The 530,461-nt window shown below is 52.8% G+C and overlaps 10 protein-coding genes, 1 long non-coding RNA gene and 1 pseudogene across 40 annotated transcripts; 6 read left to right on the forward strand and 6 right to left on the reverse strand.

Annotated features, from left to right (window-relative positions):
• The first annotated feature begins 5,596 nt into the window (after positions 1 to 5,596).
• On the forward strand, positions 5,597 to 41,598 carry GOSR1 (golgi SNAP receptor complex member 1). 3 transcript variants are annotated; one of them, XM_053275172.1, is made up of 9 exons: positions 5,597 to 5,720; positions 7,893 to 8,013; positions 9,301 to 9,388; positions 11,146 to 11,253; positions 12,766 to 12,857; positions 13,537 to 13,611; positions 32,618 to 32,647; positions 37,378 to 37,460; positions 40,257 to 41,598. In XM_053275172.1, the coding sequence occupies exons 1-9, from the start codon at positions 5,684 to 5,686 to the stop codon at positions 40,379 to 40,381; spliced, it is 759 nt and encodes a 252-aa protein (XP_053131147.1). In that variant the 5' UTR covers positions 5,597 to 5,683; the 3' UTR covers positions 40,382 to 41,598. The 3 variants fall into 3 exon arrangements, with proteins under 3 accessions (XP_053131147.1, XP_053131149.1, XP_053131150.1); XM_053275174.1 differs by having other exon boundaries at positions 7,893 to 8,007; XM_053275175.1 differs by lacking the exon at positions 37,378 to 37,460.
• A 4,895-nt stretch (positions 41,599 to 46,493) lies between these two features.
• LOC128336046 (trafficking regulator of GLUT4 1-like) lies at positions 46,494 to 53,114 on the reverse strand. Its single transcript, XM_053275176.1, has 3 exons — positions 52,411 to 53,114; positions 48,503 to 48,632; positions 46,494 to 47,732 (listed from the first exon to the last, which is right to left on the reverse strand). The coding sequence occupies exons 1-3, from the start codon at positions 52,780 to 52,782 to the stop codon at positions 47,716 to 47,718; spliced, it is 519 nt and encodes a 172-aa protein (XP_053131151.1). The 5' UTR covers positions 52,783 to 53,114; the 3' UTR covers positions 46,494 to 47,715.
• A 5,093-nt stretch (positions 53,115 to 58,207) lies between these two features.
• On the reverse strand, positions 58,208 to 58,870 carry BHLHA9 (basic helix-loop-helix family member a9). Its single transcript, XM_053275340.1, has one exon. It carries the CDS (start codon positions 58,868 to 58,870, stop codon positions 58,208 to 58,210), a length of 663 nt encoding a protein of 220 aa, XP_053131315.1.
• Positions 58,871 to 61,947: 3,077 nt separating this feature from the next.
• LOC128336047 (uncharacterized) lies at positions 61,948 to 70,000 on the forward strand. The gene is made up of 4 exons (XR_008311820.1): positions 61,948 to 62,512; positions 65,127 to 65,288; positions 67,973 to 68,169; positions 69,493 to 70,000. It is a non-coding gene; the product is annotated as an uncharacterized LOC128336047 (long non-coding RNA).
• Positions 70,001 to 76,754: 6,754 nt separating this feature from the next.
• On the reverse strand, positions 76,755 to 84,807 carry LOC128336151 (unconventional myosin-XIX-like). Its single transcript, XM_053275341.1, has 3 exons — positions 84,793 to 84,807; positions 84,516 to 84,752; positions 76,755 to 77,170 (listed from the first exon to the last, which is right to left on the reverse strand). The coding sequence occupies exons 1-3, from the start codon at positions 84,805 to 84,807 to the stop codon at positions 76,814 to 76,816; spliced, it is 609 nt and encodes a 202-aa protein (XP_053131316.1). The 3' UTR covers positions 76,755 to 76,813.
• Positions 84,699 to 177,674, forward strand: LOC128336210 (active breakpoint cluster region-related protein-like). 5 transcript variants are annotated; one of them, XM_053275519.1, is made up of 23 exons: positions 84,699 to 85,442; positions 116,040 to 116,236; positions 126,623 to 126,727; positions 130,384 to 130,569; positions 131,597 to 131,704; positions 134,160 to 134,220; positions 138,762 to 138,814; positions 140,372 to 140,512; positions 141,456 to 141,577; positions 143,340 to 143,505; positions 145,855 to 145,977; positions 146,660 to 146,735; positions 147,016 to 147,120; positions 148,994 to 149,068; positions 150,222 to 150,319; positions 151,200 to 151,331; positions 168,570 to 168,629; positions 168,884 to 168,993; positions 169,779 to 169,918; positions 170,536 to 170,670; positions 172,043 to 172,148; positions 173,273 to 173,420; positions 175,481 to 177,674. In XM_053275519.1, the coding sequence occupies exons 1-23, from the start codon at positions 84,806 to 84,808 to the stop codon at positions 175,568 to 175,570; spliced, it is 3,174 nt and encodes a 1,057-aa protein (XP_053131494.1). In that variant the 5' UTR covers positions 84,699 to 84,805; the 3' UTR covers positions 175,571 to 177,674. The 5 variants fall into 5 exon arrangements, with proteins under 5 accessions (XP_053131494.1, XP_053131496.1, XP_053131495.1 ...); XM_053275520.1 differs by lacking the exon at positions 84,699 to 85,442 and adding an exon at positions 100,508 to 100,783; XM_053275522.1 differs by lacking the exon at positions 84,699 to 85,442 and adding an exon at positions 110,376 to 110,510.
• Positions 177,675 to 178,417: 743 nt separating this feature from the next.
• On the reverse strand, positions 178,418 to 182,261 carry LOC128336002 (mitochondrial import inner membrane translocase subunit Tim22-like). The gene is made up of 4 exons (XM_053275037.1): positions 181,893 to 182,261; positions 180,269 to 180,465; positions 179,912 to 179,984; positions 178,418 to 178,896 (listed from the first exon to the last, which is right to left on the reverse strand). Exons 1-4 carry the CDS (start codon positions 182,131 to 182,133, stop codon positions 178,820 to 178,822), a joined length of 588 nt encoding a protein of 195 aa, XP_053131012.1. The 5' UTR covers positions 182,134 to 182,261; the 3' UTR covers positions 178,418 to 178,819.
• On the forward strand, positions 181,829 to 296,499 carry LOC128336001 (cytospin-B-like). Of its 12 annotated transcripts, XM_053275028.1 has the most exons (17): positions 181,829 to 182,547; positions 185,092 to 185,227; positions 192,907 to 193,078; positions 207,495 to 207,665; positions 210,893 to 211,028; positions 241,067 to 242,631; positions 245,808 to 246,015; positions 252,015 to 252,088; positions 252,833 to 253,011; positions 264,191 to 264,339; positions 265,546 to 265,649; positions 268,905 to 268,986; positions 274,487 to 274,640; positions 276,074 to 276,176; positions 288,673 to 288,789; positions 290,631 to 290,690; positions 292,785 to 296,499. In XM_053275028.1, the coding sequence occupies exons 4-17, from the start codon at positions 207,519 to 207,521 to the stop codon at positions 292,872 to 292,874; spliced, it is 3,168 nt and encodes a 1,055-aa protein (XP_053131003.1). In that variant the 5' UTR covers positions 181,829 to 182,547; positions 185,092 to 185,227; positions 192,907 to 193,078; positions 207,495 to 207,518; the 3' UTR covers positions 292,875 to 296,499. The 12 variants fall into 12 exon arrangements, 9 of the variants coding, with proteins under 9 accessions (XP_053131003.1, XP_053131005.1, XP_053131006.1 ...); XM_053275030.1 differs by lacking the exon at positions 192,907 to 193,078; XM_053275031.1 differs by lacking the exons at positions 185,092 to 185,227; positions 192,907 to 193,078.
• Positions 296,500 to 302,973: 6,474 nt separating this feature from the next.
• On the forward strand, positions 302,974 to 326,176 carry LOC128336064 (adenosine receptor A2b-like). Its single transcript, XM_053275202.1, has 2 exons — positions 302,974 to 303,751; positions 324,717 to 326,176. Exons 1-2 carry the CDS (start codon positions 303,408 to 303,410, stop codon positions 325,420 to 325,422), a joined length of 1,050 nt encoding a protein of 349 aa, XP_053131177.1. The 5' UTR covers positions 302,974 to 303,407; the 3' UTR covers positions 325,423 to 326,176.
• Positions 326,177 to 327,162: 986 nt separating this feature from the next.
• On the reverse strand, positions 327,163 to 356,502 carry LOC128335931 (zinc finger SWIM domain-containing protein 7-like). 4 transcript variants are annotated; one of them, XM_053274865.1, is made up of 7 exons: positions 356,203 to 356,502; positions 348,384 to 348,475; positions 342,982 to 343,003; positions 333,318 to 333,420; positions 329,357 to 329,461; positions 328,281 to 328,539; positions 327,163 to 327,831 (listed from the first exon to the last, which is right to left on the reverse strand). In XM_053274865.1, the coding sequence occupies exons 2-6, from the start codon at positions 348,457 to 348,459 to the stop codon at positions 328,420 to 328,422; spliced, it is 426 nt and encodes a 141-aa protein (XP_053130840.1). In that variant the 5' UTR covers positions 348,460 to 348,475; positions 356,203 to 356,502; the 3' UTR covers positions 327,163 to 327,831; positions 328,281 to 328,419. The 4 variants fall into 4 exon arrangements, with proteins under 4 accessions (XP_053130840.1, XP_053130838.1, XP_053130839.1 ...); XM_053274863.1 differs by lacking the exon at positions 356,203 to 356,502 and adding an exon at positions 352,481 to 352,635; XM_053274864.1 differs by lacking the exon at positions 356,203 to 356,502 and adding an exon at positions 352,430 to 352,453.
• On the forward strand, positions 352,700 to 375,782 carry LOC128335930 (tetratricopeptide repeat protein 19, mitochondrial-like; annotated as a pseudogene).
• Positions 375,783 to 377,342: 1,560 nt separating this feature from the next.
• On the reverse strand, positions 377,343 to 487,096 carry LOC128335929 (nuclear receptor corepressor 1-like). 10 transcript variants are annotated; one of them, XM_053274852.1, is made up of 48 exons: positions 487,031 to 487,095; positions 469,038 to 469,215; positions 461,690 to 461,826; positions 460,438 to 460,633; positions 459,657 to 459,839; positions 458,803 to 458,916; positions 455,275 to 455,331; positions 453,655 to 453,707; positions 453,011 to 453,077; positions 450,946 to 451,118; positions 442,897 to 442,987; positions 441,794 to 441,972; positions 437,642 to 437,696; positions 436,677 to 436,778; positions 431,476 to 431,606; positions 430,526 to 430,740; positions 428,531 to 428,593; positions 424,344 to 424,483; positions 423,417 to 423,543; positions 422,141 to 422,696; positions 419,623 to 419,752; positions 418,509 to 418,707; positions 414,404 to 414,577; positions 413,418 to 413,578; positions 412,551 to 412,668; positions 410,804 to 410,905; positions 410,076 to 410,176; positions 408,512 to 408,683; positions 407,950 to 408,090; positions 406,785 to 406,868; positions 406,359 to 406,618; positions 404,820 to 405,171; positions 403,725 to 403,949; positions 403,181 to 403,387; positions 401,160 to 401,309; positions 400,624 to 400,752; positions 400,330 to 400,495; positions 399,134 to 399,214; positions 397,288 to 397,799; positions 396,508 to 396,642; positions 395,402 to 395,577; positions 394,208 to 394,431; positions 392,835 to 392,972; positions 391,811 to 391,953; positions 390,693 to 390,746; positions 388,989 to 389,198; positions 387,452 to 387,634; positions 377,343 to 379,924 (listed from the first exon to the last, which is right to left on the reverse strand). In XM_053274852.1, exons 2-48 carry the CDS (start codon positions 469,143 to 469,145, stop codon positions 379,737 to 379,739), a joined length of 7,662 nt encoding a protein of 2,553 aa, XP_053130827.1. In that variant the 5' UTR covers positions 469,146 to 469,215; positions 487,031 to 487,095; the 3' UTR covers positions 377,343 to 379,736. The 10 variants fall into 10 exon arrangements, with proteins under 10 accessions (XP_053130827.1, XP_053130828.1, XP_053130829.1 ...); XM_053274853.1 differs by lacking the exon at positions 487,031 to 487,095 and adding an exon at positions 486,785 to 486,888; XM_053274854.1 differs by lacking the exon at positions 487,031 to 487,095 and adding an exon at positions 486,781 to 486,876.
• Between the last annotated feature and the right edge of the window lie 43,365 nt (positions 487,097 to 530,461).

Genomic DNA, 530,461 nt, shown 5'->3' on the forward strand with positions numbered 1-530,461 from the left:
CCTTTCTTACTATTCTCTCAACGGCCTCTCGTCCCAAAGAGATAAACAGGGGTAATAAACAAGGTATCAATAAACAACAACAAAAAAAGCAATAACAGAACTCCTCCCGCCATGGTTTTCAAACCTCCAAAGTACTCAAACCAATTTTCAAACCAATCGGGGGTGGCTAGGCCTTCCCAGTTCTGGACTGGAACATGAGCTATTTTGCGCATCCGATCAGTGATTTCCTCTATGGTCTTCCCTTGGTCATTGATCTGGATACAACAATTAGACAGGTTGAATTTTCCACACACACCACCCTCCATTGCTAGCAGATAGTCAAGTGCTAGCCGATTTTGGTATACTGCTGTTCGGAGCTGGGTGTTAGTTGTGCCTAGGCAAGCACGGCTTGTTTGGCTAGTGTTCATAGACCAGCTCGTATATCCATGTGCTTGAGAGCCTTGGCTCCCCCCTCATGGGCAATGTGGAATCATGTCGTGTAATATCTGGCTGGCCTGTTAGCCTTCAGGCCTTCTTCAGATATTTGGCATCAAATCTTTAACTACAACACTCTGGGATGCAGGAGGATCAGGAACAAGAAACCTGCATCACAACCTTTTCCTCGAACACAAGACAGGGCAGCCGATGGATGTTCCGTCATCATTGGCCTGGACTGGGAATGCAAATGGGGAACCCCCCCCCTCAGGAAGCAGATGTTGCTGATGATGGTTAGCCCGGTCTGTCACACTGCCGGTTCTTCTGAAAGCTCCTCTCTCTCTCACTTGACCACTGCTTTGGTCTGTAACAGAAAGACATCCCTCTCGGGAGAGACAGTTCAAGGCAATCCTGCTTATGCTAGAAATAAAAGACAGATGCATGTATTACCAATTTCCCTCCCCTGGGTAGGGACAACATGCTGAAACTGAGTTCCTGAGTAGCCCAATACAATAAATAAACCTGAGGCTATTTTCAATTTGATCTTTTGGCATTTTCTTTCCAATTTATGTTTTTGTTTTCCTGCTTGCCCTCTTTTCTCCCCCCGAAGTCCAAAACAGGGGATAATGTCCTCATTTATTTCACCTGATGAGCAATCCTGAGCAGGAGGCAAAAACAATGAAAATCAAAAAGAGAAAATAATAATGTTCACATCCATACCCCCTTATGGGTTTGTGACTATAAAGGCATTAAAATCTGACAGGTCAAACAGTCTTATCTCTCGAGAGGCCACAACATAAGCTCCAGTGCTCGAATATCCAGCTGTTTCTCCAAAAAGTCCAGAGCGGTGTACTGCATAAGTCTTCTCTTTCACAACAACCCTTCGAAGCAGGCCAGGCCATTTTAAGTGACTGGCCCAGTGTCGTGGTCGAATGAGGATTCAGACTCAGGTCTCCCTGGCCCTAGTCCAGCACTCTAACCACTACGCTGGCTGCCTACATACTTACAGACTTCTGGCAGGGCAATCAATCTCCATCCAGTGTATCTGACTTCATGATTCGTCAGTGACATCTGGCCTTTGGGATTTTCACTGCCCCCATCTAAGCCACATGTAGGTAATGTTCCAGCTCTCCGTCTTCAGCCTCATCACTAGCAAGCTTGGTAGGGCAACAATATCCTCATAAAAACCTATAAAAGAAACAGTCCTTGCCCCCCAAGAAAAATACTATACTTATTGAAACAGGATCAAAACCGCTTATGTGAGGTCCAGTGTCTCATGAAACAAACAGGCTTCCTAGTTAAAAGATATTATCAAGAAAAAAATGTCCATAGTTTCGCCGAGGAGTGAAGCCTGTGATAAACACAGTCATTATCCAATCTCTAGTCAGGAGCTGTGAAAACAGGGTACGGATTGTACGACAACACACAAACTTGATTCCTATTAAACTGGGAGGTTTTCCAGATAACATGCAAACCGGTCCTTTGGAACTCTCTGCTACTTGGTATAAATAATCTGGAGTCCTAAAGTTCCCTGTGAAAGCAAAGCAGGGCTGGCGGTGGGACAAATTTATAAATTTTTAAGCCTCAGACCCATTGATAATACTCTTAGTTTACATCAAAATCAATTAGCAGAAATATTTCATCCATATTGCAAAAAATATAAAACAATAACTGCATTTGACTATTTGACTTGAAATCCTTTTCCTTCTTACCCACAATAACAAGTTGCTGTTCAGAGATCTTCCTTTTCACTCAATATTTGGAGTGGGGAGACTACACTCTACATAGTCTCCATTGGCTCTGAATTCGACCAATTCCATGTTGGAAACACTTTTCTATGTATAGTCTATATAAAAACAACTGAAACAGAGTTAGAGGAATCTAAGAGCCCCCTCTTTTTAGTCAAGCAATTTCATTACAGCCATAGGCCATACAGAAAATGTAAAGAAAATTAAAAGTATACATTAATACAAAGCTTTTCTCCAAGCTCCCTTTAGCTCAAGAAAGTATTACAAGTTTGTAATAAGGAAATCACCATAAGCCTACAGTATAAAATCACATTTGGCAAAAACAATTGCATCTGAATGACAAGGACACACACAATCAGACATTTGGGAGAATGGAGTGGACAGAACTCACCCTTTCTTCAGCATATATATACAACCCAGCCTCTATATAGCAAATCACCAAAACACTCTCACATATATGACAAAAAAACACACCCATCAGCAAAACAAATAGGCAGAAAGGCAGAATACCCTCTGCATTTTATCAAAACGTGGAATTTCACACAAAACCTAATAGAAACAGAACTGAACAGAAATAAAGTTCTCAGGAACAGAATCTTCACAGAAGCATCTCTGGACACCCATAGAAACATACACACATATACACACCCACAGCTCCCCTGAAATTAGCATCAGTCACAGTTAACATTTAAACAAACATTTTTGATGGAAAACAGGGAAGTTCACATTTTAAATATCATTTAAAAAAAACACAACAAAATGAACAGCTACATATTTCAAACTGCATTTAAACAAAATAAACTGTGATATAACAGTTAAGTCTGTTTAGGGCTTAACCCATGAACAAGTTAACCAGTCAAGCGGAACAAAGAAGCCCCAAGAAAACACAGTCACTAGCAAAATGGTCTATAAATCAACATTCTTTTCATTCCGTTGAAAACTTCCCTTTTGTCAACACCCCGTGTTGGTGTGAGCAGGTGCAGGGACTTGGTGAACTGTCCCTGGCCGGGAAAATCAGTGAAGTCAATTTGGATATACTCAGTTAGGGCTGCCTCTACTACCTGAGCCCCAAGGAGCACAACGGGCTCCTATCCTGGCACATGTCACGTAACGTGCACAAGCTTTTTTTCCCCTAAGCAGACACGTTGCAGACATGTAGGGATTCCTGCAGTAGCCTTGCGGGGCCATTTCTTCCCCTGTGGGTGGACTGATGGTAGTGTTCTACCAAAGCGTGTCCCAACCCTCTGAGCATTGCCTGCCTGCTGTCTGGCTGAAAGGACCAGCCCCGGTCCCTGGCTGGTGACTCAGCCATCCTGGTTTCATCCTCTGGGTGTTCTGGGTGCTGTGAGTCCCAGAGATCTGTGGGTTGGACAACAGGATCCCCTGTTGGGCTGGATCTGTTTGCAGACCCTCAGCCACTCTTTGGGCTGCTTGGTCAGCCCTCCTGTTGCCTTGTGCCTTCCTGCCATCCCCCCTTTGGTAGCCCCTGCAGTGCATAACAGCCACTTGCTGGGTACACCAAACAACCTTGGGCAGACAGAAGATCTCCTTACTGTGTCTCATCTTCTGGCCCCCTGTGCTGATGGTAACCGGTTTGTCCTCGCCCTCCTTGGGGAGGCCAGGCTGACAAAGTCTCCTGGCTCCTGCCTCTCGGGGGCCCCTGTGATGGTGGTCTTCCAACACCTGTCCCTGTGGCATCCTTCTGCCAGACTTGTGTTGTGGCCACCGGCCTCCCAGGCAGGAGTTCCCGGTTTCTCGTGGGGCACTCCTTTCCTTCCCTGTGACCCTCCTCTATATCCTGACCTGTTCCTTCTCCTGCTCAACTTACCCATGCCTTCTGAAGTGGTGGCCGCCAAAAGTTAAACTTTTGTCTCTGGCCATGAGCCTTTCCTTGGGCATTCTCTGCCCAAGCCTACTGGAAGGCTCCCGGCTTCATCCTGCGCTATCAGGACTTTGGTGGCCTCCGGTTTCCCGTCCCACCACGCCTTCCACTTCCTTTCTATCTCCTCTCCCCTGTCTGCTGCTTTCCTTCTCTGCTCTCCTACAACCCTGCTTCTCCACTTTCTGTCTGTCCCTCCTTGTCCTACAACCACCCAAACATTACCTTCCTGGCTTCACAACAAGCAACTCCAAACAACATGCCAAACCTTCAGTACCTCACACCTTTCCTTTTCTTTTCCTTAAACCAGCCCCTTTCCATCTGCCTTTCAACAATTAACCAGCCTTTACATCACATGCACCAAATAAACCTCCTGAAACATCTCTACCTCTCTGCACCTTTCCAAGTGAATCTGTGCCAATCTCCTGCAACTTGCACTTCTCCTCTTGAGATTTACCTCCTGCTTGCCTGGGCCTCTGCCCTCATGTCTACAGAGAGGGTTGCCTGTTGCTTGCAACAGCTCCTGAGCCATGGGGAAAGGCATTTGGTCTCAGGTAAATCACCAGCAGACCATCTGAGCTTGAACAGCACCAGTTTATGTTACCTGGGAGGCCCAGTTACCACAAACCAAAACAAACAAGGATGATTGAAGGAAGCAATAATCACCATTTATTTTAACCCAGCACTGGTGGCTCCTCTCTGAGCTTAACAGCTAGTCAGAGAGACGCACGCAGCTGCCTGGGTCACAAGTTTTTATACTTTGGCATAACGACATAGCTGGGCATCAACATTCAGCCCCGAGGGACCAATCGTTTCATTGGTTAACATCATTGTCCGTCATATTACAAATATTATAATCATTGCATTCCTCTTGGTACAATGAAACATTTCTTTTTCTCTAGCCAAATGTCCTTGATGGTGTTATTTTTCAGGCCTTTGCTTTTTCAAGAGATACAAGGAAACCCCCGCCTTTCCCCCCTCTAGCCTGTCAGCAAATTTATGGCTTTACAGCTCGCAATTTGGCAAGGCAACTTGCAGACTCTATTAACCATTTCTTGACCAGTGCAAAGACACTTTCCCATTCCATGAGAACAAAGTGATTACAAATCAGCTTTCAGAAAAGGCATTTCCCCCTCATTCCACAGTTCTCTCTTCCTGCAGAGCTACCCTCCTGGGGGCAGTTTGGCTCTTCAACCAGCTTGAGTCTCGTGTAGACGAACCCACAGTTGCTTCTTAACAGGGCTTCCCTGATGTTGCTGACTACAACTCCCAGCATTCACAGCTGCAATGGCCTTTGGCTGGGGATTCTGGGAGTTGTAGTCAACCACAGCTGAGAGTTCCGGTTTGCGAATAAAGGACCTCCCAGCCCCGAGCTCAAACAGGGGCTGCTGGAAGTTGTAGTCCAGTAAAATCTAGGGTGGTGGGGGGTAGAAAAAGAGGGATCAGAGGTACCCGGAAGTTTTTTCTTCAGGTCATGGGCGTAGTAACTCTAGCGTATCCTTTCTTATTACCTCTATGAGCCTGCCATGGGCGCTCAGCCTCCTTTTGCGCGCGTGCGCGCTAAGGACCGGAAGCACAGAGGGGAGAGCGGCGCTCTAGCCGCCTTCCCCTCTATGGCCCGTGCTGACGTTGGACAACAAAGATGGCGGCGGTAGGGGCGAGCAGCAACTACTGGGAGGGTGAGTGTCGGTGGGAGGAGGAGGAGGAGGAGACGCTGGCGAGGGGGAAAGCGGGGAGGCCTGGGGGTGCCCTGAGGGCGGGGGCAGGAGGAGGGCTGTGGGGCGCCCCGAAGAGGGGCATGAAGCGGGTGGGCTGGGCTGCAAAGGAGTGCAGTTGGAGGCGTCAAGGGGGTGGAGGTTCCACAGGCTCCTATCTGGGGAGGGGGCTAGAAAGGGGAGCAGGAAGGCCTGGAGAGGGGCCCCAGCACCAGTGGGGTGGGGTGAAGGGAAAGTGGGGTAGGAAACACCTCAGCCCGGGAGCTGCCTTCCTGGGTCAGGCCAAGGCCAAGTCCCCCCCCCCCGCCACTTCCTGCCCTCTGCCCACAGAAGGCTACCCGTGGGGTGTGCAGTTAGCAGCCCTGCCCGCACCCCACCCACGGTTTGCCTCCTCACGCGGTGTCTGTCGGAGGTAGACTGCCTCTGAACAGGGAGGCTTGACTGGTGATAGGTTCCAACCCATGACCTATCGCCCCTTCCCCTTTCTCTGCTACTGCTGTTATCCATATGCCGCATTTCAACAACAACAGAATCTCAAAAGTGGTTTACACAGAAACATGACTGACGATAGGGAGATGGTTCCCTGACCCTCAAGGGCTCACAGCCATCAGTGAAAAACACGCTTAAATCTCTCTGTGTTTTTATTGACTACACAAGCGCTTACAAGAAGAAGATTAAGAAAAAGAGCAAGAGCATAGAAGCCGAGGGGGCCCAGGGGAAGAGGGGCATCTGACCTGCTAAAAAAGGCCACGTCTTTGATTTCTGAGGGAAGGCTGGCAGGAGGGGTGGTGGGTCCCATCCCGCTATGCAGATGGAAGCCTTGGGATTGTTGTAATGAAAGGTGGTATATACATTTAACGATAAATAACAATGAAATAAAAGCTATGCCGATTCCCTTTCTAGGAATGGAGCCTAGAAAGGGATAGGCCCTACAGAGGGAGATGTGGAAGGGGTGTCATATTATGGGAGGGATAAAGTTGTGCTGTCAAGTTGGTTTTGACTCTTGGCGGCCACAGAGCCCTGTGGTTTTCTTTTGGTAGAATACAGGAGGGGTTGACCATGGCCTCCTCCTGTGCAGTATGAGACAATGCCTTTCAGCATCTTCCTAGATCGCTGCTGCCCAATAGAGGTGCTTCACATAGTCTGGGAAACAGACCAGCGGGGATTCGAACCGGCACCCTCTTGCTCCCTAGGCAGGTTACTTCCCCACTGTGCTATTATCAAAGGCCATACATGGAGGAGAAGAGACTCTCAGTGGCTGTTAACTCTGCAGGAGTCTCGGAGAAGCAGGAGAAAGTGAATAGACGTTGCAGGCGCTTTGCCTTTGGTGCGCTACCCCTGCTAACTGGGCAAAGAGGCACCTTTTAACGCAGTGATTCTCTTTATTTAGCAGGGGGAGAGCAACTGGCCCTATCCATCCCCAGCACAGTACATAGGAACATAGGCAGCTGCCATACACTGAGTCAGACCACTGGTCCATCTAGCTCAGGATTGTCTACACAGACTGGCAGCGGCTTCTCCAAGGTAGCAGGCAGGAGTCTCTCTCAGCCCGATCTTGGAGATGCTTCCAGGGAGGGAACTTGGAACCTTCTGCTCTTCCCAGAGCGGGGGATCCATCCCCTAAGAGGGGAATCTCTTCCAGTGCTCACACTTCTAGTCTCACTTTGATATGCAACCAGGACGGAGCCTGCTTAGCTAAGGGGACACGTCATGCTTGCTCCCACAAGACCAGCTCTCCTCAGTATCTCCAGTGACTGTTGCTGGCGTCTATTTTACATCTCTTTTTAGACTGTGATCGCTTTGTGGACAGGGATCCATCTTATTGATTGATTTATCCATGTGTTATTTTCTATGTAAACCGCTATGGAAACATTTGTCGACATGCAATATATAAATAGTTGTTGTGGTGGTGGTGGTTGTGCATCCTCAATCTTTTAGGAATCAATCAATGTTTGTTTCAATCAAAGATCAAATACAAAGTTCTTTTTTTTTTTAAAAAGAACAATAAAAGAAGAAAAAAATTAAAACCGACTGGATCATGACTGTGTCAGTTGTGGTTGTGTGTTCGCTGCTGTTACGCAGCATCTAGCTACCATGCAGGTTAGGGTTTGAGCCGTGCGTCCTCTTCTTCCGCAGATCTGAGGAAGCAAGCCCGGCAGCTGGAGAACGAACTCGACCTGAAGCTGGTCTCCTTCAGCAAGCTCTGCACCAGCTACAGCCACAGTGGCTCCCATGAGGGCAGACGCGACAGGTATAGGTACTCACCTGCTCCCACTTACCTTGCTTTACCTTTCGTTGGGAAATGGTTTTTCATCATTTGCTCACTGATTGATTTAGCAAATGGATTGACCTCCTGACTTCCTTAGACTCGAGGTGGTTGACATAAACTAAAACGACCACAGCAAAGACAAGGGGGAAACAAACAAACAAACACCACACACACAAGTTAAAAACTAAATGCCTGGCAGAATAGATAGGTTTTCAGGAGCTTCTTAACGGACAGAAAGGAAGGGGGCATTACGAATCTCAGGAGGCAGGGTGTCCCATAAGGAGGGGGCTGCCACAGAGAAGGCCCTCGCATGAGCCCGGGCCCCACGCACCTTCCCTGGGCCCAGAACTCTGAGAAGGCCCACCTGGGATGACCTCACAGGGCAGGTCAAAGTTAGATGGGAGAGGTGGTCCTGAAGGTACACAGGTGCCAAGCCCTGAAGAGTTATTTTCTCTCTCTTTGAATAATAAATAATAATAATGATAAACAACAACAAACCACTTTAAACAGGGTGTTTGAGCTTCGAACAGAGCTCCCAGGCCAGCCTCTGGAGAGGAGAGGAAAGCTGGTCTTGGGGTAGCAATCCTTAGCTAAGCAGGGCCTGCCCTGGTTGCATATGAAAGGGAGACTTGATGTGTGAGCCCTGGAAGAGATTCCCCTGAGGGGATAAGAGCCCCTGGTGGCGCAGTGGTAAAACTGCCACCCTGGAACCAGAAGGTTACAAGTTCGATCCTGACCAGGGGCTCAAGGTTGACTCAGCCTTCCATCCTTCCGAGGTCGGTAAAATGAGTACCCAGAATGTTGGGGGCAATATGCTAAATCATTGTAAACCGCTTAGAGAACTCCGGCTATAGAGCGGTATATAAATGTAAGTGCTATTGCTAGTGCTAGTGCTATAATCGGGCCGCTCTGGGAAGAGCATCTAGGTCCCAAGTTCCCTTCCTGGCAGCATCTCCAAGAGAGGGGTTGAGAGAGACTCCTGCCTGCAACCTGGGAGAAGCCGCTGCCAGTCTGTGCAGAATACTGACCTAGATGGACCAAGGGTCTGACTCAGTATATGGCAGCTTCCTAGGTTTCTATGTTCCTCTGCCTTTTTTGGAGGGGAGGGAGTGGTTAGAACAGTGCTGCCATTTAGTCACCAGTCCTTTGGCCATGTACTCAGGACCTTCCAGAGTGCAGGAGTCCCCACCAAGGCTTTCTGAAATGGCACCCCAGTTTCCTGTTTCTGTGCCACAACTTTCACAAAAGTCTCTCTCTCTCTCCTTTGCCATGCAGCTTGGATACAACCCCCCTCCTCAATGGATCGAGCCAAGACCAAATGTTCGAAACAATGGCTGTGGAAATTGAGCAGCTCCTGGGCAAGGTAGGCCAGCTCTGTAACTGCTGCTTGTTGTTGCAATTTGCTGTGGTGATGATGTCAGCTTTGGAATTAGGCCCACACAGGTTTGTAGCCTTTAAAGATGTTGAGTCCCCTTAAAAACTTCCAAACCTTAAATTAAACAAAATGTTAAAATAGGCAACAGCTTGTTCACAAAGCAACTAGGATTTATGAGAGGAGAGCTGGTCTTGTGGTAGCAAGCATGACTTGTCCCCTTAGCTAAGCAGGATCCACCCTGGTCTGCATTTGAATGGGTGACTTGATGTGTGAGCACTGGAAGGTATTCCCCTTAGGAGATAATGGGGCCGCTCTTGGAAGAGTGTCTAGGTTCCAAGTTCCCTCCTCCCTGGCAGTATCTCCAAGATCGGGCTGAAAGAGATTCCTGCCTGCAACCTTGGAGAAGCCGCTGCCAGTCTGGGTTGACAATACTGAGCTAGATGGACCAAGGGTCTGACTCTGTATATGGCAGCTTCCTATGTTCCTCAGATAGCCACCCCCACCCACCCCCAATGGCGTGGTTGCTCTGTCTTTAGCAGCTGCGTGGCAAGCAATTATTTACCTAAGCACCTAAACTGAGGAATATTTTGTCTTAATTCTTAAATTGGGTCACCCTTGCCATTCGTATGGGACTCCCTTTTTCTTAAATTTTGTCTCAGTTAGGCCTGACATGGGCCTAACCTGCTTTTAAGCAGGTTAATAATAATAATATAATAATAATAATATAATCCTGATAAATAAGTAACTGGCTCTATCCAACCCAAGCCACCTAATGCTGCAGTAGGGAAGTAACCTGCCTAGAGAGCAGGAGGCTGTTGGTTCAAATCCCCGCTGGTGTGTTTCCCAGAATATGGGAGACCCCTATATTGGGCAGCAGCGAAATAGGAAGGTGCTGAAAGGCATAATCTCATACTGCGCAGGAGGAGGCAATGGTCAACCACTCCTGTATTCTTCCAAGAAAACCTCAGGGCTCTGTGGTCTCCAGGAGTCAACACTGACTCGACAGCACAACCTTTCCTTTCCTTTCTATCCAACCCCAGCATGGCATCTTCTTCCAATGGATATTTGCTGGATGTCTCCCTTATGTTTCTTTTTAGATTGTTAGCCCTTTGCGGGGACAGAGGACCGTCCTGCATTTATTATTTATTTTTGTCTGTGTAAACTGCTTTGGAAACTTTGGTTGAAAAGTGGTCTAAGAATATTCGTAGAAGTAAGAGGTAAAGATCTGATCGCAAAGATACATGCTCTGTTAGAAGTGGGGGTCTGTTGAAATCAGTGAACTTCTCCTCTAAGGAAGTGGGGCTTAGAATTGAGGGAGACGGTTCCATCCCTGGACAGCTCCTGCCATTCAGAAATTCCTCCCAATGTCTAAATTCACTTCCTTTTATCATTTCAAGCCACGGTTTCCGAGAGCATTTGTGACTATCTTGCAAGCATACCAGCCGGATTCCGGCTGGTTTTTCAAACTGTACGGAATTGACTGTTTTAAGCCCTGCATACTCGTTTATTTATTTCTTCATTCATTTATTTAATTATCTGTCTATTTATTTAATACATTTCTACACTGCCCAAAACAGCCAATAAAAGATTAAAACATTTCAACAATTATAATTAAAAAGTTAAAACTATTAAAACACCATTGAAACCGTATCTAATGAATGAACGAAGGAAGCCGGTGGCCTCTCGTTCCAATGCACGGCCGTTTCCTGCCCAAGAGTGACGCCCCCTGGCCCTTTCTGTTGCAGCTCATGGGGATCAATGACAAGATGGCGGAGTACACTAGTAGCGCCGGAGTGCCGTCCCTGAACGCAGCTCTGATGCACACCCTGCAACGGCACAGAGACATCTTGCAGGTGAGCGAGGCCCGTGCGTGGCTGGTCTTCTTCGCTTGCTGCTTCAGCTGTGCCCTCCTCAGCCTTGACGGCCATATGCGATCCCGACTCCATTTGCTTCGTGCCTTCCTTGGTATGCTAGAGCCTTCTCTTTTCAGACACCTAAGGGACTGTCCTCCTTTCCGGGGTCTCGTTCACAGGGGCTCTGAAATCTTTCTTGTATAAGTGAAGGTGCAACTCCACTTGGAATCAGAGCTGGGGGCAGCCTGTTGAACTGAGTAGGTCCTGCAGAAAGCGGGGTTTGTGTTCTCTCTTTGCTCATGCTTAGAATGTGGCATCATTCTGTTTCACAATCAGTTCAGGACAGAAAAAAAGAGAATACTACTTTATACCAGAAGCTCACAAGTTTTCTGATGTCCGTGCCATTGATTTAGATCCCGCTCAGGTTGAATTAGGAAGGCCGCACTTGGAATGCAGGTGCGCACACAGTGCCTTGATTCTGCCACCCAGAACAAAACTCATTCCGCAAAGAGATGAAAAAAATTACAAGGACCTCTGGTTCCCAGTGTTGGCTGCTATTTCTGTCATCCCTAACCAAGGTCCTTGTGGCTGGGGTTTATGAGACCCTGCACCTCCCATCTCTTGCAACGGATGGCGGGAGCCTGCAGCTCAGGAACCTAGGAAGCTGTCATACACTGAATCAGACCCTTCGTCCATCTAGCTCAGGATTGTCAACCCAGACTGGCAGCGGCTTCTCCGAGGTTGCAGGCAGGAATCTCTCTCAGCCTGATCTTGGAGATGGTGCCAGGGAGGGAACTTGGAACCTTCTGCAGGCAAGCAGGCAGGTGCTGTCTCCTGTGATTGGGGGTGATTTAGTCCACAGTACCTGGAGCAGCGTTCCCTGTAAGAAGGAATCCCAGACGTTGTTGACTACAGCTCCCAGAATCCCTTGCTGCAGTGGGCTTTGGCTGAGGAGGCTGGGAGTTATAGTCAAGAATATCTGGGATTTTCTGTTAGAGGGAACTCTGGCCCAGGTATACTGAGTGGAAGCTGTTGGCCCATCCTCTTCACTCACCAATAATATTTTCAGCTTTAACACCTGTTATTTCTTTTCTTTGCTTCGCATATAGATGTACTGCCTGTCGTCTGTATCCCTAGGCGGTGCACATAATTTAAAATAGAGCAAGTATGGAACAGGATAGAACCATTTTGCAAAATGAGCAGTTTAAAATTAATTAACTAAAAGCCGGAGGGGTGTCAAGGGTCTTTTTAAAAGCATCCAAAGATGGAGAAGCAGTTATTTTGACCAGGAGCGCCTTCCAGAGCCCTGGGGCAGCCACAGAGAAGGCCCAGCCCCGAGTAGCCTCCAAACGAGCCAGCGGCAACCATAAACAGATAGTAGGCGGCAGGGCTCATGACAAAGGAGGCGCTCTCTTTGGACCCAAAGAGACCTAAGTTGGACCTAATGCCACAGCCTTCTACTGTTCAGTGGGGTCTCACAGATCTGAGTGGGATCTTTTTGCCTTCTTGCAGGATTACACACATGAATTCCATAAAACCAAAGCAAACTTCCTGGCAGTCCGGGAAAGAGAGAATCTCTTGGGGTCCGTCCGGAAGGATATTGAGTAAGTTGTTGTTGTTTTACATATATACACTGTAACACCACCTTCCGTGAAGAGGGGACGGTTTTCTTTCTTTCTTTCTTTCTTTCTTTCTTTCTTTCTTTCTTTCTTTCTTTCTTTCTTTCTTTCTTTCTTTCTTTCTTTCTTTCTCAAATTTGTTCACTGCCCCAAACTTCCACCTCTGGGCAGTTTCTGACAATATAAAACAAGTTAAAACACACACACACAAATGTAAAAACCTTAAAACAACTTAAAACTGCAGTCAGATGAAAAAGCTTGGGTGAAGAGTCTTCAAGTTCTTTTTAAAATTCAAAGATGAGAAGGCTCTTATTTCAGCAGGGAGCGCGTTCCAGAGTCACAAACCACACAAGCTACTTGCGCTCTCTGCTAAGTATAAAAATGGACGATGAGGGACCTCCGCTGGAAAGGGAGCAAGGTGCTTCTCCCCACCCCCCCAGTTCTTCTCGTGTGGAAACGACCCACTTTGCCTCATGATGGAAGCGTCTTCTGAAATCCAGTTTCCCACCCTCAAAAACAACCTCTCCTTATCCCCGCTGTGCTGCCTAGATGTCACCGTAGCATCCCTGTTGGTTTGGGAACCACTGAGCACGCGTTAATCCCCGTTGGAAGCAAAAAGTGTGTGTCTGCTGTCTGAGTCTTTGCTTTTGGCCACCTGTTTCAGGTCGTATAAAAGTGGGTGCGGCGTGAACAACAGAAGAACGGAACTCTTCCTGAAGGAACACGAGCACCTTCGAAAGTGAGTCTCTCATTCTTTCTCGGAGTGAAGTGGGGACTTCCCATGGCATCTGCCCTTGCTGCTGCTGGTCTTAGACTCATTCCTTGTGTTACAGCCGTGATCCTTTAGCACTGCCAAACTTTAAGGCCGGGCTGCTCAACTTTGGCCCTCCTGCCGATGTTGGCCTAGAACTCCCATAATCTCTGGCTATTAGCCACTGTGGCTGGTGATTATAGGAGTTGTAGTCCAATGTGGAAAGTTTTCCCTTACAGCAGGCCTGCCCAACTTTGCCCCCCACCGCAGCTGTTTTGGGACTACAACTCCCATCAGCCACAGTGGCCACTAGCCAGGGATGATGGGAGTTGTAGTCTAGCATCTGCAGGAGGGCTGAAAGTGGTGCAGCCGTGTTCCATAGTCATTATCGTATCATATATGGAGAGGAGAGCTGGTTTTGTAGCCAGCATGACTTGTCCCCTTAGCTAAGCAGGGTCCATCCTGGTTGCATATGAATGGGAGACTTGATGTGTGAGCACTGGAAAAGATTCCCCTGAGGGGATGGAGCCACTCTGGGAAGAGCAGAAGGTTTCAAGTTCCCTCCCTGGTAGAATCTCCAAGAGAGAGACTCCTGCCTGCAACCTTGGAGAAGCCGCTGCCAGTCTGTGTAGACAAGACTGAGCTAGATGGACCAATCAGTATATGTCAGCTTCCTATGTTCCTATATTTCTATACCGCCTGATATGTACATCTCTAGGCGGTGTACAAAATTCAAAATATTTAAAAGTTACAAATTAAAATACATGACCCTAAAACAATAGAATAAAATAGATATTAAAACAAGGTTTTAGAATTCTTCTTCTTCGTGAATAATATTGTTCTTTGTGAATCCAGCAAGGTTTTGGTAAGCCTGGTGTGCCTTGGCTGAAATCCGGGCTTGTTGTGTTCTGTGCTCTTGTGGGGCCCACTCCATTCTCTAGAGCAGGGGCTCACAACCAGTGGTCCCTCTAAATTTTTCTATCTGTGTGCAGAATGAGTTTTGTTCTGGGCAGCAGGATCAAGGAAGTGTGTGCGCACCTGCATTCAGAATGGGGCCTTCCTGATTCAACCTGAGCAGGATCAAACATGAACTGAGCGAGCATCAGAAAAATGTGTGAGCACGCACACATGCGCATGCCTTAGAGGGAGCACCGCTCACAACTCTGGGTCTCCAGCCATTGTGGCAAGGGCTGTTGGGAGTTCGAGTCCAGCAGCCTCTGGGCCCCTGAGGTTGGACATCCCTGCTCTAGGCAACAGTACGGAGTGGAGGAGTATTCCTAGGTCTCTACTCCTTAATTAGTCAATTAATTATCTGTAGCCCGTCTCCCTCGGGGGCAGTTCATTTTAATTGGCGGGGCAGAGTGAGAAGGAGGTGTGTGATGGTTTTTGTGTGTGTGAGATGTGGGTGGTTTTTTAAAAATGATTCTTCTGGTGGGTTCTGAGAGAGAAATAATGAAAAAGGACTTCCATGCTAATTGCATGTGGCAGCCATTCCACGCAAGTTGTTTCAGCATCTCAAAAAGTGCACACACACACACACTCCGGTTGCAGCGTTGGGAACGTGCAAATTGATTTGGAGTCAACGGAGTGATCTGCCGAAAGGCAGATCAGTGGAGATTTCTTTCAGTCCTTGGCAGGTGTGTTCTGGCCACCCATTCTGGTCCTTTGCAGCTTGTTATATTGGCCAAGGGCATTGTGGCAATTTAAAAGAAAAACAGACGTGTGGACGTTTCAGCTGTTGTGGATTTCCCCACATTGTGTGCGTCATCTCTTCCTTCCTTCAGATTCCTCCTCAAAACTCATCTTTGTCATGATGCCTTTTTCGCAGCTCTGCTTTACCCCCATACTGTGCTTGCAAGTAAGCCTAGATATGTGCCCTGGAAAGAATCACATTGTCTTCCACTGTTTCTCTTTTCTCCCTGATGTTGATAGCTAGATTGGAAGCCCCCCCCTCCCCGGGCAGGGATCTGTCCTCGCATTCTTTTTTAAGTCTCGTGTGCATGGGTGATGCTGCATAAATATATTTAATGATATACTTCACCTGCTCAGGTGGGCTCTAGCCGGTACAAGCCTCTGCCCCCATAAAGCTTAGCAATGTGTTCTGTAGCACTTCCTTCTTCTTCTTTTTGACATTTTAAACATTTTTTAATATTCTGCTCCTCCTCCAAGGAGCCCAGAGCAGTGTACTGCATACTTCAGATTCTCCTCACAACCACCCTGCGAAGTAGGTTAGGCTGAAAGAGAAGTGACTGGCCCAGAGTCACCCAGCTATTATCATGGCTGAATGGGGATTTGAACTCGGGTCTCCCCATCCTAGTCCAACACTCTAATAACAAAGGCCCTGCCTCCCCCCAAGTAATCAAAAGATCCGGGCCCCTTAGATGGGTCACATCCAAAGTGGGAAACCTCTCTTTTCTTCGTCCTGAGAATATTTTTCTGCTCCTTGTAAGTGAAACGATGGCCGGAATGTTTTCCCATGCCTTGATTGAAATTTGGAGTAGGTGTGGAGGGCAGATGCTGGCTACGGTCTTTTTGGTGCATTAATGTGCTAGGTGAAAATAAAGTGTCCCGTCGAGTCGATTTCGACTCCTGGCGCCCCCAGAGCCCTGTGGTTTTCTTTTGGGAGGGGTTGACCATTGCCACCTCCTGCGCAGTTTGCGATGATGCCTTTCAGCATCTTCCTAGATCGCTGCTGCCCGATATAGTACCAGCGGGGATTCGAACCAGCAGCCTTGAAATCGGTAGCCGTTTGGGCTTATCTTTACAATAGCAGCCTGCAGGCACAAGGGGGCGCACTACACCCCAAGAATGCTCTTTTCTGCTGGGCCGTGGAGAGCCATTGAAAGTGATTTTGTCACTCTGCAATCACGGGCCCCGTGAGAACCTCTAGCTGGAAATTGTATACAGTGGTCCCTCGACTTACGAAGCACTCGACATCCGAAGATTTCGACATACGAACGACAAAAAATACCGGAAGTCGTTGCCGGTTTAGATGCGGCTTCCTCGACCTACGAATTTTTAGATGCGGTTTCCTCGACTTACGAGTGTTTCCGGACCTCCGTGGATGCGCTTTTCGACTTACGAAAATTCCGACCTACGAACGTGCGTTCGGATCGGATTATCTTCGTAAGTCGAGGGACCACTGTATCTTATTCAGGGTGGTTGGTGGTGTTGGGATAGGCGGAGGAAGAGGCCGGTTGTTATTAAATTCCACAGAAAGGGGGGCAGTGAATTGGTAGCTTGCTCGCTTAGAAGGTGATTCGGGGTCTTTCCTCCCCCCCCCGGCTCCCGGTCTTCACTTTTCGGGAGTACAGGCCTTTTTGGATCACAGCGGGCTGGAGGCGGTGGCGAGCCTCAGGGCGTGTGCTTGTCCTGGGTGTCGTGCAAAGGCCGTGAGATGGCACAAGATGTGGTGGTAGCGAACAGCCTGGATGGCATTAAGAGGGGTTTAGACAAATGCACGGAGGGCAAGTCTATCGGTGGCTACTAGTCTGGTGGCTAGAGGCCAGCCTCAGAGGAGAGCTGGTCTGGTGGTTGCAAGCATGAATGGTGCCCTTTGCCAAGCTGGGTCCACCTTGGTTTGCATTTGAATGGGAGACAACATGTGTGAGCACTGGAAGATATTCCCCTTAGGGGATGGAGCCGCTCTAGGAGGAGCATCTAGGTCCCAAGTCCCCTCCCTGGCTGCATCTCCAAGATAGGGTGGAGAGAGAATCCTGCCTGCAATCTTGGAGAAGCTGCTGCCGGTCTGGGTAGACAACGCTGAGCTAGATGGACCAAGGGTCCAACTCGGTATATGGCAGCTGCCTCTATTCCTATGAGGCCCGATGTCTCCGAATACCGTTGCTGGGGAGGAGCAGTAGGAGAGAAGGCCTGCCCTCCACTCTTGCCTGTGGGCTTCTCAGAGGCATGAGGTGGGCCACTGTGTGAAGCAGGATGCTGGCCTGGACGGGCCTCCTTGGGCTGGATCCAGCAGAGCTGTTCTTAGGTTTTTTAAAAAAACCCGAGTCAGCTCTTCCCTCTGCCATCAGATCGCTTGAACGCCTGAAGCTGCTTCACCCGAGTCAGCCCGTTGCTCTGCCTAGCCCAGGATGGTCTACTCTTGACTGGCCGCAGCTATCCAGGGTTTCAGGGGCCCTTGGCATGCAGCCTACCTGGAGAAATGTCAGGTGCCCCTTAGTGTACCAATAAGACCAAGGGAAGTTTTGGGTTCGGCCCCCCCTCTTCCTCTTCAGGTTGGGACCTTGTAGTCCAACATCTGAGGACCCATCTCCTGTCATCTCCGGCCGTGGACAACAACTCCCCTCATCCCCAGCCACCTTCAAGCCTGCCCTCATCACCCTAAGGGCTGGCCCCTGGTCCCATTTTTCACAAACATCCGCTCTGATGCTCAGGAAGCCGAACTTGTGCCCTGAGGATTTGACTCTGCCCTCCTTTGAGCTGACGGCAGACCCAGTCCTGTGTAGGTGCACTCACGAATGTGAAAGACCTTTGGCTCCTGCAGATGCGGGGCACAGTCCTTTAGGGACCTTCTCCTGGATAAGCCCCATCGCGGGGGGGGGATGGGACCAGGAGCTACGCTCCTTTTGCTCCCATGGATCATGGTGAAGCTTGCCGTGGGTCTGTTCCTGGTGGATTGTGCCCCTTTGTGCATAATTTAGAAGGTACAGCTTCTCGCTCATGTACAGGACAGCGCCTGTCAGAAGAGCGATGGAGTATTCATTTATCTTTAGTGCCCTTAATAGGGCTGCTTGAGGCCTTAATTATAAAGCGTTTGATTGATACGCCATAAATCTGATGGCTAAAAAAAGGACCCATTCATCACATCTCCCCCAATATGCCTTTGACCCAAAGTTAATTGAGTAAGAGCCCAGTGCTGGGTGGGGCTCTGTGGCACGTGCCCCGTTCGTCTCGCAGGGGACACGGCTCCCTTTCAGGCCGATGGCACACAGGGAGAGCTCCTCCCTCAGTTGGGTTTTGGCATGGGGTGTCCTCAGGTCAGTGGGTTGCGGGACAACTGTGAAAGAGTTTTGTGTGTGTGTGTTTTCAATATATACTGGCTTGTTGTCTATTTAGAAAAGGTTCGATCTGTTCTTTCTGTTGCTTGGACTAATAATCCATGTTTATGTTGATCTTTGCTGTTTTTCGAGCAGCGGCCCCTTGGACAAAAAACCTTCAGCGTGAGGGCCCTTTCCCACTTCACGCAGTCTTTTCTCAGCGCTGGGAGGGCCCTTTAAGAGAGACGGAGCCGTCCCTTTAAGAACTCTAGGAAGAAAGCCATGGGAAGGGGCTACACTTCCCACCACTCTGTGCACACGTTCCAGGATGCTGCAGGGCTGCTCCAGAGTAGTGTGCCCTCTCACAGGGGTCCCCAGATGTGGTTGACTACAACTCCCAGAATCCCCATGCAAAAGCCATTATAGTTGGGGATTCTGGGAGTTGTAGTCAACCACATCTGGGAATCCCCGTTACAGGGAACACTGCTCAAGAAGGCTCGGCTTTTCTTCAGGGCGCCGCCCCCCCCCCCCCCATTTTGCAGATGGCAAAGACAGAGGCTGAAAGATTGTGTGGCTTGCCCACTAGCAAGTTTCCGGCAGAGGCAAGATGAGATCCAGGAAGTCCTGGTTGTCTGGTTGCGTTTGAATGGGAGACGAGAAGTGTGAGCACTGGAAGAGATTCCCCATAGGGGATCATGGGGCCGCTCTGGGAAGAGCAGAAGGTTCCCAGTCCCCTCCCTGGCAGCATCTCCAAGATAGAGCTGAGAGAGACTCCTGCCTGCCACCTGGGAGAAGCCACTGCCAGCCTGGGTAGACAATACTGAGCTAGATGGACCTGTGGTCTGACTCAGTTTATGGCCGCTTCCTATGTTCCTCTGTCTTTCTGTCTCTCGCTGCCCTTGCCTTTCTTTCTGCAGCGGCCGTCTCCTGGCCAGAGGTTGTGTGTGCAATATGTTTCGTCTCTGACGTCGGCTCCTCTCCGCCACATCCGGCAAAGCAGGGCAGCTCTGCCCGACTTTTTCCTTGTTCACACCCTTTTAGGCCAGCAGAGTAAATAATTGATCTGCCGCGCGGTTCTCTTCCTCCCCCCGCCCTGCCATGACGAGGGTTTCCATCAAACCGAGGCCCAGGGCTTGGTGATGAATGGACAGGCTTCCGCTGCTCATCCTGCAAAGTGCTGGACTAAGAGAGTTAGGGTTTGTTGGCTCAGCACTTGGGTGTGTTTGGGAGAGCGGAGCCCTGGGGAGTTCTGAAGCTGAGTGAGGGTGGGAAGGCAGAGGGGGAGAATTTCTTCCATCCGCACTGAAGGGACCAGTGTGTGTCTCTAAAAGGGAGGGGGGCAAGAGAGACTCCTGGGGAATGGCTTAGGTTTTGGAAATGGAACCTCCACACTCTGGAGCAGTGTGCCTCTGAATTCCAGATAGTGGGGGGCAAGCGCAGGGAAGGACTCTAGCCTTCACACCCGGCCTGTGAGTAATTGAGGGGGAGGGCTGGTCTTCTGGTAGGGGGCATGATTTATCCTGTTGGCCAGGCAGGGTCTGCCTGGGTTTACGTTTGGAAGGGAGACGACCTGCGAGTGCTGTGAGATATTCCTCGCAGGGCAGGGTTTCTTAACCTTAGGTCTCCAGATGCTGTTGGATCACAATGAGCCAGCATGGTGTAGTGGTGAGGGTGCTGGACTAGGACTGGGGAGACCTGAGTTCAAATCCCCATTCAGCCATGAAACTAGCTGGGTGACTCTGGGCCAGTCACTTCTCTCTCAGCCTAACCTACTTCACAGGGTTGTTGTGAAAGAGAAAATCAAGTATGTAGTAGTACACCGCTCTGAGCTCCTTGGAGGAAGAGCAGGATATAAATGTAAATAATAATAATAATAACAACTTCCATCACCCTAGGTATGGCCTTTGTGGCTGAGGATGATGGGAATTGTAGTCCAAAAACATCTGGGGGCCCAAGGTTAAGAAACCCTGCCGTAGGGGATGCAGCCGTAGCTCCATGGAAGAGGATCTGCTTTGCATGCCAACAGGCCCAGGTTCATCTCCCTGGAAGCATCTTCAGGGAGGATGGGAAAGACCCCCTGAGCCTGAAACCCTGGAGAGCTGCTGCCGGTCAGGGTAGGTGGTCGCCGCAGTTGTAGGGCACAGGGACCGGGGAGGGGGGAGGCGAGGCTGTGTGCCTGTGTCCAAGTGGGGCGGGGGGGTGGGGGGAGGCTGCTTCTCCTGGGATCCTGATGATCACTTATACATAACTTCCCTGGAATCAGATGGAAGCCGCCTTCTCGCCCGGCCCATTTGGCGCGGACCGTTCCGGGCTTCATTAGCGCAAACAACAGCCGCTCTTTCCTGGGGGCTGCAGCTGTGGACGGCCGCTGGGGACCTGCACCGAAAAGCAAGCTGCGGAGTTGAAAGGAGGACATCGGTTTGAGCAGCAGCAGCAGCAGGGCCATGTTTGCGCACGCCCAGCCCCGGGGTTCCTCTGGCATGGCAACTGCCCACCCCCACCCCCCAAAACCTTGCAAGTGCCCGCTTATATTATTGCGGAGCCAGTGGCCTGTGGAGAGGAGACGATCCAGAGGGTGGAATTCAAAAGCCCCACTGCATGCCGGTGGTGGAATCCGTGCCGCAAAGGTTGACCGAAGGGCCGTTTTTCTGCCCAGGGTTCTGCTTGTTCTGTAACTTCCCAAGTTCCCAAGGAACGGGACGCCTTCCTTCTGTGTTGACCCTTGTTTAAAAACGAGGCCTAGGCCTGCTCTGTGCTTAAAATTCAATTTTATTGATCGTATTTTGATACCGATGCATGCCAACGTTGAGGGACGCTCAGTTGTCATGCCCGCCGGGCAGGGCCTTCTCTGTTGCTGCCCCCGGGCTCTGGAACGCCCTCCCCATGGGTGTCCAGTCTCTGACTTCAGCAGCTGCTTCTAAAAAGCAACGGAATACTTGATTGGTTCAGGCTGTTACCCCTCAGGGCAGTGGGTCGCGTCCACAGAGGTTGTTGGACTTCAACCACTTGGTGCGTAACACTAGAACCCGGGGTCATCCCGTGAAATGGATGGCCAGGAAATTTAGGACCAACAAAGGGAAGTCCTTTGTCACACAACGCATCATCCGCTTGTGGAATTCTCTGCCACAAGATGTGGTGACAGCCAACCACCTGGATGGCTTGAAGAGGGGTTTGGATCACTTCATGGAGGAGAGGTCTATCAACGGGCTACTAGTCGGAGGGCTAGAGGCCACCTCCAGGCTCAAAGGCAGGATGGCTCGGAGTAACAGCAGGAGAGAGGGCATGCCCTCAGCTCCTGCTTGAAGGCTTCCAGCAGCATCTGGTGGGCCACTGTGTGAAACAGAACTAGATGGGCTTCCTTGGGCCTGATCCAGCAGGGCTGTCCTTATGTTCTAACTCCCATAATCCCCCAGGCACAGTGGCCAGGAAGATGCCAGTTGAAGTCCAACGTTATTTGGGGATTATAGTTTGAGAACCCCCCAGTTGAGACCCTTTCCTGCTGTTTGGTCTTCGTCTTTTTAATTTTTCGGGTGTGGGTGGCTGTGTTTTAAAACAGCTGCTTATTGGTTCTAATGGATTTTTAATGCGGCTTTTATGGAGTTTTTCCATGTTTTAACTTGTGCAAGCTGCCTGGGGGCGAGGCCGGTGAAAAATATACGGCTGCCTCGTGAAATCTCGTGGCAGTTTGCAAAAACGAAACGAGATTCGGCCTCAAGGCCACCCAGACTCTACACCGAGAAGGCCCCGGTTCGGCATCCCGTGCAGACGCAGCAAACCTGCATCGTCTCCTCCTCCTCCTCGGGCATAATGCCGCCAGGTTCGATTCCAGCGGGCACGGCCCGCCCACTTTCAAGCCCGTCTGGGTCGCCAGGAAGGCTCGAACCGTGGTTTTCCGAAACGAAAGCTGCCCCCTGCTGCCGCTAAACCCGGCGCAACCGCTCTGTTTACAATCCTCTGTGCAGCAGGCGCCTGTATTGGGTCCCTTGCCTGCTATGGCTGGATTTGTTTGATGGATTACCGTGGCGATGAACGGCTGACGGAGCACTTTGGGTTTTAATGAAATTCTTGCTGTGTGTTATGTACTTGAGCAATACGCAGCACAGCCAGAGTCCTAAGGGATGGGTGTGGGCAAATGCGGTTATGTGCTGCAGCTTAATGTCAGCTGGGGTAAGCCTAGGAAGTCCTGGGTGGCGGGTTCCGAAGACGCGAGCGAGCTACAGCCTGTTACGCTTATGCTCTCGGAGGGAGTTCCGGGCATGTCAACCCTAGTGGTGATAAATCTGAGTTAAGCTGGTCGTTAACCTTAGCAAATGCATGCTCTTGCCATCCTTGCAAATAAATCAAAACATCCAACTTTGGTCTCAGAGCCTCCACACAACTGTAGAGATGGAGAAGGCCAAGGAGATATTTATTTATTCATTTATTCATCCATCCATCCATTCGATTTCTAGACCGCCCTTCCAAAAATGGCTCAGGGTGGTTTACACAGAGAAACAATAAATAAATAAGATGGCTCCTTGTCCCCAAAGGGCTCACAATCTAAAAAGAAATTATGATGATGATGATGATGATGATGCTGATGCTATTTACAACAATCTACCAGATGTTATTGACTGGATTTTGTACTTTAATTATCGGGCCCTTTCCAAGGGTCTCGGATAACTAAAGAAAAATTAAAGATAGTGCCATCGTGTTCATGCTGTCCCGAGTAGTGTGGCCTTTATGATGATGATGAAGATTTCTTGTTTACACAGTCAGATAGGTGTTATTGACTGGTTTGTTTTATCCAGACATCGAGTCCTTCCCAAGGACCTGGGATGCCAGAATTTTATCATCAATATCGTTGTTATTATAGATATCGTCGCAGAATATAGGCTGTTCCCAGTAAAGCTGCTTTTTGTAATTGGCTGATGGTGATTTCTGTGGCCCCGATGGTGTTGAGGTGCTCCTCAAGGTCTTTTGGAACTGCACCCAGGGCGCCAATGACCACTGGGATTATTTGGGTCTTTTTCTGCCACAGCCTTTCAATTTCAATTTGTAGATCTTAGTATTTGGTGATTTTTTCTATTTCTTTTTCTTCTATCCTGCTATCCCCTGGTATTGCTATGTCGATTATTTTGACTTGTTTTTCTTTCTTCTCGACTACAGTGATATCTGGTGTATTGTGTGGCAGATGTTTGTCTGTTTGTAGTCGGAAGTCCCATAATACTTTTGCATCTTCATTTTTTACAACTTTTTCCATTTATGGTCCCACCAATGTTTGGCTACAGGTAGCTTGTATTTTTTGCAGATGTTCCAGTGTATCATCCCTGCTACCTTGTCATGCCTTTGTTTGTAGTCAGTCTGTGCGATCTTTTTACAACAGCTGATTAGGTGGGCCACGGTTTCATCTGCTTCTTTACAAAGGCGTCACTTGCTGTTTGTGGTTGATTTTTCGACTTTTGCTCTTATTGCATTTGTTCTTAGTGCCTGTTCTTGTGCAGCCAATATTAAACCCTCTGTTTCTTTCTTCAAGTTGCCATTCTTAAGTCACTGCCAAGTCTTGATGATGTTTGATTTTCCGGTTATATTGTGCAAATATTGACCATGCAGTGGCTTCTTTTTCCATTTTTCTGCTCGGTTCTTGACTTGTTCTTTCTTGTAGGCCTGCTTTGTTTTCATTGGTGTTGAATAGTTTCTCGTTATTGACCATTTGAAGTGCATCTTCTTCACTGTCCTCGATATATTCTTCAAGGCCTCTTTTCTCCTCTATTGTTTGATGAATTTGCAGCATCCCAATAATATTTATAAGATGGCTCCCTGTCCCCAAAGGGCTCGCAATCTAAAAAGAAACACAAGATAGACCCCAGCAACAGACACTGGAGGTCCTGTGCTGGGGACGGATAGGGCCAGTTACTCTCCCCCTGCTCAGTAAAGAGAATTGCCACGTTAAAAGGTGCCTCTTTGCCCAGTTGGCAGATATAGATGTTTCCCATGGTCTGGGGAACATACCCGCGGGGCTTCGAACCGGCAGCCTTCTGCTTGTTAGTCAAGCATTTCCCTGCTGCGGGCTAGTCCTGTCTTCTCTGACTGGCAGCAGGCTCTGCAGGGTTTTTGGCAGAGGAGGGGTCTCTCCCTGCAGCTGCCCTGAGATCATTTTAATTGGAGCAGCAGGATGGAGGAATTTGGGGGAGAAGGGCTTCTCGGTAGCGCCACTGGCATGAGCCATGATTTGGCGACGTCCCCAGCCGGCTTTTTCTGCCAATCTGCAGGCCCAACGTCCCTCCATCCCTTTCTCCCAACGTCTCGATTTGGGAGAGGCAAAAGGTATGTTTGTTTTAAGTGCGGGGAGGGTGTGTTTCCAGGCTGGGCCCAGTGCTGGTCAGCGGCTGCATCTCGCATTTCTCCGACTGTGCCAGGCACGGTCTGGGGCACTGTTCCCTCTAACTGGCGTTCCCAGATCTTGTGGACTACAACTCCCAGCATCCCCAGCTGCAAAGGCCTTTGGCTGGGGCTGATGGGAGTTGTAGTCCACAGCATAGAGCGGTGGCAGGATTGGGCCTTGTGCCGGTGGCAAGTGCTGTGCTGCCGAGCGCTTCCGGTTAGGTCGATCAGCGCCTTGGAGCTCTCCGTGCAGTGAATGAGCTGAGTGAATCCGTGTCGGCGTGATCCTGGCATCTCTCTAAATGCTCTTAACCAGGTCAGCCGTTGCCCCGAGGGCCCTGTTGAATGCCTGGGCCCCGATGGTTCCTGAAAGTCACTTTCCGGGAGCTGGCTCTGCGCGGGAAGATGGGATGCATCATTCCAGCAGCGTCCCTGTTTATCTTCTGCTGACATCAGGGACGGTGCTGTAAGCCCTGCTGTGCCTTTCTGCTATACAGTGGTGTTGCTTTCAGGAGCATAGACGTTCCGGCCTGGCGGATGCATTTCGAGCCTGAGGTCCCTAGGTGGTGTTCGACTACAGCTCCCATCATCCCTGGCCACAATGCAGGCTGTTGTGGCTGGCAATGATGGGAGTTGTAGTCCGACAACATGGGAACGTAAGAAGCTGCCATCTGCTGAGTCAGACCCTTGGTCCATCTAGTTCAGTATTGTCTGCTCTGACTGGCAGCAGCTCTCCGAGAATTCCGGCAAGGGTCTCTCCCGCCCTACCTGGAGATGCAGCCAAGGCTTGAACCTGGGAGCGTCTGCCTGCTAAGCAGATGCTCCGCCACTGAGCTGCAGGTAGTCACCCATCCATATAAAAACCAAGCCAAGCCCTGCTGAGCAAAGGGGACAGTTCATGCAGTCAGGCAGGCTGGGCTTCCACGGTAATAAACCGCAGCACATCTTTTGCAGAATTGACTCACAGCTGGTTGCAAAGTTAGGGAAGCCGAGCTGAGCTTGGAAATTGCCGTGAGACTCTTTTTGCTTCGGAATACCCGCTGCTATTTCTCAGCCGATTCGGGGCTGTGTTAATCCTCTTCAAGAAATCTGCGGAGACAGGTGGTGTACACTGCTGATGGAGTACAGTATGTAAATGTTTAAAAAAGAAATCTGCCCTTTTGCTGCACAGGTGTGGCATGTAATGCCAGATGCAGCATCCTGAAGAACTTTATTTTCACTTAAGGTTCAGAAACTTGCTTTTTTTAATGGTCAGGGTGGCGTATGATGTATTGCATCTTTTAAAAAAAATTGTTCCGCAGCAGGAAAAACTGGATTCTTCAACCTATAAATTATGTAGGTTTAGCAGGTTTCCTCCTGTGTTGCATACAGTTGTCATTTTTACCACTTTGTGTTAGTCGTTTGTATTTTTGGTTTCCAAATAATGAGACCGAACACATTGTGTTCTTGAATAGTCATCTCCAACTGCAGACTCCATCCATTATGGACCACATCCTTTTCTCTCCCCCATAGCTTTCCCCCCCTTAACACCCAGCCGCACAAAGAGCGTTGTATGACCTCGGAGAGTTTAATTGCTTCTTGGTGTCTCTTCAGTGGGTGCCAGCATAGATTTCCTCCTGCTTTTTCGCCGTTTCCTTCGGATCCCTTCCAAACAGCAAATCGCTTTGCAGCCGTCCAGAATTCCTTGGTGGTTTCCAGAAAGCAAATTCTCTGGCTTCTGCAGGCTGTGAGAATTTTGAAGGGGGAAATCTTGCACAGTCCATTAGTGAATTACCGGCATTTGTTCCGACAGATGTGGCTGGTGGTAATGACTTACATTAATGCCCGCCGCTTTGTTTTGAAGTTCATTTCGCCTGGCTCCTTGGGGGAATCGGCTGCAATTACGTGGGAGGGCTTGTCTCTCCAGGAACCGGCATTCCTGCGGGAGAGGTGTGGCTCTGGGGCCGTTGGCACACAGAGAGCCCATGTGGTGGTGGTGTGATTAGAGTGTTGGACTAGGACCTTGGTGATTTGAACTCAGGTCTCCCTTCGGCCGTGAGACTCACTGGATTGCCTCTGGGCCAGTCGGTTATTTCCCGGCCAAGCCTCCCTCGCAGGGTTGTTGTGAGGCTAAGCATAGCCATGTGGACCAGATGGTGTGGTCCAGCAACATCCACACCATCCAAGGCTGAAAACCCCCGACTTAGATCTTTCAAGGAACGACAATCAGACCAGCCAGAAAAGCGGCCGGTCTTTTTATGTTTTTATGATGTTGTATTATTATTATTATTGTTGTTGTTGTTGTTGTTGTTGTTGTTGTTGTTGTTATTATTATTATTATTATTATTATTATTATTATTATTATTACATTTATATCCCGCTCTTCCTCCAAGGAGCCCAGAGCAGTGTACTACATACTTGAGTTTCTCTTCACAACAACCCTGCGAAGTAGGTTAGGCTGAGAGAGAAGTGACTGGCCCAGAGTCACCCAGCTAGTTTCATGGCTGAATGGGGATTTGAACTCGGGTCTCCCCGGTCCTAATCCAGCACTCTAACCACTACACCACGCCGGCTTATTATTATTGCGAGCCACTGAATGCCGCAGCAGGGAAAGGTCTTGACTAGCAAGCCAAAGGTTGCCGGATCGAATCCCCGCTGGTCTGTTTTGCAGACTGTGCGAACCGCCTCTATTGGGCAGCAGCGATCTAGGAAGATGCTAAAAGGCCTCATCATCTCATGCTGCGTGGGAGGAGGCCATGGTCCACCCCTCCTGTAGTCTACCAAAAGACAACCACGGGGCTCTGTGGGCGTCAGGAGTCAACACCGACTCAGTGAACTGCCTTGCGGGGGTTTTTGGTGGCATCTAGATGTGGAAATAAATAAGCAGAGACGGAATCACTGAAAGGGATGGAGGGGGAGAGGCTGTTGTGAGCATGGAGGAGACGGGTGTGGGAGAACACAACGGGGCCGGGAGGGAGGGAGGGAAGGAGCCTCGGTGCGGCCAGCAGGCCTAATGGGCCTGCCTCTCCCCTGCTGGCATGGCGGTCCAGGGCCAGTGCGTCCAGGAACTGCCTAATGCAGGCTGCTTGGCATCTGCCTGACTGGCCATCCATCTCTCCGCTGGAGGGGTGACAGGAGAAGATTGCCAGCTTAATAAATGAGCCTTGGCAACAGCACCGCGGGGATAAGGTGCTGTGTTGGCCACTTCTCTTCCCTTTGTTTTTTATCTAAATTACATTTCCCAGTCCTCCCCCCCACCCCACCCCTTTTCTGAGACATGGGAGCTCTGGAGGAGAGGTGGGAATGAGACGGCAGCAGTAGAGTGCTCAGTGTGCCAGTAACCATGCTGGCTCGTTGGGACCTCTGAGGCCGGAGCAGTCTACCTGTGACTAGCATGTGCTGAGGATCTTCGGGGCCTGTTTGTCAATTTAGGGAGAGAAGAAGCTGGCGTATACCGAGTCAGACCCTTGGTCCATCAAGCCCAGGGTTGTCTGCACTGGCTGGCAGCATCTCTCCCAGGTTCCAGGCAGGAGCTTTCTCCCAGCCCTACCTGGAGATGCTGCCAGGGATGGAACCTGGGACCTTCTGTGGGCCGACCAGATGCTCCGCCAGTGAGCTATGGGCCCTTCTCTTAGGAATTCTGAGCTAGATGGACCAAGCTCTCCTGCCTTCCTCAGCTGTCGGCCCCCTGAGCAGAGGCCAGGGAATCCTTTCCGACTCGGAGATCCTGTGATTTCTGTGGATCGCTCCCGATGTCGGGGCTCGTAGTCTGGAATTGCGCTGGGCTGGGCGGCCTGAGAACAGCTTGGTTGGTTCGGGTGGCTCAGACTGAGAAGCTAGGCAAGCGTCAGCCGTTTTATAGGAGCCGGTGGGACCCCTGATCCCTGCCGAGTCCGGAGTGGCAGTATTGCTCTGTAGACGATGGGAATTGTAGTCCAGCAGCGTCTGGGGGACCCAAGGCTGGGGATCCCGGGCAGATAGCAAAAGGCCCTTTCGTGGACTGTTTCCTGATGATGGAATCGGGGTGATTATTGGGGGGTGCGGGTTTTGTGACGAGCGTGAAGCGAGTTTCCTTCTTGGAGCATTATCCCTTTAGCTCGTTGGAGTGGGGCTCGTCCGTTTTGTGTCAGTGCTGCTAGTTCTGTTGATTTTGTTAGATTTGCTCCTCTGTTCTGTTCCTGTTGTCTTTTGAATTTGTTTGTTAGCTACCTTGTTCTGTTTGGAAAGGCAGGGTCTACGGTATTTACCTGAATCCAAGACAAGTTTTTTCCTGTGGTCTCTGATGTTAGAAATCGGTGTACGGTGGGGAACGTCCGTCTTAAATTCTGGGTCTTCTTCCTTTCAGATAAATACAGATATAACCTGTGTTTGTGAAGGGGGTTGCCTTAAATTCATAATAGTCTCCTATCCAGGTAAATAGAATACATTCCAATTGGTTGATTAAGTGCCGCTGAGTCGATGTCGACTCTTCGCGACCACAGAGATTGATTCTCTCCAGGGTGATCTGTCTTCTGCTTGGCCTTGAAGGTCTCTCAGTGGTGCCTTCATGGCTGTCGTCATCGAGTCCATCCACCTGGCTGCTGGCCGTCCTCTTCTTCTCTTGCCTTCAGCGATCTGGGCCTTCACAGTGCTTAATGCATAAATCAGGAGTTTGGGGTAATCCAATGAAACGGGTTGGCGGTCGATTCCAAATCAAAAGGGGGAGGCGTATCCGTGCACACAGATCCACTTGTGGGACTCATTGCCATGAGAGGTGGCAACAGCCACCAGAGAAATCCTATCTGGCCGATTTTCTGGACATACCAGCGAGGAGTGGAGCCTTCCTCTTCAGTGGCAGCATACCGCTGAGGAGAAGATGCTGGGGGCACAAGCAAGAGGCAGCCTTCCTCGTTGCAACCTATTGAAGGGCTTCTCTGGGGCTGTCCTCTTTTGGGAACAGAGCACTGGGCTGGCAAACGGAGATCTGACTCAACAGGGCAGTTCGTAGGTGCGTACAGAATTCCTTCTCTCCCCCGAAGGTGCACCACGGCCTGGATCCGTCCAGAAACAGGATGCCTGAGTCTGAATACTCTGCCTTTCGGTCGGCTGTATGCGTGCTTGTTTGAGCATCTTTCCACCGTTCCTTCCAAGAGGCGTTTTTTAAAAAAAATATATATATATACTGTCAGGTTTCCGTCTGTCCTGCCAGGCGAAAACAACAACAAGAAACCAGGGCATGTTTCCAGCAGGTGGTGAATCAAATCCTCTGGACAAGAGTCCCTCCTTGCCTGGAAACTTGCACAGTAATGTGGATTGTTTTGCAGTTTACAAGAGAGCAGTGCACTTGTGAAGGTTTTGGAAACGGCCTCAATTCTCCCTGCCTCCAGTTATTTGTGGATTTAAAGCCGGCTTTCCTGACACTGCTGCTAATTACCCCATTAAAGCATATGGGGCTAATTGAGCTTAAACAAGAGGGGAACATAGGATGCTGCCACATACTGAGTCAGACCCTTGGTCCATCTAGCTCAGTATTGTCTCTACACAGACTGGCAGCAGCTTCTCCAAGGTTGAAGGCAGGAGTCTCTCTCCCAGCCCTCTCTTGGAGATGCTGCCAGGGAGGGAACTTGGAACCGAGATGCTCTTCCCAGAGCGGCCCCATCACCCCCTGAGGGGAATCTCTTCCAGTGCTCACGCATCAGGTCTCCCTTTCATATGCAATCAGGGCGGACCCTGCTTAGCTAAGGGGACAAGTCATGCTTGTTACCACAAGACCAGGGAAAGAGCCATCCCACAATCTCTTTGGCTCTCCTTCCCCCACCCCCACGCTGCATTAAAACTTTTCTGATCTAACACATTTTTTCCTGATGCTGCCTCTGTCCTACTTTGATCTGCCCTAGGCTCCTAGTTGGTTTCCGGGCCCAGGTTCTCAAACCTGGGTCCTCCTCAGCTTTTGTCGGACTGCAGATCCCACCATCCCTTGCTGCCACGGCCCACCTTTTGGCTGTCCTACTCCGTGGTACTCCCATAAGGTTGTAATAACCAATTGATCGGAACGTAGGAAGCTGCCTCCTACTGAGTCAGGCCCTTGGTCCATCTGGCTCTGGATTGTCTGTACTGACTGGCAGCAGCTCTCCCCGGTTTCAGGCATGGGCCTTTCCCAGCCCTACCCAGAGATGCTGCCAGGGAAGGACCCTTGAAGAAGGCCCTTTCCGGCTCCTGTTTCTCTCTGCTTTCTTGGCTCTGCTCCTGTGCGGGGTCCAAGCTGTTCTCCTGGATTCCAAGCTGTTCTCCTGCATCACATATTCCTGGATTCCATAGCAGTAACCTGAGGCACCGAATGCCCCCCAAAATAGCAATCTGTTTGTTTTTTGCCTCCACTCCTTAAATTTAGATAAATGTGGGCATCTTGCCGTCGCCATCTGCTCCCTGGGAAGTGATTTAAGTATTTTAAGAAAAGATGCGGGGGAAAGTTGGGGAAAGTTTTGTTGCCTTGGGGGTGTTCTGCAAATGTGGGAAAGTGTATGTATGTGGCAAGGCAGGAGATCCTTTGGGAGAGTTTCAAACAAGCAGCTTCTCTGCAATCCGGAGGCTGAATCGTTCCATGTTCTCGGGAGGTTCACGGGCGCTTCCTTGGAGCTAACCTTCTGTGGAGTAGGTGGGCAGGGAGTTGAAAAAGCTGTGGCATGAGGAGACGGAAGACAGTGGCATTCCCCAAATCCTTCCTCAAGCAATCCTGCTTTGCTTTTTATTAGGGCTTTCGCTCAAAGAAAATTTAGGTAGATTCGTCTAAGGTTTAATTGATTTATGCTTTTAATCTGTATCCATGTGCATGTGGACAAAAAGCGTTCACATGTCACCTTTAAAATACGTGAATCAATGGTGAACAAAAGCATTTTATTGGTTGATGTGTTACAATAGGCACCATCTCAGAAGAGGCATTCTCCCTGCGTGAGAGGTGGTGGGGATGCCTCTTCTGGAAGGCCTCTTCTGCTTGTCACCCGTGGATTTTTGTGTCCTTCCATTTAATTGGGTCTCCATGAAACGTTACCACCTTTTATCTGCAGCTAGACTATGGAATGCACTCCCCGCAGAAATTTGCAATCTTAACTCTTTACTGACCTTCAGGAGAGCCCTTAAAACCTATCTGTTTGGTCTGGCCTTTCAGGGTTTTTAATTAGTTTTAATTGTTTTATGCTAACTTGGTTTTCAGGGTTTTAATTGTTCTGATAGTTTAATTGTTTTTTAAGATGTTTTAATTGTTATATTTATATTTCTGTTTTAATTGTTGTTGGTTTTAATGGTTTCTGTTTTAATTGTAAACCGCCCTGAGCCATTTCGGAAGGGCGGTATAAAAACCGAATAAATAAATAATAATAAATAATAAATAGACTTCCTGGCCAGGTTAAACTAGCAAAGTGTCAGGGCTGGAGTGTGGAGGCCTAAAATCAGAAGGAGCTGCAGTAACAGAACTACAACTCCTATCATCCCTAGCCACAGTGGATGAAGCCACTGATGTGGGGTGCGTGTTGTGGTAAAACAACGTTGAGGTTTCCTTGGGCAGCGAGTAAAAAACGCAACCTCTTATGTCCTTTAAAGCCTGCTAGACTGTAGATCTCTCCCCTCGACCCCAAATTCTGTGTGTTCTGACGCACGTCTGTCTTTTTTTTTGCTTTCAGCTCAGACCGGCTGATAGAAGACACAATAAGGTAGGGACGGCTTTTGCTGGAAATGGTGCTGTGGCTTTATTCTGTGCTCCATGCCCCCCCCCCCCGGCCCCTGACTGTTTCGATGTCGCTAGTCTCTCCAGTTGCGTAAAGGCGGGCTGCTGTAAGCACGGAACAGAGGGAGGGCGAGGAAATGCAAACCAGCTCTCTCTTCCCTTCGTGGAGGGGCATCTGATTTGCATGCAGAAGGTCCCGGGTTCAATCCCTGCAGCATCTCCAGAGGTGAATAGGGCGTCTTCGTGTGTCAGGGTCCTCAAGCTCGGCTCCCCAGATGCTGCCACTCCCATCGCCGGCTGATGGGAGCTGCAGTCCAGAGCCGCGAGCCCCAGCCGGACCCCTTTCCTGGGCCCTCGCCTCCTTTGCCCCTCCCTGCCTGCAGCGCCCTGTGCCGGCACCTTCCCTGCTTGGTGTGACTCACCAGTAGCAGCAGCCGCCGGGCAGGTGGCGTGATTTATATTACCTTCTTCAAGGTGTTGCCTGAACATCGCCCCCCTGAGACGGAGGAGGCACCTGTTTTCGTCCTCTTCTCCCCCCCGCCTTTCCTTCGCTTAATTGCCAGCATTTGTGTACGTGATTAATTGCTAGTAGTGTGGCGGCGGCGGCGGCTGCGAGGAAGCTGCCCGCTAGAGAATCGCCCCCTCTCTTAATTAGTGCCTCGTCCCTCGTCAGCCGGTCGCGGCACGTGGGGCGATTCAGCCGCTCCCCTGCCGACGCGACGGAAGCGTGGTTGCCTCGGAGGTGCCCCGGCATTCCTAAATGCCTTTCTGGCTTGGCAGACAGCTGTCCGTGTGGGGGCCTCTTGGGAGAGCACTGGGATTGCGGAGATGTCTCCCAGGGAAAGGCGTCGTCCCGAAACCCCAGAGTCATGAGTGTGCATTGGAAGCCAGAGCTTTCGCCGAGCGGAAGTGTGTTGTCCTGGGTAGCGTGCCAGATAAGAACCCGGATCCCGATTGAGTGCTGCTTGGAGGGCGGCCGTAGGGAAGTGGGTCGCCTGCACCCTGGACCCTCGTCCAGGTGCACAGAAATGCACTCACCCGGGAGAGTATCCTTCTTGACTCGGGCGAACGAGATGGGACCAGCTCTCCCACTGGGCGGTGATGGGTTGATTGATTAAGTGCCGTCAGGTTGGTGTCAGCCCTTAGCGACCACGTAGATAGATTCTCCCCAGGATGGTCTGTCTTCAGCTAGACCTTGAAGGTCTCTCCGTGGTGCATTCATTGCTATCGTGATCGAGTCCATCCACCTGGCTGCTGGCCGTCCTCTTCTTCTCTTGCCTTCTACTTTTCCCCAGCATGATGGACTTCTCAAGGGAGCTGGGTCTTCACAGAATGTGTCCGAAGTAGGATAGTTTGAGCCTTGGGAGAGGAGAGCTGGTCTTGTGGTCGCAAGCACGATTTGTCCCCTTAGCTAAGCAGGGTCCACCCTGGTTGCCTTTGAATGGGAGACTAGAAGTATGAGCACTGGAAGAGATTCCCCTTAAGGGATGGAGCCACTCCGGGAAGAGCATTTAGGTTCCAAGTTCCCTCCCTGGCAGCATCTCCAAGACAGGGCTGAGAGAGACTCCTGCCTTCAACCATGGAGAAGCCGCTGCCAGTCTGTGTAGACAACACTGAGCTAGATAGACCAATGGTCTGACTCGGTATATGGCAGCTTCCTATGTTCTTATGTCATTTGTGCCTCAAGTGAAAATCTGGATTGATTTGTTCTGTGATCCATCTGTTTGTTTTCCGGGCTGTCCACGGTATCCCCAAAAGTCTTCTCCAGCACCAAAGTTCAAAAGCGTCCATACTTTTCCTTCTTCAAAGTCCAGCTTTCACATCCATAGAGTGTCACAGGAAAAACCATTGTCCGAACGATTCTAATCTTGGTAGGTATAGACACATCACGGCATCTCAGTATCCTTTCCAAGGCCTTCATGGCAACCCTCCCAAGTGCTAGTCTGCAGCATCTTTCTTGACTGCTGGATCCTTGACTGTTGATGGTCGATCCTAAAAGGCAGAAGCTACCCACCACTTCCATGTCTTCATGGTCAGTTCTGAGGCTGGTTGCTGTCCCTGTTGTCATGAGTTTAGTCTTCTTGACATTTAGTGGTAGTCCCATTTTTTCACTGGGCTCCTTGGCTTTCGTTACTAGAGCTTGCAGATCCTCCGCATTCTCCGCTGTCACAGCGGTGTCATCACTGGGTGGTCGCAATCTTGAGTAGAGTTGCGTCTTGGCCCTCCCTGCTTTCCCTCTAAAATGCCCCCAGCTCCATTCGTGCCGACGTTTCTAAGGAACCTAGGAAGCTGCTGCATACTGAGTCTGACCTTTGGTCCATCTAGCTCAGGATTGCCTACCCTGACTGGCAGCGGCTCTCCCAGGTTTCAGGCAGGACTCTACCCCAGCCCTCCCTGGAGATGCTGCCAGGGACGGAACCTGGGACCTTCTGCCGGCAAGCCTGCGGAGTCTCCTCCTCGGTGCTCTCTTCTTCCCTGGAAGTGGGTCAGCGTCCCTTGGTTTCCCCTTTCCCCTCTTCCCCATTCTAGGTTGCTTGAATCTATGCAGTGGGCTGTTCCTCCCGGTGGTTATGATGGGTTCCTGCTTCGGATCTTTGGGGTCTGGAGCTGCCCAAGTGTCTCTTTCCCAAAGCCCTTCCATTGCAGCTCAGTCACCCTGCTTTGGCCCCGCTTCGGGGAGGAGGTGCAGGATTGAGCCCGCAAGCGGCAGAGTTGCTGGCCCGAGGACGGTCCTTAAGTGGCTGCCGGAAGAGACGTCTTCCAGCCTTCTCTCCCCGCGTTAGTGGGGTGGCGTTGCTGATTTGTTTTTTAATGCCACAGAAAGCATCTGGCAGTGTTTTTTCATGGAAGGGAGGATTGCAATGGAGGCCCCTTTGCCGCGAGCAAGCTGGAAATGTATTTAACATTAGCGCTTGGCTCAGGGCCCGGAGGTCAGCGCTGCCGGTTGCCGGCATTGTGTTGGGTCATTCGGAGGGTGCCTGCGGATCTCTAAGCCCAGCCCCTGGAAACGCAGCTTGGGGTGATGGAGGCGAAAGGGAGCGGGGATATGGGGGGAAGAGCCGGCCTTGCGGCAGCGAGCCTGCATTGCTAAGCTGGGTCTGCCCTGGTTTGCATTTGGATGAGAGACCCCCATGTGCGAGCTGTGAGAGATGGGGCTGTAGCCCCACAGAAGAGCATCTGAGGCCCCAGGTTCCCTCCCTGGCAGCACCTCCCGGAAGGGCTGGGAGAGACGCCTACCTGGAACCTTGCTAAGGCGTGTTCCCTCGGATAGGGATTCCCAGTGGGTGTGGACTACAACTCCCAGCTTCCCCAAGTGGCAGTCTATGGGTCTGGAGCCCTCTTCTTCGGGAAGGAGGTGAGCTGACGCCTGGTGAACGAAGGTGCTTGTGGGAGAGAGTGGACAGGTTTCTTGCCCAATGATGTTTCTTTGATGGCAGCGAATGCTGGGGAGCAGTTTGCAGTTGTTCCAGAGAGCAACCGGAAAGCACTTCATGGGGATGTGTGGGGCCTTCTCACTGGGGAGCCGGTGTGATGAGAGTGAGCCTGTTCCTTTCCTCCGCTGATGCTTTGCTTGAACCATTTGTCCGATATTACTAAAGCACTCCAAATGCTCTCTTCTCCAAAGGAAATCTCCAAGGGAGATGCGAGATCTCTCCAAAGGAGATTTCCTTCTCCAAAGGAAATGCGAAATCTCTCGGAGGGCTAGAGGACACCTCCAGCCTCCAAGGCAGGATGCCTCTGAGTACCAGTTGCCAGGGAGTCACAGCAGGAGATGAGAGGGCCTGCCCCTTTGGACTCCTGCCTGTGGGCTTCCGACAGCATCTGGCGGGCCACTGTGAGAAACGGGATGCAGGACTAGATGGGTCTCCTTGGGCCTGACCCAGCAGGGCTGTTCTTAGGTTCTGGTGTTCTCCCCCTGCCTTGAGGGACCTGCCATCTTGCATATGAGGCCTTGTTCCCTACCCCGCCTTCAGCAGAAGTTATGTTGGCAGGTACCAACGTCAGGGCCTTTTCAGTGGTGGTACCCCCACCCCCGGCACCATCTTCCAAGGACGTGTGGTGGCCCCCAGGAGGCATTTGACTCTGGCGCTAATGTGGTTTTACTGTACGTGTCTGTTGCTCTGATTTTAATGTGTTTAAGGAATGGCATTTATGCCCCCCCCGTCCCTCCTTGTAAGCTGCTTTGTTGCTGTAATACACGCTGGGTAAAAAAGGTTTAAGTAAATGAACATACACCAAGCTCGGGCCTTCCTGTCCAAAGTCCTGGAAAAGAAACCGATCAGGGTCATCTCCCTATTCCCTAGTTCTCCAAGTCCCGTGTTCCTAGCTCTTGTGAGGTTCCTGTCATTGGAGAAACCCTGGGCTGCCCGCTGCTCCTGGTTCTGAGCAGAAAATATCTGCCGTGCCCAGCCACGAAAGGCCTCGCTCACCCTCTCCAGCTCTCCTCGGACTCCAGCACCCATCACCCCTCGCCACAATAGACTGATGGGAGCGGCCATCCCAGCTGATCCTAGGAGCCGCCCTCCCTCCCTGGGAGCTTCACTTCCGAAGGGTGGGGTCATTTTCCCAGCCTTCTCCCCGGGGAAAGCTTTTCGGAGCTGTCCACAGTACCTTGCTCTTTCTCGTCACTGCTTCAACTTGTCGTTTTATTCCGGGTGCCAATTAATATAATTTCTCTCTCTTTCTGTCTCCCCCCCTGCCCCCCCCATCCACTAGCATTGCCATGGCAACGAAAGAAAACATGACTTCCCAGCGAGGGATGTTGAAGTCCCTTCAAAGCAAAATGAACACCTTGGCCAGTATCCTTTCAGAGAAGGCTGGTTCTGCAGGTGCCCCGACCCCCAAGCGCAACACAACACTGCAGTCTCTCCGGGGTGCTCCCTCCCTCCCAGCCCGCCTCGGACCTCTGCCCAAACCCACCCCACGAGGGCCGCTAGGGTTCATTTCAGCTGGGCTTTCTCTCTCGCACTTCCAGGGGAAGCCAACTTTCCCAACTCTGGTCCAACGGAATTTCCTGAGGTTGTACCTCTTGGTCTCGAAGGGGTGTTGGCAGCGTTCTCTCTCATTTTTTCCATCTGTGTGCGGAATGAGTTTTGTTCTAGGTGGCAGTCTCCCAGCTGTGTGTGTGTGTGTATGTGTGTGTGTGTACGTGCGTTCAGAGGGGGACCTTCCTGATTAAACCTGAGCGGGATCTAAAATTAATTGAGCGGAAATCAAAAGCGCATGCCTTAGAAGAAACAGTGGGTTTAAAATTTAGAACACAAGCATAAAAACCATACCAAGTACAAAGTGTAACTCTTTGTTAAGTTGAATTCTTCTGTCCCATTCTCCGATTGCTTGAGAGGTGCTTCCAGGTTCCACAGGTACATGTTATGGTCCGGACACCGCCACCCCCGTGACCCCAGGGGACCCTTGCTTCCTTGCAGTTTCTCGGGTCACCTTTTAGTTCGGTGCCCGGAGCTGAAGCCCGTTTGCAAAAGCGCAAGGGCTTGGTACCCCCCCCCGCCTCGTCTTGCGGCTGCGTGAGCCCAAAGAAAGGCATCGCGCCTCATTTGATGAGACAGATTCCATCGCAGAGATACGCAGCCTTGATGAAGTGTACATTTTCTTCTGACTTTTCTCTTTCCTCGGTGAAGCCATTGGCAGGGACAAAGGGAGCTCCAGTAGCATTCGGGAGCAAAGAGAAAAGCCCGGCCAGCTGGAAGTACATTTACACACACACACACACTCTCGTGCGGCTTCCGACGCGAAGTGGAGGCAATGCCCTGGGCTTTTGCTGCTGCTCTCTGTGCACACTCACTATCCCCGCCCCCAGTTTGGTTTGTTCTCCAGCAATTATTTAAAGTCGCTAAGCTCCCCGTATTGCCAGCTAAGCCAGTCATTTAGGAGGATTAGCTCTCCAGACCTCTATCCTCTTTGCTTTCTTCTCTTAGCCAAACCCAGTTGCGGCCCTGCTAATAAGCCACTGTGCAGCTGGAGCCCCCATCTGTCCTGCCTGTCAGGAAACAGACACCCCTGCCTTCCATTCGGCCGGCTTGGGGCAGGTTCCGCCTGTGTGTGCCTGTGCGAAGGCCACTTGAATTTGGCACGCTGGGTCCCTCATGCCCATTCAAGCCCATCTGCCTGCCTTTCCCCACTGGGCACAGTTGGCTTTTGCTGGTCTTGCAGAGGGACATGTAGGCGAGTATTTATTTATTTATTTTTATTTTACATTCATATCCCGCTCTTCCTCCAAGGAGCCCAGAGCGGTGTACGATGTACTTCAGTTCCTCCTCACAACAACCCTGTGAAGTGGGTTAGGCAGAGGGAGAAGTGGCTGGCCCAGAGTCACCCAGCAAGTCTCATGACTGAAGGGGGATTTGAACTCGGGCCTCCCCGGTCCTAGTCCAGCACTCTCATCACTTCAACCCCTGACCACTAGAAATGCTGCTGGCTTCCTCTCCGTCCCCTCTCCGGCTGAACCCCTCTTTTCTTTCCCACCCTGCACGTAGCTACAGGCTTGTTCTGAAAACTGCAGTTCTTTCTTTATTATTATTTGTTGATTTAAAATATTTCTACCCTGCCCCTCCAGTGCACTACTGCTTGGGGCGGCTCACAGCAATACGATAGACCCAGAAACAATAAAAGTAATAAAGCTAACTAAATTAAAGGGGGGAAAGTCAGATTAAAAACTACAATTATTAGGTTCAAATTAAAACTGAAAATTATAGAAAGCTAAAGGAGCTTTAGCTTCTTGGGAGCCTGGTTTGGGGTCCTGTGACAGTTTCTGCCTGTGCTCAGAATACATGGGGCACCCTTCGCTGGGGTACAAAACTGGCCTGATCTTTCCGGGGCCAAGTGAGTATTTTGCTCAGGGATCAGCAAACGTAGCTCCCTCGCTCACTGTTCAATTTCTTGGTATGTTTATTACATTTCTAAGCCGCCTAACACCTGGATCTCAAGGCGGCGTACACAAAGCGTAGAACCATGAATCAAACTCGATACAAAATTTTTTTAAAGCCATGCAAAATTTCAAAAATAATTTTGACAAAAGCATTAAAAAAAACAAAACAAAACAGTGTCGCAGAAGGCCTGAGAAATCAGGTGTTTCTGAAGTGGTTTTTGTTTTTGTTTTTGAAGGCAACCAGAGATGGGGAAGGTCTTATACTGCCAGGGAGCACAACAAGCCCTGGGGCCGCCACAGAGGAGGCCCGGTCCCTCGTCGCCACCAACCGAGCCGGTGGCAGCCCTAACCAGACCTCCCCCTGAGATCTCAGGAAGCCAGCTATTGTGGGTGGTGGCCTCCCATCCCTCAGGCAAAGGTCTTCGGAAAGAACCATCTTCTCTCCATTGTCCTGGGAGATGGAGAGGGTAAGAAACCGGTGTGGGGCTGTTGATCTGCCGAAAAGTGGCAGAGAGAGCTCTGGGGAGGAGATCTGTGTGGAGCTGGGGGCACTCACCACTGGCAAGCGGGTCGGGCCATGCCCGGTTTTGCATTTCTTCATGCATTCCTCATGGAGCAAAACCCTCACAACCGTGTCTGAGAGCACGGCGGGGGTGTGTGGTGGCAACGGCATCCTTAACCAGGTCCTTAACTCACGACCCCCCCTCCCCAGACCGATTCCCGGCTGTGAACAACCTAATCCAGCGGCTCAACCTACGCAAGCGACGAGACTCGCTCATCCTGGGCAGCGTCATTGGCATCTGCACCATCCTCTTGTTACTCTACGCCTTCCATTGACGGACGCTTTCTGTAGAGACTTCTGAGCTCCCGGTTGCTCCGCCGGAGGCGAAGACTGTGGAAATGGCCCACTCCAGTTAAATCCAGGCCCAGGGTTAGGATGGGGGTGGCTCCCTCCCTCCCCCCCCCCGCAAAGCCGGCCACACGTCCCCAAGTGGCCGCCTTCCTCATACAGTTCACATCTTTTTGGCGTTCCAGTTTTGCTCAGATGTTTCTGCCCCCTTTTGTAAGTCTCTCTTGATTCAAGGCAAGTAAATCTTAGCAGCAATTCTGCTGTGCAAAGAATCACCCGTTTTTGTTTTTGTGTTCCCTTCTCCCCCCTTCAAAAATCCTTTTGCCTCCAAAAAGTGTTGCTATAAATCTTCAACTTGCATCCAAAGGTGGGTGGTTTTTTGTTTGCCTTTCTGAAGCAAGCCCTTCTTGGATATACGTTTCCTATCCGGAGGATACTGGCCAGTTTAAGTTGAATGTAACTTGCCACCGTATTTCTTTCTCACAGCTCCAGGATAACCCAGTGGCTAGTTGTGGCTGCCCTTGCTGGGAGCTGCCTAGATTTTCACCACCTCCCAGAATGCCTGTGGGAAATCAGAGAGCCGTGCTGATTTTAAACAAAGCTCCACGCGGCCCTTGAGGGGTAGGGCAACATGGCAGCAGAAATCTTGATGGTTTGAAGGAGGACAACCCTCCGAGGGGTGGGAGAAGTGTCGGAAGACCCCTTGGGGACGAAGGGAGTAGGGCCCGTGCCCGAGGGTCTCATCCCCATGGCGTTGAGAGTGACCAAAGTTTCTCAAATGGACGTTTGGCTGTGGCCAACCCATCGCAGGCAAGATTTTGATGCAAGATCTGACGTGTTCAGAAACGGTGTTTTAATTCAGATCAGCTTTCCTTGCATTTCGTTTGATCTAAACTTTATTTTTTACTGTGACTGTGGGGTGGGGTGGGGGGGCTGTTGGGAAAAAAGGGAAGGGGTGTGAGGGTGTGATGCTGCTGAACGCGCAAATGGCAGAAAGAACTAGTCGGCCTCTGTAAATCTCACAGTGTCCGGGAGGGAAACCTTTTCTGAGTATCCCCCTCATCTGTGGCATGCGTATATCTGTTAACAGTTATTTTCTAACCTCCGAGAAGATTGGCAAACGACAGGCTTCTCGGTTGTTTCCTAAGGGGTTTAGCCAGTTATGATTGGCTGATCCCACTCTAACGGACACTGGACTTAGTTTTTTTTTAAAAAGGATTTAAATAAAACTTGAATAGTTGCACGGTTCTAACTCAAAAATAAACCTGCATTAGTTTTTGCCCCGAGCAAGGTCTCCATTCAGACCTTTTCCCCTCCCACTAAAAGACGAGTCACTCTAAACCCTTTTGCGACTTTGCTGCTTATCCTAGACTCTGCAAATCACCGGGTTTGGAGCGGAGGGAAGCCCTGTAGTTGATGAAAAACAACAAGTTCCGTAGTTGATGAACAGTTGATCCTCTTTGGGTCTTGCAGGCAGTTTACCATTCGCACTGCTAAATGGGGCATCTGTCTTTTTGTCTTTTGGGGATGGCTGGCCAAGGTCTGTGGCTTGACCACGGTCCGCAAGCCTTTTAATGACAACAAAAGATGGTTGAGGGGATAAAAAGAATTCATCATCAAACTTCTTCGTCCAGAGTTCGAAAGAGCTTGCCTCCCTCCCCCTCCCCCGGACCTCTTACTTTATTTTACCCACACCCCTGCTAAGATGGGAACGGTTTGGTTGCTTTCTGTAGCTGGCAGAGTAAATGAGATGACCACTATCCTAAATAAAATGCATTTATTTAATCTTAGAATCGTACTTTTGTTGTTGTTGTTGCTTCTTGGGCTTTAATGACTTATTGGGTGCACTTCATTAGTGGCAAATGAGTTGGGGGCAGTCTGGGCCGTACACAGCTGGGGCATATCATTAAACAGGGTGTGTGCCTAAGGGTGCGGTGGAACGTTGCATTTTTATTTTTAAAGCACTCGCTGTATGTAGGGAACTGGCTCAGAATCGCATTGGTGTACAGTCCTGCTTTTTGCGTGTCCAGAGTGTTTCACAGGCCTTCCTTTGATGCTGTCCTTTGCAACAGTGTTGAAAGGCAAGTGGTTTTTTCTCTTTCATTAAGGATGTCTCATGAGATCCTGCCAGACACCCTGTTCAGACATTATGTTGTACCAACATTCAGACGACTGTAAAGGTAAAGTGTGCCGTTGAGTTGGTGTCGACTCCTGGCGTCCACAGAGCCCTGTGGTTGGCTTTGGTAGAATACAGGAGGCGTTGACCATGGCCTCCTCCCTCGCAGTATGAGATGATGCCTTTCAGCACCTTCTGATATCGCTGCTGCCCGATATAGTCTGGGAGACACCTGTCTTCATGTGAGAGGCGAACCTGGGCCCTGAAATGTCGATACGGATCAGAAATGTGCTGCCGTGCCTGGATTCAACACTAGGGCCTGAGGGAGGAGAGCCGGTCTTGTGGCAGAGGCGACGAGTTGTCCCCTTTGCTAAGCAAGGTCTGCCTTGGTTTGCATTTGGAGGGGTGACCTCCTGGGAACACTGCAAGAGATTCCCCTTTGGGGAGGGGGCCCTCCAGGGCAGAGCCGCTTCCTCGCACGCCGAACGTCCCAACTTCACGCCCCGACATCTCCTCCAGGTCGGGTTTGGGAAAACCGCAGCCTGAAACCTTGGAAAGCCTGGCCAGTCGGCGTAGACCAGGGGTGCGCCACTCACACGCTCCGGTGGGCCGGAACCAGCCATGACCCAGTGTGCGGGGGCTGGGGTCAGTTTTCAGTGCATTCCTACCTTTGAAATTAATCGAACCATGTTAATGGAAGCAACTATTAGCTACCGGTGGATGTCCCCACATCAAGGGATTCACAGTGCTCGGCTGATAACTAGATCTGCGTCCCGTGTGTGTGTGTGTGTGTGTGTGTGTGTGTGTGTACAGGGCTTCCGGCGAGATCCAATGGGGGAACTCCAGCTTGCCGTCCACTCTCTTGGCTACTACACTGCCACCAGATAAAGTGTTAGGTTGGAACCAGTGTTGGCTCTCCCAGGGATTTCCAGCGGTTGTTGACAATAACTCCCAGAATCCCCAGCTGTAATGGCTTTTGCTTGGGGATTCTGGGAGTCGTAGTCCACACCATCTGGGAATCCCTGTTTGAGGGAACGCTGGCCGGCACCCTGACCCTCCCGGTTGTCAAAGGCCAAGTAGTATTTTGTTTGGCGAGTTAATATGGAGGGGCATTTCGTGACGCTGAAGTGAGGCACTCCCAGGAAGCCTCTGCCGGGATATTGGGCTGGGTGGGTCTCGAAGCGCTCTGCCCTCCCGTCGCTGGGGGTTGGGGGTATCGCGTTCGGGAGGTGGGCTCCCCACAACAGCCCAGGCCCTTGCCCCCAAATGCCGAGCCTTTGCCTCCTGCCCAAAGATGACTTTGCAGCACCACTCGCTTAGAAGAAAAAGCAGCGGAGGCAGGAGATCCTGGAACACACACACACACACACACACACGCACGTGTGCTAGGCACTGGCTGCTGCAAATTGGACACGGGTCCAAGGCGCGGCCTCCATCCATCGGAGAAGTGGAGGGAGCTCTGCCTTCTGCTCGTTCGGAACCATTGGTCCGCCTGGCTCTGGATTCTCTGCTCTGCCAGGCAGTGGTTCTCCAGGGCCTAGAGTGGCCATCCCCCCCCCCGGGAATTCTGGGTCTCCCCCGGATTTTAAGCATCTCCCCCAGATTGCTGAGCCCACCCAGATCTGCCAGGATTTCAGCTTTCTTTAAAATAAAATAAAAAAGCTAAGCTCTACCCGTTGTAAAAGTGGAGTTACAGAGCAGAACGGGGCCGTTGCCCTCCTGCTCAAGCATTATTTTCAAGCCAATCTGCCAATTAGGCACCCGGATTTCGTACGCCAGAAAAGGGCCATCCTATCCAGGGCTTTGGACAAAGAAGCGTCTCCGCCAGCCCTCCCTGGAGATGCTGGCAGGGTGTGAACCTGGGGCCTTCTCCCTGGAGGGCAGATGCTCTTCATAGGAAGAGAGGAAGCGGCCAGATACTGAGTCAGACCCTTCGTCCAGCTAGCTCAGTATTGTCTACACAGACTGGCAGCGGCTTCTCCAAGGTGGCAGGCAGGAGTCTCTCTCGGCCCGATCTTGGAGATGCTGCCAGGGAGGGAACTGGGGACCTGTAGATGCTCTTCCCGGAGTGGCTCTTCCCAGAGTGGGAATCTCTTCCAGTGCTGCTCACACTCCTAGTCTCCCTTTCATATACAACCAGGGTGGACCCTGCTTAGCTAAGGGGCCCAGTCACGCTTGCTCCCCACAAGACCGGCTCTCCCACTGAGCTCCAGCCACACCCCTTCAGGTGACTGCCTTGCAGCAGACGGCCCTCACAGCGAGTCATCCCCAGTCGAGTCATCCCCAGCATCGCACGTTTCTGTCTGCTGAGTCAGGACCTCGCTCCCTCTCGCTTCGTCTTGCCCACACTGACTGGCAGCAACTTCTCCCAGTCCTTCAAGAGAAAGAGGGAGAGAGAGAGAGAGAAAGAGAGAGAGAGAAAGAGGGAGAGAGAAAGAGAGAGAGAGAGAGAGAGAGAGAGGTGTGCTCCTTGGCCTTGCCCTGTTAAGTTGCATCCTCCATGGTTCTTCTTCTTCGGGGGTCTCCCCTCTAAATCCACCCCACCCAAACACCCCCTGCGCGTCGATTTTATTGCAGCCGAGGTTGAACACAGGACGGAAACTCTGGCCCTTCAGGGTCCTGGCACTGGCACCCAGGGAAGGAGAGCTGGTCTTGCGATAGCGGGCACGAATTGCCCCCTTGATGAAGCAGGGTGTGCCCTGCTTTGCATTTGGATGGGTGGCTTTGTGTGAGCGCTGCAAGATATTTGGGGTAGTGCCTGCTTGCCCGCGCTACCTTGGAGAAGCCACTGCCAGTCTGTGAAGACAATACTGAGCTAGATAGACCAAGGGTCTGACTCAGTATATGGCAGCTTCCTCTGTTCCTATGTTCCTCTTGCATTTGGCAGGCAGGACCCAGCAGGAATGAAGCCACGGCCCCATCTGCTCAAAACGCTGCTGCTTATCCAGGGAAGGAGAAGGCTGATCAAGCTGATCACTCTCTCCTGACTGTTGAGCCAGGCCTTCAGCTCCTCCAAGCCCTGCTCGCTCGCTCACTCAGGCTCCCCACTGATCGACGCAAGCATCGGTTCCAGGCTTTGGCAGAACGGTTGCCAGCAGCAATGAGAGGACGGGCCCAGCCTTCCACCGCAGAAGCCCGGGACCTGCCTCAGTGGTGAGAAGAGCTGCTGGTCTTGGGGTGGGGGGGCACAAGCATGAGTTTGCGAAGCTAACTTTCCCCTTTGCTAAGCAGGGCCTGTCATGGTTTGCATTTGGAGGGGCGACTACCTACGTGTTATGTGGGATATGCCCCTTACGGGACGGGGCCGTAGCTCGGTGGAAGAGCACCTGCATGTTTGGGTGCAGAAGGTTCCCGGTTCCCTCCCTGGCCGCATCTCCCAAGATCAGGCTGGGAGAGACTCCTGCCTGCAGCCTTGGAGAAGCCGCTGCTGCCAGTCTGTGTAGACAGTGCTGAGCTCGATGGACTAAGGGTCTGACTCAGCAGACAGCAGCTTCCTGTGTTAGATGGCATCTTCCCTTGTTCCTATGTAATTGTGCAAACAAAACAATGCCATCTTGTTTTTTCTCTTTTTTTCCTGGGTTAAAATGGGAGGCATCCTTAATTTTAACCTTGCCACAATCTTCCTCTGTATGTGTCAGAATGCACATTACCCGTCCTGTGAGAGGCCACCTTTGTGTCTGCCTCTGGCCATGTATAATTCTGTGGCATCTCTGCCTCTGCAGTGACAAGAGTGACCTTTTTGCTCTGGAAATGGGGCAGGATTTGAGCCACGATTTGAGCAGGGCTTAGAATTGGACCCAGTGGTCCAAGTGAGGTCTGAACGGCACAGAATAGATGGAGACAGTTCCTTCTCATGACCTAGAGACGCTGTGCTCCGGTGAATGCCACCGAAGATTGTATTTGTATTTTTAGCAGCAGCAGCACACGGCCGGCTCATCTGAGGATCACTGGTCCTCGCCGACTCAAGCAAAAAGCCCACAGACTCAAGCACAATGGTTATCATTTTGACCATGCATGGTATCTTTTTTAATTATTATTATTTTCCTCATGCCAAGAAATATAAAGAAAATGATACATCACCTTGCAGGAAAATGGAATAAAAAGAAACCTTGATCCCAAAGAAAGGACACTCCCCCTTGGCAATTCTGACCACCAACATGGAATTTAAAGATGGGCTTAAGAAATGCAAACTTTCCACTTTGACTCCCAAGTGTCTTCTGCCAAGGACGGAGCCATGAGTACGGCTAGCGCATCGGGCATTTTCGCAGTGCAGGATCTAAACCCACTCACATGGATTCCCAGATGTTGTGGACTACAACTCCCAGAACCCCCAAGCAAAGGCCGCTGCTGCTGGGAATTCTGGGAGTTGTAGTCCACAACATCACTGACCCTAATCTCCAGTCCCTGCAAAGGCAGGGCTGGGACCCAGGCGTGCCGGGCTTCCTTGCTTGACCCATTAATTAATACTTGCCTCTTGTCAGGAACGTAGATCTGTGGGTGCATGGCGTTCCGCCATGGTGGCTGGGGTGGGAGTGGTACTCCCGCGACGGGCTGGAGACTCAGCGTTGCTTTCGCCTCCTCCAGGATGAAAACATCCTGTCTCCAAGCAATGGCCCCAGGCTGTCCCAATGTCCAGCTCCGGGGAGCGTTTCGGAGGGCACTTCTACAGGCATGCAAATGTCCGGCTTCTTTCTTTCTTTCTTTTGCATCAAAAGTACAAAAGTCCCCCACAGGAAACCCACCCACCCCCATTTGCTAGGGCATCCAGAGTTGGCGTTGCAGAGAGAGAGAAGCATGCTTTGGACGTTCTCTGCAGCCGATGGGTCTTCTCCTTGGGCTTGTGGGCCCTTGTTCCAGAGCTGGGGGTGCGGAGAAGGTCTGCCTCAGCCAAACCTCTTATGCTCTCCTCCCAAGGAGGAGGATCCTCTGCCGGGCAACGCCTCTCCCACCCCTTCCTCTCTTCCACCCTCATCTTGGTGGGTGGCGTCGGTCAAGCATTCCCAGCCTCCTGCTTTGTCCAGAGGCAGGATCCTCCGTTTTGCTTCCCCGCAAAAGCCAAACCTGTGCTCCAGAAGGGGAGGGGAGAAAATGCAAGTGCCCCCTCTGTCCGAGGGGACAGGGCCTCCCACTCCAAAGCCCTCCTTTGCAGTTGCTCAGAGCTGGAAGACCCCTACGAAGGCAGGAGGCATCCACACAGCCCTCGGCTCATGCTTTCAGGATCCCTGGAAGAGAAGGAGGCCAAGGATGAGTCGCAAGGGAGCCGCTTTTGGTGAGGCGTTAGGAAGGATTCCCTAACTGTAAGGGCTGTTGGACAGTGGGACTGCCTGCCTCATGGAATTGGTTTCCAGACAGAGGCTGGACAGGGATGCTGGAGCAGGAGCTTAGACTAGGACGCTCGAATTCGCTGGTGACAATTCTTACGGGCCAACGTCAGCATGGGACAGAATGCCCCTGTAAGGTCATGAGGACTAGTTGTGCCCCACTCGTTTCTGTGGGCATCACCGTGCATGTGAGCCAAGAACTGCAAGTGGGAGGCACCACACAAGGAGAGGCATTCCCCCATTGCTCTCACAGCGAATGCCTCTTTCTGTTCCAGCTCCCTCGCCATCTTGGTTGACCTCCTCCAAGCCCTTTCCAGGGCATCAACATCCTTCTTAAAATGCAGGGCCTCAAACCGGACCGTGAAAGAAGAGGCATTCCCTTTTGCTGTCACGTGGGGTTCGGTGCCTCTCCTAAAGGGCCATTTCTGTGGCAGACACCTGTGCTATAAACACGAAATGAGGCGGGCTCTTCTCCTTCCCAGCTCTCGTCTCCGCCCCATGCAGGTGGAATCGGTGAACTAAAACTCATTAGATTAACCTACTGAGATGCCTCTCATCGGGGGGCTAGCCCCCACACTGTGGGCTTGTCAGAGACCCTCCCGGCTTGGAAACCCGGGCAGAGTGGAGCCCCCCGGCCTCTCCAACGGCCCCGAGACAGAGTGGGCGCCTACCTGTAAAGTTAATCACACAGATGACGATTATGACGAAGCCCAGCACGATGGAGAGGATGCCGAGGAACCTGGCCACGCGCCCCAGCCTCCAGGCGCCGTCCACATCCCCTTGCTGATTGGAGTTCCTGGACTGGCCGGAGGAGAAGAAAGAGAGGACCGGTTACGCTCAGCCCTCTTCCCCCTGGCCTTCGGGTTTCATGGGGCTGGAAGGCGCCATGAAGGGGTGTCCCAACACACGCAGGCCACACCAGATCTCCTTCGGCTTCTCCAGGCCCAGCTGCTTCCTCACAGGACTTGGCTCCAGACCCCTCTCCCATCTTTGCTGCTCCCCTCTGAACCCACTCCTGTTTTTCAGTCCTCGCAGGGCCCCCCAAAACGCAGGGCCCCCAAACTGGCCCAGGATTCCAAGTGAGGCCTGATCGGTGCAGAATAGGAAGCTGCCGAGTCAGAGCCTTGGTCCCACCTGCCTGAGTATTGTCGGCACTGACTGGCAGCCGCTCTCTGGGGTTACAAGCAGGAGTCTCTCCTAGCTGTACCTGGAGAGAACCTGGGCCATTCTGCATGCCAAGCAGAGGTTTGCCCACGGCGGGCGCTGTGGCCCCATCCCCTTTGAAGCTGCTGCCCACTGAGTCAGTCTCTTGGTCCATCCAGCTCAGTATTGTCTACACTGACTGGCAGCAGCTCTCTAGCGTTTCAGGGAGAAGACTTTCTCAGTCCTTCCTGGGGATGCTGTCACGCATTGAATCTGGGACCTTCTGCATTCAAGCAGGCAGATGCTCTTCCACTGAACTACGGCCCCACCCCCTAAAGGGAATATCTTACAGCACTCGCATGTCGCCTCCCATCCAAATGCAAACCAAGGCACACCCTGCTTAGCACAAGAGACAATCCATATTGGCTGCCACTAGACCAGCTCTCCTCGCTGAGAGCGGAATGACTTGGCCATTCCAGTTACTGGGGGGACTTGGTTCTGCTGCCCATCTCTCCGCCTAGGCTCTCTCACTGGCTCGTTGTGGGGCTAAAAGCCGGGAGCAGCGTCTACCACCCTGAGCTCCCTGGAGGCAAGACGAGACCCACTCACCATTGCAATCGCAATACAGCCCTTCTCTCATTTCACGGCACTATTAAGTTAATGCGACAGCAACGAGCCGATGAGGGATCAGCCTTGAAGCAGACTGAAAAGCCAGGCGAGGACTCTTAATGGAGCTCCGCGCCTGCTCTGGGCGGTGCCCCTCTGTGGGTTTCCCGAGCGGCGGGGGAGCAGTCTGCCTAGAGAGCAGGAGGCTGTTGGTTCGAATCCCCGCTGGTGTGTTTCCCAGGAAACCCCGATATCGGGCCGCAGCGATCTAGGAAGGTGCTGAAAGGCATCCTCTCATACTGCGCGGGGGGAGGCAATGGTCAACCCTTCCTGTATTCTACCAAAGAAACCCACAGGGCTCTGAGGGGGCGCCAGGAGTCGACACCACACCAACTCGAAGGCACAACCTCTTTCCACCTTGGAGCAACGGAGGAGTACCATGGACAGCTCCCTGCAAGAATCCACCTTTCCCTAGCCTGGCTGTTGTCATCTCCCGGCATGCAAGCAAGGGGATGCCGAAACGGGCACACCTTGTATTCTGTCTCTTCAGCGGATCCCGTCTTACAGAGCTTTGCTTTAGCCAACGCTCCATCCTTTTCTGCCCCCAAGCTTGTTTCAGCCCCCCTAATCAGACTGGGGCAAGCGTGCACGATCACCCCTTTGCATTCCATGCTGGTGAATCCAGGAAGAGACGCCACCCCTCTGGCTCTGCACTCATAAGCTGAGGGGCAGGGCGGGGGGATTCCTAGAAAGTTAGCATTTGGGAGGGGCTCTGGAGGTCTTCTAGTCTGACCCCTTGTTCAGCATAGGGAAGTTGCAGACGTGCATCCAGAAGTTCCTTGGTGTTCTCAAGTGCCAACCAGGGCAAAGGGAGAGGGGGAACAAGGGCTCCCGGCCCATTCTGTCCTCACCATGCACAATTTTGGAACATAGGGAGCTGCTGTATACCGAGTCAGACCTTTGGTCCATCTGGCTCAGTACTGTCAATCCAGACCGGCAGTGGCTTCTCCCAGGTTGCAGGCAAGAATCTCTCTCAGCCCGATCTTGGAGATTTTGCCAGGGAAGGAACTTGGGACCTGGATGCTCTTCTCAGAGTGGCTCTATCCCTTGAAGGGAAGATCTTACAAAGCTCACACCTCAAGTCTCCCATTCACCTGCAACCAGGGTGGACCCTGCTTAGCTAAGGGGACAAGTCAGGCTTGCGACCACGAGACCAGCTCTCCTCCACATTCCAAAAGTGCCTGATTTCATACACTTCTGTCGTGCCCCACTTTACATCATCCCCTTTGCCCCCCCAAACTGAAGAACCCCCAAATGCTTCTGCCTTTCCTCTTTGGGAAGGGGTTCCAGCCCTGTGGTCATTTTGCTGCCCCTTTTTGGCTCCCCCTTTACAGAGACCAAATCTCCTTTCGCTGGGGCCAAAACTGAGCCCTGCGTTGCTGTCCGAAGGAAGACAATGCCTCTGAGCATGCAAAGAATGCCCTTCCTTTATCCTACTGCCTGCTCCCACAGACCGCCAGAGATGGAGGGCGATGCCCTTCGTCCTCGGCTGTGGCTTGAACCCCAGCACCTCTTGATTTGGAAACTGGAGTTGGGGAGGGCTGTTCCTTGCCCCCTCCCTCCCCTCCCTGCTTCAGCTGGGTAGGCCAAGATTGCCGCCAGATCTGCAGGGATCTCCACTTGCCAGCAGGCAGTTCCGCCGGCCCAGAAAGCTCAGCTTCCCAGTCCCCAAAGCCAACCCCAGATCCTGCTGGCTTCGTTCTCAGCACGTGGCATTCCAGGCTCTTTGTGGGGTCCGACAGAAAAAGCCAGCGAGAAAAGCTTGCATCTCTGAATTAGCTTTGTGGCTGGTCGGGCGGCCCCAGCATCAGCCTGGACCCCACGGCTGAGGGCCCCTTGGCTAGGCGAAAGCACCTCTAGAACTTCAAAGTGAGAGAGAGCGACACAGTTGCACGGGTGTGTGTATCTGCGTGTGTGTCTCGGGAGAGGGAAGATGGCAATGATTTATGCCTCTCGTTTGCAAAAGGGGATGAAGGTCCCCAGTTCCCTCCCTGGCGGCCTCTCCATGAGCGGGCTGAGAGAGACTCCTGCCTGCCACCGGGGAGACGCCGTGGCTGCCAGCCTGGGTCGACAGTCCTGAGCTCGAGGGCCCAAGGGTCTGACTCCGTATATGGCAGCTGCCTATGTTCCTCACCGCCCACCACCAACCCACCCCTGGAGAGGAACGGGCTTGCTTAACCCAGCAGGGAAATCTACGGTTTTTAAAAAGGGACTTTGCGCCTCTCTACCTTGAAAGGCTGATCTTTTTACCTTGAATGGGACTGATTCCCCCCCCCCCGCCCGCCCCAAGAAAGAAATTCTGTCGGGGTAGCAGAGCTCTTGAAGGCATGGCCGGGCGAGGTCTTTGGGCCATGCCGGCCAGCGCCAGGGAGGGGGCTTCTCTCCCTGATTCTGAGTTGCTGGGGACGAGAAGCACCCCCCGCCGCCGCCCAAGTCCAGGAGCAGCTCTGCTCTGGAGAGGGGGCGCCTGCCTGCGGCTTTCACAAGCCCGGGAGCTGATCTCGTAGAGCAAACATGCATTGTCCCCTTTGCTGAGCCAGGCCTGTCCTGGTCTGCATTTGGATGGGAGACTAAACGGGAAGAACACTGGTTCCAAGCCCCGCGCTCATATCTCCAAGGCAGGACGGAGAGAGACTCCTTGGAGAAGCCGCTGCCAGTCTGCGCAGGCCATCCCGAGCAAGGTGGACCCAGGGCCGGACTCGGTAGAAGGCACTCCGGGCCAGCGGGAGGGAGACCCTGCTAGGCCGCCCCCGGCGCCCCGCGGACTCACCAGGATGGAGAAGACGAGGGCGAGGATGCTGACGGGCCAGACGGGGCAGAAGCAGGAGAGGATGGCCAGCAGCAGGTAGTCGGGCGAGGCGCGGCCGGCCTCCTGCAGGTTGGAGGTGGTGGCGGTGGACGAGGCGCGCCCCAGGCTGAGCCTCGACGGGGAGAGCTGGCCCTCTCCCTGGGAGCCGGCGCGGCGGCAGGGAGGGCTGTGGCGGCCGTTGCTGGCCGCCAGCGGCTCGCCCGACAAGGACTTGGCCATCGCCGGGGGGGCCCCGTTGTTGCAGCCGCCGCCCGCCCGCAGCAGCAGCTGCTGGTTCTCCTGCGCCTCGGCCGGCGCCTTCTCCAGCAGCTGCCCGTCCGCGCTGGTGGCCATGGCTCTGGCTAGACGCCCATCAGCCTAGGCAGGGAGCGGCGGCAGCGCGTTCTGCTGGGGCGCCCGCCCGTCCGCTGGGACGGCTCGTCTCCTCTTCCTCCTCGGCCGCTCTGCCGCCCCTCCTGCTCGCCTCCTTCCAGCCACGCCTCGCTCCCCTCCGCGGCGCTGCTGCTCGCCTCCTTCCCTCCAGGCGCCCTTTGGCAACTTTGCGCACAGGCTGCCAGCTCAGGCAGAGGCGCTGAGCTCACAGGGGAGGAGCCAGGCCCGGCCCTGTTGTCTTGATCGCCGCAGGCGCGGGGCGCCGGCAGCAGCAGGCACCGGGCAGAGGCTGCTGAGCGTGCTGGGCGGCCCTAGACTAAGGCAGGCAGCGGGCACTTCTGGGCCTCCCACGAGAGCGCCGGGCGCCCAAACGAAGCCGCCTTGTCAGAGCCCCCCACCCCACCCGCCGCCAGTGCCAGGCAGACAGATGCGCTGTGGTGGCTCAGAGAGCTGGGGGGTGGGGTGTAGGAGGTCTCCAGTGGCAGGGATTCCTCCTGGCGACAGCGTCTGGGGATCAAACAGGGGGGCTTGCCCATGGAGGATCGGGACCTGGTGGCAGCATCATGCTTAAGGGAATGCCCAGCAAGGGCGAGGGCAGGTAGGTAGGTGGGAAATGCATGCCGCTGAGCACCCCTTCCCCCAGCTGGGAGGGACCCTGTTTGCACCCTTGTGCAGCTGGACCTGCCTTGGGTGGGGAGGGGCTCCTGGCTCCTTCATAGCCCCCCTTCCTCCATTTGCAGCCAGCATTTGCTGGTCCAGCAGCTCCGTTCCTGGCCTTGCTGAACCCAAATAAGGCCACACAAGGAAAGGCAGCAGATCACGGAGCTGGGCGTGTTTCTCGGGATCGGGACCTCTGGAGGGTCGTAGCACCCCAGCTGTACATGTAGGGCTCCCTGGAGCTCAGGACTGTGACAGCCGCCAGCCCCGGGCCCCATTCTCTGGCCAGCACCACTGTGGGGTCCTGCAAGCCCCAGCCCCAATTCTCAGCTGCTCTTCAGCACCACCGCTGCCAGTGGCTGAGACTGGTACTGCGCTGGGCAGCGGCCATCCCAGCAAGGATCAGGTGACGCAAGGCGCCAATAAAATCTCCTTTGGCACTCTAAAGCTGCTGACTCTGGCCTGACTTTTTATTAGTCTGAGCAGCTTGTCACTCAGGAGCAGAAGGCTTGGTTCCTTTCCCGGTTTTTCTGCCTGCTTGTGGGACTCTTCCTCCCTCCCTCCCTCTCTTTCTTCCAGGTCATGCGCCCATTTTTGTCTCTCTCAAAGTTTTTACTGCAAAAGAGACATTTCAGCTCTAATGTATACTCAGACCAAGTTTGTTAATTTTCTCCATAAATGCCTGCCTTGCATAATAGCAACCCGACACCGCCAGAGTAACACTGATGAGACAATCAAGATTTAAAAGAAAAATTCATGTTTATTTTCATTTGCTTCCTGCAAGAAGGCAAGGTTTTGCTTTCTGTAAGAATAATTTGCCTCCTGCAAGAAGCTGTCCTGTCAGGCCTCTCTCGGTGAGTTTGGTGCCACCACAGAGAAGGCCGTGACTGATTTCTCAAGCAGAGGTCATGAGGTTCAAAGCCTCCCCAGCTGATCTCCCTGAGGAGCTGCAAGACACAAGCAATGCTTCGTATTTGGGCACAGAAATACCTGCGGGGTCGCGTCGCAGCTGATGCTCGAAGTGGTCCGTGCTGGCGTGCCCGTAATGGTGCGTTAACTAAGGCAGGGACAGGGGGCATTGATTTCTAGAGAGGTCTCTCGGCTCTCCGCTTCCGCCGACTTTGGTAGGGCATGGATTTGAGAGGATGGTCTTGGGTGTGATAGATGAGGCTCGTGGGAAGTGGCCGTGAGTCTTGCGTAGCCAAGGATTCGAAAAAGCCGCTGCTGGGAAGCCCCAGGACTGGGGGGGGGGGGAGAGATGGAGAACAATTTAAAAGCAAATATAGAGAACCTCCCAGGAGTGGGAGTGGGGGTATCCTCTGCCCACCGAGCACCGCAGACCTCACCGCTCTGCTCCAAGGCATCTGGTTATTGTTATTCGGGACTGTCCATCCAGGAGTTGAGATCCAGCTGTGTACGCTGCCTTTTCTTGTCCCTCTTGACTTGAGGATTTCCAAAGTGAGGTCTTTCCCCCATCTCGCCTCCTTGCCCACGGGCGCGATTTCAGGATTTGGAGATGGAACGGAGTCATTGCAAGCTGCTTTATACAGAGTCTGGCCCTTGGCCCGGCTAGCTCAGGGCTGTCTGCACTGACTGGCAGCGGCTCTCCAAGGTTCCAGACCGAGGGTCTTTCCTGGCCCTACCTGGAGAAGCTGCCTGAGAGCTTGAGTGTGCCGGGCAGGGGTTCTGCCACTGAGCTACGGAAGGGATCCCAAAGGGCTATTCTAAACTCCCCCCCCCCACTCAGTTCAGCATACCTGGCAGATGACCCTTCTGTCTCTGCTCGAAAACCTCCAGCACAGGAGAGCACACCTCTTCATGAGGCAGGCGGTTCCACTGTCCACTGGCTCTTAGGGAATCCCGGCCTGAACCTCCTTCCTTGTCCTTCCAAACCAGGGGCTCCAGGAACGTCTGAGTCCGTGAAGCGACTCTGCCTTTGCCTTGACTCGTGGTCCCCTTCTGCTTGGGGGCCCTTGGCTTCACTCCAGCCCCCCACCCCTCACTTTCAAGCACAGAGATTTCCCTAGCGGCCAGGAATCCCCTCGCCTCTCATTTGAAGATTGGGAAAGAGCACGTCCCACCTGCATGGGGTTTGATGCCTTTTCCAGAGTCTACATTCCTGCTCGCGACTGCAACCTTGCCCGGTCCAGGCTGCTTCGAGTGTATTTAGGGGGGACGAACACCCCTTCCGCCCCATTGCCGTGGCTGAACAGGCTTCACAAACTCCTCCCGGGATCGGTGTAGGAGTGTCCCCGTTTTAGACTTTTCTCGCAAGCGAGGTGTGCCAGAAGGGCGTGCCTCTGCCAGTTCCCGGTTTTGGGTCTGTGGTGGAAGAATCCCAGCCGCTCCGACATCCCGGCACATCCTCCAGTTCTGTGCTCCGGTCCCACTTTGCTGATTTCGAGCTCTGGAGCGAGGCGGACGGCGGGTGTGGAGTGCCACCTTGTGGACCGGAGAAAGCATATTTTGTGACATCCACCCAACACACACACACACACACACACGGGTGGACAGCCTGAGGCTCTTGTGCTGTGACTCGGCTACAACCCCCATCCATCCAGCTCCCTTTGATCCATCCTGTATCCCGTGCAGCTGTGGATGGTGGGTTTTGTAGTCCTGCAGATTGGCCCTCTCTGGCCGACGCGGTCACCTGGCGGTCTCTCCCCCTCGTCTCTCCCCCGCCCGGCGCTTTCCAAATTACACACTGTCCGGCAGTAAAATGCTTCGGCTGGGCCGGATCATTGTTCAAAACATGAAGAGCTTCCACGAACCCCCTGGACAACAGGAAATCCAGCTTGCTTTCTCCTTCAGCACGCATGCCATGTTGTCGGACTAAAGCGCAAGCTTAAAATCCGAAAGCAAGCATCAGAAATGTGAGTGGCACCTTGCTGACAACGCAGGGACTGCGGTGTCGAAACACAGGCAGTACAGAAACACATTTAACAGACACACACCGACACTGTTGTAGCATGTAACTGGAAAGCAACTGGGCCTAGTCAGTGTTCTGCCTAATAGTGTGCCGTCGAGTCGGTGTCGACTCCTGGCAATCACAGAGCCCTGTGGTTTTCTTTTGGATTGAATCCAGGAGGGGTTGACCATGGCCTCCTCCCACGCAGTATGAAATGATGATGCCTTTAAGCACCTTCCTACATCCCTGCTGCCCGATATCGGTGTTTCCCATAGCCTGGGAAACAGACCAGCGGGAATTTGAACCGGCAACCTCTGGCTTGCTATAGATCCTGGATAGAGTCATATATAGATTAATGGCTTAAAAGGTAAAGGTGTACAACCTCTGGCTTGCTAGTCAAGCCATTTCCCCGCTGCGCCGTTAGGTGGCGTTCTGCATGATACAGAGAACAAGACAGATTGAAATGCTCTCCGCTCTGTCTAATGAAGACTTCTGTGGAACTCACAGGCTTGCATATCTCGTGGCAGCCGACATGGTTCAGACTCAAAGACTTTCCTCTCTCTCTCTCCCTGTTCTTTGGCGACTGAAGTGTCGCACCCCTGAATACCTAGAATATAAGAACAGCCCTGCTGGATCAGGCCCAAAAAGGCCCATCTAGTCCAGCTTCCTGTTTCCCACAGTGGCCCACCAGACCTGCTGGCTGCAGGCAGGAGATGAAGGAGGTAGCCTCTAGCCATCAGGGCTAGTAGCCACTGATAGACCCTGCTTTGCAGTGGGTGGCAAGATCAGATGAGTCCCCCCCAACCATTTGGGGACTGTACCTGCCTCTCCAAAGGTCCACTGAGGAGGGAGTTCTCACTTTGAAACACAAAACTGCTTTGTCTGCGATGTCAACGGTGACGACAATACAGCCGTTGCACAGATAAGTATGTCGAGATCTCGTGGCCCACAGGTCAAGTTGTGCCAGGGGTCACCAAGACTCAGCCGTTCAACAGATCCGGAGACAGGTCCTGTAAGAAGGGGAGTCCGAGGGCCTCTGAACATGTGCAGGCTACCCTGACCCTCCCGACCGCCGTTCTGCCCTGCCACACTCAGAAGGGAAGAGGAGAGGTCCCAAGGGACCACTGCCCCAGCGACCACAAAGGCAGTGTTCTAAACAAATTTTAAAAGTGATGCTTTCATCGATCTTTGGCTTTGTTCTATCTGTCCGTGCTGTCCTGCCTGGCCCATGGTGGGACCCTCGTGCCTGCCGCTATGTCTCAAAACGCTGAGATTCCACGCCTGACTGGGCCAGCGCACTGCCCTCTCCGCGGCCCCTGCAAGCCACAGGTCGACACCCGGCACAGTTCAATCACACTCTGACTCGCCATTGGATGCAGACGGGCGATGGAGGGTTCCCGTGGGTCTGAAGAAGAGCCAGGCTGCGGTGCGAATTCTGCTGCCTCCAGAGAATCCCCTGTGGAGCACGGCGGGTGCGACCCTCCGCGTCGCGGACCCCTCTCGAAAGACTCGAGCAGTCAGCAGCAGCGGGTGGTCCCGGGAAGTTCTCCTCTGGATGAGTCTGACCAGGGAGCCTGCCTGTCAGAACGCAACCCCAGACTATTAACAGGGAAGGAGCCAAGGTGTGTGTGGGGGGTGCTCTGTTACGATCAGAGTGTGGACCCCCGCCCCTTTAAAACAAAAAACAAATTGGTGCAGACATTAAAAGCCAGGGTTTCCCAAAGCCGCCTGTACCTTTTTTTTTTTAGCTGAGCAGGACCCGCCCCCCCGTCCGGGCTGTGTCCAATCCAACCTCAAGCTCCCGGGCGTGGCTTCTCCCCATCAGGACAGGGGTGGAGAGGGCTGGTAGCCAGTTCCCTCCAAGAATCCGTGCTCCCAGGAGAACAGCCTGGAAGGGCTGCGGGGGTAAGAGGCCGGGCCGGGCCTAGCACTGCCCTCTTGGGGACGCTCGTAGAACTGCTGGAGAGCCGCAGCCGCGGGCAAGCGCTTGCCACAAGCCGGAGACGGAGTGCCGGGTGGAAACACCGGCGCGTCACTGTGCCCAGACGCCAGTGGTGGCTGGAAGGGAGCAGCATGACTGGCCCTGAAGTCCCCCTCGCCAAAGGGCCCGCGGCACTCGGCGTGGGCACAGGACCCCCGTGGCGTGGGGCCAGAGTGCAGAGACCTGGAGAGGGAGGCGATGCGGTGGATGGCCCTCCGCAAGGTGGCGATCTTGGAGAGCCGCTTGCCCCCGAGGTCGTGCTTGAGGGCCAGCTGCAGGGCGTTGAAGGCTTGGTTGTAGTCCAGGATCTGCTTGCGCTCCCGGATGTTGGCGGCCATGCGTCGGGCCTTGGAGCGCACCGGCCTGGGCTTGCACCGGGGCTTGGCCTCCTCTTTCTGGCCGGGGAGGCGGGCCCCCCGCCCGGACCCCCCGCAGAGCTCTCCTCCCCAGACGGGAGGCTCCTCGGGGCGGCTGGCACCCCTCGCGGGAGCCGAGCTGGGCATGGCTCGCTGTGGGTCAGGGCTTCCCTGGACGGCTCTGTGTGCAGCAGCAGGAGACCCAGCCACCCCGGCCGAGCCTCAATTGCACCAGGCGGAGTCCTCTCCCAGGTCCCTTTTTATGACCTGCCTGCCTCCAGGTATCCTGGGCTCGGCGCTGGCGCACAGGAAGCAGCCGGCCCGCCACACTCCCTCGGCGGTGCCTCTGTGCAGACCCCCCCCTCCCCGCCTCTGTCCCAGCGGGGAGGAGTTGGGCGATTGCCCCAAGGGAGAACACGGAATAACCAGAGACAGACCTGTCTGCCTATTCCTTCCTTCCCGGCATCCAGATTCCTTCCCTCTCTGCATTCGATTCCTTCCTTCTTTCCTTCCAGTCCAGCACATCTGTTTATCCAATCTACTTACCTCTGCATTTCCTTCCTTCCTTCCTTCCAGTGTTCCCTCTAACAGGGATTTCCAGCTGTTGCTGACTAAATGTAAAGTGGGCTGTTGAGCCCTGTGGTTGTCTTTGGTAGAATACAGGAGGGGTTTGCCATGGTCTCCTCCCGCGCAGTATGAGACTGATGCCTTTCAGCATCCTCCTAGATCGCTGATGCCTGTTCCCAGGTGTCTGGGAAACAGACCAGCGGGGATTTGAACCGGCAGCCTCTGGCTTGCTAGTCAAGTCATTTCCCTGCTGCGCCATTAGGTGGTGCCCAAACCCCCAGCTGCAATGGCTTTTGCTTGGGGATGATGGGAGTTGTAGTCAAGAATGTCTGGGAATCCCTGCTTCCTTCCCTCTCTGCGTTCCATCTTTCTACAGCCAGAGTGGCAGAGCTAATATACATGATATCTCATTGTTATGTGTGCATTTCCATATATTGTGTAGTGATACAAAATGTAGTGATTCAGGGATGATGGGAGTTGTAGTCAAGAATGTCTGGGAATGTCTGGGAACCCTCCGTGGAGACGGACTTGGAATGACGGGCGAGAGCAATAGAAGGAGAGATTAAAAGACATAAATGCGGAATGCATCTCTTGGTTTAACTGGACGTTATTCTGGTAACAGGCTATATCACTCCTAAGAGGGAAGATGCCGTTTGAAAGCACACTTCGGCACTGTGGAACACAAAGGCCCCATCCAAATGCCAGGTCTTGCAGTGCTTGTGGAAAATCCCCTTGTTTATTATTATTATTATTAATAATAATAATAATAATAATAATAATAATAATAATAATTTGATTTCTATACCGCCGTTCCAGAAATGGCTCAGGGCCGTTTAAAAAGAGAAATAACAAACAAATAAATGGGCTTTGTTTGGGCTTTGTGCAATGCGGGGGAATGTTTCTTGCACTCAAAATCAGAAGTCACTCAAAAAGCTGCTTGGCTGGCCTGACTGATACCCTTCTTACATTATTTAATAGATGCAAATGCCCTTGTGACCATCCGCATGCAGACCTGGTCTTGTGACAGCAAGCATGACTTGTCCCCTGAGCTAAGCAGGGTCTGCCCTGGTTTGCATTTGAATGAGACTACATGTGTCAGCACTGTAAGATATTCCCCTTAGGGGGTGGAACCGCTCTGGGAAGAGCATCTAGGTTACAAGTTCCCTCCCTGGCAGCATCTCCAAGACAGGGCTGATTGAGATTCCTGCCTGCAACCTCGGAGAAGCCGCTGCCAGTCTGTGAAGACAATACTGAGCTAGATAGACCAAGGGTCTGACTCAGTAGATGGCAACTTCCTGTGTTCCTATGACACTTTCCACCGCATATGCAAGTGCTTTCGAGGAATGACGCACGCAAAGGTGTTTGAAGCAGGGAAATCAGCAAAATCAGTGTAAAAAATGCTTGTGCCCGCACGGAACGCTTGTGCGTGCACAGAAGACAGTTTTGAACGATGGAGGTTTCGAGCAGGGGTGCTTCCCAGATGTAGTTGGACTACAACTCCCATCATCCCCCCTGCCACAAGGGATAATGGGGGTTGTGCAACAAGATCTGGGGACCCAAGGCTCCATCACGGATCTCTGGAATTCTCTGCCACGGGATGTGCTGCTGGCTACCAGCTTGGATGGCTTCGGCAAATTCATGGAGGAGAAGCCCATCAGTGGCTACGGGTCTTGATGGCTGCAGGCGATTTCAGGAGGAGAGAGGGCACGGCTTCATCTCGTGCCTGTGGGCTCCAGTGGTGGGCCACTGTGGGAAACCAGAGGCTGGACTAGATGGGCCTTGGGCCTGATCCACCAGGGCTGTTCTTAGACTGGGAACCATTAGGCTGACCCCGAAGCCACCTAATGGTGCAGCAGGGAAGGAACTTGCCTAGGGAGCAAGAGGTTGCCGGTTCGAATCCCCACTGGTATGTTCCCCAGACTATGGGAAACATATATCTGGCAGCAGCGATCTAGGAAGGTGCTGAAAGGCATCATCTCATACTGCGCAGGAGGCGGCAACGATCAACCCCTCCTGTATTCTACCCAAGACAACCCCAGGGCTCTGTCGTTGCGACTCGGCACAACTTTTACTTTACTGCTGGGGTCCCAGGGCTTGGCCACAGCCCAAGAATGAGGTTCCCAGCCTCCTTGTCCCCGATGGTGTGCAGGCAGTAGCAACAATTACTCGCTGTCCGGTTTGCCGCCTCTTGGAGCTTTTTCAAGCCAGGGCTAATTTGGGTGTCTGCCTCCAATAAATCAACATTGGCAGCCCCCCGGGGAAGAAGAGGCTGGGAGGGGAAACTTCAAAGGATGGCAGGGCCCAGCACATCTTCTGTGGCGCTCACCTGCACTGTCCTCCGCAGAGGCCGGAATCTCTCCTTGCCAAGAGGAGGCCACTTTGGCCGGGAGGAATCTAAGCCAGGGGTTCCCCACCTGTGACACTCCAGAGGTTGCTCAACCACCATTCTCATCACCCCAGTTCCACCACTCCCAGCATCCCCCTAAATTGTTGATGGGGATGGTGGGGGCTGTAGTTCAGCAGCATACTTCAGGAACATAGCAGCATAGGAAACTGCCACTTGAGTCAGACCCTTGGTCCCTCTAGCTAAGGGTTGTCTACACAGACTGGCAGCGGCTTCTCCAGGGCTGCAGGCAGGAGCCTCTCTCAGACCGATCTTGGAGAGGCTGCTAGGGAGGGAACTTGGGGGGACCTTTTGCATGCAAGCAGGCACGTCCTCTTCTTCCCAAAGTGGCCCCATTATCCCCTAAGGAGAATATCTTACACCTGTAGTCTCCCATCCAAATGCAAACCAGGGCAGACCTTGCTTAGCAAAGGGGGACCGTTCATGCCCGCTAACACAAGACCAGCTCTCCTCCCATCAAGACTCTCCTGGTCCTGATGGGGGTACCGCAGTTTGGGAACCCCCTGACCTAAATCAATAGCTTTCCCGATTCGGGCAAGGAAGGCTTCGCTGATTGCCACACTCAGGATGGCCGCCGGCGCTGGTTTGGCGTGCCCAAGATGGCCGCCGCCGCTGTTGGTTTGCCACACCCAATGTGGCTGCTACGGCAGGCGGGAGGGCGGAGCGTGCCCTGACAGCTGGCGGTCGCCTTGGCAACCACACAGAGGCCTCGACCGGACCGACCAAGCCGGAAGTAGTAACTGTACCGGGATCCGGAGCTGGAGGAAGGGCGGCCAGCCGCCGGCCAACAGGAGCCCCGCTGATACCTGCGCTGCTTGGTAAGTCGCGGCTTCTCCCCGGGCTGAGCCGGCCCAGTCGAGTCTCGGTGCAATAATGCTTCAGAAAGGGAGCCAGGAGGCAAACTGTAAACTCCCAGCGTGCCCCGCGGCTGCGTGGGGAGCCTCCGGGGCCGCGTTGCATGACGGGACTCGTAGTCCCAGGCGGGCTTTCCACGAGGCTTGCTGCTCTCTATGGCAAAGCAATGGGGGTGTCCCCTGTAGGGTGCCCCACCCCTCTCCAGCTCCCTGTCCAAAAGAAAAAGAGCCTCCCCATTTCTGACTGCTTTCAGAAAGACCCATCACCCCCGGTGCACTTTTCCTCAGGCTTTTTTAGTTAAGATTTAAATTAAAATGAATTGTAAACTACTTAATAGGAACAGAGGAGGCTGCCACTTGCCGAGTCAGACCCTTGGTCCATCTAGCTCAGCATTGTCAACCCAGACTGGCAGCAGCTTCTCCAAGCTTAGGAACATAGGAAGCTGCCATTTGCTGAGTCCATCTAGCTCAGCATTGTCAGCCCAGGCTGGCAGTAGCTTCTCCAAGGTGGCAAGCTGGAGTCTCTCTCCCAGCCGGAGAGGCTTGATTGTCTCCATTCTGTTTTTATCTTGCATTTTTAAATTATCAGGTGGCCTATAGATCGAGCGATAAGGGATCTTTGCACGACCTTTGTGCGTGTTGTATATGCACGCAGCTGTCTTCCATGTTTCCTGGCAGTATCTCTGTGCGAGTTGTGTTTGTGTGAGTGACTGTCCAGGCATCCATTGGTAAAGTGGAGATGGGCATGGATCCCCTCGAAGGCATGGAGCAGAAGTGTAGTCTGTACCTGCCTTGAACGAAGGGTGTGGATGTTCTGACGGGCAGATGCTGCCCACAAATTGTTTAAGCAATTGAACAAGTGAATTCAGGACAAAAGGACAAGTGTCCTGGAACATTGGAACAGGGTTCCAGATAGGTGAGGATCTGCATATGTTCTCTATAACAGGTTTCGCTGCCCCTGCCCCCCACTTGGGGGGGGGACACCCAAATTTTCTGGTGGTGCCTATGGAGCCACAAGACAAGAAATCTGGCACACCCAGGCCCATTCAGACCTAATTACGCCACCTCCCTTTGCAGAAGATGAGCAGACTCTCCCCTTCCTGTCTCCCTGCCTGCCAGCTTGCTCATCTTCTGCAAATATGGGGCGGGGGTCTTCCTGCCCCACACCGCAGCTCTGCTAAACTGTAAGACGGAGGAATTTGCTCAAGGGTCCCGTCACGCCCTCCGCTCAAGGAGCAGGAAGGAAGGCTGGCTCAGGACAGATCCGGACAGGCGATAAAAGAACTCTGCGCCCTCCTTCTTAGCAGAGGCCTTCCGGTCCCTTTGGATCTGCGGCGGGACAGAACCCCAGGGCAGAGGGGCGTCTGGGCTAGTCCTGAGCTGACATTCCCAGGGGGACGGGGATGGTAGGCAGGGCGCGGCCGTACCAACAACCCCCTTTTTATGGATCAGAAAACCAGCATGCAGCCCTTTCTCACTCTCCATGTGCCTGGCAGTGTGGTGAAACTTGGAGACGGACTTGGAATGGTTGCAAAAGCAACTGAGGTCTGGGCTTAAGAACATTCAAGTTTAAATCGATGTCAGGGTTTTATTTTTGGGCCGGGAAAGCCTGGCACTACTGCAAATGAGATCGGTTATTTGTCTTTAGCAATACGAATGAGAGGGCGAGATCACAATTATGTGATTGTGTTCAGAGCAGTTGAATCTGCAGTCCTCAAATAGTTTACAGCACAGTGTGGCTGATAGAAGGAAATATTAAAATACATAAATGCGGAATGCATAGCTCTACTTTATTTATTTATTTCTTGTTAAATGTATATACCGCCTTTCATTAAAACAATCCCCAGGCGGCTCACACAGAAAAATTGAAACAAGACAATAAAAATACACAATTAAAATATTAAACTAAAATATAGAAACATGGATCTTGACTAAAAAGATTTAAAATACAGGCATAAAATAACCATACAAAATACAATATACAAAGAAGCAGCAGCAGAGACAATAATATAAAAGCCTGAGTAAAAAGCCAAGATCTAACATGCTTTCTAAAAACTGTGATGGAGACTGAGGAGTGAATGGCCCCCGGGAGAGCATTCTGGAGTCTGGAGGCAGCAACAGAGAAGGCCCTGTCCTGCGTGCACAACAACCGAGACTCTCTCATTGTCGGCACCTGGAGCAGAGCCCCCTCAGATGACCTCGTCAAGCGGGCAGCAACCCTTGAGAGCAGGCAGTTCTCCAGATAAAATCTGAGCTGCCACATTTTGCACTAGCTGCAGTTTCCAAATATTCTTCAAGGGCAGCCCCATGTAGAGCTCATTATAGTAATCCAGCCGTGACGTGATTAAGGCATGGGTATCTTAGAGGGAAGATGCCATTTGAACGCACACTTCTGCGTTGTGGAACACAAAGCCCCCATCCAAATGCGAAGGCTTGCTGTGCTTTTGGAAAATTCCCTCCTTTGGGCAGTGGGGGTGAATGTTTCTTGCACTAGAATTCAGAAGTCACCCAAGAAATCTGCTTGGCAGCCGTAAAGAACCTGTGGCTTGACCGATACCCTTCTTACATTCTTAAACAGATGTAAATGCCTTTGTCAGGAGTGACCGTGAACATCCAGGATTGGAGCTTTTACTCCCATGCAAGTGCTCTTGAGGAAGGACGTGCCGAATGATGTTTGAAGCAGGGAGGACCGCAAAACCAGTGCCAAAGATCCATGTCACCCAGGTCTCCTGCTGAAAAGGTAGGTGGTCTTTCCCATTTCTGATAACCAACTTGGGAGATGAGTGAGAAACGCTTGTGCATGCACAAAGGACAGTTGTGAAAGGTGGAGGTTTCGCGCAGGGGTCCCCAGATGTAGTTGGACTACAACTCCCATCATCCCCCTGCCATGAGGGATTATGGGGGGTGGGGTTGTACAACAAGATCTGAGGACCCAAGGCTCTGTAACTAAGAACATAAGAACAGCTCTGCTGGATCAGGCCCAAAGCCTCTCTAGTCCAGCATCCTGTTTTCCATAGGGGCCCACCAGATGCCTCCGAGAAGCCCGCAGGCAGTGGGTGAGGCCATGCCCTCTCTCCTGCTGTTGCTCCCCTGCAACTGGTCTGTGGAATTCTCTGCCACAGGATATGGTGATGGCCACCAGCTTGGATGGTTTTAAGTGGGGCTTAGGCAAATTCATGGACGAGAAGTCCATCAGTGGCCACTAGTCTTGGTGGCCATTGGCGATTGCTGCTGCAGGGGAGGAAAGGCAGGAGAGAGGGCATGTTCTCACCCTCTTGCCTGTGGGCTTCCCGGAAGCATCTGGTGGGCCACTGTGGGAAAGAGAAAGCTGGACTAGACGCACCTTGGGCCTGATCCAGCAGGGCTGCCCTTCTGTAGACTGGGGACCCCTGCCTGGTTTGGAGGCTAGGCTGACGCACTGGATTACAATTACTCGCTGTCCGGTTTGCCGCCTCTTGGAGCTTTTTCAAGCCAGGGCTAATTTGGGTGTCTGCCTCCAATAAATCAACCCTGGCAGCCCCCCGGGGAAGAAGAGGCTGGGAGGGGAAACTTCAAAGGATGGCAGGGCCCAGCACATCTTCCGTGGGGCTCACCTGCACCGTCCTCCGCAGAGGCCGGAATCTCTCCTTGCCAAGAGGAGGCCACTTTGGCAGATGGGGTGGGGTGGGGGGTGTCTAAATTAAGCAGCTGGGAGGAAGGGGCTAGTGATTGAAAAGTGGAGTGTTTTCTGGGGAGGCTAGAAGGTGCCCATTACCTTGGGAGGGCTTGTGGGCTCCCAGAATGTTGTCGGCTGTTCTCCTGGCCCACAGCTTGGGAACCTCACTTGGTTCCTACGGAACCAGAAATATGGTCAAGATTGTCAAGCCATCCGTCGTTATTTCCGTCAATGACCAGAAACCAAAAGAAGACAGACATATCCTCTATAATAAAAGCCTTGGTGTCCGTGGACACCCAGGCGTGTGTCCATGCCTCCCTCGGCCATTCTGGGCATGCTTGGAGCGCATGCCCAGAACGCGCCAAGGGAGACACGACCGCGGCGACCAGGCGGCCATGTTGGACGGCCAGAAGCAGCCGCCGCGAAGAAGCCGGGGAAGCCCCGCAAAGCCAGGAAAGAGGCGGCGGGGAAAACTGGCCGAGGCCTGGCGGCGAAGCCGGGCGGGGGGGGAAACTTTGGGGCCCTTGCCCGGCCGGGGAGACCGGCTGCGGCATGGAGGCATGCGACAGCGGCGGGAAGGGGGAATGGTGGCGGGGGCCTGTAGCTCACAACTGCACTAGCGCCCGTTATTTAACGGGCCGAAAATCACTAGTTCAGTATAACCACCCAACCACAGATTCTTGCAACCATACAAAATATAACAATTTAACAATGACCGAAAATCTCTTGGAGATCAAAATTGGATATAAATGAATTGCGTCTAAGCTTCCTGGCCGCTACACAAAACCTAGCCACTTTAAAAGTAATTTCAGTGTGATGGCTTTATGTGTTTATTTATTTAACATATTTGTATACCGCAAAATGGGCGGTTTACAACAAAGCAAAATAAATGACAACAGAAAAGGTTAAACATGACAACAGTTTAAAATCTTAAAACAATGTTTTAAGCTCTCCTCTCCAGAGGAGAGCTGGTCTGGTGGTAGCAAGCATGACTTGTCCCCTTAGCGAAGCAGGGTCCACCCTGGTTTGCATTTGAATGGGAGACTAGAAGTGTGAGCACTATAAGATGCTGTCAGGGAGGGAACTGGGAACCTTCTGCTCTTTGCAGAGCAGCTCCATTATCTCCTGAGGGGAATTTCTTGCAGTGCTCACACATTCAGTATCCCATTCATATGCAACCAGGGTGGACCCTGCTTAGCAAAGGGGACAAGTCATGCTTGCTGCCTTTCGGGGTGCGGGGGAGACTTGCCCAATTCCTCAAAACTTCAAGAACTCCCCAGTTTTGCCTGCCAAAACCAACCTGTTAGGAGGGTGGCATCATGTTGCACCTTCTGCTGCTTTGTAGCTGAAGATGTGTTCAACAGCTCCCAGAAATATCGAGGTGCCCTTCCTCTCCCTTATAAACAGAAGCCATTTTTTCCTTATTCAAGTTTCTGAAAATTGTAAAAAAAAATCCCCTAGGTCTGTCCACCCAAACCCAACATATGGGGAGGGTTCTGTCTTCCTGAAGGTTTCTTTGCTTTGCAGCTGAGGATGTATTTAACGACTCAGAATATCTACCTGCTATTTTTATCCCTTATAACCAGAAGCCATTTTTTTCATCTGCCAAATCTCTGAGGAATACAAGGCCCCCAATTTCATACACCCAAATCGCCATGTTAATGTCCCCTTGCTTTTATTGATTTTATTTTTTATGTATTGTTAAATTTATACCCCACTTTCTGGCTAGTGATCTGTTTATTAAGCTCTCTTGTATTTTTCCCTTGCAGGTTTTCTGAAAATTGCAAGGATCCCCAAAGTTGTTCACCGAAATTTGGCTCCAGTCCTGACCTCCTGGCTTGACCCCCTGGGCTGTTTCTGGCTCCCTCCGTCTCAGCTTTGGACTTGCATCGGAGACATTCTACATGCTGGGCCACTAAAATCATCACATTAGGGAAGTGTTGTGTTGAGTGCTCTTGCTGCATAGGTGAGGATGTCTAATAACTTCTCACATTGGTGTATGCCTATCCCTTATATTTTTAAGGTCCACCCGCCCCCCTTGGCTAGAGTTCTGAGAATTGCAAATATTCCTGCTTAGTTCTCCATAATCAGCATGTTGTGGGGTGGGGAGTAGCACAGGTCACCTTTCTCTCCTTGAAAGAGTTGCTGGGAGTTCCAGATGCAGAATTCCCTAACAGGTTGTCGTCCTGCTCAGAGGGTCTGCTGCTGCTGACCTACCTCAAAGTGATTGTGAGGATGACGGGAATAGACCATGGGAAATACTCCCTGGCTATATAACAAATGTGGTTAGGAATGGGCAGTGATGGTCCTCATCTCTTCCTGGCATAGGAATCCTCCTGGTGTGATGGGATGAGGGATGCATCATTTGGAATCCCGCCGTGGTCTTTGCTTTGAAGGCCACGGTGTGAGAGAGCATGTGTGACTACAGAGTGGTCTCATGTTCTTTAGCAGCCTGTGTTGAATTCAAGTTCAAGGCCTTGGCTGATTAAATTCACACAAGGCCAGTTATGGTAAGAAGAACCTGAGGCATCTGTATGAAATAGGAGGCTGGATTGGATGGGCGCATGATGAGGCAAGAGTTGCAGGAGCCATGCTGGTTCTCCTCCAGCAGGGTCTGTTCTTTCTTCTCTGTGCTTTACGTTAAGCTAACTGGCCTGTAATTTCCCTGATCCCTCCTGGATCCCTTTCTGAAAATCTAGAGTTGCATTGGCTACTTTTCATACAGAGCCTGATTGTAGGGATAAGTTATAAATTTTTGCAAGGTCGTTGACAGTTTCACATTTGAGTTCTTTAAGGACTCTCGGGTGGATGCCATCTGGCCCTGGCCAGGTGTTAACTTTTAAAAATTTCAAGACAGTTTGGAACATCTTCTCTTGTCACCTCAGATCGGCCCAATTCTTCAGCCTCCACACTCAGTTCAGGCACAGGTATGTGCTCAGTATCCTCTGCCGTGAAGACAGATGCAAAGAACTCATTTAGCTTCTTTGCAATCTCCATAGTCTCCTTGATCATCGCTTTCACTCCCTTCTCATCTAACAGTCTAACTGCCTCCCTGGCAGGCTTCCTGCTTTTGATGTATTTAAAGAAGTGTGTGTTATTCCCCTTGCAAATTCTGGATTCTTACTTGTTAGCCACACTGGCATCCTACTGGACTGGGTGGTACCTTTCCTCCTTTTTGGTATGTATTCTAACTGGGCTTCTATTATTGTGGTATTAAAGAAACTCCCTGCATTCTGGAGCAAAGTGACACTCCTGATTTCCCACTTGTTTTCTTTCCACCAAACTCCAGTGGAGAGGTGTTCCGTGATGCCAGCAGCCTGATGCGAAGTGTGCTGCCGTGGCTGGCAGGCTCAGCAGGTGATCCCTGCAGGAGAGACACTCTTCCGGACACGAGATGGAGCAGAGGCACAGCAGACCCCCTTGCCTGAGGTGCTACAGGCTACAGAGTGCCAAGGTTCTGCAGAGTGAGAGGCATCTGGCACCCTCTGGGAGTAGGGACTGAACTGGCCAACTTTGTATATATGCCCAGAACTGCATATTAACCTATCGATGTCCTCTCCCTTGCAGCTAAAAAGAAATAGGAGGGGGAGGGTCTTCTTGGCGGTGGCACCCTCTTAATGAGGCTAACCAGGCACCATCGTATCTTTTGGCATAGCAACTGGAGGTCCTTATTCACCCATGTGTTTCAGAATTGTGTTTGTGTTTTTGGTTGTACTGTTCTGTGTTTGCTGTGCTCTATTGTCAGCTGCCCAGAGACCAATTATAAGGCAGCCAATAAAACATTTGTTAAAATAAAATATGGCATTTTGTTCCTCCGTTATATAAAGGTTCACTGTGGCATGAGTGAGTGTGATGAGTGTGTGGTCTGCTGCATTTCCGACCTGACCTTAATAGCTTTATGCTGGTTTTCCCTCAACCCTTCTGTGATTTTATTTTTTCTCCTCCCTTGGAGCAATCTGTGCATTTATTGCCTCAGTAAGTATTTCAGGACTTGGATTTGTGTTCTTCGAATATGCAAAAGGGTGGGACTGGTTTTATAGCAAGATGCTGTCCCTCTCCTCTGCTGCTTCTGAACAACTCTCTGTCAGGATGTGAAGCAAGCAGGCCCTACACCTTAGGAGCCTGTTAAACCCTAAATGCAGGGCCCTCAGGTGGCTCCAAAGGGAGCAGAGCTGGTCTCCTTGTGATTATTGAATTAAAGCAACAAGTATTGTGTATTCTCTTGAAGAGAAACTGAGTTTCAGTTTGGTTGAATAACTGCAGAACCAAGCAAAGGAGCCCAACACCTGCAGTTGCCAATGTTGTGCAGCCTCTGCCCTGGAGTTTTTAGCTGTCCATCCTACAGTGAAGACAACAGAAGGCCCAGCACAGTAGGGCAGCTGCAAAGGTGAAGTGTCAAAATGTTCGAGGATTTAAAGGTTCGAGGGTTCAAGGTTTCAAAGGTTCGAGAGTTCAAAGGTTTGGGGGTTCTAAGGTTCAAGAATTCAAAGGTTTGAGAGGTCAAAGGTTTAAGGGTTCAAAGGTTCGAGGGTTCAAAGATTCAACCTTTCAAAGATTCGAGAGGTCAAAGGTTTGAGAGTTCTGTGTTTGAAAGGTTCGAGGGTTCAAAGTTTTTAGGGTACAAGAGTTCAAAGGTTTGAGGGTTGAAAGGTTCGAGAGTTCAAAGGTTCGAGGGTTCAGAGGTTCAAGATTTGAGGGTTCAAAGGTTAGAGGGATTGAGCATTCACAGGTTCAAGAGTTAAAAGGGTTGAAGGTTCGAGGGTTCAAAGGTTCAAGAGTTTGAAGGTTTGAGCTTTCGAAGGTTCAAATGTTCAAGAGTTCAATGGTTTGAGGGCTCAATGGTTTAAAGGTTCGAGGGTTCAAGAGTTCAAACGAGGGTTTGAAGTTTGAGGGTTCAAAGGTTCAAGGGATTGAGAGTTCAAAGGTTCGAGAGTTCAAAGGTTCGAGGGTTCAAAGGTTCCAGAGTTCAAAGGTTCGAGGGATTGAGAGTTCAAAGATTCAAAGGCTTGAGAGTTCAAAGGTTCGAGAGTTCAAACATTGAAAGAGTCGAGGGTTCAAAGTTTCAAGGGATTGAGAGTTCAAAGATTCAAGAGTTCGAGGGTTCAAAGGTTCAAGAGTTCAAAGATTAAAAGGTTCAAGAGTCCAAAGGTTCGAGAGTTCAAAGGTTCAAGGGATTGAGAGTTCAAAGATTCAAAGGTTCATTTTAGTCAATACCCCTGCTAACTGGGCAAAGAGGCACCTTTTTAATGTGGTGATTCTCTTTATTTACTACTATATTAATATTTTTATCGCGCTCTTCAACCAAAGCTCACAAAACAGTTTACAAAGAAACATACATAAATAAAATGGTCCCCTGTCTCCCAAAAAGCTAACAATCTAAAAAAAGAAACATAAGGCAGACACCAGCAACTGCAACTGGAGGGATGCTGTGCTGGGGATGGAGAGGGCCGGTTGCTCTTCCCCTGCTAATTATTATTATTATTATTGACATTTTCTATCCCGCTCTTCCTCCAAGGATCCCAGAGCGGTGTACTACATACTTAAGTTTCTCTTTCACAACAACCCTGTGAATCACACTTTAAAAAGTGTCTCTTTGCCTAGTAATTTTGTTGTGGGTTTATTTAGCAGGGGGCGAGCAACTGGCCCTATCCATCCCCAGCACAGCATCCCTCCAGCGGCTGTTGCTGGCTTCTATCTTAGGTTTCTTTTTTGATCTCCCTTGGGGACAGGGAGCCATCTTATTTTTTGTTTTGTTATTTCTCTATGTAAACTGAATTGGAAACGTTTGTTGAAAAGCAGTATATACATATTTGTGGTGGTGGGAACAGCCAGAGGTCTTCAAAGGTCAGCTTGCCTTGAACTGGAGGGAAGGAGAGGCAGAGGGAGAAGATCTAGGGAAAAACCAAGCTGGACACCAAGAACCACCACCAAGGAACCGGATTTGAAATATCTTGCTGCGGGGCCAGTTTCTCCTTAACAGTTGAGCCAGGAGCATTATTATTGTTTATTATGTATTACTAGTATCTTTCAGCCCGTTAAAATAATGGGCGCTAGTAGCCTTTTCCCCACACGAGCGCATGCCCAGAACAGCCGAGGGAGACATGGGTGCAGACACCAGAGACACGGGCGCACACGCTAGGGCTTTATTATATAGGATTACTTCGATTTCTATACCGCCCTTCCAAAAATAGCTCAGGGTGGTTTGCACAGAGAAATAACAAATAAATAAGATGGATCCCTGTCCCCAAAGGGCTCACAATCTAAACAGAAACACGACAGCCCTGGAGGGCTGCTGTGCTGGGGGTGGAGAGGGCCAGTTACTCTCCCCCTGCTAAATAAAGAGAATCACCACATTAAAAGGTGCCTCTTTGCCCAGTTCACAGGGGTAGCGCACGAAAGGCAAAGAGCCTGATCGAGACCAGGGCACAAGGCAGGGAGGGGCTGCTTGAATTTGTCTTGCTCTCCTGCCAGGAATCCCCCCTGAAGCTGCTCTGGGTCCCCAAAGAGGCCACTCAAGTCCTTGTCAGCCAGGCTCAACCGGAGAGGAGCTTGCAGCACTGGCTCTTCGGACTCTGGGGACCAGAAGGGCAGAGGGAGGGAGCAGAAGCGGCACCCCTGGAGAAATGGAGGACAACCCCAAACCAGTCACACGGGACAGGCAGCACAGGTTGTAAGGCGCCGAGCAGAAGCACAGACTGTATCAGAGGCTCCACAGACCGTTTGGGACCCCTGCATCTTGCCAAGCGACTGAGCCCAGCGGCTTCCTCTCGGGTCCTGAGCTGAAGCAAAGTGATCAGGGGCCTGAAGCACTTTCCTTAGGAGGCCAGGCTGCAGCCTCTGGGGCTCTTTACCTTGGAGAAGAGGCGACTAAGGGGAATCATGACCGAGGTGGATAAAATCATGCATGGAGTGGAGAGAGAGAAATTCCTTTCCCTCTCTCCCAACACTAGAACCAGGGGCCATCCCATTAAACTGAAAGATATGAACTTTAGGACCAACAAGAGGAAGTCTCTTTTTCACACAGGGCATAATTAATCTGTGGAATTCTTTGCCATGGGGTGTGGGGATGGCTATTCGTTTGGATGGCTTTAAAAGGGGCTTAGAGAAAGTCATGGAGGACAGGGCTATCAATGGCTACTAGTCTGGTGGCTGTGGGCCACCTCCAGCCTCAGAGGCAGGATGCTTCTGAATCCCAGTTGCAGGGGAGCAACAGCAGGAGAGAGAGCATGCCCTCACCTCTGGCCTGTGGGCTTCTTCAAGGCATCTGGTGGGTCACTGTGTGAAACAGGATGCTGGACTAGATGGGCCTCCTTGGGCCTGATACAGCAGGGCTGCGCTTACGTTCTGAAGTGTGAACACACAGACAGAAGGACTTAGTCCCGGATGGAAAAACATTCCCCAAACCCTCTCATTTAAAAAGAGACACCCCGGGGCAAAACAAACTCACCCAATGCTGCCCAAACATCTGGCAAAACTCAATCTGTAGAACTCTATAAATCAGCTGCTACATTTACGTGAACAAGACAGAGGTCGCCTTCTACAAACGTAACCGAAGAGTCACTTCTCCTGAGAACAAACCGGCTCACAGCTGCACCCAATTCCTCTCTACCCTACCCAAATCCTCATCCTCGGACAGGAAGAAAGGCCCTGAAAGGTAGGGATTTAGCCCCAACCCCCTCCCAGCATGCCGTACCAGGAAGGTGCTCCTCAAGCCAGCTCTCCCCCATCAAGGGGAGCATCTGCAAACCCTCATCGGGACCGGAAGAGAAGAGGGGGGCAGACACAGCCTGGGAAGACCCAAGAGCAAGAGCAAGCCCTCCGGGGCCTCAGAGGCGGGTCGTAGCTCTGAAAGGATTCCCACGCTTGCCCCAGAGCCGCACCTGTGCCTGAGAAGCACAGGGCCAGGCATGCACACAGCTTCTGGAGGCACAAGAAGGTGGTTCTAGAGACCAAACCCACTTGCTTTAAATGGGAGAAGACGGTGAGAAGGTCTGCGGGGGCAGCGAGGCGGACAAAGCAAAGGGCATAAAGATTTAAACTTGTAAACAAAGGAGAGCAGCCCAAGATCACGACAGACGTGACGTGAAAGATGTCACTTTAGGGGGGGTTGTTTTCCTTAAAGCTGTACAAGGAGCTGGCCCTCAATGAGGACCATGGCCCCAGTCTTGTTTGCATGCTAGGAACCCCCACTGAAGCCGCTCCAGGAACACCAACACCACTAGTGTTCCCTCTAACAGGGATTCCCAGATGTGGTGGACTACAACTCCCAGAATCCCCAAGCAAAAGCCATTACTGCAGGGGATGCTGGGAGTTGTAGTCCACCACATCTGGGGACCCGTTAGAGGGACCACTCCCGCCGAGACGCCATGCAGGTGCTTGCTCAGTGTAACAGCCAGGCTTGGCTGGAGAGGAGCTTGCTGCTGACGTAGCACTGGGCCATCCGATCCAGGGGAGCCAGGAGAAGCACCCTTGGGAAACAAGGAGGCGAGCACCGAGGCGGAGAGCTCAAGTCAAGTGACCCAACCAATGCTTCCTCAGCCCGAGGCATTCCAGACAACCTTCCTTTTTCAAGTGCATCGACACAAACACAAACACAAACGAGTGATACAAGACAGCACAAAACCAACACAACGTAAGTGTTGTAGTGTTGCGGGTGTCCTTTGTAGACTAAGACCATGAAGAGCACCCTTGACAAGCCTCATGTGTTATAAAATACTACTAGTATCTGAATTAACTGATGCAAGCTCTGGAACACTATATAAGAACAGCCCTGCTGAATCAGGCCCAAAAAGGCCTATCTAGTCCAGCATCCTGTTTCCCACAGTGGCCCACCAGATGCCTCTGAGATGCCCACAGGCAAGAGGTTAAAGCATGCCCTCTCTCTTGCTGCGGTTGCTCCCCTGCAAATGGTATTCAGAGGCACTGTACCTCTGAGGCTAGAGGTGGCCCATAGGCACCAGACGAGTAGCCATTGGTAGATCCATCCTCCATGGATCTGTCTAACCCCCTTGTGAAAGCCATCCCAGCTAGTGGCCATCACCACAGCCCGTGGCAGAGAATTCCACAGATTCATTATGCCCTGTGTGAAAAAGGACTTCCTCTCGTCAGGTTACCCAAGGTAACTTGATTTGGTCTCCCCCTGAACAGGAAAACAAAACCGGTACTGTACCTGAGAAAGTTCACTCAAGATTGTTATAGCAGTTTCAAAAGATTAAAGAGGAAATCCAAAGCAAGACTGTTTCTCGGATTTCTAGAGGCCATAAGGAGAGGCTGAAAGGCATCATCTCATACTACGCGGGAGATGGCAACGGTCAACCTCTCCTGTATCCTACCCAAGACAACCACAGGGCTCTGGGGGCGCCAGGAGTCGGCACCAACTCGAGGGCACACTTTATGTCCCACCCAAGGGAAGTGGCCAGTTTTATACCTGCAGGTAAATTCATCATACACATGATCAAAATTCTAATACCCGAAGCCGAGTGTTTGGGGTGGAGAGGGGCGGGACCCCACTGAATCCAATTGGGATTGTTTCCATCGGCCGATAGGCTTTGGATTTCAGAAAGCAGAGTGCTGAAGTGGCAGCGGGCGACTCTGGTCCACATGATCGGGGCCGAGATATGGGGCCAGGCGGGTGGCTGTTCCTCTACCACCTCCAGTCTGTGCAAGCCTCTTCTCACCCACCAGCAGTGTTCAGGTGGACCACAACTCCCAGAACCCCCAAGCAAAAGCCATTGCCGCTGGGGATTCTGGGAGTCGTAGTCAACAGCATCTGGGAGTCCCTGTTAGAGGGGGCACCGCCCACCACCCACCTCCACTTTCAAATGTGTGAGAACGAGGCGGGCTCAGATGCCTATCCCTGCGGCTGTGGCTGCTGAAAAAAATAACGGACCCTTTGCATGGCGAGAGCAACTGCACTGATGGGGGAGACACTCATGCTGGGTGAGGTAGTTGCTGTGCTGTGCTAATTTTTAATAGTGTTTTAATATTGCCACCGGCTCGTCTGGTGGCCACTCAGGGACGGGCCTTCTCCGTTGCTGCCCTGAGGCTTTGGAATACACTCCCTTGTGAAATAAGATCCCCCCATCTCTGACAATTTTTAAAAAGTCTTTAAAGACGCATCTGTTCACCCAGGCTTTTAACTGATATTGTTTTGATTGTTTTTAATGTTGTTTTAGAGAGTATTGTTTTTAAAAAATTTAAATTGTCCTATTTTAAATTTCTTGTTTTTGTTTTTAACTAATGTTTTAATGTTGTTTTTATTTGGTTGTAAACCGCCCAGAGACGTAAGTTTGGGGTGGCATAAAAATAAGTTAAATAAATAAATAATAGTGTTTTAATAGTGTTTTAACAGTTTTAACTTTTTAATTTTAATGGTTGAAATGTTTTAATCTTCTATTGGCTGTTTTTATTGTTTTTTAAACCACCCAGAGAATTTGCGTTTGGGGCGGTATAGGAATGCATTAAATAAATAAATAAACAAACAAATAAATAAATGGGGGTGGGGTCGGTGCCATTTTTTTTAACACCCCTTTTCATTCAAAGCTCCCTGAATGCAGAAAACTAGCATGCCGAGAAACTAATTTCACTCTGGGGTCCCTGCAGGGGTGTCGCTATAGTTGAGTGGATGGGTTCAAAGAACCCGGGCCCCTGAGCTCCCGAGGGCCCCTCTGCTCCAACCTCTCTATTTTTTTCATTATCTCCCTCACTCTGAGGGGCCGCTGGAGAGCGGGGTGAACACAGGCCCTCTCTCCCCTAGCGACGCCCTTGCGGGCCCTGCTCTTGTGCTTAAAAACTAGCAGATGCGACACGACCTTGAACTTGGACACCGCGGTGACCCTCCCTGGCTTGGTCTGAGTCTTGTGGCTGTTCTCAGCAGTCTTCTGGCTCGCGGTGGCGGGAAACAGCTTCTGCAGCAAGGCGTCTTGGGACCGCTGAAGAAGCAGGACTAATTCTGGCAGGGCGGGGTCCTTGGCAATGATAAGAAACATACAGGTGTAAATATTGGCCGTATTTCAAAGAAAGCCAGAACAAGGATCAGGCTGGCCTAAGAACATCAGAACAGCCCTGCTGGATCAGGCCCAAGGCGGCCTCATCCAGTCCAGCATCCTGGTTCCTTTCCCACAGTGGCCCACCAGATGCCTCTGAGAAGCCCACAGGCAAGAGGTGAGGGCATGTCTTTTCTCTCTCCCCTGCAACTGGGATTTCAGGGGTGTCCTGCCTCTGAGGCTGGAGGGGGCCTATAGCCACCCGACTAGCAGCCATTGATAGACCTGTCCTCTGTGAATTTATCTAAGCCCCTTTTGAAAGCCACTCAAGCTAGTGGCCATTACCACATCCTGTGGCAAAGAGTTCCATAGATTAATTGTGTGCAGTGTGAAAAACGACTTCTTCTTGTCAGCCCTAAATTTCCCAACCTTCATTTTCATGGGAAACTGCAGGGCAGTCAGAGGTTTCTGTAGATTGTGGGTTGCCCAGACTTGGGGGGACAAACATATTAGCATCGCCTAACCCCAATGGTGAAATGTGCAAGACATGAGAACCCGACTTGCGAATCTAGCCCCAGTGAAACGGAGGGCATCCCTGAAGGGGTGTGGCTCCTCCCACTTGCTCCGAGACGGAGCCAATGAACTGTAATGCCAGGAGGAGCGCCCTCTGCAGGTAAACTATAACCCTGCCCCAACTAGGCAAGCCACCCAGGGGGAGAAGGGAAACGCCTAGAAACTTGCTGAGGAGAGCACCAGGGCGAACCGACCCTATCCGGAGTGGGCCGGGGCAGGACTGGGGGTGCTAAGGGGTCTCCTCCTGGCACACACAGCCTCACTTCACAGCCCTGCCTTGGAACCCATTCCCTGCCGCGGACTCCTTCCTGCCCTATGAGAAAGAGAATTGCCTCTTTTAAAGAGGGGCCTCTTTGCTCAGTTCGGCAGGGGATAACTGTGTCCAGAGCGGCTTTTTTGTTTTTTTAAAAAAACCTACATTTCCTGCTTTTTCCATGGGTTATGGCACAAAGTGGCTCATGACACTCAAGTAACATAGGAAGCTGCCACATACTGAGTCAGACCCTTGGTCCACCTAGCTCAGGATTGTCTACACAGACTGGCAGCAGCTTCTCCAAAGTTGCAGGCAAGAATCTCTCTCAGCCCAATCTTGGAGATGCTGCCAGGGAGGGAACTGGGAACCTAGATGCTCTTCCCAGAGCGGCCCCATTATCCTTTAAGGGGAAGATCTTGCAGTGTTCACACTTCTAGTCTCCCATTCACATGTAACCAGGGTGGACCCTGCTTAGCTAAGGGGACTAGCCATGCTTGCCACCACCAGACCAGCTCTCCTCTCCCGTAAGAGCAGCCCTGCTGGATCATCTGGGTTGCCCTCTTCTGCACCTTTCCCAGTTCTACAATGTCCTTCTTGAGATGCGGTGACCAGAATTGTACACAGGACTCCAGGTCCTTCCTTTGGCCGGTCCTAAATCTCCCGGCAATCCATTTTGAGGGTGATGCTTCCCAAAATATGGCCGCGCGAGGTCCTCCTAGCCATATATCAACCCAAGGAGCTGACCAGCTTCGGAAGGAGGTGGGTAGGGAAACCTTCCTCCGTTGCCAGGGTTTGGCCCATCCCTTACAGAGAACTCCAGTCCCCGAGGCCCCCTTGATTTGGGAGCCACGGGGCTTAAAATGGGGGTGGAAGTGGTTTAAACCTGGCCATGCAGACACCCCTCCAGATGGGCGAACGGAAGAGACCACGAGATCAAATGCAAGAAGCAATTAGCCAAGAGTCCAGGAGGAGGAAACTGCTGTCCCTTCAATACCACCATCCCAGGGTCCGAATAATGGTTGCCCAGCATTTTCTCCCCTCCTCTGATCGCCTGCCCTCTGTGTCCTGCTACTGGTTTGGATGACAGTCCCACTGGCCATCATGAAGAAGGCGCTTTCACCCTGTTTTCAGAGTGGTTTCAGAGTGCTGCTGGCGGCGGGCTATCCTGGGATGAAAGCGTCTTCCTTCCTTGATGGCTCCCTAAGCCTCTCCCACAAAAGGAAAATCAGAGGCCGCTTATATTGCGTTCTAGCCCCCTCTGCTGGGGAAAGGCAAGATGTGCGTCATACAGGTGCATGGAATCAGCTCTGCACCTTTGGGTGAAGACAGGTAGACGGTTTTGAAGAACAGAGGTAGGCAACCTTGGTTCTCCAGCCGCTGTTAGTTGTGGCTAGGGACGATGGGAGTTGTAGTTCAGCAGCCGCCGGAGCGCCACGGTGGCCAACTCCTCCTTCAGAGGTTTAGGGAAATCGATGCACGGTGCGGTGAGATTGGGTCGGGAGAAGTTCTTTCCCCTCTCTCACAAGACCAGAACCAGGGGTCATCCCATGAAACTGGCCAGGAAATTTAAGACCGACAAACACACACACACACACAAACACAGTATAGAATTAGTATGTGGAACTCTCTGCCATGAGATGTGGTCATGGCCACCAGCTTGGATGCCTTTAAGTGGGGCTTAGACAAAGTTATGGAGGCCAGGTCTCAATGGCTACTAGTCCTGATGGCGATAGGCTACCTCCAGGCTCAAAGGCAGGGTGCAGCTGATTACCAGCTGCAAGGGAGGAGGCCTGCCTTGATCTCCTGCTTGGGGGTTTCCCAGAGGCCTCTGGTGGGCCACTATGGGATACAGGATGCTGGACTAGATGGGCCTTGGGCCTGATCCAGCAGGGCTGTTCTAATGTTCTTAGACATTCTGAGTAGAAGTGACTCGTTTGTTGCATTCTGTGGCAAGTATTTCTGGTGTGGTTTATATATTTAGATTCTACCTTTCCTGGTAGAGGCCCAAGTGGGCTTCCGTGGGCACCGATCTGGCCTTGACCAGAACTGGGGGTGAGGTGCTTCATATAAGACAGTACGGACAACAAGGATTTTGCCTTAAAAGAAAAAAAGAAGGCTTTGAATCTGCGGATCCCAAATTCTATCCTAATTGTACAGCTCAGACTCTTATTAGGTGCTTTAGGAACATAGAAATTTGCCATATACTGAGTCAGACCATTGGTCTATCTAGCTCAGGATTGTCTTCACAGACTGGCAGCGGCGTCTCCAAAGTTGCAGGCAGGAATCTCTCTCTCAGCCTTTTCTTGGAGGTGCTGCCAGGGAGGGAACTTGGAACCTTCTGCTCTTCCCAGAGCAGCTCCATCTCCTGAGGGGAATATCGTACAGTGCTCACACATGTATTCTCCCATTCAAATGCAAACCAGGGCACACCCTCCTTAGCTAAGGGGACAAGTCATGCTTGCTCCCACCAGATCAGCTTCCCCCCTAACAACTCAAAATGTTGTGTGTCCATCATCTCAGGAATTTTCACAACATCCTTGCAAGGTAGGCCAGTGTGGCTCTCCCATCTTAGAGACGGGAGAGGGGCTGAGTCCACGGTGGCTTGTCTAAGGGAGGCCCCAAGCCAACCCGTGACTTGCTGAGGGAAGACTCAAGAAGTTCTTGGCTTACCGCTCAGAGTCTCTCGGCTGCCAGAGTGGCATGGAAAACAAGCATCAACTCCAGGACTGGGGAGTCCTCTGCAGGATCCCTTAACCTGAAAGAGGAAGCAAAAGGTATCCTGATCTTTGTTCCCTCTAAGAGGGATTCCCAGATGTTGTGGACTACGACCCCCAGAACCCCCAGCTGCAATGGCTTCTGCTTGGGGATTCTGGGAGTTGTAGTCTACAACGTCTGGGAATCCCAGTTAGAGGGACCGCTGATCCCGATCTCTTTAAGTGAGGGAGGAAAACGTGTACTCCAAGAAAACCAAGCAGAACAGGCTGCTTTCAGGTTGAATTCTTGGCTCTTTGCTGACCAGGGTTCCCTCTAACATGGATTCCCAGATGCTGTGGACCACAACTCCCAGAATCCCCAGCTGCAATGGACTTTGGCTGGGGATTCTGGGAGTTGTAGGCCACAACATCTGGGGATCCCTTCTTCGCGGGAACACTGCTTGGGTTCCCAGTCGATGCCTGACCCCACCAGCTCTGACCCGAGGAACCCAGGAAGCGGCCCTATACCGAGTCAGACCCTTGGCCCACCTAGATCAGGACTGTTGGCACTGACTGGCAGCAGCTCTCCAAGGGATTTCTTACCCAGCCGAAGCTGGTGATGCTGCCAAGGAGTGAACCTGGGACCTTCTGCATGCAAAGCAGAGGCTCTTCCATCGAGCTATGGCCTTACCCTGGAGGGGAATGTCTTGCAGGGTTCCCATGTAGTCTCCGGTCCCTCGGCCCACTCTCCCAGGGCAGAGCTGCCCTTCCCAGCTGGCATCTCTTTCTCGGCCAGCTGGGTCGCTCCTGGGCTCCATGGCTGGAGGTAATCTCCAAAATGGCCAGCATTGTCTGGACTCAGAGGTTGAGGCAGCGGCCAGGCCTGGCCCAGGTTGCAGGCAAGAGCGTGTGGGCCTCTTGTAGCCACCTCCCAAGTCATTCCGTCCCCCATGTTCCCCACTACCCTGCGCCTTCCATTCCTAGACCATGGGTGATGTGCAGAGTTCCCTCTGACAGGGATATGGTGGACAGCAACTTCCAGAATCCCCAAGCAGAAGCCATGGCAGTGAGAGGGGACACAGGTGAAGTGTGGCTCAGCGACAAGAGCATAGGAAGCAGCTGTCTACTGAGTCAGATGCTTGGTCCACCGAGCTCAGCATGGTCTACACTGACTGGCAGCAGCTCTTCAAGGTTGCAGGCAGGAGTCTCTCCCAGCCCAAACTAGAGAGGCTGCCAGGGAGGGAACTTGGAACCTTCTGCCACTGAGTTAAAGCCCCATCCCATGACACGGTCTGGAGAGCTGTTGCCAGTCAGCGTAGATGTTGCTGAGCCAGATGGACCAAGGGTCTGACTCGGTATGTAGTAGCTCTCCTACTCAGGGAGGAGAGCTGGTCTTGTGGGAGCAAGCATGAATGGTCTGCTTTGCTAAGCAAGGTCTGCCCTGGTTTGCATTTGAATGGGAGACTTGATGTGTGAGCACTGTCAGATATTCCCCTTAGGGGATGGAGCCACTCTGGGAAGAGCATCTAGATTCCGGGTTCCCTCCCTGGCAGCATCTCCAAAATAGGGCTGAGAGAGACTCCTGCCTCCAACCTTGGAGAAGCTGCAGCCGGCCTGGGTAAGCCATGCTGAGCTAGATGGACCAAGGGTCTGACTCAATATATGGCAGCTCCCTATGTCCCAGTTGGAGAGACCTATAAAATATCAAGGAGAGGACCCTGGGCATGCTTTCCTCCCAAGGTAGACTTGCCATTTGGGGAGGGCGTTGGGGGGAGTGCTGTCTGTGGGCCGCATGATTATTTTATGACCCATTTTGCACTCTGCCCCTCCCCGTGGCTGGCCACATTTGGAAACACATTCTTGGTGGAGGGTCTGGGTGGCTGAGAGGTACCCAAGGAGCAGCTGTAGTTAATGTGTACGGCCGAACAGGATTTTGCTCCATCAGCACTGGGAGGCAATCCAGGAAAGCACTTAGCCCTTGTCAATGCCAGCTTGTTTATAACCCCCCCGCCCCGCTCTGCCCCCACCAGATGCTGGTTGTCTCCAACTCCAGGGAAAGCAATTGCACATGGGGGGGGCACACCTGAGCCAGCACTGAATTGGCACTGGGCCCCCCTTTTCTGCAATTGCCAAGTGGTGGTGGGTCTGGATGTCCCCCCCCCCGCCCCCGGCTGCGGGGAAAACCACCCAGCTATTTCCTAAACGTTTTAATTAGCCAATTTGTTTCCATGAGACTTTGTAAGGACATCGGCAGCTACCGAGTCAGCCCCTCGGGCCGTCAAGCTCAGTATTGCCAACCCAGACTGGCAGTGGCTTCTCCAAGGTCGCAGGCAGGAGTCTCTCTCTGCCCTATCCTGGAGATGCTGCCAGGGAGGGAACTTGGAACCTTCTGCAGGCAAGTGCTCTGCATAACATGGTGAGAGCCAGTGTGGTGTAGCGGTTAGAGTGTCGGACTAGGACCAGGGAGACCCGAGTTCAAATCCCCATTCAGCCCTGAGACTAGCTGGGTTTCTCTGGGCCAGTCACTTCTCTCTCAGCCTAACCTGCTTCACAGGGTTGTTGTGAGGAGAAACTTAAGTATGTAGCACACCGCTCTGGCCTCCTTGGAGGAAGAGCGGGATAGACAATGTAAAAAAATAAAATAAAATAAAAGCTGAAGGGGGACATTTTAGAGCTGGAGAAGGTGCAGGAGAGGGCAACCAAGATGATCAGGGGCCTGGAGCCAGTGTTCAGGATTAGGTGCAGTTGTGAGGCCAGGCCAGGCCATGCCTGGGGCTTTTTACCTCAGAAAAAAAGAGGGCTGAGGGGAGATATGGCTGGGGTGGAGAAAGCGGATATAAATTTGTCTGCCTCTCGCATGACACTAGAACCAGGAGTCCTCCCATGAAAATGATGGCCAAGCAATTTAGGACCAACAAGAACAACAACAACAACAACAAGAAGTATTTTTTTTTACACAGTGCGCAATCAACTTGGAATTTTCTACCACCAGATGTGGTGATGGCCACCAGCTGGGACGGCTTCAAGAAGGGGTTCAGCTAAATTTATGGAGGACAGGGCTATCAAGGGCTACTAGTCTGGTGGCTGTGGGCCACCTCCAGCCTCAGAGGCCCAGGATGCCTCTGAAGACCAGTTGCAGGGGAGCAACAGCAGGAATGAGGGCAGGCCCTCCGCTCTGGCCTGTGGGCTTCTCAGAGGCATCGCGAGCCCTTTGTGGATGACAGGGATCCAACGTTATTTATGTATTATTTCTCTGTGTAAAGAGAGACAGCCCCATTCAGCCATGAAACTAGCTGGATGACTCTGGGCCAGTCGCTTCTCTCTCAGCCTAACCTACTTCACAGGGTTGTTGTGAGGAGAAACGTAAGGGTTAGGAGTCTGGTCTCCTTGCAGGAAGAGCGGGAGATACAATGTAAGAAATAAATAAGAACAGTAATAGAACTCCCAGCATCCCTGGGGAGGAGGTGGGGGGGTTCCCCCCCACTTTTTTCTCTGCCTCCTCCCAGTCCCAGACCACAAGGGAAAGGAGAGCAACCAAGACGCAACCAAACTTGTACCCCACCCTCCGCCATAATTGAGAGGATGGGTCCAAAGAGGTCGCCCCCCCCAGCTGCCCCTCCATCTTGTCTTCATGATCTCCCTCACTCCGAGGGGGGGACCCGGCCCCCTCCCGCCCAGCTATCCTGCGCCCCTGCACTACCCCCCCCACTTGCCCAGCGCCCCCTCCTTGAGGCCAGCCACCAGCTTTCCTTGGGGTGCCGCCGCCGCCAACGCGTGCGCAAAGTTGCGCCGGGCGCCTCTCACTCACTCCACCGGCTGCGGTTCGGGGGCGCCGCTGGCGGGCAGGCAGGCAGGTTCCATTCCAGTCAGGACTCTGTGCGGGCAGCAGCAGCTCCGCCTGCGGGCCGACAGGGAGGCGGGTCCCTTGGCTGGGAGACCGGCCGGCCCAGCCCTCGGCGTCCGCCCCGCCGCCGCCGGAGAGCGGAAGCTGCCTCAGCAGCAGCGAGAGGGCCGAAGCGGCCGCCGGAAAGTTTGCGCGCGGGGGCTGCCCGGCCTCCGCCCGCCCGCCGGGCAGCCCGGCTCGCAGCAGCAGCCGCCATGGGAGATGCCGAGGAGGAAGAGGCGGCGGGAGAGGCCGAGGCGGCGGCGGCGGAGTTCGCACGGCACTGGCGCCGCGAGTTCCCCGGGGAAGCGCCGCCGCCAGCGCTGCGCCTGGGCTCGGTGCCGGCCATGGAGGAGGAGCTGGGCCGGTGCCGGCGGGCGCTGCAGCAGCTCCAGCGCGCCCTGGCCCAGGAGAAGTTCAAGGTGGGCTACCTGGAGGCGGCGCTGGCCCGGCAGCCGGCGGAGGCGGCGGCAGCAGGACGTGAGGCGCGCAGCCCGCGGCCCCCCGGCAGCCCCGTCGCCACGCCCACGGCGCACCAGGCGGCGGGCGAGCGCACCTTCGTGCCCACGCCTCAGGGCTCGGGCGGCTTCAGGCTCCGGCCCCGCCTCGGGGACTCGCCGGCCCGGCCCCCGCCGCCGCCGGCGCCCCGCCGCTGGAGGCACCGCCAGGACCAGGACCGCGACCTTCCCGAAGGCTCCAGCTCCCCCGAGCCGCCGTTCCGGAGCCTTCCCGCCGAGCGGCAGCCTTCCCCGCGCCTCGACCTAGCGGAGAGAGAGCCTTCGCCCGGCGGCGGCAGCAGCGACTGGAGCGGCAACACTTCCGACCGCGAGGAGGAGGACGCCTCGTTGGCAGGTATACTGCTTTTGTACAGGGAAGCTCCATGTCCAGCTACCAGGCTTGTCATGATGTTGCTGCCCAACCTTTAAAAAAAAAGTTTTCTAAACTGGTGGGTGTCACTTGGTCTTGTGGCAGTCAATTCCACAAACGTTGGGTTGCTTTTGCCAGGCTTGGACCTCCTCCTGCCTCTTTGGGTGACCCTGAAATGGAGCGGGGGGGGGGAATGTGAAGAGTGCCAGGTGTCTTCATCCTCGCCAGACTGTTTCTCATTTTGCAAAGCCAGGCCATGCACAAATCCCTCGACTTTCTGTACTGTGTAAAACGAGGCTTCCTGGTCTTGTGGTTGGAGGCATGAATTTCCCCCTTTGCCAAGCAGGGGCCACACTGGTTTGCATTTGAAAGGGAGACTAAATGTGTAAGGAGACTGTAAGATTTTCCCCATTGGGGATGGGGCCGCTCTGGGAAGAGCACCTGCCTGCTTGCATGAGGAAGGTTCCAAGTTCCTCCTCTGGCAGCATCACCAAATAGGGTGGGGAGAGACTCCTGCCTGCAACCTTGGGTAAGCCACTGCCAGCCTGGGTAGACGGTGCTGAGCTAGATGGACCAAGGGTCTGACTCAGTATATGGCAGCTTCCTGTGCCAACTTTGAGTCCCCAGACCCTGTTGGGCGTCACAGTCCACCATCCCCAGCGGCCAATTGTGACTGGGGATAATGAGATTTGTCGTCTAGCAACATCTGGGGACCCGAAGTTCGGTAGCCCTGGACATAAAAATATATTTGCAGGCAGGAGCCCCAAGAAGTTCTTGATCTCACGGCCTTTCGTCTGGAATCCTGCTCCCAAATGTATGTGAGTTGTGCTTGTCACTCCCTGGTGAGCTGAAAGCCCTCTGCGCATGCTCAGGGGCACTGTTGTTCCTCTCTTTCACACACACCCCCAGCCTGAGCCTGTGTCTCAAAAAGAGGCTCGTGTGGGCTACCCTTGAATGAAACCAGGATGGCAGCCGTGCCACTGTGTGAGCTGCGCATGGGCGAAAGAGAATTCCCCTCCAGGGGCTGAATTAAAGGCTGATCATACCCAGTTCCTGAAGGCTTTGGATCTATTAAGTTCCTCTGGCAGGAGAAGCTGCCTCGGTTTCCTGGGGGGGGGGGAGCTTTAAGGCTGGCATCCCTTCCCAGGCTTCATTCCAGCAGCTGGCTCCGCTCCAGCCCTGAATGTCAAGATTCCGCCTCGGACGGGTTTTGCTGCAGAGAGGTTTGCATCTCCCATGGTTTATTGAGGGATGCTGGTCCTCCCAGGCTGTGGCCAGTGCTTCCTTCCAGGATCTGCTCCACCAAGTTCCAAGTTCGGAATTTCCAAGTTCGGAATCCCCTCAGGAGAACTTGGAGGAGGGATGCTGCCAGCATGGGATAGTTTGCAGCATCAAGGGTTCCTGCATGGAGAGGAGAGCTAGTCTTAGCTAAACAGAGTCCTCCCTGGTTATATATGTATGGGAGACTTGATGTGTGAGCACTGGAAGAGATTCCTCTCCGGGGTTGGAGCCGCTCAGGGAAGAGCATCTAGTTTCCATGTTCCCTCCCTGGCAGCATCTCCAAGATAGGGCTGAGAGAGACTCCTGCCTGCAACCTTGGAGAAACCGCTGGCAGTCTGTGAAGACAATAGTGAGAGCTAGATGGACCAAGGGCCTGACTCAGTATATGGCAGCTTCCTATGTCCCTAAGGGTTCTTGGCCCTCCTTAAGGAACTCCCTGCAAGGAGTTGGGTGTCTTCCCATCGGACCTCGAGCACACGTCTTTTTCAGGTCGCACATGCAGTTTCCGGTGACCAGAGCCCCAGCTTCACATGTGCGGCAGTTGATGACTGGCAGCTGAATGTGTGAATGGACACTTTTGATAAACCCTGGGGTTGGAGCAAAATGAAGCTCCTGCCTGTGACCCGTTCACACACGCAGGCCTCAAGGGGTGGTTGTGAATGTGGGAAGCTGCTCATGTTGGGTTAGGAAATCTCTTGTGTCTTGGAATAGAAGGAACAGTCTTGTCTGGAGACCGTGGTCCAGAGGTCAGAAGAACAGCCCAGCTGGATCAGGCCCAAGGCCTATCTAGTCCAGCATCCTCTTTCTACCAGATGCCTCTAGAGAGCCCACAGGCAGGAGTTGAGGGCATGCCCTCTCTCCTGCTGTTACTCCCCTGCAACTGGGACTCAGAGGCATCCTGCCTTTGAGGCTGGAGGTGGCCTGTAGCCCTCCAACTAGTAGCCATTGATAGACCTCTCCTCCATGGAGTTATCCAAACCCCTCTTCAAGCCATCCAGATTGTTGGCTGCCCCCACATCTTGTGGCAGAGAATTCCACAAGTTGATGATGCGTTGTGTGAAAAGGGACTCGGTCCAGAATTTCTTATTTATTTATTCTATTTATTTATTCGATTTCTTGGCGGTCAGTTTCAGGGGATGACCCCTGGTTCTAGTGTTATGCACTAGGTGATTGAAGCCCAGCCATCTCTGAGGACTCACCACATCCCATGGGAAAGAATGATGCTTTTTCGACCACTCCACTCCCCCCAAGGTGGCCCAAATAGCTGTTGGCTGGGACTTTACAAGGCCCCCCAAAAGTTGTAATGTTAAGGTATGGGTTCTCTCTCTCTCTCTCGCACTCACTTCCAAAACGCTCCCTTGTGTTGATCACACTCGGATTAAAAGTCAGCCATGCCTGGACCAGTTGAAATTAAGTATGTGATGCCAGCACGTGCAGATTTAAAATATTTGTCTAGGCCAGGGCTGGCGAACTTCAGCCCTCCTGCAGATGTTGGACCACTTCTCCCATGAAGAAATGTTAGCTCAGTTTATCAGCCAGACATAATATTTTACTCGTCAAGCTATGTTGGTACACTGCTCATCAGGACTTTCTCCCATATGCCAGGCACCCTTTTTCACTCGTCACAGACTAGTAGACGAGTGGGTTTCTGCAGCCCTGACTCCCATCATCCCTGAACTAAAAACTAAACAGAGAGGGCTTAGTCTCAAAGGCTGTATTTCTTTGTGGATGGGGAGGTGCATCTGTTGAACGTCTGCCACCTTAGAAATTCTGTGCCTTGCTATAAAGAGATAAAAACCTGCAATCCTGTTCTTGTAGACTTGCTGTTTAAACACTGAACACCGGTTCCTCACGCACCTAATGTGGTGACTTTTGTGGGAAAACGGAGCCCTTTCCATGAGAATAGAGTCGAGAATATATGTTTGCATTCCTTTATTTTGCACCAGTTGTTTACGCAGGGAGGGGCTGGGAGCTGGGCAGTCCCACCCTCTGAACCCAAGAAATCTCTGTTTGTTCTCCTCCCCTCCACCCTGTGGTTCTCCCCCCACCCCGAAACAAGCAATTGCTGTGCAGTCCAGTTCTGAGCTTCTCTGGAAACCCATGAGGACTAGGAACATGTTTTTCTCTTTAAAAGCAAGCCCAGACCTCTCCAAGCCAGTTCTTAGGCGTGGGCAGAGCATGCTTGCCCATCACTTCCAATTTATCTCCGGACTAGGAAGTTGCGGTTTTTGTGAGTTCCGCATCCGGGCTCCGAGTGTGACTAGCTGGGCGCCCTGCTCTGGCAGGAAGCTCTGCCCGCCAGCTCCTTTGGCGGCGAAACGTTGTCCAAAGGTCGCTGCTGCGTTGCCAAACTACTTACGATAGAGCTGCAGGGAGGTTCTTGACTCACGTCTGAAATCCTCTGCTGTATCTCCCCTCCCCCCCCCCGGTCTCTTTTTTTAATTAACTAATGATCATCTTGGGTCACTTCCAGCTTCCGTCCAGGGAATCTGCTTCACTTTCTTGGGCACTGGGCGCCCTGCAGAATCCCTTGGGAATCCCACTTGGCCGTTGCTTTGGCACGCGGGCCATTTTGATTGGAGGCCGGGCAGCTGGCAAGCTGTGGACCCCCCGCCCCACTGCTCCATATGGCCTGCTGCTGGCCGGATCTTGTCCACACACTCCTTTTCAGGTCAGCAGTCAAGGGGCTGGACGGCACTGCTCCAGGGACCATATCTGGCTGCTCTCTGTTGGTAGCCTTACCTTAAACCTGGAGTGGCCATATGGAGGCCTCCCCCCACCCGCTGCTGTTGGACTACAACTCCCATCATCCCCTGTGAGGGTTGATGGGAGTTGTAGTCCAATAGCATTCACACAGAACCTCGCGTTGGCCACCCCAGCATTAGATCCTCCGTCTGGACTGCTGAGTCCTGCATATTTCGTTGTTCTTGGGTACACTGGCTTCAAATTCCCAGTGGGGCGCTGGGCCGTTGCACTTGGCAGGCTGCACCGTCGAGGAAGGTATTGTGGAATTTTTCACAGGTCTGTCAGAGGGGTTGCAACTGCTCTTTCAGATAAGGGTGACCACTTGGAGTGGGCCTCCATGTATGTCTGGCTGGGATTCTGCCCCCCCCACTCCAGAAGAAGAATTTTAAAAACCCAGTGTTGGAGGGGGCATTCTAGAGGACTTCTAGTCCAACCCTGTGTTCAGGGCAGGGTGTCCAGAGCCACAGCATCCCACTGCCCAGCTGCCCACATCTAGGAAGGAGGAGCCCACCAGCCCTCAATGGTCTGTCGTCCAACTGCTGTGACTCTTAATTTTCTCCTCATGCCCAACCAAAATCTGCCCTCCTGTAACGTAAGCCCCTTAGACCCAGTCCTGCCTTCTAAGGCATCAGAGAGCAGGTCCTTGACCTTATCTACGGGGCAGCCTTTCAGTTATTTCCATAGTGCCCTCATGGCCCCCCCCCATCTTTTCTTCTCAAGGCCAAACAGACCCAGTTCTCCTAGGGTTTCTTTTTCAGGCCACGGCCACGCTTGTCGTCTTTCTCAGGACCCACTTTGTCCACATCCCCTTTAAAACGCGGCATCCAGAACTGGGCGCAGCCCTCCAGAGGAGGCATGAGGGCTACCTCTTGTGACTTGGAAATGGTGATTCTGTCGATGCAGCCTGGAATAGTGTTCGCCTTTTCTGCCGCGGCATCATGCCGCTGACTCACGTCCGCCTTGTGATTGACTGCAGTCTCGAAGTCCTTTCCATGGTGCCATACGTTGCTCCAACTCCTTTTTCGGTGTGAATGCGGACAGTGTTTTCCTTCCCTCCCCTTCCAGCTGAGCGCTTGCGCTGCTGGAGAACCAAGGCAGTCACAAAGCAGGCAGCATGTTTCATAACAGGAAGACTCTGCCACTGCGCAAGGCAGATTGTTCCATGGCTGAGCCGCTAGCCTCTGAGTCAGGAAATTCCTCCAAATGTCGAGCCTGCACTCTCTGTTCCTGACAGAGGATGCTGTGCTTATAAACCAGGTCCAGTGGGGTTGCAGGAGGCCTCGTGGCTATGTCCCTCTATTGCTGAGATCTTGGACTATGCTATAGGCCACCTCCAGCCTCAGGGGCACGATGCCTCTCAATCCCAGTTGCAGGGGATGCACATACCTCTTGCCTGTGGGCTCCCCAGAGGCATCTGGTGGGCTACTGTGTGAAACAAGACGCTGGACGAGATGGGCCTTGGGCTGGATCCAGCAGGGCTGTTCTTATGTTCTGATTGATTGATTGATTGATTAAATGCTGTCAAGTTTGTGTTGACTCTTAGCGACCACAGAGATTGATTCTCTCCAGGATGATCTTCTTCAACTTGGCCTTGAAGGACTCTCAGTGGTGCATTCATTGTTGTTGTCATCGAGTCCACCCACCTGGTTGCTGGTCGTCCTCTTCTTCTCTTTCCTTCCACTTTCCCCAGCGTTATGGACTTCTCAAGGGAGCTGGGTCTTTGCATAACGTGTCCGAAGTATTGATAGTTTGAGCCTGGTCATTTGTGCCTCGAGTGAAAATTCGGGATTGATTTGTTCTGTGATTACTGGTTTGTTTTCCTGGCTGTCCTTGGTCTCCTCAAAAGTCTTCTCCAACACCAAAGTTCAAAAGCCTCAATGCTTTTCCTATCTTGCTTCTTCAAAGTCCAGCTTTCATATCCATAGAGTGTCACTGTAAAAGCCACGGTCTGAACGATTCTAATCTTTGTAGGTCTAGACACGTCACGGCATCTAAATATCCTTCCCAAGGCCTTCATGGCAACCCTCGTCTGCGGCGTATTTCTTGATTGCTGGATCCTGGACTGTTGATGATCAATCCTAAAAGGCAGAAGCGATGTTCTAACACTCCGTTAAAAGCTCCTCTGAGTGCTTCTAGACTGCATAGATGAGGAAGAGAACTTTGGTCATGCCAAGAAAGCTGATTCTGTGCACATTGATAGCAACTTACGTTGGTGAACTGGAACAGGTTTGGAGGCGGGCAGCCAGGATGGGGTCTGGGAATCAAGTCCCTTGCGGAGCGCTTGATGGAACTAGGTATGGTTACGCCGGAGAAGGGGAGCATATTTCACTCATCACAGACTGGTAGACTAGTGGATTTCCTGAGCCCTGAGAGTAGTTGCTGTCTACTGAGTCAGGCCCTTGCTTTATCCTGCTCAGTATTGTCTACACTGATTGGCAGCAGCTCTTCAGAGTTTCTTTCGGAAAAGGGTCCTTCCCAGTGTTACATGGAGATGCTGCCAGGGATTCTGCTTGCAAGGCAGTATGGCCCCTTCCCCCTAAAGGGATTAATTTCCTTCTGCTGAGTGATGCTGTCTTCTACTGAGTCAAGCCTTTGCTCCATCTAGGTCAGGGTTGTCTGCACTGACTGGCAGCAGCTCTCTCCAGGGTTTCAGGCAGGAGTTGAACTTGGGACTGCCTGCCACAATGCCCTTCAGCCTGGGATTATGGGAGCTGTGGTCCAACTAGACCTAGGGACCCAAGGTTGGAACCCATGGTTTGCTGCATTCTGCACATGCTCAGAGGCCTTTTCTCCTGTATCGTTTCCAGAGCAGTCAGCTTGAATTGGTAGATAAATCAGCTGCAGCAGAAGCCAAGAGGCAAGGACGTATTTGTGCGGGGAAATCGCCACCCAATTTGTAAGAAAATATTTTTGAAATGGAGTGTGGATTTTGCACCTGTGGCTGGCTTTTAAATAAGTGGGCAGAGGTGGCTGTGGGTGGGCAGCATGCTATCGCCTCGCTTGCAGCCCACAGGCGAGGAAATGATGGGCTGATAAGATGGGGGATCTCATGATTCTAGGAAAGCCACAGGGGCCATTTCCTGAGCTGGCACCGCCGCTCTGTTCCCTGAAATCCGGACCGTTTATTTTTATGCTGGCGTGTAGAAACTGCGCTTGTGAAGAGAGTTGGGCCAAAGCCAGCGAGGGCAAGCAAGGCCTACGGGCTGCTGCCTTTGTGTTCTGCTTGCATGCTGCCTAGGCTGACCCTTGCTGGAAACAAGATACTGGGGCTGGGGGGGGGGCGGTTTGGCTCCTCTCTAGGCAATGGGTGCCCATAGCATCTTTCTGCCATTTGGGGGCACCTTGCCTCGCAGGGAGATGGCTGTGTGGTGGGGGGGGCATATTGAGGAAGCAAGACACACACACACACACACACCCCATCTGAGATTCTCCCCTTGCAGAGAGTCCCAGGCACCGATGGGCTGGTGAAGATAAAGGAAAGCGCTGTTATAGTTATTCCCAGGGGTCCTCCTCTTTGGGTCTGGAGGCAGTGTTGGACTGCAGCCCCGCGGCCACAGTGGCCTTGGGGTTGATGGGCCCTGTAGTCCAGCCACAGCTTGGGACCCGAGTGTGGGGACAAGGAAAGGGGCTGGAAACCTGCCAGCCCAATGCGGAGGTTTGTTTGCTAAGGAATGCCCACCGGCTTCCGGCTCCTTCCTCCAGGGCCCTCGGCTTCCGTGGGACGTTGGCAATGGCTCTGCCCTGGTGCTGGGCCAGCCGCACCTCTCTGGCAAGAGCAAACAGCCGTGGCCTCCAGGGTGTGCTGGCTGTTGACTCTGGAGGAAGGGAGCGTTCTGCTGGCAGAGGCCCATCTGGGCTGCCTTCCCAGGCTCCACAGCAACAGCCACGTCCCGTGTTTTCCACCTGGTGTCGTCCTCGGACCGCAGAGCGCGGCAGAGCGAGGTCTCCTGGGCCCGTTGCTTGGGAGACGGTGCTTTCCGCCTCCATCCCACTGGAGAAGAGAGAACTCCTGCGAAGCTGCCCTCGACAGTGTGAGGCCCTCGGTTCCTCTAGTTCAGTACTACACTGACTGGCAGCAGCTCTCCAAGGATTCAGGCAGGGGGCTTTCCCCGGGAGATGGGGACTGTCTCCACACAAAGCAAAGGCTCTACCTCTGAGCTATGACCCCATCCCCTAAGTGAAATATCTTGCTGCGTTCACATGGAGTCTTCTACCCAAATGCAAACCATGGGGGCCCTTGCTTAGCAAAGGGGACAAGCCATGCTCTTCACCACAAGACCAGCTCTCCTCCTGGCCACCATGGTGGTGGTACTGATGCTGATGTCTCTGATGCTGATGGGCAGAGTTAGTGTCAGGCAGGAATGCCGGAATGTTTGAAGTCCAAGTTCTGTGAGGGAAGGAAATATCCATACGGCTGGGGTGCAGTGTTGGCTCTAACAGGGACTACAACTCCTAACGTCCCCAGCTGGGATGTCTTTGCTTCGGGGGATTATGGGAGTTGTAGTCGACGACATCTGGTAATCCCTGTGAGAGGGAACACTGCTAGAGTAAGAACTTGTCGTGAGCCTTAAGGAACTGAAGCTGCTTTGTGGTGGTCGGGCATGCACCCAGAAATGACTGTTTCCTCTTTATCGAAGGGGAAATCCACTCACTGTGGCTTCTGGTGTTGGCTGCTGTGAGTGCTGAGCAGAAACAGGGTGGGCAGCTTTCTCTGTGGACGGGGGCCTAGACAAGTGTCCCCAGGTGTCGGACTACAACTCCCATTACCCACAGCCACCATGGCCTTCGATTGGGGGTGATGGGAGTTGTAGTCCAACAGTATCTGGGGACCCACGTTGGAGAACCCCTGCCTTGGGCACATTCCTTGCTTCTATAGTAGCATCTTCTCTGTGGGGGTGATGGGACAGCATACAGAACAGTTGCAGCTAAGTGTTAGTGTCAGGAAACCACGGCCTCTGCTCCTGCCTCCGAGAGACGGCCTTGTGGCTTTGGAGGCCTCTCTTCCCAGCCCCCTTGAGAGGCACTGAAGGCTTCTGCTGAGAGTAAAAACATGACTGGAACTGCCCTGTTTTTAAAAATAAAGGTGAGCTCTGCGCTGAGACATAAGCTGGATTCTCAAGACAGGGGTACATTTTGCAGACAGGATAGATCTGGCCTTGCAGATGGAATGGATTCTCTTGCTTTGCACAATATATTCTGCTGCACATTGTCCGATGTTGCCGTTTGTTGGGGAAGGCAGGATGGAAGGGAGATGCACCCGGGGACGCCGAGAATGACGTCCCTCCCTGCGGAACTCCTTTTTGGCCAGTTGTGGCAGGCAGAAATCCATCTGGTGCAACTTTCTCCGTCAGCGGCCTCTCGAAAGTGTTGCATGGATTACCTTGGGCCACAAGGTGGCGCTCGGGAGCTCACAGATGGAGGCGGGGGAGAGAGGAGAGATCCTGAATGTAGTAATGGGGTGCGCATCCTCCTGAACCTGGCCCGTCCTCGGTGGCCGCTATTTCTACGTCTGGTCAATACACTCCATGGCCTTTGAGAACTTGTGGTATAGAGGGAAAGTCCTTGGATGTGTTCTCTCTGTGCATTTCCCCATTCCGATTGCAATGGGCTTTATTTCCCCATTGATTAGCTGTCTTTTTTTTCATGGCACAATTTGTCCCTTCATTGTTTGCAAAACCTTCCTCTTGCCTTCTGACTCTCCGAACCAGGGCTCAAAGATGGCTCTGGGGCCAGTTTTCGAGCGGGAAAGTAGAAAAACAGAGGATCTCTGAGGATGTGCAGAGGGCATTTTGCGGAGTAGCTGGACCAGCATGCTTCAGTGGGGTTAGCTTCCAGGCAAGCTTGAAATTAAAGACTGCCTCATTGGGCAGAATTTAGTGGTCTCGGGCAGGCAGGGGCCTTTCCCAGCCCTGCTGCCGGAGATCCAGTCAGTGTCCGTGCCCGGGATTGAACCCCGGACCTTCTGCATGTGAAGCGAGTGTCTCATCACTGAGCCACTTGTCCAGGCTGCTATGGCGAGAATGTCTCCGAACTGCGGCTGCTCCTGGGAGTGGCCTCCATCCAATGTGGGACTCCCACCCCTCTGGAAAGCCCCCAGCGTCTTCATTTAGGACGTGAGTCAGCCGGGGTGGTCAGAACCATCTGTTGGCACGAAGGCGGCCGGTGGCTTTTGACGAGATCCACACCCCTGGAGATGGAAAACGGATGACGTTCCGTGTGCTTTTATCGCCCTGGCCATCGGGCCTGGCGTGGCTATGTTGGCAGTGTTCTTTTAAACTCTTTTAGGAGTTTCAGGAACGGCTATGCAACGTTATCGACGTCGTCAGAGGAATGGAAACGGAAATGGGCAGGATTGGTCCTCTAAAGATGTCCCCGGTGGGGAGAGCCCATCAATTTGTTCCTTGTGACCTGACCCTAATCCTTGGCGCTGTGCAAAAAATGATTGCAGTTTTACCCTAATTGCTCAGTGGGAATAGGAATAAATAAAGGGTAAGAACACAAACACAGCTGTAAGTGCCACAAAGCCTATCGCCTTGTTTCCATCTCTAGGAGGAACATAGGAAGCTGCCATATACTGAGTCAGACCCTTAGTCCATCCAGCTAGGATTGTCTACCCAGACTGGCAGCGGCTTCTCCAAGGTTGCAGGCAGGAGTCTCTCTCAGCCCAATCTTGGAGATGCTGCCAGGGAGGGAACTTGGAGCGTCAGATGCTCTTCCCGGAGAGGCCCCATCCCCTAAAGGGCACATCTTCCAGTGCTTGCCCATGTTGTCTCCCATCCAAAAGCAAACCAGGGTGCACCCTGCTTAGCAAAGGGGGCAATTCATGCTCAAGGCCACTGGACCAGCTCTCCCCCCTTTGGGTAGACATCGCCCCAAATAACGACGAGCCTTTGTCCCCCTGCAACGGTACCTGCGGCCAAAATCTGGCTCGTGTGCTCATTCCCGGGGTGTGGTTGTGGTGACCCAGTGTGGGAGGTGGGCAGGAGCTATGCCCACTCCTGAAACCTGGACCTCGTTTTTGGACTCTGCCGTTCTGGTGCTCCAAGGCCTTTGGACAACGGGGGCTGGGTGTGTGGGGTAGGGGGGCAGTCGGCTGGGATCTTGGGCCTGGCGGGTTGGCTGAGTTTCCAAGAGCGGGGTTGACCTGTGCCCCGTCAGATTCGGGGGCCCCCCACCCGTGGGTGCTCCTTGCTCAGTGACTGCTGTGGCAGGTGACACACGAGCTGTCGAGGGTGGAACTTGGGGTGGCATCAAGTGGCTTGAGTCAGAGGATTCGCTCACGGAGGCCAGAGAGGTTTGTGTGACTCGCACTTTCTCTCTGGCAGGTTGTTCTCAGCTCTGCTGCCCCAGATCTCTTTATTTTATTTTATTTATTTTACATTTCATATCCCGCTCTTCCTCCAAGGAGCCCAGAGCGGTGTACGACGTACTTCAGTTCCTCCTCACAACAACCCTGTGAAGTGGGTTAGGCTGAGGGAGAAGTGACTGGCCCAGAGTCACCCAGCAAGTCCTGTGGCTGAATCTGAACTCAGGTCTCCCTGGTCCTAGTCCAGCACTCTTAACCACTACACCACGCTGGCTCTCTTTTGATGGAGATGCCAGGGATTGAACCGGGGGCCTTCTGCATACAAGGCAGAAGCCCCCCGAACAATGGCCTTTTGCCCCCCTCTTTGTGCATCAGAGAGAGGAAAGAACTGCTTTATCCCGAGTCGAATCCATCTAGCTTAAAATGACCTCCTTATGGGGCAAAAACGCCCTCCTCATTCCCAGTAGTGCTGTGGTTTGCTGCCACAGCCCCTCCTTGGCATGCCCGAGAATGCCTTTCAGTCCCTGGTGCCTTCAGCTGACGACTGGGGGAAACCTCTCTCTGCCTGGAGTGCTGCTGCCAGTCAGAGCTGGTTGTGGTGAGCTGGGTGGACTGGTGCTCAGACTCGGGGTAAGGCCGCTTCCTGTGTCAAACGCAGCTGTAGCTCAGTGGCCGAGCATCTGGCTTGCTTAGGTCCCAAATCCAGTCTCCAACATCTCTAGGCCGGGCTGGGAGAGACTCCTGCCTGCAACCTGGGAGAAGCCGCTGCCAGTCTGGGTTGACAGTCCTGAGCTAGCTAGACCAAGGGTCGGACTCAGTATATGGCAGCTTCCTATGTTCCTAGATTCTACGTGCCCTGGAGAGCCGATCTGTAGATGCCTGCCAGGACGGGGGTGCGGTGGGGGGTGGCTTTGTTGGCCCTGTCTGGACTGCCAGGAGGGAGAAGAGAGCCCGGTTGGGCTCGCTCTCCAAGCTGCTTGCTGCTAATTCTGGCCACCGGCTCCCCCTTGCCCACTTCCCCACCTTCTGCTGGTGACTCATCCCCACCCCTCCCTCGTGACTCATTCGGAGACTTCAGTTGGAGGAGGAGGGAGCCTGCAGGGAGTGGGGGCTGTGTGGAGAGCTGCCAGTCGGAGCGCTGGCTCTGGGGATCTCCTTAGGGAGGCCAAGGCGGGCTGCAGGCCTCCCGGTGAAGCCTGATCCCTTGGTCCTGGCCAGCTTCATGGGTCCCGTGTCCCTAAGAACATGAGGGGAGTCCTACAGGATCAGGCCTGGGGCCGGGTTTGCCCAGCACCCTGCATCCCACCTCATGCCTCCAGGAAGCTCCAAAATGGGACATGAAGGCCCTAGTCCCCAGCATCTGGGGCTTGGAGGTAGACTTCCGTTGGACATGGCAGTTCCATTCCTGCAGTCCTTTTAGGTTATTTATTTATTTGTTAAAATGTCCTTGTATGCCTCCTCCCCCCCCCGACTCTAGGTGGTGAACCATAACCATAGCAATAAATTAAATTAGAAATAAAATAAAAAGGAAAGGGGCTAGGTGGAAAAGAAGGGCCTTAAAAGCCACTAAGGAGGGGGCTGAATGAATGGGGGTGGAGGGTGTTCCAAAGAAGAGGGACGGCCACAGAGAAGGCCCTCCTACGGGCCCAGGCACTCGGAGTCCAGAGCGGTGGACGTGGTTATGATTCTCCTCTCAGCAACCCTGCCTGTGAGGCTGAGAGAGAAGCGACCGGCCCAGAGTCGCCTCATGAGGTTCACGTCTAGGTGGGGATTTGAACTCGGGTCTCCCTAGTCCTTGTGTGGGTGGAGAGCTGGCCTTGTGGCAGCGAGCTGGAGTGATCTCTTTGCAAAGCAGGGTCCGCCCCTGGTTTGCATTTGGATGGGAGGCCACGTCTGAGCGCTGGAAGAGATTCCCCTTAGGGGATGGAGCCAGAGCTCGGGGAAACAGCCTCTGCTGGGCGTGCAGAAAGGCCCAGGTTCCCTCCCTGGCGGCAGCATCTCCAAGACAGGGCTGGGAGAGACGCCTGCCTGCAGTCTTGGAGAAGCTGCTGCCAGTCTGTGAAGACAATCCTGAGCGAGATGGACCAAGGGTCTGACTCAGTATATGGCAGTTTCCTGTGAAAAGACTTCATGATACAGGATAACAGCTCTGAGTTGTCAGTCTCGGCCACCCCAGATTGTGTGAACAAGCAGATCTGAGTATCCCCATGAAAGGAGTGTAACATTCTCAGGCCTAGAGTAGGCCTGAATTCTCAGGCCAAGAATTCAGGCCAAGAATTCAGGCCAAGAATTCTGTGGTAGTGAGCAGGAATTGTCCCCCTTTGCTAAGCAGGGTCTGCCCTGGTTTGCATTTGGATGGGAGTCTACATGTGTGAGCCGTGAAAGATATCCTTATGGGACGGGGCCACTGTGGGAAGCGCAGTGGTCCCAGGTTCACTCCCTGGCAGCATCTCCAGGATAGGGCTGAGGGAGAGATTCTTGCCCCCCACCTTGGAGAAGCTGCTGCCAGTCTGGGTAGGCAGTACTGAGCTAGGGGGACCGACGGTCTGACTCAGCAGACGGCGGCTTCCTCTGTGCTCAGCTTGGTCCTGTGGCCTCCTGGTCTCCCAAAGACCCCTGCCTGAGTGGGAAGCGAGTGTGGGGAGGGGGTGGCCTCCATGCCACACAGGCACATTGCCTCTGGGACGGACAGGCCAAGAGCACCTAGCAAATGAAGGGCAGCCTCTGTCTCTCTCTCTCCGCTTGTCTGGTGTGCTGACATATTGGGGTTGACGGCTCCTGTGGCTAAACGTGGAAATGGGTGGGGGGTGGGGGAGGGGGCCGGTCAGGATGGGAGTGCTTAACTCCTTCCTTCCTGGGCGCCTGGCCCTCCTGCTCACCCGTCTCCAAGTGAAGCAGAGGAAGGAGTCTTAGAGGCCAACTAGTCCAGCCCCCATCCGGCAGCATCCCTGACAGAGGACTGCCCAGCTCCTGTTCGCAAGCCACCTGCAACAGCAGGCCTGGCATGGCATGAGGCGGTCTGTTCCGCTGTCCGACAGTTCTTACCGTCAATCCATTCTTCCCTGCGAGCCTTTGTGCACAGAAGGTCCCGGGCTCCAATCCTTGGCCGCATCTCCAGGTAGGGTTTGGGGTGGGCTCTTGCCTGGAACCTCGGAGAGCCGCTGCTGGTCCGAGTAGACAGTACTGAGCTGGACGGACCACGGGCCGGACTCGGTAGGCAGCAGCTTCTTAGGGGATGGGCCTGGGCTCGGCGGCAGAGCCTCAGCTTCCCACCGTGGGCGAGCCGCTGGGCCCCGCTGCCGCTGGAGATGCGGCCAGCTCTGGAGTGGGGCCTCCCTCCCTGTGTGTGTGTGTGTGTGTGTGTGTGTGTGTGTGTGTGTGTGTGTGTCTCATTCCCTGCTCCCCAGACACCTGCCACAGGGCACCGAAAGGCTGTTCCCGCCTGCATGGGGAGCTGCTCTGTGCCTGCCTGGCGGGGGCGGGAGGCGCCGTCATGCTCTCACCATTGGTGGGCAGCGCCAGCTCCTTCCCCAGGCACCCTCAGGAAGAAAGTTGCCTCTCTCCGCAGGGTGGGCCTTCCCAGCACCACCCGGCAGCTCTCAGCTGAACTGCCACCTCTTCCATCTTCCTCCTCCTCCTCCTCCCCCCATCTGCATCTGCCCTCCACCTCCTCTTCCTCCTCCTCTTCCTCCGCCCCCCCCACCTGGACTTCCCAGCCGCTGATCTTCCAGATCCCAAATTGCCTCCTCTCTCTCTCTCTCTCCCCCCCCTTCTCAATTTCCCTCCAACCCCCCCCCCCAACCTCTCTCCTCCTCCTCCACCACCACCGCCTTTGTTTTGAGATGTTCTCCTGCTGGCAGATTTGACAGCCGTGCACCCAGACACACAGCCACGGCTGGTCTCTCTCTCGCTCGCTCGGTCTCACTCGCTCAGATGGAGCCCCTCAGCCAGCGCGGCCTGCCTCGCCTCTCCTGGATCGACACCCTCTATAGCAGTACGTGCTTCTTCTTGCTTTGCTGGGTCGGTGGTTGTTTTTTTGGGGGGGTGGGTGGGTTTGCAGAACAGGGCTCTGGCTGCGCACCTGCCTGCCCGAAGGCACCGAGCATCTCTGGGAAGAAGCTCCGGCTGGGGGTTGGGTTGGGTGCAGTTGGCAATGCCTTGCTCCCTCTCCCCCTCCTTGGGGGGCCAAAGCACTGCCTTCTCCCCCGCTCCCAGTTTCTGCAAGATCTCCGCTTGCAAAGTGCGAGCACAGGTTACATAAATCTGGCTGGGCTTAGCAACGTCTGGGTGCCTTGGTGTGTGTGTGTGTGGCAGAGACTTGTGGCGGTGGTGGCTAAGGAGGATGCTTGTGGTGGGGGTCTGTGGGGGGGGCGATTGCTGACTGTGAGCATTAACCCCCCCCACGCCCCTTCGTTTTGAAACCTCTGAAATGTGGCTGTGAACTCTCGGCCTGAAATCCTGCCCTGTTCTGGCACGGAGTGGGGGCTAGGAAGAGGCTCACCTGTGTGCACACCTGTGCCCCTACTGCTCAGTGGTACTTTCCTCTCCCCCCCCCGCCAGCCGCCAGGGGTTGGGGGCCTTGGGGAGGAGTCCGCCCAGGCTGTGATGAAGCCGTGGCAGTGTCTGCCAGCAGCTCCATGCCGCTTATGCAACCGCCTCGGGTCCCCTGGCCCGCTCTGTGCCTCTCTCCATCTTCCTTCCTGGCCCTTGGGGGTGGGTTCAGGGTTCTCCCTAAACACCCAGGTGGGGGGCTGTGATCCTGTGAGGCACAAAGCATGCTGGATGGAAAAGGGGGGTCCCTTCGGAGACCACCCGGTTTTAATTTCCAGGGTGGACATACGGGATGGAGTTGGGAGGATTGCATCACGTAAACTCCTGCTTAAACCCTGTCACTGAAATCACTTAAAATCCCGACCTTGGGATTGTATCACTCCATCCCTTTGAGGTAGGTGGGCTTGATGAGTCCTCTGTTCCCCCAGCTAGCTGACCAAAGAGGCACCTTTTAAAGGGGCAATTCTTCTGCATTGAGCAGGGGGGCCTGTGGAACTCTCTGCCACAGGATGTGGTGGTGGCCACCAGCCTGGATGGCCTAGAAAGAGGCTTAGACAAATTCAGGGAGGACAGGTCTATCAGTGGCACTAGCTTCTAGTCCGAGGGCTATAGGCCACCTCTAGCCTCAGGAGCATGATGCCTCATCCCAGTTGCAGGAGAGCATCAGCAGGAGAGAGGGCATGCCCTTAAGTCCTGTCTGTGGCTTCCAGTGGCATCTGGTGGGCCACTGTGTGAAACAGGATGCTGGACTAGATGGGCCTCCTTGGGCCTGATCCAGCAGGGCTGTTCTTATGGGAGAGTAATTGGCCGTATCCAGCCCCAGCACAGCATCCTTCAAGTAGCTGCTGCTGGTGTCTCTTAGGTCCGCCTGATGCCTGCCCCAGGGCTGTAGAACGCTGCCCCTCCAGTTGTGCTTGGACTACAGATCCCATCACTCTTCACCATCATGGCCAGTAGGGATGATGGGAGTTGGAGTCCAGTGTCTGCAGGGGGATGGGAGCTGTTCAGCCTGATCTGCCTTTTGTGTCTTTTGGGGGGTTGTGAGCCATCTTCATTTATTTTTCTGTGCAGACTGCTTTGAGGACCTGTTGAAAAGCAGTCTAGAAATATTTGTAGCCATAGGTGGGCAAGACTGGGGCTAAGAGAGTGAGCGAGTGAGAGCCTGCCCACAGTGGCCCCACAAGTTCAAAGCAGGGGCAAGAACTGAACTGCTCCCCACCCTGCCCTGGTTCACAGTTCTGCCTTTATGTGCTTGCTTGTGGAGTGAGCCCTATAAACAGCCCCTCTGAGCATGTGCAGAGTGCTTCCTTCTCCATAAGTGCCTGGGATTTAGGTGGAAAGATTGCCAGCTGGGAGTCTGAGCCGCAGTCAAGACCACTGTGCCTTTATCTCCAAGGATCTGAAGGGCTGCCCCACGGAAGGTCCTGTGGACGTGTGTTCTCTTTTGCTCCAGAGGACTAGAACCAGTGGGTTGAAATGGGCAAGGGGTCGGATTCAGGCTAGACACTGGGAGGGATTTCCTAACTCTGTGTGCTGTTGAACTGTGGAACAGCCTGCCTCATGCAGTGGTGGTGGTGGCGGCTCTCCTTTGCTGGAGGTTCTCAGACAGAGGCTGGGCGGTCCACCTGTCAGGGACGCTGTAGCAGTTTCCTGCCCTGAGCTATGGGCTGGACTAGATGTCCTTTGAGTCCCCTTCTCTCACACACATTCTAGGATTCTATCCACCCCCCCCCCGGACCAGATAAGAAACTCCTTGCTTCTTTACTTCCCCTGCCCCAAACTGAGGTTATTTTATTTTATTTTATTTTATTTTATTTTATTTTAGCATTGATATCCCGCTCTTGCTCCAAGGAGCCCAGAGCGGTGTACCACATACTTAGGTTTCTCCTCAAAACAACCCTGTGAGGTAGGTTAGGCTGAGAGAGAAGTGACTGGCCCAGAGTCACCCAGCAAGTCTCATGGTTGAGTGGGGATTTGAACTCGGGCCTGTTCCACTTTGGCCCCTGCAGCTGTTTTGGGACTACAGCTCCCACAGTCCCCAACCACAGTGGCTAAGAGCCAGGGATTATGGGAGTTGTAGGCCAACATCTGCAGGAGGGCCGAAGTTGGGTAGCCCTGCTTTATCTGACACATTGGTTGGGATATCAGGAGGGGAGAGATGAGGGTCATCTTCAGGCTCAGAGGCACGATGCCTCTCAATCCCATTTGCAGAGGAGCAGCACCTTACCTCTTGCCTGTGGGCTCCCCAGAGGCATTTGGTGGGCCACTGTGTGAAACAGGATGCTGGACTAAAGAGGCCTCCTTGGACCTGATCCCACAGGGCTGTTCCTATGCTGACCTACCTTGCAAGGGTGTTTTGAAGACTGCTGATGTATATGAACACTAAGGTATTATGTTTTTGTGGGGGCTGGTTAACCAAACAGATTTTAAGTTCTTTGGCAAAAAAAACCCCAACCTATATAAACAACAACTCCCCCACCACTACACACACACCTAAAATTCCAACCACTTATAGAAATAGCATTCACAGGACTCCCCCAGAAAATATCTAGCAGCATTAAAAATACAGCAGTAGCCGCATAAAATGTGGCTTCTGGTTTTCAATGGATAAGCCTTAGGAACATTGGAAGCGCCATATACTGAGTCTGACCCTTGGTCCATCTAGCTCAGTGTTGTCTACCCAGACTGTCAGCGGCTTCTCCAAGGTTGCAGGCAGGAATCTCTCTCCTAGCATCTTGGAGATGCTGCCAGGGAGGGAACTTGGAAGCTAGACACTCTTCCTAGAAAGACCCCATTATCCCCGGAGGGGAATATCTTGCAGTGCTTACACTTCTAGTCTCCCTATCATACGCAACCAGGTTGGACCCTGCTTAGCTAAGGGGACTAGTCATGCTTGTTCCCACAAGACCAGCTCTCCTCTCCTTGTAAGGTAGGCCGGCGGCTTTCTCTTTAAGTTGCAAATGTCGCCTGAGTCCAGGAGGCCATTCTGTGGTGCCGGTGAGGTTTTTGGCTGGGGGCTTCCCATCTTGTGCTTCTCATTGGATTGGAGGTTCTCCGGCCCAGCTAAAATCCAGTCAGGACTCAGTCCCGTTGAAACTGGTGGGACAAATGAGGTGTGACTCAGTTAAGCTTCACCGCTGAGGAGGTCTCGGAAGAAGAGACTTCTAGAGTAGGAAGAGACCTCGGAGGTCTTCTGGGCCTGCCCCCTTGCTTGCTCAGGGCAGGGAATTGCAGCTCCATCTGATGGCTGTCCAAACTCTGTATGGACAGCTTTAGTGAAGGAGAGCCTGCCAATGCATGAGGCAGGCTGTTCCGCTGTCCCAACAGCTCTTGCAGTCAGGAAATGCCTCCTCCTGTCTAGAGTTGAGATGAGTCCTCAGGACTCTCCTCTGTGACGCTGAATGTTTGCCAAACGTTCACCAAGCATCTGATATCCATTTGTGATTTCAACATTTGGGCAGTTGATGGTGGGCCTTACTTGATACCACCTAATGATGCCGCCACCTTGCTGAAGCTAAGCAGGTCTGGGTTTGGTCAGTGCCTGGGTGGGGGGCCGTGGTGGAAGAAATAATGTGCCGAATTGTACGGGGTGGTATTGGACAGTTGAGGCCTGGGTGGAATTTCAACCAGAAGTCAACAGGAGCCAACTTGTCAAGGAGAAGAGAGCTGGTCTTGTGGTAGTAAGCATGACTTGTCCCCTTAGCTAAGCAGGGTCTGCCCTGATTGCATATGCAAGGGAGACTAGAAGTGTGAGCGCTGGAAGAGATTCCCCTCAGGGGATGGAGCTGCTCTGGGAAGAGCAGAAGGTCCCAAGTTCCCTCCCTGGCAGCATCTCCAAGATCGGGCTGAGAGAGACTCCTGCCTACAGCCTGGGAGAAGCCGCTGCCAGTCTGTGCAGACAATACTGAGCTAGATAGACCAATGGTCTGACTCGGTATATGTTAACTTCCTATGTTCCTATAAACTTGTCCCCCAAATTTCCTGCTGCTGTTTCAAAGGTGGTTGCAGGCCGCATTTGGTGAATCCAAAACTTGCTCAGCTAAGACCTGCCAGTATGCTTTGGGCTGCTAGGAGACCCAAGGACGAAGGCACACTTGGCGTGTTCCATCTGCCCTCGTCTCCCCTGCTCCAGCCAAAACTTGGCCAAAGCCAGCCCACCTCTCAGGGCCCGTGGTGAGCTGTGCCAGGGGAAGCATTGGATCCCTCCCTCTGGCTTCCCTTCCACTCTTTCACTCTCATCTCCTCGGCCCAGTCCATTGCCCGGGAGCTGTTTCTGGCCCGGAGCCGCTGGGAATTTCCTTCTCCGAAGAGCAGTATGTGCCCTTGGAGCTGTCCCTCGTTCCTCTGCGTGGTTGGTTGAATGGCTTTCCCCCCTTGGACTGCTCCTCTGAGGGGCGATCGATGCAGCTGGGTTTGGCTCGGGAGAGTTGCTGCTGGGCTTCTGGGCAGGGAACCAGCTGCCGGCCGGAGGGAGTCTGGTCTGTGCCAGGGCTGGGGAGGGCGTCCCTGGGCAGCAAAGCAGAACCAAGCATCCAGCGCCACTTTCCTTTCTTCCGCGGATTTGTGCAGGTTGTGTCATGCCTCCCGGAAAGCGACACACTTGGTATTCTGTTCCATGGCATGCCCTGTTCAGCAGGAGCGGGCGGCGGGCGGCAGCAACCTGAGGGTGGCACGGAGGCAGGCCGGGGTTCTTTGCAAAGCAGGGTCTGCACTCAGCTGCTTTTGCCTCCCACTCCTTCCAGGATGGGGCTGCAGCTCAGTGCTGGAGCATCTCCGGGCAGGGCTGGGAAAGACCCCTGTGCCGGAAACCCTGCAGAGCTGCTGCCAGTCTGTGTAGACCACACTGAACCTGCTGGACCAAAGGTCTGACTCAGCCTGTGGCAGCCCCTGCGATTCTTTTTCGCTGGCCCTTTTCCGTATCTTTCTTCAGACTCCTGGCTTCCCCCCTCCCCCAACGCAGCTGTGTGTGGGGTGGGGTGGGGCTGGGGCCCCGATCCACATTGGGCCTTTGCATGGCTGCTAATAGCCAGAGAGGGAAAGCTCTGACTCATGCAAATGGAGTCTGTAATTTTTCCCAGTTGCAATTTGTGTGTGTGTGTGTGTGGTGGGGATTGGGGTTTAAGTCAGGGTGGAGGGAAAGATCCCACCCCGCCCCATCCTGGGACCTTGATCCAGATGGGCTCCCTGCATGGCTGGTTGTTAAGAAGAGGGAAAAGACATTTGAAGTCCCAGGGATAGAGTTCCTCCCTCCTCTCTGCTTTGGCCCTTAGAAGTTAATTCCAGCAAAGCAGACTCATTTCGGGGGCCCAGCCCCCTGGTCCCCATTCCCTCCCCCTCCACCGGCAGCACGCTCCCTCCTGCCAGAGGACCTGGCACATCCTGCTCCCTCTCTTAATTTTGTCGGTGTGCCTGATACGTTTTGCTGCTAATTGAGCGTGTTGCTGGTGCTATTAATTGGATGAATGTGCATGATGTAAACGCTGCTTCTGAAATGGAGGAGCTCTGCCTTCCTCCGTTTGCAGGGGCTCCTCGCTATGGAAGTACCTGTAAGCTGCTGTCCCATTTTAATTGGGTCTCCCCTTTTCCCCATGGTGGCACTAGAGCCTTGCTTCCCAAAGTTCCGGCCACTCGCACATGCTTTTTTTCTGAATTAACATGAGAGGCATTTAAATTCAGAACCCAAAAGTGCTTGCATTGGAAAGCGTGTCCGGGTAAGGACCCCCTCACCTGCAGAACAGCCTGCCCCCTAGATTTCTGCAGAGGAGCCCGCCTTGTGTTTCTGGGTTAGGATCGTCTTCTCGCAGGAAGGAGTGGAGTCCAGAGCAGTGACTCCTGCAGAGATGCAACAGGGAACCTCCCTTTGAAGGGTGAGTAATTCGGCTGTGTCTCGCCATTGGGAATGATTCAGTGGTCGGCCCACACTGGACGTCGCACGATTACCGGTCTCCCGCAGAGGCTGATGGGAAGGGGGCAAAGCCGGAGGAGCGAATCACGCAGGGGTGCAGTGCGCAGTCTCTTCTGTGGACTTCTTCATTTCTTGATGTGCTTTTGTGTGCCTTGGGAGTTGCGAAAAGATAGCCCAGCAGGACGCAAAGGGGTACAGGTAAAGTGTGCCGTAGTGGCGACCGCAGAGCCCTGTGGTTGTCTTTGGTAGAATATAGGAGGAGTTTCCCATTGCCGCTTCCTGTGCAGTGTGAGATGTGGGAATGTCCATTGTGTACACAGGGGTAGCTGGTCTGGGATAACTATCCCGATAACCCCCTCTTCGGGGTAACTGTCCCGATAACCACCCCACCACCTCCTTTCTGGATAATATCCTGATAATGCCCTCTGAATCTTCCCTGTTAGACTAGCTTGTAAGTAGGGGTTACGAGCCTGAGGGCCTCCCCTTTCAAGCAGAATCAAGTTTCTCCTCTTGGGTCAACTGCTGGAAACTTGTGGGCAAGTGTGGCCCTTCCTGCAGCGGCCAGTAGCAATGTCCTCTAGCAGCTGCCCCACATTTGTGAGACTTCTGTGGTCAGCATTAGTATTCTGGCTTTGTTCCTGACTCTTCCCCCCCCCCCCTTTTCTTGCCTCTGGCATCCTTCAGGCAGGCAGAGACTGAGGCAGGATTGATGGTGCATGGGCCATGCTCCAGAGCGGAGACGAGGGCAGAGGGGGCTGTTCTGGGGAGGGGGAGAGAACCGGATGGGGGCACGCGGGCCGCCATGCCAGCGCACAGGGGCCACGTGCAATAACCACAGTTTGAAAAGCTGGTGGCAGGCTTTAGTGTTCAGAGCCTCAGATGCCTTGAGCTGATTTCCTCTGAGCATTTAGAGAGTGCACACCCTCGGCAGGGAAGGACGTTTTGCTGAGAAAAAATAGAGGGCAGTGTGTCTCTGAGCATGTGCAGGTTATCTTTCCATAGTGCAGGGAACCAACATTTATTTTTACATTTCTATCCCGCTCTTCCTCCAAGGAGCCCAGAGCGGTGTACTACATGCTTAAGTTCCTCTTCACAACAACCCTGTGAAGTAGGTTAGGCTGAGAGAGAAGTGGCTGGCCCGGAGTCACCCAGCTAGTATCATGGCTGAATGGGGAACTCGAGTCTCCTAATCCAGCACTCTAGCCACTACACCTGTTGTGTTTTGTTTGTTTAAATGCAGGTGTGGCGAAGCTGAGGCTCTTCAGGTGTTGGACTACAACTGCCATCAGCCCCTGCTGCAATTTATTGCAGCAGGGGATGTTGGGAGTTGTAGTCCAACACCGTCTGGGGAACTTGGCCGCTGTGGCTGGGGATACGGGTAGTCGCAACAACATCAGCCCTCCCCAAAAATGCCTCCTGTGTTTTTCAGCAGGCACAGAGTCAACAGCACAGCTTTCCCAATGGTTTGTGTCAGTAAAAGCTGCACCTGTTGAATGCCAGCTGGTGAGGCTGCTGGTAATGGTAATGGAGCCTGCCAAGGGAGAAACGTCGGCTGTGCTAGCCTGAGCCCAGCATTGGGAAATGGGCCCCCGCCCTGCTTTTTCCTCCATGCGCTGAAGCTGACGGGTACTCCCAGGGGTATAAACTCCTCCTAGCTTCACCTTCTGAGCCTCTTCCTGGTCTGGTTTCCCATCTGGCCACCTGCTCTGGCTTGCCACAGAGTTTTCCAGGCACCTTAATGCTGAAGCGAGTGAGGGGAAGCCCCCTCCTCCCGCTGCTCTCCTGCTATCTGGAGTCATTTTAACTTCAGCTGAGCCATGTGGGGGCTGCAGTGCACAAGGAGGCGTCTTTATCCCCTCTCTCCATCTCGGCTTTCGAACTCGCTCCCTGTGCTGCGTGCTAATGGCAGAGGTGGTTTGCAGAGGTCTGCTCTGTACCCCGCCTTTGGGGTCCTTGAGGGGAGATGGGCCCAGAGGTGACGGCCTTGCTGCCCATGTCGGCATGCGCACGGTTCTGTGTGCAAATGGTTCTTGGCCTTCCGATGGGGAGCGGCCGCTGTGCTGTGGCAGGAAGCGGGGTCAAGCTGTTTGGCTGGTCCGCCGGCTTTCTCCCGTGCTCTGGGCCTTGAATTCGCTGCAGCGGGCAGTTCAGTGCGATGGGTCGGCTTGGAACAGGAGCCCCTACGGCTGGAGAGCAGGAGGCACCCACCAAGGGTGGAGAGCTGCTCTTGTGGTATAGCGCGTGTGGATGGCCCCCTTTGCTAAACAGAGCCTGCCCTGGTTTGCATTTGGAGGGGAGACTCCTTGCGAGCTGAGGGGGTGGAGCCGCTTCTTGGCAGGCAGGAGGCCGTCTTCCCTCTCCCAGGGATTCTCAGATGTGGTGGATAACAACTCCCAGCATCCCCAGCTGCAGCAGCCTTTGCTTGGGGATCATGGGAGTTGTATTCCTCCACATCTGGGAATCCCTGGGAGAGGAAACACTGGTTGCAGGTCCCCGGTTCAGTCCTGGGCAACTTCTCTATGTAGGGCTGAAGCCTCGGAGAGCTGCTGCCAGTCAGTGTGGACAATCCTGAGCAAGACGGACCAAGGGTCTGACTCGGCCGGAAGCCGCTTTCCTCTGTCCCTCATCCAGCCTCCGGCCCAGCTCATTGAGGATGGTCCGCCTGCCCTTGTCCGTGATGGCTTCCCACCCACCCACCAGCCTCTGCCCCACGCTGGCCTGCCCCAGCAAGCCGCCCCTGAGCCCCGTGACTTGAGAAGCATGCACCCAGCATCTGGGGGGTCATGAAAGGACAGAGCGTTCTGTTTTGGAACAGTGGTGCCATGGGGGATTGTGTGGCCTGCCCCCTTACTGCTTCTTTGCCCCCCTCCCCATGGGGGGGCCCCACACTGAGGGTGTGTGAGCATGGGGTCCTGCCCCTGCCGGAGGTGTTGGTGGGCACCCCGGGAGGATTTCAGCTGCAGAAATCGCATCAAAGCGGATGCTGCACATGGGAGGCTGTTGTCATGGTGACGGCACAGGCCTCCAGCAGCGGGTAGCAGCAACAGGAATCGTGTGCTTGAGACAACAGGAGACTGGGGGGGGGGCAGGGAGGGAGGGGGGTTTGGGGAGGGGGGCAGGGTGGAGACTGGGAGAGGGTCCCAGTGCTGGACTTGGCTCAAATGGCTCCAGTGAGGATGGAAATGGGGCCGGCCGACTTGGTGCAGGTTTGAAACATCCAAGAGCGAATCCCGGCCTGATGCAGAGCCGTGTGCTTCTATCCTGAGCAAGTCAGATTTATTTATTTATTTGTTTATTTTTATATCCCGCTCTTCCACCAAGGAGCCCTTAAGTACCACATCTTTAAGTTTCTGCTCACAACAACCCTGTGAGGTAGGTTAGGCTGAGAGAGAAGCGACTGGCCCAGAGTCACCCACCAAGTATCATGCCTGAATGGGGATTTGAACTCAGGTCTCCCCGGTCCTAGTTCAGTGCTCTAACCACCACGCTGGATGGACGGAGAATGGGGAAGTGTCTCCTTCGCCGTGTGTGGCCCACATAGGACCTCGTTAAATGAGTTTCTGGTCTTCTGCTGCTTTGATCCGGCTTAGTGGTGGCCTCTAAATGCTGCCTTAAGGTGTGGCGATTCCCAACCCCTAAACTTGGAGTGAAACTGATGTGTTTTAGAAAACCAAAGTAACTCCATTTTACTTAGAATACCAAAGCATCTCCAAGTTTGCTTAGAAAACCTAATTCTAACTTAAAGTAACCCCAGCCAAGCTCAGAGACATACGGCCAATGTCGTTATCTCTCTCCACTAAAATGTATCTAAAGAAACTTGGTTCTCACCGTTCTTTGCTGACAAGTTAATAAAACAGGATGTAACCAAATAAGGGGTGATCACCAGATGAACAATGAATCATTCGCATGCGTACTAGATACTTAGTCCACCATTTTACTGCCACGTATACTATGTCAGCATCATTCAGATTGTCTGTATAAATGTAAGATGCACCTATAACCAATTTGTATTCAATGTGGAGCGTGAGCCCCATTGTCTACCTGCTTCTGCAGAGCATTAAACCAAGCCTCTGATTCCCACTGTGTCTGTTTGATTGGCTTAAGGTGGACCCAGGGACGAACTGAATTCACATCAAAACCAGTTTTAGCCTGAAGGGGATGGGCCCCCCCCCTTGGTTCACAAGCTGGACAGGTTGGGTGCTGGGAGGTTGGATACCATAGGTGGAGATCAGGGTGGATTCCCAGATATTGTTGACTACAACTCCCATAACCCCCAGCCAAAGGACATTGTCACTTGGGGTGATGGGGGGAGTTGTAGTCAACAGCCTCTGGGAATCCCTCTTACAGGGATAATACTGGGGGTGATCCTGCACCTTGGTGAGCCCTGGGACGAGCATGAATGGGCCCCTTTGGCTAAGCAGGGTCTGCCCTGGTTTGCATTTGGATGAGTGACTTTGCATGCAATGGTTTGCATGAGTGCTTTGCATGCCGAAGGCCCCAGGTTCAATCCCTGGTGGCATCTCCAGGGAGGGCTGGAGAACTGGGTTGTGGGAGTGAGAGTGAGTTGTCCCCTGTGCTAAGCAGAGACTATACTGTTTTGCATTTGGATGGGCGACTAGCGACGAAGAGCGATATTTATGTACCGCTTTTCAACCACAGCCCCCAAAGCAGTTAACATAGAGAAATAAGAAACATAAGATAAAGCCCTAAACTGCTTGGGCCCTGGGTATTTAAGAGAGCGTCTTCTTCGTCATGAACCCCACTGCTCACTGAGATCATCTGGAGAGGTCTGTCTGCAGTTGCCACCGGCTTGTCTGGTGGCCACTCAGGGACGGGCCTTCTCCGCTGCTGCCCTGAAGCTTTGGAATACACTCCCTTGTGAAATAAGATCCCCCCATCTCTGACAATTTTTAAAAAGTCTTTAAAGACGCATCTGTTCACCCAGGCTTTTAATTAATATTGTTTTAATGGTTTTAATGCTGTTTTAAAATATTGTTTTAAAATTTTTAAATAGTTGTAATGTTTTAAACTTTTTCTTTTTGTTTTAACTAATGTTTTACTTTCTGTTTTTGTTTTGTAAACCACCCAGAGACTCAAGTTTTGGGTGGTATAAAAATATGTTAAATAAATAATAAAAAATAAATAGGCACCAAGCAGTAGCCCCTGGAGGGTTGCTGTGCCGGGGGTGGGTAGGGCCAGTTGCTCCCCACCTGCTCAACAAAGCGAATCATCATTTTAAAAAGGTGCTTTTATTTATTTATTCCCCTGCTCAGTTAGCAAGGGAATAGCTCAGTGGTGGTGCATCTGCTTTCCATGCAGAAAGTTCCAGGTTCGCTCCCCGGAAGCATCTCTAAGATAGGGCTGAGAGAGACTCCTGCCTGAAACCTTGGAGAGCTGCTGCCAGTCAGTGTAGACAATCCTGAGCCAGATGGATCAACTTGGTATAAGGCAGCTTGCTATGTTCCTATGAATTGTTAGCAGGCCCTGGATTTTGCCCCTTGCTCCAAGAGCCCCTCACTGCCCTGTCCTGGAAAGATAATTTGTCATGCAAACCTGAGGCCTTATTTCCCTACAACAGAGGGAATGCAGTGTCTCATCTCGGGCATACAGAGTGTGCTTTTGGAACCCTTTTTACATGGTGTATTTGCATGGGTGTGGTGTCGTCCAGCTGCTGCTTCCAAAACAATGGGAGCTTTTCAGAGGTGCATCTTTGAGAGAGACCCCACACAAATACAGTTCATCCACCAATGTCCTCAATGGAAAGCCAGTGGATAAATCACCTGGGCCGGGGCATTCATAGGAACGTAGGAAGCTGCCATATACTGAGTCAGACCACTGGTCTATCTAACTCAGTATTGTCTTCACAGACTGGCGGTGGCTTCTCCAAGGTTGCAGGCCAGAATCCCTCTCAGCCCTCTCTTGGAGACGCTGCCAGGGAGGGGACTTGGAACCTAGATGCTCTTGCCAGAGCGGCTCTATACCCTTACAGTGCTCACACACGTAGTCTCCCATTCATTTGCAACCAGGGCAGACCCTGCTTAGCTAAGGGGACCAGTCATGCTTGCTACCACCAGACCAGCTCTAGTATCTTCATGCACTAGGGTTACTCTGTGCACCAGCGCCATGGCTTTCTCTGAGCTATGGCTTGCTGCAGGCGGAGCCAAGACCGAAGGCAAAGTGCAGGCGGCCGGCATGCATGGCTCAGATAAGAACCCTCCAGACCCACTCACGAGCCCGCCTGGCTGGTGGGGAGATGCTTTCTGTCCTGCCCAAGTGTGGGGCTCTTTCAGAGCTGTAGTAAAGGCTGGCAGGCATATTGTGGTTCTTTTAGATTCCCCAGGTGTTGTTGACTACAACTCTCAGAATCCCCAGATGCATTGGCTTTTGCTGGGGGATTCTGGAAGTTGTAGTCAACATCATCTGGGAATCTCTGTTAGGGGGAACACTGATTCAGAGATGCTTGATGACGTGTGTGGATGAGCCACCAGATATAATGCTACAGAGAGCTTTTCGATGTTTCTTTGAATCACTTGAAACGGTATTTTTCAGGGAGACCTCAAGTGATATGGAATCATGTGTTACATGCAGGTCTGAACCAGCTCCGAGGAAGCTGGGTTTAGCCATGGAGGTCATGCTCTGTACATTGATGTGAGATGATCTAGCTATCAAATTCTTGCTTTCCTTTCTTCCTTTCTCCCTTCCTCCAGGAATATAGGAAGCTGCCATATACTGAGTCAGACCCTTGATCCATCTAGCTCAGTATTGTCTGCACAGGCAGGCAGCGGCTTCTCCAAGATTACAGGCAGGAGTCTTTCTCAACTGTACCTGGCGATGCTGCCAAGGAGTGAAAATTGTTCCACTGAGCTATAACCTAAAGGGAATATCTTATAGCGCTTCCATGTATTTTTATTTTTTATATTTGTACACCGCCCCAAACTTTCATCTCCGGGTGGCTTACATGTAGTCTCCCATTCAAATGCAGACCAGGGTGGACCCTGCTTAGCAAATGGGACAACTCATGTTTGCTACCACAAGACTAGCTCTCCTCTCCACAAGACCAGGGTGGCACAGATCGTTCTTTCTGTCCCCCTGTAGGGTAGGACTATTGTGAAGATAATATCTAAGCAGGAATTGTGGTTAATAACAGAGTCGGAATTCAAACCCGGGTTTCTCTGGTTTATCATTTCTGAACAGTAAGAGCTCTTCGTCAGTGGAACTGCCTGCCTCATGAAGTGGCGGTCTTTCCTTAGATGGGGTTTTTCAAGCAGAGGCTGAAATTGTGCTTTGTTGGCACAGTTCATATGAGTGGCGAGCGTCACCTTTTCTTGCCACAGAGCTGGGGTTGCTGGTGTGTGGAAGCCGCCCTTATTTCCCCCCAGTGTACTCGTGACCCAGATCGTCTATGGGCCCCGCTCCTAATGTGGGGGAGGGATGCCGCCCCTCCTGCCTTCCCCCATCCTCTCGCCTCTTCTCCAAGATGCCCTACTTGTATTGGGTGCTGGCAGCTGCGGCACGTAATCGAGGATTCGAGGCAGCGTTCAAGGATGCGTGGTTAATTGGGAAAATGTGGGGAAGTGTGTCAAGCCGGGCGTGGGTGGAGGGGTTGCAGGGGGCACACGCTTGAGTGGGTGGCTGGGAGGCTTTGGGATGTGATGCACTGCTGTGGGGCGGGGGAGAAGCAGCTGCTGGCCACGCACTCATGTGGCTGCCCCCTTCCCGGCAGACCCAGTGTTGTGTCTGGGCACCGGCCTCTTAGCATGGCTCTCTGTGTGGTCAGGCGCTCTGTTGTGTGTGAGATCTTCTGCAATCTGGCCGTTGATTTCCCAACAGGCAGCTGTTGACTTGTCTGTGTGTATTTTAGGGGCATAGTCAGCTGCCATATACTGAGTCTGACCCTTGGTCCATCCAGTTCAGGGTTGTCTACCCAGATTGGCAGCAGCTTCTCTGAAGTTGCAGGCTGGAGTTGCTCTCCATGGAGATGCTGCCAGGGAGAGAACTTGGAACCAAGATTATCTTCCCAGAGCGGCTCCATTATCCCCTCAGGGGAATCTCTACCAGTGCTCACACATGGAGTCTCCCATTCAAATGTAACCAGGGCAGACCCTGCTTAGGTAAGGGGACAAGTTATGCTTGCAACCACAAGACCAGCTCTCCTCTTTGGTGTGTGTATGGATTTGGTTGGTTTTATTCCTCCCCGGGCTGTTTTGTCAGACCGGTCACTATTCCTCCACTAGGGTTGCCAGCTTGGACTGAGGCTGTGCTAGGATAAACCCCCCCACCACTCCAATATATTTTTCACAGTTTCAAGCCACTGAAATCTCCCAAAGGCCTTTGACTGGCCGCCAGAAGTTTAATGCCGATTCTGGGAGGCTCCATGCCAATTTGAGAGGGTTGGCCACCTTGTCGACTAGCTTTTCTAGAACAAAAAACCCACGTAGGCATATCAGGGTTTTTTTTGCGGGTGGGGGGACCCCCCCCAAAGTTCCACATATCTTGACCGCCAGATTTCGGTCTTGATTAATCTGCAATAATGGTCACCTTTTGGCTTTGCACGGATCACTCATCTAATTAGGACCCCTGTGCTACCTTCCAAAAATTGTAAAGGGATGGAAGCTGTAGTTCAACATCTGGGGATCCAAGGTGGAGAACTCCTGATTTAAGAGGTGAAGCAGAAAAGGGGCTAGTCCTCAGTGACTTGCATCAGCCCTGAACCAGAGACCTCTGCTCCAGCGTTACCCAGCCCTCGCCATGCTGGTGGCCAACTCTAACCCGTCTTTCTGCTTCCTCTCGACAGATTTCAATTATGGCACAGAGGACTACGATGTGGAGGGAAACGAGGAGCCCAAAGTCCCACCCGGCGGCTCGGAGACCATGCCTTACATTGACGAATCGCCCACCATGTCCCCCCAGCTCAGCACCCGCGGTCAAGAGAGTGGCGGTGGTGGCACTGACAATGTCTCATTTACTCCCACCGATGGGCTGGGCACCGAGGTAAGTGCTGGTGCTCAGGCAGATGCCGGCAGGGCATTTCATTTCTAATAACCGTAACCATCACCATGTAGCCTTTATTTTGTGCTTTTGAGTGTTCAGAGTGTTTTGGGCCAATTCGGATAATACAGCCGAGTCGGTCCACCTGCATCTGATAAATGTAATGGATCAGAAATCCTTGTGGGTCTGCAAATTGCCCAGTGATCTCCCAGTAGGTCCTGTTTCCAATACATAGTTTGCTTTTCCTATCGTTCAGGGGTTCTCACTCTTGGATCCCCAATTGTCGTCGGCCTACAACTCCCACTATCCCTAACTACAGTGGCCAAAGGCTGAGGATGATGGGAATTGTAGTCAAACTCTATCTGGGGATCCCAGGTTGAGAACCCCTTGCATTACAGCACTTGGGTTAAGACCTGGCAGCGTACTCTGAATGTCAGCCCTTTCGTGCACTATAGTGCAGGCAGAGGATGGGAGAGGAAAATGTGTCATTTCTCCCCCACTTTCTCCCCTCTTCATGACCCCAAACAGACCCACAAGGCGATTGTTCCAAGTTGGCTGGAGCCGTCAACGCTCCTGGGAGTCTGCCGGGGAGAGCTTGCGTGATTTTCGCGGAGGTGCAGACAGGCGTACCATGTCTTACAGACTGTACAGAAGAAGTGGTCTCTTAGGTCCTCTCCGTTGGAAATGCAGGAACGAAAGAGTTGCTGCATTTACCTGACTCCATGATGAGTTTTGTTCTCAATGTTTTGATATTCAAAATCCGGAAGTTGCTTTGAATTCAGAGTCCTTCTGGAAAAATGCAGGTATAACCTGTATTTACCCTCTCTTTTTTTAAGGAGGCTCATCTTAAATTCGGAATTGTCTCCGATTCGGGTAAATACGGGTACCTTAGGTCATCTCTGGTGCTCCTGCCTGCTGCACCCTGGCTAGCAGCTCTTTTAGCAGATCTTACGTAAAGGCACAGAGGCGTGCTTGCTTGCCTGTCTTTTGGGGCACAAGTTTCATACTCCCAGGATGGGGGAATGGCCCATGTTCTCAGGATGGGGAAATAGTACCTGTGCCCACTTTGGGCTACCTAACCGACCGGCTGTGATCTCGGGATCTCATGGTCTGCCTTTGCTGATTCGGTCTCTGAAACTCCTCCTCACGAAGCGGGGAGCCTTTTACGAGACATTTGGAAAAAGTGCAAATATGGACTGTGCTTTCAATATGATTTAATGTGAAGCATTAGTTATTACATTTGGGTAAGATACAAACTTTTTAATTACAAATTAAAAAAAGCAAATGGCACCATTTTCCCTTTGGTGTCCATGATGCTATAGCTGGAAGCCGCTTGCATATCTGTGTCTCCCTCCATGCCTCCAAAGTGTAAGCACTGTTAATTTCTTTTTAAAGGCACAGCACTGGCGCACATACTAATATTTTTAATTAAAACAGAACCCCTGACAAAGCACCGTAGAGATGTAACGGACAAGACTGCTTGCCTTTATAGGCAAGGTGATTGCTTTCTTGTACTGGGCTCCGGTGATTCAAAAAGCTGGGATCACACGCAACGTTTTATGGTGGGGGTTCTCGAATTGCAGTCCCCAGGGGTTAATAAAAGAACAGCCCTGCTGGATCAGGCCCAAGGAAGCCCATCAAGTCCAGCATCCTGTTTTCACACAATGGACCAAAAGATGCCACGGGGGAGCTGACAGGCAAGAGGGATGTGCAGGCCCTCTCTCCTGCTGTGGTTGTTCCCCTGCAACTGGGATTGAGAGGCATCTTGCCTCTGAGGCTGGAGGTGGCCCACAGCTACCAGACTAGTAGCCATTGATAGCCTCGTCCTCCATGAATCTGTCTAAGCCCCTTTTCAAGCCATCCAAGCTGGTGGCCATCACCACATCCCGTGGCAGAGAGTTCCATAGATTAATTCTGCACTGTGTGAAAAAGGGACTTCTTCTTATCGGTCCAAAATTCCCCGACCTTCAGTTTCATGGGGTGATCCCTGGTTCTAGTATTGGGAGAGAGGGAGAGGAATTTCTCTCTGTCCATTCTCTCTATTCCATGCATAATTTTATCCACCTCAGTCATGTCTCCCCTTAGTCGCCTCTTTTCCAAGGCAACGAGCCCCAGAGGCTGTAGCCTAGCCTCCTAAGGAAGGTGCTCCAGGCCCCTGATCACCTGGGTTGCCCTCCTCAGCACCTTTCCCAGTTCTATGATACCCTTATTGGGTTGTTGGACTACAATTCCCATCATCCCCTGGCACAATGACTGGAGATGACGGTTTTGCTCCCTGCTTTTAGAACGTGCCTGTGATTTTGTTCCAACTGATAGCAGCTCTTCAAGGTTCTCCTTAGAGATGGTCTTATCTTCTTTTATCTGGGTTTTTTTTTTTGGTGGGGGTGTTGGCTATATAAACCCACCTGAGCCTTTTTTGGAAGAGCAGTATATAAATCAGATAGATAGATAGATAGATAGATAGATAGATAGATAATAAATATTGCTCTAGAGAAGGGGTTCTCAAACCTGTGTTTCCAGATGATGTTGTTGGACTAAAACTCCCATCATTCCCAGCCACTGTGGCTAGGGATGATGGGAGTTGTAGTCCAACAACATCATCTGGAGACACAAGTTTGAGAACCCGAGTTCTAGTGAATAATATCCCTCCCACACACTGGAATCTGAGTAGCTTGCTCCACCTAGTGGTCATCATTTGGTATTACACAACTTTCAAATCTTCCGGGTAGGAAAAATAGCTGTTCCCTCACAGCCTTTCTTTGGAATCTGATTTCAGAATTAACCCTTCAGACGGTAACCACCATCCCTATGTAGTTCCTTTCCAAAGCTCACCCGAGTCCTGCATTTATATGATTTCTGCAAGTCCTCACGACAGTTTTGCAATGGAGGCTGGTTTTACACAGATGTCGCTTGCGTACAGAGAAACTGTGTCTCAAGTGTCTGCCCTGATGGGTCCCAAACTCATCTGTACTAGGGATGTGCATGGAACCAGCTGGCCCGGTCGGTTTGAGTCCGGACTAGACTCGAACCCAACTGGGCCAGTTCGGTCCGGCACCCTCTCGAACCCGCCCCGGCTCGGTCCAGTCCGAGGGGGGGGTGCGTTTGTGGACCTTAGACAGAGGATCCCTTTACACTCAAGTGCTGTGTGTTTGGCCCAGCAGCTTCCAAACGGATGCTCGTGCAGCATGTGAAATAAAGTTGTCTGCACCCACCACAGAGCCCAAGAAGGCTGCCTGCTACATCTCAGGGCCCTGGTCAGTGAGGTGGCAAGAGCTAATCCCACCTCCTGACGGTGCTGTCTGGTTTTTCAGTGCTAGCAGAGAACTGTGGAACATAGGAAGCTGCCTTAGACGGCGTCAGACCCTTGGTCCATGCAACTCAGTAGTGTCTACACTGATTGGCAGCAGCTCCCCAATTTTTCAAGCATGAGTCTTTCCCAGCCTACTTGGAGTGAGCCTGGGACCCTTCTGCATGCAACACGGATGCCCTACCATTCATCTCTCCTGCTTCTGTGCTTGAGAGTCTGTTCCCCTTTTGTGCACTCTACTGTGGGGTTGCAATGCAACCCCCTCCAAGGCCTGGGATTTAGCACATTCTTCCCACGGTGCTTTCCTGCCTGCGCTTCAAAGCTCTTCCTCCGGCTGTCTTCGAGAATCGGAAAACCTGCTGGACAGATTTCCTCCGGCGCGTGTGCCTGCAGCCTTCAGGGTTGTGCAGAGCTCCGCATCTAAGAGCTGCTTTAGCACCTCCTGCACAGGAAAGCTGTTCTGAGCCCTCACAAAATGAGATGGTGTCGACAAGCTGTCTGATTGTGCAAAGGGCCCCAAAGTTCAAATGGTGTTTTTCAAAAAGAGGAGCTTTTTGCCGTCTTTCTCCAGATGGACAGGAGACTGAGAGAGCAGCAGGGACACTCTCTGTCGGAAGAGGGCCTAGCCATGTCTCTTTAAATATGCGCATTCACAAACGTGGAGCTTGGGGGTGAATGGTCAAGGAAGCACACTCTGGACTTCGAACAATCCCCAAGTAGAATTTACTCCATTCTGATCTCTCAGAAGCGTGGAATTTAGCAGGAGGGGGTTGGCATCCAGCACTGTTAAGAAGCTCGGCTTTCTTTTTTCCAATATAAAAAAGTCAAGTTTGTAGTCCTTAGGAGGGCACCAATAGACCCGAAGGTGTGTGAGTGCTGCTTGAAGCCAGGCAGGTTGTCCAACTAGCTCCTCAGCCCCCAGGGGTGGGGGTGTCAGTGCTCCATGTCGCTTTTCGCCCCTCCCCGTGAATATTAATACAAAATGTACAAAAGTGGCATGTAGAGATCTCATTTGCATCTTGCATGCAAGAAAAAAATCCATGCAGCTTTTCTTATTCACATAATTGCGTAGCAATTTTTTTGTCATGGAGCGGTTCACAGATAAAGTTTATTATTGTTATTTATTATTGTTATTTATTTAGTTAAGATTCTCCCCCCCCCCCGGAAGAGGAGGCTTTGGAAATACCCCCCACACCCCAGCTCCTCCCTCCCTAGCGGTGCCCACTTTTGCCAAGGCAGGCCCCATAGCTCAGGGGATTTGCAAGTCTTAAAACTCTCAATCCTCTTGGGCCGCTCTCCTGGCCGGCTTGGGGCATTTAACGCTTTCCCTGCCATCTTGCCTAGGCGGGAATAGCAGCAGCCAGCCAGACGCTGCTTGGGCCTCCTCCTTCCCTGCTGAGGTCGCGCTCCTGTGTCTGCCCTCTGACCCCTTTCTCCCACTTTGCACTGGCTCCAGAGTTTTGGCCCAGAGGCTGCTAACCTGTGGCTCTCCAGCGGCTCGCGGACTACAGCTCCCATCATCCCTGTCCTGCTTGCTGCATTACCCATCAGCCCCCTGCTCCCCTCTCCTTCCCCCTCTTTGGAACGTCTTGTCCCTGTGAAGTGCAGCAGCCAAGAGGGTGAGCTGGAAAGCCCCTGATTCAGTCCTTGGCCTTCGCTGAAACCCCTTCAGCCTCAACTGCCCAGTCTGCAAAATGGGCCTCATATGATCGCTGTCGGCGTTGAAGGTCAAGTTGTGCCATCGAGTTGGTGTCGACTCATGGCGACCACATTGCCCTGTGGTTGTCTTGGGTAGAATACAGGAGGGGTTTGCCATTGCCTCCTCCCGCTCAGTATGAGATGATGCCTTTCAGTACCTTCCGATGTCGCTGCTGCCCGATATTGGTGTTTCCCACAATCTGGGAAACAGACCAGCAGGGACTCGAACCGGCAACCTTGGTGTTTAGAGTTGCTTGATTGCTGAGGTGGTGTGGGCCAAACACTTCTGAATGCCAGGCCAGCTGCCTAATGGTAGCCATGTTCACCACTGGGCGATGGCCCCCTGACCCCATCCCGTTTCCCTTCATAACGTTGCGCTGTTGGGTTATTTTGTGCCCCTTCACTTCCAGTGCTTCATGGACAGATGACCTTGAGGAGAAGCACAACGTTCCCTCAAGGCAGGTCAGGGTGAGGCCTGGAAAATACCAGAATGCTGGCCGGATGGGCACCGGGCACCTCCTGGCCCAAGGCGGCTGGAGCTTTTCCTTGCACACCCTGAGCTGTGAGGAGAAAGATCAGTTCTCCACCTGCCGGCTGCCTCCTGCAGGGTAGGTGTTCCGGCCTCAGGTTCTCCCACCTGCTACCTGCCTGGGACCCAGCCCTTCCCCGCCGCATGGGCCTCTGTTTCTTTTTTCTCCTTCCCCTCTGCCTCTGGCAGGCCTCTTCTTTCTTTCTTCTCCGCCTCCACTCCACCCTTCCTCCTCCTCATCAGGAAAGAAGAAGCAGCAGCCTCCGTGGTTTCCTCCAAGGGGTCTCCTCTGGGCTCTCCGCGGGAGGCAGGCGGGAGGAAGAAGGCTCCCACCTCCCCAGGAGAGTCTGTTGCCAGCTGGGGCACAACAGCCGCCCAGACGGTGGGCAGCAGGAAGGGGTTAAGCCCAGCCACAAGCGAGCAAGCTTGCGGCTTGGCCCGTCTCTTCCTCTCTCCCACAGGGGTTGGGCTCCTGGCCTCGGCTGGGGGTGGGAACCGTGGGTTCCTGGCGGCACAGAGCAGGGTGCCCAGCCATGGCTGCTGGTCTTGGCAGGCAGTGCCAGGCTCCCTCCATCCCAGGCCTGGCGGCCCCCGCGCCCTAGGGCCCTTCTCTCCCAAGCCTGCCTGGCCAGGGCCTCGGAGGACGGGCCATGCGAGAGGAAGAGGAAGCCATTGGCTATCTCGACAAGGTCTTGGAGGATGAGGAGAAGGACGGCTCGCCGGCCAGCTTTTGGGCCTTGGAGAAGGTGGGTCCCAGGTGGAGCTGGCCGGCTTGGGGAGCAGGGGTTGGCAGCAGTGGCCGGCTTCCTTGACAAGAGGGGCGCCTCCTACGGCTGCTGGTGCCTCGCATGTTAGAGGAACGACAGCCCTGTGGCATTGGCACTGCTCTAAACCAAGGGCTGGAGTGTCCCGGAGGTAGGAAGGGCCACCTCCACAGGGGAAGAGGGGCCAGCCCCAATCCTGCAGCCTAGGAGCTGTGCTTTGGGTTCACCCCCTTGCTCCGCCCCTCTGGGGCAGGGCAGGATGGAGGCTGCCACTTGGAGACCTGTGCATCAAGAGGTCCCAGAGTTGTGCTGCCTTGCCCTGGGAACCCCACCCCACCCCATCCCTCCCCAGTGTGGTGGTGGGGAGGAAAGGCCCCCTCTGTACGTGTGCAGAGACAAGCTGTTTGTTTGGGGGCCGGCTCCTCTGATCACCGGATTGGGCCCAACTTTTCTGGACTTGGCAGCAATTGGCTGCTCTGCGTGTTGGTTCCGGGTTGGGGCTGTGTTTGTGGGAGTGGGGTGGGGGGTCAGCCCCACTCCCTCCCCCCCCCAGTCCGCCTGCTCCCTTTAGAGCAGAAGGATATCTGGGGGGCGAGGCAGGTGTAGGTCACGGGGCCGATAAGGCTGTTTAGGCTGGGCAGGCGCCGGTGGATATTTCCGTGCGGCCCTCAGGCCGGCTGGCCAAGATTGCCTTCCCCCATTTCAAAAGGTGTTGCTCAGGATGATGGGAGTTGTGGTCCTACAATTAAGGCTCCTGAGTTAAGGGCTTTATTGGAGTGCTCCCCTCGCTTATTTTCCCTTCGAGAGCTTCAGGCCTTGGGAAGGGCTGAGGTTGCTCCAGGATTCGCGTCTGGGGTTGGAATGACCAGGAAGCAGACTTCGGCTAGACATTGGGAAGGATTCCCTCCCTGTTGGCCAGCGGAACAGTCTGCCTCATGCAGCGGTGGGCACTCTTTCACTGGGGGCGTTTTCAGGCTGAGGCGTCTGCCAGGGAAGTTGTCACGGTTTTCTACTCTGCACAGGAAGGTTGGAATAGAAGATCTCCGAGGTCCCTTCTCTTGACGCTAGCAGCCTATGAAGCAACTCTAGTGTTCATTGCCAAGCGTGTGCAGAATGCATTTGTTGTTTGGGGGCAGGGCCAGTTACAGCTCTCTCTCGCCCCTGTGGGGTCAGAGGGCTTTGCTTCTAGGGCAGTCTGAGGCCCAGATGCACGCTAGGTCTTGGACGTCCTCACTAGGCTGGGGTGGCCCCCTTTTCTGGGGGCACCCAGAGAGGCCGGCTTTCCTTTGTTTCCCCCCCACGGAAAAACCAGCTGTGCCAATGGGTGTGCCAGGCCCGGGCTGGCAGACATGGCGTGGGCACGTCCCTGCCCTGGAGTGGTTAGCTGAGGGAAAGGGCTGGGTCCATGGGGCAGCCCCAAGGAGGCCTCCGTGTGGGAGGCATTGGGAAGATGGGAGGGAGAGCTTGGGGCATCTGGGAAGGCGGCCGTGGGTCAGGCAGGCCCCAGCAGGTCCCTGCTTGGAGACTCCAGAAGAAAATGGGACTGCCTGGTGCTTTGTAGAATGACATTTTAAGCACACACACACAAAGCAGATGTCTCGTCTGTGCCCCAAGAAACGTACCATCTATATTTAGCCAAGTGCAGCAGGGAGCAGGAAGGCACGAGGGGAACCCGCGATAGATCTGACCGCACGCCGGTTTTGTTTTGGGTTGGGAAGAAGGGTAAAGAGAGCCCTGTCGCCCTCTTGGAGGTTGCTCCTGCCCTGCGGAACTCCCTTCCACAAGATATTCGGCTGCCAATAGGCTTCCGGGCAAAAGACAAACTGCTGGTTATAACCTATAAAGCCCTGAACGGCTTAGGCCCTGGATATTTAAGAGAACGTCTTCTTCATTATGAGCCCCACTGCCCATTGAAATAGTCTGGAGAGGTCCGTCTCCAGTTGCTGCCATGGGGACGGGCCTTCTCGGTTGCTGCCCCGAGACTGTGGAATGCGCCCCCTACTGAAATACGGTCCTCCCCATCTCTGGCAATTTTTAAAAAGCATTTGAAAACCCACCTCGTCACCCAAGCTTTTTCAGCTTCTTAAATTTTCAGGTTTTAATCCGTGGTTGATTTTTAAATTGTTTACATTATTATTTTTTGAATATGTTTTAACTTGTGTTATGTTATTGTTAACCGCCCAGAGATGAAAGTTTGTTTGTTTGTTTGTTTGTTTGTTTGATTGATATTAGCTGGCCCCCTCTTTGGGGCTGTTTTTGGCTGTTAAAGACCCCCCTTTTGAAGCTGGCCTTAGTGGGTTTGTGATTATCCCTGGTGTGGTTTAAAAACATAGATTGTGTTTAAATGTTATTGTAAGCCACTTTAAGTTAGTTTGTTTTGAAGGACAGGATATACTTAAAAAAATAAAATTAAAAATAGAGCTTCGGCCAGAGGCTTCGCAGAAAGGATGGGTATTCGGGGCAAGGGGGATTGGACAGAACAGAGATGGGGCCGTCTGGGTAGCCAACCTAAGGCTCTCCAGCTGGACCAGCTCCCATCATCCAGTGCAGCCGGGGGTGATGGGAGTTGTAGTGTAGCGGAAGCGTGCTAACCTCCGGCTGGCTGCCTTTGAACTGGGTGTTCTGCGCGAAAGCACCAGGCATTTTGGAGGGGGAAAGGAGAGAGGTGTTGCAGTGAACAGGGATGTTTGGACAAAGGTGTGGAGTGGAAGGCTGGGGTGCCATGGGGAATGAGGACCATGGGATGGAGAGGGGAGGACTTGCCCAGAACGTGGGAGGGATGGAAGGCCAGCAGAGGGGTTCGAGGAGGGGTGGGAGATCTGGGGGGCAGAGGAGAGAATTCCAAGGGGCTATTGGGAGAGCCCAAGGCATCCCCTCTTAGCCCGGGAGTGGGATGGGGGGCTAAGAGGAAATGCCTTGGGCCCTCCCAGTGCAGGGGGGCGGAGGGGTCTTCCATTTGATTCATCTCAGGAATATGGTGGACTGCAAGCTTTATAACTGGTGTGTGTGTGTGTGTGTGTGTGTGTGTGTGTGTGTCGCTAGGGAGTGGAGTACTTTGCAAGTGGGCACCCCCTCTGTTTCCACGCTATTCATGTTTGGCTTCCAGGTGCGGCCCGGATTTAGGAACATAGGAAGCTGCCATATACTGAGTCAGGCCCTTGATCTATCTAGCTCAGTATTGTCTACCCAGGCTGGCAGTGGCTTCTCCCAAGTTGCAGGCAGGAGTCTCTCTCTCAGCCCTATCTCGTTGGAGATGCTGCTGCCAGGGAGGGAACTCGGAACCTAGATGCTCTTCCCAAAGCAGCCCCATTATCCCGTAAGGGGAATCTCTTCCAGGGCTCACACATGTAGCCTCCCATTCAGATGCAAGCCAGGCTGGACCCTGCTTAGCTAAGGGGACCATTCGTGCTTGCTCCCTCAAGGTCAGCCAAGCAGACCGTCGGGCTCTACCCTTGGTCAAGTGGAGGCCTGCCAGTGGCTGTTGGACTCCAACTCCCATCACCCCCATCTGCACTATGTCTGAGGGTTATGGGAGTTGTAGTCCAGCAACAGCTGGGGAGCCTTAGGTGATCCCCACCCTCCCCAGCTGGAGATGACAAGCTTTGCTTCCCTGCTAAGGCACCTGTTGTGGGGGCTATGGTGGTGAGACAGTTCTGAATGGTCTGGTGCTGGGATCTGTGTTCAGATTCTGCCTTGGCCGTGCAGCTTGCTGGGCAGCCTTGGGTAAGTTGCTGGCATTGAGCGTAACCTGGGAGTGCTCAAGCGTGGGTCCCCAGGTTATGTAGGGACAATGGGTGTGTGTGTGTGTGTGTGTGTAATGGATGATGGGAGTTGTAGTCTCAACAACATTGATTCAGGGGCATCCTGCCTCTGAATCAATGTCTGGAGGTGGGTAACCTCACAGGGCTGTTATGAGGATAAAAATAGGATAACCCACCTATTGTGCTGTCCTGAACTCCTGGGCGGGGAGGGGAAATGCACCCTCTACATGCTCAGAGGCACTTGGCTTTACCGCCGCTTCTGCTAGAGTTGAGCTGTTCATTTTGCTCAGATTGGATGCCTAAACTCTGTCCGCTTTGCCAACCCCACAGGGCGAACGGGATGCCGGCAAAGGCCTGGACATGCGGAAGCTGGTCCTCAAGGATTTCTTGGCCAGTGAGGAAATGTACATCAACCAGCTGGAGGCGCTGTTATTGGTGAGTCAGCCCTGGAGAGGGCGGGGAGAGAAGATCGCCCCCAGTTGGCCCTGTGTGCGTTTGGGCAATTTGGGGTTGTCGTTAAAGGTGGGGTGGCTGTAACTTGTTTATTTTGGAGGGGAGTGGAAGGAAGAAGGGAGGGTAGCCCCGGGCAGTGGGGAGGGTGTGGCAAAGCCATCTCCAAGAGAAGCGGGTGGATTTCTCCAAGAACACAGAAAACTGCCTTGCCAGGCGAGAGCAGGGCTCTGCCTCCTAATTTCCAACCGTGGCTAGCCAAACACATCCAGGAAAGTTAACAATCAGGGCCTGCAGCAGACAGGCTGGGTTTTTTTTGTTTTTTTGTCTCTTGCAGCTGGCACACTGAGATAGACTGCCTCTGAAGCTGGAGGCTCCATTCTTAGCATTCAGGGCTGGCAGCCTTGGAAAGACGGAATGCAAGAATTGCCTTACTGGATCCCACCCAAACCACATCTTGCTGAGCGTCCAACTGTTAGGAACGTAGCACGCTGCTGCCTACTGAGTCAGACCCTTGGTCCATCTAGCGCAGGCTTGTCTACACTGACTGGCAGCAGCTCTCCAAGGTTTTGGGCTCAGGGGTCTCTCCCAGCCCAACGTGGCGAGGCTGCCAGGGGTTGGACCTGGGACCTTCTCGAGTGCTGAGCGACGGCCTCGTCCCTGAAGGGGAATCTTTTACAGCATCACAACGAGCCCGCCAGATGCCCTCTTGAAGTTCACATGGAGCTTTCCCCAGTATCACCTACTGTCCCTGAACATGGAGGTTCTGTTGAGCGTGTGCAGCTCATAACTGCCCTTTAAGTGTGTGGCCCTCCCACAGCACCCGAAAGTGAATTTAGTCAGCGTCCAGACGGCTGTAGCATCTCCGGAGGACTCCTCTTAACTAGCCTCATCTTGAAAGTCTTGCTTTTTAATGTATTTATAGCGCTGGCTTCCTCTTTCCAGCCGGCTTTGCACAACACCCTTATGGGACGAGGCGGGGGGGGCCCTCGGCTCCTTCTGGATCCTGGCGCTGTGGGGCAACTTGCTGGGCTGTGGGCTATTGAAAGCCCTCTTCTCTTCTGCTGACCTCTCTCCAAGGCAGGGAACTGAGTTTCAGCTGGAAGTTACTAGCAGACTAGTAGCCAATGATAGGCTGTCCTCCATGAACTTGTCTAAGCCCCTTTTCAAGCCATCCAAGCTGGTGGCCAGTCACCACATCCCGTGGCAGAGAGTTCCATAGATTAATTATGTGCTGTGTGAAAAAGGACTTCCTCTTTGTTGGTCCAAAATTTCCCAGCCTTCAGTTTCACGGGGTGACCCCCTGGTTCTAGTGTTGTGAGAGGGGGAGAGAAATTTCTCTCTGTCCACCCTCTCGTCTCCATGCATGATTTTATAGACCTCTATCATGTCTCCCCGCAGTCATCTTTTTTCTAAACTAAAAAGCCCCAGGTGTTGTAGTCTTGCCTCGTAAAAAAGGTGCTCCAGGCCCCTGATCATCTTGGTTGCCCTTTTCTGTACCTTCTCCAGTTCAACAATGTCCTTTTTTAGATGTGGTGACCAGAACTGTACGCAATACTCCAAGTGTGGTCGCACCATAGTTTTGTATAAGGGCATTATAATGTTAGCCGTTTTATTTTCAACTAGTGTTTTCAGGCCCGTTGAAATAACGGGCGCTAGTAGGGGAGAGTTTTTCCCCCCTGCCCCACTCCATCTCACCTTTGCCCCCCCTGCCCCTTGCCCGAGCAACTTGTCCCTTGTCCTTGCCCTTGTCCCCCCTCCCTCTTGCCCGAGACCTCCTTAGCCAATCCAGCCCGCGACAGTCGGGCGAACTAAAAGCAGTTTTTGCGAAGAAGAGAGGAGCTCCCGAACAGAGCTCCTCTGTGTGCTAAGCCACTGCCCTAACTGCCGCTATGGACGCAAAGGACGCAATAGGTGTCCTTTGTGCCCAAAGCACCAGTTTGGGAAGAGGCTTAGCACAGAGAGGAGCTCTGTTCGCAAGCTCCTCTCTTCTTTGCAAAATATGCTTTTACTTCGCCCGACTGTCGCGGGCTGGATCGGGTAAGGAGGGCTCGGGCAGCTGGAAGGGCGGGAGGGTGGCTGGCAGCAGCGGCCGCGGAGGCATTCTCATGGGCCATTTTGGCCCTTAATCATTTGGGGGGGGGATTGGGGAAGGAGTAATTGGACAGTTGGGAGGGTGGGAGAGTGGTTGGCGGCGGCGGCCGCGGTGGGAAACATTTGGGGCAAGGGTAATTTTGGGGCCGGGCAAGGCCCCCAAAGTTTTCTAGCCGCCCGTCCTTGGCGGCGCCACCAGGCCTCGGCCATGGCTCCGCCGCCGCCTTGGCCAGCTTCCCCCGCCACCTCTTTCCTGGCTTTGCGGGGCTTCACCGGCTTCTTCGGGGCGGCCGCTTCTCGCCGCCCAACATAGCCGCCAGGTGCTGGTGGTCGTATCTCCCTCAGACTGTTCTGCGCATGCGCTCCGCGCATGCTCAGAACGGCTGAGGGAGGCACGGACACACACTTGGTTGTCCACGGATGGACACCAAGCCTTTTATTAGAGAGGATCCCTTTCCTAATGATCCCTAGCATGGAATTGGCCCTTTCCCCAGCTGTTGTGCACTGAGTCAGCACTTTCAACTAACTGTCCACCACTTTCAACTAACTGTCCACCACGACCCCAAGATCCCTCTCCTGGTCGGCCACCGACAGCTCAGGTCCCATCAGCGTATATGTGAAGTTGAGGGGTTTTTGCCCAATGTGCATCACTTTACACTTGCTTACATTGAACCACATTCGCCATTTTGTCACCCACTCCCCCAGTTTGGAGAGATCCTTTGAGAGCTCCTCTCAATATGTTGTGTATTTCACTACTCTAAATAGTTTAGTGTCGTCTGCAAATTTGGCCACTTCGCTGCTTCATTTAGGAACAAGTTAAAAAGCACTGGTTCCAGTACCGATCCCAGGGGGACTCTGCTTCCTACTTCCCTCCACTGTGAAAAGTAAAGTTGTGCTGTCGAGTCGGTGTCGATTCCTGGCACCCACAGAGCCCTGTGGTTGTCTTTGGTAGAATATAGGGCGGGTTTGCTGTTGCCTCCTCCTGCGCAGTATGCAATGATTCCTTTCAGCATCTTCCTATATCGCTGCTGCCTGATAGTCTGGGAAACATACCAGCGGGGATTTGAACCAGCAACCTCTTGCTCTCTAGGCAAGTGACTTCCCCACGGTGCTATTAGGTGGCTCCCATTGTGAAAACTCCTTTTATTTCCACCCTCTGGTTCCTGTCGTTCACCCAGTTATCGATCCACACATGAAACTGTCCGTGTATCCCATGACTGCTATGTTTACTCAAGAGCCTTTGGTAAGGAACTCTGTAAAAGGCTTTTTTGAAGTCCAAGTATTCAGCCCTGTCCAGATTTGATTGTCCGTGTATGGAAGGCATAATTTGATGGCCCTGCGATCAAGTGATGGAACTGACTTGGACAGGCTTGTAAACTGCAAATGTTTCTCTTATATCTTCAGGCTGTGGGTGTGCCACAAGTCTCGGGAGTGATCGTGAGGGCTAGAAACCACCATGTAGACTCTTATTTGCAGAGTTGGCTTGCGAAGTTATGGTGGGGGGTCCTCCGTGACCGTTCCTTGCTTCTGTCTCCTCCTCTCTGCAGCCCATGAAACCCTTAAAGGCAACAGCCACCACCTCCCAGCCTGTCCTCACAATCCAGCAGATTGAGACCATCTTCTACAAGATCCAGGACATCTATGAAATCCACAAGGAGTTCTACGACAGCCTGTACCCCAAGGTTCAGGACTGGGATGGTGCCGTGAGCCTTGGCCATTTCTTCCAGAAACTGGTGAGTGGGGTTGGTGGCCTCTGGACTCGGAATCCTGTTTCTAGGCTTCAATATTCTTCATCGGAGGGGAGCCCCCAGGTGTTTCCTGCTGCATTCCGGAACAAGGTTCAGTGCCGAATTTAAGGATGTTGGAAGGAGGGCAGCCGAGATGGGGACGGGCCATAGCTCAGTGAAAAGGCATCTGCTTTTCACGCAGAAGGCCCCAGTCTTTTAATCCCTGGCAGCATCTCCAGGTAGGGCTGGGAGAGACCCCTGAGCCTGAAACCTTGCATTGCTGCTGCCAGTCAGTGTAGACAAGCCTGAGCTAGATGGACCAAGGGTCTGACTCAGTAGGCGGCAGCGTGCTATGTTCCTAACACTGGACGCTCAACAAGATGTGCTTTGGGTGGGATCCAGTAAGGCAATTCAGTGTAGACCAGAGCTGCTCAATTTCGGCCTTCCTGCCAATGTTGGCCTTCAACTCCCACAATCCCTGGCGATTGGCCATTGTGGTGGGGGATTATGGGAGTTGTAGTCCGAAAACAGCTGGGGAGTGCAAAGTTGAGCAGGCCTGGTGTAGACAGTAAAGGTAAAGTGTGCCGTCGAGTTAGTGTCGACTCGTGGCACCCACAGAGCCCTGGGGTTGGCTTTTGTAGGATACAGGTGGGGTTGACCATTGCCTCCTCCCACGCAGGATGAGATAACTCCTTTCAGCATCTTCCTATATCGCTGCTGCCCGATATATAGGCGTGTCCCATTGTCTGGGAAAAAGACCAGTGGGGATTTGAACCGGCCACCTCTGGCTGGCTAGTCAAGTCATTTCCCCGCTGTGCCATTAGGTGGCTTGGGGTCGACAGGACTGTGCTAGATGGACCAAGAGAAGTCCAAGGGGGGAGAGAAGAGGGTTGTCTTCCGTTATCTGAAGGGCTTCAGCCACTGTGGCTGGCCATGGTGGTAGTCCAGGCTGGGAACCTCTGTTGCAACACACAAACGCGCTTTGGGCAGTTTCTCGAATGCTTCTGCCCCTCGTTTTCCTTCTTCCACACAGGCTAGCCAACTGGGGGTGTACAAGGCTTTCGTGGACAACTATAAGATTGCGCTGGAGACGGCCGAGAAATGCAGCCACAGTAACTACCAGTTCCAGAAAATATCAGAGGTTAGAATGTGCAAGTATGATCTTTACTCTTGTAAGACATGATGGAGGTCTATAAAATCATGCATGGTGTGGAGAAAGTGGATAGAGAGAAATTTCTCCCTCTCCCTCTCCCATAACGCTAGAACCAGGGGTCATCCCATGAAATGGATTGCCGGGAAATTTAGGGCCAACAAACGGAAGTCCTTTTTCACACAGCGCATCATCAGCTTGTGGAATTCTCTACCACAAGATGTGGGGTTAGTTACTAGTTTGGATGGCTTGAAGAGGGGTTTGGATGACTTCATGGAGGAGAGGTCTATCAAGGGCTACTAGTCTGAGGGCTACAGGCCACCTCCAGCCTCAAAGGCAGGATGCCTCTGAGTCCCAGTTGCAGGGGAGTCACAGCAGGAGAGAGGGCATGCCCCTTTCAACTCCTGCCTGTGGCTTCCAGCATGATCTGGTGGGCCAGTGTGCGAAACAGGGTGCTCGACTAGATGGGCTGCCTTGGGCCTGATCCAGCAGGGCTGTCCTTAGGTTGTAATCTCTTTCCATCCTTCAAGGAGCTGGAGTGTGGCATACTCGGGGATAACCCTGTGTTCCTCCTCACGACAGCCCTGCGAGGCAGGTTAGAGGGTGACTTGCCTAACGCCACCTGGTGAGATTCTTGTTGGAGTATCAATTTGTCGTTCTGCCCTTTGAGATCCATGGTGTGTTACAGACAGGTCCCTGCCCCAAGGAGGTTACATTTTCAAATGGGAACTGGTGTCAGATCCCGTTTACGCACATGCTGCTGGTCTGTGCTCCTCGAGTTGGAAAGCTGGTCTTGTGGTAGCAAGCATGAGTGGTCTGCTTTGCTAAGGGGGGTCCATTTTTGTTTGCATTTGGATGGGTGACTCCGTGGGAGGAAGGAACTGCAGGCACACAAAGTGAGGCAAAGTGCCAGCACCTCAGCCCTTGTCGAATCCCCCTGCTTGAATCCGGGCCCATTAAATGCTGCTTCATTTATTCCACTTCCAAAGTCCCAGATTCTCACAGCGCTTGGAAGTTCTTCCTAAGGACTGGAATTGGGAACGGGAACTCCTCCAGAGGGAGGGTGTGTGGAGAGCAGACAGAAAGAATCACAGAGGCCGTTGCGGCTGGGGAGGGTGGGAGTTCCAGTCTAGCAATATCCTGGGTCCCCAGTCTGGAAAGCCGTTCCTTGATAAACCCTCAATGCCGCAGCAGGCTTCTGAGGACTGCTTCCATTTTGCAGAATGTGCTGCTGGGTGCAGCGGTGGCCCAAGTCATAGGAACAGAGGACGCTGCTTACTGAGTCAGACCCTTGCTCTGTCTAGCTCAGGATGGCCTGCACAGGCTGGCAGCAGCTCTCTAAGCTTTCAGGCAGGAGTCTCTCCCAGTCCTACCTGGAGAGGCTGCCAGGGAGTGAACTTGTGGCCTCCGGCATGCCAAGCCGATGCTCTTCCACTGAGCTATGGCCTTATCCCCTAAATCTCTTGGCTAACTTGCGCCCCTGGTGCTGATGGGCTCAGGGATCCCCCTGGCCACACCCTTGGCCGGTCTGCAACCTCCTCAATGGCAGACACCAAGCCTCCCTCCACTAGATGGCGGACAGTTGCAAATCCATTCTTCCTCTTTCTTTTAAAAAACTCTTTATTAAAGGTTTTTAGTCTGTGCCTTTCTGCCTGTGTGTCCGTCGGTGACCCCGGCAACTTCACAATGCCTGCACCAACTTGCACCCAATTGGGTGCCTAGGTTGTACCACCTCAGGACCCCTCAGCGGTGTGGTTTGTGATGATGTTATGCACCACAGCCCAAGATGGCGGCTGCAAGGGAAGGTGGCCCCTGAGTTCTTACCTGAACTGCTTGTCTAAGTTGATGAAATAAGCCGGAACCACCTCGTTATATTACAAATAATGGGAGATGTCAGGCAGTTCAAGAGAAGTCAGCCATTGCGATCCGTTTTCCTCCTGCTGTGGTCGATTTCTCAGCAGATATGCTGAGCCTCCCTCCTGCTCCAAATGCACCCTCCTTTTTTGCCCCCAAAGCCTTTCTCTCAGAACCCCGGGGGCATGTTCGGCCTTCAATGTGGGCAGTGCACAGTGGCCAAGCCAGATCCTTGCCATGCATCCTTGGAGAAGCTCTGTTAAAATGGTTTATTTTTCTGGCAGTAAAGGGTTTGATTCATGGGAATTAATTACAAAACAACAACAAAACTACACACACACACACACACACACACACACACACACACACACACAAATTCTAGAAACTGAAGGTAGGGGTGTGCATGGGCCGGTTCGAGCCGCTTTATCAACCTGACTGGCCCAGCCGGTGGGTTAGACCGAACCGATTCGGGGACCTGTGGTTCAAACCGAATTCAGATTGAACCACCGCAGCCACCCCGTGCACACCCCTAACTGAAGGCCCCTGCATATTTCCTCTAATGGCCTCTAACGGATCTTTCCGCTTCTGGCAGGAGTTGAAAGTGAAGGCACCGAAGGATTCGAAGGAGAGCCACACCTCTGTCACGATGGAAGGTATCGATTCATGCCTGTAGATGTGTGTGAGTGTGTGTGTGAGAGCATCGTTCCTTTGTCTGTGTCTCTCCCTCCTTCCCATGACCTTAGCCCATGAATTATGGAGAAGATCCCGCGTGTGTGTATCGGAGATCGAATCCTTTGTGTTCTCCCAGGGAGGAAGGGGAGGGGGCTTCCTGCTACACCTCTTTAGGATGCGAGGGGCGTCTGACAGCCCCTTCCCTCTCACGCCCCCTTCGCTCCCCCTTCCTCCTGCCACCGGGTGCCTTTTGTAGCACATTCTCTCACTGCCTGGGACCACTGATGGAGCCAGCAGCGGTGGCCATGCTGAGCAGGGGCTGCCATGGAGATCCTCATCATCGTCCGCTTTTGCTGTAACTGCACCTACGGTGGGGTGGGGGGCAATTCCTGCCCCTCTTTGTCGGGGGGAGGGTGATTCTTGTCCTGGGTGGGAATCCTTGGGTGTGCAGGTGTCCGGGCTCTCTCTCTCTCTCTCGTCTTGGTGGGCAAGGATCGTGCCCGCTCTTTGGTGGCCCTGCCGCCCCTGGGAAGAGCTCTTTGGGGTCCCTGGCCTTTGTCTTGGCTGGACCAGTTAAAAGGCGCTTCTCGGCGTGGCTTTGGGAGGCTTCTTTTCTTCCTCGCTCTGCTCCGGAGCGTCAACTTGGTAATTTCTTTGTTTGGAGTGTCCCGGGGCTTGGCTTCTGCCTGTGGGTTTTCTCCTCAATTGAGGACAGTTCGGCTCCTGAGGGTGGAGAAATTCGGGGATGATGCCCGTGGAGTTGCTTGCCACGGCGCAATTGTGGTTACCTTTGCACCCCTCGCAGGGGAGTGGGGGGCGGGTTCCCAGTGGGCACCACTGCCTTTGTGCCCGCGTACCGTCCGTTCCTGCCCAGGTGCCATTTCTCCGCTTGCAGCGCAGTTCCCGGGGGCTTTTGGTGGTCCTTTTAATGGGTGTGCCGTTAATTCCTAGTTTCCCCATCGAGCAGAGAGAGCGGGGTGAGGTCTTTTGCTCTCCCTGCTTTGCTGTATAGTTTGGGGAGGGGTCCCACCTTTCTCCGCTTCAAAGGGTCGGCTCTGCAGGATGCCCCCCAGGTCTCGTAACCATGACAACCATGGTGGGCGGGGTGTGAGGGGGTAAAGCCTCTGGACTGGGCTGGAGAGGCAAAGTGGTGACGTCAGTGGGGCGGGTGTCTCTGCACTGGGCCGTCTTTCCTGGCACCCTTCCCACAGGCTGGGAGTTCTCTGGAGCCGATTTAAATATGTTGGCTTGCAATGTTGTGTTAATTGTGCCTCATTACACCATTATTTCCTTTGCGGGGGCTGGATGTAGCTAGCCCTGTACTTAGGGTGAGCTAGCATCCCTAAGCTGGTTGATTTTTTTTTTGAGGGGGGGATTAATGGACGCCCAATTATCAATTATTTAGTTTTTGTATATTTCCCCCACCCAGTGGGGGGCGCTGTTCGGATTTCCTGCCCCAGGAAACAAATTTATATGGGGCTGTCTCTGGGGCTGAAAGGAGGGTCTGTTGAAATTCAGTGGGCTCAGTCTTTTGGTAACACCACCTCGCAAGCCCCATGAAAATGTGGGTCCTAGCACAGCTTCCAGTCAGTCCTGGTGGATTGGGGCAAATATTTGGAAAACCCGGACTTTGCTTATCCCCGCAGAATGCCTTCTTCATCATTTGCTTTCTCTGCTGTTGTTTTTTTGGGGTAGAAAGAACTGAAGAGCAAGATTTCATGGGCTGGTCAGTATTGATGTGAGGACAACCTGAGAGGGTGGGCAGGGGAAAGTTTTCTTATTTCCATGCAGGTCAAAACAAGACTCTGCTTCTTCCCTTTGGTCTAGGAAAGTGGTTTGGGATGGAAAAGGGGAAACCTTGCTCAGATCTGGGTGTGAGTCAGAGTTTAAACACATGCACAGACGTCTGTCTTTTGCAAGCAGCCTGGGATAAAGGGGCTTCTTTGAACGTTACTTTATTCCGAATTTGATGCAAACTTAGGAGATGTGACGACTAGGGATGTGCCCAGATCCACTCGTTGCGTGCACGTGACAGACGCACATGTGTCCGGTACTTCCGGGCGTGGATGGCAACAGGGTGGCAGGGAGGTACGCTGCCACCCCGAGGGGCTTTGATACAATGGAGTGTCGTGGGGGAAATGTGGCAGGAGGGGTAAGTGCACCCTCCCCCTCCCTTAAGGGAGCATCCCCGCTGCCTCCGAAAGCCGAAACGGCCCCGGTGGCTGAAACATTTTGGATGCTTCTATAATGGCCTCCAAAACGTTTCGGGCACAAGTCTAGTGGCGACACATCCAGATGATGTTAAAGGACGTCGCATGATTTCTTAGCGCCATCTGCTGACGGTCCGTGGGAACGCTGTGTCTTTTCAATGCTACTTTTATTCTAACTTGAAAAAAGACGTGGGTTTTTAATGGTCTGCCAGCAGATGGCACTAAGAAGTTATTTGATGTCCTTTATTGTCATCTGGAAACGTCATTATAAATCCTGTTGGAATTTGTGCAGAATTTGGGATAAGTTACCATCTGGAAGAGCTCAAAAATCTGGCCTACCACGAGGCAGGGGAAAGCATCCTTGCTTCACATTTCCGATTTCAGATTCCTGCTAGAGGGTAGCAAATTGTCAATGTAATGCACTGTCGCGTTCATAACACTAGGCTTTACCAAAGCACCATTTTGATTTTTCTGCATCAGGAACTAAAATTTCTTGTACCAGCTCCAATGTTTTCCCCCTAAAAGAGATAGGACATTCATTAGGAGAGGAGAGGTGGTCTGGAGAGGAGAGCTGGTCTGGTGGCAGCAGGCATGACTTGTCCCCTTAGCTAAGCAGGGTCCGCCCTGGTTGCATATGAAAGGGAGACTAGAAGTGTGAGCCCTGGAAGAGATTCCCCTTAAGGGATGGAGCCGCTCTGGGAAGAGCATCTAGGTTCCAAGTTCCTTCCCTGGCAGCATCTCCAAGATAGGGCTGAGAGAGATTCCTGCCTGCAACCTTGGAGAAGCTGCTGCCAGTCTGGGTAGACACTGCTGAGCTAGACGGACCAAGGGTCCGACTCAGTATATGGCAGCTTCCTATGTTCCGTTTGTGCGAGGAGGAATTCTCCTTGTCCGTGTTCCTCAGCAGTGTTTTTAAACTTCTTTTAAAAAAGAAAAAAGTAAAGAAAGGCACAGTTGAATGGAAACAACCGTTGACCACTCAATTATTACTGAGTGAATTGAAATTAGCAAATGGAAACTTAACATGGCGTGGGTGTGGCCGCTCATAATGAGCGATGGGGGGAAATTTCTGTCACACTTCCAAAACCAAGTAGAGATCTGAGGAAACAGGAGAAGTGACGTTAAATACATTTTAAAGTATTTTGAGAGGCAAATGTCAGGGTGTGTACGTATGTGCGTATTCTCTCCTAAAATAGAAACTCCCCACTTTCCCCATAGGGCTCAGTTGCGGAAGAAGTCTTTGGGACAGTTGACGGGGGGGGGATGAGAAAACCCATGTCCTTCCTCTCCTCACACTCCTTTTTGTCCCTCATGTTGCTGCTTTTGGGGCCGTGTAGGGACAGGTGTGTGTAGATATTTCTCAGTCTGTCAGGTGTAGGTAATGAAAAAAAAAAGATAAAAATGTTGGAGGTGGGGTGTGGAATACTTGCTTCCTGGGAGGACGTACTCTTGTCTCTCTATTGCCTCTGTTAAATGAGGCCGAACAGGGCGGCCATGTTAGTACTTCCAGTCCTCATTTAAAGTAGGGGGCTTGTGTAGGGGGACCCGGTTTTGGCATCAGGGTTGGCCAACCTGAGGCTCTCCATTCATTGCTGGACTATGGCCTCAGGCTGGCCACCCTGTCCGATAAAGTACAAGTCTGTGAAGGGAATCGAACTCCGCTCCCTCAGCCTGAGGGGGGTGGTTCAGCTTCATCTTCTGTGGTAAAAAATGGCTCCATTTTACCTTTCCCCTCCTCACTTTAGATATGAACAGGGTAGAGGTGTGAACGGAGTCCCTGTATTGTGATGACGCATTTCACACCTGGGCCCCAAATTGCACAGGTTCTTGTGTCCGGTTTGATCAGAAAGGACATGTAGGAGAAGAGAACGAGTGTGGACGCCATGGTAATCTGCGCCTTCCAACTAGAGTTGCCATGTTCCCTCCCTGAATTCTGGGTTTCCCCCGGATTTTAAGCATCTCACCCAGATTGCTTAGCTCACCCAGATCTGCCTGGATTTTAGCTTGCTTTCTTTTTTCTTTTTTCTAAAAAGCTAAGCTTCTAACCCTTGTAGAAGCAGAGTTATGGAGCAGAATGTGCAGTCACTCTTCTGCTCAAACATTATTTTCAAGGCAATTTACATAATCTGCAGATTAGGCACCTGGATTTGAAAAACCAGACTATGTCTTGTGCAATTAGCCCTAGCCTGTGCCCCATTGAGAATCGTGTGGTGTCCAAGGGGGCCTGTAGTGGGATAAAAATGGGGTCAGCTGCACAAGGACGCCACTCGTGCGCCTTTCACGGCTTCTTTCTTTCCCCTTCTAATTTATAGCACTGCTGTATAAGCCTATAAACCGGGTGACCCGAAGCACTCTTGTGTTGCACGTGAGTATAGCACCTCTGTGTGTGTGTGTACATTGTGTGTTGCACAGCTGTTGCCATCAGATACATCCCCCCTGCCTTACAAATCCATCCAGTTTCACCTGCATCCACAATTCCTTTGTAATTCCTCCCAAAAGATTGGATTGTTTTGCCCCTTTGTATAACCCAACCCTGCCCATTTGAACTCTTCACACATCCGGTTGCCTATGTCCCACAGTGTATGTGGAATTGTTGAATGGTGTGCATGTACGCTTATGCCCAGGTGTGCATGTACGCTTATGCCCAGGTGTGCATGTACGTTTATGCCCACGTGTGCATGTGCCAACATGGTATAGTGGTTAGAATGCTGGACTGGGACTGGGGAGACCCGAGTTCAAATCCCCATTCAGCCATAATACTTGCTGGGTGACTCTGGGCCAGTCACTTCTCTCTCAGCCTAACCTACTTCACAGGGTTGTTGTGAGGATAAACTTAAGTATGTAGTACACCGCTCTAGGCTCTTTGGAGGAAGAGCGGGATATAAAATGTAAATAATAATAATAATGTACATTTATGCGCACGTGTTCATGTACACTTATGCACACGTGTTCAGCCCATGTGCTGCAGTACTTCTGATTTACATCGAGGCTTCCCAAGAGGTCTGGTCCCCTTGCTAGCTTTTAAAATGAACATATGCAGTCATTATTTGCTGCTTGGATGCATCTGTGTTTTTTTTAATTGGTTCGCCATAAAACTGTTTTCAAAATAAAAACATTTTTATTTTTAATATCAACTGTTGTTTTAATTCATGCCATGTGTGAGTGTGTATTACGCATTTTCTCCTTGTTTTTATTGTAACTTTTATTATGTGCATCAGCATGAGACGTTGTGAAAAGCAGTCAGTGAATTATGAAATGTAAAATGCTCAGCCAGACATTTGCTCGTGGACAATGTTGATAAGTGAATAGTGCTCCGCTTCCACGGAGGAGAGCTGGTCTTGTGGTAGCGAGCGTGAATGGCCCCCTTTGCTAAGCAGGGTCTGCCCTGGTTTGCATCTGGTTGGGTGACTATATGTGAGCTCCGTAGGGGCTCACATATAGTGAAAGAGGATCTGCTTTGCATGCAGAAGCTCCCAGGTTCAGTCCCTGGCAGCATCTCCAGGCAGAGCTGCGAAAGACGCCTGAAACTTTGGAGCGCCACTGCCGGTCAGTGTTGACAGTACTGACCCGGATGGGCGAACGGGCTGACTCAGTATAAGGCAGCTTCCTCTGTATCACATGGTACATGCTGGAAGTGTGGTAGCCTTGCACGTCTCTAGAGTGTCCTGCTGTTTTGGTGCTGTTGCTGTGGCCCCCTTGTGGGTCAGCAAACCAGCATGGCCTGTAACAGGCTGGTTCAAATGTCACACAGAACTGCGGTTAAAACCGGGTTGCACACGGCGCCCTTAAGCCTTTCCCTGCCCCCGTAAGAATCCTAGGAATTTTTCCTGCACGTGCCCAAGGCCATTGTGACCAGCAACATCCGGGGACCCAAGTTCGAGAGCCCCCACGCTAAAGGCTTTTCCTCTCCCCCTTGCACCAGGATTTGTTGAAGCACACACCATCTGACCACCCGGACTACCCGCTGCTCCAGGATGCCCTCCGCATCTCCCAGAACTTCCTCTCCAGCATCAACGAGGACATCGACCCCCGCAGGACGGCAGTCACCACCCCCAAAGGAGAAGTAAGCCGGGAGGAAAGGGGTGAGCTGGGCGGGGGGGGCAGGAAATCAGGGCAGGAAAGAAGCATCCCTCTTCTCCTGCTTGCCCCCTCGGCAGCTGGTATTCAAAGGCACACTGCTCTTGAATATGGAGGCTCCACCTCTCGCGGCTTAATAGCTGTTGGCAGGCCCTTCCTCCATAAATCTGTCCATCAGTTTTTAAAGCCATCTGAACCTAGTGGCCATTGCTGCATCTTTTGGCAGTGTGTTCTGTCTGCTCATTACCCAGCGGGCAATTCTTTTTGCTAGTTTTGAACCTACTGCCGGCTTTATTGGGCAACCCTGAATTCTGACTGTTCACAGCTTCTCCTAGTATTTCAAGAGGGGGAGAACCAAAGATTTTTTTAGATCTGCAAGTCTTTCTTTATTGTATCTTTGTTGAAACACTCATCAGGGTGTTGTGACAAACCTAGAAATCTTTACATCTTCCTCTCTCACAATGCCAAGGAGAGAAACAGAGGTAATGCTTCCAAATCGGTCTTACTGCCATAAAAACATTACGTCTGTCTTCACTGCTCAGGCTTCCCCTTTTGCGCTTCAGAGTGGAGCAGGGATTTTGGCTTGGCCCACCCGCTCTCTGCCCACTATATGTAACACCCTGGCCTGCGAATTTGAAAGGGAGTTGAGCTGGGTGTAACCTTTCTGCTTCCTTACTTATGTGGGCGGGGAAATGCTTGACTAACAAGCAGAAGGTTGTCGGTTCGAATCCCCGCTGGTACTATATCGGGCAGCAGCGATCTAGGAAAATGCTGAAAGGCATCATTTCATACTGCAAGGTCAACCCCTCCTGTATTCTACCAAAAGAAAACCGCAGGGCTCTGTGGGAGCCAGGAATGGAAATCGACTTGTTGGCACAACTTTACCTTTACTTATGTGGGCATTCCCTCCCTCTCTCCTTTGCCTACAGACCCGGCAGCTGGTTAAGGATGGCTTTCTGGTGGAGCTGGCCGAGGGTTCCCGCAAGCTACGCCACGTCTTCCTCTTCACGGACATGCTTCTCTGTGCCAAACTGAAGAAAACAGCTGTGGGGTGAGACATGGAGCAGTTCTTGCTCCGAGATGAGTGGAGAATTGTAGCTTGTGGGGTGGCAGTTACGGCCATCTATGTACACTTCCCTTCCATGTTTCCCCACCATCCAGGCGCAGCCTATTTTGGGAGCTTGCGAGTTTGTGGCAGCCATCTTATCAGCCGTAAGGGAGCATAATTTGTCCCCTTTGCTAAGCTGGGTCTGCCTTGGTTTGCCTGTGAAGTTGGAGACTAGGTTTATTTATTTATTTACATTTCTATCCCGCTCTTTCTCCAAGGAACCCAGAGGCGGTATACATGGTTATGTTCATCCTCACAACAGCCCTGTGAGGTCGGTTAGGCTGAGAGATACGTGGCTGGCCCAGAGTCACCCAGTGAGCTTCCTGGCTGAATGGGGATTTGAACTCGGGTCTTCCTGGTCCTAGTCCACCACTCTAACCACTATGTCCTGCTAGCTACAGATTTGAGCTCCATAAGAGAGTCCCCTTAAGGAATCTTAAGAGGAATTCAGGGAAGAACACCTCAGTGGAAGAACACCTGCTTGGCACGCAGAAGGTCCCAGGTTCACTCCATAGCAGAATCTCCAGGCAGGGCTGAGAGAGACAAGGAACCTAGGAAGCTGCCGTATACTGAGTCAGACCCTTGATCCATCTAGCTCAGTCTTGTCTACCCAGACTGGCAGCAGCTTCTCCAAGATTGTAGGCAGGAGTCTCTCCAAGCCCTGTCTTGGAGATGCTGCCAGGGAGGGAACTTGGAGCCTTCTGCAGGCAAGCAGGCAGGTGCTCTTCTCAGAGTGGCGCCCTCTCTGGAGGGGAATATTTTACCGTGCTCACCCATGCGGCTTCCCATTCAAATGCAAACCAGGGTGGACCCTGCTTAGCAAAGGCAACAATTCATGCTTGCTACCACAAGACCAGCTCTTCTCCCTGCAACCTTGGAGAAATCGCTGCCAGTCAGTGTAGACAGCACTGAGCTAGATGGACCCAGGGTCTGACCCGGCATAGGGCACCTTTCTATGTTAGTATATTCTGCTTGCATGCCCTGAAGTCAACATCCTTGGAATTCATGCACCAAAGGACAGTTTTGCTGGTTCGTCTAACTGTCTAATCCAGGGCTTTAAAACTTTTTTTTGCACTTAACTTTTAACTTTTCTTCACTTTTTTGCGCCCCCGTCCTCAAGTCCTGCCCATGGATAGTTTATAATTTTATAATTAAAATTCAAGAAAAATAAAGGACGTACCAGATTTGATGCTAAAAGATGTTTTAGGGAGCTAAATTGAATTGTCTATTTAATTTTCCATGGGCTACCTGCACCTGTTTCATGGACCCCAGGTTAAGAACTCCTAGTCCCTTTAGCGAAGCCTTTCAGGAACCACTTTCCACCCATTTAGAAGAACAAAAAGGAGGAAAGTTGCTAGACCTCATGGATGTGGAGATGAGTAAAGTTTGGAGAAACTGCAAGTTAGCACTTGTGCATCAATATAATGGGAGATGAATGTAAGAACATAAGAACAGCCCTGCTGGATCTAGCCCATCTAGTCCAGCATTCTGTTTTGCACAGTGGCCAACCAGATGCCTCTGGGGAGCCCACAGGCAAGAGGTGAGGCCATGCCCTCTCTCCTGCTGTTACTCCCCTGCAACTGGTAATCAGAATCCCCACAAGCATATGTTGCCAAGTGCACACACAGCACGGGGGAACAACCCGATAAGATTTGGGGAGTCTGGGATTGCTTGATGTACTGCTAACTCTGCTCTCTCCGCGCAGGAAACACCAGCAGTATGACTGCAAGTGGTACGTGCCTTTGGCTGAGCTGGTGTACCCGTCGCCCGAAGAGTCGGACCCGTGCCCGCATGTCCATGCCATGGCTGACCACGATTTGGAAGACGTGAAGATGAAGATCTCCTCTATGAAGAGCGAGGTGCAGAAGGAGGTACGTGTGTGTGTGGGGGGGGTGTTGGTTGGGGGGGAGGGCACAACCGAGCCCTATTGTAGGATGGGAGACAGTGGGAAAGACGGTGGCTGTCCTTGTGGGCAAAGATAAGAACATCCCCGCAGAATTGGGCTAGGTGGTCCAGAATTAAGTTGACGGCCGTAGCTCACTTGCTGTGCATGCAGAACGTCCCGGTCTCCAATCACTGCTGTCTCCAGATTGAGCTGGGAATGACTCCTGCCTGAAACCTTGGAGAGCTGCTGCCAGTCAGAGCTGACAATACTCAAAAGTCTCCTGCCTGAAACCTTGGAGAGCTGCTGCCAGTCAGTGCAGATAGTCCTGAGCTGCTGCTACTACAGCAATAAATAATAATAGCAGCTACTGCTGCTACTATGATGAGACGAATATGACGGATATTTATATACCGTTTTTCGACAAAAGTTTCCAAAGCAGATATACATAGATATATCTATATACATAGATATATCTACATAGATATAAATGAATGAATGAATGAAATGGCTCCCTGTCCCCAAAGGGCTCACCATCTAAAAAAAAAAGAAACTTAAGATAGTCACCAGCAATCCCATGGAGGGATGCTGTGCTGGGTATGCACGGGGCCAATTTTATTAATTCATTAATTCATTCATTTTTTTCTATACCGCCCTTCCAAAATGGCTCAGGGTGGTTTTCAGCAAAACAAAACTAAAATCAATTAACTATTAAAATCAAAAACTGTGAGAACATAAACCCATTATTAAAACAAAACAGTTTTTAAAACCCTGGAAAACCAAGCCATATACGGCTTCTCAGCAAATGTTCTCAAGGCAATTCACACAGGAAGACACATATAAGAGAGAAATAAATGACTGTATGGTCTGATGTGGCAGAAGCAGGTCCATATAGTTCTATTCCCAACCCTGGCCAGTCCGGGCTCTCCCTTCCATCTGTTCACAACACTTGGGACTTGGAACTCCACAGAGCGAACGGCGAGGTCTAGAACCAGCTGCCATGAACGTGTCTCACCCTTCCTTTCCAGAGCCATCTTAGCCACCAGCCATCTCTACTTCTTGTGGCGGTTAGTGCCACAAGTGAAGTTACGTGTCGTGCGAAGAAACACTTGGTGGTGTGCCCATCGCTGCCCCATCCTCGGCCTACTGATCAGTTTCTGCTAGTGACTAACAGAACTCTTTACCCCAGCTGTGACTAGCGGAAGACGAAGGGGTTATGCAAACATCCTAGATTTGCATAATTTGGCTTTCAAATTGTGTCCCTGGGCATGCAAAGGTTCCCTGTTGACAGCGTTCAGTATTGATTGACCAGCTGCACAAAAGATGTCCAGCATTTCTGATTTCCCCTCCGCCACATAACTGTAGGGCAGGGGTTCTCAAACTCAGGTCCCTGGTTGTGGTTGGACTACAACTCCCATCACCCCCTGGTGCTGCCACAGCAGCAGGGGGTGATGGAAGTTATGGTCCAGAAGCATTACGGGACCTGGATTCGAGAACCTCTGCCTTAGGGGGATGTTGGAAGCAGCATCAGTGAGACTCTCACTGTTTTGACGGTCTGGGTAAGCCCTCCCAAGGGGAAGAATGCAGCAGAATCTACCTGAAGGTGTCAGCATGCTCGGCTGGGTGGGGTTTCTTGTTGGCTTCTGGGCACAGGGATTTATCTGACCTGGGGCTGCCATCCGGGATGGGCCACGTTGGACTAGGTTAGCCCTGAGCCCGGTGCTGACCATAGGTCCTGTATTAACTCTGGTGCCCTCGGACGAGAACGGCTCTTGTGGCTGCAAGCATGAAGTGTCCCCTTTACTAAGCAGGGCCTGCCATGGTTTGCATTTGGATGTCTGACTGTGCATGAGCACTGTAAGGGGCTTCCCTTCGGAGATGGGGCCATTGCCCAGTGGGAGAGCATGGGCGTTGCACTCGGGTTAACTCCCCAGCAGCATCTCCAGGAAGGGCGAAGGAAAGACTCTTGCTGGAAAGCATGGCAGCTGCTGCCTGTCCGTGTAGACGGCACTGAGCCAGATGGACCCAGGGTCTGACTCCGTCGGAGGCAGCTTCTGAGGGAGCAGCTGTTGTTGCTAGCTTCGGTGCCCAACGACCAGGCCAGGCAGGCACCTTCCTCTCCCTTAGGATGGAGGTTCCCCCTCTCCTAACAGACTAGGAAAGAGGAATTGCTCTATGCTTGCAGGTCAGGGGAGGGTATCGGAAAAAGATGGGGTGGGGAATCCTCTGCTTGAACCACTTAGCACATTTGCACACAGGCATGATTTGGGTCAAACCTGGACTGGCAGAACATGACCCAGGAGTAACTGCTCTTCCTCTTCCTCCTCCTCCTCTTTAGAAAGCCAACAAAGGGCAGAGCCGGGCCATGGAGAGGCTCAAGAAAAAGGTGTTCGACAATGAATTCTGGCTGCTGCTCAACTCGCCGTCCATCCCCTTCCGCATCCATCACCGCAACGGCAAAGTATGGCTAGGTGGCGTTTTGGCAGGTTTGCGGGGCGAGGCCAAGAGGGGCTGGGGCTGGGCCAGGGAGGGGCTTTTAGCCGGGTGTCGGAGAGCCATCTCGGTCCAGGCCAGTGGAGTGCCTTTGGTGAAAGCCATAGCTGAGTGGCTGAGAAGGTTCAGCTGCAAACACCCAGGGGTTCTAGGGCCGTGCTGCTGGGTGTGTGACCTGGGCTGGGCATGCGTGGCCTCCAGGCTCCCCACTCTGCAAGCACCCCCCCCCCGCTTTCCCTAGAGAAGGAGGTGGGGTGAGGTATTGCCTTGAGCCCCACCAGGGTTCAGCTCTGCACCTGTGCTTTGTCCCAGCGCTTAAGCCTGGAGCCTCTGAAATGGGAAGCAATGACTGTCGTGAAAGCTCTGTCAGAAAAGGGGTCATCTTAGAATGAAAGCTTTGATTAAAAAAACAAAAACAACCCCCCACCCAACCCTGTAATTTTACCTCTCGGAACCAGATTTCTGAATCTGAAATTTGAATTGAAAACATACCTGAGCTTGGAATTTGTGAAAGGACTTTGTCACTGTAGCTGTGCTCTGCCTTCCCTTGAGCAAGCATACTTCATTCAGAGCACTTTGCGGGAGGGAAGGGTCCTTTCTTCACACACACACACACACACCCTCAGCTGATGCCTCCTATTTTCTTCCAGAGCTACCTGTTCCTGCTGTCCTCAGACTATGAGCGAGCGGAGTGGAGAGAAGCCATCCAGAAGCTGCAAAAGAAAGGTCAGGAATTCTGCTACCTGGGACCATTCCCGGATTGTTGGGACCATGTGGCAGGGGATTATGGGAGTTGTAGTCCAGCAACATCTGGGGTCTCTGCAAACTGTTGTTTCCCCATTGTTAACTCTCTGCTGCCCCCTGGTGAGCTTCTGCCATAGCAGCAGCCTCTGGATATCCTTGTAACACACTCACAGAGCACAGGGAGTCCCTCTGTGGGCTTCCCTACCGGGTGCTCCCTCTCCGAGTGTGTCTGACGAGCTCCTTCCTCTTTTCTCTCCTCCAGACCTCCAGACCTTTGTGCTCAGCTCTGTGGAGCTGCAGGTCCTCACGGGGTCTTGCTTCAAGTTGCGCACTGTGCACAACATCCCCGTCACCAGCAATAAGGATGGTGAGTGGTCCCCGCCCCACTCCTTCTCTGGGATACTCCCCACTTCGGCCCTGTTCAGACCTTATGTTGTGCGTGTGCGCCCTTGTTGTGCAAATGGCTGAATGTCTGTTCCTTTTAAAAGCGAGGCTGGGTACAGGCTCCTCTCCAGCGCAGGGTACCGTCTTTCCCGCCGCAAAGTGGTGCCATTTAAGCGGGGGATCCTCCTTGCTGCTCCGTGGGTTTCAGAGCTGCAGCCCTCCTTTTTTTTTGAGTGAAACGGGCTGGTTCAGAGCTTGCCCTTCCTAAACACAAGCTTGCAGCCCTGGCCTCTTCCCAGATGTCTGAAAGATGGGACATGGCAACATTTAGTCCGGGGGTCAGGCCCATGTTCTGACCAGCGGTGCCCTCTCCGGAGACAAATGCTCACAGTGGATTTGGGCAGCGTCTACCCTGCTGGAGAGGGCAAAGAAGCGATTGCATTGTGATACTGAACAGCTTGCCTTTCCCCAAACCATTAGGGGGAAACTGCAGTCATTTTTGCACAGAGGAAAGGGTGAGGGTCCCAATGAACAAATGGTTGCGCTCTCTCCACAGAGTCATCTTTGGAGGTCATCCATGCCCGTTTTCCTTTTCCATTCCTTTGACAACAGCGACACATTTTAATAATGTCCTATTAAACCCCTGCTAACTTGGCAAAGAGGCACCTTTGAACATGGTGATTATTTTTATTTAGCAGGGGGAGAGCAACTGGCTCTATCCGCCCCCAGCACAGGACCTCCAGTGACTGTTGCTGATGTCTATCGTGTTTCTTTTAGATTGTGAGCCCTTTGGGGACAGGGAGCCATCTTATTTATTTGTTATTTCTCTGTGTAAACTGCCCTGAGCCATTTTTGGAAGGGAGGTATAGAAATTGAATGAATGAATTACAGTCATTTTTGTGTTTTTCAAACTCTTAAAAAATTGGCCAATGCTGGCCTGAAGGTGAGGGCAATAAAAGCATGAGAACAACAAGAAGAAATATTTATATGCCGCTTTTCAACAAACATTTCCAAAGCGGTTTACATAGAGAAATAAACAAACAAGATGGATCCCTGTCCCCATAGGGCTCATAATCTAAAAGGAAATACAAGATAGACCCCAGCTACAGTCACTGGATGTTCTGTGCTTGGGGTGGGTAGGGCCAGTTACTCTCCCCCTGCTCAATAAAGGGAATCACCACTTTAAAAAGGCGCCTCTTTGCACAGTTAGCAGGGGAGTACAATTGCTATCCTTTCTTGAGCCTGCTTCCACAGAGAGGATGGACTGATGCCAGCCTACAGTGTTGTGGGAGTTGGTTTGTGTCCACTGAGCTATGGGAGGATTGCTGGTCTTGGGTAGCCAGCATGACTTGTCCCCTTAACTAAGCAGGATCTGCCCTGGTTGCATATGAATGGGAAACTAGACGTGTGAGCACTGTAAGATATTCCCCTCCGGGGAAGGAGCGACTCAGTATATGGAAGCTTCCTATGTTCCAGTCAAGCCACAGGCCCTGTGACCAGGCAGGCGTTTGCCTTCTGAGGGTGCCAAGGATGCTCAATCAGTATTTTATTTTATTTTATTTTATTTTTATTATTTATTTATTTATTTACATTTTATATCCTGCTCTTCCTCCAAGGAGCCCAGAGCGGTGTTCTACATATTTTGGTTTCTCCTCACAACAACCCTGTGAAGTAGGTTAGGCTGAGAGAGGAGTGACTGGCCCAGAGTCACCCAGCAAGTATCATGGCTGAATGGGGATTTGAACCCAAGTCTCCCCGGTCCTAGTCCAGCACTCTAACCATTACACCACCAAGGCCTAAGAGACCCTCTCGTGGAAGCACCCTGAATAGTATTCTCTGGCTTCTTTCCTGCACAGATGACGAATCTCCAGGGATGTACGGCTTTTTGCATGTCATTGTCCACTCTGCCACGGGCTTCAGACAATCAGCCAGTAAGTATTTATTTATGACTTGTTCCATTTGTATGCTGCCTTTCATAACAAACTCACTTCCAAGCGGTTCGAAAACATATTCATGTAAAACTTCCATAAAAACTGAAGATTAACGCATGACCCATAAGGCCACAGAGCCAACAACGAAAGAGCACCCTTTAACGTCCAAAGGCCAGGTCTTTACTTGCCCCTCAAAGGCAACAAGGGAAGCCAAAGAGCTCGTTGGGAGAGCATCCCAAAGCCCAGGGGCAATGACCAAAAACACACTGTTCTCCACTTGGCGACCAAAGATCAGGGAACCTTGCTCCAGCATCTTTCCGGGTGTGGCCCTTTGACTTTGGAATGCCCCCCCCCGCACTGGAAGAGCTCCCCATCAAGGTCTTTAAGGCCCATCTTTTTAGACAGACGTTTGAACATTGTAGCTGTAACTATATCTGGTAGGCTTTTAACTTCTAGTGTTTTAATTTGCAATTCTAAATTTTGGTTTTAACGGAGGTTTGTCTTCCGTTAGTGTCTCTAAAACAATATAAAACTAATAAAATAGATGTTAAATTTTGTTTTCCATTAGTGTCTATAAAACAATATAAAACTGATAAAATAGACACTAACGGAAAACAAATCTTGGTTAAAACCAACATTTAGAATTGCAAATGAAAACACTAGAAGTTAAAAACCTACCAGATATAGTTACAGCTACAACGTTAAGTCTGTCTAAAAAGATGGGCCTTTGACAATCTCCTAAAGACCTTGTTGTGTGTTGGCTTTACTTGGAGTTAGCCTCCCCAAGCAGTAATGTACTGGAGGGGTGGGGTAGCAATATTCTTCTGTAAGATATTCCCCTGAGGGGATGGAGGTGCTCTGGGAAAAGCATCTAGGTTCCGAGTTCCCTCCCTGGAAGCATCTCCAAGATAGGGCTGAGAGAGATTCCCACCTGGAACCTGGGAGAAGCCGCTGCCAGTCTGGGTAGACAATACTGAGCTAGATGGACCAAGGGTCTGACTCAGTAGATGGCTGCTTCCTATGTTCCTAATGGTTTAAAGAAACAATCCCGATTAAATGATGCCCCTCCAGTGAGGAGAGTGGTACCGGATCATGTGCTTCGATGTGAAAAGTGCCCTTCTCCACACGCCCCTCTTCTCTCTTTATCTCCCAGACCTCTACTGCACCCTGGAAGTGGACTCCTTTGGCTATTTTGTCAGCAAAGCCAAGACACGCGTGTTCCGGGACACCACCGAACCCCAGTGGAATGAGGTGAGCAGGATTTGACAGGAGGGAGAAGAGAGGTGCCTCAGAGCCTCGTGGTGGCCAAGACCACGGCCCTGGGATCTTTTGCCCACCCCTGGGTTTTTTAGCAGCAATTGCATCAGGCACAGAAACGTTTCTGTAGATCCCAGCGGGGAGAAATCAGAGCCCCTGGATTGAAGGCAATGAACCATTCCGGAAATGTTGGCAGCAGCCTTTGGACAAGGGCCCAGTTCTGGAACCTTAGGAGCCATAAAGCCATAAAGGGTGCCTCTGAGCATATGTGAGGTGCCTTTCCTCATGTCCCCGAATCAATGAACACATCGTTTTTGTCCCACTGTTTACTCTGGCCAGACAGATTTAGCCGATATGCGAAAAACGCCCGATACCTGTTGAGTCCCAGAAAAGCTTCCGGCCCCTGTTTAGTCGTCAGATGGGATGGGTGTGGATATGTGCACACCACCACCAGCAGTCCCTCTTCCAAGGCTCCTGAACTCTCTGGAAAACCCATTTTCCATCTCTGCAGGCTCCCTGCGTCCATTTCCACCTGTCCCCACCTGCCCATTTTATAGGGATGCTCATATTAAGTTTAAGAACCATCCTGGCCATACAGATCAATTTTATTTGGATTTTTTTTTACTGTCAGATTTCAAATTTGTTACTTCTGTAAATGTGGCGAAGTTCTGTTTTGTTGCATCCAAACTTCGTAGAGCTTGTATTAGCAATTTGAATGAATATTTTGTAAATTATCATTGTGTTATTTTAAATGTTAAGCTGGTCTAAGGACCGTAATAAATTTACTTACTTATCTTACTTACTTACCCATCCCCCCCCCGAGGCCCCACTACGCTCCCATTCACTTTCCCCTGTCGCTCTGCCTCCTCTCCAGGAGTTCGAGATCGAGCTGGAGGGCTCCCAGTCGCTGCGCATCCTCTGCTATGAGAAATGCTACGACAAGAGCAAGCTCAACAAGGACAACAACGAAATCGTGGACAAGATTGTGGGCAAGGGGCAAGTCCAGGTATGCTCTTGGGGGGTACAGAAATAGCCAGGGCTCGTTTGCAGGGGAAGGGCTGGTCTTGCGGTAGGGATCAGGAAGGGCCTCTTTGCTAAGCTGGGTCTTCCCTGGTTTGCATTTGGAGGGGTGGCCATATAGGAGTGCGGTCTGCGGTGAGATACTGCTCTTGCGGAATGGGACTGTAGCTCAGTAGTAGAATGTCTTTTTGCATGCAGAAAAAAGGTCCCAGGTTTAATCCCTGGCAGCCTCTCCGGGTGGGGCTGGGAGACGCTCCTGCCTGGAACCTTGGAGAAGCCGCTGCCAGTCAGTGTAGACCAGGGATTCTCAATGTTGGGTCTCCAGATGTTATTGGACTTCAACTCCCCAACCAAAGGCCAATGGAGCTAGGGATTATGGGAGTTGAAGCCACCTCCAGCCTCCAAGGCAGGATGCCTCAGTTGCAGGGGAGTCCCAGTTGCCGGGGAGCAACAGCAGGAGAGAGGGCATGCCCCTTTCATCTCCTGCCTGTGGCTTCCAGCGGCATCTGATGGGCCACTGTGGGGAAAAGGATGCTGAACTAGATGGGCCTCCTTGGGCCCGATCCAGCAGGGCTGTTGTTAGGTTCTTATGTCTTTAAGTCCACTAACATCTGGGGACCCAACGTTGAGAATCCCTGCTGTAGACAGTACTAAGCTGGAGAGACCAAAGTTCCGACTCCGTAGGAGGCAGCCTCCTTTGTTCCTAGGATCCACCCCTTTTGTCTGGGATTCTGTCTCTGCTCTCCTCCTGGCCAGGGTGCCAGAGTGGAACAGTCAGGCGTGCCCCCTGGGTGCCGACTTGTGGGCAGCGCCACTTCCTTTGTGCGAGCTCTCCGTGGGCGTGCTTCCCCTCTGTCTGGCACGTGGCGGTTTGGTCTGCGTTCCTCTTTGCCTCCGGCCCATCTGCCCATGCATAGGCTCCCTGGAGCATCGCTAGGACTCCAAAGGAGGCAAGCCCAGCGAGACGCACTCTTCCATCTCCTTGAAGAGCAGGGCCCCAATGTCAGATCCCGCACGATTTTGACGGGATGGTTATTTTTCATAGGAACTCGGGCGGCTCCCTTCTATCAAGTCAGACCCTTGCTCTGTCTAGGCCAGTATTGCCTACACTGACTGGCAGCAGCTCTCCAAGGGTCCAGGCAGGGGTCTTTCCCAACCCTGTCTGGAGATGCTGCCACAGAGTGAGTCTGGAGCCTTCTGTATGCAAAGCAGGTATACCAACATTGAGCTATATCCCCATCCATATCAACGCCTTACTGAGTCAGAACACTGGTCCAGGACTGTCTGCACTGACTGGCAGCGGCACTCCAAGGTTCCAGGCAGGAGTCTTTCCCAGCCTGACCTGGAGACGCTCCGGGGATTATTAATTAATTAATTAATTATTATTTAATACATTTCTATACTGCCCAAAACGGAAGTTCTCTGGGCGGTTTACAAAACATTTTATTTTGTATATTTTATATCCCGCTCTTCCTCCAAGGAGCCCAGAGCGGTGTACTACATACTTAAGTTTCTCTTCACAACAACCCTGTGAAGTAGGTTAGGCTGAGAGAGAAGTGACTGGTCCAGAGTCACCCAGCAAGTCTCATGGCTGAATGGGGATTTGAACTCGGGTCTCCCCGGTCCTAGTCCAGCACTCTAACCATTACACCACACTGGCCAATAAAAGATTAAAATATTTCAACAATTAAAATCAAAAAGTTAAAACCATTAAAACACCATTAAAACACAATTGAACCTCGGACCCTCTGCATGGACATTCAGAGCCAGGATTCTCTCTCCCAGGAAGCTGCCTCTGACCGGAGTCTGACCCTTGATCCATCTAGCTCAGGGTTACCTACACTGACTGGCAGCAGCTCTCTAAGGTTCCAGGCAGGAGTCTCTCCCAGCTCGACCTGGAGACGCTCCAGGGATTGAACCTGGGACCTTGGGCATGCAAAGTAGATGCTCTTCCACTGAGCTACAGCCCCATCCACTAAGGCACCACTTTGGCCCTTGGGCGGCTGTTGCACTCCAACTCCCATCACTCCCAGCCACAGTGGCCAAAAGTCAGGCACGATGGGCATTGTAGGCCAGCTTCTGCAGGAGGGTTGCAGTTTTCCAGCCTGTCCTCAGGGAAAGCAGACAGTGCTCGCATCCAAAAGCAAACCAAGGCGAACCCTGCTTAGCGAGGGGCACCATTCATGCTTGCTGCTCTAAGACCGGATCTCCATCCCTGAGAAAATATCTGAGAAACAAAACCCTAAACCCCGCCCAGGGAGTATTGAACTGAGTGCAATTCTTTGACCCTTCAGGATTAGTTGGGGCAGAGAAAGCGATCAATTTTGGCAGGCGCAGCTTTTCCTTCTGTTGTGTTAGAATGACTGGAGAAGTGGCACTAGTTAAAGTTCTCCCTTCTGTGTAACCACCAAAGCACCTGACGGCCATAAGTGATTGCCGATGCTGGTCAACGGCTGAAATAAAGCCTATGCTATGCATGTGATTGTCGGTGGTGGGCGTCTATATGTGCATGCGCTCCGTATTGTGTCCTGCCCACCTCACCGCTCTTTCTCCAAGCCAACTTTGTCTGCTGTTGCTCTAGCAACTGCTGTTGCTAAGACAACTGTTGATTCTCTCTCTGATAGGGCAAGGAGAATACTGAGAGTGGAGGAGAACTGTTGGTACCTGGAGGAACAGGATGTGTGATGTCGAGTGAGAAAGGCTATCTAGAAAATTGTCTATTTGTAGAAAATGGGGGCTGGGGAGGCGTCTGTATTGGCGAGCTTGTCCTGGGGGAGTGGGTTCCCCCAGGCTCCTTGTTAGCTGCTCTCAGGGGCATCCCCGAAACGCACATTTCCTTTGTATCCTGCTTTCATGGTCTCCACGGGTGGACTCTGCATGAAGGAAGATCCAGTCGCATTTGGAGGTAAACCACAGATGGTTGTGGGGTCGGGGTGGACAGTCTGTTTTGGACCCGCCAAAGACCGGAGTGAAAATGACAGTCTTTATACCTGCTTTTATTAGCCACTGTTCTTAATAAAGGAGTGAAAACACTCGCATCCAAAATCGCGGCAGCTGGATGAGAATTAGAAAAGACCTAAGCAAGGCGAGCAGAATTCACAGGAATGATCTCAAGGCATGGCAGAAGAGCAACATTATTCATTCATTCATTCATGTATTCATTCATCCATTCATTTATTTTAATTGTGAACCGCCCAGAGATGCATGTTTTGGATGGTATAGAAATATTTTAATATTTTTTAATGTTTTAAAAAATGGATTTATGTACTGCCCTTCCAAAAATGGCTCAGGGCGGTTTACACCATGTCTCTCTGTTTGCAGAATGACAAAACAGAGAGGAGCCCAAATGAGTGGCTGTGGCGGTGGGGGGGGATTCCAGAGGAGCGGGGCTACCACAGAGAAGGCCCTGCTGCTTATAGGCCCCAAACTGGCACCCAAACTAGATGGAGTTTGGAGCAGGGCCTTACCAGCTGGTCTTAAACTTGGGAGGGGTTGCCCTGAGGAATACCACATTGACCTGAATATAGGATGGCTCTGGATTAAAGACAACCCCCTTGAAAATACTGGTTACACCTGTATTTACCCAAAAGGAAGAGGGCTATGAGTTTAAGACCATTTCAAATGTTAAAAGGCTTGGCAAAAGCCTAGTAAATGTGGTGCGCATGTGCGAGAACCCTCCCCTGATGGCAAGAACCGGAACCTTTTGTGCTCTTGCCTGCAGTTCTGCAGGACTGGGGCGTTTAGTCCGTGGACACCCCAGTGGCAGTTTGTAGCTGGAGTGGTGGTGGGGATGTGCCTGGGTGCGGGGGGTGGGGTCACTTTTTTCTCGTGGCTGCTCCCCAAGCCAGGTGTGCTAAGCAAGGAGACGAAGGAGAGGCCGAGGAAATGGGTGCTGCCAGAGGGGAGAAGGAGAGATGACTAGGCACAAGATTTGGGAGCTGCGTGTGCTCCTGTGTTCTGCTCACCTGTAACAAGCAAGGGAGATGCCAGGGGAAGTGATGGTGTGTGGGGCTCCCGCCAGGTCAGAGGGCTTTTCCTCCTCCCTCGTTCAGCAGCTGCTGGGGAGGAGGACGACATGGAGACCTCTGACCCAGCAGGAGCCCCGCAGAGCATCACTTCCCGCAGCTCCTGCCTCGCTTCTCATTCATCCAGGATTGCAACAATCCTCACACAACTCCCCAACCCGATGGTGGTTGTGCAAACAAACCCCCTCTCGATCCTGATCCCAGGCACTTTCCTGAGGTGAAGTGGGGCTGCTTGGGGGGAAAGACAAGAGGCGGCACAGGAGGAGGCCACGTTGAGATCCCCCCCCGCCCCGTATGTGAGTTCCTGGAGCATTGGAGGCTCCGAGGTGAGAATTCGCAAGGGACCATCTGGCCCGGCTGGCCGCCAGCTTCTGGAGATGGCGGAGGCGGTGGAAATGCCACTGTGGCCCTCTTAGTGGAAACACGGCTTGTGTCAGCAAGTGTGAGTCATTGCCAGAGCCAAGATCCCGGCCTGTGTGAACCTTGGGGGCAGAGAGGGGAGCCTTGGGGCTTGGGGGCTGGGCAAGAACCGCTGTAGAACGGCCCCAGGCCCTCCATCTGCTTGGCCCCACAGCCCTGCTGCCCTCCACCCCCGGAGGGAGGGGGCTGGGTGAGTGCTCTCCCTCCCCTCCCCCACCCCTTGGCAGGGCTGCTAAACGAGGTCTACCTTGGCTTGCATTTGGATGGGAGACGGTGACACGTAGGCCCTGCGCGATGTGTCCCCTTTTAATTGTATTTTTTAGGGCATGGGTTTCTAGCTTAGTGGGAGAGTGTCTGCTTGGTGCCCTCCCTGGCAGCATCTCCTGGTAGGGCTGTGGGGGACTCCTGCCTGTAACCGTGGAGAGCTGCTGCCAGTCAGTGCCGGCAGCCCTGAGCTCGATGGACCCCGGGTCCGACTCAGCAGAAGCCAGCTGCGTACATTGCCGTGCCTGGCCGCAGGAGGGGAAGGGAGAGAGAACTGGCTTTTTGCTCCCCATCTGGCTCTGAGGCTGCGGTTCGCCCAGGCTGGGGTGTGTGTGTGGGGAGTGGGGGAGAACCCCTCGCGGTGCTCCTCTCTGCCTCCCTCTCTGCCCCCTGTGACTCCCGTCCCAGCCCCTCCTTGGTGCATCTACAGGGCCCTCCCCACCCGCCGCCTCTGAGCCGGCCTTGGAGAGGCCTGGACAAGAGCCCCTTGTCTGGCTGAGAGCCGCTCGTGGCTCCAATTGGGGGAGAGGCTGGGGGCTGAGGGGGGCAGGGTGCCTGCCTGTCTGGCCAGGGTGCCTGGGAGGCGGAGAGGAGGCGGAGAGGCTGGGCATTCTAGGGGGCTCTGCTCTGCTTGGGGCTGCACTGCTGGGGTCCAGTGCCGGGTAGGGAGGCCCGGGGCGGTGGGGGCGGCTTCTTCCTCCACAGTGAAGCCGGGGAGCCGACACTGCTGCACTGACCCTCCCAGGTAGCTCTGGGGTGGGCAGGGGACGTGGTGTGCATCCCACCCTCCCTGGCCGTGCCCCATGCACACTCCTCCTGCTGTGTTTGGCTCACCCCTCTCGGGAGCAGATGCTTCAGCCAGTCACTGTGCAATGGGAAGCAGATGTCTGGGGTGGGGTGGGTGGGGGGACCTCCAGGGCCTGACCCTCTCCCTGCTCCAACACACAGTCAAGGGAATGAATGGGCCCGCAGGCAGAAGCCACCTCGGCTTCCAAGAGGCGTCCTGGCAAGGGGGCTGTGAAACCAGTGGGAGGGGGTGCCCCAGGCTTGGAATGGATCTTTTCGCTCTCCAAAAAACCAAGACCACCCCTGTGCACAGGCAGAGTGCACTTCATGAATGAATATACCACCTAATATGGAAATCTCTAGGCAGGAACTGAGAGAGAAGGGACCAGCCCAGAGTCCTCCAGTGCATGTCATGGCTAATGGGGGGTTTGAACTCGGGTCTCCGGCCCAGCCCTCCTCCCGCTACGCTACGCTGGCCTCAGGGCTTGCCCGGTGTGGCTTGGCTGGCCCGAGGAGCCATGCTCTGTAGCTCTTGGCTCCCTGGCGCCATGTCCCTCCTCTCTGCCCGCAGCGCCTTCTGCTCTGGCTTGTACGGAGCGGCCTGTGGGGCAGGCTTCACAGCAGCAGCAGCACAGGAGGGGGGCACCCCTCAGCGGCTTTTCCCTGGGGCTGGAATGGATGGCCTTTGGGTGCCCTCCCAGTCTCCCGATCCCTAACCGTTGCTCCGGGAGCAGGAAGGCAGAGGCCCCGTGGCAAACTGGCATGGCGACCTGTCTGCCTTGCTGGCCAGGCAGTGGGTTAAAACTGAGGTGGGAAGGTCCGGCCCTGCGGTTTGGGCGGCCGCCTTCTCTTGGGAACGGAGGCCAGCCGGGATGCAGGGGCGGTGGCTTTTGGGGGCAGCTGGGCACCATGGAGGAGGCCGCCTCAGCCATTGGCGAGGGCATGTTCTGAGTAAGGAAGAGGCCGGCTGCTGCCTTTTTGCAGCTCTGAGCATGCCTCTCCCAGGGGCCGGGGCAGGTTGGATCCAAGCTGGGGTGTGGGAGGCCGGCTGTGGCCCAAAGCAGTGGCTCCCCCCTCCTCTGGGGCTGTGATCAGGAAGGCCACTTTAGTTTGGGCATTGGGCCAGCCTTAACCAGAGCCACGATGCAGGCCTGGTGGGCGCCCTGTGTTGGATGCCCGAGTGCCGTCCTGCGGGGAGAGTGCCTCTGAGCATGGGCAGAGAGAGCCTGTTGCTCACACTGCAGTAACCCCAGCCAGAGCTGGAGGTACTGATGGGGCTTCCGTCACAGCAGGAGCATGGTCAATCTTTGGGTACCTAAGTTTTAAAGGTCCAGGTGTGAATTAGCTCTGACTTCCTCCACCTGGAATTTAATGACTCATAGACTTCTGGCAGCCTATAGAAGCATAGGAAGCTGCCGTATACCGAGTCAGAGCCTTGGTCCAGTCTTGTCATCACAGACTGGCAGCGGCTTCTCCAAGGTTGCAGGCAGGAGTCTCTCTCCGCCCTGTCTTGGAGATGCTGCCAGGGAGGGAACTTCCGCATGCAAAGCAGAGGCTCTGGGGAATGTGCTAAAATGAATGACGGAGAATGCCCACTGAAAAGCCCCGGCTCCTTTCGAATGGCCATTTGGAAATTCCATTCAATCCTACGGCCCTTTGGAAGGAGGAACCTGGAACCTTCTGCTCTTCCCAGAGCGGCTCCATTATCCCCTGAGGGGAATCTCTTCCAGTGCTCACAGATGGAGTCTCCCACTCAAATGCAAACCAGGGTGGACCCTGCTTAGCAAAGGGGACCATTCATGCTTGCTACACCACCAGCCCAGCTCTCCTAGGTGGGGAGCTCCAGGATTATACTGGGAGGGGGGAGCCCCACGGGACTGAAGGCCAGTGCGTGTGCTAGGCTGAACCAGTCCGCGCAGCTGCTTATTTTTCTCTGCATGACGAGCATCACAAAACTGACCTGCACACTTCTGGGTCCCGGCGGTGTGTCCCCACAGAGCACCTACATAAAACAACAACAACAACCCTCCCGTGCAGGGGCTGGGGCCTTCTCTATCATTTGTGCGCAGACCAGGGGTTCCCCAAGCGTTGGACTACAGCTCCCATCATCCCCAGCCACAATGGCCAGAGGGATGATGGGTGCTGTAGTCCAACAACATCTAGAAGACCTTACAGGAACTTCCGAAACCCTGGGAAGAAGGAGGTTTGGGCCGGCTCATAGTAGGAACCCACCCCCCGGGGAGCCTCTGTGTTTAGAGACCCTTTGCCTGTGGTTGCCAGAGGCGGGGCAGCAAGCCATAGGGGGGTGGAGGAAATCTGGAGACCCCCAGGCTGTCTTCGGTTTCCTCCCCAAGGATTTTCTCTGACAGCCTCTCCTCCGTAGTACTTGCTCTGGGGTCCTGCTAGGGTGCTGGTGTGTGTGTGGTGGGGCATCACAAACAGAGGGCTGGCCTGGCCTCCCTGCCCTCTCCTCTCCGGCAATCCAGGAGTTAAGAGCTGCAGGCTGCGCCTCCCCCCGCCTTTCCAAAGAGTCTGTGCTGGGCAGCTTAGCTGGAGGAGAGGGAGCTGCTGCCTGGCTCTGGAGGGGTTAACGGGGGGGGGGAGGCTGCTAGGGAGGGGGCGGGGCCAAGAGGGTGGCTTCTTGGGGGCTGCTGCCTCCTTCCCCTCCGAGTCCTGCTTCCAGGGAGCTCAGCTCAGAGAGCAGCAGCAGGAGGATGCTGAGGGGGCCAGGGGCTCTCCCGGCTCCGAGAAGGAGTCCCTGAGCAGCAGCAGCAGCCTCCCGCCCCCCAGGATGCTCCCCACTGCATCCTGCTAGCTGCCCAGCAAGATGATGACGGAGGTCCTGGTGTAGCCCAACTGCGAGCGCCTGGACCCCCTGGAGGAGCCCCCGGAGGGCAAGTGGCCCCCCACACCGGCGCCGGGCTGTGGGGCACAGTGCGCAGCAAGCTGCTTTGACAAAAGGTGCCTGGGCCCCCTTCCTTGTGCCCCTGTGCTGGTGGGGGGGGCACTGGCATGCCTAGATCTCCCCCTGCAGTCTGCATGTGCGGGGCAGGGGTGCTGCTGGTCTGTCCATGTTTTGGAGCAAGCAGGGGCTTCTCCGACTCCAGCTTGTTGCATCTCTTTCGCTCTCAGAGGGCCGGGCCCCCAAGCTTTCCCTCCTCTGGTTCACTCCTGGCAAGGTTTTTGGAGGGCCGGCTGTGTGAAAACTTTCTCCCCACGAGTTCTTAACCCCCACCCCACCCCTTTCGCCAGTCACACTGCAAGACACGGGCTGGCAGGGGCTTTTGTGGTGACTCGGCTCTGGGGGGTGGGTAAACAGATTGGGGCTCTGATAGGCTTGCAGTTAGGGTGAAAAGGCTGGTTCCCCACCCCACTCCAATGCATGCTTCGGTAGAGGTGGTGTTAGGACTTCCGAATCGATTAGTTCCATGCATTGGGGCTGCCTTCTCCTTGAATCCAGATTAACACCTTTGAACCCGGGTCAGGATCACAGCCGAAGGGCGGATTCACCACCCACCCCTGCTTCAGAAAATGCTGATCAGTGAAATTGTGGCCTCTCTAATCTGGGGGTTCTCCAACGTGAGTCCCAGATCCTGCAGGACTACCGCTTCCATCATCCCCAGCCACAGTGGTCAGCCACTGTGGCTGTGAGTGATGGGAAGTGTCGTCCCACAGCGTCTGGGGACCCAGGGGTGCCAACGCCACTACAGAAAGCGAGTGTGTTCGCACCGTTTGTGTGCAAGGAAGCGGGTCGCTTTGGAGTTGGCTCTCTGTGTCTGGAAGCGTCTTGCTTTGGAGTCGGCCCTCCGGGTCTGCCCAGGCTTTACCAGGGAGAAACGTGTCCCTTCCAGCAAAGAGACCTGGCCCGTCCTGGGCTGGGACCAAGACCTCCTTCCGAGCAGCCTTCCAGCCGCTGTTTGGCCCGGCCGGCCTGGTCGTGACGCAGTTCTCCTGCAGCACTAACCTACTTTTTGTGCAGTTGCTCTCTGGCTGGCCGGTCTCCAGCTAGTCAGCGGCAGGGCTGGCAGAGGCTGTGTTGCTGCCTGAGGTGGAAATGCATGTTGTGCTAAGGCCCCGGCCCCAGCCCCTGACGATGAAATTCAGCCACCCCCTGGCCATCATAATGGGGCATGCTTTTTAGAAAACTCTGTTCTCCGACAGCAGCTATGGGAGCAGCAGGGCTCTCCTTGCTGCCATCCTGTGCCAGGTGCCTCCATTGCTGCCTTTCCTTCCGAGAAGAGGCCCTGCAGGCGGGAGGGGGCTGCTGAGATTGGGGGCCATGAGGAGAGGAGAAGGGATCTGACCTTGTGGTCGCAAGCAGGACTGGCCCCCTTAGCTAAGCAGGATCCACCCTGGTCTCATATGAAGGGGAGACTGTATGAATGGAAGTGTGTGCACTGGAAGAGATTCCCCTCAGGGGATGGAGCCACTCTGGGAAGAGCATCTACAGGTTCCCAGTCCCCTCCCTGGCAGCATCTCCAAGGAAGGACTGAGAGAGACTCCTGCCTGCAACTTGGGAGAAGCCGCTGCCAGTCTGGGTAGACAATACTGAGCTGGATGGACCAAGGGTCTGACTCAGTAGATGGCAGCTTCCTGTGTCCCTATGAGCAGTGTTCCTTCTAACAGGGATTCCCAGGTGTTGTTGCGGACTACACCTCCCAGAATCCCCAGCTGTAATTACTTTGGCTTGGGGATTCTGGGAGTTGGAGTCCACAACATCTGGGAATCCCTGTGAGAGGGAAAACTGGCCCCGAGCCATTCCTTGGGGGCCACCCCTGAATGGCACCCCTGGTTACCCCCTTTTCTTCCACCAGAGCCAACCGGGAAAGGTCTGCAGTTAGCAAAGGCCGCCTGGGAGGAGGTGGGAAGCCCACCTGCCTCTGTGCACCCCAGGCCTGTCGGCAGGACCTGTGCCTTCCTTTCTCTTCCGAGGTTCCATAGGAAGACAGGAAGCGGCCCTATACAAGGCATGCTTGTGACCGCCAGGCCAGCTCTCTTCTCCTCAGGGCCAGCCTCGTTCTCCTGCTCCGTTGCTTCCACCCCGTTCACCGCTCTGGAAGGAGGGAGAGCCGTTAGGAACCCAGGGGGTGTGCATGATGTGTGACAAGCCGTTGCGCCGTCCCAGGCCTGGTTGCGAGCATCCCCTTGGCTAAGCAGAGTCTGCCCTGGTTTGCATTGAGATGGGGGATACATGTGCATGTGGCAAGATGTTCCCCTTAGAGGGTGGAGGGGGCCGTACTTCAGAGGCAAGACCCCTGCTTGGGCATTCATTCATTCGATTTCTATGCCACCCTTCCAGAAATGGCTCCGGGCCGTTTACACAGAGAAATAACAAATAAATCAGATGGTCTCCCTGTCCCCAAAGGACTCATAATCTAAAAAGAAACACAAGCGAGACCCCAGCCACAGTCCCGGGAGGGATACTGTGCTGGGGACGGAGAGGGCCAGTTGCTCTCCCCCTGCTAAATACAAGAGAATCACCACTTTATCAAGGTGCCTCTGAGCTCGATGGACCAGGGGTCTACGGGGAGGCGGCTTCCCATGGTCCTCTATTGCTGGCATGCCTCCAGTTTTAATTCAGAAACACAAAAGCGGGGTTGGAGAAAGCACAGATGTGCCTGTCCGCCGCCCCGCCCCCCGCAAAAGTACGTCCGACTCAGTCTGCCCACTGCAAAGAGCCCCCTTGGGGAAGCAGGGATGCTCCCCCCTCCTCCCAGGATCGATGGCTTGACCAGGCGGTCTTGTCTGCTGAGAGGAAGTCTGCCTGGAAAGCCCTGATCACAGCTGTGCGAACGGCTGGCAAGGGGAACTGGAGCGGAGTGGCTGGGGGGGCTGCTCAGGGTGGAGGGATTAATCTGGCCCATGGCGTGCTGCTGGGGTGGGGGTGCTGCCTGGGAGGGCCAGCCATCTGGCGTGAGCTTGGAAGGCTGGCGAGGGCCAAGCATCCCTGGCTTACGGGCACAGAGTTCCAACCTGATCAGACGTTGCATATGAAGCTGCTTCCGGAGTCCGCCTCTTTGCCTGTTGACGCCAGGCTTGTCTGCTCTGACGGGCAGCAGTTCTTCAGGGCCTCAGGCAGAGCGCGGTCATTCCTTCCCCCCTCACCTGCTCCTTATAACCTTTTTAACGGGAGGCGCTGTCGGGGTTTGAAACTGGGAAGAGCCACCTTTATCCTAAGCGGCTGCTCTGCCCCTGAGCTCCGTCCGCCCCACCTCCCACGGCCTGGGCTCCTTTCCTCTCGCCGGACGTGGGCCGTAGCCCCAGAGGGTAGACCTGCACCGCAGACGTGCTGCTATTTTTGGACAAGCCCTTGGTGGAACACAGGAAGCTGCCATATCCCAAGCCAGACCCTTGGTCCACCTAGCTCAGTATTGACTGCACAGGCCGGCAGCGGCTTCTCCAAGGCTGCCGGCCGGTGCTGCCACGAGACCAGCTCCCCCCCACCCCCACCCTGTCTTGAGGGAGCAATGCAATTCTGCACATGCACAGAGGCACACTTTCCTTTGTTCCTTCACATTCCCGGGACTCTCTTGCTAGCATCTTTGCTCTCCTGAAATGGAGTCTTGGCTGCTGGGAGCGACAGGTGGCTGTGCTTGTTTTCTGGAAATGCTGGCGCAGGGCCCTCCCGGAGATGCAAAGGAGGCGGCGGCAGCAGCAGCAGCAGCTGTGAGAGCTTCCCCTGCCTTTGTGCCGGGCTTTCTCTCTGGGGAGGGAGGCGGTGTGGCCTCCTGGAGTGGATGTTGGAGTTCCAATGGGCCACCTGAGATCTCGCAGGCTGGGCTGGAGCTTGAGCGCTGCCCCTTCCCGAGAAGCTGGGAGGAGACTTGCCCGGCCAGACCAAAAGCCCGGCAGTCTCTTTTCGGGGGCTTATAGGAAGGTGAAGGCCTTTTCCCGATGGGTGCAAGAACCCATTCCCTGCCTTGAGAAGGGTCCCTGAAGTAGGTTGTTTATCCCCAGCATGGTTACTCAAGGATTGGTTACTTGGAGTAAAAGCAGGATCTAATTTTTAAAAAAAGATATGGTACTTTGAAGCATGGAGGTTCTATATAGCAGTCATGGCTAATATCCTTTGATCCAGGGGTTTTCAAACGTGGGTCCTTGGGGTGGTTGGGTGACAACTCCCATCATCCCCAGCCACAGGGGCTGGAGATGATGGGACTTGTAGTTCCACAAGAACAACATCATCATCATAGGAAGCTGCTTTCTACCGAGTCAGACCTGTGGTCCGTCGAGCTCCGGATTGTCTGCACTGACTGGCAGCAACTCTCGGGGGTTCCGGGCAGGGGTCTGTCCCAGCCCGACCAGGAGCTGCTGCCAGGGCTTGAATCGGGAACCTCCGGCCTGCCAAGCAGCAGGGTCTCTGCAGCTGCTTCTCTGCAATGCCCTAGTTGCAGATATGCAACCATCAGGGACCCGGCCAGGAGACTACTGCTGCCCTTCCGAGCTCCTCTTCGCTGGATCTGGGAAGGGAGGTCTGTTGAGGGCAGGTCCTTGTTGAGGGAGTGGGGAATTGGGGCTTGTGATGTGTGCACACACTTGCCCTCCAGACGGTGCCGTTTGAGAAGCCTGCCGAATGTGTGTGGGCCTCGCAGAAAGGGATGCTTCCCCCAGACGGCTTTAAAACCAGCACTCTGTCTCCGCTGTAACCTCCGCCCTGGACTCCTTGCGGCCAGTCGTCCTCTCTGTGTGTCGGTGCCCTCTTCCTGAAATGGGGGCTTGCTTGTCCAAGCGAGACCAGCATGTGCAGTTGGGACAATCCTTTTCTGTTTTTTCCCCAAAAGGCTGCAAAATGATGATTCCACCGTAACCTTGCTCCTCAGTGGGCCATTGCACGTGCAAAGTTCCCAGCGCCCCGGTGAGCAAGGGCAGCTGTGGGGCAGCCTCTTGGCCTGCTCGCAAGCACTGGAGAGCTACAGATCACTCGTCCCCCGAGTGCCTCTTCCTGTCTGGCCCCCTCAGGGAGTCGTGTGGGGCACGTTTCCCCCTCTGCAGCCCCGGGCGGGGCAGCCGCAGCCTGGGGAGGGAGGTGGTTTCTGAAGGACAGGTTTATGGCGGCGTTCAAACCCAGAGACCAACCTGGCTGTAATATATGCAGGGGCCCTGCCAAACTCGCTTCCAGATGGGACCTTGGGGGACTTCAAAGAGGGCTGTGGGAGGAGGAACCGCAGCAGCCGGGCTTGTGGTTCTTTCAAATTAAGTGCAGGGCAACCGGATCGTATTGCAGGGGCGCTGGAGGAGGAGCAGGCCCTGCTGGCCTTCTCTCCTTTCCTTTATCCGAGAAATTGAGGCAGTAGGGGCTAGCGCAGGCAATGAAGGCACCTTTGGGCTAGCGAGGGCAATGAAATTGACATCCCTCGGAGGACATCCCTACATCGTGCCCCGTGGTGGCAGGGGCTGATGGGATCTGTAGCCCGGCTTCCACTTGAGCCTCATGCTTGAGAACCCCTGCAGTCCGTCTGGGCTGCTCATCCTAACTCTGCGTGGAGAGAAATCGCCTCTGACAGTCCTCGGAAATGGGGCTGGGACAGAGCGTTCTCTCTGCCTGCTCTGATTTATTCTGTTCGTGGAGCAGCTGGCAGTGCTTGGTGTTTCCCCAGGTCTGGAATTGTGTGGGTTTTCTTGGTTGGTGGCTGCAGCTCTTATTGATTGGGTGGTACAGGCTTTAATCCCGCCTGGAAAACGAGTCTTCGAAACGGGTCTTCTTACTCACCCACCTGGCCGCGCGTCCTGATATTGAGTCCTTTGGAACACACCAGCGCTCCGCAATGTAACAAAGAACTGACGCTTCCCGTACACGTGTTGTGATGACAACTCCCAATGTGGGGCTGGGTTGGATGGGAGTTGATGTCTGGCAACACGAGGGGCCAAAAGCTGAGAATCTCTGAGTTAAGGGAATGCTTCTTGGTCCTGGTAGTGGCTGTTGTCATGTGGAAGCTCTACTTTCCCAGGGAAGAGAGGAGGACCATCTGGGGAAGGGGCTTCTCTTCAACTTGACAAGTGATGGGGTTTTCCTTCTTAAATTATATGTGGTCTTGTGCCACCTAATGGCGCAGTGGGAAATGATTTGACGAGCAAGCCAGAGGTTGCTGGTTCGAATCCCCGCTGGTCTGTTTCCCAGACTATGGGAAACACCTACATTGGGCATCAGCAATCTAGGAAGATGCTGAAAGGCATCCTCTCATACTGCGTGGGAGGAGGCAGTTTCAAACCCCTCCTGTATCCCACCAAAGACAACCACAGGGCTCGACACCGACTCGGTGGTTCAGGAGTCGATACTGACTCAACGGCGCAACTTTACCTTGACCTCTTTCAGAGACTTGAAGATCCATAAAGGGGCGAAACGTGGAGGTGACGGTGGGGTGGAGGGTGTCTGTGTCGTGAGTGGCCCTCCCCTCTGAAATGCTTGGAGAGACCCCGATTGACCATCTCCAGCCTGAAGGCCCCCGGCTTGGGAGGGGAAGGCCCCTTTCTTCTCCGGCCGCTGTGTGGGGTGCTTCATCCTCCTCCATCTGCTGCTTCCCTGCCCCCATCCGCCGGTGGGGGAGCCAGGGCGCCTCTGCGGCATCTGGCGCCTGCTGTGAAGTGGAAGGGAGGGGGCTGCAGCCTTTTCTCAGCAGCAGCAAGATCTCCCCTCTGAAGTATCTGCTGGGAAGGCTTCTCCCAAGATTCTGGGCGCCCTGGGGGAAACCGCATGCGCCCTGGAGGAGCTGGCGCAGCGCGGAGGTCTGGATTTGCAAGCCTCGTGTGGCAGCAGCATGTCGACAAGCACAGTTCAAGCTGCCCCCCCACCCCCACAAGGAGGCCTGGGAAGGGGTCGCCCCACATCCGTCGCCTGCAATGATTGTGATCACGACCGTGGCACCTTTCTGTTCAAAGACGGCCAAGGCCGTGTACAACAAAACAAGTCCTGAAAAAACTCTGGATCAGAGGCAAGCGAGAAGGAAAAAGCAGCAGGGCCCCAGAGCAGGGGTTCCCCGCCTTCAGCCATTGAGGCCGGGGATGATGGGAATTGTAGTCCAAGAACATCCTCGGACCATCGGAAGCTGCCTCCTGTCAAGTCAGAGCCTTGGACAATCTAGCGCAGGAATATTGACACTGACTGGCAGCAGCTCTCCAAGGTTACAGGCAGGGCTCTCTCTCAGCCCTCCCCGGAGATGCTGCCAGCAATTGAACCTGGGACCTTCGGCATGCAAGGTGGGTGCTCTTCCACTGAGCTACAGCTAGTCACCTGCCCAAATGCAGCCCAAAGTGGAGCCTGCTTAGCAGAGGGTCATGCTTGCTACACCACAAGACCGGCTCTCCCCCCACATCTGGGGACTCTAGGCTAGCAACCCCGGCAAATACAAGGATGAGCATCTCACCCCCCCCCCCCCGCATTACAAATACAAGTTTGGGGACTGTGGGCAAGCTCAGTCCCCTGGCAACGTGGAGCTCGTCCCATACACGCCCCGGCTACATCGACACGGTCACATTTCTTGGTCCTTGTGGGTGACAACGTGGGCCCTGTAGACCACAGAGCTGCGCAGGTAACGGAGACCTGGACACCCTGTGATGGCGCTGCTGCTGCTGTGTGTTTCCTGCTCTCCCTTCCTCCTGAGGCCGCTCCGGTCCGTGGGAACTCGTCTATGTTGTAGGGTGGGCCCAGCCCCACGGCCCACCTGCACCTCACTCTGTGTGAACACCCCTGATGCTCCTTCCCCTGTGTGCCCATTCCCAGAAGGAGTTGGGTGTTGCTAGGACAGGATCAGCGCTTGTTCCCAACTGCTGGCCTCCAAGTGGGGCCAAGGCAAGTCCAGCTGTGGACAGGGAAAGACGCCACCAATTTTCCTTGGTTAACCATGAAGCTACAGAATGTCTATAGAAACAGGAATGTGTGTACTCTGTCCTTTTAAAAAAAAAAAGTTGAAATGCTGCTCTGAGAAACAATGAATTCTGCAACCAATACGAATGATGCAGTCCATAGTTTGCATCATTGAATAGGCATGTTGTTTGTATAATTTCCTTGGCAGCAGTATGAGGAAGGAGGACAGAAAATTTTCCTTCTAAATTTCATTCAGCCTCTATTCCGACTTCAGCTGCAATCGCCCACACGCTTTTGTTTATATCTTCACCTCCATAGGGACTAGAACCTTTCAAACACAAAAACCAAGTTTCCACTTTCCAGGAGCAGAATTCTGTGCCCAGCACCACACATTTGGCACTGAGTTCCCTTAGAATTGCAGCCCACGTGTCGCCTTCGATGTATACACGCTAGCGCTCCGATGTTCCCGATGCTTCTGCAGATCAGCTGCAGGGCCACGCCATTGATGTACCCGGCGCCCCGAACAGGTGTGGGTGGATGTGTATGTAACCTTGACTTGTGTAAAAACTGACCCGCCTGGCTGCATGAATTGGGCGTCTGTCCTCTCAGTGTCCGTGCCTCTGTGGCAATAGAAAATACATTCTCGAAGACTGGTGTGTGTGTGTGTGTGTGTGTGTGTGTGTGTGTGTGTGTGTGTGTGTGTGTGTGTGTGTGTGTGTGTAGAGGCTGGACACTTCCTCACCACCGCGCGTGTGTGTGTGTGTGTGTGTGTGTGTGTGTAGAGGCTGGACACTTCCTCACCACCGCGCACAACTTCATGTGACCTGCCCCCCGACCCCTTGCTGTCGTAGGTTCTTTGGGGTGTTTCTGTGGAGCTCTGCCTCCTTGAAGTTTGGGGTCTCATTCTCTCTCGCCTTTCCTCTTGTAGCTGGACCCCCAGATGGTACAGACGAAGAACTGGCACATGGACGTGATTGAGATGAATGAGGTAAGGAAAGTGTGGGGCTGCGGGGCATCCGCCGGTTCCTTCCCCTGCGTGTGTTGGCTCTCCCTTCAGTCTTCCCAGGGAACTTGGTCGGGGTGGGTGGCCTTCTTACTGAAGAGCCCTTGTGAAGCGGCCACCGGGCACCCACGGAACACTGTCTGGAACCCCACTGCACCCGTGTGGCCAGCTTGAGGGAAGGGGGCCGGCGAGGGGCAGGAAGAGGGCTGCCCCATGTGACCTTGACTTTCTTGCTTCAGATCAAAGTGGAGTTCTCCATGAAGTTCACAAGTCGGGACATGAGCCTCAAGAGGACCCCGTCGAAAAAGCAGACAGGGTTTTTTGGTGTCAAGATCAGCGTGGTCACCAAGTAAGTTGGAACCAGGTCCTTTGGAGCATTTAGCTGGGAGAGAAGCGGGTGGTGTTGGGGAAGAGGGCCACTAATGCATATTGGCAATAGAATTCCCTTGAGAACGTTAGAGCCAGAAGGGACCCCTGGAGTTCTTCTAGGCCAGCCCCCTGCTCTAGGCAGGAATCTGCTCCAGGATCCCTGACAGATGGCCGCCCAGCTCCTGCTGGAAAACCTCCAGCAAAGGAGAGCCCATCGCTGCATGAGGCAGGCTGTTCCGCTGGCCAACGGCTTCTGCAGCCAGGAAAACCTAGCCTAAACTGGCTCCCTTGCCATTTCCTCCTGCTGGTGCTAGCTCTGCAGAACAAGCCGCCTCCTGCCTGACAGCCCTTCCAATATTTGAAGATGGCTACCCTTGAAGGAGAGCGACATCCTCTTACCCCTCACCCTTCCTTCTCAAAGCCGGGAGCAGGGCTTAATCTGCGCTGGGGCTCAGTCCCAGAACCCCATTTCAGTGCTGGGACATGCACATTTCACATGGGGAAATGGCATGCCTCTGTGCATGTGCAGAATGCCTTCCCCTCCCCTGACACAGCCACGACCAAGCTAGTCCGACTGGGATAAGGGGAGAAGAGCGGCCGGATCCTAGCTGTGCTGGGGCCCAGCAGCACTCCAACTGCTTCTGGCTCTAAACGGTTTCCCAGGCACTTCTCTTGGGACAGGCACTGGGGGAAAGGCCCACAAGGCAGCACCCACCCGGGCCTGACTCCCTCCGTCTCCTCAGCCTCTCTCCTCCTGCCCACCAGGCGCGAGCGATCCAAAGTGCCCTACATTGTGCGCCAGTGCGTCGAAGAAGTGGAGAAGCGGGGCATCGACGAAGTGGGGATCTACCGGATCTCAGGGGTGGCCACTGACATCCAGGCCCTGAAAGTTGCCTTTGATGCCAGTGAGTTCCGCTCTGCTCTTCTTCTTTGCTGCTGCTGCTCTTAGGGCGGTGACCTGTGTGTTCACTTCTCTCTCGTGCTTGCACGTTCGCTCTTGTAAGAAGTCAAGAGGGAGGTTGGAGCAGGCGAAGGGTGCATTGTAGCCAAGGGTCCCTGTTTCCAATGGGGAGCAGCCAAGCGATTCTGGGGAAACGTCCTGACCAATGGTTTGCATTTGGTGTGCTGAGGTATACTGCTCTTGGACATGGGGGTTCTTCTGCCTAGCTGTGGCGACTCATCGCCACTGGCAGGCCGATGCTCTCTGAATGGGATCTAATTCTTTTTTTTTTTTTTTTTTGAATGAATGAATGAACCAACCCACTTGATTCTGTCCCTGACCAACAAGGCAAACTAACACCAAACAGTGAAGGAGAAACTTAATTGTGTGATTAATCTATAACCTAAGCATTCTTTTTAAAAAAAACAATAATAATAACTAAAAACTATCACCGGGGGTGGCAACCAATTTCTTCGGGTTTTGAAGTCAGAATGCTAGATTAGGCCGGCCTGTTTTTGACCCAGTTCTTCCCTTCCTCCGTTCTTCTTTTTAAAACCTGGCCTCGCCTTCTCTTTGCTGCAGATAACAAAGACATCCTGATGATGCTGAGCGACATGGACATCAATGCCATCGCGGGCACCCTGAAGCTGTACTTCCGAGAGCTCCCAGAGCCCCTCCTCACAGACCGGCTTTATCCTGCTTTTATGGAGGGTATTGGTAAGCGTTTCCCTCTGTCTGTGGGGAGCTGTGGGGCACACTTGGAGGCCCTCTCCTCCCACATGCCATCAGGATCACAGCTCGGGACCAGTGTCCCTTGTAACAGGGATTCTCAGAGGTTGTTGACTACAAAGCCCATTGTCCCCAGCTGCAATTGCTCGATGATGGGCGCTGTAGTCTGGCAGTGCTGGAGAGCCTCTGGGTGGCGTCTATCATCTCTGCCAAAGGCTGGATCCAGAGCACAGGAACACTCAGGTGCAGGTGGACGGACGGACGGACCTCCCTTGCAGTGTTCCTTCATCTACGGCGTGCGCGTGTGTGCTTGCGCTCACACATTTTTTAATGTCCGCTCAGTGATTTTTAGATCCTGCTCAGGTTGCATCAGGAAGGCCCCCCTCTGGATGCAGGTGCACACACACACTGCCTAGATACTTCCGCCCAGAACAAAACTCATTCTGCGCAGAGGTGGGGGGGGAAATGAGAGAGAACGCAGCTCCCCTCAGAAGCTCCTCATTGTGGTGGGAATTCTGGGATGCTTTTGGGGATATAGATTTTTAAACCCTCCTCTTCAACCAGTGAGCTCAGGTTGTGGGCTTGGAGGGGATTCTCCAGTTCTTAGCTGCACAACCCCCCTGTGAGGCTGACCAGCCCAAGGCCATGCCGTGAGTGTGTGGGTTGAGTGCCCATCCATCCATTCATTCATTCATTCGATTTCTAGACTGCCCTTCCAAAAATGGCCCAGGGCGTATTACACAGAGAAATAATAAAGAAGATGGCTGCCTGTCCCCAAAGGGCTCACAGTCTAAAAAGAAACAACAGCAACAGCCACTGGAGGGATGCTGTGCTGCGGGTGGAGAGGGCCAGTTACTCTCAATAAAGAGAATCGCCACGTTAACCAGGCGCCTCTTTGCCAAGTTCGCAAGGGTTGGGCTCTTTCCTTGGCCAGCCCATCAACGTGGCCTTTGTCCCTTGACCAGACACAGAATGAACCAGTACCTGCCCAGCTCTTCTCCTTAGTTCAGAGGTTCTCAACCTTGGGTGTGCCTGTACGTTGTTGGACTACAACTCCCATCACCCCCAGCCTCCGCCCATTGTAGCTGGGGGTGGTGGGAATTGTAGTCCCACCACCTATGAGGACCCCAGGCAGCGAATCCGTCTCTTAGCCGATGACCAGCACTTTACCAAACTGGGGCTTGCAGGAACAGTGGTGGGGTTTGGGTTCTGTTGACATGAGCAAGCCCTTTCTAACCCGGTGTGTGTGTGTGTGTGTGTGTGTGTGTGTGTGTGTGTGTGTGTGTGTGTGTGTGTGTGTGTGTGTGTTTTCCCCTGCAATGGCCTCTCCGCCTCCTCCTGCCGTGCCTTCCACCTCCAGCACTGTCTGACCCATCAGCCAAGGAGAACTGCATGATGCATCTTCTGCGCTCCCTTCCGGACCCCAACCTCATCACCTTCCTCTTTCTGCTGGAACACTTGAAGCGGTAAGCCTCACCCAACTGCCCGCTGTGGCAGGATCACAACTCCTGTCATCCCCAGCCACGGTGGGCAGGAGTCCGGGATGATGGGGGCTGTAATACTGCCTCTGCTGCACAGCCAACACCGGTGTTGGAGAAATTGGAGGCTGGAGTCCTTCTAAACTGTACACTCCCAGGGGGCAGGGACCTTCTCCCACCCTCCACAGGATTGCTGGTCTTATGCATGAGCATGAATTTCCCCCTTTGCTAAGCAGAGTCCACCCTGGTTTGCATTTGAATGGGAGACTACATGTGTGAGCACTGTCAGATCATCCCCTTAGGGCAGTGGTTCCCAAACTGGGAGCCTTCCAATGTTGCTGAACTACGGCTCCCATCATCCCCAGACACAATAAAATTGTAGCTGGGGCTGATGGGAGTTGTAGTTCAGCAATGTTGGGAGACTCCCAGTTTGAGAACCACAGGGGATGGGGCTGCTTTGGGAAGAGCCTCTGCCTGCCTGCATGCAGAAGGGTCCATGTTCCCTCCCTGGCAGCATCTCTAGGACAGGGAGAAAATATGGAGCTGGATGGACCTGACTCGGTAGACGGCCGCTTCCTGTGTTGCTCTGCATGTTGCAAGAGCCATGTGGTGCCCCCAGGCTGTGAGATCAAGCAGCCCAACTGGGGCCTGCTTTGCGCTGAGTTTGACGGCTTCAGTTCAGGCTGTGGGGGGACGGCTTGGGGAGGGGGCTGGAGCTCCCCTCCTGAATGGGTCTTGAGCGAGTTTAGTTTCTGGACCAGAGACCAGTTCACCGGGCGCTTTGCGGGGCGAGGAGGGGCCGCGGCACAGCCAATATTTGGATGCCGGTTGCCCTGGGAGCGGCTGGCTGCAGCCCAGGGGGGCCTGCGGCTGCTTCCAAGGAAGATGTGCCAGAGGTGGGAGATGTGGCAGAGCCCACCCCGGCCACGCTGGAGCCGGAGGCTTCCTCCGTCAGGACCCTGCTGTGTGTCTGGTGGCGGGGCGGGGAGAACGAGGTGGTTGGAGAAGGGGAGCGAGAAATGCCCTCTGCATCGTCCTAGGAAGAGCTTCAGGGCCTGGCAACCTTATGGTGTGGGTCTTTGACTCTCTCTCTCTTTCCTCCTGCCATCCAGGGTGGCCGAGAAGGAGCCCGTCAACAAAATGTCCCTGCACAACCTGGCCACAGTGTTTGGCCCCACGTTGCTGAGGCCCTCCGAGGTGGAGAGCAAAGGGCACCTCAGCCTGGCCTCCGACATCTGGTCCCACGACGTCATGGCGCAGGTATGGGGCAGGCAAGAGGGCGCTGAAGGGGGTGTGGGGGAGGAGAGGGCGGTGGGCCGTGGGGGTTCTCAAACCGGGGTCCCCGTCCCCATCCCCATCCAGCCCCTTTGGGCCACTGAGGCAGGGGCTGAATGGAGTTTGGGGCAGGAGAGCTGGCCCTGTGGTCGCACGCGGGAGTGGTCCCCTTTGCTAATCTGGGTCCGTCTTAGCTTACGTGTGAGCGCTGTCAGATGTTCCCCTTACGGGGCCTTAGCTCAGTGGCCCAGCCTCTCTGTTCTTGCATGCGGAAGGCCCCAGGTTCACTCCCTGGGCCGGGGAAGACGCTGCCTGCCAGTGTTGACAGTACTGAGCTTGATGGACCAAGGGCCAGACTCAGTATAAGGCAGCTTCCTAAGTTCTGATTAGTTGTAGTCCAACACCACAGGGCACCCAAGCCGGAAGGCCCTTGGCGCCCTCCGCTGGGCAGCCCCCCGCGTATCACCTGCCGCTGTTTCTGCTAAGGAAGTGAGATCTCTGTTAATACAGCAGTAAGTAAAGTGTGCAGTCGAGTCAGTGTCAACTCCTGGCACCCACAGAGCCCTGTGGTTTCCTTTGGGTAGAACCCAGGAGGGGTTGACCATGGCCATCTCCTCCCGCGCAGTCTGAGATGATGATGCCTTTCAGCATCTTCCTAGATCGCTGCCGCTCAGTATAGTTGGGAAACATGCCAGCGGGGATTCAAACCAGCAACCTCTTGCTCCCTAGGCAAGTTACTTCCCAGGAGCCGTTGTGGGTTCTTTGCCGGTGGCATGAGCCTAGCCTCCTCCTTTCCTTTCACAAGACAGAGTCGTAGGTCAGCAAATCAAATGCAGGCTGAACCAGCCGTTTCACCCCTCCCTTTAAACAGCAGACAGCTTCATGGGGTCACCTCACCCAAGCACCATTTTGCATCCCACAGAGAGTACACGAGAACAGGAGTTCCCAGCCTTGGGTCCCCAGAGGGTGTTGGACTCCCACCACCCCTCATCACAGTAGCTGGGGATGATGGGAGTTATAGTCCAACATCTGGGGACCCAGGTTTGAGAACCCCTGCAGTAGAACCACCTCAGATGTTCTCTGCTGAGGCACAGGGTGTCCTGCGTACATGAGAGCTGGTCTTACCATAAGAACACAAGAACAGCCCTGCTGGATCAGGCCCAAGGAGGCCCATCTAGTCCAGCATCCTGTTCCACACAGCGGCCCACCAGATGCCGCTGGAAGCCACAGGCAGGAGTTGAAAGGGGCCTGCCCTCTCTCCTGCTGTGACTCCTCTGCAACTGGTACTCAGAGGCATCCTGCATTTGAGCCTGGAGGTGGCCTCTAGCCCTCCAACTAGTAGCCCTTGATAGACCTCCCCTCCATCAAGTCATCCAAACCCCTCTTCAAGCCATCCAGGTTGTTGGCTGGCACCACATCTTGTGGCAGAGAATTCCACAAGTGGATTATGCATCGTGTGAAAAAGTTCCTCCGTTTGTTGGTCCTAGATTTCCTGGCAATCAATGTCATGAAATGACCCCTGGTTCTCGTGTGATGTGAGAGGGAGAAGAATTTCTCTCTGTCCACTTTCTCCACTCCATGCATAATTTTATACACCTCCATCATGTCTCCCTGCAGTCGTCTTTTTTCTAAACTAAAGAGCCCCAGATGCTGTAGCCTTGCCTCATAAGAAAGGCGCTCCAGGCCCCTGATCATCTTGGTTGCCCTCTTCGGCACCTTTCTCAGTTCTACAATGGTCTTGTGGTAGCGAGCATGATTTTCCCCCTTTGCAAAGCAGGGTCCACCTTGGTTTGGATTTGGATGGGAGACTACATGTGACTGCTGTACGATATTCCCTTAGGGGATGGGGCTGCTTTGCAGGATCAGTCCCTGACAGCATCTCCAGGTAGGGCCAGGAGAGACTCCTGCCTGAAACCTTGGAGAACTGCTGCCAGTCCGTGTAGGTAACCCTTCGCTAGACGGATCAAGGGACAGACTCCGGCCGGAGGCAGTTCCCTGGGAGAGAGAATCCTGGCTCTGACTGTCCTCTTCTGTGACTCTTGCAGGTCCAGGTGCTCCTCTACTACCTGCAGCACGCGCCTCTCTCCTATGCCGAGCTGAAACGCAATGCGCTCTACATCTCCACGGATGTGTAGCCTGCACTTCGACAGCAGTCCGGCGCATGCCCGTGTCTTCCGGGCCGGGAGGGGTGCAGTGCAGAGACAGACTGTGAATGCTGGCCCCCGCCCCCCCGCCGAGGACAGCGCACCGCCCTGGGCCGTACGCCGGCTGCGCCCCCCCCTGGACTATTTTGTACAAGCCCCCTCCTAGCCCCGTGCCCTTCTCTGCACCGCTGTCCACGTCTCTCGCCCTTCACTGTCCAGGAGTCCCTGGGTCTGTCTATGTGTTGGGCCGTGGGGAAGCGCGGGTGATGGACAAGGAGTGGGGATGCAGGCGTGAGAGCCCGCCTGGCGCTGCCCCAAGCATTGTCCCCTTCCGAGCCCAACTGGGTTTCCCTCCCCTTCCCCGCCGGCCTTGCCGCCTGCCATGGCACTTGTTCTCTCCTCCCTCGTGGCCTGCATGCGTGGCGCTTGCTTGGGTCTCCCAGCTTCAGGTGCTTAGAGGATGCCAAGGGCTCTCTCCCCCCCCCCCCCGCAACCCCCCCGCTGTGCTTGGCTGTGCTGATGGTGGGCACGGGGGCTGCCCTTTGCACCCTGCCCCGCCCCACTGGCTGGCCTCTGGCCCCAAGGGCCCGGCCCAGTGGGTTTGAAGGAGGCTTTTCGGTTCCCCTCGTCTGCCCCTGGTCCCCTTTTCCGTGTCTCCTGCGTGTTTTTCTAGCGCTGCGTTCAGTTCTGTCCAGAGGACCCCAAGGTACCCCGCTGGCAGCAAAGCGGGATGTGGTTTTGCGGCAGCGGGAGGCCCAGCACGTGTGAGTGGGTGTGTGTGTGCATGCGGGGAACCTGTGTGTGCAGCATCCCCAGCTGCTCCCTGTTTATTTAAGGCGACTTCTTCTGGGACTAATTCAGTCGCACTCCGGACAAAGGAAGCAAGGCCCTGCTGTGGCACACAAGAGTGCCCCAAAGATGACGAGCTGGGCAAGGACGGAGGGCAGTGGCGTGCGTGCCCATGCCTTGGCCGTGCTGCTCTGCACGTGGCCCTTTCCTGCCCGTCCGTGCCATGGAGGCAATGGGCACATTTCCCGGCCCTTCAAGGCGGGCTCCCCTGCGACCATCTCTGCTGGCTGCTCTGTCCCTGACCAGCACAGCTTATAGGGACCAACTGGGACAGTTCAGGGCCCTCTCAGCCCTTCAAAGGTGCGCCCAGGTTTCCCGGGTTCTGTCTGAGAGAGGGCTTGGGCAGTGGAAGGAGCACAGTCCTCCCCAGAGTACCCCTGGGTGGGTGGGTGGTTATGTCGGTGTCCTCAAGCTCTGGGCCCTGCTCAGACAGGAGCTGAAGGGATGGAGCAGCCCACAAACAGGGCCAGTGTCTCCTTCCAGCTGGGTTCTGTGTTGGGAGCATAAGCACTTCTCTTTCCGCAGAGCAGAATCGGAGCTCTCTCTGCAGGCCGGAGTCCTCCGGAGATTGGGCGGCAGCGGTGGGGGGGTGGATTTCCCACTAGGATGGCTTCTGCTTCTTCAAGCGGCTCCGTCTTCTGTCAATATTCCACTCCCCAATGCCAAACTCAAAGCCAGTGACGTTGTTTAGGCCGTGGATTCGCAGAGTTGGGTCCCTGGCTGTCGGACTCCCAACGCCCCTCGTCCCCTGCCACGATGGCCACGGGGATGATGGGAGTTGGGAGTCCAACATCATCTGGCAACCCCTGGCCGAAGTAACTGGGACCTCCCGCCCGTTCCCCATCCAGCCCTCCTGCTGAACAGTGCAACTTCCATGCCAAACCTGGAATCCGAGGGGGCTTTGGCTGCACCTCCCGGGGCTGTATGGAAAGCGACCGGCTATGGCTCAGGGACCAGAAGGCTTGCCCCACTGCACAGCAGATCTTCTGTCGGTCTGCACTGATGTGCCTGTCGCAGCTCGAGTCCTTGCTCTGGAGGCTGTGTCAGCAAGACCGACCCCGGCTTGCAGTGGGGCAAGCCTTCTGGTAACTGCACTTCTTCTCTGGGTTTTGGTTTTTCCGACCGTGGGGCGGGGGAGAGACGGGGGCGATGACGAACTTTAAATGGATGTAAACCATGTAAGGAGGTGATTTTTTTTTTTTTAAAGGTTAATAAAATGCAAAGCCCCAACGTTTGCACAAATGACCTCCTGGCTGGCCTGTGTTTGTAGCTGGGAGACTGGCCTGAGCGTGGGGCAGGAGCACAACCAACCAGCGGCTCCTGCGTGTGGCTTATTCCCCAGCAACACGACATGAAGACACGACCCCTTTTTTCAGGGGGGCAGCCTTGGGCTCCCCACAACTCCCATCAGACCATGCTTATTATGGGGTGGAGACCACACACACACAAACGGGGCTTCCCGCTACTACAGCAGTATGAGATTACACACACACACACACACCCGCCCCCAGACTCAAATGCTGCAGGGCAATACGTTACTTGAGGGTTCATGGGAAGGAAAAAGATAATGAAGGCGGGGCGGAGAGCTTAATTATTCCACTTAGGAACAGCAATAATTCTCCTAGGCAACAATTACCGTTGCCATGGGAATGCCAAGACCGGGTGCCTGGCTGAGGAGGAGGAGGGTGTGGGTCCTTAAACCCTTTTCAGATCAGCCTGAAAGCAAATGGGTCGTATTTCCCCAGGGTTGGAGGAGATTTTATTTCTACCTCCGTTGCTGCCTGGCTTAGATCGATAAGCAGATGGCTCCTGAGCTATCTGTGCTCTACCTCATGTCAGCTGGACACGGCTTGATATTCAGGGGTATACTGCTTCAGAGGAGGGAGGTTCCACTTAGCATTGCCAGTAGCGGTAGAAATCACTCCCCATTCACTTAAGCCATCTAGGCTCGATTTAAGATCTAGCAACAGTAGCCAAAAGGTACTTCCATGCCTTTGACAACGCCGTTCCGGTTTTATTAGGAATCGAGACCTATAACAAGGTCCGAGATAACCCAATCTTTCCATTGGTCTCATGCTCTACTTGGTAAGGAAACAATCTTGAGTTTGCAGTGAGTATTCAGATGACGAGTCAGGAGCGGCACTGTGACCCTTAAGCAGGGCCATGGAGAGAATCTGCAGCATCCTTGGAGTTCACGATCGGTTATGCCGCTCCAAAGATGGCCGGCCTTGGCTTGGCCCAGCTTAGTCAGGAACTCCGCCCATATGGATATCCACCTTCCAGAGCACAACACTCCCTCAACACCAGCTTCCCAGGTAGACGGAAGGTAGTTGTTCCTACTGTCCCAGGCTGCTGACATCCAGAAAAGGCCATCCTCGTTGGCTCTGGCTGCTACCGTAAGTAATAGTCAATCAATGCAGAGAAGGCGGCGAAGCCCCCACAGCCGAGGACCCCCGCTTTCAAGCCAGCTGCAAGGCAAAAGAAAGAGTTATTAGCCCAGCTTGTAATGTGACTGAGCCGCCCCCCGCCAAGTTTAAGCCAGCATAACAAGCTTAGTAGGAAAGTGTTTAATGCTCTTAGGGAAGATCAGTGCTCTGGGTTTAGGCTAGGAAGCAGACCTTTCAGGCCAACACCCCCTCAGGCTCAAATACTGCAAATTCAGCCCTAGATGCAGTCCTGAACCTGAGTTCCTAGATGAAGGCAGTGGGATTCAGACTGTTCTGGAGAACGTCATGGCAGAGAAACCTTGAAAGACAGCTTGCCCATCACAACCCATGCATAGCATGGCTGCCGCTGAGCAGAAGCAAACCCGCCCCCCCAAGGGGCCATATCTTGACCCCACTGGCTACTGCTCTGGTTCCAGGCAACATGCAAAGTGCTGGTTATCACCCATAAAGCCCTGAAACGCTCAGGCCCAGGGCACTGACGAGAGCGCCTTCTCCGCCAGGAACTCTGTTGCCTTCTGAGACCATCAGGAGAAGGTCCTTTGCCGTTGCCACCAGCTTGTTTGCTGGCCACTTGGGAGCAGAAGCTCTCCGTAGTTGCCCTGGGGCTTTGTTCGTTAAAGGGTTTTAACAAACAGGATTTTGTGAGGGTAGGTAATCTTGGGTTTATCTGAATCGAAGACTAATTTCCCCCCAAGTTCTTTGATGTTAGAAATGGGGGGTCATCTTAAATTCAGAGTCTTCTTTCTTTGGGGTCAATACAGGTAACCTGTATTTTTATTTTTTAAGGGGGGTCATCTCAAGTTCAGAGTTGCCATCTAGTTGGGTAAATACAATGTTTGGAAAACAGCTGGACTTTGGAACCCGAGTCATGGGGAACCTTTCCTGTCGGAAGGCCCCTCCCGCCAATTGAACTGGGTGGTCCACCCCCATGAGATGTTACTACTGGACTATAAGAACAGCAGAGTCTGCCTGCCACATCAGGTCCTGCTCAGAGCCCAAGTGGGCCCAGGGATTGCTCAAATGGCACTCCACTTACCTCGAAAGCCAATGGCGCCTCCAGTAATGCACCCACTCATGACGCTGTTCTTCCAGTCCGATTTTCCTCGGTACTGTGGAAGAAAAAGAACTGAAAGACCGGCCACAGTGACCTTGCACGCAGCATCTGCTCTGACAGATGTATGGAGGGGACTTCGGTCAAGCCAGCGGCTTCAGGTGAAGGGACACTGGATACACCCTCCTTTCTGGTCCGTTTGGAGCATGTTCCCACTGGCTCCGAGCCCTCGATTCCAAAGTGCATGGAAGGAGGGGGGCAGCTGTCCCTGGTCAGCCCCTTCCCCAGTCAAAGGAGAACCCACACAAGGAAGCCACCCGTCCAAAGAAGAGAGCTACTCACAGACTCCGCCAGGCACTCGGTGCAGGAAAATATGGCGCCCACTATGGCAAAGTTCTTGGCATTGGACATTCCTCTCTGGCCCATGTCTTTCAAGACCTCTCTGGCTGTCGGGGTGCGGTATGGATCCTTGGGATCAAATCCCACGTTGGTATCGATGCCGGCTGTGAACATGCCAAAGGCGCCACCCAACACGAACCCTGGCACGTCAAGAGAAGCCAGAAGAGTCCTCGTCACTGCAACCAGCTCCCAGTCGCTACCCTAGTTGGCTTCTCAACGCTTCTCCATCCCCCAATCCCCGGCTGCCCATCGCCTGCCCTAATCCCCTGCTCCAATTCTGACATCCTCAGCTACCCTTTTAGGGGATAGGCCTAGGACTGTAGTTCAGTTGGAGAGCATGAGCTTTTCCTGCAGAAAGTCTCAGGTTCAATCCCCTGGCAGCATATTCAGCCAGGGATGGCCAAGATTCTTGCCTGCAACCTTGGAGAAGCCGCTGCCAGTCAGTGTTGGCAATACCGAGCTAGCCGGACCAAGAGTCTGACTCAGCAAAAGGCAGCTCACTCTGTTCCCATTTTGCTTATAGACACCCTCACCAAATTCAACACTCGAGGCGGTTCTGATTTTAAGACAAACCATCTTTAAAAACTGGTTAAATGCAGGCTATATTAAAAAAAAGAGCAGGGCTCTGAATTTAAGATGATTTTGAACACCAAATAACTCATGCTTGCCAATTTGCACCCTATTTCTCCATTCACTTGAAAGGGGGATTAGGGACATGTTTACTTATTTATTCTTTAGTTCTCAATTTTAAAAAATAATCCTCAATTTTTGGCTTTTAAAATAACTTAACTTGAGACTTAAATCCGATTGTGGTTTCAGCTTGACTTTTTAACTTGTTGACTTCATTTGATTAGTTAAAAAGGAACAGATCTCAAAAATTAACACAATGCATAATTAAAATACAGAAGAGCGGACAATATAAATATTTTATTTTTATTTACTTCTCTAACATATTTCTGTACCTCCCAAAACTTGCGTCTCTGGGCAGTTTGCAATTAAAATCCTTTAAACATTAAAATCCTTTAAAACCCAACATTACAAGGATTAAAACTACACATCTCATTAAAAGCCTGGGTAAATCAATAGGTCTTCAGTGCCTTTTTAAAAGCTGTGAGAGGTGAACAACATACGAAGATTATTAAAAATGTATGTAACATATTTTTATACTGCCCAAAACTTGCATTCTCTGGGCGATTCACAACAAAATACAAACAGAAAGTAAAGCATTAGTTAAAACAAAAAGTTTTAAATGATACCATTTAAAAATTTTAAAACAATATTTTAAAATAGCATTAAAACCATTAAAACAATATTAATTAAATATTAATTAAAAGCCGGGATAAACAGATGCGTCTTTAAAGACTTTTAAAAAGCTATCAGAGATGGTTCCCGCTGCTTTTGGACGACAGCTCCCATCAGCCCCAGCGACCACCCGCCAGGGATGCTGGGAGCCGTAGTCCGGCCTCTGCAGGAAGGCCGCGCACGCGCAGTCCGCAGCAGGGCACGAGAAGCGAAGAAAGCAGGGTGTGTGGGGGGGCCTTTGCGACCACAGCAGGCGACCACCTACCCCCAACGCAGGCCAGCGCCGCCTTGAAGCCGCAGCTCTCCATGGCCCGCTCGACCATCTTCTGCTCGGGGCTCTTGCCCGGCGCCGGGAAGCCGCCGAGGGCCGCCGGGTCGAAGGCCCGCGCCTGTCTGGGCCCGCGATTCTCGCCCACCAAGTACTCCAGCAGCAGGCTGTACTGGAGCGCCGGGGCCAGCCCGGGGGCCTCCTCGGCCTCTTCGGGCCTGCCCGTCGTGGCTGCCATCGCGGGCCTCGGGAATGTGGTAGCCTTCTTCTTTTCCCTTCAGAACCCCGAGACCTCAACTCCCATCATGCCGTTCGCCGCCGAGGCAGGCACTCGCAATGCAGCGGCTGCCGCTGAGGCTTCTGGGAGGCGGAGTCCGGAGGGGGCAGGCGACGCGCGTGGCTCAACGCCGCTTCCCAGGCTGCACCGCGCGCTCCTAGCGGTTTTCCCTCGCCCAGGGTGGAGGGCTTCGGGACTGCAGTTCCCGGCATGCCTCGGCAGGGGCGGCGGCGCCTGGGCCTGATGGGGCGTGTAGTCTTTTAGAAGCGGGAGCCATCCTCGACCTGCGCGCGGGGGCCCCCTGCTGGAGCTCTTCGGCGGCATCGCCGGCGAGAGTTTGCTAAGGACCTCGTCGAGCATCCTTGGAAAGGACAGGTGAGGAAGCTGCAGGGGAGGCGGGCCAAGGGGAGCCGCAGCCTGGCTGGAGGCTCCCCGCCACCCCCAGGGCAGGGCTTGGATGCTCGGCTGAGGGCTCTATCTCAGGGGGCTGCAGGGCACCCTGCCAGCAGGGTTGCCAACTTACCAGAAGGGCAACCAGGTTTGCCCTTGCAGCTGCTCTTGTGCCTCTTAAGAGCAATAGGTTGCCAACTTACCAGAAGGGTAGCCAGGCTTGTCCTTGCAGATGCTCTTGTACCGCTTAAGAGCAATAGGTTGCCAACTTACCAGCCAGGCTTGCCCTTGCAGCTGCTCTTGTGCCTTTTAAGAACAATAGGCCAGTGAGTGGCCTATTGCTCTTAAAAGGCATGAGGGCTGCTGCAGGGCTGGTCTGTTGAGCTAAAGCAGCAAATAAACGAACAAGCACATAGTATTTTGTGTCGGGTTAGAATTTAGGAGACCTGGGTTCAAAAATCCACACCGCTACGAAATTCATGGGGTTAAGTTGGGGCAGTTACTGTCTTTCCGTGCAGCCTACCTTACAGGGCTGTGACTGGGGCTGCGATTTGGGGTTGGGAGAGAGCATTACCCAAGGTCAAATGGGATCAAAACCCTTTTGTGGTGTGTTTTTTTTTTAATTCTCTGGCAGCCGCATGTGACTTGGCTGGTTGACTTGAACCATCTGGTTCTTTCTTTCTTTCTTTCTTTTTGGACAGGTGGTTGGACTAAAATGTCCTCTTCTTGTCTATCTACTCTGATTCTAAGAACTGGAGATTTTATATTTTATTTGTTTTTGTTTTCGTATCTATGTAAACTGCTTTGGGAACTTTTGTGGAAAAGTGGTATATAAATATTTGATGTATTCGTTGTATTCAAAGCTAGGGATGTGCCTGGAACCGTTCCTGAGGTGGCGGGGGTGTTCCCTTAAAGGATGGGGGAGGGTGCACTTACCCCTCCCGCCACATTTCTCCCGCCGGCGGACCATTGTATCAAAGACCCTTGGGGTGGCAGTGCACCTCCACTTCTGCCCTCATTGGCCAGAAGTGGCCAGAAGTACCAGGTGTATTTGCGCCCGTCACATGCATGCACATGCTTCATATCTAAGTAGCATTTTAATTCCAAAATTTAGACGAGCTCTAACACTTGCCCGTGTAAATGCTCTCCCAACAGCTGTGCTCCATGGGAGATTCCAGGGTATACCATACACATCAAGATTATGCCCTTGTGGATCTGGTAACGTTGAAACAACTGCTCATGTTTTACTGCATTGTGAATATTACAGAGACATAAGACGCCAACAAATTGCCCCACTTTTGATAAATTTTCCGGGTTGTGGAGAGGATTTCTATTTAAACTATTTGCTCACTAATCCTAATCCGGATGTTATTCATATCGTGGCCAAATATTGTTATATAATATGCCAAATGCGTATAAATGTAGTCTGATTTTATATTATCATCTTATTATTGTTATTATCATTATTATTTTAATATTGTTGTATTGCTGGTCTACGACCGAAATAAAGTTTTACTACTACTACTACTGAGTAGGAGTGGATGTCTCTTCTGAATGGCATGGCACCTGCAGTATTTGTACTTCCATTTAAACAATAAAATGTGTTTAGTTAATCAGAGGTGCTCTGATAGTCTGCTTCAAACTGATTAATCCAGGGCCTCTCAAAATTGGGCCTCCAAATGTTGACTCCCATCATCAACCATTATCGTTGTGGGTAGGGGATGATGGGAGTTGTAGTCCAACACTATCTGGAGGCCAAAGTGGGACCCTGGCCTGTAGACTTGATGTGAGGCACCTTTGGATGTTCTGCCCAGTTCTGTGGTGCGCATTCCTTGTGTCAAAAACACAGCCGGATGTTCCACTGGTTGTCGTCTTGAATACTGCACCATGTAATCTGGCCAGGCATGGCTACGCTGCAGCAACTTTCTGCAAAAATGCAAGCTTTGAATTGGTAGGGGGCAGAAGGGGAACGAAGTGAGGATATCCCATGGTGTTCTCCTATCCACCGCTCTATCCTGTGCTGAAGAATGATTCCCCCTTCAACCCCAGTCTCTTTAAATATCCATCACTATGGCAACTGCAGGAACAGGGCTCCTTTCTGGGAGACGAACACTGATCTCCCACAAATGATTGCAGCATGCAGGGCGCCATGGCAGAGATAATTTGCTGTTAATTATTATTAAAGCGCATGCAAGTGCTTTGCAAGGAGCATGATTGACGGTTTGGCCCAGAGGAACCTTCCAGGCTCAGAGTAGGCAAGGAGGGAGGTTATTATCTGGGGCTAGTGTTGTGTGAGGATTAAAATGGATATTGGGGAGGGCCCCTCGCTTAGAGGCCGGCTCTGCATGCCCAAGGTCCCAGCTTTGATTTCTGGCATCTCCAGGGGAAAGGACCCTACGTAGCAGGACTATTACAGTCCTGATTTTTAAAAATTAATAATTGCATTTTTAAAATGTCTTAATTAATGGGCACTTGCTCTGGTGGCAAAGAGGACACCGGCAATTAATCTCCCCCGCTCCTCTGTTTCAGGAAAGAGTATCTGGGGCTGATTGGAGGGTGCTGTGGCTATGCAAATGAACTAATTAAAACGCCATAGCTCTGCAAGGACTGATTGAAAGGGCAAGGAGCTGATTTGAAAAGGCTGATTAAAGGGCCAGGAGCAGAGGTAAGTCTTAATAAAGGAAAGGAAAGGTTGCCGATTCGAATCCCTGCTGGTCTGTTTCCCAGACTATGGGAAACACCGATACCGGACAGCAGCAATATAGGAAGATGCCGAAAGGCATCATCTCGTACTGGGCGGGAGGAGACGGCAATGGTCAACTCCTCCTACCCAAGACAACCATAGGGCTCTGTGGGCGCCAGGAGTTGAAATCTACTTGATGGCACACTTTACCTTTTACCACAAGACCAGCTTTCTTTCTTTCTTTCTTTCTTTCTTTCTTTCTTTCTTTCTTTCTTTCTTTCTTTCTTTCTTTCTATCTATCTATCTATCTATCTATCTATCTATCTATCTATCTGGAGATACACTCACTCACTCACTCACTCACAGTTGTGTGTGTGTGTGCCTCACAAAAATAATCATGTATTGCCACTAGAGGGTGGATTCTGCCGTTTGTCCAATCCTGAACAGTCAGGTTTGTATTTTCTGGATCTGTCATGCACTTTCTTATGACCTCTTGCATAACAGTTTCCATTTGTCAGCCCAAGAGATGCTTCTCCATTCTCCTGGGGTTCCTCTTACATTCTTTTGAATGCCCTTGGGTCATTTTTTCCCTCCTGGTTAATTTGCCTTGCTGTGCCTTGCTGCTCTTCCCACCTTCCACCCACCCAAGCGTTGTGTTCTCCATGCTGGTGCTTCCAATTTAGAGGCATCAGCAGTTCAGCAAATGAGAACCAGGAGGACAAGCTGGCAGCTTGACTATTTTAGTCGGACTTGAGCAGAGAAGCGCTGTGTTACTCTTACCCCAGTGGGCAGCTACCTGTGGAATTTTCTACTTCTGCGCTTCCGTGTGGTGGCCGTTCTGACTGGCTCTTCCTTGGTTTTTCCTTCCAGCCACAAGCGTTGGTGGTGCTCAGTGATAGCTTTGTGATGTCAAGGCCTGAGCCTGCAGCGCGTTCTTGGCGGTGGGTGGGCCTGCGTGCACACCAGGAACAGCTGCCAGGTAGCTGGGTAGAGTTTCCAGTGGACCCCTAGATGGGGATGCTAACTATGATCAAAGTGGTGATTGTAGTCAATCATTATTCAAAGTGGAATTCTCTTAATCTATGCTGGTAACCTCCAGGCTTGACTACTGTAATGCACTCTACGTGGGGCTGTTTGTACGTAGTCCGGAAACTACAATTGTTACAGAATGCGGCAGCCAGGTTAGTCTCCGGGACAGCATGAAGGGACCATGTAACACCAAATTTAAAAGAACTGCACTGGCTGCCGATATGTTTCTGGGCAAAATACAAAGTGTCAGTTATCACCGATAAAGCCCTTCATGGCTTGGGTCCAGGCTTTTAAAGAGAGTGCCTTCTTTGTCTTAAACCCTGCCACCTGTTACGATCTTCTGGAGAGGTCCGGTTATGGTTGCCACCGGCTTGTTTGGTGGTGACTCAGGACCAGGCTTTTTCTGTGGCTGCGCCAGGGCTTTGGAATAAGCTCCTTGCTGAAATTGGAGCATCTCTTTCTCTGTTTTGGGGAAGACCCTCAAGACACCTGTTCTCGCAAGCTTTTAATTAGAATTAATTTTAATAATTTGTTTTAAGAACAGTTTTATACTATTTTTGTCATGGTCTCATGTATTTTAATCTGTGCTGACCTTTAAATATTATTTTAAATTTTGTACACCGCCTGGAGGTGTACATATCAGGCGGTATAAAAGTATGATAAATCAGTAATAAATGAAATATGGTCCACTTTTGCTTTGTTCGCTCTCAGCTCAGGGCTAGAGGTGGCTGAGGTGGTAGAAAGCCAAAGGCGCACCTTGCCGCAGACTGAGCTAGTTAGGATGAGGCAATGGGGCGGACCCACAGAAGAGTCGCTATGGAGGAAGATACCTTGGTGTGCATTTGGATGGGTGATGCCATGAGAGCACTGCCGTTTTCTGAGGCATGGGGAGTGCATCCTAACTTGATGGGTTGTCAATCCCAACATGCTTCGAGACAGGGCCAATCAGAACTGTTTTCTGATATCACTATGCCAAGCCAGCCTCCATTATCCCAGTTCCGGTCCTGTCTTTGCTTCTGGACGGTCACACTTCTCCAGCCTTCTTCAATACGTTTTTTTCTCCTTTCTGTCTTCTTCCCTTCCTTCTCTGTGTGCAAGGTGGGAAGGGAGTCATTTGGTCCTTGTTCCTTTTTTCTCTGTCTGTTTAATGCCTTAAAAAAAAAAAAGAATTTCTCTCTCGTCTTTCCTCCTTATGGAACCCTCACATTGCGGCGATATGCTGCAAGGGGCTCTCTCGGAGGGTCCTTTATTGGAGGCTGTTCCAGATCCCCCTCCAGTCCCCTCCATGGCTTCGGATGCGGCCGCTGTACCAGGGCCGATCACAGCCGGCGCGGCAGCAGCCGCAGCCATTTATAGCTCTGAAATGACTTCGCGCCTAGAGCTGGCTCCACCGCAAAAAGTGGCAAAGAAATCAAAACATTTAAAGGAGCCCGAGAGTAAAAAGAAAAAGAAGCTGACCTCTGGCGGGGCTCCACTAAGCGAGAGGTTACAGCTAAAAGCAGTTCGGGCTCGACTGCCCTTATCGGCAGTTGCCGATTCTCCCGCCCTTTCTCCAGCGGCCATTTTGGCGGCTCCCCCTGCCGCGGCTTCTCAGAGCGATCAGCCTTGCCAGGAAAATGTATTGCAGGGGGCGGGCAGTGTACTGCCCTCCGGAGACCACGTTAAGGGGCCCAATGGTGAACTTCTCTCCCCCGGTGAGTTACAATGGCTGGGGGAGTTTGTTACTAAACGTTGTATGGCGCCGGTTACTCCCTTATTAGATCGAGTAGGCTCTGTCTCTCAACCTGCGCCCGTGCCCTCCTTTCCTGCTGAGCCTTCGGACCCACATAGGGGGCGGGTTTCCACCCTTCCGGTTAGACGGTCTAGACGTCCTTCCTTTTCGTCCTCTCCTGATTCCAGTCCATTGCGGGCGGTTATACCTCCAGGAGAGCGCATTTATTTGAGGCGTTCTGCTAAGAGGCAACAGCGTAAGAGAAAAAGGGCTTCCCCTTCGGGCTCAGATGAGGGGAGTCCAGTAACTCTTTCCCCCCCGCCTCCCCAGGTTCCATTAGCACCGGCAGCGCCTAATGGGGTTCTTCGCCGCCCCCCAATAGCCTCCTCTGCTTCTGATTCCTCTGATGCGGAGAGAGAAGAAGGGGAGTTGTCTGATGAGCAGTCCGCTCTTACAGAGAAGCCCAGTACTACCAGGCTATTCTCTGTTTCTGAATTTGAGGTCTTGTTGGCTAAAGCAAAAGGGGCTATCAAAGATGTAACCCCTGATCAGGGGGCGCCTTCTGCTTCAGGTCTAGATCAGGAGGTTTTCCCTTCTACCTCCACAGCTGCAGCCACAGTTCCCTTTCCAAGTTTATTTAAGGATGTTATGTTGGCAGAGTGGGGGACTCCTGTTACATCTAAGTCTGTTATTTCTTACCCTAAGAAATTGTATACCTTACCTGCGGACGTCATGTCCTTGCTAGCTGTTCCTATTGTAGATGGGCCGGTGGCGCAGTTAGTGTCGGGCGCCCTGCTGAATAAGGAGGACGATGAGTTTTTGAAGGCACGTGAGGAGAAGAAAGCCGACCACCTGCTCAGGAAGGGGCATGAGGCCTCTGCCACTGTCATCAGAGCTGCTGCCACAAATTCCTTCTTCACAAGAGCGTCTATCCTGTGGGCTAAGGAACTGATGAGTTTGGTGCCTCCTGAGAATGTCAAATTGCGTCAGGGTCTCTATAAGCTGGCCAGGGCTTCAGACTTGATGGCCGATTCGGGCCTTGATTGTCTCCAGCATGCCTCCCGGGCCATGGCCGCAGGTGTGGCAGTAAGGAGGGGACTCTGGTTAAAGCACTGGAAGGTCGACAACAAGTCCAAAGTGGCTTTGGCTGCAACTCCTTTTCTGGGGGGGAAATTATTCGGTGAATCCTTGGAACCTGTCCTAGTTGAGACTAGTGATAAAAAGAAGGCAATGCCCTCTGGGCGGGGGGACTCTCGTAGGGGGTACAAAGGAGGGTCCTCTTTTCACGGTTCCTTTCGTCCCTACAGGGGTTCGGCACGAGCCGGGTTTTCAGGATACATGGACGGCAACAGAGATAGAGATGCAAGACCCTTCTCCTTCCGTGGGTCCTGGAGGTCTCCTTGGTCGGGCAGAGGCCGGGGGACTTATAGAAACAGGTCCACCACCTTCGCCAACACTCGTGACGTCAAAAACCGTAAGCCATGACTTAGTTCAGGTGGGGGGTCGCCTTCTGGATTTTTCAAGCACGTGGGTGTTCTCCACAACCGATCGGTGGGTGATTCAAACTGTCACCCACGGATATTTCATAGACTTTGTTTGCTCTCCTCCTGATTTTCTGTTTCTGACACCTGTTCCCAAACTCCCATCCAAACGCGCACTGATGGACCAAGCGATCAGTCACCTGTTGGCAATTCAGGCGATAGAGCCGGTTCCGGTATCGGAATGGGGTCTGGGAGTGTACTCCCTTCTTTTCTTGGTCCCCAAAAAGGACAACTCTTGGCGGGCAATTCTGGATCTAAAGCACCTAAACAAGTTCGTGAGGAGGAGGACTTTCCGCATGGAGTCCCTAAAGTCTATCAAGAGGGCGGTCCACCCGGGGGATTGGCTCTCTTCAATAGACTTATCGGAGGCTTACCTTTGTGTTCCCGTTCATCTGAGATGTCGGCGTTATCTGAGATTTGCTTATGGTCGTCAGCACTTCCAGTACAGGGCGCTGCCCTTCGGCCTGTCATCGGTTCCTCGCGTCTTCACAAAACTGATGGTTGTGTCATAGCTCATGCTCGCCAGCAGGGGATACACACCTATCCGTATTTGGACGACGTTCTCGTCAGATCAGTGACACATCATCGGAGACCTCAATGATGTCTCCCACACTGTGCAGATCCTGGAGGAGCATGGTTTCGTGATCAACAAGACCAAAAGTCACCTTCGCCCATCTCAGGTCCTTCAGCACTTAGGGGTAGTCTTCAATACGGCAACAGCCTCAGTTTCCCTTCCCCTGGACCGACAATACAAAATCAAGTCAGCAATTTCTCCATGGATGAGGAGGAGGAAGGGCGAGCTTATGTCCCTGGCGCAAATTTTGGGTCAGATGATCGCGTGTCTGGACTGCACCCCTTGGGCCAGGTGGCATTCAAGACCTCTTCAATGGTTCCTCCTGCCCTTTCACTCCTTGATCATGGAGAAGAAGCACATGCTCCTAATCCTTCCTCTCAAGGTCAAAGCCTCCTTCCGTTGGTGGCTCTCTCCGGCATTACAGAAGGGCCTTCCTTTGGACGACCTGCAGAAGATTATAGTCACGACGGATGCCAGTCTGTTCGGCTGGGGGGCGCACTGCTTGGGATGCCATGCTCAAGGGGTGTGGGATCCAAGGGACCTGCACTTCAACATAAACTGGTTGGAGTTGAAGGCCATTCATCTGGCGCTCCTGCATTTTCAGGATCTGGTTCTGGGCCACCACATTTTGATAAGGACGGACAACATCACAGCCAAAGCCCATGTGAATCATCAGGGTGGCACCAGGTCGAGGGCGCTGATGAAGGAGGCGGATCTACTGTTGGCTTGGGTGGAGGCAAATTTATGCTCCTTGACAGCCGAACATCTCCGCAGACAAGAGAACATACAGGCGGACTGGTTAAGCCGTCAGTGGATGGATCCGTCAGAGTGGTCCTTACTGCCAGAGGTCTTCGATCTAATATCAACCAGGTTCGGACTCCCTCTCGTAGACCTTTTCGCGTCCGCAACCAACACCAAACTTCCAAGATTCTTTTCCAGACACCTTTGTGTTCAAGCGGGGCAGGTGGATGCTCTGGTGTCTCTGTGGCCTCCCAGACTGCTATATGCCTTTCCTCCAGTACCTATCCGGGGTCTTTTCCTGCGGAAAGTCCTGACAGAGAAAGTGGAAGTTGTTGTTGTCGCACCCTACTGGCCACGCAGGCCCTGGTTCTCAGACCTGGTGTCCTTGTCGATTCTCTCACCATGGCCACTTCCCTTCAGAAGGGATCTCCTGTCTCAGGGTCCTCTTTTCCACCCAGATATTGCGTGGCTGCGTCTTCACGCCTGGTGGTTGAGCACCGGAATCTAGCGCTCAGCAGGTACTCCCAGGGTGTGCAAGACACTATTCTCGCATCTCGCAGGCCGTCCACCTCACGTATCTATCAGTTCACCTGGGCGGCCTTTGTTTCTTGGTCAGACTCACGTCTGGTTTCTCCCTTGACTGCTGGGGTTCCGGAAGTTTTGGGGTTTCTCCTGGCGGGTTTGGATAAGGGTTTACGTCCCAATACCCTAAGACACCAGGTGTTTGCTCTGTTCTAGATCTTAGACAATCGGGTTCTCAGGCTTTGCATCCTCATCTCAGTAGGTTTTTACGGGGCGCTAACAATTTGGCTCCACCACCAGTTAACAGATTTCCCACTTGGGATCTGAATGTTGTTTTGAACTCTCTGACTAAAGCTCCGTTTGAACCTGTTCGTTCAATTTCCTTATGTTTGTTGTCCTTCAAAGCCTTGTTCTTGGTGGCCATCACATCCTCTAGGAGGGTGTCAGAGTTAGCTGCTCTCTCCGTAAGGGATGAATTATGCATTTTTCAGAAGGAGGCGGTGGTTTTAAAATTGGACCCCACCTTCTTGCCGAAAGTAAATTCGATATTTCATAGAAGTCAGGAGGTTGTTCTGCCTTCCTTTTGTCCGAAGCCCATGCACCCAAAGGAGCGGGCCTGGCACAAGTTAGATGTTAGAAGAGTTTTGAGGGTTTATATCGCTAGAACTAAGTCCTTTAGAAAAACTGATTCTCTTTTTGTGTCCTTCCAACCTCGTTCGCTTGGTACCAAGGCTTCAAAGGTTTCCTTGGGTCGTTGGATTAGAGCTGCCATTTCCTTGGCGTATGAAGCCAGGGGTCTCTCGGCACCTAGGGGGATTACTGTGCATTCTACGCGGAGCGCTGCTACATCAGCTGCCTTCTTGGCCAGGGCTCCCTTGGAGGAGATCTGTAAGGCAGCCACCTGGAGTTCCATCACTCAGTTTATTAAACATTATAAGATCCCCTCTGTGTATGATTCTCAGGCGGCAGTTGGGCGGACTATTTTGCAACGGGTGGTTTGAGCATCTGCCTGTCCCTCCCTAAGGCTTTTCTTTAGCTTGGTTATGTCCCATCAAGTTAGGATGCCCTCCCCGTGCCTCGGAAAAAGAAACATTGGTAGACTTACCATGAAGTGTTCTTTTTCGAGGTATGGGGAGGGCATCCAGCCCTCCTGCGGATGCTGTCTTTTCTTCTTCTGGAGACCTTGTTTTTTCTTACTTGCGGGTGGTGGCCGACTCCCAGGGTTACAGTTTTTGCTATCCCTGTTATCTGTTTCCTTTCCTTGGCTGGTCTTTTCTGCTGACCTTTTTTCTTTTGTGCCTCGATGCTTCTTAGTGTTCAAGATTTTATTTAGCCTCTTTTCAGAATATTCTTCGCTCACAGTCACAGTCCTGGAATTGGGATAATGGAGGCTGGCTTGGCATAGTGATATCAGAAAACAGTTCTGATTGGCCCTATCTCGAAGCATGTTGGGATTGACAACCCATCAGGTTAGGATGCCCTCCCCATACCTCGAAAAAGAACACTTCACGGTAAGTCTGCCAATGTTTCTTTTCCTGCTTAGGAGAGCTGCTGCCCATCAGTGTAGGCAGTCCTGAGCTAGATGGACCGAAGACCTGACTTGGGATAAAGAAGCTTCCAATGTCCGAATAAGTTGTCATCCAGCCACGTTGGGGGACCCACGTCTGAGGGCCCTTTGCACCACCTCTCCTCCTATTGCTTCCCTTCTCTGCAGTGTAAGCAGGAGTGGGCCCTGCCTGCCGCCATCTGGGCCTGGGTGTAATTATGATCCTGCCTCTGGCAAAAGTGTCCCTGTTGTGGTTTCTTTTCAAGTCGTGCTTTCCATTCGCCGCCTCTCTTTGGTGGTGGGAGTTGTTCAGAGAGGCTGCCACCGCCGCCCTCTGGCTTGACTCAGGGCAGATCTGGGGCCGGGTGTGGCTCTTCCCTGCTCGGTGGTGTGGGGGCGAGCCACCGCGGACTTCTGCTCCGGAAACCGGTGAAGAGCAAGCATGGATTCGAAACCAGCTGCCCCGCTGTGTCTGTGCTTCACCTCCCTCCCTGTCCCAAGATCCCTGCTGTCCACCCTGCACAGCTGAGGCAATGCAACACCGAAAGAGGCCTCTTCTGCGGCTCAGGATCCAGCCACGGGCAGCCTCACCTGCCGCACGTGACTGTTATCCAGTGAAGTTGCTGAGCAACACTACCAGAGCCTTGACTGACCAGGATACCTCTGATTGCCAATGGCAGGAGAGAGGGCATGTGGGCTTCTCAGGGGTATCTGGTGGGCCACTGTGAGAAACGGGACGCTGGACTGGGTGGGCTGCCTTGGGCCTGATCCAGCAGGGCTGTTCTTAGGTTCAGGCTGGAGGAGGAGAGCTGTTCTCGTGGTAGCAAGTATGACTTGTCCCCTTGGCTAAGCAAGGTCTACCTTGGTTTGCATTTGGATGGGAGACTACACGGGAACGCTGTACAGCATTCCCCTTCTTGGATGGAGCCGTGGCTCCGTGGCAGAGCTTCTGCTGTGCCGACAGAAGGCCCCAGGTTCTGTCCCTGGCAGCGGCTCCAGGTAGGGCTGGAAGAGGCTCCTGCTTGGAACCGTGGAGAGCTGCTGCCGGTCAGTGTCAACAGTCCTGAGCTAGATGGACCAGGGGTCTGACTCAGTAGAAGGCAGACTTCCGATGTTCCTATGAGGCACTGTTTGTTGACCAAGCAAGGGCAAAAGGCCAGGACTCCGAGTACAGTTGTTACTTATGCCGGTCTGGCCAAACTGGAAGCGTTCTACTTCTTGCCAAGCCATGCAGCCAACATTTCCCATTCACTCCCCATAGCTCAGGGACTCTCAAGCTCGCCTCCGCAGCTCCTGCCTAGAACTGCAGCTCCCATCATCCTCAGCTGCTGTTGGACTATAACTCCCATCATCCCCAGACACAGGGAACCCAACTGTGGGAACCCCCAGCCTTGTGGGGTTGGGGGTGGCTAGAGGTGGGGAAGTGGTTTAAACAATCAGCACGAAGCTGCAAGGCCAGCAGCAAAGTGAAATGCCAGGAAGCCAGCCCCACACGCTCTCCCACGGTGGTGCTGATCTCTGTCCGCAATGCAGAAGTGGTCAAAACCCCCAGGAAGTGAGCAAGGAACTTGAAAATGGTTTTGGATTCTCTTCTCCATCGTTGAAGGAGGTGGGAGCAGTGCATGGGGGGGGGGCTGTTGTTGTTGTCTTGGAAGTCAGAGCTCAGGTTTGCATTAGATCCCAGTCAGTAGAGATGTGCCCTGCTCCCGAATTCTAAATGTCTGGGTACGGTCCAGTGGCTTGCTGAGGGTGGAAAGGCACTCGGCATGTTTTCAGAGGTTCTCTTTGTGTATTACTACTTTCTTTAAGCATGGAGCATTGGTCTTAGTGTGTGAGTGTGAGTTGTCCCCTTTGCTAAGCAGGGTCTACCCAGGTTTGCATTTGAATGGGTGATTACATGTGAGCGCTGGCTGATGTCAGATATTCCCCTTAGGGCAGGGGTGTCAAACTGTGGCCCTCCAGCTGTTGTTGGCCTACAACTCCCATCATCCCCAGTCACCATGGCCAGTAGCCAGGTATGATGGGATTTGTAGGCCAGCAACAACTGGAGGGCCTCAGTTTGACACCCCTGTCTTAGGGCATGAGGCTGTAGTTCACTGGTTAAGCATCTGCTTTGCATGCAGAAGGTCCCAGGTTTGATCCCTGGCAGCCTTGCCAAGTACAGCTGGGAAAGACTGTTGCCTGAAATCCTAGCGAGCTGCTGCCAGTCAGTGCAGGCAATACTGAACTCGTGGGACCAAGGATCTGACTCAGTATATGGCAGCTTCCAGCATTCCTACTACGTGGGTGTTGGAAGGGAAGGGCGAAGCTAGAAATCCCAACAGAAGCTGCAAGGGTAGTTTTCCCCCGAATGCGTAAGCCGTTAGCAGCCAACGTGCCCTACAAAGAGGAAACGAGCGGGTTCTGTTTCTCATCAGTTTCTCAACCGCTTCTTTCTCGTTTGCCAAAAGCACTCTCTTCCTCTTGGGGAGCTTCAAGGGGCTGCATGGAAAACTCTTCTGCTTCCAGAATCGCAACACGTCGGCTTGGAAACAACCAAGAGGCCAGAAGTTGCCTTGAGTCTGGAAATCAGTGTACCTTGGCTGTCTGTGTTGGCAACACTTGGGATGTTTTCTTCCCCCCACCCCACCCCGCCCGCTGCGACTGTTGTTGATAAGTTTGTTGTGACTAAGACTCATTGACTTTAGCAGAGTTTGCTAGTCGTGACTAACTTGTCTCCTAGGTTTCTGGGTCCTGCCCAGTAATAATAATGGTGGAGAGTGGACCAAGCAAAGTTGGATTCTGGATTCCATTATTTCTATGAATTGTGCCAAAAAACGCGGATGTGCACGACTTTCCTGACCCCCTTCAGCTAGTCAGGGAGAGGAGTTGGCCGCTAGCGTGTTCACTGGATCACTTACTTAAAGGTAAAGGTAAAGTATGCCGTCGAATCGGTGTTGACTCCTGGCGCCCACAGAGCCCTGTGGTTGTCTTTGGTAGAATACAGGAGGGATTGACCATTGCCATCTCCCGCGCAGTCTGAGATGATGCCTTTCAGCATCTTCCTATATTGCTGCTGCCCAATATAGATGTTTCCCATAGTCTGGGAAATATACCAGCGGGGATTCGAACCAGCAAGCATCTGCTTGTTAGTCAATCATTTCCCTGCTGTGCCACTTAGCAACCCCCTTATCTTCGGGGATTTCACCAGGAATCGTCTGAGCTCCTTCTTCTGTGCAACCATAAGGACTAGCAACTTGTGGCTTTGGTTTTTAAAACACCAGAGCTGAAATTCCCAGGAAGCTGAATTCTGCACCTAATATATATACACACACACCCCATTCTCTTTTTCTGTAGCCCTGGGAGCGTGGAACGCCCTTTATGGACCAGCTCTGCACTTCCCAAAGTTTGACTGGGTGCCGGCCAGGATTGGGTGCAGAAGCCGACCCAGACCTCTGGCTGGTCTAGCGAGCAGCCTGGCTTGCCAGCCTGCACAGGGTGGCGCTTCCCAGCAGGCTCTCCACCCGGCTCGGGAGAGGCTGCGCTGTTTATAGATGGCCGCCACATAATTGTGCACAGCTGTCTAGAGCGGAAGCCTCCTCTTTGCTCTCCTTCCAGCACGGAGCTGGCAAATGTAGGATGCAGGGCGGGTTGCAAGTGGTGAGGCAGGATGGACCGAACCCATTGCTCTTGGGGGACGGGAGGGAGCAGACTTGTCCCCTTTGTGTTTGGGGGTCCTGCAGATTTCTGGGGAAGACAACTAAGGGGAAAGAGTGAATGGAGCAGAGGTGGCCAACTTGAGGCTCTCTGCTGTGCTCCCCATCCCATCATCCCCAGTTTTAACAGTAGCTGGGGAAGATGGGAGTTGTAGTCTAGCAGCAACTGGACAGCCTCAGGTTCGCCTCCCTGAGTTGAGATGTCGGATTTAATACTGGAGTGGCTCAAAACCCCACTCGGCCAGGAGCCTCACAGAGCCACCATCTCTACCCGTCACTTCTCTCCCAGCTTGGCCTGCCTCACAGGGTCATTGTGACGGTCAGAATAGCAAGGGATGCTTCCCTGAGCTCCTTGGAGGAGGAGCATTTCATACAGATGTGAAAAACAAACCAACAGCTCTTTCAACCTTGCATCAGCGTCCCCTCTCATAGGGATTCCCAGCTGTTGTGGACTACAACTCCCAGAATCTGCAAGCAAAAGCCATTGCAGCTGGGGCTCCTGGGAGTTGTAGTCCACAACAGCTGGAAATCCCTGTTCGAGGGAAGACTGCCTTGCATGTAGTTTGGCTGTGAGGCGGGGGTCTTCTTTCCTAGCCCTGCTTTGAGGTCCTCACACCCGGGATTGAACCTAGGGCTCGCTGCCCACTGTGGTTCTTTCTCTGCAAAGGGATGCCAAGAGCAGGCTGGCATTCCTCTGCCCCTTTAGCCCTGTCCAGACATGCCCTTGTCCATGCATGCAGAGCTCTATGCCCGTGTCCGTGGTGTTGTGGGAACGGCTGTGCCTGTGTTGCCCCACAAGGGCACCCAGGTCTGGATCCTCTCCAGTGCAGGCTGCAGACAGGAAGGGCGGAATGAGTGTAAATCAGAGGGTCCTCTTAAATTCAGAGTCCTGGGGCAAACAAGGGGATCCGCTGTGTTTAACCTCTGTTATTTTAAGGAGCTGGTCTTCAATCCAGAGTCGTTTTGTGTTCGGGTCAATACCGTAAGCTGCAAATAGTGGTACGCCGGGCGGCCCTTCCGGGCGGCGCAGTGGTCCCCTCCGGCAGCAGATTGCTGGGGTGCTGGCCAGGGGGCAAGATGTCCCCCAAAGGAAAGGGAGGTGGGGGCACCCCATGGGCAGGGATACCAGCTCTTTGCTCCCCCCCACCCGCCTCTGGCACACACACAGGTCTTGAGTGTCCACCGACTGGATGTGCGTTCAGATCTGCACATGTGTCCACAGACTGTGTGTGCCCTAAAAGGCTTCTGGTGTTGCTGGGGGGTGGGGGTGGGCGTTGTCTCTTCTCCTGTGCCATCTCCCTCCCACCCCATCTCTGGTCCAGGTGAGCTGTCAGGTTGGATGTCTCCCAGCCCAGCAGCAAGCAAAGCAGTGGGCTAGCCGCCTTGTGCGTGCGTGCGTGTGTGTGTGTGTGCACTGAATGCCAAAACCCCTCTCCAGCTTCCGCCTGTGAATCATTCCTCGAGCAGCCCTCTTGGCCGCTGAGATGTGGTCCACTGGAGGAGCAGCTCTGCACTCTCCTCTGCCTGGCTCCCACATGCTGCCGCTGCTGGGGCTTGGCCAGAGACAGCGCTCCTGTTGATGCAGAGGAATCCCCCTTGGCAAGCCTGTGAGTGCCCTCCTGGGTCTCTTTCTCTCTTGCTGGGGGGGGGCAAGGGGAAGAGGAGGGGGCCCTCATGGGTGGGCAGCAGGGCATTCTTGCCGCTGGTGGAATTGAGGAAGCCTGCGCTCTGAGGCGGAGGGGGCAGGTGGTGGTTGGGAGGGGGCTCGGTCACAGATCCCCCCTCCTTGCTTTCCTAGCCCTCCCCATGCTCTCCTGCTGGACTGCAGAGGCCAGGAGAAAAAACAGCAGCGTGTGTGTGTTTGTGCGCGCGCGCACCTCTCCTGCCTTTCAGCCTCGGTATGCTGCAGCGAGCAGACTCACCTGCGCCTCTTCCACCTTGCTGCTTCTGCCTCCCTGGTCTAGCAGAGCATCCGAGTGGAGAGAGGTGTTAGCTAGATAAAAGGAGCCACGGGTCGGAGAGATCTGTGTGCGCTGGCTGTGGGTTTGACTTTGGCTGCTCTGCAGTTTCCTTAGCGACAGAGAGGATGAGCTTCTCTCTCTCTCTCTCTCTCTCTCTCTCTCTCTCTCTCTCTCTTTCTCTCTCCCTTTTTCGGTGGCGGTGCCCATCTTAACTGGAAGATCAGCACGTACAGAGAGCCCTATTGGGTGGGTCAGAGTCCAGCCTGCTTTCTCACAAAGCCTGGGCAGCAGGGCAACAGCTTCCTCTGATCTCTGCCCCCCAGCCCCTGGCCTTCAGGGATGCTGCCCCTGGACATGGAGGTTTCATTGAGGGAGCTGTAGCCTGGCCCCTTCTTCTACGGGTGCTGAGGTTTGCCTGGCAACAGTTGGGCCCCAGAGGTTTTCCCAGCGTGGCCGTGCTCGGCACGGAAGCAGGCTCAGCAGACCAAGTTCTGGTTTTTAAGATAAAACCCGAGGACTCAGCCTGCCTGCAAATGCAGCCGAGAGAGAGGGAGCTCTTTTCTGCATTTCTGCATGAATCCCCCTTTGAAATCCTTCCGCAGGAGGCTCACAGCAGCAAGGCAATCCTGCCTTGTCTTCAGATTCCATTAATTTTATGGGGTGTATGTGTGTGTTGGTTGGTTGGTTTTGACTGATTTTGTGAGCTGCCCCAAGCAGTAGGTACTGGGGGAGCAGGTTATACATATTTTTAAAGAAATAAATCACCCTGAGTCCATCTAGCTTAGTATTGCCTACGCAGACAGGCAACAGCTTCTCCCAAGGTTGCAGGCGGGAGCTTTTCCCAGCCCTACTTGGAAATGCTGCCAGGGATTGAACCAGGGGCCTTCTGCATTCAAAGCAGGGCCCCATCCCCTGATTTATTTATGAAGGAATATAAGAAGCTGCTGCCTGCTGAGTCAGACCTGTGGTCCATTGAGCTCAGGATTGTCTACCCTGACTGGCAGCGGCTTCTCCAAGGTTGCAGGCCAGAGTCTCTCCCAGCCCTACCTGAAGATGCTGTCGGGGACTGAACCTGGGACCTTCTGCATGCCAAGCAGATGCTCTGCCACTGATTTATGGCTCCATCCCCTAAAGGGAACACCTTACAGTGCTCACCCATGTAGTCATAGAAACAAAGGAAGCTGCTATATACTGAGTCAGGCCCTTGGTCTATCTAGCTTAGTATTGTCTACCCAGACTGGCAGCGGCTTCTCCAAGGTTGCAGGCAGGAGTCTCTCTCAGCCTGGGGCAAAGCAGAGCCTCTTCCACTGAGCTGCAGCCCTGTCTCCAATGAAGTCTGGAAATGGTCCTGCGAGGGGCAGTTGAAGAAACTGGGGGTGTTTAGCGTGCAGGAGAGGAGAGTTCATGAGAGCCGCCTTCGAATACCTCTAGAGCGTTCGAGGAAAAGGCTTGTTCGCTGCTGCTGCTGCTGCTGCTGCTGCTGCTGCTGCTGCTGCTGCTGCTGCTGCTGCTGCTGGCAGTTTAAGATTGCGTGGGTTTCCGTTACAAGTGGGCAGATTTTGGTTGGCCATTATGGGAACTTCCATGGGAAAAGCAGTCTGACAATGGAATCCGTGGCTGGGGTGGCCTCTCTGTCCCTGGAGGTCTGCAGGCAGAGGCTGGACAGCCATCTCTTGGGGGTGCTCTCACTCTAGATTCCCTGCATCAAGCTGCGGACTGGACTAGATGGCCTTGAAAACCCCTCTCTCTCCAGGATTTAATCGGTCTGTTATCCAGTCTAGCAATCCTTCTGCTCTTGGCTGTTTTTCTGCAGGATGGAAGAAGATGAGGAGGTTCCTTGTCCCATAGCCATTGCAGGCTCTCTGAAGCTGCTAGCCTCTATTCTTCTCAACCCGGCCGCTTAAGAGGCCCACCTGAAGACCAAGCCTGGGAGCCAGTCTTGTGGCTGCAAGCATGAATTGCCTCTTTGCTAAGCCTAAGCACAGAGGTGGCTGCCATTTATTGAGTCTGACCCTTGCTCCCTCTAGCTCAGGACTGCCTACCCAGACTGGCAGCAGCTTCTTCAGGCAGGCAGGAGTCTCTCTCAGCCCCATGTGGAGATGCTGCCAGGGAGGGAACTTGGAGCCTTCTGCATGCAAGCAGGCAGTTGCTCTTCCCAGAGTGGCCCCAACTCCTGAAGGGAGTCTCTTACAGTGCTTACACATGTAGTCTCCCATCCAAATGCAAACCAGGGTGGATGCTGCTTAGCAAAGGGGCAACGCATGCTTGCTACCATAGTACCAGCTCTTGGTTTTGCTTTGGCTTGCATTTGGGTGGGGGACTGCCTGTGAGCGCTGTATGATATTCCCCTTAGGGGATGGGGCCCCAGCTCAGTGGAAGAGCATCTGCCTGCTAGTAGCAGGTCAGAGGTCCACTCCAGATAGGGATGGAAGAGACTCCTGCGCGTAAAGCTGGGGAGCTGCTGCCTGTCAGAGAAGGCAATGCTGAGCTCGAGGGACCAGGGTCTGACTCTCAACCTGTGTTGCTAGCTTCGTAAATTCAATGCTTGTGCTCTACGTGTGTAGCGAATGTCCTGGCTCATTTGCCCTCGCAAAGGTGTGTGAACAAGAACCCTTTTCATTACAGGGCAGGAGGCGTATGAGGCATTGTGTGTGTGTGTGTGTTAACTCCAGTTGATAAATACTGGTGAAAAGGAGCATGACGACATATAGATCATAAGGGCTAAGGGAGGAGAGGAGAGTTGGTTTTGTAGTAACAAGCATGACTTGGGAACATAAGAACATGGACAGGATTCTCTCTCAGCCCTATCTTGGAGATGCTGCCAGGGAGGGAACTTGGAACCATCTGCTCTTCCCAGAGCGGCCCCATTATCCCCGAGGGGAAGATCTTACAGGGCTCACACGTCTGGTCTCCCTTTCATACGAGACCAGATCTCTTCTAAGGACTTGTCCCCTTAGCTAAGCAGGGTCTGCCCTGGTTGCATATGAATGGGAGACTTCATGTGTGGGCGCTGGGAGAGATTCCCCTGAGGGGATGGAGCCGCTCTGGGAAGAGCATCTGAGGTTCCAAGTCCCCTCCCTGGCAGCATCTCCAAGAGAGGCCTGAGAGAGAGATTCCTGCCTGCAACCTGGGAGAAGCTGCTGCCAGTCTGTGAAGACAAGACTGAGCAACATAGACCAATGGTCTGACTCAGTATATGGCAGCTTCCTATGTCCCTAAGAGGCAGAAAGGAGAGAGTTAGGTCATCAAAGGCTGGTGTTGGTGCAGGAACTGCACATTGAATGTTAAACAATGGGACTGAAATCCGGGTGGTGAAATTCTGGAAGGGTGCAAAAACTTCAGCGTGGCTGAGGTCCCGTGCACGAGGGCCGTAGCTCAGTGGCAGAGCATCTACTTGGCATGCAGAAGGTCCCAGGTTTCCTCCCTGGCAGCCTCTCCAGGTAGGGCTGAGAAAGACTCCTGCCTGAAACCTTGGAGAGCTGCTGCCAGTCAGTGCAGACAGTACTGAGCTAGATGACCAAGGGTTTGACTCTGTAGGCGGCAGCTTGCTATATTTCTGTGTTAGGGGATGGCGTTGTAGCTCAGGGGAAGTGCCCCTGCTTGGTACGCAGAACATCCTCGGTTCAATCCGTGGCAGCCTCTCTAGGTAGGGCTGGGCAAAACTCCCGCCTACAACCTTGGGGAGCTGCTGCCAGTCAGTGCAGACAATTCTAAGCTAGATGGACCAAGGGTCTGACTCTGTATAAGGCAGCTTCCTGCACTCCTGTGTTAAAGCTGTGCAACCCATAGCAAAGTAAATAAAATACACATAGGCTCATGCAGCATCCTCAAGTCAGATAAACGTAATCTCTTGCTGTTTCCGATTAGTTTAGTACCAGTTGTGGCTTGCCGTGGTGGTGGGGGAGTATGCTCCCTGCCCTCAGTGACAGTGGCTAGGGAGGATGGGTGTTGTAGTCCAAAAATCTCTGGGGACCCACGGCCGAGAAGCCCTGCCTGAGAGGCTGACCAGAGCATGCTTCTGGATGCACAAACCTCTCTCTTTTTCGCTTCTACAGGAGCGTTTTGCAACAGGTTCGCTTTTGATTTGGCGGATTTATTTATCATATTTATATATGTTATTAAAACCTGAAAATAAACCGGGGGGGGGCATATATCCCACACACTTGCTCTTTCCAATGTTGAATGTAGCTTGACTCGCTTGCCCGAGTCCATAAAACAATTTTGAAGGTTGCCATCTTTCAGCAGTGTGCCTCTTCTGTGTTGGTTGCAGGAGCTGTGGGTGGCCTGGATAGCCGCAGGATCTTTCAGCTTCTGCTGAGTCAGACCCTTAGTCCATCTGGCTCAGGGTTGTCTGCACTGACTGGCAGCGGCTCTTCGAGGTTTTCAGGCAGGAGTCTTCCCTGGCCTTACCTGGAGATGCCACCCAGGATTGAACCTAGGACCTTCTGCAAGCCAAGCAGAGGCTCTGCCACTGAGCTAAGGTCCATTCCTGGGATATTTCTGCCCTGAATACTGTGTACCGAGTCAGACCCTTGGGCCATCCAGCTCGGCATGGTCTTGCACTGACTGGCAGCGTCCTTCCATGGCTGCAGGCAGGAGTCTCTCCCAGCCCTCCCTGGAGAGGCTGCCAGGGAGTGGAGCTGCGACCTTTTCCATGCAAGGCAGATGCTCTTCCACTGAGCTACAGCTCCATCCCCTAGGGTAGGGGATGCCATTGTGGCTGGGGGTGATGGGAGTTGTAGTCCCAACAAGATATCTGACCCAAGGTTGGGAACCCTTGCCTTAGGGGTACATCTTACATCAGGCAGTGCACACATGTGGGCCCCCATCCAGATGCAGACCGGGGAAGACCGTGCTTAGCAAAGGGGGCAAGGCCAGCTCTCCTCAGCCTCCCACCCGCAGTTTCCCTCTCTCTCTTCTGACGGAAACCACACACACACACCGCCACTGACAGCAGAACTCTGTGCTGATTACTTTATCGATTTCCTTCCAGACAGCCCTTGTGCCCGAGTTCATTGACTTTTTGAAACGGGGCCTCGGGCATTCCTAAGGTGGAGGGCGAGGGGGGGATCCGGACCGGATTTCCTTGCAGTGCGTGCTTTTGCAGGGTGGGGCACCGCTTGGCCGCCTGGCTACCCCACACTTCTCCCTGGTGCCCCCACGTGGCCTCTTAGCCTGCGTGTGTGTGTGTGCGTGCCCCCCCAGGGGCAATGCACCCTCTTCCTCCAGCGCCCCTTGATGCCCTCCCTCTCCTCCACCAGGGAGGAACCTGGCACCTTCTGCAGGCAAGCAGACAAGTGCTCTTCCCCAAGTGGCCCCATCCCTTAAGGGGAAGCTTTTCCAGCGCCCATACCTGTCATCTCCCATTCACATGCATGACAGGGCAAATGCTGCTTGGCAAAGGGGACCATTCTCGCTGCCGCCAGACCAGCCCTCCTCCCATGTGCCCACCTCCAGGAATTCAGGTCAAGCCAAAGTCACTTTGTGTTGGATGATGCAAAACGTGACTGGGAAGAATGAGAAACGGGAGTCGTCCAGGCTTCTCTAGTGCCCCGGTCTGGAGCCAGTACCTCCTTTCCTGATCCTCCTCCCAATCATCGGCATCTGGGCCACTCCCCACAGAGGCTTCCCGGAGGGGTATCGCCACCCTCTTCTGCTGTCCTGTGGTCCAGTTTCTCCCCCCACCCCGCGCTTTGGAGCCTGCCGAATGTCCTGGAATGACACTCCGGGCAGCCAAAGAAGTGTGCCCAGGCTAGGGAAACGCCCAGGGGTGTGTTGCAGGGGGGCATGTCACAGGTGCAAGTTCTGCCGGCATGCCATTGCATACCTCTGAATGACAAGCCCCTTTTTCAGCCAGTCTCTTTGGGGCACGGGCTCTGGCCTCTGGGCCTCTGAGTGCAGTCGGTCTTGGCTCTGGCAACTGTCACACCAGCCTGCCTGCCTGCTTTTCTTCTCTGCAAGCCGGCCTGCGAGGAGCAGAGATGGGTCAGGGCTCCGCCACGTCTGCGCACAGCTTTCCGCATCTGCTTTCCACCTTGCCTCACTCACCCTTTCTGCTTCCTACCCACCCCAGCAGGGACCCTGTCCAGAGCTCCTGCAGTTCCTTTCTCTCTTTTCCTGCTGTCGCTCTGTCTAAGAAGAGCCACTCCTTACTAGTGCAGACATCCAGGGGCTGGAAAGGGCATGGGCCAGCACCTTAGCTGCACCTCTAGGCCACCCTCCGCAGCTTGGGACCAGTTGGCCTGGGAGAGCGCTTCACCCCATAGGTCCCCACTCAGACCCCGAGATCTTCTTCCGAGGCCCTGATCCAGTGCCCCTGCCAAATGAGGTGAGGCGGCCGGCTACGAGGGAGAGAGGGCCTTTTCAGTGGTGGCTCCCCGTCCGTGGAATAACCTCCCCCGTGAGGCCTTCCTGGCGCCGTCACTGTGTTCTTTTCGACCTCCCAGTTCACTCAGGCTTTCAAAAATTAGCCCTAAGTTTTTAAAATGTTTTGTATTTTGCATTTGGTGTGGTAAGTGGTTTGCCTTGTTTTGTGTTTGTTTATTGGGTTCTTTCTACTCTTGTGAGCCGCCCTGAGAACAATTCTGATGCAGCCGCTAACCAATCAAGTTCATTATTGTTGCATTGCAGGGGTTCTCAAAGTTGGCAACCCAGATGATTTTGGGGATGGGGTAGAGCTCTTGTTGCATTGCCCGCAGAAGGTCCCCAGTTCACTCCCTGGGAAGGACTCCGGCCTGGAACCTTGGAGAGCTGCCGTTTACTGAGTCAGACCCTTGGTCTGTCTAGCTCAGTACTGTCTACACTGACTGGCAGCATCTCTCCAAGGTTTCAGGCAGAACTCTTTCCCAGCCTTACCTGTGGATGTGGCCAGGGAGTGAACCTGGGCCCTCCTGCCTGCAGCTGTACAGGTGCTCCTCTGCGGAGCTACAGACCTTTGCCCCAAGGTGCCATCCATGGGTCTCCCACCCAGGCCCTGGCCACTGCACGTGCCCTTAGACCCCGAGGGCAGTCTGGACGGCAGGTGTTTCCTCTCCATCCTGCTGCCGCGCTGGCAGAGGCCGGACCGGTCCAAAGGGCCGCCTCCTTCACTTCCACCCTCTCCCTTGCCGTTCAAGGGAATCTGGCACCCAGCCACACATTGGGAGGCAGAAACCATGGCTTGAGATTCGTGCGACTCCTTTCCCTTCCCTGGCGGGGAGCCGGGGGTGCGTGTGGCATTCCTTCCAGAGGGGAACGCCAGTGTACCTGGAGCAGGAGGAGCGGGAAAGGGCCCAAATGGGGTGCTCGTGGCTAGCACAAGCAGCTCAGCCCAGCAGGCAAACCTGATGCCAGACCTTTTAGAGGGGGAAGGGGACATCCTAGAGTGTTAAGGGGCCACGGTGGGGGCCTCTCCTCCCACCCTTCCTCATTCCTCATTTAACCTTCTCTCTCCCCCCCCCCCACAACTGCTTTCCTGGAACATATTTGCCTTCCAGTGGCATTTTCCCAATGAAAAAACTTGGCTTGTTTGTTTATTTATTATTTATTTATTTAACACATTTGTATACCGCCCCAAATGCAAGTCTCTGGGTGGTTCACGACAAAATGGTAAAAACAACAGATAAAAAGATTAAAGCATTACAAAAAATAAAATTTAAAAGGTTAAAGCTATTAAAAAACCATGAAAATGAAGGAACAGTTGTTTCTTCTCTTTGCTGCCGCCCCTTGAGAAGTCACTGCAGTGCAAGATCACAAAGCTCTTTGGAGCCTAGGAAGCGGCCCGCTACCGAGTCAGGCCCTTGGTCCATCTAGCTCAGTATTGTCTACCCAGACTGGCAGTGGTGGCGGCTTCTCCAGGACTGCAAGCAGGAGTCTCTCTCAGCTGTATCTCGGACCCGCCAGGGAGGGAACTTGGACCCTTCTGCATGCAAGGATGAAGATGCTCTTCCAAAAGCAGCCCCATCCCCTAAGGGGAATATCTTACAGCACTCACATGTAGTCTCCCATTCATGTGCAACCAGGGCAGACCCTGCTTAGCTAAGGGGACAAGTCATGCTGGCTACCACAAGGCCAGCTCTCCTCTTGGAGTTCCAGTACCACGATCAGTATTCCCTCTCACAGGAATTCCCCGATGACGTTGACTACAACTCCCAGCATCCTCAGCTGCAGTAGCCTTTGCTTGGGGATTATGAGAGTTGTAATTAACAACATCTGGGAGTCCCTGCTAGAGGGAACATGATCCACTAGCCATCTTTTCACCAGATGTGTTTGCATACCCTTTTTTATTTAGCAAAAAGGAAGGCAGTGTTGCCGTTCTGAGAGATTGTGATCAGAGTGTGATGTCGCTACCGTGGCCTGAGCTGGAAACTGCAGCAACATCTTTAGAAGCTGTTGCAAAGTAGCCTGAGTTAACTGCCTTGGAGCAATGCCCAGCGTAGCCTCATCTCAGACCTGATTTTCATGTTCTCTTTATGTGGCTGAACATAAGACGCTGCCTTCTACTGAGTCTGACCTTTGGTGCGTCCAGCTCACTATTGTCCACTCTGGCTGGCAGCCGCTCTCCCAGGTTTCAGGCAGGAGGTCTTTCCCTAGTGGAGATGCGTGTTGGGGGCTGAATGTGGGCCTCTGCTCTAGGCTCTCGGCACTCCTCAAAATGCTCATAACCGGCTCCCCTGCCGTTCAGCCCTTCATTGGCGGCAGCCGTGGGTGGCGGGGAAAATGTGCGAAAAACCACGGCCGACTGAGAGCTGCTTTCGTGGGTACCTCTTGGCTCTGCGGGAGAAGGATCTGAGAGGTTTGGGCTTATCTCTTCTAGCTGCTCCTTCCAAAGGGATGCCAGACGCACTGCGTACTTCAGGGGTTGGGGATGGGGGGGAGCAGAAGCCTTTGGAACCACGCACGGCCCCTCCCCGCTGCCTTCTCATGCCTTTTCTTCCTTCGTTTCTTGCAGGCAGCCTCCCCGTCTGGAAGGGCAATGAAGAGCGCCGCCAGGCCATGGAGCATGGCCTCAAAGCCTGGGAGCCATGGGGCGGAGCGGGGGAAGCTGGTGCCAGCCGCCTCCATGGGCATGAAGGCCTCCAAGTCCTCCACCTCGCTCGCCTTTGACTCTCGGCTCAGCAAGGTGCAGTCAGTGCAGTGGGACGAGGCAGTTCTCCGTCGGGGTGCCAAAACTCTGGAGCCAAGAATGCTCCGGGGCCCTCAGAGGTCCTCCAGACGAACCCCCTGCTCGGTGCGCCATCCCTGACAGATGCCGGTCCAGCCTCTGTTAGAAAGGCTCCCGGGAAGGAGGGCTCACCACTCCATGAGGCAGGCTGTTCTGCAGGGGAGAGCCAGTCTTGGGGAAGTGTGCACAGAGTGTCCCCTTTGCTAAGCAGGGTCTGTGCTTGGATGGGTGGCTGCTGTAAGATATTCCCCTTAGGGGATGGGGCCGTAGCTCAGAGGGAGCAACCCTGTTGCTCAGGTTCAATCCCTGGCAGCCTCTCCAGGTAGGGTTGGGAGAGACTCCTGCCTGGAACCTTGGAGAGCCTGCTGCCAGTCAGTGCAGACAGTGCTGAGCTCAGTGGGCCAAGCGTCTGACTCAGTAGACAGCCACTTGCTATGCTCCTACGAACATCTCTTACAGTCGGGTAATGTTCCTAATGTCTAGCCCAGAGGCAGGCATGAACTAACTTTGTCTTGCCAGCTGTTGTTCAGCTAAAAGTCCCATTCCCCCCAGCCACAATTATTTGTCATTCAACAACAGCTGAGTAGCCAAGGTTGCCTACCCCTGGACGAGTCTAAATCTGCTTCCTTGCCAGTTCAACCCATTGGTTCAGCTGGGCTAATGAGTAGCAGTACCATTTGTGGCCAGTATAGGGGTGGCGCTGCAGCCCAGGAAAGATCAGGCCAGTAAAACTTTGGTCGTATGAGCCCCTCGGGTGGGCAGAAGAGCCTCCCAGACCCTGTTCTTTTATGCCCTGGTTCAAGTTCCTGGGTGCCTCACATGCTCCCAAATACTTTTCACTAGACACATTGCCCTCGCACTCTCAGGCCCTTTCTTCACAAGGACTAGAAACTTGCTGGATGTTGGAGGCTACATTCTGTTTCCAGTTCTGTGCTCGTGGAACATGCCCACAGCCCAGACTATATTGAGAGACCAACATGCTCTAAAGGAGGGTTGCTCAGAGGCGAAACTCCTCAAAGGAGGCCGATCCAGAGCAGCGCCGTTTGTCCAGAGACTTTCCCCAGAAGCAGCAGCAAGGAGACACAGGCAGGCTCCTTTTCCTGCTCCCTTGGCTGGCAGAAGCTTTGCTCTAGCCGCGGGCCTGTCAGATGCCTGGTTTCCTGCAGCCGCTCACCGGCTTGGCTACCCAGAGCGGCTGCGTTCCGTCGGGGTCTGCAAAACCCGCGCTTTGCGTCAGTCCAGGAGATGAAAGGGCGGCAGACATTTGGGGAATCTGGAGGAGCGGTTTGATGTTAGCGATGCAGAAACCCGCAGGACTGGGAGTGTGTTCCGTTTTCCTTCTACGGCTCTTCTTCTGTTTGCCAAAATACTCCTCTGGAGACCAACTTGCAGAGATCTGTGGCGTGTAAAAGGCTGTAAGTTTCCTACTTTAGAGGGAGGGTGGGGGCAGGCTGAAACTGACCTTTTCAGGTGACCTGGGCGAGGTAAATGAGGCCACGCTCTCTCATTCTTAAAAACCGGTTCAAAACTCAAGCTTTCATTGGTGTTGCTTCGTGAAGCAAATCTTCCTGAGTTGGAGAGTTTCCTGGTCAAAGATTCTGGGTGGCTCTTTCGATACACAGCAGATAGAAAAAAACATAAGAAGAGCCCTGCTGGATCAGGCCCAAGAAGGCCTATCTAGTCCAGCACGGTGTTTCCCACAGTGGCCCACCAGATGCCCCGGAGAAGCCCACAGGCAAGACCTATGGTGGGGGGCATGCCCTCTCTCTTACTGTTGCTCCCCTGCAACTGGGATTTGGATATATCTTGCTTCTGAGGCTGGCGGTGAGTTATAGTCCTCAGACTATAGACTCAGACATGAATCACGTCCTGATTTTATGATGGAACTAGAACGAGAAGCCATTGTTTCCAAGTCACGAGAAGTAACCGCTCCTCACTAGTCAGACCTTGACAGGAATACTGGAGAGGAGAGCTGGTCTGGTGGTAGCAAGCATGACTTGTCCCCTTTGCTAAGCAAGGTCAGCCCTGGTTTGCATTTGAATGGGAGACGATATGTGAGCACTGTCCGATATTCCCCTCAGGATAATGGGGCCGCTCTGGGAAGAGCAGAAGGTTCCAAGTTCCCTCCCTGGCAGCATCTCCAAGAGAGGGCTGGGAGAGATTCCTGCCCGCAACCTTGGAGAAGACGCTGTCAGTATCCTCTTTACAAGGAACAGACTTCGTAAACACTGTCTTAGTTTAAAATTGATTCTAAAAGAAGTTTTAAAATGTGTTGTACTGTATTTTGTATTTTCTGCTGTAATTTGTTTATTTTGTGTTATGCATTTTAATTGGATGTTTTAATGGGGGTGTGTGTGTTGTGAGCCACCCAGAGAACAATTTGTTATAGGCGCCTTGCAAATAAAGTTTATTACAGCAGGAAATGACTTGACTCACAAGCCAGAAGTTGCCGGTTCGAATCCCCCCTGGTATGGGAAACACCTATATCGGGCAGCAGCATTATAGGAAGATGCTGAAAGGCATCATCTCATACTGCACGGGAGATGGCAATGGTCAATCCCTCCTGTATCCTACCAAAGGCAACCACAGGGCTCTGTTGGCCTCAGGAGTCAACACCGACTTGATGGCACACTTTACCTTTTATGAATTCATAGGAAGCGGTTGTCTACTGAGTCAGACCATCGGTCTATCTAGCTCAGTATGATCTGCACAGACTGGCAGCAGCTTCTCCAAGGTTGCAGGCAGGAGTCTCTCTCAGCCCTTTCTTGGAGATGCTGCCAGGGAGGGAACATGGAAACTAGATGCTCTTCTGCATCCCCTGAGAGGAATCTCTTCCAGTGCTCACACATGTGGTCTCCCATTCAAATGCAACCAGGGTGGACCCTGCTTAGCTAGGGGGAACAAGTCATGCTTGTGACCACAAGACCAGCTCTCCTCTTTAGTAGTCCTGGAACATTGCTGCCTGGGACACATGAAAATGTTGTTTAAAGAAACACTGCCTCTGAATATCCTAGTTTAGGCGCCGTGGTCAATTTCTAGGTATCATGGCTCTCTGGGATTTGCCCCCCACCCGCAGTCCCAGCGCCCTGAAATCTCCCGGCTTCTGCTCTAAAGGCTGGTGAGTGCAAAGCATCGTTTGGCTTAGTGTGATGAATGTCTGAATGGAGCCTCTTTCTCTCCCGCAGCTGAAGAGAGCCAGCAGCGAAGACATGCTGACCAAAACGGGCCTCCTGGCTGCCACAGCGGGGTCCCGGCTGAAGAAGACGGTCACCACGGAGGCCATCTCGGAGCTTGCTGAGAACCGGCTGAGGCCCAGCTCAGGTAGGGCCATGTGGGGGCTGCCGCCAGGGAAGCAGAACCTGGACTCTCCTCTGGGGTCAACTGCGTGTGCCTTGCCAAGGAGGCCTCTTTGGAGCGTCTGTTTTTGGTTCTGGGCACACTCGGGGAGAGAGAGGCTTTTTATGTGGGTTTTCCACATCTGGCTGACGCCAATGGCTCGGCTTCAGGAAACTGCTGGCTTTTGTTGTGGGCTCATAAAAGGCTGGAAAGGCCACCGCGCCAAAGATTGGGCGGAGGACCATCGGCCGATCTCGGAATCCGATAGATAACATTCTACAATGGCCGCTGACTTGGAGTTTAGTGCCCCTCATAACTCTTCCCCACCCCGTGACTAGGGGGACTTCCCCCCCCACCCGTGAGTAGCAGAAGGGAGACAGTTCAGGCAAAGTGGGGGAATACGTGAACATTTGCTCCATTTGAATAATTTATAGAGCTCTCTCTTTTGTGTGTGACATAAAGTACGCATTGTCCTGGTTGGGTTCTGGGAGCAAACACAAGTGGGAGGTGGAAACAATACAAATGTGACATTTCAGGACGAGGAGCAGGCCAGAAACATTTGGGAAGTTTGCTCCGATTTTGGGATCAGGTGCCCTGCTTCCTTCTGCGTGTGCTCCCTTGCCCTAGGGCAACAATGGCCAGCCTGAGGCTCTTCAGCTGTCGTCTGACTACAAGTCCCATCATCCAGAGCTGCGCTGTATGATGGGAGTTGTAGTCAGACAACAGCCGGAGAGCCTGTCCTGCTCTGTGGTTTGGGAGGGCAGTCTACGACGCATTGACTGTGTGTTTGATTCTGGGGGTAAGATTTGTGAGTCCGAGGGGCGAACTCAGCATGATGGTGGAAGTTGAGTCTTCAGAGCCCTCGGTGCCTTTTTTGTCCTCAAAAAGCAGGCCAGGGTGGGGAGGGGACTGGAGCAGGGAGAGGGGATTTGCACCCATGCCAATTATCTGACTTGAATCGGTCATGGAGCGTAGGGGCACAGTTCTGTGCCCATACAATTTTTACTTCTGCAACTATTAGGAATTTCAGAGAGAGGATTTGGCTGTGGACCATGGCATAAGGGGAAAGGAAAGAGCCCTGGTGGGGGATGCGAGCGACCAAGCAGCAAGTCCAGAGGAGGCTGACGGGTGAAGGAAAAGCCCCTCCTTGGCCTGGACACACTCCTGAGGCTCTTTCTGAAGAGAAACGAAGAGGCACCAAGGCTGCCTTTGGCCATTGAGGGCACTTGGTTGTTGGCTGTTGATGGCGCTTGGTTGGTGGTTGGGCATTGATGCCTAGCTGATGCAGTCCACACCTACCTGCAAGGTAGGGGCTTGTGAGTGTGTAAAGAGAAGCAAAAAGAGGCCGTTGGCCTGCAGCCAGTGAAAAAGAAGCCAAGCTGAGTTTTGGAAGCTGCCTGGCAGAAAGGATTTTTTTTTTTTTGGCGGGGATGCTACTGCTTTTGTGGGTGATGGTGCTTTGAAGACTGCTGCCGCCTGAGTTTCTCCCTACTCTTCCCCCCTGCTCAAGTGGGATATTTGTAAATGAACAGATATTACAAAAATAAGAATCAGTTAGTCTTCTTATGAGTTTCTTCCTCATAAGGAACCTGACCCTTGGAGTGGTGTGGGAGGCGTCTCCCTGGAAGTCCCTATTTCATGGGGAAAGGGGAATAGGAAACATTCTCGTTTTCTGCTGCCCATCTTGAATGGGGTTTGAACGCCAATACCCGCCCCCTCGCCCCACTTTGGTTCTTTTACCCAATGTGGCCACTAGGTGGTGCCAACAGTCGGCCGAAACATACATTGGTGGGTCTCATACAGGGACCTCTGGAGATTGTTGGACTACAGTCCCCATCACCCCCTGCCACAACATCCTTCGGCTGCAATGATGGGATTTTATATTCCTGGTGAAGTCTGGTGGTAGCAAGCAGGACTTGTCTCCTTAGCTAAGCAGGGTCTGCCCTGGTTGCATATGAATGGGAGCAGCGTTCTCTCTAATTTTTTCCCATCTGTGTGCAGAATGAATTTTGTTCTGGGCGGCAGTATTAAGGCAGTGTGTGCACACCTGCATTCAGAGTGGGGCCTTCCTGATTCAACCTAAGTGAGATCTAAAATTCACTGAGTGGACATCAAAAAACGTGTGAGCACATGCACACACCTTAGAGGGAACACTGAATGGGAGACCACATGTGTGAGTACTGTAAGAGATTCCCCTTGGGGGATAATGGGGCCGCTCTGGGAAGAGCAAAAGGTTCCAAGTTCCCTCCCTGGCAGCATCTCCAAGAGAGGGCTGAGAGAGATTTCTGCCTGCAATCTTGAAGAAGCCGCTGCCAGTCTGTGCAGACAATACTGAGCGAGATGGACCAAGGGTCTGACTCAGTATATGGCAGCTTCCTATGTTCCTCCGTCACTGCCCCCTCCGCCCCCATATGGGATATTTGCATCCATTCGTTAGAACATGAGGACTCCTGGACCTTGACTGTGTATGTATGTATGTATGTATGTATGTATTTATCTATTTATTATTTTATATACCGCCAGACTCTGAAGGCTCTAGGTGGTTCAGAAAAGTGAAAACAATGAAGGCAAACTGAAACAACCATTAAAACAACAATTTAAAACATCCACAAATTACTAAAAGCCAGGCCCAAAAGATGTGTCTTAAGGGTAGTAAAGGCAGGTGAAGATTTTGAATCACGAACTGCTCTAAGGAGCCCTTATCTTGGTGTGTATGAAGTCGCTGTTGACCACTGTAGGAAGCTGCCTTGTTCCAGGTCGTACAGTGGGTCCATCCAGCTCAGGATTACCTATGCCAAGCCTGCCCCACTTAGCCTGTGCCAGCTGTTTTGGACTACAACTCCCATCATCCCCAACCACAGTGGCCAATAGCCAGGGATGATGGGAGTTGTAGGCCACTATCTTCAGGAGGGCCGAAGTGGAGCAGCCCTGGCTGACACTGACTGGCAGCAGCTCTCCAAGGTTTCAGGCAGGCGTTTCGCCCAGCCCTGCCCAGAGATGCTGCCTGGGATTGAACCCGGGACCTTCTGCGTGCAAAGCAGAGACTCTGCCATCTACAGTCCCATCTCCTGGGAAGCAGCTGCCTGTTGAATCAGACCAGAGATCTGTTGTGATCAGGATGGTCTACCCTGATGGGCAGCAGCTCTCCACGTTTTCAGGCAGATGCTCTACGGCCCCATCCCCAAAGGTGGCACAAATGGGTCTCTCGTCCATGCATCGGCAACACCAAGAGCTGCCTTAACTTCAGCAGTCTGGCTGCCTCATGTGCCTATAGACTGTGCCCTGGGACCCCACAGGCTTTCTGCTATGCCTGCCCCTTCTCCCAGCTGTCTCTTAGGCAAGCTGCTAGTTTTGCTGCTGGCACCTGGAATCCGGACACACCTCACCTGCCCATCTACTGCCACATCTGCTGAGTCAATGTTTGATCTTCCAGCTAGTTGGTTGGCTCCGAAGGCCCAGGCTTCACCCATGAGTCAACAAGCATCCCTGTAAAGCAGCCTGGGAAGATAAACAAAAACTCCCTTGCTGATTTACAGGGGGTGGATTGAATCGTGGCGCCCTTTCAGGGCTGCCAGAGCACAGTGCTTGGAACAGACAGGCAACCCTGCACCCTCTCTGTTACCAACAGAACTTGCATGAGGTCAGTGGGAAGCCGGGCCCTTTGAACAGCTTCCAGATGGCAATAACACACACATTTCCACACGCAATCTTGCTCCCAGTATGGACACCCCTGCAGGCTTATGTGCTCCTTCCGACCGTGATCTTGCCCTCTGTACACGCACTGAGCTGGGACCTTGCACGATTCTTTCAGCTCCTCCTGCTGGCCAGCTCTTGCATTCGGAGAAGAACTCACAAAACTAGCAATGGAAAAGGGTGAGGGTGTTCTTGGAAGGCAAGAGCTGCCCAGCAGGTGGCGCTGCAAAAATTGTGCAAAGTTCCTGCTGGGGGTTTGTACAGAGGTGATGTTGGTGTTAGGAACATAGGAAGCTGCCTTAAACCTTGGTCCATCTGACTCAGGATTGTCTGCTCTGACTGGCAGCGGCTCTCCAGGGTTTCAGGCAGGAGTCTGTCCCCGCTCTACCTGGAGATGCTGCCAGGAATTGCAGGATGCTGCCTTCAACTGAGTCAAACTCTTGGTCCATCTAGCTCAGGATTGGCAGCTTGGATTGGCAGCATCATGCAACCCTGCAAGGTTTTTGGCCTCAGAGCCCTCCCTGGAGATGCTGCCAAGGACTGAACCTGGGACCTTTTGCATGCAAAGCAGAGGCTCTTCCGCTGAGTTGTGGCACTGCCGAGGCAAAGACCTCAGCTAGCGGAGTGGTGCATAGCTTCAGCTCAACAAAGAATTAGTTGTGTGTGGCTTCGCTCAAGGTCACTCTCAGGGCTCACCGGAGGGCTGTGTCCGAGGGAAGCTGTGACCTTGCTGCTGCTTTCTCCGATGGGTGTTCTTTTTTCCTGAGATAATGGTGTGCCTTGGCTAGCTCTATTGCAACAATTCTCATTCTCTCTCTCTCTCCCTCCCTCCCTCTCTCTCTCATATGTGTGTACACACACACACACACACACACACATGATGAACCTGGAGGAAAGCCTTCTTGCCCAATTTAGTTAGCAAGTTGCTTCCCCCATAAAATCTTAACCGGCTCCAGTGAGATCTGAAGCCAAGACAATGATCCCCTTTGAAGGCCGGCCTCGGTGGGGGGGCAGGAGCTCCCCACTCCCCAAGAGGCCTCCGGGCTGGGGGTCTGTTTCTTGCGAACTGTCACATCAAAGGAGGTGGTGGTGGGGCTCTTCCCAGGGTGGGGGGGTTGCCGCACCTTTCAGTTCAGTCAGATTGCTGCCCCCCCTTATGAAGAGTGGGGCAGATTCCGTACACTTATGAGGCCAGCATGTTGGGAACCGAATTGTAGGTCCCATGTGGGGTTTCCAGAGGTGGGAGGAGGGGATGATAGATTAACAAGGAAGGTGGGTGGGGAGGGGGGTGTTCACCCCGAGACCTGGGCTTTCTGGAAGCACTTAAACTGGAGACATTTTCAGGAAAGATTTCCTGTGCAATACTTCTCCTGTGCATAAAATCTGCATACATTTTCAAGGTGTGTGTGCGTGTGAGTGGTCTCCGCTGTTGCTTGTGTGTTCCAATCTTCCTCCGCAGGATGGAGCTGCTGCTATTCTGGCAATGAAATGTGGGCAACTCGTGTGTTTGCCCGCTGGGATCTGTGCCGGATTGGAGTTCGTGTGGGTGCCCCAGAGTGGCAGGGAAGTGGGCATGTCCAATGGCCTTGGCGTGCTGCACACGTTGAGATCGGAGAAGGGGGCAGAGGTGGTGACTACGGCCTGTGCCTGGTGACTTCTTCTTGCTGGCTGGGAGTTCTCTTTGAGTCCTCTCTCTGCCCATGCCTGGCTTTGCCCTCTCTTTGCAGGGCAGCACCTTGGGCAGAGTTGAGGACCCATCTCTGCAAATTAGGTTAGTAGCCCGCTTTCCTCAATCTCCTCTACCATGAAATGAGTAAGACGGTCATGGCGATGAAATATGCATTCTCCCGAAGAAGGCGAGCTTTCCCCAAGCCCTTTTTAAAAAAATGCGCAGAAACAATAAAATAAAACCGATGTCCAAAGAGCAAACGTTTCGATGTTCTACATCAGCTGCAGTACTATGCAGTGGTGCGATTCAACCTCTTGACTTGGCAAAGCTGGCCGTAATTAGCCAATCCTGTTACAGAGTCAATCAGTCCTATTACATAACCCCCCAATATCTCATAAGCAAAGGGAGAGAGTAAAAACCCCCACACTCGCATTATAGGTAGGAAGTCATAATGCGAGGGAAAGAGTAGAAATTCACACTCCCACTCAGTAGCCGATGCATTTCATGGCTTCCCTCATTTCTTCCATGGTCTGCATGGGATGCATGCATTTTTAAATCAGGGGGAAATGGGGTAGACCCTTGGTAAAAAGATGCAAGGAACATCTGGCAGACCAGTAGCATGAAGAGAGAACAAAATTGCGAGCAATGCGTGTTAAAGAACAACGCTGGGGAAAGCCATGTATATAGAACAGTGGCACCCAATTCTAAATGTCAAAGAAGAAATGAGGGAAGCAATGAAATTCATTCGCTACTGAGCTGGAGTGTGAATTTTTACTCTCTCCCTTTGCTGATTAAGATCTTGGGGGTTGTGAAATAAGACTGATTGACATTGTGATTGGCTAATTACTGTCAGCTTTGCCGAGTCAGTTCGCCTTAAGTGGCACAGCGGGGAAATGCTTGACTACAAGTAGAAGGTTGCTGGTTCGAATCCCCACTGGTATGTTCTCCAGACTATGGGAAACACCTATACTGGGCAGCAGCGATCTAGGAAGGTGCTGAAAGGCATCATCTCATACTGTGCAGGAGATGGCAATGGTCAACCCCTCCTGTATTCTACCCAAGACAACAACAGGGCTCTGTTGGTGCCTGGAGTCGACATCGACTTGACAGCACACTTTACTTTGCTAAGTCATGGTGTTGAGTTATTGGTTGGTCTTGTGGTAGCGAGCATGGATTGTCCCATTTGCTAAGCAGGGTCTGCCCTGGTTGCATTTGACTAGGGAACCACATGTGAGCAATGTGAGAGATTCCCCTTTGGGGTTTGGGCTATAGCTCAGTGGAAGAGCATTTGTAAGCTTGCGTGCAGAAGGTTCCAAGTTCCCTCCCTGGCGGCATCTCCAGGATAGGGCTGAGAGAGACTCCTGCCTGCATCCTTGGAGAGGCCGCTACCAGTCTGGGCAGACAGTCCTGAGCTAGATGGACCAAGGGTCTGACTCAGCATATGGCAGTTGCCTAAATTCCTATGTTTTTAAGAGTATGTTTCAGCCAACACTATATAGCATTGAAGCTGATGGGTAACATCAAAACGTTTGCTACTTTAATATCTGTTTTGTTGTGTTAACGGTGCATTAAAAAGGGGTCTTGTGCCTTGAAATGTCCATTCTGCAGAACTGAACATATGGCAGGAAGCCAGCTCGCTTATTTTACTGCTGTGGCTAGAAGGTGTGTGTGTGGGGGGGGTTCCTCTGCCAGAGTTGGGTCCCTTGCTGCTCAGAATATAGTCGCACCAAGCATCAAGGGTCCTTATTGGACAGCGCCCGTAATGTCACCAGTGGCAAATGATACAACTTCATCCCCCTCTCTCGTGCCTATGTGGTCTTTATCCATTTTTGTTAAAAATGTAGTCTGCCTTACCAGCGCAGAACTGCATACCTCCCTGCAGGTATGTAAGGCGTTTCCAGGGCCTGGCAAATAAATCCACGTAAGTTACTAGCCCTCAGTAATGCTTACAACCCTGCCCACCCGCACATACTGGTCTTAGTCTCTTGCAGGCTGAAAGGGAGAGGAAGATAACTCCTTTTTGTTGTTGTTGCAGGAACTGGTGTTCCCAAAGGTAGTTTTTGCCTGATAGAGTTGACCTGATGAACCACTATATACAAATGTGCCATTGAGTTCCAGGTTTTGTTTAGATTTGGTTTTTAAGTCTGTCAATAGTCTCTCTGTGCAATTACCCAAAGGGATATACAAGAGCAACAATTAATTTGAAAGGATGTGGTCCCTAAGAGCCCAAGATATCTCTGTGCACATCATGGATGGAGAGGTGCCTGCCAAGAGGGTTGGTCTGGGCTGATTATGGTAGTTCCTTCCGTCCAAGGTGTGCATAGAGAGATACTGGGCTGCTTCCCGACTCTTTCATCTTGACAGCCCCAAGACTGTAAAATAATGTTATTATATTCACGCAGGCATCTGACAGCCAGTGAGGTTTCCTTGGAACAGTCCCTTGGTTTTAAACATTGTCTACTTTTAATTAGATTTAAAAAAAAAAAAAACCAAACCTTGTCTGAGTGTTTGAGAATAGGTGAGCTTGTAAGTTGGTAGTCTAATTCTGTTCCCACCAGGAACGTTTCTTGTCTAGGGTGATTGAATTTCCCCATCACTCAGCCCCCTTATTTTGACAATAGGAAACTGTTGGTCTCCCTGCCCACCCCCCGCAACTTGTGTATCCATTGTGACTGCCAAGTGCTACATAGAGCTTGTGGTCACATGGAAGGCCCTATTGGGCAGCACCTGTGACATCACTAGCAGTAAAAGATGCCAGTTCATCCTTTTCTCCCATGTCTGCTTAATTTTATCGGCTGCTTTTCTTCTAATTAGTTCACCATGCCAACACAAGAGCTTCTGTCTGGACTATTAATAAGAGCTGAAATGCCTCCACACCCCATATATTTCGATCCCCCCCCCTTTTAGGACTGCCGCGTTGAGTTAATGGATTGATTGGTTTTGAGGAATTTATATTCTGCCTTTTGGCAACCGCCTCAAGGCACCTAACACAAGCCATAGGATTAACTCAGTATCAGGAATTAAAACTGATCAAAGAACAGCCAAAAGACCAGACTAAAGGGAAGTAATCCGAGATAACCCTATCGCTGGGGTGGACTCTTTGCGAGAGGTCAGCTTTGCTCTGGAAACACTGATATTTCTGGCTGTCCCTGCATCTGAAACTTTTGTTTGGTGTTATGGTTTTAGTGTGTTTTCTTTTGCTGGATGTTTTGGTTTTTGTTGATGATATTTCTTTGTTATTCGGAGATGTGATTCCTACATAGACTGTGATGGCCAGCCACTTTAGTTTTTCTTACCTTGAGTCACCTGAGATTCAGTGTTCCCTCTAGCAGGGGTTCCCGGATGTTGTTGACTACAACTCCCATCTTCCCCAGCCAAAGGCCATTGAAGCTGGGGGTTGTAAGCAACGTCTGGGAATCCCTGTTAGAGAGGGTACTGTGTTCAGGCTGGAAATGTATCAGTTGAACCGCAGTAGCTGCTGCCTACTGAATCAAACCATAGCTGCTCAACAGAGTTTCAGGCAGGGGTCTTTTTCAGCCTTACTGGAGATGCTAGGAGTTGAACCCTGGAATATGCTCCAGATCCACTCTCTGCTTTTATTAGGAACGCAGGAAACTGCCTCCTACTGCGTCAGACCCTTGGTCTACCTAGCTCAGCGTTGTCCACACTGACTGTCAGCAGGCCAGCTCTCCAGGGTTTCAGGTAGGAGTCTCTCCCGGCCTTACCTGGAGAGGCTAGGAGTTCTACTGTGCTGCTGGGGAGTGTCGGCCACATCCCCCATACGAGCACCTGAAGCGGCCTTCTACTGAGCCAGGTCCTTAATCCCTCTAGCTTTGTATTGTCTGCACTGCCTGGCAGCAACTCTTGCCCAGGTCTGCCTGGAGATGCTGCCAGGGTGGGAGTGAACCTGGGACCGACTGCATGCCCAAGCCCACTGGAGGAGTATGGCCCAGTCCAAAAGGCACCAATTATAAGAACATAAAAAACCAGCCCAGGCCCAAGGAAGCCCATCGAGTCCAGCATCCTATTTCACACAGTGGCCCACCAGATGCCTCTGGGGAGCCCACGGGCAAGAGGGGAGGGCAGGCCCTCTCCCCTGCGGTGGCTCCCCTGCAACTGGGACTCAGAGGCATCCTGCCTTTGAGGCTGGAGGTGGCCTGTAGCCCCCCGACTAGTAGCCGTTGATAGACCTTTCCTCCATGAAGTCATCCAAATCCCTCTTCAAGCCACCCAGGTTGTTGGCTGTCCCCACATCTTGTGGCAGAGAATTCCACCAGTCAGTGATGCAGTGTGTGAAAACGTACTCCTGTTTGTTGTTCCTAGATTTCCCGGCAATCAGTTTCATGGTACAAGGCCTGCTTCTTGTGTTGTGTGAGAGGGAGAAGAATTTCTCTCTATCTACTTAGTCCACACCATGCATGATTTTATAGACCTGCAGTCATCTTTTTTTCTAAACTAAAAAGCCCCCCAGGTGTTGTAGCCTAGCCTCATCAGGAAGGTGCTCCAGGCCCCTGATCATCTGGGTTGCCCTCTTCTGCACCTTTCCCAGTTCAACGATGTCCTTTTTGAGATGTGGTGACCAGAATTGTACGCAGCACTCCAGGTGTGGCCGCACCATAGATTTGTATAAGGGCATTATAATATTAGCCATTTAATTTTTGGTCTCGTTCCTAATGATCCCTAGCATGGAGTTGGCCTTTTCCCCAGCTGCTGCACACTGAACGGACACTTTCAACAGGAGTGAGATCCAAAGCGGATTTCACATCCGAACAGGAGCAATGGGCACTGCCTTCTCCCAAGAGTCAGACCATTGGTCCACCCAGCTCAGTCTTGTCTGCTTTGACTGGCAGCAACTTGCTGGGGTTTCTGGCAGCCCTACCTGGAGGTGCTGCCTGGGAGGAGAGCTGGTCTTGTGGTAGCAAGCATGACTTGCCCCCTTAGCTAGGCAGGGTCCTCCCTGGGTGCATTTGAATGGGAGACTGCATGTGTGAGCAGCACTGGAAGAGATTCCCCTCGGGGGATAATGGAGCTGCTCTGGGAAGAGCAGAAGGTTCCAAGTTCCCTCCCTGGCAGCATCTCCAAGAACAGGCTGGGAGAGACTCCTGCCTGCAACCCAGGGGAAGCCGCTGGCAGTCTGTGAAGATGATACTGAACTAGATAGACCAAGGGTCTGGCTCAGTATATGGCAGCTTCCTCTGTTCCTGTGATAAGCCACTGCCAGTCTGTGTAGACCACGGCTTCTCCACTTCGGCCCTCCAGACGTTGGCCTACAACTCCTCTAATCCCTGGCTGTTGGCCACTGTGGCTGGGGATGATGGGAGTTGTAGTCCAGAAACCACTGGGCTGGCCTAAGTTGAGCAGGCCTGGCTGTTGCCCATACTGAGCTGGATGGACCAAGGGTCTGACTCAGGCTGTGGCAGCTGCCTAGGTTCCTCTGACCTTCTGCATGCAAAGCAGATGTCCTGCACTCCTCGGCTACGGCCTCCTCGTTGTAGCTTGTAAGGAAGGCCACCTCCAGGCCATCTCCTGAGCCGTCCCTCGGCCTCCCCTCCTTCTCCTCCTGCAGTTTGCTCTGGCCGCCTCTGAGTGGCCTCCTTTCGCTGGTGAGTCTCCTCCTCCTCCTCCTCCGCTCTGGATTCCAGCAGCTGCTGAGCGTGCTGCTGATGAAGTCGGAGGGCCAGCCCAGGCGGGGAATGCCTCAGCCCAGCGGCAGGGACAGGCTGCCTTTCCAGGGCCGGCAGCCGTGAGGGAGGGAGCTTCTCCCGCCTGCCTGGGATGCTGCAGAGGCCGCCGCGGAGGAGAGGGCTGTAGAGAGGCGCTTCGAGATGGGCAACCAGCCGGGGAGACCCGAGGAGCTGGAGCCAGGTCTGTCTGTTGGTCTGTCTGCCTGCTTCCTCTGCGGGGGGGGGGGGGCAGCTGTGTCTGGTGGGTGGGCGGGCTCTGGCTTGCCTCTCAGGTGCTCAGCACCCCCACGCCGGCTGCCATGCCCACCAAGGCACAGGCGCACGCTGGCGGTGGCTTTGGCCATCTCCTGCAATGAGAAGTGGAGTCCCCTGGCCCAGAGGCACCCTGGAGCTCAGCCCCCAGACATAAGCGGAATGGCCAATTTGGGGGGGGGGCTCCCAGCAGCCCTTCTTCAGGCTGCCCTGACCAGTGCCGGGGGGAGGGGGTGATCTTTGGGAGGCCGGGGCGTTCCCTGCGAAACGGAAGTGTCTCCCTGCTTCGGCGGTATGAATGGAGCTGAAGGCGCCAGTTCTGTGCAAACGTCGCGTGTGCTGAAATGCGGTGCGTGCCGTTCCCTAGAGAAGACCGGGCCCCAAGACAGAGCCCTGTTGGTTTGGATGTTAGCCAGCCCCCCACCCCTACCCCGGGCACATGGCTGAACCTGGCAGTGTTGCAAGGAGCAGTGTGTTGTTTCTCCCATGTAAGAGGCGGTGTGATCCGTTGGGGGTCTCCCCAGCAACCGTTTAATGCACAAGAAGCCAGAGAGGATCCCCTCTCTGCCATAAGAGGGCCAGGCCCAGTCAGTGGAGCCCCAAACTTCTTTTGTTTTTGGCTCCCTCGGGATGTGGCGGGCGCCCTCCCCAGCGGTGGCGCACCGCCTTTCCGAGGGGGGCCCTGGACCATTGCCAGGCCTGGAGGCATCGCAATGCTGACTTTCCTTTTGTGCAAAATCAGTTTCCTCCCCCCACGTTGTCCTCCTGGAAAGTGCACTGTTATGCATGCTAAACAGTTTCAGGGAAGGGAAGAGGGAGAGGAAGGGTGTGTGTGCATGCGTCTTGCTCTTTGTGGGCCCAGCGGGCTCCCAGGAGCACAACAAGTGTCAGCATTGGCATGGGGATGTGTTTCGCCTGATGATATTTGGCACCCTCTACGGGGAACCTTCTCCACACTGATACGGAGATGCACAAGAACCCGGCTGACCACAGCTCCTGTATGGGAAGATTCAGTTGGGTTTTGCGCTGGATGGAAAAGATCAGTCCCCCACGGAAGTGTGGGTTTTTGCAGCCGATAAGCGTTCCCCACTCTATTGCATCAAATTCCCTGATTTCCTCAATAGACCTGTCCCTGTCATAGCTTGCAAACTTTGCCATCCCACCCTAGAGGCAACTGCTTTTTAGGAGGCCAGAACTATTCTTCCAATTTGCACTGCTCTACAAGCCCAAAGGTACACAATGTTGGATCCAGAATTTGGAGGGCCCGTGGGCAAGGCACCCTCAGTGCGCCTCCTGGGCAGGCAAGCCAAGAATTCTCTCCTCCTCTCTCATGTCAGAGAATTCTCCCATTCTCTGACCCCTTTGGGTCCTTTGTGCAAAGGGCGGGTGGCAGCACTGCTGAGGGACAATAGGAGCTGTGCCGGATCTTGGGACCCCAGCAGATGCTTTTCCTCCTTGAGCTGCCTCGCCCTCGGAACTGTTCATACTAGCCCCCTTTCCCTCCAAACCTCCATGTTCATCTTGAGGTCGCTCCCATTCCTTTTTGTTCTTACAGACGAAGCTCATGGCAGTCTTGTCTGTGACCCCCACCCCCCTCACACAAGCCCCTTTTCTTCTTCCTGGGCCAATTTGCTTTCTTTCCACCTGAATTTCACAAGACATGGCTAGTCCTTGGTTTCTGCTTGTTTCATTGGTGCCTCTCATGTTCTGATCCTCTGCTGTCTGCTGAAAGTTCCTCTCTAAAAAGCACCTCCACGCGTCCCTCTTTGTTTGTGGCCTGGACACCTTTCTGACCCCAGGTGTCTCGGCCCCTCCCCGCCAATATCATAATCATATAGTTGAATTCATAGGTTCCCACCCGCAGGTCCCCAGATGATGCTGGACTACAACTCCCATAATCCCAAGCCACAATGGCTGCAGATGATGGGGATTGTAATCCTACAGCATCTGGGGACCTGAGGGTGGGAGGCACTGGATGGATCACTTCTGTGGTGCTTTTCTTTGGGCAATAAAAAGCAATCCGCGTATTTTTCCCATTCTGGAAGGTCAGTTGCTCTGATGACAGTCGCTATTTATGTATTATACTTTTCAACCACAAAAAGCAGTAGTCGACGTGAAAAAAAGGAATGGCAGTCCCTTCTCCTGCAAAGGACTCACAATTTTGAAAAGATACCTGGGTAGACACAAAGAACAGCTGCTGGACGGATTCTGTGCTGGGGTTGGGTAGAGACCGTTTGTTTTATTCTTGTATTCCTTCTGAGGACGCCCAGAGCCGAATCCATGGCTATGCTTATCCTCACAACTACCCTGTGAGGGAGGTTAGGCTGAGAGAGAAGGGACCGGCCCAGAGACATCCAGTGAGTTTCACGGCTGAACGGGTATTTGAACTCAGGTCTCCCTGGTCCTAGTCCCAACACCCTAACCACTATACCACACTGGCTCACAGTTGCTCTTCCGCTGCTAAATATGAGAGTTTCCACAAGGGTAGCAGGGGTAATTATTCCCCATGGATGCAGACTAGGGCAGGGAGACGGGGTAGCTTGCCCCAGGCTGTGGAGCGGGTTCAGGGCAGAGGTGGGACTTGAACCCAGGGCTCCCCTGCACAGAGCTCTCTGGGTCCCTTAGCCCTGCATGAGAGCAGCTTGGCACTTGTGACATCCCCTGCCCTCCGCCCACTTTGACATTTTGTTTGTGTGCCATAAAAATTCCACACCCCGCTTTATCTGAGGTTTCTATTAAGAGCTGCCGAGTTGGACCAGGGCAAAGGTCTTCCTCGCCCAGCCTCCTGTTTCCAAACAGAGGCCAGCCCCGGAAGGCCAGCAGAGGCCAGCCCCGGAAGGCCGCTCGAGGTGTGAAGGGAGAGCTGTTGCGTGTTGCAGGCTGTGTAATCCCCGGCTCGCTCCCTGGCAGCATCTCCAGGTGGGGCTGGGAAAGAGCCCTGCTTGAAACCTGGGAGAGCTGCTGCCAGTCAGTGCAGACAGTCCTGAGCTAGATGGACCAAGAATCTGACTCGGTAGAAGGCAGCTCTGTGGCCGTTGTGGCTGGGGACAGGAGTCCAGCCACATTTGGGGCCCCAGAGTTGGGAACCCCTCTCTAAATTATGGCTTTCTTGGATTTAGCAGGGCAGATGTCCCGCTCCAACCAACCCAGCATGGCATCTTTTCCAGGAGCAGTTGGCTCGTGTCTCCACTGTGTTTCTTTTTGCTCAGGAGACGGTCTTCTCATTTATTCTGCTGTGCAAAATCGAGAGCTTCGTTGGGCTGCAAAGTGGGATCCAGACATTCTTAAAAGTAATTCTGCGCCTGGCAATGTCCAGGCAGCAGTGACAGAGACCTGCTTTTTATGTCGTTGTACATTTCTATCCTGCTCTTCCTCCCTGGAGCCCAGAACGGTGTCCATGGTTATGTTTATCCGCACAACCCCCCTGTGAGGTAGGTTGGCCTGAGAGGTAAGTGACCGGCCCAGAGTTGGCCAGTGAGTTGCATGGCTGGATGGAGCTTTGCACCCAGCTTTCCCCGGCCATAGCCCAGCACTCTAACCACTACACCGCACTGGCCCTCTTTATTTATGTGTGTAATCAGCCTGTGCAGAATGCTGGGGCGCAGCCCGCTATGGAAACTGTGAGCCTGGGGATCGGCTTCTTCCCCGATCCAGGCCGGGTGTGTCTCATCACCAAATTCTCCAAATGCTTTGCAAGAGCTCTGTCATGACAGGAAAGCACAAAGACAGAACGCAAATAGCCGCAGGATGAACCCTCCCCGGGCCGCTCTGCAAGTGGATTCCGCATTGCATGGGTGCCCCGCTGCCCTGCCTCTGGAAATATCTGCTACAGGTTCTGCTGGTTGCGCGGGATGGAACCCAGGGAGGGCGAGCCACATAGTCTCGGAGCTGAATCGGTGACAGCCCAGCGGGGACATCTCCTCTGCTAGTCTCCAGCTCTGCTCCGAGGCAATTTTGATTGAATGGAAGCTGGATTCAGACTTTGTAAGCCACCGAAATGGCACTGCAGGGAAATGACTCGCCTAGCGAGCCAGAGGTTGCCGGTTCGAATCCCCGCTGGTCTGTTTCCCAGACTATGGGAAACTCCTCTATTAGGCAGCAACGATACAGGAAGATGCTGAAAGGCATCATCTCATGCTGCGCAGGAGGAGGTAATGGCCAACCCCTTCTGTATTCTACCAAAGACAACCCCAGGGCTCTGTGGGCACCACGAGTCGACACTGACTTGACTGCGCAACTTTGCAGAGGTCTGCATACCTGCCCCTGTGCTCGTTTTGAGGGGCACCCTGCATTTGAAGGGCACAGAGAGGAGTATCCTGCTGTGCCTGCGTTCAGCATAAGATGGGAATGGCTATGCCTGTGTACAAAGTACACTCGTAGTACCAGTGTTGAACGTAACTTGAGGATGGGCCCGTTGGCTCATAGGATTGTAGAGGTGGGAGCCACCTTGGATGGGCCATCCATCCTTGGCTTGCATGCTTCCAGCAGAGGACAGCCCACTGCACTGTAGCTGTGGATGATGGGAGTTGTAGTCTAGCAGCTGAAGAGCCTTAGGTTGCCCCCACTCCCCCGCCAGACACACACACGTAGTCATCTTCGACAAAAAGGGCTGTAACCAGAGCAGCGTCTGTTTCATTTCCAGCTCTGTGATACCCATTTGGGAGTGAAGGTGGGTGGGGGGGACCGACCCGTCCTTAGAAGTTCATCTTGTCCCGGCAGGAAGGGATTTTCCAGCCCTGCCTGCTAAGATGAGCAACCCGTCTCAGTGTTGTGAGTGACTAGCAGCTCTTTTATCACAGGATGTGACTGGGCAAAACAGCTCCTCACTGGTCTGAGTCAGGGTCTTTCCGACTGGAGTGTGGGGTTCCCTCCCCTCCCTGGGAAGATCCTCCAAGCGCCTTTTGCTTTCCACAGCCTTATTAGGGACATAGGAAGCTGCCTCCCACCCAGAGTCAGGCCCTTGGTCCGTCTAGCTCAGGCTTGTCAGCACTGACTGGCAGCAGCTTCTCCAGGGTTGCAGGCAGGAGTCTCTCCCGACCCTACCTGGAGATGCTTCCAGGGATGGAACCCGGGACCTTCTGCATGCAAAGCAGATGCTCTCCCACTGAGTTGTGGGTGCTTCTGATGCATATGAGGAAATATGCAAAACAAAAGCATCCCCATCTCTGATTGCTTTTAGGATCAGAGGTATGCCTGTTTTCGAGGCACACCTGTTTTCTGAGCTTTTAACTGGAATTTACTGCTTAATTGCTCTCATCCCATGAAACAGGTTCAACTTTTTTATTTGATGCAGTTGTTTTGTTTTTACTCTCTTTTGTATTTGTTGTGTGTTAAATTGTGTGCCCCGCCTAGAGGTATAAATATAAATATATATATATTAATTAGAGCTAGATAAATTGAAGCTGCTTTTTACTGAGTCAGACCCTTGGTCCGTCTCGCTTAGTCTTGTCTGCACTGACTGGCAGCAGCCCTCCAAGGTTTTAAATGGGCTTCTTTCCCACCCCGTGCGTGGAGATGCTGCCAGGGAGTGAACCTGGGGCCAAGCAGAGGCTCTGCCCTTGAGTTACAACCACCCCCTGCTCTATAAGGCTTTTCATACCTTTTTAAAAAAAAAATAGACTTGCTGCTTTTATTCCTCTTGTTTTTCTGGTGATGTGCTTTATTGTAATAGTGTCTAGCTGGTTTTTGTGGTCGGTTGTTGCCTCTTTTGAATGCATGCTGCCTCGAGAAACCATATTTACAAAAGTGGGATATAAACGGCATAAATCGCTCAGCCAGGCGACTCTTGTGAGTGAGCCAAGCTGCATGGAGAAGGGCGTCTTTGGTCCCAAGGTCACCAGCCACTCCTACCTGGTGGAGCTGGGGCGTGGGGAGAGCAGATTCCGTTCTCTTCTCGGCTGCAAAACTGCAAATAGATTTCACGGTCCCAACAGCCATCTAAGGACAACTTCAATAGGCCGTGGCTCCATATCCTAGGTCGGTCTTTGGGCTACCGGTTCTGTAATCTCAGAAAAATCCAGGTGACAGAAACGAAGGGGGTGGAGATCTCTTGCAGATCTTATTTATATGGCACTGAGCGTGGGGAGCTGCAGACAGACGGACAGACACACACACACCAGAGTTAGAGGCTCACTATGAGATATTTATTGTGATCTGTGTTAGATCAGAGAAGAAGTGAGAGGCCTTCCTAATATGCAATCCAAGGGAGAGAGGTGGGGAGAAGGTGGAAATCTTGGGGGTGGGGGTGAGAGGCACAGTGACCCAGGACATCCCACAGTGGGGTTTCTCTCCCCTCCCCCCAACAAGGCTCTATTGTTTCTTCCTAATCTAGGAGATTGTGAAGGAGCGCTGACTCGCTGAGAAGGGAATTTACAGATAGTAGCTGGATCAGGAGGAGGAGGAAGGCGGCATGCCAGAACAGAGTCTCTTCCCCGTCCAGGAAGGTTCAGAAGTAATTGCCGCCCAGTCTGGTTGTCATGGCTTTTCGTCAAGCACTTGGCTTTTGGAGGGGATCCGTGACGTTCCAGATGTGGGCCACCTCACCCTGAAAGGGGTTATTTTAATTTTATTTTTTTATATTTTATATCCGGCTCTTCCTCCAAGGATACATAGATTTCTCTTCACAACAACCCTGTGAAGTAGGTTAGGCTGAGGGAGAAGTGACTGGTCCAGAGTCACCCAGCAAGTCTCCTTGCTGAATGGGGATTTGAACTTGGGTCTCCCCAGTCCTAGTCCGGCACTCTAGCCGCTACACCACACTGGCTGTGTCTCCCCAGATAACTGGATGGATCCAAGATTCGGTTGCCTTTTACGGCCTTAATCATGAGAGGTTAGGTGACAAGGATGGACACACACTTAGCTGGCTTTAAGGAAGTGTTAGAGCGAGGGGGATCCCCCCCAGGCGCTCCAGTTGCTGTTGGACTACAGCTCCCATCATCCTAGTTGTAACTGGGGGTGATGGGTGTTGTAGTCTAACAGCAAGCCGGGGGTGGGGGGCTCTGTTTGGCCATCCCTAAGTTAGGCAAATTCCCAGAGGAGCATGGACCCATCAATGGCTGTGAGGCCTGCTAGTGAAAAGGAGCCTCCAGGTTCAGGGGCAGCCTATCTTACATAGGAAACTGCCATACACTGAGTCAGACCATTGGTCTATCTAGCTCAGTATTGTCTTCACAGACTGGCAGCGGCTTCTCCAAGGTTGCAGGCAGGATTCTCTCTCAGCCCTATCTTGGAGAAACCAGGGAGGGAACTTGAAACCTAGATGCTCTTCCCAGAGCGTCTCCATCCCCTGAGGGGAATATCTTGCAGTGCTCACACATCAAGTCTCCCATTCATATGCAACCAGGGTGGACCCTGCTTAGCTAAGGGGACAAGTCATGCTGGCTACCACAAGACCAGCTCTCCTCTCCTAGACCAGCTCTCCTCTCCTTCAAGCGCCAGCTGCTGGGGCAAACATCAGGTGAGAGCCATCCCCTTTTCGCCTGGCTTTTGGACTTCCCAGAGAGGCATAGGTCAGAAACAGGATGCTTTAGTCCGATTCTCCCCAAGCCATTCCTGCATCCAGGCGGGCCATGCCAAAGATGTCCTTGGATGGCTGTTGGTTGCCTTCCAGAGCTGACCGGAGCCGGTCCAGAGGTGGGCAGCAGAGATGGCGTGCGGCGGTCTGGAAACCGAGCCCCATGGAGAATGGGAGTGGGAGCTGGCTGTGCCTAGCCTGAAGGAGACCCGCAGGAGGTAAGGAGGAAGCCATCTTCCGAGATCTGAAGGCCTGTTGCCAGAAAGAGTAGCCAGTTTGTTCTCTGGCGGCTGAGGGCAGGGCTGGAACCTCTGGATTGAATTCATAAGGAAGCAGATTTCTGACTCTTAAGAGCCGGTGGCCGGTGGAACAGCTCGCCTCATGCAGTGGTGGGCTGTCTGCTGGCGGTTCCATGGAGGTCACGTGTGCAGCAGTGACCCGGGCATTTCTGCCCTGTCTCCTGGCGACCTTCAAAGGCTGGGTTGCCTGCCCCAGGAAGGTGAGCCGTGAGCGCCTCTTTCCCCAGCCTGCCCTGCTTTTGTCCATCAAGCCTGCGGCTCCCATTAGACCCCGAGCAGAGGCTGGCAGAAGCTCCCTTCATCAGCACTCATTACTGACATTTTATTGAGCCCATCTGTGGGGAAGCGGAGCCTGAGGGGCTGCTGGAGATTGATCTTCCCGGGCTGAGCCAGTTCTGCTGCTTTTTCGGAAGTGGAGAGGCGCAGTGACTGAGCCAGGTTCACAAGTTCGGAGTGTGGGGTAATAAAAGCGTAGCATGTCACAGTTGAGAGGGGCCTCGGAGCTCTCCTGGCCCAGCCCCCTCCTCGTTGCAGAAATCTGCTCCCCCATCCCTGACAGGCAGCATCCATCCTCTCTTTGGAGAGCCCGGCTCTGCATGAGGCAGGCTGTTCCCCTGCCCAACAGCCCTTCCAGTTAGGAAACGCGTCCTAATGGCTGGCCTCCATCTGTTCCCTGGCCGTTCCCACCCAGTGGTTCTTCTGGTCCAGCCCAACTCTCAATAGGGGCCACGGAGAACACAAGTCCTCTCCTCCTCCAGTGTCACAGCTCTCCGGAAAGTTGAAGGTGGCTCCCTTTGCTCTTCTCCCTGCCCTGAGCTTGATGTCTTAGTCTCACTCGGGTGTTTGGAAACTGGCTTTTGCAAAGAGAGAGAAAGGGAGGAAAGGTTCTCCAGGGCCTCATGCAAGCTTCTTCTCTATCTTTCTATATTTCTCTAAGGCATGATTGATTGATTGATTGATTAAGTGCTGTCAAGTTGGTGTCTACTCTTGTTGTTGTTGTTGTTTGTTCCATTTCTAGACCGCCCTTCCAAAAATGGCTCAGGGCGGTTTACACAGAGAAATAACAAATAAATAAGAGGGATCCCTGTCCCCAAAGGGCTCACAATCTAAAAAGGAACATCAGATAGACACCAGCAACAGTCACTGGAGGGGATCTGTGCTGTGGGTGGAGAGGGCCAGTTACTCTCCCCCTGCTCAATAAAGAGAATCACCATGTTAACCAGGTGCCTCTTTGCCAAGTTAGTGACCCCATAGATAGAGTCTGTCCAGGATGATCTGTCTTCCGCTTGGCCTTGAAGGTCTCTCAGTGGTGCCTTCATGGCTGTCGTCATCGAGTCCATCCACCTGGCTGCTGGCCGTCCTCTTCTTCTCTTGCCTTCAACTTCCCCCAGCATGATGGACGACTCAAGGGAGCTGGGTCTTTGCATATTGTGTCCAAAGTAGGATAGTTTGAGCCTGGCCATTTGTACCCCAAGTACCAATTCTGGATTGATCTATTGTAGGATCCATTGGTTTGTTTTCCGGACTGCCCATGGTCTCCTCCAAAGTCTTCTCCAGCACCACAGTTCATCCCATGCGTGGCAACTCTTGTGAGAGTTCACAAGTAAGCTGCTGGCAGGGGAAGAGGAAAGCAGCCATGCTGGACAGGCTACCCAGGGTGGACGGGGAGAAAATGGTAGCGGCGGGAGGACTAGAGGTGCAGATGCTCTGCCCCCGGTCCAGCGAGGAGTTGTTAATAATAATCATATTTTTATACCACCTGATCTGTACCTCTCTAGGTGGTGTCTTAGCGGCGCCAGCTCTGAGTGGCTCTGTTCCTGGAGAGATTTCCTCCCCAGATTTCTGCCACTCAGACCATTCAAACCCCCAGGACCGCCTTCAGTGGCCACCTGGAGAAGCCTGCTGGTTCCTGGAGACTCCAGTCCAGTCCTGGGAGGTGAGCGGTCTCTTGGTGCGACCCTTCTGGTGCCGAGGTTGCTGCAGTTGGCAACAGGGCTCTGTCCCTAGCCAGCCTGGGCTGCCCAAAGCCCAAAGGCTTTACATGGGAGGTGTGCCCTTTCCCTTTCCTCCCCTGTAATGCAATTAAGCCTGATGTCGTCATTGTCATTGATTTGGTGGGAGGAAGTGCCTCTGTCCTGGGTGGTGTGTGTCATGATTAATCCCTAGACTCTGAGCTCCTTGACAGCTGAAGGAGAGGAGATTGTGCTAATTGTTTTCCCAGGCAAGAATCAAGACCCAGACAGTGCCAGCGGTGCTTCCCTGGGGAATTCCTTTCAGGATGGAGAGCCGGTCTTGTGGTCGCGAGTGTGAATGGTGCCCTTTGCTAAGCAGGGTCTGTCTTGGTTTGCATTTAGATGGGAGACTACATTTTGAGGGCGATAAGAGCATCATCTTCGGGGACGGGGCCATTGCTCAGAGGTAGAGCCCCTGCTTGGCACGCAGAAGGTCCCAGGTTCAGTCCCTGGCAGCATCTCCAGGCAGGCCTGGGAAGGACTGAAAGGCCGCAAGACCAACTCTCTCTCCCAGCTGCAAACTTCACTACTTGAAGGCGCGTCTTACAGGCCAGCAAGAATTACTCTTCGCAAGGGCGGCCAATGCCGCTCTGAAGGCCTTCTAGCATCGATGGAGGATGCTGGCCATTGACCCCTGTGTGTGTCCATGCGTAGAGTTCTCACGCCCATGCTCAAAGGCCCGGGTGGATTTTGCATGGTCCGGTTTCGCCTTCTTTTATTCATTGGGCTCCTTGGAAACTCCAGTCCTGATCAGGCACTTTCGGCTGGCTCGCAGCACTCAGCTGTGGAATTGTGACTGGGCCTCGGGCAGAATGACAGCAAGGCAGCTGTCTACCAAGCCAAGGCCCTTCTGACTCGCTTGCAGAGAGGGGCGGGTGGATCAGGGTCTCTGTTGTGGCTGTGGACGATGGGAGTTGTAGTCCAGCATCTAGGGACCCTATGTTGTGAACCCCTGATTGAAAACGTGAAGGGTTGTTTTTACTAGGGTTTTTGTTTTTTTAAAGAAATAATTGCATGTTGTATCCCACTCTTCCTCCCAGGAGCTTGGCGTTGGGTCTGTGGTTTTGTTTATCCTCGCAACAACCCTGCGAGGTAGGTTAGGCTGAGAGAGAAGTGACTGGCAACTCCGAGTCACCCCGCAAGTTGCATGATTGAACAGGTTCAGTCCGATCCTGGTCCAGTACACTAACCACCACACACCACAATCTGGGCTGTGAAAACCTCGTGGAAAATCCCACTCCCCTACACCTTCTGTCTGTGCTGCTACTTCTGAAAGCCATCTGGCTCCACATTGTCTGATCCTTCCTTGATGTTAACCTTCAGGTAAAGTTCTTGTTAGATAAAAGCTGGGCAATTATTGGCTATCCTTATCTGGTGATTGTCTTGCCTCCAGTGGAGTTTCCCCCCCAGTGGCAGATAGGACACTCTCTCCTCCTCTCTCGGGAGCATGTGGCTATCAGTGGTCCCGGGAAATTCTTTCCAGGGGCGGATCCCACTTCCTCCCTTGTGTGGTCACCTCCCAACAGAAGAACCTCTTCCCTTGAGGGGCCAGGTCATTGCAGCAGGGGATGATGGGAGATGTTGTTCAGGAGAGCCAGCAGGGTGCCTCCCCTGCCCTAAGCTGCCTCCAAACTTAGCAGGCCCCATGGCATTACCAAAAAAGCATAGTATTCTTCCAGAAAAGAGGGTGAAAATATAAACGATGGCACTTTGTTCTCACTTGGCAAAGACTCAACAAAAAATGAATCATTTCACAAACTGTTATCTTGCAGCGCGCCTTTTTGCATTAGAAACACCTTTCAACTAGTTTGCTGGTTGCATTTCTATACTGCCAGGCACCAGTGTCCCATGGCAGTGTGCAAAAATAAAACTGTGGTTAAAAACCAAACGTTAAAACAGTTAAACATTAAAAGCAGCAATAAAAACAGCTTGCAACTGGCCAAAGACTTGCTTCAGTGAATGCAAACCTTCACTTCTGCGTGCATCATTATGCAAAACTAAAGATTTAGTTTAAAAAAAAATCAGAGGCCCTAACGTGAGGCCCTAAGCCAGGGATAGGCAACCCTGGCTCTCCAGCTGGGGCAGGGGATGATGGGAGTTGTAGTTCAACCCCAGCCAGAGGCTGGAGGTTTCCTCCCCCTGCCCCGAGCTGCAGCTGACTGAGCTGGCGCCCAAATCCAGTCCTGGTCCCAGCTGCTCTCTCTCCTTCCTACAGTCCTGGGAAGCTCACTTTCAAATTGGCACAGCTGCAGGAAAGCGATCCAGAGGTGAGGGCGGGTGCAGAGACCCCTTGTGGCCGGAGCATGATTGAGTCATCCCCATCTGGCCCCAGCTGGCTCCTCTGGGTGTTGGCCTGCTGACTAATCCCTCTACAAACCGACTTGCTCCAGGCAATGGCGGCTGGGCTGGTGTCTTTCTCCCTCGCACAGCCCAAACACTGCCTGGAGGGGCTCTCCAGGAAGCTTGCCTTCTGCTGAGTCAGACCTCTGTCCGTCCATCTCAGCATCATCTACTCTGACTGGCAGCAGCTCGCCAAGGTTTCAGGCAGGGGCTCTCTGCCAGCCCGGCCTGGAAATGCTGCCAGGGACGGAACTGGGGACCTTCTGCGCGCTTTGTTACTGGGCGACGGCCCCGCCACCAAAAGATCAATCATTCCACAGGAACATAGGAAGCTGCCTGTTGCAGAGTCGGGCTAGTAGTTCCTCTGGCTCAGGAGTGTCCCCACTACAACGGGTACATATTTATATACCGCTTTTCACCAAAAGTCCTCCAAGCGGGTTACGTAGAAAAGGAGCAAGGTGGTTTCCCTAGCTCAGGGGCAGAGCATCTGTTTGACAAACCGCAGGCCCCAGGTTCCCTCCCTGGCAGCCTCTCCAGGTAAGTCTGGGAAAGAGCCCTGCCTGAAACCTTGGAGAGCTGCTGCCAGTCAGTGTAGGCAGTCCTGAGCTAGATGGACCCTGGGTCTGACTCAGTATGGGAGAGGAGAGCTGGTCTGGTGGGAGCAAGCATGACTTGTCCCCTTAGCTAAGCAGGGTCTGCCCTGGTTTTGCATTTGAGTGGGAGACTAGAAGTGTGAGCACTGGAAGAGATTCCCCTTAAGGGACAGGACCGCTCTGGGAAGAGCATCTAGGTTCCAAGTTCCCTGCCTGGCAGCATCTCCAAGATCGGGCTGATTGGGACTCCTGCTGCCTGCAACCTTGGGAGAAGCTGCTGCCAGTCTGGATAGACCTTACTGAGTTAGATGGACCAAGGGTCTGACTCAGTAGATGGCAGCTTCCTGTAGATGGGAACCCCCCTTGAACTCTTGCACGCATCATCTTGAAGTCCCTGGTGGAAAAAAGGCAGGGTGTACAAGAAATAATAATGAATACAGGATTGTTCTGGACCAAATAGTGGGAAGGAAGGGTCTGCCCTGGTTGGCATTTGAACAGGAGACTACATGCAAGCACTGCAAGATATTTCCTCCAGGGGATAATGGAGCTGCTCTGGGAAGAGCAGAAGGTCCCAAGTTCCCTCCCTGGCAGCATCTCCAAGATAGGGCTGAGAGAGATTCCTGCCTGCGACCTTGGAGAAGCCGCTGCCAGTCTGTGAAGGCACTACTGAGCCAGATGGACCAAGGGCCTGACTCAGTAGATGGCAGCTTCCTCTGTTCCTGGATGAGGCAGCCTCCTTTGCTTCTGTCCCCAGAGGGCTCCCAATCTCAAAGTGCCTGGGCTCAGCCCAGCTTCCTTTTGCCGGTGCAGCCCAGAATAATCTCTTCTGCAAACTCCCCCCCGCTCTCTCTCTCTCTCTCTCTTTCTCTCTCTCTGCCTCCTGTGGGCAGCCGGGCCCTGAGCTCTAGGGAAACTGTTTCTCTATCTTACTGGTTGGAAACCTACATCTGCCTCCTGCTTACCACCATGACACACCCCAAACCGCCTGGCCCTTCAGCCCCTCCGAAACGCTCTCCCTGCCTGCCTGTGCTTCTGCCCCGCTATCTCCTTCCTGCCCTTGCTTCTGGTTTTCCATCTCTCTTCCTCCCCCCTCTCCACCCCCCCACCCCCCGCCAATGCACAGCAATCCATTCTTCCAAGTCTGTGCTCCTCCTCGGGGTTGCTGTTGTGTCTCTCTTTTGTGCTGGCTGCCGGGGGGCTGTCAGCCCTTCATAAATTAGTCATTCAGTTCTGCTCCATTGAGACTGCCAAGGAGAGCAAAGAGAAGGGGGAGGTTTGGCTCTGCGGCTTCTTTCCCGTGGGCAGCCCATGGATCCCCATGCCGCTGCTCCCATCCAGACAGGTCTCGCTCGCCAACTGGATAAATGTGGCAAAAAAAACCCATTGCGCTGAATTTCGGGCTGGGTGTCAATCACAGGCGGCAGCCTGCAGTTTCCCCCAGGGCCAGCCACATAACTCTGGAAGCAGGGCCTGAGTAGCCACGAAAGAATTATCCTTCCCCAGTCCCCGGAACAGAGGAAGCTGCCTTATACTGAGTCAGGCCCTTGGTTCATCGAGCTCACTGTCGTCTACTCTGACTGGCAGCAGCTGGGAGGATCAAGCATGAATGGTCCCCTTTGCTAAGCAGGGTCCACCCTGGTTACATATGAAAGGGAGACTCCATGTGTGAGCACTGGAAGAGATTCCCCTGAGGGGATGAGGCTGCTCTGGGAAGAGCATCTAAGCTTCAAGTCCCCTCCCTGGCAGCATCTCCAAGACAGGGCTGAGAGAGACTCCTGCTGTGGGCCACCTCCAGCCTCCGAGGCAGGATGGCTCTGAGTACCAGTTGCAGGGGAGCAACAGCAGGAGGGAGGGCATGCCCTCAACACCTGCCTGTGGCTTCCAGCGGCACCTGGTGGGCCAGTGTGCAAAACAGGATGTTGAACTAGATGGGCTTCCCTGGGCCTGATCCAGCAGGGCTGTTCTTAGGTTCTTGTGCTGCTTGCAACTTTGGAGAAGCCGCTGCCAGTCTGGGTAGACAATCCTGAGCTAGGTGGACCGATGGTCTGACTCCATATATGGCAGCTTCCTCTGTTCCTAGCTCTCCCTGATTGCAGGCAGGCATCTCTCTCGGCTCTCCTTGGAGATGCAGCCTGCGGTTGAACCTGAGATTTTCGGCGTGCAGATGCTCTGCCACTGAGCTCTCAGTCGCCTCCTTGCCAAAGGCCAAGCCAGGCGGGCAGAATCCAGGCTTGCTACTCCAGTCCCTTGTTTGTGGCACCTGGTCATTGGCACTGCGTTGCCTGCCTCCGCTCTCTGGCATGGACTCCCTGAAAGTTTGACCTGCAGCTCAGGACCACATCAGACGGAACGAGGCAGGCTACGGCTCTGACTCGTTATATGGCCGCTCCGTATCTTCAGTCACCATGTCCCCGGCTTGAGGCCACTTTTAGAACCCCGGCAGCCTGCTGGAGAAGCCTGGCCTTCTCCATCCTGGTTTTTGTAGCTGCAACCTTGGAACCCCGCCTTCCCTTCCCAGCCTGACCAGTGGCCTGCAGGGTGGGCCTTGGGCCCATATCTTGGCCCTCCAAGCCCGTGCTGGCTCTGGGCACCTGGTTGGCAAAAGAAGTGGCCTCCGCACCCACTGGTTGACACGCTGGGCCCGGCAGCAACTTGCCGCTCCCCAGGGCCGTCTCTGCCTGCCTCTGTTTCCCGCTTGGAGTATGGGGCTTTGGATGGAGCCAGATTCCCCCCACGCGGCAGAGGAAGAGTTGAGGCCATGGAGGGGGAAGAGCGAGCTGGGCCCAGGTTAGCCTGGAGCAGCCTTCTGGCCCCTCAGGTTGGGCGGAAGCTTCCCGGGCAGGTTCGCCACCACCTCCCTAGCTGCTGCGCCCACAAGCCAGGAATCTTTTGCCCCCTGAGGCAGACGGGGAGCCAGTGGCCTCTCAAGCTTCGAGGGTTTGGAAGAAGAAAAAGGGACACCTGGAAAAGAGAGTTGAACAGGGGTTTGTGGGCCAGAGAGGCCTCGTGTTTTCCGGGCTGGCGTGTTGCTCCCGCTGGAGGCCAGCTCCTTTCTAGAGGCCCAGAACACCTGGCCTCTGGTTTTTCCAGCTCGCTCTTTCCCAGATCCTCCCGTACAGGGTCACTGCCAGAGTATACCGGCAATCGTTAACCGGGTCACGGCCTGGCCATGCATTCCAGAAAGGGTGCCTGGGGCAGCCGCTGTATCAGCGATGAGCATCAGCAGGCCGGCTCCCCTCCTGAAGGTCATCCCGAGGGATGGAAGAAAGGGGCACCCACCAGAGGAGACTCTTGCTTGGAAACAAAAAAGTGGGGAGATTGGGCTGTGGCCGCTGCCTGCTGGGAGTTCTAGCTCAGTGGCTGTCGGGACATGTCTAAGCTGGTTCCTTGTCCTTTCCCCCTGTGGCTGGTTGGACTGTTGCCTCTGATCCTCAGCCTGTAGCAGCCGCGTGCCAACGGTCCCCGTTTCTGCAACCTGCCCCCTGCAGCATTGGAACCGAGGAAGCGGCCTCCTACCGAGTCAGACCCTTGCTCCGTCTAGCTGAGAGCTGTCCACACTGACTGGCAGCGGCTCTCCAAGGTTCCAGGCTGGGGTCTTCCCCAGCCCTACCTGGAGATACTGCCAGGGAGTAAACCTTGGGACCTTCAGGGTGTAGGGAGAAAGGCGGGCCTTCCTTAGCAAAGCGGGGAGTTCATGCTCACGCTCTTTTAAGCAAAGGGGCACCTAGGTAATTTGGGAGCCTGGACCTAACGGCCTTTGGAGGACCCCCCTCCCCTGCAAATTCAGCATCACCATGCTCGGCTGGGTGACAGACCAAAGAGGATTTGGGGTCTCCCAGGGGCTGTGAAGGCCCTGGGCTTTGGCCCCAAAGTCCTTGGGTAGGAGTGCCTCTGTCCTCCCCGGCTGCACCTCCTTTTCTCCCAACCAGAGAACGCCGTGTACCAAAACGGTAATCAGTAACAAGGTGTGGGGGGGAGGTCAGGGAGCTGAAGGAAAGGACACCCCCCCCCCCGCAACACACACACACCGGGGACGGGACGGGGAGAGAGGGGCCCTGTGCGCCAGGCGAAAGACAGCGCGGCTCTGTGTGGTGCTCCAGGCACAAGAAAAGGCTGGAGACAAAGGCGGCAGTGTTTCGGGGGGCGGGGGGGGGGGAGGGAGAGAGATAGCAGGCATTTTCTGGCCAGGACTCCAGCAGCCCACACACACCCTGGCTGCCTTTTGGCCGCTGCTGCAGCTGGGGTGACGGGAAGCTGCTGCGTTTCCAGGAGCCTCCCCCCCCCCACCGTGCCACGTGGGGCCCACCAGGCTCCTGCTCGCCTTGCAGGCCCAGCCCGAAGCAAGAGGACAGTGTTGTCAGGAGGTTGCTGTGGTGTGGCCTCCAGCCGATGGCCGGCTGATAGCTCAGGAGGTCAGTTGATGCTCCTTAAGGTGGGCGAGTGGTTGAGAGGACACCCTGGAGGTGGGGGAAGCGGTCAAGCAACTAGGCCCGACCAGAGGCTCTCCAGCAATGGCTGGACTACAACTCCCATCACCCCCTGCTGTGGTGAGTTCTCCTTTCAGGGCTTGCTGCCCGAGCCCCCTGCAGAAAACTGGACTCCACTCGCTGCAGAGCGCCTTTGGGTGGTGGACCCCTCCACACATGCAGGCATAAAGTCTGCAAGCTGAAGAGGCCTCCCCTCTGTGTGTGGCGAGCTCTCCCCTCTTCTGGCTTGGAGCGCCAACCTGCTCTCTCCTGATAACTCCCCCCCCCCCCACCTGCCTCTCTCCCTCCTTAAAGACCTTCAGCCGATTGAGATGCAAATGATTTAATTCCTGGCACTCCGGGCACTCTTGCACATTTAAAGAGGAAAAGCAGATGCGGATTCTTTGGAAAGAACTGATAATCAGGAGGACTCACAGTTCAGCAGTTCAGCACCTCGTGGTGGTGTTGCTCATAATGTGATTAAAATAATCAAAGGCCCCATTGTTTGATGCCGGCCAGCTAAACTGTGATGCTGGAAAATTGTGTGTGTGTGTGTGTGTGTGTGTGTGTGTGTGTGTGTGTGTGTGTACATGTGCACTTGATCTCCCAAGACAATAGTTTTGGAGATGAAATTGGGAAATCTAGGTACTCTTCCCCCCCCACCCCAACAAAAGCGTGGATTGCTGTTTGGTGCTCTCCATTTCCCTGAATGGCGACAAGTTCCCAGAGTGCCTTTACAGGGTCTTGTTCATTTGGACTGGGGCCCCTAGCCACCAACTAGGGCGTTATTGTCCAACAATATGTACTGTACCCTGTTATACAAAAGGCACTTCACACGATCATGAATTGTGGAGGGTGGGGGGAGAGTGGTGCATGCTTCAGTTCTATGGTAGCCATCACCAGGTCTCCCCAGTTCTTTCTGGCCTTCTCTTGGAGGGTCCCCTGCAACATCCAGCCTGGCTCTGCCTTGCTTCTAGAACTAAACACTTGGACTAAAAAGCTCACTCTCGGGTCTCTAGTAGGAGCTCAACCAAGGGGAAAGTGGACACCCTTCTGGCTTCCAGAAGGGGATGGGCCGGTTGTATTTGTCTCTAGTAGGAAACCATCCAAAGGAAGGTGCAGATGAAAGGGAAGCACGTTATAGGCTGGTTCTCACAACCAGCAATAGGGTGGAACAGCAGGGTTTAGCTGCCTAGGAGGCTGGAGGCCTCTCACCCAGCAGGAGCCTCGTACACCATCACATTCCTGCCTCCTCCATTTGCTTTTTACCTGCACACGAGGAGGAATCAGGGCCTGCGTCGCTCCTGAACTAGCAAAGGACACTTGTCCTACCCAATCAATGATCATGTGAGCTAGCCTCAACGCTTAGAGAGGAGGAAGAGCCCTGGGGCAGAACCCAAGACCATTGGGTTCCTGGCAATGTCCCCACTCTTGCCTTGTGGCCCTCAGAGGCATCGGTTGTCCTTCCTTGTCTGAGTTGCCCTTCTCTTCTTCTCATCTAGGCTCCATCCCATCTTCCAAGCGTACCGGGATCCCAGCTCCTCGGGAACTGCCGACCGCCGTGGCCCGAGAGAAAGCCGTGCTGCGGCCTAGGAAGACGCAGCCAAGCCCGACTTCCTCGGGAACCCCGACGCCCACCAAGCACTTGCGGCCTTTCACCAAAGCCAAGAATGAGGCCGAAGGTGGCGATAAGGCGGTGCTGGAGTCCCAGGTCAAAGAGCTCCTGGCCGAAGCGAAGACGAAAGATTCTGAGATCACCAAGCTCCGGAGCGAGCTGAAGAAATGCCAGGACAAGGAATCGCTCAGCCTGGATGTCGCCGGCCTGTTGGACCAAAATGCGGATGCCATACCGATGCCCTCTGGCCACATGGAGCCATTGCTCCGAGCGCTCCAGGAGAAAAACCGGACTCTCCAAAGAGAGCTCCTCAGCCTGGGGGAGGAGAATCGGCTGCTGCGAGAGAAACTGAGTCACGCGGAGCAGTCGTCGCTGTTGGATACGGTCAGCAGCAGCGGCGGGAACAGCAGCCTGCCAACCCCCACCATGCCAGAGTCGAGCTTTGGAAGTCCGACTGGACATCCCACACACAGCCACGCGGGGGATGCCAGCCAGCGTGTCAATGGGCTGCCCTTGCGGAACTCCGGCTCGTCCAGCAGCGATGTCACCAAGGCATCCCTGTCGCCCGACGCCTCTGACTTTGAACACATCCTGGACGTGCCGTCAAGGCCTGGCTCCGCTGACAGCAGCAACCCCTTCAAGAGCTCCAGGTGCTCCATCTCGGGGAGCTTGCCCAACAACGTCAGCAACCTCTCCATGGCGTCCCTCACGGAGAAGATCCAGAGGATGGAGGAGAACCACCATAGCACGGCGGAAGAGCTGCAGGCCACGCTGCAGGAGCTCTCCGACCAGCAGCAGGTGGTGCAGGAGCTGACCGCTGAGAACGAGAAGCTGGCAGAAGAGAAGGCCATGCTGGAGACGTCCTTCTGCCAGCACCAGGAGCGGACGGAGAAGCTAGGCCAGGAGAACGAGAAGCTGGTGGCACTCCTGCAAGACTGGCCCAAGAGCGACGAGAGCAAATGGCGGGACGCCAAGGTCCACGAGCTGGAGCAGAAGTGCACCGAGCTGCAGGAGAAGGCCCAGTTCGAGCGGGAGAAGATGCTGAACATCCAGCAGCAGCTGACCAGCAGCCTGCGGAGCCTGGAACGCGAGCACCAGGACACGCAGGCAGCTGCCAAGGCCCTGCGTGAGGAGACAGAGCGGCTGGGCGCCCTCCTACAGGTGGAGCGGCAGAGCAACGCCACCCTGGCCAGGACTCTGGAGGACTGCAAGGTCTCTGTGGAGGGCCTGAAGATCGAGAGCGGCTCGCTCCGGTCACAGCTGGACAGCGCCAAGCAGGAAGCGGCGGCCATTGACGCGGCCGGGTGCGACGCAGACCGCTCTGGCGTCCAGGACTTGTTGAAGGTGGCCCGGGCGGAGAAAGATCAGCTGGAACTCGCTTGCACGGAACTCAGGCAGGAGCTCTTGAAGGCCCACAGCGAGGTGAAGACGGCCCAGGGCCAGCTGGCCAAGGTAAGGGAGCCGGGGCACTTCTGGGCATCCTGTTTCCGGGATCCATCTGTGATGGAAGCCACTTTAGGCCGAGTCTGACCCTTGGTCCATCCAGCTCAGGGTTGTCAACACTGACTGGCAGCAGCACTCCAGAGTTTAAGGCTGCTGCTGCTGCTGAGAAGGTGAGGGCACTCTTAGGCGGCTTGAGCAGAAGCAAAGCATCCGGATCATGAGATGGCTCCGCTCCATCCTCTTCTGTGCTGTGTCCAGTTCTGGGCAGTGCATTTAAAACAAAGATGGGGATCAAGTGAGATGGGTCTGGAGGTAGGCCGCAAGGAGGGCGAGGGGTCTGGAAAGCCACTCCTGTGAGCAGCGGTTGAAGGAGCTTAGCCTAAGGGCAGGACTAGGGTTGAAGTTCCAAGGAAGACCATTCAGACTGGGCATCGGGAGGGATTTCCAACTAGCCGTTGGGCAGTGGAACAGCCTGCCTCATGCAGTGGCAGGCTCTCCTTGGCTGGAGGTTTCCAGGCAGAAGCTGAATGGCCGTCTGACAAGGATACGGTCGCAGCTCCCTGCCCCTGAGCCAGGGGGTCAGACTAGAAGACCCCTGAGGTCCCGTCCTGCTCTTCAATCCTACAGTCCCATGAAAGGCCACCAGGCAGTGACCTGCCCCCTTTCCCCACCCCACCCCCACCCAACTGCCCCGGAGAGGTCTGTGTTTGGACAGTTTTGTGGGCTGGCCGTTTCCTCCTTCCTGGTCCAGCCCTTGAGTGCTTCCTCCTCCAGTCCCAGGCAGATGGACATCATTAGCGGCTTGGTCCACCCACCCACCCACCCCGCAAGCCAGGTGTTTGCAGCAGGGAGGGGTGTTCTCCACCCGCCTCCCCAAGGCCAGGAGAAGTAATGCTAGCCTGTGATTAACCCTGCCACCCAGCTGGTGGAGCTGTCCGTGGGGAGGGCTGCTGAGCCTGCCAGAAACGGGCCGCCTGATTTACAGGGGCTGGGAACTCTCGAAGTGTCTTTTAGCCGAAGCTGTTGAGGGGAAGAGTGGCCAGGTGATCCAGAGAGCTGTGCAGACGGCGGAGAAGCAGAGGAAGTGTTTTGGCTTTGCTTGGGTTTTCTTGCCGGAAGGCTTAAGAAATAAAATCAAACCCACAGCTATCCTGCGTTTGAATATTTCCTTCCTCTGCCTTCTAACCTTGGATCATCTTGGTTGCCCTATTCTGGGAAAGGTGCAGAAGAGGGCAACCCATATGATCAGGGGCCTGGAGCAGCTTCCTTATGAGGCAAGGCTACAGCCTCTGGGGCTCTTTACCTTGGGAAAGAGGCAACTAAGGGGAAACATGACTGAGGGGTATAGAATTATGCATGGAGTGGAGAGGGTGGACAGAGAGAAATTTCTCTCTCTCACAAACAACACTAGAACCAGGAGTCACCCCATGAAACTGAAGGATGGGAAATTTAGGACCGACAAGTGGAAGTCCTTTTTCACCTAGCATGTAATTAATCTGTGGAATTCCTTGCCATGGGATGTGGTGATGATGGCCACCAGCTGGGATTGCTTGAAAAGAGGCTTAGACAGATTCATGGAGGACAGGGCTATCAATGGCTACTAGTCTGGTGGCTGTAGAACTCACCACCACCACCAAGGCAAGATGCCTCTAAACCCGAGTTGTAAGGGAGCAACCGCAGCAGGAGAGAGGGCATGCCCTCACCTCTTGCTTGTGGACTTCTTGGAGGCATCTGGTGGGCCACTGTGTGGAACAGGTGCTGGACGAGATGGGCCTTCTTGGGCCTGATCCAGCAGGGCTGCTCTTACCTTCTTTTGTTTTCACCTAGGTAGAGCATCTGCAGGAGGTTCATGGGTTCCCTCCTTGGCAGCATTTCCAGGAGACTCCTGCCTGAAAGCTTGGAGAAGCTGCTGCCGGTCTGGATAGACACTGAGCTAGATGGACCAAGGGTCTGACTCGGTCTATGGCAGCTTCACCAGGAGCGTCCATGGCTCCGCAGTAGAGCCCCTGCTTTGCAGGCAGAAGGCCCCAGGGTCATTCCCTGGCATCATCTCTAGACTCCTGCCTGCCACTTGGGAGGGCCGCTGCCAGTCAGTGCAGACCATAGACAGCTAGATGGACCAAGGGTCTAACTCTGAAGATGGCAACTTCCTGTGACCCTGCTCTCCCTCTGCTAAATACAAGTGATCGGCCCCTTGCAGAGGTGCTTCTTGGCCCAGTTAGCAGGGATGGTTCCCAAAGTAAGTGAGCAGAGAGGCTCCTTTCAAAGGGGTGATTCTCTTGCTCTCTATGAAGCGAGGGGAGAGCAGCGAGTCCTATCCAGTCCTGGCACTAATTCCCTCCAGTGGAGAGGGGAGTGTCTTCTCCTTCCTTGTCACTTGTTCGGGGTACGGTGCTTTGAGATCCTTTTTCTTGAGCAGGCACTTTGTCAATAGTAGTAGTAGCAGCATCTACTGGTTTTGCCATCCCAGGCAGGCAGCAGTCACAGGAGCATAATCAACTCCCCGGCCCTCACAGCTGGTCGGTGACATCTGTTTGGGTGCCTCAGCAGCTTATACAAGCTTGCGCTATGCCAGGGCTGCCCAACTTCGGGCCTCCTGCTGGTGCTGGACTATAAAACCCATCATCCTTGGCTTGCCCACTGTGGCTAGGGGTGAGGGGGATTGTAGTCGCAGAACAGCTGGTGGGGAGAACCTGTCCTCACTGGTGACTTGGGTGGTGGTTACCCAGAGTAGGCTTGGTGTGTGCTCCATGCTTTTAAAATAAGGATATTTCCTGAGGAAAGCTGCATCCTGTATGCAGATTGGACTCATGCCCACAATTTCTCCGGTTTTGCCTAATTTCATTTGATCAGGGCTGTCGCACTGAGGCAGGAGCGGGCTTCTGTCACTAGTGAGTTGTGATAAGGCAGCAGATTCGGGCTAGAGATCAGGAGGAATTTCCTTACTGTAAAAAGCTGTGGGACCATGGGACTACCTGCCTCATGAAGTGGCTGGCTCTCCTTTGCTGGGGGTGGCCATCTGTTGGTGGTGAATCCTGGCCCACGTTGTTGCTCCGTTAAGCGGTCACGTTTTCCAGCACACCAGCCCAGCTGCCTGAAGGACTGGGCTCTTGCTTTTCTGGCAGAGGAAAGCGGTGCGCCTCTGGAATGCGGATCCTAAGGTTGGGACCCTTTTGCCCCTCCAGGTGGAGAAGGAGCGCGGGGAGCTAAAGGAGACCTGTGAACGGCAGGCGGAGCAGCTGAGCCAGGCCAGCCTCAAGCTGCAGGAGAAGACCGCAGAGAACGAAGCCGAGATCAAGAACCTGAAGGAGACTATCTTTGAGTTGGAGGACCAGGTGGAGCAGCACCGAGCGCTCAAGCTGCACGACAACCAGATCATCAGTGACTTGGAAAGTGGGTGGAGCGGGAGGGTGCCCGGACCCTTGCTCTCCTCCCGGCGTTCGCCTTTTCTCTCCCTCGCCCATCCACCGTGAAGCAGGGCTGGGCCACTTTGCCCCTCCTGCAGATGTTGGACTACATCTCCCATCATCCCTGGCTCTTGGCCACAGTGGCTGGGGGTGATGGGAGCTGTAGTCCGAGAGCAGCCGGAGGGCCAATGCTGTGCAGCCCTCAAGTAAAGGATGTTCCGAAACCGATTCGACGAATTGGATGACCAAAACAATCTGGTTTGAGTTGGGAGGAAATGCCTGAGAATTCCTTCCACCCTTTCAAAGCAAGGGGGGAAAGAAAAGAATTTTATTTTACTTTTAATTCCCTCCCCCCCGCCACTTTGCTCTCCAAGGAGCCCAGAGTGGTGTATATATGTATCCTCACAGCCACCCTGCGTGTTAGGTTAGGCTGAGAGAGAAGTGACTGGGCCAGTGCGTTTCATGGCTGAACAAGGGTTTGGTCTCCCTGGCCCTAGTGTGTGGTGTGGGTGCATGGGGGGTCATTCCAGGCACACTTTCCCCTGCCCACCCCAACAGGTGGACAGTATCCTCATCCCCAGCACCGGAGCCAGCTATCTGATAGGCCAGGACAATTTCTGTGTGCAGCCGCATGTGGAGACACCTCTGGATCGGGGCCAGCATGTGTCTTCTGCAGGAATGTGTGAGCGCCACTTGCTGGCAGAAGGAGAGAGCTAGCTGGGTTTTAAATGTGCAGTGGCGGAATGTTCTATGTACCATTTTTCAATCCAGGAAGAGTCCGTAAAGGGGTTGGCATAGCAGAAGGAATGGGAAGCTACTCCTCGGCGCAACTAGCAGAACTCAGAACACTTAAAAATATGTATTTTTAAAATGTAAAGATGTTTATTTATTTATTTTATTTTAATTTTCACATTTATATCCCACTCTTCCTCTACGGAGCCCAGAGCGCGGGGTACATAGTTATGTTTCTCCTCACAACAACCCTGTGAGGTAGGTTAGGTAAAGAATTTATACTTTTCAACAAGAACCTCTCAGGACTCGCTTCCCAGTCTGAAACAAGACATAAGGTTTTGTTTCCCTCCAGCCCCTGGCGGGATGCTGTGCTGGGGCTGGATAGGGCCAGTTGCTCTCCCCCTGCTAAAGAGGAGAGAGCCGCCCTTTTGAGAAGGTGCCCATTCTTGGCCCAGTGACCGGGGGCTGCTTAACGAGGCCGGCCTTTGATTAAGGGAGGGGGCACGTTTACGGAGCATGCCTGTCCACGCTGCTTTTCAGTCAGCAAAGGCCCCACAGAGGTTTCCGTGGGGAAAGCAAGGAGACAATGGTTCTCTGCCCCAAAGAGGCTCCCAATCGAAAATGAAACACAAGGGAGACCCCAGCACCAGCCCTGGGAGGGGTGCCATGCTGGGCTGGATAGGGACCCTTGCTCTCCCCCTGCTTAACGGGAGAGAGACGCCATTTTGAAAAGGCTCAGTCAGCTAGAGTGGCCATTTTCAAAAGGCCCACTGCCCACTCAGCTAAAGGGGAGAGAGCCGCCATTTTGAAGAGGCCCAGTCAGTTAAAGGGGAGAGAGGCGCCATTTTGACTAGGTGCCCCTTCTTGGCCCAGTAACCAGCCTTAACGAGGGCGACCTTTGCCTGAGGGGGAAAACTCATTTATTATTTACGGAGCACGCCTGTCCACACTGTTTTTCAGTCAGCCAAGGCCCCACAGAGGTTTCCATGGGGAAAGCAAGGAGACAATGGTTCTTTGCCCCAAGGAGGCTCTCAATCTAAAATGAAACACAGGGGAGACCCCAGCACCAGCCCTTGGAGGGATGCCGTGCTGGGCTGGATAGGGACCCTTGCTCCCCCCCGCTTAACTTAAATGGAGAGAGCTGCCATTTTGAAAAGGCCCAGCCAGCTAAAGGGGAGAGAGCCGCAATTTTGAATAGGGGCCCTTTCTTGGCCCAGTAACCAGCCTTAACAAGGCCGAGTGTGCCTGTCCACTTTAGTCAGCCAAGGCCCCACAGATGTTTCCGTTGGGAAAGTGAGGAGACGATGGTTCTCTGCCCCAAGGGCCTCCCAGTCTGAAAAGGGAGTGCCCCCCTGGGTGAGGCACTCTCTCCCTGTGCCCGGTAGAAGAGCTTGGTCACTTTAAAAGCTGCCTCTTGGCCCAGGTAGAAATGATATTTATTTTTAGGCTGTCAGCTCCTGGAAAGCATGGGCCTACGTTTGTCTGCTGCTCTGGGCACCTAGAGAGCAGGGCTGGGCCACCTGGGCCCTCGAAGAACTCTCATCCTTCCCAGCCACAGTGGCCAATAGTCAGGGATGATGGGAGTTGAAGTCGAGAGTCCCAAACCCTCCCCCAGATGGCCCTGGGGTGGGCCACCTAGAGAGCAGGGCTGGGCCACCTGGGCCCTCCAAGAACTCTCATCCTTCCCAGCCACAGTGGCCAATAGTCAGGGATGATGGGAGTTGAAGTCGAGAGTCCCAAACCCTCCCCCAGATGGCCCTGGGGTGGGCCACCTAGAGAGCAGGGCTGGGCCACCTGGGCCCTCCAAGAACTCTCATCCTTCCCAGCCACAGTGGCCAATAGTCAGGGATGATGGGAGTTGAAGTCGAGAGTCCCAGACCCTCCCCCAGATGGCCCTGGGGTGGGCCACCTAGAGAGCAGGGCTGGGCCACCTGGGCCCTCCAAGAACTCTCATCCTTCCCAGCCACAGTGGCCAATAGTCAGGGTGATGGGAGTTGAAGTCGAGAGTCCCAAACCCTCCCCCAGATGGCCCTGGGGTGGGCCACCTAGAGAGCAGGGCTGGGCCACCTGGGCCCTCCAAGAACTCTCATCCTTCCCAGCCACAGTGGCCAATAGTCAGGGATGATGGGAGTTGAAGTCGAGAGTCCCAAACCCTCCCCCAGATGGCCCTGGGGTGGGCCACCTAGAGAGCAGGGCTGGGCCACCTGGGCCCTCCAAGAACTCTCATCCTTCCCAGCCACAGTGGCCAATAGTCAGGGATGATGGGAGTTGAAGTCGAGAGTCCCAGACCCTCCCCCAGATGGCCCTGGGGTGGGCTACCTAGAGAGCAGGGCTGGGCCACCTGGGCCCTCCAAGAACTCTCATCCTTCCCAGCCACAGTGGCCAATAGTCAGGGTGATGGGAGTTGAAGTCGAGAGTCCCAGACCCTCCCCCAGATGGCCCTGGGGTGGGCCACCTAGAGAGCAGGGCTGGGCCACCTGGGCCCTCCAAGAACGCTCATCCTTCCCAGCCACAGTGGCCAATAGTCAGGGATGATGGGAGTTGAAGTCGAGAGTCCCAGACCCTCCCCCAGATGGCCCTGGGGTGGGCCACCTAGAGAGCAGGGCTGGGCCACCTGGGCCCTCCAAGAACTCTCATCCTTCCCAGACACAGTGGCCAACAGTCAGGGATGATGGGAGTTGGTCGAGAGTCCCAGACCCTCCCCCAGATGGCCCTGGGGTGGGCCACCTAGAGTGCAGGGCTGGGCCACCTCGGCCCTCCAAGAACTCTCATCCTTCCCAGCCACAGTGGCCAACAGTCAGGGATGATGGGAGTTGAAGTCGAGAGTCCCAAACCCTCCCCCAGATGGCCCTGGGGTGGGCCACCTAGAGAGCAGGGCTGGGCCACCTGGGCCCTCCAAGAACTCTCATCCTTCCCAGCCACAGTGGCCAATAGTCAGGGATGATGGGAGTTGAAGTCGAGAGTCCCAGACCCTCCCGCAGATGGCCCTGGGGTGGGCCACCTAGAGAGCAGGGCTGGGCCACCTGGGCCCTCCAAGAACTCTCATCCTTCCCAGCCACAGTGGCCAACAGTCAGGGATGATGGGAGTTGAAGTCGAGAGTCCCAAACCCTCCCCCAGATGGCCCTGGGGTGGGCCACCTAGAGAGCAGGGCTGGGCCACATGGGCCCTCCAAGAACTCTCATCCTTCCCAGCCACAGTGGCCAACAGTCAGGGATGATGGGAGTTGAAGTCGAGAGTCCCAAACCCTCCCCCAGATGGCCCTGGGGTGGGCCACCTAGAGAGCAGGGCTGGGCCACCTGGGCCCTCCAAGAACTCTCATCCTTCCCAGCCACAGTGGCCAACAGTCAGGGATGATGGGAGTTGAAGTCGAGAGTCCCAAACCCTCCCCCAGATGGCCCTGGGGTGGGCCACCTAGAGAGCAGGGCTGGGCCACCTGGGCCCTCCAAGAACTCTCATCCTTCCCAGCCACAGTGGCCAAGTCAGGGATGATGGGAGTTGAAGTCGAGAGTCCCAGACCCTCCCCCAGATGGCCCTGGGGTGGGCCACCTAGAGAGCAGGGCTGGGCCACCTGGGCCCTCCAAGAACTCTCATCCTTCCCAGCCACAGTGGCCAATAGTCAGGGATGATGGGAGTTGAAGTCAAGAGTCCCAGACCCTCCCCCATATGGCCCTGGGGTGGGCCACCTAGAGAGCAGGGCTGGGCCACCTGGGCCCTCCAAGAACTCTCATCCTTCCCAGCCACAGTGGCCAATAGTCAGGGATGATGGGAGTTGAAGTCGAGAGTCCCAGACCCTCCCCCAGATGGCCCTGGGGTGGGCCACCTAGAGAGCAGGGCTGGGCCACCTGGGCCCTCCAAGAACTCTCATCCTTCCCAGCCACAGTGGCCAATAGTCAGGGATGATGGGAGTTGAAGTCGAGAGTCCCAGACCCTCCCCCAGATGGCCCTGGGGTGGGCCACCTAGAGAGCAGGGCTGGGCCACCTGGGCCCTCCAAGAACTCTCATCCTTCCCAGCCACAGTGGCCAATAGTCGGGGATGATGGGAGTTGAAGTCGAGAGTCCCAGACCCTCCCCCAGATGGCCCTGGGGTGGGCCACCTAGAGAGCAGGGCTGGGCCACCTGGGCCCTCCAAGAACTCTCATCCTTCCCAGCCACAGTGGCCAATAGTCAGGGATGATGGGAGTTGAAGTCGAGAGTCCCAGACCCTCCCCCAGATGGCCCTGGGGTGGGCCACCTAGAGAGCAGGGCTGGGCCACCTGGGCCCTCCAAGAACTCTCATCCTTCCCAGCCACAGTGGCCAATAGTCAGGGATGATGGGAGTTGAAGTCGAGAGTCCCAAACCCTCCCCCAGATGGCCCTGGGGTGGGCCACCTAGAGAGCAGGGCTGGGCCACCTGGGCCCTCCAAGAACTCTCATCCTTCCCAGCCACAGTGGCCAATAGTCAGGGTGATGGGAGTTGAAGTCGAGAGTCCCAAACCCTCCCCCAGATGGCCCTGGGGTGGGCCACCTAGAGAGCAGGGCTGGGCCACCTGGGCCCTCCAAGAACTCTCATCCTTCCCAGCCACAGTGGCCAATAGTCAGGGATGATGGGAGTTGAAGTCGAGAGTCCCAGACCCTCCCCCAGATGGCCCTGAGGTGGGCCACCTAGAGAGCAGGGCTGGGCCACCTGGGCCCTCCAAGAACTCTCATCCTTCCCAGCCACAGTGGCCAATAGTCAGGGATGATGGGAGTTGAAGTTGAGAGTCCCAAACCCTCCCCCAGATGGCCCTGGGGTGGGCCACCTAGAAGCAGGGCTGGGCCACCTGGGCCCTTCAAGAACTCTCATCCTTCCCAGCCACAGTGGCCAATAGTCAGGGATGATGGGAGTTGAAGTCGAGAGTCCCAAACCCTCCCCCAGATGGCCCTGGGGTGGGCCACCTAGAGAGCAGGGCTGGGCCACCTGGGCCCTCCAAGAACTCTCATCCTTCCCAGCCACAGTGGCCAATAGTCAGGGATGATGGGAGTTGAAGTCGAGAGTCCCAGACCCTCCCCCAGATGGCCCTGGGGTGGGCCACCTAGAGAGCAGGGCTGGGCCACCTGGGCCCTCCAAGAACTCTCATCCTTCCCAGCCACAGTGGCCAATAGTCAGGGATGATGGGAGTTGAAGTCGAGAGTCCCAAACCCTCCCCCAGATGGCCCTGCCCCCTTAACGTTGCCCTGATGTTGAGGCTGCCGGTGCTAGCTCAAAAGGTCTCCCGCCTCTCCCTTCTTCCCAGGGAATCTGCTGAAACTTGAAGACCAGAAGCTGGACTTGGAGAGGCAACTGAAGACCCTGAATAAGCAGATCAAGGTGAGGGGGCGGCCGCAAAGGTAGGGCTCTCACCTGGAGTTTGCCTAGGAGACCATCCCCGGAGGGTGGGGTGGATGGGAGAGCCCCTGCTTGGCGGGCAGAAGGTCCCAGTGCAGCCCCTGGCATCTCCTCCAGCTAGGCTTGGGAAAGACCTTGGAGAAGTTGCTGCCAGTCCATGTAGACAGTACTCCGCTAGAGCAGGGATTCTCAACGTTGGGTCCCCAGATGTTATTGGACTTCAGCTCCCATAATTCCCAACCGAAGGCCACTGGGGCTAGGGATTATGGGAGCTGAAGTCTGATAACATCTGGGTACCCAACGTGGAGAATCTCTGCGCTAGATGAACCAAGGGTCTGACTCAGTAGGCAGCAGCTGGCAAGGGTCTGGGGCCACTGCTCAGTGGCAGAGCCTCTGCTTGGCATGCAGAAGGTTCTGGGTTCAGTTCCTAGCACAGGTTGGGCTGGGGAGAACTCCTGCCCAAACCCTTGGAGAGCTGCTGCCAGTCAGTGCAGACAGTCCTGGGCTAGACGGACCCAGGGACTGACTCGGTTGAAGGCAGGTCCCGATGTCCCTCTCTGCCTGCCTCTGACCCAGCTGCCCTGAAGGGTAGTTGCCTAGGTCTTCTGGGGCTGCTCCATGCACGCTGTGGAGGGCGACCCCCTTGGGGCCGTGCCCCCTTTGCCAGCTGCAGTCCCTTCCCCTGGCGAGGCGCAACCCTCTCCCCTCTCCCCCCCCCTGCCACAGGAGGACACGGAAGAGTGGCGCCGCTTCCAGGCCGACCTGCAGACGGCCGTGGTGGTGGCCAACGACATCAAGTGCGAGGCCCAGCAGGAGCTGCGCACGGCCCGGCGGCGCCTCCAGGAGGAGGAGGAGAAGAGCGCTCGGCTGCAGAAGGAGCTGGAGGAGGCCCACGGCGTCAGCAGGTGGGTGCGGTCCGCCCCCGGCCAGGCCTGGCCCACTCCCTGCTTGGGGACTACAACTCTCATCATCCCTAGCCAGAGTGGCCAGGAGCCAGGGGTGATGGGAGTTGTAGGCCACCATCTGCAGAAGGGCTGAAGTGGAGCATCCCTGCCCACTTCTCTCTTTGGCCACAAGCGTGCATGGAAGTTGCTCTTAGGTGGCACAGTGTCCCCCACCCTCTCTTCCTCCCCCCCACCGGCAGGTTCTGTTGCCTTCTGTTCCAATGCATCTCCCAGCACTGTGTCTACTGCATGCCGCTCAGGGCCCTTACGGAACAACCCCCCCTCTCGCCCACGAGCCCTCCTGGCTCCACAGCACCCCTTGACTCAGCGCCCTCAGGCACTGCTCCTCAGCCCCAGATCTCTCGGCTTTGGAGGGTCGTGGCCATGAGAACATGATAAGGCCCGAGGCACCAGCATCCGGTTTCCCACCACGGCCCCCTGGATGCCTCTGGGAAGCCCACAGGCAGGGGATGAAGGCCAGCCTCATCACCTGCCCTGACCTCCCTACGACAGAGCAAGCAGCCCACAGCCATCAGGACTAGTAGCCACTGGTAGTCTTATCCTCCAAGAATTGGTCTCAGCCCCGTTGAAAGCCACCCCATGACAGAGAGTCCCATAGACGTATTCTGCACTGGGTTGAAAAAAGTCCTCTGAGTCCCCAGCCTGCCCAGAAAGCCACCTCTCTTCCCTCCACCATATCCAGGAGTTTTGCCTCCCCCCGAATAGTCGGAGATGAATCATTTGCTCTGCCACAGATGTGCGGTTATGATGCATTTTCTCTCAGTGCAGAGACACGGTGGCAGGGCAGCCTGCCCTCAGAAGAGGCTGCTGCTGCGTCTCTGCGTGAATCCCTGCTCTGAGCTTTCTTCTTTTCTGGGGCGAGGTGCGTCTCTGTGGCCCATGCAGAAACAAAGCGGGAGGGTGACGAGGGGCTTCCTTTTGAGGGTGGGAGGTTGCTTCTGCTTGGGGATGTGGGGCAGGCTTGGAGCAAAGCAGGGGAGGGCCCAGGGGGCTAGACTTCCTTGCCTTGTAGCACCTATGTGGAGTGTGATGGATCCATGCCTTGATCCAGGCCAGTGTTTGTGAATGCCAGGTAAATCACAGGGAATCCATCCCAGGATGGGATGATCCGTTGGTTGCTGTGTGCAGCAGAGAGGGACCCTGCCTGTAAAGCCCTGTCTCTGCTAAGCCTCTTCTGCATCCCGTTTCTCATTCCTCCGGGTCCCAGGCGGGAAAGATTAGTTACCTTGCTGAGTGGCGTTCCCTGTAACAGGGATTTCCCAGGCGTGGTTGACCACAGATCTCATCATCCCAGCTGCTATGGCTTTTGGCCACACTGAACCTGGGAATAAAACCAAAGTCTGGGGTGATGGAGGTTTCTGTGGCACTCTAAAGCTTTGTGTTCTGGGAACAACAGCCGTTGCGGTGCTGAAAGGTGCACATTGGTCTGATTCAGTTAAGAACACAGTGGATGCTGGGAGCTGTAGTCCACCAGCAGCCAGGGAGCCTCTGGGCTGATCGGCTGACGCTGTATTTGTATTCTGCGTTCCTCCAAGAAGCTCTTGGTGGCCCGTGCGTTGCAGGCAGAAATCCCAGGCTCAGCGCCAGCGGAAAGGTGGGAAAGAAGTACGGGTTGGACACCCTTCCATGCAGACCGGCACCTGATTAGAGCCCCATGCCCGAGAGCTGCGGGCGGGCAGCTGTCCCTATGGGGGCCCCAGATGGAGAGAGGAAAAGACATTCCATCCAGATGTGGTTCTCCCCGAGGACATGCTTTTCATTGCCGAGATGCTTGCTTTCCAGATCTGTCTGTCTGTCTCTGGTTTTGCTCGTGTGTAACTGTCTGGCTTCCTCGTTGTATCACTCGCGGATAATGTGGAGCCACCAAGGACGTCACTGGCAGCTGCCAGTCCCCCTTCTCCTTTTGTAGTGGTGGTGGTGGTGGTTCCATTGGTGAGCCCAAGTTCTCCCCCACATCCCCTCCCCGGCCCCCGGAATCAGAAGCCCTTGCTGGGCCACTCTGTCTGTGGCGGAGGCCTGCTGGGTACCTCTGCAGGCATTGAGGATGGCATCGCGCCTACAGGGCGTACAGATCTGTCGGCGTGGACAGTGATCTGCACACAATGTTTGATGTATGTACAACGCCCCTTGCATTTGAGGGGGCCTGTGCCCAGCTTCATTTTAATGCACACACGCACACACACACACACACACACACACACACACACACACACACACGTACAGCCCTTCACACGGAAACACGTCTGTGTGTGCAGGCACCTGCGTGCCTGTGGAGTGGAAGGTCTGGATAGGATTCTGTCTCGGCTGGAACGCACAGCCAGCGCCAGACCACAGAAGACTTCCAGACAGTACTTCTCACTCGGCCCAATTCTTCCTTTGGCTCCCCCTAATCTGACTTCGCCCATCACACACACACAAACACACTCACACACCAGACCACACCATGCCAACGCCACCTTCTACAGTGCCCTCTTATACATTTCCGGAGTAGCCTGTGAACGTGCCGGACCCAAAGTGCATCTGAACTGAAGGTAAGAGATTCTGCAATGAGCCCCCTGAACCCCAGAGAGGGGGCAGCCCCCAGCCCAACTAACGTCCTTCCGTCCCTTTGACCCCCCCCCCCAGGGCTGCCGGGTGCGTCTGGTTGGCTGACCTCCCTTTCTTCCTTCCAGAGTTCTGCTTGCGCTCTGTGTGTGTCTTACGCCCGGCTGTCGGTCCGTCTGCCGGTGTCTTCCCTCCCCCTTCCGTGCCCCATGTGTGTGCCGGCTGCCCTGATTCGCAGAGGCTTCCGAAGGCTGTTGAGCTCGCGCTTAAATGCCGGCTCCCCAAAACGGAGTCTAAGGGGACTGCTTGTGTCTCCCCCTCCCTTCCCAACGTTAGCTTGGCAGCAGCTGTGTGCTAACACCGGCTCTCTCAGGTAAGGAAGCCAAAACGGAAGGCCCCACTGGATCGGGAGGGAAGGAAGGGCACGCCTTAGACCACGAATACGATGGCTATGTAGATCCCACTTTTCAACAAAAGTTCCCAAATCAGTTTGCATAGATCTATTTTATTTATTTATTTGTTTATTTGTTTGCTTATTTAACGTCTCTAGGTGGACTACAACAAAAGCAAAAAGTTAAAACATTAGTTAAAACAAATAAATGACAACGTAAAACATTGGATAAAATAAATGATGACAAAAAGTTAAAACATTATAAGAATTTAAAACCTTAAAACCATATTTTAAAATGACGTTAAAACTATTCAAACTGTATTTAATTAAAAGCCTGGGTGAACAAATGTGTCTTTAAAGATTTTTTTTTAATTGTCAGAGATGGGGAAGCTCTTATTTCAGCAGGGAGCACATTCCAAAGTATATAAATAAAAAAAATGTGTCTCTGTCCGCAAAGGGCTCACAATCAAAAGCAACATCAGACACCAGCAACAGTCACTGAAGGGATGCTGTGCTGGGGTTGGATAGAGCCAGTTGCTCTCCCCCTGCTAAATAAGAGAATCACCTCTTCAAAAAGGTGCCTCTTTGCTCAGTTGGCAGGGGTGGCCAACCTGAGGGTCTCCACCTGCTGTCCTACTACAACTCCCACTATCCCCGGCCACCGGGGGGGTGATGGAAGTTGTAGTCCACGGACAGGTAGAGAACCTTGAGTTGGCCACCCCTGTCCTGTCAAAGTTTTATAGACACAGTTTAAGTCATCCTTGCAACCACTCTGTAAGGTCACGCTAACAACAATCTGCCAGGTGATGGCTGTTATTTTCCTGGGAGAAAATACCCTCCGAGCAGCTTCACAAGTCAGTCCACAAAAGTCAAAAGCCAACAAAAAGAGTTAGTAGCCCACCTGTTCCTATAAGATTCCTAGCTCACCCGTGGATAGTAGCTTGCTTGGAACACGGGAAGCTGCCATATACTGAGTCTGACCCTTGGTCCATCTAGCTCAGTATTGTCTACCCAGACTGGCAGCGGCTTCTCCAAGGTTGCAGGCTGAGGACTCTCCCAGGCCTCCCTGGAGATCCTGCTAGGGATTGAATCTGGGACCTTCTGCATGCAAGCAGGCAGATGCATTTCCCTGAGCTGCGGCCCCCTCCCCTAAGGTGAATGCCGGATAGGGCTCCCACATGTAGTTTCCTATCCAAATGCAAGCCAGAGCAGATCCTACTTAGCAAAGGGGACAATCCACCGTAGCCACCACAAGGCCCAGTGCTTCTTTTGGCCTCTGAGCTTCCTAGTTGAGTGACTGGAGCCCTTAATTTAGGAAGAGGTGTTCTAAATTGCCTTCCTGGGCAAGGTAAAGTAAACACAAGATGGTGTCCCTTTTGCCTGGTTGCTGGCTTTGGCATCCTCACACTCCTCTCTGTCTCTGTTCCGCAGATCCCTGATCCCAGCCAACTAACCCAGCCCCGGGTGGACTTTCAGCCGGCTCTGGACCTCCTTAGCAGCTCCCACACCTGGAAGAATGAAGCAGAAATATCTTCATCTCCTTTCCCCCCACCGTTCTTGGCAAATGCCACTCCTTGTCTGTTATCTCCCCCCACCCGACCTAACCTTATTCCTGCGGAACCCTGTGTGGATCTATCAAAACCAAACGGGGGGGAGGGGCTCTTCACAGGCTGCAACCCTTGGCCCAAGTTCATCTGGTTTAAGTGAACACAGAGCAGAGGATCCGTTCTGCATTCTTGAGGATCTCTTCGGAGGACACCCTGCCAATGTGTCTCTCCTCCCCTCCTGGATTTTCGGAGCCTTCATGTCGGCCACTGTGAGAAGCAGACCCACTGGACTTGATCTACAGCTCTGTCCTGGCAGGGCTCACTTTCTGGATTCCGGAGGGGTGCCGACAGAGAGGTTATCCCCGCCAGCCAGTGCTGATAAGCTGCCCGGATATATTGGAGCCCATCGGCAGAGACTTGCCACTTGGGGGCAGCACAAGATTCCAGCAGAGACTTCCATCCGGGAAGGATTCAAGGCACCAACTTCACTTGCTGTTCTTACTTGGGAGTGGGCTGAAGGCCCCGAGGATTTGCTCGCTCTGGGGTCTCCTTGGCGGACGCGGACAGACAGGATCCTTGCCACAAACCTGTTGCATTGTAGGCCCCTTGGGTGCTTCCAACGTGCTCAGAAGCTGTGGGGGATCTTTCCATCTCGAGATCACCTTTGTAGCACGAGAGCTGGGAATTATCTGGCGGAACCATTCCTTGGCCTTTTAACGTTTTGCTGGCGGAGCAGAGGTTTTAATCCCTTGCAAAAAGAAGATTCAGGGGACGCTTTCTCCCCGGAAACACTGTCCATTTCACAGCCAGGGGGCAGAGACCCTGATGGATCCCGGCAGCCCTATGGGCAGTGCCGTTTCAGTTATGGGCATTCCGTCGTTCTCTGTTGTGTCCGTTCGTTTCTCCAAAGACTTTGCACTGGGCATGTTTCCGTGGAACATGAGCAGGGAAATTTGCACCCGTGGAAAATAGGCAGTCTTTCAGGGTTCAGGGAATGGCAACCCCTGAGCTGGGAGGAGAGTGGGTCTTGTGGTGGCAAGCAGGACTTGTCCCCTTAGCTAAGCAGGGTCAGCCCTGGCTTCATATGAATGGGAGACTAGTAGTGTGAGCACTGGAAGAGATTTCCCCCTTAGGGGATGGAGCCGCTCTGAGAAGAGCAGACGGTTCCCAGTTCCCTCCCTGGCAGCATCTCCAAGATAGGGCAGAGAGAGATTCCTGCCTGCAACCTTGGAGAAGTCACTGCTTGTCTGTGTAGGCAATACTGAGTTCGATAGACCAAGGGTCTGACTCAGTATATGGCAGCTTCCTCTTATTCCTATGTATCCAGTCTCTGAATGCAGCTGCCTAGCCCTCTGATTGCTGACTCCAGAGACCCAAGAAGGGCCGGAGTAACAGATTTTGCAGGGGTGGGCCACAGGTCCTCTTGTCAGACACTCCCTCTTGCAGGATTGTGAAGGGGGGGGGAGCCAGATCCAGCACTGCGGCCCTCCTCCTGTGGTGTAGCGCTCAAGGCATTGAAAGGGGGCATAATTGTTCTGCTGTCAAATTGCAAAAAGGGGGCGGAAGGAAGAGGTCCCAGCAGCAGCCTCCTCTCTGCAAGGAGGGCAAGGAGAGGGACTCCTGGCAAAGTTTGCCAGGATCAGGTATGTCCCAAATAGCTCCCCGGGACCCGCTGCCCGATGGTGGTGGTCAGCTTGCAGAGTTTTGCTTCCCCCACAACCGTGTGCTCATAAAATGGGCACCCCTGACTGCAGGAGTGCTGGACGGTTTGGGACTGGCTGTTGTGCCATGTTACAACTGTGTACTACGCCCTTTGTGATCTTGAGGATAATCTGGGGGCGTGCTATGTTCCACAGGTGCATACAGAAGTGCCCAATAAACATGTACCTTGTGCTCAAGCGTCGGGCGCCTGTTCTTTCCACTTCTCTCGTGTCTGCTGGACCAACTGGATTAAGAGCCTTGGAGTCCTGGCGTGTATCCCCCGATGCCAACAGTTTTTGCTCAGAGGGAGATTTCGGTGTAGTCGGGTCACTGGAGCAGGCAGTGATCCTGGCGGTGTGGGGAGAAGGCTGCCATGTGGATGCCTGCAGGCTTTCAGCTGAGGAGTGGAAGCGTGTTAAGAACTGATGAAGTTGCCATGAGAATTGGGTGCCTTGCACCCAGTTCCTCATGTTTGCAAGAGCGTTTGACATACCACGACTTGCCTGACTGAAGCCACGGCTCCTCCTCCTCTCTCTCCCTCTCTCTCTTTCTCGTTAGGAGGAATTTCCTAAACTTAAGAATTTCCTAAACGTAGGCCGGCGGAGCAGCCTGCCTCATGCAATGGTGTGTTCTCCTTCGCTGGAGGTTTCCCAACAGAGCCGGGATGGCCATCTGTCAGGGATGCTGTAGCACAGGCCTTCTCAAACTTGGGTCCCCAGATATTGTGGGACTACAGCTCCCATCATCTCCGTTGGTCTTGTGGCAGAGGATGATGGGAGTTGTCGTCCAGCAACATCAGGAGACTTACATTTGAGCATCCCTGCCGTAGCCGTTTCCCGCACTGAGCAGAAGGGCTGGATTAGAAGCCGACCTCCAAGTTCTCTTCCAACTTGAACATTTTATGACTCTTAAAAAAATTATTATTCTGGAAAGCCAACCACGAAGCCCTGTCCTTGCTGCTGCATCCCCCGCCATCTTGGCACAAAGCCCCCTTTGCTTTTAGTCAAGTGCGTTCCTCGGCAGCTGACACCTGCCCTGCTGAGAACCCCTGCCGGAAGTGCCCCCCCCGCCCCGCCCCCATAGAATCCAGACTCTGTTCAGTGCCTTTGTGCCTTTGGAGAAATGCAGCCCAGCTGCTCTCCCCCCCGCCAGCCCTGTCCGTGCCTCATGGAGCAACAGGAAGCCAGAAGGGCTTGCGGGAGCGAAGGCTCAGGACGGTGCTTTGAGAGATTGGGAGGCAGTCTCCCTCCTCCCCAATAAAACTTGCGGGCCCCCTCCAGATTCTTCTTCCTTAGCAGACTGGCCCAGAGGAGAGGAGAGGAGGCTTTTTCCAGGCTTTCCATGGTGCGTCTTTTCCTGCTGGCCCTCCTTCTCCTTTCTCTCCTCGCCTGTCCCTTGGCATGGAAGTGAGGAGGACAGCGTCACCCTTGAGCCCCCGATGAGTCGCCCTTAGGGCTGCCATGGAATGCCGGGGCCCCCTCAGACAGGCTCCCTGGCCAGAAGGGAAGCATTCCCCCCCCCAAGACTTCGGTGCCTATTAATAGCCCAGCCAGAGCCACGCAGCTGTTTGGGGAGATGGGGGAGGACAGCTCTTTCTGGGGGCAGAGGACGAGGAGAAGGCCCCGAGGGGGGAGAAGTGTGCCTTGAGAGCGGGATCCGAGGCTCTGCTTCCCTGCATCCGTGTAAGCAGCAGGGAGTGGAGTTTCTCCTCCTGGGCCGCAGGCGGGGAACCAAGTTCAGCGCGTTGTTCCAGGGGGAAAGGCCCTTGGGTCCTTGCGGCGAAAGCCCAATGGGATGTGGCCACAGCTCAGAGGCAGGCCATCTGCTTTGCATGCAGGAGGAGTTCAGTCTCTGGCAGCATCTCCAGGTAGGGCTGGGAGAGGCCTCGGAGCAGCCGCTGCCAGTCAGTATAGGCAATACTGAGCGAGATGGACCAAGGGTCTGACTCAGTAGGAGGCAGCTTCCTGTGTTCCTAAGAGTCCCCATAACCATTGTGGCATAATCCCCACCCGCCCCAAAGCACATCCTATGATACCTTTATGTGCATTCAAAGGTGCCCAGGTGAGGACACCCCTGATGTTGTGAAACGCAGACTCCCAACTAGCCATCCTCAAATACCTGGAGGGCTGTTTCACACAGGAGCAAGAGCAGGCTTGCTCTCTGCTGCTCCTGGCAGCAGGAGCAGAACCCATGGGTTGGAGTTGCAAGGCCGCGGATTCAGGCTAGGCATTAGGAGGCGTTTTCTGGCAGTAGGAGCTGTTGGACAGCGGAACAACCCGCCTCATGCTGCACTGGCCTCTCTTTCATGGGAGGTTTCCAAACAGAGACTGGACGGGCATCCATCAGGGGTGCTGCCGCAGTGTTCCCTCTCACAGGGATCCCCAGATGTTGACTACAACTCCCAGCATGCCCAGCTGCAATGGCTTTTGCTTGGGGATTATGGGACTTGTCGTCAACCACATCCAGGAATCTCTGTGAGAGGGGACACTGTGCTGAAGTCTGTCCTGCAACTAGAGGACGTCCAAGGTCCCTCCCGCCGCTAACATTCGGTGATCCCATGAAGACAAAGTGAAGCCTTTTCGCCCCAGGGGTGTGTTTAAGACAGTATCTTGCAGTGTGGTGAAGACATTTATGCTAAACTCACCTTTTTCTCATGGGATCTTTGAAGGTTAGAACGGGCAGGGACCTTCTAGTCCAACAATCCCCCTCCCTTGCCTTCGGATCGTTCATGGAAGCGGCGTGCAGCAGGAAGGCTGGGACAGCTTCCTGTGCAAACCAAAGATGCTGCCTGGACCATGTCCCACAAGCCTCTGCTGCAAGAGGGCGTCTCCAACTTGGACCCCTCACCTTGCTGGACTACAGCTGCTAACCCCCCTCCCCCTGTCACAGGTGCTGAAGGCCGTGATGATTAGCCCAAAGACATCTGGTTGCCCACCTCCAGCCTCAGAGGCAAGAGGTTCCTCTGAGTACCAGTTGCAGGGGAGCAACAGCAGCAGGAGAGAGGGCAGGCCCTCCGCTCTGGCCTGTGGGTTCCCCAGAGGCATCTGGTGGGCCACTGTGGGAAACAGAAGGCTGGACTGGTCGGGCCTCCCTGATTTTTTCCATTCATGTGCAGAATGAGGGGGTGTTGAGAACAGTAAAGCACGGCTATGTTATAGACCTTGTGGCAACTCCTCCCGATTTTCTTTTCTTAACACCTGTCTCCAAGGTGAGGTCCAAGAGACTGTTGATGGAGCAAAGCATCCAACACTTATTAGACATCCAAGCGATAGAACTGGTTCCGTTGACGGAATTATGTGCAGGTGTCTTTTCTCTTCTCTTTTTGCCTTCAGAGTGCGGCCTTCCTGGTTCGACTGAGTGGGCATCCAAAAACTTGTGAGCGCGCACATGCGCGCACGCCTTAGAGGGAACACTGCTGAGCAGGATCTACAATTAACTGAGTGGACATCCAAAAACATGGGGGAGCGCGCGCGCGCACATGCTCACACCTTTAGAGGGAATTCTGCTTGGGTCTGATCCAGCAGGGCTGTTCTTATGAACCACAGTCGAGTGTATTTTAGCACTGCTTTTTTACCCCTGTTTGTTTCCCCCCCTTTTAAATGGTTTTGTTAAATGTTAAATAGCCATCCTGGGCTCCTGTTTATGAGAAAGGGTGGGATAAAAATCCCTAAACTGGACACACACACACGCTCATCATGGTTTTGAAGCCAACCCCCCTTGAAGCAATGGTAGGAAATGAGTGAGAAATGGTAAGGACAGCCTTGCAGGGGAGAGCCATTAAGAAGTGGCAGAAAGGTGGTCTCTTGGGCCCACTGGGGGGGACACGCCGGATGCCTGGGTGTGCGGTGTTGTTGGCGTTGGCCCAGTCATCAGGGTAGGAGGGGAAACGTCCCCTCTTCCAGCCACAGCATGCGCTCCGAGTAAACATGCAAGAGACGCTGCAGTTGGCTAAAACAGATTCTCAAGTACCAAATTTCCCAGCAATTTTATTTTATTTTATTTTATTTATTTTAAATATTTCTGTGCCGCCCAAAACTTGCATCTCTGGGCAGTTCACAACTGGAATAGTTTAAAAAGCTTTGTAACGTTTGCTCTGTTTCTCCCACCCCCATTAAGATATGCTCTGTCACGTGATCTCTATCAGCAGCCATTTCAGCTTCCCTCCTTTATTGCTGCTGTCTCTGCTCCTAAGTTAACAACTCTTTTCTCACTGATATGATTTTGTTTTTTAGGCCCTTATAAGTCAAACTGGGTGACGGGGTTTGTCAAGGTGTGAGGAATACAAGAAATGGCAGTTTAAGATAGTGATAGTATTTATTTCTCTACAAATTGGCAAATGACCCAGAGTGGTTAAAAGTCTTTTAAAAAAGAAAAAAAACCTTTTATTTTCTTTTAAATAAAAGAAAAATTCTTAAAATAAATAAGAATACAAACCTAAAAGCTGCAATAAATTTCAGCTGGAGATGATGGATCCGTAGTCCAACACCCCAATTGACTCAATTTATCTGAATCCAAGACTGGGATTTCTCCCAAGTAATTTGAGCCTAGAAATTGTGGGGAGGGTTGTCTTAAACTCCGAGTCCAAATCCTTTTGGGGAAATACAGGCATACTTAACCTGGTGTTTTTGTTTTGTTTTGTTTGTTTTTAGGTCATCTTAAATTCAGAGCTATTAGGGCAAATAGGCATATAACAATAATACGCCTAAACAACAATCACCAGAGCATCCGAGTCAGGCTTTCCTGCTGTTCCAGTCTCTTTGTTTAACTTTTATCTCGGTAATCTTTGAAAGAGCTCCATAAACTGTGTTGGGATCATTGTTCCCATTTTGCAGATGGGAAGGCTGAGGCTGGTAGCAACTTGTGTCCCCCCCCCCCACACACACATACAAACGCTCTTCTGCTTTATCCGACTCTTCTGCTTTCTCCCCCACTTCAGGCCCACAGCGGAAGCAGGGGACTCAGCGGAGGCAGATCCCAGCAAGCACTGGCAAGGAGTCCCCGTCATCAGCTGCGCATCACCAACTCCCCCGGAGTCCCTGGCCACTGTCAGATCCCTCATCAAGTCGTTTGACACAGGATGCCCAGGTACCCACATTGCCAGCAGTCAGGGAAGGGGTCAGAGAGGCCTGGAACGGCAAGGCAAAGCCTGGTGCCATGCTTCAGGGGCAGGTGGCCCAGTTTAGACAACAGACAGTAGCCCTGGATTGGCCCTCTGGTGTCCCCGGACTCTTCAGGTCAGGAGGATTCTGGGATATCGTACGGCTGTAGCCTGTGGAACTGTCTGCAGTACTTGATAAGCCAGGGAGTCAGTGCCTGAGCCCTAAGGGCTCTGTAGGAAGATAGCTGGTCTTGTGGTTGCAAGCATGACTTGTCCCTTAGCTAAGCAGGGTCCACTCTGGCTGCATATGAAAGGGAGACTAGAAGTGTGAGCACTGGAAATTATCCCCCTTAGGGGATAATGGGGCCGCTCTGGGAAGAGCATCTGCAGGTTCCTCCTTGGCAGCATCTGGGCCGAGAGAGATTCCTGCCTGCAACCTTGGAGAAGCTGCTGCCAGTCTGTGTAGGCAATCCTGAGCGAGATGGACGAAGGGTCTGACTCAGTATGTGGCAGCTTCCTATGTCAAGCCCGTCAAAATCCCCTCAAAATGATCTTAATAACCACCCTTCATATGTACCACAACTCCAGTAATAATTCTATATAGTGTGTTTAGTGTTCACTGCCTTTTGCATATGGCATCTCAGTGCAACGGCATCCCTGTAAAGAAGACCAGTATTAGCTGCATAGCACCAGCGGAGGGGTGTGTGTATGCTGAGGCCACGATTCAACGATGGGAGGAGAGCTGGTCTTGTGGCAAGCATGAGTTGTCCTCTTTGCTAAGCAGGGTCTGCCCTGGTTTGCCTTTTAATTGGGAGACTGCATGTCAGCTCTGTAAGATATTCCCCTTGGGGATGGAGCCACTCTGGGAAGAGCTTAGAGTTCTTAGAGGGCTGAGAGAGACTCCTGCCTGCAACTGTGGAGAAGCCGCTGCCAGTCTGTGTTGGCAATACTGAGCTAGGTGGCCCAAGGGTCTGACTCGGTATGTGGCAGCTTCCTGTGTCCCTCACACTCCTTAACCTCCGTGAGACAGAGATCCAGGTTACCTTGCACAAATTCAAAAATACTGCAAGCTTCTGGGACTGCTGCCCCCTTGGCCTGAAACTGTGGGGGGTGCTGCCACCGCTGCCTACAAGCTGTGGGGTCTCTTTTCCAGCGGGCTGGCCGCCCACTCTGCTTCCCTTCTTTCCTTGCAGGCGACCCCGCCGGGCAGAACGTGCCAGTCCACAAAGTCTCCCGGAATCCTCTGAGCAGCATCCCCACGCGGACGGCCCCAGCAGCCGCTGTCTCTCCCATCCAGGTACCGAGGGAGGGGCCGCCCCGCTCCTTCCTGTGCAGAAGCTGGGCGGGGGCTGGTCCAGCAGTGGGGCTTCTGGGGCTAAGAACGTCCCCACTGGGAAGGGGAAGCGGGCTTGTTTGTGTTCTGCTGAGAGACATCCCTTGGCAAGGGATCAAAGCCGGCCCCCCGGAGGCCACCATGCGGCCCAGCTGACCCCGCTGGAATCCCGTGGAGACTGTCGGGCCAGTTTGGGTGGGGGGGGAAAGGAAATCTGGTTTTGATCTTGCTTCCCCCAAGAATTCTAATAAACATGAAAGGGGCTGCGTCTCACGAGGGAGGAGGAGAGGCGGCCGGAGCGTCAGGGTGTGGGCGCAGGGGTCTGCAAGGCTCCCTGGGAAGGGCCCTGCTGGATGTGACCCTCTGGGCCAGGACTCTTGTCTCTGTGCATGGAGGGAGAGAGAAAGAGAGTAAGCGAGCCGGTCTTGCGGTAGCGAGTGTGAATGGTCCCCTTTGCTGAGCAGGGTCTGCCCTGGTTTGCATTTGGATGGGTGAGCTGTGAGTGCTGTCTGCTGTAAGATTTTTGTTGTTGTAAACCACCCAGAGACTTTGTTTGGGGCAGTATACAAAGGTGTTAAATAAATAAATAATAAATAAATAAATATTCCACGTAGGAGATGGGACCATAGGTCAGTGATAGAATGTTCTCTCTGCATGCAGAAAGTCCCAGGTTCAGTTCCTGGAAGCATCTCCAGGTAGGGCTGGGAAAGCCTCCTGCCTGAAACCTTAGAGAGCTGCTGCCAGTCAGTGTAGGCTAGATAAGCTAGATGGACCAAGGGTCTGACTCAGTCTCAGGCGGCTTCCTACATTCTTGTGAGGTTCCACCAAACTGTTGTGGTTGATAGCTATAGATAGGCCTCTCCTCCACGGGTTTGTCTCACTCTTCTTTAAAGGCATCTAAGCCAGTGGCCATCGCCATGTCATATAGCAGTGAGTTCCACAAGTTGATTGTGTGTTGTGTATTTTTTTGGGAGGGTGGGATACTTCCTTTTTATCATCCTGAACTTAATGCCGCTTCGCTTGGCTGGGTATCCCCCAGAGCCTTACTGTTCTGAAAGGAGGAGGGCAATTCCCCTCTCATAGTGACATGCTTTCAGTTTCATCTTCAGGTCACCATGTCACCTTTCAGCCTCCCCATCTGGTTCGCCAAGCATTCCCCTTCGATCTCCAGTGCTCTGCAACTTTCTCTACAATAGTTCTGCTTCTCAGGCTTTCTTCTGATGCAGCCCCTGGACAGTCATCTTCAAGCGAGCTACTCTAGAGGCTCTCTCAGACTTGGGTCCCCAGGCAGTGTTAGACTACAGCTCCCATCATCCCCCACCACAATGGCCAGAGGCCATTTTCTAAACTTGACCACAGAAGGGGAACCTAGGAAGCTGCCACATACTGAGTCATTGGTCCACCTAGCTCAGTATTGTCTGCACTGACTGGCAGCAGCTTCTCCAAGGTTTTAGGCAGGAGTCTCTCCCAGCCCTACCTGGAGATGCTGCCCTACCTAGGGCCTCCTGCCTGCTCTACTACTGATCTACGGCCCCATCCCTTGAGGGGGAATATCTTGCTGCCCTCACATGTAGTTTCCCATGCAAATGCAAACCATGGTGAACCCTGCTTAGCAAAAGGGAAAAATCCTGCTTGCTACCTCGAGACTGTGTTGCTATCCCAAAGGGGGACAATTTGCTCAAGGGATGGGCCACAGTGCAACCTGTAGAGAAATGCCATGCCAAGAGCCCCAGATGTCCTGATCGATGCTGCATATCTGGCTTACCCTGTGCACGTTTATGAAGGATCAGGAGCTCCCACCAAGCGGGTTTGCTTCTCTTGACACATGAGAGGAAAACACGGCCAGGACCGTCACCAAACCCTGGCTACTCTCCTGCGAGCATATTTTTCAGAAGAGGAGAAAAATCTGATTGCTTCTAAACAGATTTTTTTTTTGAGAGAGAGAGAGAGAGACTAATTGATAACCAGGGAGCATGTTTGCAGTGGCCAGAGCCTCTGCTCTCCCGTGGAGTCCTTTTTCTTCTTTCAGGAAGCCGGAGCTTGTTTTCTATCATCTGCCCATCCCCGACAGAGATTATATAACAACTTGGAGACGGCTTTCTGGGCTGCTCCAGCAGAGATGGGCTGACTGGAAACTATGATCTAGAAAGCGAAGCCAACAGGGCAGCAAAGCCATGGATCAGGCAGGGGGATTCTCCATCCCACCAGCCACACCAAGTGCTACTTGTTTGGGCTGGCGTTTTTGCAGTAACGGCCCACAGCAGCTGCCAGTCAGAGTATTTTTATTATTTTTATTTTATTTATTCAATGTCTATATCGCCTTTCCAAAAATGGCACAAGGCGGTTTACACAGAGAAATAACAAATAAATAAGATGGCTCCCTGTCCCCAAAGGGCTCACAATCTAAAAAGAAACATCAGCTAGACACCAGCAACAGTCACTGGAAGTACTGTGCTGGGAGTAGATAGGGCCAGTTACTCTCCCCCTGCTAAATAAAGAGAATCACCACGGTAAAAGGTGCCTCCTTGCCAAGTTAGCAGGGGTAACTGAAAAGTAAAGTTAGCAGGAGTAGACAGCTACTGAGCTAGATGGGCTCAGAGTCTGACTCAGTAAGGCAGCATCATATGCTGGGAGGAGTTGTAGTTCCAGCGAAGAGCCTATGCTTTGCAGGCAGAAGGCCCTAGGTTCAGTCCCTGGCAGCATCTCCAGGTCGGGCTGGGAAAGACCCCAGCTTGAAACCTTGGAGAGGTGCTGCCAGTCAGTGCAGACAGTCTTGAGCTGGAAAGGCTGAGGGTCTGACTCGGTAGACAGCAGCTTCCTGTATGAGCATGTTGGATGCCTAACCTCACTGCTCTCCTCCTCTGAGATTGACACTGGCATTAGTTCTACTCCTCAGACTCGGGAGTGAGCCTTTGTTCCAGTTCAGGGCATGCCTCAGTTTTGACCTGTGATCTGTTTCAGGTTGATTGGGGCTATGTCCTGCACTCTGCACAATCCATGCAAATAAAAGGGGGTGGGGGGCTGCAATTCTGCTGCCCAGCAATCTGACTTCTGCCCCAAGGGAAGCTGCCATTACATTTGCATCGTGTTCTCTTTTTCATCGGGCAAGGTGTATTGGTTTGCAATTCTTACTGCTTTCTTGGTATTGCAGAACTGATGCTCCTCTCTCTCTCTCTCTCTCTCTCTCTCTGTCCTTCCCCACCCCCTTTGGGGTTGCAGAGACATTCCATCTTCAGCAACTCAAAGCCAGCTGGGAAGACCTTCTCCAAACATGGCAACCTGCCGCAGTTGCCCCTAGCAGGTAAACGGCAGTCAAAGGCAATAACCGTAGCAAAAGGTGTGTGTTTCCGCTGCATTCTAATCTGTCCCTACATGGATCGCTTCAGCTGAGCCCAGAGAGCTGGGGGGAAAGCGACCTCAGTCCTGCGGCCAGGGTCCCGGTTCGAGCCCCCTGGTAAGTTGGGCAGCGCTCTGTACTGGCTGCTGTGATTGGCTGGCAGTGTGCAATCTCTGGATTGGCCAGCTTTGGCATCAAGTCTGGAACCCTATTCAGGCAGCCGGTGGTATGAGTGTACAGATGTCTGAACAGCTGTGCGTGTTTTTGTGTGAATGACAAAATTTTGTGTGAATGACATGTTAAAAGTGAATCTGGCTGCCGTCCCCTCTAATGGGAAACCCACTGCTGGGCCTGTGTTTGATGTAACCTATGAAGTGCTGGATCTGTGCACGCGAGGGATGTGCACAAACTGGTTTGTGCAAACCCAGGAAGTGTGGGGGGGGTGTTCTTTAAGGTGCAGGGAGGGCACCCTTACCTCCCTTGCCAGCGCTTTCCCCAAAACCGCTGGGACAGGGCTGCAGCATGCGTTGGCCACTTCTGGTACGATGCAAAGCGATACGCTGCAGCCCCTTGGCAGCAATTTTGGGGAGAGCGCTGGCAGGGGAAATGTGGCACCTCCCTGCCCCTTAAAGGCAACACACACATACCCTGCCTCCGAACCAGCTCAAACACCAGCCGTCCGAACCGGCGCTCCACAAAAGGAGCGCCAAACTGGTTCGTGAACATCCCTAAGTGTACACTTGCACACTCATTGTGCGAGTGTTCAGCCTGGTGTCTGAATAAGGCTTAGGAGCCTGCCCTTCTGCACGCACGGCTCCATCTCCCGGTTTATGGGAGGGGGTTGTCTCTCTCTTGCTAGAGGTCTCCAAGCTGAAGTCAGACAGCCTCCTGTGGGTGATAATCCTAGCTCTGGATTTCCAGCACCCAGCAGGGGGTGGGAGGAGATGCCTCCAAGGCAACCTCCCACGCTAAGAGTCTCATCTCTCTTCCACTGGCCAAAGGAATACTCCACATTCCAGTTGCAGGGGAGCAGCAGCAGCAGGAGAGGGGGCCTGCCCTCAGCTCTTGCCTGTGGGCTTCTCAGGGGCATCTGGGGGGCCACTGTGCGAAACAGGATGCTGGACTCGATGGGCTTCCTTGGGCCTGATCCAGCAGGGCTGTTCTTAGGTTCTCACGAATTCCGAGCTGGTGGGTGGACTCCCCAGTCCAGGATGGTTGTTGTTTACAGATTGCTTTTCAATAACAAGATCTCAAAGCGATTTTCATAGGTGAAAAACCTAAGTGGGTTCCCTGTCCCCAAAGGGCTCACAGTCTCTTAAAAAAGAAAAAAAAAGCTACTGGTCCAGGCCAAATGAATTATTTCTTCTTCTTCATCTATCTATCTATCTATCTATCTATCTATCTATCTATCTATCTATCTATCTATCTATCTATCTATCTATCTATCATCATCCTTACTGTGTGGGTCATCCGGTTTGCACGGCACCAGTCACGCCATGAGCCTGCAGATCACCTTCTGGCTTGACACACTGGGGCAGAGCAAGGGGTCTCCTACCTTGACCTTTGGGCATTGCTGCCCTTGAGTTCCTCAGGATTACCCGCTTCTGTTACTGCGCCGGGCAGCCGAATGCCACGGACTGACACTCTCCGTCTTGGCTAGTGCTTGTTCCCTGAGGGCTCTTGTGCTCATCGGAGGACTCTGGCTCAGAAGCATCAGTCACCCAGCTCCCACCCCCCTACAACACCAGGGGTCACTTTCTCCCGCACCGCCCGCCCTCCACACTTCTGCCTCCCACCCTTTTCCAAGTGGGCACAGCAATGGCTCATGGGTGCTTTGCAAACCTGACAGCTGACAGATGCCCGTTTCCTTGGAGATCTGAGTTCACGTAGGCATCTCTCAAAGGAGCATCCTACGGAACATGCTGGGCTGTGTGGAGGCCAAAGAGCCAGGTATTTGTTTCTGGAGAACTGCTTGTGGGGAAACCAGTTGTGTGTTTGTGTTTGTGTGTTCAGGGTTGGACCTCCAGGCAGAAACGCACCCGGGGTGGAGCTAGGGTGGCGTTGAGGCCATGCCTGGACCCCCTCTGGGGACGTGTGGGTCTACTAGGGACAGCCACCCCATCTCGGTGGTATCCTGTCAGCTCTGTATGCAGAAGGTCCTTGAATCTGTTTCCAGCATCTCTAGTTCAAAGGCGCTTCCAGTTCAAAGGACGTTTCCCTGCTGACTGGGCAAAGAGGCCCCTTTTACAGTGGTGGCTCCCTTATATTTAGCACAAGGAGAGCAACTGGCCCTATCCAGCCCCAGCACAGCACCCCTCCAGCAGCTGTTGCTGAGGTCTAACTTGTTAAACGGTGTGCCTTTTTCTAGGTATTCGTTTTAAACTGTGTGCCCTTTGGGGACAGGGAACCCTATTCATGTTATTTCATTTTATTGTACTCTTTTCTGTGTTAAGTGCTTTGAGCACTTGGTGGGAAAGCGGTATATAAGTTTCCATGGTAGTAATCGGATCTCTGCTACTGCTCTGAATACATATGCCTCTTTTCAACCCAAGTGTTCAAAGCGTTTTATTATTATTAATAATTCGATTTCTATACCGCCCTTCCAAAAATGGCTCAGTGCGGTTTACACAGTAAAATAATAAATAAATAAGATGGCTCCCTGTCCCCAAAGGGCTCACATTCTTAAAAAACCCACGATAGACACCAGCAATAGCTGCTGGAAGGGTGCTGTGCTGAGGCTGGATAGGGCCAGTTGTCCTCCACCTGTTAAATGCAAGATGATCATCCATTCCAAGGTGCCTCTGCTCAGTGAGCAGGGTGAGCAATAGCTCCTCCCTCAATCATCCCATAATAGTTGTCACTACTTTGAAATAATAATTCCAGGGGGATTGTGTGCAATCCCCGTTCTCAGGACGGTGTCCAGTACACTTTAGCCTGCCAGGTCTTTGACAGAAATGCCAGAATCAAAGATGAGAAGCTCGAACCTGCTTTGGAGTGTGCATCATTCTTTGACCAAAGATGGAACGGGAAGAGCAGATGTTCAGATCTGCCGCTTGAGCATGAAAAGGGAGGTGCTTCCTGGCACAGCCCAGCAGCCTACCAGAACCATTACCATAATTGATCCAGCGAACCCTTCGGAGTGTGAAGGAGGCCACCAGAGCCTTCAAATGGATAACCTGAGTTGATCCCAGCCAGAGATCTCTCTAGAGAGTTCCTGTTTACCAGAACAGCCAGAGAGGGCAGGATTGGTGGTGCTTCCTGCCAGTTTGATCACTTTGCTCATTTTTAGGGCATCCGGTCCTACTGACCCTGGTCTTCTGGGTGGGGTGTGGGAAATGGGGTTTTGAGAGGGGGCTTCTGTTCCTTCACCATACAGACCCTAGCAACTCACAAGGTGATTGTAAAGACCCCGCTTCATCTTTACTCTTAACAGGATTCAGCCACATAGGAAACATAGGGAACTGCCATATACTGAGTCAGACCATCGGTCTATCTAGCTCAGTATTGTCTACACAGACTGGCAGCGGCTTCTGCAGAGTTGCAGGCAGGAGTCTCTCTCAGCCCTATCCTGGAGATGCTGCCAGGGAGGGAACTGGGAACCTAGATGCTCTTCCCAGAGTGGCCCCATTATCCCCCAAGAGGGGAATCTCTTCCAGGGCTCATACTTCTAGTCTCCCATTCAAAGGCAACCAGGGTGGACCCTGCTTAGCTAAGGGGACAAGTCATGCTTGCTACCACAAGACCAGCTCTCCTCTCCCATATGGTTGGGGTTCTCAACCTTGAGAGCCAGCGTGGTGTAGTGGTTAGAGTGCTGGGCTAGGCTCAGGGAGACCCGAGTTCAAATCTCCGTTCAGCCACGAGACTCACTGGGTGACTCTGGGCCAGTCCCTTCTCTCTCAGCCTAACCTACCTCACAGGGTTGTTGTGAGGATCAGTATATCAGTGTGCACCCCTCTGGGCTCCTTGGAGAAAGAGTGGGATGGAAATGCAAAAATGCATACACCGTGGGTCCCCAGATGTTGTTGGGCTATAGCCCTTGGCCGTTGTGGCACAAGGCACTGAAACCCCTTGGTTTGTGGCAATAGTTCGTAACTTCTTGTCTACCATTGTTTCTGGGATGCCCATCTTCTCCTCCTGGCAACCAGCCTTATTTTGTGTGATCGACGCAGCTCAGTGCCATCCTTTGAGACGCCTCTGTGGTTTTTTTAACTGATTGGAAGATGCTGGTGCTTGAGAACAGATTAGTGGGAAGGACACCTTGTATGCACAGAGCCAAAATGGAGGCACCAGCATCTCTCTCTCTCTCTCTCTCTCTCTCTCTCTCTCTCTGCCTGTCATAAATTTCTCTGAGTCACAAGCTTTGACGTCCTGTGTCTTTGCTTTTTAAGCACCTGCCTGAGCTAATGGAACCTATGCCATAAACTGAGATGGCACTTGGTCCATCTCACTCAGTATTGTCTACCCAGACTGGCAGTGGCTTCCCCAAGGTTGCAGGCAGGAGTCTCTCTCAGCCCTGTCTTGGAGATGCTGCCAGGGAGGGAACTTGGGACCTTCTTGCTCTCCCCAGAGTGGCTCCATCCCCTGAGGGGAATCGCTGACAGCACTCACACATGTAGTCTCCCTTTCATATGCAACCAGGGTGGAACCTGCTTAGCTATGGGGACAAGTCATGCTTGCTACCCCAAGACCAGCTCTCCTCTCCTATAATGACATGACACCGTGCTGCAAACCTCTCTTGATGCATGCTTGAGGTATGTTTCTGCTTCTAGATCAGGGTTTCTTAACCTTGTCCCCAGCCCCCAGCCCCAATGTTGTTGGACTACAACTCCCAGAATCCCCAGACATGGCCTTTGTGGCTGGGGATTCTGGGAGTTGTAGTCCAACAACATCTGGGGGCCCAAATTTAGAAACCCTGTTTTAGATCACAAGTATGTTTTTGCTTTTAGATTATGTAAGCATAAGCGGCCCGCTGTCAGAAGACATCCGCTCCTTTTCTGTACCGGTCTCTGGAATTGCTCCTTTTCCTGCCCGGGAATTCTGCTGTCTGTCTTGTAATTGGTGTGATTTGACAGTCTGATCACATCCAATGCAGCAGAATTATCCATCCCACCCCAGCAAAGGCTGATGGGAAGGATGCCATGCCCGAGCAGTGACTCATGCTGAGACTCAGTGGGTAGCCGCCGCCTCTGAGAGTCGGCAATTCCGCTTGTCTCGGAATAAAGAGTGATGGAATGTTCCCTTGGCAATCACTGTGGAGGCATGGCCCAAAGACCTGCCCCCAGGCAGAGGTTGTTTGAAAGGGCTTGCAGCCAGAGCATGCAGGAGTGCAGCCTCTTGGAGAGGTGCCCTCCCCAGGAATACACACACACCGGAGTCTTTTCTTTATCATGTTTTTAGATGCACTTATTTCTCACAGCACCCACTTTGAGAGTGCCGGGCTGAGCCATTCTTCTTTCCCCTGCAGATCTGCTGAAAGGGAGGGCCGAGGACTTGAAGCCAGACCATTTCCTCCGCAAGAGCCCCTCCCTGGAATCTCTGAGCAAGCCCCCCTCCATGACCTTTGTTGGCAGGATGCTGACCTCTACACCCAGCAGCCTGAACTCCCCCAGCAAACTCAGGTATGGGAGCTTGACCTTTTGGAACCTAGGAAGCTGCCATATACTGAGTCAGAATCTTGGTCCATCTAGCTCAGGGTTGTCTACCCAAGCTGGCAGTGGCTTCTCCCAGGTTGCAGGCAGGAATCTCTCTCAGCCCTCTCTTGGAGATGCTGCCAGGGAGAGAACTTGAAACCTTCTGCTCTTCCCAGAGTGGCTTCATCCCCTCAAGGGCATCTCTTCCAGTGCTCACATGTAGTCTTCCATTCAAACGCAAAGCAGGGCAGAGCTTGCTTACCAAAGGGGATAGTTCATGCTTGCCACCACAAGGCCAGCTCTCCTCCCTTTAGCACTGGGTTGCCAACACCTTCCAGTCCTGATGACAAGGCATCTCCATCCAACCCATTAAACCCTGCCCTACAGTTGCCTCTCTGAGCTGGCCCTCGGTCTGTATCAGTCCCTGATCTCACAAGTTTAAGCAGAAACGAAAATTTCATGCACTGGCCACAACCAGCAAAGAGGCACCACTCTACGGCATTAGCAGAAAGTAAGGCAGGTCTCTGTCTCCAATGACCTTACAATCCAATGTCAGGGTAATAAATGTAATCTAAGCACACACGATGAGTGCACACGAGACCCACCAGCAAGAGCTCCTGAGAGGGGAGGCCATGCTGGGGCTGATCCCCATGCTAAAGAGGAGGGAGCCGTCATTTTGAGAAGGTGTCCCGTGGCCCAGGGAGCCAAAAGGCCTCCTAACTAGGCCAACCTCTGCTCATTGATGATTTTGTGAGCAGCTGTTCACACGGCTTTCCCACAAAAAGATCCCCACAGAGGTTTCATAGGAACATAGGAAGCTGCCATATACTGAGTCAGACCACTGGTCTATCTAGTTCAGTATTGTCTACACAGACTGGCAGCGGCTTCTCTGAGGCTGCAGGCAGGAATCTCTCTCAGCCCTCTCTTGGAGATGCTGCCAGGGAGGGAACTTGGAGCCTAGTTGCTCTTCCCAGATCGGCTCCATCCCCTAAAAGGAAGATCTTCCAGTGCTCACACTTCTAGTCTCCCTTTCATATGCAATCAGACCCTGCTTAGCTAAGGGGGCAAGTCATGCTTGCTCCCACAAGACCAGCTCTCCTCTCCATGGGGATGAGCAAGGAGAACCTGGTTCTCTGTTCCCCCCAGTTTGGAAAGGAGACCCACTGGTGGCAATGGCATGCTGGGCTGAAGACGGCCAGTTGTTCTCCCCCTGCCAAGCATAGGGGAGCCCACCACTTTAAAAAGGGCCTCTTCCCCGGTTTGCAGGAGTATTGGGAGGCTTTAACCGAAAGGAGCCTGCTTCCTTCACGGTGTTGCCATCTCTGAACACCTCCCCTGGACCTCTCAGTTTTTGGAGCCAGACTGGATAATGGGGGAGATGCTTAACCACTCATGTTCTCCTTTCCCTGCCTTGCCTCTAGTGTGGAGAGGAAGGACCCACTGGCAGCCTTGGCCAGAGAATACGGGGGCTCTAAGAGGAATGCTCTGCTGAAATGGTGTCAGAAGAAGACAGAAGGCTACCCGGTAAGGCATTGGGCGGCCTCCTTTTCTTGTTGGCTTCTCCCAAAGACGTGTCTTCCCAAGATGCCACTGCCCCGGTCAGAGATCTCTGCTTACCCCCTTCTGGCTCTTCCTCTCCTTTCCCTCTCCTGGTACACTTTGGATGCAAGAGAGAGAGAGAGAGAGAGATCACATCAGGGGCCAGCATGGTTTCTTGCCCTTGAAAGGTGTCTGTCTTCTCTCCATTTTTGCTTAGCCTTAAGGGCCACATATCCTTATCTCTGTAGGAAACACGGATTTCCCTACCAGATTTCCACTGGGCTGCCCCAATGTTTAATTCATTCATTTCAGGCGCCATTCGCCCAAGTACCATTTTGACTATGATATATTTAATATATCGGCCTTTGAGTTTTAGAAGCCAAACCCAGCCACTAAGCCGAAGAACTGCTCTGGGATTGGGGTGGCAAGTGTGGTTCAGGATGGCACCGGTGCCGGCCAGTCAGCACTCTGCCTTGCATTGCACAGCAAACTGTCGTGCTTCCCTACAAGACAGTTTTGTGCCTGCACACTTGCCAAGAGCAGTATTAGTGATCAGGCAGTCGTCTTGTCCTCCCTGCTTCTGGCGCGAGCCTCTCTGTAGCCCTTTCAGCGGCTGCTCCTCCCTCCCAGCAAGGCAGAGGCATTCCCCATCCTGTGGCCCGAAAAGCAGCTATGAAACTCTGCCCCCGCGCCTCAGATTGCAGCCCACCCATTGAAGCAGGCAAGCCGGGTCGCCTAACCCTCTTTGTTGTTGTGCTTGCTTGGAATCAAATCTTTGTTTGCAAAAGAAAAAGAATGTGGCGGGGGGGGGAGGAACCTCCCCCCCCCAAAAGCCTTGGTTCAGTGGAATTCGCTTGGTTTATTTTCCTTTTTACTTTTGGCTGTTGAATCCATCCATCTTGCCGCTGCTGCTGCTACCGAAAGCCGGGCATCTGTGATTGTTGGCCCGTGCGCTTCAGGGGGGCTTTTATTTCTGAGCAGTTTCTCTTCCTGACACTGATTATCTCCAGGCCAAAAGGGCTCCTGGGAAACGCTTGAGGGAGGAGTTGGCAGAGGGCGTGCTGGTGGTGTGTCTGGAAGGTGGGGGGAGGGCCCGAGAGCAGCGTCTTCCGCCCAAGCAAGTCAGTGGGCGCCTTCATCCTCCACTCGCCTGCACAACAGAAGAAAGGAGCCACCTCTTGGGGGCACTCTGGCACTGGCGGAGCTCACTGGCCTGCAGGAGGTCCCGGGTTCATTCCCTGGGGTGGCTGGGAAGGCCCAGGGAGCCATGGAGCTTGACCATCCCGGACACAAAGCAAGCCCACCGATCCAAGCGGGTTTAGTAGTCATGCCGGGATCCCTAGGAACCCCGAGGATGGTTGTGTCATGAGGGCAGGGGGGTCTCTCTTAAGCCAGGGTGTCGCTGTAAGGGAAGAAGAGAGGGACAGATGTCCCTGGACCCATGCGAGGGGGAAACAGCCCCCTCTTCACTCTCCAGTTCCACCTCCCTGACTCAGTGGCAAGCTGCCGGCTTGGAGATGTTGTGCACAGAGCCCAGGCCTGCTCCACTCCGGCCCTCTCGCAGATGTTGGCCTACAACTCCCATGACCCCTAGCTACCGGCCGCCGTGGCTGGAGATGATGGGAGTTGCCGTCCAAAAACTACCCGTCAGCCTGTTGAGCAGGCCTGGCACTGTTGCAAGAGAAAGGGCGTGCAGAAAATGTTTCTTTTTGTTTTTCCCCACCAGTGGTGAGCAGGAAACCTGTTGCGCTTTGGGGAGACCCCTTGTTCTGGCTCTCACCCCCAGCCTTTTCTACCTTGGGGTCCGCTGGCTGGATTAAAAGCAGGTTGCTCACCTGTCACCGGTGACCCTTGAGCGATCCTCCAGGAATGCACACATTACGGACTGTACACCTACAGTTGAGAGCCCAGAACACTTCTAGATTGGAGCACAGCGACCCGCAGCCCAGCTCTGGGAGCAGTGTCCTCTCTCACGGGGATTCCCAGCTGTTGTGGACTACAACTCCCATAACCCCCAAGCAAAAGCCATTGCAGCTGGGCATTCTGGGAGTTGTAGTCCACAACATCTGGGATTCCCTGTGAGAAAGGGAACACTGCCTGGGAGGCATCTTTGCTCAGTCTCTCTGATGTGTGCATTTATGGGGCTTGAAATGACGGAGTCCTTCCGAAGCCACACAGTTGATTTTTGTTTGAAAACTGTCACCCTATTTGCACATCAGGTTCCACCCTTGTGCAGTCTGTGCACAGTCTGTTAGGTTGGATTCGGGCACAGCAACCCACTTCCAGTCTGCATCCTGCACTTCAGGAGGGGGCCTGTACCCAGGTTCACGTGCAGAGTGAATGCAGCTACAGCCATTCACACGCAAACACGGACCTGCATGCAGACATCAGAACGCAGGGGCCCCTGAATGTCTGAATGCAGCTCCTCTCTAAAACACATTAAAAGAGGCGTGGGGATATTTGGGAAGGGGATAGCGAAAGCCCGGAACTTGCGTCTTCCCTAGCCAAGTGTTCCACTTCCACACAATTCCCAGCCCTGACATGAGGCCGGGCTCCCACTCAGCACGTCTGAAGCCTCGCGCATTTAGCACACACTGCCCTGAAGGCTGGTGACACTGTGACACCCAAGGCGAGTCGATGCTGCTGCTGCTTGTGCTTCTGAAGAATCCAGCTCCTGTTGATCCTGGGGGGCCCCAGCAACTTTTGGGCAGAAGGGAGGAATTGGCTGCGAATGGTGCTGGGATTTCCCCTGGCGGGCTCCTGGGCTGAATTGCTGCCTGTGAGAAGGCGATGCGCACGGCAAGGGCGAGACTCCTTCGTGCCTTACTGGTGGCATCCTGGGGTCGTTGCTCCGTGGCCGTTTAACCGCGTTCGCAGCGTCTCCCTTCATCACGTCATTAGCAGCCGGGGCGTTTTTGAAGGGCTCCGGCTCTGTTTATGCTGCAGAGAGGACTCATTTGTCACAGGGCCAAACCTCTCATGATTAAGCCTCTTAGCGCCAGCGCCGCCGCCTTGGCTTGCAAGAAAACAGACATCAAGAGGCACATCTTTTTCGAATGCACACTTGAGAGAGACAGACAGACAGTGTGGCCTTCTCCATCACAGCCAGACTCTCAACTCTCTTCTTGTCCAGCTTAGGCATTCTTCTGCTCCCACCCCGTATTGATTGCTGCTTCTTGGGGGCCTCTGCATTTGAGTTCTTGGATTTCGACTTCGCTCCTTGTGCACTACAGGGTCCTGGACCCATAGGAGCGGGGGTGAAAGAAAAGCGGGGGAAGGCAGGGTTTGCCCAGGGTCTGCCTTCCTGGGATGCTTGTCAACCAGAACATTTCACGTGGAAAGTGGAGATTTCACGTGGAACAGCCTTGCCATGTCCCCCAGAATTTAGAGTACACCCCGGATTTTGGCTCCTCCTCCACACACACACACACCCGGCTGCTAAATACCACCCGTATTTACACGGATTTCAAATGCGCTGCCGGGATTGCCAGGATTTTACTCTGGATCTAATCACATGGGAGGGCAGAGAAGGAGAGGGAAGTATACAAATCTGTCAAATAAATAAATACAATGCCAATTAGGTGCTGCATAATTTGCATAATATATAATTTATGCAAAATTAGGCTGCCCACATTTGGGAAGTTTGCATATCGCAACCCTGCCACAGAAAGCAAATTTCAACTGGCCCCGGGTGCGAGCCTTAGAGCAGGCTAGTTCCCGTGGGTCAGAAATAGGCTGAGACGTTTTCTGCTTGGGTACAAATGAATGGCAAGGTTGGAGACGTGGGCAGGGATCGCCTGCGGATGGCTCACCTGGCAGCATGCCATTGCAGGAACAGTGAAACAGAGGAAGCTGCCATATACTGAGTCCGACCACTGGTCCATCTAGCTCAGTGTTGTCTCCACAGTCTGGCAGCTTCTTCTTCCAGGCTGCAGGCAGGAGTCTCTCTCAGTCCTCTCTTGGAGATGTTGCCAGGGAGGGAACTTGGAACCTTCTGCTCTTCCCAGAGCGGCTCCATCCCCTGAGTAAGGGGAAGATCTTAACAGTGCTCATACTTCTAGTCTCCCATTCATATGCAACCAGGGCATATCCTGCTTAGCTAAGGGGACAAGTCATTCTTGCCACCACAGGACCAGCTCTCCTCTTTGGGTCAGGCTTTTAATAGAGCTGACCCTTTGACTGCCTGGAAGATTGAGCTTAATCCCCCAAGTAAACATGGAATTAAATCATCAGGACTCGTTTAAGCAGCTGTCCGGCAAAGGAGGGTTCTTTGCAGTGACCCGAGGAGGACGGAGCAGGAGGTGATTCTCCACCCTTACAAGCTGCTTGCGGAGAGTAGCTTGCAGCCCTGGCTTCCCAGCAGTGCTCCAAAGAACCGTGGGCTTACTCAATTGCTTGCTTGATTGATTAAGTGCCGTCAAGTTGGTGTCAACTCCTAGCAGCCACATAGATTCTTCTCCAGGGTGATCTGTCTTCAATTTGGCCTTGAAGGTCTAAACATATTTCCCCCACCATTCCTGACATTTCTTTCTTGGTTGCATTTATACCCCTGCCCTCGAGGGCCCTCCCTTCTATCCTCTCTCTGCTCTCCCTTCCCCCTTTTATCCTCACAACAACCCTCTGAGGCAGAGTTTAGGCAAAGAGAGAGAGATCATGACCAGCCCAAAATCGCCCAGTGAGTTTCATGTCTGTGTGGGGATTCGAACCCTCCATGGCATGGAAAAGCTCCTTCTGAGTCACGCTAATGCCAAAAGAGCAGCTGGAAGGGAGGGAGAGGGTCCAACCACAGGAGTTGACTTCCGCTCTAAGCATGGCCCTGCAGTAGTCAAATTGCCATGGCCCCCAAAATTCTAGGTTCCACCCGGATTTTATGCATCTTGCCCAAATTGCTTAGCCCACCCAGATTTGCCTGGATTTCAGCTTTCTTTTCTTTTCTTTTCTTTTTAAAAAGCTAAGCTCCAGCCCTTGTAGAAGCGGAGTTATGGAGCCGAACATGCAGTCACTCTTCTGCTCAACAATGTATTTCCAAGCCAATTTGCGTAATATGCAAATTAGGTACCTGGATTTGGAACGCCAGAATGGGGCCACCCTAAGCAATAGTCATTTGCTTTTGTCTTATTTTCAAACTTTTATGGTTCCTTGAGAGATGCTTTTTGTACAAGGTGGGATATACATCTAAAAATAAGTCACTAGGGCGGGAGGGGGAACTCCTCACCGGAATATTATAATTTTTGTTTACCTTGCTGTGTTTGGGGGTGATCTTTCCCAGCCCAAATCCAATGCCACTACAGGAGAAAAGGGCACGGTGCACATTCTGGTCCCAGGCAGAGGAGGGCAGCTTTAATCTCCCCACCATGGGGAATGTTCTCGAAACCCTGTGACTTTCGTTCTGATCTGGGGAATGTAGGTGGATCCGATGTGGATGGAGAGAGCTGGTTTCCTAACAGGTGGTGCCTTGCAGGTTTCCACTTCTGCAATATGACCGTGCCTTTGCAGTCCTCTTTCCAGACCCCTTTTGGGGCTGTTTTACACTCCCAACATGGGGCTCTTGGAATTGGGGAGAGATTCCCACCGGAGGACCCAGAAAGATCTTCCCGGCAGGCAGAGCCCCTTATCGGAGGCATGATTTAGAGGTCTGTCCAGGCGAGGGCTGGCCCCACACGTCTCCCTCCCTGCAGACTTCCTGGCTGATGCCTGCCAGCTCTGTGATTTAAAACATCAAAGCGGACGGGGTCAGGGTGAGATAATCGCCCGTGGCGGTTTGTCTCTCGTCATCGCCCGGAAGTTGCAACTTACAAGCTTGCAGGGAGGGGCCTTCCCAAAGAAAGCTGCCCCACAAGCCCAGTGGGGCAGATTGTGTCATGTGGGTGCAAAGGGCTGAAGATACACAACTGCTGTGTTTCCCATTTAGGGCCATCTGTGTTTGGGGGTTCGTTCTGGTCCAAGAATCCACAGCAGTGGTGGCGCCATTTTTATATATCAGAGGTTGTATTTTATATAACATCTCTTTGCACTTGCTTTAATCTTGCTTCCGCATTCCACCTTCTCTGCAGCCGCTCCTGGGCTGTGGAATGCGCTCCCGGCAGAAATCCGTAATCTGAGTTCATGTTTGGCCTTCGAGGGAGCCCTTAAGACTGTCTGTTTGGCCTGATTTGGCTTATTTTAACGGCCCATTTGACCCACAAGTATACCCCTTAGGTTCTGGCAACATTTAAACCATAAAGGTTCGGCCTGGTTTCCCAGGGTTTTAAAAGCTGTTTTAATTTTTTTTAAATAATGGTCTCATGTTGTTTTTACAGTTTTCTATTGTAATAGTTAATTGATTTTAGTTTTGTTTTAATGTAAACCGCCCTGAGCCATTTTTGGAAGGGCATTATAGCAATCAAAAAAACAAATACATAAATTCATTTCCAGCGCTGCCTTTATCAAACTTGACAAAGACAAGACTTGGGAACTCCTTGACACCAGCTAGATTCAGTGGCTTTATCACGATCCAGTGACAAGGGGACTTGAGGGCGCGGGCGGCAGGGAAGGCAGCCGATGCTTGCCTTCACTGCAGATGATCCTCCAGGAGTTGCCGGGTATGCTAATCGCGCGCCCAGACGGTCCGCCGCTGTGGGGCTCGGGATGCATCTCCTCGGCCCCCGGAAATCCCACAATGCACCATGCAAGGGGATGGTGCGTTGTGGGGATCACCCCGGCGACAGCTGGGAACCCACTCCTGTGCCAGCACCAACAGGATTTTGCCGCCCATAGGCAAAAAGGCTTTTGCTGCCCTTTTACCTTAAACAAAAAGGGTTTGCCTATTTTTAAATAAGGTAAAACGGGGTGGGGGACCCTTCTCCTCACCCACTCCACCCTTGCTGCAGCAGCCGCTGCCCACAGAGAGGGGCGACAAAATTTGAGGAGGAGCAAAATTTGCTGCTCCTTCCATTTTGCTGCCCTAGGCAAGTGCCTGCTCTGCCTCCCCGTTAACCCACCACTGGGCACAGCTGGTGCCGGCACACGAGCCGTTAGCCCAGGGTCCGGGTGCGCTCACACCCTTAACTTCGGCTAAGGCTGATTTCCCGCCGAGGCGCCTCCCGAAGCTCTGAGTAATTGGAAGCCGAGGTCCATTTCTTCTCCAACCATTTATTCTGTCCAGCCTGGATCCATTTCTCCTGCCAACCGTTCTGCTGCGGTTTCCGCGATGCATCCATCCAGCCACTGCTTATGTTTTCCCCGGGGAGGTCTTTGGTGTTCTGTGCGCTGTCTTTTTATTTTTATTTTATTTTTAATTAGATGATGCCAGGCCCTGTGTTACAAGAAAAGCCGCTAGCTTTTCTGTCCCTGCGCTCAGAGTCCGTGGCGAGCCAGTCCAGCCTGCCAAATTGCTCTGAACGTGTCTCTTTGCATTTTTTAGCATCCCGCCATTTATTTATTTTTAAAAAACACGCTTGATTTTTGAGCCAAGTGTCTTGGTTATGGGTGGGGCATAACAGATAGACAGAGAGTAAAGTGCTGTTTGGGGCATGTATGTTAGGTTTCTGAAAGAGAAATCGTAGTATATTTCAGGGGTGGCCACGTGGGGGCTCTCTGGCTGCTGTTGGACTACAGCTCCCAGTGGCTGAGGATGATGGGAATTGTAGTCCAGCAACCGCTGGAGGGCCTCAGCTTGGCCATCCCTAGAATCTATTGTATACAGACCCTCTCATCCCAGCCACAGGCTGTCCTCTTGATGTTGATGGAGTTAACTGTCATGTAAGCCTGCTTAGGACTGGAGGGTTAATTTCATTTCCTGCTTAGGTTCAAACTCCTTGTTCCAGGGGGTGTCTGGAGCCGTTGCCAGCCGAGTCCTGGTCCTTCCTGGTCCTCAAGAAATGTTTGAAAAACCCATTTTCTTCAATTAGCTTTTGCCTGGATTATGATAGCCAAATCTCTCCACCCCACCCCACCCTGGTTTCTTCATTTGCTGCTGCTGTGGCATCTTTCCTTTCCTCCTTATTTGTTGTCTTTAATATTTGGATTGTAAACCTGCTGTCTGGGTCTTGCTTCCTTGCAGCATATTTCTACAGCGCCTGGCTTTGTTAAGCACTCAAGGAAGAAGCATTTGGCTATGGTGGTGATTGGGACAGGGCCTATCTTGTTGCATTTAACTAGGGGTTGGGGGCAGGGCGGGGGAGAATCTTAGTGTCCCTTGAGGGCTGGACATCTCTCTTACCTGCCTTTGGAAGGTGATGCCCATCAGCTGCTGGGAGGGGCAAAAGGAACCGTTTGAATCTGGACACAGAGATGCTGAGAGGGGTTTTTCGATTTTTGGAATCTGATTTAGTTGGCCTAGAAGCAGCTGGCGGGGGTGGTGGATTGCAGAGATGGAGGCTGTCGCTTTGGGGAAACTGACACAGGACCAGCAGATTTGCTTCCTCTCTTTTGGAGTAGACTTTCACTGTGCTTGTATGTAAATAAACAGTTAGCACAAGCTTCCTATGTACGTACTCTCTCTCTCTCTCTCTCTCTCTCTCTCTCTCTCTCTCTCATATATCCACAGGAAGTTAAACTCTGCATAAGAACATAAGAACATCAGAACAGCCCTGCTGGATCAGGCCCAAGGAGGCCCATCTAGTCCAGCATCCTGTTCCACACAGCGGCCCACCAGATGCCACTGGAAGCCACAGGCAGGAGTTGAGGGCATGCCCTCTCTCCTTCCATTACTCCCCTGCAACTGCAGTGTAACCCATTGCTGCTAACTCTCCCTCGTGCTTCACTGAGCAACCTACAGTGGAAGGCAGGCCTCTGCCTGCTTCCTTCGCTTCACAGATGGGGGCACTGAGGCTGATCCACAGCTGAAGTGAGCCAGGAACCTGCACCTCCCAAGCCTAGTGCTGCCCACTCTGCCTCTCTGTCTCCAGGGGAAGGAGCGCTTTGTTCTCCTCCTCTCCCTGGACTGTGCTGGTCTCCCATCTCTATTCCCTGCTAGTGGTCCAGGCTTTGGAAGCCAAGGTCAGTGTGGACGTCTGCAAGGTGTGACCTCTTCAAGGTATGAAGCTGCCGCGTACTGAGTCAGGCCCTTGGTCCCTCTAGCTCAGGATTGTCAACCCAGACTGGCAGCGGCTTCTCCAAGGTAGCTGGCATGAGCCTCTCAGGGAGGGAACTTGGAACCTTTTGCTCTAAGCGGGCCAAGTCCTTCTTGCTCCCATATTCTCCCTCCCTGAATGCCTGTTGGAAGTGGGGTCGGCAGCATGTGCGGGCCCAGGGGTCCGGATCCTCCCCGCATTGTGCTGGGCGGTGGAGGAGATGCTCCTTTCCTTGACTTGGATCCTCCGGTTTTTCCCCTCGCATCCTGCTTGGCTGGCTGTTCTTCTGCCTCCCACCCGCTTTGCCGTTGCCTTTAATGTCAGAAACCTCCGGTGCCCGGACAGGTTGCATCTCAACATGCCCCAGAACTTAAAACCCACATCCCAGAAAGGCACAATCCGATGCTCTCTGTTTGGGTCGTGCTCGCGTATCTGCTCCCCTCCACGGAGGTTGTGGGGCTCTCCTGTTGGAGCCTCCCCACAATCCTGGGCCTTGAACCGTCTCAGGCCAAGAAAGAGCAACTTGTGCCTAGAAAGCCACCCAGCCAGTTTTGCAGCTGTGGGGACATACCCCCAAAGTCCCCCTGATCAAAGACGAAGCCCTTGTGTAGCCAATCAAGCTGGGCTCGTGTGGGGCTGCATAGTACTACAAAAGAAATGAGGATTTGCAGAATGGTGTCCCTGCTCTAGACCTGAGCTGGTCTTGTGGTAGCAGCAAGCATGACTTGTCCCCTTAGCTAAGCAGGGTCTGCCCTGGTTGCAGAAAGTTCCAAGTTCCCTCCCTGGCAGCATCTCCAAGAGGGGGCCGAGAAAGATTCCTGCCTGCCTTGGAAAAGACGCTGCCAGTCTGGGTTGACAGCCCTGAGCTAGATCGACCAATGGTCTGACTCAGTATATGGCAGCTTCCTGTGTTCCTACCCACTATAGCACTCTTGTGCAAAATTTCCCTGCCGAGTGCACCATTTTAGTTTGCAACACCCACAACGCTCAGATTCCAACACGGACATTACTCCCAAGGTTGCAACATTCTGTGCAGTGCCTGTTCCATTAGGCATCTGCAACCTAACCTTTAGGGAATGTTTCTGTTTGAGTACTGAATTAATCTAATGAAGCTTTGTAGTAAGTTGTATTGATTTTCTGTGACTCCGTATTCGTTTCTCGTTTTTCTTTTTCTTTCTTTTTTTGTTTTCTCGCCTCGGACCTTAATAAATTTCAAATTTCAAACACTACTACTACAAATATTTATATGCCTCTTTTCCACGAAAGTACTCAAAGAGGCTGAGATAAAAAAAATCAACAACTAAAATAATGGCTCCCTGTCCCCAAAGGTCTCACAATCTGAAAAGAGGCACAAGGCAGGCAGGCAGCAGCCCCCGGAGGGGTGCTGTGCTGGAGCTGGAGAGGGCTAGTTGCTCTCCTACTGTTAAAAAGGAGAAAGCACCACTTGGGTCTCTTTTCTCAGTGACCATGCAAGTAGCTAAGCACGACATCCTTCTAGAAGCGCTTAATCAAGAGTTCAGCCCAGCAGACCTTAGCACTGTGGTTACTGCTAGGTTGCTTGCACCTTTTTCTCATTTTCCTTCCAGGGGAGTGTGTGTGGTATTAAAGCCCCACGAGGTGCGAACCTCTCCCTCCAGGGAACAAAACAAAACACAGACTGATGAAGAACCATGTACAGCGTGTTCCTTTTCACTCTGAAAAGTGGCAAAGTCAGATAATCCAATATCCGCCAAGCTCCTTAATGTAATTAAACTTGCTGGTAATTAAGATTTGGGACTTGGGGCAGGGGGGAAGGGCCGCTCCCCCTCCCCCCCGATCGCTGCCTCCCACTGCTGTGCTAAATGCGGCCCAGCAGGCCAAGATGTTAACTCTGCTGGATGGAGGCATCGATCCTGTAACAACATGTTCCAAAGGGCCTTTTTTAATTTCTCTGATTGCCGCTTGATTGGGGTTGGTTTCCGTGCTTTGTCCTAGGGCGGTTTGCGCAGTGGAAGAACACCAATCCTTAGCAAGGAAGAAGAGCCTTGCTGATGGAGAGGAGAGCTGGTCTTGTGGGAGCAAGCATGACCTGTCCCCTTAGCTAAGCAGGGTCCACCCTGGTTGCATATGAAAGGGAGACTAGAAGTGTCAGCACTGGAAAAGATTCCCCTTAGGGGATAATGGGGCAGCTCTGGGAAGAGCATTTAGGTCCCAAGTTCCCTCCCTGGCAGCATCTCCAAGATAGGGCTGAGAAAGAGAATCCTGCCTGCAACTTTGGAGACGACACTGCCAGTCTGTGAAGACAATACTGAGCTAGATGGACCAAGGGTCTGACTCAGTATACGGCAGCTTCTTATGTTCCTAAAGGCCTTCCAGCTTCTAGCATCTAGCCTCCGTCCAACGAGACAGCCAGATGTTTCTGGGAAGTCCACAAACAGGGCATGAAAGTGCTTGCCTTGGGACTCAGTACCTGATGCCACTGTTCCTTCTCACAGGGACTCCGAGACATTGTTGACTACCACTCCCATAATCGCCAAGCAAAGGCTGTTGTGGGCGATGCTGGGAGTTGTAGTCAGCAACATCTGGGAATCCCTGTGGGAGGGAATGCTGCCTGGTATTCGCCTGTACCCGAAAGGACAGGTTCAATTTAGCCATTATAGCGGGGGTTTTGAAACCGTGGCCCCAAGGCAGGAACATAGGAAGCTGCCTTGTGCTGAGTCAGACCTATGGGGCTCAGGATTGTCTGCTCTGACTGGCAGCAACTCTCCCAGGTTCCAGGCAGGAGTCTCTCCTGGCCCTACCTGGAGATGGTGCCAGGGAGTGAACCTGGGACCTTCTGCAGGCAAAGCAGATGCTTTTCACCACTGAGCTCATCTCCTACGGGGAATATCTTACAGCACTCCCATCCAAATGCAAACCAAGGCAGACCCTCCTTGGCAAAGGGGGCAGTCCATGCTTGCTAGCCCAGGACCAGCTCTCCACCCCATGGCCCTGGGGAGGCTTCCACCGTCGTGGCTGGAGATTGTCCTCCAACCATCTCTGGGGACCTCACTTCTTGTGACAGATGCATGAATCTTCTATTGCCTTCCAAAACGTAAAGCCAAATAGAAGACAGGTCATTGCGGGCTGTTCAGGCCGAGGGCAGAGCCTCTGGCGGTGGCGGGCTTCATCTCTGGAAGCACCAGCATCTTGTTATCTTGTTAGATTTAAAATGCAGAAGCTGGCCTTGGGTGGGTGGAGGGCGGGGGTGGATTCCCTTCTCCTCCTGTGCCGTTGTGGCTATATAGAGCCCTGCTTTGGAACCGGCAAGGGTGGGGCACAGTCTCAGTGTTTGGAAGTGAGTGGCCAAATCCTCGACCAAAGGGGTCTCCCCCAGGGGTCCTGGGCCATCAGAAACCTCTCCAGTTTTCTCCTCTTGTCACCTTCACACACACTCTCTCTCTCCACAGAACATTGACATCACCAACTTCAGCAGCAGCTGGAGCGACGGGCTGGCATTCTGTGCCCTCCTCCATACCTACCTGCCTGCTCACATCCCCTACCAGGAGCTCAGCGGCCAGGATAAGGTCAGTGCCTCACCCCTGCTGCATCCTTGCCAGTGGGCAAGGGGAGAAATTCACAGGGAGCGATGGGGAACGGGATTCTGTCGCAGTGGGATAAAGGGGCAGAAGAGACCCGGAAGGAAACGCCAGGGGGCGGGATCCGTGGTCCCTCCTAATTGGTTTTCATCTCTGTGCGGAATGAGTTTTGACCTGGGTGGCAGGATCAAGGCAGTGTGCGCACACCTGCATTCAGAGTGGGGCCTTCAGATTCACCCTGAGCGGGATCTAAAATGAACTGAGCAGACATCCCAAAGCAGGTGAGTGCGCACATGGGCGCACGTCTTAGAGGGAACAGTGTCCAGTGAGCAGGGCTTAGAAGAAGCCAAGAGGATGAGATTTAAAACATTAAAAGGGTGATGTCAACAGAATCCAATAAGGAAAGAGAAGAAAAAGAATTACGAGTGGGGGTTAGACACGATTAAGGGCCAATTTGCAAGACTGGCCAGGAACTTATCCCCCCCAGGACAGGCATGCCCTTCGCCTCCCATGGAAGGACCCCTTTTAGGGAGCAATTCCTCTTAGCTGTCTTCCTGTTCCTTGACACTTTTGCTGGACAGCCAAGTGCTTAGAAAGCATTGCCTCAGTGCTTGCCTCTGCCTATTTAGCAAGCCTAGCCAGCAAATCAGCCTTCTGCCTTGGAATGGTGTACGAGACAGATTCAGTTCAAAACCAGGTCTTTCACACTTCAACTCATCTCCTTTTGTGGTTTGAGTAGAGTGTCAATTTCAGCTTGTGGTGGTCTGGATTTCCCGCTCAGAGAGGAATCTGGTTTCCAGGAAGGCCCAGGGCCCCACTCTCTCTTGAAATGTAACCCTTGCACCTCAAGGCCATACACCGGCTTTCTGGAGGGTGTCCCCCCATTTTCTCTGGCACCCCTTTGCTCACCCACATTTTACAGAGCGAATACACAACCTTGTTACCCAGTCGCTGACTTTGAGGATGACTCCATTGCTCTTGAGGGCAGTTTCAGCTCATGGGTTGAAATTCCAAGGCAGTTGGTTCAGGCTAGAGACAATAGGAAGAATTTCCTAACTGTAATTGTGGGACGGTCTGCCTTGCGCAGTGGCAGGCTCTCCTTCTCTGGAGTTTTCCAAACACAGACTGGGCAGCCATTGGGGTGGGTGGGGCGAATTCTGAAGAAGATTCTTGCACTGGGGGGGCGCTGGACTAGATGACCGCCAGATTCATGTCCCATTATTACATTATTCCCACACCTCACCATCTCTGTCACTCCTGCTTCTTTCAAGTGAATAAATGTTTTACCATACCTTGTTTGAACTTTGGAAGGGCTGCTTGAAGTCCTCCTCAGCTTAAATGATCCGCCAGAGGGTGGGAGAGTATTGTACTGTGCAGCTATTGGGACAAACGTGTTGGGTGTGAGCAGAAACAAATGGCCAGCATAATGTCCTCTAGAAATCTGTACTCTTTGGGAGTCAAGGCTGATCACTCTGAGGATCTGAGAGCTCTCTTGGAGAAATGCAGCATTGGAGTGAGGGGTGGGAGGTTGAGGTTAGCCTCCCTAAAGTTTTACCCTTACCCAAACAGGATTCCTTTGGGGAGCAGGCTGCTCCCAGCTTCAGTCCCTGGCAGCATCTCCAGGTAGGGCTGGGAAAGACCCCTGATGAGCCCGAAACCCTGAGGAGCTGCTGCCAGTCAGTGTCAGACAATACTGAGCTAGATGGACTGACTCAGTAGCTGGCCGCTGCCGATATTCATGTTGCACTCTTTGCAGGACATTGGAAGTTTCACTCTGCCAATATACTTCCATTCCAACGTGCATTTTTTCTCCCCCCCTCCCCCCGCAGAAGCGAAATCTCCTCTTGGCGATCCAAGCTGTGGAAAGCATTGGCATCAAGCCCAGTCTGGTGAGTTCTTCTGTCCTGCAGAAAGGAAGTAGTTTGCTCCTGCGGGGTGCCGGGTCAGTCTCCTGCCCAAGGAGCCGTAACGGAATCTCAGAAGAATCCCGTGGAGGCGTTAGGCTCTTGGGCTGCAAGCCGGTCCCGACAACCTGGCGGTACTTTAATGCAGTCCAAAGGGGACCCTTTTGGACTTGGCCCCAGCGAACTGAGCAAAGAGGCCCCTTTTACAAGTGGTGATTCTCTGTCTTGAGCCTGAAGAGAGCAACTGGCCCTCTCCGTCCCAAGCACAGCATCCCTCCAGTGGCTGTTGCCGGTGCCTGTCTTGTGTTTGAAAAGCAGTCTCTAAACACTGGCCGTATTCGTATTCATCTGATGGAACTTGTAGTCCAACCACAGCTGGGGACGGAGGGTCTAGACCACAGATGCTCAGCCTTCATTAAGCATGGACCCAGCTCTCATTAGGCTCTGACCAGATGCGGCAGTTTTGCGAGCCTTTTGGTCTTCATCCATCCCTGGCTTGACCGTGCTTGAGGTAGCAAAAAGGCCCAGGCTCCGGCTGGTCCCCAGGGGCTGGCAGAGGGGGGCCGGTATTCTGCCCAGCTACGCCCTGCTGTGCCGCTTCCAAACCTGTCCTCCTCCCAAGCACTTTCTGAGCCAGCAGCAGGGCGCACCAGTTGGGTGACTCTCTGTTCAAATACGCAGGGGACTGGATGAAACTAGCAATAGCAATAGCACTTACATTTATATACCGCTCTATAGCCGGAGCTCTCTAAGCGGTTTACAATGATTTAGCATATTGCCCCCCAACATTCTGGGTACTCATTCTGGGTACTCAACTAAGCTCTGCTGGGAAACGGGTCAACGTTCCTGAGCACCCCTGAAACCTGGCGTGGGACTCCCACACCCATCGTCCCCGGCCTCAGTGGCCAAAAGGCTGGAATCCACCGACGTCCGGGGACCCCACAATGTGGGACCTCTGGACGCCTCCACACATCCAGAAGGGAGCCACCTTTCCAAGTCTCCCTGGGAAGAGAGATACTGCAGCTCGTTCTCCCCCCACCCCTCGCTGTTTCCTGGCGTGTTTATATTTTTTTGAAGCATATCTCATTTCTTAAAGAGGTTTACAGCAGAGATTGAATGAGCTTTGGCCGCTGTGGGCTCCTTGGAAGTCCGGCCAGCACGTCAGCAGCCCTTCCGACGGCGCTCCTGTTGTTCCTGGCGGGAGAGACAAGCGCCTTCATCTTCCGCCGAGCTCAGGCGTGGCTGCTCCGGCTTGGCCTCCCAGCGGCTGCTGGCAGTCAGAGAGCTCCTGGCCCCTCCAGAAGCCTTGGAGAGCTGGCCCTGGGCAGAGGCCTCCCCCCCCCCCCCCGCACAAACACGCCCTGTACACGCACACTCCTGTTGAGAAGGCAGCCGGGCAGCCCTGGAAACCCACAGTGGTATCGGGAGCTTCCCCATCCACCTGCCAAACCAGCCTTTCTTGCTGGTTGCTGTCCAGCCTTCTGCAGCCTCCCTGGTTTGAGTGTCAAATCGGCCTCGAGATTCTCGCCCTCCCTGGCAGCTGGGGGAAGCATCCGGGGCCATGTATGTGCAGTACAAAGTCCCCGATTTGAACCGCACATCGGCCACAGGTTTACCAGCTGTCCTGTTTGCTCAGCTGCAGCTGGGATGTTTGGGTGCTCAAGTGGGGCCTACCGTGCAGTGGGGTCGTGTAAAGATTCCTTATAGCCTTCCTTGCTTCCTCCACCTCCCTCTCCATCTCCAGGACCCCCTTCTTAAGAGCAACCTCCCTGAATCACCCTAGCCTCCCCTTACCAGCACCTCTGCTGCAATTCCAGGGGCCAGCCCCACGGCTCATGGCCCCATCCCTGATCTCCTTTGCCTGCCTTTCAGGGAGCAAATGCCCTTTAAGCAGCAGCAAATAAGCCAGCAGGGAAATTCCTGGTAGCCTGCTTAGGGTGGGGCTGCTTGGCTTCTCCTTTTTAAGGCTGCACACGGTGTGTATGTGGGGGGAGAAAATGGCCCCTCCCAACACTTCACATTCTGGGATTCTGTCCCCACTCCAGCCACTAACAAAACGTCTCCATCCTTTCCCCACAGGAGCTCAGCGAGATCATGTACACGGATCGCCCCGACTGGCAGAGCATCATGCATTACGTGGCCCAGATCTACAAGTACTTTGAGACCTGAGGAGGAGGAGGAGGAGGAGGAGGTGGGCTTCATCCAGCAGGGTGCATCTCAAGGACTCCACAGAAAGCACTTGCTCACTTTAAGAAAAAACCCACCCCACACCCCATTCCTGTTCTTGCTGTCTGACAGACATTTCAGGCAGTCTGGTGAAGAACCAGTTCTTATCGCACCACACTCGTATCACACGATGCAGCCACCACGGGGTTCTGCTGGGCTTGGGGCATTTATGGAGTGACGAAACACACACCCCTCGCCTGACATTGCCCAACAGACTCTGCCCACAAGAGTCATGGGCTAGAATGGCGTTCCACATATATCTCCAGTAGGGGCAAGTGGGGGAATGAAGGGAATGAAGACGACGGCTGTCAGTTTTCCAGGGGCCTTCAAAGTCAACCTGCTCTGCCTGGCTGCTCATTTTATAATGGCCATCTCCTTTTCCAGGAGGACTCCTGTGCCTGCCCCAGCCGCATCATGCCAAGCAGAAATTCAGCAGGTCGCACTGGTCCTGGGCAGGCGGATGCAAGAGCAGGGAAATCCTCACTTGCTGCGTGTCTGCCGGCTGTGGAGCTGTTGAAAGCACAGGAGCCCTGCCAGGGGGAAAAGTTAGCACCCCTCTGAAACAGCAGCCTTTGCAAATGTGATGAGAGGGCTCTTCTGGAAACCCGAGGCTGCCCTTTGGGTGTGGGTTGCAGCATCACCTTGGCGGGACCTGTGGGTTGGAACCGAGGTTGCCGGCACCAGAGAGGTTTGCCTCTGCCCCCTTCCCCCCACCGCTCCTTCCCCACCCATCCTGCTCGGCTTGGCAAGTTTTTCAGCACACAAAACACACCCCCGTGTCAAGGGGGCCACCGCGGCGCCTCTTGGGCCAGTGTGGGCCGCGTTTCAGGGTCGCCTGATAGCGGGGAGCGGGACAGATGTTGATGGACCACAGCTCCCTTCAGCCATAGTGCCTGGGGGTGATGGGAATTGTAGTCCAGCAACATCTGGGGCCCCATGGCTGGGAGCCCCCGAGCTAAAGGAGCTCGATCTTCCTTCCTTGCCACTTCCCTAGACCTTGGGAGTCAATCTCTGAGCCACCCACCTTGAGTTCATCCCCGTGATGCCAGGAGGGAAACAGGTTTGAGCTCCCACCCCGAGGCTCGGTGGGTCGGACGCCAACCCACCTCGCGGCAAATATCTCGGATGCCTTTTCCACAGGGGTTGGTTTTCTCCTCGACAGAGTTGTTGCTCAAGAGCTGGCCCAGCCTCCGTGTCTGCCCCCTTTCCCCCCAGCCTTCTCGTAAGCGATAGGAAGCTAATCCTGGCCTCTGACTCAGTTTGTCTCGCCAGTCACCTCTTTCCCCCCTCGCTGATGCTTCTCGTTTCCCCATCCAACCCCCCCCCTTGCCCCATACCCAACCTTCACCCCTCTCGGCAGCCATGTTTTCGTGGAGTGGAGGGTCTGGGCAGGTTTGGCATAGGGCCACATCTGTGGCGAGGGCTCGACCTTTTCGGATGTGCGTTGCCAGTTCTGACGGCTCCTGTCTGTGTCGGGAAGCAGTCCGTAAGGCGTTCCAGTTTGGCAGGCCTTCTCTGGGGAGGATGTGCTACTAGGGGAAGCCCCTCTCCACTTCCCGTGTGCATCGGGCTGACAGGTCTCCTTGGGGGGCTGAGGGCCGCCCCCTGAGTCCCCAGGACTGAGGCACGGGGTGGGGTGTCTCTTTGGCAACTGGTCATGTGTGGCCATGCCCATGTCTGTGGCCGCATGTGCATGTGGGGAAGAGGAAGTGAATCCATGGGGCCTCCCCCAGGCTGGGAGCTGGTTGGGGAAAGGCTGGAACAGCTGTCCAGGCTGTTCCCAAGCCCCACTTTCTGAAACAGCAGCTGGCCAACCTGGTGCTTTTCCGCAGGGGCATATGGCACACACACCTGCAGGGGGGCCGTGCCCTGTGATGCAGCCCCCGCCGTGTGGTTTGGCCCCAGTTTGCCTGTTGTCGGCGAGCACAAGAGATGGAGAGGAGGCTGGAAGAGGGGGTGGGAAGCGGGTTTGAAGTCCTGGAGAAGGTCTGCGTCGGATAGTCCATTTGGGAAGGCCGGGTTCACTGTAGTCTCAGGAAAGGCGGAGGGAGTGGAGAAAGGGGGCCAGGAAGGGCGTGTGGGATTCCAGGAAGAAGCGGAAGGTGCACAAAGAAGTGGGTTTGAATGTGCCAATGGTGTGCGGGAAGAGAAGCAGGAGGATGTTCTTGGGTTAGTTTTGGGACCTCTTCTTACCTAAAGGAAGCCGGGGCCGGGTTTCGAGGAAGAGGCCTCGCCCCCTCTCCGCTGCCCCAGGTATCTTGGGGCCTGAAATGTTAAGATAGGGCAAGTTTGGAACTACTCTCCCCCTTTTCTGGAGGGTGGAGTGCTGGGCCCCTGGGTGGGCGGCCTCTTCTTCCGCCCTCCAAGGTCACCAGCTAATCCTCTGCAAAGGAAGAGATCCTGCAGGTGTAGCCTCTTTCTTGTTCTTCTTCCCCGTTGAGGCTCCTCCGACACCCAGTTCTGGAGACAGCAGGCCATCGGGGCAGGATTCCCCCAAGTGGGGGACTTTCCAGTGTAGGCACTGGAATGCCAGCACATCAGCACTCCCCTGGGTCTTTTGTTGACCGGGATTGTTCCCCCCTAACTTCTGATCTCACTGCTGTTCCCCGCTCCCTGACCTAAGCTTCGGGTGCGCATCTGGACAGAACTTCTCCCCAGGACACGAGATGTGCTGAGCACCCCTGACTCCACCACCACCCCACCCTGCCACCAGCCTGTGTTTCCACCAGGATCAGCAGCAGGACCATGGCAGGCTGCTCTGTCCGCACCAAGGGAGGTGTGCTGTTAGCCAGCCCCTTCTGCTGGGCAGGCCTTGCAGCTTCCTCTCCTGGGGGGCCTCCCTCCAGCAGTGCCAAAGGGACCCACTTGGATGCTGAACCCCTGGTTGTATGGCTACTCTTTGGGGTCCAGCAGCAGCCTACCCTCATGGGACACGGGAGAGAATCTCCTTTCGAGCTCCCTGCCCATCTAGCTGCCCCTGGTCTCTCCAGTGATATGCAGATGATGACGGAGGAAGAGGTGTGTGTGTGTGTGTGTGTGTGTGTGTGTGTGTGTGTGTGTGTGTGTGTGTGTGTGTGTAGGTAGCAGCTTGGAACCGCGGGTGTCCCTGGGTGCTAAAATCTCTCCAAGGTGCGATGGGCTTCCACTGGCTGCATTTCTGTTATGCCTCATCCTCCACTCGTCTGGATCTTTGTTGCTCTGCTGGTTAACGTGTGTGTTTTTGAGATTTTTTTTTTGTTCCTTGTTTAAACTTGCACATGTGCCAACTTCTGCCAGACTCGGTGTTTCTTCTTCTTCTTTTTGGACGTTGTTTTTGACTGGGCCTCTTGATGTGGGGTAGACGTTGCCCCCACTCCCACCCCCCCAATCTGAACTGTCAAGCATTTCCATGGGGCCGGAGGTGAATCCATCTTATTTGAAACAAGAGCACACTAAAACGTATGGACACTAAGAGGCCGTTGGTTGAGTATGAACCTGTTACTACAAAGTTTTATTTAAAAATTAACATTATTGAAGCATCCAGTGCAGATTCTGCATAATATTTCTAATAAATGCCTTTTGTTTCTGAGGCCGGCTGGTTGTGGTGTCCTTTGGCAGATCCGGTGTCAGGCTTTGCTTTGTGACCGATAACACTTGTTCTCTGCCTCCTTTTGCCAGTTGTTCTGTGGGCGGCTTTGGGGATGGTTCCTCTCTTGCGGATGGCTATTCAGTGCTGTGGATTCCGGGCCCCTTTCAGCTTCCCATTCAGCTTCCAAGGACTGTGGACAAGCCGCAGCCCACCCAACCTTGTCGGTTATTGCAAAGGGCTCAGGAGGAGCTCTTGAGAAGCCGGGCGGAGCAGGAATGTGACTGATAAACAGATGCTGGTTTCACTATCTAGAGCCTGAAATGGGGTGTGTGGTCGCAGGCTGTGCTCTCTGCTGGAAACAGATGGACGGGCCAAGAGAAACTTGGTTAGAGTGGAGGGAGACAAACTGCACGTCCCCCACTGCAAATCCCACCTACCAGGCAGGTGGGCAGACACACACTCTCACACTCACAGACACTCCCTCTGCAGTGCCAGATGTGAATCTTTGCCACAAAAGCAAGATAAAAGCTTTTAAGAACATAAGTGAAGCCTGGTGCAGGCCTACCAGCGTTTGATCGATCAAAAATGGGTGTATATGTGTGTGTGTTTGATTTTAATATGATGTGTGTGTAAGGGGCGGGTGCCGGTGTTTCTTCCCATAGGTTCGTCCATATGGGGCAGCAAGGCAGAATGGGCAGAGCTGCTTAAGAGAAGAGGAGCTCACACCACCTAAGCAAAATCTGCTGAGCCCAGCAGAACCCACAGACGGGCCCAGGGGCGGGGGGGGGGGACTTCCAAAAATAATTTTTAAAAACCATGAGGTGACTCACCTGTGCAGAGATAGAAGGTTGGCCATCCAAACTGTATGGGCCAGAGTTGCTGCTTATATCATCCACGCTGGCCTGTCCTAGCGATCTACAGAGGACACGTTTCAACACATTTCTCCTACAGTGTTTGGAATGCGTAGTATTTACAAGGGTGAGCATTTTTCTGCCATCACCAAAAAGGCCATACTCCCAAGTCCCACCACTGAACCTCCCACAGAGGCAGGTCCTGATGCCGAGAACCAGCTGATGATCCGAATGTCCAGGCAGATGGGAGGCAGACCTTAAGACACCTTGGCCCTATGTCATTAGGAGCTTTAAAGGTAAGCACTCGCACCTTGAATTGTGCCCAGAAACAAATCAGGAGTCAGCAAAAATGGTGTAACAAGGTAGCCCTTCACTCAGGAATTCTGCCTGGACATTATTTCACATTTAAATTAACTGCATTGGTTGCTGTGGTGAGGGAACATTGTGCATTTTATGGATGCAACAGGCAGAAATGCATTAGGCGTGCATTTAGCTAGTGTCGGGTAGGCTGCACCAGTTTAGTTCCTGCCTGGACACAGGTCTTCCCCCCCCCCGCCCCTGAGCCCAAAGTCAAGCTAAAAGATGAAGCAAACTGTGGGTGCATCAAACCTAACTGGCAAAAGACGCAAAAATTGTACAAGGTTTTTACATGGCACAGAAAATTTAAGGTGAGTACCTTAACTTACAACTTGGATGCCTTTTGGAACACAAGTGAAAGCTTGTGTGCACCTTAATGCTCATCTTCAACATTGATGGGTGATTCTGCCATGTCTCTGCCTTCGTTGTGATCCAATCATTCACGTGTTCCCAATGTAAAGATGCAGCAGAATTTGGAGGCTACCTGTAGCATTTTTGCAACTCGGAAGGTGGGAGAGTTGGGGTGGGGGGGACTGCCTTAAATCGAACAGCATCCCTCATGATGAGGGGTTTTGGTTTTTTTTAATTCAAGGGTGTAGAAAAAAAAGAACTTTGCAAGCAAATTCTGCCTCCTGAACCACCCAACGCAGCATCATAAATCCTGGGCTGCAACAGAGAATACCCATAAAACATTCAGCAAATTGTTTGATAATAAACAACCTCAGCTGAGCAATGCCAAGTTTTCCGCAGTGACTGCTATAAACATGAGGCTGGTTTCTTGCTGCAGTTTGGCCAAGGCAAACAGTGTATATAACAGAGTTATACCGGTGTAAGGATGTTTTTGAAACAAGAATGATAGTGAACAAACCAAAGAAGCAAAGAGGGTTCAGGCCCTGTTTGATCTTGGTTGTGGACTGGCAGCCTAAAAATAGCCACGACAAGAATTTTGCATCATCTTGGTGCCTGTGTTGTCCTGAGGGAGGGCGGGAGCCTTCTCCAAGAGCGTCCCAAGCAGATTTCCCTGACAAAATGTCCACATGCCCTCCAAGGATTTCCTGATGCAGTTGGAGAATCGGGTAGATTGGATCCAACATAACTGGGGTGGGGGGAGCCAGTCTCCGAGGAGGAGGAGGAGGAGGAGGAGGAGGAAGTAATGTCAAAATAGTCCGATCCAGCATCCAGATTTCAACACTGGAACATAGGAAGCTGCCATATACAAAGTCAGACCCTTGGTCCATCTAGCTCAGTATCTTCTACCCAGACTGGCAGTAGCTTATCCAGGGTTGCAGGCAGGAATCTCTCTCAGCCCTCTCTTGGAGATGCTGCCAAGGAGGGAAATTCGAACCTAGATGTTCTCCCCAGAGCGGCTCCATCCCCTAAGGGGAAGATCTTACTGTGCTCACACATGTGGTCTCCCATTCATATGCAACCAGGGTGGACCCCGCTTAGCTCAGGGGACAAGGCATGCTTGCTCCCACCAGACCAGCTCTCCTGGTCTTGTGGTAGACTAGAAACACGCCTCTAGGAAGCTCACCGGCAGAATGTGCTGGACCCCATTATCTTGTACTTCAAAGCACACTGCATCTGATCATGGAGGATCCATCTAGCTACCTTCTTACCTAATGGTCACTGATGGTTAAATGTCCTCCGTTCCCTGCTAGAAGGGATTGTAAATCGTCATGGGGGGTTATACCAACTCATGGAGGACAGAGTTCTCAACGGCTGCTATCCTGGGTTGGTGGATCAGAGGGGGCATGATTCCCCCAAATGCCAGGCGTTGGGGAGCACCAACAGGGAGGGGGGCGTTGCCCACTTCCCTGCACTTATGAGCTTCCCGGAGGCATCTGGCTGGCTGCTGCGTGAAGCAGGATGCTGGACTGGATGAGAAGGGGACCTTTTTTATTATTATTAATGGAGTAAGAGGCTGCAAGATAAGTTTTTTATTTTTATTTATTTCTTTAGATAGCCTTCATTTTCTCTATGGTCACGATAGGGAAACAGAGCCAGGTCTAAGACGTCTAAGACCCCTTCCTACCTTAAGATTCTGTAATTGTGAAGCTCTGATTATTGCAAGCAGGAAAGCTGTCCCTATATGCAGTCCTGCAGGTACCCACAACCTGCTGTGCAGGGAAAGGAAGGCAGGAGTTATCACCTTCTGTATGTCTGCATATATCTGCATGGCTTTGAAGGGGTATGTGTTGGTTTTTAGATGATGCTAAGGGGCAGGAGAGAAGGCAGGATTCCATCTGGAATCATTTACAAGTACCTGTATTGTTTAATCAATCATAATGGGAGGTCAGTTAACGGTTTCTCATCAGTTTATCTAAAACATAGTTTGCTTCAGTGTTGCAACTCTAGGAAGACCTTGTTACACTTTATAGAAATCCATAATCTGGCAAAATGATGGTTTTTCCATTTGATCTTTTTTTTTTTTAGACAATTTAAAATTTTGAACTGTTCCATTTTTTGTTAGGGAAATTTGTTTTGAATGGATTTGTTTAAAAATAAGTCTTGCTGGTTGATTTTTAAGGCTATAATCATGTTGACTTCTATTTATTTCATTTTATAACCCTCTTTTATCCTCACGATAGCCCTGCGAGGTTGACTGTGAGACTGACTTAAGATCACTCAATGAGTTTCATGGCTGAACAGGGCCCAGAAGAAGGGGCGGGGGCAGGCGGGGTCTTCCTCCTCTAAATCCTCATCTATTCCATTTACTCTGTCAAATCGTCTTTGTCTTCCTCCTCTAAAACCCCAAATCCAATAATGAGTGTCTGTAATAAAGTCAAAGGAGGGAAAGAAAATTAGGAGGAAGGGCAATTAGAATTGTTGCACGCAGGTTCTAAGAAAGGATCTGCCTGATCACTGATCTCCTCCACCCAGTTTTCTTCAGTACTAGCTTTTTGCCAAGGTGCTAACCAAATGTGGATGAAAAATAAATTGTGGCTGCACAGTGGCTTAACCCAGGATTAACCTGGCCTTCATGGTGGAGCATGATGGGAGTTGTGGTCCAGCCACTTCTGGGAACTCAGACCCGTGCCTTGGCCGATATCACCACTTGCTTGCTATTCTGGTACTGCCCCAGCAGCAAATCTCCTTAGCCTGTGTAATGCCATGCAAAACTAAATTAAAACCAGAGCAGCCTATAAAATCTACAACACACACCCTTAGAACTACACTATAAAATAGACATGGACAGGCACTTAAAATCAAATTCCTCCAGCTTCTAAACACCACCAATTAAGGTAAAATCTCTCTGGAATAATGTCGTCTCTCTCTGTCTTCGTGGAGTGGCAGGGAGTTCCATCCTCTGCAGGTGGGTTGCTTCGTTTCGCTGCCTACTTAATCAACTTTAAAAGTTTTGTTTCCCCATTCACCAGTGTGTCCCACCCTGAAAACCAACTATCCCCAGGACCGCATCACTCCAGTGGCTGTTGTGGGTGTTGTATCTTCTGTTTCTTTTCTAGATTGTGAGCCCTTTGGGGAGAAGGAGCCCTTCTATTTATTTTTATTTCTATATGTAAAACTTGGTCTCCCTAGCCCTGCTCCAACACTATAATTTCTACAGCACATCGCCTCTGTTGTAAAGGCGAAGTAATATCGTATCATTTGGGCCGATGAAAGATTTTGTGCATCGCCAAAACATTAATCATCTGTAAAATTTGGGAACTTTTGTTGAAAAGCAGTATGTAAGTATACGTCCAATGAAACTGTCTTCCCTTGGCCATCCTACAGCAAGGAAAGGAGGACATAATTTCCTTCCAGCCGGTCTGATCAACCCTGTGCATCAGGGCTTCTCCCCCACCCCACCCCAGCCTACAGCGCTAACATGGTTATTCTCTCATTATGATGATCTTGGTCCTCCAAGCTGATTTCCAGACTGTCCCCTTCAGAGAGCCTAAAGATCCTTCAGGGAAGATTGAGTAACGGCCTTAAAACCAAAGAGGAAAACAAAAGACAACAGCATTCATCCTGCGGAAAACGCAGCCTACAGCTTGGTGCAAATACATCTGCGTGTTTCTGCCCTAGTGCTCAGCGTCGTCATAAACCTGACCCAGTCTGGTAGTTTACAGATGATGAATGTTTTTGGGATGCACAAAATCTTTCATCGGCCCAAATGATACGATATTACTTCGCATTTACAACAGAGGCGATGTGCTGTAGAGATTATAGTGTTGGAGCAGAGCTAGGGAGACCAAGACCCAGGCTGCTCATGAGGTTCCCTGGACAGCTTTGGGCCAAGTATTCTGTCTTTCAGCCTAGGCTACCTCGCAGGGTGGTTGTGAGAATAATTTGGGTCTCGGCTTGAGCTGACTTAGAAGCCAGCTCCTGTGAGGAATGGTTGACAGAGCTGGGTGTGTTTAGTCTGGAGACGAGAAGGAAGGAGGAAGCAGATTCAGGCTAGACCCTAGGAAGAATTTCCTAACTCTAAGAGTTGTTGGACAGTGGAACAGCCTGCCTCATGCTGTGTGGTGCGTGTGGGGGTGCTCTCCTTTGCTGGGGGTTCCCAGAGAGAGGCTGAAATGCCAGGGATGCTGTGTAGAATCCTGCATTGAGCAGGAATCTACAGCTGGGCAGGGGGTTAGTCTAGAAGACCTCAAAGGTGCCATTCCTTCCAGCTCTTAGTAGTCTATACACTGCCCACTCCTTGGCGAAAGAGTGGGATATACATGTAACAAATGATAATTCAACCCTAGAATGTGTAAAATCATCAGAGAAAATCCAAGGGGAAAAAATCCTCCTAGGATTTTCTCTGATGATTTTACCCTTTCCAGTGTTGAATTATTAGTATTATTTGCTACATGTAAATTTAAATTCAAAATTATTCCTAGGTTAGTTAGGTCTTAAGTTCGTTAGGCATTTTCGAATTTCCCGGAACGCAGAGTGTCTCTGCGCATATGCAAAGTACAGCGGGGCCAGGTCCTCCTTTCTGTCCCGGAGAGCGGCACTCCCAACCCCGGCCCCCACCCTGCGCCTTTCAGACGCGACGGAGCCTCTGAGTAACGGAGCCGTGTTGTGACTGACATCCACACGCCTTTTAGGCTACTACGCGCCAGAAAACGGACGTCGGACTCGGAGGGATCGGGGGTACATTGCAGAGGCGCCTCGGTCGAAGCAGTACGGTAAAAGCCGGGGAAGAGAAGGGAGGGGCTGGGGAGCGCGCCTCAGCCAATCGGACGCGGACCCCCGCGGAGGTCCCACCCCGCCCCGCCCATGTGCAGAAATAGCCGCGCGGGCAGAGGCAGCTGCCGGGGAGAAGCCAGTCAGTGGCGAAGTGGCGCGGGCTCTGCCCCGGAGAGCGTGCAGAGCAACCGGACGAAAGGTGCGCGCCCACAGTGGCCCGGCAAGAAGGCAGGGAGGGCCGGGACCCTGCTGGCTAGTGCGCCTGGCGCTTTCTGGGACATCCCGCTGCCAAGGATTCCATCCCTGCTGGTTTGGCTGGACCCAGGAAGGAAGGATGCTGGCTGCCCTGGCTGTGTCCAGGGCCCCCGAGTGAGAGTTGGCCCTTGGGGGCCCCGGCCAGGAGCAGGCACTGGCCATGGCTGCAGATGTCTCCCAGCAGCGGGCACCCTCGCTGTCAGCCGGGAGCGTGGGCTGAGCTGCTCTGGTGCTGCCCGCCAGGGAACAGGGGGCCCTTGTGGCCATGGGTGCTGCCCTTCTGGTCTCCACTCTGAGCCTGGTGGGAGCCCCGTCCCGGGCATGACCCAACCGGCCCCCCGTGGCATGGATGCGGGGTACATTGCCGTGGAGGTGATGATCGCCGTGCTGTCCATCGTGGGCAACATCCTGGTCTGCTGGGCCGTGGCCATCAACAGCACCCTGAAGAATGCCACCAACTACTTCCTGGTCTCACTGGCGGTGGCCGACATCGCAGTGGGGCTGCTGGCCATCCCCTTCGCCATCACCATCAGCGTCGGCTTGGAGACCAACTTCCACTGCTGCCTCTTCTTGGCCTGCTTCGTCCTGGTCCTCACCCAGAGCTCCATCTTCAGCTTGCTGGCGGTGGCCGTCGACCGGTACTTGGCCATCAAGATCCCGCTTAGGTAAGGAGGTGCCGAGGAAGCTGGGCTTGCCGGTGGTCGCAGGCGGCTTTTTTGCCCACGCGTGGGGTTTTTTGCTGCCTTTGGTGGAGCTTGGCTCGCTCACTCGAGTCACCTGGAGGAGCTCCGGAGTTGTACCTGCTCCCTGCGTGCGGAACGTCACAGTCTGGACTGTAGGCATGGGTGGGTTGAATCAGAGGCCTGTTGCTTCTTTCTGGTGTCCTAAGAAATCCAGAGGGGAAAGCTCATCTCTGGTGGTTTGGGCCTGGATTGCCAGAGGGAGAATTCTCCTCTGGAGGAACACTATCTGGCTTTTGGGGCATTTCTTGTCCAAGAATGAAGACACATAGGAAGCTGCCACATACTGAGTCTGACCACTGGTCCATCTAGCTCAGTATTGTCTTCACAGACTGGCAGTGGCTTCTCCCAGGTTGCAGGCAGGAATCTCTCCCATCCCTATCTTGGAGATGCCGTCAGGGAGGGAACTTGGGACCTAGATGCTCTTCCCAGAGCAACCCCATCCTTTAAGGGGCATATCTTCCAGTGCTCACACATGGAGTCTCCCATTCAGATGCAAACCAGGGCAGACCCTGCTTAGCAGAGGGGACAAGTCATACTTGCAACCACAAGACCAGCTCCTCAGACTGGAGAGGTCAGGGTGTGGAAGTCCTACCTGTGTGGATGGACCCACTGGGTCAACTCTAGGCACCCAATAGGTGCAACCTGTAGTCTCAGTGGTAGTCAGGCCAGCCACTCAGGACGTGGCAGTAAGGTTAGGGTTTAAAGGGAAACTCTAGATGGTCTCCTTCCTCTGCAGGGCCCTGTGGATGGAGAAGATAGGTTGCATTGCCTCCCACAAACTAGCTTGCCATTCATTCTTGAGGTTCCTTGAGGGCCTGGCTTGGCCCGAAGGAGGCAAGGTATATACTTTCAAAACAGCCGCCGGGAAAGCTTGTGAACTTCTTTGTATGCACTTTAAAGTGCTGTGTGCTGAGAGGAACTTTTGCAGGATGTAAGAAAAGTTAGGGGGGCTGTTTGGAGGTGTGTGTGTGTGGGGCGGGTCTCTATCACCATTCCCAGATGTTGTTGACTACAACTCCCAGATTCCAGATGTTGTTGACACTCCCAGCATCCCCAGCTGCGATGGCCTTTGGCTGGGGATTATGTGAGTTGGAGTCAGCAACATCTGGGATTCCCTGGCAGAGGGGACACCGGTCTCCATCCCCTGTGGCTGACTGCTGGAAGAGAGGGCTGTCCGGTGGGGCCCTCTGCCATGGCATGCTAAGGACCCGTCCTCCTGCCTCGCTGTAAGTCGCTAAGCACTCTGGCAGCGCTGCTGTGCCTATGGATTGGCCGCGCTGTCAGGGGACGTGGCGCATCACAGAGTCACCTATCACGATAGCCTCTGTCCCCGAAGCTTATGTTTTGAAGGCAAAACGATGGGTTGTGTGACGCTGGAATTCCCAATGTGATTTTCTTTGTGTAAAAGGAGCTGTGTGGTCTCCAGGTTCCGATCAATCGGGACCCTGGTGGAGGGAAAAGGGCTTCCCCGCAGCCGTGGCTCAGCGAGTAGGTTGCCAACTTTGCAAGATGCCTCTGCAGCTGTGTCTGTAATGGGCGCTTGCTCTGCAGTCACAGGCTTCATTGTGGGCGACGCTTCATCCATTAAACACAATTCCTGGCTAATTACTGGATTTACTTTTAACGTATTAGTTGCCGACTTGGAGAAATTAGCCCTGAATCGAGCTGTGAACCATCAGGATTTAAGTCACACAATAGTCATCAGGCAGCCCCGAACCTAGCCAGCCCGCCTCGGACCATAAATCTCCTTCACAGTAACCTTTTTGCCTCCTTGACTTGAAGAGTTCGTTGAAGGCTGTGAAAGGCGGGGGGCTTCCCCTGCATTCCTGGTACGCTTCCTCTGCCCGTGGTGGCAGAAAAGCGACAGGCGCGAATGGAGGCTTCCCCCCGGTTGCATTTCTGGGTAGAGAGGGTGCTTCTTCCTGTTGCATTTCTACCTGTTGCCCAGCTCTGTGGACGGCTGTGGCTGCCGTCAAAAAGAAGAACTTCTTGGCCGCTGACCGATAACACTGTATTGTACAACAGCTCATGTCTGGAAGAGGAAAGAGATGCTGTCGCAGGTGGTTAGCTGATGAGCGTCTCAGGTCGTAGTGGGTGAAACTCTGAACTTTCCCTGTGGGACTGGCCCTCATTTCTCAATGCTGTAGAAGGGCGCCACTGGCTGCAAATCATGTTTCCTTTGCTAAGCAGGGTCTGCCCTGGTTTGCATTTGGATGGGAGACTACATGTGAGCACCCTAAGATCTTCCCTTTAGGGGATGGGGCCCCTCTGGGACAAGCACCTCTATGCTTGATTTATTTGCAAGGGAACCCCGGTGAGATTAATTCAGACCGACCTTTGTTTCTTCCAAGACAGTGTGAAGTTTGAAGGCACAGCCAGCCCAGGCGGGGGTTCACTTCTGGCTAGAACCATTTTGCCTAACTGGGTCTCCATGGGAAAGGTTTACTGGGAAAGGGGAGGATGTGGATTTCTAGGGGCGGCCGGGTCCTTGAGAAACGTCCTGAGTTTGTTATCTGTGACAAGAGACCAGATGTTGTCAACAAAGATGTTGACTACAACTCCCATAATCTCCAAGCAAAAGCCATTGCAGCGGGGGATTCTGGGAGTTGCAGTCAATAACATCTGGGGATCCTTTTGAGCAGGGACACTGCAAGACACTGTCAAGTAGTCACTGAATTGCAGAATATTAGAGTGGGAAGTTCTAGTCCACCCCCCACCCCCCGCTCAGTGCGGGAAACTGAAACAGCATCCCTGACAAGTGGGCTGCCCAGCCTCTGGAAACTTCCATCAATGGAGGCACCCCCACCACTGTTCTCTCTAAGGCGGGCGCATTTGCATGTGCTCACACATTTCCTGCTGTCCGCTCAGTTAGTTCTAGATCCTGCTCAGGTTGAATCAGGAAGGCCCCATTCTGAATGCATATGCGTGCACACTACCTTGATACTCCCGCCCAGAACAAAACTCATTCCGCACACAGATGAAAAAAAAATTAGAGGGAACACTGGCCCCCATGGCATGAGGCAGGCAGTTCCGCTGTCCAACAGCTCTTACAGTTCAGAAACTCTCCCTAATGTTTGGCCTGAATCTGACTTGTCATTTCAACTCACATGTGACTTGCGGCCAGTGGGCTGCCTTAGAACTGGGGAGCCAGCCGGGTATGCATCCCACCCCCCTGGGTTCTTCCTGCCCACTTCCTGCCACAGACCTGCTGTGGTTGATGGGAGTTTTAGTTCAGCAAAAGCTGGCATGTCGAAGGTTCGTCTACCCCCTGATCTAGAAGGTAGATGGCTGCCTTGATAAGCAATCTAAATAACTAGTCATAACACTGAAAATATCAGCAGAGAGGAGGAACTTTTGGCCATGGACTACAAAATATTGGGGGAAGTGGCTTAAAAAAATTCACAATGAAGCTAGGTTATAATATCCATTTAGATCCTTTATTATTTTCCATGGCAGCCACCACAAGGATTGCATTGGTAAAAAACTGAAGATATACCACATTGCCAGTGGTTAAAGGATGGCTAACTGAAATGCAGCCACGCTGCTTCAAAGGTGGAAATGTCTTCTCTTGTTCAAGGAAGAGGGGGAAGAGAGGGGTAATTCCGGATTTGTTAAAAGCCGGAGTGTGAATTTTGCAGTGTTGATAAGACAGTTGCAGTAGGCTGGAGAAGGTTGTGTCACGTAATGGAAACGTATTCGTTCCCCTTCAGAGGGTTTTGCCCCTTTGCAAAACGTGTCCTGTGTCAAAAAGCCAGTGAAAGGAACCGTTGAACTGTACCTTTTAGAAAAGATTAATCTGGATGTGTGTGTGGGTCTGTGGGTGAAGGTGTGTGTGTGTGGTTCTGTGTGTCACTTTCAGACTGCGTTTGGGCCCCCAGCGGTGTCATTTAGGGACTAGTGTTCCCTCTAACAGGGATTCCCAGATGTTGTGGACTACAACTCCCATAATTCCCAGCCAAAGGCCACCATAGCTGGGGATGCTCGGGGTTGTAGTCCACAACAGCTGGGATTCTGTGAAAGGGAATGCTGTTAGGGTTTGCTGGGGGAGCATGGCCCCTCATTCAGGACAAGCCCCGTGAAGCAAGGGCTGGGGTACTTGCTTAGGAGGAAACGCGCTGCATAATCAAGCCATTGGTCATCACACAGCTGAGCACACCTGGGCTGAGGGCGGCCCCTCTCCCTCACTCTTCCCTCTAAGGTGTGCCCATCTTTGCACACTCACAAGTTTTTGGGGCGTATCCCCCAAATTCTGGAGAAACCCCCAGACTTGCTTGTGGGCTCAGATTCGTTCAGAACGTTGCTGTACCACTTTCCAGGCGTCAAATTGTTCTTCAAGTGGTGTGCACAGTCATAGAAGGGTTCCTGCACCCGAAGGGGCTCGTGACTGAAAACCAAGGGCAGCCCCAGCAAACAGTCACTGGGCAAAGACGCGGGGCTGCTGGTGTATCGGGACCCTTGCGCCCCCCCCTCCCCACCGGGTGAAGAGAAGAGGCGCTTAAGAGGTGCCTGTCTGGCAGGGTTAGCAGGACTCATTCATAGGAGAGAGAAGGAGGAGACCTGTGTAGTGTTGGTGAGGATCCATTCTCAGGCAAGCGTGTCCCCAAATTTGGTGATTGGGACACACACACACACACACCACATTTTGGAACATGCAGAGAATTTCTTCAAGGACTCGTATTTGCTAAAAAGCTGGAACCCAGCCCTACTGGGTGGCTGTGAACAGGGAAGGGATACTCAGAATGAGAAGACAGAGCTATGATTGCTGAAAGCCCACTTTTAAAAATACAGATCTGTTCAGGCAGATTCTGAGTGTAGATTCTATGATAGCTAATGAGATTTCCAATGAGACACCATGAATCCACTCTCATTTGCTATCACAGAATCCACACTCACTCAGAACACCTCAGAAAAACAACAGAACCATCACTCCTATCTCTCCGGGGATTGCTGGGAGGGACTGAGGGCATTTTTGCCATGGCCCAGGACCCACTCTGGCGGTGCTGCCACCCCACAGAGGTGGGTCTGGGGCAGCCCCAAACCCCCATTCTAGCCAATGGAAAAAAAATTTTTCTTCAAAAATTCACCAATAATACTAGGAGCAACCCAACAATTGCCACCCCATCTTTTTGGCCCCTCTCTCTGGGCGCCCTAACACGTAACACCTAGTCAGTCCATCTTAATGCCTACCTACTACCACCACTCCTATCCAAGCAAGTAAGAGGAGGACACTCAGAGAGACAACACCCACTCTCTGATCTAACAAAAAGGCCACTGCTGTGCTGCCTGCCAGCACAGCAGCAGCAGCGGAGCAGCACACTAAGCACAAGAGCAGCACACACAGAGAAGAAGCAGGAGGCGGAGCAGCAGAGCAGCAGATCTGCCGCTCTACATGATGGGTGATGTGATGCCCAAAGAAACCACCGCCTCACTCAGTGCCTGCCACTGACTAGGCCCGACAGACAGAAGCCAGCCAACCTGCTCTGCTCTGCTCTGCTGCTCCCCATGGATGATGCACACACACCCTACATCTGCATCCAAATTACCAGACCAGACCAAGTGCGCAGAGTCAGCACAGGCCAGCAGCCACCAGCCCAGCAACAGCAACAGCTACTACTGCTACCACCACAACCAGTGTTGCCGCTACAATCACATTCCCAGTCCAGTCACGCGCGCCACAGCCTGAGCCTAGCACACAGCCAACAGCTGCTGCCAGCCAGTGCCTGGCAAGCCCAGCCAACATGAGGAGGAGAGAGCTAAGTAGACGGCGCACGCACATCACCAACCCATCACGACGGCGCAACTGCAAGGGGAGAGGGCACAATTACAGGCAGCAGGAGGAGGAGGCGGCGGCGAGGCAATCCTAGCACAGATTTGAAAGTTTAAAATCCACCAGGACATCTTCTAGAATCTAGACTTCTGTTTTTTCTACCACCAGCTGTAGTGTCTAGTTAGTCAGTGTGCTGTGCAGCTGAGCTGAGCTGAGCTGCGTGTGAGGAAGGATGATTGTAGCTAGTTCTTTAGTTTCAGCAGACTGAGCATTGAGCATGGGCAGTGGCCTTGGGAAGCAACACAATTACACGACACTCACCTGCTGCTGCTGGTTCTAGAAGTTGCCTCTTCTCGTCTTTTCACCTCTTTGTGTGTGTGTGTGTGTGTGTGTGTGTGTGTGTGTGCAGTGAGTGCATGCCTTTTGCCTTGCTGGAAAGAAATGCTTCTCTGGTCCACCACCACATATCTGCTCAAGGACACAGAGGCCCAAGGAAGAGGTGGTGGCACCAGTGTGAGTGCATGTGTGCTGGTGGTGTTTGCCACCACAGGTGTTTTGTGTGTGTATGTGTGCGCTGCTAGCTAGGAGGGGGGAGGGAGGCAGGGAGGGAGGCAGGGAGGCAGGGGGGAGGAAAGGGGAGGGGGAGAGGGATGTAGAGGGGATTGAAGGGGGGAGGGTCCGGCTCAGAGTTGGTCAGCCACATATTTGTGCACACACGTGCTCACGTGTGTGCTTCGGTGGGAGAGACCAGACTCTCATCATCTGCCAGACCGGGGTTGGGGGCAGGTGAGGCGGTGGTGGGCTGGAAGGGAGGGAGGATGGAAGGTGGTGAAGAGGAAGGGGAGAGGATGAGAGGGGAAGGATGGAGGGAGGCATGGGGGGGAGGAAAAAAAAACATGTAGACAGACACACACCACACTACACACAGAAAGCATCCACACACAGAGACAGTGCTAGGCATCCATTCACACAGACAGACAGACAGACAGACAGACACACAACAGGAAGAGACAGACTGAGCCTGCACCACACACACACACACAGACCCAATTCCCCCCCTGCACAGTTATCAATCAATATGTTGTGTTGGCAGCCAGTTCATTGCTATTCTGATGGTTTTGGGTTTTTTGCCATCAGCCAACATCAACAGTGACCACAATCAAGATGAACATAAGATGATAATAATTCATTCGTTTCATTTGAAAAAATCACCCAATCATTTTCTCCATGTAAACCAAGCCCCCCACACATGATTTCTGGTAACATTTTCAATAAAATCAATTCATTTGGCATTCATCATTTTGTTCTCCCTTTGTCACCTTTTTTTCTTTCGTTTGCATAATTTTGAGGCTTGATTTTAACAAGGGGTTTTTAAAGAAAAAATTATTTACATGTTTATTTACATACAGTATTTACATATCTACACTGCATTTTAGAACGTATACCCGCCGCTGCCGCTAAGTCTAGTACTCTGTGGGCTGTGCTACTTTGGGTGTGTGTGCCGTGCCCACGCCAGGTCCCCAAATGCTGACAGGTGGATAGATAAAGGGCCTGTGCTGGTCAGCATTGGGTTTCTTTTTAGGTGGGCGTGGGCATTGTAAACATCTGGCCAGTCGCAGCACTACAACTACTACTACAACTGCATCTCTGTGTGGGCACACTACATGCTGCGACTGGCTGGCACGGCTCAGCATCTGTCACGTCAGCTCAGCTAGAGGTGGAAGGGGGGAGGGTAGGGATAAGCACAGAGGTCGAGCCAGGCAGGTGACCAACCATGGGGCAACCCACGGTAATCACTCGCCCGGCTCAAACTCCAGCTTGGGGTAGCCCAACAGGGGGAGGTTCACCTTAAGGAAGACCAGCTGCTCCACCAGACCAGGGTCCAAGCGGGAGCGAGAGGGTGTCATCACGTCCCCGGCACGTGAAAACACCCGCTCACTCTGGACACTGGTTGGGGGGCAGGAGAGGAGGCGCACAGCCACCACCGCCAGGTCCGGCCAGACTTGGCGGCGGCTCGCCCAGAACTGTGCGCAGTCCACGCCGTCTCCCTCCACAGGCTCCTCCAAGTACTGCGCAACGCATTGCTCAGCACTGGAGGGGGGCCTGGCAGGTCGAGCCTCCCGCATACCAGGCATGGCGCCATAGCAGAACCGCTGAAACCACTGGGCGGATCTCGAGTCGGTAGCAAGTGGCTGCTGTGATGGCACCGCCTGGGATGCCGCGCTGCTGGACTGGGAAGAGGTAGGGGAAGGGGAAGCTGACGCCGGCTGGCCGCCCATGCTGCTGCTGGGTGCGGGTTGGGCCGCGAGGGCTGCCCCCGCACCACTACCAACACCCTGGTCTCTGCGGGCCCTAGCGGCCTCCTCCTCCCTAACCTTCTCGACCAGGATGCCCTTCCACCTGGGCAATTCATCGGCACTCACGGCATTGCCCTTGAGGGCTGGGTGACAGAGACAAGCGAGGACATACTCCTCCCTGTCTCCCAGCACATCAATGAGCCGCTTGTCAACCCCAGACCTCAGCCTCCCAGCCAGAGCACGACCCTCTGGCGTGGTCAGAGAGATATGGAGTCCACCCATCAGCTTCTCTAGACCAACAGCTGTGGGCAGCGCCTGGCTCAAGGGAGTGGTGTCGCCACACAAGCCCTTCGTGGCAAGCTGGAAGGGCTCGAGTGCCGACACCGCCTCGGACATCTGCTTCCACTCTGCGTTCGAGAAGTCGCAGACATCCAAGGACTCGTCCCTCGCCAGGGCGACAAGGGCTCTCTCCTGCTCCAACAGGCGCTGGAACAGGAGGAAGGTGGAGTTCCACCGGGTCTCCACATCCGTAGGGATGAGATGGCGAGGAAGGCCAAGGTCATCCTGCTTCTGGCGAAGCAGTCTCCTGGACTTCTCGCTGCGGTGGAAGTGGGCGGCCAGCTTGCGAGACTTATCCACAAGCGTGGCCGTGGCAGCAACAGCAGCTGGGATGGGGCAGGCCCCCTTCTCCTGGGACGCCTTCAGCTCCTTAAGGCCAAGGGCGTCCCTGACGTTCAGATGGAGCGTGTGTGCCATACACCGTATGTTCACACAGTCCATGACTGTCTCGACAGCGGTGGTAACGTTGGCTCCATTGTCGGTGACAATGAAGCCGCGGGAGAGGTGTGGACACCCGCCAATCCACTCCTCTATCTGGCGGTCGAGTACGGCCGCCACCTCCTCCGCGGTGTGCCTCGTGTCCATCGTCTCCACGTGCAGGACGGCCCACCTGTGCCGTAGTGCAGCGGGAGCCGCGCCGGACCCGGAAGCATCGCCCGCGGAGGTCCCCTCACTCTCCGGTCCCCACCAGTGGGCAGTGAGGGCCAGGAAAGAAGCGTGCATCCCACTGACACTTGTCCAGAGGTCAGTCGTGAAATGCACGCTTGTCCCGGCCGGAGCTGCACGCAGCTCGGCCGACACGAGCTCCCTGCACCGGCGGTACAGGGAGGGGACCACGTTCCGGCTGAACGTGGTCCTTGAGGGGATGACGTATTCGGGAGCCAGGTATTGGAGAATCCGGCGGAAGCCGTTGTTCTCGACCACCTGAAACGGCTGGTCATCGGTGGAAATCATCTCCCCTATGAGGCGGGTGAGGTGATGATGGTCCACGCGAACAATACGCTGGCTGCCCGAGGACTGCGTCCACCGCTGGACGGGCAGTGTAGCCTGCCTGCTGGCTGGCACACTGCCGCTGCCCGCCCTAGTGGCAGATGCACAAGGCGCACTAGCGCTGCCAGCCTGTCCCCTGATACCTGGGTGGTGACGCTCTAGGTGTCTCCACATAGGCGTCGTACCCAGGTGCGCAGGGTCCCTTCCACGGCTGACAAGCATCCTGCAGTGGACACAGCGGGCGTGGAATGGGGCATCTTGAGGGACCTCAAAATGCACCCATGCACCACTGCCCTTGGCCTCCTGCGCCCTGGGCGCCGTCCTAGGCCGTTTCTCGCAGGGTGGCTGCAGTCCTAGGGGGGGGGGCGGCCGCCGCTGCCTGCCCACTGCTGCCACCCAACCCGCCCCTTCCGCCCTCCACAGCGGAGGAAGGGCCCGGCTCAACTGGTATCGGAGAGGTAGGCCTCTCCTCCACCACCTCGCCAGACCGCTCCCCACGAGAGTGTCGGGCTTCACGAGGGGGGGCCCCACTGAGCGGCGAAAGGATAGGGGGAAGGGGCCCCAGAGGGAGGGAGAACCTGGCTGCATCGCTGCCAGCCGCACGGTCCTCACCGCCCTCTACCTGCTCTTCCAACTCCACAGTCTCCTCCACCTCAACAACTGGCGGTAGCTCAGCAGCACCTGGTGCCGCCGGCGAGGAGGGACCCACCACAGCCCTAACGGTGCCTCTGCCTCTGCCACGATTGGCGGCAGCAGGCGTGGGGAACTGAATCCTGCGCACCAAAGATGGGGCCGGAGCAAAGAATTCTCCAATGGGGAGAACTGGGGTGTCCTCAGGCTCCCCGCGTCCTCTCCCTCCCCGTGCCGCAGGCGCACCCCGCACCTGGCCTCTCCCACCTCTGCCTGCCAGCCTTGAGCGAGCCCTGCCCGCCACACGGCGCTCAGACATGCTGCTAGGTCAGAAGGAGGGAGACTTTAGGAGGAAGGCCAGACAGGGTCAAAAAAATAATTTGGAGGGGCTTAGGGGCCAGAAAAAAGGCAGCTGATTTGGAGGCGGCGGGGGGGAAGTTTGTTTTCAAAAAAGGAAGCCAATTGGGGGGAAAGGAAGACTTTTTGATATGGGGGGGGGAAGCCAATCGAAGTGAGGGGGAGGGTGTCCTTTTAGAATTTGGGAGTCAACCACCAAGCCAATTGGGGAGATGGGTCTGGGAGGGTTTTTTTTTTAAAAAAATAGGGGGTTAAAGGGTGGACCCCCGGTGTGGGAGGGTGGCACGGGCAGTTGGGTGGAGTAGTTGTGGTGTGGGTGGCAAGTTTTTAACTTTTTTGGGGGGGGATGGATGGGGGGAGGGCACAGCACCTACCGGGGGTGGGGGAGGGACGCAGTCAATGCTTGGGAACCTGCAGATCAAAGGAGGAAACCCTTATTTAGTGAACTGGAACACAAAGTGTGGGTTCTGGGGGGTGGTTCTCAAGTAATGCTCCTGTGGGGGGAGCATCAAACTCAATGCAGCCTATTTAGTGACTCTAAATTGCACACAACCAAAACCAGAACCCAGTCACACCTACACAGAGGTTGAACCCACCCACTCTGTGACTCTGCCCACCCAATGCCATGGCAAGCAAGCAGCAGCAAACACTTGATGGCAGCCTCATGGATTGAACATCATGATCATCATCATATGTGTGTATTGGCCCAGCATGTAGTGGCAGCATCAGAGCCCAGGACCCCACTCAGACTGCCCCAGAGGCAAGGAAGCACTCTGGCATGGCATGGGCCCAGCATGTAGTGGCAGCATCAGAACCCAGGACCCCACTCAGACTGCCCCAGAGGCAAGGAAGCACTCTGGCGTGGCATTGGCCCAGCATGTGGTGGCAGCATCAGAACCCAGGACCCCACTCAGACTGCCCCAGAGGCAGGGAAGCACTCTGGCGTGGCATTGGCCCAGCATGTAGTGGCAGCATCCGATCCCCTGACCCCACTCAGACTGCCCCAGAGGCAAGGAAACACTCTGGCGTGGCATTGGCCCAGCATGTAGTGGCAGCATCCGATCCCCTGACCCCACTCAGACTGCCCCAGAGGCAAGGAAACACTCTGGCGTGGCATTGGCCCAGCATGTAGTGGCAGCATCCGATCCCCTGACCCCACTCAGACTGCCCCAGAGGCAAGGAAACACTCTGGCGTGGCATTGGCCCAGCATGTAGTGGCAGCATCCAATCCCCTGACCCCACTCAGTGCCCCAGAGGCAAGGAAATACTCTGGAAGAAGGCACCTGTTCAAAAACCACCTGCAAGACGCATGCAATGCAACGCAACACACAGCAGCAATTTCTTTATTGGGCATGAAGACACAAGTTGCAACGGTACATCTCCTCTCCCTCCTCCCCACACCCAAATGCATTTCAAGATAGGGGTGTCCCTATTTAAAACCGCCAGCTAGGGAGAGAAAGGGGGCAACAAAAGGTGCACAATTGCACACGCACTAACCCCTCTTCTTCCGGTCCTTCTCCTGCCGCTCACTGCTGGTCATGGATGCGCCGCCCCCAGCCAACCCCCTGGGCTGGGACACAACAGGGCGGCCGCACGAGGCACAGGCAACCGGGGTAGTTCAACGATGGAGGGGCAGAAGTGAGGAGACAACACTATTTATGTGTTGTTGCTCAACTCACCCCCAAGCAGAGACAAATGAAATAAAACAACTTTCAAAAGAAAAAAAACCCGATGGCGGGGACCTCCAGGTGAGGTCGGAGGTAGGATACTGTGTGGCTGCAGCTGTGGGAGGAAGAAGAAGTGAAGGGATGAGGAGAGAGAAAGAGAGAGAGAGAGGAAGAAGAGAGGAGGAGCTGTAATGTAGCAGCAGGGAGGGGGATTCGGGTGTGGGAGGAGGACAGCAGCAGCAGCAGTGACGGTCCCAAGAGGGGGAGAGACCAACAGAGGGTGTTTGGGAGGTGGAGTGTGTTTCAGGGGGTCTGGGGTATGTAGCGGGGAGTCAGGGGGGCAAGAGGGGGAGAGACCAACAGAGGGTGTTTGGGAGGTGGAGTGTGTTTCAGGGGGTCTGGGGTATGTAGCGGGGAGTCAGGGGAGAAAGAGGGGGAGAGACCAGAGGGTGTTGGGGAGGTGGAGTGTGTTTCAGGGGGTCTGGGGTATGTAGCGGGGAGTTGGGGGGCAAGAGGGGGAGAGACCAGAGGGCAGGGTGTGTTTTGGGGGGATTAGTATGCGTAAAGGGGGATGAATCTGGGTGGGAGGGGGCAGGCAGGGCAGGAGTGGAGGAGGAGGAGGTGGCAGTGGGGGGAGTGGGTTTCTGGAGGGGAGGGAGGGGGGAAGCTGGGAGCAGAGCAGAGGGCCACACAGAGAGGGGAACAATCAATGAATCAATCAAAGCAAACCAAACAATGTGAAAAAAAGTCCCAAAAAAACAAACAAACCTGGGACCAATGGGCAGAAAGTCTGGGGGGGGGGGAGGAACCAACAACAACCAGCAGGGAGGAATGGGACACACACACACACACAGCAAAACCAGAACCAAAAGAAGCTAATTGATTTCACACAAAAAACCAAAGTAACTAAGACAGGACTCAACAGGCAGCAGCAGCACCAGGGAGGATGGGGAACAACACTCAGTCTGGGTGGGAGGGGGCAGGCAGGGCAGGAGTGGAGGAGGAGGAGGTGGCAGTGGGGGGAGTATGTTTCTGGAGGGGAGGGAGGGGGAAGCTGGGAGCAGAGGGCCACACAGGGGAACAATCAAATTTGAATCAAAAGAATCTATACACAAAGTAAAAAAAAAGGAAACCAAAGGCCAGCCAGAAAGTCTCAGGGCGGGGGGGGGGGGTAACAACTACCAGGGGGAGGGACTGGGGGAGTGGGTGGGACACACACAGCGAGCAAAACCAAAACCAGAACCTAATTCCACAAAGAAATCCAAAGAATGCAAGACTCAACAGGCAGCAGCACAGGAGGGAAACAATCTTATCTGGGTGGGAGGGAGGGAGGGGGGAAGCTAGGAGCAGGGCCAGAGGGGAACAAATTAACAATCAAAATCAGAACACAAGGAATCCAATTGCAGCAATAATATAAACTAAATCCTCAGGAACACAACTCAGGCAGGCAGCCAGCAATAACAATAGCAGAAGTTATTAATTAAAAACCAAAATCAGCAAATATATAAATTTACACAGAAGCAATAATTGAATGAAACTCAAAAAGTGGAACAAAAGTCAGGCAAGGCACAAAAACAGGAAAGCAATGCAGAAGATGGGGGGGGTTGGGGGGGGGGAGGAGGGCAAGCCAAAACTTTGGGAGAAGGGTTGAGAGAGAAAGGGTGAAGAGAACAGAAAACACAACAGGGAAAGTTGGAAAAAGTTGAGGGGAAAGTATTAAAGAGGTTTGGACAGAGACAGACAGAGGGCAGATGGACAAGGTGGCACACAACAACACACAGAGAGAGCAGAGAGAAAGACACACACTAATGTGACACACAGTCAGGGACTCACAGCAGACACCAGCAGCAAAAGAGCAAGCAAGGTCTCAGAGATGATCCCACAACTGCAGCCAAGAGAAGTTTCCAGAGAAGAGGCTTGGGTTTATATAGGTTTGAAATTCCCTCCTTTGGGAGCCCCCACCTTTGCACTCCCCCCACGGCCAACAGGGTGCCAGCTCTCAACAGTGCAACAGCCAAGCAGCCTACCAGACCAAAGGACTCATTCTGGCCAATCAAGGATCAATAGCGCAGCCAATACAATGCCTGGAAATAGCATCACAAAATGGATGCAAGGAGGAGCAAAAGTTTCGGGAAGGAGACACAAAATGGAGGACACACTTTAAAGTTTCAAGAGACACTCCAGAGACTCAATTCCACTCCCGGACCGGTTCGGGAAACCCGAGCCGGTTCGGTACCGAACCGGCTCGAATTCGGTCCGGCTCGGTCCCAGAAGGGCCCGATTCGGTCCGGGATCGAGCCGCTGGATCCGGACCGGTTCGGGACGAACCGGTCCGGATCCGGACCGAACCGCACATCCCTACCATTGGTCTATCTAGCTCAGTATTGTTTTCACAGACAGGCAGCGGCTTCTCCAAGGTGGCAGGCAGGAGTCTCTCTCAGCCCTCTCTTGGAGATGCTGCCAGGGAGGGAACTGGGAACCTAGATGCTCTTCCCAGAGCGGCTCCATCCCCTGAGGAGAATATCTTCCAGTGCTGACACATCAAGTCTCCCATTCATATGCAACCAGGGTGGACCCTGCTTAGCTAAGGGGACCAGTCCTGCTGGCTTCCAGCAGACCAGCTCTCCTCTCCTGGAGAACATCTGGGAAGCCTTACTGGTCCCAACGGGAACCAGTTCCGCCGAATAATGGGGCGCCGTGCATCAACGGAAGTGTTTGGGAAGAGTGACCGCAGCTGTTGCCCGGCGGCTAGGAGCCAGAGAACTGGTTTGACAGGATGCTTTTGCGAGGGGAGCATCGGCGGGTGGCAGTTTCAAGGGTGGAGTGGGGCTGTAGGCAGGCAGGGCAGGCGAGTTCTCATTCCAGATACTTAAATGGCTTATTCCAGTGAAGGGTGGGATCTGCAAGAGAGATGAGGATTAAAATACAAGCCTGGCAAAACCTCTCTTGAAAACCTAAACCATGCAAATTTCACAATTGCTAACAAATCATTTACTTCCCCCCCCCCAGGCATCAGGTTTCGGTCCTGTTTAAGTAGAGTCCAGGTGTTGTGGGGCGGGTGGGGGGGACTCTATTGTCTGTGGATATCCTTCCCGAAATAATTAAGCTCCTGCCACAGATGGATGAATAGCCATCTTCAAATATCTGAAGGGCTGTTGGATAGCAGGAGGGGTGGGCTTGTTCTGGGTTGCTTCCGAGAGCAGGACTTTAATCCATGAGCTGGAATGGCAAGGAAGCCGATTCCGGCTAGCCATGAGCGGGAATTTCCCGACTGGAAGTGCTGTTGGCCAGTGGAACAGTCTGCCTCATGAAGGGACTGGACTGAATGTTGCATGTTTCTCCAGCATCCTGGGACGCCAAGATGGCCTAGAGTAACCATCCAGATGACAATTTGTAAGCCCTCCTAGGAAGTAAGCATTATTGCACGGACGGGTTACTGAGCATAGGTGCATTACAGAGGAAGAGGGGTGTGTGTGTGTCTGTGTGAAGGATTCCTGAGATGGGCGTGAAACATCCTGAACTCTCTGAAGCCATACATGATGACAAGGTGTTATGCATTATTTGGCAGTGAACATGCTTGTGGGTAGCAGCTTTTACAGGATGGTTTGCAAGGCGGTGCTATATGGAGGATTCTTTGGCCAGCGGGACTGAAGCACCCCAGCTGCGTAATGGGTTGGCCAGGGGTCTCTAAGCCTCGGTTGCCCGTCTGCGAAATGGACATGGTGGTGGCAGAACAACTGTGCAGGCTTATTGGGAAAGCAGAATGAAAGCTTGTAAAACCCACACCCAACTTTCCAGATGGACTATTAAGTGGCGGATGCTGTGAGCAAGTAAACAGGGGTCCTAGGACACTTTTTTGCCAGTTAATGGCCGGATGAATAATTCATAAATTAATTGATGCAGAGCCAAATGAACTCAGAGAGCACAGGACTCTTTGGACCATTAATAATTGAGTGTCCGGAAAGTGCTTTAAGAACAAAAACAGGAGAAATTGGGCAGGGCTCCAACCCAGGCCCATTGAAATGAATGGGGCTTAAGTTAATGGTGCGTCATTTATTTAAATAGTGATTAGTCATTGGAAGCTGAGTCTGGATGCTGCCCATTATCCTGTTTGGCTCTGAAGCGGCCCTGCAGAAGATTTATTCCCATTTTACCAGCAGGAAAAACTGAGGCGCAGAGAGAGAGAATAACTGCCTTGTTCTTTGGCCTGAGTGGGATTTGAACTCGGGTTTCATAGGGCTAAGGTTTGCTTTCTGCCAGATCTCTTCTCTGCCTTTAACATCTGTGACCAGCAGACATTCAACAGGGGAAGTGTTCATCACAGCATCTCTGTTCTGGGTACAACTCCACCAGGCCAGGCGAAATCTTTACCTGCTCAACTACAGCAGAGAAAACTGAGATAGTAAAAGGCCTCCCATTGAGATGGGTGCGGGGACCCTTGGTGTGTTTTCTGCGTCCCCATGGCTAGGCCTGCTCACTCGAGCTGGGTAAGAGCATGAAATGGATCTTAAATCATTAGATGCATTAAGTTCAGATTGCCTGAACCGCTTCCTGAACTGCTTCTGAAAATTTAATGTCCCAACTTGGGCGGGGGGGAGGCATTGAGAAGGGCCGATGGACCAGAAATGAAACCCAAAACTTAATGGCTTGGCTTCCTGAATGTGAGTCGGTGTGAAACGGCAGATTCTCTGTCTAGGTAGTCTGGTATGTCTGAGGATATTTAATTAGACATGCTGGACGATCTGCATGTAGAATTTGCTGTATTGCATTAATTAGGAGCTCAATATAAAAAAGGTTTTTTGGCCCAAATATTGGCCAGCCACCTCAAAGGGCTTGGCCCTCATATGTTAGAAAAACCAAAGATTTGGGAACAAAGAGACCATTTCCTCAGCCTTCATGTGGGGTATGGCTTGCGTGTTTCACCGGTATTATTATTATTATTATTATTATTATTATTATTATTATTATTATTTAACATATCTTTATGCCGCCCAAATCTTACGTCTCTGGCTGGTCTACAACAAAAAAATGAGGCCCAGAATTGTAAGCCACTTTTGCCCTCTCCACACACTGCCTTCAGCACTTGTACAATTGGTGTACAGTGTATACAGGTACCGTTATTCCCATGCTAGGTGCAGGGACAACACTCCACGGGCTCTGTGTATTCTGCACATCAGGGGGCCTGTACCCGCTTTAAACTTGGCTCACTTTAAAAATGGTTTGCAGTCGCTCGCACACAAAAACATGCCAGGGTGTCACAGAACGTCTGAACGGAACGCCAATGGTGCTTGCAGTAACCCTGCAAAGACAGGGGAGAAGTTGTGAAAAACAAATTAAATATGGTTAGAGTAAAGGTAAAGTGTGCCGTCAAGTCAATTCCGACTCCTGGCGCCCCCAGAGCCCTGTGGTTGTCTTTGGCAGAAATCCAGGAGGGGTTGACCATGGCCATCTCCTCCTGCTCAGGATGAGATGATGATGCCTTTCAGCACCTTCCTAGATCGCTGCTGCCCAATAGAGGTGAGCCAGCGGGGATTCGAACCATGTTCGAGTAGTGGGTTCTCAATTGGCTGTTCCAATAGTGGCAACATTCCCCCCTCCCTGCTTAAAAAACCAAGCAACTGCAAAATAAAATGGCCAAAAATGGACTTTTGCTCTCTGGAAAGGTAAGAGCGACCCAGAGCCTTTCTGACTCATCTTCCGGAGGAGGACCTGCCTCTTGCGTTTCTGGCTGAGTCATGGCTGTGGGCTTCCCCCGAGATCAGGAGGTGGCCAGTTTTGGAACAGTGACTCACACAGGAACATGTCGGGCAACCTCTTCCTGAGAAGGCATACTTCTGCTGCCTTCGGGGCTCAGTCACATTTCCCCCATCCTCTCTGCAGCTACTGAACTGTTTTACTCTTTCATCTTCTCTCTGGCCACTTGCTTATGGCTGCAGTGGCAAGAATATGGCTGGCCAGTCGATAGATGCAAAAATCACTTGCTTGCCACTGAGGCTAGTAAGTGAACCAGTGTGGTGTAGTGGTTAGAGTGCTGGACTGGGACTGGGGGGACCTGAATCAGCCATGAGACTAGCTGGGTGACTCTAGGCCAGTCACTTCTCCCTCAGCCTAACCTACTTCACAGGGTTGTTGTGAGGAGAAACTTAAGCATGTAGTACACCGCTCTGGGCTCCTTGGAGGAAGAGCGGGAGATAAATGTAATAAATAAATAAATAAATAAATAAATAAATAAATAAATAAATAAATAAATAAATAAATAAATAAATAAATAACTAGATAGATAGATAGATGCTGGCAGGTTATGTCAGTAACCTCAGTAGCTGCCTCCTACTGTCTGCTCTGACTGGCAGCCGCTCGCCTGGGTTTGAGAGGGGTGTTTCCAGCTGTGCCTGGTGACACTGCCAGAGACTGAATCTAGGACCTCCCGCAGGCAAAGCCGGGGCTCTCCCCTAAATACCTTAGTTAACTACGGTTAACGAACTTTTTCATTGTGGCTTTTCTGTTCCATTGAATTTCAGACTCGACTCTGTTTCCTCCTGTATAAGGCTGATTTTTCCGTTGTGGTTATTTTATCCCTATGTATTGTCACGAAACTAGAACTGTTGAGGTATGTTGAAAAGACCGCACTGGATGCTGGGATGGGGAGTTGGGGGAGCAGCAAAGGATCTTGTCTTTAGTGGAGATTGACCGGAGAAAGGGAAAGTCGGAACTGGGACTCATCCAGAGACATGGGGCAGCCTCCTCTAGGGATGGGTACACAGGCGGTCTTTAATTTTTGAATATATTTATGGTGGCCTTTTAACCGTTCTCTCATGGCACTGCCTGTGTCCTTGAATTTGTTGTGCCGGGGGATTCTGGGAGTTTTAGTCCAAGGACAGCTGGATAGGGATGTGCACAGAACCGCAGGTGGGCGGTTCGATGCTGGTGGGCGTGCCACTTTAAGGGCGGGGGAGGGTGCACTTACCCCTCCCGTTACTCCCCCCCCCGTTTCCTCCCACTAGAATGGATGTGGAGCAGGGATGCCAATCAGGCAGCAAAGGAAGAGCTGGCGGGGCTCTTTGGCGGTGGGGAGGGGATGCGGCCAAGGTGGCCCTTTCTGGGACGCTGACTCCTCTCTGAGAATCCAGGAGCTGCTCTTTCCTAGGGCCAGCCTGCCAGTGGCCACACCACTGCCACTCCCCACTGAAACTAGTTTGGAACCGGTTTGCCACTTGGATGTTGTTGTCGATCTATGTGAGGACCACAGGATTACCACACACTCCTCAGCACCCTCGCCCAAACCAAATCTTTATAGGGGGAACAGGGGGGTCTTTGTGGTTGTCGCTTGGGCAGAGCCCCTGCTTTGCACACAGAGGGTCCCAGGTTCAATCCCTGGCGGCAGCATCTCCAGGAAGGGCTGGGAGAGACTCCTGCCTGGAACCCTGGAGGTGCTGCTGCCCCCAGTCTGTGTAACCAGCTGGCTGGACCAACATCCTGTGTTCGGAGTGGTTTTTGTGGGTGGGGGGTGCCCTGGAGAGGTAAATTCCAGTATTGATGGTTGTATTGGGGTGTTTTGCTGCTGGTGTACAGCCAAGCAGGGGAGAAAAACCTTTGTACATAAGAACAGCCCTGCTGGATCAGGCCCAAGGCCTTTCTAGTCCGGCATCCACGACTAGATAGTGCAGGAAGGAATGCTGATCTGGTGGTAGGCAAGCATGATTTGTCCCCTTAGCTAAGCAGGGTCCACCCTGGTTGCATATGAAAGGGAGACTAGAAGGGTGAGCACTGTAACTGAGCAGAGAGACACCTTTCAAAGTGGTGATTCTCTTATATTGAGTGGAGAAGAGCAACCGTCCCTCTCCATTCCCAGCACAGCATCCCTCCCGTGGCTGTTGCTGGTGTCTACCTTATGTTTCCTTTTAGATTGTGAGCCCTTTGGGGACAGAGAGCCATCTTACTTATGTCTTTTTTAAAAAAAATGTAAGCCGCTTTGAGAATTTTGTCTTTGTCATCGTAGTAGTAAGATATTCCTCTTAGGGGATGGAGCCGCTCTGGGAAGAGCATCTAGGTTCCAACTTCCCTCCCTGGCAGCATCTCCAGGATAAGGCTGAGAGAGACTCCTGCCTGCAACCTTGGAGAAGCTGCTGCCAGTCAATGTAGACAATACTGAGCCAGATAGACCAGTGGTCTGACAGTATATGGCAGCTTTCTATGTTTCTATCCTGTTTCACACAGTGGCCCAACAGATGCCCACAAGCAAGAAGGATGTGCATGCCCTCTCTCCTGCTGCGGTTGCTCCCCTGCCACTGGGATTGAGAGGCATCGTGCCTCTGAGGCTGGAGGTGGCTTATGGCCACTAGACGATTAGCCATTGATAGACCTGTCCTCCATGACTTTGTCTAAGCCCCTTTTAAAGCTGTCCAAGCCGGTGGCCATCACCACAAAGAATTCCACGGATTAATTATGCGCTGTGTGGAAAAGTGCTTCGCCTTGTCGGTCCTGAATTTCCCAACCTTCTCCTTGTAACAGGATTTCTGCTTGACCCGCCTGCTGTGTGGCGCTATTGATCTGTGTCTGGCCATGGAGGGGCCTTGGGCATGATCCTCCTCAGTGCTGCTGCCGTGGTGGTGACTCATGGGATGGCCTGCTCCCAGCGGGCTGGATCCGCACTATTGCCCCGAGGAAGGAGAGTGTGTCTTGCGGTGGCTGCTGCTTTCCCCCGCCCCAGTGTGCTCATGTGGGAAGGGCAGCTGAATCCGGATGTGGGGCTAGAGACAGAGAGGCCTTGGGTCTGACCCAACTTGGCTCTCCTTCTGCTCCTGTGTAATGGCTGCTTTTCTCTCCCGGCCCTCTCTTGGCAGATACAAGAGCATCGTGACGGGGAAGCGGGCCCGGGGCCTCATCGGCATCCTCTGGCTGCTCTCGTTCAGCATCGGCCTGATCCCGCTGATGGGCTGGAACCGCAGGGATGTGGCCATGGGGAGCTGCCCCAACGCCACCAACGGGACCCGAGGCCCTGGGGAGGGGGGCCGGCCTGCCTGCCTGGTCAAATGCCTCTTTGAGAACGTGGTGACCATGAGCTACATGGTCTACTTCAACTTCTTTGGCTGCGTCCTGCTGCCCCTCCTGGCCATGCTGGGCATCTACGTCAAGATCTTCATGGTGGCCTGCCAGCAGCTGCGGCAGATGGAGCTGGTGGGCAACTCCCGGACCACCCTGCAGAAGGAGGTCAACGCTGCCAAGTCGCTGGCCATCATCGTGGGCGTCTTTGCCATCTGCTGGCTGCCCCTCCACATCCTCAACTGCCTCACCCTCTTTGACAAGGACTTCGGCGAGCAGAAGCCCGAGGAGCTGATGAACTTCACCATCATCCTCTCCCACATCAACTCGGTCGTTAACCCCATCATCTATGCGTACCGGATCCAGGATTTCCGGTGTACCTTCCACAAGATCCTCTGGCGGTACGTCCTCTGCAAGCCCCAGGACTTCCCGAAGTACCCCAAGGGCGGCAGTGGCAGCAGACACCTCTCCGTCAGTAATATCAGCAGCGCCCCGGCCTGCATTTGAGGCTGCCTCCACCCCCCGACTGAACTGTGCTGCGCTCGTGACCCCTGGAGGAGTCTGTCGCAATTGACCTCTCTGCATTTTCGTACTGCTGTGTTCCAAGCTGTACTTGTAAACAGGAAGGTCCCCAGTGGTTGGGCTGCAACTCCTGTCAGCCTGTGGCCGCTGTGGCTGGGGATGATGGGAGTCGTAGTCCAACAGCAGCTGGAACCCGAAGCGTGGGCAGCCCTGAACTGTATTATATATCTGGGTTTGTTTTTTAAACATCAGTGCCTCTTGCAGGAATGCTGCAGGTGACGAACTTGCTTCTGAGCTCCTTATAGATCAAACTGGATGTTCCTCCCAAATTAAAAAATAAATAAAATAAAAATTACATTTAATTCCTGCCTCCGTGACAGGGGGAGCAGGTTTTCCAGCTGTGCTGCTCTTTTTAAAATGTCTTTATTTTTTTCAGTGCTCAAATGTAACTTTGCAGGGAGAAGAGGAGCCATGTAGACTGTTTTTGGTAAATGTGTGTGATTTTGACGTTTTGTACACAGATAGCTTCCTCCTGCCTCTGTTTTTTTAATGTGTCATCGGTTGTTTGATGCTGCTGGTATTCTCAAATGGGAAATAGTTTTATATAGGCCAGTTATGATATTTTTGTATGGGCTTTCTGGGAGAAGGCAGAGGAATCGGTGGATGTTGGTGAATTATTTTTTAAAAATTGTACTGTTGAAAGGTTTTTTAAAAAATGATTGTTACATTAAAGAGAGATGCGGAAGGGAAAAATGCATGGCTAACTATTTGTTTTAAACCTCATGAAAGCTTAATACTTCAGTGTCTGGTCTTAGGTAGGTCTGTGTATGAATGTATGAATCCCTTTCACACCGAGTATGTGTATGTGTATGAATCCCTCTAACACTGAGGACTGCGTGTGTGTTAAAAGGAATACATGGGTTCCATCTTCAACGTCCAGGAACCAGCAACTCGAAACCTACTGTCAAGAATCTGGATCACACTCCCAGCAGCCCACAGCCTGCAATCTGGAATCCTTGTGTTCTCAAATGCTCTAGAACCCTAGCCACCCCAAAACACACATCATTGTCTGTGGGCTTCCCGGAAGCATCTGATAAGACTACTATATGAAGCATGACAAAGGGCTATATAAATTTTGGGCCCAATGCAGCAGGGCCGTGCTTGTGCTCCAGAAGAGATACCCATGTTCCTGAGCACTCTAGAACCCAGGTAGCCTGGAGACCAGCAGGGGCAATTTCATGGGGTAACACAAGGGGCTTGCTTGGGCTCAGACTTGTGCTTTAGAAAAGCTCCCACATGCAGGGAGGCTGCTCCAGAATCCCTGGAGCCCACTTCATGAGGCCCCCCCAACCGGTCAAGCTCCAATCAGGAGGGCACCCCCCACTTGACTGGTTGAGCTCCAATCAGGAGGGCCCCCCGATTGACCAGTCAAGCCCCCTAGGCACTCTAGAACCTGGACTTTTATCGAGTACTCTAGAAGCCAGCTGTCTTAGAACCCAGGTTGCCTGGAAGCCAGCAGGGGCCACTTCATGGGATCGCATAGGGGCTTGTGGGGCTCAGCCTTGAGCACTTGAGAATCTGGCCAGCCTGGAACCCGGCACATGGTGGGCTACTGTTTGGGAGGGCATGTGGGACGACAGAGGCCTTGGGCCCAATCTGGCCGGGTGGTGCTTGTCTTCTCAAGTAGGTCCACATGTTCTGGACTATTGCCCAGTGTGACTGCTGCACCGTTGCCCGTTATTTATTGTTCAATACCACTTTTCATTGAAATAAAAACAAAGCAGTTTACATTGGAATTAAAACAATACATAACTAAAATACAAAAAGTACAGATATTAAACATAAATACAAAAATAATAGCTCGATTCAAATGTTTAAAAAACAATATCAACAAGTACAAGGCAGCTGCATTAAAACGGTCCGCTCCTATCAAAGCCTAGGTGAAGAGCCCCGTCTTTACTTTGCTTCTAAGGACTGCGATGATGGAGGCCGAGGAGCAGATGCCAGCAAGGAAAGCATCCCAAACCCAGGGGGCCATGACTGAGAAGGCCCTGGCGGGCATAGGGCACCCACCCTGCCCTATACCTGGCTGGGTACAGGGCAGGCGAAGGACCACCCATCACAAATGCTCACTCGAGGGAGGTTCTGCCCTCTTCAATGAAGCAGAGAGATGGGGCCTCCTTCCTGTGGGTGAGAAGCAGGACCCCACTTACTTCGACCCTCACCACCTTTTGGAAGGTGGAGAAGACCTCCCTTTTGTCACTGGGCCTTGGAGTTCGGCGGACGGTTCAATTTTGCTGCAACAAGAGGAGGATGGTTGCTTTGTACGGGTTTCGCTGTTCTTGAGTTTAATTCTTGTTTCATGTCATTTGCTTCACTTGCCAGGGAGGACCTCTGTTGACAAAACAGCAGGACACAGATCTTGAGAAAACGGGAGTCTCTGGGGCTGATTACTTCTCCCCTTCCACAGAAAGCAGATTCTCAGGAAGCCGTTCTGGCACTGCTCTAGCTTCCCTGCAGAACCGCCTTCCTCCGGAGCTGGAAATCTGTCTGTACCATTCCTAACCCATGATCTTCAATGCAGAGGCCTCAGAGATAGATATGCAAAATCTAATTATTGTTATCTTCCAAGGCAGGTATAAACTATTACAAATGAACACGTATGCCCACTTCTCTTCCACACAAATGGAACAGAACAGGGGTTCCCAACCTCCTCCGGAGATTGCTGAACCACAACTCCCATCATCCCCAGCTGCCATCTATTGTGGCTGGGGACGATGGGATTTGTAGTCTGGGAACATCTGGAGGAGCACAGGTTGGAAACCACTGGGGAGAGAGTTAACCTGCAGAAGGACAGCAAGAAAGGAGGGGAACACTCAGAAATCCCTGGCCAGAGACCAAGGCCCTGCAAGCCTCTCGGAGCTGTCCCACGAAGAGCCGAGAAATACCCAGCGTGCACTCTCTCTCACAGAGGAAAAGCTGTCAGCCTCCCTCCTCCTCCTCCGCTGGCAGCAGGAGGCCTGTCAGCTGCTTGTCCGAGACCGTCAGCTCCTGGCACAGGCCCATGGCCCAGCTGAGATAGATGGCAAGGAGGTGCTTACACTGCAAAAGAGAGGGGGAAAGCCAAGGGGCCGCGTTAGCAACCTGCCTGCCTGAATGGGAAACAGCCAGAGGTGTCTTAACGTTGCCTAGAGCAGGGGTTCTAGGTCATCACGGCTGGAGCTGTAGTCCAACAATGTCTTGAGAGAACCCCAGGCTGCATGGGCAGAAGTCTGTTCTTCTCAGGCACTGCTTGGGGTGCCCTTTTTAACAGAAGGCGGACAGGCATGCTACCACTTACTTCTTCTCGCCTCTGCCAGGGGCCGGCCAGCTGGAAACTCACCAGCAGGGCATGAAGGTTATGGCCGTCCCCTTTGTCCCTAGCAGCTGGTAGTAAGAGGCACACAGGATGCTGGTCTGGCTGGGCCAGCGAGCCAAGCCCCACATCCTCAGATTCTGCCCAGACCTGCACTTAACACATACAGCCCTGCCTGGCCGTAGCTCAGTAGCAGAGGCCCTGCTTTGCTCACTCTCTGGCAGCATCTCCAGGCAGGGCTGAAGAAGAGACTAGCGAGTTGCTGCCAGCCAGGGTAGACGACTCTGAGTGAGATGGCCCGAGGGTCTGACTCAGTGGGAGGCAGCTTCCGATGTTCCATCCATGATCCAGCCAGAGATAAAAGGCTTTGCAGTGCCTCAACACAATCACCTCCTCCCTTGCAGATGCCAAGCTAGAGCAACGGGCCCCAAGGGAAAAATGTGAGTCACCATCTATCTGTACATGCCCACACCCTTTGCTGGCACTCTGCCCACACAGCCCTGGCCTTGTGGCTAGTCTCCCCCGGCCAAGAACTCCAGCCCCAGGTCTGCCCAGAAGACTCACCATGAGGCTGCTGCCTTTCCGCAGGACCGAGAAGGCGAAGGCCGGGCACGTGCAGAAGTGGCAGGATGCATAGCAAACGTAGAGCTTGTTGGAGCTGCCATGCACCTAGCGGGAGAGAGAGACGGGGGGCTGAAATGGGGCTGATGGGAACTGGGGGCTGCTGCCGCCTCCACCCCCACTTTGGCGGGACACAGTCTTCACTCTGGATTAAAAGAGGAGAGCTGGTCCAGTGGGAGCCAGCATGACTGGTCCCCTTGGCTAAGCAGGGTCCGCCCTGGTTGCATATGAACGGGAGACTTGATGTGTGAGCAGCACTGTCAGAGATTCCCCTCTTAGGGGATGGAGCCGCCGCTCTGGGAAGAGCATCTCGGTTCCAAGTTCCCTCCCTGGCAGCATCTCCAAGATAGGGCTGAGTGAGAGAGATTCCTGCCTGCAACCTTGGAGAAGCTGCTGCCAGTCTGTGAAGACAATACTGAGCTAGATGGACCAAGGGTCTGACTCAGTATACGGCAGCTTCCTATGTTCCTAATTCCTAACCTTTGAACACAGGAAGCCGCCTTGTAATGAGTTAGGCCATCTGGCTCCACATTGTCCTAACTCACAATGGGGTGGAGCGTCACTCTTGTGGTTTCGAGCCTAGATTGTTCTCTGGGTCAACAGAGTTTACCTTGGTTTGCAACCGGATGGGTGACTCCATGCGAGCACCAGAAGGGATTCCTCTTGGGGGAAGGGGCTGGAGCTCCATGGCCGAGCCCCAGGTCCAATCTCTGGCAGCCTTTCCAAGTACAGCTGGGAAAGACTCTTGCCTGAAACCTGGGAGAAGCTGCTGCCAGTCAGTGTAGACAATAATGAGCTGGATGGGCCAAGGGTCTGATTCGGCAAAAGGCAGCTTCCGATGTTCCTGTGCAACCCAAGAGAATGGAAGCCATGAGCCTCCACGCCAGGCTGCCCTGAACTGACTCAGGATCAGCAGAGATTTTAGGCACAGCCAGGGCGCCAGAGACACCATCCACCTACGCATCCGAGAAAAGACTGGTATGTGACCAACAGACATATTTGCTCCAGTTCCCTTGTTACTCTAGAGGCACGTAACACAAGGCTCAGGGTTAGCTGCTGCAGGAGGGCAGCAGAGCCAAATGCTGGCCACCTATGCACTGGAGGAGGAACTGGCACGTGACCAACAGACACCACTGCTCCGGTTCTCCGTGTCGTTTGTCATGCCCTGTATGTCTGAGCCCAGGAGCCAGAGACCGTCTTTCCGTGCAGCAGGTTTAATCCACTTATTGCTGCTCTGGGGCAGGCTGCCATAACAACAAGAGGTAATTTAAACTGCAAGTTGTTTTTAAAATAAATAAATAAAAAAAGAACCACAAAATGCAGGAGGTGGACAAGCAAGCCAAAGAAGCTGAAAGAAACCTGGAAGGAGGAGTCGGCCAGCTAGCTCAGGATTGTCTACGCAGACTGGCAGTGGCTTCTCCAAGGTTGCAGGCAGGAGTCTCTCTCAGCCCTATCTTGGAGATGCTGCCAGGGAGGGAACCTGGAATCTAAATGCTCTTCCCAGAGTGGCTCCATCCCCTGAGGGGAAGATCTTACAGCGCTCACAGTTCTAGTCTCCCATTGATATGCAACCAGGGCAGACCCTGCTTAGCTAAGGGGACATGTCATGCTGGCAACCATGAGACCCACTCTCCTCCCAGCCTAAATCTGCTTCCCTTCCATCTCAAGTCCTGGGTTCCCGCTCTGTTGCCCTTGGGAGCAACAGAGGGCAAGTCCAACCCTCCTTCTCCAGGGCAGCCCTTCAGATATTTGGGGTCTCCCCTTCTCAGCCTTCCGATCTCCCTTTAGCCTTCTCTTCTCTGGACTAAGCGTGCCCAGGGCCTTCAACTCTTCCTCAGGGGGCCTGGTTTCCATCTCGGTGGCCCTCCTCTGAACCTGCTCCAGCTCATCAATGCAATTCTCGAAATATGGGACGGAACCCAGTGTGTTTCCTTTGGCATTCCTTCTCCAGATACTGGTTCCTCGGCTCCTCTGGGGCCCAGACTGGCAGTCCCAGTCAGCTGTGCAGATCCCTGCCATAAAAGTGTCCCCTCTCCATCTATGCTGCTTAACAACTTGCTGCTATCCCCAACCAATCAACCAACTGAATCAAATATCTGGAGCTGCCTCCTGCAGAGTCTGACCACTGGTCCAGCTGGGCCCCAACTGCCTACTCTGACTGGCAGCAGCTCCACAGAGTATCACGCACAGAGAGGCCTTCCCCCGTCCCCATCACTTGCTAAACAGTTGTGCTTTGTCTCTCCATCTCCTCAAAAAAAATTATGCCTGCCAGGGATGGTCAGATACAGCCACTCGATCCCCCTGGGCAGGGTGTGTTCTGATGCAGGGCTCCAAATCCCAGAATTATGAGAGAGCAAATGGACATTCATCTCCCTGGCTCCAAACTGACAAGAGGATGTGCTGCTTCACACAATACACAATTAACTTGTGGAATTCACTGGCACAGGATGTGCTGCCACCAGCTCAGATGGCTTCCAAGTAGGGGAAGACAGATTTATGGAGGGCAGAGCTCGTTATGAGCCCTGGCAGCTGAAAAGAACTTGCATATGCAAAGGTGGGGAGTTTCAGGGGCCCAGGCCGGGCTCCTTCAGGCCCTGTTGGCAGGCTTCCTGGGGACAGTGTGGGATGCAGAATCCTGGACCCACCGTGGCATGAGCCAAGATTTAAGGTGTGGTTTGGAGGGTTACTTCTGGGCTCACAGTTAGGAACATAGGAAGCTGCCATATACTGAGTCAGACCCTTGGTCCATCTAGCTCAGGATTGTCTACCCAGACTGGCAGCAGCTTCTCCTCCCAGGTTGCAGGCAAGAGTCTCTCCCAGCCCTATCCTGGAGATGCTGTCAGGGAGGGAATGGACTCAGATCCTCTTCCCAGAGCGGACCCTTCCCCTAAGGGGAATATCTTACAGTGCTCATATAACATGTCACATGTAGTCTCCCATTCAAACGCAAGTCAGAGCAGACCCTGCTTAGCAAAGAGGACAATTTATGCTTGCTGCCACAAGTCTATGCTCTAAACCAGAGGTCTCTTAGCCTGAGTCCCCGGATGCTGTTGGACTACAACTCCTATCATCCATTGTGGCTGCGGACGGCGGGAGCTGTCGCCCAACAAAATTTGCGGACCAGTGTTCCCTCTAACAGGGATTTCCAGATGTTTTTAACTACAGCCGTCAGAATCTCCAAGCAAAAGTCATTGCAGCTGGGGATTGTGGGAGTTGTAGTCAGCAACATCTGAAACACTGTTGGGGACTCAAGGCTGACACAGCCGTTCTCCTGCAAATTTCTGAATGTGCTTGCCACTGGTCCCTAGGAATCCCCAGACCATCCCCAGGAACACAGGAAGCTGTCACATACTGAGTCCGACCACTGGTCCATCTAGCTCAGTATTGTCTTCACAGACTGGCAGCGGCTCCTCCAAGGTTGCAGGCAGGAATCTCTCTCAGCCCTCTCTTGGAGATGCTGCCAGGGAGGGGACTTGGAACCTTCTCCTCTTCCCAGAGCAGCTTCATCCCCTGAGGGGAATCTCTTGCAGAGCTCACACATCACGTCTCCCATTCAGATGCAACCAGGGTGGACCCTGCTTAGCCAGAGGGACAAGTCATGCTTGCTACCACAAGACCAGCTCTTCTCTCCATAAACTGTGACCAGCAAATGCCCCAGTATAATGCCATTCCTGTGGACCTGACTAGGAGGGGCTTCCTGACCCAAGGAGGGAGCCACCACCAAGGAGACTCTCTTCCTCGCAAGCACCTGCCTCGTTTTGGAAGGGGGCATGTGCTTCAAACAGAGCCTCTGCACACCCTGGGAAATATTCTCCAGCAAAGCAGGGGGCCCCTGGGTCTAAGGCTCCCCTCACAGTGGCATTCATGCGGCCCCGGAAATATCCGCGCTGCGGAAACAGCATACCTGATAGACAGTCCGTCCACTGGGCGATGCGATTCGAGTGACAGACTGGCGGTCCACCAAGTCCAATGCTGGGACAGCAGAAGTGCCAAAGATGAATTTAAGCCTAGGGGAAAAGGAAAGCCACTGGGCTAAAGTGTGGTCAAGAGCCTAACAATTCTTCTGAAAGGGTTGGTTGGTTTTTTAAAAATGCATTCAAATCCCTGGAGATTTCTGGGAATCACCGTTTCGGGAAAGTGTGGAGAGCTCTGTGTTGAAGAACTTCAACTGGTTCACATAGGAACTGAGGAAACGGTCTTATCACGAGACAGTCCACTGACCCATCTAGTCCAGCACTGCCTGCACTGATCGGCAGCAGCCAGGGACTGAACTCGGGACCTTTTGCATGCCAAGCAGATGCTCCACCTCTGAGCTATGGTCCCAACTGCCTTATAGCGAGTTCGTTTCAGGGGGTTGTGAGAGTCCTTTGGAGAAAGTGAAAAGAAGATCGCAGTGGCTAACAGCTAGGTATCCAACTAAAACATCACACAATAGTGTGCAAGCTTTGGGGTTCTCCAGAGCTCTTCAGGGTGGATGTCTGGGAGGAACCAAGTTGGGAAGGGGTGAGGGACAGAAAGAGAAAAGGGTATTTCAGGGCATGGTGGAAATGTCCCAGTGTTAGCTACCTTGAGCATGGGATAAAGCAGAACAAACATTTCTAAGAAATCAAAACAGGGACATCTGCCTTTCTGTTGCCACATTGGTCCCAACCCAAGAGGGCTCGCTAGCACAGGAAGGCAGTACAGACTCCGGCCTGATTGCTGCTGCTTTCTTCCTTGCCTCTGGCACGTGACAATATCCTCCACGAGACCAGGCAGGCAAGCTTAAGAAAATGTGGATTCTGTAGGGGAGGGAGACTCAAAATTACTTTCATAGGCATGCTTAGGAAATGTTTTCAGGAGTGAATAACTTCTGCAGAGTTCTCCGCAAGGCTGAGCGAGTGCTTGCCAGTCTCCTGGGAGGATGGTCTGTATGGCAATCCTGCAGTAGTTGGACTTATTTAATGCTCGCCCCGAGAGGTTTTAATCTGCCGATGACACTATTCCCAGGCACGACCAACGTCAGGATCAGCTGTACAATTAGCAAGAGGATAACCCACTGTCTGGCAGATGAGGCAGCTTAGCGGTTATTTCGGACTCGTACATCCTAGTGGGCTTGATTTGGCCACAAGGCCTTCGTAAGTCGAGGGGCGTTTGAAGGGCCACATGGCCTTAACAGCGACGCCTCTTTCGAGGGACCACAGGCCCCCGATGTTGAACCCAGAAGGAGGTGGCTGTGGGCAAAGGGGTGGCTTGGAGGACAGCACCAGAAAGATGTGTGCTTCTTTTCTGGGAGGAGCAGCAAGCTCTAAATCCACCCGGAGTCCAGGGTCGAACTCTGGGGATTTTCAACCACTTACAGAACAGCTGCCCTACTCTTCACGTCATCAGCACTGAAGGCCTGGAGGATGGCTTGTCCCGAACGACTAGGAACTGGACAGGCAGAAATGCAAAGGAAACGTCAAACAACTTCCGCCCTTGCTGGACAAGGGGAGGGCAGACAGCTGCTGGATACAGGCATATGCCCATCATGCGAGTGGAACGCCAGTGGCCCAGAACAATGGCTGTTTCCAAATTTAGGGTCGGGGTTTCTCCTCTTTCCCGTCCCCACCGACTCCCGCCCCTGCTTTTAACTGTCGCCCTTAAAGAGTTTTTGTCCGACAGGAAGCTAGATGCCAAGTCAAAGCGGAACAGCTGCTGGAGGAGAACCCAGATGGGAGACGTGGGAAAGGAATGGGAAGAAGCAGCGAGCCAAATACTTGATAGGAGTCCGTCCACGATCTGGATGCTCTTGGCTTCATGTCATCTGTCCCCTCGTTATCAGAAGGCAATGACGAGCAAGAGCGAGGGGAGCAGGCAGAGTCCCAGACCTCTCTCCTCTCTGCAGGAGCGCATTATTGGGGGGGGGAATCTCCGCCTCAAATAATGACTGAGCTGAGGCCCCCCACTAACTGTAAGCCAGCCTCTTCCTTGCCTGGCCCTCCTTTCTAGCAGAGAGCTGCCTATGTGTTTACAGGTGACTGTTTGGCAACGACGAGGACGACTAGAAACAGGCCTTGTTTTTTATCTTTAGAGAAAGCTAACATGGCCTGCTGGGAAAGGCAAAGGTGGATTGTACACTCAGATCCGTAAGATCTTGCATGAATGCAAAACCTGAGGCCGGTAGGGCTCCTCCTGTGCCAAAGGATCATACACAGCCAGGCCATTCAAACAACCAGAGATGGTGTTCTACCCAGGTTTGGGAGTGGTGTGTGCTCTCAGTTTTTGGCTGTATGGAAACAAGGGAGGAGGAGAACCTGGGTTGCTTGTCCTCCTCCCTTGCTCCCACACAACTGAGAACTGGAAGCACACACCGCTCCCAAACCTGGGTAGAACACCATCTCTGGTTGCACAAATGGCCGCAGGATCTTAAAACAGTACAACTGCACCAGTCAGTTGGGTGAGGAGAGAAGACCAGAGCAGGATGCAATGAATACAAAGGCTCAACTCCTCACTCAATTGATAACCATGAATATCCAGATCCCAGATCTATCACTTGCCAATCCTCTCTTGCACTAGAAACAAGGAAAGGAATAAAGAAAGGAAGAAAGGAAGAAAGAAAGGGAGGGAGGGAAAGAGAGAAGGAGAGAAAGGGGGGGATGGAGAAAGAGAGGGAGAGAGAGAAAGAGAGGGAGAAAGAGGGAGAAAGGGGGGAGAGAGAGGGAGAGAAAGAGAGGGAGAGAGAGAGAGGGAGAGAGAAAGAGAGGGAGAGAAAGAAAGAGGGAGAGAGAGAGGGAGAGGGAGAGAGAAAAAGAGGGAGAGAGAGAAGAAGAGAGAGAGAAAGAGAAAGAGAGAGGGAGGGAGAGAGAAGGAGAGAAAGAGAGAGGGAGAGAAAGGGAGGGAGAGAGAGGGAGAGAGCGAAACAGAGGGAGAGAAAGGGAGGGAGAGGGAGAGAGAAAGAGAGGGAGAAAGAGAAGGAGAGAGGGAGAGAGAGAGAAGGAGAGAGAGAGAGAAAGAGAGGGAGAGAGAGGGGGAGAAAGAGAGAGAGGGAGGGAGAGAAAGAGAGGGAGAGAGAAAGGGAGAGAGAGAGAAAGAGGGAGAGAGAAAGAGGGAGAGAGGGGGAGAAAGAGAGAGAGGGAGAGAAAGAAAGAGGGAGAGAGAGGGGGAGAGAGAGAAGGAGAGAGAGAGAAGGAGGGAAAGAGAAAGAGAGGGAGAGAAAGAGAGGGAGAGAGAAAGAGGGAGGGAGGGAGAGAGAAAGAAAGAGAGGGAGAGAGAAAGGGAGAAAGAGAGGGAGAGAAAGAGAGAGGGAGAGAGAAAAAAGGGAGAGAGAGGGAGAGAGAAAGAGAGAAGGAGAGAGAGAGGAGGGAGAGAGAAAGAGAGAGGGAGGGAGAGAGAGGGAGAGAGAAAAAGAGGAAGAGAGAGGGGGAGAAAGAGAGAGAGGGAGGGAGGGAGAGAAAGGGAGGGAGAGAGAAAGAGAGGGAGAGAAAGAGAGAGGGAGAGAGAAGGAGAGAGAGAGAGAAAGAGAGGGAGAGAAAGGGAGGGAGAGAGAAAGAAAGAGAGGGAGAGAAAGAGAGAGGGAGAGAAAGGGAGGGAGAGAGAAAGAGAGAGGGAGGGAGAGAAAGAGAGGGAGAGGAGAGAGAGAGAAGGACGGAGAGAGGGAGAGAAAGAGAGAGGGAGGGAGAGAAAGGGAGGGAGAGAGAAAGAGGGGAGAAAGAGAGAGAGGGAGGGAGAGAGAAAGAGAGGGAGAGAGAAAGAGAGGGAGAGAGAGAAAGGGAGAGAGAGAGAAAGAAAATGGGAGAGAAGGAGAGAGAGAGAGAAGGGGGGAGAGAGGGAGGGAGAGAGACAGAGATGGAGAGAAAGAGAGAGGGAAAGAGAAAGAGAGAGGGAGGGAGAGAAAGGGCGGGAGAAAGAAAGAGAGAGGGAGGGAGAGAGAAAGAGAGGGAGAGAGAAAGGGAGAGAGAGAGAGGGAGAGAAAGGGAGGGAGAGAGAAAGAGAGGGAGAGAAAGAGAATGGGAGAAAAGGAGAGAGAGAGAGAAGGAGGGAGGGAGAGAAAGGGAGGGAGAAAGGGAGAGAGAGAGAGGGAGAGAAAGGGAGGGAGAGAGAAAGAGAGGGAGAGAAAGAGAATGGGAGAAAAGGAGAGAGAGAGAGAAGGAGGGAGGGATAGAAAGGGAGGGAGAGAGAAAGAGAGAGGGAGGGAGAGAAAGGGAGGGAGAGAGAAAGAGAGGGAGAGAGAAAGGGAGAGAGAGAGAGGGAGAGAAAGGGAGGGAGAGAGAAAGAGAGGGAGAGAAAGAGAATGGGAGAGAAAGAGATAGGGAGAGAAAGAGAGAGAGAGAGAGAAAGAGATAGGGAGAGAAAGAGAGAGGGAGAGAAAGGGAGAGAGAGAGAAGGAGGGAGAGAGAAAGAGAGAGGGAGGGAGAGAGACAGAGATGGAGAGAAAGAGAGAGGGAGAGAGAAAGAGAGAGGGAGGGAGAGAAAGGGATAGAGAGAGAAAGAGAGGAAGAGAAAGAGAATGGAGAGAAGGAGAGAGAGAGAAGGAGGGAGAGAGAAAGAGAGAGGGAGGGAGAGAAAGGGATAGAGAGAGAAAGAGAGGGAGAGAAAGAGAATGGGAGAGAAGGAGAGAGAGAGAGAAGGAGGTAGAGAGAAAGAGAGAGGGAGGGAGAGAAAGGGAGGGAGAGAGAAAGAGAGAGGGAGGGAGAGAGAAAGGGAGAGAGAGAGAAAGAGAGGGAGAGAAGGAAAGAGAGAGAGAAGGAGGGAGAGAGAAGAGAGAGGGAGGGAGAGAGAAAGAGAGAGGGAGGGAGAGAAAGGGAGAGAGAAAGAGAGAGAGCGAGAAAGAGAATGGGAGAGAAGGAGGAGAGAGAGAGAAGGAGGGAGAGAGAAAGAGAGAGGGAGGGAGAGAAAGGGAGGGAGAGAGAAAGAGAGGGAGAGAAGGAGAGAGAGAAGGAGGGAGAGAGAAAGAGAGAGGGAGGAGGGAAAGGGAGGGAGAGAGAAAGAGAGGGAGAGAGAAAGAGAGGGAGAGAAGGAGAGAGAGAGAAGGAGGGAGAGAGAAAGAGAGAGTGAGGGAGAGAAAGGGAGGGAGAGAGAAAGAGAGGGAGAGAGAAAGGGAGAGAGAGAAAAAGAGAGGGAGAGAGAAAGAGAAGGAGGTAGAGAGAAAGAGAGAGGGGGGAGGGAGAGGGAGGGAGAGAGAAAGAGAGGAGAGAGAAAGGGAGAGAGAGAGAAGAGGGAGAGAAGGAAAGAGAGAGAAGGAGGGAGAGAGAAAGAGAGAGGGAGGGAGAGAGAAAGGGAGAGGGAGAGAGAAAGGGAGAGAGAGAGAAAGAGAGGGAGAGAAGGAGAGAGAGAGAAGGAGGTAAAGAGAGAGGGAGGGAGAGAGAGGGAGGGAGAGAGAAAGAGAGGGAGAGAGAAAGGGAGAGAGAGAGAAAGAGAGGGAGAGAAGGAAAGAGAGAGAGAAGGAGGGAGAGAGAAGAGAGAGGGAGGGAGAGAAAAGAGAGAGGTAGGGAGAGAAAGGGAGGGAGAGAGAAAGAGAGGGAGAGAGAAAGGGAGAGAGAGAGAAAGAGAGGGAAGAGAAGGAGAGAGAGAGAAGGAGGGAGAGAGAAAGAGAGAGGGAGGGAGAGAAAGGGAGGGAGAGAGAAAGAGAGGGAGAGAGAAAGGAGAGAGAGAGAAAGAGAATGGGAGAGAAGGAGAGAAAGAGAAGGAGAGAGAGAGAAAGAGAGGGAGAGAAAGAGAATGGGAGAGAAGGAGAGAGAGAGAGAGAAGGAGGGAGAGAGAAAGAGAGAGGAGGGAGAGAGAAGGAGGAGAGAGAAAGGGAGAGGAGGGAGAGGGAGGGAGAGAAAGGGAGGGAGAGAGAAAGGGAGGGAGAGAGAAAGGGAGAGAGAGAGAAAGAGAGGGAGAGAAAGAGAGGGAGAGAAGGAAAGAGAGAGAGAAGGAGGAGAGAGAAAGAGAGGGAGGGAGAGAAAAGAGAGAGGTAGGGAGAGAAAGGGAGGGAGAGAGAAAGGGAGAGAGAGAGAAAGAGAGGGAGAGAAGGAGAGAGAGAGAAAGAGGGAGAGAGAAAGAGAGAGGGAGGGAGAGAAAGGGAGGGAGAGAGAAAGGGAGAGAGAGAGAAAGAGAATGGGAGAGAAGGAGAGAGAGAGAGAGAAGGAGGGAGAGAGAAAGAGAGAGGGAGGGAGAGAGAAGGAGGGAGAGAGAAAGGGAGAGGGAGGGAGAGAAAGGGAGGGAGAGAGAAAGGGAGGGAGAGAGAAAGGGAGAGAGAAAGGGAGAGAGAGAGAAAGAGAATGGGAGAGAAGGAGAGAAAGAGAGAAGGAGAGAGAGAGAAAGAGAGGGAGAGAAAGAGAATGGGAGAGAAGGAGAGAGAGAGAGAGAAGGAGGGAGAGAGAAAGAGAGAGGGAGGGAGAGAGAAGGAGGGAGAGAGAAAGGGAGAGGGAGGGAGAGAAAGGGAGGGAGAGAGAAAGGGAGGGAGAGAGAAGGGAGAGAGAAAGGGAGAGAGAGAGAAAGAGAGGGAGAGAAAGAGAATGGGAGAGAAGGAGAGAGAGAGAGAAGGAGGGAGAGAGAAAGAGAGGGAGAGAAAGAGAATGGGAGAGAAGGAGAGAGAGAGAGAGAAGGAGGGAGAGAGAAAGAGAGAGGGAGGGAGAGAGAAGGAGGGAGAGAGAAAGGGAGAGGGAGGGAGAGAAAGGGAGGGAGAGAGAAAGGGAGAGAGAAAGGGAGAGAGAGAGAAAGAGAGGGAGAGAAAGAGAATGGGAGAGAAGGAGAGAGAGAGAGAAGGAGGGAGAGAGAAAGAGAGAGGGAGGGAGAGAGAAGGAGGGAGAGAGAAAGGGAGAGGGAGGGAGAGAAAGGGAGGGAGAGAGAAAGGGAGAGAGAGAGAAAGAGAGGGAGAGAAGGAGAGAGAGAAGGAGGGAGAGAGAAAGAGAGAGGAAGGGAGAGAAAAGAGAGAGGGAGAGAAAGGGAGGGAGAGAAAGGGAGAGAGAGAGAGAAAGAGAGGGAGAGAATTCTAAAATATCAAAAGTCAGAGGCAAGAAGATGTGGAGGCCTCAGCTTTTGCCCAGCCTCATCTCCTTCCAATCATGAAGCATACCCAGGACAGCGACATGAAAGGCACTCTGACTCTTGCACCCTCCAAAAGCAAACGCTTTCAGGGGTGCAAAGAAAGAACACCTCCCATTCTAATCCAGGAGAAGTGCGACTTCGTTATCAGAAGTTTGGGACATGCAATCATTCCAAATCCGGTTCTAGCTCTGGTTCAAATTCACCAGTAATAGTTCTTAACTCTTTGGTTCAGGTATTAACTTTTAAAAAATGATTTGGCAACCGATTCAGACACTTAGAATTATTCAGGATCCATTTCACACAAAATATGGTCAAATGTTTCTGCTTGTGATCTAAGTCACTTGTTTTGAACTGGTTCCCACTTTCTGTCTCGAGGGGCTTGATTCCAGTTCAAGTTAACCAAGAAATGTTAAGCTGAGATTTGGTTCACACAAAAACTCTCTCTGGACTGGTTTTGGGCCCCAAGTTCTGTTTGTGAGCTGTACAAGGATCATAGACGGAACGGGGGGGGGGGGCAGGGCACGTGCCCCAGGCGCCACTGAGGTGGGGGCACCACACCAGTCCCTGCCACCCCCACCCCATTGCCCACCTGCCCAGCCCCAGGGCCCCTCAGCCACTTGCCTCCAGCTCCGGCTGATCGTCAAAGAGGCCTAGGATCGGCAAGGCCTGCAGACTGCAGGGCTCTTCTCTCCCCGCCTCTCAGCTGATCGGCGGGTGGGCAGGGCTTCCAGAGAGGCCTCCGAGTAGGCCTCCCTGGAGCCTGAACTCGAGTAGGCCCCAAGCAAGGAAGGAGGAAGCAGGCAGCAGACGCTCTGCCCAGACCATCCAGAACAGCTATTGCTAGGTAGGTTGTGAATTCCTTTTTGTGGTCCCCCCACCCCCATAGGAATCTGCTTGCCATAGGGCTTTGATATGGGGGGTGGGGCGAGACTGAGAAGTCTCTGAATATTTTATTTAAAACAGACTGAAAAATGTGCTGGCTTTAAAAACAAAAACTATCTAAAAAGGCCTATAAGTGGCTTGTTTCAGGGCAGAAAATTACAAAAACTTCTGGAACAAGTATATTTTATTTATTTTCATTCATTCATTCATAAATGAACTTATGTTCAAGTTGTTTTGCAACCCAGAAGGTCTGAGTGAGAACTGTGAGCATGTGTTGTGCTTTTATTTTATTTTATTTTTCTTGTGTGTGAACTGCTCCCCAATAACTTGCAGGGACTTCAGGGTAAATCTGGCCAACATGTGAATGCAGCACCTCTATTCCAGAGGAGATGTGTGTTAAAGGGCTTTAAAAGCCTCCTGTCAAAACCCTCCTGGAATCAAACTTTACTGAATTTGTTCAGAATTCTGAGAAAACAAACATAGGCTCACCCTGCATGGTTGAAAGTCTCCTTTGCTAATCTGCAGCGAGGGGGCCATTTTAATAATTAGTGTTGCTAGTGTGTTCTAGGCATTAAAAGTAGCACAAATATATAGTACTCAATGTATATCACTATATACTGTGAAGTGTGCATGTGTGTATTCCGTGAAATGTATTTCCAGGCAGCATACTTGTTTTGAAATATCAGACTTAAATCCTTGGGGGCCTGGGATGTGTGGAGGCCTTGGACTTTGAGGGGCTGGGGGCCCATTTTGAAATCCTGTCTCTGGACCCATTCCAACCTTGCTATGCCCCTGGCGGAATAGTTACATATGTATTGATCACTACACGTGGGTTTCTGCACAACACCTGCACAGAAGAAACTTCCATGTAGAAAATGTGTCTCTTGTAAATTGACCCTGAATTTTCCATCAATGACTGGGATATCTGAGAGTTAGAGTCAATAATAAAAGAACAGCACACTGCTTGTGACAGGAAGGGGCAAATTACAATGATTTCTTAGTCTGGCAGGGGCTGGTTTGGGCCCTGGCAGAACTTGGCTGTCTGCTCCTGTTGCAAATTCCTCTGTGTAGTGTGGCAAACTAATGTATCCTCCTCCCTCTTGGTGTCAAAGTAAGCACTAGTGTGGTGAATGCACATATACCCCATCATGAGCCAACAGTCATCATAAGACAAAGGCTGGCAGGAATCATTCACTGGTTTGTAGACACACACACACACCACCACCACCTTCTTCTTCCCCTATTTTGCTAGTGGCTATTTGGGCAGGTGATCCTCTAGGACAAAGTCATGCTTTTTAAAGAATGAGATGAGACAGAGAAAATAACACTTGGAATCCTCGCATAACTCCTGACTGTTGTTCTAAGTCTTTTACAGAGATGGCTCATGTTTTCAGATTTGGATCAATAACCATGTCTAGATGGTACAGTGTTCCTTTTAACAGGGATTTCCAGATATTGTTGACTACAAGTCCCATCATTCCTGTTTGGACAGGGGCGCAATTTCAGTGCTTGCCCTAGGCGCCATTTTTCCTAGTTACGCCTCTGACAAGGAGGGAGCCAAAGAGCAGGTACATGAAACACTTTCGAACCCTCAAAGAAAGGATACGTGAACGAGACGCATCCAATGTTGTCATGAAGTCAGACACAGAGAGCTGAGAGACCAAAAAGCAAAGCGGAAGCGAAAAAATACTCACGCCAGGAGGTGGCTGTCAGGCACTGCAAACAAGAAGGGGAAACAGTATTAATTCTCTGCCCAGTTTAAAATGCTGACCACCACGCATCCGCCAGCCAGTCCCCCATATTCTGTCACTGGCTGGGGTGATCAGGAGAGAGAAGCCTTGAAGGGGCTTGTTCAGAGGGAGCAAGGTACTCTCAAGGGCTGGTGGGCCCTTGGGTGCAGGATTCGCTCCACCTCAGGTATCCTCTCCAAGTGCATGCTCTCATCCACTTCCCAAGAGGCTTCTGGCCGGGGGCACTGTGTGAAACAGGATGCTGGACCAGATGGGCCTTCTTAGGCCTGATCCAGCAGGGCCATTCTTATCCCTTTATCTCCTCCATATAAGCAAGTGGCTGCCATTAATTCCCATGTGCAGAACGAACTGCACTCGGGATTACTGCCGCAGGAGGTCCAAAGCCTCCTCAGCGCCACTAGCAAGATTCCTGCAGGGGCTCAGAGAGCCCAGAGATGGGCTGCATCCTCTGGGACTTCACTGGCAAGCCCTCCTTCCCTTTCGACACACCCGGCTGGTCTTCATGGGGGGCACCAGGCACCCCGCATGAAGCCCACTCCTCCACCACTGGATTATTTATTTATTTATTTAATTTTAAATTTTATAAAAGATGCAGGAGCCCAGAGCAATGTACTACATACTTAGGTTTCTCCTCACAACAACCACCCTGTGAAGTAGGTTAGACTGAGAGAGAGTGACTGGCCCAGAGTCACCCAGCTAGTTTCATGGCTGAATGGGGATTTGAACTCGGGTCTCCCCGGTCCTAGTCCGGCATTCTAGCCACTACACCATGCTTACAAACTGGAGATTAAAAGGAGGCCGCCATGCTAGACCCTCTTACTTGAAAGTTGGCTTCATCAAAACCAACAGAACCTGCTTCAGAGGACACATGTTTGTGGCAGGGAATAATGACATGGAAGGTACCGTTGTTGCTTTCTCAGAAGACTAACAAGATAAAGGCCACAAAGCAGTACACTTCTTCTGAGCACCCCACCCCACAATTCCCCTGCTGTGGCCACAGCTCCTTATGACGATGGGCATTTGGCCGAGTTGCCCAGCAAGACCTCCCGGATGCTTTCACCTCCCTTCCGGGCACCATGTCCAAGGCATGTAAAAGGACACGCTTAGCACTGTGATCCTCAATACATTCCATCACCATGCAGGTTAGAAATTATTATTCATTCATTCATTCCTTCATTCATTCGATTTCTATACCGCCCTTCCAAAAATGGCTCAGGGCGGTTTACACAGAGAAATAACACTGGAGGTCCTGTGCTGGGGGTGGAGAGGGCCAGTTACTCTCCCCCTGCTCAATAAAGAGAATCACCACGTTAACAAGGTGCCTCTTTGCCAAACTATCACTAAATTATCAAATTATCACTAAAATAATTATCACTATTATTTATTTAATTTCTATACCGCCTGACTCCAAAGACTCCAAGTGGTTAACCAGAAGGACCGGGAACAGGCCTATTTTTCTGGAATGAAAGTCGGGTTTCTTTCTTGTGGGTCTTGCACACTTTAAACCCATAAGTCAACCCACTGAAATGAGGGGCCAGTTTTAATCAGCGAGGCCAGAGGTTAAAGCATGCTTCTTGTGGGGGTGCTAAAGTCGTGGTGCATTCCAGCAGCCGAGAAAGAAAAAGAGGTGAAGTCTAGTAATAAGCTTTCTTCTCCTATTTCCTTTGTTATCTCAGAAAGCACAGGCACTGAGGTTTTAATTCAATCTAACAGATCTGCTAATCAGTGTGGGCCCAAGAAATCTGGCTGCTCGGCTGGCCCCTCGCGGCGTTTTCCGCAGTCTCTCTTTGTGGCTATGACAAAATGCACAATTACATTAATTTTTTATTTTATTGACTTTGAAAGCAGCTGCGAGAACCCTTCGTGTTAATGGCCTGCATCTGAGTTAGCTTGGCCAGACAGAAGACAGAATGGAATACAATTAAAAGGTCTCTTGCAAATGCGTTCCTGGACAAATCAAAGAACGCTGTAAAAGAGGGGTTCTCGAGGGGCGGGGAACAGAAGACTCAAGTGTGTGAGAGGAGTCTCTTCCCTGGGGGGAAGAACGCATCCCCAATCTTGCAAGTGCCTTTAGGAACATAGGAAGCTGCCTTTTACTGAGTGAGACCATTCATTGGTCCATCTAGCTCAGTATTGTCTACCCAGACTGGCAGCAGGCAGGAGTCTCTCTCAGCCCTATCTGGAGATGCCAGGGAGGGAACCTGGAACCTTCTGCATGCAAGCAGGCAGGTGCTCTTCCCAGAACAGCCCCATCCCCTAAGGGGAATTTCTTACGTTGCTCACACATGAAGTCTGCCACCCAAATGCAAGCCAGGGCAGACCCTGCTTAGCAAAGGGGACAATTCATACTTTCGACCACAAGACCATAGCGGGGAAATGACTTGCCTAGCAAGCCAGAAGTTGCTGGTTTGAATCCCTGCTGGTATGTTCCCCAGATGATGGGAAACACCTCTATCAGGCAGCAGCAATATAGGAAGGTGCTGAAAGGCATCATCTCATACTGCGCAGGAAGCGGCAATGGTCAACCCCTCCTGTATTCTACCCAAGACAACCACAGGGCTCTGTGGGCACCAGGAGTCGACACCGACTCGTTGGCACACTTTACCTTTGCCACAAGACCAGCTCTCCCCCCAATACATTTATTTATTAGTAAATAACCAGACCACTTCTCAAATAACTAGGAGTCACGAGAAGGCCATTTTTGTTATGGCTATACAAATAGGCTGATTGATTGATAAGGACTTGCACGGTAGAGCAGAGGAGAGCTGGCCTTGTGGTAGCTAGTGTGACTTGTCCCCTTTGCTCAGCAGGGTCTGCCATGGTTTGCATTTGGATGGGAGGCTCCATGGAGACAGCCCTTAAAACCTATCTGTTTGGCCTGGCCTCCCGGGGTTTTTAAACTACTGTAAATAGTTTTTAATTGTTTTGAATGGTTGCCCTAGGTTTCCGGGGGTTTTAGCTGTTTGCCTGTTTAGTTGGTTTTATTCTGTTTTTATAGTTTTGATTTTAATTGTTAACTGGTTTTAATTGGTTTTCCCCCCTGTTGTAAACCTGAGCCATTGGGGAAGGGCAGTATACAAATCAAATCAAATCAAATCAATAAATAAATTCCCCTCAGGGGATGGGGCTGTTGCTCAGTGGAAGAGCATCTGCCTGCTTGCATGGAAAAAGATCCCAGGTCCAACCCCTGGCAGCCATACTGCCTATAGCAGGCCTGTTAAACTTTGTTCCCCCTACCCCCGCTGTTTCTGGACTACAACTCCCATAATCCTCAGCCACAGTGGCCAATAGCCAGGATTATGGGAGGCATAGGCCAACATCTGCAGGAGGGCTGAAGTTGAGCAGCCCTGCCCTAAAGTCTAGTAGGTCTCACGCAATAACCCTGAATACACAAGGCTGGTTCGCACAATCTCTGAATGAGGGCAGGTACTGCCCTAGTGGGAGAGCTGTGCATGCCCCTGCTTAGGAGGAGAAGCCCGCTGACCCCACTTACGACATGGGCACAGACAGCACCTCCAACCTGGTTTTCAAACTTACACTCGGGCAGAAAGTGGGAGAGTGCACAGCTCCCCAACTGGAGTAGGAGGCTTACCTTATAAATCATGGTAAAAACAGCCTTACAGACTTCCTGTAGGCCTCAAGGTTGAGGGATGCTCCTCACAGGACTGAGCAAGGCAGCCCTCAGAAGCAAGACAAAACCCAGGGGCGGCCGAATTTGGTCTCAGCCCAAGCAAAAATGCATTTTATTAAAACAGACTCCCTGGTTTTGAAGGCACCACAGAGGATTAGGTGCAAACGCAAATATATACAGTGGATTCCATTCTGAGTGGATTACTAGAATCGCTGCCAAATCCAGCGTGCAGGGAACCATCATTTCTCCCTGCCTGCTGGAAGGACCCACCACTGCCTAAAAATCAATTTGTCTCATCCACTCTCTGCTTGAGAAGAGCTGGCAATACTGTGGCACTCCGTGCTGGCCAGCAGAGGACACTTTTTAGCATCTCATGACCGGATGCATTTTATGGCTGGCTTTCAAAGGGGTGCTGAGGAAACTTCAGGAGTGATTTTCCAAAGCGCAGCATTCCCTGCAAGGGTCTCTGAGGTGCAGAGCTAGAAACAGAAGTAAGGTCAATCAAGGCTCCCATTCAGGATTTCCAGGCAGGTATTGATTACATAAAAGCAAAAGTGACATGCAGATACGTAATAGGTATGGAAAAGTACCACATGGAAGGCTAATTTTGGGAATGTTCATACTCTGCAAACTGTGATGTGGGCCCCAAATCACGATGTGGGATTTTCTAGTAATCCCTCCAACCGAAACAGCTATACATGTATTGGCAAATGCCCTTTCTCTAGGTTCCTCCTGCCAGGTCAAAAAGCGATCCAGGTGCTCAAAGGCATATTTTTAATAGATGATGTATCTAAATATATATTTTATGTTTTAAATATATGACGTATCTACATCACACCCACTTGTCACTTGTCCTACAGAGCTTCATCTGCTGAAGACGGACAGCTGCTAACAGCACAGAATACCTCACAACTGCTAGAAAGGTTTAAAAATAAATGCTTATGCTCATACTTAGTGAGTCTCCATCCATAGGGGAGAAGGCCCCAAGATCACCTCTCTACCTACTTGCCCTGCAAACCTGGCACACAGGCAGGGTCATCAAGTGGGCGCCTCGGTAGCTCTTAATGACTGCTGTTCTCCCAGGCTGGATTTTAATATAGTCAGTCGGCAGATATTTTGACTGCTCGTTCGGTATTTCCCCGGAAGTTTATCATCAGAGAGATTGTTAAATAAACCAAGTGTTCTAACTGAGCAAAGAGGCACCTTTTAAAAGTGGTGTTTCTCTTTACTGAGCAGGGGGAGAGCAACTGGCCCTATGCACCCCCAGCACAGCAACCCTCCAGTGGCTGTAGATGTGGTCTATCTTATGTTTCTTTTTTCTTTTTTTTTAAGATTGCGAGCCCTTTAGGGACAGGGATCCATCTTTGTTTATTTTTTTTCTCTCTCTCTCTATGTAAACCGCTTTGGGAACTTTTGCTGGAAAGTGGTATATAAATATCCGTCGTAAATATTTGTTATTATTTATTATTATTTATTCTATTTCTATACCGCCCTTCCAAAAATAGCTCAGGGCGGTTTACACAGAGAAATAATAAATAAATAAGATGGAAATAAGAAAAGAAGAGAAATAAGCTCTCTATTGGTCCCAAGATGATGGGGTTTGTAGTCCAACGACATCTGAGGACCCAAGGTCGAAAACCTCTGAACCAGCTAAACCCCCAAATGTTTGGCTACCAATGCTGCCCTGAAAGAAGGCTGGTGTCTCTCCACGTACCGTGTGATGTCTCACGAAAAGCCTTTTCTATCTCCTTCAACAATTCTTCTGCCACAGCAGGCAGAGTGGCGTCCATCACAAGAACCCGCTCTCTGGCAGAAAAAACAAATACACAGAGTTGTTATTAAAGGCTCGTAATGTGGTTTCTATTCCCCAGAAGAGGGCAAGCAAGGGCCATATTTATTTACCCTCAATAAATATCTCCAGTTTCATTTGTTTTTCATTAGAGTAGGAAGGTTCTTAAATATCTTCATAATGCTGGGAGGGGCTTTTGAAACTGCAGATCTCACAAACATTTATTAAGCATAGGAACATAGGAACATAAGAAGCTGCCATATACTGAGTCAGACCATTGGTCTATCTAGTTCAATATTCTCATCTCCTTCTTCACTTCACAGCATCAAGGGCCAGAAAAGGCAGTCTGACCTGCTTCAGCGAGAGCTGGTCTGGTGGTAGCAAGCATGAATTGTCCCCTTAGCTAAGCAAGGTCTGCCCTGGTTGCATATGAATGGGAGGCTTGATGTGTGAGCACTAGAAGAGATTCCCCTCAGGGGATGGAGCTGTTCTGGGAAGAGCAGAAGGTTCCGAGTTCCCTGCCTGACAGCATCTTCAAGATAGAGCTGAGAGAGATTCCTGCCTGCATCCTTGGAGAAGCCGCTGCCAGTCTGTGAAGACAATCCTGAGCTAGGTGGACCTATGGACTGACTCAGTATATGGCAGCTTCCTATGTAAGAGAAAATACAATAGGACTGGGAGCCAGAAGGCTACTTTAGGGTCACCCAAAGGCCTGTGTAAATGGAATCCCCGTGCGCCCCCCACCCCCCCGTCTTGGAACAGCGCACACACAGCCATACACACACATTACTGCCAAATCTCAAACTGCTTGGGAACCTACCCTAGTCTAAAGAGCATGGAGAACAGGAGGAACCAGTGTTCACACAAACTTGCACACAAATTTACCAGCTTAAACAGACTTAGTTAAAGGCATAACATTATCAATTGGTTTATTATCTCCTGAGGTTTAGGGCCAACAACTTAATGTCTCCCTGGCGAAAGGGAGCCTCTGGAAACAAAGACAAGATGGGGAGATAGTGAAATGAATATATTAGGAGGTAGGAGGAGGAGAGATCAAGTTAATACAGTTCCGTCTGGCTGAGCCTCAAAACAAGCAAAAAAAATGGCCAATCTTTCGCCCCCAAGAGATTGGTTATTTAAATACATTGCATGTTTGGTGAGCTGAGCCCTGGAATTCGGGCAGAAGGAAAAGCCTAGACCCTGGGATTCTGACCTCTGTGGATATTAATATTTGAGAAGAACAGACAGAGGTCTGGACTCATAGCTCTGTCTTGCCCTCGTCGTCAGCCAGTGAAGCGCAGACAAACCCTACAGTGGTGACAGAGGTATATCTCTGAAAACAATTAAATGTGGTGGATAAATCCTTGGAATGGAAGTTCCCATCTTGAGAAGGTGGAAGTGCAGGATGAAAGGAAGAACTGGCAGGCCTGTACTTTGAGGGTAGCTTTCCGAATAGCTGCACAACAGTAAAACTTTATAGCTGTGCACTGCCAGGTTTTTTTTTTTTTTTTGAGAGAAAACAAATTACACATTTTGCAGGGAGCTGATTCTATGCTACTGGAAGCTTTGGTGGTTTGCATTTGGTTAGAAGTCAGATTTCAGGATAGCTGCCATGGCCACCCCATTAAAAACAAAAAAGTCACTGAGGAGTCAGAACAGATTGTGAGACTCTTTGGGACAGGGGGCCATCTCTTTCAGAGACCCTGGAAAGCCTTGGTCCTGAAGGATGGGGTATACATGTATTGAATTAAAAAAAAATCATATCCTACTGTGCATCACTGCAGATTTTGATATTTTAATTCAACACTTTCCCTGCCTCAAAAGAAAACCCCTACCTTCATTTCCTTCTCTCTTTTTCTCTATTTTTTAAAATAGTCAAATTTATAGTCCTTGTGACTGCAGAAGCAACCCTGAAAACTGTGAGGAGCAGCAGACAACCTCTCACAAAGCAGCGATCAACTTTACATGGAGACGCTTTACTAAAAACACATTTTAAAAATCTGCCTTGCCTTGAGTTTTTTCAAGGCGGCTTGAAGAACAAATGACAGCATTAATATCAATACAAAGGACCCGCCAAAATAAACAAACCATGCCCCTTGATTAAAACAGGCCAACCGGCCACCTCGAACCCCAGCTCCAGCATTCCTGGAGCTTTTAAAAACCCTGGTGCTTTTGAACATAGGAAGCTGCCATATACTGAGTCAGACCATAGGTCCATCTCATGCAGTACTGGCAGTCTACACAGACTGGCAGCAGCTTCTCCAAGGTTGCAGGCAGGAGTCTCTCTCAGCCCTATTTTGGAGATGCTGCCAGGGAGGGAACTTTATTGTATTTTAAAATTGTCATCCCCGATCATTGATTGATTTAAACTGTTCTATGAGATTTGTGAACCAACCTGAGCTATTCTGTAAGGGCGGTCTAAATATTGGACAAATAAATAAATAAATAAACTTGGGACCTAGATGCTCTCCCCAGAGCAGCTCCATCCCGAGGGGAATATCTTGCAGTGCTCACACTTCTAGTCCCCAATTTAAGAGAAGTCCTCATTTTCAAATGGGCTCTGAACACTTTTCTTTTCCAGAAGCCATTTTATGACAGATTGTCTCTTTTTCGTTTTTATCATATGCTTGTTGTTGCTAACATTTTGCACTGTAAGCTGGATCAGGAACCTGATATTTGTAAAGATGAGGTGCCCATATGTTCAATAAATAAACTTTATATTTTAACTGTGTGGGGTGTTTTGTTGTTGTTTTTGGTTAGTTTTTAGCATATTATTATTGGTGGCAGTGCGACTGGTGCTGTAAGCTGCCTCAGGAAACTAATATTTGGACAGAAACGGTAGAGGTGCAAATATGTTCAATAAATAAACAAGCTTTATGTTTAAATTGTGGGGGGGTTCTGGTTAGTTTTTATCATATTACTACTGGTGGTAGTGTTTTGCTCTGCAAACTGCCTCGCAAACCGGATCAATAAATAAACCAACTGCAAGGAGCAAACCCCATCAGTGGTTTTAAAACTTTCTTTGAGGGAGAAAAGTCTTGCTGCGCACAAAAGGCATTTAAAGGGCCTCTCCTCTGGTTTATTTTTAAAAAGCAGAGAAGACACTCTTTTAAACGCCTAACCCTACCTCACAGGGCTGTTGTGAGGAGAAAGACAACTATGTACACTCTGTATTCCCTGAGGGAAGGGGGATTAATTAAATACAAATAAAATAAGTTGATGCCCTGGGTTGCTTTTTTGGGGGTATAATACACACATATACGTACAGGTGTTCTATTTCAATATGTGTGTGCGGGTGTGTGTATATCCATGTGGTTTTCTCTGTGAAACTCTGTGGATGCGAAAGATGGACTTTGAAGAAGCAGGACAGAAAAAGCTTTGATGCTTTTGAACTTGTGTGTTAAAGAGAAGACTTTTGAGGAGACCATGGACAGCCAGGGAAACAAACCAATGGATCATGGAACAAATCAATCCAGAATTGTCACTGGAGGCACAAATGACCAGGCTCAAACTATCCTACTTCGGACACATGATGCAAAGACCCAGCTCCCTTGAGAAGCCCATAATGCTGGGGAAAGTGGAAGGCAAGAGAGGAAGAGGACGACCAGCCACAAGGTGGATGGACTCGATGACGACAGCCATGAATGCACCACTGTATATCCTGCTCCTCCTCCAAGGAGCCCAGAGCGGTGTACTACATACTTGAGTTTCTCCTCCCAACAACCCTGTGAAGTAGGTTAGGCTGAGAGAGAAGTGACTGGCCCAGAGTCACCCAGCAAGTCTCATGGCTGAATGGGGATTTGAACTCGGGTCTCCCCGGTCCTAGTCCGGCACTCTAACCACTATACCATGATATGTGCTAAATAAATAAATAAAGATAGATAGAGAAATGTGTGTGTATATTCTAACACTGTGCATCTCAATATCTTCTGCACAGAGGCCTATACAGCCAGGGCACCCCCCATACCCACCCGTTGCCTAGCAACGACACCCCCTCCCGAGCAACACCCCCACCACCTTACCCCGGCTCAACTCAGCCACGTGACGCGGGGACGAAAGAGCGCGAAAGCCAAAAGGGGGTGTGTGCGTGCGCGCGCGCGTGAGTTCGCGTCGCGACCAATCAGCCTACAGGACGGGAAAGCTACGTAACGTAAGCCCAGACTTTGAGGGGGCAGGGCGGAGCGGTCGGAAGAGGAAGTCACGAGTCGGAGCTCGTTTCCTGTTTGAGGAAGGGGGGGAAATCTCCTTTGTATCACGTGCCGGGGGAAGCACACAAGGTCACCCGTCTCTCCTTAAAGACTCCCGGATGTCGCTCGCGCCGCTGCTGCCGCGGCGCGGGCTCGGCCTGGCGCCACTTCTGGCCACTGCGGGGAGGCGCTGGGCAACGCAGGCGAAGCCGCGGCCCGGTAGAAGTGGCGCCTGGACCCAGGAGAGGAGGCGGGCCCAAGCAGCAGTGGATGGAGCCGCCACCTCTGCTGCTGCTCTTGCGGGCAGCGGGACAGGTAAAGGGGCGTGGCTTGGGAGAGGGTAGGCGGGCCTTGAGGAAGTGCTGCCGCGCTATTGGCACGGCCGTGGATCAGGGGCGTGGCGTAGGCGGGGCCTTTGCTGTGAGGGTGGGGCAGGCTGATAGGGGAGAATTCCACATTCAAGAAAGTTGATTTAGCTTGTTATTGATGTTATTGTTATTAACTGCAAGTGTTCCGTTTTTATACTGCTTTTTCGTCGTAGTGCCCAGAGCAGTGTACAACTAATACAAGCCATTAGCTACAAATAAGAGGGAAGTTAATAAAACGGGCCACAACCACACTCTGGGGGAGTAGCGGTGGTCAACCTGCAAGACAAACCACCAGGCTTCCATCTCCTGGAAACCTCAGCGGACAAATGTTTGCCAAAGGCTTTTGTACAGCAGGTGGAAGAGGTAATGAGGGCCCCCCTGCTGAATCTCTAGTGGGAGGGAGTTCCACCCACAAACAGATCCTGTCCCAAGCTGCCACCATACTAATCATAGCAGTATCATTAACAAAACTAGTAAGGTTGTGCCATCGAGTCAGTGTCGACTTCTGGTGCCCACAGAGCCCTGTGGTTGTCTTTGGTAGAATACAGGAGGGGTTTCCTGTTGTCTCCTCCCGCGTAGTATGAGAGGATGCATACATAACTCTTAGGGTCATGAATGTAAACATTAATACCGATGAGTAATACAATAATGCTTAAATGTTAGGAAGCTGCCTTCTACGGAGTCAGACCCTTGGTCCATCTAGCTCAGGATTGTCTACACGGACTGGCAGCGGCCTTTCCAAGGTTGCAGGCAGGAATCTCTCTCGGTCCTCTCTTGGAGATGCTGCCAGGGAGGGAATTTACTGTGTGCAAGCATGCAGGTCCTCTTCCCAGAGAGGCATACCCCCCCCCCAGGATACTATCTTACAGCGCCCAAACTCACAGTGCTCTCCCATTCAGATGCAAACTAGGGTGGACCCTACTTAGCAAAGGGGACAACTCATGCTTGCTACCACAAGGCCAGCTCTCCTCCCTAGTAACTTTCTGCTCTCTCTTTTCCAGTGGATTGTTAAAACCCTTAGGCATTTGGGCTAGACTGAATGACTTGTCTGGCTGGGTTCATTGTGTCCTGTTTTATTGCTCACCAGTTTTTAAGTATAGGCAACTTTGAAGGCTTTTAGAAGTGCAACTGGAGTTGGGTACTCCTGACACAAAATCTTGTTGCATACAAGATCTCTCTCTCTCTCTCTCCAGGTTTTTCCCTCTTCTCCCAGGTAGCAGAGGAAGCCACTGAGGAGGATGCGGAGAAGGGGGAAAGCAAGGAGACGGAGGATGCCATCATTTTCTTGCTGAAGAAAGCCAAGGTGAGGCACTGGGTGGGCTGGGACCTAGGCGCTCAACCTTTAGGAATACTTCTCACAGGACGGCCTGTGACAGTCTTCTTAAGGAGAGCCAGTAGATGTAGTGGTTAGAAGGCGGTGCTTGACCCAGGGAGATCTGGGTTCAAATCCACAACAGACCATTAAGCTCACTAGGTGACTGTGGGTCTGCCTAATCTACCTTGACGTGCAAAGATAAAATGGCGGGGGAATTATCTGCATCATCCTGACCTCCTTGGGAAAAAGGTAGATTGGGAGTGTGAACATATCTGAGGAGGAGGAAGAGAAGTTTTTGGTGGGGTATGCAGTTTCCTTCTTGCTTAGCGCTCAGGCCTGGTATATTAACAGCTTGGGAGCAAGCATGAATTGTCCCTTTGCTAGGTAGGGTCCACCTTGGTTTTCATTTGGATGGGTGACTACATGTGAGCATTGAAAGATATTCCCCTTACGGGATGGAGCCATAGCTCAGTCAAAGGTCATCTGCTCTGCAGGCAGAAAGTCCTAGGTTCAGTTCCTGACAGCATCTCCGGGTAGGGCTGGGAGAGGCTCCTGCCTGAAACCTTGGAGAGCAGCTGCTGGTCAGAGTTGAAAATCCTAAGCTAGGTGGACCAAAGGCTGGACTCAGTATAAGGCAGCTTCCAATGTAAGCCCCTCTCGTTCTCCAAGGCCCTGTATTTATCCATTTCCTTCCTGCCTCCTTGCCCACCCCCACTCCACTGGCAGCACATGCCCCGAGGCTCTCTAGCTGTTTGACTTCAACTCTCATCCTCTCCAGCCACCGTTTATTGCAGCTGGGGTTGATGGGTGGGGTAGTCCAGCAACAGCTGGAGAGCCCTGGGTGGGTCACATCTGGAAAATCTTCTCCAGACACACCTTCAGCAACTTTCTCTCTCCCTTTTCAGCTGGGCATCATGAAAGGAGATCTGCAGGAAGCCGAGAGGATCTTGCATGAAGCTGCCCGCCTCTCCCACCAGTCCGACAACAAGGCGGCCATTATCTACACGTACGACACGGTTAGTCCAGGGACCCCGCCATGTCCCGCAACAAAGCAGTGGGACTGGGACTGTCTCTTGGGCCTGACGCTGCTCTTTCAGCCTTCCAAACGAAGCTTTGCTTGAGAGAGTCCTTCCTACCCCTTGCGGCGGTTCTATCCATTTCATCGGGCATTTCCCATTCACTTTCCTCCATTTGGGGATCAGGAGGACTAGATGCTTGCTTTATAAAAAAGATAGGCAGCAGCTGCCTTCTAGTTAGACTCTTGGTCCATCTAGCTCAGGATTGTCTACACTGGGGCTGCTCAACTTCAGCCCTCCTGCAGATGGTAGCCTACAATTCCCATTGGCCACGGTGGCTGGGGATTGTGGGAGTTGTAGTGCAAAAACAGCTGGGGGGGCCTAAATTGAGCAGGCCTGGCCTACACAGACTGGCAGCGGCTTCTCCAAGGCTGCAGGCAGGAGTCTCCCTCAGCCCTGTCTTGGAGATGCTGCCAGGGAAGGAATTTAGAACCTTCTGCATGCAAGCAGGCAGGTGCTCTTCCCAAAGTGGCCCCATCCCCTAAGCGGAAGATCTTACAGTGAGCAGACATGTAGTCTCCCATTCAAATGCAAACCAGGGTGCACTGTGCTTAGAAAAGGGGCCAATTCATGCTTGCTACCACAAGGCCAGCTCTCTCCCTGCAACTGATAGCTGAAGTATGTGTGTGTAAGTTTCAGAACTTTCACATTTAATTCTTACTGTTGTTTTAATTATTTAAGAATTATTTTAGTTCTTATGGTTTCTCACTGTGCATTTAATTCCTACTGCTAGCCAGCTCTGTGACCTCGTCGGGCAGAAAGGTGGGATATCCACACATGCACTCAATACATACGTACGATTTGCTGTGTTCCAGATGGCGAACCTGGCGTTCTTGAGGGGGCAACTCAAAGAAGTAAGTCGACAATAGAAAACGACTCTTGTTGCATGCAGAGCAGGGGACCTGGGTGTCCTTTCCTTGAGGAGTCCTCGGCTGTTCCACCCCAACGCGTTCTCCTGACCGCTCCCCGTCACCTTCTCGTTTCAGGCAGAAAAGCTTTTCAAGGCCGCCATGCGCTTCCTGCTGGTTGGAGACATGAAGCAAGTAAGGATTTCCCTCCACTGGGAAACTGTCCCCAAACCGGTCATTCTAGTACTCCCAGAGTCTGCTGCCGCTGCCAGCCTGTATAGACAACGCTGAGCTAGCTGGACCAGTGGTCTGACTCGGTAGAAGGCAGCTGCCTGTGTTCCTATGTAAAGCAGTGCAGAGCATCGCTGGCTACAGGCTGTGGGGGCCAGGGGTGATGTAAATCCAGGGCAGCAAACCCTGGCGCGCCAGCTGTTGATGAACGACAACTCCCATCATCCCCAGCCCCAATAAATTAGATGGGGATGGTGGGAGTTGTAGTTCAGCAACAGATGGCGAGCCAAGGTTGCCTACCCCGATATAACCCAACATCACAGCAACGTAGACCATCAGAACAGTCCTGCTGGATCAAGCCCAAGGCCCATAAAGTCCAGCATCCTGTTTCACACAGTGGCCCACCATGGGAAGCAGCCTTCTACCATTGGTCCCTCTAGCTCAGGATTGTCTACACCAGGCCTGCACAACATAAGGCCCAGGGCTGGATCTGGCCCGCCGGGACTTTTTTTTACTGGCCCCCAGGTATCCTGCAGCCTCATAGGAGCTGGTAACAGCCTTACAGCACCATCCTTTGCGTAGTTATTTATTTATTATTTTCCTCATGTATTCGATTTCTATACCGCCCTTCCAAAAATGGCTCAGGGCGGTTTACGCAGAGAAATGATAAATCAATTACTTGGAAAGACAGTGTGCCCAGTGAGCATGCCTGTGATTGCAGCCTGAAAGCAACAGCAGTGTGGGGCGGGGAGGGGAGAGGGTTGAGCATTAATTTTGGTCTGGCACACACCCCAGGTGCCCCACTGACTCGACCGGAATAATTTCTGGCTATTATCCTTGGTTAAAAAGTATGGGTCCCTTAATAGGGGGAGGGATTGGCCAGTAACTAATGTTTTAAAGGATAATTTTGATGTAAGTAGTAATGTGCTGAAAATTGACCTTGGCCCCCATGCATCAAGTCATGGTTGGTTCTGGCCCACTGGGACATTGAAGTTGGGCGCCTCTGGTCTGCACAGACTAGCAGCGTTCAAGGCTGCAGGCAGGAGTCTCTCTCAGCCCTATCTGGAGATGCTGCCAGGGAGGGAACTGGGAACTTTCTGCATGAGCAGGCCAGTGCTCTTCCCAGAGCAGCCTCATTATCCCCTAAGGGGAAGATCTTCCAGTGCTCACCCATGCAGTCCCCCATCCAAACGCAAACCAGGGTGGACCCTACTTAGCAAAGGGTACAATTCTCCTCCCATAACTTCTGGGGACCTCAGGTTGGGAGCCCCTGTCCTAAAGCACACTCTGCAGCCAATGGGAGCCTTCTTCAGTACACAGCTAGGACTCTCTCCAGCATTTGGCGTCCCCAAGGGAAATGCGGCTCTGAAAGTCTCAAATGCCCTGGTGTTGGCGGGGAGGAAGCCAGGGAAGTCTGTGCAATAAGCCCTGCATTTCATGCAACCCCTTCCTCCTCTTCTCCTCTGGGAGGAGAGCTGATCTTGTGGTAGCCAGCCTGACTTGTCCCCTTAGCTAAGCAGGGTCCACCCTGACTGCATACGAAAGGGAGACTAAAAGTGTGAACACTGGAAGATATTCCCCTCTTAGGGGATGGAGCCACTCTGGGAAGAGCATCTAGGCACCAAGTTCCCTCCCTGGCAGCATCTCCAAGAGAGGGCTGAGAGAGACTCCTGCCTGCAACCTTGGAGAAGCCGCTGCCAGTCTGGGTAGACAGTACTGAGCTAGATGGACCAAGGGTCTGACTCAGTTATATGGCAGCTGCCGATGTTCTTATGTTCTTCCCCAGGATGACAATGCCATCATCGAAATGTCCCTCAAGCTGGCCAGCATCTACACTGCACAGGATCAGTAAGTGCCCTTGCTCTTGCTCTGCATGGTCTCGACTGCCTTGCTTAAGGTTTCTTGCCCCATGCACCAGATACCCAGTGTGGATGCAGCACCTTGGAAAGTCCTCACTACATCATTCTTGGCTTTCCAATGAGGCGGATAGTTGCAGTGGTTCCTCTCCTGATCCTCCTGGGTCATAGAGCCCACTCTAGGCTCTCCGCTCCCACCCTCCCCTCCTTTCTATGGTCTGCTCAAGGTGTAATAGTGCCAGAAGTATGACTGATAAGACACCGGCTGGATTCAGACTTCCCCTGGCTTCAAGTTCTGCCCAGTCTGCCCCAAAGAAGCCACTGTTTGGTTGATTAAGTTCCCTCAAGTCAGTGTCGACTCTTAGCGATCACATAGAGATATTTTCTCCAGGATGATCTGTCTTCCACTTGGCCTTTAAGCTCTCTCAGTGGTGCCTTCATGGCTGTCGTCATCGAGTCCATCCATCTGGCAGCTGGTCGTCCTCTTCTTGGTTGCTGCTATCCAGGCATCTCATTGGGTTATCCTCGTCATGTGCTCCTGGGCAGGACTATGTAAATTTCTAAGAGAAAAGGTCCTAGAGAGCCGGACGGGGATAACCCCACCCCAGTTCTTATAGTCCTGCGTTGCTCCTGGCAGGCTGTTGCTCGTTGTCTTCCTACTCTAAGGCTTGTAGATCTCTTTCTGTTGAGCGTTTGTTTGTGCTTCGTGTGTCTTCCCTTGCGTTTCTCTTGATTGTATCAAAAAAAAAAAATTTATATGTGTTTGTGCCTGTTGTTAGTGTAGATCTCCGCGTTCGTCTCTCCCCCCCCCCTTGCCCCCTGTTTATGGAGCAAGCAGGAAGGGACTATAGGGACTATAGTTTGCAGCCGATAAGGAGATTGCACGTTCTGCTTCCAGCGGGACACGCTACAGCGCGATTCCCAAGAAGCACTAGGCTGCCCGGCGATCCTCCTCCGCCTAACAAGCGGCCACCCACAGAGAGCTCCCCGATCCTCCCTGTTTCGCTTCCGGCGGACTGGTCTCCGTCTGGGCGGGCAGGTCGAGAGGCTCTCAGTTTGATCGCGCCAGTGGGCGGCGAGAACGAGAGCAGGACGGAGGGGAGAGAATGCGCTAACCGCCCAAGGCGCCTTACGCGCTCTTTGGCAGCAGCGTTTCTGGCAGCAGAGGAGAGCGAACGAGCGGAGAAGGAGAAAGCTGCCTTTGACCGACTAACTACCCAGCTCAGCTCAGGAGCGATCAGACCGATCCCGAAACACTCCCCCCCCCATCGCAGGCAGAGTTACGAGCGATCGCGGAGGGCAGGAAAATGGAGGTCAGTTCAGGCGACGTTCAGCCCCCGCAACATGGCGGTCGCACGGAAAGAGCGGGAGAAAATCCCGCCAAAACTCAGGCCTCATCAGAACAGCATTTGGTGAGATCTGATCACTGTGTGGGGGGTGCGGGGACCTCTGAGAGGGATGTTTCTGAAGCTATTCCCAAGCAGGTCCCACCCGAGTGGCAAGCATGGCTACAGAATGCCATAATAGATACAGTCTACCAACTAAAGCCCACTAAGAGGTCTAAAAAGGCCAAGAAGCATAAACGCCCCTCCTCCTCCTCCTCTGAAGAGTCCTCTGACTCTGGTTCTTCTGAGCCATTACCTAGGAAAGCAAAATCAAAGAAAAAACATGTTAAAAAAATCTAAAAAGTCTAGCAGAAAACCTATATCTATCCATTCATCGGAACTCTCGGGGGAGGATTCGGGGGAACCCACAGCTAAGGTGGTACTCCCTATAAAACAGGGTAAAATAAACAAACCATTGCCTCTTGAGGAAGAGGACATAACGGTGACTCCACTGGGCCTGGAAGGGGGCGGACAGGACCTGGACCATTACCTGATAGAGAGGAGGGGGAGTGGTCGGGTGCTGAGGAGTTTGAGAACGCACAGGCTTCTCAACGCTTGTTCTCTCCAGAGGACTTTAAGCCCCTCATGACTAAGGTATTGACCACCATTGGTCTTCAACCAAAACCCGCAATAGGACGTAGTCAGAATCCTAAAGGTGATCTTGTCTTTCCTAAGGCAAAGCCACGCGATTTATTGTTGCCTATGCCTGACTGTTTCACGGAGGCCATTAAGGCGGAGTGGGCCACGCCAGGCGTTAATAGGAAACCTTTTCCTTCCGCCACACGTTTCTATTCGTTCCAACAAGAGCCATCTGACATGCTGAAGACACCCAACACAGATGCACAGATGCACCCAGTGGCTCACTGATCCCTCGGGATGGCGAGGGATCCTTAAAAGACACTTCCAATAAGAAGGCAGAATTCTCCTTCAGACGGGTGCACGAGAATTCTTCCCTGGCCACACAGTCTTCTGCTGCAGCTTCAATGGTGGCAAGGGCCAGTTTGCTGTAGCTCAACGACTTGACCGAGGATATCCCATCAGACCCATTACGCCTTCGGCAACAGTTAGTTAAATTGCAGAAAGCCCAAGCTTTTGTGGCCGACACCACCCTTGACTCTATTCGCTACTCGTCAAGGGCCTCGGCTGCAGCCGTGGTGGGAAGGCGCCACCTGTGGCTAGAGGGTTGGCAAGCGGACCTGACCTCCAAGACAAACCTTTCCTTGCTGCCATATGATGGAGCTAAGCTGTTTGGGGACTCCACCCTTAAAGATGTATTAGTGGAATCAAAGGACAAGAAAAAGGCCATGCCGACTGCCCCCAGAAAGGGAGACAAGCCTACGTTTAAAAGGTCTTTTCAGCCCCTTTCGCCCCTCCTTTAGGGGCCGGGATAGAGACTCCAGGGGCTCTAGGGGTGCCTGGTTCCGCCAGCGTTTCACCCCAAGAAACCCCGCTAACAGATCAGCTGCCAATCCGGGAAAGCAGCAAGGGAAGCAGCAATTCTGACTTTGGGACTCTCAACCTGGGGGGCCGGCTGTCGACATTCCTTCCCCTGTGGTCCAGGACTGTGACGGATGCCTGGGTCCTAGATCTGATCGAATCAGGGTACAGAATAGAATTGGACTTTCTCGGCTGGTGTAGGAGGTCACCCAAGCTTGGGATTACATCCCCCCACATGCTCCAAAAGGCAGGAAGTAGTCATACTTGAAGATCCTTAACCCAGTGCATGTGGGCGGATCTCCTCAGTTCTACTTCCTGCCTTTGCTCCAGAAGGCTCGCATTACAGCTCGCTGGCTCTGGCCTTGTTTACTAGGCCTCTTCTTTTCTTCTGCTTATATTCCTATTGTTTTTGACTATTTCCAATCTATTCTTCACCTGTTTAGTAACTAGTTTTCTCTAGTTACTAAATTTTTTTTTTAAATTTCATATCTGTTCTTCTACTGTCCGTTCTGTTATTCGTTACCTCTCCTCACCTCTTGCCGACCTTTTGGCCAATGTCCGCTAAAAAGACCTTCGGACTCCTGGCTATTAGGGAGAGATCCACCCGTCAGCGCCTGTTCCTGCCAAAAACTCGGGACTGCGCAAATCCTGTAAGGAAAATGGCAGATGTATCAGATGACCTTGCTGGTGCCAGTAGGCCACAGCGGTCCTCTCTGTCGCCAGATACCGGTGAGGAGACTGGGCGCAATTCATGCCACCAGCAATCCACCGTAGCAGGACGCAGGTGGCGGCACCAGAATCGGAGGCTTCCTGACAAGGAGGCCCCGTTGGTGGCCAGATACCGGTGAGAAGACTGGGCGCAATTCATGCCACCAGCAATCCACCATAGCAGGACACAAGTGGTGGCACCAGAATCGGAGGCTTCCTGACAAGGAGGCCCCGTTGGTGGCCAGATACCGGTGAGGAGACTGGGCGCAATTCATGCCACCAGCAATCCACCATAGCAGGACACAAGTGGTGGCACCAGAATCGGAGGCTTCCTGACAAGGAGGCCCCGTTGGTGGCCAGATACCGGTGAGGAGACTGGGTGCAATTCATGCCACCAGCAATCCACCGTAGCAGGACACAGGTGGCGGCACCAGAATCGGAGGCCTCCCGACAAGGAGGCCCCGTTGGTGGCCAGATACCGGTGAGAAGACTGGGCGCAATTCATGCCACCAGCAATCCACCATAGCAGGACACAAGTGGTGGCACCAGAATCGGAGGCTTCCTGACAAGGAGGCCCCGTTGGTGGCCAGATACCGGTGAGGAGACTGGGCGCAATTCATGCCACCAGCAATCCACCATAGCAGGACACAAGTGGTGGCACCAGAATCGGAGGCTTCCTGACAAGGAGGCCCCGTTGGTGGCCAGATACCGGTGAGGAGACTGGGCACAATTCATGCCACCAGCAATCCACCGTAGCAGGACACAGGTGGCGGCACCAGAATCGGAGGCTTCCCTACAAGGAGGCCCCGTTGGTGAGAGAGCTTTTGCCCGGCAGCGCGAGCAAGGTAAGCCTGTGATATTTGGCCTCGCCCCCCCCCCAACTCCTTTCCCTAGCAGTTGGGCGTGCAGGAGGAGGACTGCCTCAGTGAGTATTGGGGCCGCGACGAAAGGAACGTCAGCAGGAGTGGCCGCCCCAGAGCCCGTCGGAATCAGATGGGGAGGACGTGCGGGATGATGAGGCAGGTGGTGCTGAGCCCGTGGATGGGGCGTCAGAGCACCCAGAAGGCCATGAACAGCTCCCCCTGGTGAGATCGGGACTTGCTCAGGGGGGTGAGGAGGTGGGTGCAGATGCCCCCTATGTGGCCTCTCTCTCAGGGCCTACTCCTACAGGGAATGTGGGGGTTCCCCCCCGATGCTGCCAGTGTAAAGGGCTGGATTCAGGAGGCCGTTCAGGTCTCACTGGCAGCAGCGCTTAAAGCGCGGAAGCCTGCAAGGCATTGCAAGGCAGGCTGTGATCCATGTGTCGCCCTCAGATTCTCAGGAGGAGACGGTGCCCGCTAAGCAGCCCAGGGTGGCTATACGCCAGGACTCTGTGCCCTTGGGTAGGGGGAGGTCTTCAGACGAGTCAGGAGAGGACTCCCCAGATTTATTGCGACCCAGGGTCAGGGGGTCGGAGACATTGCTGGGCAACCCAGACAAGGGGCCCTTCTCCTCGGAAGAGGGGGAGATTATTGAGGACTCTGCAGCAAACCTACACAGTCAGAGGCTCTCTCTTATGGAGGATTTTCAGCCACTAATTAACCAGGCTATTGCTGCGCTTGATCTGAAGCCAGTTACAGAGGAACAGGTCTCTCCTGTGTCCAAGGGCTCCTTGGTGCTGCCTAAGGCTAAGGTACCGCAGATTAAATCAGTGATATCTGAGGGCTTTACTAATACCATCAAGGAGGAATGGGCAGCTATCACGACTCCCAAAGCGTATGTTGGCATTGGCTTGCAAATTGTACAACTTTGAGGAGGAGACTCTGGACTTGCTGAAGATGCCACTTAGGGATGCTCACTTCGGGGCCCTACTTAGTAGCATAGGGTACCCAAGGATGGGGGCTCCTCTTTTAAGGAACCAGGAGACAGAAAAGCAGAATCTGCAGTGCGCAGGGCCCACGAGGCTTCAGCAATGGCCATAAGAGCTGACACCACTGCGTCCTTGGTGTCTAGAGCATCGGTCTTGTGGATCGGCGAGTTACCCAATGACCCTCCCACTGATCAATCTAAGATGTGGCGTAAGCTACTTCGTCTGCAGAGGGCGGCTGCCTTTTCAGCGGATGCTACTTTGGACAGTGTTCAGTTCTCGGCACGTGCGGTCAGTGCAGGTGTCTTGGCAAGACGCAACATATGGCTAAAATTTTGGAAGTTGTTAATATGTCTAGGGCTAATTTAGCTGCTGTTCCCTATGCTGGGGGGGGAAGCTAATTGGGGATGAGGCCCTGAAAGAGGTCCTCATTGAAATTAAGGATAAGCTACTTCGTCTGCAGAGGGCAGCCGCCTTTTCAGCGGATGCTAATCTGGACAGTGTTCAGTTCTCGGCACGTGCGGTCAGTGCAGGTGTCCTGGCAAGACGCAACATATGGCTGAAATATTGGAAAGTTGATAATACATCTAGGGCTAAATTAGCTGCTGTTCCCTATGCTGGGGGGAAGCTAATTGGGGATGAGGCCCTGAAAGAGGTCCTCATTGAAACTAAGGATAAGCGCAGGACTCTGCCATCAGCCCCTAGGAAAGAGGACAAGAGTTTTAATTGTAGACCGACGCAAACCTTCAGGGCGTTTAGACCTCAGTTTTGTCAGAGGGAGCCTTTTAGGCCTTTTCAATCGCAGTGGAACAAATCCAGAGGCCAAGGCAGGCAAGGGTTCAATCTGCAGAACCGTCAGTCTTTCGGAAACCAGCAGCAGGGCTCCAAGCAGCAGTCCTGACTCCCACTCAGGCAAAGTGGGGGCCCGCCATTTGGCCCATTTAGAAAGAATCCATCAACGACAGGTGGGTTCTTTCCATTATCCTACACGGGTACAAGGTGGAGCTGGCCAGCCCCCCAGGAAACAGATTCCTCCTTACCCCTAGATCCGGGAAACCGGAAAAGCGCAAGGGGTTGTCCATGGCCATTCAGTATCTGGTGGCTATAGGGGCCATAGAGGAGGTCCCACCTCTTCAGAGAGGCAAGGGCATCTATTCTGTGATTTTTACGGTGCCAAAAAAGGACGGATTGGCCAGGGCAGTTCTCAACCTACGCCCAGTCAACCGCTTTGTGCTAAAAAGGAGGTTCAGGATGGAAACCCTTTGTACCATCTCAGAGGCATTGCAGATGGGGGACTACATGGCTTCAATAGATCTCCAGGAGGCCTATTTACATGGGGAGGCATTATCAGTACAGAGCCCTTCCTTTTGGTCTCTCATCAGCCACCCGAGTTTTTATGAAGGTTCTAGTCTGCTAGTGGCCACTTTATGCACTGAGGGGGTCCACCTGTATTGTTACCTCGACAACTTGCTCAAGAAGGGGCAGTTCAGTCAGCTCTGTCCAGAACAATGTCTGTGTTACGTGCGCATGGGTTTCTGATAAATGTGGGCAAGAGTCACCTGATGCCCACACAGAGCCTTCGTCATTTGGGCATGGTAATGGACACCTCAGTAGGCAAACTGTTTCTGCCACAGGATCGGATGGAGGTCTTATCGTCACTGGCTCGTGTGATTGCTTCGAGACTGTGGGCCAGCCTTCTCAATCTAGCAAGTTTGTTGGGTCTCTTGGTGGCGGCTATGGACTTAGTGCCTTGGGCGAGGTTTTCATCTACGCCAGTTACAGTGGGCTTTCCTCCCTTACCAGCACAGGATTGCCCTCAAACGTGACAAGAACATTCCTCTCTAGGTGTCTCTTCGCGAGTCGATTCGTTGGATGGCCCGGGGAACCTAGACAAGGGCAAGCTGTTCATAGAACCCGAGGGAGTGATGGTCACGATGGACACCAGTCTATCGGGCTGGGGGGCTCTCTGTTGGAACAGTTCTGCCCAGGGGCTTTGGTCGGTGGAAGAGTTGCTCCATAGCATAAACTGGCTCGAGCTGCGGGCTGTCTTTCTGGTCCTAAGAGCCTTCACGCCCTTGGTGAAGGGAAGGAATATCTTAATGTGTACAGAACAACTTAATATCCATTCTGGACCATCATGTAAACGGAATTTCCAATGTTCGGGCAGATTGGCTAAGACAGCAGGAGATCCAGCCGGCAGAATGGGGCCTGCACCCTCAAGTATTTAGGTGGCTGACAGAGTGGCTGGGGTGTCCCCAGATAGACTTGTTTGCATATCCTCAGAATGCCAAGATTCAGAGGTTTTACTCACGTTTCCCGATGTTGGGGGCAGAAGAGACGGATACGCTATCGGTGCCATGGCCTCCGTGTCTGCTGAATGCATTTCCTCCAGTGCCGCTGCTCTCCCGTTGCCTTAGGAAGCTGCGGGGTTCCCGGGCATCCCTGATATTGATTGCACCTTTTTGGCCCAGAGGGCCTTGGTTTTCCGAGATCGTCGACTTGACCGTAGGTCATCTACTCAGTTTGCCAGACCGTCCAGTTCTGCTGTGTCAAGGTCCGATTTACCATCCTTGCATCTGGAAAGTGTTCAGCCAACAAGATTTACCAATTGACTTGGCGTAGTTTTCTGCGCTGGACAGCAAAGCTCTCCCTGCAGCTGGACAAGTGCAGGTCGAGGGGATTACTAGGTTTTCTTCAGGATGGCCTTGCGCTTGGTCTGAAACCCAACACGCTTAAACACCAGGCGGCGTGCCTGATCCAGATGTTGTTTCCTCATCAGCGTTTGTTCAGGCGTGGCACCCTCTTCTACGCAAGTTCTTGAGGGGGGCAGCATTGTTGTCTGCTCTGGTCTGCCATCGTTTTCCGTCATGGGATTTGCATATTGTATTGTGGGGTCTGCAGTTTCCACCATTTGAACCACTTTGATCTGTATCATTGCAGATGCTGTCCTGGAAGGTGGCCTTTTTAGTAGCTGTAACATCAGCCAGGAGGGTTTCTGAATCGCAGGCTCTGTCAGTTAAGAGTAATTTGTGTAATTTCTCTAAGGACTCTGTGAGACTTATCCCGGATCCTTCGTTTATCCCTAAGGTAAAGTCTCAGTTTAATCGTGAGGCGGTCATTTAATTACCTTCTTTTTGTCCGGATGCTCGTCACCCTGCAGAGAAGGAGTGCAACCGGACGCAGGCTTTTTGTAAGTCAGATGCTCTTTTTGTGGCCTTTAAGGCTTCTAAGATGGGATGCAAGGTCTCTTCAGCCATTATTGCTCGATGGGTTCATTCATGCATTACGATGTTGTATGAAGCCCAGAAACTTTCGGTGCCTGGTCAGATTACGGCGCACTCAACTACATCGGCAGCCACTTCCGCTGTGTTATCTTCACCGGTGTCCCATGAAGAGATTTGCAAGGCGGCTACTTGGTCGTCGCCTTTTACATTTTCAAGGCATTACAAGTTGGATGAACATGAAGTGCCAGAGCAGCATTTGGTCGGAGGGTCCTGCAACAGGTCCTTCCGGGTCAGTAGCTCCAGCTTGGGTATTTTCCCTCCCGTGGTTGGTGCTGTGGTATGTCCCAAGCTTGGGTGACCTCCTACACCAGCCAAGAAAGGTACATTGGTACTCACTGTGAAGGTGTCTTCTGGCTGGTGTAGAAGAGGTCACCCAAGGCCCGCCCGGGTTGTGTTAGGCTGGAGCTGATGATCTGGTTGTAGGGGGACAGTTTTTCTGTCTTTCTCTGCATTATTGTTTGTATATTGTTGTATATTCTCTGTTGTGTTCTGTGGTTTTCATTCCGTAGCTTGAGCTGTTTTAAGCACTGAGGAGATCCGCCCACATGCACTGGGTTAAGGATCTTCAAGTATGACTACTTCCTGCCTTTTGGAGCATGTGGGGGGGATGTAATCCCAAGCTTGGGTGACCTCTTCTACACCAGCCAGAAGACACCTTCACGGTGAGTACCAATGTACCTCTCTTCCTTGACCACGTTTCCTCCCTACACCCCGCTCTCGTTGTTCTATCAAAGATGCAGAAGTTACAACAGCCATCAAGCACCTTCTGGACATACGGGCAATAGAGAGAGTTCCAAAGGGTCAAGAAGGGAGGGGAGTCTACTTTGTTCTGTTCACCGTACCCAAAAAGGACGGCTCCCGAAGGGCGGTCCTAGATTTAAAGCACCTGAACTAGTACGTGAGGGCACGAAAATTCCGGATGGAATCACTTCGGTCAATCATGGAAGCTCTGCAGCTAGGAGACCTGCTCTCTTCTATAGACTTAAAAGAAGCGTACAGTGAGGGAAATAAGTATTTGATCCCGTGTTGATTTTGTCCGTTTGCCCTCTGACACAGAAATGACCAGGCTATAATTGGAATGGTAGGTTTATTGTAGCTGTGAGAGACAGAATAACAACAAACAAACCCTCAAAAGCCCAGTGCCCAAAAGTCAGCGATGGATTTGCATTGTAGTGAGGGAAATAAGTATTCGATCCCCTATCAACCAGCAAGATTTCAGGCTCCCAGGTGTCTTTTCACTATATGCAGGTCACGAGCTGAGATGAGGAACACCCTCTGTAAGGGAGTGCTCCTAATCCCAGCTTGTTACAGTACCTGTATAAAAGACACCTGTCCATAGAAGCAAGCAATCACTCAGCTTCCAAACTCACCACCATGTCCAAGACCAAAGAGCTGTCGAAGGATGTAAGGGACAAGGTTGTAGACCTGCACAAGGCTGGACTGGGCTACAAGACTATTGCCAAGCAGCTTGGTGAGAAGGTGACTACAGTTGGCACGATAACTCGCAAATGGAAGAAACACAAAATAACTGTCAATCTCCCTCGGTCTGGGGCTCCATGCAAGATCTCACCTTGTGGAGTTGCAATGATCATGAGAACGGTGACAAAGCAGCCCAGAACTACATGGGGGGAACTTGTCAATGATCTCAGGGCAGCTGGAACCATAGTCACCAAGAAAACAATTGGTAACACACTACGCCGTGAAGGACTGAAATCTTGCAGTACCCGCAAGGTCCCCCTGCTCAAGGCAGCACATGTACAGGCCCGTCTGCAGTTTGCCAATGCACATCTGAATGATCCAGAGGAGAACTGGGCGAAAGTGTTGTGGTCAGATGAGACCAAAATCGAGCTCTTTGGCATCAACTCAACTCGCCGTGTGTGGAGGAGGAGGAATGCTGCCTATGAGCCCAAGAACACCATCCCCACCGTCAAACATGAAGGTGGACACATTATGCTTTGGGGGTGTTTTTCTGCTAAGGGGACAGGACACTTTCACCGCATCGAAGGGACGATGGACGGGACCATGTACCGTCAGATCTTGGGTGAGCACCTCCTTCCCTCAGCCAGGGCATTGAGAATGGGTCGTGGATGGGTATTCCAGCATGACAATGACCCAAAACACAGCCAAGGCAACAAAGGAGTGGCTCAAGAAGAAGCACATGAAGGTCCTGGAGTGGCCCAGCCAGTCTCCAGACCTTAATCCCATAGAAAATCTGTGGAGGGAGCTGAAGGTTCGGGTTGCCAAACATCAGCCTCGAAACCTTTCTGACTTGGAGAGGATCTGCAAAGAGGAGTGGGACAACATCCCTCCTGGGTTGTGTGCAAACCTGGTGGTCAACTACAAGAAATGTCTAACCTCTGTGATTGCCAACAAGGGTTTTGCCACCAAGTACTAAGACATCTTTTGTGAAGGGATCGAATACTTATTTCCCTCACTACAATGCAAATCCATCGCTGACTTTTGGGCACTGGGCTTTTGAGGGTTTGTTTGTTGTTATTCTGTCTCTCACAGCTACAATAAACCTACCATTCCAATTATAGCCTGGTCATTTCTGTGTCAGAGGGCAAACGGACAAAATCAGCAGGGGATCAAATACTTATTTCCCTCACTGTATATACACATCCCCATCCATACAGAGAGCAGGTGCTTCCTTCGATTCAAATACGGGGGAACCGATTTCCAATACAAGGCCCTCCCATTCGGCCTGTCATCAGCCCCCAGAGTTTTCACCAAGGTGCTGGCACCCATCTTAGCCCACCTTCACCTTCGGGGGGTGCACGTTTTCGGGTACCTGGATGACCTACTTTTGAACTCTAACTCCCCAGAGTCTGCAAGGGCCGACCTGGAAACGACCCTATCCACCCTGGAACATCACTGGTTCCTGATCAACAAATCCAAGAGCCAACTGATACCATCTCACAGGATTCATCACCTAGGGGTCGTTATAGACACGATGCAAGGTCGAATCTACCTACCGGAGGACAGGATTCGGACCCTAATCTCAGAGACTCGACTGGCTTTCCTGTCATGGAAGTCTCCGCTGCTATTGCTGGCTCGACTTTTAGGCCTCATGGTCTCTACCATGGAGGTGGTCCCGTGGGCAAGGTTCCACCTCAGGGAGCTGCAGTGGTTCCTCCTCTCGTTCCAGAAGTACATCTCGAGGAAATGGAACATCATGGTCCACCTTCCATCCAAAGTCAGGATATCTCTTCAGTGGTGGACCCGCGCTCAGAACCTGTCCCACGGGAAGCATTTCATCGAGTTTCCGAAATTGATAGTGACAACAGATGCCAGCAACAGGGGCTGGGGAGCCCCCGAAGGAAAGGACATTCTAATAAAGACGGACAATACGACTGCGAAAGCACACGTCAACCGGCAAGGGGGGACCCGATCCAAGTCCCTATACCAAGAGTCAGTCCTCTTGCTCTCGTGGGCGGAACGGTACCTCAATTCGATCTCGGCACACCACGTAAAGGGGGATCTGAATTCCATTGCAGACTGGCTGAGCAGGGAGGATCTGCTTCCGGGAGAATGGGCACTGAACAACCAAGTGTTCGCTCAGTTGACACACAGGTGGGGCCACCCGGAGGTAGATCTCTTCGCGACTCCCCTCAATGTGAAACTGGAAAAATACATCACCAGATTCCATTGCCGGACAGCGGTGGGGATGGATGCCCTATCCTGCCAATGGCCCAGGGGCATCCTATACGCGTTTCCTCGAATACCCCTCCTCACAAGGGTTCTGCGGCAAGTCAGGGTTCAAAGGGCAGAGGTCGTTCTGGTGGCTCCCTACTGGCCAAGAAGACCGTGGTTCGCAGATCTGATCTCCCTGTCAGTAGACCGTCTACTGACATCTACCAGTGACGCCCGACCTGTTACTTCAGGGTCCAGTCCAGCATCCCAATCCGGCTTGGTTTCAACTAGCCGCATGGAGACTGAGTGGCGACTGCTGACTGCGCAAGGCGTTCCGCAAAAGGTGACCGATACCATTTTGGCCTCTCGTCGCTCATCTACAAACCGGGTCTATCAGTACACATGGCGGATGTTTCTACATTGGTCTCACAGACACCAAGTTCCCAGGGGCCAAGCGACAATAAATCACATTCTGCAATTCTTACAGGACGGACTTGATAAGGGCCTGAAGCCAAATACTCTAAAGAGACAGGTGGCGTCTTTACTTCCAATGCTGTCAAAGGAAGGAGCTGCAGCTTCAACCATCCAGCCATTACTGAAAAGGTTTCTGTGGGGAGCAGCATTGCTGTCACCACCTGCAGTTCATCGATTCCCTTCCTGGGATCTGAACCTTGTCCTAAGGGCGTTGCAACAGGCGCCCTTTGAACCTATCAGATCGATCCCACTAAGGCTGCTGTCTCTGAAGCTGGCCTTCCTGGTGGCGGTAACTTCAGCCAGATGGGTCTCCGAATTGAGGGCATTTTCAGTACACAAGTCATACTGTATAATTGCCCAGGATTCTGTCCGACTTATCCCGGACCCGTTTATTCTCCCGAAGGTGCTTTCTGAATTTCACATGGCACAGGATGTATTTCTTCCATCGCTTTGCCCGCATCCTGTTCACCCTCGTGAGAAATTGTGGCACGACGTTAGACAGTGCTTGAAACAATACATTAAAAGAACTGCTGAATTCCGCAAAATGGACTCCCTGTTTATATCCTACCTGCCAACATCCATGGGAGAGGCGGTGTCTTCCAGATCAATTGCCAGGTGGATCAGGGCGTGTATCTCGCTAGCATATGAGACGCAAAAGGTGCGCCCACCGGATAACATCTGGGCCCACTCCACCAGGTCATCAGCTACATCAGCGGCCTTCGCCACCAATGCCCCCATTCAGGAAATCTGTAAGGCAGCGGTGTGGAAGAGCCCTTCCACCTTTATAAAGCATTATAGGCTTGACCTGTATGCCTCTGCCCAGGCGGCATTTGGGAGGCGGGTTCTTCAGAGGGTACTTCCCCAGGAGTAGAGCAGCTGGTGGGTTCCCTCCCGGAGACATACTGCTTGGGTATGTCCCAATGAGATGCCTGGATAGCAGCAACTGAGAACGGAGCATTGGTCACTTACCGTGAAGGCTTCTTCTGGTTGCTGCTGTCAAGGCATCTCAGCCCACCCTTCTAGTTTTTTCTGTTTATTCATGAATTGCTGCTGCTCTACTACATGGGAACCGTATTGTGTTCTGATTTGGGGACGGCTGGAATTGACAGGGGTATCGTCCCTTATGTTTTTTCCTGAACCGTGTTTGGCAATGGTGTTGTTATTACTCTCTGTCTTCCGTACCTTGGCCTATAAGAACTGGGGTGGGGTTATCCCCATCCGGCTCTATAGGACCTTTTCTGTTAGAAATTTACATAGTGTTGCCCAGGAGCATGTGACGAGGATAACCCAATGAGATGCCCTGACAGCAGCAACCAGAAGAAGCCTTCAAGGTAAGTGACCAATGCTCCATTCTTCTCTTGCCTTCAACTTTCCCCAGACTTCTCAAGGGAGCTCGGTCTTCGCATCATGTGTCCAAAGTATGATAGTTTGAGCCTGGACATTTGTGCCTCGAGTGAAAATTGTGGATTGGTTTGTTCTAGGATTCATTGGTTGGTTTTCCTGGCTGTCCATGGTCTCCTCAAAAGTCTTCTCCAGCACCCAAGTTCAAAAGCGTCAGTACTTTTTCTGTCTTCTTCAAAGTCCATCTTTCGCATCCATAGAGTGTCATAGGAAAAACCATGGTCCGAACGATTCTAATCTTTGTAGGTGTAGACATGTCACGGCATCTTAATATCCTTTCCAAGGTCTTCATTACAACCCTCCCAAGTGCTAGTCTGCGGCGTATTTCTTGACTACTAAATCCTTGTCTGTTGACGGTCGATCCTAAGAGACAGAAGCTATCTACCACTTCAATGTCTTCATTGTTAATTTTGAGGCTGGTTGTTGTCCCTGTTGTCATCAGTTTAGTCGTCTTTACATTTAGTCGTAGTCCCATTCTTTCACTGTGCTAAATATGCTGTTTGAGTTCATGAACTGTTTGTGGAGAACTCTAAATTCAGATGCCACATGAAACGGGAGTGGAGCTAAGCGAGCGTGGTTCTATGTTGTGTCTTAACCCAGCCACTTAACAGTAAAATGCCAAGGGCTAGTCTTCCCCTGTGACAAGAAGAGTTAAGTCCCATCTCCGGGCAATCTGGATTCTGCGTGCATTGAGCGAGTGTACATGCTTCCCCTTCCGGCACAATTCTGTGTTGGTTACTGTGTGGTGTCGTTGAGCCTGCTGTTGCTAGACACAGGGAAGGACAGGGAACGGAAGCCCAAACTGCGACCTCTGGAAATCTTGTACAGGAGCTGGAGATAAGTCTGAGAATTCAACAGGCGTCTTGCCCACACACTCCTAAGCATCCCTTAGCAGCCAGAAGGGCTAGAAACGTTCTTTTCAAAAAAGTAAAAAGCCAAGACTCCCCGAAATCTGCATCCTGAGATCAATGCCACACATTCCAGTTTGTCTACCCTAACCCTCAATACATATTGCCCTGTCTTTGAGACTGTTCTGAACCCTGCTGACTGGGCCAAGAGGCACCTTTTTAACATGGTGATCAGTGTTCCCTCCTTAACAGGGATTTCCAGCCTTTGTTGACTACAACTCCCAGAATTTCCAGCTGCAATGGCTTTTGCTTGGGGATTATGGGAGTTGTAGTCAACATCTGGGAATCCCTGTTAGAGGAAACACTGGTGGTGATTCTCTTTATTAGCAGGGGGAGAGTAACTGGCCCTATTCACCCCCAGCACAGCATCCCTCCAGTGGCTGTTGCTGGTGACTATCTGATGGTTTCTTTTTGTGAGCCCTTTGGGGACAGGAATCCATTTTTATTTATTATTTCTCGATGTAAACAGCTTTGGAAACTTTTGTTGAAAAGCGGTATATAAATATCATATACCAGAAAGGAGAGAGCTGGTCTTGTGGCAGCAAGCATGACTTGTCTCTTTAGTAGCTAAGCAGGGTCCACCCTGGTTGCATATGAAAGGCGGACTTAGAAGTGTGATCACTATAAGATATTCCCCTTAGGGGATAATGGGGCTGCTTCGGGAAGAGCATCTAGGTTCCGAGTTCCCTCCCTGGCAGCATCTCCAAGATAGGGCTGAGAGAGATTCCTGCCTGCAACCTTGCAGAAGCTGCTGCCAGTCTGGGTTGACAATCCTGAGCTAGATGGACCAAGGGTCTGACTCAGTATATGGCAGCTTCCTATGTTCCTAATATTGGTTGTTCTAAACATACACTGCAAAACTCTCCATGGGACTGTTCTTAAGGTGCAAACATGTCCCCATGCACCTGTTTGCCAGCCAAACCATGCCCACAAATAGTAACTTAAGGAGTAAACATGCAGTTAAGCTCACCATCTCGGTCCACCCCACTCCCCCATTTTTTCCTTGTGCAGGGACAAGTTGGCATTGGCGGGCTATGAGTTCTGTATCTTGACCCTGGAGGAGAAAATCGACAAGCAGAAGGACATGCCCACAGGGGCCTTGCCAGGTATGGCAGCAAGGCAGTTTGGCTGGCACCACGAGGCATCTATGGCCTAGTGGCCTTTAGCCTTGATGTTCTTGGTCCTCGCCCTTCCCAGAGCACTAGTCCCTCTTAAAAACAAACGGGGGTTTAATTTCTGGAAACAGGAAGCATCAAAAGGATCTTTTGTCCTAGAGGAAGAGAGAGCCAACACACGCCTTCTCCTGGGGGTGAGCCTACGCCCGCTACCTGCTGGCCCACAGTCAGGCAGCTCTGGCCCAGAAGATGTACGAGAGGGCACTGCAAATCTCCGTGGAAGTTCAAGGGGAGAAGCACCCTCAGGTGAAGACAGTTCCTCTTAAAGGGAAACCCTCCTACTCGGGGGGGGGGGGGGAGACAGTGGGGCAAAGCGTTGGGGTGGAGAAGAACTGGCCACTTTTTGCCACCCCTGGAGTGGTCCCCAAGCATGAACTCAGCGAGGGAGGGAGTCCTCCAACTTACTTACCTTGCTTCTCTCCTGGGGCAGACGGTGGTCCTCATGAACGACTTGGCAACAGCCCTAGACGCCCAGGGGCGCTATGACGACACCTACGCCCGTGTGAGCAGGGCATCTGAACTGGCCCGGCAGACAGAGCACCCCAAGGCCCACGTGGTGTTGAATAACTTGGCTGGGATTTTAATGCACAAAGGTTGGCAGCAGGGTTTATTGCGGGGGGAGGCATCCTTGGCCTTTAGTAGGGTCAGGGCAAAAAGACTAGACTTCAGAAATGCAAGTTTTGTGGTATACAAATTTCTCCTTCTCTTCCTTCCCCACTCCTGCCGCAGAGACAGAAGACTTCTTGCAGGCCAAGGAAGTATACAAAGAAGCCCTGAAGCGGGCCGAGGAAAGCGGGGATGGTGCTTTGGTCCGACACATCCGGGAAGAACTGGCCGAGCTCGCCAAGAGGAGAAGGCGGTCCCAAGTGGCCGGAGGGGAAGAGAGGTGAAGCGGGAGAGGCCCAGAGGCTGCTTTCCCGATGGCCGTTTCTGCACCAAGGGGTGTGTGTCTACCGCCACCAGGCATGGTCTCTGCTGCCGCATGGACAGGCCTTTCAGCAAATGGAAACGGCCAACATGTGAAGCCGCTCCAACTGTTCAGGAGGTTAAAGAGGCGGTCAGCTGGAACTGGGGGAGGCTGGGAAGAGCCGTGCAGTGGGGTGTGTGGGGTGAGCTGGGCTTGGTTGTATTTATGGAAAGTGAGACACAGTTAGTTTGGACCCAGCGGTGAATAAAGGTTTGGAAGTCTGCAGCCAGCCAGTGTGTTTTACTTTCTCTCCCCAAAAGTTAGTTCTTTCTTTGCCAGAGGGAGGAGGGTAGAGAGAATTCACACTGGGGGGAGAGAGGAATTCCCTTTGCCCATTCTCAGTCTAACTGTGGCTAAAAGGAAGAGTGTGTATTAGGTTTAGGAACATAAGAAGCTGCCCTCTACCAAGGCAGGCCCTTGGTCTATCCAGCTGAGCATTGTCTGCACAAACTGGCAGCAGCTTCTCCAAAAGTTTCATGCAGGAGTCTTTCCTGGCCCTACCTGGAGATGCTGCCAGGATTGAACGTGGGACCGTCTGCATGCAAAGCAGGTGCTAAACCACTGAGCTGTGATGGTCTGGAGAGGAGAGCTGGTCTTGTGGTAGCCAGCATGACTTGTCCCCTTAGCTAAGCAGGGTCTGCCCTGGTTGCATATGAAAGGGAGACTAGAAGTGTGAGCACTGGAAGAGATTCTCCTTAGGGGATGATGGAGCCTTTCTAGGAAGAGCATCTAGGTTCTCAGTTCCCTCCCTGGCAGCATCTTCAAGAGAGGACTGGGAGAGATTCCTGCCTGCAACCTTGGAGAAGCTGCTGCCAGTCTGTACAGACAATATTGAGCGAGATGGACCAATGGTCTGACTCAGTTTCCTATGTTCCTACCCACTAAGGAGCATTTTACACCACTTCTTAAACATTTAGGAATCTGCCTCATACCAAGTCAGGCTCTTGGTCCTTCTAACTCAGTACTGTCCACCCTGACTGGCAGCGGCTCCTCCAAGGTTTCAGGCAGGAGTCTCTGCCAGCCCTGCTGGGACCTCCTGCATGCAACTAGACAGATGCTCTCCCATTGCACCATAGCCCCATCCCCAGAGCTGGCACATGTGGGTCCCCTGTCCAGGCACCGACTACAGCAAGACCGGCTTAGCTTCAGCAAGGGGCTGCATCGGGTGCCCTTAGACCACATACTGGGACCAGTGTCAGAAGAATTCCCAGATGTTGACTGCAACTCCCATAATCCCCAGCCAAAGACCATTGCAGCTTGGTATTCTGGGAGTTGTAGTCAACATCATCTGGGAATCCCTCTTACAGGAAACACTGCCAAGGACCCCCTTTTTTCTAGTCTTGTTCATATCCTCTTACCTGCTTCCCAAGACAGCCAGGTGCTCTCTCCTGCTCAGGGTACTTTCCTACCAAGGTCAGGCATGGCAGCTGCTTAGTGGGTGTGCTGCTTCTTCTTCCTTCCTCCTGCAGCCAGAACTCTCCGGAGCGGCCCAGGGTCCGAAGCCAAGAGAAGCAAGGTGGCAATGGCACGTGCTCACCCACTAGGGCATCCTCCCCTCTTCTGCCTCGCCCCCCTCTTCTCGGTTTCTGCCGGTAGGAAATAAGACAGACAGCAAGGGTCTTCGGAGCACTGATCCCCTTTTTATTTTGGTTGGTCTGAAGGGAAGGAGTCACCGTCTTACTTGAAACATGGGTGTGAACAAAATACAAAGGTTGAATGGCGCCCGGGGGTTTCCGTAGCTTCCCCTCGGCCTCAAGACCTGCATAGGAGAATGGCTGAACAGACCAAGCTGAAATGCATTTTATCAGAAAGCAGTTTAGAAAGAAAGAAAAAAACCCACCCAAACCACATACAGTTATTTCAGATACAATGATTAACATACCTTTCCGCATGAGAATAAGCCATGACTTTCCCCTTTTCCTATCGGAATTTCTCACAAATCTCCACTTTGGCTCTGAGTGCAGCATTAGGGATTAAAAAACAAAAACACCAACCCTGAACATTTACAATAACCAGAATTGCATCCACTGAGCAGTAACATCCATGGGGGCCGGGCAAGAATAGGTTTGGCAGCAGAAACGGCAAATGAATTTATATCTTGTGCAGACAGCTCACTTGGAGCAGAACTCTGTTGCTCTTCACTACACATCTTTGTTTCAAAGTTTTACTGAGGTCTCTCGACAACGAAGCCAGGGCCAAGACCAACGAAGCCAGGACAAAGGTTCAGGCTGCACTTTCTCCAAGTGACACTTGATGTTAGTACAGTGAGCCAGCCACCACCCAGCTTAGGCCAGGGAAAGCTGTCTCATAAAAAAATAAAAAGTCCACCACTAAGGCCAAACAGGTCCGAACTGGATGTCCGAGGCTCGCTGGCTCGTTTCGGAGTGTGGGCAGCAAACACTTGTCATGCGTTTTGAGACCTGGTCAGTGCAGCTAGTGAAGAGAGTTCTGCGTAGAGGCAGGGCCCACTGTGAGGCTGGCCCGCGAGGAGCTGTTTCCTTTTCACAAGGGGTAGAAAGGACGTTTGGAGCAGATGCAGTTTCTGTACTTCTCATGGTCAGCCCAGAAGTTACTCTACAATGCTAGCACCACTAGCAGACAGACACGGGTAAGAGGCGGAGCTTGAGCGCTTCCTAAAAGATGGAGGAGGGGCTGCACCTCCTGAAAGCAAATCCAGTGGCTGCCCTCGCTTCCAATGCCCCAGGCAACAGCATATGAAAGAAGTTCCTCTGGCTTGGTTTCCCTCTCACCCTCAAGTGCAGATCTCTCAGAGACTAATCCAGAACAGCAGCATCCAATCCTTTCCGGTGTCATTTTAAAAGGGTCCGTGAGTCGTACCGGTGTCCACTCCATAAGGGTTTAAAAAAAGAAACCAAAACCAAGGAAATGTTTGGGTAAGTGCGAGCAGAACGCACCATTTTCAGTTCAGCTGCAGGGAGGGCAGAGCAGACAGGGCAGCCTTCTGTGATAAGGTGTACAAACTAGTGAGAGAAAAAACTGATATTCAGTAGGACAATCGCATTTTGAAGTTCGCGCGAATCCTCACGGTTCAGGGAAACAATTTTGCTATGACCTGCTGAAGAGAAAAACTCTTTTCAAAACAGCAGCTGACAATGCAGAAGGAAGATACTTGGCTGGGACACCTTGGAAACAGCTCAATGTGCGAGAGCAAAAACTGCTCGTTTTCCACATCGCTACGCACACAGGTGTGTGTGTGTTTGAGAGAGAGAGAGAGAGAGAGAGCAGGCGAAATTTCACCATTATGTACCCATGCACTATTATTTTCACAGTGTTGCTGAATGTAGCTGACTGTATGGAAAAACAGGTTTACAGTGTGGCAGAATCATCCCCCCCCCCAAAAAAAAACACAAAAGAAAGATCCCATTACCCCCAGCAGACCAGAGATGGTTTAAAAATGTACAGGATTCATTAAGGGGTCAGTTAAAAAAAAAAAAAAGTTCCACAAGGTCTTGAGCAACCACAGAAGGGAAAAAGAAAACGTGCCTAGAGTTAGATGGAAGAGAACAGCACCGCCTCTGAGATGCACAGATCAGGCAAGCATGCCCTGTGCACAGCGCCCGCCCTCCTCCGCGCATGCACCCACGAGAATGCTCTCCCCATGTGTTTCAATGGGCGCATGTGTGGGAGATGCATCCTGGGCGGGTTGTGCTGAAAGGATGAATGTTCTGCACTTGAGAAAATGCTTCTTTTAAAAAATAATAATATAAAATGACCCCCCTCAAAAGTATGCAATGATTTGAACACAAGTACACCAGACACCCTAGCAGGGGGCAGGGAACACAGCAGAAAAAAGTTACTCTATTTACAGAAGAATGGTTTTTTAAAAAAAGACATTATGTTATGGTTCTCTTTACAAATAAGATGTCGCTCAGGAATATGTCCTCTTTTTTTAAAAAAACTCTTTACATATTTATTTTCAGGCCGCTGGGCCTTCCGCTTGTGGCTGGCGCGGGAAGGGGAGGAATCTTCCGACGGGGATCACTCCGCACACAGATTCCTCTTTGCTTCTTCATCTTCCATGGCCCCTGCTCACTTGTAAAGTCTGAGGGCACATGTTATTTTTAAAAAACACACACACCATTCTTTCCACCCCACAAAAATGAACGGATTTTTTTCTGTTTCGTTTTCTAAAAAGGTCCTCCTCTCTCTTCCCCCAGTTCACTCGTCGCTGTCCGAAAGAGTCTCGTACTGCGCCGAGAGCAGAGGGGCGGGCTCTCGTTCCCATATTCGGCTGGACTGGTGAGAGGAGGCCTGGCTGACGGCTGGCGGGGCACAGGTGATCGACGTGGGAGGGGTACTGCTCAGCATGCGCATCGTCAGGGGGTTGTACGGGAACTGCGTGGACCCTGAGGGGCACAGAATGGGGTCAGGCTCGTCAGAAGGGCCTCTTTCCAATATCCCTTTTTAAAAAACCCACCTTACTTTGATTTTTAAAAACCCCACCCCCCCTTTTTTAAAGGAACAAATGTTTTCAAGTTACATCAGATACACAGGAACACACAAAATGAAGCATTGGTTACTCACCGTGAGGGCTTCTTCTGGTTGTTGCTGTCAAGGCATCTCATGATGGGTTATCCTCGTCACGTGCTCCTAGGCAGGACTATGCAAATTAGTTTAGAAAGGCAGTCCTATATAGCTCTGACGGGGATAACCCCGCCCCAGTTCTTCTAGGCCGAGCGAACCAGAAGTAAGGGAAATTATGAAGAGAATAATACAAGAGAGAGGAAACATACAGACATGTCCCTATGACACAGAATCGGATGCATACGCCCTGCAAGGAACAGATATGTGTGTGGGTGTATTACCTGGTCCCAGGAGGGTTCTTCCCCTAGAGAGGACAGCGAGCCACAAGGGTGGGCTGAGATGCCTTGACAGCAGCAACCAGAAGAAGCCTTCACGGTGAGTAACCAATGCTTCATTCTCGGTTGGTGCTGTCAAGGCATCTCATGAAGATGGGACTTACCAAAGCAAACTTCCCAAGTCAGGGAGGGATAACGCTGCTCATTCCTGGGGAAGAACCCTCTGGAGTGCTATCCTACCGAATGCCGCTTGGGCAGCGGCGTATGTGTCCAGTTTATAATGTTTTATAAAGGTGGATGGATTTTTTCATACCGCTGCCTTACAAATCTCCTGTACTGAAGCGTTAGTGGAGAAGGCGGCCGAGGCAGCTGCCGACCTGGTGGAGTGTGCCCAAATATTGGCCGGAGGAGGGACCTTTTATGTCTCATAAGCTAAGGTAATGCATGCTCTAATCCATTTAGCAATAGTTCTTGCAGATACCGCCTCTCCCATAGAGGTGGGCAGGTAAGAGACAAACATAGATTTGGTCTTACGGAAACTGGCCATGTGTTTTATGTAGCATCTCAAGCATCTACGTAAATCCAGCTTGTGCCACAGTTTCTCTCTGGGGTGCTTCGGATGCGGGCAGAAGGAAGGAAGAAAGATGTCTTGTGATGCATGGAAATGAGATACCACCTTTGGTTGGAAGAAGGGGTCCGGGATCAGCCTGACCGAGTCCTCAGAGAAGACGCAGAACGACTTGTGGACTGAGAGCACTCTAAGCTCTGAAACTCTTCTAGCAGAGGTGAGTGCCACCAGGAAAGCCAACTTCTGAAACAGGAGGCGTAGTGGTATGGTACAGATCGGTTCGAAAGGAGGGCCTTGTAATGCTTGAAGCACCAAATTCAGATCCCATGAAGGGAAACGATGTATAACTGGGGGAGACAATAGGGTGGCCCCCCTGAGAAACCTTTTTAGGAGAGAACGATACTGTGAGTTAGCCTTCCCCTTCAACACTGGCAATAATGCGGCAGCTTGCCTCTTGAGGGTGTTGGGCTTCAGTCCTTTATCAAGCCCATCCTGGAGGAATTGTAGGAGATGTAGTGGCGTCGCCTCGTCACTAGGGAGTTTTTTCCTGTGGAGCCAACGCAGAAACATCCTCCATGTATACTGGTAGATTCGATTAGTGGAATTTTTCCTAGAAGTCAGGATGGTTTCAGTCACTTTGGGAGGAAGTCCCTGCGCTCGCAATCGGATCCGCTCAGTCTCCAGGCGGCTAGTTGAAACCAGCCCGGATTGGGATGGTGAACTGGCCCCTGGAGAAGGAGGTCTGGTCTCGCGGTGAGGTGCCAAGGCTGGTCTATTGCCATGCCTACGAGGTCCGTGAACCAGTGACGTCTGGGCCAGAACGGGGCCACCATGACGACCTCTGCTCTCAGATTCCGTATCCTGCGGAGTACTCTGGTCAGAAGTGGTATCGGGGGGAAGGCGTACAGGAGACCCTGGGGCCATCTGCAAGACAGGGCATCCGTTCCCCATGCTGCACGACAGTGGAACCTGGTGATGAATATCTCTGTCTTTGCGTTGAGGGGAGTGGCGAACAAGTCTGCTTGTGGCCGCCCCCACTTATACGCCAACTGATCGAACACTTCCGTGTTGAGGGACCACTCCCCCGGGAGGAGGTCCTCCCTGCTCAACCAATCCGCGACTGAATTCAGATCTCCCTTGACATGGTGAACTGTGATGGAATTGAGGTGCTTCTCGGCCCAAGATAGGAGGAGGACTGATTCCTGGAACAGAGAACACGATCGAGTTCCTCCCTGTCTGTTTACGTGTGCCTTGGCTGTGGTGTTGTCCGTTTTCACTAGGACATCCTTCCCCTCAACCAGGGGTTGGAAATGTAAGAGGGCCAGATGGATGGCTCTCAGCTCAAGCCAGTTTATAGAATGGGATCTTTCTAGGCTCTCCCATCGTCCTTGGACTGAGTGTTGTAGGAAGTGTGCCCCCCAGCCTCTGTTGCTTGTGTCTGTTGTGATAATGAGTTTCGGAAGTTCGAGGAAGCACTTGCCTGTTTGGAGATTCCAAGACCTGGTCCACCAGGTCAGGGACATTTTCACCTGCGGAAGCGGAATGACTAGGATGTTGCACCTCATGGTTATGTACGCTTGGAATTTCAGGAGGTACCATTGGAGGACCCGAAGGTGTAGCCTTGCCCACGGGACCGCTTCCAGCGTTGACACCATTAGCCCCAGGAGTCGAGCCAAGGACAGTAGAGGCGACTTCAGCCTCGCCAGGACCTCCTTTGTTTCTGATGTAAGCACCTGGGCTCTGTCTTCCGGGAGGAAGACCTTGCACGATAGAGTGTCGATTATTACCCCGAGGTGGCGAATTCTCTGCGTCGGGGAGAGGTGAATCTTTTCTATGTTGATTAGGAAACCGTGTTGATTCAGTGTTGTCATGGTCCTTTCCAGATCCCTTACTGCTGAATCCCAGGACTCCGATTTTAGGAGTAGATCGTCGAGGTACCCCACTATGTGTACCCCCTGAATACGAAGCAGAGCGAGGACCGGGGCGAGGATCTTGGTGAACGTCCTGGGTGCAGAGGCGAGGCCGAAGGGGAGGGCCTTGAATTGATAGTCCAGCCCTGCATATTTGAAGCGGAGTAGCGGCCTGCTGTCGGGATGTATGGGGATGTGCAGATAGGCCTCCCGTAAATCTATTGAGGACAGAAAGTCTCCTTGCTGCAGAGATTCTAAAATGGAGCAGAGGGACTCCATGCGAAACTTGCGTGTTCTGACGAAGGAGTTCAAATATTTTAGGTCTAGAACCGCTCTGCGGGACCCGTCCTTTTTGGGTACCGTAAACAGGATAGAGTAGACTCCTCTCCCCTGCTGCCCCCTGGGAACAAGCTCTATGGCTCCGATGTCTCGCAGGTGTAGGATAGCTGTGGACATTTCCGCGTGCTTTGAAGCGGAGTGAGAGCGGGGAGTAGAGAGAAATCGTGGACGAGGGGAGGAGCCCAGCTCGATCCTGTAACCGAAACGAATGACCTCCAGAGCCCATGCATCCGATATATCGCGTAGCCATGTTGGGAGGAAGTTGGATAGGCGACCCCCCAGGCTGAGGAAGCCTGTGTCAGAACTGATTCTTTGCCTGAGGTTTCCCCTGGCTGCCGGGGTTGCGGAAGCTGGGGTTCCTGCTGGTGAATCGCTGGCGGGGCCAGGAGGATCTGGAGCTGCGGAAGTCTCTGTCTCTGCCCCTAAAGGCGGGGCGAAAGGAACGAAAAGGCTGTTGGTAGCTTCTTCTGAAAGCTGGTTTATCGGGTTTCCTGGGGGCCGAAGGCATGGTTTTCTTTTTATCTTTCAATTCGACTAGTAAGTTCTCTAGGGCTGAATCACCGAAGAGCTTGGACCCCTCGTAAGGCAGAGCACATAGGTTGTTCTTGGATACGGAGTCTGCTTGCCACGCCTTCAGCCAGAGATGCCTTCTACCGACCACTGAAGCTGCCGAGGATCTTGTCGAGTAACGTATAGTGTCGAGGGAAGTATCGGCGATGAGTGCCTGTGCTCGCTGTAGTTTCAACAGCTGCTGTCTTAGGCAAGTAGATTCCGGTGGAGTCTCGTCGATGAGGTCGTTGATCCACAGAAGACTGGCCCTGGCCGTCATGGAGGCCACTGCGGCTGATCGTGTAGCCAGTGAGGCGTTGTCGTGAACCCGTCGGAACGAGAACTCCGCCTTCTTATCAGATGGTTCTTTGAGGAACCCTTCCCCATCTCTCGGTACCAGGGATCCGCTGCTTAGTTGTGAAATAGGAGCAGCGGTGATCGGCGTTTGGAGAATTGTGGTAGGTTCTTGTTGGAACATGTAGAATCTAGTGGAAGAAGTGGAAGCTTTTTTCGGGACACTCGGCGCCGCCCATTCCGACTTGATAACTTCTGAAATATAGGTGGGCATGGGTAAGGGAAGCTCTCGAGGCTGTGGCTTCGGAAAGACCAGATCGCCTTTGGGATTTTGGCCTGGTTCAGGCGTGGGCTTAGCCTGTAGACCAATGGTAGTTAACACCTTGGTCATGAGGGGGTTAAAATCTTCCGGGGAGAAAAGGCGTTGGGAGGTTTGTGCTTGCTCGATCTCCTCTGCCCCTGACCAGTCTCCCTCATCTCTCTCTAGTCCCTGGTCACCCTCGCAGGCCATATCAGCTCCCCTGATATCAGCTGTGGTGTCTTCCGCCTCCTCCTCCAGAAGGGGGGGTGGAATATGTGGAGCTTTGTTTCCTACTGGGCGGATGTCATTTGCCGTGGGGTCCCTAGATTCTTGCCCAGATCCCTCAATGAGTGTACTGAGGTAATGGCCTTAGCAGTCTTTTTATGCCTCTTTGTGTGTTTCCTTCTGCGCTTGGACCTCCTAGGGGAGCGAGAGGAGGAAGAGGAGGAGGAGGAAGATTCCTCATCAGAAGAGGAAGATGATTTTGTGGGCCTCTTAGAGCGTTTACGCTTGTTATGATCCCTCAGCAGACCCAGGGACTCTTTCATTGTTGATTTAAACCAATTTTGCCATTCCGTGGGCATTTGGGAAGGCATTGGCAGATTAGCTACAGATTCCGATAGGGGGGAACCCTCCCGCCCCTCCGATCGGGGCACTCTCGCTGTAATACTAGCTGAGGATGTAGAGGGAGCAGCCGAAGCCATTCCCGCCATTTCTGGTGCGGCGCCATCTAGTGGCTGTAGAGCGTCGCTAGTGGAGGCGGCCATTTTAGGTAGAGAGCACAAGGCCCGGATCTCTGCTTGTGTGTGGGGGGGTTGGGGATCGGCCTAACCCTTCCCGCCCTGATGCCCTCGTTTAATGCGCCGAACGTAGGCTCAACTAGATTAAAGTCGCCTGCGAGGGCCGCACTACGTGTAAAGCGCCTCGGGCGATTTAAGCTCTCTCCGGCCTCCGTTCTTCCTGAGGACTCGCCTCCCGAAGGGGCGATCGAACGCAGGAACGCTCCCACTGCCTGCCCGGACAGAACAGAGTCAGCCGGGGCCGGGGCAGGGAGGACAATTGTGCACTGAACTGTGGCGATTGGGCTGGGTTGGGGTGCTGGATCGCCAAGTTTTCTAGTGTGCCCCGGGAAACGCTCAGACGACGCCCAGCGGGCACTAGCACATGCAATAACCTCCTCCTACTTTCTGAGCCCCTGGAGGGATCTCCCATAAAAATCTAATTGACAAAGGAGGGGGGGGAGGGGAAGGGGCTAACCGGGGGGGCCAACAAACCAAGGTTGGAGTGAAAGGCGCTGAAAAGTACTGACGGGGCTTTTTTTTTTTTAAATATATATCTGGAGAGAGAAAGTACACGAAACAATAGGAACCACGGGGAAAAAGTAAGGAGCAGAAGCAATACAGGCCTGAACTGGACGAGCCGAGGAACACAGCCTGCCAGGAGCAACAGGACTAGAAGAACTGGGGCGGGGTTATCCCCGTCAGAGCTATATAGGACTGCCTTTCTAAACTAATTTGCATAGTCCTGCCTAGGAGCACGTGACAGGGATAACCCATCTTCATGAGATGCCTTGACAGCACCAACCGAGAAAAAGATGATTCTCAGGCTTTTCACTTTGTAATTATCCTCTATAATAATTCCCTAGAGTGTGCGCCCGTGCTGCCCGTGTCTTTTTTGGCAGTTTTGAGCATGCGCGGAGCGCATGCTCAGAACTGCCGAAAAAGATACGGCTGCCCAGACATGGGCGGCCATGTTGGCTAAGATTAAGGGCCAAATCAGCCCATGTATCTGCCCCCGCGGCCCCGCCCTCCCAGCTGTTTTTTGATCCCAACCCTCCCCCCCCCCCGATTAAGGGCCAAATCAGCCCAGGCACTTGCCCCCGCGGCTTCCGCCGCCAACCTCCCGCCCTCCCAGCTGCCGAGACCTCCTTACCCATAGCCCCGGACCACGTCCTTCGCTTGATCGCATTATCTATTTACAGAAGGAGAAAGGAGCTCGCATGCAGAGCTCCTCTCTCTTTAAAGCCTCTTCCCTAACTGGCGCTATGGACGCAATAGGCGTCCTTGGCGCCCAAAGCGCCACTTCGGGAAGAGACTTTAAAGAGATAGGAGCTCTGCATGCGAGCTCCTCTCTCCTTCTGTAAACTGAAAATGCGATCAAGCGAAGGACGTGGACCGGGGCTATGGGTAAGGAGGTCTCGGCAGCTGGGAGGGCGGGTGATCAATCGGCGGCAGAAGCCGCGGGGGGAAGTGCCTGGGCCGATTTGGCCCTTAAACGTGGGGGGGGGGCTGGATCACAAAGCAGCTGGGAGGGCGGGCGGCCGGTCAGCAGAGGGAGGGGAAATGGCGGCGGGGGGGGGGCAGGAACGCTGTTACTAGCGCCCGTTATTCAACGGGCCGAAATTCACTTGTTATTATATGTTGTTATTGTTTACATTTATATCCCGCTCTTCCTCCAAGGACCCAGAGTGGTGTACTACATACTTAAGTTTCTCCTCACAACAACCCTGTGAAGTAGGTTAGGCTGAGAGAGAAGAAGCGACTGGCCCAGAGTCACCCAGCAAGTCTCCTGGCTAAATGGGGATTTGAACTCGGGTCTCCCCAGTCCTAGTCCAGCACTCTAACCACTATTAACTATCAACTGTGGTCATCAGTTAATTAATACACATGTAAAAGAATCAAAGATAGCAATAATATAGGAAGCTGCCTTCTACCAAGTCAGACCCTTGGTCTATCTAGCTCAGTATTGTCTTCACAGACTGGCAGCAGCTTCTCCAAAGTTGCAGCCAGGAGCCTCTCCCAGCCCTATCTTGGAGTTGCTGCCTTGGAGGGAACTTGGAATCTTCTGCACACATGCAAGCAGGAAGGTACTCTTCCCAGAACGGCCCCACCCCCTAAGGGAATGTCCTACAATGCTCACATGTGACCCATTCAAATGTAAACCAGGGTGGACCTTTCTGAGCAAAGGGGGGGAGTCACCCAATAAGCTCCATGGCTGAGCAGGATTTGAACCTGGGTCTCCCAGGTTAGTCACTGACTCTCAGCCTAACCACAACGCCACACCGGAAGACTCCACGTGGGGAATCTGGACCGGTCTGTCGCTCCTCTGCTCACCTGTCGAGGAGGGCCTGTCTTCCCACGACCATACCGGCGTCTGCCTGTGGTAGTCTCCTTCCGAATGCACCGATGAGACGGAGGAAGGCCGCTCGGTACCCAGGTAGCTCTGCCCTGGGATCGGCGACTTGGACTTCCGGCTGCCAGATTTGCCCATCAATTTCTGCTTGCCCATGCCCCCTCCTGGAAAGAGAAGCAGAGTCAGGCCACACGGCCCAGCAGCGGCACCTCCGTCCAGAGCCCCTCTGTGGACCCTCAGCAGCAGGCTCTGGGCTTCCACACACCGGCTGCCCTGGCTCTCTTCAAGAGAGAAAACTGGCTCCGGAATGCACCCCCCTTTCGAAAGAAGAGCTTCTCTGTCTCCGATTTCTTTTTCTTTCTTTTTCTTTCTTTCTTTCTTTCTTTTAAAGGGCCCTAAAGACACACCTGTCTTCTCAGGCTTTTAATTAATAAGTCAATCAGGCTTTTTCATTAAAATTAATTCCAACCATTGCATTGGTTTCATCCTGTGGAATTGTTTTGCTTCACTCCAAGAGTTTGTATTCTGTGATCACATTTTGTTTGGTTTTCATATTGTAATAGGGATTGTGTACACCACCTAGAGATGTATACCAGGCGGTATATAAATATGATAGAGAGGGAGAGATAGATAGATAGAAATAGAGAGAGCGAGAGAGAGAGCGATCAGACACGTGTGCATTCGAACCGGATTCCTCCACTACCTCAGGGCTCTGTGCCCGCCAGACAAGATACGGGTTCAGAGTCTGCCAGGGGGCTTCCAGCCCTGGGGTCTGTCTGGAAAACGATGAATCTGCCTAAGTTTAGCCTGATACAAAAGGAGTAGCCTGCTTAGGGGTGATGCGGATGGGAAAATTCAATTTTCTTAGAAAGGCCTAGGAGCACAGTTTTAATACGACGTTTGTGGGAGGAGGAACAAGTGGCATTTGAGAACCTTCAGAACAGAGAGATTTTTTCTTTCTCTTGTACAATACTGTAACACACCTCAAGCCCTTGGAACAGGGCGGGATACAAAGATTAAAAGAGATTAAAAGTGAAGACGAGAGGCCATGTTTTTGCCCTGGTGAGGGTTCTGAAAAACCCTCCCTGAGTTCAGTCCAAACGTACCTTTCCCAGTTCAGTTTTTAGAGGACTCTAGGAGGAACTGGTAAAAAGCTGGCAGTGGAAGGCACTGATTGATTAGCACCAGTGCTGCCAACACCCTACTCTCCCTACAAATCTTGTCTGGAGCACTTTGGCAGCTGCTTCAGATGGTTGCACTTTTCTTCTTTAAAAACAAGGGAATAGGTGAATGTATAAGGGCAGAAATGAATGTAGAAACTCCTCAATGTTTAACAGTTCTTTTAAAAAAGGCAAATCAGCCCATGTGGGAAAGCGTAGGAGGCGGACTGACCCAGTATTGTGCAAGCTGACGCACAGCAAAGCCAGATCCTGCTGCAAAGAACTGGCGGTGTACATGATTTGAAACCTGTCATCTACCTGCTCCCCACCCCAGAAGCCGAGAGCTGTGACGTCTCACCTGGATTGGGGGAGGGGTTCGCCTCTTCCCTCTGGGCCTCGCCGCTCGCTGGTAGTGCTGCATTGGGGCCGCCGGGTGCTAAGCTCATGACCATGCCATGGTCTTCCCCTTTATCGTCAAAGTTGCCCATCAGTGCCTTGCGGATGATGTCCTCCAGGCCCAGGTTGCTGGCAGGATCGGCAAAGGAATGGCCTCGCACACTGACTGCACCTGCGAGGGAGGAAGGGAGGGTGGGAGGAGGAGGAGACGACGAAGGAGAAACAGGTGGGCCAGGGAGAGGTGATCAGGGGAGGGGAGGGGAGGGGAGAGAGCAAGCATACCAACAGGTGAGTACATTGAGGCCAGGCACCAAGTCAGCAAACCCTGAGAACAGCTGAAGAGTCTTGCCAGACATGTGGGTGACCAGGCATCAGGGTGGTGCCGATCGTTCCGGGAGGAGGCAGGCGGCGTGTGCAGGGAAGACCAAAAAATGGAAGTGCAGGAGCTTCTCACACATGGGCCAGCCAGGCAGACACAGTTTATGAGGCCTCCTGCTAGGAATCCAGATTCAAGCTTTCAGAATTCAGGGAACCCTTCCACGAGGAATGACAAGGCCCATGGACAACTGGGGAAGGGAGCTGGTCTTGTAGCAAGCATGAATTGTCCCCGTTGCTCAGCAAGCAGCTGCCTTCCCTTGAATGGGGAATTCGCGATGCTGTCAACTACAACTCCCAGCATGCCCAGCTGCAATGGCCTTTGGCTGGGAATTCTGGGAGTGGTAGTCAAAAACGTCTGGGATTCCCTGTAAGAGGGAATACTGCTTAGCAGGGTCTGCTATGGTTGGCATTTGGATATAGCTGTTTATAAAAGGTTTTAATGATTTCACAGCTGCCCTCTTTTCTAAGGTGTAGCAGTTTTATAGCATTATAATATAATCTTATAGTATCAGAGTAGCAATTTTAAAGTAGTAGTTTTACTGTTCCAGAACTTGCTTTTATTATTATGACTCGTGCCTGTCTTATGCTGATCTTGGACCGTAATAAAGATGACTGATTGACTGATCATCTGCTTTGCATCCAGAAGGTTCCAGGTTCAATCCTTGGAAGCATCTCTGGGCAGGGTTGCGAGAGACTCCTGCCTGAAACCCTGGATTGCCACTGCCAGTCAGTGCAGACAATCCTGAGCTAGAGGGACCAAGGGTCTGACTCAGCAAGAAGCAGCTTCCTGTGTTGTCCCTAAACATAAGACTTTTCTGCAGCTGCTTTAGGTTTGTAAGGAAGATCTACCTTTGCATTTGAGCTCTTTGGGGACAAGGAGAAGCCAGCCCCCTTTCTATGTTCTCCCCTTCTGTACTCCTCGCCCTTGTGAGATGCTCGGCCAAAAACAAACAGGCCTGTGGGTGATACCACAATAGTCTACCAAGCACCACGGCTGGGCCTGGACTCCCAGGATTACTTCCCATTCCAGTTTTGAAAGGCATGAACGTCAATATCTAATCACTTGCAGGGAAAGACCTGGGCTTTGTTCCAGCTGTGTGTTTCCCCCACAGTGTATTTGGGTGCAAAGGTTCCCCAAATTTAAACACAACATCCCAACCCCCAGCTCTTCTCACTCCCAAGGAAGCTCTGTGGCAGTCGGCACTGGTCCTCCCCACTGCTAGCCTGACGCTCTTGGAAGAGAGAGATGGCGACGCTCCTTCTCACGAGGCTGCTTCCGAAAACTTACCGGAGGTAGTGACCGCTGGCAAATTGAATATTTCTGTCCCCGGCTGAGCAGCAGCTGTGAACCAAAAAGAAGACGACGACGACAGGCACATTCTTATCAGTCTCAGAGAATTGAAGCAGAGGATCAAGAGAGCACAGTTCTGGGAGCAATACTTTTGGTCTTGGGGTAGTACACATGAATTGTCCTCTTGGCTAAGCAAGGTCTGCCCTGGCTTGCATTTGAATGGGAGACGACATGTGAACACTGCAAGATATTCCCCTTAGGGGATGCTGCTGCTCTGGGAAGAGAAAGTAAGTTCCAAGTTCCCTCCCTGGCAGCATCTCCAAGAGAGGGCTGGAAGAGACTCCTGCCTACAACCGGGGAGAAGCCGCTGACAGTCTGGGTCAACAATACTAAGCTAGATGGACCAAGGGTCTGACTCAGTATATGACATCTGCCTATGTTCCTATGCTTTCTCTTACATTCAGAGAAGAAAGGAGGCTTGTTCCCACGGTCAAAACCTGGGGAGGAGATGCATCGGACCCGGGTTTGGGAGCTGCAGGCCCTCCCGCTTGCTCAGCATGCGAGGGTTAAAAACAAGGTGGGTGGGGACTGGCTGTTTGTTAAGCCTCTGATGGGCAGGCTGAGCATGCCCGTCCCAGATTCCGCTCCCAGCTTTGGAACGGGGTAGGAGAGAAAACTGCCCTACCCAGTGCAGCATGCACCGATTCTTTGGGCAGGACACATCTCCTCCCCACGTCTTGCCTGACCTCTAACAAGATACACGGAGGTCTCCGACACCTGGCTCAGGAACCTCTCCTTTCAACCCCAGAGGAAGGACCTGCTGTGTTCGCCAAAGGCGGCATCCCCTCTCCCACCCACAATCCCCGTTTACTTTTTCTTGAGTGTGTGTGTCTGTGGGGCTAATTCACCACATCGCCCTTTTAGTACACCCCTCCCAAACCACACACACACACACGGAATGAACTGAAACGCTAGAGAGTAATCCAACCCTTACAATTGGAGAAAGTGTGTATTACGTTCTGTATTATGTTCCTAGTCTCTGGTGCGCCGTTTTGGAACTCATAACATTTCATAAAGCAAAACTCAAGAAAAGAGAGAAAGCAAAACCTCCTTACCCATGTCCGAGTCACCTCCACCACAGGAGTTCAACTTGCGAAATATTTCCTGTTTCTTGGACTTCACCATCGGTGAGGTATTCTCCAGCTTGGTGAAGAAGGAGGGCAGGTAGTTGATGCTGCCTGGAGAACGGGAGTCCGTCCTGCTGGGACCCAAGAGGGCGGTGAGGAAGAAGGAAATGCCCAGAATATTGGTTTGTTTGTTTATTAAATTTGTGCACTGCCCCAAACTTTCGTCTCTGGGCGGTTAACAACAACGCAAAACAAGTTAAAAACGTACGCAAAACTTAACACAATTTAAACAATTTAAAGGTCAAACACAGACTAAAACCTAAACATTTTTAACCTAAAAATTATGACAGGAAGAGGCGGGCTGGCAGTGTTCCCTCGAAGGCATGCCCCACTTATTCAGGCCTGTTCACGGTTGCCTCTCGACCCCTACAGGGAGGAGAGCCGGTCTTGCGGTACTGAGCATGAATTGTCCCCTTTGCTAAGCAGGGTCTGCCTTGGTTTGCATTGGGGGGGTGACCACATGTGAGTGCTGTATTATATTCCCCTTATCGGGGCCACAGTTCAGTGGCAGAGCCCCTGCTTTTCACACAGAAGGCCCCGAGTTCAATCCCTGGTGGCATCTCCCGGTAGGGCTGGGAGAAACGCCTGCCTGGAGAGCAGCTGCCAGTCAGTGCAGAGAACCCTGAGCTAGGTGGACCAAGGGTCTGACTCAGTAGGCAGCAGCTGCCTATGCATACCTCTCTAACCCGCCCATTTGAGAACATGCCTCCATGCACTGGATGACGCAGACTGCTATCCATAAAAACTTAAGCTGGAATAAACATGTCCGCCTCGGAGGTGCCCGAGGACTCAGCAAGGTCTTTACCACCACAGACTTGGTAAAGGCCAGCACGGCTGGTGAGGCTCTAGTCCCTGTGATATCTCGGACTAGGTGCACACCCCAAGATTGTGCGAGTCCAGGCCAGTGCCTCCCAGGGCGGGTGGGACGTCTCCTGGCCCTCCGCTTCCGTACCTTTGTTCCGAAGGCTCCGCTCTTTGGGAGAGCAGCAAGAGGCTGTCCTGCTTCTCATGGGCAGCTGGTGCCTGGGGCGGGGAGATGGGCTCGTATGGCTCAGAAGCAAGGTGGCTTCTCTCGGGGGACTTGCCGAGCCTAAAAGGGGGGCAAGGCAAGCGGGCAGGACGCTTAAAACAGAGCAGAACAAAACAGACACACACCAACAGGAGAGCAGGTCTGATGGCTGCAGGCAGGAAGGGTCCCCTTTGCTGAGCAGCACGGTTCCTTCCAATGGGGATTCCCAGCTGTGGTGGACTACAACTCCCAGAATCCCCAGCCGCAGTGGCTTTTGCTCGGGGATTCTGGGAGTTGTAGTCCACCACAGCTGGGAATCCCTGTGAGAGGGGACACTTCAGAGGATAGCTGGTCTGGTGGTAGCAGGCATGACTTGTCCCCACAGCTAAGCAGCGTCTGCCCTGGTTACATATGAATGGGAGACTACGTGTGTGAGCACTGCAAGATATTCCCCCCTTAGGGGATGGGGCCGCTCTGGGAAGAGCAGAAGGTCCCAAGTTCCCTCCCTGGCAGCATCTCCAAAGACAGGGCTGAGAGAGACTCCTGCCTGCAACCTCGGAGAAGCCACTGCCAGTCTGTGAAGACAATACTGAGCTAGATAGACCATTGGTCTGACTCCGTATATGGCAGTTTCCTATGTTCCCATGCTGAGCAGAATCTGCCCTGGTTTGCATTTGGGTGGGCAACGCTGTTGGTGGGCACTGTAAACGACGCCCCTTAGGAGGTGGGGCTGGAGCTGAGTGGAAGAGCCTCTGCTTCGCGTGCAGAACGCCCCCAGGTTCAGCCCCTGGCAGCATCTCCAGGTAGGGCTGGAGAGACTCTTGCTTGAAACCTTGGAGAGCTGCTGCCAGCCAGAGCAGACAACCCTGAACTAGTCTGACTCCGTAGAAGGCAGCTTCCTCTGATCCCATCATGGTGGGGACGGGGGTGGGGTGGTGTTGGGGTTGGTTCGTGGACTCTCCTTCCTTGGGAGGTTTTCAAGGAAACTTTGAGCACAGTTTTGTCCCGCATCCCCCCATTATGGGGGGAACCAGCCTCGGCAGCCGTTGGTTCTCGGGCTCTGAGATCGCCTGTCAAGGCAGTGCAGACGGCAAAGCCCCCCAAAGGTGAATTGAGTCAGATAAGCCGCAGAGAGGCGGGTGGAGAATCAAGTCCTTCCCAGTCTAACACTGCATCCTCTCATCAACGTGGGGAGGAACCCTACCAGGAAGCTGGATTCAGCTCTCAGATTTCAGTGGTGCTCCGGCGTGGCTCGGCCTGGATCCTGCCCAATGAGCTGCTCATATGAGGCCAGGTACACTCCCCTCCAAGCTTACCTTCCCCTGCTGCCTTTGTCGGAGAGGTTTTCCGGGGAGACCCGGGAACCGGGGCGCTGGTGGGGACTGGGCTGCAGCGGCGCCTCCGGGCTGTAGCGGTTGGACTTTGCCCGGCTTGCTGTGGCAATGGACGTTGGAGCAGTGGTCTGGAATGTGCTGGTGGGCGTCTGGAGGGGCGGCTGCGTGGAGGCTTGGCTGCGAGCAAAATCTTGCGTGATGATTTGCTGCGGGTGGGAGAGAACACACCAACGACGAATATTTATCGACTGCTTTTCAACCAAAGTCCCCTAGGCTGTTTCCACAGAGAAAACAATAATAAAGTAATAAGATGGATCCCTGTCCCCAAAGGGCTCACAGTCTACAAAGAAACATAAGACAGACACCAGCAACAGCCACAGGAGGGATGCTGTGCTGGGGTTGGAGAGGGCCAGTTGCTCTCCCCCTGATAAAGGGAAGAGTTTCGCCACTTTTAAAAGGTGCCTCCTTGCTCAGTTAACAGTGGACGGCCATCCTTTTTTGTCTTTTGGACGTAAGGGGACGGCCCACAGGTCAGAACCTGAAAGATCAACTTTTGGGGGTTTGCAGGTGCACATATTAAATGAACATATTATGCACATATTAAAATGTGCACATATTAAAACAGGCATCATTAGAATGGTCTGGGAGCAGAATTCTCTCGTGTGTGAGGAAAGAGAGAACCGAGAACAGGCTTGGGACAGATATCACACTACTACTACGAATATTTATGTAATGCTGTTCAACACAAGTTCTCAAAGCAGTTTACACAGAAAAATAAAAAATTCATAAATAAGACGGCCCCCTGTCTCAATAAGGGCTTAAAATCTAAAAAGAAACATAAGGTTGACAGCAGGGGGAGTGGTAGCAGCGTGGCACAGCATCATGGGCTTTGCATGCAGGAGGCCAAAGAATCAACCCCAGGCAAGCAGGGCTGGGAAAGATCACCTGTCTGGAACCTCCCCTGGAAAGCGGAGGCCAGAGAGCTAGACGGACCCAACTCTGTATGTTTCCCCCCATCATCTATAACTGGACCATGTAATATACAAGCACCACACACACAGACACACACGAGCCCCATTGCTCGAAGTTCTGCAGGGGCTGAATTCTACAGCCATCCCCGCAGAGAGTCATCGGGAACGGAGACCAGCAGCGCCCCCAAGAGTGCAAATCACTTACACAGATATGATCGGCAAGCGTTATCAGGCGGTGGGTGGTGTGTGGCACAGGTCCCATTCCGTCAGCCTGCGAGGATGGTGGGGGCGGGGGTGGGGGAGGTGGCTGCTGCGGCGAAGGCGAATCCTGCTGGGGCCGGTATGAGTGGATTGCCCCCTCGTACTGCCGGCTGCAGTCTCCTGGTTTTCCCAAAGGAAGGAGAAGAGATGTTGGTGGCTGTATGGCTCTTAAGGATGGCTTTGCCAAACTAGAGGCCCCCGGCTAGCCCAGCATCCCGTTCCCAGAAGCGGCCAGACAGATGCTTCCCAAAAGCCTGCAAGCCCAGCGTTTAAAGCAGCTGCCTCTCGCCTGGTGTTTGCTCCCTGGCAATAGGGACTCGTCAGATATACCGCCCCTCAAAATGGAGGCTCTACAGCTAAACGCATTTCAGAGGCATGTTCTCCAAACAAGGGAAAGGAGCTGGCCCTGTGGTAGCAAGCATGACTTGTCCCCTTTGGTAAGCAGGGACTCCACCCTAGTTTGCATCTGAATGGGAGACGACATGTGTGAGCACTGGATGGTATTCCCCTTAGGGGATGGGGCTGCTCTGGGAAGAGCATTTCAAGTCCCCCCCTGGCAGCATCTCCAAGATAGGGCTGCGAGACACCTCCTGCCTGCAACCCTGGAGAAGCCGCTGCCAGTCTGTGTAGACCAGAGATTCTCAATGTTGGGTCCCCAGATGTTATTGGACGAACTCCCATAATCCCCAACCAAAGGCCACTGGGGCTGGAGCTTATGGGAGCTGGAGTCCACTAACATCTGGCGACCCAACATGGCCAATCCCTGGTGTAGACGATACTCAGCTAGATGGACCATGGGTCCAGCTCCGTATAAGGCAGCTTGATATGAATGGGGCCACAGCTCTGTAAGAGAGACCCTGCTTTGCAAGCAGAAGGTCCCAGGTCAAATCACCGGCAGCCTCTCCAGGTGGGGCTGGGAAAGATGCCTGGAGTGCTGCTGCCGGTCAGTGAGGACAATCCAGAGCTAGAGGGGCCAAGGGCCTGACTCAGCAGAAGGCCTGTGTCCCTGTAACTGGGGAAGGGGCATGGGATTCAACCGCCAAAACTTACTTTCTGGCTGGCTCATTTTGGGAGCCTCCTGCTGATAAGGCGGGATCTTTTCCTGGGGCGGGACAGGCGAGCTGGCAGGGCTGATCACCTCAATGGCATCTCGGGGGGGCTCGTAGCGGTGCGAGGAGGAGGAGACTGTGTGGATCAAGGGGGGGGAGGGGGAGAGAGAGGGAGAGGTCATTAAAGGGTTCCTGACTCCCCCAGTGGCAGGAGGCGAGACCCCACAATTCTACACTTACACGGCAGCCTCGCTCCAACTCGATCCATCAGTCAATCTTGATTACGGTCAGAGACCAGCATAAAGCACAAGGGGTGATTACAAATTAAAAGTAAAAGGAGACCTTAAAAGCCTGGGGGTGCACAACACCAGCATTCTAAGCTGGGGTTTCCGCTGTTGTGGAGGGAGAGGAGCATTCCTGATCAGCAAGGAGCAGCAACTGAATTGGATGAACACAGCCACAGCCTGGTGCTTGAGTGGTGGGAGAGATCTCGATGCTGCTCTTGCCTGTTAGATACTGTGTGTGTGTGTGTGTGTGTGTGTGTGTGTGTGTGTGTGTGTGTGTGTGTGTGTGTGAGAGAGAGAGAGAGAGAGAGAGAGAGAGAGAGAGAGAGAGAGATATCTTGGATTCATAGTAGTCTTTCTTTGGGTTAAATAGAGGTATCACCTGTATTTAACTCTCTCTTTTAAGGCCTCGCCTTACAGTCAGAGTCGCCTTCCATTCAGGTAAAAAGGTAAACAGGGAAATCCCACCCACCCCCACCCGCCAGCAGGCCACCTACGGCTGCTGGAGGAGTCCGAGCTCTGGGAGCCGCGGTCCCGGGCGTCCTTGTCAGAGGCGATCTGCCGCGTGATGATGACGTCGATGAAGTTGGCGGCCGTGATGGTGGTCTTGCCGCGTGTCCGCAGCTCCTCCTCGTACTTGGAGACGGGAGGCGGGCCCTTCTCCTTCCCGGCGTCCGAGTAGACCAACTTGCCACCGCTGTAGCCCGAGGAGGAGGAGGAGGAGGAGAAGGTGCCCGGAGGAGGCCCCCTCTTCTCTGCCTCCAGCGCCTTGGCCTCCATCTGCTGCTGTGGCGGCGGCGGCTGCAGTTCACTCACCACCCCCGGCCGCCGGCCCGGGTTCTCTTCGATCCGGCCTGTGTCGTGCTTGCCCTCTTTTGACTTGGCCACTTCCATCTGCGGGGCTGAGGCGGCAGCGTCCACCAGGGCGGCCAGGGCATCAGCTGCCGTGTTGTAGCGTGAAGCCGGCAAGCCCTGTGTGATGGAGGGGGTGCCGGGAGGGAGCTGCCTGCTGGCAAAGGTAGAAAAGCTCAGTGGGGCAGGTGGGGGAGAATCGAGCCGAGGGACCCCCACTCTTTTGCAAGCAGGGGCCACGCTGGCGAAAAGCCGTTTCCGCTGGCCGTTTCCTCCTCTGCTGACCTCCACACAGGACTAGGCTTTTCAAGAGAGACGGAGGCCTCTCTTAAAATCTCTTGCGGGAATGCTGGTTATGACCTATACAGCCTGTAACGCAGGGGCGTAGCTAGGGGAAAGGGGGCCCGTGTTCATCCCTCTCTCTGGCGGCCCCCCAGAGTGAGGGACATAATGAAGAAAATAGGGAGAGGTGGACCTGGAGGGCCCTCAGGAGCTGGGGGCCCGTCTTCTTTGAACCCTTTTGCTCCGTTATAGCTACGCCCCTGCCGTAACGGCTGGGTCTCAGCGATTGTTGCAAACCCTGCCGCCGTTTACAATCCAGTTACCGTTGCCACCGGCTCGTTCGGTGGCTACCCAGGACTGGGCTTTCTCTGTGGCCACTCCAGGGCTTTGGAAGAGGCTCCCTGCGGAATTAAGAGCATCTCCGGCTGGGTTTGTTTTCAGGGACAGGCTTTGCATCCGAATCCATTTTAATAATTGGTTTTAATGAACGGTTTCATGCTCTTGTTGCTATTGGGTCATGTGTTTTCATCCACGTTGACTTTTAAATATTTTAAATTTTGTCCGCCGCCTAGAGATGTGCATATCAGGCAGCATAAAAATATGGTAAATAAATAAGGTGCTGGGACTCCGTGCAGGTCTTCCAATGCAGTGCAGGGACTCCAGAGAGTTCCGCTTCCCTTCAAGGAGCTGCCACCCCACCAACCCCCAGCACTTGGCAAAGCTCAGCATGGCACAGCGTGAACGATCGTCTCCACGTGGTGCCAGGGGGGCTGAGAGAGACTCCTGCCTGCCACCTGGGAGAAGCCGCTGCCAGTCTGTGAAGACAAGACCAATCTAGATAGACCAATGGTCTGACTCAGTATATGGCAGCTTCCCATGTTCCTATGCTCTCCTTTACGCTCCAAGCTAGAGCAGCCACCAGGAAATAAACTAATTTCCCCCCTCTGTGTACGGAATGAGTTTTGCTCTGGGCAGTGGTATCAGGGCAGTGTGTGCGCACATGCGTTCAGAGTGGGGCCTTCCTGGTTCAACCTGAGCAAGATCTAAACTTAACTGAGTGGACATCAAAAACCATGTAAGCATGAGCACATGTACACGTCTTAGAGGGAATACTGCGTGCATGCACGTGTGCGCATGCGCTCTCTCTCTCTCTCTCTCTCTATATATATATATATATACACACACACACGCGCACACACACACACTCACCAAACAACTTGAGGGGAAAGATCTTCCTGGTCATCTGCTTTAAAACGGAGGCTGAATTCTTTTATAGCACCCATGAATTCCCTTGGGAAGAATGGCGGCATAGAAAGTCTTTTTTAAAATAAATTCAGCAACAGCAGCAGCCCAAGGTCTTCACCCAGTCCTAGGGCCAGTGTTGCCTCTCATCCCAGACATTGTTGACTACAACTCCCAGAATCCCTAGCTGCAGTGGCTTTTGCTAGGGAATTCTGGGAGTTGTAGTCAACAACATCTGGGAATCCCTGTGAGAGGGAACACGACCTGTGACCAGAGATTCCTTTAACCAGGGACCTCCCACAGCAGGAAGGAGGGAAGCTGCTCTTATGGGCAGTGAGCAGGAATGGTCCACTTTGCTCAGCAGGGTCCACCTTGGTTTGCATTTGAATGGGAGACTACAGGCAAGCACGGTAAGGTATGCAGCCACAGAAAGCAGTGTTCCCTCTAAGGTGTGCACATGTGTGCGCGCTCACATGGTTTTTTAGGACCGCTCACTTAATTTTAGACCCCGCTCAGGTTAAATCAGGAAGGCCCCACTCTGAATGCAGGTGAACACACAGTGCCTTGATCCTGCCGCCCAGAACAAAACTCATTTCACACAGAGATGGGGGGAAATGAGAGAACACACTGGCAGAAGGCCTCAAGTTCAACCCCTGGCAGCATCTCCAGGTAGGGCTGGGAGAGACTCCTGCCTGCAACCTTGGAGAAGCTGCTGCCAGTCTGGGTAGGCAATCCTGAGCTCAACAGACCAAGGGTCTGACTCAGTACACCATACTGGAAAACTGCCACCAGTCTGTGCAGACCACACTGGGTTAGATAGACCAATGGTCTGACTCAGCATAAGGCAGCTTCCTATGTAACCTCCACAAAATTAGTTCCTATCAAATACCTACAGTATTCTACCTACAGGCCTCAAGTTCAACCCCGCCGGCAGCATCTCCAGGTGGAGCAGGGAGAGACACTCCTGCCTGTAACCTTGCAGAAGCCGCTGCCAGTCAGAGTCAAACGAGACAGACCAGGGGCCTGACTCTCTCCAGAGCAGCTTCTTATGAAGATCTGTGAAGCTCTGGCTCCCCACTGCAGGGAAGGCCTCTTTCCCAGGCACGGACCGGCAGCATCCTGGCCAAGGGCGCCACGCCACACAAGAAGAACCCGGTACCTACATGATGCGCAGCTGGGCAGCCGGGTCCAGCGGGGTGATCACGCTCGTCCCGTTGGATCCCTGGAAGATGCTGGGCCGCTGTTGCAAGATGGTCTCCTGGCTTCGGACCGAGGGGGAAGGCGAGCGGACGTAGCCGTGGCTCCCGGGCCTGCCCGGTTGTTCAGCACCTTCGGAACGCCAAGGAGGGCCAAGTTAGTGGGAGGGCAAGGCGGGGGCCACCGTGCAGAATTGGAGACTTCAGAATCAAGCCCAGCCGGCAGGCGAGGCGGACCCAGAAGGGGCACTGGGGACTCACCTGGGCGGAGGTAGAGCTCGGAGGGTACGGCAGCGATCCTCTCCCGCTCCCGTTCCCTCTCCCGTTCCTTCTCGCGCTCCCTCTCGGCGTTGGCAACAGCAGAAGCCGCCAGGTGGGAAGGGTGGCCTGCTGTGGGGGTGGGGGAACGCTTTTGAGCACACAGGGCAGGCGGAGGGCGTGTCTCGGGGAAGAGGCTGCTGCCCATTGGCTGGCCCCATGGCCTGTACCAAACTCACTTGCACCCCACACCAAAGATCTGGAGAAGCTCAGCCTTCAGGAAGCCCTGGCACCCAAAAGCCTGCAAGGGACGCGAGCTGACTTTGGGGAGGAGAGCCGGTCTCGTGGGAGCCAGCCTGGACGGTCCCCTTGGCTGAGCAGGGTCCGCCTGGGCTTGCACTCAGACGGGGGACTACCGTAGCTTAGTGCTGGCACATCGGCAGGCGGCCCCAGGTTCCGAGGCTCCTGTCAGGGCAGGGGATCCGCCCAAAACCCCGCCCGCCCGGAAGAGGTCCAGGGGTCTCCTGACAGCTCCTTACCTGGGGACATGGAGGGAGGGTTGTAAGGCCTGGTGGGGAAAGCAAGCTGAGTCCCAGGGATGTACGTGATCCTCTCCATTGGGGGGGTGCTGGTTCCACTGGGGTGGGGCACCAAGATGGTCGGGGCCATGCTGTTCAAGTCAATGATTCCTAGTCGGAGAAGGAGAAAAAGAAGAAGGTGACGGCAAGGAGGAGGTGGCTGTCTGGCAGCACTGCGGCTGCCCCCTCCATGACCCCCTCCTGCTCCCCACATCATCTCCTCCATTGCGCCCTCAACACCGCTGGAAGAACGATGTCCCGCCAAACTGAAATCAAGCCCTTTCACTGCCAAAACCAGAGGCTGTGATGATCTGGACCGATACCGCCTGCCCATCTCCTTGGCAACCATGTCCCCTCTAAGAGGGATTCCCAGACGCTGTCGACTACAACGAGGTGGGCCAGCCAAAGGCCGCTGCAGCTGGGGATGCTGGGAGTTGTAGTCAACATCTGGGAAGCCCGCTTGGCACACCGTTGTTTTCATACTAAGACTGATAAGCCGCTTTGTTTCACCCTTTGCATTGTTCGACCACCCAGGGCCGTTAATGACAAGATTAAAAACAACACCACGGCTTTTCAGCAAGGAAGCATTTAAGACAGATAAATATGATGGCTGCATTTTCATTCTTAGGTAGGCTGCCTTGTAGGCGGTACACAGATATGGAAAAGAAAAAAAAAGCAGCACATCGGAGTATTACACATGGATGGGTGCGCACAATTAACTCTCCCCTGCCGCTGCCCTTTTAACAGGAACACAGGAAGCTGCCTTATACCGGAGTCAGACACTTGGAACCTCTGGCCGAGTTCTGTCAACACTGACTGGCAGCAAACCTCTCCAAGGTTTCAGTCTCCCTACCCGGAGACGCTGCCAGGGATTGAACCTGGGGCTCCCTGCAGGCCAAGCAGGTGTACAACCCCTGAGCTACGGCCTCATCCCCCCAAAGAAGCGGCTTCCTACAGAGTCAGACCACCTGGTCCATGTCACTCAGTACCGGCAGTTCCAGGTAGGGGTCTCTCTGCCAGCCCTACCTGGAGCTGCTGCCAGCAACTGAAGCCGGGGCCTTTGGCACGCAAAGCCGATGCTCGGCCACTGAGCGACGGTTGCTGCTCATGGACAAATGACACTGCCAAACGGAGTCAGAGCACTGACCCACCTCGCTCAGGATTGTCTACACTGATTGGCAGTGGCTCCCCCGGGGTTTCAGGCAGGACCCTCTCCCAGCTCTACATGGAGAGGCTGCCAGGGGCTGAACCGGGGACCTTCTGCAGACCAAGCAGGGGCTCTATAAGTGAGCAAGGGCCCCATTCCTTTGGAAGGAAGCAGCCACTAGATGCTCTCTCTTTGAGGCTGATGGCAGCTGTGGGGTTACAGCCTGCTCCCAAGGGTTGCTGCCCGCTTGACGAGGTCATCTGAGGGGGCTCTGCTCCGGGTGCCGACAATGAGGGGGGCTCGGTTGTCATGCACTTGGGAGCCTTCTCTGTTGCTGCCCCCAGACTATGGAATGCTCTCCTGGTGGCTATTTGTGCCTCAGTCTCCATCACAGCTTTTAGAAAGCATGTTAAATCGTGGCTTGTTGCCCAGGCTTTTACTTGATTGTCTCTACTGCTGCTCTTTGTACTCTGTATTGTTTTTATGCTTGTATTTTAAATTTTTTAATCAGATCTGTCTTATATTTTTAGTGTAATATTGTAATTGTGCCATTTTTACAATCTTGTTTTTTAAATTTTGCTATAGACCGCCTTGGGATTGTTTGAATGAAAGGCGGTATATAAATTTAACAATAAATAAATAAATAAAATTACCTGCTCCCCTGACACGGGGGTCCGAATCTGGATTATATCCCCATCCTCACACACCTGTTTACACACACACAACCCAAGCAGGGACGCCACCAGTGAGGTGGGTGCCTCGCCTGGCACTGCACTGGGGAGCTCGGCGGGGCTTGGACACACTGCCTCCTCCAGCCCACCCAGAGCGGACGTACCTCTTGCTCCGGCGTAGGGGAGGGCCAGCGTCTGCTCCCGGGGGGAGAGGCCCCTGGCGAGGTCGGGCCGCAGGCTGACTTGCATCTGCTGGGAGGTGATGTAGTCGTTGAGGATGGTTTGCCGGGTGTTCTCCATGGCGTAGAGCTGGTACTGGCTGGGGTAGCCGGGGGTGGGCGAGAGCTGCCTCTGGAACATGTAGGCTGCCGCTGAGCGTGGGAGTGGGGAGGTGGGCAAGTGGGGAGAGAGAGAGAGAGGGGTGGGGTGTTGGTGGAGCAGAATGAATCGGCATCGGCAGCGCCCCGAAAGCAAGCGATTTGCCCTCGGAGTATTTGCAGAGGGCCAAGGCAAATGGCCTGTATCGTTCCGGTGCTTTTCACTGCCCACCCGCCGGAGAACGGATGCGAATCCAGTTCCACCTTTTTAAAAGGGCAGGGAGCGGGAGGAAAGCAGCCTAGCAGTCACAGCAAGGGTGTTGCCGCCCCCGGTGCTGGCAGGGAGGGCAGGGGCAGCAGCCCACTGGTGGGGCAGCCGGCCAGCACCTACCAGGGTCCAGAGCCCGGTGGAACTGGATGGCGGGGTCCAGGTGGGAAGGGAGGTGGCTCCGGTAGACCTCTGGAGTGGCGCCCCGGTGGTGGGGGTCGAAGGGGCTGTGGGCGACGACAGGATCAACCCCCGGCACGGGAGATTTTGTGGGCACGCTCTCCCGCTGCGTCGGCGTGAGGGTGGATTTCCTCTCATGGTTCACGGGCTTCCCAGAAGCGATGCCCACTGGAAAAGAAGAAGGCGGCCATTGTTAGGAGAGATCCATTCCAAAATAGGATTTTCGTCCTCGGCAGGCTCACCACCACCAGGGGCTCATGCACTATGGAGATGACAGCCTCTCTGAGGCTCTCCATCTGCGGCTGGACTACAAGTCCCATCACCCCCCGCTGCAATAAATTGCAGCGGGGGTGGTGGGACTTGTAGTCCAGCCGCAGATGGAGAGCCACAGAGTGGCCCCCCTTGTGCTAGCTCTTCCGCTTTTAGGAGCGCACAAGTGCTGCTCAACCTTTGGCTGCCCTCTCCTTTCTCCCAACATAGGCCATGCTCCACTGCAACACCCTGGGAGTGACACCCTGCCTGAGTGCAAAGCGAGACGGAGCCCCCTCCAGTCTCCAGAGGCAGGCCCTATGGAGCCGGGCAAAACTTTACCGGTGAGAACAGGGCACGCAATGGTTCACCCCGCTCTCAAAGCCTACGGACAAACAAGGGCCTTCGGGCCTATGCCCTGAAGCGCACGGGGCAAGTTCCAGCACGGATTTAAAAATGGCCCCTCCCAGCTCTGACTTCCTAGGCCTCGAGGACATTCTGCGATTCCATGGGATGTTTCACAGTGCTTTTTCAAGGCCGATAAGCGGCCTAGTCACAATACTCGATTGGCCAACTGACCAGCAGCTTTTCAGCGCTGGGACATCTTTCTGCCAACCGAAAGAGGCCTCGGGCCAGGCTGGCCTCAATGCTAGGCCTCTGGCCTTCTGCCCTGGCTTTCTCAAGGGCTCCAGGCCTGGCCCCACACCTCTTCAAGAAACCTGGGCTGGGATACACCTGGCCTCAAATGGGGCCTTCTCCTCGCCCCACCCACAACCATCTAGGACGCACCGTCGGCCACCCGATTCATCATCGGAGAACTCCTGGATAAGCTCTGGTAGTTCACAGGCGTCCTCCTGGCGCTGGCATCCTCGTAGATCCCAGGGCTCACTTGAGATTTCGGCGCTTCGTGGAGGGTCGACCGGAGGACCGAGGGCCCGGAGCTGACCACCGAGGTGTGGCGGGAGCGGACCTCCCCGGCCTTGCTGTCCTCATACTTCCCCCTCTCCACCCCCTTCACAGTCTCCGCCACCATCTCCAGCGGCGGCATCCCCCGGGGCAGCTTGCTCGGCCCAGTGATCAAGGACTTGACGTTGTGCTTGATGGCCGACTGCCCACTGCTCTCATATTTTATGGGGGTGCCCTAGAGAGGGATAAATAGCCCAATATTTTATTTATCATTCGCATTGATATACTGCCCACTATACAGCTCTCTGGGCAGTCTGGACACACAAAGCGTTAAAACATTACATCGTGTCGAAGAATTTAACCTATCAATAAAACATCAACACATCCTCTATAATAAAAGGCTTAGGTATAATCCCGTAGCGCATGCCCAGAACGTCCGAGAAAGATACGGCCGTAGGCACCAAGCGGCCATGTTGCCTCTCCGCACGAAAGGAGGAGAAGCGGGGACCGGGGAGAGCGGAGGCGGCAGCGGTGGGGCTGGCCCTGCTGCTGAAGCGGCCATATGGAGCTCAAATGCCGACATGTGGGAACTGGGAGGGGGCCAAGAGGGGCCAGGAGGGGAAGTCGGCGGAGGCGAGCCAGCGGCCGCAGCGGCGGCGGAGACGAGCCGGCGGCCGCATCGGCGGTGCAGGCGAGCCAGCGGCCACAGCAGCACCGGAGGCCAGCCGGCGGCCGAGGCGAGCCGGTGGACGAAGCGGGGAAGGGGAGCCGGTGGCCGCGGCCGCAGCGAGGAAGGCGAGCTGGCGGGTGGTCTAGCGCCCGTTATTTTAACGGTCTTAAAAATACTAGTTATGGACTAAAGGCCTGACAAAATAGGCACGTTTTCAGGTGTTGCAGGAAAACAGCCCGAGATGGGGAGGTTCTGGTTTTGGGTGGGAGCCTGTTCCAGAGCCCCAGGAAACCCTAGAGAAGGCCTGGTTTGGGGTCGCCACCAAACAGCAATAAATACTACTGTCCGAGGCCTCCTTTGTATGAAGGGTTACCTCAGAAATCCCCGACACATTTCCCCCAGACTTAGCTGCACAAGAACCTACAAGAGCCCTGCTGGATCAGGCCCAAGGCCCATCTAGTCCAGCATCTGGCTTCACACAGTGGCCCACCAGATGCCTCTGGGAAGCCCACAGGCAAGAGGTGAGGGCAGGCCCTCTCTCCTACTCCCAGAAAATGGTTGCATGTTTTAAAGGTAAAGTTTGCCATCAAGTCGATTTCGACAGAGCCCTCTGCTTTTCTTTGGTGGAATACAGGAGGGGCTGACCATTGCCTCCTCTCACGCAGTATGAGATGATGATGCCTTTCAGCATCTTCAGTGTGGTCTGCCTTCTGAAGGGCGGCCTTGGCACTGACCAGCCAGCACCTGCCTACCTGAGAAATGGAGCCCTCGACGATGGGTCGCGCGTTGGGGACCATCTCGGGGGTCTTGCAACTCTCCTGACCCAGCAGGTCCTGCCGGGGGATCTCGTGGATGGAGCGCCCCATCTCCTTGATGGTGGTGACCCCACCGTCGTAGGGCTTGCCCTTGGTGATGGCACCTTCAAAGGTCCGCGACGGAGAAGACTCCATCTTGATCTGCTTCGCGTACTTGAGGCCTTCCTCGTAGCTCTCGGTTGTAGCTCTGGGGGTGCCTTTCCGAGAAATGCAAGAATGGCCGTTAGTGGCGTTCTCATGGCACAGCAAGCTCACCAGGCAGGTTATGAGTGGATCTGAAGCAATCCACATTTAGTAGCTACCGTTTTTTAAACAGACAACACACACACACACACACACACACACACACACACACACCCCTACCTTGCATTATAGAGCCAGACAAAACAGTTCTCTCCTTCAGGTCAGAGTGAGGGCTACCCCGGGGTAGAGCGCGGCAGATTAACCCTAAAGAGACCAGACAGCATTAGTGAGGAGGACACACAGCAATCCTTTTCTAAACAAACATTTAGAAAGATCAGAAAAAGAATAAAGCAGCACCTTTTAAAACTAACTAATATTTTAATGCATGAAATTTCCTGGATTATTGTAATCCACCTCCTTCGATGGAGGCGAAAAAGCAAGGATAGTCAGTTACAGGCAAGTAGTGACAAAACAGGCCATATACCTTTAAAAAGACATTGACAATAGCCTTGCGTATACCAGGTAGCAAAGGAGAGAGATTATTGGCGACATGACTCTATAATGTGCACAAAACCCATAACCTCTATTCCAAGAGAGACTGACGCAATCAAATTTTACTGCAAGTTTATATTTATAAAGTCATTATGGTGTCAAAACTTGTTAAGGGATATATACACAAAAATCCAACACGTCTGCCAGAATCCACTCCAATAAATATGTGATCACATCACAGTGATTTGCAAATGTGGTAACTTTATCAAACTCTTTCCAACAAACTTCTCTGTCAAGAAATCCATGGCGGCGTTCCCTCTAACAGGGATTCCCAGATGTTGTTGACTGATTGATTGACTGATTGATTAAGTGCCATCAAGTCGGTGTCGACTCTTAGCAACCACATACATCGATTCTCTCCAGGATGATCTGTCTTCCACTCGGCCTTGAAGGTCTTTCCGTGGTGCCTTCATTGCTGTCGTCATCGAGTCCATCCACCTGGTTGCTGGCCATCCTCTTCTTCTCTTGCCTTTCACTTTCCCCAGCATGATGGACTTCTCAAGGGAGCTGGGTTTTCGCATCATGTGTCCCAAGTATGCTAGTTTGAGCCTGGTCATTTGTGCCTCAAGTGAGAATTCTGGATTGATTTGTTCTATGATCCATTGGTTTGTTTTCCTGGCTGTCCATGGTCTCCTGTTGTTGTTGACTACAACTCCCATCATCCCCATGTAAAAGCTAATGTAGCTGGGGATGCTTCTGCATGTGAATCAGGGGCTTTCCAAGTGAGCTACAGCTCCATCCCCAACCCACAAACACACTTTTTTTTTTAAAAGCCACACACCCGTCATGCTACCTTCTAATGGGGCTGAGACGGGAGATTCCTTCATCGACATTCCTTGCTTGATGTTTCCTTCTATCGCATCGTACGACCTCTTCAGGCCCATCTCATGAGGTGTCCTCGGACTGTGGGTTCCTTCCCGGACATTCTTAATGGCTGTCGGATCGGAGAGGGATGGTAAGAGGCGAGCAGGGGACACGAGCAGGCCACAATGGACAAATCCTTGTGCCTCAGGGGGAGCGGGCGTCTTTTCGCGCCAGATGCCAACTCCCCACTAGGGATGTGCACGAGCCGAACCGGTTCGGGATGTGCACGAACCGGTTCGGCGCTCCGTTTGTGGAGCGCCGAACCGGTTCGGGAGTCCGGCATTCGAGCTGCTTCGTGTGCATGCGTGTCAGCCACTTCTGGTAGGATGCCTACCGGGGCTGCAGGCCTGTGCCAGCGGTTTGGGGCACAGCGCCGGCAGGGCCGGTATGAGCACCCTCTCTGCCCCTTAAAGGCCTCCCCCCCGCCTGCCTCCAGGGAGTGCACGGACCCGTTTGTGCACACCCCTACTCCCCACAAGCCCCTGACTTACTGTCATAGGTGATGATGTGCCCGCTCTTGCCTTCGTAGATGACGTGGCCCTTGGAGGCAGCCGCCTCTTCTCGGCACTTCTCGGGGCTGCCGTCCTCCGTGGCCATGTGGGTGATGGTGCCTTTCAGGAGGAGGTTGGCTGTGATCCCAGACTGTGACAGTGCTGGTGTGCCCTGCAAGGAAAGTTCGTTTTTTAAAAGTGTGTGTGTGTGTGTGTGTGTGTGGATTTGGGGAAAATAAAAATAAAAGGGGTGTGGGGTGTGTGGGGAGGCAGCTATGACAGCCTCCTTCTCACTGATATGCTGATTCAACGTGCCGGGAATTATTTCGGCCGAGGAGCACTCCAATATGAGGCCTGCCTCCTGCCGTCTAAAGTGGTACAATCCACCGGGAGCTGCATCACGGGATCCTGCTGGTTGCGCAGTGTGGCTCGAAAGGCAGAGAAAAGGCTTGTTCAAAGGCCTTTTGAACAAGCTCAAAGGCCTTTTGAACAAGCTCAGTGGCAGAGCCAGCATGGTGTAGTGGTTAGAGTGCTGGACTAGGACCGGGGAGACCCGAGTTCAAATCTCCATTCAGCCACGAGACTAGCTGGGTGACTTTGGACCAGTCACTTCTCTCTCAGCCTAACCTACTTCACAGGGTTGTTGTGAAGAGAAACTTAAGTATGTAGTACACTGTTCTGGGCTCCATGGAGGAAGAGCGGGATATAAAAGTAATAATAATAATAATAATAATAATAATAATAATAATAATCTGCTTTGTACGCAGAAGGACCAAGGTTCACTCCCCGGCAGCAGCTCCAGGGCGGGCTGGGAAAGACTCCTGCTTGGAACCCTGGAAAGCTGCTGCCAGTCAGTGCGGACAATCCTGAGCTACCTAGACCACTGGTCTGACTCAACAGGCAGCATCTTCCCAGGAAATGGGGCTGTAGCTCAGTGGTAGAGCCCCTGCTTTGCAGGCAGAAGGACCCAGGCTCACTCCCTGGCAGCATCTGCAGGTAGGGCTGGGAAAAACCCCTGAGCCTGTAATCTTGGAAGGAGCCGCTACCAGTCAGTGCAGACAATCCTGAGGGAGCTGGACCAATGGCCTGACTCAGTAGAAGGCAGCTTCCGCTGTCCCTATGTGTGAGGAGGGGCTACTAGTGATTTGGGGAGAAGAGCTGGCTTGGAACATGAATGGTCCTCTTTGCTAAGCAGGGTCTGCCATGGTTTGCATTTGGAAGGGTGACCTTGGGTGACTGCTGGCAGTTATTCCCTTTCCGGGATGGGGCCGTCGCTCAGTGGCAGAGCATCTGCTTGGCACGCAGAAGGTCCCAGGTTCAGTCCCTGGCAGCATTTCCAGGTAGGTCTGGGAAAGACCACTGGCTGTAACCTTGGAGAAGCCGCTGCCAGTCAGTGCAGAAAAAACTGGGCTAGAGGGACCAAGGGTCTGACTCGGTAGGGGGCTGCTTCTGATGTGCCTTTGCAAAGTGGGAATGGGAGCAACCATGGGCTGGTGTTGCGAGAGAGAGAAATGGAGGCATTCTTGGGCCCAGGGCATTCGCCTCCCAAGACCGAAGGAAGTACCTGTGTGATGGAGCCTCGCAGGGAAGGCATCGTGTCGACGGAGACTTTGCTGGTCGGTGTCCCTCGCGTGATGCTACCCTCTTGGATGGCTGTGGCCGTCCCTGGAGTCAAGGCAGAAACAGAACACCGGTTGTACCAAGGCCACTCCCTCCTCCCAGCCAAACAGACACCCTGCCCCGATTACGCACCCTCCTGTTACAGGACAGAGTTATTAGCAGGCTCAGCAGCAGAAGAGCCAGTAATGGGGGCGCTCAGGCAACTTACGCCCCCCACTGCAGGAGTAAGGGCTTGGCTTTCAGGGGCAGCTAAAACCACAGCCCGTTTCCATGATCAATCCAGACTCAGGTGGGTCTAGAACGATCTGAGCTGGCACGCAGTGCCTGGATCTGGGGTGGGTGAGGGCCTGTGCCCCCATCAGAAGGCTCGCATCAGGCCTGGTGATCCATTCACCATCTCATAACATGGGGGCCAGGGGGCAGGTCCGTGCACTCGCCTGTGCCTCCTGGCCCATTTGCGAGAGCCGCTCTTCCGGCAGCGGGTTCAAAAGACACCACCCGGGCATCCGGGGAGCCCAAAGGTTTAGCCGTTTACGGCAAAGAGAAGAGGCTGCCAGTCGTGCCCGGGTCATGGCTCAAATCTCTGGCGGGTGGCAGGTGTCTATGCAGAGGGACCCTCCCTGCAAAATTGCTGGCGGGGGACAGGCGGGGACAGGTTCCGGGTGGGCTTACCTCGCACCACGCCTTCGTGCTGGGCCCGGACCAAGAGCCCTTCGGGCTGAGAGTTCTGGCTTCGGGGCGAGAATTCCTCTTGCTTGATATAGGGCAGGGAGGCTGGGGGAAAGGGAGGAAAAAGAAGCTGCTCTCTCTTCGGGTGCCCTGCACAGCTGCGTCGAGCACATGGCGCTGGATTTTGGAAAGGAGAGAGGCGCTGGGGCTCCAGCCTTGCTGGGAGCCGCCTCTTTGAACCTTACAAGGAGAAGGGGCCTTGGAGGTGGTGCTGTCCCTGCTCAGGAAACAGCGGCAGCAGCCCTGGCAGGTCCGTATGGACGGAAGAGCAACCCTGCTGGATCGGGCCCAAGAAGGCCCTTCTTATACAGTGCACTGTTCCCCACAGTGGCCCACCCGAGGCCTCTGGGAAGCCCACAGGCAAGAGTGGAGGGCAGGCCCTCTCCTCTGCTGCGGTTGCTCCCCTAACACTGGGATTTGGAAGAATCCTGCCTCTGAACCATTGATAGCCCTGTCCTCCGTGAATTTGTCGACATCCCTTTTCAAGCCAGCCAGGCTGGCAGCCGCCGCCACATCCCGTGGCAGAGAGTTGCACAGATCAATTCTGTGGGGTGTGAAAAGGTCCTTCCTTTTGCCGGGCCTAAATCCCCCGCCTTTCAGTTTCATGGCTCTAGTGTTGTGATGGGGGAGGAACATTCCTCTCTGTCCACTCTTGACAGAGCCCCATCCACCCCAAAGCCCAAATATTCAGGGACAGGCTAGACTTACTCCCTGACAACGACATGGAACCTGGTTCCTGAACCTTCCTGCCACCCCGGGGAAGATGGGAGTGGTCGTCGAATGCCACCCAGAGACTCAAGATTAGGAGCCCCTGCCTTATGCAAAGGTGCCTAGGAAGACACCCTGGGGAAGTCCTTCGTCACTTCACTACACTTAGGAACACAGGAAGCTGCTTGCTACCGAGTCAGCCCCTTGGTCCCTCTGGCTCAGTATTGCCTACACTGACTGGCAGTGGCTTCTCCAAGATGGTAAGCAGGAGTCTCTTCCAACCATAGGTGCAGCTAGGTAATTTTGGAGTCTGGACCTAAAGGCCTTTGGAGCCGCCCCCACCCCTGCCCCGGCAAATTAAGCATCATCAGGCTCAGCCAGATGACCACGCCACCCGGGACAGACTAAAGAGGATTTGGGGGCCCCCAGGGGCTGTGGGGCCCTGGACTTCAGCCCCGAAGTCCAGAGGTAAGAGCGCCTCTGCTTCCAACCGTACTTGGAGATGCTTTCAGGGAATGAACCTGGGGCCTTCTACATGCAAAGCAGGGCCTCTGCCACTGAAAAGTCACCCACAAGATCAGCCGGTGGAACTCACTGCCACAAGATACAGGGGTGGCCGCTGGCTTGGGAGGCTTGAGAACAGAACCAGGGGCATTCGTGGAGAAGATCAGACCAATGGGAGCCTCCTGATTCCAGAGGCAGGGCATCACTGAACACAAACGGTGGGGGAGCAGCCGTGGGGAACACCTCCCGCCTCCCAGCCCTGCTGGGCTTCCTGGAGGCACCGACCACTGCAGAAAAACAGCTGCCAGGCCAGGGAGGCCCACTATGGCCTGATCGATCAGGGGCCCCCTTCCCACCACGGAGACACATTTGGCAACTGAGGTTTCCGAGAGACAGAGAGAGAGAGAGAGAGAGAGAGAGAGAGAGAGAGAGAGCGCGAGCGCAATTCGCTTTCCTAGCACGGGTGCCAGTCTCGTACCTGATCTGGCCGAGTCCTGTTGCCTAGGCAGGCCCAGCGAGATGGAGCCGGAGGGTCTGGCAGTCTCTTGGCCGTAAGCAGCTTGACTGTGAGAGGTTAAGTATGTCCCAGGAGTTCCCTAGAAGGGGGAAACCCGGGGGCGTTAATGATCTGAAACCATGACAGACCCCGAGCCCAGTACTGGTGGGGCAGAGCAGGGGCCCCCAAGCCCGCAGGGCCCGAGATGACTGGGGACCACCACCAGGGTTCCCTCACAAGTTTTTGTGATGTCCGCTCAGTTAATTTTAGACCCCGCTCGGGTTGAATCAGGAAGGCCCCACTCTGAACACACGGGCACGCAAACTGCCTTGAGACGGCCATCCAGAACCAGACGCATTCCACACATTGACGGGGTGGGGTGGGGTGTGGAATCAGAGGGAACACGGACTACAACTCCCATCCTCCAAAAACCACTGTCACTGGGGATGACGGGAGTGGTAGTCTAACAACATCTGTTGGACCCAGTCTTGTGGGATGCTTGGGGTGGACTCAATCTCGTGGCCAAATTATGCCCTGTGGCGGCCACAATGAGGTACCAACGGCATCATTGAAGCTGCTCCCCATGTCGCAGCTAGGCCCACATGCCAAACAACAGACACAAGCTGCGAACAAGCACAATGGACCCCACTCACGCATCTTATGCACCATTTCTAGCCTTCGTGCTGGCACAGGGGTGGCCACCCAAGGCTCTCCAGTTGTTGGACCACAAACCCCATCATTCCCGGCTGCTAGTGACTGCAGCAGGGGATGATGGGAGTTGTAGTCCAACAGCTGCTGGAGGGCGAGGAAACCGCTTCTGTCGGGAGCAAGCGTCTCTCCTCTCCTTACCTGTGAGATGGAGCCTCCCATGATGAAGGACGGCTTCTCCGATGGCACCACCATCTTGGAGGAGGGGATCAGCGGGGGTGGCGGTCGGGTGGGCCGGGTTGTGGGGGGTCGGACCCCCTCTGGTAGGCTGGTTATGACTTGATGGGGAGCAGGCTGGAGAACTTAAAGGAGGAAGCAAAGAGGTTTCAGTAAACAGGACGGAGAGCATTAGGACGACTGATTCCGAATTCTTGAAAAATCCACAGCTTGCATTCTCACACTTGTTAACAATGAAATAAAAATGTGTTTTTTCTCTCTCTCTCTCACATACATTATTTTATCAATTATTTTATTTACACACACACCAACGTATTCCAGCAAGCATTCGGATTAAACTATATTTGAACAAAGTTTTATGTATCCCTAACAAAGGTTTGTCACTGCAGTAGATTCTGCTCTGCTCTCTTTCATAGAATTCTAGGCTTTAATGTTTCAGGTTTATTGCTCTCATGGGCACAAGAACACTATTTCATCCACCACTTTCACACTTTTTACGAATATACAAAAATCACTTCCAAGAGCTGAATCACGGGAAGCATAATTATGCAGATACAAAAATCTGCTTAGAGCTCAATCCTAGATATGTTTACTCAAAACTCAATTCACACAGCAAAGTCAGTGTGGCTTACTCCTAAGTAAATGTGCATAGGATTGCTGCCTTAATTCCATCCAAAAGCACAGCACTGGGTGGTCCTGGTTTTGGAATCTGATTTTGCCACATAACTAAAGATTGCTCAGAAGGGATTCCTGCGGTTTCTTACCTGCTTCAAAATGGCAGTGGGAAGGAGACCTCTGGGGAGGAGATCTGTGTGGGGCTGGGTGTCCTGCTCGCCAGAGGGCTGGGGGCAATTGCCACTGGCAAGCTGGCAAGTGGATCTGCAGATGCCTGCCCATAGAAAGATCAAGATCAACATGTGCTGGGAAGCAAGGTGGCTGGCCAAAGTTACCTGGCGGGACGCTGTAGCGAGTGGCATTCATATCCGGCTGCGGAGAGGCCTTGCTGACCTCCCTCGGAGACAGGCAGTAGGGCGAGGCAGATCTCGCCCCTGCGTTCTGCATCTGGGCTTCCTGCTCCATGGCGCGTTTAACTTCAGCGTAAGGTATGTAGGCCATGGACTTCCCTGTGAAAGCGGACGTTACTGGAGTGAGTATTTCTTCACAGAATGGATAATCAACCTGTGGAACCCACTGCCACAAGACATGGCGATGACTACTAGCTCAGCATTAGAGAGATTCATGAAGAACAGGCCTACCAGCAGCTAGCTATATGGAACCTCTGTGTTCAGCATTCTACCTCTCTGTAAGAGGTATCACTCTCATCACCTTCTGTTTGCAAATCTCCCCAGGGGGGCACTGCCTACTGTCCAAGAGAGTGGCGGGTGAGAGAATATTTGGCCTGGTCTAGCCTTCAACCATTGTGGCTGGGATGATGGGAGTTGTAGTCAACAACATCTGGGGGTCCCTGTTCCTGGAAGACAGCTGAGAGAGGTTAGAGAGCTCCTGGTTTAATGCTCTGCCTCTTAACAGGTGGAGTGGACATCAAAACCTGAATATGGATCTTGCTTTGGAGCTATTTGGTGTGTTTGCAAAAGCAAAATAAATACAGACATCCTTCGCCAACCACAAGGGTTTCGGGAAAACCTCATGGTTGGTGAATTCGCGGTTGGTGAGTAATAGAAAAGCATTGGATGCAGGGGGTTAGGGGAATCGCGGTGGCGAAACGCCTGGACAATACAGAAAAAAATCACAATAAATCGCCAAAAATCCCCCAGAATCCCTTTCAATCACAGTTGGTCAGCAAGAGGAGTGAGGGGGGACCCCCACTCCAAAATCACTCCCATTACAAAAAAAGCTCGCCAAACCGCAGATACTAGGGTAGCGGTTGGTGAGACCTGTCACTATTTCCAAGTCGCGGATACTCAGAACGGTGATTGGGAAAACCGTGGTTGGGGAGGGACGACTGGATGCAAAAAGAGAGGGGAAGAGTTGCGTTGGAGGAAAAGGGGTTGTGGGGGGAGTTGTTTACAGACTGGGAGCAGTAATGCAAACATTCCCAGTTAGAAACTAGCAGAGCAATTGGGCATTTCGCTTCTAGAGTGCAACAGCCAGCACACAGAAGGCTGACAAAAAGGGAACACACAAACGTAGGTGCCTACACACACACACACACACACACACAAACACACACACACAAAGAGAGAGGGACATCTACCGTTCTGTGTCAAAGGGAAGGGTCCAGCAATCCCCAACATGCCCCGGGCATCAACAAGACCTCCATCTGGCGGGACGCCCAAGGAACTCAGGCATCCGGTGTAAACATCCCAAGATGGAGACTGTAACGTCTAAAATAGCGCCTGGGTGGGCTTGGCTCTGGGGCGAAAAATACTCTGGAAGCCGGCAAGTCTGTTTTCGGAGACGGCAGCTCTTCTGGCCGGAGTGGGGGGGGGTGGGGACGGGCAGAGGGGAGTCTGGCCGGAGTGGGGAGAAGCAGGGAAGGGCAGTTGGACTTGAACAAACGGGGAAGGGAGTGGACATATTTTGAAGGTATTTGGAAAGAAGCATCTTCTCCTTGAGAATGTGGATTCTCAAAAAGTGTGTTCCCAGATGCTCTGGACTACAACTCCCATCCCCCCGAGCCTCTGGCCGCTGGGGCTAGAGATGGTGGGAACTGTAACACAACCACATTGGCGGAGGCAAGTTTTAGGAACTCTGGGCTCATTCAGGTATCAAGTGCACAGGCTTCCCTCTCACAGGGACCCCCAAGATACTGTGGACTACAACTCCCAGAATCCCCAGGCACAAGCCACCGCAGTGGGGGACACCATCTGGGAGTCCCTGTGAGAGGGAACCCTGGCCTTAAGATGGCGTTGAAGGCAGGACGAGGCAAGGTCGTGGAGGAGAGACCGATCCACAGCTGGGAGCAGCAAGAGCTGAACTGAGCTTCCAAATTCAGAGACAGTATACCTCTGAGTTCCAGATGTGGGAAACAGTGGGAGGCAGACCCTGAGATGTCCCTGGGCTGCCCAGGGAAGCTGGAAACACAATGCCAGCCAAAGGACCTTAGTCCAGTCCAGGAAGGCCGGGGCTCATTTTCCAGCTTATTTGGGCTGGTTTCTTTAATTTTAATGGGCATTTATGAGCACGCCTTCTCCATTATGAGCCTCACTACCAGCAACTTGTCTGGGAACATAAGAACAGCCCTGCTAGATCGGGCCCAAGGCCCATCTAGTCCAGCATCCTATTCCCACAGTGGCCCACCAGATGCCTCTTGAAGCCACAGGCAGGAGTTGAAAGGGGCATGCCCTCTCCCCTGCTGCTGTGACTCCCCTGCAACTGGTACTCAGAGCCTGCCTTTGAGGCTGCATGTGGCCGATAGTCCTCTGACTAGTAGCCGTTGATAGACCTCTCCTCCATGAAGTGATCCAAACCCCTCTTCAAGCCATCCAGGTTGTTGGCTGTTACCACATCCTGTGGCAGAGAGTTCCACAAGTAGATCACACGTTGTGTGAAAAAGTACTTCCGTTTGTTGATCCTAGACCTCCTGGCAATCAATTTCATGGAGTGACCCCTGGTTCTAGTGTTGTGTGAGAGGGGAAAGAATTTCTCTCTCTCCACTTTCTCCACACCATGCATGATTTCACAGACCTCTCTCATGTCTCCCCGCAGGGGAGAGGGAACTACTCAGGGACAGGGCCTTCTCCACTGCCACCCCAAGGCTTGCCAAAATAATCACCCCTCCCCATCTCCAGAAGCTTTTAAAAGGGCTGTTCAGTCCCATCCATTCGTCCAGGCTTTTAATTAGATTTATTATAGAATTTGCGATGGTTTAAAATGGTTGCAATGATAGTTTTAATCGGTGTTTTAGTATACGCCGCCCAGAGACGCAGGTTTAGGGTGATTGTGCTAAATATGCGAAACAAACAGACCCAAACTAGATTAATAGCTGGAGGTATCTGGATTGGACCCTGGAAGAGGTGCCGAGCCTAAGCATGAACCTGGGGCCACACAACCTCCCCCTCCTGGGACCCCCCCCTTTTTTCCACTTCTCTCTCTCGTGTTGGAACACCCAATTCTCTCTCTCTCTCTCTCTCTCTCTCTCTCTCTCTCTCTCTCTCTTGTATCGACATCTCTCTCTCTCTTGCACTTTCTGCTGCCACATGCAACCAGCTGTGGAATTGCCGGGCGAGTAGCAGGCCCCCCCTCGCTTTTCCCACACTCCACAGCAAGGCCCTGCCAACATCAACACCTGATTCACAGGAGAGGCATGCAGGCTGAGCAGCCCTCGGGCAACCGCAAGGCCCTCCTGCCCACGTCTGCCCCCCCGCCAGCCCAGTCTTGCTTCACCATTGTGACTGGCATGAGACCCAGGACGTGGCCAGGCAGATAACGTCAACAGCAACTCCCACCCTCTGCTCCTGGGAACAGACCTCGGCCTGCCTCCCTGTTCCCAACCTTGGGTCTCCAGATCTTCTTGGGTGACATCACCCACCATCCCTGCCACAACCCCCTCTGCAGCAGGGAGTGATGGGAGGTGTCGTCTGGCAAACAGTTTGCCAGGAAATTGAGGGCCAACCAGAGGACTTTGCATGCAGTGCATCGTTACATCGACGAAATTCTCTGGATGTGGCAGTGGCCACCAACTTGGGTGGCTTGAAGTGGGGCTTAGGCCAATTCTTGGAGGGCAGGGCTATCGGATGGCAATGGGTCTCGATGGCTGTAGGCTAGCTCCAGATTCCGAGGGAGGATGCCTCTCAGTACCAGTGGCAGGGGAGCAACAGCAGGGGAGAGAGAGAGGGCCTGCCCTCAACTCCTGCCTGTGGGCTTCTCAGGGGCATCTGGTGGGCCACTGGGGGAAACAGCGTGCTGGACTAGATAGGCCTTCTTGGGCCTGATCCAGCAAGGCTGTTCATAAGACAACTGCAGACCCAGGGTCAGGGACACACACACACACACACACACACACACCAGACACATTAAGGAACCAACAGTTGGATCGTATGTCTCGATTCCCTCCCGCTGAATGGATCGCACATCTCGATTTGCTCCACCTACCGTCCCACTCGACGCTGGGGCTCTTGGAGGGGCCGCAGGGGCTGGCGGAGCGCCGGCAATCCACCTCCAGCTGCTCTTGCCGCAGGCGCTGCTGGTCCTCCAGCATGGCCGACTTGTGCATGGCCTTGATCTGCTGCTGGAGGAGCGTGTAGCCACTCAGGGGGATGCCCTGGGGCAGCCCCTGCAGCGGGGAGGAGACCTGCCGGGGCGGGAGAAGAGAAAGCCCCGAAGGACAACGTCACAGTCACGGAGGCTTTGAAAACCCAGCCATCGGCCAACCCCCAGCAAGGAGTTCGTCTCCGGAAGCCGGTTCTGCGGAGGCAGTGAGCCCGTCTCTGGGCTGCCCACCTGCAGCTGGCAGCTTCCCTGAGTGAAGGTTCCTCCACAACAAGAGCTTTTAAAGGAGGGGGGCACTTTCTCCCTGGCCATCAACAAGTAACCTGGCTGGGAAAAGGCTTGGCTACCAAAGCTATAACCTGCCAACTTGTGTGGTTTCCGCGATTAGAGATTCTGACGGATTTTAGATGGCCAGCCCTTGGGGACGGGGTGCCCTCTCTCTCTCTCTTTTTATACGTGAACCACTTTGAGAACTTTTGTGTTGCCAACTGGAAGGTTAATATGCCTAACAACCACCGTTCATGTACGTTGCTCTGGGAACCTTGTCGGCTGGAAAATGGGGAAATCATGTTTGAGACACATTAATACATTCTTTTGGCTTCCGCTGGCTCTCTCTTGGACTTGAGGAATCCCCCTTGGGGACTCCCCGCACTGGCTAGGGAGATGGACCAATGTTTGACTCAGTCAAAAGAAGATTTCGATGCTCCAACGAGTTCCCTGCTTAAGGGATGAGGCCAGAGCTCGGTGGCTTGGCACTCAGGCTCAATCCCTGGCAGCCTCTCCAGGTCGGGCAGGGAGAAGCTCCTGCCTGAAACCCGGGAGAGCCACTGCCGGTCAGTGCAGGCAGTCCTGAGCGAGATGGGACGAGGGTCTGACTCAGTATGCAGCAGATGTCTCCCTCCCTATGTTAAGGAAGGATTGGGGCAAGGCCTACCCTTCAGTACATGCAGTTTCGTACCTTGGGGACAAGAAAGAAAGAGTGTGACCAAGGACATACCATGGGCGGTATGACAGCCGCTCGGTGCTGAAGCTGCTGGAGATCCATCTGCCCTTGTTTGACCGCCGAAGAGACCAGCAGGGGCCCCGTGGGATTCAACAGAGAAGGCTTGGAATCCATAGTGAAGATTCTGGGGGAAATATACATTAAAAAAAATTTTTTTTTAAGATGAAATGAAGTGAAATACATAGCAAGGAGTCACAAGGATAAGAACATAAGAACCGCCCTGCTAGGATCAGGCCCAAGAAGGCCCATCCAGCCCAGCATCCTGTTTCCCACAGTGGCCCACCAGATGCCGCTCGGACGCCCACACGCAAGAGGTGGGGGCATGCCCTCTCTGCCCGTGAAAGGTATTTAGAGGTATCTTGCCTCAAAAATTCAATTACATAGGATCATAAGAAGCTGCCATATACTGAGTCAGACCCTTGGTCCATCTAGTTCAGTATTGTCAACCCAGACTGGCAGCAGCTTCTCCCAGGTTGCAGGCAGGAGTTTCTCTCAGCCTGATCCTGGAGATGCTGCCAGGGAGGGAACCTGGAACCTTCTGCTCCATCCCCTGAGGGGAATCTCTTCCAGTGCTCACACTTGTAGTCTCCCATTCATAAGCAACCAGAGCAGACCCTGCTTAGCTAAGGGCACAGGTCATGCTTGCTACCACAAGACCAGCTCTCCTGTCCCTAAATTAATGAGTCATTTGGAAGGGCGGTATAGAAATTGAATAAATAATAAGTACAGAGGGAGGCCTCTCTGACTGCTCAGAAAAGAATCCCTGCCGTTTCTTTCCTACGGCAGTGGGAAGGAGACCTCTGGGGAGGAGACCTTTGTGGCGCTGGGTGTCCTGCTCGCCAGAAGGCGGGAATACTCACCACTGGCAAGCCGGCAAGGGGCTTTGTGGATAGGCCTCTCTTGGAGGAGGATTTTTAAAATCCTCCTTTTCAAAGGATGGCCATGAGCCTGTTTAACATCTGGAGACCCCAGATGTTACGGGACCACTACTACAACAAAGATTCCCAAAAGTGCTTTATACACACACACACACACACACACACACACACACACCACTTTGGGATCTCCAGCTCCCATCATTGATGGTCACTGTGGCTAGGGATGATGTGAGTTGTAGCGCAGCAAAATCTGGGAGCCCCAGATGTTTTTAAAAAAACCAAACACCTTAAGGAAGGTTTTTAATGAGCGTCAGCAGACCAGGAGAGGTCCACCCAGAACTACTCCTCATGAGAGACTTCTGCGTTTCAGCATACAGACCCCAAAGCGTCCATCAGGACAGAGGCACCAGTTGCTACAACTCGGCCCACAGGAGGGCTGATGGAGGACTCTCAATTGCCCTGGACTGCCAGCTCTAACGCCAGAGCTGCAAACCTTAAGTCATTTAAAGGTTTTTACGTCTTTTTTAATTGGTTTTATGTTGTTGTAAACCGCCCAGAGATGGACGTTTGGGGGCAGTCTACAGACATAAAGGAACAAAAAACAAACTTAGCCCTCTGGCTGTCCTTGGACTACAACTCCCATCATCCCCAGCTGCAGAGGCCAGCAGTCAGGAATGATGGGAGTTGTAGTCCAACAACTGCAGGGCTGGAGTTGTGCAGCCCTGGCTTACACCAAAAGGGAAGGAAGGAAGGAAGGAAGGAAGGAAGGAAGGAAGGAAGGAAGGAAGGAAGGAAATGCTCTGGAAACAACCGGCTACGTTCACCTCTGGATAGTGGAATTCCACAAAAATGTGCTCTGTGCACAAATAAAGGGGACTGGAAAGGAAGGCCGTCCAGAAGGCCCTCTTAAGAAGTGAAATGTTGCCATGGGATCGCTCTGACATTCAGGATCCACTCAGGGGTGAACCCAGAAGAGAGAGGCCGGTGGAAAGCAGCCAAGGCGGCCCCCAAAGTGGACAGGAAGTATTCCGTGGCACGGAGAGGGTGGCACGGAGAGGGTGGCACGGAGAGGGCGGTGCCTCCTCACTGTTGACAGGGAAAAGGCACACACAGGTTTGGCCCTGCAGGGGGCTCCTACCACCGGCCACTGAGCCCTGGGCCTGGCGGGTCCTTGGTCTAGAGCTCAGGGCTGCACAGCTTCAGCCTGCCTGCGTCCTCCCCAACAATGGGCCACGATGGCTAGGGATAAGGGGGTGACTGCCCCAAAAGAGCCGGAGGGCCAAAGCTTTGCAGCCAAGGCCTAGGACCAGCATCTTTGTCATTCTCCACGTATTGAGGACCATCTGCTTCTCTTTTGCCCTGGTTCGAATGCCGCTGCCAGCTCTCCTGGGCCCTCTCGGCTCCGCGCTCCCACCGCCACCAATCCTCCAGAGCAGGGCTGCTCCACTCCAGCCCTCCTGCAGATTTTGGCCGACAACTCCCAGAATCCCTGGCTCTCAGCCACAGTGGCTGGGGGTTATGGGCGTTGTAGTCCAAAAACAGATGGGGGAGAGGCAAGGAGAACAGGCCTGACCCAGGGCCTCCCTCCAACCAGCGAGAAGATCCCTGCAGCCGGGCGGAGCAGCTGGCCTCACCTCTGCCGCTCAGGCTCTCCATCAACGTCCTCGTCGGCGCTGCAGGTGGCGCTCGAATCGTTGTCTGAGTTGGGCTCCAGCCTCGGGGCACTGCTGGCCTGCAGGCCCAACCCAAAGTCCATCTCCTCGGGCTCCAGCTTCTCCTTGGGCTTGTCCACGTCCCGCTCCTTGGCGTCACCACCTTCAGTCTTCACCCGGACGTCCTGCGGGAGCCGGACCTCCGTCTCGATGGGCTCCACTTTGGGGTGGGTGGGCAGGCTGACCGCAGGCTTCGTGTCAGGCAGCTGGCTCCTGCTCTCCACCTCCATGGACACGTCAGTGGCCGCTTCCTCCTTCACCTGCAGCTTGGGGCTCTCATTCCCGGACTGGCTGGTGCCGGGAGCCACCGAGAGCGGGGAGGTTGTGGGGGCGGCTTTGATGGCGGATTCCTGCTCGGCGGCCATCTCGGGGGTCCTCCGCAAGGCGCTGTTCTCAGGCAGGGCATCTTCCAAGGGCTTGGGCCCCTCTGCCATGGAAGGCGATGGAGCGCTCTCAGTATCCGAGCTATTTTCGGCACCTGGAAAGGCATTAAGTCAAGGGTAAGCATTTAAAAGGTAATTAAGGGGCTTTAAGTGGATGCAGAACGATTACGGCTCAGTGCCACGCAAGGACAGAGCCGGCGGCTCACAGATCTGCTGCTTCTGCAGGGGGCTTGCGTACCGATTCTCCTCTTTGGGATGGGGCCGTCGCTCAGTGGGGGAGCCCCTGCTTGGCATGCAGGAGGCCCCAGGTTCAAATCCCTGGCAGCCTCTCCAGGGAGGGCTGGGAGGGACTCCTGCCTGCAACCTCAGAGAGGCTGCTGCCATGCAGTGTAGGCGATACTGAGGTAGAGGGACCAAGGGTCTGACTCAGTAGGCAGCAGCTTCCAAGCAAAACCATGTGGCTTGTCTCATACAACGGTGTGGCAATCTGGCCTTTTGACTCCCCAGCAAAAAATCTGGCTCAAGCTATTGTCAACCCTTTCCCTGACCATGGCAACTTTTCATTCTCAGACGGGAGGACCTGGGCAATCTAATGACCAACTTCTGGAGGAGATCCAAGACCAAGGGCAACTTGTGTACAGATAACCCTCGACACGCTACGGCGGGGGTCCTCTCCCGGAGGTGCTCCGGTGCTGCTGGACTACAACTCTCATCATCCCCAGCCACAATGGCCCAAGGAGTGGTTGCCCAACGTTACGGGCCCCCCCCCATGGTTCAGACCCCTGCCCAAAGGGGTTAGGGATGCCGGGCGTCACCTTCACTGTCCTCTGGGTTCTCTTCCTCATTGGAGACGTCGTTGTCCTCGTCCTCCTGAGCAGAGACGGTCGACGCCACGCTTTCGCACTGGGACACTTCACGCTCCTCGCGGGGCCTTCTAGAAGACTGGAGAGGAGGTGGTGGCGGCAGGGTTACTCAAGGCTGCTTGCTCGGGCTGACTTGCATGGCCACCTGGCCCCTCCAACTCTGTGGCCCCTCCCAAACCTTGCCCCACACCAACCCAGAACGGTCTCGGGGCTGCCATGTGTTTATTATTGACAAGATCTCGGCCCTTCTCCACAGGCAGCTTGCAGCATACAACCATCACAACAGCCACTAAAAATCATCACACGGCAGAGATAAAAGACTCTTTAACGCCACGTCGCGGAGGAAAAAAGATCCAGCTGGGGGAAGGCCTGCTGAATTAGCTTCTGTGTAAAACTAAACAGGGGAAGGAACAAGCCCAAGATCAAGGGGCAGGGAGTTCCAGAGAGCCACCACGGAGAAGGTGCGCCCATGCGCCACAGGCAGCGCAAATATCCCTTCAGATGTTAAGTTTTTAAAATGCACAGCCAAGAAATAGTAAGCATACCCTGGGAAAGTGTGACTGCAATACACCCACGGGCAATATTTCCTCTAACAGGGATTCCCAGACGTTGTGGACTACACCTCCCAGAATCCCCAGCTGCAATGGCTTTTGCTTGGGGATTCTGGGAGTTGTAGTCCACAACATCTGGAGATCCCTGTTAAGAGGGGACACAGATGCCTGTCTTGAGCTGGGCCTCGCCTCAGCTCATGACTGAATTTACACCCAAGAGCAACCCCAAGCGAGTCTCTGTGTGAAGAGAGGCAGCCCCCCAGAAGCGCATCGCTGGAACACGCCATGCACCGCCCCAGAGCCCCAAGACAAGACCAGCTCGGCTCACTTTTTGCTTGTACTGCTGGAGAAGGCTGTCGAGGTTGTGCCTCCTTTTGTAGTTGAAGTAGAAGTTCTTGCACTGAGCGTCACTCTTCGTCCCCACCATCTTGGCGATGGCTGCCCAGTTGCGTCCGTGCTCCACCAACCCTGTCGAAACAGAGGAAGGTCTGTGTTACAGGCGCTCCGTGTTCAAACCACTTCCAGTCTGCATTCCGGGGGAACTGGGAAGGCCCCAGGCTCAACCATGGGCAGCCTCTCCAGGTAGGGCTGGGAAAGACCCCTGCCTGGAACCTTGGAGAACAGCTGCCAGTCAGTGTAGACAAGACTGAGCCAGGTGGACCAAGTGTCTGACTCAGTAGACAGCAGCTTCCTAGGGGGTGGGGCTGCAACTCAGTGGCAGAGCATCTGCTGGGCAGGCAGAAGCCCCAGGTCCTCTCTTTGGCAGCCTCTCCACACAGGACTGGGGAAGAGCTGCTGCCAGTCAGTGCAGACAACCCTGAGCTAGATGGCCGAATGGTCAAACTTGGTTCAAGGCCATTTCGTTGTTCCCAGCCCTGCCAGGGACTGAACCAGGGGGGCCTTGCTGCATGCCAAGCAGTGTTCCCTCTCACAGGGGTTCCCAGATGTTGTGGACTACAACCCCCATAACCCCCAGCCAAAGGCCACTGCTGCTAGGGATGTTTGGAGTTGTAGCAGACAACATCTGGGAAGCTCGGTTCGAGGGAGCACTGATGCCAAACAGGGGCTTTATTGCTGAGCCATCCCCAAAGTGGGCCTATGTGGGCCTCCCAACTAGGTACTGGCCACACTGAGACCAGCTTAGCTTCAGTCTCCTGCGTCTGTGGGTCAGGCTCAGTCACGGCAAATCAATGCCAGAGCTGGGCAAGTGGGTGGCAGAGGTTGCCTGGGCTCTCCCGTGAACCCCAGTGCAGCCCACAGAGGAAAATCAGTGAAAATCAGGTGGGAACTTAGTCTGTCCATAGTGCTTGCAAACCAACGGACTAACCCAGGGTTTCTTAACCTGCCCCCCACCCGATGTTAGTGGACTACAACTCCCAGAATCCCCAGACATGGCCTTTGTGGCTGGGGATTCTGGGAGTTGTAGTCCAACAACATCAGGGGGGCAGGTTAAGAAACCCTGGACTAACCCAGTGTTCTCGCTGCGGATAGAAAGGGCTGGAGTTGAAGACCTCCCTGTGCCCCGACAGGCCTCCAAGGTGGCCACTTTATTTATTTATTCATCTATTTATTTATTCATTTGGTTGATAAGGATGGGCATTAGCCTCCTTTCTCCAGGAGTGAAATTGAAGCGCTCCGAGGCGGGGGGCAGCCAGGCTCTAAGGTCACGCCGTGCCAGCGCCAAGAATAAAACGCCAGCTCTCCTGACCCCACAGCGCCGAGGGCTTATCTGCTGGATCATGCTGTCTCCCCGGCTGACATAACCTAATTCCCCCTGGGCCATAAAGCTGCTCAAAGCCCCACAGCCGGCATGAAACACGGTCCAGCGGAAAGGCCGAGGGGCGGAGCAAGAGGGAGATGCAGGCAGGGACCAGGCCTTTCCCCTCCCAAGCCGAGCCCCAAAACGCAGGCGAGACGGAGAAAACCCTCGTTCCTGTGTCCTCTAGGGACAAATCCCATCACACTCTACGGGGGAACGCCTCAGTGCTCCGGAAGTTGCCTTTGAATGAGTCGGACCCTTGCCCACTGTAGCTCTAGCCTGAAGTCCATGCTCCTTCTTCACACTGGAGCAGAACTTGGACCAGGTATTGCAAAAAAGGGGTTGCTGAATTCAAGCCCGAACAAAGCCCACGGATATGTGCCAAGCTTACCAGGTCAGGAGAAAGAGTCAACCAAAATTAAAAGCCAGTCTGGTGGCCCCAATGCATGCATAAACGTGAATACTGGGGTGATTTTTAGCTATCTGGGGCTGTCCAGATGCCGCCCGCTCGGAGAGAAACCAATACAAACACATTCTCAGTTTGCAGCACCCTCCGAATTCGTAGGTTTAATTCCGACATCGGAAATGAATTTACAAATGAAATGAAGCTGACTTTTCAGTTTTGGGGTCTCTTTTTAAACCTTTACATGTGCAGCCAGCGGTAGCTGAGAATCAGCTGAAACAAATGACGCCCATTAGCCAGCATGGTATGGTGGTTCAAGTGCTGGACTAGGAGCGGGGAGTCCCAAGTTCAAATCCCCATTCAGCCCTGAGACTGGCTGGGTGACTCTGGGCCAGTCCCTTCTCCCTCAGCCTAACCTACTTCACAGGGTGGTTGTGATGAGAAACCTAAGTATGTAGTACACCCCGCTCTGGGCTCCTTGGAGGAAGAGCGGGATATAAAATGTAAAAACAAAAAACAAACAAACAAAAAAAACCCTTCTTGATAAATCAGCACAACTGATGTGAGCGATACTTAGAAGAGACTTTTCCCTGGGGGTTGGTCCAGAACCAGAAATGGAATGGTGCATGTCCCTGCTCAAGACCCAGCAGGCAGAGCCCAGGGACCAGAGAGAGGAGCTTCAGGGTCTGATCTCAACCATATGAAGACAGTTTGGCCACTGTGGCAGGGGGTGATGGGAGCTGTAGTCCACGTCTGAGAACCCCTTGTCTCAAGACATTATGACCATGGACGGGAAGGCAGTCAGCGAAGGTTTGCTTTGCCAGGTTTTGGAAGGAGGCAGAAGGCACACATGATGCTCCCGTAGCCAGTGGCTTGCCTGGTCTAGAACAACTTTCTCTGACTGGCAGCAGCTCTCTAGGAGAGAGCGCGAGAGGCCTTGCCCAGCCTGCTCCCAGAAGCTTTTGACTGGGCGTCTCAAGAATGGAACCCGGGGCCTTTGTGGGGTGTGAAGGGCATGTCCCACCAGACTGTCCGAAATGGCTTGGGCTGAACTCAGTGGCTGAGCGTCTGCTTGGCGTGCAGAAGGTCCCAGGTCCCATCCCTGGCAGCATCTCCAGGGACGGCTGGGAAGGACCCCTCTCGGAAAGCAGCTGGGTCAGCTTCTGGAGCTCGATGGGGCAGGGGTCTGACTCGGCAGAAGGCAGCTTCCTAGATCTCCTAACGAACATGAGATACTGCCTGTCCAATAAAAAACATTTTCCGTAATATAGGAATACTGTATGTGATGCAGAGCAGTTGAACAATTTCCAGCCCGCACACATTTCTGCAAAGAACCCTCTGGTCGGTGGGCAGGGCGGGGTGGGAGGGCGACCACAGATGCTTCTACGCCTGCAGAAATTATTATGCAAGAATCCACCATGGTTTTCCATTTTATCTCCACAGTATTACCAACTAACGCTTGTGTGAAAATGCGGTGAAATGCATCAAAGCCTCCCAAGCTGACCCACCACATCAACACCAGCCTTCAGCTCGGACAAAAGGGGAGACGCTTTAATGATATCTAGCGTTGCTATTGCGTGGATCTCTCTCGGGCTTTTTCCCAGCCCTGTCAGAACTGACTATTAGCTACACAAACTCACTTAACACATTTCCTCACAGTGGCCAGGGTGATTCCAGTTCTTCAGATGGAAAGTGAAACCCCACGAATACTTTTGGACCAGATTCTTACAATGGTCCCATTTCTTTTCGCTAACTAAAGAAGCAACTCGAACAAGTTAGGATATTACTGGAGACAGGGAGATAAACGTGTGAAGGACCCAGGCTGAATTCTGGAGACACATCCAGTATTTGTAGACTTCTAAAGAGATGTGGAACATTGGAAGCTGCCATATACTGAATCAGACCTTTGGCCTATCTAGCTCAGTATTGTCTACACAGAGCGGCAGCAGCTTCTCCAAGGTTGCAGGCAGGAATCTCTCTCAGCCCTCTCTTGGAGATGTTGCCAGGGAGGGAACTTGGAACCTCAGATGCTCTTCCCAGAGCGACTCCATCCCCTGAGGGGGATATCTCATAGTACTCACACATGTAGTCTCCCATTCATATGCAACCAGGGCGGACCCTGCTTAGCAAAGGGGACAAGTCATGCTGGCGACCCCAAGACCAGCTCTCCTCTCTAGGATTGCAATGGGTTAGCTGGTAATGCTCACGGTCTCTTTGAAACATCAGCCTCCGTCAGAAGCCTCCCCTGCTGCGTTCGTCACAAGCCTCTATCTTACACCGGAGCGGTCCTTCGAACGTGCCATTAAATATTAAGCTGCGAATAAAGGAGAGATGCCCGGAAAAGGGCGCCTACCTTTCTTGGCAACTTCCATCTCTTCTTCGGTCCAGCGGGAGGTCTCCACCGGCTCTGCCGATGCTGCAACGACAGAGAGAGAGAGAGAGAGAGAGAGAGAGAGAGAGAGAGAGAGAGAGAGAGAGAGAGAGATCCCCGTCAGATGGGGAGAAGGGCCAGGACTGGCGCTTTCAGCGTAATCTATTAATCTGTTTACATTCAGGCCTGCTGAGGCCGCTTGGGAAGGATGCCCATTGACAGCGGGAGGCTATCAGTTCTGATTACATCAAAAGCCAGGGACGGGAAAGAGGAGGTAGCCCCTCTGTGGGCAAGGAGGTGGCGGGGGGGGGGAATGCACACTGGAAGGACTTCTTCATAGCCAAGGAGTGAGGAGGCCGGGGGCAGGAATCTCCTCTGCCCTGGGCCAATTAATGTGGGGCACCCAACCCCTCTGTAAACGGAGCAAAGGGGCTACTCTCTTCTCTTGAGCAGGAGGAAAGCAGCAGGCCTTCTCCAACCCCAGCACGACATCCCTCCAGTGGCAGCTGCCGGGGCCTCCCTGGGGTTTCCTTTCCGACTGCAAGCCCTTCTGGGAGAGGGAACCAGCCCTCGGGATCTATTCTTCTTGGGAAACCACTTTTTGAGACTGTTTGCTGCAAAGAAGTACTGCAAAAATGAGTATGTGTAGTACGAGCAGGCCAAATCCACTGGGAAGCTTGCAGAGCCCACTGAAGGGAACCCCATCCGGTTCCAATGGAGCTTGTGCAGGAGAACTTCCCACGGCAGGGATGCCTTGGACTGAGCAGGGGGTTGGGCCAAAAGACCTCCCAGCTCCAAAAGCCTACAATGCTATGAACTGCTGGCTCCAGTGGTTAAACTCCCCTCCCATGTTTGCTTGCTTTCTTTCTTTCTTTCTTTCTTTCTTTCTTTCTTTCTTTCTTTCTTTCTTTCTTTCTTTCTTTTAATTGTTAAATTTATATACCACCTTTCATGAAAACAATCCCAAGGCAGTTTACAGCAAAATTTAAAAACAAGATTGTAAAAAAGACACAATTAAAATACTAAGGTAAAACTATAAAACAAATCTGATTTTTAAAAAAATTAAAGCATAAAAGCAATACAGAGTACAAAAAGCAGCAGCAGAGACAATTACAATAAAAGCTTGGGCAAAAAGCCAAGATTGTACACTCTTCCTAAAAGCCGCAAAGGAGACTGAGGAGCGAATAGCCACCAGGAGAGCATTCCAGAGTCTGAGGGCAGCCACAGAGAAGGCCCTGTCCCATGTGTACCACTGCAGCTGGGGATGCTGGGAGTTGTAGCCGCCAACATCTGGGAAGCCCTCTTGCAGGGGACACTGCTCCCTGCCTGCTTCTACGAGGCACCACCTCTCCCTCCCCACACCTGTACTTTCCTGCTAGCTTTAACCCTCCACTCCAACACAGGAGCCTGCTCACGTTAACCCCTCGCCCCCTGGCCTTTCCTGCCTCTCTCCTCTGCCTGCTGTCATAATATGCAACAGCTGTTATCCTGCCCTCCCTCCAAGGGCCTCAGGGCAGGGTGCACAGGTCCCTCCACTTTATGGGTGGGCCAGCACGTTAGATTTCTGAAACAGAAACGGGGGGGAGGGGGGCCAACCACTTGCCAGCGGCGGGGGGGGGGGGACGCTGGACTAGAGAGGCCTTGGGTCTGCCCCAGCAGGGCTGCTGTTCTGGCTCCAACTGTTCGGTTCAAAGTTTCGCGGCCTCCCTCAACAAGAGGCAAGCAAAAGGCCACGGAAGGGCTTGGAGAGGAGGACGACGCAGCTGCTGCCCTGCCGGATCAGGCCCCTGCCGTCCAGCCCCCTGCTCCCCACAGGGGGCCCCCAGATGCCTTGGGAAGCCCCCAAGCAGCAGATGAAGACAGGCCCTCTCCTCCTGGCGCTGAGCTCATCCAGACAAGGAGCCATCGATGGGCCTCCAGGAGGCCACTTGGACTCCACAGGCCACGCTACTGCTGGGGTCAGGAAGCACCACTCACATGGCTCCGGAGGGGGCGGCAGTGGAGGGGGCGGGTCTTCGGTGGCCGCGGCTGTGGCGTTGGCGGCGGCAGCCTCGTTGGTCATGGACCGGGTGATCCGGCCCTTCCGCCGCCCTTGGCTGTTGGCAGTCTTGCGTCCCCTGGGGGCGGCCTGCTCCCTCTCCTCAGGCTCCTCGGGGGCAACTTCGACCTTCTCCTTCTCCTTGATGTTCTCCCTGGCGAGGAGACACACAAAGGGACAGAATGAGAGAGCCTAACCCGCGGAGGGCTGGGCGTTTTCAGGCCACCGGTGAGGGGTGCTGCAGTGGGGTCCTGCGAGGAGCGGGGTCAGACTAGACCTCAAGAAGGTCCCTTCCAGCACTGACGTTCTAGGATTCGATGACATTTTGGAGATGGACTTGTGGTAGCGAACATGGAATGCCCCTTTGCTAAGCAGGGCCCACCCTGGTTTGCCTCTGGATGGGAGACGACAGGCGACTACATCTTGTAGGGGATGGGCCCACTCTGGGAAGAGGACCAGCAAGCTCGCGTGCAGAAGGACCCCACTCCAACCCCTGGCAGCATCTCCAAGGAGGGTTGAGACAGACGTCTGCCTGCAACCTTGGAGAAGCCGCTGCCAGTCTGTATCAAGAACTCTCCAGACCCAGGAGGTTCCCTCAGAAGGTTTTTCAGTACAGAAGTCAAAATATCAAGGCAGGAAGAACTATCAACAGCTTCTGATCTCTCTCAGACACACCATTTCCTACCAGCTTTGAATAAATCCTAACAAGAGACAATGGCTGACATGAGAAAAGTACTCAAAGTAAGCCCACTGAAATTAAAAGGACAAGTTAGGCAATGCCTAACTTGTCCTTTTAATTTCTGTGGGACCCTTCTGAGTCATTTCTTCCCCATGCCAGCCATTACTGGGGGGCAAGAATTCAGACATCAAGACAGTCACGTGGACTCACTTAGATTCTTCTTTTTCGTCTTTTTCTTCTTCATCTCTCTTTTCCTCCTCTTTTTTCTCAGCTCTCTCAGCCTTCTCCTCCTCTATTTTTTCTTCGACTTTTTCTTCTTGGGAAGGACGCACAATCTGTTGCTGGAATAGAAAAACAGATTCCAGCTTACATAGCAGAGCTAGTGACCGGAGGATTGGGGCCAGGGGACCGGGAGTCCACATATGCAGCCAACACATACACACAAAATCCAGAGTGGGAGTGGGGGGGGGGAACCAAACTTTGTTTCTTGCATTTCTATATCCCACCCACAAACAAATATCCCATGGTGGCTTACCAAAACACAACAACAACAACAACATCATCATGGCAGTTAGAAATCAAACACTGAAAGAGTTAAAAATTCACAACAGCAACAGCAGCAAGAAAACCAACTTGCAACTGGCCAAAGGCTTGGACATAGGACATAAGAAGCTGCCATATACTGAGTCAGACCATTGGTCTATCTAGCTCAGTATTGTCTTCACAGACTGGCAGCAGCTTCTCCAAGGTTGCAAGCAGGAATCTCTTGCTTTAATGAAGGCATCTTGGTAACTCTTTTAAAGGCTACCAGAGATGGGGAGGCTCTTACACCCACAGGGAGTTCACTCCAAAGGCACGGCCCCAAGTCGCCCCCAGGCGAACAGTAGGCAAACACAGGTGAAGCTCTCCCGAAGATCTCCATAGGCCAAGCCAATGGCTTCTTTAAGACTTTGTGCTTCTTCCATGACAGGGGGTCTCAGGCTTGGGGCCCTCTGGACATTGCTGGGATTACAACACCCATCAGGCCCAGCCTTCGGCCGCTGTGGCTATGGATGATGGGAGTTGTGGTCCAACAATATCTGGGGCCCCAAAAGCTGGGAACCCCCATTCTAGAGGGAGAACCAGGGTGGTATAATGCCTAGAGGGGCTGGATACAGACCAGGGAGGGCGAAGAAAGACGGAAGGAGCAGGCTTGACATCCTGAACGGATGCCACCCCAGGCAATGTGGAGAGAGAGTGAGACACAGAACGTGACCAGATGGTTTGGCAAAGTGTGAATGTTACATAAAGAGGAGTGGCAGCCAAGCCGCCTACTTTCCAAGAAACCGGCTTGGGGTCCTGGCCTTCACACAAACATGGAACAGCCCCGGTTACTAGAATTCGGCGGTGCCAGCTCCAGAACACCCAAGTCCCTTTTAGATCAATCGGCTGGAGAAGAGGGGCGGGGAAGGGAAACCCCGGCTTGTATTTCTGGCCCATGGTGAGACCCCGCCCAGCACCCCGCCTCTCCCAATTGGTTAGAATAACCGGTGGGCTTTGCCAACCCAAATAACCCCACGTAGCTCCCAGATGGCCCAGAGACCACGCGGGATGGGCCAGAGAGTGCGTGTGGGGTGGGTGGGAGCGAGGAGCACTTTGCTCAAATAAACGGCAGCACCATGCGCCTCCTTCCTGGAGGACAGGATGGACTCGAAAGTTGCTGGACTTTTCAGTCCATAAGGAGGGAGCTGGGAGAGGGAGAAGCGGCCCCATCAAGCGGTGGTTTGGGGGGGGGCCCACCCGAGGGAGGAGGCACAGAATGGGGATGTAGGGTACAATCCACCAGGAAGAAGAAGTCCCGAGCAAGTCCCACTGAAGTCCTGTGGGGAAGAGGAGCTGAAGCGCCAGAATGTCCCCAGGGGCTTCTCTGTGCAGGTGCAGAGTCCAGTGGAGCGAATGCACTGAGACCACGGTGAACTGTGCCCCATGGTGGCTCCTGGGCACACTGGGCCTACTCTAGGACTCTTCCACCCAAGGCCCCAAACTGGAAGCACCCCAATAAGAGGGTCCAGACAGAGCGGAAGGAAACCCCACTCCGGATTCCCAACTGGTAAGGCATGCTGCTTGGAGTGGGGAGTCCGGATTCATTGATTTGAAGGACAGAATTGCAGAGAGTGGGAAGGGACCTCGGAGGTCTTCCCACCCAACTCTATGCTAGGCATCTCCCAAAAATTAAAACTGTAGCCAGGAAGGTTCTACTGTTCAAAAAGCCCTTCCACAGAGCAACTGATGCCACAATGATACAGAACGCGATGGCATTCAGAGTTACTTCTGTGTTTTTTAAAGAGGAAAAAGGATGAGCTCTCGCACTTTAACAACTGACAGAGACGCTCTAAACACGCAGCCCCTGGCTCACGCTGCTGCTCCAGAGCGCTGACACCTGAGTGCGGGCATTAGCCGGTTATCCTAAGTATGCCTTTAACAAGATGTCAGCTGCGTCAAGGTAGAAAGGTTTTATTCACCGCCCTCCCCCTCTCCCCGCCACTCCAGGGCTGTGCCAAGTCAGGAAACTCCAGGAGAGAAAGGGTTAACTTCATAAAGCTTGGTGGGGCGGAGAAGCTCCCCCATACAGCCCCAGATAAATAGAACGGACCCCTTTCTGCGTTAAAAGTGTGCCCTGTTAAACACCAAGATCCCCTCCTGAACCGCAATCTTATCAAGTTGCCTGGTGGGAAGGGCTCCTCCAGCCAACCCCAACGCGTGAGCCCCGAGAGAAGAAGCCCAAGAGGCAGTCGGAAACAAACCTTCAAGCGGCTGAAGCCTCGGCGGCCGACATACCTGCTTGCTCATCTGCTGCTTACACACTCTTTTTACTATCCACAGCCGGGGAGGGGTGGGGGTGGGGGGTGCCTAGCTTTTTAATTAGGCCTGACTAATGCTTGAGAGGAGAGCAGGAGAGGAAGGGAGAAAGAGAAGGAAAGAGTCCCCCCCCCCGCCCCAGCCCCTCCGGAGAGGACTGCCTGACCCTGCCAAGTTTTTATTCCAGGAAAAAGCCCGGTGTCATCCTAGCCACTTAAGCTGCCTAGCGCAGAGGAGAGTTCTCCCTTCTAATCTCGCCGGGGTCACTCGAGGTAATCCCTGCTTGCGCGGGGGCTTGATTGGCTGTCACAGGAGCGCCAGGCTTTTCTGTCTAGTCAGATCGCTGGACCATACCACCTGCCGCCAGAGACATGCGGACGGGTCCACCGGGGCGGAGGCTTCTGCTGGCCGCACCGGCCGGGTGAGGGACAGCTTGACTCGCAGCCAGGCCGGCCGCTGGAGGCCAAGGGTCACCTTGCTGATCTCCGCCCAGCACCCAGGGAGGAGAGTTTCATTTACCTTCCAGAGTACAACTACGGGCAGGGATGCTTGCACTTTGGAGCTCTGCAACCCGCCTAGCCGTTTCAGGAGCTGAACTCAGAATCAAAATTCACAGGAGGCCAGAAAACGGCCCAGTCCTGCCCAAGAAGCCCCTTTCCAGCACTGGGACAGATGGGTCACAGCAAAAGAAAAAAGAAAAGAAGAAAAGAAAAAGGCCTTGTCAAGTTACCACTGGGGTTTTATCCTGTGTGCCTTCCCTCTCGCTGTCCATTTTAAGGTTGTTTATTTTTAGACTGCCTTTTGTTGAAGCTCCAAGATGGCGTACAACCAATATAACAAGTTCGGCACAGAATCGCAACACACAAAGACAACCGCCATTCCAAACGGTGCCGGAGATCTTTCTTTCTTTCAAGGTGTGGATCCCCTTGGAGACTGAGCTCCACAATCTGGGGGCAGCCACCGGAAAGGCAGGTGTGCACAACACCCATGCCCTGCCCCACAATAGGGGTCTGCACACGGAGCAGGGCACTCCCAGAAGAACTTAGCTCAGGACTGTCTACACCAGGGTTTCTCAAGGTGTGGGTCCCCAGATGTTTTTGGACTTCAACTCCCCTAATCCCCAGCCCCAGTGGCCTTTGGTTGGGAATTATGGGAGTTGACGTCCAATTACATCTGGGGACCCACACGTTGAGAATCCTGGGTCTACACAGACTGGCAGCAGCTCTCCAGGGATTCAAGCAGGAGCCTTTCCCAGCCCTACTTGGAGAGGCTGCCAAGGATTGGACCTGGGGCCTTCAGCATGCAGAGCAGATGCTCAGCCCCTGAGCAAGGGCCTCTCCCTCATAAGAAGAAGCTGCCATATACTGAGTCAGACCCTTGGTCCATCTAGCTCATTCTCTGCTGCCATCACACTCAAGAAGTCACCCCCCCCCCCAAATCCCAAAGCTTCAGTCTTTGAAATCAACAGTTCCTCAGTGCAGCCTCTTACAAATCATCTTATGGGCAAGTCATTCAATGGCCCAGCCAAGCAGTGCGTCTCAAAGACATAATTCCAGCCCTGCTTCTTGGGGAGCCCAGCTGTCACGCAAGCCTGCCCATCACGGCACAAATCCTCTTAGCTACGCTCGAGCGGGACGGAGTGCTAGCACTGGGTTTTTATCCATACCCCACTTCCTAACATTGAGACGCCAACTAGTGAGCAATGCAGAACAAGCCAGCCTCACTTTGCCTCACTCTCAGATGCAAGCCATCAACAACTAGCCAAAAGACTTCTCCAGAATCACTCCCCTTCTTCATTCTCCCACCTTCTGCCAGAGCACTTGTTCCAAGGAGACTGACACCATATTGGAAGCCCAAACCCCATGGAATTGAAAACAATCAACACAGATCAAACACAATATAAACATTTTTAAAACACTGACGGAAAAAGCGTGTGTGTGTGCGTGGAACGGAAGCATGCCTCCCATTTTAATCGCTGCAAACTAGCTTGATACATCCTTGTGGGCTGAAAGGCAAGTTCTTTTCCTCCGTCTGGGGGGGTAAGCCCCTAAAAGGCATACTTTTTTGGGGTGTCGGCGCCCAGAGAGGGGGTAGAGCCCAGATTAAAGCAGGCGCTCGGGAACAGAGCGGTTAGCTGGTCGCCATCTTAGCTCCTTGTCTTGGGGTGAAAGGCACAAATACTGCTCAGGAAAGCGTCCAGTGACGAAGAGAACCCAGAAGACTGTGAAGGCGGCCTCAGAAATCCCCTTCGAGCAGGGGGTCTCAGCCATGGGTCCCCAGATGTGGCTGGACTACAACTCCCAGCACGCCCAGGCAGCCCGGCCTTCCACAGGGTGATGGGAGTTGTGGTCCAGCACCTGGGGAACCAAGTTTGGGACTGAAGGAGACCAACTCATCCAGCAAAGACATGTAAGCCCTGCTCCCCAAACTCCACTGAGCTGCAGAGGCCAAGCGTTTGAGACGTGCCGGTGTAAGCCGTGACCTGAGGGACTCTGCCTGGGAATGGCAGGCACGTTTCTTCTGGGAGTCGCGCAAAGAGCCCAAGGAGCTCACCACGGAGCGAGGCCACACACCTGGTTTCTCCCCCGCCGCTTGCCGTAGTTCCTCCGCACCAAGGCCTTGTAGTTCTCGTTCTTCTTGGTCAGGTAGTAATACAGGACGCAGTCGGGGACATTCTCGAGAAGAGAAAAAGGATGCCAGGTTCTCAGGGCGGGAGCGAGACCACCCACCCCAGGCTCTCCTGGCATCATTTGAGAGACGAGGAGGCTATGCTCATCCTCTGGGCCCACCCTCCCAAGCTGGACTTCTGATTTAGGAAGCTGAGGGAGCCCTCAAAAAGGAGCCAGGGAAGAGCCAACAGCCCAGTGCAGATGCCTCCAAACGGGATGCTTGGGTCCCTTCCTCCCTGCCTGTGCCGGCGTGGCCCCCCCCAGTTTGTGGGCATGGGTAGGGGTTACCACCAGGACACAGGAGGTCTCTTGCACAAGCACCGCCCTGCTAGACCAATACTAGGGAACGCAGCGTGTGCAATCAGAGGCTTTTTCATTTTTATTTAGACTGCAAGTTCCTTCAAAAGGGATGTGTCCCTTTTTGTAACTGAAACCTTAAAAGGCAAGGGTTCTCAGCCTTGGGTCCAGTGCTCCCTTTATGGCGTGCACACACAGGTTTTTTCGATGTCCGCTCAGTTAATTTTAGATCCCGCTAAGACTGAATCTGGGAAGTCCCACACTCAATATATGTGCGCGCAGACTGGCTTGATACTGCCGCCCAGAACAAAGCTCATTCTGCACACAGATGAAAAACATTAAAGCGAACACTGTTTGGGTCCCCAGATGTTGCCAGACTACAACTCCCATCACCCCTTGTAACACTGACAGCATTTGTGGGCGATGGGAGTCGTAGTCCGGCAAGATCTGGGGACCCAAGGTTGAGAACCCCTGCCTGAAGGCAATGCTGCATGAACATATAGAAAAATAAATATCTATTTGTTTAAGGGGAAAGCTGCAACATTCCTACATTCTCCAAAGAGCTCTCTCACCTTTCTTTCCAAGTAGGAAGCGATCAGGCCAAAGTTCTTGGGGTGCTGGACAAACCTGCAGGGAGACACAGCGCGGAGAGTCACGATCTGGCAGCCAGCATAGATGCACCGCACCCTTTGGTTTCCGAGACTAGGATGCCCCTAAATTGCCAGGACCACTCTTAAAAGAGGGTGGAACGAAACTCTGCATCTCAGAGCAGGTTGTTTCTGTAACCTGTATGCATTCTGCAACTGCGGCACATTTCAAGCATTATGGCGTTCCAACTGATCGGACCGAAGCACATCCATCTGCTCAACTTTGCCCCCCAACCCAGCTGTTTTTGGACTACAACTCCCATAATGTTTTCAGACTACAACTCCCATAGTCAGAAATTACAGTTGGTTCAGAATGCGGCAGCCAGGCTGGTCTCTGGGTCATCTAGGAAAGACCATATTACTCCAGTATTGAAGGAGTTACACTGGCTGCCGATACGTTTCTGGGCAAAATACAAGGTGTTGGTCATAACCTATAAAGCTCTAAACAGCTTGAGCCCTGGGTATTTAAGAGAACATCTTCTTTGTCATGAACCCCACCGCCCCTTGAGATCATCAGGAGAGGTCCGTCTGCATTTGCCACCGGCTCGTCTGGTGGCCACTCAGGGACGGGCCTTCTCCGTTGCTGCCCTGAGGCTTTGGAATGCACTCCCTAGTGAAATCAGAGCCTCCCCATCTCTGACAACTTTTAAAAAGTCTTTGAAGATGCAGCTGTTCACCCAGGCTTTTAACTGATACTGTTTTGATTGTTTTAATGTTGTTTTTAGAATATTGTTTTAAAATATTAAATTGTTGTGTTTTAAATTTCTTGTTTTTAACTAAAGTTTTACCGTATTTTCCGGCGTATAAGACGACTGGGCGTATAAGACAACCCCCTGACTTTTCCAGTTAAAATATAGATTTTGTTATATACTCGCCGTATAAGACTACCCCCTCTTCCACACACCAAATAAAACTTATAAGAACATCAGATTTGATTTCAACATGGTAATTTTAATTCAAAGCAGCAAAACTGTCACTTATAAACATAAGGCTGAATGTCATCAAACATGTACCGTAAACATACCGTAAGTGCAGGTGGATTAAACTCAGAAGCTGAATGAAAGGATAACACAATAAACGCATGGGAGCTGCCATACTGTTTGTTTTCTAAGCTATAAACTAAACTGGAACTGACAATGATAGGAGGAAGTTAACAAACAATAGAGAGAGAGCAAGTGCTGGGCAAGTCACTGGCGAGTAGCATGCATCATAACTGCAAGCTATGGTATTTTTTGCTAGCGTGACAGTTTCCCTTTTAAAAGCCTTCAAAATCCTCCTGTTCGTCATCTGATATCATAAGTTCATCAATGACATCTTGTGATACATTTGCAAGGCAGTCGTCATATGGATCGAATTCCGTATCAGATGGTGTGCTCTCAGCTTCAGCTTCCTCTTCATCTTGCCACAAGTAGTCGTCCTCCATACCATCTAATGAATTTGATATTCCACACTTCTTGAAAGACTTGACTACTGTCTCTGCATCAATATCATTCCAGGCTGTTATGACAAATTGGCACAAAACATCCAGCTGTGGAGCACGCATATTTCCTCCTTTTGTGTACGACTTTTTGCCGCTAACCATCCATTCATTCCACTGTTCTCGAATGCGATCTTTAAACGGCTTGTTTAGGCACACATCCAATGGCTGTACTAATGATGTCAATCCTGCAGGAATAACTGCTGCATCCGTGTTTAGTCTTGCAAGCCTTTGCTTGGTGGTGGGAGTTAAATGAGCCCTGAACATATCCCACACCAGTAGACTACGTTTTTGAATAAGACCGCCTGGTCGTCTGCTCCATACATTATCAAGCCATAGTTTCACACCCTCTTCATCCATCCAGCCTTTTTCATTCACATGTACAAAACAACCAGCAGGGAACTTGAGTTTTGGCATTGTTTTCCTTTTAAAAATAATCATCGGTTTCAGTTTGTTGCCATCAGCTGTGCATGCTAGTACCACTGTAAAACTCGACTTCTCATGTCCTGTTGTTTTAATCAGAATTGTTTTTTCACCTTTTTGATGGACAGTTTTATTTCCAATCATATCAAAATTCATTGAAGTTTCATCCATGTTTCCAATATTACTTAACGCATAGCCATGTTTAGTGCGCTGTTGTATTACGTAGCGATGGAAACTATTTACTTTGCTATCCAGATCTGCAGGTAATTTTTGGGCAATTTTTGTCTTTTGCCTTAGTACCATATTATGCCTTGTCATGAATCTACTACACCAGGATACAGTGGCCTTAAAATTGTTGCTGTGATCTGGGTTAGATTTGGCCCACTGAAGTGCAAACAAGCGTATTTTATTTCGTGTTACTACATAACCGTTTTGGCGATGCTCATTCACCATGTCTGCTACATGTTTTTCGAGTTCTGGCCAATGTGGGGTGCCTCTTCTTAATGCACACTTACCCCTTGGCATAGTCTTTAATGCTTTTTCATTTGCTTTCCAGTCCCGAACCATCTTTTCTGTTACTCCATATTGTCTTGCAGCAGTGCAATTATTATGTTCCATGGCAAAGTTTACAACTTTAAGTTTGAAACTAGCTTCATATTTCTTTCTTCTTGCTGGTGCCATGATGGGGTTTGATGATGGCATGATAGGATTTTGACTGTTGGACATTTTCTATACTGTACTGTATGCTGTGTGTGCAGGAGGAGGAGGTAAGGGGCACAACAGGAGCTCGGGACTACAATGGGCGGTAGTGGATGCAGGGGCGGGCTCCGCTTTCCCTCCGCCCACTGTTACACTGCACCGGAAAGCTGTGTGTGTGCAGGAGGAGGTAAGGGGCTTTCCCTCCCTCCGCTTTCCCTCCGCCCACTGTTACAAAGCACCGGAAAGCTGTGTGTGTGCAGGAGGAGGTAAGGGGCTTTCCCTCCCTCCGCTTTCCCTCCGTCCGCTGTTACAAAGCACCAGAAAGCTGTGTGTGTGCAGGAGGAGGTAAGGGGCACAACAGGAGCTCGGGACTACAATGGGCGGTAGTGGATGCAGGGGCGGGCTCCGCTTTCCCTCCGCCCACTGTTACACTGCACCGGAAAGCTGTGTGTGTGCAGGAGGAGGTAAGGGGCTTTCCCTCCCTCCGCTTTCCCTCCGCCCGCTGTTACACTGCACCGGAAAGCTGTGTGTGTGCAGGAGGAGGTAAGGGGCTTTCCCTCCCTCCGCTTTCCCTCCGCCCGCTGTTACAAAGCACCGGAAAGCTGTGTGTGTGCAGGAGGAGGTAAGGGGCACAACAGGAGCTTGGAACCATAGTATAATTAGCGATCCCTAAACTACACTCGGCGTATAAGACCACCCCCCCATTTACGAGCAGAAATTTATGGTGTGAAAAGTCGTCTTATACGCCGGAAAATACGGTACTTTTATTTTTATCTTGTTGTAAACCACCCAGAGAGATACGCTTTGGGCAGTATAAAAATATGTCAAATAAATAAATAAATAAATAAATAAAATAATCCCTAGCCAGAGTAGCCAATAGCCAGGGACTGTGGGAGTTGTAGGCCAACATCTGCAGGAGGGCCAGAGTTGAGCAGGCCTGATCTAGTCCATTTTCAACAGAGGATAGCCAGAGGCTGCCGCGGAGGTCACAAGCAGGGCAAAGCAGCACCAGTCCTCCCATTTGCCTCCAACATCTGCTAGTCAAGGAATACTGCCTTGGGACATGGAGGCTCCATTCAGCGACCTCCCCACTTTCACCTTAACTCTTTTTTTCAGCAAGAACAGCAGAAGAGTGAAAGGGCTTTAAGGCTGACATGAATACACCCCTATCTTGACATCTCTCTCCCATGCAATGCAATACAGAAAGACAATACAGCGTGGTTTAGTGGTGAGTGTGCTGGACTAGGACTGGGGAGACCCGGGTTCAAATCCCCATTCAGCCATGAGACTTTTTGGGTGACTCTGGGCCAGTCACTTCTCTCTCAGCCTAACCTACTCCACAGGGTTGTTGTGAGGAAAAACTCAAGTATGTAGTACACTGCTCTGGGCTCCTTGGAGGAAGAGCGGGATATACAATGTAAGAAATATGAATGAATGAATGAATGAATAAATAAATAAATAATAGATATTTCGATTACTTCTCTTTAAAGATCTCCTTCTCGTGGTCCGTCCAGACATTCATGAACTGTCTGTCCTTGTACACCTTCATGGGGTCCTCCATCAGTCCGTTCATGTTAATAAACTTCACGCGTCTCTGCTCTGCGTCGAACATCATGGGAGGAATGACCGAGAGCTGGCGCATTTGCTTCTCATTATTCTACAAGTTGAGGGGAAAGACAGGCACAATGAGCAGCACTCACTTTCTGCCGGCACGTCAGAGGCCCTCCATTCAGCACACACAGAGCCAAACGCACTTTGAAAGGCTCGGCTTTTGTGGCCGCACACACAAATATTCAAGCACAGACCCCTCTTTGGCGGGCAGCCTCTCGAGCCGGGCCCAGGACCAACTTTGGAAACGGCGAGGCAATGGCGCTCTTTCATTAAACCACCACACTCCGCTGCAAATACTTTCAAGGTTTTGCCAAAATGCCGTAAACATTCACATTCGGGAAGGAAAACATGCTGTACCGGAAACAGCAAAAGATCTGTCAATGGCGGGGGGCGGGAGAAGTTCTGGATGTTTGAGACTCTGAAAGGCAATGTGGTGTAGTGGACAGTGCCAGACTTGGGTTCAAATCCCATCCCAGCCCTGACACTCTTTGAACATAAGAACAGCCCTGCTGGATCAGATCCAAGACCCATCTAGTCCAGCTCCTGTTTCACACAGTGGCCCACCAGATGCTGCTGGAAGCCTTCAAGCAGGAGCTGAGGGCCTGCCCTCTCTCCTGCTGTTGCTCCCATGCAACTGGTACTCAGAGGCATCCTGCATTTGAGCCTGGAGGTGGCCTCTAGCCCTCCAACTAGTAGCCGATGATAGGCCTCTCCTCCATGAAGTGATCCAAACCCCTCTTCGAGCCAACCAGGTTGTTGGCTGTCACCACATCTTGTGGCAGAGAATTCCACAAGTTGATTACACGTTGTGTGAAAAAGTACTTTGGGGCAACCTTGGCCAGTCACTCTCTCTGCCGAACCCAGGGGTCCCCTGTTCTAAATAAAATCTATCCTGGCCTTGTGCAAGAGACTGAAACCCCCCTTCCCATACTTCTGAAGGGTCCCTAGAGAACATGGGCCCTGCTCTCACCTCCTGTTCCGAGAGCCCATCAATGATTTCCGAGATTTCGTGTTCGCTCCGGGCAATGGTGGCTGAGAGACCGCCCCCCCTCTGACCAACCCTAGGATGGAATCAGAGGAGAAATGCAGGTTAAAAAGCATCTCACAAGGCAAGTCTGGGAAGCAGCGTGGGGTTCCTCATGAAACGGGCCCTTGTAGGTCAACAGGGGCTCTAAAAAAATAAAAATAAAGCGTATGCTTGTGGAAGGAGACCTTATTTACCCTCTCTTATAAACAGAGCTCAGGGGCCCCTGATGAAATGGACTAGCCCAGGAATGATGATGATGATGAGGAGGAGGATAATAATAATAATAACAAACAACTTTATTTTTTAGCCGCCCCATAACAAATTGTTCTCTGCGCAGCTTACAACACAACATTAAAACATGAGATAAAACGGAGCATTGGTTTCACTTACCGTAAAGGCTTCTTCTAGTTGGGTGTTGCCAGGGACACCTCTGGGTTATCCTTTCCCACTAGCTCCTAGGCAGGACAGATTTAATTTGCCAATAGAGATTTGGCCACGCCTCCTTGGGGCTAGGGGGATAATCCCGCCCAGTTCTTTTGACCGATATATATATACACACCAAAGAAGGTAAGAGAAAACAGGTAAAAACCATGGACACAACAGGTACCAAGAAAGAGGAAACTGAAACTAGGTGCTCGGAGGGTCCACCAGACTCAGCCTTGTAGCGGTAGTGATGACTGTTCTGAAAAGCTATTGTTTAGCCTAGGGAGGCAGAAGATACCCCACCTCAATCAGGATGAGGCCAGGAGCGCCAAACTGGGTGGGTCGAGGTGTCCCTGGCAACACCAACTAGAAGAAGCCTTCACGGTAAGTGAAACCAATGCTCCGTTCTCAGTTGTTGTTGCCAGGGACACCTCTGGGACATACCACAGCTTAGCCAAACAGGGCGGGAGCGCTCTGGCCTACTCCTGAGGGAGGACCCACTGAAGCACCCTTCTGCTGAACGCGGCCTGGATGGTAGCGTGGGTCTCGATTTTATAATGCCTGGTGAACGTTGAGGGCATAGACCAAGTGGTGGCCCTACAGATGTCCTGAGCTGGCGCATTAGACGAGAAAGCGGCTGAGGTGGCTGCAGCTCTTGTTGAGTGTGCCGAGATGTTCGATGGCGGTCTAAGATGTTGCAACTCGTATGCTAATACAATGCACGCCTGTATCCAGCGGGCGATTGTAGGCGACGTTACGGGGGAACCCAAGGACCTAGGGTGAAAGGAAACAAACATCTTGTCCGTGATCTGAAGCGAGGCTGTGCGCTTAATATATTTCTTTAGACATCGACGGACATCTAGGTTGTGCCACAACTTCTCCCGTTCATGCACTGGATGGGGACAGAACGAAGGGAGGAAAACATCCTGGGACTGGTGAAAAACTGAAGCGACCTTTGGTCTAATGAAGGGGTCTGGAATCAGCCTGACAGCTTCCTTGGAGAAGATACAGAATGATTTATGAACAGACAGAGCCTTCAGCTCTGAAACCCGCCTTGCCGATGTTATTGCTACTAGAAAAACCAGCTTGAAAGATAGCATCTTGAGCGGAATGTTTGCAATTGGTTCAAATGGTGGTTTTTGAAGTGCCTTTAGGACAATGTGCAGGTCCCATGACGGAAAGCGGTGAACAGTTGGTGGGGACAACAGCGTCGCCCCCCTCAAAAAACGTTTGAGGTATGGGTACGTTTGCCAAGTGTCCATCTTCTTTCCCGATATCAGGCCTACTAGGGAAGCTGCTTGGTGTTTTAAGGTGTTTGGTCGTAGACCTTTTTCTAAGCCCTCCTGTAGAAAAAGGAGGAGGTGCTGCAACTTGGCGCTGCCCCTAGGTACTGTATGACGGGCTGACCAATGAAGAAAAGCCCTCCACGTACATTGGTATATACGATTAGTAGAGGGTCTACGGGACGCCAGCATGGTGGTGATGACTTTAGTTGCATAGCCAAATTGTCTTAAGGTTCGCCGCTCAGTCTCCATGCGGCAAGCCTTAACCAGCCGGGGCCGGGATGTAGTACTGGACCCTGTGACAGCAGGTCGGGAAGGACTGGGAGTTCCCAGGGAGCCTAGATGTAGAAGCTCTGGGAACCAAGGCTGTCGTGGCCAGAATGGAGCTATTAGTATGGCTTGGGCTCGCAGTAGCCGTATCCTCCTCAAGACCCTGGCTAACAATTGGGTCTGGGGGTAGGCGTACAGCAGACCCTTCGGCCATTCGGTTGATAGGGCATCCGAGGCCATAGCCCTCCTGCATGGGAACCTGGTCATGAATCGAGGCAGTTGGGCGTTCGGCGGAGAGGCGAAGAGATAAACCACTGGCGTTCCCATTTTCCTTACTATTGCTTGGAAGACAGTCGGATGTAGTGACCACTCCCCTGGCCGGACGTCTTCTCTGCTGAGCCAGTCTGCCAACACGTTCAGATCTCCTTTCACATGATGGGCTGTCAAGGAACTGAGCTCCTTCTCTGCCCAGGAGAGTAGATGGACTGCCTCCAGATGCAACGATTTCGAACGGGTCCCCCCTTGCCGGTTCACGTGCGCCTTCGCAGTCGTGTTGTCTGTTTTTATTAACACGTGATGTTTGTGAACTGTCAAATGGAAGGCTAGCAGAGCCAGTCGAATGGCATGGAGCTCCCTCCAGTTGATGCTGTGCCTCTTTTCTGCCGCTGTCCACAGTCCCTGGGCCGTCAGATTGAGGCAGTGGGTGCCCCAGGCCCTGTCGCTGGCGTCCGTCGTCACTATGATTCGGGGGGGGGGGTGTCCAGAAACTCCTTTCCCTGGAGCAGACTGAACGGAGACAACCACCAACGAAGCGATCCCCTGAGAGCAGGGGCGTAACGATAGGGGGGGCAGGCAGGGCATGTGCCCTGGGCGCCACTCTGGTGGGCCACGTGGGGGGGGCGCCAAAAAGTGGCATCCCCCCAACCACCCCCGGATCGCGCGGCGGCGGGAGTGAGCGCGGCAGTGGCGGTGAGGGCGGTGAGGGCGGTGGATCGCCCAGTGCAGTGGTGGCGGGTGGCGGCGGATCTCCCAGTGCGGCGGTGGCGGGTGGCAGCAGCGGACCAAGTGCAGCAGAGCGACACCGAAGCCTGCCTTCTGGCCCGGTGTCGCTTCCCAACTGCGAGGCGTGCCTGCGCAGTTCATTCTATGAACTGCGCAGGTGCGCCTGTGCAGTTGGAAAGCGACGCTGGGCCAGAAGGCAGGCCTCGGCGTCGCTCTGCTGCACTCGATCCGCTGCTGCTGCCTGCCACCCGCCACCACCGCACTGGGCGATCCGCCGCCACCCGCCACCACCGCGCTCACTCCCGCCGCCGCCACGCTCACTCCCGCCACCGCTGCGCTCACTTGGGGCGGGGGGCGCACTCAGGTATGTGGGGGGGCGGGGGTGCAATTTCAGGGGCAGAGCTAGCCCTGGGCGCCGTTTCCCCCTGGTACGCCACTGCCTGAGAGTGGGTGACAGCTTCAACTTCAACTTCCTCTGCCGTGCAATAGAGACCTGGTGAGGGAGGGGGAACCACTGTAGGGGTCTGTAGTGCAGACAAGCCCATGCGACGACCTCTATCGTGGCGACCATCAGGCCTAGGAGCCTTGCTAGAGACAACAGCAGAGGGGACGGAGACAGCAGGATGCCCTGTACTTCCTCTCTGATTGACTGGAAACAGTCTTGCGGAAGAAAAAGTTGATCTCTTTTTGTGTCGATCACTACGCCCAGGTGACATAACTGATGACTTGGAATGAGGTGACTCTTTTCTCGGTTGACTACGAAACCGTAGAGTTCTAGCTCTGAGAGTGTCAGTGAGAGGTCCCACCGGGCCTCTGGTTGGGTATGCGATTGGACGAGCAAATCGTCGAGATACGCAAATAACCTGACCCCCTGTAGTCGAAGGCGCGCCATCAGGGGGGCCAGGACTTTGGTGAACACCCTGGGAGCGGACGAGAGGCCAAACGGAAGAGCAGCATATTGAAAACGAAGGCCTGCGTACTTGAAGCGTAACAGCCTTCTGCTCTCCTGGTGGATCGGGATATGCAAATAGGCCTCCTTGAGGTCGATAGACACTAGGAGGTCCAGATGGTGTAGGGCCTCCGTGATTGACCACAATGTCTTCATGCGGAAACGCTTCCGCTTTACCCATTTGTTCACGTATTTTAGGTCTAGGACCGCCCGCCTGGACCCGTCTCTTTTGGGGACGGTAAACAGAATAGAATAGACGCCTCCCCCCTCCTGGGAGGATGGAACAGGTTCTATCGCTCCAATTTCCAGCAGGTGATGGATCGCCTGGGACATCTCTGCATGTTTTTGCCAGGATCGAGATCTTGGGGTCGGAAGAAACCTCTGGGGAGGGGGGGCGTCCAATTCTATTCTGTACCCTGTCCGAATGATTTGAAGGACCCAATTGTCTGTAATGGAGGACTCCCAGACGGGCAGGAAGTCCCCCAGGCGGCCCCCTAGGAATCCCGAGTGGCCGTCATTGACTTGTCTTCTGCTTGGTTGCAGTAGCCTGTGGCTTGAAGTATGGCCTTCCCCTGTAAGAGGAACGTTGGCGTCCCCAGGAACCACGCTGCTGTCTAGTGTCTCTATCCCGGCCCCAGAAGGGCCGAGAGCCTCGAAAAGGCTGAAGCTGAGAAAATCCCCTTTTAAAAGCACGGTCGGGCTTGTGGCCGGCCAGTGGCATGGTTTTGCGCTTGTCGTAAGATTCCATTAGGACGTCCTTAAGGGCGGCCTCCCCAAATAATTTGGTTGCGTTGTAAGGGACAGCGGTCAGGTTACTCTTTGATGTATTGTCAACTGACCAGTTCTTTAGCCACAGGTGGCGACGCCCCAGCACTGATGCGGCAGCTACTCTTGAGGAAAACCTGACTAGTGTCCAATGTAGCATCCGCTATAAAGGCCTGAGCCTTTTGCACCTTGACCAGTTGTTGTCTCAGCTTAACTGGATCAGAGGGCTTGTCATTAAGGAGATCGTCCAGCCACAAAAGAGAAGCTCTTGTGGCCATAGAGGCTGCGGTGGCTGCTCGGGTAGACAATGAGGAGTTATCATGCGCTCTTTTAAAGGCAAACTCAGCCTTTTTATCGGCTGGGTCCTTTAATGTTACCTCACCATCCCGCGGGACCAGGGAATTGGAGACCAGCTGGGCGATGGGAGCATCGGCGCAGGGCGTCCTGAGCAGGTCGGAAGGTTCCTGCTGGTAGGAATAGAAGCGATTAGTCACTGACATAGGCTTCCTATTAGCCGCTGGAAGTAGCCAGTCCTGCTTAACTACTTCTGTGAATAAGCTAGGAAAAGGTAATAAAATGTCCTTAGGTTTCGCCCTTGGGAAAACTACCTCCCCTTTGTCAGAGGTGGCGGTATCAGGAGGGGTGCTCTGATGGAGCCCTATTGTTTTAATAATCTGAGACATTAATGGATTATAGTCCTCAGCCATGAAGAGTCTTTGTGAAACCGACACGGCCTCATTGTCCTCCCCTCCAGATCACTCTACTTCCTCCCTGTCGGGGTGTTCTGGATCCTGTGGGAGACCCCCCTGATTGGAAGGACTATCCCCTGCATCTGAGTCCGAGGCGTCAGGGGCCCTTGGTTTTGTGGGTCTGGGATCAATAGGGGTAGGGTCCCCAGAGTTGTGCTCAGAGAGCTCTGAGGAGTGAGGGGAAGAGGGTGCGTGCCTTGCAGGCTTCAACACCTTTTTACTTTTAAGGTGCTTTTTCTTTCCTTTTGCCTTTTTAGGAGAGGGGCTAACCTCCCCACTGGAGGAGGAAGTTTCAGAGGACGAGATGGTCCTTCTCCTTTTCTTATATTTTTTCTTTTCCTTTTTAGCAGGCCTGAGCTGGTATACAGTCTCTACGATGGCGTTTTAAAACCACGCCTGCCATTCAGGTGGCACAGTCTTTGGCATGGCTATGGTAGGTTTAGGGGCCACAGGGGCACTGACCCCCGACGCGGTAGCTTGCCCTAGAGTCCCAGTCACAGCGTCCAGAGAGTCCCCCGGTACCTCCCTGAAAGGTGATTCCAACTCTGCCGAATGTTGGTTGGAGGACTCTAAAATGGCCACCGTCCCCTCCTTTCGCGCCATTTTTGCCCTCTCCTCCGCTCGTTCACACTCTTGCAACAGAGAGATTTGCCTTATTTCCTCCGACGTAGGCGGTGGATTAGCGCACGGCACTTTAAAAAAAAGCGGGTATTTTTGGTATCCCAAGTCTGAGGTCTTTGCGGCGCATCTGGCTGTCGAAACTCGTGTCTCGCGGCCCGAAGGCGGGAGAATGGGGGCAAGCCGAGAGGTGAGCGGCATGGGCGGCTCTGAGGCGGCCGTCGCGAGCGGCGTGGCCATGTTGGAAACTGCAACTGTTTGGATGATAAGAGCTGCCGCCGCTGCGGCTATCAGCAGGGAGAGCGGGTGGGCTGCCGATGTTGGCTGAGGAGCCTGCTGGGCTGGCGACAGGTCTCCTCTAGATCGGCACAAGCAAAACGGCCTTGAGGTGCCGGGACCAAACGGCTCTTGGTGGGGTCCGTGTGGCACCAAAACAACCCTTCCCCTACGCTCAAACTCCATACAAGAGGGAGCGGGGCGGGAGGGGGGGGAGGAGGGATGGGACCAACGAGGAAGACAGTAACGGCTTTAAAAAAAAAAATATTGATGAAGGTGGGCGAGGAGGACTGAGACAATGTGGTAAAGACTCACGACAGGACACCAAAAATTAAGGAAAAGTACAGAGCTGAAGAGAAAAACGTCTGCCTGGAGCAGAGCGAGGACAGAAAGAACTGGGCGGGGTTATCCCCCTAGCCCCAAGGAGGCGTGGCCAAATCTCTATTGGCAAATCAAATCTGTCCTGCCTAGGACCTAGTGGGAAAGGATAACCCAGAGGTGTCCCTGGCAACAACAACTGAGAACACATACATTAAATAATAAGACCCCAAAGCGGGGTGGGGGGGGGAGGAAATACAAAATACAATACAAAAACCATTTTAAAACATTGGTTTAAAAATCAGTTACAATCAGATAATTTTTTTTTCTCATTTAAAATTTAAAAGGGATTCTCAACCTTCGGGGTCTAAGATGTGTCCGGATGACAACCCCCATCATCCCCTTCAGTCACTGTGTCTGCGGATGATGGGAGTTGTAGTCCAACATCATCTGGGGACTCAAGGCTGAGAACCCCTGGGCTGGCAGGAAGCCTGAGCACAAAACCGCACAGGACTACCATATTTACCTGAATACAAGACGACTCTGGATTTAAGACGAGCCCTTTATTGGTTAAATGCAGGTTATACCCTTACTTGAAGCCACTTAATGGAGTAGCAGGGAAAAGACTTGATTAGCAAGCCAGAGGTTGCCGGTTCGAATCCCCGCTGGTATGTTCCCCAGACTATGGGAAGCACCTATATCAGGCAGCAGCAATATAGGAAGATGCTAAAAGGCATCATCTCACACTGCGCAGGAGGAGGCGATGGTCAATCCCTCCTGTATTCTACCAAAGACAACCACAGGGCTCTGTGGTCGCCATGAGTCGGCACCGACTCAACGGCACACTTTATACCCTTACTTACCCAAAATGGAGAGAACTCTGAATTTAAGACAGACCCTCCTCCTGATCTCTAACATCAAAGAACTTGGGGGAAAACAGGATATGGGAAAATCCAGTAAACTTAAGTAATTCACTACCCAATGATGGGGCAACAGCCACAAGCTCAGAGGAGCTTAAAATGGATTGATTGACCGGAGACTTCTCACCCTACTTTTCATGCCAAAAGGGTCCATGTCATAGCAACAAAAAACTACCTAGCCTCTCATTTCACAGGCTGTGCAATAAACACACAACCCTTTTAAAGGAGAGCACAAGCACAGTTAGATTAAACTCAGGAGCGTGGGATGATGGGAGTGGTACCATTGATCGGACTGCTAGGAGGATCCCGGTGTAGACGGAGCCGGGGATCCAGGAACGACACCGCCCGCGGCCAGCTCTGAGGGCAAAGGAGCCAGCGCCCCGGCCAGCCCAAGGAGCAGGCCCGCTCGGCAGCATTACCTCTGGAAGCGCTCCTGCTGCTCGCGCTGCTTCCGGATTTCCGGGAACTGCTTCTCGTAGTACTCCCGGGTCTTCGTCTCCTTGGCCTTCCGGCGGGGATTGTTCTCTATGCGGTCCACCTTTTTCTCCCAGGCTTCCATGAGCTGATCATAACGCTGGCAGATCTTCTGTTCCTGGCAACGCCAACCACCCACCCACCCCCGCCCGCAGAAAGGGTGAGTCTCAAAGACGCCGAGATCGTCTCCCGGAAGATGGCCGGATCCGTCTTTGTGGCCGGCTGCTTGGGCAGGGCAGGCTCTGCCCAGCAGCCGACAATTGCGATCCGCCCAGAGACGCAATCTATGAGGGATACGCGGTGGGGTGGAGACACATGGCGTATTAGTAACCCACAGGGCTCCGACCGCGACATGGTCATCTTGCTGGGTAACAAGTGCTTGGTGCTGTATGGAACACAGATGGGGCGTGTAACGCGGTTATGAAAGGCTGGCCCTCCGTCGCCCTCCACTCCACAGTCAAAGGACGTCAGGAGTCTCTCCCAGTTCCACTTGGAGATGCTGCCAGGTGGAACTGGGATATGGCCCCAGTATCCTATATCGTATGGTCCCATCCCCGAAGGGGAATCTCTTACAGCGCTCACATGCAGTCACCCATCCAAATGCAAACCAGGGCAACCCCTGCTTAGAAGGGGGGACAATTCAGGCTCGCTCTCACAGGACTGGCTCCCACACCCTGCCCCAGTCTTCTCAGCAGCTGGAACTCTAACCCTAACCCTCAGTTCACTAGTTTTTACATGCAGGTAGGTTTTTACATGTGAGAGTATTCAGAAGTGGTATGGTCCCCCGTGGAGCCTGCAGTGGTATGACCCACTCTGCCACATGGGCAGGATTACAGCTCACAAGGCTGCACCGAGGCCAGAAGAGAAAAGCAGTCCAACTGGGGACTGGGATCAACCTGTTCACTTGTGGTAGCAAGCATGACTTGTCCCCTTAGCTAAGCGGGGTCCACCCTGGTTGCATATGAAAGGGGGACTAGAAGTGTGAGCACTGGAAGAGATTCCCCACAGAGAAGGGAGCCATTCTGGGAAGAGGATCTAGGTCCGAAGTTCCTTCCCTGGCAGCATCTCGAAGATAGGGCCGAGAGAGATTCCTGCCTGCAGCCTTGGAGAAGCTGATGCCAGTCTGTGAAGACAATACTGAGCTAGATAGACCAGTGGTCTGACTCGATATATGGCAGCTTGCTATGTTCGTCCAACTGATTCATTGCCCAGTTCTCTCAGGAGGCAGCTCCCACCCAGGATAGAATTTGCAGAGGACAAGGGCATGGTTGAGGTCGATAAAACCATGCATGTTTCTTCTCCCTCTCACATAACACTAGAACCAGGGCTCATCCCATGAAACAGATTGCCAGGAAATGTAGGACCAACAAACGGAGGAACTTTTTCACACAATGCATCATCAACTTGTGGAACTCTCTGCCACAAGATGTAGTGACAGCCAACAACCTGGATGGCTTGAAGAGGGGTTTGGATCACTTCATGGAGGAGAGGTCTGTCAATGGCTACTAGTTGGAGGGCTAGAGGCCACCTCCAGCCTCAAAGGCAGGGTGCCTCTGAGTATCAGATGCAGGGGAGTAACAGCAGGAGAGAGGGCAGGCCATCACATCCTGCCTGTAGGCTTCCAGCAGCATGTGGTGGGCCACTGTGTGAAACAGGATGCTGGACTAGGACCTGATCCAGCAGGGCTGTTCTTATGGTGTGCCAAGAAGAAATTCTCCCTGGCCTGAAGGAAGCAGCACCAGTGTCCCCTCTCACAGGGATTCCCAGATGTTGTTGACTACAACTCTCAGAATCCCCAAGCAAAAGCCATTGCAGCTGGGGACTCTGGGAGTTGCAGTCAACATCTGGGAATCCCTGTCAGAGGGAACACGGAGCAGAACTGGAGCACCCAAACAGAAATCCTCATAACCTGCCCACAGTGCCATCGTGCCCCGCCATCTTGCATGTGAACCATGTGATCCGCCTGGCTGTCCCCAAGGAGCTACTGAAGCTGGCCAAGTCGATTCTTACCCTTTGTTTCCTGGCATGATTCCTTCTCTTAAAAAACAAAATCAGCTTCTTCCTCATGACTTGGTTCCTAGAAAGAGACGCAACTGGGTGAGAGAGGGAGGGCCCGCCTCTCCGCCCCGCCAGATCCCAGCATTTTAAAACAATGCTTGGCAGCAAAGATTCCAGGAGTTAGGCAGGGCTGCCCCAAGCACTCGCCAGAGGTTAAACCCAGCGTGCCACAGGACGGTTAATACTTAACCAGCAGTTCCTGGCACAAGGGCCAGGAGGAGGACTGCATGGAGCTGGGGAAAGGGTTCCTAGTGGAGCCCTGTTGACCCAGCTGATAGAAGACTTGTCTCATCCAAGTTCTGGAGCTGTGCTTTACTCGATTTCTGTGAGTAAGAAGCAAGGGAGGAGGCCGGGGAAGTGACCACAGGCAAGGCTCGGGTTGGGCTGTGGGGTGGTTCCCCTCCCACCTCGTTGCTGACAGAGCCCCCTGGCCCAGCAGGAACCTTGCAGACCACCATGGCCCTGGCCTCTGCCTGCCACAAAATCTCTAGGGGCGACCGCAGCGGAAGCTCTGCAGCAGAAGGGGGACCCTCGTTTCGAAACACTAGAAACCCCTGCCACAGAGGAAAGGGGGTGGGGCGGGAGGCGAGGCTTACGTTTTGATGTTTTCATGGTACACCTTGGTGTCCGACGGCTGGTTATAGAGTGGCTGCGGGACAGGAAAGGTCTCTGGGTTACCACCGGGAGCACTGCTATTAACGCTAGCATAGCTCTACCAAAACCGCATGCACAGGGCGACGCACAGACATGCAAAAGGAGGAGGGTCTCGGGCAGGATACGGACACCCCCAGCATCCGCCACGGAGCACAGGGCCCAGTGGCCAGCTGCCAGGTTGGAGAGCACCAAAGTGGGACCTGGAGAAACAGATTGGGGGCGGGGGGCAGAGCGGGTGTGCCACGACAGAAAACCCTGCAAGGACTGTCCCAGGCGCTAACCCTGGGTCAGAGCGACAGGCTACTGATGACCAGCGTCCACTCTAACGGGGATTCCCAGGTGATGTTGACTACAACTCCCAGAATCCCCAACTGCAACACCTTTCGCTTGGGGATTCTGGGAGTTGTAGTCCACAACCTCAGGGAATCCCTGTTAAGAGGGAAGACTGCTCCTATTCTCCGGCAATACCTCTCGGAGAGCTGCTGCACAAAAGGCTCTGGGGTCCTGAGCAAGCTTTTGAGGTGCTTCTGCCCTGCATGCCCCCCACCAGTGTGGTTGGACTACAACTCCCATCACCCCCATCCACAGAGGTCAGTGGCCAGGGGTGATGGGAGCAGTGTTCCCTCTAACACAGATTCCCAGATGTTGTGGACTACAACTCCCAGAATCTCCAGCTGCAATGGCCTTGGACTGGGGATTCTGGGAGTTGTAGTCCACATCATTTGGGATCCCCTCTTCAAGGGAACACTGGATGGGAGTTGCAGGCCAACATCTGCAGGAGGACCAGAGCAGTGTTCCCTCTCACAGGGATTTCCAGATGATGTTGACTACAACTCCCAGAATCCCCAGCTGCAATGCCTTTTGCTTGGGGATTGTGGGAGTTGTAATCCGCAACATCTGCTGGAGACACAAGGCGGCCGCTGAATGACAGAGATGGCCCATTCCCTCTTGGAAACCTACTGGGCTGTTCACTTGGAGTCCAGAAGCCATGTGGGCTGTAGCCCAACGTCGTCTGGGGACTGCGGGGTGAGAACCCCTGGACTCGAAGTTGTAACCAAAAGAAATGACCGGGTGGGAGCGGGGGAAGAACTGAAGATGCCGCTGCCATTTCTGACAAGAGCTCTGTGCTTTACCAACAGTCACTCAGCCTTCAAACGCAGGCAGCGTTCTTATCAAGGACTCCCACTTGTGAACAAGATACAGGGAGGCCCGCGTGCGCTTCTAGGAACAGCCTCATCCCAAACCATCTGGCAAGCCGAGACACATTTGTGACACCCGTTTCAAAGTGCCTTCCTGCAGGCCGCAGGTATGACTCTGGAACAACCCCAGACAGACGCTGGACCAAAACACACACACACACACAATCTGTGGCCCCTGGTCAGTCTTTTTCACGACAAAGTTGTGTTTGTTTAACTTCAGGCTGTTTTTACTGACATTTGACGATTGTTTTTATCTTGTTGCTAAGTGTGCTGGGATCTTAGGACAAAGGGCAGTATTAAAATAGAAATAATACAGTACATAAAAATTAAATAAAAACAATGAAAAGTGGAAGGGTGGCTCACCAGTTCAACTTTGGGGCCCAGGCCTTCTAAGATCTTATGAGCTTCCTCTGCTTTCTTCTGCAAAGGAAGAAGGGTCACTGGTTTAGTCATGTCAGAATTCTTGCCCCGTTTCTGTCCTAAGCCTTTACATATGCTTGCATGATGACAACAAAAGGCAGAGATTTAAGACACAAAGACAGAAGAAAAAGCCACACATTTTGGTTAAATGAATGTATGCTAAGGGGCAGGGAAAGAGAAAGGAGAGAGATGTTCTTTCTGCCCCAAGACCAGGGGATTGTTTAGGAACTTGCATCAGGACACAGGGGCTTGTTTGGTCTGCAAACAGCTCTGGTGACCGGACTTTACGTCCCCTGGCTGGGCCAACACTTTTTTCTCCAAGAACAGCTGAACTTTCCACTCCAATGCTGACCTCTTTTTCCTCTTTGACTGTGCTGCTCTCAGAGGGGATGACTTTATTGCACAATTTGCAAGAGTAGAGATAACCCCCTACACACACACACACACACACACACACACACACACACACACACGTGTCTCTCCGTGTTTCACAGTGCCAGGAGCTCATTGCATAAGCCTGGCACTTGGCACCAGGCACAGAATGCGGCCCTCATGGGCAATGTTAGGGAGTGTGTGGACCAGGTTTCCGAAGCCAGGGAGGTTGCCCAACAGCCAGGGGCTCAAGGGAAGGGCTCCGCTGCTCATGGTTCCTCCCGGTGGCTAGCAGAAGCCACACCCAGTGCCAGGATCATGGCAGCCACACAGCCCCATCACAAGCAGGCCAGAAAGGCAAACCCCAGCACAACGCTTGTTTCGGATCCAGGAGGGGGCAGCTGTGCAGTCCTGCCAACAGTTGGGGCTCTCTACCGGCTGCTTAGAGCGCTGACCAGTTCTGGCTCATTGTTAACAGAATGAACCCAGCTTGGAGCTCTCTGGCCAATCGCCTCCACGGCTTGTCGAAAAAGATGGAGAAACTCCGACGCCTCATTCTGAGCGTTTGAGTGCCGGGTCACACAAAGGCCCTGCCTGTAGTGCTATGTGCTCCCTCCGCCCAAAAAGGAGCCCTGTGGGACACAGAGCCACTGGCCTCCCCAGATCCACCAGGCTGCCAACATGCTGCCTCTTGCCTTCCCCTCTCTGCTGCTGCTCCCCAATTCCAACCACGGGCTTCCATTCGAATACTGAAGAGACAATCGTAATCATTTCCACAGGGCATATTTTACAGAACACAGGAGAAAAGCGGGTCTCTGCCCCAGGGAGCTAATCCTAGCAACAACAACAAAAAAGGGAGCACCAAAAGGCTGCAGGATAGGAACACAGGAAACCACCTTATCCTGAGTTAGTATAAGGTCCTTTGAGCTCAGGATTGTCAACCCTGACTGGCAGCAGGTCTCCAAAGTTTCAGGCAGGGGTCTCTTCCAGTCCTACTTGGAGATGCTGCCAGAGATGAGGAACACAGGAAGCTGCCATATATTGAGTTAGAACATGGGTTCATCTAGCTCAGGATTGTTGTCACAGACTGGCAGCGGCTTCTCCAAGGTTGCAGGCAGGAATCTCTCTCAGCCCTATCTTGGAGATGCTGCCAGGGAGGGAACTTGGAGCCTCAGATGCTCTTCCCAGAGAGGCCCCATTATCCCCTAAGGGGAATCTCTTCCAGGGCTCACACTTCTAGTCTCCCATTCAAATGCAACCAGGGCGGACCCTGCTTACCTAAGGGGACAAGTCATGCTGGCTACCACAAGACAGCTCTCTTCTTCTGATTGAACCAGAGACCTTCTGCATGCACAGCAGATGTTCCCTCACTGAGCTACGGCCCCTAAGGGGAATAGCTTACAGCGCTCTGTTGTAGGCACCCATCCAAATGCAAAGCACGGCAGACTCTGCTCTGCAGAAGAGACCATTCTTGCTCGCAACCCGCAAGACCAGCTGCAGGAATACCCTGATGAACCCCGGCAGCAACTGCACAGTCTCTGCTAGGCTTTCATTTGCCACACATATGGACACATGTGCATTGTAGTAGACGGGCCTAGAGCAGGTTGCCAGCATGGGGATGACTGTTCTCAGGTCATTTATCTGCAGCAACAGATGGAGCTGGCGCATCAGGAGAAGCCAATAGAAAGTGCTCCTGGCCACTGCCTCCACCTGAGACACCAGGGAGAGATGTGAATCCAGGAGCACTCGCAGGCTGCGCATTAATGGACTGGCTCCGATCCGCACAGCGCAGGGAAGCCGGCTTTTCCACTCACCAACCTGTAGCTTTGCACTCTGTCTGAATCCAGCCACCACCGGGCAAGCAGCTCTCATCAGGGCTCCTGATGAAGGTCTTTCCCAGCCCCATTTGGAGCTGGCGGGGATGGAACCTGGGACGCTCTGACAGGAGGCAACCTGTCATTTGGACCATTTCAGCGGATTCAGAGAAGGGGGCCCCCAGCCAACTTCAACTGTGGGCCAGCGCTGCAAGAGAGGGCACAGGCACTGGAGGGCTCCAGGGAAAACAAGCCACACTCTCCACAGTGTGGAGACAGAAGGCTGCCTTTCGCTGTGTCAGACCCTCGGGCCATCTAGCGCAGGACACGGCCTGGCAGTGGTTCTCCAAGGGTTGAGGCAGGGGCCTTTCTCAGCCCTACCTGGAGACGCTGCCAGGGTCCAAACTGGGGGCCTTCCGCAGGGGAAGCAGAGGCTCTGCCACCGAGATCAGGCTCCACCCCCTAAGAGGAGGCCCTTTCAGTACAGACAGAGACTCCCATCCAAATACAAACCAAGGCTTAGCAAGAGAGCAGGTCTTGTGGCAGCAAGCACAACTGGTCCTCTTAGCTAAGCAGGGTCCGCCTGGTTGCATTTGAATGGGAGACTGGATGTGTGAGCACTGGAAGAGATTCCTCTTAGGGAATAATGGGGCCACTCTTGGAAGAGCATCTAGGTCCCAAGTTCTCTCCCTGGCAGCATCTCCAAGATAGGGCCAACAGACACTCCTGCCCGCATCCTTGGAGAAGCCGCTGCCAGTCTGTGAAGACAACACTGAGTTAGACAGACCAATGGTCTGACTCAGTATGTGGCAATTTCCTATGTTCCTGTGTTCCAAGGGGGGAAATCCATGCTCTCTACCCCAAGGCCAGCTACCTTCCCCACTCAGCCTCAGCGAGTTGCCCGTCATGGCCTTTCACCACCCAGACAGCTGCCTGTTGCAAAGGCAGAGCGTAGGTACATGGAAGGGAAAAGGTTTTCAGAGCAAGAAGCTCCGGGTGACTCATGCCAAGGCTAGAGAAGGAAGGATGATCCACACCTGGGACCTCTAAGACTCCCGAGACCTCCAAGGTGTTTCTCCTCGACCAGCGATGGAGGTCCAGCAGACCACGCAGATAGGCGAGAGACCTCAGGCGGGCTGGACCCAGGGACGCCGGAGACTGCAGAGCAAGTTGGGTCCACGCACAAGCATGCACACACACAGCCTCTGGTTGCCGCAGGCACAAAGAGCCACCAACAGCCAAGATCCCCACCCCACCAGAAAATAGAGCTGGGGCTGAGCGTTACCCGATTCTCGTCATAAATGATCTGGACAATGCTGCGGTGCTTCTGTTCTACGGGAGGAGGGGAGACGGGCCTCTCCGGCTCCGGTGGCTTAGCGGCTTCTTCTTCGAGTTGTTGCTAGGAAACACGGGGAGGGGGAGGAAGGTCAGCCATCGCCAGCAATGAGTCACCAGAGAGAAAGGCGGCATCTGGAGCAACAGTTGGCTTACACACACACACACACACACACACACACACACACACACACACACACACACACCCCAAAGGATGAGCAGGAGACGCTGAGACACCTTCTCGGTTCTCAAATAGGAAAGCCATGTTTGGTGTGCGCGCGTGTGTGTAATCTATATCAGGTGCACACACACTTAAGACTCTGTGTGTGTGTCTGTGTGTGTCTGTGTGTACACAAAAGTACATGAGTACCTGGATTTTACAAGCAGTATTGAACACATTTACATATCTCATGCCTATTTTCTGAATAATCCATTCTGTTTCTGGTAGTCCTCAGGAAGAAAAAAGACAGTCGCCGAAGCGCCCTGCCTATGAGAAGTTGGGGACATTGGAAGCTGCCATCTGCTGAGTCAGACCCTTGCTCCACCTCGCTCAGGACGGTCTGCTTGGACTGGCAGCGGTGCTCCAAGGTTTACAGCAGGAGTCTTCCCCATTCCTACCTGGAGAGGCTGCCGGGGATGGAACGTGGGACCTTCTGCAGGGGAAGCAGACGCTCTGCCACTGAGCCATGACCACCCACCCCGCCACCAGGAAATGAGCCCCTTCCAGTGCTCAAAAGGTAGCTGCCCATCCAAATGAAAACCAAGGCAGAGGGGACCCTCTCCGCTCGCTCTCCTGCCACTCACTTGCTTCTTCTTCAACTTGAGGATCTGCTGCTCCACTTTCGCAATCTCCCGGTCCACCCGGTCCATGCTCTGGATGAGCTCTTCCTTCGACAGCTTGGACGGAGAGGCATTCTGGTCCTCCCCGCACGCCTGGCCAGAGAGCGGCGAGGGCAGCCCTTCATGCTTGCCTCCAAAAGCGGGATCCTTGGGTTCAAGTCCCGGCACAAAAACAAAAACAGGCATCAGACAAAAAGACAGAGTCAGACCGAGAACAGTGCTTTGAGCATCTCCTTCTGAAGGGGAGGGAATAACCCAAACAGCCAGCGACTAGCTTTGTATGGCATCTTCAACAAGCAAGAGACTTGATGCATCTCTTCATTCACAGTGTTTCGACCCCACATCCAATATTTGGGGACTCGGGGTTGAGAACCTCTGGCATAAGCAGCCACTGGTCTCTGGCAAGACACAGAGACACCAGAAGCTGCCTCCTACCAAGTCAGACTGTCAGTCCATCTAGCTCAGTCTTGTCTACCCAGACTGGCAGCGGCTTCTCCAAACTTGCAGACAGGAGTCTCTCTCAGCCCTATCTGGAGATGCTGCCAGGGAGAGAACCTGGAACCTTCTGCATGCAAGCCTGCAGGCCCTCTACCCAGAATGGCCCCATCTCGCAAGGGGAATATCTTAATGGCACTCACATGTTGTCTCCCATCCAAAGGCAGACCAGGGCAGACCCTGCTTAGCAGAGGGGACAATCCCTGCTCGCTGCCACCAGACCAGGAGCCTCCCCCAGCACCTGGCTCACCTTCTTTAGGTCCGATGTCTGCAACCCCTCCTGCAGCGGGTGGACCAGCGGCAGGACCGAAGCAGCGCCGACCCGCTGGTAATGGGAGTCCGAGACTTGGTCCAGGCGCGGCCGCTTCGACTCTAGAGAGTCATGGTCACCTTGCGAGGGGCCGGGGTGGTACTGTGGCTCGTAGCCTGACCTCCTTTCCTGAGGCCTGAGAAATGCAAGCAGCTTCGTGGTGGGTAGGTGCCCCTCCCAGCCACTGAGACAGGCTCCTACAAATCCACCTGCCAGCTCACCAGTGGAGAGTGCCCCCAGCCCTCTGGCGAGCAGGATACTCGGCCCCCCAGAGCTGCCGCTTTTGACCAGGGTCACAAACAACATGAATCCTTTCTGGGCAGTCGGAGTGGCCTCCCCCTGGTTCTTCCCATCTCCCTCTCTCAGTGCAAAGGACAGAAGCCTTGCTTTTCTCCTAAGCCCTCTGCCTGCAGGCCAGGAAAGGCACCAAGGGGAGAGAGGGGCTCAGTGGCCACCACAAATAATGGCAGGCGAGCAAGCTCCGCCTCAGGCTGTGGGTCCCTGCATTAAGAGGCAGTACCCGCAGCCTGCCCAAGAAAGACACTGAAGAGATGGCCAAGGAACAGCGGGAGGAGGAAGAGGCTGGGAGAAGCCAGCAGACTGAAAAACCAGGAACCTATAAAAAGAGGCAGAGCCCTGCACAAAATCCCAGGCAGCACAAATCCGGCCTTCCCACAGGTGTGGGACTCCAGCTCCCAACATGCCCAGTCACAGTGGCTCAGGGATGATGGGAGCTGGAGTCTCACACCTGCAAGAGGCCCAAAAAACTCTGGAGCTCCAGCTTCATGTTAAGCTCCCAGTTGCACTGAAGCCTTCTGCTGAAAAGAGACAGATCGGTTTGAGAGCTGGGGCTGCCCAGCAGCTCAGAGGCCAAGCCATGCACAAGGGGGAAGTCCTGGGTTCAAATCTCGCTCTGGCCATTCGCTCACCAGGGGGCCCTCTGGCAAGTCACTCCCTCAGATTCAGCCCTGCAAAAGCGGGGTGCTGACGACCTCCCTGCAGGGACGCGGGGGTGGGAGCAGAAAGCTTTTCGGCAGAAAGCCCTCCAGACCCAACACCTCTCGAAAAATTTCCTGTTCACCCCGCCCCCTGCTCTTATGCATGTAGCGCAATCACAGAACCTCAACACACCCACCCTGTTTAGAAGCCCCTCGAGCGGCTTTTGACAAAAACCAGAAAGACAAGCACTCACCTGTCGGAACCCGGGTGGAACTCGGAAAGCAAGGAGGGCCGTCGACGGAGCTGCTGCTGCTGCTGCTGCTGCTGGAGAAGCTGGCTGGCCTGGCTGACTTCTAAGTGAGACGTTCGGAAATCAGGGACAGCAAACTCCTGAAAGAAGCACGGAGCGGCAGGGGGGGAGTGTTAGAGAGGTGGGATGCTGGGTATTCCATCGCTTCCCCCCCCCCGTGGAAGGATCTTGGCGCTCCCACAGTGACTCCATATTGGACACATGTCGCAAGTGGGCTGCTTCTGAATCCCAGTTGAAGGGGAGCAATGGCGAGAGAGGGGGCCTGCCTTCACCTCCTGCTTGTTGGCTGCCCCACAGGCATCTGGTGGGGGGTGCCGGAGCAGGGGGGACAGGGTGCTGGACTAGAGAGGCCTGGGGCCTGTTCTCAAGAAGAGACCGGGCTCGCTGGGTGAAATCTCACCTCCACTGTGATCAGGGAGCCCTGGTCAACAATCCACCAGATCAACCACAAATATTTATAGGCCGCTTTTCAACAAACGTTCCCAAAGCGGCTTACACAGAGAAATAATAAAGAAATCAGATGGCTCCCTGTCCCCAAAGGACTCACAATCTAAAAAGAAACGTAAGAGAGACCCCAGCAACAGCTACTGGAGGGATGCTGTGCTGGGGGTGGAGAGGGCCAGTTGCTCTCCCCGGGCTAAATGTAAGAGAATCGCCACGTTGAAAAGGTGCCTCTTTGCCCAGTTGGCAGGGGTTCACCGTTCGCCATCGCAAATCCCAGAAGCCCATGGTGCCTCATAGCTTACTGGGCCTGGGTGAAGCTTCGGCCAAAGCGGAGTACTGCAGAGATGAACGTCTCCACTTTGCCCAGCACTGGGGTGGGGGTTCTCCTGGGAGGGAGACGGCACCCTCGTGAGCCCCTGCACCATCTTGGAAGGCATGCTGGGCATGCAGCCCTTCCCCCTAGAGCTCTGGAAAGGGCTCCCCCTCGTCTCTCCAAAAGGGCTCCCCCAGCCCTGAGAACAGGGTGGCACGGTGCAGAGGTCAGCAGAGTGGGGAATGGCTCCCACGCTGAAGGCTCTCTGCCAGAGTGGGTCCCCCGGGGGAAATTGTGAAGATCACTCGATTGTTTCAGGCAACCCTCAGTCTTCTCAGTCTGCAGAATGGAGATAAGGCACTTATGCAGCCACTGGCAGGACTGCAGAAGGACTGCAGGGTTGTTTGTTTACACTCAGTGATTGATGCGGTGCATGTATATCTGGCCAGCGCTTAGGGTTTATTCTAGGAGATCTCTGGGGTTCTATGCAATTTTTAAATTAGCTGATATCAGACCCCATGTCATAAGGAAAGCCGTCAGCTTTGCAGTTTCTGCCATAAAAGTACGGTTGTCCCCCACCAACCGCGAGGGTTCTGTCCCGGGAAAACCTCGCAGCTGGTGAGCCACTGAAATCAATGGGAAACTGGGGGTTAGGGCAATCGTGGTCGCAAAAGGACTGCAAATTCTGTAAAAAACAGAAAAAATCCCTGAAAATTACCCTGAACCCCCACATAACCCCTGACCTCCCCAAATCATGGGGGGGACCCCAAATTGCCGAGAAATCTCACCAATCCACGGATACGTGGCTGGCGGCTGGCGGGACCTGCCACAATTTCCTAGTCACAAATATTTAAAACCATGATTAGGAAACCCACCGTTTGCCAGGGATGACTGTATGTGGCAAGCCGATGCAATCTAAATGATTCTTGAGTCAATGTTGCTGTTTCTGAGTGTGCCGTGAACGGAGCATTGGTCAATTACCGTGAAGGCTTCTTCTGGTTGCTGCTGTCAGGGCATCTCATTGGGTTATCCTCGTCACATGCTCCTGGGCAGGACTATGTAAATTTCTAAGAGAAAAGGTCCTATAGAGCCGGACGGGGATAACCCACCCCAGTTCTTATAGGCCGAGTCACGGAAGACAGAGAGTAATAACAACACCATCGCCAAGCACAGTACAGGAAAAAACGTAAGGGATGATACCCCTGTCAATTCCAGCCATCCCCGGATTAAAAAACAGATGATACAGTACAGTTCCCATGGAGTAGAACAGCAGCAAGTTATGAATAAACAGTAAACAAACTAGAAGGGTGAGCTGAGATGCCTTGACAGCAGCAACCAGAAGAAGCCTTCACGGTAAGTGACCAATGCTCCGTTCTCAGTTGCTGCTATCCAGGCATCTCATTGGGACATACCCAAGCAGTACGTCTCCGGGAGGGAACCTACCAGCTGCTCTACTCCTGGGGAAGTACCCTCTGAAGAACCCGCCTCCCAAATGCCGCCTGGGCGGAGGCGTACAAGTCAATTCTATAATGCTTTATAAAGGTGGAAGGACTCTTCCACACTGCCACCTTACATATTTCCTGAATGGGGGCATTGGTGGCGAAGGCTGCTGATGTAGCTGATGACCTGGTGGAGTGGGCCCAGATGTTATCCGGTGGCACACCTTTTGAGTCTCATATGCTAGCGAGATACACGCCCTGATCCACCTGGCAATTGATCTGGAAGACACCGCCTCTCCCATGGATGTTGGCAGGTAGGATATAAACAGGGAGTCCGTCTTGCAGAATCCAGCAGTTCTTTTAATGTATTGTTTCAAGCACCGTCTAACATCGAGCTTGTGCCACAACTTCTCACGAGGGTGAACAGGATACGGGCAAAACGATGGAAGAAAAACGTCCTGTGCCATGTGAAATTCAGAAAGTTCCTTTGGGAGAATAAACGGTCCGGGATGAGGCGGATGGTATCCTGGGCGATTATGCAGTATGACTTGTGCACTGAAAGTGCCCTCAATTCGGAGACCCGTCTGGCTGAAGTTACCGCCACCAGGAAGGCCAGCTTCAGAGACAGCAGCCTTAGCGGGATCGACCGGATAGGTTCAAAGGGCGCCTGTTGCAACGCCCTTAGGACAAGGCTCAGATCTCAGGAAGGGAATCGATGAACTACCGGTGGCAACAGCAATGTTGCTCCCCGCAGAAACCTTTTCAGTAATGGCTGGATGGTTGAAGCTGCAGCTCCTTCCTTTGACAGCACTGGAAGTAAAGACACCGCCTGTCTCTTTAGAGTATTTGGCTTCAGGCCCTTATCAAGTCCGTCCTGAAAGAATTGCGGAAGATGATTCAGTGTCGCTTGACCCCTGGGAATTTGGTGTCTGTGTGACCAACGTAGAAACATCCGCCATGTGTACTGATAGACCCGGTTTGTAGATGAAAGATGAGAGGCCAGAATGGTGTCGCAACCTTTTGCGGAAAGGCTTCTTTTGCATGCATGCGCGAAAAAGGCTTCTTAGAAGCCATTTGCAGCGCAGCCGGCAAGGGGGAAGGCAGGGAGTTCTGCCGCTCATCCCCCTTGCGATGGGAAGGGAAGGGAAGGGCCGGGCCGGGCCGAGCCGGCAGGGGTCTTGAAGGCTTGAATGGGGCGGCCGCCAGCCGAGCGGGGGCATTAAAGAGGGCGGCAGGGACTGAGAGATACCCTGCCGCTCGATTCAGAATTTGAACGGAGGGAATGCCGAGAGGGGGAATGAAGCGGGCGGCAGGGAGGCATGCCGCCCGCTTACTCACATAAATACGGCGCCGTTCTTGGGAGGGTGAGTAAAGCCCCCCCCCGTACTCCTGTGGAACCCCCCACCCGAACCAAAACCACCCCGTGTCCGGACCGGTCTGGAGGCCTTTAGAATGGCCTCCGAACCGGTCCATGCACATGACTAGAGGGAACGCATACAGGACGCCCCTGGGCCATTGGCAGGATAGAGCATCCGTCCCCACCGCTGTCCGGCAATGGAACCTGGTGATGTATTTTTCCAGTTTCGCATTGAGGGGGGGTCGCGAACAGGTCTACCTCCGGGCGATCCCACCTGTGTGCCAATTGATCAAACACTTGGCTGTCCAGTGCCCATTCTCCCGGAAGCAGATCCTCCCTGCTCAGCCAGTCTGCGATGGGATTCAGGTCGCCCTTCACGTGGTGCGCCGTAATCGATTTGAGGTGTCGTTCCGCCCATGACAGCAGGATGACTGATTCTTGGAATAGGGACCTGGAACGCGTCCCCCCTTGGCAGTTGACGTGGGCTTTTGCAGTCGTGTTGTCTGTCTTTATTAGGACGTCTTTGTCTCTGACCAGCGCATGAAGATGTTGCAACGCGAGCCTTATGGCTCTCAGCTCCAGCCAATTTACTGAGTGGGACTGTTCCTCCTTGTCCCATTTCCCTTGGACCGAATACTGGAGGCAGTGGGCTCCCCAGCCCCTGTTGCTGGCATCTGTCGTCACAATCAGCTTTGGAAACTCGATGAAACACTTCCCTCGAGACAGGTTCTGAAGGGAGCTCCACCACTGAAGCGATATTCTGACTTTGGATGGAAGGTGGACCATGATGTTCCGCTTCCTCGATATGTACTTCTGGAAGGATAGAAGGAACCACTGCAGCTCTCTGAGGTGGAACCTTGCCCGTGGGACCGCCTCCAGGGTAGAGACCATCAGGCCGAATAGTTTCTCCAGAGATAGTAGTGGAGACTTCCATGACAGGAAGGCCAGCCGGGTCTCTGAGATCAGGGTTTGAATCCTGTCCCTTGGAAGGTAGATTCAACCTTGCAGCGTATCTATGACAACCCCTAGGTGTTGAATCCTGCAATAGGGTGTCAGTTGGCTCTTGGATCTGTTTATCAGAAACCCATGATATTCCAGGGTGCATAGGGTCGCTTCCAGGGCGGCCCCTGCAGACTCTGGGGAGGTGGATTTCAAAAGAAGGTCGTCCAGGTACCAGAAAACGTGCACCCCCGAAGGCGTAGGTGGGCTAAGATGGGTGCCAGCACCTTGGTAAAAACTCTGGGGGCTGATGACAGGCCGAATGGAAGGGCCTTGTATTGAAAATCGGTTCCCGTGTATTTGAAACGGAGGAGGCGCCTGCTCTCTGGATGTATCTGTAGATATGCTTCTTTTAAGTCTATAGAAGAGAGCAGGTCCCCCTGCTGCAGAGATTACATGATTGACCGAAGGGATTCCATCCGGAATTTCCGTGCCCTCACGTACTTGTTTAGGTGCTTTAAATCTAGCACCGCCCTCCGGGAGCCATCCTTCTTGGGCACGGTGAACAGAACAGAGTAAACTCCCCTCCCCTCCTGACCCGCTGGGACTCTCTCTATTGCCCCTATGTCCAGCAGGTGCTGGATGGCGGCTGTAACCTCTGCATCTTTGATAGAACAGCAAGAGCGAGGTGTAGGAAGGAATTGAGGACGAGGAAGGGAGTCCAATTCTATTCTGTACCCCGATTCGATCAGTGTTAGGACCCAGGCGTCCGTCACTGTCTGGGACCACATTGGGAGGAATCTCGACATTCGGGCCCCCAGGTTGGGATCCCCCAAGTCAGAAGTGCTGCTTTCCTTGCTGTCTTCCCTGATTGGCAGCTTGTCTGTTATTGGAATTCCTGGGGGTGAAGTGTTGGCGGGACCAGGCACCTCTGGAGCCCCTAAAATCTCTATCCCGCCCCCTAAAGCTGCAGCAGAGGACCGCGTGGCCAGGGAAGAATTATCGTGGACTCTCCTGAAAGTGGATTCCGCCTTTTTCTCTGACACATCCTTTAGGGAACCCTCACCGTCTCTTGGAATCAGGGAGCCACTGACCAGCTGCGAGATGGGGGCATCGGTGCTGGGCGTCCTCAACATATCTGCTGGCTCTTATTGGAATGAATAGAAGCGGGTAGCGGAGGGAAGAGGCTTTTTATTAATGCCTGGCGTTGCCCATTCCGCCTTAATGGCCTCCGTGAAAGAAGCTGGCATAGGCAGTAGTATATCACGTGGTCTGGCTCTGGGGAAAACTAGATCACCTTTGGGATTCTGACTAGGTTCTATGGCACTTTTAGGTTGAAGGCCAATAGTATTTAATACCTTAGTCATGAGAGGGTTAAAGTCCTCTGGGGAGAACAAGCGTTGGGACCCCTGAACGTGTTTGAACTCCTCAGCCCCTGACCAATCCCCCTCCTCTCTATCGGGGCATAGGCCCCGATCCGGTCGTGTCCGCCCCCTTCCAGCCCCACTGGGGTCTCCGCCATGTCCTCTTCCTCAAGAGGCAATGGTTTCGGTACTTTGCTTTGCTTTACAGGGAGCACCTCCTTGGCAGTAGGTTCCCCCGAATCTTCCCCTGAGAGTTCAGACGAATGTATAGAAATAGGCTTTTTGCTAGGTTTTTTGGACTTTCTAATATGCTTTCTTTTTGATTTTACCTTTCTAGGTAATTGCTCTGAGGAACTAGAGTCAGAGGACTCTTCAGAAGAGGAGGAAGGGTGCCTACGCTTCTTGGATTTTTTAGATTTTTTAGGCGGCTTTAGTTGGTAAACCGTATCTACTATGGCATTTTTTAGCCAAGCCTGCCACTCAGGGGGAACCTGCTTTGGAATGGAGGGGGGAGTATCCCTCTTAGAAGTCCCCGCACCCACCCACCCTGTGCCCTGATCAGATCTCACCAACTGCTCAGTTGCATTCTGGGTTTTGGCGGGCTTTTCTCCCGCTCCTTCTGTACGGCCGCCATCTTGGAGGGGTTGACTAGTGCCCGAACTGGCCTCCATTTTGTGGCCCTCCACAATCGCCCTTATCTCCGCTTGCGAGGGGTGTGTGTGTTCAGAATCGGGCGTAGCGCTCCTGACCTGAGCTGTGCAGACAACAGGTCGAAAGCTGCTTTCTCTCTCCCTGCTTTTTCTCTCTCCTCTGCTGCAAAGAACGCTGCCGCCGATAAGCGCGTCAGGCGCTTCGGATGGTCAGCGCACTCTCTTCTGTCCGTTTTCCTCTCTTTCTCGCTACCCAGTGGTGCGATCGAACGAAGAGTTGCTAACGCTGCCCACTCTGAGGGAGACCAGTCCGACGAGACAGGAACAGCCTCTCGCACTGCCCCCTCGGACGGAGACCAGTCCGCCGAGATAGACCTTTTCTCTTAGAAATTTACATAGTCCTGCCCAGGAGCACGTGATGAGGATAACTCAATGAGATGCCTTGATAGCAGCAACCGAGAATTGGTGTCCTCACTTTAACAATGTCATTTCCCAATCAAACATCTCGTGATAATGCTACGGCTAAGCAGGCTGATCAATGGACAGAAACTGATCCCATTCTTCCTCCAAGGAAATGCTTCTTCTCACAACCACCCTCACTGCTGCCAATGCCCCCATTCACGGGACCAGCTTCTGTCCACATAATACGACTCGGATCTGTGGGCCTCGGTCACTCGCCAGTGTGACCAAGAGTGGGAACCCAGAAACCAGCTTCTGAACATGGCTGCAATCACAGCAGGAGCCACCCAGGGTTTCCCGGCACGCACACAGCACCTGCCACTTGCCTGTTGGAGCCGGCTGCCAGGGAAGGTGTACTGGACCGAGTGGGTCTGGTAGCGGCCCTGCTCCGCGCTGAACGCTCCCTGGTTAGGAGGGTAGCCTGAGCTTGACATTTTCGGAGGAGGAGTCTTTGCTACGCTTCCAGATCAAGACCGGTGAGCAAGCATGTTTCCAGGAAACCGCCTAGAGAAAGAAGAGAGTTAGAGCTGATAAGAAGCCAACGAAACCCAGCCTGGGATACCTGACCCAGCTCACCCGAGAACAGCAGTGATTGCCAGCTGAAAGCTAGGGGGCTGGTGTGTGTGTGCTGGGGGGCATGCAAGTGGGGCTCTGGAGAAGAGCAGGCCACCTTGGCTCTCCAGATGAGAGGAACCTAGGAAGCTGCCTTCTGCCAAGTCAGACCCCTGGTCCCTCTAGCTCAGGATGGCCTACCTGGACTGGCCGTGGCTTCTAGGGGTGTGCAATTCGGGTTTTCGGGTGATTCGGCTTGGACCCGAACCGAATCACCCCTGTTCTGTTTTGTGCCCGAATCTGGGTCACCCAAATCACCCTTGATTCGTTTCGGATTCGGATTTAATCCTAATCCGAATCGATTCGGGGAGGGTAAAAAGGGGCCCAGGGGGAAAATTTTGGGGTGGGGTGGTAGTGCCCAATGGGTAGAGTCTACCACCCCAATTTCAGGGGGATTGGGCACAGTCCTGATTTTTGGCGAATTTTTGAAGTTTTAGCAACTTTGGGGCAGTTCGGGGGCATAGCATGGGATCTGGGCAAAAGGAGTGGGGTGGGGTGGTAGTGCCTAATGGGTGCAGGCTACCACCCCAATTTCAGGGGGATTGGGCAAAGGGCTGATTTTTGGTAAATTTCTGAAATTTTCATGTCTTTGGGGCAGATTGGGGCAGATTGGGGCAGAAAGTGGGGCCTGGGGCAGAATAGTGGGGTGGGGTGGTAGTGCCTAATGGGTGGAGGCTACCACCCCAATTTCAGGGGGTTTGGACAAAGGGCTGGTTTTTTGAGAATTTTTGAAGGTTTAGTGACTTTGGGGCAGTTTGGGGGCAGAAAGTGGATCTGCCCCAAAAGAGTGGGGTGGGGTGGTAGTGCCTAATGGGTGGAGGCTACCACCCCAATTTCAGGGGGATTGGGCAGAGGGCTGATTTTTTGGGAATATTTGAAGTTTGGGTGTCTTTGGGGCAGATTGGGGGCAGAAAGTGGATCTGCCCCAAAGGAGTGGGGTGGGCTGGTAGATAGTGCCTAGTGGGTGGAGGCTACCACCCACCCCCAATTTAAGAGTGATTGGGCAGAGGGGTGAATTTTGGTGTTTATTTTTATGAGGTTTGTCTTCATAAGGTGAAGTGTGCTAAATTGATTACTTCCTCATATTATTCATAGTAATAGAGAGTGTGAAAAAGTGAAAGTGGGGTCATGAGAGTTGTTTAATTGAAAAAAATCTCATTTGCTATGATAGAATGAGAATTCACACCTCAGAAAAAACTTCTGTTCTGTGCCCGAAATTTTTTGCACATCCCTAGTGGCTTCTCCAAGGGTACAGGCAGGAGTCTGTCTCAGCCCTATCTGGAAATGCTGCCAGGGAGGGAACTGGGAACCATCTGCACACAAGCAGGCAGGTGCTCTTCTCAGAGCGGCCCCATCCTCTAAGGGGAATTTATTATATATTTATTTAATTTATACCCTGCTCTTCTCCCAAAGAGCCCAGAGCAGTGTACATGGTTATGTTTGTCCTCATGACAACCCCATGAGGTATATCTTACAGGGCTCACACTTCTAGTCTCCCATTCAAATGCAAACCAGGGCAGACCCTGCTTAGCAAAGGGGACAAGGATGCTTGCTTCCACAAGACCAGCTCTCATAGGAACACAGGAAGCTGCCATAGACCTTTGGTCCATCTAGCTCAGTATTGTCTTCACGGACTGGCAGTGGCTTCTCCAAGGTTGCAGGTAGGAGTCTCTCTCAGCCCTGTCTTGGAGATGCTGCCAGAGAGGGGACTTGGGACCTTCTGCATGCAAGCATGCAGGTGCTCTTCCCAGAGTGGCCGCATTATCCCCTAAGGGGAATCTCTTCCAGGGCTCACAATTGTAGTCTCCCATTCACATGCAACCCGGGGTGGTCCCTGCTTAGCAGAGGGGACCATTCATGCTTGCCACCACAGAACCAGCTCTCCTCTCTGATGCTGAACAACTCCCACCACCCCTAGCCACAACAGATCCAACAACAAGGCTGCCTACCTCTGCCCTAGAACAAGGGGTCTCAAGCTTGGGTATCCAGCTCTTTCTGGACTACAACTCCCATCATCCTCAGCTGCAAGGACCATTGTGGAAGGGGATGCTTGGCAGGCCAGCCACACCTGGGGACCCCTGTCTGAGACCCCACACGGCTTGCAGGATGCTGAACAGCAAGCAAGCACAATCTGCACGCAGGCCTCGGGATGGCTTCGCCTCCCGACTGCCGAGGTCCGGGCAGCACAGCAGTGGACAGAGGAGCAGACATGCCCAGCGGTTTCAAGCCGCACACCCTGAGGATCCCCAGAGTTAAGGAAGTTCGCTCCCATCCACCCTCATAAACAGGAGCTCAGGGCAGTTAACAAACAATCCACACACACCCCACCACCACCACACAAGCGGCATAGAATCATGGCAGTAAGACACAAGCAGCAGAGCCTGCTCAGAACATCCAACGGAGGGGATAAGAGCAGCTCCAATTGCTGTCTGCAGGGGGCAAGAGAGGGAGCGTGTGGCACTTCCCTGAGGAACAAGTCCCCAAAGCTTGGTGCTGCCACCGAAAAGACCCCGCCCCTAGTTCCCACCCAGCAGACATGCACTCAAAGCCGGCTGGAAAGCAGGGCCTCCAACCCTGAGCTCAAGCTACAGAACCAACAATGCCTCCGATGCCGAGAGAGCGCCTACTGGGCAAGCCCATCCCTCGACAGCCGCACAAGAGTGCTGGGGTCCTTACGGCAGCACCTCAAATCCCTTCTCACCCCACTGCTTCCACCCATGGGCACGGAGACCTGGCCCAATCGTTGATCAGAGTGGATCTCCACCACAGATCTGGGTGAAGAGCGGTGCTCTCGATAACGGAGCCTGAAGCAAGGGCTCTCGTCTTCTGGGACAGGAAGCCTGTGCTCGGCTTCTCTCTGCTGAGGTTTGGCGGCTTCCTCCCCGCTCCCCACAAAACGCTGCAAAGAATCTGCTTCACAGCAGAGAGAATCTCACATCCAGTTGACCCAATAATCCCATATATTGCAAAAATAGCACCACTTACATTTGAGAGAGAGAGAGAGAGAGAGAGAGAGAGAGAGAGAGAGAGAGAGAGAGAGATCTACGCAAAAGCAGAGAGGAACCAACCTGTCACACACACACACACCCCAACCTCTGCTAGTTAACAGCTACTGGTAACCATCAGCCATAGCCATCTTCGTGAGACAGAAGGAACACAATCCGAAATCATCCTGATGGTGCCGACTGGCCAGCCTTGCTTGCCAGAGCAGAATCAGGCCTTCCATTTGAGAGGTGTCAATGCCCAGTTTCAAAAGGTACCACAGCCACCCCTGGTGTGCTCCCACCCACATCAGCATGACCAGAGTTTGGCTCTTCCAACAGAGCCAACATCATTTATTGTCTAAAAGAGTTGTACGCCCCCGTTCTTCACGTATGAATTCGTGGCGATTTACGGCACGTTTGGGGGGAAGCCGCAGCAAAACAGAATTGCTTCAAAGATCCCATAAAAACAGAGGGATAAAAGACAATCATTAAAACAAGGCAGTCAAAGAACGTAGGAACATAAGAAGCTACCATATACTGAGTCAGACCCTTTGTCCATCTCGCTCAGTAGTGTCTGCACAGACTGGCAGCGGCTTCTCCAAGGTGGCAGGCAGGAATCTCTTGGAGATGCCAGGGAAGGAACTTGGAGCCTAAATGCTCTTCCCAGAGCAGCTCCAGCCCCTAAGGGGAATCTCTTCCAGTGCTCACACTTCTAGTCCCCCTTTCATATGCAACCAGGGCGGATCCTGCTTAGCTTAAGGGGACAAGTCCTGCTTGCTACCACAAGACCAGCTCTCTTCCCAAAGAGAACAAAGTGTGTGTATAACAGGCCTTGATGAGTTTTCATTTGATCTAGGACCCTGCCCAAAAATGCAGGAGCCGGAGAACAGCCGTTTGACAAAATTACCAGACTTCGTGATGGACACTGTTTATTTCCTTTTAACACTCTTGGAACAGAAAGCGAGCTGCATGGGGCAAAGAAAGATTCTATTCCATAGCTCTACCTCCGAACAGCCTAGTCGAGGTGCCGCGGTTAAATTTCTAAGCACCGCGGTTCCCTAGCACCTGGGATTTGTCAAATCCTGATATACTGATATGAAAGAGACAGGCAGAGAAAGTTAGGGGAAGGCCTGCTGAAATGAGGTTCTTGATGGGTCTGCCCCCCAACTCCGTAAGTGGCTGGTTGGCACGGAGTCCATATTCTGAACCCAGCAAAGGCTGAATGGACTGCAACACTCACTGAGCCAAGACCCAGGCAAAGGACTCCCTCTTTAGGGCAGCAGCAGAAGCTCTGTCGCTCCCCACACACGCCCCAGCTGCTCACTCCCTGGGCATGGCAGAGATGCAGAATGAAGGGCCACTTTGACAACTTTTGTTCCAAAGTGAGCAAACCATGAGCTGAGGTGCGTACCTGCACTGAGAAGGGGGTTGGATGAGAAGACCTCCGAGGCGCCTTCCCACTCCAGCATTAGGAACATAGGAAGCTGCAATATACTGAGTCAAACCATTGGGCCATCTAGTTCATTACTGTCAACCCAGACTGGCAGCGGCTTCTCCCAGGTTGCAGGCAGGAATCTCTCTCTCAGCCCGATATTGGGGATGCTGCCAGGGAGGGAACTTGGGACCTAGATGCTCTTCCCAGAGAGGCTCCATCCCTTAAGGGGAAGATCTCACAGTGCTCACATGTGGTCTCCTATTCATATACATCCAGGGCAGGCCCTGCTTAACAAAGAGGACAAGTCCTGCTTGCTACCACAAGACCAGCTCTCCTCTGCATTCTAGGAGGGAGGAGGGTTCTCTTTCATTATACTTCTATGCCACCCTGCCTCCAAGGAGCTCAGGGCAGGGCACAAGATCTCCCTGTCTGTTTTATCCTCACACCAAGCTAGGTCAGGTGGAGAGAGAGAGAGAGAGAGAGAGAGAGAGAGAGAGAGAGAGAGAACAAGGTTAGCAAGCTTCATGGCTCTCCTGCTTCTAGCGGAGCCCTCTAACCACTACACTGCCCTGGCTCGACAGGCAGGCCAGACTGAGCTCTAGGGGTCCCCAGCTGCCCACCCCAACCAGAACTGGCACCACCAAAGGGAGAAAAAACTGAGGGCATCAAGAGGAGCTGGTTTTCAAAGAAGCGGCCACGAAAAAGCCTTCTAGGTTTCTCTAGGAGGAAGAATCTGACCCATTTGGCTCTGGCAACCAAACACCACAGGGATGACCCTCTGTTCCCTCCCAGAACACCCCCCCCACATCACTTCACTCAGAAGAACAAGCAAACAGAATTAGACTCAGGCACAACCACCTTAAGTGGCGCAGCGGGGAAATGCTTATGCTTGACTAACAAGCAGAAGGTTGCCGGCTCGAATCCCCGCTGGTATGTTTCTAAGATTATGGGAAATACCTTTATCGGGCAGCAGCCCGATCTAGGAAGATGCTGAAAGGCATCTTCTCATGCTGCGCAGGAGGAGGCAGTGGTCAACCCTTCCTGTATTCTACCAAGGACAACCACAGGGCTCTGTGGGCGCCAGGAGTTGAGAGCGACTTGACGGCACTTTACCTTTACTGCACACAAACACGCGCACACACCCCATCAGGAAATGCAGTGAGCACCGGAATCGAAAGCACGAGTCAAAACAGAGCAAGGCGAAGAAGTGGTTTTCCTGGACCTCCCCCCACCCTGAGAGAGGAAATTCTGGCTCAATTCAGTGGCCCGTGAATTATGAATCAGGAAGTCCCTGGTTAGAAAGCGAACCTCTGCCATGCACAGTGCACACAGTCACTAGACTCCTGGTAAACGTGCACAGCAACTTAGGTAGACCTTTATCCCAAGTCCATTGACTGACCCGTCTAACCCATGGTGCATGCCGGCCGCAGCGACTTGTGAGGATTTGAGACAGGGGTCTTTTCCCAGTGCCACGGAGATATAGGAGAGATACTGCCAGATTGAATTGGGGCCTTCTGCACGCAGAGCAGGCACTCTGTCGCCAAGGTCTGGATGCTCGGGACGAATACAGGGAGCAGCCTTCTACCGAGCCAGACTCCTTGTCCATCTATTATTAATTATTATTAATTATTATTATGATTATTATTATTAATTCAATTTCTATACCGCCCTTCCAAAAATGGCTCAAGGCGGTTTACGTAGAGAAATAATAAAGAAATAAATGAGATGGTTCCCTGTCACCGAAGGGCTCACAATCTAAAAAGAAACATAAGTCAGACACCAGCAACAGTCACTGGAGGGATGCTGTGCTGGGGATGGAGAGGGCCAGTTACTCTCCCTCTGCTCAATAAAGAGAATCACCACGTTAAAATGTGTCTCTTTTAGCTCTGTACTGCCTGCTGTGAGAAGCTGTGCCCCCCCACCCCCGCCAGGATGGCACGTTTGAGCACATGAGCACACCCCCACCTGCATTCTAGCAACCTCTTGCTAATATTGACCTCTATCACTGCAGGGGTTCGGAACAGAGGAAGCTGCCACATACCGAGTCAGGCCCTTGGTCCATCTAGCTCAGTACTGTCTACACAGGCTGGCAGCAGCGGCTTCTCCAGGGCTGCAGGCAGGTGCTCTTCCCAGGGGAATCTCTTACAGTGCTCACAGGTCTCCAGAGGCATAACTAGGGGAGAGGGCACCCATGTTTGCCCCTCTCTCTGGAGGTCTCTCCAAGTAAGGGAGATAATGAAGGGGGGCCTGGGATAATCAAGGGGGGGCCTAAGCAAAATGCTGCTCTTCCATCACCCTTGCTTAGCACCTCAGTGCCCAAAGTGCAGGGTGCTCTCACGTCCAAGGGTGGAGAAATGTTGGCTCAGCTTATCAGCCCAATATTTTACTCATCAAGCTATGTTGGTACATTGCTCATCAGGACGTTTTTTTCACTCTTCAGGCATCCTTTTTCACTCGCCACAGACTAGTTGACGAGTGGATTTCTGCAGCCTGGCTCATGTCTACCATTTGCCAACACTGGCCAAATCGCCCTACCCAGCAGTACCTCAGTTTTCCTCCTGCGTCAGATGGGAGGCGGCCATGGCCCACAAAAGCTACCAGGCCTTGGGCTCCAGGTACATTAAGGACCACCAGCTAGCTGCTGAGTCCACCCACCTGACCAGGACAGCCAGGAGGGCACTGTTCTCAATACCTGCAGAAGCTCTTTTATTGAGAACATGGGGCAGGGCCTTCCCAGTGATTGCCCCTAGGGCTGTGGAACTCACTCTCAGAGGAGGGCCATGGGGCTCGTTCACTCCCACTCTTTCAGAGGGACTGCAGCCTGCTCTTTTTGTTCCTCCGAGAAGCCCTGTGTTTTCCTTTCAGTTTGTTTAGTGTTATGTTTTTAAATGAAATGTTATTGTTCCTCATTTGTCATTTACCACCGTGGAGGAGAGTGGGTCTTGCAAGAGTGAACATGAATGGCCCCGTGCTAAGCAGGAAGTGCCCTGGTTTGCATTTGTATGGGTGGCTACCTGTGAGCGCTGTAAGACCTTCCCCTTAGGGGATGGGGATGGAGCTCAGAAGGAGAGCACCTGCTTGGCATGCAGAAGGGCCCAGCTTCAATCCCTGGCAGCATCTCCAGGTAGGGCTGGGAAAGAAAAACTGCCTGAAACCATGGAGAGCAGCTGCCAGTCAGTGTCAACACGACTGAGCCCGATGGACCAAGGGTCTGACTCAGTAGAAGGCAGCTTCTGGTGAACCATGGGATCTCGGGACAAAGGACAGGAGGCACACAGGTATGTCATGATTAAGTAGGACAACACAATATTCTTGGCTTTCTTGATTCTGTGAACTAAGAAACACTTCACTCGTGTTTCCTCTGCGCAGAAACCCATGTGGGGTAAGAGCTTGGAAACCTGCCTGTTGATAGCTTCATGTGCATTTCTTTCGGAAGAATTACAAACCGGAGCATTGGTCAATTACCGTGAAGGCTTCTTCTGGTTGCTGCTGTCAGGGCATCTCATTGGGTTATCCTCGTCACATGCTCCTGGGCAGGACTATGTAAATTTCTAAGAGAAAAGGTCCTATAGAGCCGGACGGGGATAACCCCACCCCAGTTCTTATAGGCCGAGTCACGGAAGACAGAGAGTAATAACAACAGAATCGCCATACATGGTACAGGAAAGAACAGAAGAGATGATACCCCTGTCAATTCCAGCCGTCCCCATATTTAAACAGATAAGCCAATACTTTTCCCATGGAGTAGAACAGCAGCAAATTATGAAGAGACGGTAAAAAAATATAAGGGTGGGCTGAGATGCCTTGACAGCAGCAAGCAGAAGAAGCCTTCACGGTAAGTGACCAATGCTCCGTTCTCAGTTGCTGCTATCCAGGCATCTCATTGGGACATACCCAAGTAGTATGTCTCCGGGAGGGAACCCACCAGCTGCTCTACTCCTGGGGAAGCACCCTCTGAAGAACCCGCCTCCCAAATGCTGCCTGGGCGGAGGCGTACAAGTCAATTCTATAATGTTTTATAAAAGTGGAGGGACTCTTCCACACTGCTGCCTTACAAATTTCCTGAATGGGGGCATTGGTGGCGAAGGCCGCTGATGTAGCCGTTGACATGGTAGAGTGGGCCCAGATGTTATCCGGTGGGCGTACTTTTTGAGTCTCGTATGCTAATGATATACACGCCCTGATCCACCTGGCAATTGATTTGGAAGACACCACCTCTCCCATGGAAGTTGGTAGATATGATATAAACAGGGATTCCGTCTTGCAGAATTCAGCAGTTCGTTTAATGTATTGCTTCAAGCACCGTCGAACATCCAGTTTATGCCACAACTTCTCATGAGGGTGAGTAGGCTGCGGGCAAAATGATGGAAGAAAAATGTCCTGTGCCATATGAAACTCAGAAAGCACCTTCGGGAGAATGAACGGGTCCGGGATGAGTCGGACAGAGTCCAATGTACCAACATTATACCGTAGGACTTGTGCACCGATAGTGCCCTCAATTCGGAAACCCTTCTGGCTGAAGTCACCGCCACCAGGAAGGCCAGCTTCAGAGAGAGTAGCCTCAGGGGGATCGACCGAATAGGTTCAAAGGGCGCCTGTTGTAATGCCCTCAGAACAAGGTTCAGATCCCAGGAAGGGAAACGGTAGGGGTTTGTCCGAACCGGTCCGGAGGCCATTCAAAAGGGCTCCGAAATCTCCAGACCGGTTCGGACGTGGCCGGTTCGGGTCCGGGTGGGGGGTCTTTCTTTAAGGGCGGTGAGGGCTTGCGTACCCCTCCCGCCTCTTTGCCCCCTCCAGCGCCCGTATATGACCAAGTAATTGGGGCGCTGGAAACCAGCCGCCCCCGCCGCCTCCCCCGCAAGCGGATTAGGCCCAAAGCTACTGCTGCCCCCGTCGCTCGCCCACCCGCCCTCCCAGCAGCCCGGCCTCCTCCCTCCCTCCCAGCTGCCCAGCCCGAGTCCTCACCAGAAGTTGATTTAAAAATAGAGAGGAGCTCGCGAACAGAGCTCCTCTCTCGGCAAAATCCCAGACGCTACTGAGGCTTTGCGCGGCGCGGAGGCCCGGTCTACCTGCCAGGACGAGCCTTCTAGCCCCACCGGGGCCTCCAGTATGTCCTCTTCCTCAAGAGGCAATGGTTTCGGTACTTTGCTCTGCTTTATAGGGCGCACCACCTTAGCAGTAGGTTCCCCCGAATCTTCCCCTGAGAGTTCAGATGAATGTATGGAAATAGGCTTTTTGCTAGGTTTTTTGGATTTTTTAATATGCTTTCTTTTTGATTTTGCTTTTCTAGATAATTGCTCTGAGAAACTAGAGCCAGAAGACTCTTCAGAAGAGGAGGAGGAAGGGCGCCTACGCCTCTTGGATTTTTTAGATTTTTTAGGCGGCTTTAGTTGGTAAACAGTATCCACTATGGCATTTTTTAGCCAGGCCTGCCACTCAGGGGGAACCTCTTTTGGAATGGAGGAAGGGGTATCCCTCTTAGAAGTCCCCGCAACCGCACCCCCCCCCCCCCGTGCCCTGATCAGAGGCTGCAGAGTTGCGTTCTTGAATTTGGCGGGCTTTTCTCCTGCTCCCTTGTGCGGCCGCCATCTTGGGAGGACTGAATTGCAATCGAGCAGGCCTCCATTTTGCGCCCCTCCGCAATTGCTCGTATCTCTGCTTGCGATGGCGGGGGTTCTGGAACCAGGCGCAGCGCTCCTGATCTGAGGCGAGCAGTCAGCAGCTTAAAGGGCACTTGTTCTCTTTCTTCTGCTGCTATCAACGCTGCCGCTGAATAGCGCGTAAGGCGCTTCGGACGGCCAGCACACTCACTCCCCTCTGTCTTGCTCTCGTTCTCGTCGCCCAGCAGCGCGATCGAACGCAGAGCCTCCCGTGCTGCCCGCTCAGACGGAGACCAGTCCGTCGAGACAGCAACAGCCTCTCGCACTGCCCCCTCAGACGGAGACCAGTCCGCCGAGTTAGGAACAGGGAGGATCAGGGAGCTTTCCTTTACGTGCCCAGCAATCGTCGGAGGCGGAGCGCCAAGTAACCTAGCGTTCCTCGGGAACCGCGCTGTAGCACGTCCCGCTGGAACTAGAATGTTTAACCTCCTTTTTTGTACAATTATTACCCCTTTCTGCTTGCTCCATACACCGGGGGCAAGTTAGTTGGGGGGGATGAAACAACGACCCACACAAACAGAATTTTTTTTTAAAAGAACGATAAGGAAGAACGCGAGGGAACACAAACGACTCACAAACACTCAAGACAAATAGCTCTAAAAACCTGATTATGAGGGACAACGAGCAACAGCCTGCCAGGAGCAACGCAGGACTATAAGAACTGGGGTGGGGTTATCCCTGTTTGGCTCTATAGGACCTTTTCTCTTAGAAATTTACATAGTTCTGCCCAGGAGCATGTGATGAGGATAACCCATTGAGATGCCTTGATAGCAGCAACCGAGAAAGCCACAGTTTTCCAACAGTCCAGCTTTATTTTGTGGTACAACTGTGTAGGATGAGGGCCATAAAGCTGAGGGTTACGATCCTCCAGAGCAGGGATTCTCAACATTGGGCCCCCAGATGTTATTAGACTTCAACTTCCATAATTGCCAGCCCCAGTGGCCTTTGGTTGGGGATTATGGGAGTGGAAGTCCAATAACATCTGGGGACACAACGTTGAGAATCCCTGCTCCAGAGCATACTGCCTCTGTTGACTGGCAAACCATTTTTACTACTACAGAAGGGGCGCCCAACCTGGGGGCCCCCCAGAGGCTGCTGAACTACAACTCCCATCACCCACAGCCACACAATAAGTTGGGCCTGGGGCTGATGGGAGTTGTAGTTCAGCAACCTCTGGAGGCCCCCAGGTTGGGAACCACTGTATTACAGGAACCAGTTAGCAAGAATGCTTGTTTAGAAAATATTTTTAATTGAAAACTTGATTTAATACCAGAACATTGCCGTTTTAAGACATCTACAGAGCGAGGACGCACTTGCTCTGTCCCTCAGAAAAGGCCATTCTGTGCAGACTACTGCATGGAATTATTATTATTACATTTACAGTATATCCCACTCTTCCTCCAAGGAGCCCAGAGTGGTGTACTACATACTTGAGTTTCTCCTCACAACAACCACCCTGTGAAGTAGGTTAGGCTGAGAGAGAAGCGACTGGCCCAGAGTCACGGAGCAAGTAGCATGGCTGAATGGGGACTTGAACTTGGGTCTCCCCGGTCCTAGTCCAGCACTCTAGCCACTACACCACACTGGCTCTTGGGCATGGTGGAATGGGATTAGCCAAGTGGTGCAGGCATCTACTGGTCAGTGCCTGGAACGTCACCGACAAGCAGCAACACCCTCACCCCCACCACAGATATGCACCTTTGTATTTTTAAATTAATTGTATTGTGAGATTTCTAAGATCTTTTGAAGTGTTCTCAGGGAATCTGCACTTCCCTGCTACACCACTGCAGCAGCAGAGTGCTCACGGGCTGCTCGTTTAAATAAAAGCATATATGTATGCTGAAAGAAAGAAAGAAAAAGAAATCAGAAGTAGCAAGCTTGTCCCACGGCAATGCCATTTGGCGGCCCTGGGCGAAAGAGAGGAGGAGATGGGAAGGAGGGAATCTTTCCAGGAGCCAACCTAGATTAAACTTAGGAAGGGAAGGGAGAGGGAGGTCTCTCCAGCTCAACAGGGAGATATCAAACACCCTCCTCCCTCAGCCCATTAGTGGTTTAGCCTTCAAATATCCGAAGGGCTGCCACAAATAGGAGGCGGAGCAGCCTTGTTCTGAATGAGGGCCAGACTAGAACCAAGGGACTGAAATTACAAGGAAGCAGATTGAGGCTAGCCTGAGGAAGAAATCCCTAACTGCACAGGCTGTTGGACAGTGGAACAGCCTGCCTCATGCGGTGGCGGCTCTGCTTCACAGGAGGTTTTCAAAGAGAAGCTAGACAGCCATCTGCCAAGGGTGGATTAGAAGACCTTTAAGGTCCCTTCCACCCCTCAGATTCTACAAGAGGGTAGCATACTGCAAGCCCTGTATAAAGCCAGCCCAAGAACCCCACGGCTACACACCAAATCTGTACCCCCGGGCCATTGTCTCGAAAGACCAGAACAGACCCCTGCCAATTGAGCAAAGAGACTACCTGCTGAAGTGGTGATTCTCTTATATTTAGCACGGGGAGAGCAACTGGCCCTATCCAACTCCAGCACAGCATCCCTCCAGTGGCTGTCACTGTTGTTTACCTTATGTTTCTTTTGAGATTGTGAGCCCTTAGGGGACAGGGAGTCATCTTATTTATGTGTTTGTTTTTCCATGTAAACCGCTTGGAGAACTTTGGTTGAAGAGCGGTATATAAATATCCATAGCAGTAGTCGAGTGCTTTCGATTCCTTGGTCGGCCAATAGATAGCCAGTAACAGGAGATCTCATGACGTTTCACAGACCCAGACAGCACGTGGCAGACTGCTGGGCCAGACCACAAGGCCAAAGCCACAAAGATGTGACCCGCCAGCAAAGGTGTTTTGCGAATCCACATTTACACGGCTAGATTCCCCAACTCTTTCCCGTGTCCGGAGCTTCTCTCCTGGGCTGCAGGACTGCTTTGCCATCGGCTATTGACACAGCTGGGATAACAACAGCTCCCATCTCACACACGCACACACACACACACACACACACTGAGCCAGGCGCAGAACATCTGCGCCTCCATCGGCCGCTTCTCCCACCCTCTGCTTCTCCCCAACGCCAGGCCCGTTTCTTCCACCCCATCCCGCGTGCTTTCTGGATTCAAGGTGCTGGTATTGACCTTTAAAGCCCTACACAGCTTGGGGCTGGGGTACCTGTCGGACCGCATTCGCCCATATGAATCTGCCAGGGCCCTCCGCTCATCGTCTCAGGCCCTGCTCGTGGCCTCACCATTAACAGAGATCCAGTTGTCGGGGAGTAGAGACAGGGCCTTTTGGGTTGTGGCCCCTTGGCTTTGGAATGCCCTCCCTGAAGAGGTTCGCCATGCTCCCTCCCTCAGTGTTTTTAAAGAACATCTTAAAACACACCTTTTAAAGGCGGTTTTAAAAGAGCCCCTGGTGGCGCAGTGGTAAAACTGCCGCCCTGTAACCAGAAGGTTACAAGTTCGATCCTGACCAGGGGCTCAAGGTTGACTCAGCCTTCCATCCTTCCAAGGTCGTTAAAATGAGTACCCAGAATGTTGGGGGCAATATGCTAAAAATCATTGTAAACCGCTTAGAGAGCTCCGGCTATAGAGCGGTATATAAATGTAAGTGCTATTGCTATTTTAATGCTCCATTTTTTTTTTGTTATATCTGGTAGGTTCTTTAGCTTTTTATAATTTTCAGTTTTTAGTTTTTAAAATAAGCTTTAATTTGAACCATAATGATTGTGGTTTTTAATCTGGCAACTTTTTGTGTTTAATTTAGTTAATTTTATTACTTTTATTGTATCTTGTATCTATCTTATTGTTGTGAGCCGCCCTGAGCAGTAGCGCACTGGAGGGGCGGGGTATAAATATTTTAAATTAACAAAAATAAATAAACCACCTTACAGGGTTCCTCACAGAGCATAAAAGCAATGTATTCTGCAATGTGCCTGGAGCACACAGGATAGGGTGGAAATAAGTCGAAATGATTAGCAGCAATCATGCCAATCACTTTCGAGAATTCAAAATGATTCACACATCTTTCTGCAATGAGTTCCCCCAGAAGACTGAGCAGAGTTGTTGTAGAACGTGAGACATATACACAATAATGATCTGGAAAATATCACTCCCTGAGAAAAAAAGAAAGAGAGAAAGAGAGCTGCTTCCTAAAGGGCCTCTTATGAGTTTCTGACAGAAGTGAGATTTGAGTCAGGGTCTTATGTATGAATGAATATATTAAACTGCTGTCTACTGAGTCAGACCTTTGGCGCATCTAGCCCAGTGCTGCCAACACTGACTGGCAGCTGCTTTTCAGGGTTTCAGACAGAGAAGGGTCTTTCCCAGGCCTACCTGGAGATGCTGTCAGGGACTGAACCTGGGACATTTTGCATGCCAGGCAGGGGCTCTGCCACTGAGCTGCGGCTCTTCCCACTATGGGGCACTAACTCACAAGTTAACAAATCAATCCTTCCGTCACGAAACCAAGAAGCTGCTGAAGATGCTGCCACAGTGATCTAACACAGCAGAGCAAGGGATACCTGTAAGTAATTAAAAGTCAGAAGAGGAATGGCCACATCTTGGACAAAGGAGCATGTATGTTGCGGACTGAATGAATAACCTGCTCCCATGAAGAAAACACACAGCTACGCAAGAGCCCACCAAGAGCCAATCCCAAAAAATGGAGACGATTGCGGAACTTGGGAGCTGGCGGAATTCCGCAATGGCACCCCCAGGAGCAGCTTTCGGGGAAGCCACTCGGCATTGGGACCCTGGCCACTCAGCCCAGGAGAGGCTGGAGATGCTCATGGCAGAGCGGAGGGAACTGCTGGCGCCTCTGTTTGTGTGTGTGTGTGTATGTGTGTGTGTGTGTGTTGCAAGGGGCAACGATTCAACCTGCCGCTGCTGGGAACAGGAAAGTGAGGCAGCGACTCCTCTTTCGAAACCCCAGCAAGCTGCCCTCGCTCCCACTCACCCCCAGCGTCTAGACAGACACATCCCTGACAAATCCGCTGCACGGTGACGGCCAAGGGGACTTCCCCAACAGAACCTGCCCTCTTTTCCCCACCTCTGCCAGCTGCCACGGCCCACGGCAAACCCGACAGTAAGGCACACACCCTGTCATTGGGCCCGGCACCAACCCAGTCTTGCTGGATGTTTCCTCCAGCCCACCCTATCCTGAGGGCTTGAGGCAGGCAGCCAGTATCACACCCCCTGATACGAGGCCTTGACCCTTGCTTTTCAGGGCCTGCCTCGCCAGGGCAGCGCTGCCTCCCGTGAACCTGTCTTGACCCAACACGCCAACAGCGCACGCCATGTGAACCAGCTCAATCTGTCCATCTCTTGGACTCCAGCTACTGCCCGATGACCAACTACTTCCCCCCTCTTTTTAAAAAAAGAGAAAGACAGCCCAACAACGCATCTTAGGTGCCGGGGAAAAACAGCAGCAGCTGCTCAGATCCTGCCACAGGAAGACCCCGCAATAGCCATGCTCCCCGCCTCCATTCACTCCAAGCCTCAACCCACAACATACTTGCTTCTTCTGCACACTGATGGAGAATCAACACAACTTCCATGACACGCACACACATACGCAACTCCCCAGCCCCCCCCACCACACTCCTTTGCTTGATCTCAGCAATTTTCCCCAATACCCCTGAAGACCACAGCCGCCCCTTGGCAGAGGACTGGTATTAGCCTATACGATTTAAGAGAAGCCAGCAGGATTCACCAATACAAGGGACTCAATCTGCAGAGCACTGGATAGCATAAGTAAGGGGTGGCCAGCCTCAGGCTCTCCAGCGGTGGTGGGACTACAACTCCCATCTTCCCTGCCACAAGAAACTGCAGCTGGGGGTGATGGGAGTTGTAGTCGGCTCCTCTCAGCTCCCTCACTAAACGGGCCTTCCCTGGGACCTGACCAGCTCTCTCCACCCCTCCCTGACAGGTCATCACACCCAGTTTCCACAAAACCCACTCTCTCTGGCATCTCCCGAGCCCCACGACCCACTACTGTATTTCTTTATCCCCCCCATCCCTTGTCTGAGCTACAAAACCCCCTTCGCTCCCGCGACCCTTCATTCTCCTCCCCACTCAACCACCTTACCACCTTTCCCTGCCCGAGGGATCTCTCCTCCACCCTCACAAACCACACATGCTTTCCCAAGTCCCATGACCCCAACCACCCAATCCAGGCCTTACCAACTTGCTGGACAACATCTCCCATCACCCCCTTCACCACTGTGGATGGGGATGATGGGAGCTGTAGTCCTATACCTGGGGACGAAGGCTGGGCACCCCAAGACCCCCAGAACTGCCGGAGACAGGGATTTGCGGATGTTGTTGACTACAACTCCCATCATCCCCAGCCAAAAACCAATGCAGCCGAGGATGAATACAACACAACAAATATTTATATACCGCTTTTCAACCAAAGTTCCCAAAGCAGTTTGCATAGGTATAAAATAAATGAATCAACTGGCTCCCTGTCCCCAATGGGCTCACAATCTAAAAAAGAAATATAGGAGAGACACCAGCAACAGCCACTAGAGGAATGCTGCCACTGCTACTACTACGGATATTTATATACTGCCCTTCAACCAAAGTTCTCAAAGCAGTTTACTTAGAAAAATAAACGATACATAAAAATAAGAAGGACCCCTGTCCCCAAAGGGCTCACAATCTAAAAGGAAACACAAGATAGGCCCTAGCAACACTCACTGGAGGGATATTGTGCTGGGGATGGATAAGGCCAGCCGCTCTCCCCTGCACAATAAAAGGAATAGCCACTTTTAAACGGTGCCTTTTTGCTCAGCGAGCAGGGGCATGCTGGCTGGGGATGATTGGAGTTGTAGTCAACAACACCCACAAACCCCAGGGGGCGAGGATCAGGGTCAAAAACATCGGGGGAAACTGTGGCAGGGGACGCTGCCCAGGACCAGGCAAACCCCGCTCCCCATCTCGTCTCTCCACCACCCCACCAGCACCAGCTTGCCCAACCCGCTCCCCACCAGCTCTCCCTCTCTCCGCTTTGTCGTACTCCCCTAGACCAACCCCCCCCACACACACCGCATTCGAGCTCCTCACTCCCTGTCCTGAACCCCCTGCACGGATGCGCCCTCCCTCGACCCCAGATCCCCCCAAGGGGGGTCAAAACGACCCCAGATCCCCTCAAGCGGGGTCAAAACGGGGGGTCAAGGCGACCCCACGCCGCCCCTCCCCTCTGCTCCCCCTCGGGCCAGGGCCCAATCAGCCCTCTCTGCCTCAGGCAGCCTCCCACCCCCGGTCGCCCCTCCCCCACCTGTCAGCGCCCCTCCCCCACCGCTCTCTCTCTCTCTGCCCCCAACGCTCCTTCTCTCTCCTCCCCCGCCCTTCTCGACTGAGGCTCCCCTCCTCCGCGCTCTCACCTACCCTCCTCGGCAGGCGCGGGCGTGGCCGTGCTCGCTGGGCTCCACCGGAGCCTCGCCTCACCTCAGCGCCTCCGCTGCCATCTTGGTTCCCCCTCCCTTCCCCCCCGCGCGCCCCTCCCCCTCCCCCCGAAGTCCTGGAAGCTGCATAGCAATAATAATATATATGTTTTTAAAAAACAACCCTAAATCCACGCCGGATTTTATTCAGGGTTTCGCTTTCCAGAAAGCAGCCGCAGTCAGCCTTCACCTCGGAGACGGTTCTCCGCCGGCCGCAAAGTGAACGGCGGGGCTGGGAAGCCTGGAGCGGGGAAACAGCCACTTCCTCACTACACCGCTGCCAGGACCCTCCGGCCAGTGCTCCGCGCTAGCAATGAGCGAGCCACCTCCCCTCGGGCTGTTGGGAGAGGAAGACAGCAGCTCTGGCCAATAGGAGAGCGCGGGGGCGGGGCGCTGAATACTGGCCAATGGAGAAGCAAATTGCGGGGGGAGGGCACCGTGCGCAGTACTGACAAGAAGACGAGATGGTAGGTTGGGTTTCTTTTTTCTGAGTGATAAGGCAGTGGCCAACCACAGAGCAGGAACTAAGGAGTTTCTGACAGGATGGGGGATACAGGGCGGAGCCTCCCGAGCCTCCCTGACCAATGAGAACGCAGTATTAAGCCAGGGTTAAATGAACTAATGAGAAAACAAAGATAAGCGAGATAAAATTGACAGGAGTGAGGAGGGCAGGAAAAGGAGCCAGTTTTTCTAAGCTGTACTCTTTTGACTTCTTTGCATCGAACTGGATACGCATGTCTGGAAGGGCAGCATATGAAAATTATTTATCATATTTATTTATTTATTTATCATCATCATCAATCATATTTTATACCATTTGATATGTACATCTCTAGGCAGTGCAAAAAATTTTAAAAACACACATTAAAATACACAAGACACAATAAAAAGTATCAAACAGCTATTAAAACAAATTGTTAAAATTAATTCTCATGAAAAGCTTGCGAGAACAGGAAAGTCTGGAGGATCTCCCTGAAAACAAACAGAGAAGGAGATGCTCTACTTTCAGCCCTGGGGCAGCCACAGAGAAAGCCCGGTCCTGAGTCGACACCAAACGAGCCGGTGGCGTATCTGGACCTCTCCCAGAAGATCGAAAAAGGCGGGAGGGTTCATGACAAAGGTGTTGCTTTCTTAAATAGCCTGGACCTAAACTGTTAAGGGCTTTATAGGTAATAACCAGGACTTTGTATTTCACCCGGAAACATATTGGCAGCCAGTGCAGTTCTTTTAACATTGGTGTTATGTGGTTCCTTCGTGTTGTCCCAGAGACCAATCTGGCTGCCGCATTCTGTTCCGATTGTAGTTTCCGGACTGCATACAAAGGCAGCCCCACATAGATTACATACATAGCCCCACAACTACGTACAAAGGCAGCTCATTTATTCTATTTTTATACGGTTTGATATATCCATCTCTAGGCAGTGTAAAATATGTCACATAAAATAATTGGAACCTGGCACTTATTTAGGGGAACACCTCTGGGATCTTTTCCTAAATCTCAGAAAGTGGCACAATACTTATCAACAGTAAAGATGCACAAGTACGAAATGTGTAATTTTGCTGTTGATGGACAGCTTTTCAGCAAAAACGTTCACAAAGTGGTTCACACAGCAACAAGAATAAAGAAACTGGTTCTTTGGCCCAGGAAAGCCACTTTCGGAAGAGCGGTGTATATACATCAGATAAATAATAAAATAAATAAAATCTAAAACAGAAAAGGGTAAGAGACGTCAGAGGGAAATATATTCTATAGCCTTCCCAGCAGAAGGATTCTGAAATGAAGGAAAATTGTCTTCCAGCATCTGCAAGCCGCACGCACAAACATACCTGCACACCACACACACGCACACTTCATCTTAGATCAAGCAAGCAATCCTCCTCTGTACCTAACCGCAGCAGTTCGCAAGCAGCTTTGGCAGCTTTCCACAGCTCTCCTGAGTAAAAGCAAGGAGTTCCTGGCCTGAACTCTGGCACTGGGGTCACCAGGAGTCGACAACAACTCAACGGCACAACTTTATCTTTACCATATAACATTACAGTGCAGTTTAGAGTGGTATTTTCCAACATCTGTTCCAATAAACATAAGTTTCTCTCCCCTCGCTCCAGATGCCTATTGAATTTTCTTAGACTGCACTTCCAAACAAAACAAGGTCATCATGTCGAAATCAATGCCACTTACACCATGTGAACATGGTTAGGACTGGGCTGTAAATCTTGAGTCACTCTCAAAAAGATTTTCCACAGAGAGAGCTTACTCTGTTGATCACAAGAGGTAGCAGGAAGTGCATATCGTGGTTGAACAATATGCTTCTCATTTCAGCAGTTACTTGCTCCAAGGATTCACTGAGCAAGCAGAGCTTAACCTTTCCAGGGAAAGGGTGATCTTGTCCTTCCTGATGATCCTTTGATGAAAGCCAGAGTGGGCTCATCGCCAGCACAGCTGGGCCTTCCCATCCCCTAAACACACTTTCTCAAACAAGGTCATATCCACACTTTTTATTATTAGGCTTATCACCTCTTTTAGAGACAGCCTCCCTGCCTGAGCTGCTTAAAAGGTGAAAATCAACAAGTGACTCTCTCTCTTTTTTAGCACGGATATAATAAAAGCTTCACCTTTGCTTTCTGTCTCTTATTGAGCTATTAAGAGCACATTATTTCTATCCATAAAAACACAGGAACCTGAGAATGGAGTGGTTAGACTATGTGTGTAGGAGACCGGGATTCAAAATAGCCATTCAGCCATGAAGCTCTCTAGGTGACTTTGGTACAAGTTACTATCTCTTAACTCAAGGGTTCTCTCCACCTTGAGTCTACAGATGTTGTTGGACTTAAACTCTAAGGAGCATTATAGTCCAACATCTGGCGACCTAAGGCTGAGAATCCCTATTTTAATCTAACCTCTCTCTCTCAGCATTAGTGGAAGGGAGAGAGAGCTGTGTAGAACATAGGTTTACGGAGGAAACTGCAGAGGAAACTTAGATCTTTGGTCCATCGAACACAGGACTGTCTGCACCGACTAGCAGACAGTGTATTCTCCAGCCTTACATGGAGATGCTAGCAGGAATTGACCTTCTGCATGCAAAACAGATGCTCTCTCATTGAGCTATGGCCCCATTCTCACATAATATTGTGAAACCCTCCCATAGCATGAAGTTGCCTTCCACTGAGTATGACCCTTGGTCTATCAAGTGTCTACATTGTCTTGTCACTGCTCTTCAGAATTTCAGGCCACTCTATCCAAGCCTTACCTGGAGACGCTGCCAGGAATTGATCCTGGGATAATTAGCATGCCAAGGAGCTGCGTTACATTCTCATCCCAAAAAAGGAAGTAAGTGGTTCTTGCTCATAACAAATAGGAAGTGCTATGGACAGCACTGCCAATTCCGAGCTGCCAATCCTGCCGTTTCCTTCCCAATATCAAGCCATTAAAACGTCCAGCATGGTTTTCAATGGTCACACTGAGAAAAGAACATGACAACGACCCTGCTAGATTAGGTCCAAACCCTACAGTCCGGCATCCTTTTTCACAGTGGCCCACCTTGCCTATGGACTTCTGAGAAGCCCATAGGCAAGGGGTAAGGGCAGGCCCTTTCTCCTGCTGTTGCTCCTTTGCAACTGGTATTGAGAGTCATCGTATCTCTGAGGCTAGAGGTGGCCCAAGATAGCCACCAAACTAGTAGCCATCGAGAGACCTGCCCTCCATGAATCTGTCCAAGCCCCTTTTAAAGCCACCCAAGCTAGTGGCCATTGCCACATCCTGTGGCAGAGAATTCCATAAGTTAATTATGCACTGTGTTCTGAGTATGGATGCCAGGTCCTAAAGATTCCAGACTAGGCCCCAAGGGCTGGCAACCCTACCTCTGGACAGTGAGGGGGAACAAGTCCCTTGGAACAAGGAGAAACCATCTTCTCATTCCTTTGGCTTTGTAAACCACTTTGAGAAAGGTTATTTGTTGAACAGCGATACAAATATATTTAAAACATTATATAAGCCATTTGTTTTTGTAAATTCCTTGGCCTTTTCAAGCACTGCATCTTTTCCACCCTGAATCCAATCCTTTCCCCCTCTTTCTAATGCAGGGGCTTTCAATCAAGACCTTGGCCATTGTGGCTGCTGGGAATAATGGGATTAAAAAGCATCTGGGGAGTCGACCCAGGGCTGGGATCCCCTGTTCTAATGGATGCAGCTATTGCTCCACTCTGGGCCTCCGCAGAGTACCCACAGAGCAGGCAGCTAGCCCCTGGTGCCTCCTCGCTCTCTTCCACGCCCGGAACCATTCTCCCGCGACACTCGTTTCTGCTCGGACGTTCCCTTGTCCCTTCCCTACTTTCCTCCACCACGAGCCAGGCATTATGGCAGCGGCGGCACTTGCCCTGCTGTTTTGTCTGTGTCTGCTGCCACTGCTCTGGTGGGCCTCAGGCTGGTGGCTGCAGCGTTGCCTTGGGGTGAGGTGGCGAGAAAGTCGGACCCCTTTAAGCGACCGACCCGGAGCGGCTCGGCGCGACAGTGACGCCCTCCGGGTTCTGTTCGTGACTGCGCACCCTGATGACGAAGCGATGTTCTTCGCTCCCTCCATCCTCAGCATGCCTTTCGCCCGCCTCTGGCTGCTTTGCTGTTCCACAGGTGAGGAGAGGGCGGCGCGGAGTTGCCTGGCAACCATGACGTCAGGCGGCCGCTTAACGATGACGTTAAGCCTCCCGGCTCGTTGAGCCGCGCTGTGATTGGCTGCGACGCACCCGCGCAGGTGTCACCCCACCGGCCGTGTTGTGCTCGTGACGTCACCAATACGTCCACGATTTTAGGTGGAGCGCCTGCAAAAGATGACATGACGTCATCCTACGTCTTTTTTTTTTATTATTCATTTTTGCATTTACAGTCTGCTCTTTTCCCAAGGAGCCCAGAGTGGGATTCATGGTTATGTTTATCCTCACAACAGCCCTGTGAGGTAGGTCTTGCTAAATGCCAGCGAGAAGCACCCAGTGAATTTCATGGCTGACTGGGGACTTGAACTCACTTCTCCTGGTCCTAGTCCTAGTCCAACACTTCCCTCCCTGCACTGCCAGGTCAGCCCTCATTTTGCCCATCTGTCAAAGCTGGACCTCAGCCCGCAGGTGTGATGCAGCAGCTAAAAAAGCAAATGCAATCTTAGCCTGACAGTGATGTGAATACCGGTTCGTCCCTGGGTCCGCCTTTTAGCCAATCAAACAGACTCAGTGGGAATCAATTAGAGGCAATTTTATTTGCTGCTGCAGCCAGCAAGGTAAATCAATGGGCTATTGCTCTGCATTGAATACAAATTGGTTATAGGTGCATCTTACATTAATACAGACAATCTGAATGATGTTGACACCCTAGACATAGTATACTTGGCAACAGAATGGTGGACTAAGTATCTAGTACGCATGCGAAAGATTCATTGTTCATCTGGTGATCACCCCTTATTTGGTTACATCCTGTTTTCTAAACTGTCCTGTGAGAACCAAGTTTCTTTAGATACAATTTAGTGGAGAGAGATAATGACGTTGATCATGTGAGGCCGTGTCCTTGAGCTGGCCTGAGCTGGGCTGGGGTTACTTTAAGTTAGAGTGAGGTATTCTAAGTAAAATGGAGTTACTTTGGTTTTCTAAAACATACTGTCTGGATGATGAAGAGTAATCCTTCCACTCTCTTCTGCACTGGTCAGGCCTCACGTGGAATACTGTGTCCAATTCTGGGCCTGCATTTTAAGAAGGATGCTGATAACTGGAACAGGTTCAGAACCGAGGCGGGTAACCTGGATGGTGAGTGGTCTGGGAACCAAGTTCTAGGAGAAATGGTGGAAGGAGTTGGAAGGAGTTCAGCCTGAGGAGGTGGTGTTCTGTTCTGTTCAGCCTGAGGTGGAAGGAGTTCAGCCTGACTTAGGGGAGAGAAGATAGTTGTCTTCGAATATCTGAAGGGCTGTCAGCTGGGAGTGGCCTTGTCTCACTGTGGCTCCAGAGAGCAGAACTAGAACCACTGGAGTGGAATTACAAGGAAGCAGATTTAGACTAGATATCAGGAAGAATTTCCTAATTATAAGAGTTGTTGGCCAGTAGAACAGCCTGCCTCATGCAATGGTTGGCTCTCTTTTGCTGGAGGATTTCAAGCAGAGGCTGGGATGGCACTGTCAGAGAGGCTGTAGCAGATTCCTTCCCTGAACAAGGGGTCAGTCTTCTAGAAGACCTCTAAGGACCCTTCCAACTCTAACATTCTACTATTCAATCCTGCCGTAACTGCTGAAAAGGAGGTTGGTCTCTGTTTGAGAGGTTGGCTCACATGAGGCTTGCAGTTAGCGCTAGTGCATAAAAAGTCTTCCTAGTATCTTTGGAGGATGTACAAACGAGGACACTTTATCCATCTCCATGTGTATTTATACCTCTTGGCTCCGTTATTTTAACATAGGCTGCCGATGCCTTGCCTTTTCCACAGGTGGGAGATGTTTCTTTGTTCGGAAGTGTAGCAGAGTGCATTAACAACAGTGTCTTTGTTTCTTGCAGGAGATTACTACGGTCAGGGGGACCTTCGTAAAAAGGAACTCCTGCAAAGTTGTGAGGTTCTGGGGATCCCTCCTAGCAACGTGGCCTTCGTGGACCACAGGTAGGTGTCTGAACGTGGAAACATGGGACTTGACCTGGTAGAAGTGTCCCAGATCCCTACACCTGTGTGTTTTGAGACCATCCCTTGCACCTGTTATACGTCCTTAGGTTCAGCTACAGTGGAAAGTTGGGCCTAAGAAATGGTGTCAAAGGCTGCTCTGCATAGACTGCATGAGGGTAAAAAGCTTGCAAGCCTCCAGGCCACATGATAAGAGCGAGCACTGTGCTGACACAGCTAGGCTACCTAATTTGGTAGTCTGCTGGCCTCACTGGCATCCTCTTTTTTTTTTTTTTTTTTTGCCCTGAGTGCCCCACAAACCACTTGCAAATGATCTAAAGTCATTTAAATTCTAAGCCGGCGATTCTCAAGCGTGGGTCCTCGGATGCAGCTGGACTACAAACCCCATCATAGGAACCTAGGACCATAGGAAGCTGCCATATACTGAGTCAGACCCTTGGTCTATGTAGCTCAGGATTGTCTTCACAGACTGGCAGCAGCTTCTCCAAGATTGCAGGCAGGAATCTCAGCCCAATCTTGGAGCTGCTGCCAGGGAGGGAACTTGGAACCTAGGTGCTCTTCCCAGAGCAGCCCCATTATCCCCTTGGGGGAATCTCTTCCAGTGCTGCTCACACTTCTAGTCTCCCTTTCATATGCAACCAGGGCAGACCCTGCTTAGCTAAGGGGACAAGTCATGCTTGCTACCACAAGACCAGCTCTCCTCTCCCTAAAGCGGGGAGAAACAGGAACATAGGGAGCTGCATATACTGAGTCAGACCCTTGGTCTATCTAGCTCAGTATTGTCTTCACAGGCTGGCAGCGGCTTCTCCAAGGGTGCAGGCAGGAGTCTCTCTCAGCCCTATCTTGGATATACCAGGGAAGGAACTTGTAACCTGCTCCATCCCGTAAGGGGAATCTCTTCCAGTGCTCACACATCAAGTCTCCCTTTCATATGCAATCAGGCCGGACCCTGCTTAGCTAAGGGGACAAGTCAGGCTTGCTACCACAAGACCAGCTCGCCTCTCCTCCTCCTAGCTGCGGTGGCAGGGGGTGATGGGAGATGTAGTCCAACAGCATCTGGGGACCTAAGCTGGCCTGAGGAGGGATTTCTTTAGCGGGGGGAGGGAGCAGTGTTCCCTGCCACAAGGATTCTTAGATGTTGCTGACTACAACCCTCATCACCCCCAGGCAAAGGCCATTATGGCTGTGGATGATGGGAGTTGTAGTGGATAACCCCTGGACATCCCTGTGACAGGATGCAGGGAAAGGAAGGGAGTGGCTGTTATATGTCACATACATTTTACCTAAGGCTGTGTTTATACTGTGCCTTAAAATGAATGGAAGTTCTGTGCAAAAGCAAAATAAATTCTCCGTGCTCAAATGTTGGTGGGAGGTAGAGGGCCCTGGAATGAAACCCACAATCCCACTCCCTTGGCTCTCCCTCATTTTAGCAAAAGTGTAGAACTGGAAAAGTTGCAGAACAGGGTAACCAAGATGATCAGGGGCCTGGAGCTCTTTACCTTGGAAAAGAGGAGACTAAGGGGAGACATGATCGAGGTGTATCAAATTATGCATGGAGACGAGAGGGTGGACAGAGATAAATTCCTCTCCCTCTCTCCCAACACTAGAACCAGGGGTCACTCCATGAAACTGAAGGTTGGGGAATTTCGGACCAACAAGAGGAAGTCCTTTTTCACACAGCGCATAATTAATCTGTGGAATTCCTTGCCATGGGATGTGGTGATGGCCACCAGCTTGGATGGCTTGAAAAGCGGCTTAGACAGATTCATGGAGGACAGGGCTATCAATGGCTACTAGTCAAGTGGCTGTGGGCCACCTCCAGCCACAGAGGCATGATGCCTCTCAATCCCAGTTGCAGGGGAGCAACAGCAGGAGAGGGGGCATTGCCCTCACCTCCTGCTGGTGGGCTTTCCAGAGGCATCTGGTGGGCCACTGTGTGAAACAGGTTGCTAGACTGGATGGGCCTTGGGCCTGATCCAGCAGGGCTGTTCTTACGTTGCACAAATCATTATCCTCACAGCCTTCTGAACAGTGGGCTTGTTCTCACGAAAAGTGCCCAGCCAGGGTAGAAGGGCCGTGCACACTCCCAATTAGGAACCTCAGAAGCTGCCTTATACTGAGTCAGACCCTTGGTCCATCCAGTTCAGTACTGTCTGCACTGACTGGCAGCGGCTTCTCCAAGTTTGCAGGCAGGAGTCTCTCCCAGCCCTGTCTTTGCTGGCAGGGCTGGGAGAGTTGCTTCCAGGGATGGAACGTGGAATCTTATAGGAACATAGGAAGCTGCCATATACTGAGTCAAACCATAGGTCTATCTAGCTCAGTATTGTCTTCACAGACTGGCAGCGGCCTCTCCAAGGTTGCAGGCAGGAATCTTTCTCAGCCCTGTCTTGGAGGTGCCGCCAGGGAGGGAACTTGAAACCTTCTGCTCTTCCCAGAGCGGCTCCATCACCCCCTGAGGGGAATCTCTTCCAGTGCTCACAAATCAAGTCTCCCATTCATATGCAACCAGGGCAGACCTTGCTTAGCTAAGGGGACAAGTCATGCTTGCTGCCACCAGACCAACTCTCCTGGTCTTGTGCCTTCAAGCATTCAGGGCTCTTCCCAGAGCGGCCAATTCCACATTGGGAAATATCTTAACGGCACTCACATATAGTCTCCTATTCAAATGCCAACCAGGATGGACCCTGCTTAGCACAAAGGGTGCCCTTCATGCTTGCTGTCACAAGACCAGCTCTTCTCCCCAATCCCGGAACTGATGTATTAGAAAGTGTTGGGATATATCTTGCCTAAGGGTTTGAAGGCTGCACTGCTGTGGGTGGTTGAGGTCCCGAGCAGACACAAGTCTGCAGGACAGTGCATCAGCTAATTTGCATCATATGCAGATGAGGCTGCCCGGAACTGAGAATGTTGAGTATGGCAACCTTAACCCTTCCCCCAACCCCACCATCACAATGGTCACTCAACAGCTCCTCCAAGAAGCTGCTGCTGCCGGCCCTGCCCTGCCCCTCTTCCTCAGTGCAAGAAGGGCGCCAGGAACATGCAGCCAGGCAACAAACCACCCACCCAACTCCCAGGAGTGGGGCAGGGCAGGAGGGAGGGAGATGGGAGGGACTGGGAACAACCGCAGGGAGGACTGACTGTTCCATAGGGCACCGCCTCGGAGCCGAACCCTGTATTGGAGGGGATGGGAACGGTTGAACGGCATGTTCTTGTTCTATGAAGATCTCTCAGGGGGATCCAGCTGGATCCATAGGCAGATTAGACATCATCGGAGAAATAAAAGTGGCTTTTTCCACCCCGCAAGGAAGTGGAAGTGGCCAGCACAGGGAGCTTTGCTTTAGGTCTTTATTTCTCAACATTATTTGCTTTAGGCCTTTATTTCCTTTATAGCCCACCCGCCCCACCAAAGGAACTCAAGGCGGCTTTACAAAACAAACACAGCTGGAGCAAAACAAATAGAAAATAAATGCAAAGGGAAAAAAACAAAGCTGTGGTCATGCCACTAGGACAAGCAGCGAAGGTTGGCAGAAGCAGCCAGGAATGAGCAAAGCCACCACACAAAATAAAAGCACAGGGCCGAGGAGAGAGCCAAGCGCGTCTCCCAGGAGACAAACAGGCCTGTTCATATCCAGGGCTTTAGTCCCAGGAGAAGGGGTGAAGAGCTCTGCCCTCCTCTGGGTAGCAAGCAGGACTGGCCCCCTTTGCTAAGCAGGCTCTGCCCTGGTTTGCATTTGCATGCAAGACTACATGTGTAAGAGATGGGGCCACTCTGGGAAGAGCATCGAGGTTCCAAGTTCCCTCCCTGGCAGCATCTCCAAGACAGGGCTGAGAGAGATTCCTGCCTGCAACCTTGGAGAAGCCGCTGCCGGTCTGGGTAGACAATACTGAGCTAGATAGAATATGAATACGAATATGACAAATATTTATATACTGCTTTTCAACAAAAGTTCCCCATTTGGTTTGGGGAATAAATGAATCAAATAGCTCCCTGTCCTGCAAAGGGTTCACAATCTAACAAAGTAAGAGAACTTGGATACCAGCAACAGCCATTGGAGGGATGTTGTGCTGGGGACGGATAGGGCCAGTTGCTCTCCCCCTCTAAACAAAGAGGTGCCTCTGCTCAGTCAGCAGGGGTTCATGGACCAGTGGTCTGACTCTGTAGAAGGCAGCTTTCTATGTTCCTCTATCCCAGCCCCTTCCTTGGCTTTTCTTGTAGAACAACCCCAAGGCAACGCAAGTCTCCATCTCAGGGGCAGCCAACCCAAGTCTCTCCTGCTGTTCTTGGACTACAACTCCCATCATCCCCTGCCACAAGAAATTGCTTTTTGCCCTCCAATAATTGACAAGCACTTATGACACGTAAAACTGCAACTGAATGTTTTCACCTTCCAGACATCCCTTTGGGCATGTTCAGCTGGTACCAGCTGTATTTAGGTCCTGGCTCCTCTGCTTTTGGCCCCCCACCACCACTGAAGTGTACTCCTTGGCCCCCTCACCCACAACATTTCCGGCGTTGAGCCCACAGCCTGTGAAAGATATGCCCAAGTCACCGTCAAGTCCCGAGATCAGTGCAGAGAGGCCCTGGCCACTTCTCCTTTTCTTTTCTGGAGCTTCCTTCTGAGAGGTTCCAGCCGCCCCTTGCCCCAGCGAGACGTTTGGCAATGCAGAGTAAGTAAGGGGGGGCTATTTCCCCTCCTGATTCCCGCTCCCATGTGCTGTTGAGCAAAATAGTGAAACTGCCGAATTTCCGGAAGCCCCCCCCCCCATAGGTGTTTTGTAACAGCTGACTCACATACACACCCCTCCAAAAAGCAAAAAAGGAAAGCCAAGGTTGAATTAAGAGCTGGGGACAGAGTTTCACGCATCACAAGGGCAAGCTTAGAGCCAGAGGCATGAAAGGGTGTCACAGTGGAAGTGGGACAGGGAATGGTTTTTTGAGCAAAACTCCAAGGAGGTCAGTGGAACACCTGGCCACAAGGCAGGCTTGTGGTGGCATCTGCTTTGCATGGGGAGGCTCTTGGGGCCCCTGGCACCGACTGTCCCGAAAAGGATTTTGGGTAGCAGGAAAGGTCTAGGAATGTAGGAAGTTGCCTTCTACCGATTCAGACCCTTGGTCCATCTAGCTCAGGATTGTCTGCACTGACTGGCAGCGGCTTGAAGCAGGGTTTGAGGCAGGAGTCTTTCCCAGCCCTGTTGGGAGATGCTGCCAGAAATTGGACTTGGGCCCTTCTGCATGCAGAGCAGATGCTGTGTTGCTTCTTGTGCACAGGGCATCTCCGTAGCCATCAGCAGACAGCGGATCTCTCTGGCTTTCCGTGGCTTCTGTTTTGGGGGGGCACTCAGGAAATCTGGCTTATAAAAAAAAGAACAGCCCTGAAGAGAGTCCAATAGCTTTTCAGGACTCCTGTGCCTTTACATTGGAATACTTCTACTTTTGAGGTTTCACTACTTCCCTGTCCAGTGTGCCTGGGGGATTTGGAGGGCTGTAGCTCACTGGCAGAGCCCCTGCTTTGCAGGCAGAAGTCAGGCTGGGAGAGACTCCTGCCTGCAACCTTGGAGAGCCGCTGCCAGTCTGGGCAGACAGTCCTGAGCTAGATGGACCAAACGCCTGACTCAGTATAAGGCAGCTGAGTATATACAGAACTAAAACATCCTCTGTCACCCCTTAGAATCTGTTTCCTCTGAGTTGCTTTCGTGCCCTCTTGTCTCCCCACAGGAAGGATTTAATTAATTATAACCTTTACCTTTTTTTAAAAAAATGGCATAACTTTGCTATAAATAGTGCTGATCAGCTGTTCTGAAAACATAAGATGTTCTGAAAAAAGAAGTAAGTAATTACAGCCTCCCCTAGAAAGAAACCAGGAGGGCAACTCAGTACTGAAGAGGCTACCCAGAGGGTATTCAGCATTAATCCCTGAAACACCCAGAATATCCCTACTCAGCACCAGAGAGGGATTAGTGCTGAACAGCGCCCAGTTTTCCTCCTGAGTTCAACTTTCTGAATGGCCCTAATGTCTTTTTTCTGCGAGGAGGAAGATTTCTAGGATACCCCTTATTTTCTGGGTTTTTTAAAATGACGGAATGGTGCTGTTCTACTGTTAGTAAAGGAAAGGAAAAAGACTGAGGGGAAGCAAATAATTCCTACCTGCGGGGAAATGTGAACATTAGAGAAATTTAAAAGTAAAAGTCGTGCTGTCGAGTCGGTGTTGACTCCTGGCGCCCACAGAGCCCTGTGGTTGTCTTTGGTAGAATACAGGAGGGGTTGGCCATGGCCATCTCCTCCTGAGCAGTCTGAGATGATGCCTTTCAGCATCTTTCTGTATCGCTGCTGCCCGATATAGGAGTTTCCCATAGTCTGGGAAGCATACCAGCCGGGATTCGAACCAGCAACCTCTGACTTGCTAGTTAATGGGAGCCCAATTCTCCCCCCTTCCCCATGCTGAATAGGGAGGGAGCAGAGCCGACTAGCTTGCAGTCAGCATTGGGAAGCACGTTTTGCTGAATGTTTGCATTATAGAATAGCCTTGGGGAGGAGCACAGCGGGATAATGCCCCCCCTCCCCGTGTCTTGTGGGGCTCTGTCTGAATTCTCTTCCCAGCTAATGTCCAGAAAGGAGCACCCAGGCAAGGGGGAGGAGAGCAGCGTGGCTAATAGCCCCGTCTGCTAAGCAGGATCTGCCTTGGCTTCCATTTGGGTGGGAGACTGCATGTGGGCTCGGTAAGGCATTCTCCCTGAGGGGGTGGGGGCCACAGGAAGAGCATAGTGCAGATGGCCCAAGGTCCGGCCCCTGGCAGCTTCTCCAAGTAGGGCTGGGAGAAGCTCTTGCCTGCAACCTCGGAGAGATGCTGCCAGTCAGTGTAGACAGTACTGAGCTAGACGGACCAAGGGTCTGACTCGGTAGAAGGCCGCTTCCTGCCTTTTAGTGCTAGGGACTTTGGGGTGGAAGTGCCCCGGTTTAGAGCCTTCATTTCACCTAGCAAGAATGAGGTGGCAATGCAGCTTCATTCCGGGATGTCGGCTGCTGGGACGACATCATCCTGGCAGGTCAGGGTGTTTTTGTGAGCATCTTACTGCAGTGAAGGAACGTGGCCAATCTGGAAACTGGAAAGGCAGCAGCTGACCAGGAAAGTCTGCGGCCTTGCCTTCTCCCCTGTGTGGCCTAAACATGTGGGGTTAGCCCCAGAGAAGCCTGCCAGCTGTCATCTGCCTGGCTTCCCCCTTTTCTGTTGCCTTGTCCTGGTCGTCTTTTTCTTTTTCTTGCAACCTTCCAGGGTGGGTAGTGACCGATCCTAATAAATTGTGGCAGACCTTTTCTTTGTGACCGCATCGGATGTCCCACCACCCCAGCGCCGACCTCAAATGTGACCCTTTTGACTTTGTGGAGCCTCTTGACATGAAGGCCTCCCTCTCTTCCCTGCTTTAATTTCCTTGGCTGTTTACTTTCAGTGAAAGAAAGGGAAAGGGGAGATGCCCCCTTCCGGGGCCTAAAAAGATGCCGCCTGCCTTCCCTGGACACGCACCCCCTTTGAAAGGCGAGCTGGCATTCATGGCAGGCAGGCTGGGGGCGGGAGGAGGCTTTCAAAGGAGGCAATGGCAGTGGACAGACCAGTTTCAAATGGGGGCAAGGGCCTACCGTTCCATTTTCGGTAAAGTCCAGCAGAGGGACTCAGCAGAGGAGCCCCCCGGGAAACAAAGGGATTCACAGAAAAGTTAACAAAATATGCCTGTGGAACTGTGGGCAGAAAAGCCCCCCACCCCAGCCTCTTTCTTGCTCTTTTTAACCACAATTTGTCCTGACTTAGAGGTGCCCAGCCTTGAAGATGGGACTACAACTCCCATAATACCATGCAGCGGAAGGGGGTGGTGGGAGTTGTAGTACCACCTTCAGAACAGTCCTAGAATTGTGGCGGAGATGGGAGTTGTCGTCCCACCTCCAGGTTCAGGAAATCTGTGTCCTAGAATTGTGGCAGGGGGTGACGGAAGTTGTAGTCCAACCACACCTGGGGACCCAAGGTTCAAAGCCCCTGTCCTAGTGCTCTCATTAGTCAAGTGGTGTCGTAATAGCTCATAGCCCATATCCCTTCCTGCAACTTCCAGCGATGAATGTATCGGGAGTGTTCCTTCTCCAAGTGGGTTAATGTTTCGCCCTTTCCATTGCAAAACCCGGGCTGCGTTTGAAACGGGAGCAGGGCAGATGAGGGATTTGCTTCTGCAGGAAAGTAGGTCTGCGGGTTTTGATTATCGGGCTGGGCAAACCAGTGCGGTCTCCACTGAAGAGTGAACTCAGCTGACACGACAGATGGCGAGTTTCCTCTTCCCAGAACCCAGCCCTCAGACCGAGCCTTGCGGAGGACGCCATGGCTTCTGTGAGGATTGCAAGCGGGCAAATCTTTAACCCAAGGGAGCCCGGGCTGCAGGCAGAGCTGGCTCCGATCCCTGCTGGGCAAGGTCATGCCAACAGACAAACTATGGCCTCAGGATGAGAGCGCAAAGAAGTCTCCATGCTGACTGCAGTCTTGTTTATGTCCCTCAATAAGCAGCGTTGGGGGAGTTTAAAATGGCTAGGGCCCAGGGGTGGTCAGCCAGAGGATCTCCTGCTCTTTGCTGGACTACAGACCCCATCATCCTCTGCAGCAGCAGCTGGAGATCATGAGAGTTTTTAAAATAGGGACACAGGAAGCTGCCATATACTGAGTCAGACCCTTGGTCCATCTAGCTCAGGATTGTCTACCCAGACTGGCAGCGGCTTTTCCAAGGTTGCAGGCAGAAGTCTCTCTTAGCCCTATCCTGGAGATGCCACCGGGGAGGGAACTGGGGACCTCAGATCCTCTTCCCCAAGCGGCCCCTTCCCCTAAGGGGAATATCTTACAGTTCTCAATTGTAGCCTCCTGTTCCAAAGGCAAACCAGGGCGGATCCTGCTGAGCAAAGGGGGCCATCCATGCTCACTAGCACAAGACCAGCTCTCCACCCATAGACCATAGTTGTATTCCAACAGCATCTGGGCACCCAAGGTTCAGAACAGAACCCCTGGTTTTGATTGTGAGCTCCTCGGGGCAGAGACCTGCCCTCCAATGCTCTCCACAGTGCCATTCACATATCGATGTGAATGATCATAAATCTTGTGGACAGACCCAAGCTGTGGCTTCTTTGTTGACGGTCTCATCACCAAGTCATGGCTTCTCTTCCAATGCACACTGAGCCTTTGACCATACACAACAGGGGCGTACTCTCACAGAATCCCCATATGAGAAGAGGGGCGTCCTGTCCTCAGCGGCACAAGCGGGGACGCCGTGTTGAATATTCAGGAAGCTGTTCTGGTTTTAAGGCCGAGTGCTTTCTTTCTCACTATAAAAACTTGGTGTTTCTGCAGATTCCGATATGATTTATCAGCACTCTCAACCTAGTGAAAACATCTAACAGTGAGCAAGCTGTTTTTTCTTCTCCTCAGTTCTTGGCAAGGAAACTCCCAGACTTTTTTTGTTTTAAAAAAATGCAAACAGATTTTGGCTTGAAGAACTAATCAAGGCAAATTATAAGCGGTACAGACAACAGACGGGGAGGTTTCCTTGCCAGCAATTCCTGGAAGGTCTGGCGTTTCACAACCATCCCCCTCCACAGAGACGTCCAGAAGAGGAAAAATGAAAGGCATGCTTCAGCCTTTCGGCTTTTAAACTTCCAATCTTGGGGGAGTCCCCTTCCAAGAAGCCCCTGGAGGTTTGCTATAGAGCCCCAGTGCCTAACCCAGGATTCTGGAATCGCTCCCAGGAAGAGATTCCTGCACAGCTCAGCAGGAGTCATGTCTGTCTTCTGACGCCCTTTGTGGGACAAAGAGGCAACCTGGGACACATCCAGAACTCTCTTGTGGTTGTTCACAGCCAAGGCGGGCTGTCTACTGGGGGGACCCCCTGATACTTCTGAAGCATCTTAAAGGCCTTCCCTAAAGGCCGCTGGGAAACCGCTGGTTCCATCCCATAAAAAGGACGGAAATGCAAAATGCATTGCGGCCTATCACGCAAATGCTTGACATCCATAGACACCTTTCACCTGAATATTCCAATTGCTAGACTCCCATTCCCATCACCCCCTGCCAGAATAGCAGGGGGATGATGGGAGTTGTAGTCCAACACCATTTGGGGTCTCGCAGTTGCCTGCCTGAGCTCAGCCTCAATTGTTGGATGGCTGTTGGACTAAAATTCCCTTTTCCTGATTATTCCATTCTTGGACTACAATTCCCATCACCCCCTGCCAGAATGGCAGGGTGGTTATGGGAGTTGTAGTCCAACCCCATTTGGGGTCTCACAGCCTCAAAGGTTCTGTTCCCTGCCCTGCCTCAAACTGTGATTTGTCTTGTGAGCAGCACAGACAGGACCTGTTTGGAGGTGCTGTATCTGTGGAACTCCCTGCAGGATATGTCGGGCTCCCTCTCTTGCATGTTTTCAAACAGCAGGCGAAAAATCTTGATTGGATCCGGTCTTCGGATATAATCTTGTGAGATCAGTGAAGCTCCCCTTTGTTTTAAGCTGCTGTGACTTTCGATGAGCTTTGCCATATTCTTGCTGCTGCTTTCGTCCTAGTTTTCCTGTTTTTGTATTTTTGATGTTGGTGTTTTGTTGTTGTTTGAATGGTTTTGTCCACTATCGTGTGCTCGTTCTGATATGGAAGAGGAGGGCAAAATGGCAACAGTAATGATGCAAATAGTTAGATTTAGGCATGGTGAAAGTCAGGGTTGTTTGGGTCTGTTTGAAGCCGACTTGGAGAGAGCTGCTTTCACCTGAGATTTCACCCTACATAAGAAGAGCCCTGCTGGGTTAGGCCCAAGGAGGCCCATCTAGTCCAGCCTCCTGTTTCCCACAGTGGCCCACCAGATGCCGCTGGGGAGCCCACAGGCAAGAGGTATCTGCATGCCCTCTCTCCTGCTGCTGTGGCTCCCCTGCAACTGGTATTGAGAGGCATTGAGTGCCTCTGAGGCTGGAGGTAGCCCACAGCCACCAGACTAGTAGCCATTGATAGTCCATGAATCTTTCTAAGCCCCTTTTAAAGCCATCCAAGTTGGTGGCCATCACCACACCCCGTGGCAGAGAATTCCATAGATTAATTATGTGCTGTGTGAAAAAGGAATTTCTCTTGTCGGTCCGAAATCTCCCGACCTTCAGTTTCACGGGGTGAACCCTGGGTCTAGAGTTGTGAGAGAGGGAGAGAAATTTCTCTCTGTCCACCCTCTCCACTCCATGCATACACTTCAATCCTGTCTCCCCTTAGTCGCCTCTTTTCCAAGGAAAAGAGCCCCAGATGCTGTAGCCTTGCCTCGTAAGGAAGGTGCTCCAGGCCCCTGATCATCATCTGGGTTGCCCTCTTCTGCACCTTTCCCAGTTCTACAATATCCTTCACCCTATTTGCAGGCTGCATATTCTCCACTCAAGCATTTCAGCCATGTAGGCTCGGCAAAGGCCCACCCAGGGGCTGCGCCAGGACAGGGCTGGCAGCGGGTGGTGGAAATCCCTCCCTAGGACAGCTGCATGGACAGTCTCCCCTCTCCCCGCAGGCCCTGCGTGGCTCCGTGCTGTCAGCCGAGATCACCGCGCGCTCCGTTGCTTTCCGCCGTGAACAGAGCCAACTTTGGGGTCTGTGTGTTTGGATGGCCTCGGAAGCTCGCTTGAGCTCTCTAGAAAGAGCTTCAAGGCCACAGAGACTGCGGCACCAAATCAGTCTCAAGATTCAGGGGGGATTTGGCGCCTCCATCCGGAACCCAGGAACCTGCCCTGTACTGTGTGGAGAGCAAGGCAGGGCCGGGCAGTGTTCATTCAGGTCTCAGTCAATAGAGAGTCATCCCTTGCCAACCACGAGGGCTGCATTCTGACAAGACCTCGCCACTGGAAAATTCACAGTTGGCGAGCAATGGAAATCAATGGGAATGCGGGGGTTAGGGGAACGGTGGTCACAAGAAGACTGAAAAATCAAAGAAAGAATACTGGGAAAATTGCCAAAAATTGCCCTTCAAACCACCAAAAAAAAGCAAATGGAACCTCTGGAAAATGTTGAATCCCCCCAAATCGCTCAAAGGCACTTTTGAACCCCCCAAAACCACTCAAGATCATGAGGAGTTGGCAGGATCAGCAAGAGGAATGAGTGGATTGAACCTATGAACAACCCCCCCAATTGCGGAACACCCCCACCCCCACAAAAAAACCTCCAAATTACTAAAAAAAAGCTCACCAAACTGCGGATACTCAGGTCGCGGTTGGCGAGACCAGTCACAATTTCCCAGTCGTGGATGCTCAAACCCATGATTGGGAAAACCGCTGTGGGTGAGGGGTGACTGTAAATGGGCAGATCCTGAACCCCCTATGTGGAGCAGGTTTGCTGCAGGCTTCTGTACCGAAGGATTGGAACCAAGGCAAGGCCACCTGAAGCACCTTTCGGACCTTGTGTGGGCCCTTGTTCCTATTTGGGGAGGAGATTGGGTCTTGTGGTAGTGAGCAGCAATGCTAAGCAAGAAAGGGTTTGCCTCTGGAGGGGAGACACCCTGCTCCCCTTAAGGGATGAGGCCATAGCTCGGTAGCAGAAGGTGGACTCCCTGGCAGCATCTCCAGGCAGGGCTGAGCCTGACACCCTGAAGAGCTGCTGCCAGTCAGTGTGGGCAGCCCTGAGCGAGACGGACCAAGGGTCTGACTCAGCATAAAGCAGCTCCCGCTCCCATTCGGTGGAGTTGCTGCTGGCATGCCCTCACCTGAACAGCAAGACTTCTGCAAAGCCAAATCAGCCAAATCAGGCAGCAAGCCAGGCTCCAAAGAACGCGCCTCTCCACCAGCCGAGCTCCTTGGCCGCCCCCTTCTCCTGGCACCCCCCCCCCCATGGAAAGAGCTTCTGGAAAGGCCCCGTGGGACGGGCTCCAGTGGGACGAAGGGTCGGAGCTCCACAGCGCAGGTCCCGGCGGCGGCAGTGGGAGGGGAGGCCTGCGTGCTGGGTCCGCACCTGGGATTACTCTCGAGCACGGGAGAGGAGGAGGGGGCGGCAGCCTGCCAGCTCCTCTGCCGTTCCGAGAATGGCAAAGGCCTCTGGCTCCCATTGTGTTTGCATTCCGGGCGGTGGAGAGGGAGGCCACGGCAGCAGAGGGAGGGTTGCTGGCTGGGCGCCCCCCCCCAGCTGGCCCATCTGAACTCCTGACAAGTCCCAGGAGGCGACTGCCCCCTGCCATGGTGGGAATGGGGAAGGGGCTGCTGGCCATCAGGAGAGCCTGGCTGCCGGATCGAGCCCAGGGGCTTTGGGCGACAGCCCCCCTCCTCGGAGCCATCTCATCCCGGGCCTACAGACGTTGGACTGTGGCTGGGTGGGGAGGTGATGGGAACTGGAGTCCGGCTAAAGCGGGAGGATCCAGGAGGTGCTGCCCCTGCCAAACCCCATCCCAGCCAGAGAGCCAGAGTTGCCGTCGGTGGCCGTCAGTGGCGCTCCCAGCTCAGGGCGCCCACCCTTTGGCTCTCCAGCTACCAGTGGATGACACAGGCCATCATCCCCTGTTGCAGTGCATTGTGGTGTTGGGGGGTGATGGAGTCCAGCCACAGCTGGAGAGCCTCAGGGTTGGCCACCCCTGCCCAAAAGGGATTAGAGATGTGTGCCCCCAGCATGTGGGGCTCAAAAGCAGGCTGCTTGGGTGGATTTGGGTTCCCCTGCGTTCCGCCAGCAGGCAGCACTCCCATGTAGTCACCCATCCTATTGCAAACCAAGGTGGGCCCTGCTTAGCAAATGGGCCCGTTCCTGCTTGCTGCTGCAAGCCTGGCTCTCCAACTGGGAGAGGCTCCTGCCTGGAACCTTGGAGAAGCCTCTGCCAGTCTGTCCTGGGCTAGATGGGCTAGAGGTCTGACTAAGCCGGTGGCAGGTTCCTATTGTCGAACGAATTCATGGAGGATCACTCTCCCAGTGGCTGCTCGGTGGGATAGCGAAATGGAGTGTCCGTTCTGAGAGGCAGTAGACCCCTGATGCCTTGGAAGCTCCATCGGGGCCATTTCCTTGCTCCCATCACACAGACATGCCAGGAAACAGACTCCGGCAGGGACTGGACGCTGCAAAGGACGATTTGCATGGGGTTTTCAGCCCAGCACGGAAGCCCTGTCTCTGCAGGCGAAGGGCCACACAGCAGGGGGACATCATGTACCAGCCTGGAGGTGGTTTTCTCTTTAAAAACCCAAAACAAAAAACCTCAGCTACTTCTTGGAAAAGAGCTGGCTGGATTCCCTTTCCGTCTGACCAGCCTCCCCCTCTGCTCTGCTGGATTTCCTGCCTGGCACAAAGGAAGCGGGCAGCTGGGACTTCTGGATTTGGAACTGGGAGAGAAAACGAGGCAGGAGGAACGCTCGAAAGGCCATCCCCAGCTTGGCCATCTTTTTAAGCCCTTTGGGGCTGGGGCCATAGCTCAGAGTCCCTGCTTCGCATGCAGAAGGTCTCTGCTTCAATACCTGGCAGCCTCTCCAGGAAGGCGGAGGACGATGCCTGCCGGCCATTTTGGACGAACTGCTGCCAGTCAGGGCAGACAATACCGAGCTAGATGAACCAAGGGTCTGACTCAGTAGAAGGCAGCTTCCTATATCCAGAAGACAAGAGTCAGAGAACTGGGTTGCGGGAATAGCCTGAGAGGGGCCTAATCTAACATCCTCCAATTTGGGTGGGGGAGCACTTTTGGGTAAGGCAGCCTTAGTGGGCCACCTTTGACTCTGAAGAAGCAGTATGCGCAAGCCTTGACTTTCCTCGTGCTGTTTCTGGCCTTCACTCCATGCAAAAGGAGGGTGGTGGCACTGTTGAGGGGCAATAGGCCCTGTGCCCGGATTGAGCTTATTTGTTCCACTGCTGGAGCGGACCCCAAATACAGAATCAGGAATGCTGAGTATAGTTGCTGAGGACAAGAATAAAATGCAGCTTCTTGGAGAATATTTTGAATGTACCCTTACGCTGTGTTCACTCCTGCGACTCCCACACAAAGCCTCCTTCTCTGAACGAGCTTTCCTTCCCCCAGGTTTTCTACTCTCCCAGAAGCCTCTGCCATGTGTTCCCATTTGAAGGGGATGAATATGAACTTGTTCTTGCCGCATCTTGTGCTCCCATTTATCACCAGGCCTTTGAGGCACTGACGTCAGATAGAGACCAGATTTCACATTACGATAAACAGCGGTGTCATCTCTGAGGATGGGTATTAGGCTCCTTCTGAGAAGTCATCCGTCATTCATGGCGATGGGATGCTGGAGGAGATGCTTGGAATGCTTCCCACTACGACAGAGTCAGCTCGGAATCTGGAGAGCCCCAGCTCTGCAGCACGAGGGGACAGAAACCAACACGGCTCTCACCTTTCTCCACAGGCCCCTTTAAGACAAGATTTGCCCAGCTGCTGTTCACAGTCATGATTACGGAAGTTTGAGCTGAAAATGGCAGCCTCCTTTCTCAAAACCAGCTTTGCCCCAGATGGGTCTGTCTGTCTGAAGCCAACGTCCTCCTCTGGACAGAACCTGATCTCGCCCTCCACAGGCCACGCCAGGGCAGAGCTCTTCTGCGACAGGCCGAGGGACCCCATGGGGAATGTCCTCCAACTTGAACTTGAACTGCTGCTCACACGCCTCGCCGCCCCATCCCAGTTTCGCAGGCATCCCCTGCCCTTTGGTGTGCATTTAGACCAACTGAAAATGTATAACCCTCCCAAGGCTCAGCGTTGTGTGGTTGATCTCTTGATGGGGGTCTGGCTTTGGCAGGCCGCTCTGGTGGGGCAAAGGAGGACCCGAAGCAAGGAGGTGGGTGGGTGGTGGGCAAGGAACAGGCCGCAGGGCAGGTGCTCATGTCCAAGCCCCTCTCTCCAGGCCTGTGACCTTGAGTCGGGCAGCACTGCCCTTGCGTTAACCCAATCAGTGCCAAATAACTGGCAAGCCCCGGAGCCGTGAATCCCACTCAGCTGGGCTGCCCTTCAGCGAAGGTCTCGCCACGCTTCAGAACAGGGTCGCTTTCTTTCCCGCAGAGACCATATTGCTTTAAACACACGCTGTTTTTAAAAGCGCAGCGATCTGATCTGCGGGTACCTTCCCTCTGTGCCGCTTCTCCCGCTGCTGGGGTCTGCTCGCCGGTCTCGTTCTGTAGCATTCAGGCCACAGTCTGCGTGTGTTCCAAAAGCATGGCAGGAGAGCAACTGGTCCGCTTTGGTGGGCTTTTGGTAGAGAGCGGGGCGGTGGGGGGGAGTTCCACAGTGTTGCCATGTTCTGGCTTTCCAAATCCAGGTGCCTCATTTGCATGTGATGTAAATTGGCTTGAAAATAATTTTTGAGCAGAAGAGTGACTGCATGTTTTGCTCCATACCTCCGCTTCTACAAAGGCTAATGCTTAGCTTTTTATTATTATTATTATTATTATTATTACTACTACTACTACTACGATTACTACTACTATTAAATGAAAGTTGAAATCCAGGTGAATCTGGGTGGGCTAAGAAACCTGGGTGAGATACTTAAAATCCGGGTGAAACCCTAAATTAGGAACATAGGAAGCTGCATTCTACCGAGTCAGACCATTCATCCATCTAGTTCAGGATTATCTACACAGACTGGCAGCAGCTTCTCCAAGGTGGCAGGCAGGAGTCTCTCTCAGCCCTATCTTGGAGATGCCAGGGAAGGAACATGGAGCCTAGATGCTCTTCCCAGAGCCGCTCCATCCCCTCAGGGGAATCTCTTCCAGTGCTCACACATCAAGTCTCCCTTTCATATGCAACCAGGGTGGACCCTGCTTAGCTAAGGGGACAAGTCATACTTGCTGCCACCAGACCAGCTCTCCTCTCCCCAATTCCGGAGGGCATGGCAACACTACACAAGCCCCACCCTAGTCCTCCCAGTGGAGGTGTTGGGGTCCAGGCCCAGCGTCGCCTCTGCTCCTGAGAGCCCAGGGCTGGTGGATGGGGTTTTAGGGAAGGCCAGCAGGAGTGCCCGCCCGAGCTCCAGGGTTCCCCCACCCTGGCACTGCTGGTTCCGGTGGGCTGTCGTCAGGGGCAGGCATCTCCTCCCAGCTCGCTTTCCTCATGTGGACCCTGGCACCAAGTGGGGATTTGCACTTGGGTCTCCTCAGGCCAAGTCCCACAGGGCAAGCATCCCTGGGGAGCTGGATGTGCACCTGATTCCTGGGCGGCAGCTAGCGAAAGTCCAGGCAGGAGGAGGGCAGCAGCATGATGGTCTGCCGGACAGGAAGTGGGCAGGATGGTGCCGTCCGAGCCAGGTAGGAGGGAAAGGCGTCCTCCCCCAGTGCCTCGCTCCTCCTCCTCCTCCCGAGGTCTTTGCTAGCCTCTGACCGGAAGTCGGGAGCTGCCCACGGAGCTCCCAGAGCTAGATAGGAGGCTTGTCCCGGCCCCCATGAACGAACCAGTGAGCGGACTGATTCTCTGCGACGTCTCCAGGACTTCAGCTCCTCAGGGGGTGTCCTTGATGGTCCCTTTGCAGCCGCAGGATCTTGTGAAGCACTAATTGTACTGAACTGGAGCGCTACGAAGCACTGACTGACCCCAACGTCTGGGGCTGATGAGCCCCCTCTCGCCATCCCTGGCAGCCGTTGGGTGCCCTTTGCCCCTGCCGTGAGACGCAGGAGTTAATTTTGGCTCACTGCCCTGCTCCCATGGATTTCACTCGGTGGCTTCCAGCTGTTGGCTTCCGTTCAACAAAAATGACCTTCATCGGCCAGGATGAGTTAAAACCTGCCCCAGTGCTCAGCAGCCTTTTCAAAGGCAAGCCTGACCCATCCGGTGCTTGGCCAAGGTGGCTTGAGAGCAGGCCTGCTCCACTTGGGCCCTGCGGCTGTGGCTGGACTACAGCTCCCATCATCCCTGACTATTGGCCACTGTGGCTGTGGATGATGGGGGTTGTAGTCCAGTAGCAGCGGTACAAATAGGCAGGTGGGGAAGCACCACACCAACACAGACAGAAGGGGGAAGCAGGGATGGTGATTTATGGCAGAATCCAAGTACCAACATTTTTCGGGGCAGGAAGCCCTTCAGGGGGAAATCGTAATGAATCAAAATCCAAAGCTGCTCTCAAATGACATTACATTCATATGAAGCAATGAAGTACCCTTATCCCGTCGGAGACCACTAGACCCATCTACCTCAGAGCTGTCTGCACTGAGTGGCAGCGGCTCTCCAGGGTTTCTGACAGAGAAGGGTCTTTCCCAGCCCTTGCTGGAGATGCTGCCAGGGATTGAACCTGGGGCCTCTGCCTACAAAGCAGGGGCTCCATCACTGAGCGACAGACCCACCCCCTAGGAAGCTGCCACCTACTGAGTCAGACCCTCAGTCCATCTATTTCAGGATTGTCTCCACTGACTGGCAGCAGCTCCCCAAGGAGACTGGGATGCCTGGGAAGTGTAGCATCATCTGTTGGCTTAAGGTGCAGTTCTTCCCAATTGGATTAACTCCCTTGGTCCTCTCAGATGACTATTTGTCCAAGTGGAAACTGGAAATGACAAAGAAGTTACTGTCATTGGGTCTTCCAATAGAGCTCCTTATTTCTTGAGGCAACAAGCAAGCCAAACAGATATCCAATTGACAGTCATGATCCAGTTGGTTGCAATGTTTTTATTTGTTTGTTCTAAACTTTGTGCTTGATTTTTGATCGAAATAGACATTGATTGTGCTCTCCAAGGTTCTAGGCAGGGTCTTTCCTGCCCTACCTAGAGATGCTGCCAGGGACTGAACCGGGGACCCTCTGCATGCCAAACAGATCCTCTGCCACTGAGCTACAGAAAGTTCTCTTCCTTTAACCGAAAAAAATGTTCTTCGCTGCGTTACAGATTCCTTCCGCGGTGTCCGTTTGACTGGTTGTTTTCTTTCATTATCCCCAGGGATCTTCCAGACCATCCGTCTGTGGAATGGGACCTGCACCTACTCACTGCCCTGATCATGAAGCATCTTGAAAGCAACCTCATCAACCTGGTAAGGAGAAATCTGGAGTGCTTCCTTCTTTACAGGTTTCCTCCTGAAACCCCATCCATGAATGGCCACTGTCTGAGTTGGCTTTTTAAAGGTTTGTGGCTAGTATCCAAATGGGGCCTTCAAGAGACTTGCCAGGAAATGGCCTGTCATCGGACTACAACCCGCAACTCCCCTGCACTAGCCACTGCACGGCACTGGCTCTCGTGAGCCCAGTGTGAATGCACTGACTTTGCATCCACATTCCAGCTTCTCTTAAGGCAGGCATTCGTACCATGCCAGCGCCGTTGCCACCGTCCCCAGCAGCACGGAGTGTGTTAATCGACACTGAAGCACATTGAAATGCATGCTCCGCTCATTTCCTGTGGCCACCAGTGGGTGGCACTGTTGCATTAATGCCATCCTGGGCTTGGGTAACTCAATGGCTGTGGATGGATTTCAGCAGCATCGGCAGAATTAATCGGAGCCAGTGCCCTGCAAGGAAAGAGGTAAATGTGTGTCAGGTAAGGTGGAGGCAGACATCCTCTGGCATGCAAAGTCACGCAGGCCAGAGGCTTTCCTGTTGGTGGAATTTCTCAGCCACCTGGCAGCAGCAAGAACATCGATGGTCCCAGCCGGTCCTGGGAGGAAAAGAGGAGGCTGTGTTCTCTCTCTCTCGCACGCATGCTCTCTCGTTTTCTTTCCCTTCCCTGATGTCCTTGCTCATTTTCCCAGCTGGCCTGGAAGTCAGCGGAAAGACTCGGTCCTGCCTGAGGGGGCCACACGGCCGTATTGCATCCAAGCTCAACAGCAAAATAGTGCAAGCGCGGGGGGTGGGAAACCCTGTGGTTAACATGCTCGAAACCAGGACTTGAAAACGATGTTTTCTGGGCTGGGTTTATGCACAAAAGTCAGCTCTTGTGGAACAGACAGCGAAGGCGGCCCAGTCCCACTATCCCAGCTGGCGACGTGGTTTTCCAAGCTGGGCTGGACATGGCATGCCGCCACCGCCAACTTCTGGGTCGATAGCAAGCCGACTTCTGCGCATTGATGGGATTTGTAGCCCTCCTTCCACCAGCAAGCAACCTCCATGCAAAGCACAAGAGTAATGAAACCAGGAAACACAGTTTTCAAAAAGAAAAGTAATTAAACAGCAATAAAATCCAGAGATAAAAAGGAGCATAGGAACCTATGAAGCGGCCTTCTACTGGTCCATCTAGCTCAGTATTATCTACACAGACTGGCAGCGGCTTCTCCAAGGTTGCAGGTAGCTCCAGCACCAACACAGACTGGCAGAAAACAAGTCCCAACCAGTTTCAGGGCAGAAAGCCCCTACTTCAGGGGAAAATCTTAATGAATCAAAATCCAAAGCTCCTCTCAAACGACATTACATTCATATGAAGCGATGAAGTACACTTATCCCGTCGGAGTCCACTAGACCCATCTACCTCAGAGTTGTCCACACTGACTGGCAGCGGCTCTCTAGGGTTTCCGACTTTCCCAGCCCTTGCTGGAGATGCTGCCAGGGATTGAACCTGGGACCTTCTGCATGCAAGCAGGCAGATGCTATTCCCAGAACGGCTCCATCCTGAAGGGGAGTATCTTAACGGCGCTCACATGGAGTCTCTCTTCCAAATGAAAACCAGAGCAGACCCTGCTTAGCAAAGGGGGCAATTCCTGCTTGCTACAAGACTGGCTCTCCTCCCTGCAATAAACCCAACAGACAAAAATAGTGGCAAAAGCCTTTAATTCAGCTCTCAAACTTCAGCACCTCGATGACTACAACTCCCTTCCACCCCAGGCCTTGAGGCCAGGGATGATGGGCATTGTAGCCCCACTACCTCAGGGGATCTATGCCGGATAACTCCTGTTGCTTCTCTGGCGTTCCAAGGTTTCCAAGAGAAAGAGGGGCAGTCGTAGGGACATAGGAAGCTGTCATATACTGAGTATGGCCATTGGTCTATCTAGCTCAGTACTGTCTTCACAGACTGGCAGTTGCTCCTCCAAGGTTGCAGGCAGGAGTCTCTCTCAGCCGTATCTGGAGATGCTGCCAGGGAGGGAACATGGAACCTAGATACTCTTCCCAGAGCGGCTCCATCCCGTAAGGGGAAGATCTTATAGTGCTCACCCTTCTAGTCTCCCATTCATATGCAACCAGGATGGACCCTGCTTAGCTAAAGGGACAAGTCGTGCTTGCTACCACAAGACAAGCACTCCTTTCATGATGATGGCTCCCATCACAGAGCAGGAAGCTTTCCAGATTACCCACTAGAACTCTGGTAAAATCATCATCATCATCATCATCATCATCTCCCATCAACAATATGGTGAGACGTAACTTTAATAAATCTATACCGGATCAGTCGTCACCCAGGTCAACAAGGACCACGCCAGGTGCTATAGTCCCTGGACATCTGGTGGCAAGTGGGCAACAGGACTCAGGATCTTCAGTTGAGCAACCAGGGCTGGAGACAGCAAAGTTACTGGAAGAAACGTCGCTTAACTGAAAACAATATATGAAAAATGCCAACAAGGAAATAATGATCTGCTATTACAAGTCTAGTCCAACTAGAAGAGGTTATTTAAAAAGAATGTACCAAATTTGGAAAGAGAAGCAACCAGATATAGAAATAACAGAACAAAGGCTAGCAGACCAGAGAAGATTCATAATAAGAAATAAAGTATTCACAGGAGTTGAGCTGGAAGAACTGCAAAGAGCAATACAGGCTCAAGATATGGAAGAAGAATTACCACCAACTGAAGCAGTTGCTCAGGCGCAGGTGGAGGAGTGTTGGAAATAGAGGATGCCACCGTTGTTGAACTGTTTCAAAATCAAAACCAGGCAACCTCCCCTTTGCCTTCACCTCAAAAACCCAAATACCATTTAACATAAAAGCAACAAGAACTAAAGCAAATAATAACTGAGCACATGAACCAAACAACCACCAGAGTTCGACTTCCTCGGTCCCGGTCAGTTGCCAAAAAACAACTTGCTCAGGTATTAAAAGATGTCAGTGCTGCACTTGCAGAAATAACAACCAATAATTTGCAAGAAACAAACCAACTAATGTACAGTGCAGCAACAATAACAACACAAGAGCTCGGATATAAGATCGATGGACCTGTCAAAAAAGAAAGTAGTTCATCACCTAAATGGAAGATTAGATTAGAAAAGAAAATCTCCAGACTTAGATCAGATGCTAGTAAATTGAAAGATATGAAAGACAAGAAGCTGAAGAATGAAAACACCAAACAGTATCTGATCCAAAAATACCACCTAGATTCAAGGAGAATTAGAGAAGTCCTGGAAATAATAAAGCAGCAAATAACAGCAGTGTCAAAGAAGATTAGCAGATATGAAGCCAGAACTACACAACACAGGCAGAATTTCCAATTCCAGTCGAATCAGAGACGTTTCTACCAAAGCATAGAAGGAGAAACTGCAAGAAACAGAGAAACACCAAATAAAGAAGAAACAGTGCAATTCTGGGGGAAATTATGGGACAATCCAATAGATTATAATAAAAAAGCAGGCTGGGTGAAAGAGGTCGAAAAACGTAATCAACAAATGCAAGATCTAATAATAACACCAGAATTAATAAGTGAAAGAGCAAAGACTCTCCAGGACTGCTCCAGGCGACGATGAACTGCATGGCTTTTGGCTTAAACACCTAACAAGCCTTCATAAACATAGTTTATCAAAACAGTTCAATCACATTTTGCAAGGAGGTGATATTGAACAATGGCTAACAACTGGGAAAACTCATCTCATCATGAAAGACCCAGCAAAAAGTGCAGTTCCAAGTAATTATAGACCAATAACCTGTCTGCCAACCATGTTCAAATTATTAACTGGAATAATAGCAGATGAAGTGATGCAACACTTATTAACTAACAAAAAGCTCCCAGTTGAACAGAAAGGAAATTGATCGAACACCAGAGGCACAAAAGACCAGCTGCTGATTGACAAAATGATTTTAGAAAACTGCAATACAAGAAAAACCCATCTAAGTGTTGCATGGATTGACTCCAAGAAAGGCTTTGATTCATTGCCTCACACATGGATACTAAAATGTTTAGAAACAACTGGTGTCAGCAAAAACATTCAAATATTTATTTAAAAAGCAATGAGCATGTGGAGTACACAGTTAACAATCAATGGTGAGGCACTTGGACAGGTTAGCATTAGAAGAGGCATTTTCCAAGGGGACTCACTATCCCCTCTGTTGTTCGTAATCGCTATGACCCCACTTTCACAAATACTCAACAAAACAGGCTCGGATACCAAACTTCTAAAACATCAAGTAAAATCAACCGTCTGCTGTACATGGACAGTCTGAAGTTGTATGGAAAGTTCCAGTCAGAAATCGAATCGCTGCTAAACACTGTCCGTATATTTAGCAGCAATATAGCAATGGAGTTTGGACTACACAAGTGTGCTGCATTAATAATGAACAGAGGGAAAATAACAAAAACAGAAGGAATAGAACTGCCCAATGGAAGCAAGATCAAGAAACTGGAAGAGAAAGAACATTACTAATACTTGGGCATTCTCCCAGCTGATAACATTGCACACACTGAAGTTAAAAGAAAAATTGGAAGTGAATACATCAGGAGAGTTAGAAAAATCCTCAAGTCCAAACTCATACCTGCTATCAGATACACTGCAGGAATAATAGACTGGACCCAGGCAGAGCTAGAGACGCTAGATCGTAAGTCCAGGAAAATCATGACCATCAATCATGCTCTGCACCCCCGCAGTGATGTCGATAGGCTCTACCTCCCTCGCAGCTCAGGTGGAAGAGGAATGCTGCAAGTCCATCAAACAGTAGAGGAGGAGAAAAGAGGCCTTGAAGAATATATCAAGGACAGTGAAGAAGATGCACTTCAAATGTCAAGAACGAGAAACTATTCAACACCAATGAAACAAAGCAACCCTACAAGAAAGAACAAGTCAAGAACCAAGCAGAAAAATGGAGAAATAAGCCCCTGCATGGTCAATATTTGCACAATATAAGTAGAAAATCAGACATCACCAAGACCTGGCAATGGCTTAAGAATGGCAACTTGAAGAAAGAAACAGAGGGTTTAATACTGGCTGCACAAGAACAGGCACTAAGAACAAATGCAATAAGAGCAAAAGTCAAAAAATCCACCACAAACAGCAAGTGCCGCCTTTGTAAAGAAGCAGATGAAACCATGGACCACCTAATCAGCTGTTGTAAAAAGATCGCACAGACTGACTACAAACAAAGGCATGACAAGGTAGCAGGGATGATACACTGGAACATCTGCAAAAAATACAAGCTACCTGTAGCCAAAAATTGGTAGGACCATAAAATTGAAAAAGTTGAAGAAAATGAAAATGTAAAAATATTATGGGACTTCCGACTACAAACAGACAAACATCTGCCACCCAATACACCAGATATAACTGTAGTCAAGAAGAAAGAAAAACAAGTCAAAATAATCGACATAGCAATACCAGGGGATAGCAGAATAGAAGAAAAAGAAATAGAAAAAATCACCAGATACCAAGATCTACAAATTGAAATTGTAAGGCTGTGGCAGAAAAAGACCAAAATAATCCCAGTGGTAATTGGAGCCCTGGGTGCAGTTCCAAAAGACCTTGAGGAGCACCTCAACACCATAAGGGCCACAGAGATCACCATCAGCCAATTACAAAAAGCAGCTTTACTGGGAACAGCCTATATTCTGCGACGATATCTATAACAATTGACAATAAAATTCTGGTATCCCAAGTCCTTGGGAAGGACTCAATGCCTGGATAAAACAAACCTGTCAATAACAACTGTCTGACTGTGTAAACAAGAAATAATAATTAAAAATATTATGGGACTTCCGACTACAAACAGACAAACATCTGCCACGCAATACACCAGATATAACTGTAGTCGAGAAGAAAGAAAAACAAGTTAAAATAATCTACATAGCAGTACCAGGGGATAGCAGAATAGAAGAAAAAGAAATAGAAAAAATCACCAAATACAAAGATCTACAAATTGAAATTGAAAGGCTGTGGCAGAAAAAGACCTAAATAATCCCAGTGGTAATTGGCGCCCTGGGTTCAGTTCCAAAAGACCTTGAAGAGCACCTCAACACCATCGGGGCCACAGAAATCACCATCAGCCAATTACAAAAAGCAGCTTTACTGGGAACAGCCTATATTCTGCGACGATATCTATAACCGTTGACAATAAAATTCTGGCATCCCAGGTCCTTGGGAAGGACTTGATCTCTGGATAAAACAAACCAGTCAATAACACCTGTCTGACTGTGTAAACAGATAATAATAATTCGATTTCTAAACTGCCCTTCCAAAAATGGCTCAGGGCGGTCTACATAGAGAAATAATAATAATAATAATAATAATAATAATAATAATAATAATAATAATAATAATAATAATATGCTTTGACTTGGCAGGATTGAACTGAAAACGATCCCTAGAATCCAAAACGGAAAATACAGCGACTTTTTTGCAACCTGACATACACCATTATAGCACTAAATCGCAGCGAGGGCCTCTGAAAGAGGGCATCCGAAATGTGAATGGCACCCTGCTGACAGTGTCGAGACTGCGGCATCACAACACTGGAAGTCTGGAAGCACACTTTGTGGATACGTTGTGACCCTGTCGTCGGAGTTAATCTGTCAAGCGCCCCAGTGTGGAGAAGGGGATGCCAAGCCTCTCACTGAGCGATCCACCGCCGTGTCAAGAGAAGCTCTCCTGCCCCGGTCTCTCGCTTCCAGAACCAGTCCAGCCTGCTCACCAGGCCCGGCGGGGCAGAGATGGGAGAGGCAGGCTAGGGTGACCGTTTTGCCTATCGGGAATCAGTTCTGTTTCCTGGAGGAGCCACCCACACTGATCATCAGGCAGAGAGGGTGTGTGGCAATCCAGTCTGTCCAATCCCAGGTGACCTCTTCCGTGTGCCAAGGAGGGCCCGGACCGGAATCGGTCAGGTGCTCTGAACAGGGGCAGGGGAGGCCGGCAGTAGGCAGGTCAAAGGCTGGGAGGCACAGAAGAAGCGGCCTGCTGCCGAGTCCAGTCCTTGGTCCATCTAGCTCCACAATGACTGGCAGAGGCTCTCCGAGGATTCTGGAGTCTTTCCCAGCTGTTCCAGGGACTGAACCTGGGAGCGTCTGCATGGGAGCAGATGCCAATACCACCCAAGAATGTCCAGCCCTGCCCCGTCATCATGAGGGCCGCTGCCAGCTTTAGGGTTACCCGTTGCCGTTGCAAAAGCTGGAAGGGAAACCTCCTCTCTCATTTTTTTTCCTTGGGGAGGGCGGGTTGGACACTGCAGATTCTTACCCCTAGATGTCCCGGAGTGGCGATTTCTGCTGAACACAGCAGCTACGGATTATCCCAAGAGTTCCCAGCTTGGGTCCTCAGATGTTGTCAGACTACAGCTCCCATTGTCCCTAGCCACAATGGTCAGAGTCTGGGGGGGTGATGGGGGTTGTAGTCCAGCAACATCTAGGAACCCCTGAATGTTATGAAATGTAGTGGTTAGAGTGCTGCACTAGAACCAGGGAGGCCTGAGTTCAAATCCCCACTCAGCCAAGCAACTCACTGGGTGACTCTGGGCCAGTCACGCATCTTTCAGCCTAACCTACCTCACAGGGTTGTCGTGAGGATAAACATAACCATGCACACCATTCTGGGCTCCTTGGAGGAAGAGCGAGATACAAATGTCAAAATGAATGAATGAATGAAGGGTATGCTCCTCCCCGTGTTTCTTTTTGGGCTGGGCTCTTTCCCCTGCCGTCGCTTTGGCCTCCGAGCAAGCCCATCAAAGCAGTAGAAGTTAGCATGGTTGCATGTCCTCCGCTTTTTGCCCCCTTTTCAGAGGCATTTGGGCCAAGCTTATATTTCTGCTGCTTCGCAAGTACCCTGGCCACCCAAAGCATGTCTATCCCCGGTTGCTGCTTCCGCATGAAGACCCAGCCTTCACAAAGAATGTAGCCAAGTTTTGCATGGCAGCGAGAAGCACCCGTCAGGTCGTAACTGCCCAGCCATTCCCTTGCCTCACCTCTGTGTAGTTTTAAACCGCTGGCTATTTAATCATTTTTCGTGCTCCTAGTTAGACGCCTTTTTTTATATACCCCATTTTAGCCACTGCTTTTTGCATCCTATATATTTCACATGTTGTATGTTCATAATTTCTTAATTATAGCTGTTTAATAATCTCATAGATACCACCAAAGGATAGCAGCTTTATAGTATTATAATACAGTCGTCCCTCTCCAACCCCAAAGTAATAGGGATTAATTGAAAATGGGGTTAGAGGAATCGTGCTCATGAAACAATTGGAAAACACAGGAAAAACAGGGGGAAAAATCCCCCCTGAACATGGAAATTACACCCTGACCTCCGGAAATGACCCCCCGAAACATTGAAATTCTCGGCTGAACTGTTGCCAGGGACACCTCTGGGTTATCCTTTCCCACTAGCTCCAAGGCAGGACAGATTTGATTGGTTATAGAAGTTTCGGCCACGCCTCCTTGGTGCTAGGAGGATAACCCCTCCCAGTTTTTTCTGTCCTCGCTCAGCTCCAGGCAGACGTGTTTTTCTCCTCCAGTTTTTTCTCTTCCTCCAGTGTTGGTCTTCTTCGTGAGTTATTTTCCCCGTGTGTTCTTCCTCTCTGCCATATTTCCCCCCCGTGTCCACCTTAAAAAAAAAAAAAAGGGAATAGGAGTCTGTTTGTTTGTCTCCCCCCCCCCTTCCTCCCCCGCCCTCCCCTGCATGGAGTCTGAGCGTAGGGGAAGGATAGTTTTAGTCCCACGGGGGTCTCGCCAGCGGCTTTTTGGACCTGGTCTCTCAAAGCCTCTCGGTCTCCCTCTCTCTGTGGCCGCCTTATCGCCTGCCCAGGAGGCTGACCGCCCGCCAACGCCCCAGTCCTTGGGTGACCCGCCGGTAGCTCCGGAGTCAGCGCTTCTCTCTCCCGACCGCTCAGCTCCACAGCCGAATAACGCAGCGGCTGTTTCTACTGCCCCGACAACGGCTACGCTACCAGCGACGGCGACGGCCGCCTCAGAGCCGCCCACGCCGATCGCCTCTCGCCCTCCCGCTGATCTCCCGCCCCTGGGCCGCGAGACACGCGCTGCAGCGGCTAGGCGGGCTACCCAGGCACAAGCGGACGCATTGCTCCTCCGAGGTCGTAGCGTCCCCTACTCCAACCCGCCTCCCGCCTCCTCAGAGAATCGGGGGTCCGGACTGCACCAAGAGCGGGAAAGGGCCCTAGAAAAGGCGGGAATGGCGCGCAGGGACGGAGCGGCGGCCATTTTGGATGCCCCTGGCCAGCCTTCTTCAGAGGTACTGTGTTTGGAGCCCTCTGCTGGCGCTACTGTGGGAGAGCGTTCGGACTCTGCTCCTGTGTATGCGGGTCCCACTGCTTCTTCGGCTGCCCCTGCTACTGCAGCCCCTGTAATCCAGATGGCTATCCCCCAATCTGTCCCACCGGAATGGCAAGCCTGGTTTCAAAATGCCATCATTAATACTGTCTCCCAATTGAAACCCGCAAAGAAGGGAAAGAAAAAATCAAGAAAGCGAAAGAGAGCCTCCTCTTCCTCGGAGAGCTCTGCTTCCTCCTCTGAACATAGCCCACCACCTAAAAAGGCTAGGGAAAAGAAAAAGCACCTAAGACCTAAGAAGGCTCCGAGGCCAGAGAAGCGTGCCCCTCCTCCTTCCCATCACTCTTCGGAGCTTTCAGGGCACGAGTCGGGGGACCCCACTCCGAGCAACCCAAGGCCAGTTAACCTCTCACAGCCAGCGGTCTCGGATTCTGAGGTGGAGATTGACCCCTCTAACCCAGGGGGTCCGCCACAAGATACTGAACCCATAGACAGGGAGGAAGGGGAATGGTCTGGTGGGGAGGATAATGAGGCAGTCTCCGTCTCTCAGAGGCTGTTTGTGGCGGAGGATTTTAACCCATTAATGACACGTATTCTGAAAACAATTGGTCTTCATCATAGTACCCCCGCTGATGCCTCCACTCCCGATAAAGGAGAGGTGGTTTTTCCCAGGGCTAAACCTAAGGACATCCTCCTGCCCCTCCCGGATTTATTCGCGGAGGTGATCCAGCAGGAGTGGCTTCTCCTCGCAGCCAACAGGAAACCCATGTCTATAACTAACCGGTTTTATTCTTACCAGCAGGCTCCATCCGACCTCCTTAAGACGCCTTGCGCAGATGCTCCCATCGCCCAGCTGGTCTCCAATTCATTGGTGCCCCGGGACGGTGAGGTGACCCTAAAAGATCCAGCCGATAAAAAGGCGGAGATTGCTTTTAAGAGGACACATGACAACTCCTCCCTCTCTACCAGAGCAGCCACCGCAGCTTCTATGGCTGCAAGGGCTTCTCTTTTATGGATAGATGATCTCCTTAACGATACCCCATCTGACCCAGTCAAGCTCAGGCAACAGTTGGTGAAGGTCCAGAAGGCTCAGGCTTTCATAGCCGACGCCACCCTGGACTCTGTTAGATTCTCCTCTAGAGTTGCCGCTGCTGCAGTGCTAGGGCGCCGTCACCTGTGGCTAAAGAATTGGCAGGTTGACAACACATCAAAGAGCAACTTAACTGCGGTTCCATATGACGCAACCAAGCTCTTTGGGGAGGCCGCCCTTAAGGACGTCCTAGTCGAATCCCATGACAAACGCAAAACCATGCCTTCATCGGCACGCAAACCAGACCGCACGTTCAAAAGACCCTTTTCCCAGTGGCAGCCCTTTCGGGGTTACCGCCCCTTCAGGGGCAGAGATAGAAATTTCAAACAACAGCGCGGCTCCTGGGGTCGCCAACGCACCCCCTACCGGGGTAGGCAATCCTACAGACCGCAACCTTCTACATCCAAGCAAAAGCCAGCCCAATGACACGCCCCAGGGCTCCCTGGGGGGCCGCCTCGGCCGCTTCCTCCCCACTTGGGAGTCCTCCGTGGGAGACAAATGGGTTCTACAGGTCATCCGAGTGGGCTACAAGATAGAAATGGTCGCCCCTCCCCCCCCCTCGTTTCCTCCCAACACCTCGGTCCCGGTCAGCTGTCAAACACTCCGAGATGGCCCAGGCAATATCTCACCTCCTTCACATCGGGGCCATCGAACCAGTCCCAACCCCTCAGGAGGGGAGAGGCGTCTATTCTATCTTGTTCACCGTCCCCAAAAGGGACGGCTCCCGATGCGCAGTTTTGGACCTCAAATATGTCAACCAGTGGGTCCAGCGAGAACGCTTCCGCATGGACACTCTACGTTCCATCTCGGAGGCCCTACATCACCAAGATCTCCTCGCCTCTGTGGACCTAAAAGAGGCATACCTGCACATCCCTATTCACCAGGAGAGCAGGAGATTTCTGCGATTCAAATATGCGGGCCTACATTACCAATACACGGCTCTTCCCTTCGGCCTCTCATCTGCGCCCCGAGTCTTCACCAAGGTCCTGGCACCGCTGGTGGCCCTGCTGAGGCTTCGAGGAATTCGGCTCATGGCTTACCTCGACGATTTGTTCCTTCACTCCCGATCCCATCTAGAGGCACAACAACACATCTCGTTGACCCTCACAGAGTTGGAACAGCACGGCTTCATCATCAACCGCGAAAAGAGCCAGCTATCTCCGTCCCACCGACTCCTTCACCTGGGGGTGCTCATCGACACGGAACAAGATCGTCTCTTTCTCCCGCAAGAGCGTTTTGTAACCCTGACTACAGAGGTGCGGAATGCCTTACAGTCTCCATCCCCTTGGCTGCTCTCTCTGGCGAGGCTCCTGGGCCTGATGGTCGCTACCATAGAGGTAGTCGCATGGGCCAGACTCCACTTCCGCCCACTCCAGTGGTTCCTCATTCCCTACCAACAATCCATCTCTCGGAGGCACAAAGTGAAGGTGAGGTTGTCGCCATCGGTCCGAACAGCCCTCCATTGGTGGCTTTCGCCGGATCACCTCCTCCTGGGGAAGGGGTTCCTGGACCCTCCAAAAATCATCGTCACCATGGACGCCAGCGACAGGGGTTGGGGTGCTCATTGCCTCCGCCTGACGGCGCAAGGCGTTTGGTCAGCCACAGAAAAACGCCACAGCATCAACTGGAGGGAGCTTCGTGCCATCAGGCTGGCCCTACTCTCCTTTCACCCCACAATTCTGAAGCGCCACGTGCTGGTGAAGACCGACAACACCTCGGTGAAGGCGCATGTAAACCGACAGGGGGGCACCCGATCCCACTCCCTCCACCAAGAAGCGATCCTCCTCCTCTCCTGGGCAGAGAAGGAGCTAGAGTCCATCACAGCTCACCACGTGCGGGGAGACCTGAACGTTTTGGCGGATTGGCTGAGCAGGGAGGATGTACAACCAGGAGAATGGTCGCTCCATCCGGCCGTGTTCCGGCAGGTAGTAGACAGATGGGGATCCCCGACGGTCGACCTGTTTGCCTCTCCGCTGAATGCTCAACTGCCTCTCTTCATGACAAGATTCCCCTACCGGGGAGCAATGGCAACGGACGCTCTGTCAGCGGTCTGGCCCCCGGGCCTTCTATACGCCTTCCCTTCGACCCCTCTCATCTCCAGGGTTCTGAGGAGAATTCGCCTCCTGCGGGCCCAAGTCATTCTAATTGCCCCCTTCTGGCCTCGCCGCCCCTGGTTTGCGGAGCTGCTTCACCTGTCCACTCAACCTCCCTGGGAACTCCCGGTCCGCCCCGACCTGCTATCGCAGGGACCAGTTCCTCATCAGGATCCCGGATGGTTAAGGCTTGCCGCATGGAGACTGAGCGGCAAGCCTTAAGGCAATTCGGTTACTCTACAAAGGTCATCTCTACTATGCTGGCATCCCGCAAGCCCTCCACTAACCGCATCTATCAGTGCACCTGGAGGGCCTTCCTGAGGTGGTCGTCTCGCCACTCCATCCCCAGGGGCAGTGCTACTCTCCGCCACATCCTCCTTTTCCTTCAGGAAGGGTTAGACAAAGGCCTCCACCCCAACACCCTAAAAAGGCAGGCTGCTTCACTGGTTGGACTGCTTTCGGGCCACCGCCCTGCTTCCTGGCAAACTCACCCACACCTGAAGCGTTTCCTTAGGGGTGCAACCCTACTATCCCCCCCGACGGTTCACCGTTTCCCGTCATGGGATCTGCACGTCGTTCTCAAAGCCCTTCAGAAGCCTCCGTTTGAGCCCCTTACAAACGTTCCCCTGCGACTGCTATCTTTTAAGCTCGCCTTTTTGGTGGCGATAACATCAACACGGCGAATTTCTGAACTGAGAGCCTTGTCCGTTCATCGTTCGTTCTGTATCTTCTCAAAAGATGCAGTAAGGTTAGTTCCAGACCCCTGTTTTAGACCTAAAGTGGCTTCGGTTTTCCATCAATCTCAAGATGTTTTCCTCCCATCTTTCTGCCCACGTCCGGTCCACGAGAGGGAGAAACTCTGGCATAAGCTGGATGTCCGGCGTTGCCTCAAAAAATATATCGCCCGCACCGCCTCATTCAGAAACACGGACCAAATGTTCGTCTCCTTCCATCCGAGATCAATGGGCTCGCCCGTATCAGCTCCTACTATCGCACGCTGGATACGGGCGTGCATCTCGCTGGCGTACGAGACATTACGCTTACCTCAGCCTTCCGGCATCTCGGCACACTCCACCAGGGCGGCAGCCACCTCAGCCGCTTTTTCAACTAATGCCCCAATCCAGGACATTTGCAGAGCCGCCACTTGGGCCAATCCCTCTACGTTTACTAAGCACTACAAGATCGAATCCTACACCGATATTCAGGCGTCCTTTGGAAGAAGAGTGCTTCAGCGGGTCCTCCCTCGGGAGTAGGCCGGAGCGCACCCGCCCTCTGCGTTGGACAAGCTGTGGTATGTCCCAGAGGTGTCCCTGGCAACAGTTCAACCGAGAATGGAGTATTGGTGTTCACTTACCGTGAAGGCTCCTTCTGGTTGATGTTGCCAGGGACACCTCGACCCACCCAGTTTGGCGCTCCTGGCCTCCTCCTGTGGAGAGTTCTCTCTCAGGCCTCCCTGCGGGATTCGCAGGGTGTTCCGATCGGTTTTTCGCTCCAGCCCAAGAACCCTGTGTGTGCCTCCAGTTTGGTTGTTTTTTCACATGTTTATTGATTGTCCAGTCCGTCTTCTTGGTGTGTACCAGTATTTCTCTCGGACAGCAAGAACTGGGAGGGGTTATCCTCCTAGCACCAAGGAGGCGTGGCCGAAACTTCTATAACCAATCAAATCTGTCCTGCCTTGGAGCTAGTGGGAAAGGATAACCCAGAGGTGTCCCTGGCAACATCAACCAGAAGGAGCCTTCACGGTAAGTGAACACCAATGCTCCATTTTCCCCCAAACCCCCGAAAATTGCCTCTGGCCCCCCAAAATCACCCCCTGACCCCAGAAAATGACCCCAAGCCCCAGAAATGACCAGAAAAACCCACCCAAATTTGAAAAAAAGTCACCAAACCACGGATTCTCGGGTTGCAGTTGGCGAGGGTGGACACAATTTCCCAGTCGTGGATACTCAAACCCGTGGTTGGGAAATCCCCAGTTGGCACAGGACAACTGTCTTAGAGTAGTAATTTTATAGTAATGTAGATTGATGGCTCCATAATTTGTTTTTATTGTCATATGATTTTGCATCGTGCTCTACCGTTCTATCTTATGCTGGTCTTGGACTGTAATGATTGATTGGACCGATGATTTGTTTTAGCAAGGTTGCAGTGAGGGAAGCTGGGTGCTGAGATGAGCGGGGGTTTGCTTGCCCCATTGCCAGGCAGAGCGGGAAACCCTCCCGTAAGAGGGCAGAGGCAGCACCTTGAGTTTCCTCGGGGCATTTGGCTGCTCTCCACCCTCTCCACAGAACGCCGTGTGTGTGAACCTCTTGGCACGGTGGAGACGGGTGGCTTACCCAGGGGTAGAACAGCCCTTTGATCTTCCCTTGGCAACCTTCTCCCCACTGCCTGCAGGCGCCAGCTTGCGCAAGCAGCCAGCTGGGAAGAGCCAAGGAGAAGCACAAGGGGCAAAGCAAAACCAGCCGGGCAAGGAGGGAGGGAGGTCTCTCCCCATGGCAGCTTTCTCCTTGGCCGACCCACGCACCTAGGCACGCCTACGGCCCCTGCTCGCTGGGGCTGCGTGACCCAGCTCCGCCAAGGGTGCTTTGAGAAGAGCCCAGTTTCTCAGGGTAAGGCCAGGCGCCTCCCAGGGGTGTAGCTAGGGGAGAGAGGGCCTGTGTTTGCTCTTCTCCCTGACGGCTCCTCAGAGTGAGGGGGGAGGGGGAGAAAATAAGGGAGGGGTGGATCTGGGGGCCCCTCAGGAGCTGGGGCCCGATTCTTTCAACCCATCTGCTCAATTATAGCAACACCCTGGGCACCTTCTTAGTTGCCTGCTGGGCATGCCGTCGGTCCAGGGATGGTGGCCCTTCCGAGGCAACAACATAGTCAGTCAGGTCCCAGGGCGAGTGAATGAGGATCCAGAAGAGGGCCGAGGCAGACAGCAAGCATGAATGGTCCCCTTTGCTCAGCAGGCTCTCCCCTGGCTTGTGTTTGGATGAGTGACTCCACGTGAGTGCTGTAAGATATTCCCCTTTGAGGATGGGGCGCAGCTCAGGGAGAGACTGTCTGTTTTACGTGCAGAAGGTCCCAGGTTCAGTCCCTGGCGGCATCTCCAGGTAGGGCTGGGAGAGACTCCGGCCTGAAGATCTGGGCTTGAAACCCTGCAGAGCTGCTGCCAGTCAGTGTAGACAATGCTGAGCTCGGTGGACCAAGGGTCTGCCTCAGTAGAAGGCAGCTTTGTATGTTCTTATGTAAGAGTGAGCTGGTGGTCAGGTTCCCAAGAAACTCAGATTGGGGAGCCAAGCCCAGAGGGGCTCTTACCCAGGGCTAGCAAGCACCCCATTGGCTCCTCAGGTCACATGATTCTTCGGGCTGCAATTTCCTCTCCTGCCACTGCCAGGGAGGGCTCTGTAGAGCAGAAGGGCTTCAGTCAACCTTTTCCCTATGAATTGCCTTGATGGCGGCTCCCAAGAGACCCTCAGTATCTTACCATGTCCCCTTTTCGTGTCTCTGGGGCAGCCCAGGCTGTGACAGAGGCAAAACACACTGGGACAAAGAAGCCAGAGAGAAAAGATGGGGTCCAGCAGCGAGTTTGCCGGATTGTTTCCTTTCAATGTATGTGGCCACTCTGAGCAAGCAAAGCAAAGGTCCCAGGTGTTGTTGGACTAGAACTCCCATCACCCCCAATCAAAGGGGGTGATGGGATTCGTAGTCCCACAACACCTGAGGACCATAATTTGAGAACCCCTATCATACGGGAAAGGGCCAGGCATACATTGTTTAAAAAGGAAGGTTGTGGGGTCGGACCTGCCATAATGACTTTTCCCCCTCCACAAGTGGTGACATTCGATGCCGGAGGCGTGAGCGGCCACACTAACCACAAGTCCATCTACACCGCCATCAGGTATAGTCTCCATGCTGTTCAGCAAGCAATATGCCGGATCAATGCATCCTCTGTGTTTAAAAAATGGAACTCTCTCCCAAGTCAGGCAGGCCGAAACCTGTGCCGGGAAATGCGAAATTTTGCGACACACAGAAGTGGTGCAAAGATGCATAATTTCTCCTGTTTTGCAAAATGTATTCTGCCTTGCTTACAAGTTTGGATTTTAAAAAAAATTTCCTCTGAGCAAGGAGGTCAGTTGGGCAGTGAAGCTCTGCCTCTCCCCAAACACCGCAAACCTTATTCAACCCCCAATTCTGGCTGCTGAAGTTTCAGCAGGACTAGAAGCTTGCTTTTCTCTTTTTAAATTGTATTCATGAAATATGCAATTCTCAGGAAGTGGAAATCTGAACCCAGTACCACATTCTGCCCATTCATGGAATCACAGGCTTGAGCCGCCCAGAGAACAATTTCTTATGGGGTGGCTAACAAATAAAGTTTTGTTTTTATTTATTGATGATGATGATGTAGCCCTGAGTATACAGTGGGTGTATAGGGGAGTGGGCCTATTTTCACATAGAGCAGGGCTTCTCAAATTTGCGACCCCAGCTGTTGTTGGACTACGACTCCCATCTTCCATGGCATCCAGCTGTTGTGGCAGGGGACAATGGGAGTTGTAATCCAAGCACATCTGGGGACCTGAGCCTGTGAACCCCTGCTGCACATCAGTGCAAGCCCCTCTTTATATGAGATATGAGATAGAGATATGGGATAGAGATATATGCCAAGATGCCATGAATGGGCAGAATGTGGTACTGGCTACAGATTTCTGCTCCTTATTTATAAAATGAAGAAGAGGAAGAGGAAGAAGCAAGCTTCTAGTCCTGTAGGCTTGTTTTTACATGAGATATCATCTGACCTGTGGATTTCATTGTTGGTCTAATCCTGTGTGCGGCTGTCTCTTCCTTCCTTCCTTCCCTGTCTCTTCCTTCCTTCTTTCCTTCTGTCTCTTCCTTCCTTCCTTCCTTCCTTGTCTCTTCCTCCCCTGTCTCTTCCTTCTTTCCTTCCCTCCCTCCTTCCTTTTATTTTAACCATGGGGGGAGAGGATCCCATCTGTAATCTCCAGCGGCAAAGCCACTGCCAAGGCCAAGCGTCCCACCCTCACAAGCTGCAGCCTGTCGGAGCCCTAAAACAACACTCCCAAAATGGCAATGTGGAGCTACAACCTCTCCCCTGCTTGGAAGCGATCCAGGCCGAGCAGACAGAGCTTTGTTGTTGTTGGCCGGCGAGGAGCGCTTCGGTCTCTCTTCCCCAGCCCTGCCGGGAGCTCCTCACCCACTGAGCTACAGCCCCATTGCTGCCCTATAACAACCAGTCAGACCCTTGGTCCACCTAGCTCAGCACTGACTGGCAGCGGTTCTGCTGCCAGGGGTCAAACCTGGGGCCCTTCTGAGTGCAAAGCAGGGGCTCTTCCACTGAGCGACAGCCCCATCTCCGATCTCTTCCTCAGAACCCACCTTTCCCGTGACGCGTTTGCATAACATCTGCCCCTCACTGTAAGCTCTGTGGGGCAGGGACCCACCATCCCTCGCTTAATGCATCAGGCCCACAAATGAGTCTGCCTCCATAATTAAGGAACTGCTCCTTCATTCTCCT

The sequence above is a fragment of the Hemicordylus capensis genome, chromosome 12, assembly GCF_027244095.1.
Source record: "Hemicordylus capensis ecotype Gifberg chromosome 12, rHemCap1.1.pri, whole genome shotgun sequence".
Lineage (NCBI taxonomy): Eukaryota > Metazoa > Chordata > Lepidosauria > Squamata > Cordylidae > Hemicordylus > Hemicordylus capensis.

Coding starts and splice junctions, on each gene's coding strand:
- LOC128335929 (XM_053274852.1), bottom strand. CDS start 469,145: ATGTCAAGCTCAGGCTACCCTCCTAACCAGGGAGCGTTCAGCGCGGAG. Junction 410,906..412,550: donor ACAGGACTCGGCCAGATCAG/GTACGAGACTGG, acceptor CCTTTCCCCCAG/CCTCCCTGCCCTATATCAAG. Junction 401,310..403,180: donor CCCCTACGCCGGAGCAAGAG/GTACGTCCGCTC, acceptor TTCTCCGACTAG/GAATCATTGACTTGAACAGC.
- LOC128336001 (XM_053275028.1), top strand. CDS start 207,519: ATGAAGAGCGCCGCCAGGCCATGGAGCATGGCCTCAAAGCCTGGGAGC. Junction 246,016..252,014: donor GATCATCAGTGACTTGGAAA/GTGGGTGGAGCG, acceptor CCTTCTTCCCAG/GGAATCTGCTGAAACTTGAA. Junction 253,012..264,190: donor GAGGCCCACGGCGTCAGCAG/GTGGGTGCGGTC, acceptor CCCCCACTTCAG/GCCCACAGCGGAAGCAGGGG.
- LOC128336002 (XM_053275037.1), bottom strand. CDS start 182,133: ATGGCAGCCACGACGGGCAGGCCCGAAGAGGCCGAGGAGGCCCCCGGG. Junction 180,466..181,892: donor GGCGCTGGCCTGCGTTGGGG/GTAGGTGGTCGC, acceptor TTGACGTGCCAG/GGTTCGTGTTGGGTGGCGCC. Junction 178,897..179,911: donor AGGCGCCATTGGCTTTCGAG/GTAAGTGGAGTG, acceptor TTTGCCTTGCAG/CTGGCTTGAAAGCGGGGGTC.
- LOC128336064 (XM_053275202.1), top strand. CDS start 303,408: ATGACCCAACCGGCCCCCCGTGGCATGGATGCGGGGTACATTGCCGTG. Junction 303,752..324,716: donor GCCATCAAGATCCCGCTTAG/GTAAGGAGGTGC, acceptor CTCTCTTGGCAG/ATACAAGAGCATCGTGACGG.
- LOC128336151 (XM_053275341.1), bottom strand. Junction 77,171..84,515: donor CCCGAACCGCAGCCGGTGGA/GTGAGTGAGAGG, acceptor ATCATTGCCAAG/GACCCCGCCCTGCCAGAATT.
- GOSR1 (XM_053275172.1), top strand. CDS start 5,684: ATGGCGGCGGTAGGGGCGAGCAGCAACTACTGGGAGG. Junction 13,612..32,617: donor GAACACGAGCACCTTCGAAA/GTGAGTCTCTCA, acceptor TTTTGCTTTCAG/CTCAGACCGGCTGATAGAAG. Junction 32,648..37,377: donor CTGATAGAAGACACAATAAG/GTAGGGACGGCT, acceptor CCCATCCACTAG/CATTGCCATGGCAACGAAAG.
- LOC128336210 (XM_053275519.1), top strand. CDS start 84,806: ATGGGAGATGCCGAGGAGGAAGAGGCGGCGGGAGAGGCCGAGGCGGCG. Junction 85,443..116,039: donor GGAGGACGCCTCGTTGGCAG/GTATACTGCTTT, acceptor TCCTCTCGACAG/ATTTCAATTATGGCACAGAG. Junction 170,671..172,042: donor TGCTTTTATGGAGGGTATTG/GTAAGCGTTTCC, acceptor TTCCACCTCCAG/CACTGTCTGACCCATCAGCC.
- LOC128335931 (XM_053274865.1), bottom strand. CDS start 348,459: ATGGACGCCACTCTGCCTGCTGTGGCAGAAGAATTGTTGAAGGAGATA. Junction 343,004..348,383: donor TTTTCGTGAGACATCACACG/GTACGTGGAGAG, acceptor TCTTGTTTGCAG/TGCCTGACAGCCACCTCCTG. Junction 333,421..342,981: donor CCTGACAGCCACCTCCTGGC/GTGAGTATTTTT, acceptor CTTTTCCCCTAG/GCTTAAATTCATCTTTGGCA.
- LOC128336046 (XM_053275176.1), bottom strand. CDS start 52,782: ATGGCCACCAGCGCGGACGGGCAGCTGCTGGAGAAGGCGCCGGCCGAG. Junction 48,633..52,410: donor CCCTCGTCTTCTCCATCCTG/GTGAGTCCGCGG, acceptor TCCTCCGGCCAG/TCCAGGAACTCCAATCAGCA.
- BHLHA9 (XM_053275340.1), bottom strand. CDS start 58,870: ATGCCCAGCTCGGCTCCCGCGAGGGGTGCCAGCCGCCCCGAGGAGCCT.